The following is a 452096-nucleotide window of genomic DNA, read 5'->3' as shown; positions in this document are numbered from 1 at the left end:
TCTCAGCCCAGCTCAAATCAGCGGGCTCTGTTCTCTCCCTCTTTGCACTCAGAAACCTCCCTGCTGACCACAGGACTATTTAAGAGTGTGACCATGACTGAAAAAGCCATTTGTCCTTAGCAGCCCCCCACACACTGTACACATTCAGCCTTGGTCTTGTGGCTACAGTTACTATATTTTGGTCCCTTTTGAAGCTACTTCTTTCCCTGTAAGTACTCAACACTTAAGCTCAAAAGGAGTCTCTGTGATGTTGACCATCATCACTAGCTTCTGATCAGCAGACTGGCCCCGGGATTGGGGGGTGGTGCAGTTCTGTCCCAGGTATATTTGATGGTACCAGTCAAGGGAGGTGTGGGTCAGCATGATGAAAGCAATAATATCTAACATTTAGGAAGCATGTATATGCTCTAGAAATTGCACTTAGCACCTGCATTTCATTTAAACGACCTCGACAAGGTAGATGTTGTTTTCCTCATTTTACAGATGAAGATACAGGGGCTCAAAGGTGTTAATTAGTTCACCTAAGTTGCACAGTTAGTGAGGGACAGAGCTGGAATTAGCAGCCACAGCTGTCCAACTCCAACGCTCTGAACAGCTACCCAGTGCCAACTGTGATCGTTAAAAATGCTATGTTTTCCTGACTTTAAAACTCTGTATTTAATTGCTTAGGTGTTCCTTCCATGAGTACTTTTCTAATCACTCATGTGGGAGACCAAAACTGGGGTAAGTACTAAGAGGATGCAAACAGTTCCTGTCTTCAAGGAGCTTACAATTATATGAGTGGCCAAGTATGCAAAAAGTTAAACAGTAACAGAACAAATGTGATTAAGCCTAAGGGTGCAACAGACTTGCTGCCAGTGTTCCCAGGAGGCACTGATAAGGCTGAGGTGGTGGAGGAAGCCTCCATGGAGGAGGAAAGACCTGATCTGGGACTTGAAGGGAAGGATGAATAGAATTTGAAGACAAAGGAGAATGTTGTCCACTCACTGGAGATGAAATAGATAAATAAAATATCCCGTTAGCTGTTAAATAAATTGAATTGAGAGTTAAAGATCTTTCCACAAAGAAAACTTCAGACCAAGATGGTTTCCTTGGTGAAATCTACTAAACATTTTTTTTTGAAGTGTAGTTGATCTACAATGTTAGTTTCAGGGGTACAGCAAAGCGATTCAATTATACATATACATAAATATACATATATTTTTTTCAGTGTAATCTACCAAACATTTAATGGAGAAATAATACCAATTCTATACAAGCCTTTTCAGAAACGCGAAGAGAATACTTCCAACTCATTCCAAAGAGACCAAATTTATCCTGTGTAATGGTTAATTATATATGTCAACTTGGCTGAGTCACAATACCCAGGTAGTTGGTCAAACACATTTGGATTGCGTTGTGAAGGTATTTTTTAGCTGAGATTAACACTGCCAACTAAAAATTGGCACTTGTCATCTGCCCCTGCTTGGATTTAATCATGATCTGCTGCAGCCACTGACCTCCAAACCTCCCTGAAAGGATTTCAGGGTGGAGATCAGGAATGAGGCACTCTGTGCTCTGGGAAAACTGGCAGAACAGACTTACAGCTAGTTAGATATTTTCAGGAGGTTTTATGAGCCCAAATTCTTGTGTCTCCTCATATCTAGAAAAGCACTAAAATAATTAATGGTGACATCTGCTCCTTGTGACTAGCTGCAAGCCTCTGCATAAATGTGTGCTTGACTGCACGTACCCCACTTCACTGTAATCATATCTAATACTGAGTTCCCCCCTGCCACTTCAGAGCAGCTCCTCAGAGCTATCTGAGATGCTGTTTCCCAGGTTATAGTCCTCATTTTGCCCTAAATAAAACTTAACCCACAACTCTCACATTGTGTGATTTGATAAAAAACATTTAAGTCAGTAGACTTTGAGGAAAGCAGATTACCTTCTATATTATAGGTGAGCCTCACCCAATCAGTGAAAGCCTTAAGAAAAAATAGACTGAAGTCCTCTGAGGAAGAGGGAGCTCTCTCTGCCTGTAGACTACCTTTGGGCTCAACCTGCAACATCAATCCTTCCCTGGGTCTCCAGCCTGCCAGCCCACCCTGCAGATTTTGGACTTGCCAGCTTCACAATTGCATGAGCTGATTCCTTAAAATAAATCTCTCTCTTCTATCTTCTCTTTCTGTGCATATATACATGTACATCCTATCAAAACCAGACAAAGACATTACAAGAAAAGAAAGTTGCAGACGAATATTCCTTATGAAAAAATGCAAAAATTCTTCACAAAATTTTAGTAAATTTAATCTAGTAATATATAAAAAGAATAATACATAATGACCAAGTACAGTTTATTTCAGGAATACAGGATTGGTTTAACAAATCATGCTGCCAATGTAATTTACCATATTAACAGACAAAAAAAAAAAGTAAAACCATATAATCAACTCAATGGCTGCAGAAGAAACATGTGACAACCCTCAACAACTATTTTTGCTAAAAATTCTCAGCAAACTAGAAAGAGAAGGGAACGACCTCAACCTACTAGATGGCATCTAACAAAAACCTACAGCCAACATCATACTTAATGATGAAAGACAATGCTTTCCTCCTAAGGTCACAAATAAGACAAGGAGGTCCTTTCTCCACTTCGGCTCAACATTGTACTGGAGGTTCTAGCAGTGCAATAAGCCAAGAAACAGAAGTAAAAGACATCCAGGTTGGAAATGGAAATGTTGGAAATTAAAAACTGCCTTTATTCACAAACAACATGATCTTCTATGGAGAAAATCTAATCTAATGGGATCTACCAAAAAAAAAAAAAAGCTGCTAGAATTAATAAATGAGTTTAGGAAGTTTTCAGGGTAGAAGATCAATATACAAAAAGTAATTGTATTTCTATGTACTTTCGATGAACAGTTGGAAATGGAATTTTTAAAAATACCATACACACTTAGGAATAAATCTGGCAAAAGACATATTCATGAACTGGAAGACTCAGTAGCATTAGGATGTCAGTTCTCCCCCAAATGGTCTATAAATTCAATGCAATCCTCACCAAAATCTCAGAAGGCGTTTTGTAGTAATAGAAGCTAATTCACAGAGGACTGCAAAGGACCTAGAATAACCGAACTACTTTCTTTAAGAGTTGCATCCCAGCCATCCTACTCTTGAGTATTCATCCAATAAAAATAAAAACATATGTCCTTGTGTACATGATTTATATAAAGACATATATGAATATTCATAGCAGCTTAATTTGTAACAGCCAAAACCAGGAAATACTCAAAAGACAATCAAGAGGTGAATGGATAAACAACATGTGGTATATCCATACAATGGACTACTACTGAACATTAAACAGGAATGAACCATTGATAGATGCAACAACATGGATGAATTTCAAAATAATTATGCTGAGCGTAAGAAGCTAGATCAAAAAAGGGTGCATATTATTTCATTCATATAAAACTCTAGAAAAATGGAAACTAATCTATAATGACAGAAAGCATTTCAGTGGTTGCCTGGAGGGTTGGAGGATAAGGAGAAGAAGGAGGGCACAATTGTTCAGGATGTTGGGTAGGTTCATAACTATCAACTGTGGTGATGTTTCACAAGTGTACACATATGCCAAAACTTATCAAATTTTATACTTTAAATATATGCAGTTTATTCATGTCAATTGGCTCCAGTAAAGCTGTATTTTATTTTATTTTATTTTATTTTTTTATTTTATTTTATTTTATTTTATTTTATTTATTTGGAGGGGGAGGAGATGAGATCATTTATTGACCTAGACCCCCTTCGTAGGACTTTCTCTGCACTGTCCATTTCTTCAAGGACCCTGTGATGCAGGTGCTCCCCTGGCTCCATTTTGCAGATGAGGAGTATTTTAAAAGCACAAAAAAATGAGAGCTGAAGGGACCCAAAATTCCAGAAGGGCTCAGGTGAAGGGTAGAATTTCTCAACCTTGGCTTCACATTAGAATCACTATAGGCAGTTTTACAAGTCCTGATTTTCCAGCCCAATATAATCAGAATCTCTGGGGGTGACACCCCCGCCATCAGTACTTTGAAAGCTACCCAGGAGATTCCAATGTGCAGCCAATGTGGAGAACTGGTGAGCAGCATAGGGGGATGTAAGGGCATATGAGAGCACAGGGTCAAAGGAAGTGAGCAGGGCATGGGAAGGGTACAAGCATTGGTGCAATACAAGCCATGGAAGGACTGCTCAAGGTGGAGGCATCCAGGGTGAAAGTCGGGTCTAGGGCTAGGAGGACTGCAGTAGTAGGGATATAAAGGGTAGGAATCAATCATAACCATGAATGAAGCATGTATGAATTGGAAGTTCATTCTGTCTCTAACAAACTTAGGGTCTACGTATACCTCGAGGAGATAGTGGGCAGAATCATCCAGATCTCTGGCTGATGTGGTTGTTAATTCTTTTCTCCTTTGGGAACCCTGGTCTAAGAAAGTCCCACTCATTAAACTTCTGAAGTTCTCTGAATTACTCTTAGAAAACAAAAATAGGAGTTCCTACCCATGGTAGACAGGAATGGACATAAAGCACATCAAAGAGTAAGTGGCTTCAATTCTTCCTGTAAATCTTCTAGAGTGTCTCTGAGTTAGGGCTGCTTCAGAATCACCTGGAGACCCAAAAGTGCCCCAAAAGGGACCCGAGTGTCTATATTTTTAATAAATCTCAAAGTTCCAGAACCACCGCTAACCCACTGGCTGAAGATGACATCTATTGAAAATATCCCAAGCCCCTATCCAGTCTAGACTCCAGCTTTCCAGGTGGGTGGAGAAGGACAATGTGTTTTAATTGATGAAGGCTTTCTGATGTCAGTTTATCATGCAGAAGGCAGGAGCAGGGCAAGGACAGGTTCTGGGTGAAGAAAATAGAATGGTACCTTCTACATAGGGGAAAAGGTTACTGAAGGGGCTTCCCCTGAGACCTCCTTGTAGGTAGTGGCTAACACTCCATGGGGGTCATAAAGCCAAAGCCAGCCCCTTAGCAGAAGTGGGACTTTGTCATATGCACTCGGAGCCTTGATAAGAAGTGATCCCAGGGCCCTTAATATCTCTGCCACCTTCACTCACAATGTCATGGAAACTTCTGTGTGGCTGGGTCCCTAAACACAGCAGCCCGCCCTCCACTATGGTGAGAAAGTCAATGCTGTGGAAGGGTTGTAATAGGGGACTAGAGCCAAGAGGCTGATCCTGAACCCAGGGAGCCCACCAGGCCAGAAACACCAGTGGGCCAGGATATGGTGGGAGACTGCCTATTGCACCATCCATGTGGGGCAGAGGAAGGGAAGGAGTGAAGGACGGACGCAGGTGGCTGGGTGGGGCAAGGGCCCAGCCAAGTCAGGACAACTCCCATGCTTTGCCCAGAAGCCTTCAAAAGTCCAGGCACCTGCTGAGTGAAGGAGGACATCTTTCTTGGTTGAGCAAGGAGAGAACGTGCAGCCGATAACCGATGCGCCTAGAAGCCACCAGCCTCAGGTTCGCCTGTTCCGCGCCCAGTTCTCACCAAGACGACTGTACTGAGCATCACTGTGACCTCGAAGGGGCTGAGAGATGAGAAGGGGGAACAATGAGGCAGGATCAGGACTCTCCTAGTGAGACCCCAGCAGGTCCCGCAGATGAGAGCTCATGCCTAGCCTTTCCAGACTCCCCAGTGATGAATTCCCCACTAGGACCCTCACACACACTGTTACACCTAATGTCAGGCTCTCCATCCCCACTCACTCCTCTCCCATTCTCACCTTTTTCCCCTCAGGGCTTACCTGATAGAGCTGGTCATTCCTCAACAAAGCTTGAGTGTCAGCAGCTAGAAGAACCAGGCAAAGAGAGTCAACAGGGGTCTAGGAAGATGGGACAGTGAGACCCCTTGAACACTGCAGGGGTACTACAGCTGGTCACACCCTCAGACATCTGTATGAACTAAATGGGTCACAACCTCTGCTAATAACCAGTTGTAGGAGTCCTTAAGAGATTGCAAGAGTGACTCCCAGATGGGTCACAAGGCACCACCAGCCCCATTCCTTAGCAGATACACACTCACATCCACAACACACACATGCTCTGTCCCTTCCACTTACCCCCAGAGACCCTTCCAGTCTCGTGTCCAGCAAAGCAGTAGACTCCCACAGCAAGGAGCAGAGTGGCAATGATGTCGGTGATGATAATACCTGCCAGGGTGGCTGAGTCCAGCTCCACACAGTTCTGACACACTGTGTGGGGAAGGGAAGTGAGAGGAGAGATGAAGAGTCTTCAAGACCACGGAACCATCTCTGCCTCTTAGGGCTGCCCCAGGATCTCTCATGCCAAGACCCAATCTTGGAGAAAGATCTCCTGAGAGCCTTGCTACATCCACCTCTAACCTTCTGCCCAAGAAATCCCTGAGGAGAGCCAAGAAGTAGTCTCAGCTCTTCAGGAACTTGAATAAAGCAGTAGGCCAAACCATCCCCCCAACCAAGCCCCTGCTGCTTGCGTCATAAGCAGTATTTTTCCTATTGCTCTTTCGCCATAAAGCTCTTTTCCACTCTGAGGGCTCCAAAATCTGACTCATACCATTACAAGAGCAACCCAGTTTGTTTAGAGAACAGATTGGCACACCACAGCCCCCTCCAGCTAGAAAGTTCCCATATCTAGAGGCCCCAACCATTTCAACTCAAAGGGTCCAGGAGGCACATACTTCGAAAATATACTTGCAGAGTAGTCTCTTTGTCCGTTTGTTTATCTGTTGTGTTGCACCTGTACACTCCTCGTGGGTCCTGCATGCGTTTTCCCAAATCCAGACTCTTAGTATCTGAGGCCAGTGTTCCTGTTGTTCCCTCTAGCCATATGATGCTGGTATTGCAACTCAAAAATACTTTGTCCTCAAGTTCCTTCAAATCTATCTCGAAGGGGCTCACTAAGGAAAAAAATACCACGATTAGAACCAGCAATTTGGTCAACACCAGATCCCTTGTTCTGCTGAGGCCCATACTCAAGAAGAGCCACTTTCTAGGTCTAGAACAGTTCATGGCTTCTAGTGAGAAAGATGGAAGTCACAAAAGAAAGGCTTCAGCAGACTCTGCATGAACTTCAGGGGCCAGGAAGGACACAAGGATGCAGTACAAGAGAGGCCAGGCCCTCAAGGACATGGAGCAAAGGAGGAAACCGTGGAACTAGTTTGATCCAAGAAACTTCCTGGAAATGTGTTCAGACCACTGATTAGAAGTAGAGTCCAGACTACTGAAACACTCAAGAGATAGGGAAAGCAGAAGAACCGTCCTCAATTGGAGATGTCCACATTTTTTCTCCAAGAAAACTTCCAATTCTACTTCCCAGCCACCTGCAACACTCCCATTTCAACTTCTCATCCTCTTCACTCTCCCTCTGCCCTTGCCCCAGTCACTCCCAAGGGAGTGGGACTCTCACTACTAGAGCCTTTCCCAGGGCCACTGATGGTTAGAAGTAGGGGGAAAGCTGATATGAATTACCAGCCCAGTAGTCCAGAAAGAGACCGAGGGCAAATCCCATGTAATGATTTTTAGTTGTTCTATCCTTAGGGAATGGGGGGAAATTTTTTTTTTTATTGAATCCATTCTTGGGTGCCACACAAGTCAAGTCTTGTAGGGGAGTTTAAGGGCTAGAGGTATGCACAGCACCTTTCTAGATCCACTGAATTGCTTTGACTGAGGGCATCTCCACTGCCCACAGAGGCGCTGGAATCTGTATCTCCAATCCCAGGGAAAAGTGGAATCTACATTCTCTGTGAGTTTCATAGTCAATTACCAATTTGGATAGATTAGCATCCTCTAGAAAACCCCCAGGATAACTGTTTCTCATGCCTCTGTAGCGAGTCAGAAGAATATGCATGTATTCTCAGGGAGGCACATGTACACCAGATGCTTCACATCGTAAAGTCATGTCTTCCTTGAGGATCCAATTCTAATGGAAATCCTGGATGTCCCAAAAAAGCTGACTACTAGGGTAATCATTCATCCCAGTTTGCCTGGGGTTGAGGGAATTCCTGGAACATAGGACTATCAGTTTTAAAACCAGGCAAACCAGAATAAGTTGATTGTTCTTTTACCCCAAATCTGCCCTCCCTTCTGTTCAGCCTCAATTTAACTTTTCCCTTAAATTATCCCCCTAAGTGCTGAGCCATGGCCCCAAGTGGTAACATAAATGATGGCCAAATGACCAAGAGTCCTGGATCCCAGAGGCCTTAGAAGGAACAGTGCTCCCATTACCAACCTTAGGCTCAGACGCACACTACTACAACACTTCCTACTGATCTCTGGCCTAAGGTCTTCAGAGAGACTTTCAAGGCCAAGATGCACCCCTAGCTGGAGTCCGTCAAAGCCAAGAGCCTGTTTCCTAGACCCCTGTGCTACATCCCAACACTGCCCTCCTTGACAAACCTGCCTGGTGAATGAAGCTCGCATTGAGAAGGACTTTCAAGTGGATCTCACTCCAGGTGCTAATGTCCCTCTCAGGTCCTTCTCCAAGATGCCCCCTCCCACCCAGAGAAGCCTTACCTTGGGAGAGAAGGGCAGTCAGGATCAAGCCAGCCAGAAACCTGCTGTGTTCCATCTTCTAGCAGAATTCATCCAGTAGACAGACGCAGGCCACAGAACCATCAGCCAGGGCAAGAGCTGCCCTCCCCCAACTAACTCACGGGTACCGGAAAAAGTAAAGGGTGGGGGAGAAACTAGAAGACGCCTATTTCTTTGCACTCCGCTGTTGGTGATGGGAGACTGCAGGCTAAGTGGAGGCTGGGGGCGGGGTAGAAGGAAAGCAGTTGCAAATCGCTCTTTCTCTGAGCTCAGAGCTCAGGGTGGGGTGGAAGGTAGAAGCAGAGAATATGGAAAAGGTTGCCTGGATTTCTAGGTAGCAAACAGAAATTTAGAGTGTCCTTTCCTGAGTCACTGATGAAAAACAAGAAATTCAGAGTTCCTGTCAGCAACATCACTATATTTACTCACCATCTAAAAACTGCCACTTCTCAAAACCCTTGAGAGAACCTGGGTGCCCCATCCCATAAACCATGCCAGCTAGGTTCCCATATTCCTGGTCTTTCTTGGGACCCTGCCCAAGGTCCTCCTTGGGCAGCCTGGGACACCAGACTAAGTAGCTTCTTATCAGTGGGAGGTTGAGCTTTGAGAGCCCCCTAAAAAGAAATTTGCATCCTGGCTGCCATACTGCCTATCTGCTGGGCCTGGACCAGTCATGGGATTTTTCAAAGCCAATTTCCCTCAGTATCATGATAAGGATTTGAACAGAATGTTTGCATGGTGCCTGACACATCATATGTGCTCAATAAGAGAGAATTATTAATAGCAATATGATTAACTCACAAGCACAATGGAGCCACCCCAGGAGACAAATGGACTTTCTCCCTCTGGGCTATGGAGATCCAAAACTGTCTTCATTGCAGAGGTTGGACTATAATTTAACTGGGGGCAGAGATTGTACGTGTCTTGCGGGCTTCTGTGTCCCCAGCATATCAGCATATGGCTTGTGCCTGGCACGGAATGAGAGTTCTGTACATTTTAGTTGATTCACTGAGTGGCTGAGGGGTCTGAGATCCTCAGACCTCAGCTGAGGCCCTAGTCCCTGGGGATACATGGCTTGTCTTGTTGTAATTGTCCTACATATTCCTTTCCAAGCAGGCACCTCTTTAATGATCTCATCTCAAAAGAGCAGTGAAAAATCCCTAGACTGAGGTGGCTTTCTGTTCAGAGCTCCAGCCCTGAGCAACTAAGAGTTCTCATCTAAATTCATCAGTTCTAATACCAACTAGCAACAGGCAACAACTGTCTGAAATCTAGCAACAAATGGTGGTGGAGATGGTTATCTTCCTCATGAAGAAAGGGGCCCAGGCTACCCACTGCCCAGCACCCAAGGTGATCTCTGTGCAAGCTGACTCTCTGAGATGGGAATCCAGCACACTCTCCTGCCCCCTTCCCATCAACCCCCATGATCCTCTCCTTAACGGAAAAGCAATAGACCTCTGCACCTGCAGTCCTCCTGACCCCACCCCCACCCCCCACCGCTGCACATGCTTGAAGCAGAGGGTGGAGGCTCTGGGTTCTTGCCTTCTCACCAGCGCCTCAGCCCAAAGGGTGCTGGGCGGAGCCAGGCTAGCTGCTAGCACAGGCTGCCTGGCTGCTAGGGGCTGCTCAGAGCTTCTGCGGGGCAAGCACAGAGACTGATATGGAGCAGGGGAAGCATCTGGCTGGCCTCATCCTGGCTATCACTCTTTTTCAAGGTAAGAACCTCCTAGGGGATCTGACAGCCTAGAGAAGGGCTCAAAGGAAGAAGCCACCAATAGAGAGACAAGAATATTGGGATCCATAACCCTGAGTTGTCATCCTAAAGTTCAGAGAAGGAAGGGCAAAAATGAAGCTTCTTACTGCTCTCTGCTAGAGAGAAGCAGTGTTCCATGGGAGAGATGGGGTTCTTGTCTCTTAAGAAATCAAAACAGAGGATTTTACTGGCTTGAGAGAGGATCCGGATGCCGCCATTTTAGGTATGAATGTAGCCCAAAGGGCACAGGCCAGGAACCTAAAGAGAAAAGATACGTGTTCCTTAACTCAGAGCTGGGGTTAGGTAGTAGGTCTACAAAGCATTCACTCAGTGGGTGGGTCATTTGGTCAACTGGCCAAAAAATATGGGTGAGATCCTAACACTAACCCTAACCCTAACCCATCTATTCGTTCATTCATTCCTTCAAAATATATAGAGCTCCTACCATCTTCTAGGCACTGCACTGGGTGCTGTTCATAAACAGTTCAACCCTGTGTGAAGTTCTAAGAAAGCTGACTCCTTCCAACTATTTCCATCATGCTTTGATCTATGCCCCATCTCTCCCCATCACACACTCCACCTCGAGCCACACCTCTCTTGTCCTTTTCCAAGACTGTGTCTTTGTTCAGTTGTTCTTTCTATCTGGAATGCCTTTCTCTGTCTAGTGAATTCCTACTCATCCTTCAAGGCAGAGTCAAATGCCACCTTCTCTGTAAAGCTTTCCCTGTCCCTCACCCTTGGGCAAAATCAATAGCTTCTACCTCTTTCATATGCATTTATATAAGTACTAAATGATACTCTAAGTTTTATTACATTAATTACATTTGTGTTTACTTTTTCCACTTCACTATAAACTCTACAGGAGCAGAAACTGGTTCTTTGTAACACCATTGTCTTCTTCCACACTGCTTAATCATGTCAGGCACCTAATAGCGCTTGGTAAATGATTGGATTAAATCCAACTGAATTTAATTCCAGTGCTAGTTCTCTATAGTATTTCTACCATGCAATCTACTACTCTGAGTTTTGAGACAGATCTGAGGCATAGTTAATGGCTAACTCCTTTGGAACATTAAGGATTTCCACAAGAAATGGATCACCACGGCTGAAGATTTTGGAAGTAACTCAGCTCTCAAAGACTTTACCTAACACACACCCAGTCTTTGTTAGGGCTTTAGCTGTTACAGGATCAGAGTCTTCCGCGTTGTACAGACACTGAGTTGTATACATAAGGGTGTTGCCTGTAACCATCCAGAGTTAGCATCAGATCCCACAGGTTAAGGGCACAGTCCCCAGTATGACTGCCCTCACTTTAAATGCTAGGCACAAGTTCAGGGATCCCCAGAACACTCACACTTCTGTTGAACTGGCTGCAAATCTGAAGGGTTCCTAGGAATCCCCTCAGGTTTGATAATTTGCTAGAACAACTCACAGAACTCGAAAGAGTCCTATACTTATTACTACAGTTTTATTAAAAAATAAAATCAGATCTAGTCAGATGAAGAGATACATAGGGTGAGGTCTGGGAAGGTCCTGAACACAGAGCTTCCATGCCCTCTCCTTGTGGAATTAGACTACATCACCCTCCTGGCACATTGATATGTTCACCAACTAGGAAGCACCACTGAGTTTTTATTGGGGTTTCATTACATAGGCATGATTGACTGAATCATTAGTCATATGACTGAACTCAATCTCCTGTCCCCTTTCCCTCCTAGGGTTCAAATCACAACTCGCTAATCACAGGATTGGTCTTGACCAGTCTCATCCTGAGTCATATCATTAGCATAAACTCATGTGGTCCAAGGACCCACCAAGAATCACAAAGGCAATCCTACCATTCATGAAATTCCAAGGGTTTAGAAACTCTTCTCCCAGCAACCCAAGACAAAGACCAGACAAATTCTTTATTAGACCACACCCTAAATTCAATTTGGTGATATAGGCTACAATCCAGAGAAACAGGTATAGATACTGTCACATGGGTTAGGATCTCTCTCCACCTTGGCCTCAAATGACCATGGAAATGATACTTCACGGGATCTGATTGACTCGATGCCCAGCTGATTCTGTCCCTCTTCTGTCTCTACAGGTACTATGGCCCAGTCGGAAAACGGTAGGGGAGATGGCTTCTTTCTATGCTCAAACTCTGAGAAGGGGGCAGAGTGTAACTCAGTGGTAGAGTGCATGCTTAGCATACACAAGGTCCTGGGTTCCAACTCCAGTACCTCTGACAAATAAATAAATAAAACCAATTACCTCCCCTCCACAAAAATTAAATTAAATTAAATTAAATTAAATTAATAACACTAAAGACTATTAAAAAAAAATTCTCTGAGGAAATTCATGGAAATATGGCTTCCCACAGCAGTAGTCCTATAGGAGCAAGTGAACAGCTTAGAAGGGATGGGATGATGAATGATAAACAGCAGACCTCTCCATTGTCAACCAAATCAGTGGCCAGGCTTGATCTTTCTGGCAGCTTTCCTGTAGCTAAACAATTTTCTAATTCTTGGAGGAGAAAAAGGACCCTAGCAGCTAGGTACTACTCAAAGTATGACCTATGAGCCAACAGCGTTGGGATCACCTGAGAGCATGTTAGAAATCCAGAATCTCAGTCCCTCCCCAGAACTATTGAATAGAACCTGAAATTCCAACTAGATCTCCATGTGATTCCTGTCCACATTAAAGATTAAGAAACACTGCTCTAATGGTCTTCTCCTGAGGCAGGGAAAATTTTGGAGGCAAGATCCTTAACAGGCATTTCCTTTTTTCAGGAACACATTTAGTAGAAGTGGATGACAATCGAGAAGATGGTTCAGTACTTCTGACTTGTAATGTGGGAGACAATATCAGATGGTTTAAAGATGGGAAGGAAATAAGTTCTCCAGATGCAAGTAAAAATATTTGGAATCTAGGGAGCAGTACCAAGGACCCTCGAGGGATATATTGGTGTAAAGGATCAAAGGCCACATCAAAACGACTCCAAATATATTATAGAAGTACGTATCCCTTTGGGTTTGCTTGTGTGAAATTAAGCAGTACTTGCTGTTCTGGTGAGCTTCTTGTCTGGGATGAGTGTGGAAAGAGATGCTGAACAGTGACGTAAGAGCCAGTTTTCTTAATCTCAGCTTACTTCTTTTTTAATTTAACAAGGCAGTTCCCCCAACTTCTTGAAAAAGCTTAGCCAGTTCTGCAAGGCCTGGTTCACTTTTGGATAGGCCCTAATATTGGAGCAGTCAGCAGTTTGTATAAACTGAGTTTGAGTGGGAGGCAGGGGACATTATAAGGTGAGAAGCAGCAAAATGTGGAAGAAAGTTGAGCACAGAGAAAAGGATGTAGTCTTCCTTTTATTTAAATAGTTATTGGTAGTAGGACTACATGGGCTTCCCCAAGATTCCTGGAGGACAGAGGAACATCAAAAAGCACTGAGTTCTTAGTCCAAAGATCTTCTCAGGCAATTCCCTTGCCATACCACCCACAGAGCGAGCAGCCTGCTGCCCTAGACAAAGGCATCACTGCTGATGGGCAGGAGAAAAAAATCCAGAACAACTTTCACAACCTGAAGGATGCTTGTCCCTCCCTTCCCCCACAGTGTGTCAGAATTGCATTGAGCTGAGTTCAGCCACTGTGTCTGGCTTTATCTTCGCGGAAATCATCAGCATTTTCCTCCTTGCTGTTGGGGTCTACTTTATTGCTGGACAGGATGGAGTTCACCAGTCAAGAGGTAAAAGAATGTTCTTAGATGAGAGATGAGACCACCTGGGACCCTCAGCTTCCTTCCTACCAAAACAGACCCAATAGAAGAGACTGAGTTGGCACGTGTTACTGATGAGCATGGTTGGGTGAGGCACTGGCTCTGTAGGCAAGAGAAAAGGACTCTTGGTGTTTTCACAGCATATTTGCCTGTCTCAAGAGCCAGCTTTCTCTGATTTGTCCTCTGTGCTTTCTAAAAACTCTTCATTGAAGTAAAACCTACATGGAGAAAAGTGTATGAATCACATACATATAATTCAAAAGAAACACACACATAAGTCCAGCACCAAGTTTAAGAAAGAGAATTAATGGTGTGGTCATGTCCAGTCTCCACTTGGTCCCAAAAGTGACCACTATCCTGACTTCTAACATTGATTAATTTTGTCTGGCTTTGTTCCTTATGTAAATAGGCTCATACAGTATGAACTCTAATTCCTATTGCTATTCAGTACTACATTGTGTGACTATAACCCAATTTATTATCCATTCTATCTTGTGTATATGTATATTTTGTTTATTTTTTGTGCAGCTTCAGACAAGCAGACACTGTTGTCCAATGACCAGCTCTACCAGGTAAGGGAATGTGGAATGAAAGAGACATTGCTAGTTAGTAGTGGTAAAATTTGGGGGTCAGGAGGCAAGTTATTTGGAAGTTACTATGCAGATAAGAAACTGCTTAGGACCTACCAGATGATGGCATCCTTAGCCATTTGGGTAGAATGGATGAAATAAAAAGAAGGGTTGAGAGAGACTAAGGTCATTGAGAGAGACTGAGGTCAGGATCTAGTGAGAAAAAGCTGAAGAACACACTGAGAGGGCCACACAGAGAAACTAGATACAGAGCCTCCACCTGCTTGTCCTCTTCCACCCCCAGGACCATGAAGCAACCACTCCAAAGACTTGAGCACAAAAAGCACTCAATAAATATGCATCAAATTAACTCACAGAGGATGAGGGAAAATGAGCTTATCACTGTTCTGTCCTTTTTTAGCCCCTTAAGGAACGAGAAGATGACCAATACAGCCATCTTCAAGGAAACCATTTGAGGAAAAATTGAGCCCAGGACTCAGAGCAGGTGTGTCCTTCTATACCAGTTAAGAAAGTGCTTTGCACTACCGACTGCCAAGTCTATCTCCTTTCCCCAAGCAGTTATAAGGATGGGGGTAGGAGGCTGATTGATAATTCCTTGTATGGGGGGACTCTCCTGCATTGTAGGGTTTTTAGCAGCAGATGCCTACCAGATGCCAGTTGTCCAGTTGTGACAACAAAAATATCTCTAGATACTGCAAGTTTTCCCTCAGGGGCAAAATTGCCCTTAGTTAAGAACCACTGGCCTATGTTAACCTTCCAATCAATCAATCAATCGATCAGAAGTTCTGATTCAATCAACCAGAAGTGTCAATCAGGAACCCAAGCAATATTTGGTTTTCTGAACCATTTGCAGTTTTTCTTTTTTCAATCCAGGTGTTTTCTCTACTAATCAGTTCTTAGAAACAAAGCAATATGTTTTGGAGCAATCCTAGCAGAGAGAATTTCAGCCCTAAATCTACACTCAAGGTTCCCAGAGGTGACAAATGGAGAAGAAAGGCCATCAGAGCAAATTTGTTTTTTTCTCAAAATAAGAGTAAAAACATGTATGGTGTTTCAGGAGCGCCACCTATCGGAAGTAATTTTTCTGTAAGAGAAAAATGAAAAGGTCAAATAAATTTTTGAATATAATTTTTTAAGTTTTAATTTTTATTTACTTTGTGTATAAGTCATAGTTCACATGGTTCAAATATTCAGTGAAGGGTTTCCTTCCACTTCCGTCCCTAGCCACCCAGTTGCCTTCTCCAGAAGCAAACAATAATACTAATTTCTTATATATCCTTACAAGATAAAGTATTATATATATAAGGGGTATTCTAGGCATACATAAGCAAATTCTTAAGTACACATTATTCTCCCTTCCCCTATTTTCACACAAATGTTATCATAATCTAGTTCTTGTACTTTTCACCTAATAAAACCTGAAAATCATTTCATACCAGTATTTGAAGGAGATTCTTTTTTTCTTAGTGTACCTGCTTTGTACAGATCTCCTATAATTTATTTAACCAGTCTTCTATCAATGGACAATTTGGTTGGTTCCAATCTTTTGCTCTTACAATATCAGAATGACTAACATTGTACAAATGTCATTTTTAAAAATAATTGTATTGAGGTATTATTTACATGCTATAAATTTCACTCATTTTAAGTGGATTTCACCTGTTCTCGGTAATTTTAGGTCAATTTATCCAGTTGTACAACCATGATCATAATCCAGATTTAGAACATTTCCATCAGTCTCTTAAGATCGCCTGTGGTGTTTGCAGTCAGTACTTGTTCCCTTGTTGCAGTCACTAATCTCTTTTCTGTCTCTTTAGATTTGCCTTTTCTGGACACTTCATATAAATGGAGTCATACAATATGCTGCTCCGAACACTCTCATGCAAATCTTTGTGTGGACATATGTTTTCATTTGTCTGGGTTGATACCTAGGAGTGAAGAATTGCTGGGCTGTATGGTAAATTTATGTATAACTTCTTAAGAAACTGCCAAAGTGTGTTTCAAACTGGCTGTCCCACTTTACACTCCCACCAGCAATGAATGAAAGTTCCCGTTTCTCCACCTCCCCACAAATATTTGTTACTATCTTTTTAGTACGGCCATTCTAGTGTATGTAAAATAGTATCTTATTGTGGCTTTAATTTGCATTCCCTAATGACTAATGATGTTGAACATCTTTTCATGTGCTCATTAGCCATTCTTATTCTATCTTTAGTGAAGACTGTATTCAAAACTTTTTTTTTTAATTGGGTTGTTTTTCTCCTTACTATTGAATTGTAAAAGTTCCTATATATTTTGAATACAAGTTTTTTATCAGAAACATGATTTGCAAATACATCTGCCAGTATGTGGCTTGTCTTTTTATTTTCTTAATGGTGTCTTTTGAAGAGAAAAAGTTTTTAATTTTGCTGAAGTCTGTTTTACCCATTTTTTTCTTTCATAGATTGTGCTTTTGGTGTCATGTCTAAGAAATCCTTGCCAAACCCAAGGTCACAAAGATTTCTCATGTCTTCCTTTTATAGCTTTTATAGTTTTAATTCTAACAATAAATGTCATTTTGAACATTAAGTCTATTTGTAATGAATACAAATAAATGGGATTGCAGGGCCGTAATGTACTTGCGCTTGTAATTTTATTAAATATTGCCAAATTGCACTTCATAGAGGTTGGACCAATACATTCCTAACAACAGTAAACGAGAGTGCCTATTGTTCCATACACATTCCAATGGTGCACTATTAAACTTTTTGAACTTTGCCAATCTGATAAGTGTAAAATGGCATCTCAGTGTAGTTTTTTTCCCCCAGCAGAGGTACTGGGGATTGAACCCAGGACCCTGCTCATGCTCAGCTCATGCTCTACCACTGAGCTATACCTCTCCACCCTCTTGGTGTATTTTTCTTATTAAAAATGGGGGTCAACCATTTGTTTTTCCTTCTCATTAAATATAGGCTCATAGCCTTTGATCTTTTTCTTACTGACTTGCAACAATCCTTTACACATTTAGGAAACTAGATCTTTTGTTTGTGATAGTAGTTGCAAATATTCTTCCAATGTCATTGGTTTTTTACTTTACTCATGGTTGGTTTTCAATGCATAGTTTACAAATATTTGCATGTAGTGGAATGCACTATTCTTTTATGGCTTCTAGGTTGCTTCATATTTAGGAAGATCTTTCCCCATTTTGAGAGTATTCTTTTTAAAAATTTCTCTCATTAATTCCTCTAGCATTTTCCTGGTTTCATTTTACATATTTAAATCTTTGATCCATCTTGAGTTAATTTTAGTGTAAAGACCTAATACATTAATTAACTTTTAAACTACATAACTACCCATTTATTCCAGAACTATTTATTGAATAATCCCTCTTGTGAGCATTGATTTTAAATGCTACATTACCACTTCACTCTCACCAGATTGTAAGCTCCAGGAAGGAAGACTGGTTTTGTTTTTTGTTTTGTTTTGTTTTGTTTTTTTCCCCACTACTGTAGCCTCAGGAACTAGCATAATACTGAAGCATAATAGGCACTCTAAGATTACACAGCCTTTGGGGTGTGTGTATGTGTGTGTGTGTGTTAAAATATACGTAACATAAAACTTACCATTTTAACCATTTTCAAGTGTAATATACAGTGACATTAAGTACAATTACAATGTTGTGCAACCATCACCACTATCATTTCCAGAACTTTTTCATTACCCTGAAGAAACTATCATTAAACAGTAACTTCTCATTCCTCTCTCTCCCCAGCCCCTTGTAATCTCTATTTTACTTTCTATCTCTATGAATATACCTGTTCTAAGCATCACACATAAGGGGACTCATACAATATTTGACTATTTTCTGTCTGGCTGATTTCACTTAGCATAGTGTTTTCAAGGTTCATCCATTTTGTAGCATGTATCAGAATTTTCCTTTTCAAGGCTGAGTAATAATCACGTTTATGCATACACCACATTTTGCTTATGCATTCATCAGTTTGGGTCGCTTCCACCTTCTGTTTATTATGAATAATGCTGCTATTAACATTGATCATGGTACAAGTGTCTTGTTTGAGTCCCTGCTTTCAATTCTTTGGGGTATTTACCTAGAAGTGGAATTGCTACATCACATGATAATTGTGTTTTAACTTTTTGAGGAACCACCAAACTGTCTTCCCAAAACGCTCCACTACTTCACATTCCCATCAGTAAGGCACAAATGTTCCTACTTTTCCACATCCTTACCAACATTTATTATCTATTCATTTATAATAGCCTTCCTAATGGGTGTGAGGTGTTATTTCATCAACGTTTTGGTTTGCATTTCCTTGTTGAGCAACTTCTTAGGTGCTTACTGGCCATTCATGTATCTTCTTTAGAGAAGTGTTTATTCAAACCCACAGCCCATTCTTTAGTTGAATTGTTTGCCTTTCTGTTATTAATTTGTATAAGTTTGTTATATAGCTTGATATTCTTCACCAGATACGTGATTTACAAATATTTTCTGTCACTCTATGGAGTTTCTTTTCACTTGCACTCTTGAAAAGTATACTGCTTCCTTTGCCTCTGTATATCTCAGTGTATCTCAAAGTCACCTTGACGACGTACACCATCTCTACTTTACAAATAAGAAACCTGCAATCCAGTCAGAGAGAGCATATTGCCTGGCATCCAATAAGAGCTCACAACTTTACTGTTATTGCTACTGCAATCTTCATTGACAATAATAATCTATACAGAAGCTGCTTCAAAAAGGCCTAGGACCCATGGGAAAAAGAGAAAGAGAATCTCACAGATGTCTCAAGCACTGCCAGAGATCACGGTCATATCGGGTGCTGATACACAGGTTTCCAAGACCCCGTCACACTGCACTGAGCTCCAAAACGCCCCCTCCCAGCTCACCCCGACTGGCCCCCAACCCGACCCCAACCCGACCCCAACCCGACCCAACCCGACCCAACCCGACCCCAACGCCACTTCCGTGCACTTCCGCCCCGCCCCCAGTTAGCTAGCGCATGCGCCTCGGGATGTTTGCGCGCCCGCTTCCAGAGCGAGGCGACACACCCAGTTTCCGGCGCCCAGATGAGACTCCACAAGGCCTGGCGCCTAGTCGTGACGTAAATTCCGGTTGCCGTGCTGAGTCGGAAGTGGGAACCCTTCGGCCACTGAGATTCTGTCGTGTCGTCGCTGCTGGCCCTTCAGGCTCTGGTAAGAGAGGAAATAGCCGGAGGGGAGGGGATCGTTGAGGCTGCAATGGGATTTTTTTTTTCTCGTAGCCGATTGCTAGTCCAAACCTCTGCACTCTTAACCTCCTCCAAATTCCTTCTTCTGTGCTTTCCTGACCGCTGCCTCTTTCCTTCATGAACTTCGACCCTGTCTGGTTTGGGAACCCCTCACAATGGTGCAGCTTCTGGCATCTCTCTCCCTTTTTGCCATCCCCCCCCCCCCCCGGAAAAGGCCGGAATCCTGGCCTTGCATTATCTTTGGCTTTCTTTCTCTAGAATGTGCGCCGAGTGGGTGGGTCTGCCTCCGTGCCGCGAATCCTTTATGGAACCCGGAGGGATAAAATTTTATAGAGTAGACAACACATAACCAGATGCCAAAAAAGAGGAAACTAAACATGAATCGCAGTAATCAGACCAGTCGAATACATATGGCAAGGTGTTGACATTTCTTAAGGCAAGTGATCAGTTCACCATTCAGAACTCTCGTGGCTCTCTGCTCCTTGCTCCCCATTTGGGTTTAGAAGACGTTTCTAAAATTGAGTAGCCAGAGGTTAGAAGCTTACATTTGATGGGTCCTCTCTTTGGGATCAGATTTTCGTTCCCAGAACAAGGATGTGTTTAGTCTCACTGCCATGGACTGTTTTGGTCTCACGTGGGAGCCCTCCTGAGATAAAAGAGGACCCAGGAAGGAATGCTTTCTCTTTTGCGACTTGATGAGATCCTTCTAGCTTGCTGATGTGATGGAAGGATCTGTTGCCACAGTAGAGGCCTGAAAGGATTATTGAGTGGAGCATGTAACAGTGAAAACTTTTTTTAATTCCTTTTTTGGTTCGATCTGTGTATTACCAGAAAAGAGGCCTTATGGAGTATGATTTTTAAAAGTTTGATTTTGACAATCCCTGTTTTGTGAAATATTCCAAGTATTTCTGTTTAAAAGCAGTACCAAGTCTGATGTTAAAATATTTATGTGCTCACCTCTTTAAAACCTGACCGTGGTCCTTAAATGATTAACAGTACTGTTTATAAGCAAAAGACTGAGTCAGGGTAGGGTGAGAGGAGTTTGTGTGACTGGAGGTAGACAATGATTATAATTATAGATTCTTGCAGTAAGTATATCAGAGGGAAATGTGTTTTTAAAGAGGACGTATTAAGGAAATCAAATCCAGAAGCTTCTAAGGATTGGTGGTTATATCATTCCAAATGCTGACAAACAGGATAGTGCTGTATCTCTGAATAGCAGTTGAAAATAGGAGATTATAAATTCCCAGTGACATTGAATATTAAACAAAATATTAAGGTTCCATTTTATCGGACCTTTCTTTTGGAATGGGTGACATCTTTTTACATTTGTGAGATCATTGAATAAATCTAAACTGACATCCCCACAAAGGTTCCCATCAAGTGATCAGTCCTCCCTTTTCCCATAAAACTTTCCTATAAATTGTTAGCTTTTTTTCTATGAAAATAGTTTTTGCACAGATTTGAAATACATATGAAAAAGATGAACTTAGTAAGGTAGGTGAAAACCTTTTTGTTTTTCAAAAAGACATGTAGTGGAGATGACAACAGAGATTTATTTCCATTCTCTATTTAACACATGCTGAGATACCAAAGAGCCACAAGTGTCTGGCCCAATAGCTTGACCTTCCACTGCAACCCAAGACTAACAGTAAAACCTTTACCTTGAAGTAGGATTATGAGTGCTGCTAGTAATTACAAGGCGGTCAGGAGTAATTACATGTAAGATTGATATCATTCAATAAATATCTATTTGGGATTTCGTGATTGTGGAATATGCCAGACACAGAAGAAGAAATAATCAGATGTGAACCTGTACTCAGATTGCTTACCTTCTAGCAAAATAGAGGATCTACATTAGGAATACAATGTAGAAAGTTATAAATCCTATTAACATAGATAAAATGTAATGGGAAGCTAGCTTTATATAATGGGACAGTATAGTATTGAGGAAGGAGGAAATCATGCCATTTTTGATGACAAATCCTCTATATCTCTTGATAGCCTTAAGGGCCTGTCTGTGTCATATGTTCTAGTTCTTGGCTTTCAACTTACTTCCTTTTTGCATAAATGGTGCAGGTGATGCATCTCCTTTGTACTAATCTGACCTCTTTTCATTTGTATTTTATAAAACTCACTTGAACTGGCTTCCACAAGATAGGGCAATCTACTCGGTTTTCATAACCGAGAAGACTCTCTTTCCATCTCGCATCTCATTTCCTATACGTTGGCTTAGTTTTAGGGTAGGCTTTCTCTAGATGGTGGAAAGATGACAACTTCAGGTTCCTATTTTACCAGCCTAGCAACCCAAGCAGGAAGAAAGAGTTCCCTTTTCTGGAGATTTAGCCAAAGGCCTGAATGTGGTGTTCATTGATTCTGATAGATCTTGCTAGGGTCTTGTGCCTACTCCTGAATCAGTCACTTTGGCCAGAGAATGCTGTATTCTTTTTGACCAGGCCAGATTCATATGCCATTCCTAAAGTTAGTGGGTGAGGTCATCTCCTTCTGAACACATGGACTGGGAATGGGATGGATCCCCAAAGAAAAAATGTGGGTATCATGTTGGAAAAAGAGGTTGATGTTTTGGAGGCAAAAAACATAACAAGAGCTAACTACACTTTCTGCATTCCTCTGGACTTCTGGGTACTTCAGGATAGAGGTAGAGTGGTAGTCTGCTATTGGTGACACAATTCTTGGTGCATCTACATGAGTTAGAGGTAATAATTAAGCTTATGCATCATTTAAATGGGAAGAAAGACCTCTGAAAGATTGTTGTTAATTCCAACATTAAATATGCTACCTTTTTTGCATTATTAAGCTCAACTAAACTATACATAGCAAAAAGTAAAATACATAGAACAGCATCTAACAGTGCAGTTCCTGGAAACAGTAAAGCCCAGCACCATGCTGAGACAAGGCTAGACTGTCTGCCTGTCATTACAGCTAAGTAGTGATTAGCTTTTATGTAGAAAACACAACAGAGGAGGGTGAAGCAACTGGTAGAGATGCCTCAGAATTGTCCAGAAGTGTTATAGTCTCTCTTCCTCCAAAAAACAAGGGTAACTCTTCTGACTTGCGTTGGCTTTTGTTAATATGATTCTGTAAGGCTCTGTATATTAAAGGTAGACAAAATGTTCTTTTTCCCTCTTTCATTCATACCCCTGACCCTACTCCTTCTAAGGTCTCTGACCTTGTAGCAGTGCAGCATCCTTGTAAGCAGAATATTTATATTGTTTGTCTCTTCCCACCCTTTTCAGGGTTGTATTTCTATGCTGTGGCCTTAAAAATTTCAGAAAGGGAAGAAAGCCTTTCAGGGAGCTCTGCTCATCCCGTTGTGCCAGTGAGTCCCCTTGGTGCTCGAATGAGGAAATATAATCAGAAGAGTGCAAATGCAGGCTCAGTCAGCTCCACTAAATACTTTTGAGGTATATATCTATTTCATGTTACACGTTAGGAATTTGTGTGTTCCTTCGGTATTGGAAAAAATCAGATAAACTATGAAAGCTAAATATAGAATTAAGCAAAGATCATTTAGTTTTTAGAGGAAGAAATACCAGTAGTTGTAAGCCTGGAAGTAGAGAGAGATTGCTTACTATGGATTTAAAACCCACAGTCTGCTGTAATCTGTCTCCTGTCCTGATTTGCAATTCCATGTCTGACACACAGGCTTGCATTTGCTTTCTGTGTAGCTGAGAAATTCCCAGCTCCAACTCTTAAGTCAGAAGCCTGAGCAAGTGCTACCTTATGCTCATAGTGAGTGAAAACTAGTCGACTAGCCTAGAGATTTGTGGGAAATCTGTAGTTTTTGTCATTCTATTTTAAAGTGCCACATTGTTGTTACAGTTAGTAGGTGAGTTTCCTCTTTGACTCTGATAATTCTTTCTATTTAACCCGTTTTTTAAAAGTATAGCTAATAGAAACATGTCAACAGATAAATGCATTCCAGCTTAACATTTTTTAAGCCTTTTGGTTTTAGCCGCCCCCAAATCAGGCCAACTTGTCCAGTTGGTAGGTTCATAACCATTTTGCCAAAAATGTCTTGAATCTTGAAACAGGAGTTGGAAAGTCTTACCCAAAGCCTTTTGAAGTGTATTGTATTCAAGAAATGGGGAAAGAAACAACAATGGTAATATTACAACTGTTGTGTTATCTACCCAGGTATCTAATACTTGTCCTCTCTATAGCCCCTCCCCCTAGGTCTGGATGGAGGATACTTTAAAGTGAAATGACAGACCAGGAGAATAACAACAACATCTCAAGTAACCCCTTTGCTGCTCTTTTCGGCTCCCTGGCTGATGCCAAGCAGTTTGCAGCAATCCAAAAAGAGCAGCTGAAGCAGCAATCTGGTAAGTAGAGGAGCCAATAGCAGCAGATGAGATGACCTAGAATGGGTTCTTCCCAAATTAAGTATTCTTTGGATTCTTAATTGCAACTGGAATTTAAGTTTAGGGCAGAAGTTGGTTTTTGTTTGTTTATTTAGAGTAGAAGTTACTTTTTTGTTCGTATTTGTTGTTTGTTTTGTTTTGGAGTCCTCTCCTCCCTAACCTACCCCCTACAAGAAAGAGATCAGATAACAGGTGGTTCCATAGTAACAAATGCCAATCGTGGTCCCAAAGCTGTCAAGCTGTTTTTATTTTTTAAATTACCTAGTAAAAGATATTTAACAAAGATTTTTTTTTTTAATTTTAACATAGAAAACTGAGGTTATCGTGTAGGTGTGGAAAGCAAGTCACATGCAACTGTAGAAAGCAGAAGTGTTGAAGGAAGAATTTTTAAAAGCTTTTTGAACTGTAGAGAAATACATGAGATTTGTTGTTAGGCCCATTGCTTCAGAGTCTATCTTAAGTGCTTCTTCCACTCCACGGAGTAGCCACTTTCATAGCTTACTGCTTTTAGAACAGACTTCTAAGAAAATCTGATCCTTATCCTTAATGTGAAAAAAAAAATTAGAATAATATTTCACTAATCGGAAAAGTGGTTTTCCTTATCTGGGACCAAATTTAAGGTCAAGTCTAGCTTCCTCCTTTAAAGTAGCATATGGACTAGAAGAATTAGGATGATGGTTTTGAGATGTATTAGTCTTCTGAGGGTATTCACAAAATCTTTCAAGCCAGAAATTGCTGCCCTTCTCCTCCCTGCAAAAAGAATAATAGTGTTTTTCTTGTTTATATTTTCTCTTTATTTCAAAAGCGTTCAGATACGTAGCTAAGTTGTGGCCTTGCTCTCCAATTAGGATTGAATGAAAAGGAAGTAAGGAGAAGACAGATGAGTAGTAGAGTGATGGATAAAAGAAGGGAGAAATACAACTAATGCTGACTTTGTAACAACGATAGGAAGAGGCAGCTCTGAGTCTCAGTCTCTGAAATCTCTCCCAGATGTCTAAGATACAGGCTCAGAATGGGAAACCTTGGATTAGGAGGTTGTAGGAGAGAAAGGAGAGTGAGGGATTGGAAAAATAAGAAAATGGGAAAATAAAATTTATAAACATGTGGTTGAGGGAAATTTTGCTTATCAGCACCTGTAACTCTTAAAATTCAGAGGAGAACCTAATGGTATAGGAATAGAGTGACAGAACGCTTGTCCTTTTGGCTGTAAGCAGACACAAAGCTGGCTAGAGCTGGGAGCATTGCAGGCACCGAGCAGTGGGGACAAATCAGGTGCGTGCCCTGCTGTAACTATTTTGGCATCTCATCGTCTTAGTTTGTTTACACTGTGTTTATCGTGCCACCAGGTCTAACCTGTTTTCCGCCAGCAGTTAGTACTCTGCCAGAACCTTTGGCCTGCTATACTGAGCTTCAGTTTTACCAAACTCACTGCACAAAGCAACTCTTGCTTCTGAGAATTTTACCTGGACTTTGAGAGCAATCATTTTCTCGGTAGAGAAAAGTAAATACAGACTTGTGTGTGGCTTTTAGAGAAATGCCTGTTAAAACAATTGGATTGTTTTTAATCTATGAAGTTTGTAAAAATTTAAACAGACATTCTCTCATACACTGTGGGTGGACATGTAAATTAGAGCACTCTTTCTGAGAGTAATTCTGTAGTATGCATATGTTAACTTCTATGAATCTATCCTACAGAAATACTCATACAAGTGCACAAAAAGAGTAAGTTATATTTGATGCAGTATTGTTTGAAATCATGAAAAATTTGAAACAACTCAAATGGTCATCTGTTGAGAAGTAGCTACATAGATCACAGTGTGTGCATACAATGCAATACAGTGCAGCTATTGAAAAGAATGACGTAGGCCTGTGAATGACCTAACAGAGAGGTGTTGGTGCCAGTTAAGTTTAAAAAGCAAGCTGAAAAGCAGTAAGTGTAGTATGATCCCATTTTTAAAAAGCTAAAAATCACAGTAATAAACATTATCACCAGAATAAGAAGTATCTGAAACTCTTTGCTAAGATAAGTGGTTATCCGTAGGGAATTGGTTCAGAGATTTTTTTATATTCTTTTTTTTTTTAATATGAATATTTAATTAAAAAAATTTTTTTGTGGTGGGAGGTAATTAGGTTTGTTTGTTTGTTTGTTTGTTTTAGGGGGAGGTACTGGGGATTGAACCCAGGACCTTGTGCATGCTGAGCAGGCACTCTGCCACTGAGCAGGCACTCTGCCACTGAGCTATACCCTTCCCCCAAGATTTTTTACATTCTATTTTCCTGAACAGTTGGGAAATATTTAAACAAATGTGTTCTCTTAAAATCAGGAAAAAGCCATATATTTACTATAATTAAAGGCATATTGATCAATTAGGTAATTCTTTGTCTACTAGGATTCGGTAGAGAAGATAGTGTTGCTACTTTTGGCATTGTGAAGTACAATTAATTATGAGTAGAAAGAATAAAACTTTTGGTTTTTAAAATGTGGTAGATTTTATAGCCAGGGATTTCAGAATCCTGTGCTTAAGATGTTGCCTGACAATAAATACAAAACAGAAACAGACTCATAGACACAGAATACAAACTTGTGGTTGCCAAGGGGGCAGTGGAGGGTGGGAAGGGACAGACTGGGATTTCAAAATGTAGAATAGGTAAACAAAATTATATTGTATAGCTCAGGGAAATATATATAAGATCTTATGGTAGCTCATAGCGAAAAAAATGTGACAGTGAATATATGTATGTTCATGTATGAAAGATTGTGCTTTACACTGAAATTTGACACAACATTGTAAAATGACTATTACTCAATTAAAAAATGTTAAGTAAAAAAAAAAAGTAGTTAAGGAGATCACAAAAAAAAAGAATAAAAGAAGCACAATTTTCCCACTAGTTTATTTAAAAAAAATGAAAAAATAAAACCCACCACATGTTCAAATTAAAAAAAAGTTGTTGCCTGACACAACTCAGTAGCAAAAAAAAAAAAAAGAAAATAACCCAATTTAAAAGTGGGCAGAGAATCTGAATAGACATTTTTCCAAAGAAGATAATACAGATGGCCAACAGGCACATGAAAGGTACTCAACATCACTAATCATCAGGGAAATGCAAATCAGAACCACAGTGAGGTATCACCTCACAGCTGTTAAAATGGCTATTATCAAAAAGATAAGAAATAACAAGTGTTGGCGAGGGTATGGAAAAAAGGGAACACTCATGCACTGTTGGTGAAATTGTAAATTGGTGAAGCCACTATGGAAAACAGTATGTAGGTTACTCAAAAAATTAAATATAGAACTACCATATGATCCAGCAGTTCCACCTCTAAGTATTTATCCAAAGGAAATGAAAACAATTCAAGAAGATATATGCACCTTCTTGTTCATTGCAGCATTATTTACAATAGCCAAGATGTGAAAACAACCTAAATATACATCAATGGATAAATAAAGAACATGGTGTAATTATATTTACACATACACATACACACACATGCACATACACAATGGAATATTATTCAGCCATGAAAAAAGAAATCTTGCCATTTGCAACAACAGATGGGCAATGAATGAACCTTGAGGGCATTATGCTAAGTGAAATAAGTCAGAGAAAGTCAAATACTATATGATCTCATTTATATGTGGGATCTTAAAAAAAAAAAAAGCTCATAGATACAGAGTATGAATTGGTGGTTGCCAGAGGCAAGAGGTCGGGCATGGTCCAAATGGGTGAAGGGGACCAAAATGTGCAAACTTCCAGTTACGAAATAGTCATGGGGGTGCAATGAACAGCATGGTAATTGTAGTTAATAATACTGTTACTGCGTATTCGACAGTTGCTAAGAAAGTAGATCTTAAAAGTTCTTAAAACAAGAAAACAATTTTTGAAGCTCTGTATGGTGAAAGATGTTGTCCAGATTTATTGTGGTCATCATTCCACAATATATCCAAGTATCGGATCATTACGTGATACACCTGAAACTAATATTAATGTTAGTTAAACCTCAGTTTAAAAAAAAAAAACGATGTTGCCTGACATGAGATGTTCACTAATTAGATGGACAACTTGTTTAACATTCAGAATTATCCTCCTGTTGGTTACATTTATCGTATAATATACTTGGGTTTTTTTTGAAGAAAAGGTTGTTACCATTAATGGCTTTCATTTTCTGGCAGATGAACTCCCAGCTAGCCCAGATGACTCGGATAATAGTGTGTCAGAGAGCCTGGATGAATTTGATTACTCTGTGGCTGAGATTAGCCGCTCATTCCGTTCACAGCAGGAAATATGTGAGCAACTCAACATCAATCACATGATCCAAAGGATCTTCCTCATTACGCTGGACAACAGTGAGTTACAGACTTGCCGCCAGTCTATTCACTACTCTGCCCTTCCTGCTTGTGCTAGGGACTTGCTCTGTGAAATGTATTGTGTCTGATGGTTAAACAAACACACCATACTCCCTGGAACACAGGGTTTATGTTTCAGTGAAGCTTTCAGTGTGACCTAAAGCAGTATTTTGACACAGACACAGCTTTCATTCCTATTCTGATACTGACTGGCCATGTAGCTACTGGCTTTACTACCCTAAAAGAGAATTGGAAATGACGGCCAAATCCATTTTCTTCTCAGAGGTGACCTAAATAAACAGTTAGATGAAACCCCCAAGAAGTGTCAGACACTGTTTCCCCTCTGTGCCCGGGCTGTAGTTAAACCCCGAAGTTAGTGCTCATGTCTGGGATTTACTCTTTAAATGTTAGGTTTCTGACAAAGCCCATGCTCTTGTAGGGGGTTGGGGTGGGCAAGATTTAAAATTTAGAAACTGCTTTGTGTGTCGAAATCATTCTGATATTACCCAAGTGAAACTTGGGGTTCAAGAGAAAAGCGGTCATGATCAGTTGTCTATATAAGGCAGAAGCATTATCCTTAACCTACCAGATTAAAACCATTTCCCAGGTGACCCAAGCCTGAAAAGTGGGAATGGCATCCCCAGCCGTTGTGTGTATTTGGAAGAAATGGCAGTAGACCTGGAAGATCAAGACTGGCTTGATATGAACAACGTTGAGCAGGTACCATTCTTAGATTCCTTACGTGCGCCTTCAGCAAAAGTCAGCCATGCAGCTAAATTCTCCCCACCTTTCTCTGACCTCAGCTTTGCTTACCTCCATCTCTTACATTGTTCCTCTTTTGGAATCTTCTCGTCTACCATCGTAACATGTCCAAATCTACCCATCCTTTAAGACCCAGTTAAAATGCCATCTTGTTTACAAAATTTTGTCAGGTAGGAGTTGTTCTTTTCTCCTCTGGGCTCCTAGAGTAATCTGTCTATGCATCTCTTATGGGAATAGTAATTTTCTGTCTCATGCAGTGGCTTCTTCATGTACCTATCTTGTCTGTCCTGGAGACTCCAACTTATCAAGGGCAAGGTCCATCTCTTTCTTCTTTATATCTTTTCCAAAATCAAAACAGTGCGCTCTACCTCACAGGTACCTAGTTAACTTGAGAGGAATAGAAGTTTGGTCGGGAAGATGCTTGACAACTTGTAGTTTAACTTTCTATGTTTAAATTGTCTTTATGTAAGTTTGAGGTCAGCAATCACCAGAGTAGTACATTTCACATATAAGTTTAATCTCTGATTCTTGACACCATTCAACAAATATTCTTTTAAAGCTTACTCTGTGCTAGGGGCTATGCTAGATACTTAAGCTTGGTTTAGGATAACTACATACACAATTAGATTTGTATATATAGTATTTTCTAAAGTAATGAGACACTAGGCCCTTTTTTCACCTTATATCCATTGATTCTCATGATAACCTGTGTCTAAATTATCTTTTATATCTCGCTATTCTAAAATCAGTTTTGCAATGGCTTAGTATTTTTATTTGTTTTTCTTAATAGGCTGTCTTTACTCGCTTATTACTTCAAGATCCAGGCAACCACTTGATTAACATGACTTCTTCTACAACGTTGAATCTCTCTGCTGATCGAGATGCAGGGGAGAGGCATATTTTTTGTTACCTTTATTCCTGCTTCCAAAGAGCCAAGGAAGAGGTAAAGAATCCCTATTGAGTACTATATTGGGTGTGACTTTAACGTGTAGGTCAGAGAGTTGGATCAGTCTTTTATATCAATTTATACACATCATAGTATATCTGGAACCGGATATCAGAGACACTGTTATTTTTTCTTCTAAAGTTTTAGTCTCTCCTTTTTGTGGCTTGGAGTCCACCCCTTTCCCCAGTTAACAAGTGCCTCCTATTCTCTCTACAAATATCTTTAAAAAAAAAAATCACACCTTTATTAAAAAAAAAAAAAGTTCTGATAAATTCATTTCCACTGAGGTGCAGAGTAGATTAAGCTTAGTCACTTCCAGCATTGGGATTCTAACAGGTAGATGATTCTTGAAGCCAAAGAATGGACTCTAATGACTTTTCAAACGTCCACCGGAAAATAGTATTGTTTTGGGATACAACATCTTTTTCTTTCTGTTTGCTGCATCCGCCCTTGTTCCAGGTCACAAAGCTAACCTATTCTCTCTTCTTCATGCTATTTCCAGATTACCAAAGTTCCAGAGAACCTGCTGCCCTTTGCAGTGCAGTGCAGGAACCTCACTGTGTCCAATACCCGCACAGTTCTCCTCACCCCAGAGATCTATGTTGACCAAAACATCCATGAGCAACTGGTAGATTTGATGTTGGAAGCCATCATAGGAGGCCGTGAGTACATAAGCAAAACCTGTGACCTTCTACATTTGATTTCCAAATGTACCATTCTTCTAATTGCATTAGAAAGTGTCGGAGCCACTATGGTTCCAGCATAAATTAAGGAAGAGAGCTCACACCTCGCCGTTGGTGTTGAATACCAGTAGAATTATCAAAAGTATCAGAAGAGTAAAGAGCTGTGTATAAAGGCACATACAAACCCCTGTGGCCTCCTCTCGCTCATTTGTCTTCTTTCAGATTTTGATGGTGTAGCTGAGTTTCTTGATGAGGTCATCGAAGCCTTGATACTGGATGAGGAAGTTCGAACATTTCCAGAAGTCATGATTCCAGTGTTTGATATTTTATTGGGCCGAATAAAAGACCTAGAACTCTGCCAGATGCTTTTGTATGCTTATCTGGATATTCTTCTCTATTTCACTAGGCAGAAGGATATGGCGAAGGTAGGTCTGAAAGCTCATAGATACTCCGTTGAGTTGGAAGCTTGATACTTTATGCTTCCCTACCCTGAGGGCACTGTAATATTACCTACTGAATAAGAGAAAGACACATTGCTTGTTGAATAGCCTTAACTCTTTGAAGCCCTCTCATCTTGTCATTTATGTCTCATCACACCAATGAATAACGAGGACTTGTCTTCTCCCACAGGTTTTTGTAGACTACATTCAGCCCAAGGACCCTAGTAATGGCCAGATGTACCAGAAGACCTTGCTGGGAGTAATCCTGAATATCTCCTGCCTATTAAAGACTCCGGGTGTAGTAGAAAACCACGGCTACTTCCTGAATCCATCTCGTTCCAGTCCCCAGGAGATCAAAGTACAAGAGGCCAACATTCATCAGGTGGAACTGTTATCAGTGTATCCCAGCCCCCTGATCTGAGATTAAGTATCATTTCCTCAGAAAGCAGATGCAGATAAGGCTGCTTGAGCCTCTTTGGGAAAGCAGATCGGTCTGATTGGCTCTCTACCATAATCATGTAAAGTAACGGCCCTCTTTTTAGCATGCGCTAAGAGCAGAGGATGAACGTCTGTGTGGTTTAAGAGTAAGCTGCTGCTAGTCTCTGCCCCATACAGGGGCACAGCCCTCTCCTGTCAATCTTCGTTTTTCTCACCAAGATATTTCTTATAACTTCAGCTCCTAAAATCTTCTGACTGAACTCCAGCTTATAAACCAATTTTTTTTCCTTTCCCTTTTTCTATCTGTGTCCTCTCTATTTGGGCTTCTTAGCATAAATTATAGTAGAGGTCTGGCCAACATCCAGCAGCAAATGGTTGAATTGGGGACAGTTTAAATCACCCATCATCACAACTCTCTGAAGCAGGGGTTGACAAATTATATCAATGGTCAAATCCAGCCTGCCACCTGCTTTTGTAAATAGTTTTGTTGAACACAGCCATGCCCATTTGTATATGTATTGTTTATGGCTTGACTTCATGCCACAATGATAGAGTTTAATAGTTGCTACAAAGACCATGTGGCATGCAAAGCCAAAAATACTTATCATCTGGCCCTCTGCAGAAAAAATTTACCAACCCCTACTCTAAAGCTACATAAAGGCTAACTGCAGTTTGGCAGCTCGTCAGGAAATCTCTTACAAGTGTCCAGAAATTTTTTTTTAATCAGAAATGGGGGGTAAGGCACAGGGTGAGTGAGGGAAAAGCTTAGGATTCATGTATTTTTGGAAATTGCCAGAGGCTAAGATTTGGGAGTAACAAATATTAGGATTGTGAAACTGGAATGTTCTGTGGTTGTGTTTTCTGGTTAAACAGTTCATGGCTCGGTTCCATGAAAAGATCTACCAGATGCTGAAGAACTTACTCCAGCTCTCTCCAGAAACCAAACACTGTATCTTGTCCTGGCTTGGAAACTGTTTGCATGCAAATGCAGGCCGCACCAAGATTTGGGCCAATCAGATGCCAGAAATCTTCTTCCAAATGTATGCCTCGGATGCCTTCTTTCTGAATCTGGGTGCTGCTCTCCTGAAGCTATGCCAGCCATTTTGCAAACCCAGATCCTCTCGGCTCCTCACCTTTAATCCCACTTACTGTGCCCTGAAGGAGTTGAATGATGAAGAACGAAAAATTAAAAATGTACACATGAGAGGTAGGGGGGAGCTAGTATTCTCAAAACTGTGTATGTGGTGTGTGTGTGTGTATGTTTGTGTGTGTAACATCTAAGGCATCCACTTCCTTACCCTTTGTCACAAAGGTGCCTCTTCCTCAGAGAAGATGAGGCAGAAAGAAGAGCTGTCATAAATTTTAAACAGACTTCTTAGAACTGGTGGGTTTGGATGTTATGCTTTAGTGAGACCTTCTCTCTGAATTTGGCATACTTGGATATTCATTCATTCATTTTTTATAAAAATGGATAAAGCCCAGCCCCTGTCCTTTTTGAGCTCAGAGGCTCCAGAAGAAGGCAGATGCATTAACAGATCACCATAATATGGTATAGGGTTAAGCTATAGAAACACAGAGGAGGGGGTAAACGATGAATTCTACAGTAGTTGGAGGTCTTCGTAGCTGAGTCTTGAGAAATGAGTTGGGTTTATGAAGCAAAGATGCGCAAGAGTTTCTTTCTGTAGAGGAAGTAACAAATATGCAGGTACAGAGCTATGGAAAATCTGAACTAAGGAGCAGTGAGAAGCTGGATGTGGCTAGGGCAGGGTGTAGGTGGGGGGAGAGGTATGGGAATTGACAAGAAAGAAGTCTGGGGAGGAAGAATATTGGAACCAAATTGGAGAAAACTCAAGCAATCCAGAGAAGTGAAAAGAAGAAAATAAATCACTCATAATTCTACCACTCAAAATTAGTCACTCTTAATTTTGATATATTTCCTCCCAGTTTTGTAACTCTTCTAATTATAAAAGTAACACATGCTCAAAAGCAAATAATCTTAAGTACAGAAAAGCACAAAATAGATACAGATCACCCCGTATCTATCTCCTGGAAAAATCTGCAGTGTCATCTATCTTTCTTTTTAATTTTTGGTGATTTCATGGTTAAACTAAAGAGATTCAATTGCATTTCTGTAGACAGTGAGAAGCCAAAAGATATTTTTAGCCAAGAGAGTAGGAATGTGACAAAATTTGTTTTTAAGTAGGGGAGAGTATAGCTCAGTGATTGTGTGCTTATCATGCATGAGGTCCTGGGTTCAATCCCCAGTACTGCCATTAAATAAATAGATAAATAAACCTAATTACTCCCCCCTCCCCCAAAAAAAAGAATTTAAAAAAAAGATTTGTTTTTAAGAAGATATTACTTAATTCCCTGGTAGGTATCAGGATGAAAATTAAGCTAGAGTAAGGGGATACTGGAGACCAAGATAGATGTCTGTGGCAAGCCATTTACTCTTCCTTTTAACTTCTTTGAGGTTTGGACAAAGAAACCTGTTTGATCCCAGCTGTGCAGGAGCCAAAGTTTCCCCAGACTTACAACCTTGTAACAGAAAACCTTGTCCTGACAGAGTACACCTTGTACTTGGGATTTCACAGGTAACTCCTCTGATGTCATTAGGACAGAGCTATTGTGTTGATAACCAGAAGTTTGAAAGTGAATCTTACAGATAACAATCTCCCTTTATTCTGAAGGCTCACATTATATGCGTTTATTTGTGTCTACATGACTTGGCTTCGTCCATGTAACTGGAATTTATTTTAATTTTTTGACCTGTTAAACTTTTTAAAAATAAAGATGCACTGGTATTTTTCTCTAAACTAGCAAGTTTTTAAATCACTGCCTTTTTTTGTCATGTGCCAAAGTGGAATTGTTTTCATTTAAAATTTCACATTCTGCTCCTGAATTTTCATTACTTAATTACTCCTGATGGAAAAAGAGAAAGCTTTACTCCATGGTGTAGAGACAAAATTGACAAAATTAAAGAAATGTTTATAAGGGATTTCAGTAAGATCAGTAGGACCATAAAAGATCTACGTATCAAAGGTAAAGAGGATTCTAGAAGAGTGAAGAATTGAGAGCTAGCATATATGACTTCCAAAAACGATTCTGATTCTGGCTACCTGTGTGTCATTCTGTGATTGTTTTTCCCCCTCTGACTTAGCTGGCTGTGACTGCAAGTATAAATAAGAAAATGGCTTCTTACTCATAGTTATAACCTATAGGAGGGGGTGTTGAGAATAGCAATTTTTAATGCCTTCTCAGGATACTTAAATTGACACAGCATTTTTCAAAACTTAGCAAGTTTCCAGAAAAATGAAATTGTATCTTTATTAGAGATTTTTTCTATCCCTGTCATTGACATTTTAAGTGAGACAATAGATAACAATTTCACATGTGTTCAACCTATTCAGCCACCTAGATTCAAACACAAAAGTGAATGTCATCTAGTTTCCCAGTATTGGCTAGCTAACCCTATACATTATCTGTAGGACCAAAGAGGATGACGTTGGACTGTACACATAGACACAATTATCCATAGCATTGAATTAGGAGGCTTCCTTTCATTAGAAAACATTTGGCTGACCCTTTGTGAAGAATAATTATATTTTATGTTGAACAACAGAGGGCTGCTCTTAGGTTGCATCCCAGGTGGCTACGAGTTCATATGTGGTCATTACTAATCTAGACTTTTTCACCAGCTTTAGTTCTCCACTAACCACAGACTGTCCATATAACCACATCCAAGTACACTCATTGCACTTGTATGGTGTCAAACTGTCCGGCTGGGCTTCTTGTACTTTGCCTAGTCATTATTTATTAGACCTAATAACAGCCCAGTCTACACCCTGCTCAACCTAGCCACTGTCCTTTGGATGGTGCATTTCAGCTGAAGGCTGCTAACTACATGTAATTAGGTTCAATTATGTTGAATATGTTTTCCTGGTGCTCTGCCCCCGCCTCTGTCCTGTCAATAACTTGCTCAGTGCCTTCTGTGTCATCACAATTGCAGCTTCCTACATCCTGACAGAGAATACTAGAACAAATAAATGAGGATTTGTTTTTCTGAACAGTCTGTCCTCAACTGTCTCTGTATGAGCCTCCTGACCCAGTCTCTTCTGCTTTCTTGGGGGCAGGTTGCATGATCAGATGGTAAAAATCAACCAAAATCTGCATCGGCTGCAGGTAGCCTGGCGGGATGCTCAGCAAAGTTCTAGCCCTGCTGCTGACAACCTCCGGGAGCAGTTTGAACGACTGATGACCATCTATCTTTCTACTAAGACTGCAATGACTGAGCCGCAGATGCTGCAGAACTGCCTAAATTTGCAGGTGTCCATGGCTGTTCTCCTAGTCCAGCTGGCCATAGGCAATGAGGGCTCCCAGCCAGTAGAGCTAACTTTTCCTTTGCCAGATGGCTACAGTTCTTTGGCTTATGTGCCAGGTAAGCTGGCTCTCCCTTGGGAACTTCTATTTATATCCATCTAAGTTTAACTGGGTCACTTGGGAAGTTTAATCCTCAAAATATCCTTCCTTAGTTATTCAGCTGTTTTTGGAGAAACAACTCAGACTTGTAGATAATGTTTATTGGTGGTCTAAAGCATGGGGGAACTGACAGGCTTGTAGCCCCTCTGCTGTGCAGGTCAGAAGAGAGTCTTCAGAAAATGAAGTACAGTCAGAGTTTTCAGAGCTCTTGGTTTCTATCATTATATATTGTTTGTCATTCAACTTACAGATTTACCTGTCTAACCCGCACTGTGCTATTCTTTAGGGGGAAAAGAATCATCTATTGGTTAACCCAGAAGGGAGATTGTGTGGGGGTGTGTGTGTGTATCTTGGTGAGGGGTCGGCCAATATTTTCCATCAAAACCAGGTTATATCTTGATCACTGTACTGGTCATCTATTGCTGAGTAACAAATTACCCCAAAACATAGCAACTTAAAACAACAAACATTATCTCACATAGTTTTTATGGGTCAGGAATCCAGGAGCAGCTTAGCTGCATGGTTCTGACTCTGGTCTCTCATGAGATTGTAGCCAAGCAGTCAACCAGGGCCATAGGAATCTGAAGACTCCACCAGGGCTGGGGGATCTGCTTACAAGCCTAGTCATGTGGTTGTTGGCAGACCTCAATTGCTTGCTGGCTTCTTTTCCAGGCCACACAGGTCTCTCCTTAGTACTAGTACGTTCATGGTATGGCAGCTGGCTTCTCTCAGAAAAAGGGACCAAAATGGAAGCTGTAGGCTTTTATAACCTATTTATGGAAATGACACGCCATCACTTCTGTGTGCCTCATGGTGTATCTTCTACCCTGGAATAGTGTAGGAGGGGACATATAAGGGCATAAATACTAGGAGGCAAGGACCATTGGAGGACCCTGGAGACTGATGACCATAGTCATATAATATATTCATCTCTATTCAAGATTCTTCATCTAAAGGATTTTTAAATGCACAGTTAACCTTGAGTGTGGAAATACATATCTATCAGTATTCTTTCTTAAACTGTACTGGTGTGTTAACAGTATTTTGTGTCTCTACTATTCTATTTACTTGGATAAAAATAAAAATTGACTTACATCTAAAAGAGATTCTACATTTATGAGTTTATCACCATTCCTATAAGACATTAGGAGTTTTTTTTAAGCCTTCACTAAGTAGACTGAAAGGGAGGAATTTGAATATTGCTTAATTCAGAGAGTCAGATGTTTGGCTAATTCCAGTGAATATTTTCTTTCTCAGAATTTTTTGCAGATAACTTGGGTGATTTCCTCATTTTTCTCCGCCGCTTTGCCGATGACATCTTGGAGACATCAGCAGATTCCCTGGAACATGTCCTTCACTTTATCACCATTTTCACTGGAAGCATAGAAAGGTGAAGTGCTGAAAGCATGGCTCTGTCATTGTTTTGAGCCGCAGAACATTCAGAAGACTTCTAAACAGAGAAATAAACAAGCCTGAATCATAAGGGATTGTGTTAACATAATGAATCACCAGACCATCCTTATGGGTACCCAAAAACCCCATTCTTGAGAGGCATAATAAACACCCGACTTTGCCCACAGAGAATTTGAACCTGCATATAAGGTACCTGATGGGAATTCCACTGCTAGTCCCTGGTTAAAATAGTTACCCTGATGCCAGAGACTTTGTCAGGTGCTAATGATCTTCTAGTGTATGATAAAGGTTGCTCTTAAAATTCTGAGTTGGATGAGCTGTAAACTTGGATAAATGCTCTCTGATCCCAAGTCTTCCCGTTCATAGCTCTAGTCCTATTTCCCAAAGGAAGGTACTCACTGAACTGTAGCATTACTTCTCCGATTTTTTGGTGGTAGGCCAGTGAAAGCAGTGTGTATGTAAAGGAGGATTTGCTGCACAAAGAAGAGAGCAATCTGCAGTCCCCTGAGCTGTGTTAGTGAGATGTAGGTAGAGGCCAGTCCTTCACTGAGCTGAGCAGGCCTAATGGGAAATCATGTCAACAAGTATTAGGCACATGTGGTGTGCATTATAAGTAACGTAGAATAATTACATCCTAGCCCTTGCCCCCAGACAGCTTGGGATGGCAATTTTATCCCAAGTGAAGCTGTCAGAAAATAGTAAACAGTAAATAGTACATTATTGTAGAGAAGTGAATAGAATGGCAGAGCATTAAATAGAAACTTAAGTACTCACCCGCATACTTGGTAAGTTGTAACATTAAAGAGTTGAATGGTATGTACCCTGCATTATCCCTCAGAAACTGACAGACTTAAAACTGCAGAGTCCTGTTTTTTCCTATAACTATAACTTCCTGTACATGTAGTATAGGATGTTTTGGCTCCTCATTTGGAGAGCATAGTCATAAACTTGGGAGTTAAGTTTTCTACCTGCTCATCTTGCTTTCTACCCTATTCATAGGATGAAGAATCCCCACCTACGAGCCAAACTGGCTGAGGTGTTGGAAGCGGTGATGCCCCACCTGGATCAGACCCCAAATCCCTTGGTATCCAGTGTGTTCCACCGGAAACGTGTGTTCTGCAACTTCCCCTATGCAGCCCACCTTGCAGAAGCTCTAATCAAGGTCTTCGTGGATATTGAGTTTACAGGTAAAGCAGTCTAGAACTGAGAAGCCGATACTAGTGGGGTTTCATTGCCTGATCAGTGTTGAAATGTCAGGAAAATATCATCAGCCATCATTTATTGAATACCTACCGTGCACCACCCTTGATGCAAAGTGCTTTTTTTTACATTATCTCCTTTATTTGTCACCATCTGGAAAATTTTACTGTATTATCCCCGTTTATGGACATGGATGCACAAAAAGATGAAATTATTTGTCTATGTCATACAACTGAGTGGTAGGATCAGGTCTCTCTCACCTTAAAAAAAAAACACACACACACTCTTATCAACTTTACTATATATTTTTGATAGAATCATACACAAATAAATTAGGCTGTCCAGTTAAAACCTGGGTCTTTATTTTTCTCTGCCTCAAAATTACAGAATGATGGATAATGAAACAATTCTTTCATCCAGACTAACTCCTACAGTTTAATCGTTAAATTAAGAATAACAGCAGGCAACATTCCCTTTCTCTCATGGCCTTTTGAGATCTAACCCTGAGGTGCTGTGTTTGAGTAAACCAATAAACAAGATACACAAAGCAGTTATTTAAGACACCTTTTAAAGGGGACGTCTTACCACCCAGTGATAAATACAGTTGACATTAAAGGGATATTTAACATTTTACTGACTGCTTTTCCATATTTGAATTTTGACTTTGTTACTTGCTCACCTTTGAGCCTTAGTTTCCTCATTTGTAAGAGGGGTTGAAGTGATGACTGAGATAGTACATGTAAATCTTCATAATATATAAGAAGTTGCACAATAAGTCGCTGCAGTTATCTCATTATATGATCACTACAGCACTTTGGTTGTAACAATAGAGGGTGTATTATAATTCCTATTTGATTTCTGAGGAAGTGAAAGTTGAAAATGTTTTTTGTTTTTGTTTCTTTGGTTTTTTCTGGGTTTTTTGGGGGAGAGAGGTAATTAGGTTTATTTATTTATTTATTGGAAGAGGTACTGGGGATTGAACCCAGGACTTTGTGCATGCTAAGCATTCATAGCACTTTGAGCTATACTCTCCCCCTGAAAAAGTTTGAGACACTTAAGCCTTCTGACTCCAAATCCCATGCTCCTTCTTTATTATATTGACCCAACCCACAGAACTCTGTGGTACCTTTGGTATGTCAAGAGCACTATAAGCCTCGGATCTTTAGCTCCTGGCATGATTTTCCAGAGCAGTCAAGAACCAGTTGGCCACACAGTTGGGATGTTATCTGTGAAGAATGTGGGGCTTACTCAGTAGCCCATTCTGCATGTGGCTGTCACTGCCATAGGGGTCGGCTCAGAGGCCTCATTCAGAGTCTGATAAGGACTCTGCAGTTGGATGTGGAAGCATTTGTTCCCCTTGGCTTTTATTATACAGCTCGGTGCTTGTCCTTTCTACATACGGTATCCTTAATACCTGTCTCTCTCTTGTTCTGTCAGTAAGGAAATTAACAAACATTTGGCTGTGACTCTAAGCCTTTATAAACTCCCAGAGCAGGTTTTGCCAGTCACCTTGACACACTCAGAATAAGAGAAAATGGCTAAACATAGACATAAGCTCTTTCTCTTTCTCTAAAAGCACCACCTTTGATGGTTTTTTGCTCTTACCTTACTCCAGGAGACCCCCATCAATTTGAGCAGAAGTTTAATTACCGCCGCCCCATGTATCCCATCCTCAGGTACATGTGGGGAACAGACACCTATCGCGAGAGCATTAAGGTGAGGAAGTTTTTGGTGAAACCAAAATTGAGATATGTGAGTTTTGCTCCAGATAAGCCCCAGTGGGTTGTGGTTCAGTACTAAAGTGGTTTTCTCTTGTGCTGGGACTTGCAGGACTTGGCTGACTATGCCTCTAAGAATTTAGAAGCCATGAATCCCCCACTTTTCCTCCGCTTTCTTAACCTGCTAATGAACGATGCCATCTTCCTTTTGGATGAAGCCATACAGGTAAAAAACAAAACAAAACAAAAAGCAAGTTTAACTGCCCTTAAACCATCATTCATACTTTTTACCTTCTAATTATAACAGAACAACCCTTAGGCCCTTAGTACTAGCTTTGGACACCAGAAATTTACAAGTAGTAATGTGCCACCAGCCTTGCCACTGTAGAGTTTGATATATATTGCCCCATTAGAGACCAAGATCAAGGGTCATCGAAGCCTCATGAGCTAGGATGATATTTTGGCAGAGCATGGAAAAGAAAGTGTAAAGGAAAGGCCCCAGCTAAAGTACACTGGCAGAACCAATCAGTCCAGCACTACAGAAAGAAATTAGAGGATCTTCCGTTAGTCGATGACTTTCAGCTTTTTTCCATCCCAAGTCATCAGTAACAGTGGCTTACTGAGGCAGTGATTCTTATCCCTCTCTCCAAAAAGGTTTTGATTTTTATACCACTATTTGAAAAAAAAAATCTGGTTTGGGTTACTTTTTCACATAAAGACTCCAAGTCATCAATGCTCTTCATCTCTCCACTGCCTCTCAAATCTTGAGCTATATCTGAAACATGCGTTTTACAAAGTACGCACCCAGGGCCTCTCAGCTCCTTCAGCTTAGCCATCCCTTATGGAGCTGCTTATTGCTCCCATAAAACCGTCCCTCATCTGCAACAGGTGTAAGACAGGGAGGTGACCCAAAGGGAGACAAAGCAGATGTGTCATGAGGGTAGCCTAGCAGACAGCCCACAAGCTCCTCATACGGTTTAGCAGTCGCCCAGTAACTTGTATTTAATTTGTGAGAAAATTCTGCTTTGTTCATAATCCTGTACTTTAAGATTTTTGATAGGCTTAGAAAACAAGAACAAGCCCTGTAATAAATAAATCCGTCTAAGCAAGAGTTGTGTGACAGAATAACACAGATGGCATTTTCATGGGACTGTAAGCTTAACATGTTATGTTGCAACAGCATGAATGATGAGAGGTAGGGGTTTTAAATATTTATGGTTCTTTCAGACATCTTGCATATTTGATAGAGCTTTATTTTTTGATAAGCAGTTTTCTGGGTTTGTTTTTTTTTTTTTCATCCTTTGGGAAGGATTCATCCTTTTTTTTTCCACTGTAGCTTGTTTGTTTTTGACGAGGTTTCACTTATTATACAATTTATCCTCCTTTCTATGTTATAGACTATAATATTTCTAGGGGGGATTACCCATAAGTCTGCCTAGGCTGAAAGAAATCTATATAGAGCCGCAATTTCTTTTTCTTTCCTTTTTTCCCCCACACACTTTTCTTTTTAAACTTCAGCCCTAGGCTGAGAAATAAAGTCTTATGTCTCATATAGTCCCTGGTTTTCCCAGCTTAGTGGACTAGATTTTAAATAGGACCTCTTAAATACCATTTTCCCTTCGACTACACTTTCTTCTCTGATATATTCCACCTCTGGTTTCTGTAGTATTTGAGCAAGATAAAGATTCAACAGATTGAGAAGGACCGAGGTGAATGGGATAGTCTGACTCCAGAAGCCCGCCGAGAAAAGGAGGCTGGCCTACAGATGTTTGGACAGCTGGCACGTTTCCATAACATCATGTCCAATGAAACAATTGGTACCCTTGCCTTTCTGACGTCAGGTAAGCGTATGAACCACTGCCTTCCTCAAAAATGCAATAGTCAAGATCTGTTTCATTTGAGAAATCAGCATAGCTGAGACCAAGAATTCAGACTGTGGTGACAGTATTCTCCTCCACAGTCTGAGAGGAAGTGAATCCCTAGAGAAGCTCCAAAAAGAATGATGTCCATTGTTGACATGGAAATGAGGAAACAGTCACCCTCATAGCTACCAGAAAGCATAAGTTGGTACCATTTTTCTTGAGGATGGGTTACCCATATAAATATATCTGGGGGTATATATGTTAACCTGAAAAATATTCTTGAACTCTGGTTGAATGTGGCAGATGAAACAAAGACATTTATCTCTACTCCGTCTAGAGCTGCACTGTCTAATTTAATAGTCACCTGCCACATGTGGCTGTCAAGCATTTAAACTGTGGCTAGTCTGAATTGAGCTGTTCTGTGAGTATAAAATACATACTGCAAGACTTGGTATTTTAAAAAGAAGTAAAATATTTCATTAATAATTTTTATATTGGTTACATACAAAATGACAACCAAGGATCACCAGACTTTGAGGAAATCCTCTAATGTGAAACACAGATAATAGATGAAGGCTTTTTTTTTAATCTTTGTAATCTCAGAGGGTAAGAGAAGATACAGCATGCATTTTAAAAAAGAACAAAGAGGCAATAAAAGGGATTATCCAAAAAACAAGAAAGGTCTCTTGGATATTGAAAATACAACTTCAGAAATTTTGAAAACTCAGTATGGTTAGAAGATAAATCCAAGGGAGCTCTTCCATGAAAGCAGAACAGAAAGAAAAAGAGATGGAAATTAGAAGAAAAATAACAAGAAAATAAAGGGTCAGTCTAAGAGGTCTCAAAAGAGAAAACTAGAGAGGAAGAAATTATCAAAGAAATAATACTCCAAAAGTTCCCAAAGACTGAGAGCATCTAAATTGAAAGAAGCCAACAAGTGCCCAGCACAGGGAAGCTTTAAAACCCCCACACTAAGGTATATCATTGTTGCATTTCAGAAAATCAGGGCAAAGAGAAGATCCTAAAAGGTCCCAGAGAAAAATTAGGTTGTGTACAATGGTATAAGCATCACAATGTCTTTAAATGCCACAATGTGACATTTAAAGCTGCAACACAGTCCTGAAGGAAAATATCTTCTCAGCCTAGAATCCTATAGCCAGCTAAACTATCAGTTCTGTCTGAGGGCAAAATGTAAGGGCATTTTCAGACGTGAAGGTACCAGATTTACTTCTGGTATACCCTTTCTTGAGAAGCTGCAGAAAAATAAATATACTCCATCAAAATGAGAGAGGAAACCCAGGAGGAAAGTGGAATCCCGTGAGAGAGCTGCAAAGGAAGTGCCCAAGCTGATGGTAGAAGAAGCTAGTGTGACCACCACACTGCAGGCCTGTAAAGCAAAGAGTCCAGATTGGAGTGACAGATGGAAAGAACACCTCAAAAGAATATTCTTGAGAGTTTTACATTTCTAGTAGAGAATTTACGAAGATTTAATGATAGGTACTCTGAAAATAAGCAAAAAAAAAAAAGTTGTATTAAAAAGTACATATATTACTTTATATAATCATTAGAATACTGTGTGGCTCTGCTGTGAATGATATTTACATAATCTTAATGACATAAAATTTAAATTATTTAACCAAAGATTTGCTTACATATTAGGGGAATTTGTATTTGGGGAAGAGGGACAGGAGTAAGAGCTAAACTCTCATCAGTAGTAGAGTCGATAGATAATGACTAAAATGAAAAATTAAGAACCAGCAGTATTGAGCAAGCCTTATCATAATACTTGCCTTGTTGCATTTGGCATGTATTTATTCCTTCCTACCTTTTTACCACCTTCCTTCCTTCCCTTTCTTTCTTCTTTTCTTCTTTCAGAGTTAATGCCCTATAACCTTAGCAGTTCATTACAAATTTGTTGTAGGAAGTAGTAAGACTACAAGATAAGTACACAGTGAAATTCATCAGTTAGTGAAATGCTTATAAGAAAAATTGAAAACAGCCATAATGTCCAGCAATAAAGATAAAGTAAATAAATAACTTATGGTTCAGTCACACACTGGGAAACTATGTGGCCATTAAAAAGGGTGTGAATCATCGCTATCCTATAGAACTTTCTGTGATGGAAATGTTCTATAAATCTGGACTGTCCAGTACTATAGATAATATGCTAGCCACATGTAGCCATCAAACACTTGAAATGTGGCTAGCGTATCTGAAAAACTGAATTTTTAATTTAATTTTAATTAATTTTAATTAATTTAATTAATTTAATTTAATTTTAATTAATTAATTTTTTAATACATGTGACCAGTGGCTACCATGTTGGACAGCACAAGAACATGTATTTACTAAAATGGTAAGATACTTACAGTATCAGTAATGAAAAAAGTAAGTTATAGAATATGCACAATATGATAACCATTTTGTCTTAAAAATATACATGCGTGTAAATATGAACAGAATAGCTAGAAGGATCTATTAGCAAAGTGTTAATAGTGTTTACCTGTACATAGTAGTTTTTGTATTTTGTTTCTTTGCTTTTGCTTTTGCTTGTCCGTATTTTCTAATATTACTGCAATGAAAATGTATTTTTAAAAATAGTAGTCCCCAGGGGTCTCCACGTAAAACTCTAAGACATAAGAAGTTAAAGATTGCTAATGGACTGAGTTTTCACAGACTTCGGCTTTTTTTCCAGAGATCAAATCACTCTTTGTGCATCCTTTCCTGGCTGAGCGCATCATCTCCATGCTGAACTACTTCCTGCAGCACCTGGTTGGCCCCAAGATGGGAGCCTTAAAAGTCAAGGATTTCAGTGAATTTGACTTCAAACCCCAGCAGCTCGTTTCAGATATCTGCACCATCTACTTAAATCTTGGGTACTTAAGATTCAAATTGGGCAGGCCAGAGGGGGTGCTCATGTTTTAATACGGGGTTTTGATAATGGAATGAATGACTGGTTGGTAATTATGTGGAAATAGAAAAGAAATGGTTTCCTTCTAGTTGGTTTATGAAGGAACCTACTGTGATTTTAAGTGAGATTTTGTATGACCTGTGGGACATTATTTAGAATTTCCAACATTCTGCCTTGATCTGTGCAAAGATAAACTTCGCTTGTTCCATTGTTTGGAAAAGCAGTATTAAGGCCACAGGATACTTGATAGACCTCCTTCCTAAAAATTAGAAGAAATCTTTCTATATCAAAAGAACATTCATGGTATTTAAGTGATGGGGAACTTTGTTGCTCAGCCCAGCCATTATCTCCCTCTTTGACCTATCGTCTGATGCTCAGTTTCTTTCTGATGCTGACCTTCCAGGGATGAGGAGAATTTCTGTGCCACTGTGCCCAAGGATGGACGTTCCTATTCCCCAACTCTCTTTGCACAGACAGTCCGAGTCCTGAAGAAAATAAATAAGCCTGGAAATATGATTGTGGCTTTCAGCAACTTAGCAGAGAGAATCAAGGTAAGGAAGAGGAACACTTGTTTATTAACATGTTCAATAAAAATCACCTTGTCAACTCAGCTGTTCTGCTTTTCTACCCAGTTTCCAGGGGAAAAGAGCATTGCCTTGAGAAAATATAAATAGATGATTCTTCCTGGTCAGCCAATATCTGGAACTACCATATTCTTAATAGTACTACTCTTTTAAATATAAGGGTGAGAACAGAAAAATAACAAATTAAGAAGCTTCTACTAGAAGAGAAGAATGTACTGCTTTTTATAGGCTGTTTTTTATGAAGACGTCTCTGTTTTCATTTTTGATATATTTGATTTGATATATTTGGTTTTAATATCAAATTTTGATTCCGTTTCATCTGTTGGTAACAGTTACCGATAGATTTGAAAACCTACAATGTTCATGCAGAACTTTTTAGAATAGAATTCAAGATTGGTAGCTTTTAGTCATTGGTTTTTCTCTGTTCTCTATATTTGTAGTTGGTAGTTGGCTTATATGGAAATAGCTATACATTTTAAAGATTAAAATACTGTATTGTATTCAGCTAATCCCTTAGGTTGGAGCATGACAGAGCTCCATTAGCAGTTATGAAAAAGGAAAAATTATGGCACAGAGTCTAATGGAAAACCTTCCTAATTGTTATCAGTCTTCCCTTCATTGAGTTACTTATTTATTAAGTTGGGCTTCATCTTTGCCTGGAGCTTAGGCAGATGGATCCCTGAGGAGCTAGAGTTCCATGAAGGAATCAATTGTTGAAGCCACTTTTAAATTGCTATACCTGTTTGTACCTAAAGCCAGAAACTGCTTTTCATACACGGACTGCATGAGTGACTCTGTAATTATGCAAATAATAACCCCCTCCCACCCCCCCATCCCCGTTTGAATATGACATTTACAACAAGACTGTTGCCAGAAGGATGGGTATTGCATGTGGTGTGTTTTTTTTCCCCTGTTGACACTTAAACCCATTTCTAGTCATGGCTGCTGGCAGCTGAGCCAAACTAAAGTTTCAGAGTTGGGACTGAATGTTAAATTTGCTCCTATAATTTCCATCTTGGCTTGTTTAGAAAATAAAGCTGAGAATTGTCATTGTCAAGGGTTTTTTGTTGGTTTTTTAATGAAGGTACTGGGATTGAACCCAGGACCTCGTGCATGCTAAGCATGCCCTTTACCTACTAGAGCTGTACCTACCCTCTACTGCTGTAGGGGGCTATTAATGACCCTTTAAGATTAAGGTATAGTCATTGAGCATTTTGAATTCAGCTGCTCTGAATTCTCCTTAACTACCAGGTGTTTGTGTTCAGTCTCTAGCAGACCTCCAACAACAGGAAGAGGAGACCTATGCAGATGCCTGTGATGAGTTCCTGGACCCCATCATGAGCACACTGATGTCTGACCCTGTGGTGCTGCCATCTTCCAGAGTCACTGTGGATAGATCCACCATTGCCAGACATTTGCTCAGGTAACCCAGCCCCAAAAAGCAGTCTCAAGACTACAGACATACATTTGTTTGCTATCATTTTTTTCTCCCAATACAGTACTACTACCATACTGTGCACCCAATAGGTGCCCCATACCGTTGATTTATTAATGTCTTGGGGAGGCATTTTGGTACAGGTGTATCACTTGACTGTTAAGGATTTAAACATCCAAAACAAGACACCTGTTGAGAAATGCTGACTCTAACTTTACCTCTTCCTCCCTCAAGGAAATAATTTCTGTCAATATATGTTATAAAATGTGTCAACCTGGAGCCTAGTTGACTTGAAAGTGTTTAAATTTTACTTTAGCTGTAAGAATATAAAAGACAGATATTTTTGAAAAACTCAGGTTTTTTACACCCGTCATGTGGGTTAACCCACATTCTGCTGCAGCTCTCGTACCCAGCCATGGTGACCACAAGTTTTCCCCAGCCTGCCTACTCTGAGTGCAGCGTTAGATAAAAATGGGTACTGAGAGACTCTGCCTATTTAAAATGAAGTTACATAAGTTGACCCAGATCTAGAGAAATAATATTTTTTAAGTATTGAAAAAAAGGATGTTCTACTTTATGGTATTTGGTATTAAGCACTCACTGTATATGCATGATGCTGTGCTGGGTGGTATGTCTTTTCCAAAGTGTGAGTGAAAATTTATATTTTATTGTGGGCTCAGAATACAGAGAAGCTGTATCAGCCCTTAAAGTATGTTATAAATCATCTGAGCTGTCAGGAAGCCATAATCGGCATTTACTTGAAGAGCAGTCAGCTAACTTAATCAGGTGTCAATCGACAAGGCTTTATCCCTTAACATCTTACACTGTTTCAGGAGTCTGTGACTAAAAGTACAAACAGCTCTCTGTGCTGACATGAGTATACAGGTTCTCTCTTATGGAAATCAAATCAAATATCATCTGAGGAGCAATGCTGAGATAAAGTTCATTAAACAGAGAGACTAAAGTAGCTAAATAATCTGGGGGGAAAAAAAATTTCCCCAATCCCTTTTTCTCATCTCATTCTTTCTAACCTCAAGTCAGCACTTGATTCAGAATCATTAATGCGCTCTAGCTTGTCTCCAGCGGAGATGCCCAGGTGTTCTGCTTTTGGCTGAGGATGTTAGAACTTACGTAAATAACCCTGTTTCCCTTTCTCTCTTTGTCCCAGTGACCAAACAGATCCCTTTAACCGTAGTCCCCTCACCATGGACCAGATCCGGCCAAACACAGAACTAAAAGAAAAAATCCAGCGGTGGCTCGCAGAGAGGAAACAACAACAAAAGGAGCAACTTGAATAAATACTGTGACCTAAACAAACCAAAAACCAGCCCCAGAGTGTAGATAAACAATTGTTTGTGGTTTCTCTCTTTCTGGTTCTGTTCCTTTCCTTTTTCTTGCCTTTTTTTTTTTCTTTACTAAATTAGAGAACTGCTCTTGCTCAAATTATGATAATTAAAATTCCTAAGAACTTTACAATGCTCTCCTGGCCTGCAGGAAATTATACTTCTTATAGCATCACCATGTTTAGAAATCATCACTAACTTTTACCCTTTGTTATCTCTTTCTATTCTTTCTTCTTCCTTTTCCTACCTTAATTAGATTAACTTCAACTACTAAAACCTCCTGCCACCTTACTATTTCTCTTCCAAGAACTGCTCAAACATCTTTGGTGTGCACTGCTTTTAAATATCTGATGTCACATATTTCAGTGACAGCTGATACTGTAAAGTCCTGTGTTATCAAGATATTTACTGGTCTCCACAACCCTGACTTCAGCCGTTTTCCTTATTACAGCTCTGCAATGTTACAGAATGACTTTTTACATAAAAGCAGATACTTTGATGTTTGAGTAAAGTTTTTGAAGAAGGTGATAGATGAGATGAAAAAAGGAATCTTATGCAACTTCTGTTGGTAGCTCTTAGTTTTGTGTTATCTTGTAACTCAAAGATATCTTGGAGGGCAAATACTCCCCCATGGGGTTGTCATTACCACAGAAAACTTAGCCCTATAATATTTTTAGGAGGATTGGTGAGACAAATTTGCAGTTTTGACACTTTATTCAGAAAATTCCAAGGTAAAAAAATAAAGGTTGTTGGGCCCTTTTTGTCTTACGGAAATCAAGGACTAGGCTTGAGTAGAAAAGTTAGGCAACAAATACTGTAACCATGAAAAATGTCATTTTAAGACACTAATATCAAAGGTATATCTTAGTATATATATACACCATGTGCTTTTTTATATTGGTCTAGTGTAAACTGAGTACCACTTTATATTGTCTTTTCCATGGTAAGGTGTATGCAGTGTGTGGCCATGTTTACTAATACTTAATTCTAGACAAAATTGAGACTATAAAATGTATATAGTTAATGTTTATTTGGACTTATGACCTGACTTCTAAGAGCTGCTTCTAACTCAGCCTTAGGTCATCAATTAACAGAATAGGAATTTGAGCACAACCTTGTCCACAAGCCATTCTAAATACCCACTTAGTCCTATGTAGGTAGTAGGTGGGTGGGACCCACTTTTACCACTTGAGCTTGAGTTCCCTATTCTACTCAACTGTGCAGTTTAACATGCTGAGAGAGGCACATTCCCCTATGGACTATCTATATCACTGTTTCTCTAAGCCCAAAAATGTTAAGTAACGAGAAGAGTGATATGATCTACAAACAGATCATTGCTTCATTTAGAGGACATTATTGTTAACCACGGCCTCTCAAATAAGACGATAGTTCTGTGATACTCCAACACAAGTTGTTATAAGCAGTCCTTGACGTGTTTTTGATGGTATCAGCTGGAAACCCTCAAATCAGAGGGTATCCCACACTAGATATAAAGTAGGTATTGCCTGTTGCTGTGCTTATAAATGAAAAAGGCAGTCTAGGACTCTTGCAAATGCCAGAATGTATGATAGTAATTCAGTGTGCTCCCTGGGCCTTTAAGGCATGGGTTGACAGATTTATTTTCTTAAAATGAGTTTAATTTTGTATTTATTACCTTCCTTTAATTCTCTTGAGAATGAACTGTATAAAATAAGCTTCTATCTACTTGCATTTATCTTCCAGACCCAATCTAATAGGATATTTCCATTTTTAAAAGAAGTGGGGAAAAGACCAGAGTTTTATAGGAGAAAATTGGAGGAAAAAATGGGCACAAAACCTCAGAAGGCAGCTTTTCCCAGCAGCTTTCTAGTTAACAACCTCGAGGCTGCCTCTTATATCTGTGTCTATATTCTACTTCTGTATTTAGTCTTCAGATTTTAAGCCTTTTCTGGCAAGCTTTTTTTTTTAAAGCTCTTTTTATGAATGGCTATGGCACCATTAATGCTGCTGAATATCTTTAAACTTATCACAAAGGCAAGTGCATAGTTTAAGGCCACTATTGGTGAGGAAACCAAATGTCCTCCGTGCCTTTTTTCTTTCCTTGAAGTAATTTGAGAATATCCCAAAAAAGAGAATAAAAAATTACTGTCTTGGTACAACATGGTGCATATATGCACTTGGAAGCTTAAAGACGTGTTGTGTTGTCTGGACCTCAGAAGCAGCCCTAAATCTATTAGAGCAGACTTTCTGACATACCTAGGTTTATGTGTTGGCTTTGCTAGGGTTTGATAGGAAAATGAAGACTCTTTAATCAGCTCTAGTATTGCTTACTAAGAGGGTAATACTAAACTTGGAAAATTTAAGTAGGTTTTATCAAGCAATCTGGGTTTGTTTGTTTTAATATAGTTTTAATGGATATGTGAAAACTGAAAGAAACTTTAAAGGTTTTTTTAATGGTGCAGGTGAAGGTGCCAGTTACTATTTGGTATCACTCTACAAAAGCTTCATTACTTTATTTGATGCTGGTTGCTAAGCAACCACTGCACAGAGCATAAGTCTACTGGGTGCCTTTACAAGCCAGAGGCTGATGCTGCACTATTGTCATGTGAGGAAATAATGCACATGCTCTAACTGCTAAACAGGAAAAGAAAAAGAACTAGAAACAAAGAAGATGAAGAACAAAACGACAAAAAGTTTGACTGAAATAAAACTTGATCAACATAACTGTATTTTGAAACATTCCAGGAAGGTTACTTCTTGTCAAACTTGCCTGAGGGTGTTTGTTCAAAGCTTGTATTTAATAAACGAACACCTGACTTACAACTTTGTCATCACTTCCTTTATATAGTATTAAAAGCTAGTGGCAGTTTCAGAAATCCCTCTGAAAACTTAAGAGGACTCTGAACTTCACTTTTTTAAAAAAATTCATACCAAATGTGTGTGACCTGGCTGACCTAACCTGCCTTACCAGGGTCCTGGACCCTGGAGTTATCTTCAGAAGATGAGCCTCAGGGCATGTTTTTCCCTAAGCAGTTCAATTTTGGCTTCACTTTTCTTCATCTGGTCTAAACCCCAGGTCTTCCGTTTTAATCATTCACTATCATGTTCCCCTTTCTTGCCTCTTGTTTCTGTACCTCTGCTATTCAAGACCTCAGCCCAGATTAACCCAATCACTCCACTCTGCTCCAATATCCAAGCTACGGACTACTAATGGAGAAAAATGGCACAATTTTTAGAGTGGTGCGACCAAACTTGTCTACAACATCACGCAGCAACCCTTCTGTCTGTCCTTAAACTTCAAGATATTCCAAACGTTAACCTCTTTCCTCAGATTCTCTCCCACCCTCCCAGTTACCCTTCACTTTAAGATGACCTTGCCTTCTACTTCACAGACCAGAATTTCCACTTTCAGACTTCTTTCATCGTCCCATCTGTCCCCACCATTCCAAGGCCAATCCTTCCTACCTTATTTCCTGCCTCAACAGGAATCTTGTCAATCCCCCTTCTCCATCTTCAATCTCTCCTAGTTTTACATCTCATATTTGGTTTTCTGACTTGTATTCCTTTACAGCCGTATTTCTTCATTCATTCTGGCTTCTATCCTAATTGTTTGAAACTGCTCTAGCTGTTTTCATATTGCTAAATTGGCTTTCTCATTCTTAATTTGACTTCTCTGGAGTATCAGGCACCTGAATACCTTCAGTGAAATGCTGTTCTTGGCTCCTGATAGTAATTTTTCATTCCACCTCCAACCATTCCATCAATCAGTTTTACTTCTGCTCAGGCTTCCCCTGGGTACATTACTTGTTTTTTTCTTTTCAAATGCCACTTCCCAACATATATCTTTTCTTTCAGTCATACTTAACCATAGTTTCAACTCTGTGGTATATAGCTGTTCGTAAAACATCAAGGATCTCCCTTCCTAGGAAGTCTTCCCAATCAGCACCATGTCTAACTCGATACTAATGCCCCTTTTCTGTTCACGCTGCAGCCTCTTCAGATCCCAGCTCTGCCACTCATTAGCTGTGTGGCCATTTATCAGTTTCAGTCTTAAATGCGGACATTACCTAACACACAGGCTTTCTTTAAATTCCAAAATGCCTGGCAGACTGGAAGCCCTCAGTAAATGTCATTTTGTTCCTTATATCTGCATAGTTCCTTTTGGCTGGTTAGGGAATTAAGGGACTTGGATTCCAATCCTGACACAGGATGCGAGGGAGCCTGGGATTATAAAAGAGCAACTACAGAAAGGCAATGGGCTGAGTCAGGTGACAGGTTGTGTGACTCCTGCTCCGCCCCTAACTTTACGAGTTTGGCCTAGGACCCTCTCTGCCTTTGTAAGATGATCCTGTTGGCTGCGAAAAATCGCAGTGATGCCTTCTAGCCCTAACTCGCCACATTCTCTTAAGAAAACTGCAAAAGCCCCATCCACAGAGAAGTGGTTAGAGGTCTGCGCCACGGGCGGCATGGCACACTTCTGGCGCATGCGCCTTCCCTCCTCGCGCCGGCCTTCAGGACCTCCCTGCGCAGCTGCCCCAAGATATGCCTGTTTCTCTACGAAACCCGTTTTTCTTTAAATGCTCCCTGATATCGTCTTCTCGTACCCACTTTCTTCTCTGTGACTGAAGAAAATAAACTGGCTAACTAGATTCCGGAAAACTAGTAGGACACCTAAATATCTTGGACCGGCGCGGAAGGAGGCGGCCTGACCTTGGAAGCGGAATGGGGTCCTGCGGCAGGTCCTTCCGGGCTGGTGACATTCAGCCGGCCAGTCGGCCCGACGGCCTTTCAGTCCTGGAACCATGGCCCAGTTTGTCCGTAACCTCGCGGAGAAGGCCCCGGCGCTGGTCAACGGTGAGCGCGGCGTCAGCCCGCCGACCCGGGCACATGGGCGGGCGCGGAGGCCTGCGAGGGCCCGGGGGGAGAACGCAGGCGGCGGCGGTCCACCGAGGGGCGGGCAGGAGCCGGGGCGGGCACGGCCTGGAGGTGGGGGTTGCAGGTTGGCCTCTCTTCTCTAGCTTTCCGCTCGGCAGGCGTGCAGCTTGGGTTCTCTTTACAACCTAGAGGTTCTGAATTTCGATCACGACCGTGAGGGGACGGAGTGTGCAGGCAGCCGGGTTGCCCAGCAGCCGCCGCCATGACGCCCTTCGACCTCTAGGAGAAGGAATAGGGAGAGGGTTGTACTGTTAGGAGAGTGAGGAAAACGGAGGGCAGGGACTCATGAAAGCACAGAGATGCGGCCTCATCAGCTTGTCTGCTTCTCAGTGGAGTATTTGGAAGTCTACAAAAAAAAATTTAAGGTTTGGTGACCTTTGGAACGTTGACTTTGCTTTCTGCCCTGTCCAGATTCTAAAATATTTCTCCTTTAAGGGAATTTTTAGGTAAAATTGAACTTCACGGACGATTATCCCTGCCCCGGTAAGCATAGAAAAGGATGTGTGTCAACAGTAATCTCTCTTACCATAGCTTAGCGTTCTTGGGGATTTTCCATTTGAAAAAACTAAATGAAGCCCTACTGGTAAAACGCTGTATTTCAGAACAACTCTGAATAGTCGCAGCTCAGTGTAGTAGTCTTGTATCGGTAAATATTTCAGTTGTCTGCTAGGTAGCAAGCTATTCGTTTTATTCCCCAAGTTAGATCAGTTAAGTTGTCGGAAACTTCTTCAATTGATGTGCTATATTCTAGTAAGTGGTTGAAGCGCAGATCTTTAAATAGCTTTTGCTGAAATTTGGTTATGAAAGTGAAGAGAAAGAATTTTTTTTTAATATGTGAATTTTTGAACCTGTTTTACTGTGATAGGTATTTTCTTATTCATTGTGTCCTTTATTTCCTCCATCAGCAGCCCAACAATGAGTATTGAAGGCCTTATAAGCGCTAGATACTATAAATACTTGATTCCTCTTACAGAACGCCAAGGTCTACAACTACTACCAGTTTACACACTTTACCAAAGAACTTAAGTTTGCAACTTTATTGAGATAAAGCGCTACATTTTTACATAATACAAAGAGAAGAAATAGAGGCTTCATTATTTTGACTTTGTGGATGACTTAAGGAAAATTTTTTAAAATTTCAGGTGGATTTTTTTCTCCTACCATGGCTTTTACATCTTTCAGGTGATGTGGTTTGGGGAATCGCAAACTAATTTTAATAATAATTTATAAAGAGAAAAGTAATATGAAGATAATTTTTAATTATGAAATATATCAATCATTTTCTCTATTATTATGAATAGTTGAAAGATACGAGTTTTTATTCTTCCAGAAATACTGAGAAAGGAAGACTCAACTGGAGCCAGAATGTTAAAGTGGAAATATATTTTGCTTTATAACTTAACTCAGTGTATTAAATGTTAATGTTAAATATCTTAAAAAGTACTAACTGTATCTGTTAATTCTTCTGAGGGACAAAGAAGCTTACAGAAATAAGTAGTTTTATCATCATTCTTCCCCAAAAAGGTCATAGAATCTGTCTTTTTAGTTTGTTTTGGGGGTTTTTGTTTGTTTGTTTGTTTTACTAAACTTGAGACTTTATTTGGATTTCACCAGCTTTTCCACTTAATCTATTTCTGTTCCAGGAGCCAATCCAGGGTACCACATTGCAATGAGTTGTCAGTCTCCCTAGTCTTCTCTGATATGTGACAGTTTCCCAGTCTTTCCTTACCTTTCATGACCTTGACAGTCTTAAGGTATCACCTTTCGTGACCTTGATAGTCTTCAGGTGTCTATGTAGGTATCTACATAGTTATTCTATAAAGAGATGTTCCCCAATCTGCCTTTGTCTGGTGTTTTTCCCATGATTAGCCTGGAGCTGTGGATTTTGAGAAGGAATACCACAAAAGTGAAGTGACCTAATCACATATCAGGACGTAAGTGATAGCCATATAATATCACTAGTGAAATTAGCTTTCATCACTTGGTTAAGGTAGTTTCACTAGATTTCTCCTAAAGTTACTATTTTCTTCCTTTCCACAGTGGATTCTTTATTTTTTTTTTTAATACTGTATTCTTTAGAAGCTAGTTACTAAATTGGGGAGGGAGGCAGGATTCTCTCTCCCATAGGAAGAAATAACTACATATATTTAAACGGAATTATTCTGTGAGAAAGATTTGTCTCTTCTTCCCCATTTATTTGTCTTATTTATTCAGTCATTTGTTGTATGGACTCATGGACACTTATTTCAATACTCTACCTCCAGTAGGATGTTACTTGTTTTGTTGCTCGAATTATTCCAGCTTCAGCCATTGAAAACTCTTTCAGTTTGACACCTCTGTCCCTTTGACATTCCCCCTTACTTACTGGTACTACAGGATGCTTCAGACTCATATATTCCCTGCCCCAGCCTTAGAATCAGCTGTCAGCCATTTCTCCATGGAGCCCTAGTTCCTTTTATTGGACAGTAGTGTTCTGAAACGAAGATCTGGGTACTGCATATGTTTCTTGTTACTAGACTACAGTAGTCATCCCTTATTTATGGGGGATAAGTTCGAAGACCTCCAGTAGATGCCTGAAACCACGGGCAGTACTGAACCCTGTATGTGCTGTTTTTCCTATACATACAAATCTGTGGTAAAGTTTAATCTATAAATTAGCTACAGCAAGAGATTAACAACAATAGCTAATAAATTACAACAGTATACTGCAATAAAAGTTATGTGAACATGATCTCAAAATATTTTATTGTGCCGTACTCAACCTTCTGATGAGTGAGATAGATGATGCAGTGCCTGCATGCTGAGATAATATGGGGCAGATGATGTAGGCATTGTGACAACATTAGGATGGAGTGGACACAGCATGAGACTTCATTATGCTACTCAGAAGGTGCACAATTTAAAATTTATGAATTGTTTATTTCTGGAATTTTCCATTTAATATTTTGGGACAGTGGTTGACCGCGGGCAGCTGAAACCGTGGAAAGTGATACCGCAGTTAAGTGGGGACTGCTGTGCTAGAATATCATTCCCTCTCGGCCCTCTTGGTGGACAGGGGTGTGTGTGTACAGATTTCCCTCAACTTAGGATAAAATTACATCCTGATGTAATTACCTGCCCCCCCAAAAAAAAACCCCAAAAAGATTACACACCAATAAACCTATCACAGGTTGAGAATATTGTAAGTCAAAAATGCATTTACTGTTCTTACCCTACCAAACGTCGTAACTTAGCCTAGCCTACCTTAAACGTGCTGAGAACACTTACATTAGCCTATGGGTGGGCAGCATCACCCAACACAAAGCCTATTTTATAATAAACTGTTGAATATCTCATGTAATTTGAATAATGTACTGAAAGTGAAAAACAGAATAGTTGTATGTTGGTTGTTTACCCTCCTCTTATTGCATGGCTGACCCAGAGCTGCTGCTTGCTGCTGCTGCCCAGCATCACAAGAAAGTATGGTACCATCTATCGCTAGCCTAGTGAAAGATCAAAATTCGAAATAGTTTTACTGAATGCCTGTCACTTTGGTCACATTGTAAAGTTGAAAAGTCACACAAGTCGAACCATCATAAATTGGGCCCTGTCTGTATACTAACCCGTGAGTGTTCACACACACACAGAGTTGACCATTGAACAATAAGGGGGTTAGGGGCGCTGAGCCCTGTGCACTTGAAAATCTGAGTATAACTTTACAATTGGCCCTCCATATCCATGGTTCCCACCATGCATGCATTCAGCCAACTTCAGATCATGTAGTACCATATTACATATTTATTTTTTAAAGTCCACATATGAGTGGACCCTCGAAGTTCAAATCCGTATTCAAGGCCAACCATAATTGTTTCTGTATCTAGCCATCTGTATATATATTAAACTAAACATGAGGTCATATATGTCTCCAACTGTAATTCATTGAGTACCATGGGATTTATTTTCTGGCCCATCTGTAACTTCCCTCTCTGACAGTGAGAAACCTGGTTCTCATCATCCACCATTCATTTACTTTGGTCTTGTTAATCCCTTGTGTACATATGAAGCAGTTTCAAATTTTTTAACCTATACTCCCTGATTAACAAACTTACTGACAAATACAGTGTACTGATTTTGGGAGGGTTTTTTTGAAATTTTGTATCTGTGTAGAAGGTAATTTTAAATTTTAAAGACAGTTTGTTGACTGTTAAACAAAACTTTGTTCTCCTTGATAGTGCCATCTTACAGTCATTTGACAGTTCTCTTTAGTACTTTTAGAGCTTTGTGTCTGCTTAAAGATTTACCCATGGCCCTAAGCACAGAGGATGATGGCAACAGTAATTCTTAGTGTAATACCTAAATATAGGCAGTTAATAGGGAAAGAACCAAGAGCTTTGGATAATACATCTTTGAACAATAGATAATTTATGGGTGTTCATGCATTTGTGCTATCTTTATTAGGCTGTTTTGTAATTCTTTATGAAATACCTTTGTCTTGCTGAAATCACTATCATAGTCTCACATCTACCCTGGCTATTAAAAATTTTTTTCCTGAAATAGCAAATATCTTGAGGAATTTCAGCTTAGTAATAGATTCAAGTTTTGGCTGCTCTTAACAATACATGTAGGTTTTATTTTTATTATTTGTGGTATTTTGGAGGAGGCAGCTGTGCCTTTGATAATCCAGCACATACTGATGAGGATACCAAAAATGGGTACTAACTAGTATAATTCCATCTGGATTTGTGGCCAATATTATGACAAGTTTTAACCTTATTTCTAAGGATGCCATTCTGCATGGCTCCTTCCCTCCCCTTCTGCACCTCTTCCCTCCAAATTTTTTGGTCTCTACAAGAAAATATGGTTACATTGCTGCTGTTCTTTTGTTTTTGAATCCAACTTCAAGTAACTTTACAGTTAACTAGATTTGCTATTCATAAATGTACCAGTACTCACTGGTCACTGGTGAAGTCCTGGCATAATTGAATGTGCTGATAGCTTCCTGACTGATTGAACATCCTTGTGACACAGGTGTTCTGCATCTTTAAAAGCCTCTGGTTACCAGGGAGCAGCTTTGACTTTTCACACCGGGTGCACATTTGGTACAAGCAGTGAATGAATGTGATGCATGAATAAATATTTGTGTCCAGCCCACACATCTGCTTCTTTCAGTCTCTAGTGAGTTCATCCTGGTGTTTTGTTTTGTTTTGTTTTCCAGCTGCTGTGACTTACTCGAAGCCTCGATTGGCCACATTTTGGCACTATGCCAAGGTTGAGCTGGTTCCTCCAACCCCTGCTGAGATCCCTACAGCTATTCAGAGCTTGAAAAAAATAGTCAATAGTGCTCGAACTGGTAGCTTCAAACAGCTCACAGTTAAGGTAACTATGGGCTAAATGAAAACGTATGTGCCTAACAGAAAATGTCTTCCCTTGGGATTTTTCTGATTGTTTTGATTAGTATATGTCTTTTCCAGTGAGGCTGAAACCAGCATAATGAGAGAGAATCTCTTCTGACTACTGAGAAATAGATTTACCTTTTTTAATTTTGTCATCTGGGTTAAAATAATTGGGCTATTTTATGTCTTAGTTTCCTATTAATTTTATAACAGAGAAGTGATCATCATTATTGGGCAGTTTTTTTCCCTTTCCTATTTGGTTAGTGTACTAAAATAGGATGGCTTGCTTTGCTGATTCTGTACTGCTTTTTTTTGTCTGTAGTCCTAGAACTATCCCCAATTTGGCCAAAAGATTTCCTGAACTATATCACAGCCAGGCAGCTAACACTTATGGAGAATAAAAATAACAAAACTTAGCAAGCATATAACATACCATGAGGGGTTATTGAAGTGCATGGAGATAAAATCTAGAGATTTTAAGGATTGGAACTTGGATTTTACGTTTGCTTGGTCTAAGCACATGATACAAAAGGCCTAAAGAACTAAATTATTGCTGCCTATAGAACCTATATCCTGGAAAATATGACTATTTTTCAGAATTCCAGTATTTCTTGGTCTAATTTGAAGGGGAAATTTCACTTCCAGGTGCTAACAGGAAAAGGCCCAATTTTGTTGTGGAAAGGTATTTTTTTCCTACTGGTGTTTCAGGATCCATATTTGTGCTTGTATGAAATACTCTGTTTTCTGAAACTGTGTATATACTTTTTCTCTTTAAAAGGGCAATAAAACATTGATCTGTGAAACTGAGTAATTATTGAACACTTGGGAGGAGTTAAACCAAATAATACATGAATAAAAATGATGTCAACAGGGAAGACAAAGCCCTTCATCTTTCAACAGATTTTCTTTGGCCAGACGAATGACTATTCAGAGACTGGCTGTCCTATAGCCAGCCTTTCATATGAATGCCCTGTCTAAATGTGGCAGCTATTTCCAGGATGTGGGCTGTTTCAGGGCTCGTAAAGTGTCTCATAAACTAATAATGAAAGGGTTAAGTCAGTTCAGGTCTTCAAAGAATGCTTTGAAAGAATTTATAAGCTCTGGACTACTTACCTTACATAATTGAAAGTTCAAGTGTTCTCAGCAGTTAAAGTTAACGTCGGTAATTCTTGACTTCGACTAAAATTACCCTCTCATTTGAATAGCATCCTTATATTTTCTGTCACTTAGTCCTGGAAGAGAATAGTTTTAAATCTGTAAGAAAAAATGTGCATTCAACTTTGTGTTCTTTTTTCAGGAAGCGCTGCTGAATGGTTTGGTGGCCACTGAGGTGTGGATGTGGTTTTATGTCGGTGAGATCATAGGCAAGCGTGGCATCATTGGCTATGATGTTTGAAGACCAATTTTCAACATATGATCATATTTGGTTTATTCTTGGACCATGTATTTGAATAAAATAACGTGTCAGAATCAGTGTTTTCTCTATCAAACACCACATGGAAGGTCACAGTTTCTGTTGGTTGATACTAAGTTGGGTTGTTTTCTGCTTTAATACATTAATACAGCTCTAAATGCATGTCTTTGCTTATTTAGCCTGCAGTTGGAAAGGCTATATTTGAATTACCAACCTGGTGTGTATATGAGGATAACATTTTATTTTGAAGGCTTGCAATAAATGATATTTAAGCTTCATTTCTAGAAAAGTCAGGGGAAAGACTGAGAAAACTAGAAATTGCTCCAGTAGGAGAAATAGTACCACCATGTGCCAAACATAATGTAGTTAAATCATGGCAGTAGTATAAAGAATAAAATGCGGACTGTTTTTCTTTGCTAAAATCAGAAAGACCCTTTTGACAACACCTATGTCTATAAATGTGTGCTTTTTGTGAACTTGAATATAGCCTCCCCAGGAGAGAACAGCAAAGTGATATTCTGTGTATCTTTGTAACATCTTAACACTAAAACAGTGAATGAAACCAGTGACCTATATTTTTCATCTAATTTTAGCATGTGTTATGTTATTAATCTTTTTTTAAGCACCTATCTTTGCAATGATACAGTATCCTGTAGATATTTAACAGGGTTATAATTTAGTATCATTCATGGGTCTGAATAGTATATTATGTCTTGAAATAAATACAAGTGATTGGGTATCAGTTTGTCATGTTGAGCCATTTTATTGAGGATTTGAGAGCAATTTGATCATTTGTTGGCTTTTCCTGGGGGTCTTAACCATCATTCATGTGTTTCTAAATCTGTTGTAACTTTCTTGCAGCCGCTGCACATGAAGTACCAGCTGATAATAACCAAAAGAGGGTTTCATATTGGAAAAGCATCATGGCTCACAATATGGTATTAATCCTTTAATAGTATTGAACCTTTATCCAGTCAATCCCAAATTTGCTAGCTGATTTAGAATACTGCTGCTTTAGCCAAAAAAGGGCACAGCTTTTCTGTGTGATAGGTGACAAGTCTCCCAGAGAGAGACTGCTACTCTTCTTGAACACGAAATATACCTCACTTACTGCAGGTGGTCAGAACTGAAACTATTTCTTTTCAAAAATCACTCAGTGACTTAAAATAGCAAAAGACTGAAAAGATACTTCTACAATAATGGTGATTTTTATGAGTTTCTCTATTGCACACATGAGTGAGTAGTACAATTTTTTTTTTAATTTAAAGGTATGAGATCAGCTAGCACTATTAAGAATTTACAGAGGCCTAATTGAGTCATGATATATAATGTGATTTCATTTTAACCACATGATCACAACAGAACGTCCTCAAAATAAACATTTACTACTCACATCACTGCTACTTCCTCCTCCTCTGCCATATGGCACACCTCGGATGGTGGCTAACAGCACATGTACAGAATTTTCTTAGGTTAAAATAGCAGTGGGCTCCCTGAAGTGGCCACTTGACTTCTGCAGGCCTGTTACTTTTTTCTGTTTGTTTTGCTTCCTAGCAGAGAACTGTTTAGGCTGTCTTTGACTGAATGTGGAGGTGCGAAGTGTTTGCCAATGGCAGCTTCAGAGTACTCAGGTATTTACATTGCATCTCCTAAATCCAGGTATGCCAAGTGGTAGAAACTGATGAACAAGACTGTTACCTGTTTCATGGAGCTTGGTCTAGTGAGACAGGTGATTAAGCATGCTGTTAGAGTAACGTGAGACGTGTAATGTGGACAGTGGAAGGTGTGCATGCAAGAGTCTAACCCAGACTTGAGAAGGGGGTTCAAGGGAGACTCAGAGGAACTAATATCTAAAGTAAACCAGAAGAGGAAGAGCCAAGAAGAGTGGAACAAGCTACAGCCTCTGCAAAAGCTGTTAAGTCAGAAAGGTCTGGCACATTCGAGGTTCTCAAAGAGTAGAAATATGGCTAAATTTCTGATTATAGAGGAAAGTAGTGAGGTGAGGCCGGAGATAGTGGGACCAGATCTTGAGATGCCTTTATGTCATATTACGGTTTTGACTATCTTAAGGACAGTGACTGGAAAGCCACTGAAGGATTTTGACAAGGTGCAATCCCTGCCTTCAGTTGTATAGTCTGACTGCAGTAGGTAACTTCAAATCCAGGTGACAGAAGCTAGGATAGCAATATGTGTGGGGTGCGTGTAAGAGTGCATTTTGGGGAGAGGGCATGGCTCAGTGGTAAAGTGCATGCTTAGCATGCAGGGGTTCCTGGGTTCAATCCTCAGTACCTCCATTAAAAATAAACCTAATTGCCTGCCCCCCAAGAAGTTTTTTTAAAAAATGTGCATGTGGTCCTGCGTTTTTCTTAATACATAGCAGCAGTACAGATAACTCATTTTAGAAGTAGGAGAGCAAAGTTCAAGCCAGTTAAGTACCAGTCGCTATGGTCCAAAGGTATGATTCCTAAGGAGACAACTGTCTATAAAAATAAGTTATTCAACATAAAAGTCAATAAACAGTAATGCCTTCATAAGACTTGCATTTCAAAAATACATTTAACTTGAAACTGTCCACATTGTACATTTAATCCTTTGTTCTATACACCTCAGCGTTATTCTCCTTGGATACCAGTTTTTCTTTTCCATTTTCTTTTATATACTTAGTATGTATTCTGCCCTGGTTTCTAAGGATAGCTTAATATGACTTCTATAATAATTTCATATTTGTATAGCATATCACATTTTCACTATCTAATTTAGCCCTCAGCATTCCTCTGAGGCACGTGGCATAAATGATAGACCCATTTAACAAGTCAGGAACTAAGAAACATTAAATGATTTGGCTAGAATCTCATGAGTAATTGGTTGGAGCCACAGGTTGGGCCCAGGTGATGATCCCACGTTGTAGTCTGTGCCCTTACGTGACTTCTGACCGCCTTGTAGACTTCCCTACTTCGTATTTTCACAGTTCCATTCTGTATTGTTTTTTGTATATTCTTAGTACTATGTTGCCCTACTGTTAAGCTCTTAAGTTTTTTTGTCTCATCAGATGTCAGCATTGCTAATCTTAATGTAAAGTGATACCTAGTTTTGTGAGATAATATTTCCTAATTAATGTGTTTATTTTTACTGGAATATGAATTGGTATGATTGCAGTCACTCTAAGATCAATACAGCAGCAATTTTACCAGAGAGTCCCTAATCAGGGGAACTTAACATTGCTTACCAAATGAAAGGCCCTGACTATTAAAACACTGATAAAACACATGCAGGACCCTTAACAATATGCCTTTACCCTTGCCTTACTAGTTTTGCTACCAACCAGTGTTTCAGCCACACAATTTCTAACCAGTCCGCATAAAAACTCAAAGCTTTAAATCTCATTTTCGGATTATATACCCACTGCCCCAACTGTTGAGTTTTCTACCAATTACTAGCCCACTCTTACTTATTTCTTGACAAGTTTTTTTTGTTTTTGTTTTTGTTTTTTTTGGCCTGGCTTTCTGTCACTCTACAAAACTATTTCTATCTTAATTCTTGGCAACTTCAACATACCTATGGATCAATAGTTTTCATAGTATGGTCCCTGGACCACAGCAGCACTAGGAAACATGAAAATTCTCAGGCTCGACCAAGAAACGGGGTGGGATCTGACAATCTGTTTTAATTGGGTCTCCATGTAATTCTGATACATGCTGAAGTTTGAGAACTACTCTCCTGAGTGATCCTCCCAGCAGACTGCTCAGTTCCCTTAAGAAGTCCAGTGATGATGTCTTTCACCTTCCTTGGGCACTCATTCCTGTCGTTACCAACAAATTCAACCACTCCATGGTTTTCACTTTCACGCATCCTTCTCTGACCATCTGTTATCTTTCCAGCCCATTCCCCCTAATATCCCAACTATATTAATTTGGAGTCACCGTGACCATCAGTAAGGTGATACTGCCATCTCCCTCACCACCTTGATGTCCTCTTTTCCTTCCTTACCCAGCTTGTTTATGTTCCATGGTCAATCAGGATCACTCTTGAATAAACCCTCAACTTCCTTGCCTTTTACTCATTTTGTTGTACTTACTTGCCAAAACCACATCCTTGGCTAAGTCTACTTGCTCTGCACTTGCACCCATGTAGCTGAATGTAGCTGGAGAAAACAGCCAAGGTGGCTAATCTCACTTTATAGTCACGATCAGAACTTCAAGAAGGCACTCAGTACTACCTGATGGCCGCCCTATTTCTCTGGGCCATGATTATTTCTGTCAGCAGATGACCTTGCTTACTACTTAACCAAGGAAACTGAAGCAACTTGAGAACTTCCACTGACTCCCACAGCATCATCTCACACACTACTGTCTGCACCCATATCTATTCTTCACCGTGCCTTTGCTCGATAGTCTGTGCTCCTTGTCAAAGCCAATCGCTCCACTCCATGTCTTTGTGCTATCATTTCTCCCCTGTCTTACATCATTAGTTTCCCCCTACCCTATTCTATGAGAGTATACACATGCTATTATCTAGCCCATCTTTTACAAAATTAGCACCCTTTGGCAGCAAAACACCTCAAAATTTATCAATACTGTCTCCAAATCCTGTTCTCCCTGGAACCCATTCCAATCTTGTGTTCATTTCTACCACTCCGCTGAAACTGCTCTTCTTACATATTAAATGGGTCACTTCTCAGTCCTCATTTCATTTGATCTTTCAGCAGTATTTGACTCAGCTGAATATTTCCTCCAGCTTGATACACTTTCTGATAAACTTGACTTCCAGAGCTTTCCTTTGGCCTTCCTTCTTCCTTACTTTTTGTTCACTTCTCAGTTTCCTCCTTTCCCTGGCAGCCTATCTTTGGAATATCCCAAAGATAAAGCTAAGTGTTTTCTCCCTCTCACTGTCACTCACTCTCATACCATTGGTGATCTCATCCTGTCTCATGGTTTAAATAACATCTGTACACTGATGACTCTCAAATTTCTGTCTCTAGTCCAAACCTCTCCTCTGAACTCTAGGTACATATGCAGCAACCTGCCTGGTATCTCCACTTGGATGTGTAATAGACACCTCAGACTTAGTATGTCCCAACTGAACTCCTGATTTTCTTCCCACCCCCACTCCAGAACTGTCCCACAGTTTTCTCCCTCTCAGCTCATAGCAACTCCACTCTTCCAGTTGCTCAGGCCTTTGGATTCATCCTTGACTCCTATCTTTCATGTTCGATATCAATTTATTAAGAAGTCCTGTTAGTTCCACCTTCAAAATATGTCCAGAGTTGGACTATTTCTTACCATCTCCACTGCTATCACCAGAGCACCCTCATCTTTCCCTGGGTTTGCTGAAATGCCCTCTTGAATGGCCTCCTGCTCCCAGGCTTGCCTGTCTCCCATCTATTCTTTACATCAGTCAGAGTGATCGTATCACAGTGTAAGTCAGACCATGTCACTCCTCCGCTCAGACCCCTTCAATGGTTCCCACCTCACTCAGATTCAAAGCTAGAATCCTTACCATGGGCTACAAGGCCCAACAAGCACTGGCTTTCCATTACATCTCTCTCCACTCTTCTCCCTTCTCACATGCTCTACTGGCCCCCTTGCTCTTCCTCAAACACACCAGGCAACTCCTGCCTTAGCACTGACTGCTTCCTCAGCTAGAAATGCTCTCCCCCAAGGTATTCCCAGGGCTGGCTCCCTCACCTCATTCCGCGTTGTCAGCATGGGCTTCCCCATCCATCCTAATTACAAGTGCAAGAAACCTCTCTCCAAGTACTCTTTTCTCCTTACCCTGCTTTCTTCCCCCAAATTTCAGCTTCTAACCTTCTACATGAGTTACTGGTTTATTATGTTTACTGTTTGATTGTTCTACCTTCCTAAGACAAACACAAGCCCCACAAAGGCAGGAATTTTTAAAAATCTGTTTTGTTCACTGTTACATCCCAAGCTCTAAGCACATAGTCACTCAATACAGATGTGATGAATAAATTAATTTATCCATGAATGAATCCATATCTTTATCAATGCTGTTGCCACTGCCTTCATCCTGGCTCTTTCTACCTGTACATTTCTGTTCCGCTTTGAGATGTCTTTTCTGATTTTCCCAAACTTTGCCCCTCTTTTGGGTCTCTTACAGCACTGATCATTGTGCCCTATGGCATATTTACATTTGTTTATTTCCCTTACTAAACTGTAAGCTTTATAAGGTACAATATCTAATTCATCTTTGTAATCCTAACCTATCACATTATCCATCTGGCTTGTATATAGTAGGTTTTCAAACAGTGAAACAGCAAACTCTAACTTACTGTGTTTGGTACTGGGTTGATAAACAGCAGAGTTTAGTGGCAGTTTGCCACAGAGGGAGATGCAGGCCTGGGGGACTCATTTCCTGAAGGCCTGAAGGCTGAGGCTGCTACAAAGCTCATGCCAGCTGAGTCACTCCTGCATCTCAACCTCTAACTCTGAAACTCGGAGATCTGGTTCCCTCATTAGCAGCCCTCTCTACCGAGCAAGGTTAGCACAGGGCTACCTTCCCGTAAGGCTAGGAGGGCGAATGAGAGGGTGGGCAGCAGAAGGTCCTTTACAGAAGAACTAGCCTGAAATCTGAAATTCCCAGGAACTCTTTAGGAACTGATCATCTCAACTCGCTCTTTCTTTGCCGAGCCTGCATTTCAGGATTTGTATCCTTACCGGAACTGAAAGAGGTACATCACACATAGGTTTACAGCACCACACTCTCCCCCACAGGGCTGACACATGCAACCTATGAATGGACTGTTACAAGGATTATACATTGGACTTCTTGCACAAAGTAAGAAAGGTTATCTTTAGAAGCTCCGAGTTTTAATGCATTCCAGTGTTGTCAACTCCAAAAGCAATTAGAACACTGTTGTGTGGTTTTGAATTATAGCCTACTTGGGAAATAGCTATTGTTTCCCTTAAGGACAGCCTGCATTTTTACCTTGATGTCATCTCACTCTGGCTCTCAAGAGGGTAGGAAACTTAATAGAACAAGCAAATAAATATAATTCTGAAATAACTATGAATTCCAAAGTGAGGGTAAAAAAGTGGTTACCAATTTTAATGACCTTCAGGTAGAGTGATGGAAAGAAAGCCATCTAAGTGCAGGGTTGGTAAAAACAAAATTTAATTTAATTTAATTCAATTTTAAAAAAGTAATGTTAGCTAAATAAATACTAAGGCAGGAGTGATATTTTGATCATCATTGCTTTACCTCAAATCTTGTTATGGTTTCATCTGCCTTGAATATTGCTAGCAGAAGACTCCTTCATTATCTGAGACCCACATTACTACTACATTAGGGAAACTAATTTCCACTTCACCCAAGTCTCCAAACTTCACCCCCACCGCACTGAGGGTAAACACTGACGCCAAATGGCCCTCGATTTGAGACCCTTGAGTTTGTTTGCTCTACTACCACCCCCTGACCCTCCATCTACCCATCCCAGAAGAAAGCTGCCTATAAAGGCTGAGTAGCAAGCCTCTCAAAGTTATGTGTGGAAAGACCTACCTAACGAACACAGATCAGCAACAAAACCCTTTTTCTTGTCTCTCTTAAAATGGTATCTATGGCTGCGTGTTTTTCTTATTTGTCAATCTCAGCTAAGGCAGAAGCCTCCTACAGATTAGCAGAAGCCCCTCAGCTTAGAAGATTTGAGGCAAAATGTTCCTCTCCTCCCTTCTCAGTGCAAAAAGAAAGGAAGCGGAACCCTCCGCCTGAGGAGAGTGAGTCAGGGTTAGTGGACTGGAATGCAGGGCTGGATTCCTGGTTTCCTAACTACATCCTCTCTACACTTGCTCTGGTATTTAAACTGGTTACTGCACCGTGAGGGGCAGGAAGAGGGAATGAGGATGGCTTGCTTTTTATGTTTTTATTCAGAAACTTACATATGAACTCTAACCCACATGTGAGACACTTCATTTCAACTTTAGCAGGAGCAAATGGTGATTCATAATGTATAACTTATGTCAGAGTCCCATGATTTTTCCCTGGTCTTAAGCAATAGGATTGTCTAAATGTTAATAGGACTCAGACTAGAGAAGAGAATAAGGCTAAAGAGGAAAGGCTAAACCCTAATCCGAACTATGTTAAAAGTCAAATTAACCAGTGATTGTTTAACTACCTAGTCTTACCCATAGTGTTTCAAAATATCTTCTCAATGTTTAAACGTGGTATCAGAAGCTCATAGAACTTCACATATGAGAGACATTAATAACCGTAGCTTTTAAAGCAGGCTTATATTTTTATATCAGAGATTTTGAGGTCTTTGCCTTGTGCAGCGATGGCCATGTTCTCTTGGTTTCGTATGTTTGGTTTTCTACTTTAGTTATATACCAAATGATATACGATGAGTTTTTTTTTTTAAGTCTAGGAATAAACTAAATACAATGCATGCATTGTAGTATAGATTCAAAAACATGTCAAAACAACCTTACCCAACTGGCCTTGAAAAAGATAACCTTTGGGAAATCTTCCAGGCCAGTCATGATTGCTGGAAAGAAAATAACCCAATGCTTATTAGTCAAAGGGCTTCAAGTGACAATAAATTCCAGCCTTTCAATGCTAACATCTTCACTTGTGGAAATTCATCTCAGATCCTATTCAGGGATTGGTAGCTTCTAGTTCCTCTGAGAATATTCCTCAATCAACAAGTTGTCCACCTAGCTAAAGGACAGCTTCCTGGAATTAAGACCAAAGAACCTAGGTTATAATTAACTCAGACTTCCTCGTCCTCTTGTACCTTGGCCATGACCTGAATCCTCACCTAGAGTTTCCATCCCATCTACAGATAAAAATTTGTTCTAATTTAGACCAACTGAATTCTAGTCTTGTTAGCCTAAAATAAGTTAGCATTGGTGGCTGAAAGGAATCCTAAACCAATTTCAGACCATTTAGTTAGACTTTAAGCATGACTCAAAAAAAGCTAGACATCTCAGTGGGAGGATAACACGGCTAAGTTTTACCCATTTTCTACCTGTAGTAAAAAACAAAAAACATTACTTGGTAATGTTAGGTCTAGTGAATTTTTTCAAAGTAATTTGGAGGCAAACAAAAGATTTCCAATTCTAGGAACTGCAGCACTGACAATACACAGAAATAATTAAGAAGAGTGTTAAAATAGGAAGGGCTTTGGGATTTAGCAGCTTTCAACCACATGAATATAAAGTCATATTTAAGTGACAATCAGTAGGTCCATTGACTTATCTGAAGACCCCAAAGCCTTATTTTATATGATCTCCTTGGTTCTTACAATTTCATGGGAGATAACGTTTATGGGATAAAGAATAGAATCAAGTGTTTGGCAGGTGTGAAATTTGAGATTCAAAGAAACTGTTATGCACCTTCACTCACATGCAAGTTTTTCAGAAAAGAGGAGTGCCTTACCTACTACATTCAGGAAACATAGAAACTATCTAGCAGGGAAGTCTTCAGTCTCCTCCCCTTCACCTCAAACTGATCTATTTCTGATTAACCCTTCCCTCCTGTCTCCTGTCCTAGAGGAAAACATCTAGAACATTCTTTCCCAAACTATCCTTCGACATTTGCTCTTGATTCTCTTCCTTTCCCCCCTTCAGTGATCTGAAGAGAACAACCCAGTCCCCATTTTCATTTGTTCATTTATTTATTCAACGAACATTTATTACACTCTTGTTATAGATCATATTAAGTGCTTAGGATACTGAAATAAAAGACACATTTACTACCTTCACCAACCTTATTGCCCTCCCTTCATGGCTCAAAGTCTAGTGGAAGAGGTAGCAAAATAAACAACTACAAATCACACGATTATGATACATCACGTAAAGCTCAGAAGCAGAAGTCTGTGTGTGATGTTATGGTTGTATACACAGGAGAGGTTGAAGAAGGCTGGGCTGGGGGACATGACAACTGAGATGGGTCTGGAAGTTAGCCAAGAGAACAAGAGGCGCAAGAAGGACATTTTAGACAGAGGGAAAAATATGAGCCAAAGCATGGCCATACAAGAGAATTCAAATTCAATAAGGCAGGGGCACAAGGAATAGATGTGAGCTGGAGGCAAGGGGTGAGGGAGAGTTAGACCAAATAACAAAGGGTCTTGAAGGTGATAAGAAATTATTAAATTATTTTAAGGCTGGAAGAAATATGGTCATATCTGCATTTTAGGAAGATCAATCTTCTATCAGAGGATGATTAGACTGGAAATTATTATCCTGAAGAGAAGTGAGCAATTGGGAGTGCCCAGTGGTATAATTAGAAGAGGCAATACAGAAAGAGGCAAACTTTGGTGTAAACAGGAGTTCAGTCGAAGGACATACAAGTGAAGATGCCCAACAGAGTACTGGTTGTGTGTGTCAAAGTAAAAAGAGTGGTTAGTGCTGGAGATGTAAATTTGAAAAAAACAAGTACACAGAAGGGACTAGGGCATTGGTTATAAGATGAGATGGTTTAGGAAGAACGCGTAAGCTCCATGAGGGGGAGGTAGGTGTTTTTGTAGGTTTTGTTTATTGCTATATTCCCAAGACCTACAACTGTGCCTGGTATGTAGTGAGCATTCAGTAAGTAAGTATTTGACTAAATGAATGAAATAATGAAGAAAAGTTTAAGACCATAACCCAGAAACATCAACATTTAGGGATGGACACAGAAAAGAAGACACTGAAGGGATACAAGTTAGAAAGTTTAGAGAGGTAGGAAAAGCAAGAAAGAGAGTGGGGTCCCAGACACCAAGGCAGGAGAGCTTGCAGAACTCAGCCTGCTGCAAAAGACCAGGTGCGACAAGAACTAAAAAGTCCGCATTAGTTTCAGCAACTAGAAAGTCATTGGGTTTTTTTGTGGCAGCAGTTTCAATGGGGAGGAGGTGGGCAGATCATAGCAGTTTGACCAGAATGTGGAAGATGGAAAGGAGCTAGAGGCTGTGAATGCAGGTGATTCTTTTCAGAACCATGGCTGCATCTTCATTAAGCAATTTTCTCTTTCCTTTTTCATTGACACTTCCCCTTAGGCTATAGATAGCCTCAAGTCTCCTCATCTTAAAAAACAAAAGCACCTTCTGTTTAACTCATTCTCCACCTATTGACCTATCTTTCATTTCCCTTCTTCTCGAGTGAATGGAAGTCTGTGAGTGTCTTCTGAATCCTCTTTCTTCTATTGGTTCTCCTAAAGTTTCCCATTCACTTATTTTCTGACCTAGGCAGCCCTTGTAACACATCACTCTGTAATGAATATATATATTCAATATACAATTCACTTATTCACTTATCCATTCATCCCTTCCTCTTCTCTTTCTCTCACTCCCTACATTTAATACATCAATACATCCTTACAATAACTTCAAAATATATCTGACCTGCCCATTTCTCATCACCTCCACATTATCACCCAAGGCCTGGACACCATCATCTCTCACCTGAACCATAGCAATCACCTTAAAAACAAATATCCTTGCTTTCACCCTTGTTTCTCTATTGTCTATTCTTATATTAGCCACCAGAGTGATCCTTTCAAATATTAAGTATTTTTTCAGTCTTCTATTTAGAACCTTCCAAGGGCTTTTCATCTCATTTCAAATCCTGGATGATCTGAAACAACTTCTCCCCCGTTACCTGGCTTGCCTCATTTCCTACCACTGTTCTCGGTCATTGACCTTCCTCCAGCCACACTGGCCTCTTTGTTGTCCCCTAAACACACTCCACCTCAGGCCACCTGCGTTTGCTGGTTTATGCTCGGAACACTCTTTCCTCAGACGTCATTTGGTTTTCTCTCTCGCTTTCTCGGCACTCTGTTCAAATAGCCCCTTAACCTGAAGATCTCCCCTGGCCAGCCTTTATGAACCACTGCACCTTCGCCTCGCCCAGCTTTCTGCTCACTACATCCTACTTACATAGCACTTGCCAGCAGCTGACTCATTATAGTAACTTATTTATCATCTATTTCCCTTCACCAGACTGTGAGAACCTATGAAGTGTACCTACCAAGAGCACCTCTCCTGGAGAAGCAGCGACAAAGATAACCAAGAAACTATTCCTGCCCTTGAGGGGCCCACACTTTAGTGAGTCCTATAACCTAACAAGTAATTAGAATGGAAAGGCTCAAAGCAATCTGGATGCAAGAGTCAGGCCCCAGGGAACCTTGCGGTTTGGGGCAGCAGTTACACACTCTTCTGCCGGGGTAGTAGTTAAAACCATGAGTTCACTCTAAGAGAATGTGAGAAACGAAAAGCACTTGGGAGACACCATTGTCTAAGGGCTGAAGGACAGAGAAAGCAGGCCAAGAAGAAGACGACTCAAAGAGGTGAAGAAGGGCTGGAAGAATGGACGAAAGACAATATTCTCACTCCCTGATGTTAGAGCTGCTAAATTGTCTTTCCAGAATATTACTAATAATCACAGCAATGAACATTTCCTAACAATTTACTCCAGGTCATTACTGTCCTAAGCATGTTCCATACATTCACACATTAAACCTCACAACAGCCCAGGAAGTTGGGCACCAGAATGGCCCTGCTTTTCAGTGAGGAAATGGATTCATTTACCCAAGAGCACACACCTACTGAGAAGTAGAGGTTAGAACCCAAGCAGTTTGCGCTTGCACTCTTAGTCTCTATGTCGTTATCCGTAATACTAAGCTAGGCTAGCTCTATATGCTTTTTCCTATTTTATTGAATACCTATTAAGGGTGAGGCATTGTTGTAGGCTCTGGACCTAGAGCAGTGAAGAGAACCAAGGCCCTCCCTTCATGGAGCACATATCCTCGTCGGGGAGATGGACAGGGAACAAGTCCATAGATGTTGATAAAAGTGCTGTGAAGGAAAATAAAGTAGGGTAAGGTATCCTGAATCACAGTGGTGGCGTCTCTGAGGAGGTGACATTTAAGTAGAGGTCTGAAGGAAGTAGGAGAGTGAGCCAAGAAGATATCTGGGGGAAGAACGTTCCAGGCAGAGGGAACAGCGAGTGCAGAAGCCTTAAGGTGTGAGTGTGCTGGTGTGTTCCAGGAACTGCAAGGAGGTCAAAGCAGTCGGAGCACAAGGAACCAGGGAGAGAGAGGCAGGAGATAAGGTCAGAGAGATATGGAAAGGCTTCCAGGACTGTTAAGTGAAAAAGATTAAGGGGTAAGGCATAGTTATTTGTATGGTATAATCACATTGAGTAATGAAGGATGTGTGTCTGTGTGTACATCCATATGGTTAGATAAGTATATATATATATTTGCTTCTATTCTGAAATATTAGACAAAAGACTCAATAGTGATTCCATTGTGAGGAAAGGAAGGGATATTTAGACTTTTTATTTTATATTCTCTCATATTATTTCTTTAAAAAATTTTACCTTTCATGTGTTACTTTTTTAAATTGACATATATTTGATTGACAATGTTGTGTTAGTTTCTGATGTACAGCAGTGATTCAGTTATATATACATATCTATTCTTTTTCAGATTCTTTTCCATTATAGGTTTTTACAAGACAGTTGAATATAGTTCCCTTTGCTAGGTCCTTGTTGTTTATGTATTTTATATATAGTAGTGTGTATATGTTAATCCTAAACTCCTAATTTATTCCCCCCCACCAGCCCCTTCCCTTTTCGGTAACCATAGTTTGTTTTCTATATCTGTGATTCTATTTCTGGTTTGTAAATAAGTTTTTTATCTTTTTTTTTATTTCACATAGAAGTGATATATTTGTCTTTTTCTGACTTACTTTGCATATGTTACTTTTATAATAACCAAAAAGTAGCTTAAAAAATAAACTCTTAACCATGTGTTAAGGGGCGCCAGCTCAAATCCTCTTACTCTCTATGGGTAGGTTGCCTCCATTTGTTTCTTGCCTCTCCACGTCCTCCTCAACCAAATCCAGTCTGACTGGAGACTTTACCACTCCCCTGCCCCTGTGCTTACAGAGCTCACCGTGACTTCCCTAGGGCCACAAGGGACACTCTTCAGTCCTTCTGCTTCTTGACCTCTCTGCCTTTGACACTGTTTACAGCTCCTCTGTTCGAAACTCCTTCCCCTTTGGCTTCCCTCCTGCCTCCTTTCACCTCACTGAGTGTTCTTCCTCAGTCTCCTTCCACCTGGCTGCTTTTTGTTAGCCCACCCAACAGACCTAGGTTTCTTCTGGTTCTGTTCTTGACCCATTTGCCTCTGTGTGCCACACAGTCTTTCTGTGTGGTCTCATCCATGCCTGTAGTTTCAGTGACCATCAATATGCTTCCCCGCCCCAGATCCGTATTTTTAGGCTTTTCTCCTGCACTCTAGTCCAAGACACCCAACTGCCTATTAGACAGCTCCACCTGCAGACCTCTCCGGATCTCAGACTCAACTGTTCTAAAACCAAACTCATCTCCAAGCAAAAATGCCTTCTTTCTGCTGATGTCCTTATCTTGGTGGTATTGCCATCTGCTTGATGGACCTCAGCTGGCAACCTGAGAAAAGTCCCTCTCTTTCATCCCACGTATCTAAATGTACTCCAAATCATTCTATCTGTTAAAACACCTCTGGAACCTGTTCTCATTCCTCCATCTTCACTGCCCCTGCACCCATCATCTGAACTACTTCATTATGGACGTATGAGTCTGAAGCCATGGGACGAGGTCAGAAACAACATCTTAACCGCATTTCCTGCCTCCAGTCTCACCATCAGCCTACTTTCTTTCACCCAACTGCCACGGTGATGTGGCCCAGAATCCATCATGTCAATCTCTGTTTGGAATCTGTCAATTTTTCCCTAACCTTTCAAGAATAAATTCCAAACTCTTCATTATGATCTGGCCAGTAGTTTTTTTGACACTTTCCCATGTACCTAATGTTCAATCAATACTGAAGCACTCTTTGTTTCGCTAAGGCCTTTCCTTTTCATGTTTCAGTGTAAGTTTTGTGACACAACATCTTAGTGTCTCCAGATCTAACATAGTACCTGGTACAGAGTGGAAGTTCAATCAGTACTCATGAAATAAGTAAAAGGACAGAACATCAGAAAGCACAGAGGTTGAAGTTAAGAACACGAATCAGAAGACTACTATAAGAGTACAATTTAGAGTAACTAGGAAGAGAGAGAAAGGCAATGTTCTAGTGCAACATTTCCTTCAAGCTTCCACAAGGTGAAATAGTAGTAAGCAAATAATAATGATTTCTCTCATTTTTCTCTCTTTGAGAGATATTAACGTTAATCACCACAACTATTTCAAACAGAGACAATTTAACTGATATTAAATTAAAAAAAATTTTTTTTAAAGAAAGCCCAGCACATACAACTGCCAAAATCCACTGACAAAATAAGACTCCTTGGATATGAATCCCAAGGTCCAAGAGTGCAGCTGGGAAAAGTCATTTATTCCACAAACATGAATTGAGCTGGGACAAACACTGCTTGGCACAGGGGATACAAAGAAAAGCAACACACAGTTCCTGTTCTCAAAGAGTTCATGGCCCCCAAATCATCTAATCTTTGCCTTTAGCCAGGACTACACCTAATCCTTTACAGAAAGCCAGCTGTCCATGCTGGGGTGAGTATTTAAAGGCCTTTTAGTCACTGGTATAGCTATACCTAATTCTTTTGGAATGGAAACCCATAGACAGGGCAGTAGCAAAATGCAGCCATTGCTTCCTTAATGGAAGGGTGCCTTTGTAGAAGGGTAATGGACTTGGCCCTTCCTTCCCCAGAAGAAAGCAGCATCTGAGGATTCTGAACAGTCTTCTGTTCAGTGATGATCAAGCCTTCCTATGGGCAAATTTAAATGACTCAGCCACCGTTCTTTTCTTAGTTCCAGGACTTTTGGGGACCACTAATTTGATGTTTTCCATTGGAGAGGCCTATTTGGAGAGAGGAAATTGTTTATTTGAGAGGGGCTATCTTCACAGTGACCAAGAAATTGTTTCTGTCTGACTGAGAGAGAAGACACTTTACCTGGATTAGGTCATTCAATCTTCATAACAATCCTGTGAAGTTGCTATTTATATCCTTATTTTTCCAGATTAGGAAACTGAGGCATTATGTAGCTAGGTGTCTGGTTCAAGATCACATAACTACAATGATTGGGTCTGAGCCTACGCTGGTTTCACAATACTGGTTTGCAACAAGAAATCTTTCCAGAGAGGAGAAAAGGGTATAATGTCTAGAGGTTCCTTCAAACCAGAAGTAATTCATGAGTTTGCAGAAAGTGGCAAGATTTGGGACTCTCTTCTTAACAATTTCCTTTTGTCATTTGGAAAACATTAAAAAATATGTGCATTTCTATTAGGTTGGCAAAGATCAAGAAGTTAAAAAATCCTTTTCCGAAGGGTGTGGAGAAAGAAGCACTCTTTTTTTTTTAAAGAAGTTTTTTTTTTTTTTTTATTGAGTTATAGTCAGTTTACAATGTTGCATCAATTTCTGGTGTACAGCACAATTTTTCAGTCATACATGAATATACATATATTCATTTTCATATTCTTTCTCACTGTGAGCTACTACAAGATCAGAAGCACTCTTAAACGTTGCTGGTGGGAGTCTGAATTAGCTGAATTTTCACAAGGGCCAACTCAGTCTTTAAGGTGGACAACCTGGCAACGTCTATCAAAATTATAAATGTATATATGCCTTTTGACTCAGCAATTCCATTTCTAGAAATTTATACTACAGATAAATTTGCCCATTTGCAAAATAACGTATGTTTAAGATTGTGCGCTGCAGCATTGTTTGAAATAGCAAAAGTTTGGAAATAGCTCTAGTACCCTTAACAGAGAACTGGTTATATAAATTATGCTACTTCTATTCCATGCAGCCCCAAGAATGAGGAAATGCTGTCTGCTGACCGGAATGATTTCCGAGATACAGATTTCAAAGCAAAGATCCAGGAAATGGGTTTGCTATTCTTTCATTTATGTAAAAACTTCTATATGTATTTGCTTGTATAGGCACAGACTATCTCTGGAAGAATACAAGAGATTGATAACATTAGTTGCCCCAAAGAAATGATAACTTGGAGAGGTGAGGGTAGTTCAAAACAAGAGTGGAGTGAGAACTTTATTTCTTTTTAACCATATGAATATATTAGGTATTCAAGAAAAATAAATTGAATTAAAATTTCAAATAAAAAATAAAGCGCATGCAGTTTAAGATAACTTACGAATAGGCATATTTTAGAAATACACATTGTTATGCAGATATCACTATCATTCATCTCCATAACTCTTTTTATCTTACAAAATCTGAAACTCTATACCTATTAAACAATAACTCTCCATTCTCCCCTCAGTCTATTCTCTGGTAACCACCATTATACTTTCTGCCTTTACAATTTTGACTACTCTAAGTACCTCATATAAGTGGAATCATACAGTATTTCTCTTTTTGTAACTGGTTTATTTTACTTAGCATAATAGCCTCAAGATTCATCCATGTTGTAACATATTACAGAATTTCCTTCCTTTTTTTAAAAAAAATGTAATGGAGGTGCTGGGGATTGAACCCAGGACCTCCTGCATGCTAAGCATGCATTCTACCACTGAGCTAACCCACCCCCAGAATTTCTTTCCTTTTTAAAGCTGAATAATATTTCATTATATGAGTATACCACGTTTTGGTAATCGACTCATTGATCGATGAACTCTTGGTTTGCTTCCATGTTTTGGCTATTGTAAATAATGCTGCCATGAATATGGATGTATCTCTTCGAGACCCAGCTTTCAGTTCTTTTGGGTATGTACCCAGAAGTGGGATTGCTGGATCATATGATGATTCTTTTTGTTCCCTCGAGGAACCATCTTACTGTTTTCCACAGTGTCTGTACCATTCCACATTCCTGCCAACAGTGCACAAGTGTTCCAATTTCTCCATAGCCTCATAAACATTTTTTTTCCTTTCCTTTTTTTTTTTTTTTAAGTAATAGTCATCCTAATGGGTGTAAGATGGCATAGTATTTCTTTCTGGGATAAGCACTATGGTTAGTTGATACTGGTGTCAGACCCCAGTGAGATTTGGTCTTGCCACTTACTGGCGGTGTGACTTTGGACATTCCTCTAGGACAGTATCCCCCTTCATAAAATCAGAATTCGCTCAGAGGGTTCGTGAGAACTGAATGCACCATAAAGCACTCAAGCTCACAGAAAGCAGTCAACAAATGTAAGTTATTGCTACTTCTGCCTTAAAAGCTCCAACAGGAAACCAAATTCTGATTTCCTCTGGCTCTCTTTGGACTAGTCAGGAGGCAAAAAGACAAAACTAAATGATTTATCAAGGAGTTATCTACCCAGAAGCTTGAATCTGAGGACTTCACACAGTCTTCATAGATACTCTTCTTTCTTGCTGTTCCCACTCCACCTGCAGGCCTCCCACCTGTGCCCAACAAAGTGTGCTTGAAGTGGGGTTACTCAGAAACCAACCGGTTTACGTTTTCTCAGGGGTGGTGGACGGGAAGAAACCCTGTTGACACAGTTATATAAAGCCTGTCACTCAGTCCCTCGGCTATTACCTCTGCAGACCGTTATGCATATTGAAGAAGGGGGGCGGCAAATACAAAAGAAAAATAAGCGAGAGAGAGTGAGAGAGGGAACAAATCAGGATGCTTGAGGGAATCCACGTGGTCGCCAATCTGTAACTGATCAGAGCAGCTACACTGAAGCAAACCGCCACAGAGTCTAACGCTAAATATATTGCAATGGAGAAACCGTCCACAATGGGGTGTCTATGTCCTTAGCAGAGTCCTGGGGCTGCCGTTTAAGAGACTCTTCCCGCTACTCCCACCCTTTTTGCACCTAGTAAACCACGCGATGTAACAACGGAATCTGGTCCTGCGTGTGCGCTGTGTGAGTGTGCGCTTTGCAAACCATCTGGGCTCCATCCTGCTCGGTTGGAACAGCGATCGATCCGGGACTAGTTGGGGGAGTTGGAGCTTGCCTGTGCCTCCCTTTCTCTGCTCCCTTCTAGCCCCCACCCCATCGTTCACTCTGCACAAACGTTTTGCGGGTGGAGAGACGGAGGTTTTCAGCACCAGGAGGCCGTGGACCTTCTCTGGAGGCGTGCAGCGCACCCTCCAGAGGGCCTGAGCTGACTGCAACCTGCTCACCACGACCCCCCCCCCCAATTCGCCGCCTCAGGCTGTAATACTACATGCAGGGCGCCGTACGGGTGCGGGAGTCCAGGAAGGCTGCGTGACCTTCCAGCGAACTCCACCTCGGCTGGGGGTGGGAGGGATGGAGGCTGCCCCGGGGCCTGCAGGCTGTGTGTATCGATCCCCTAGCCCCAGCCAACGCAAGTTCTCCCTGTACAAACCCCTCCCTCTCTTCTGTGCTTTCCCAGCCTCGCAGGCTTCTAACGCCTAGCTTGAGGCGCCCTCCCCTCTTTCCCGCAATAAAGTAAACCGGGTGGATATTCATCCCCCGCCCAAACCCTCCTCCTTCCCCCTCCCCCCTCAGCCTACTAACCCCGCGCACAGAGCTCGCCGCCGGCGGGCCCCTTCCACCCAGTGTATCATAATGCCCAACGCTCTTCTCCTCCCCCTCTCTTAATCAGAAACGTGCTCGCGAGCCCCCCTCCCTCTGCGTGCATACATTAGGGTCTGCTTTGCATGCAGCGGCAGGCAGAGAACGGAGGAAGAAGGGGCGGGGGCGCTTTTGCCCGCCTCTTCCCTCCGGGCCCCGTTAGCCACCCAGCTTCAGCTTCGTTGTAACGCCGCCTCGTTAGCAGAGCACGCCGTGGCCCCCGTGCCCGCGCTGGAGAAACACAACCCAAGTCTCTGCAGAAAGGCACGAAAGCCAGAGGTTCCTCAGCCCCGAGCGCATAGCAGGGCGAGGAGGTGGCGGGAGACCGACTACTCCGCGTGTGCATGTTGGAGAGAGCTCCGGCATGAAAATGGGAGGGGCTCTTTTTTTTTTTTTTTAAAGCGCATTCATTGAGGGCCTTTCTATTTTGCATATAGTGAACTGGGCAACAATTCCGTCTTGCCTGTAGCACAATAAGGGCTCTTTTATTCTAGAAGTGTTAAATCCGGGCTAACCCATCTCGTATCCGTGCCTCGAGGCGGAGAAGGCGCACTCGTTCCCGACCCGGCAGCCGCGTTAGACTGGAAGCTGCTCTCCCGGGCGGTTCGATTCCCAGCGCATCCCGGGAACGTGTGTAATCGGCCTCTCGGCTCTCGAGGCTGCGGGCGGCCGGGCTCCCTCCGCCTCCATCCTCCCTGTCGTCCTCGCCCCCTCCCCCTCTCCCCGGAACCCGCGCTCCGCGTCGGGCTCCTGGGCTTCCTCCCCCCCTCCTTTTCCCGAGCAATGCCGCTCCCGGAGGGCGGGGCATGCTGTTATCCAGGTTGCCGGGCGGGCGGGCGGGCGGCAGGCGGCGGCCCGGGCCTCGGGATGGCGTAGCCGCGGCCCGGCGTCGGCAGCGCGGGCCCGAGCCGGGTATACAGCTCGCTGGGCCGGCTGGCGCGGCCCGGCGCTCGGCATAGAGGCCGCTGGGTGCAGGCGGCCGGGCGGCGCCGAGCGGACCAGGCTAGTTCCGGGGCCCGCGGCCCCCCCCTCCGCCTCCCCGCCCCCCTGTGTTGTCGCCTCTCCCTCTCGCTGCTTCACTTCACGGGGCGAACATGGCGCACAGCTGTCGGTGGCGCTTCCCCGCCCGACCCGGGACCACCGGGGGCGGCGGCGGCGGGGGGCGCCGGGGCCTAGGGGGCGCCCCGCGGCAACGCGTCCCGGCCCTGCTGCTTCCCCCCGGGCCCCCGGTCGGCGGCGGCGGCCCCGGGGCGCCCCCCTCCCCCCCGGCTGTGGCGGCCGCGGCGGCGGCGGCGGCGGCGGCGGCGGGAAGCAGCGGGGCCGGGGTTCCAGGGGGAGCGGCCGCCGCCTCAGCAGCCTCCTCGTCGTCCGCCTCGTCTTCGTCTTCGTCATCGTCCTCAGCCTCCTCTGGGCCGGCCCTGCTCCGGGTGGGCCCGGGCTTCGACGCGGCGCTGCAGGTCTCGGCCGCCATCGGCACCAACCTGCGCCGGTTCCGGGCCGTGTTTGGGGAGAGCGGCGGGGGAGGCGGCAGCGGAGAGGTAAGGGGGCGAGGAACCCCCAGGTCCGGGGTCTCGACCCTCTGTGGAACCCCCTCCCCTCCCCCATCCGGGACTGTGGAGCATCCCAATGCGGGGACCATCCCGGGGTCCCTAGCCCAGGGCAGATGGCCCTCCCATTCCAGGACCCCAATGCGGGGGTGCAGACCCCCAGCCGCCCCCACCCGGGGATCGGACCCATCTGGCCGAGGTTTGCCCCCCACCCTCCTTCCCTTGACCCTTCCCCAAATCCCTTGGCACAGACCCCTCGCCCGGGTTTCCCATCCCGGGACTGAACCCCTCCTCCCTTTCACAGATTACCTCATCCGAGCAAGATTCCTCCCTCCCTCCCTCCTAGAGACTTGATCCCGCCACATCCCCGCCTCCCTCTCTGGGCAGATGTTTTACTCCTGGGGCAGTTTTCCTCTTGGGTATCTCTCGGGTGATGGCCTCATCCAGAGCCACGTTCTTCTCCCACCCTTGGGGGCCAGTGTCGCTTCCAGCACCTTGCTTCCGAAAACCTGATGAACCCTCGCCCCATCCCCGGGCCAGGTCCCTTCACTACCAGCCACTCCCCCTTCTTTCACCTCCACCCGCAACCCCCTACCCTAGCAGAAAGATCCTCCCTCATCCCGCCCTACCTCACAAGGAAAAATCTACTTTCCTCTCCACCTTGCCTCCCTTAACCTCCTTTGCCTCTGAAGATAACGGTGATCTCCTCCTACAGCAGTCTGTTTCCCCCATTTTACAGAGCTGCAGTTTCTAGCCTATTGGTAGCGGGGGATTACTCTACCTTCACTCCACCCTTTCCCTCCCTTAGAATGAAGGATTAGTGGCATCTTTGAGGGGAATATAGACCACTGTCCCCTAAGCTCAGAGAAGAGCAGCTTTCCACCATTCCCCCTGGAGAGAAGGCAGGCTTTCCCTCCAGCTCTGGGGAAGGGGGCCCCCGTGAGGGGAGGTGTTTATGGGGGGACTTGGGCAGCATCCTCCCAGGGGAAGCAGCTGCTCTCCTACCCCACCCACTGCGCCTGAGAGCACGCAGTCTCCAACCCGGGCTCCCTCCCGCCCTTCTTTTCTCCGTCATTTCATTATTGATCCACCTTTTCCTAGGCCAATCCTGGGGCTTGGAAGAGGTGAGGGAAGCAGGGTTGGGGTGAGGAGAGTAGATAAGGGACAGCTTTACTTTAGTGTGGTGGTGGTGGTTGCTTTTGGTTGGGAGAAAGAGGAGGGTTATGAAGCAAAGTTATTCCTTAGAAGGAGGAGTGAGGGCTATCTATCTCTCTTTCTTTTAAGGGGGACCCAAGGTGGATGAAGCGTTGCGAGCTTTGCTCCTTCCCCATTAGTACTGGGGCAAGAATGGGGATGCTTTGATAGGCATTATTCAGCCCCCTTCAGCCAAAAGGAAAGTTGCCCTGGGAAGGGAAGTTGAGTTCAGGTTCAGCCAGTGGCGTTGCGCATTTGTTTTCCATTGGATGCCGAAGGGGAGTTTGAACTGTAGGGGAAGGGGGAGAATGGGACGGGGGATGCTAGGAGGAGGAAGAGCAGCTGCTAGGGGCCGAAGCGAAGGGGGGTAGGGGGTTTGCTGCTCTGGAGTGCTCTTGATTGAAACAGAAAGGGAAAGATAACAACCAGCCGTTTCCTGCGTGCTCTGCCGTTGGTGCACACAAAATATCCTGGGCAAACCCCTCGTCCCCTATTGTGCCCCGCACCCCTTTAGATCTACGGAAAGATCCTGGGAAGAAGGGGAGGGAGGAGATCCCAGGGACCCCGGCCCCCTCCTTTCAAGGAGCTTGCATTTTTTAGTTGTTAGTCTTCCTGCCTCCTTTTTAAAATCGTTTCTAAGGCAGCCTGATCAGGAGACTGACAACAACCCGCCTTCTGACAGAGCAAGGAGGACATGATGGGGGCGTGTTCCTTGCTGTGTAGCTAGCTGCAGCGTCCCTTTTCCCTGCCTCTCTCTGCTCTCTCTCCACCTCCTTTTCCCAGCCTTCAGAAGGCAGCTGCAGTCAGCAGGGTTGTTTGAGACTATTTATTGGTTGCTGTAGATTATTATTTTTTTTTGAAAGGCCAATTCTGTATTTTTTAAGCTAACAACACAGATCCCATGTAGTTGGAGAACCAAAGGCCTCATACATGACAAAAAGACTGAACCGTTCAGGTTACTTGCATGGAGTTGGTGCTTAAATGTGAGTTGATTTTGCTTTTTTAAAAGATACAGCAGCAAAAAAAAAAAAAAATAGACTTACTGACATTTCATTTACCTGCTTATTTTCAGAATTGAGACTTGCCTGGTTATATGCAGAATTTCAGCCCTATGTATATTTGAGTATAATAAGAAAGTCTCTATTAGGAGAAGTGAGTCTGTTCTAAGGGGGCCCTGAGAAGCATTTTCTTCTTGTTTAGCATGCTTATGTATTTTATATTGAAGGATCAAGTGTTCACATTCCAAATGTTGTTATCACATATTCAAAAGCGAAGTTTTATGCTAACAGCTTCCAATCATATCTTTTCAAGAGACTGGTTAGAAAGAGAGCCACCTGGATTCAGGGACCTAATGTCTGGGCACCAGAATGTTTTATCTGTTGGTCTTTGACAAATCACCTTTAAAGTTTTAATCAGGTGCTAACATTTTCCTATCCACTGGCATTATTTTGCTAAGCAGCAGTATGTAGTGTAAAGCCGGTCAAGGAATTGCAGTTATTTCACAAAAGATCATATTAATACGTTTTTTTCTTTAAAACTTTTGCCTGAACAGTGGTTGCTACTTCATCATGAGAACAGTGGTTGCCTCCTTACATTAAACTTCAGCATTTTTTCTGCATTAGGCTTGAATGAGCTGTTGTTCCATTGGCAAGCCTTTTATGTGGTAGTTTGAGGCAATCTAGTGTGGGTTAATGGTATGCGTTCATTAGTGCTAAACCATAGTGATTATATCCTTTGACCTGGTAGTTTTGAGTGTAGAAACCAAGCATTTTGTTACAGAGTCTTATAAATCAATGAAAAAGTTCCAAAAAAGGAGGTTTAGGGTTCCCTTGGGCTGACATAGAATTCTAAAGATTGTTTTTCAGAATGTGTTCACAGATCTGTATCAACTCTTGTCTGGATTTGTGAAGAAGTGGTTTGTGATCCAAAATGATTCTAGCTTCTTTAAAATTCTGGTTTGCTTTAGGTGAATAATGCCTGTAATTTCTCCATAATAAAACGTAAGTTAATACTTATTGAACTACTAAGTTAAGGTAGTTGAAAGGTGACAGAACTTCCAGATGAGTTTAAACTCCTTTAACCATAGAAGACTTGTCCTCCACTGCCACAGCTTCCCAAGTTCCCCCGGGTTGAATCTCTCTGAGTCATAAGTATATGTAAGGAAGGGTTCTTCCTGACCAAATTCTGTCAGAATGGGATTATTTTTAAAAATATATAGGTGTCACTGGTCTCCTGTTTGGGCTTTCTGTGTCAGTTAGGAAGCAGAATTAAAGTTTTACTTGACTGAGTGCTGTAAGAAGTCACAGAGGTCTGCTCTTTCGCCTTCCCTCTACCCTGTGTAGCATCAGTGTCCCATTTTTCTGAGGATTGTCCCAGGTGGTGTTTATACTACTCTAGTTTGCCATCTAAATAAGCATAGTACAGCATCCTCTCTGTTGACTAGAATTTGGGCTGTTTTAATATGAACCCCAGAAATGGTCAAATCGTCAGCAAGTAGTCTTTGTTTATTAATTAGTATAATCCGGTTACCTTTCCTACCGCCTTACAGAATGTTAAAAGTGAAATTTCCAGCCTGATCATAACCTGGCAGACTTTGATTAGATATAAATTGGAAACTGAATTACAACATTGGCATGTATTTTTATTGGAAATGGCAGTTTAGTTCAGGTGGGCTAAGTGGGCTTTGGGTTGGGCTTAGAAAAGATGATGGTCCTGGAGTGGGAGAGTGGGTTTTTTTTTTTTTTTTTTTTTTTTTTTTTGGATGTTTGTTGGGCACATGTACCAAGAGTGGGAGTTGCTCCTCCATCGCCTTTGTAGCTACTCCTGAGCTGGGCAGGAGGAAAGTGAAGCAGAGAACACAAGTGGAAGAGGAGCCTCTCCGAGTGGAAGTCAATGGAGACGGGCTCTCCATGCACTCGCCTCTCTCACTGACTAGTTTGGACGATTCACTTTTAACCTGAAATTTCTGATCTGTAAAATGAAAAGGTTGGACTAAATGTCAGCTCAGGAATCTTCTCTGCTCCAGTATTCTGATTTCTTTCTATTATATTAGCTATTTGCTCAGGTCAGAACTTCTTATTCTGAGTTTATTTAAAGAGTCAGAGTCAGTGAGCTTTAAAATATCAGATGTGCATTTGTCCACTTAACTGCCATTATTATTGGGAAGAGAAATTGGAACTTGATGGGTAAGTTTTCATTGTATGGACAAAATGTGAGGACTCAACTGTACGGAAAAAGTTCTTTGCTGAAGTTGACCAATTTCATTTATAAGAAAAATGAAGATAAAATTTTAGTTATAACGCATTACCTGGTGTGTAGAGGCCCTCTTATTTGGCTAAATTTGTTTTCATGCTTTCAGTGTTGTAGATTCCTGACTGTCCAAAAGGGAAGTTATTTTCAGTCTAGGTAGAATATTCCTTTAGATGTGTGAGCTTTTAGATGAGAAGAAAACCCCAGTATGCTAATGTATTTATAAATCCAAAGTGATAGTATCTACCTTGCAAGGAGTAATTGTTAATATGCTCTGAAATGTACTTTGGTTTTTACTGAGCATGACAAATGCCATCTTTAGAACTTTTCTTCATCTTACTGAAAACCGTATCACTGGCCCCCATCTTCACCTTCCATTTAATTATCTTAAGGCACATGCTATTGTAGGAAATCATCGTTCACAAAATAGTGATTGATGTTCTGATTGGAAGTTGAGAAGAGAAAATACTCCCATCTTGACTCAGGTCCCATCGCTACTCACCTGGGGGCTGTCCCTCCACAGAGCAGCTGTGCAGACTCATTACCCATTGCCTTCCTTGCCCTGTGGCTAGAGGGGGTGGCAACACTGCTTTGCTTGCTCTGAGGCATAACAGACTGCACTGCCTCTCTGCTCTGGAGACTCACTGTTTTAATTGTAGGCCTCCTAATTAAGATCTCTTTGTGCCTGCCCACATTCCTCTAGTGTTGGCACAGAACTTCAGCTTCCTCCTAGTACTTAACTGAAGGCCTTCAGTCAGGCCTTTTGTGAATATCTTGTCTCTTTCCATTCTTCCTCTGCCAAGGTGGAGAGCCCAGCGGAATAGACCTTTGAGAAAGCAGGGAGCTTTGTGACTGTCACTGCTTTGGGAGGAGTTTACTCTAGAATTGCTGGGATGGGACCTTCTTTTGTTTGCGTATGTTATTTTCAGGAAGTAAGAAAGGTTAAATTACTAATGAGTCTGATATGAGGTATCTACATTTTCATCAGATTCTTAACCCTGTAGGTACTAGTAGGAAAGGAGAAGCCAAAGAGCTTACTGTTAAAGAGTATTTGTTTGAGTCTTATCTAGATGGGTTTAAAGCTTAGTAAATAAAACCTTATGGAGTCAGTCACAGACTTGTGACCTTTGTGGTTGGGAAGACAATGAATTAAATGAAATTATTGATTGTTCCTAAGTTGTATCAGATTTTAAAATGTAGACTGTGAAAGTTAACTTTGAGATTTGAATTAACTTTTTTGATTAGAAAAGACTTCAGGAGGGTCTACAGATTACTGAATTAATTAAGAAAAGTCTTGTAGCCTGCATTAGTTCTCGATAAGTTCAAGAATTGGCTAGGCTTCTAGAGTAGTTTAGGAATAAGGGACAATAATTTTTCTGGAAAATGTAGTTTCACTCTAGTTTCCGTTATGTTAGTGCTTGAAATACAGCATATCTTTTAATGGATCTGTATGTGGCATGCTGGAGGAAATGCAGTCTTTATTAAGAAAAAGGAATCTTAAATCCTTCACCTGGACCCAGATGGTTTCATTGATCACATCAGTATGAGACAGACAAAGAGCTACTTTTTTTGTTGCTGTTGTTACTGTCATTTCATTGGTTGTGAAGAAGGCCTGAAAGAAGGAAGTACAGGACCTTTATGGCACGCATGAAATAAAGCTGGAGCCTGCGCTCTTGTACCTGAGTGGGTGGTTTTATGGCCTAATTCTCTAATTGCTGGCATTTATGACAGTGGATGCAACTGGCCCTGTGGCTGAGGTGGATTATGTTGGGAATAGGGAGAGAAAAGGGGTCCTTTTGTTAGCCTTTTCATTTTCCCCCTCAATAAGTTCTCTGAGAAAGCCCCGAGGAAATACAGAGACACTTGGGCTTGAGGGAATGACATCCCATAAAATGGTTCTTTATGTTTTTAAAAAGGATGAGCTGCTTTTCTTGACGTATCCAAAGAAATCCATACCACCACTGTTAAATATTTCAAGGAGCTTTGTACCTTGTCAGGTTACACACCAGGGGAAGCCAACCAGGAGGCTGCAGCCACTGCCAGGCATTTGCTTTTAAAGACTAAGACATTTGAAAGAAGAATTTTGTTGTGTGATTTGTAGTGGTTTTGGATGATACACACCCCCTTGTATGATTAGTATAAAACTTCTCAGAGGCCGAACTTGGTTTAACTTTTTAGATGTTGAATATACTATTCTGATGAGTTTTAGTTTTAAAGAAACAGTTCGAGATATAAATGTAAGAGTTAGCTGACAGTTTTCTGTGCTGTGTATGAAAATTCCCCTTTCTTTGAAATGAGTAGTTGTTTTTCTATTTGACAAATAGACCGAAGGGATTTCCCCAGCTATTTTACCTTCAATCATCACTGCAGCAATGCCTTGTGTGACACCAGTGGTAGGATCTGTTCCACTGGCATTTATTTCTGGATTTGGAGTCTCTCTCATATAGTTTATCTATTTTCTTGCACCTCTGTTTTTGTGTTTGGTTAGAATGTTTGGGTGTAGATGTTGTGATGTCTTTCAGCGGTATGAGCTATGAACCTTTCTAACATTGGAACTGCTGTAGAGAGATCTAACCCTCACGATCCATGCTTTGCTGAAGCATCGTTGTTTCATTCTCATTTTACAGCATCAAAGTAATTGTGGCTTTCCGTCTTGAATTAGGAGAGTGATACTGCTTGTGAGGGGCATTTTGGGAGAATTTTTTTCTTTAAACTCTCCTTTGTATTATCTCAGCTCTGAAAACTGAGGAGAAGTTAATCACAAATACCTATAATAAATATCTATACCTAGGAACAAATATTTACACATGCTTATATTCAACTTCTGTCCATCCATGAGTATTGACTGATTTTTAGATCAACCACAAACATACAACATTGTCCCTAGATTATTGCCTTTAATTATAAGAAGTAAAGCATGTGGATAACATCTGTTTAAGCTTAGTTAATGAGGAAATCCTTTTGTAATCTCTCCAGCAAGGATTTTTTATTTGTGCATATATAAATACCTTTACAAAGGAAGGGCAGAATCTCATTATCCAATCTGTAATAGTGTGAGATAGTATGGCACAGTAATTAAGAGCTATTAAGACCACAGGCTCTGGATTTAGACTGCCTGGGTTCAAATCTTGGGTTCTAATAATGGCTCTACCATTTATTAACTGATTGACCTTGGAAAACTTTCTTAACCTCTCCGTGCATCAGTTTCTTCATTTGTAAATTAGCAGTAATTGTGCTTCATAAGATTATGTGAGGCTTAATTGAAATTATGCATGCAAAGTACTTAGCACTTTGCCTGGTACATAAGAACCCCTAATTATTGTTAGGACTCAGATTTAAAGGACACGAGTGCTTCATCTTTTCTTTTCCACCAAGATTACTGGTTTCTGTTACTTTGAGGTATACATATATATGTGTACACTTATATATACCTATTTGAGTGCTTATAATCTTGACTTTAGAATGTTTTTGATTTTGGTCTGGATGGTTAATTTCATCAGTAAGCTAGGTGGGGCCAAACTGCAGCCAGCCACACATCTTGGTAACAGTGTATACCATTGATGTCCAGCTAGAATATAATTAGAGATAAGGCAAAAAGGGGCGGAAAAAGAACAAGACAGTAAATAGGCAGGTAGGTAACCAAGGAATACAGTGCTTCCATGAATTGCATAATTATCAGGCCAGCTATACTGGGGTTGCTACTCTTGGTCTCTGTAACTAGTGTTCTTATCTTTTTGAGTATGAGTAGTTGGTGCTCTCTTGAAACAGCTCTGAGACTCTTCAGGGTTCTTGGCTCCCAGGTTCAGATCCATTAGTCTGTACTTGGTAACTATTTGACATTTGTTCTCAAGTTTCAGTTTGGGGAGAGTTAGCCTTGATCTACAGAGATCAATGTACTAACAAATGATTACAGAAGAAGTGCTAAACTGTAGGTTGGAACTTAACTTGAGAAATCAAAATAACAAGTAGAATAGTCAAAAACAAATTAAAAGTTTAAGAATAACTAGTAGAGGATAGTATGCCTGAAGAGTTCTGTTTTATCTCATTAAAAAGAAAAGATTTGCTGAAATACCTGGTAACACCATCTGTTATAGATGAAGAAACTGAGGTACAGGCGAGTTAGCTTTCCTTAAGTTGTATGGCTTGTAAGTGGCAGAGCTGGAATTCAAATCCAGACCTGTAACTGCTTGAAGGCTCATTCATGCTCTTTGCACTGTGCCACCTTCAGTCCCTTTCTCTTCTCACCCCAACCAGTCAATTTCTGAGGCTTGCCCATGATAGCGTCAGAGCGCTTCTTTAATCTGTCCTTGCTTTTCTGTTTTTACCATCCTACTTTAAATTTCCATTACCTTGGCATGAATTGTAATTATAATCTCCTAACTGGTCTCCCTGCCTTTCTTTTCACTGTATACAGGGTTGCCAATGGTTTTCTTAAATACAGATCTGATTCTGTCACTTTATTCCTAAAACCCTTTGACTTCTCACTGAATATGAAATAAGACTTAAAATTCTCAGCCCTTCATAATCTGGCTGGCCTACATTTCTACATTTTCAAAATTATCTCCTGAACACACATTTTTCACTTAATGTGCTTCAACCACATTGGACTACCAACCTATTAGAGGTTCTCCACAATCTGTGTGTACCAGCCTTTATACCTTAGCTAATGCCTCTCCTTTGCCTTAAAGTCTTTCCCATCTTGGCCTGCCTCTGGCTTATTTATCATTCATGGCTGTTCAGATCCCTAGGTTCCAGCTCTTCATGAAACTTTTTAAGATACCACTACTAGTTGAAATTCAGCTTCTCCTTTCCTGTTTTCTTATTGAACTTTATACCTACCGTTAAAGAATTTGCTCCAGGATACTCTATGTTATAAATACTTTTGATCTTGTCTGTCTTTCCCCCATTAGCTTATGATTTCCCTAAGACATAAACTATTTCTGAGTCATTATTTATGTTTTATATTGTTTACAATGGTGACTTTTCATATAGAAAGAAGGTGATCAGTGAATGTTTGTTGAATGGAAAGTTTGGTTTACACACAACTTTTAGGAATACTTTGCAAGGGCATAGCATATAAGCTATTACGTGGTTCAAGACTATTAGCAGGATAATTATGAGTCATTTTTAAGTGTGGCAGAGGACAGTCTTAAGAGCCATCAAAGGACATTTTTGTAAAAGTACTGATTGGGGCTTTACAAGTGCTGTTGAGGAATGCTGATGGGATGGCACCATCTCTTATATAGATAATGCTGGCGCTGATCACCCCCTTACTGGAGTGTTGTTTCCATTTCTAGGTTCCTCAACTTAAAAGGGATGAGGAGACCTTGGAGACGGTTCTGAGGAGACTCAAAAGATGATTATATGATTGGAAGTCAGTCCTATGAGGAAAGGTTGGGAGATGGAAGGTTAAGAGGCAACTTAATAACTCTGTAAAAAACATAAATGGATCCTTTATTAGGCATGGTGACCAGCTGTTTTCCAGCTTCATTGATGCTAGAAGAAGAGAAAAATAGGTTTAAATTGAAGCAAAGGGTCGTTCTGTAAAGAATTTGTTGCTAATGATGGTTGTCATTATGGTGATGGTGCAAAGGTTACCAAAATAATTTTATGATCTTCTCTGGAGGTGAATTTTATAGTACATTCCTGACTATATATGTGTAAAATGATCTCTCAAGCTACCTTCTCATTCTTTGAATCAGTAAGTATTTTTATTCAGATCCTAGGAAGCATGAATCATGTCATACACTTTTTAATATTACCCAAGGGGCCCTAGGGTCTCATTGACTCCCTAAGAAGTATTTGATCTGAATTATCAATTTATAGCAATAATTAACTTTCAGTAGTAAGTTCCAGAGAAATGTATTTATGAAATGATTTTATAGTGCTTTTATGGGAGAATAAAAACTTAGTAAATGGAGCTAAGAGAGAAATCTTAAACATCAAGAGAAACCAGGGGAAATGATAGGTGTGGTCCCAATATAGGAAACAAATAAATATTTCTAGTTTTTATGTCCATTTCAGTTGTAGTTTAAAGAGATGTACTTCAGAACATCCCTAGTCAAGGCTGTCACGGCTTGTGGATGCATTATAGCAAGTGCTCTGTAAATCCTTTCCAATCTAGTAAGAGTTGGCTTCATGTGAGTGAGGATTACAAAGGCCTCTGACCCTTGGCTTTTGAGGCTGTGAGGAGGGCTTGGATCACTCAGAATGAAACCTTTTTAGATATGTTGAGTTGCAAAAAGCATTTCCGGTACAGTCAGAATGAAAACTGTGAATTGGGATTATTCATATAGATCACCAAAAGTCTGGGCAGAGCTAATACTAATACCAGCTCATTTTCCTACTAGTTCTTACTTCCAAAACCTTGAGTGGGTTATTGAAGCTTTAGGACTTTGAAATTAAGTACTGGAATTGTATGTAAACTCCTTCTTGTAGATAAATTGATACTAGGTTTATTTAAGATTATTTACATATAATGAATATTTTCTAAGGTTCATATAGTAAATGCTATCCACCTTTAACCAGATCATCTCATAAAGTGACTGGCATTCAAAGGTGAAGCTGGATCATTTCAGGAATTCTGCAAGTGGTGGCAAGGTGATGGGTAGTTTGGTTCCCTAATTGTAAAATTGATGTCATTTGAGAAACTGGGAATTGGAAATATAAGAGTCATATTTTTCCCATAATTTTTAATTGCTGGTCATACAGGCATAAATTCAGAAAGCAAGAGATTATGAAAGCAAAGAATAATTCTCATGATTCTTTTTTCTACTTGAGAGACTCTAGTGTTAGAGTAATAATAAAAAAAAAAGGGACTTTTTTTTAGTGTGTTAATGCCACATAATGTGAGCTTCTCAGAATGTGATGACAGACTTCCAAATGTGATGAGTAGTCAGAAGAGAATCAGTTGATTTTTCAAGAAAGTAAGAATATAAAACTTCCCAACTCATAATATTGAACATTGACTTCTCAAAAATATTAGGTCAAAATTGTGGTGGCTGACTTGGTAGCTTTGTTGTTTTGCCGAAAGGAATGTTCACTTTTGTCATCTAACTTCACATTGTTCCTTCAGAAAACTGGCTTTTTAGAGAGATAACACTATTTACCTTTAAAGGAAAGGAAGTTGTGAATTCCTCAGTGTTACTTTAGTTGCTGTTGGTTATTTCACAGCCCAGAAGGAAAGATGGAACCTGACTTTTGCACCGAGATCAGAACAACAAGCTGGAAGAAAAAAATTGAAATTTTATAGTAGACACTTGTAGTTGAATGAGCATATAGCTCAATGTGACTTAACACTACCTAAAGTTTGCATGTGGAGGACCAAAACCTCTTAAAATAAAAAGAACCGTCTCTGAAAACAATGTTGGTGTTTGTTTGTTTAATTTTTCCAGGCTGTTCAAATGTATCTGGTCATCCTGTGGTACCTTCCTGTTAGACAGAGAAGAATAAACCCTGTGGTTGTGATGATTAACTTAATTTCTACAGTATATCAGTTAAGTGGGCTTATTTCTTCTGCTTCAGCAAGCAGATCCTTCAGTTCAGACTTGGAACCTAGGAGTCTAGAAATGTACCTTTCTTAATTTTTGTTTGTTTTGTTTTTGTTTTTTTAAAATCCTGCAAAGTAATTTGGGGCATTGCCAAGAATCTGTATAGCTTACTATCTGATGTAGTGTGTTCATTTTGTGGTTGTTTTTTTTTTTTTAAAGACAATGAGCTGCTTTATGACTACCTCTTTTTCCAAAGCAGGATGGGTGGAGTTCACCTGTCTCATTTGCTTAGCTCTTTTGAGCATCTTTGCTTCTTGCTCTTGTTGACATGAAGTAAGGATGAAAAGGTACTATTTCTTTTTCTAATTACGAAGTGGGTAGCATTTGTGTTTCATATGTAACAGTTGCTAGGTAGAATTGAATTAAATATTTGAAAACGATTTCACTCTTATGTGGATGAAAATTTTACCAGCTACTGTTACTGAAGAACAGAGTATTATTCTTTGTACTCTTTAATCCTAGGTGACTTTTCGGGTTAACATTTCTCAATATCAGGCAGAGATCATATTTAAAACAGTTTAAATCTCTTCCTATCTATTATGCATTCAAACAGCCGCAGTTTTCTTTGATGCACCAATAGCCAGAGAGACTCTGGCCTTGGCCTGCCTCTGCCAATTTGTTGACAAGAGACTATCATATCAGTTCAATAACTGCATACATTTTCGACTAGTTGGATTTCAGAAGTCATCTTGGCTTAAGAAAGTTTGTCTCCTGATGTCTCTACATTGACCATGCTTGAGTATATTAAACTTTCCCCTTCTTAGAAAGTCAAGAATATTATTGTTAAATTCACTTTTTGGAAATGATTTACAGGTTTCACTGTATTTTTTTCTACTTCAGATGGTGAAAAAGTGCTTGCAAAGAGGCTCTTCTTCCCCCTATATGGCATTCATAAACATAGCACTCTACAGAGTAAGAAAGGGAGACTGGAACTCTAATCTATTTTCAAAAAACTTCTGTTATGTACCAGGCAGATGACCAAGTGCTGGGGCATTAACATTGAACAAGTCCCTTCCCTCATAGAACTTACTATCTAATTTTTTTTTACTGTGCTCAGCTTAAAATATAGCATGAATCTAAGTACTAAAATTACAATACTTTGCAAGGTAACTTCGGAAATTGGTAATTCGAAGATCAAAGCTCTCAAAACTAATATTAACAGAATTGTTAATATTAAGCAATTCAAGTGGTGTTCTTTATTTACTGATCTACTGATTCTTGAGAGTCAGTTATACCAAGCGTAATATATGAATCAGGATCTCTGAAATATACCCGGGATATTTAGTAGCCTTTCCCTTTTGTTAAAAGGAAACTTAAGCATTAGCACATCCTTTGCTGCCTTCTACAACTGAAGGAGTGTCACTCTCCACTTGTACCCCGGGTTCCATCCCCTCTCGCCTGCTCAGGTTTGTTCTGCAGTTATCCCCTCTCCTGCATTGGCAGTTTCTCTCTCATCAGTGTATAAAACTCTGTCTTAGATAATCCTACTTTTAAAAAACCCTTGACCCCACATCCTTTTCCAGCCACTACCCACTTTTCTGTTCCCTTTCACAACAAAACTTGGAAGTGCCCTGTGTAATTACAGGGGCCACTTTGTCACCTCTCTTCCCCTCCTCAGCCATTGCAAGTGGGCTTTTAGCCCCATGACTCTACTGAAATTGCTCTTATCAAAATACTCAAGGACCTCTCTCTTGCCAGACTGAATAGATAATTCTCAGTCCTCATCCTGTTCAACCTTTGGGCAGCATTTGAACCAGCTGACCACTCCCTTCTTGAAACACTCTTTGCTTGGATTTTGTAACACCACACTCACCTGCTTTTTCCTTAACTCATTGGTTATTAGTTTTCAGTATTCTGTATGGCTCTTCTCCTCTTAACTCCCCTGAATGTTACAGTAACCTGGGAGTGTACCTCTGGCTACCTCCTGCACACTCTCCCAAGATGATCTCATCCAGGCCTCGTTTGCATGCTGAGGACTTCTAAATCTTTCTCTAACCCTTGACTACTTTTTGGATTCCCAGACTTGTATAACTAGTTGCCTATTTGACATTTCCATTTGTTATAATCACAATAAGCATGATTTTAGCGTTTACTGAGTGTTCACTATGGGCCAGGCAGCATTCTGAGTACTTCACCTGTATTATTTCACCTAATGTTGCCCACCCAGTGAGGTAGCACTACTATTCCCAGGCGAGGAAACAGGTATGCATTGAAGCACTTGAGTATCTAGTAGGTATCTTATATTTCCATGTCCAGAAGGTCTTGATTTTCCCCTTTCTTCTTGTTTCAGAATGACTCTGCCATTTACCCAATTGCTCAGGCCTAAAATTGAAGAGTTATTTTTGATTCCTCTCTTTATTCATATCCCAGATAACCCATCAGCAAATTCTATCCGTACTACCTTCAGAATACCTTAAATCCAACTTCCTCTCATCAATTCTACCACCAAAACCCCAGACTTACCCATTATAATCTTTTGGCTGGACGATTCCCTCATCTCCTTGCTTGTGTTCTTACCTCACCAAAGTTTGTTTTTCACATAGCAACTGTGTATTCCAAGTGTAAATCAATCAAATCATATTATTTCCTCACTTGAAAGCTGTCAGTGTCTCTCCCCTGTCTCCCTTCCCCCAACTGCTTGAATAAATCCTTACTCTGTCTAGCAAAGCCATATATGATCTGGCCTCTGGTCAGGTCTGCTTCTCCAGCCCATCTTTTCTCATCTCGCTCATTCTGCTGCACAGCCACGCTGGCCTTTTGGTCTGTCACACATGCCATGCTTCTTGCTGTTTCTAGGCCTTTGCACTTACTATCAAGTTAGAACACTGCTCCACCTAGATCTTTATATGTCTGTCTTTCTCTCATCATTTCAGTCTAAACCAGGGTTCAGCCAGTTTTTTCTGCCAAGGGCCAGATGGTCTCTGCTGCAATGACTCCACTCTGCTGTTGTGGGCCAAGAGCAGCCATAGACAATACAGAATGACAGAGTGTGGGGCCGTGTGCCAATAAAACTTTATTTATGGATGATGAAATTTGAATTTCATATAATTTTTATGTGCATGAAATATTCTTTTGATTCTTTAACCATTTAAAAATGTTAAAAACCATCCTTAGTTCGTGGACTGAACAAAACAGGTGGCAGGCCAGATTTGGCCTGTGGCCCAAAGTTTGCCAATCCTTGGTAAGCCATCACCTTAGAGAAACCTTTCCTGACTGCCCTAGTGAAAATAACCGCCCCAGCTAACCCCCATTCATCCTTAGTGTCCTGGTTTCTTTCTTTATTTGTTGTAGGTTTTATTTTCCATCTGTGCTAGATTGTAGCCTCATGGAGCAGGAATTTTGTCAGTTCTTCACCTCTGTATCTTTAGAGTCTAAAACAGTGCCTGGCAACTCAATAAATACTTGCTGGAGTGATTGAATGCCAATCACATTTTAATTTTGGCTGTAGACTGCTATCTGGTCTCCCTTTATTCAGTCTCTTTCCTATTCTCATTTCATATATATATATGTGTATATATATATATATAGCCAGACTAAATAAATACATTTATGACTTTTCTACATTTGAGAGCCAAATGTAGTTTCTGCTGTTTATTGGATGTGGTTTGACCCCCTAGAATTAACAAGGTTCTACGACTTTGTCTTTGATCTCGGCACTGCTGTGGCTATCCCTTTCCAACCAAATCAGTTTTTACCAATCTTTGTGTCTGATTTCCTACTTCTTCCCAGTATTTCCCTCTCCTATTTCTTCTTTTTTTTTTTCAGTTGAAGTATACTTGATTTACTGTTGTGTTAGTTTCAGGTGTACAGCAAAGTGATTCAGTTATACATACATGTGTATTCCCACACATACATATATTCTTTTTCAGAATCTTTTCCATTATAGGTTATTACAAGATAGTGAACGTAGTTCCTTGTGCTATACAGTAGGTCCCTGTTTATCTATTTTATATGTGGTACTGTGTATATGTTAATCCTCCTCCCATTTATTCTTAATCAGCCATTGTCTGTGATTTATTTCCTTCAGAGCTGCGTTCCTAAAAACTCTTTGTAGGTTATAGGCCTCTTTGAGAATCTGAAGAAATCTGCTGTCTCACCTGGCAGATGCTCATATAAACAAAGGTTTGCCTGTAATTTCAGAGAAATTTCTAAGCTCACTCCTGCCTATAAACTTGTCTGCAACTAAATGCATGCTTAGCCCCTTTCCTGATGGATGAGAACTCCCATTGTGCTTTGTGTTCATTTCTTTTCAGTGCTGACCCTCCTCCCCATCTCTTTTCCATTTATTACCACTTTGCTTTTGAGGGTTTGCAGTCTCTTCCTGGCTGCTGGTCTCCCCTTTGGCATGGAAACATATTCAACTCAGAAAGTAATCCTCCCGAGCAGGTCTTTCCCTACCTCGTGCCCTATCTGCTTTCCCATAGAACTGAGTTTTTTCAAAAGAGTGGTCTGTACTCACTTCCATTTTTGTCATTTTGTAATCACACTTCGACCCATTGACTTTGGCTCTTCTTACCTCTAACACTGCCTTGAAATTGGGCTCGGTAAAGTCATAGGTGACTTCCCAGTTTTGGTTTTTTTTTGGGGGGGGGGGTGTTTGTTTTTAAGGGGAGTGGTAATTAGGTTTTTTTTGATGGAGGTACTGGGGATTGAACCCAGGACCTTGTGCATGCTAAGCACATGCTGTGCCACTGAGCTATACCCTTCCCCCGCCCAACCTCCTAGTTCTGATATTCCCTGTACAAGCTTCAGTCCTTACCCAGCTTGACCATCCCTTGATATATATTCTTCCCTTGAGTGTTTTGTACTTGCATGCATGATCTTTCTCCTTGGCCATTCCATCTCTGTCTCCTTCCTTAGCGTCCCTTTCCCGTGTACATTAAGTGTAGGTGTTGCTCAGGGATCTGCCATGGACCCTCCTTTTCTCAGCATTCTCTCCCAGGAGGACTGCATTTATGCATACAGTTTCAGCATGCATGTATTCATTGAATCAGATGCATTTTCTCAGATCATTGTATCTTACAACTTGGATAGGCATTTCAAATTCAAATGTCTAAAGTTATTTCCCTTCCCACTCCTGGAAACTGCTCTTTCTTTATTTGCAGTCTTATAAATATCACCATAGATCTGATCAGCCTAAGCCCAATACCTGCAAGTCTTTACTGATTCTTTCCATCCCCTTAACCCTTTATATTAAAACCTTGTCCTTTTTGCCTTCTCTCTATGGAATCTGTCCTCCTCAATCCCCAGTACTACTGCCGTATTTTATAACTGTTCTTCCTGCCTCTGGTTTTGAAGGTAGTCTCTACTTGCCCACTGCTGTCCTAGAGATCTCGTGAAAATATAAATCTAACCATGCTTCTCTCCTGCCTGAAAGCATTGCTAATGAGCTGTAGCCTTCAAGATGAGGCCCACGTTTCCTTGAAGATAAACTTCAGACTCATGCAGGCATTTAAGACCATTCATGATCTGCCTCTGCTTTTCCCCCCACCCTCAATATCTTATGCCCCTTTCCCACATCAGCTAGGGCCTCAGCCACACTGAACTGTTTGTAACTTTGCTCCATGCCATGCTCTTTTGTACCTATGTGCCTTTATGTGTGTTATTATCTCTGCCTGCAGTGTCTCCCCTCAACCCCAATTTATCCTTAAAAAGTTAGAGTAAGTTTTCATCCATTCTGGAGTGGCTTTCCTGACCCTTTCTCCTTGACCAAATTAGTCAACTTTCTGCTGTGCTTCCGTATTCATTCCTCTGGCATGTATTTCTCTAGCAAAGCAGGAGACACACTGTATTCCATTAATTGAATGACCTGTTCTTGACAGACTAGCAGGTCCTTAAAGGCAGAAGCTGTCTTTTATCTCTGTATTCATCCCTTAACCCAGAAATGGGCTCACATACATTTGAATGAATGATCTCCCTGCGCATTCTTAAAAGTAAAGATCGTATTGTCTGATTCTTTGGAGTCCACCAGTATTTTCTCCTACAATGCTATTACCACTTAATGTTTTTTAAACAGTGTAATGCATTTCCTTTATTTTTCTTACAAACATTTATTGAGTGCCAAATATGTGTCAGATACTAGGAATACAACAATGAATAAGTAAACTCTCCCTGTCCTCAAAGAGTGAACACTCTAGAGCAGAAGACAGACATGTAAACACATTTTTTATCCCTTATGCTAATTCAGTACTGGTGATTATGTGTGCATGTCTTTAAAATGCGACACTAAGACCTTGGTATTTTAGAGCGTGTAGCGGCAGACACATACATAGGGAAGTGTGCTGGCAGAAGCGACAGCTAACTGGAATAGATTCCCAAAGGAGAAGTGTTACTCTTCTTTAACTAGAGCTGCTGAAATGCACAATATGCCTCCTTGATGTTTCTTCATCTTCTTTGGTTGTTCTTAGTAATTTTCTTAGTCCTGTGGCCTCCTCAAGATGGAGCCATATATAATGATAACCAACAATGATTAACCTTCAAAACAAAGAATTTCTAACAATTCGAGTATCGGGGTGCTTTTGATACTGTCTATGGGTATTGGTGTTATTTTTAGTTGATTCATCGGTAAACCTTTATAGTTGAAGGAAATTGTTTTTTTTTAACTTTTAAGACAAACATTTTGGAGGGCGGAAGAATGCTTAGATACCTACCACTTAATTCAGTGCTCTGAAGTTCTGCGGAGTCTTGCGAGGGAAAAAAAAGGGTATAAGAAGTCATCCTAGGCTCTACTCGTCAAAGGCCAGATGTGGTGGAGCTTGTTTAATAGAAGAGTTTTCAAAGTAGCTTTGGAACCTCCATGTTATATTGGGAGGCGAAAAACTCCAGGTGAGTGATTTTTGCTTTGACTATTGGGAGAAATTGGGAGGAATTTAGGGAGGAGCTGAAATCTAAATCTGTGTATTTTAGTTGAGGGTAGGGAGGAAAAGGCATTGAGGTCTAGCAGTTTCAAAATCACTGGTATTACTAGGAGCTGTGTGTCTCATCTCATCACTGCAGATGATTTAGGTCTTGACTACTTAAACTCTGATTTCTAATGCTGGAGTGGTGCCTACTTATAATACTGGGGGATAGAGATAGTGCAATTCTTGGGAAGAATTTTGAAATTTGTTGAATATTTCTTCACAAACCTCATACTAATATAATAGGAAGAATGAACTATCCTAAGATTTAAACAAAATTTTTATTCCAGAATATGAGTTACATAGTATTTTATCCTTTACCAGCATTTTAGTGGATTTTGGCTTTTGAAATGAAGGCTAAAATTGTACACCTGCCTGTCTGCCTTAGATACTTCTTGGGAGCAGGATCATGTCTTACTCATCTTTCCATTAGGAATAGATAGCATATAAATGGTTTTTGAATGAATGAAAGTAAAAGAAATACTACTTTGCTTGAAAAGTTGTCCAAATAGTACATAATTCCTCGAAGCAGAATTTTATGTATTTTTCTAAAATGACTTCATCATATTTTATATGTTAACATTATTGTCTGTAATAATTATTTTGGGTTCACTTAGGTTCTCTTGTGGAAAAAAATATTCCTATTGTTTCATCACTTACAAATAGCCACTAAAGGATGAAAAGTCTGCCATTAGAATAAAAATCCTCAAATGTTAAGATATTTTATGAGTAAAATAGAATTTGCTAGTAAAGGTATGTTTGGAAGTTCTCAAATAACTGGTTACCCTAGAGTTAGGGATGGGGGTAATAAAGAAATTCTACACATTTATTATTTTAGAATTAGATTTCGCTTAGGAAATTATATTAGATAGCTTCATTGCATTCCTAACCACTGGAAGCTAAATATAATTTAACAGTATTTTACAGTGCTCAACTTGGCAAGGATACTTTTCTATCTTTGGAGGTAAGAAAGGGCTAAAATCTTGGTGATCTAGTCTCCAAAGTCATCATTATCCAGAAGGAATAGGTTTGGTGCCTCTTGCCTGTATTCTGTCTTGGAATGCTGTGCTCATCTGGAGAAAGCCGGTGTGAAAGGAAAAGTGTGAATGGCTGTCTGGGCCCAGTTTCCAGGAATACTTGGTCACATGCAGCGTGGTGTCTCCTGTACTCTCTCTCTTCAGGCTTGTAATGCCACAGTGCCAAACATGGGTTTAACTGCAGCTCCTTTTGTTGTTTTTTGTAGACATTTTGCCTTAGTCTTGATTTCTAGGCAAGTCTAAATCCTTGGGAAGGCAGCACTGTTACCTTGTTTCCTTCTAGGAACATCTTCCGTGAACCCCACGTGTTTAAAGGAGGTAATGGGAGTGAGATGAGAGGCAAGGAAGGATTTCATTTGTAGCACCTCTTGCAGCAATTTTTTTTCCAGTGCTTTCTCAACTTGGCTTTCCTCAGATTTTTTTGAGAGGTGGGGCTCTTACACGGAATTGGAGGTTCAGAGTTAGCCAACTAGAGCTCCTTAGCATAACAATGGTGGCTTTTGCTTTTGGCTAAACTGTCTGGGTTATTTAAACAATGGGTGCTTATTTTTTTTTAAGCATGCTTCAAGAAGTCAATCTATATTTCAAGTGAAGAGAAAGTTCTTGGGTGGAAGTAAAGTCATTCTTTTCTTATTCCAACTACAAGGCCACAAGAAAAGAGAGTTAATGCTTTCTGTCATTTTGGAAAATACTTGGAAACTTTAAACATTGGCAGAGTTAGTTAAACTACTGCTTGACAGCTCAGTAGTACTGTTTTGGAGCACACTGAATTTGGGTTGTATAGTTACATATTGTGAACATTTCAAATATAGAAAAGTGACTCACTAAGGTTACTGATAATGAACATAGCAATGTGGATCTCTTAGTTTCTTTTAAAGATTAATCATCTTGCATTGCTTCTGCTGTTAGTTACTTTACCTGTTGGTTATAGTACGTATCGTTGCTAGAACTCTCTCTCACTGCAGCACTTGGAGCATAAAATTCATGCATTTAGCAATGCAGTCCCCTGGTAAGTGTTAGGAAATCCCCAGGTGTCTGTGAAATGCCAAGAGTAGCTGGTTGTTCCATGAGAATAATCTAGGAAAAGAAAAACTAAATCAGAAAGTTAAAGGATTTGAATATGGGTATCATGTTACTTTAGTAGTAGCCAAAAGAAGAGCATGTTTTGTACTGTAGATGATTTATTTGATTCCTTTAAATACTTATTTATAGTTTTGGATTGTAACTATCAGTGGTAGGAAGTTCTTTGTAACTGTGATCTTGGGTGAGTCATTTGGCCCTTAAGAGCTTCAGTTTCTAAAATCACATCAATAGTGAGTACTCCAGTATGGATGCTGCCTTATAGTTTCCTGAGTAATCTGTATATAAATTACATGATTTACACAAATTATTTCATTTATTCCTTACAACACTCCAATAAATAAAGAGATTGAGATATAAAAATAGTGACTTGAATATCACACAGCCGGCAAGTGCTACAACTGAGACCTCAGTTCAGACTAGTCCTTCCCCCTCCTCGGTGGTGTCACATGCTGACAGATGCGAGGATCGACTGGCCCCCTCTAAAGTTGGGGGCCTTTAATTGGAATTTGGTTTGGGGATTATCAGTATAAATTGGAAGTGCAAGAAAATCTGTCTTTCATTTCTTATTTTGTTGTTTTATGTGGATTTTTTTCTGGCATCTGAAACTCATCTCTCTGAAAAGAACTCTGTCTCTGAATCAGTGAACTTCTATTAATCAGGTTGTTTAAATAGACCATCTTTCTTGAGAACTTGTTCACAATTGGTTAACTCCTTGATATTTATTTTAAAGGGCAGATTGAAAGTTAAGAGGTAAGAAGTTTTTTGCCTTTTGCCTTTTCCAGCTATGACTGAAAATAAGACGCTTCCTTCAGTTACTTTTGGATGCATTTCACCCTCTATGTGGTCAATTCATCATCCCTTTCACAAATGCTGCTGCCCACCATTAAGTCTCTTATCACAGGGCATTTTAAAATGATGCCATAAAATGCATGTTGAGAATCTTTGGATCTCAAATGTACGGAAATCACATCGAAATGTCACTTCCTGAGTTAAGGAACTGACAATTGTGGCAATTTCAGTCTCTATTAACATTCAGTAGACAAGAGATTATGATACTGTTTATGTTATTCCTTATTGGTCTGTAGACTTAACTACTTGTTGAAAAGATTTATTTGTTTTATTGGGGCTGTGTATTTCTGCCATTGTACTGATTTGCTTACTTGAATTAAAGTCACTCTTTAATTTTGGGCTGTATCTGTACTTTGAAATTTAGGACTATCCCCTGTGTACTGTGCACCATAGATGACATTTCAATGCATTATTCAGTTACTACACAGCTCCTATTGTCTGTTGTGAAGCTGTATGGCTGGGTCCATTTATTTCAACTTTAAGTTATTTTATATCCATATGAATGATAATGATTAATATATAGAAACTAAGTTTTCCAAATTCATTTGTATCTCCTCGGGGCATTTCTTTGGGATATGTTCACATTCGTGTTTCTTTTCCCTGATTTTAAAATAATTTTCCTTTGTTGTAGGATGAGCAGTTCTTAGGTTTTGGCTCAGATGAAGAAGTCAGAGTACGAAGTCCCACAAGGTCTCCTTCAGGTATGGCCAGTTAAATGCATGGTGCCTTCACATTTTGTTTGTTAAGAAACTGTGGCTTCCCCTTGCCTTTTCTACATGTAAAGGGTGGTCGTAAATACCAGCAACTTTTGGGTGCATCCTTCCCTTTTGCTCACACTAAGTGGAAAATGGCTTATGAACCAGACCTCTTTATGGCAGTCCTCTCTGTCAAGGCCACTTTTGGTTTATTCCTGATTATGCTTCTCTCTGGGAACCACTTGAGGCATGGGGACTAGATTTCTGTGGAATGATTGGAAAACCTGGTAGGCAAATTGAGGTAGCCTACTAAGAGCATCCTCCGATTAATGCATTTTGAATTATATGGTAGTATACGTGATTTTGGGAGTAACTTGGCCATTGTTTTTCACAGAGGAAATTTAATCTATTGTCAAAGAACTAAAAACAAAATATCGGCGCTGTATGAAACTCTTTTACCCGATCCTTGAAAAACTGTTTACTTTAATAAATAAAGAAAATAAAAACGACATGGGGTATTTCCATTTATTAGCAATATTTGTCATTTTTCTCATCAAGAAAATATCTAGAATGTCTTGAAATTCTAGACTTACAGTAGCTTCCTGAGAGATGATCTTCAGTGGAAATAACATTTAATGGCTTGCAGAAATCTATATAGGAGAGGGTTGTAGATCTTTTGATGAAAAAAACATTCCCCATCTGTGCTGCCATTCTGACTTGTATGGTTTTCTTGATTTTATGTGGATAGACAATCTAGTTAGATATGATGTTGTTAGCTATGTTTTTGCTGTTTGACATTGACTTAGTTTGTGATAGTTTGTTAGCATTTGGGTTCCATTTAAGAATCATCATATGTATATGGTAATCTAATTCAAACACATACGTTGACCATTTTTCCTTTCCCAAGTGGTAGTGGTATCGCCAATCTAGTTGGGAGCGCTTAGCCGGTGGTATACCAGCATCTGCCATTTAGACAGTAGCAGTGTTCTCTTTAAGATGTGATGAAATCTTAAAATTTCATAACAGAAGGTGATTTTAGAAGTCATCTGGTCTAACCCTTTATTTATAGATGACAAAATGAGGCATGATGAGGAGTTACTTCTAACTGGTTTGTGAGTTTTTTTAATGTGTTGTGGATTATAGAAGTTAGCTGCAGAGCTGGATTCTTCTCTTTTCTCCTTTTTCTGCTTGTCCAGCAAAAGTTTCTTTTAAAAGTTGAATAGAAGAGGTTTTCAGAATTAATAAAGGCCTGTGAGTGGCCAGGTTCAAGTCTACCATGATGATTAGGAATCTTGTGATGTACTGCTGGGTAGGAGTTTATTTTGTTAATTCACAACCCTTTCTTGATGGTTTCCTCTTAAGTTTTTTTCTTAGCTGTCAATCTACCTTGAATATTGTCTTTTTTTTTAACCATTTGTATATACTTTTATTATTTAAGAAATGAAACATAGTTTCTCTGCTGTCTCCTAGTCCATTACTTTTGTTGTAACTAGTATATGTGGAGAACCGATTTGTGAATCCTTAATCTATTGAGAGAAGTCTCAAGTTAATTGGTGAGGAAAGCATTTATATTTAGAAAGCTCAACAATAAGACCTTTGATTTCTGTTCTGTTAGAAGGTTGGTTCCAAAGTCTAAAATGTTCATCACAATGGCATAAATCTCTTCTGGTGCCTATTAGGGGAGGTTATAATCTCAGAAGAATGTTGAGTCATATAAAACATTGAAAAGTCATGAGAGAAGAGAAGATGTGACCGACTAGGTAACTCTTAATACATTTGAAAAGTAGAGACCATACAAAGAATTTTAGGAAACTGGTTTCCTTAAGTTTCTTGATATGTAGCAAATTGAGCTGATTTATAAATTGGCAAATTCCTTTTATTTAGAATACAAGAAATTTGATTTAACTTGTCAGTTTGTTCTTGACGTCAGTTATGGTTAAATCTGTTTTGTAACTTGAGACTTAACTAGTTCAAGAACCTGTAGATAGGGGAACAGACTAATGTCATGTCATTTCACTGACTAGTTCACATACCACTGAGTTCAGTGATCTTATTCTGATCTCATTCTGATCTGATCTCATGAATGAATATTGTCTTTTCAATGAAACTGTCTTAACTTGTTTTGACAGAGCAAATCGAAAATATAGGAAGCTGAGCTGCCCATAGAAGTCGGTATATTGTTGTATCCTAGAGAAGTTGGTATGTTACTGATTGAAGAGACCTTGTTCAAATTTGTTAAAGCCCAAATTCTGAACTGAAAAGATGAAATGACTTACTATAAATGTGTTCTCAAGTGTTACTTTTGGTGGCTCTGATACAGAAAAGGTCGTACAGATTTTTTTTTAACGTATTTTTTTGAATTCAGAAAAAAGTTTCACCTAAAGTTTAGTTTTTCTATCAAAAAAGTCAAGTGTTCTTTTAGGTAGAATATTATTTCCTTGATTTCTTTAAGGCAGGTTTTTGGTGGAAAGAAACTAAGCACAATTAAGATGCTTTATTGATTCATTTGACCCAAGTAGAGTTCAGTACAAAATGGCTTGTGCTAAATTATATTCAGCTTAGTTAAGACCTAAACTACAAAGCTAAATATATGCTCTTCATTGTTTAATTTCTATACACAGTTAAAACTAGTCCTCGAAAACCTCGCGGGAGACCTAGAAGTGGCTCTGACCGAAATTCAGCTATCCTCTCAGATCCATCTGTGTTTTCCCCTCTAAATAAATCAGAGACCAAATCTGGAGATAAGATCAAGAAGAAAGATTCTAAAAGTATAGAAAAGAAGAGAGGAAGACCTCCCACCTTCCCTGGAGTAAAACTCAAAATAACACATGGAAAGGACATTTCAGAGTTACCAAAGGGAAACAAAGAAGACAGCCTGAAGAAAATGAAACGGACCCCTTCTGCTACATTTCAGCAAGCCACAAAAATTAAAAAATTAAGAGCAGGTAAACTCTCTCCTCTCAAGTCAAAGTTTAAGGCAGGGAAGCTTCAAATAGGAAGGAAGGGGGTACAGATTGTACGCCGACGAGGAAGGCCTCCATCCACAGAAAGGATAAAGACCCCGTCAGGTCTCCTCATTAACTCTGAACTGGAAAAGCCCCAGAAGGTCCGGAAAGACAAGGAAGGAACACCTCCACTCACAAAAGAAGATAAGACAGTAGTCAGACAAAGCCCTCGAAGGATTAAGCCAGTCAGGATTATTCCTTCTTCTAAAAGGACAGATGCAACAATTGCTAAGCAGCTCTTGCAGAGGGCGAAAAAGGGGGCTCAAAAGAAAATCGAGAAAGAAGCGGCTCAGCTGCAAGGAAGGAAGGTGAAGACACAGGTCAAAAATATCCGACAGTTCATCATGCCTGTTGTCAGTGCCATCTCCTCCCGCATCATCAAAACCCCCCGGCGGTTTATAGAGGATGAGGATTATGACCCTCCGATTAAAATTGCCCGACTAGAGTCTACGCCGAATAGTAGATTCAGTGCCACATCCTGTGGATCTTCTGAAAAATCAAGTGCGGCGTCTCAGCACTCCTCTCAGATGTCTTCAGACTCCTCCCGATCTAGTAGCCCCAGTGTTGATACCTCCACAGATTCTCAGGCCTCGGAGGAGATTCAGGTACTTCCTGAAGAGCGAAGCGATACCCCTGAAGTTCATACTCCACTGCCGATTTCCCAGTCCCCAGAAAACGACAGTAATGACAGGAGAAGCAGAAGGTATTCCGTGTCAGAGAGAAGTTTTGGATCTAGAACGACAAAAAAATTATCCACTCTACAAAGTGCCCCCCAGCAGCAGACCTCTTCCTCTCCACCTCCACCCCTGCTTACTCCACCCCCGCCACTGCAGCCAGCCTCCAGCATCTCTGACCATACACCTTGGCTCATGCCTCCAACCATCCCTTTAGCATCACCATTTTTGCCTACTTCTGCCGCTCCCATGCAAGGGAAGCGAAAATCTATTTTGCGAGAACCAACATTTAGGTGGACTTCTTTAAAGCATTCTAGGTCAGAGCCACAATACTTTTCCTCAGCAAAGTATGCCAAAGAAGGTCTTATTCGCAAACCGATATTTGATAATTTCCGCCCCCCTCCACTGACCCCTGAGGATGTCGGCTTCGCGTCTGGGTTTTCTGCATCTGGTACTGCTGCTTCAGCCCGACTGTTTTCGCCACTCCATTCTGGAACAAGGTTTGATATGCACAAAAGGAGCCCTCTTCTGAGAGCTCCAAGATTTACTCCAAGCGAGGCTCACTCTAGAATATTTGAGTCTGTAACCTTGCCTGGTAATCGAACTTCTGCTGGAACATCTTCTTCAGGAGTCTCTAACAGGAAAAGGAAAAGGAAAGTGTTTAGCCCTATTCGATCTGAACCAAGATCTCCTTCTCACTCCATGAGGACAAGAAGTGGAAGGCTTAGTACTTCTGAGCTGTCACCTCTCACCCCACCGTCTTCTGTCTCTTCCTCGTTAAGCATTTCTGTTAGTCCTCTTGCCACTAGTGCCTTAAACCCAACTTTTACTTTTCCTTCTCATTCCCTGACTCAGTCTGGGGAATCTGCAGAGAAAAACCAGAGACCAAGGAAGCAGACTAGTGCTCCGGCAGAGCCATTTTCGTCCAGTAGTCCCACTCCTCTCTTCCCTTGGTTTACCCCAGGCTCTCAGACTGAAAGAGGGAGAAATAAAGACAAGGCCCCTGAGGAGCTGTCCAAAGAGCGAGAGGCTGACAAGAGCGCGGAGAAGGACAAGAGCAGAGAGAGAGACCGGGAGAGAGAGAAAGAGAATAAGCGGGAGTCAAGGAAAGAGAAAAGGAAAAAGGGATCAGAAATTCAGAGTAGCTCTGCTTTGTATCCTGTGGGTAGGGTTTCCAAAGAGAAGGTTGTTGGTGAAGATGTGGCCACTTCATCTTCTGCCAAAAAAGCAACCGGGCGGAAGAAGTCTTCATCACTTGATTCTGGGACTGATATTGCGTCTGTGACTCTTGGGGATACAGCAGCTGTCAAAACCAAAATACTTATAAAGAAAGGGAGAGGAAATCTGGAAAAAAACAACTTGGACCTCGGCCCAACTGCCCCATCCCTGGAGAAGGAGAAAACCCTCTGCCTTTCCACTCCTTCATCTAGCACTGTTAAACATTCCACTTCCTCCATAGGCTCCATGTTGGCTCAGGCAGACAAGCTTCCAATGACTGACAAGAGGGTTGCCAGCCTCCTAAAAAAGGCCAAAGCCCAGCTCTGCAAGATCGAGAAGAGTAAAAGTCTTAAACAAACTGACCAGCCCAAAGCACAGGTACTCTTTTCCCCCTTGCCTGTTAAAGTCAAGTTTCTCGAGCCCCTTCTGTGAGCCAGTTTCAGGCTGAGTGTTCCAGTTACATCCAATTCTGGGAATCAGGAAAAGATGGTAGCGTTGGCAGTGGTCCCTTAAGGACTGGTAGGATTTTGATAGGTAGAGAATGATAGGGGAGAATATTTTAAGGAGAAAGAACAGTGTAGGTAGAGATAGAAGAGTGTAAGACATACTTGAGGAACAGTGCATGGCTGGACTGGTGCCTGTAGGAAGGTGGTGAACTCAGACTGAAAGGCAGGTGGGGCCACAGCACACAGAATGCTGAGCTGTTTGTGCTTAATGGGTTTGGTGTGATGGAATCTGTGATTTAATTTTGAAGGTGCACTTTTGCAGTCAGATTGTTTTACTGTTGTTTACTATAGAAAATGGGGAGAGGGGATTCTCAACCTGAGTAGTGAGTGATTAGACCAATAGCTAACAGGTAGTTGCAGAATGCATATGAGAAGCACTTAGCCTTAAGTTGCGGTATAGGAAAGCTGCACAATTCACTTAGTTAAGATGATGACGAACAGATTTTTGTAAAGAACAGCATTTTTTTTACAAACTGAGCTAGGCACTGGCCTTTTCTGAGAAAGCCTGCTGATCATTCGATTGGTTTTAAAAATTGTCATGTAATGGATTCATGTTTATACCAACATATCAAGTGAGGTTAAGATGACCACAAACTTAGGTTTTAATATTACTTAACATAAGCAACATTTACACTTAGTAGTTCTGCCAGTTGAGAGTTCCAGCAGGAATATGATGAGACTTGCCTCCGACAGCATTTCGGATGTTTTTAGTTAGCCTTCTAGTGATAGGTTCCATGGCTTTTTCAAATGCCAGACATTTCTGTTTGGAGCCATGGCCTTTTATACTTCCATTCACAAGTTATTTCTCCCTACTTCTCTGTTGATCAAGGAAATATAAGAAATAGTCTCTGGTTAGATAAGCCTTATTTTACACCAGACTGAACTTTTTGAGGCTGGCAGCTTGATTTTTTGAGGGGAACTTTAGAGAAGTACTATAACTAGAAATAGAAGCTTAGTTCATTTTTGGTTTTTGATTAGAGGCCTTTTTTTTCCTCCCTGCCAATTTTAGGGTACAGAAGTAGTTGATTCCTGTATATCGATAGGCAAATCATCTGGGAATAACTGTATGTGCTGATTGTAGATTATAATAAGTTAATCAACTGTACCTTGGCTTCATTCAATTACATTTTCAACATTGTTTGTTTTGGGCTTGCCTCCTGTTCAGGGTCAAGAAAGTGACTCATCGGAGACCTCTGTGCGAGGGCCGCGGATTAAACACGTCTGCAGGAGAGCTGCTGTTGCCCTTGGCCGAAAACGAGCTGTGTTTCCTGATGACATGCCCACCCTGAGTGCCTTACCGTGGGAAGAACGAGAAAAGATTCTGTCTTCCATGGGGAATGATGGTAGGTTGGGCATGTCGACCATGAGGTCTGAGCAGACATTGGGTTTGCTTGCTGATCATGCTGGAGGTGCCTGGTAGGCTCTTCATGGCATTATATGTTAGGCTGTGTTCTCCATGAAACAGATGGCAAGGGGCGGGTGAAATGTGCAAGGATTTTATTAGAGGAAATGCCTGAGAGAGAAAATGGGTGGGAGTCAGGAAAGGCTGGGAGAGCTGTTAAGACTGCCTTGCAAGTCTGACCCTAGTGAAAGAGAGAGGGATGGAAGGTGGGGTTAGAATCTTCCTAGACTGCCTGCCATGCAGTGTAAGAAAGTTTGGCAAGGCTGTTGGGGAGCCCTTGAGCAGAGTCGACTATCAGAGGAGTCTCCCAGGAACAGGCCTACCTCAGTATCCTTGCCGTGCTCATCACTCTGGGAGGATCCGCCTTGGTAAGTGTGGCCTTGTGGCCTCTACACTGGATTTTAGAGCGCAGCAGCTGGGGCCTGTGGTCAGTTTATGCTCCCTATGGTTGGATGGATGTCTGTGAGGCGCGTTCTCATGCTTGCCATAGTGTCGTTAAATCCTGGGTGACTGCTCAGCTGAAATTTAGAAGTTTAGAAAATCTTCAGAAGTGTTCAGTTCTATTCTTGACTTTAGGTAACATTGTGTTTTGTTAGTGTTTGGATTTCTGCTTTTGACAAGCTGCAAGTTATAGGCATTTTTAAACATTTAAGTAACTATTTACAGTGGACTCTGAGTTTTGCATATGAATTTTTTTATAATGAATTTCATTTTTGGAGTCCTAATTAAAGCAAGGATTGAATGTATATAATAACTTAAATAACTGAAGCACTACGCTGTACACCAGAAATTAACACAACATTATAAATCGACTGTACTTCCAAGTTAAAAAAAAAAAACCATAAATAGATTTTGAGAATCTCCCCTCTACTCCCAAGAAGGAATTGGATACTGGATACTCCCTCAGAGCTAATGCCGTGTCCCTTTAACAGACAAGTCATCGATTGCTGGCTCAGAAGATGCTGAACCTCTTGCTCCACCCATCAAACCAATTAAACCCGTCACCAGAAACAAGGCACCGCAGGAACCTCCAGTTAAGAAAGGCCGGCGATCGAGGCGATGTGGGCAGTGTCCTGGCTGCCAGGTGCCTGAGGACTGTGGCGTTTGCACTAATTGCTTGGACAAGCCCAAGTTCGGTGGCCGCAACATAAAGAAGCAATGCTGCAAGTGAGTGCACGTCTTCCTCTGAGGGGCTGGCCTCCCAGCCGTGAAGGCCGCTGGTCTGACCTCGGTTTGTCACAGAGATGTGTCGGAACGCTGAATGTGCTTATGCTGAGTCCCCTTGAGTTGCAAGATGAGCTGCACAGTTGGATTTTGTGATGTACTAGGTTTGGGCTGCACTTAAATCAGAAATACTTGCAGGCAGTGCTGTCTAAGAGAACATTCTGCAGAGGTGGGCATGTTCTATATCTGCTCAGCTCAGTGTGGTAGGTTAGCCAAGTGCATACTTAGCACCTGGAATGTGCTAAGTGCTAAGTGTGACTGAGAAACTACATTTTAAAATTTTATTTAATTTTAAATTTAAATAACCACATGTGCCAAGGCTACCATATACCAGCTCTGGAGGGTTTCTAAGTAAAAACTGACAAATTTAGGCATAGTATTAATTAGGTCAACTGAAATTACCTTTATCTTTATGATATTCAGGAAGTATCAGTGATATCTTGTATAAATTTATTTCTTCTCTAACTCTCAGCATATTTTTATTCCTGTGGAAGTTTTGATCCCCTTTTTTCCCTTTTTTTTAGTCAGTTTGTGGATGTACTTTCTACTCTCTGGGATAATTTGTTTAAATTGGGTCAGGAGAATTGCATTACAGAAATTTTGGTGATTGAATATCTCAAGTGCCTGGCACCGGGAATAGAGATTATCAATAGATATTTGCTGAGTGAATGAATGAATAACATGCAAGTGATTTATATAAAACATAATTGGGAGAAATGCTGCATTATTTACTTAAGGGAAGACAGTTTCTAGGAGACAGTAAGTAGTTCTGTGCCTTGGTTTAGTCTGGCCTTAAGGAAGAATCTTAATCTCAGTCCTATTTGTGAAAAGAAGTAAGATAATTCATAGGCACATGATAGCAAGATAAAACTGCACTAAACTTAGGCATTGAAGTAGATTCAGTTCAATTTTAGACTTCAAATTAAGTTTGAGTTTCATTAAATTGAGGACTGAAATATATATCAAAGCCTTGAGATAGACCTGTAGCATTATAGTGGCAGACAGTGGACTCATTGGGTAATTTTAGTCCATTCTGTATTCAGATTACTTTATGAATATTAATCTCATAAGGGAGCAAAACTGGTCTGATTGCAAGAAATAATGACCCATCATTTTGTATGGTGGTAGTCAGTACTGGGTTGTAAGACATTTGAGTCCCATTCTGAAAATAATTTGGAATTTGCTTCTTTTAGATCCTCAAGTTAGGTAAAATTGCTGATCCAAGAATTCAAAGGCTTGGATTTAATCTAAATAATGAGGAGTTCTTTTTTTCAACTCTCAAAATGAACCTGAATAAAGGTTCGCCAATTCTTGCAGACAAATGAACACTTGTTTCAGTTGCCTCTCTTCTAAATGTAGTTTACTTTGTGGTATTCCTTGGTATTCCAGGATGAGAAAATGTCAGAATCTACAATGGATGCCTTCCAAAGCCTACCTTCAGAAGCAAGCAAAAGGTAGTGTTGTAAAAAGATCTTCCCCCAAATGTGTCCTACTTTAATGTCGTATAGCTGTGCGCACCTAGTGGAAGGAGAATACTGGCTTTTTTCAGAGTACTGCTCTTTCCTGGGGAGCTGATGGTTGTTGAAGCTGGGTGATAGGTACATGAGCGTTCATTTTTCCCTTTTCTTTGGCGTATGTTTGAAATTTCCCATAATAAAAAATTTTTAATTCATATGAAAGTTATATTGTTAAGTTTCCTAAAGCAATAAAAGTATACCTCCTTCACCTGACCAACTTGGCATGAACTTTCTCGAGCCTTTCAGCGTCATCTTTAGCTGTAGGAAACTGAGAATAAAATTGTTACATTCGTCTACTCATATTTTAAATAAAAATCTCCTCACTTATAGAAAAACAATCTTTCTTTTTTTTTTTCCCCTCCCAGCTGTGAAAAAGAAAGAGAAAAAGTCTAAGACCAGTGAAAAGAAAGAAAGCAAAGAGAGCAGCGCTGTGAAGAACTCGGTGGACTCCGGTCAGAAATCCACCGCATCGGCCAGAGAGGATCCCGCCCCCAAGAAAAGCAGCAGCGAACCTCCTCCACGCAAGGCCTCAGAGGACAAGGGCGAGGAAGGCCACGCCTCCGCCCCAGGACCTGAGGCCAAGCAAGTGACCATCCCCGCTTCCAGGAAGTCCAGCAAGCAGGTCTCCCAGCCGGCACCAGCCATCCCCGCACAGCCTCCTAGCACAGCACCACCGAGGAAAGAAGTTCCCAAGACCACGCCCAGCGAGCCCAAGAAAAAGCAGCCTCCCCCCCCAGAGGCAGGTGAGTGAGACGGCAGGAGCACGCACAGCAGAGAGCACTGGCGTCTTCAACAGCCCTTGGAAACCTGAAATCTCTGTGTTTAAGTCTCTGATACAAGGAAATGAGCTCTCTTTTAACCATTATGTCGAAATAAATAGAAGAAAAAACCAGTTAAGCTGGAGATATTGTCTTAATTTCCTTTTTAAAGCCTAGAGTTTGAATAGCTTTCTGTTTTTTCTAATGCCCCTTTCTTTGCAGGCAGTCAGTCCTAGAATCATCATTGCTATTAACATTAACTGTCAGTTCAGTGGCATCTGACTGCAATTTATTTTGAATTCTTCAGGTCCAGAGCAAAGCAAGCAGAAAAAAGTGGCTCCTCGCCCCAGTATTCCTGTAAAACAAAAACCAAAAGAAAAGGTGAGGAGAGATTTGTTTCTCTGCCGTTTCTCAAGGATGTGTTCTATTCTGTAGGGAAACAGCCTTATCCTTGACATTTACATGACTGAGTGAAATTGCATTTCTGCTTCTATGTAGATGGCAGTGGAATGTCTTTTTTTTTTTTTTTTTTTTTTTTTGATGGGAGGAGGTAATCAGGTTTATTTATTTTCAGAGGAGGTACTGGGGATTGAACCCAGGACCTTGTGCGTGCTGAGCATGTGCTCTACTGCTTGAGCTATACCCTCCCCCCAGTGGTATTTCTTAAAATTAGTAAACTTCAGGTTTAGGTTTTAGCTCTTTTTTTTTTTTTCTGTCTTTCCCCCCTTGTTGCTTTTCCCTTCTTTGTGACCCTACATGCTAATGTTGTGGGCCACTTAGCATAACTGTCTTTGCCCTCAACATCCTTTAGAAGTATTTGTCTGTAAGTCACCGTTCCTTATGTCCACTACTTTTATTATGCAGAGAGAGGTCTTTAAGAATTTTCCAGCCCTTTCTGTGCCACCACAATGTGCACAGGAAGGTCCTGGCTGATGCTGTTATGAGCATCAACAATGCTGGGAAAAGAGGTAAATGCCAGGTTTTTATTTAGTTGTGCTCCAAAGTCATTGTCCAATTTCTAACTGTGGTGACATTGGGATTACATTGGCGAATTTGAAATCGATCACAGAGCTGGGAAAGTTGTGAATCTCACAGGCAGGAGTGACTAGCCCCAGAAATGATGTGTGCCACTCCAAGTTCTAGAACAATGGCAGGATAACCTGCTTCCATTCCATCAGCATGGTTTCATTGTACTCCCAACCTCAGCCGGCATCGTGGGCCATGAAGAAGCAAGACGAAGATGCACAGGAGGGAAAATCCTGGGGATGCTTTTTCTGGGGATATAATACACACATGCCAATAAAATGCCTCAATGGAGAAAAAATCTGAAGATTACTTCTCTGTTTCTATAGGATACTTAGGTTGGAAACATGTTTTCCAGATCTACTATTAGATTTGTCATTTGCATTGTTATCTGTTGCAAAAGTGAAGGCAAGCAGGGTGTGGGTTTGTTGTTTATCCATCTTCTGTCTCTGTAGGAAAAACCACCTCCAGTCAACAAGCAGGAGAACGCAGGCACTTTGAACATCCTCAGCACTCTCTCCAATGGCAATAGTTCCAAGCAAAAAGTCCCAGCCGATGGAGTTCACAGGATCAGAGTGGACTTTAAGGTAAAAGTGTTCAGTGACCACGTACTATATTGAGTGTTGTGGACTTTAAATCAAGAAAATGATGTTACCAAAGGTGTTGAAAGAGAGGAAACTCACGCCAAGTGGAGGAATGAATAACTGCCCTCAATACATGGGTTCAGGTGTGTGAGAACTCTGGTCAGCACTGCCAGGTCAGTCTGTGAGCAGACTGAAGGGCGGAAGCACTGAGGCAGCCTGCCTGTCAGGAGCAGTAAAGTGCATTTAGGTGAGAACAGTGTCTAAGGAAGTAATTCTTTCACATAGGAATTATCAAACCGTGATGATTGCTTGAATCAGCAAGACTCTTAAGGGAAATTCAGGCCCAATAGATCTTTGCATTATAGTGAACAGGTGAGCCTTTTAACACTTGTGTCTGAGGTTAAAAGTTTTCAAAGCAGCAGTTATTTTGAACTCATCGAAATGAAATATGCCTGACATTCTGGTGTTACTCTCATTTTATGCTTTTCAGCCTTACTTTCAGTGCAGTGTTGTGTCATTGTAAAACTCTCATAAATGATTTTCCCCTCTCTCTGTCTCTCTCTCTCTCTCTCTCCCTCTCCACAGGAGGATTGTGAAGTGGAAAATGTGTGGGAGATGGGAGGCTTAGGAATCTTGACCTCTGTTCCTATAACACCCAGGGTGGTTTGCTTTCTCTGTGCCAGCAGTGGGCACGTAGAGGTAAGACACCTTGCTTCTTGGTACCCCGGAAAGTATAATGATAGACTGTTTTGCTGTGATGAAAGAAATCAGTATATTCCATGTTGCTGATATGTAGCACATGCTATACCCTATTCACAGCAGCAAATGAAAAGCTTTTGAAGTTTTTTAGAAATTTCAAGGAGCGTGCTTTTTATTAGAGTAGCAGTTATTAAGTGTAAAAGGTTTAATAGTTTCATCTCTTAAATTCACTGTTTATTAGAATTCTGGTTTTTCTGCTAGACATCCAAACATGGCTGAGATGATAAATGTTTTTCTAGAAAAAGCGATGCTGTTGACAGTTGTTTTGTGGTGGATACCAAAACCTTTTTGTCTATAAAGAGCTCTTAGCAATTAATAAGAAAAAGGAATAACACCCCATAAAAAAATAATCCAGTTTAAAATCTAATAAACAAAATATGATAGAGGATAAAAAAATCCAAGGACAGGAATATAAAATTCACAAAATGAGAAAGAAAAACAGGGTTGAAGCAGGACGTTAAGCCTTCTGATGACCAAACACTGTGTATTAAAGCATGATAAAAAGGATCAAGTGGAAGTGGAGATTTTCTGTTGCTGGAAATCTAAATTAGTTACAATCTTTTAAGGAGATTATTTGGCAATAGATATTTATCTTTAAAATGGGTATATCCTCTAACCCAGCAATTGCATTCCAGGCATTTATTTTAAGGATATAGTTAGATAAATTGGCAAATATATATATGTGTGTGTGTATAATACATATATAATATACTCTTCTTTCTCGATGTATGTGTATCTATAATAAATAGAAGGATTCATTTCAGTATTTATGATAATAAAAATTGGAGACGACTCAAAAAGTCATCAATAAGGGTCTGGTGCCTTGGTTAAAATAATTATAAGACTTGCATATAATGGCAAATACAAAGTCCTAAAATGATAATGTGGATTGATATTGATGTGGAAAGATGTCCATGACATGTAACTGGTTTAAAAGAGCAGATTACAGAATAGTATGTAAAGCATGACCCCATTTTGGTTTGCAAAAATGTTTTTAGAATATATATGTAGAAAGAATTCTGAAGGATTTACACCAAAATTTTGAGTGTGGTTGGATTATGGGTGACTCTTGTTTTTTCTTTATCTTTTTGAGTTTTTGCAGTGAATATGTGCCCCCTTACAGTCAGAAAGAAAAAAAGGGAGCACAATTTTTAATAGGAACCAGTAATTTGTCATTCATACAATTCTCAATTCCTGAATACCTCTTTAGCTTCTTATTTATCATGTATATATCCTAAGGTCATAAAGAAAGCCCCAAGCCAGGTTGTAATCCAGATGTTGAGCAGTCAGTGAGAATCACTCACTAGCTAAGAGATTCAGTCCTGCCTACTTGGCTATTCTAAATTATGCATTAGCAAAATGACAAATTATTGCCTAGTATTCATTTATTAGGAAGTGTTTTCTTAGTGCTAATTACGGACAATGTATTAGCATTCTAAGTGCTGGCGTTGCTTTAAGTAGCATTGAAACTAAGTCTGTAAGTGCAGGGTCTACTGTATCTCTTCCTACATGAGCCATCACTTTACATCCACACACATGCCACCCACAGGAATAACTTATTTTTGTAATGCCAGTGCTTCAACTTCTGTGTTAAAACAGGTTTTTTTTTTCAGAGTATAATTGCTCTTATTTAAATTGTGTAGTTGTGCATAGCAGTCCCAGAGGACTCCTAAAAACGGACTTAGAGAATGAATAGCCCACTGCCTGCGTTGCACTCCTAAAGCATAACTAGTGCTTGATGAATCCTTCTTCATTCAAATTGTTTAAAACTTTTTATGTTGAGATGATTTCAGATTTACAGGAAAGTTATGAGTAGTGCAAAGAATTTCCATATACCCTATACCCAGATTCCCCAAACAGTAATATTGTTCATTTGCTTTATCCTTTTCTCTTTGTGTATGTATTTTACAAAGTAAGAAATAAAATATATACACACTTTATATGGAAACATATTTTTTCTTAAAATTTGAGATGAAGTTCCAGGCATATATGCCTTTTTACTGCTAAGTATTATACAGCATATTTCCTAAAACCAAGAGTATTCTCTAATATAACCACAATATAATTATCAAAGTCAGAAAATTAACATTGGCATATACAATTATCTAAGTAGATTTTATTTAGGTTTGACCAGTTGTCCCAGTAATACTTTTATGGCAAATGAAAATTCTGAGTCACCCTCATTTGAATTTTTGAAAATCCCTGTATCAATATGAAAATAACTTATTTCTAAAATTAGAAGTGGGAAGGACAAACCAAAGCTTACAGTTGTTTAGTATATTATAGGAAACCTTTAAAACTCTCCTATTTCCCCTTTCCCACACTCTTTTACATTCCTGTAACTCCTTATTTGTACCTCTCTTATGGCACTTACCACACTCTGTTAAATCAGATTATATTTATTTAGTTACTTTATAATTCTACTATTGTTACACCTTCAGTCCTGCAGTACCCAATATTCTGCTTTTTTTACATAGTCATTGCTTGGTGTGTATATATATTGAGTAATATATATGTATACCACTGGACTCCTAAAGCCCGAAGTATGTAAGTAGGACTTGGTTAATATTTCTGCATGTTATTTGACAACTTCTGTGTTCCTGTCTCCCCCTAGTTTGTGTATTGCCAAGTCTGCTGTGAGCCCTTCCACAAGTTTTGTTTAGAGGAGAACGAGCGCCCTCTGGAGGACCAGCTGGAGAATTGGTGTTGCCGTCGCTGCAAGTTCTGTCATGTGTGTGGAAGGCAGCATCAGGCTACAAAGGTACAAAACTGAGTAATGGAGCCACGTAGAGTATTACTCTCTGTCTCCATTTCTGCCTTTTAATTTAGGATGTTGTATCTGTTTTTTCTCTTGGCTTAGTCTGTTTTGACTATTTAAGTGGGTATAATCAGTTGCCTATTTTTGTGTTGTAATTTTGGGACTATAGCAGAAGACATGGCATTGGATAAAATCCCCTAAATAAATCAAATCTACCTTATCAGAATGTTCATCACTGATGCCTTTGGTGGGAAATAAATCCCTATACTTTGAGAATAAATAATTTATGAGGAAAGTTACACTATTATGATGATGTGCTATACTTAACTTTGAAGATAAATATGAAGTGAGATGCTAAGTGACAGGTGTCCAGCAAAGGTGAGAGGATGCCCACCTTTTTGCCTTCTTATTTTCTTATAGCAGCTGCTGGAGTGTAACAAGTGCCGAAACAGCTATCACCCTGAGTGCCTGGGACCAAACTACCCCACCAAACCCACGAAGAAGAAGAAAGTTTGGGTGAGTACACACATTGTGCTGTTTCAGAGAGTGGTCCCCAGACTGTTGGGATTTGCACAACTTACAATAGGGATATCCCGCTTGAGGAAGAAAGCTGTCCCAGGAGAGAAGTCAGCTCTAGAAATGGATTGCATCTGAGATCTTTTTACATAAGAAGAGATATTAAAAATAAGAAGTCCGTACTGAATTTCTTTTCATCTCTTCCAGATCTGTACCAAGTGTGTTCGCTGCAAGAGCTGCGGATCCACAACTCCAGGCAAAGGGTGGGACGCACAGTGGTCTCACGACTTCTCACTGTGCCACGACTGTGCCAAACTCTTTGCTAAAGGTACCACCAAAAGGCCAGTTTTGTCAACTTTTAGAGGTTGTACTCAGTGTTTTGGAGGTGAACTGGACACCACAGGGGAGTGAAGAAGTCTTACCCATCTCGTCGAGGATGCCATTTAGACACAGTTACTAAATAAGTTCCTGGTCTTGCTCTTTTCTTTCCACAGAGAATTATAGCAACTAGAAAGGTTTTGTTATCTTTTGGGGGATGAATTAAGGGGACTTTTATAGTAACCAACCACAAAGAAATGCTCTAAACCAGTATTTCTCCAAATGAGGTACATATACATTTGATTGTTTCAGAAATGGTTTTAGATAGTACTGAGTCAAACATTTTATGTTAATAGTTGTGCTAGAAAAAAATTATAACCAATACATTAAACTCATTATTTTACTGACTTAGGATAATAATATATAAAGTTCACTACTGAAGTTACTTAAAATAAGCAAATCAATATTAAGTCTATTAAGTGAAAAATAATAGAGGTGATACATGAATAAAACAAATTGATGGAGGTTGTATGTTTTTCTGAATTTTAGGAAATACTACTCTAAGCTCTAATATAAAAGCGCTAGGAATAAGGGAAAAGTGTGAATTAACTATGTTGCTTTACTCCCATGTCCTCTCCTCTTTTTAAAAATTTAAACATTTCTTTGGAATGTTTAAGAGAGAAAGTTCTCTTTTCCATTCTTTTTCTGTTACGTTATTTGTAAAACCTGCCTCATGATCTTTAAAAATGAGTCCAAGAAAGAGACCTAGTGGCATATTCTGAGAGCTCAGAATAATCTTGACACTTTACAGATGTGTGAACATTCTGTAGTAGATCCAGGCTGGTACTTGTAAGTAGTTTCAGAAGCAGGATATGGTGCCTTGCATTTTAGATCAGGTTGGAATATGTGGGTCAGGGGCCTTAGAGGCATTGGCGTGTGACCCAGAGCACTGCTGAAGACTTCTCTTTGCTTTCAGGAAACTTCTGCCCTCTCTGTGATAAGTGTTACGACGATGACGACTATGAGAGTAAGATGATGCAGTGTGGGAAGTGTGATCGCTGGGTCCATTCCAAGTGTGAGAATCTTTCAGGTACAGAAGGTTGGAGTCTTTTTTTATTACAGTTTCCTTTTTTCTTGGTACAGCTGCATTTACAGCCACAAAAGTACTATAAACGTAAAATTATGGTAGTGTTGTTACTTGAAGTCTCTTTAAATTTATTTTTTTGGTCTTTAAAGTAAGACTATTTTGTTACATTTTTGCTCATTTATCTTGAACACATCCCTTGGGAACATTGATTTGCTGTCCTTTGTGGGTACCATAATCTATTGATTCTCTGGTAACCAAATCCTGAGTTCGTGTTACTGTCCCTTTGGAGATCAATATATATGAGTTCCTAGGGGATGTTCGAGTCTTAATACTGTTCCTAACGTACAGCTTTATATTAAGTTCAGTGGAATAGTTTCCTCTTTTCCCACTCTTCCACTCTTCAGAGCACCTCGTCATTGTAGGTTTCTGTTTTCCCAGATGAGATGTATGAGATTCTATCTAATCTGCCGGAAAGTGTGGCCTACACTTGTGTGAACTGTACTGAGCGGCACCCTGCAGAGTGGCGACTGGCCCTTGAGAAGGAGCTGCAGATCTCTCTGAAGCAGGTCCTGACAGCCTTGTTGAACTCTCGGACCACCAGCCACTTGCTGCGCTACCGACAGGTTGGGCCCAAGTCTCATTTTGTATTCTGAGATGGTCAGTTCTTAGATGGTTTTTACCTAGTAATTGGAATATGTGTTTTTGTGTGCGTGTGTGTTCTTTTTTATTTTCTTTTTCTTTGTTCTTCATTTACTTTTGTAGAGTTCCTTCTTTCAGCCTTAAAGCTATTAGGAGAATTTTTATCACCAGTAGTAAAATCTTCTTTCGGTTAAGAAATAGGAAGGGGCCATGTCTTCTTCAAAGGCCTTGCTATTGTAACATGAAATTTGGGCTTTATATTCTGAAGGCTTTGGGGAACCAATGAAGGACTTCACCCAAAAAAGTAACCTGATCAGAGTTGCTTTTTAGAAAAAAAAAAAAAAAAAAGATTCTGCCTGGCGTTACAGGAAGGATTGGAGAGGACCGCTCCTAGAGGCAGGAGCCGTGGTTAGGAGGCAGTTATAAGCAATCTAGGTTAAGAGGCTAGCTGTGGGGCTAGACACTCTTCAGCTCTGGGAAATTTCCAGGGCTCCTCAGGACGTAATTTGAAACTACTACTTTTGGTCCCTATATTGTCATGAACTGTATACATCTATAAAGCTGTCATTGGGAACACAGGTATAATGCTGGAAGAACCACGTGGATAACTAACTCAGAACTAGGCTGCTGCTTTATCTTTTAGTAGAGTTCCATTTTTTGAATAGGAAAATAAGCTGCTATCTGTGTTTTACTCAAAAGGAGTTGGACAGTTCTGTTTCTTCATACTACATTGGAAGTTAGCAAACAAAGCTCCTATCAGATAGATGGCGTGTTTTAACTTTCCTTTTCTTTTAATTGAGAAATCTCTGATTATTCTCAAGTTCTTAAGATTTTATAAAACGCATCGTTCAGTACTGTCTTCATTCATTTGAATAGAAATTGCATGGGTGCCTCATTTTCAGTGTTAGATAAAAGAAACCTATTTTCCTGGCAACAGGCTGCCAAGCCTCCAGACTTAAATCCCGAGACAGAGGAGAGTATACCTTCCCGCAGCTCCCCAGAAGGACCTGATCCACCCGTGCTTACTGAGGTCAGCAAACAAGAAGATCAACAGCCTTTAGATCTGGAAGGAGTCAAGAGGAAGATGGACCAAGGGAACTACACATCTGTGGTATGTTCCTACAGCGCACGACCCGAATTTCCAGTGCCCGTTTAGCTTCCTTGGGTCTGTGGGAGATGAGGCTGAGTGTAAGCACTGAAAGATGATTTGTATTATATGTAGAAATGTCATGTGGTTTTGAATACCTAAAAGAATGTGAATTGTTTTAGTTCTGTGTTTCGGAAGATAGGCTATAATAGGGAAGGTTGTGTCTTAAAAATGGTTCTTTTATTTGACTTTCACCTGAGTTCCCCTAAAATTACTTTTATATTAAAATTATTTTATATTAAAACTTTATGGGAAAATGCTAATATGAAGTTAATTGGTTTGCCCCTTTTGTGATCACATCTGAATGATATGTCTTTCTGTATAGGGTATTTATTTGTAGATAGACGCCTTTTAATTTTATGGTTTTAAGAATGTATAGAAAATGAACATGTTATCTCATAGTCCGTATTTGCTGTTCAGTTATTGATTCATTTTAGTCTAAATAAAGAAGCATTGCCCTTGTTTGGGTAACTTATCACGATACAGCTAATTTATTTGCATTCTTGTCTTTTAGTCTGGCATCTCTTGACTACCACAAGTTAATTATGAACTGAATCCCAAAGGCCTCCACTAAAGAGAAATTACACTGTATTAAAATAGGATGTCTGTTTTCTGTTGGATCCCTGTGCTGGATGATTTAGGGGGGAAGAAGAAGTTGTTCTGAGAGCACACTGTTTTATGAGTAATTAATACTTTGTTTTCATATACAGTTGGAGTTCAGTGATGATATCGTGAAGATTATTCAAGCAGCCATTAATTCAGATGGAGGACAGCCAGAAATTAAAAAAGCCAACAGCATGGTCAAGTCCTTCTTTATTCGGGTGAATGATATTAATAGTTCATGTCTTTAATGCTTAATCTGAGGGTTGTTACCCCATGAACAGAATGGCTTATTCTTGTCCACATTTTCCTTTGCCGTGTGTATAAATCATCTTTTGGTTTAATTCATTCCTCTGATTCTCTGGGAGGTCCCAGAGTGGATGGAGCTTTCCCTAGGTGGCCTGAAATCGGCCTCTTATTGACAGAGAAGCTGGTGTGAAATTGGTGGTTTTTATGTGGTTTCCAAACGAATTGTCACAGGCTTACATTTTGTTTGTTTGTTTGTTTTTCTGTTAGCAAATGGAACGTGTTTTCCCATGGTTCAGTGTCAAAAAGTCCAGGTTTTGGGAGCCAAATAAAGTATCAAGCAAGTGAGTAAATTCAGTATATTTTTTCCTTCTCCTCGATGGCTGAAATCTGAGAGTTCTTTTATTTCTAGATTGAGATTTTTTTTTAGACTAGGTTTTAATGTTAAAAATTAATCAGTTGAAATGCCTTTTTATTGCTGGTTTAGAGACAATGCTTAATGTTTATTATAGTCTGGTGCCCATTGTTCTCTTTACTGAGGTGTTTGTTGGGTTTTAGGGAGCTTGTGGCACGTGTGTTATACATGTGTTGTATGTACGGCCCAGGAATTGGACTGGTGATAACGAGGTTCTGTTTTATTTAGTTCAGATGGTACTATCAACAGCTCTTGATTCATGTTGAACCTTACATTTTTATTCCAGTAAATCCCTTTGATGCATTGATAAGGTTATCATCTGTTTCTAGAAGTTTAGCCAAGAGTCACAATACATAGGGATTATATGTTTAAAAATAGTAATGTCCTGTGTGTAGGCAGTTTGCCATTCTGTGACCTGTTCTTACAGTCTGTGAAAGGCTCGTGCTTGGGCCTGTGCCCTGATGATATCAAGAATTTGACTATTTTGTACAGTTCTAGGTATCTTGTAGGAGTTCAATAAATACTTGTTGAATCGATTATTTCCAGCAGTGGGATGTTACCAAACGCAGTGCTTCCACCTTCACTTGACCATAATTATGCTCAGTGGCAGGAGCGAGAGGAAAACAGCCACACTGAGCAGCCTCCTTTAATGAAGAAAATCATTCCAGCTCCCAAACCTAAAGGGCCTGGAGAACCAGACTCACCAACTCCTCTGCATCCTCCTACACCACCAATCTTGAGTAAGGCCCTGAATGAAGACTGTTATCCCTTTCTCTCTGAGTACAAATGATTGACTTTGTGAATCTAAATTTAATATACTTCCGTGTTGGAAAAATGTCAGGTCATCCTTAAATGTAATAATATCGTTATGCTTGCTTTACTTGGAATGTTAGTAAGGAATTGATGTAAATGATGTAACAGATGGTAAGATCGCACAACTTTGAACACTTCCTGAAAGTGTTGATTTCATGGGCTGTAGGGTATTTAAGCTGAATTGTTTTCTTTTCTCCTGGAAGTCAGACACAGTATTGCCAATTTTAACTGGGTATCTTTTGGGTTCCAAGGTACTGATAGGAGTCGAGAAGACAGTCCAGAACTGAACCCACCCCCAGGCATCGAAGATAACAGACAGTGTGCATTGTGTTTGACTTACGGTGACGACAGTGCTAATGTAAGTACCTTGGTGCACGAGGTCCTCCTTAGTAAACACCCGTAACCAACTCTGTCCTCTGTGTCTACTACACTTGATGACTGGGTGCCATTTATGCAATGAATGTCTGTCACTTGTGGCACTTGGGTTTTTTCTATAACTGATTTAGCTGATTTAAAAGATGAATCACCTTAAATTAACGTGCTGATAATCTGGTAATTTCTACAGGCAGTTTCTCAAAAAAAAAAAAAGATACTATGAAAGTCAATAAAATAGAAGTTGCATAGTAAATAGCTTGTGTGTGATACATAGCAGTGTGGGTAAGCTGCCCAGTTCTGGCAGGTCACTTGGATTCATTTCGGTAGTTTATTGCCTACTTGTTGACCCTGGCAAGGAGCTTAACTTCTCTGACCCTCAGTTTCATTTTTTAAATTAGGAAAATAGTAATACCTACCTCAGAATGCTTATGAAGATTAAAGGAAATAATGTATGTAAAGCCTTATTTAGGGCCTGGCAATTAAACTTACAATTAAAAAATTCTTTTAATGCAAGCTGAGAGAACTGGCTTTGAAATGCAGTTTTAAAGAAGTCAGTGAATACTTCTATAAGCTGAACACATACTACTAATTTTTTTTAAAATGTTTTGCTTTTTTAAAATTGTTATGAGGGGGTGGTAATTGGGTTTATTCGTATCTATTTGGAGGAGGTACTGGGGATTGAACCGGGGACCTTGTGCATGTCAAGCGAGCACTCTGCTACCTGAGCTATACCCTCCCCCCCATATTGCTAATTTTTTAATTCTTTATGTTTATAAAATATTTCCAGTCTATGGAACAGGTAACCTAGAAAGGTGAGAGGTAGAAACAAAGCAACTTTGAATTGTGATTTTCATGTACCTCCCTGAGTTAAAGAATTAGAATTGATTTACTGAAGTTCTCCTGACTAAGGTAAAGCTAATATCAAGGAAAACATTATTTGGCATTATATTCCTTAAAGAAAAAGGAAATTTCTCTATTTCCTAGGATGCTGGCCGTTTGCTCTACATTGGCCAGAACGAGTGGACACATGTAAATTGTGCTTTGTGGTCAGCAGAGGTGTTTGAAGATGATGATGGATCCCTAAAGAATGTCCATATGGCTGTGATCAGAGGCAAGCAGCTGGTAAGAACCTGTGGTGAATGTTATGAGGACTCTCTGTCAAGTTTCCAGATATTCTTCTGTGGCTAAATGCTGCCTCTGGTGTTTTTCATTGTGCCTTGAGAATGGTTAGCCAACGGGACATATTAGTGTGCACTGTAAGCAGATTACTATTCTGACCCTTGGAGGATGGGTGTAAAAGTAGACAACAGAGTCTTACCTAGTTAGGGAGATCATTCAGATGTTCAAGAAAGGTATTAATTTATGGAGTGATTTAGACAAAATGACCTCAGAGGTCCCAGCACTCTTGATTTGAGTTCCCGTAGGATAAACCCACAAAATACATACATGAAGAGGGGATATAGAAAGTGATCGGTAGCAGGTGAGAGTAATTAGAAAAGTCCATGAAAGAGTAAAATTTTTAAAGCTATGTTTTATGGGAGGGGAGAAAATGAAGGATTATCAGAAAGAAACAAACAAATAGTACATACATAAGAAACGTAAGTAAAATGTGTGGAGAGTACAAGTAAGTCTTCCCTGGAGAGGAGCCCAGACTGTGACTGAATAAGGTGACAGAGTAAGGTGGTGATACAGGCTAGTTGAAGGAAATCTTTGGATCATAATAAGGCTGCCAGTTAAGGCTAGTAATTAGAGAACCATGTGTTTCTGACCAGTATAATCTTTCTAGACTTGAGTTCTTTTGGATATGATAACTTTCTAGCAAGATGACATTTTTAGCATCGCTCTTCAAAGTTCCATCTTCTCTAAATCAATTGTGTATCCTAGGAAAAAAATTTTTTTTGATCCAAGTTCTAAGTCAAATTGTAATATTTAAATTTAATACTTAATAGTTACAGGCCCCATGGTCAATGGGAGAGAAAGGATTTGTAGCTGAGGCTTTAGGGCTCATATCACTTCTCTGTAATTCAGCAGATTACCAATAACAAAACGAATTGGGGGAAACCCAGAATGGGGTGACTCTGTAAAGGAGATGGAAAATGGCTTAAAACATCTGAAAGTCTAACTCGGACTCTGTTCTTTCTGGATTGCCAGAGATGTGAATTCTGCCAAAAGCCAGGAGCCACCGTGGGTTGCTGCCTCACATCCTGCACCAGCAACTATCACTTCATGTGTTCCCGAGCCAAGAACTGTGTGTTTCTGGATGATAAAAAAGTGTACTGCCAGCGACATCGGGATTTGATCAAAGGCGAGGTGAGACAGCTTTAGTTGCTTTTTGACTTCTCTAGGAATTCAAGGAGAAGAGGCTGAAAATAGCAAGATGATAAACTTTATTTTACCTTCCAACTAGGTGTTCCTAGAATCACCTCCTCTTAGGAGAAAATACAGAGGTCCTGCTAGTGAATCAGAAGGGTGACTTTGAGAGACGCTGTGTCTTTCTCTTTGAGAGGGTCGGTATCATGAGTCTGACGTGTAAAGGGATAGCCTAACCGCCACCCTGGCTTTTCATTGAAGGTGGTTCCTGAGAATGGATTTGAAGTTTTTAGAAGAGTGTTTGTGGACTTTGAAGGAATCAGCTTGAGAAGGAAGTTTCTCAATGGCTTGGAACCAGAGAATATCCACATGATGATTGGTATGACATGAGCCTTGGTTGTTGGGGAAGGCTGGCTGTGTCACTGAGGTACTTTCCAGTCTTCAGTTATAACGTGAGCCTTCCTGTTACCGCCCCTGATCAGTTCTTCTTTCCTTGCTCAGGCTCCATGACAATTGACTGCCTGGGGATTCTGAACGACCTCTCTGACTGTGAGGATAAGCTCTTTCCTATTGGATACCAGTAAGTAGCTCTGTAAAGAGCAGACAGCAGCCTCACCACTTGAGCACCCTGAGGCAGTGGGCAGGTCATTAAATGTAGAGCCATATTTGTTAGTGACTTTTAACTAGTTGCTTTTTTTGCTACCTCATGTAGATTGGGACTAAGGCATCATTTTATGTCAGCTAGATTCAATTGCAGAAGGGAAGTATTATTGGCATAATTTCAGAATCATTTCCAAATAAAAACTAACTAGAAAACACAAAGTCAGTCTCTTCAGATTCCACTTAAATTCCATTCATCTCAGTTCAGAAGTCCAGACGGTTGTCATGGATCAAACACCTCATGCCTCTGTCCTGTAAAAAATTTTGACATTTTTTATAGGTCCTTTTAAAAATATAAATCCTCACAATAACACTCAGATTCACCAGTAAGAATTTAGACTCTTTCCTATATGAAGCGAATAGTTTAAACTTTTAGCAAGCTGACAATATAAATTTAAAATTCCCTTTCTATCTCCCACTTTGGAGTCTCATTTTATTATATATACTCCAGTTTATTCTGCTTTTCGATTTTGACATCGCAGTCTGTACTCCACATTCAGCTGGCAGCTCTTTGGATAAACCAGGCTCCATCAGCAAGCAGCAGATTTGAAGCAGTTATATTTTTCTTGTCTGGTGGAGCTCTTCTCCCAAAGGAAACACCCCAGGTTTGCTCTTTCCTCACCTTGTACACATGGTGGGGCAGGAATCACTTCCTCAAGGCAAATAACTATCTCTTGTAGTAGGTAGTATTTTTCTTTCTTTGCATTTTAGGATATTTTACTACTTTTGTCCCCTGCTTGCAATACAATACAAAAGATTTGATGCTGTCTTCTGAGAGGCCAGGAAAAACCAAGGACTTCAAAAAGCTTGGAACACCCTAATTAGGGCAAGCTCTAATAAGAATCTGTGAAATAAAGCTAGTTTGGTAAATCAAGGAGGTCAAGGGACCTAGGATGAGAAGAGGTTTTGACAGACGTTAGTCTCTGCTTCTGTACTGTGACTCACGATGATCTTTACACATCTGTTTGCAGGTGTTCTAGGGTGTACTGGAGCACCACGGATGCTCGCAAGCGCTGTGTGTACACCTGCAAGATAGTTGAATGCCGTCCTCCAGTTGTGGAGCCAGACATCAACAGCACTGTGGAACATGATGAAAACAGGACCATCGCTCATAGTCCAACGTCTTTTGCAGGTTAGTCTTTAATCAAGATGGGACTTGAATTAGATGTCGGGGAATATTGTGATTGAAGGGCGGGAAAAGGCATTGCTTTCGGAGGTCGCATGTTTCTATTTTGGCATTTATCTGATAGCTGGCTTTTATTGGTTCATTTGTTTATTTTAATTAAACTTTTTTAGTAAGAGATTTTTATTTCCTGCCACAGAAATGTCATCTAAGGAAAGTCAAAATGCAGCTGAAATTGTAAGTCCTCCATCACCAGACCGACCTCCTCATTCGCAAATCTCCAGTTCCTGTTTTTATCATGTCATCTCGAAGGTCCCTAGGATTCGAACACCCAGTTATTCTCCAACACAGAGATCCCCTGGCTGTCGGCCACTGCCTTCTGCAGGTAAAGGACCTCACCGTCCTACTTGACCTGCGAAGGTCAGCTCAAAGATCAGTTTGTAATTCTTTCAGGCAACTTTGTCTTAGTGACTTTTGCTAATTGAAAATGTTGATTTTCTGTTACCTATAAACGTATATAGCCAAGTCATTGAAACCAGTGACTGCAACCCATTTGTTCTGTCTGTAATAGACTTTATTACTTTTTCTCTCTCATTAGGAAGTCCTACCCCAACCACTCATGAAATAGTCACAGTGGGTGATCCTTTACTGTCCTCTGGACTTCGAAGCATTGGCTCCCGGCGTCACAGTACTTCTTCCTTGTCTCCCCAGCGGTCTAAACTCCGCATAATGTCTCCAATGAGAACTGGAAGTGCTTACTCCAGGAATAGCGTTTCCTCAGCCTCCACTGGAGGGACTGCTGCAGATCATGAGTCAAGTGCCAAAGCAGCTGATCATGTCTTAGGGCCACTGAATTCACATACTCATTTAGGGCAAAATGCTCCCACCTCTTCAAATTTGCAAAGGACAGTGGTCACTGTGGGCACGAAAACCAGTCATTTGGATGGCTCTTCACCTTCGGAAGTGAAGCATTCCAGTGCTTCCGACTTGGCATACAAGAGCTCCTCCTTGAAGGGGGAGAAGACCAAAGTGCCGAGTTCCAAGAACTCAGAGGGATCTGCACACAGCGTGGCTTACCCTGGCATTCCGAAACTGGCTCCGCAGGTTCATAACATAACGTCTGGAGAAATAAATGTTAGTAAAATGGGCACTTTTGCCGAACTCTCTTCAGTGCCATTTTCTTCTAAGGAGACCCTCCCCTTCCCACCACTCCATTTGCGAGGGCAGAGGAACGATCGAGACCAACGTACAGATTCTCACCAGTCAGCAAAGCCCCCTCCTGATGAAGATGCTGAAGTCAAAACCTTGAAGCTGTCTGGAGTGAGCAACAGGTCATCCATTACCAATGAACACGTGGGATCTAGCTCCAGAGATAGGAGACAGAAAGGGAAAAAATCTTGTAAAGAAACTTTCAAAGAAAAGCATTCCAGTAAATCTTTTTTGGAACCTGGTCAGGTGACAACTGGTGAGGAAGGAAACCTAAAGCCAGAGTTCGCTGATGAAGTTTTGACTCCTGAGTTCATGGGGCAACGACCATGTAATAATCTTCCTTCTGATAAGATTGGGGACAAAGTCCATTCTATTCCAGGAGTCCCCAAAGCTCCATCCACGCAAGCAGAAGGATCTGCCAAGGAATTGCAGACACCTCGGAAACGCACAGTCAAAGTAACACTGACACCTCTTAAAATGGAGAGTGAGAGTCAGTCCAAGAACACCCTGAAAGAAGGTAGTCCTGTTTCCCCTTTGCAAATGGAGTCAGCATCTCCAACAGAACCAGTTGCAGCCTCTGAAAGTCCAGGGCATGGTCCAGTGGCCCAGCCAAGCCCCAATAATACCTCATCCCAGGATTCTCAAAGTAACAACTATCAGAATCTTCCAGTACAGGACAGAAACCTCATGCTTCCAGATGGTCCCAAGCCTCAGGAGGATGGCTCCTTCAAGAGGAGGTATCCCCGTCGCAGTGCCCGGGCACGTTCTAACATGTTCTTCGGGCTCACTCCACTCTACGGAGTAAGATCCTACGGTGAAGAAGACATTCCATTTTACAGCAGCTCAACTGGGAAGAAGCGAGGCAAGAGATCGGCTGAAGGGCAGGTGGACGGGGCTGACGACCTGAGCACTTCCGATGAAGACGATTTATACTATTACAATTTCACCAGGACAGTGATTTCTTCCAGTGTAGAGGAACGGCTGGCATCCCATAATTTATTTCGGGAGGAGGAACAGTGTGATCTTCCCAAAATCTCCCAGTTGGACGGTGTCGATGACGGGACGGAGAGCGATACGAGCATCACAGCCACAACGAGGAAAAGCAGCCAGATTCCAAAAAGAAACAGCAAGGAAAACGGAACAGAGAACCTGAAGATGGACCGGCCTGAAGACGCTAGTGAGAAAGAGCACGTCATTAAGAGCCCTGTGGGCCACAAAAATGAGCCGAAGATGGATAACTGCCACTCTGTAAGCAGAGTGAAAACACAGGGACAGGACTCCTTGGAAGCTCAGCTCAGCTCACTGGAGTCAAGCCGCAGAGTCCACACAAGCACCCCCTCGGACAAAAATCTGCTGGACACCTATAACACCGAGCTCCTGAAATCCGATTCTGACAATAACAACAGCGATGACTGTGGGAACATCCTGCCCTCAGACATCATGGACTTTGTACTGAAGAATACTCCGTCCATGCAGGCTTTGGGTGAGAGCCCAGAGTCCTCGTCATCAGAACTCCTGAATCTTGGTGAAGGTCTGGGTCTTGATAGTAATCGCGAAAAAGACATGGGTCTCTTTGAAGTGTTTTCTCAGCAGTTGCCAACAGCAGAACCCGTGGACAGTAGTGTCTCTTCCTCCATCTCAGCAGAGGAACAGTTTGAGCTGCCGCTAGAGCTCCCGTCAGATCTCTCTGTCCTGACCACCCGGAGTCCCACTGTCCCTAGCCAGAACCCCAGTAGGCTAGCTGTCATCTCAGACTCAGGAGAGAAGAGAGTAACCATCACAGAAAAATCTGTGGCTTCCTCTGAAGGTGACTCCGCCCTGCTGAGTCCAGGAGTAGATCCCACCCCTGAAGGCCACATGACTCCTGATCACTTTATCCAAGGACATATGGATGCCGACCACATCTCCAGCCCTCCTTGCGGTTCAGTGGAGCAAGGTCATGGCAACAATCAGGATTTAACTAGAAACAGTAGCACCCCTGGCCTTCAGGTACCTGTTTCCCCTACTGTTCCTATCCAGAACCAGAAATACGTGCCCAACTCTACCGATAGTCCCGGCCCATCTCAGATTTCTAATGCTGCTGTCCAGACCACTCCACCCCACCTGAAACCAGCCACTGAGAAGCTCATTGTTGTTAACCAGAACATGCAGCCACTTTATGTTCTCCAAACTCTTCCAAATGGAGTGACCCAAAAAATCCAGTTGACCTCTTCTGTTAGTTCTGCACCCAGTGTGATGGAGACAAATACTTCAGTATTGGGGCCCATGGGAAGTGGTCTCACCCTAACCACAGGACTGAATCCAAGCTTGCCAGCTTCTCAGTCTTTGTTCCCTCCTGCTAGCAAAGGATTGCTCCCCATGCCTCATCACCAGCACTTACATTCCTTCCCTGCAGCTACTCAAAGTAGCTTCCCACCTAACATCAGCAGTCCTCCTTCAGGCCTACTTATTGGGGTTCAGCCTCCTCCAGATCCCCAACTTTTGGTTTCAGAAGCCAGCCAGAGGACAGACCTCAGTACCACAGTAGCCACTCCATCCTCTGGACTCAAGAAAAGACCCATATCTCGTCTACAGACCCGAAAGAATAAAAAACTTGCTCCCTCTAGTACCCCTTCAAACATTGCCCCTTCCGATGTGGTTTCCAACATGACACTGATTAACTTCACTCCCTCCCAGCTTCCAAATCATCCCAATCTGTTAGATTTGGGGTCACTTAACACTTCATCTCACCGAACTGTCCCCAACATCATAAAAAGGTCTAAATCTGGCATCATGTATTTTGAACAGGCACCCCTGTTACCACAGAGTGTGGGAGGAACGGCTGCCTCAGCGGCGGGCACGTCCACCATAAGCCAGGACACTGGCCACCCCACCTCAGGGCCTGTGTCTGGCTTAGCATCCGGTTCCTCCGTCTTGAACGTTGTATCCATGCAAACTACAACCGCCCCCACAAGTAGCGCGTCCGTTCCAGGCCATGTCGCGTTAACCAACCCGAGGTTGCTCGGTACCCCGGATATTGGCTCCATAAGCAACCTTTTAATCAAAACCAGCCAGCAGAGCCTGGGGATTCAGGACCAGCCTGTGGTTCTCCCACCAAGTTCAGGAATGTTTCCACAACTGGGGACATCACAGCCTCCCTCTACTGCTGCAATGACAGCAGCGTCTAGCATCCGTGTGCTCCCCTCTACTCAAACCACAGGCATAACAGCTGCCTCACCCTCTGGGGAAGCGGAAGAGCCCTATCAGCTTCAGCATGTGAACCAGCTCCTTGCCAGCAAAACTGGGATTCTCTCTGCCCAGCGGGATCTTGATTCCGCTCCAGGGACCCAGGGATCCAGCTTTACCCAGACAGTAGATGCTCCTAATAGTGTGGGGCTAGAGCAGAACAAGGCTTTATCCTCAGCTATGCAAGCCAGCTCCGCCTCTCCTGGGGGCTCGCCATCCTCCGGACAGCAGTCAGCAGGTCCCTCAGTGCCGGGTCCCACTAAACCCAAACCAAAAATCAAAAGGATTCAGCTGCCTCTGGACAAAGGGAGTGGCAAGAAGCACAAAGTTTCCCACTCACGGACCAGTTCTTCTGAAGCACACATTCCAGACCAAGAAGCCAACACGACACCGCTGACCTCAGGCACAGGGTGAGAGATCCGGGCGTTGGCTGGGCTGGGGCTGTGGGGTTCGTGCTCTGGATTAGAGGCTGGGGAAGTGGTGGTCTTCTGGTAGGGACACTCTTCTGTCCAAGCTGCACTACTCAGGAGTTTTCTGGGTTTTGACTTGGGTTTTTTTCTTCCCTCACAGTGGTGATTTACAGAGTAGAATTTAGTTCCGTCCATGGGCAGGTTTGTCCCTTGGATAGAGCCACATCTCTCATTACTCTTCATTCTGATCTAAAACAGGGCCGCTGTTTGCTCCTGTTTCTTTTTTGCTGAGTGTTAGATACTAAGGGATGATTATTCCTGCCTGGAGGGCAAAACCACCTATTGTGGGTCCTCCTCATGTCCTTTTTTTTGGAAACATTATCATTAAAATATAACATACATAAAGTGCACGAGTGAGTTTTGTACCTAGATGTGCTCTGGTGTAGCCGCCATTCAGATCAAGATACAAAGCAAGTGTTCCCGAAGGCTCCTGGTGCCCTTTCTTAGCACCCCCTTGAGGTAACCACTGTCTAACCTGTGTCACCAGAGCACATACGTTTGATCAGATCCTGTTAGTGTTGTTCCTTTAGACTGACCTCCATGGTCCGTGCATATTTACTGGTGTTTTCCTTGAAAAGATACGAATGATTCTGTTCCAGGACTCCAGGAGCAGAGGCTGAGCAGCAGGATATAGCCAGCGTGGAGCAGGCATCACAGAAGGAGTGCGGGCAGCCTGCAGGGTAGGTACAAAGCTTAGTTCCCTTAGAGTCAGCCCTCAGTTCTGTCCACCTCATTTAGAAAATAGCTCTTCCTGATTAGTATTGATTTTTGTTGCCAAAGGTTTTTTTTTTTTTAATGGAATTAATACATGGTTATAAAAAAAAAGTATCGAATTATTTAAATAATGGATAATGGCTCCGTGTTCATTGTGCCTGCTCTCTTCCCAGTTTATTCCTTAGAAGTAATCACTGCTTGTAATTTGTTTTCGTTCATGCAGACATTTGTGCTTATACAGATACACATGGGTGTATGTATGAATATGTATATACCTTTTTTACATAAAAATGAATTCTGCTGTACATACTGTTCTGTGCTTGTTTTTTTCACGTATTATATTGTATTGTGTACATATTTCTGTGCCAGTATGTATGGTTGCCCTTCATTTTTTAATGGTTGCCCTTCATTTTTTAATGGCTGCCCCCAGTTCTATTGTGTCAAGCTGGAGTAATTTATTTAACTAGTGCCCTATTGATCTGCCTCTGGATTGTTTACAAGATTTATTTAATTGTAAAAAGTGAATATTGGTGTGGTTTACTGGTTCATGCAGCTTACTTTTGTTTCTAATTAAACTAGTTAACTCATTGAAGTAACTCCAGAACTGTTTCTAACAAGTGTCCTTTTATTTTTTCCTAATACTTAAGGGTGTGAGAAGAATTTCAAGGACACAGTCTACAACTCCAAAAGCAGAACCTTAATGTCAGTGTTTGGGAAAGAACCTCACAAAAGATAGTTGATGTTATATGCCATACAGTAGAGCGGTGGTGGTGGTGGTCATTCAACAGTTTGCACACAAAGCATCCTGTGGTTCACGCCTAGCAGTTGTCTTGTATAACGGATACAGCCGTATGGCAGGTTATGGGCACTTTTCATCTCTGAAGTAAAGAAGTTGCTGGTATCACATCTCACATTTGGTTTTCTTTTCATTTAGGCAAGTGGCTGTTCCTCCTGAGATTCAGACAGCACAAAATCCAGCAAATGAACAAGAAAGTTCAGGTATGTGGGTGGATTAACAGATTAGAATTTCAAAGCCAAAAGTACTATAAAAATCACCTATGTTACCTACTGATTTTCTAGATTAAAAAAAAAAAAATCAAAGCTCTAAAGAAGTTAAATGATTGGCCAGAGTTGAAGACTGAACCTCAGAGCATCTGTTTCCTGGTTCAGTGTTCTTCCACTACACACTCTGTGATCGTCTGTCAACTAAAGGACACAAGACTAAAACCTAGAAATACTCTCCTGCTCTATTTGCTGTAACAGCAGTGTGATTTCAACAGCTAGTGATAACTTGCCTTCATCCCTTAGTTGTCACTGACGAAAACCAAGAACCATTTTTATTGTATAATATAGCCAGGGTTAGGTTCTGACACCAGACACACCTGTCATCTGTCCCATGAATCTGATCAGTAAACAGCTGGTCGTTTCAAAACTAGGGAGCTCTGAATATAAGGCTTTATCCACTTCCGTCGAAGGGATCCCAGAAGAAAACCAGGCAGAGAAAATTTTTAGACATAAGATTTGGAATGCAGTCAGGTTCTGCTGATTTGCTGATTCCTTGGAAGGGTTGATACATCTTTCTGTAAGAAGGCGCCTTGGCAGGTGGTGGCTGATGGTGCAGACTCTGGAGCCAGATGGGTTGAAATCCCAGCTTTACCGTGTGTTAGCTACAGGAACGTGGGCTGCTTAACCTCTCTCTGCTTCAGTTTTCTCACCTTTAAAATGTAGATGATAGTAACACCTACGTCATTGGATTGTTGTGAGGTGTATCTGAGTTAATATGCAGGGAGTTCCTAGAAATGTGCCTCATACATAGTGACCCGTACATATTAACCAGTGTTTTTTAGCTTTGACCCTATTGAGGACAAGTACTTACTGAAAAACTGTCAGATTGTCATACTAGAAACTACTGCAGAGACAGTAAAACTTCATGTAAAAAAAAAATTCTAGCTTTTGTTGGTTTCTAGCTATGACCTCAGGCAAGCCGCTCCTCCTCTTTGAGCCTTGGGCTTGTTGTCTGGGAGCGGGGTGGGATGTTGTCAGGCCTGGAGATAATGTACCTGAAGTACTATGTAAGTGTTGGCTGTTGCAACTACTTTGGCCCCATCTCTTTTCTCCTGCACAGAACCTAAAACAGCAGAAGAAGAAGAAAGTAATTTCAGCTCTCCACTGATGCTTTGGCTCCAGCAGGAACAGAAGCGAAAGGAAAGCATTGCTGAGAAAAAGCCCAAGAAAGGACTTGTTTTTGAAATTTCCAGTGACGATGGCTTTCAGATCTGTGCGGAAAGTATTGAAGGTGAGTAGGTAAAATTAGGTCGGCCCAGCGGCGCAGGCTCTCTTCAGCTCGAGCTGCACGTTGTCTACATTAGCACCATTTACATGTGCAGTTCTGTGCTAGGCGTTAGGGATGATCTTGGAAGCACTGTATATTTAACATGTCCTTAAGGAGTTAGTGTTATTAGTCCATAACTTGGGTGAAAATCTAATAATACACATTGTGTTTTTAAGATTGCACACACCTTAGCAGAGCACAGGAGACCTCTGCTCATCTCCCCAATCACAGCCACTTTCCTGAGCACCTTCACTGCCATTCTCTCTCATTCCTGTGCCTCCCTCTGCCTGGAGTGTTCTTTTCTGCCTTCCTTCACCTGCTGAACTCCAGCTCATCGTTCAAGAATCAGCTCTACAAAGGGGGCCAGCCACCCCCTAGGGCTCTGCGTGCCTCGAGGGGCACTGCCCTTGCTAGGAAGCCGCCAGGGGGCAGCACAGTGCCAGCTTCTGCCCAGAGCCCCCCACAGAGCCCTGCTCCTTCTTGCAAATAAATAATAAACCCAAGGAAACAAACCGCTCATCAGCTCTGGCAGGCTTGTCGGCCCCAGGGCAAGCTCAAGACACTTGCCCTGTCCGTGGGGGGGGCTTGCCTCCCATCTCCCAAGATCTTCCCACCCCTCTGCCTCTGCAGGGCCTGCTGCAGGGATCTCTGCTCCCAGCCACCTCCGGCAGACAACCTGCCCTCTCCTAACCCCCTTATTAAAGCCTTGGGATCCAACAAATGTGTATCAGTTTAGAAAGTCTTCCCTGACCTTTTAAGGCAGATAAGCGCTCCCTCCTTTCTGCTTCTTTTAGAATCTTAAATGTTTCCCTCTCATAGCTTTAAATTTGTTTTGTAAATGTTCGTTTACTTTTATGTCTTATTGAATAGAGAACTTCCCATAAGGGCTAGAATTTTATTTTTTTGTTCATCTTTGTGTCCTAAGCTCAGAGGTAGGTGTTCATTAGCCATTGAAGAACCAGGTAGGTGTTCTCTAGGCAGTAAGTACTAGAGGAGTTTGAAGGGAGAAGGAATTAACACCAGACATTCACATTTGGAACTCAGACTATCATCAAGGGAAGTGAGTGCTTTGGGGATTCAGGGGTCATTTCAGAAGGCAGACTCTCCCCTCTGCTTCTGTATCCTTTGCACAGAGGAGCACTGCTGGGTAGTGACCCTTCCGGCTTCTCTCTTAGGCACTGAACTGATTTAAACTAGGAAAACAACAAAACGCTGTTCTAGCAGGGGGTATTTTCATGCCATTGGTATTAAGAGGTGTTTGACTGAATATTTTATTTCCTCACAGATGCCTGGAAGTCACTGACAGACAAAGTCCAGGAAGCTCGGTCAAATGCCCGCTTAAAGCAGCTCTCGTTTGCAGGTAATGCTGCCGTGGGCGTTTTACTCCTGTCTCAGGATATTCTGGTAACTTGTGGGTCTAGGCTACAGGATAGATTCTACCAAAAAAAAAAAAATGAACTTTCTTTTTTTTAAAAAAGCATTTTTCATACCATTACTGAGATACAATCCTTATCCTGCACAGTTTACCCACGTAAAGCATACAAATCTTTGGCTTTTAGTATATTCACAGAGTTGTGCAGACCATCACTACTGTGTAATTCCAGAACATTTTCATCATCCCTGAAAGAAACCCCCCATATCCACCAGCAGTCATTCCCCAGCCCCAGCCCCTGGCAGCCATCAATATGCTTTCTGTCTTTCTAAATGTGTCTGTTTTGTGCGTTTGCTATAAATGGAATCATAAAACATGTGGCCTTTTGTGACTGGCTTCCTTCATTTCACATAATGCTTTCAAGATTTCTCTCTGCTAGAACATTGCCTCAGTACTTCATTCCTTTTCTCTTTTACAGATGAATTTTGTGTGTGTAGTGAAATACACCTAACATAAAATTTGCTATTTTAATTATTTTTAAGTATACAATTCAATGGTGTTAAATACATTCACATTGCGCAGCCATTGCCACTGTTCATCCCCATAACTTTTCGTTTTGTAAAACTGAAATTCTATCCATTCAGCAGTAACTGTCCATCCTCCCCCTCCCTCAGCTTCTGGTAACCACCCTCATACTTTTTATCTTTATGACTTAACTACTGTAAGTGGAATCCTACAGTGCTTGTTTGACTTAGCATAACATCAAGTTCATCCATGCTGTAGCGATTGGAGAACTGCCTTCCTTTTTAAGGCTGAATAATATACTATTGTATGTATATATCATATTTATTCTTACTCATTGATCCGTCACTTAGGTTGCTTCCACAGTTTCACTGTTGTGAGTAATTCTGCTATGAACATGGGTGTACAGATACCACTTCAAGATTTTGCTTTCGATTTTGGGGGGTTTATACCCAGAAGTGGAATTGCTGGATCCTATAGTAATTTTATTTTCAATTTTTTAAGGAACTGCAGTACTGTTTTCTACAACAGCTATACCGTTTCACAGTTCCACCAGTGGTGCACAAGAGTTCTGATTTCTCCACATCCTCACCAACACTTGTTATTTTCTGGGTTTTGGTTTTTTTTTATAATAGCCATCCTAATGGATATAGGGTGTATCTCGTAGTTTTGATTTACATTTCTGATGATTCAGGGTGTTGAGCATCTTTTCATGTGCTTGCTGTCCCTTTATATATCTTCTTTGGAGAAATGTCTGTTCAAGTCCTTTGTCTGTTTTTTAATCAGGCTGTTTGTTTTGTTGTTGTTGAATTTTAGAAGTTTTACATATTCTGGATATTAATCCCCTTATCAGATAGGATTTGCAAATACTTTCTCTCATTCTGTGGGCTGCCTCCTTTTTATTGTGTAGATGGTGTCTTTTTTGTTTTTTGTTTTTGATTGGTGAGGGAGATATTTGGGGGGTAGAGGGATGCAAGAAAATATGGTTCACAGGACCTGCTCTGTCCAGCTGTGGTGGTCATTAAGTGAACTTGTGACTAAATTTGTTCATGGCCTTTCCCAGGAGTCACTCTGAACCAATTACTGATAGTTAAGTGTAAGACTCTGCTCCTGGAGGAAATCAGCATCCTGAGTTCAGTGTTCTCAGCCTCAAATTGAGTAGCCCAGCTCTTTCTGCCAACGGGACAAAGATCCCTTTGATTTACCCGTCTTTTACTGCCCTGTGGAATGGTGGTTAGAAACCATGAGCTCTGGAGGCAGAGACTGGGTTCAAACACCGTTTCCACTCTTTTGCTATCAGTTTTATATTGGGTGCAAGCTAATTTACTTCTCCAAGTCTCAGTCTGCTTGTGTGGGAATATTAATGCAACCTTCAGTATTTGTTGTGAGGATTAATTAAAATAATGAACTTGGTGTTATGGCAGCTATTTATTTTTATATAGCTGTTTACATTTATTTATTTAACCTAATATACCTAATATGGCAAATTAAGACCATTATCCTGGCTGAAGGGATTTGAGATAGAATTCAGAGAAATCATAAAATACCAACATTTTTTAGTGTCTTTTGATGCACAAAATTTTTTAATCATCATGAAGTCCAGTTTGTCTTTGTTTTTTCTTTTGTTTCCTGTGCCTTTGACATCATACCTAGAAAACCATTGCCAAGTCCAGTGTCAGTGAAGCTTCTGTCCTGTGCTTTCTTTTAAGAGTTTTATAGTTTTAGGTCTTACATTTAGGTCTTTAATCTATTTTGAGTTAATTCTTATATATGGTGTTAGATAATGATCCAGCTTCCTTCTTTTGCATGTGATATGCAGTTTTTCCAGAACCTTTGTTGGCAAGACTGTTCTTTCCCCATTGGATGGTCTTATCACTCCTGTCAAAAATCATTTGATCAAATATGCAAGGGCTTATTACAGGACTCTGCTCGGTCCCATTGGTCTATATGTCTGTCTTTATACCAGTACCACACACACTGTTAAGATTATTGTAGCTTTGTAGTAAGTTTTAAAATCAGGAGTTGTGTGGCCCTTTCTCAAGATTTTTTAGCCAGTTCAGGATCCCTTGCAATTTTATACAAATTTAAGGATGTGCTTTTCTATTTCTGCCATAAAGGTCATTTTTTCTTAATGTGGGTACTGGGGCTTGAACCCATGACCTCCTGCATGTTGAGCATGTGCCCTACCACTGAGCCACATCCACCCACCCCCAAAAAGGTCATTTTTGATTTTGGTAGGGAATGCATTGAATCTGTAGATCACCTTGGGTAGTATTGACAGTTTTAAGTCTTCCAATCCATGAACATGAAATGTATTTCCACTTAGTTAAGTCTGCTTTAATTTCTTTCAGCCGTGTTTTATAGTTTTTATGGTACAAGTCTTTCACCTCCTTGATTAAGTTATTCTTAAGTATTTTATTCTTTCTGATGCTATTATAAATGGAATTGTTTTTGTGATTTCCTTTTCAGATTGTTCATGGTTCGTGTATAGAAATGTAGCTAATTGTTGTGTATTACTTTGTATCCTCCTGCTTTGCTGAATTCATTTATTCCAGTGGCTTTTTTGTGGTATCTTTATGGTTTTCTACCTGTAAGATCACATCATCTGCAAAGAGAGATGATCTTACTGCTTCCTTTCCAGTTTGGGTGCCTTCTACTTCTTTTTTTTCACTCAAGTGTTCTGGCTAGAACTTCCAGGACTATGTTGACTAGAAGTGGTGAAAGCAGGCATCCTTGCTTTGTTTATGGTCTTAGAGAAAAACTTTGTCTTTCATCATTGTGTTTTATTCACTGTGGGTTTTTCATATATGGCTTTTATTAGTATTTCATTCCTTTTACTGCCAAATAATATTCTGCTGTATGGATATACCACTTGTTTACCTATTCGTCAGCTGATGGATTTTTGGTTTTTTTCCACCTTCAGATGTGATGGTATGCTATGAATATTTATGTACAAGTTTTTGTGCGGGTATGGTTTCATTTCTCTTGGGAATATATCTGGGCATGGAATTGCTGGGTCATACATACGGTGACTCTGTGTTTAACTTTTTGAGGAGCTGCCAGATTGTTTTTCCAATGTGGCATCATCATTTTACATTTCCACCAGCAGTGTATGGTTCCAGTATCCACCTCCTTGTCAACACTTGTTATTGTCTGTCTTTTTGACCATAGACATCTCAGTGAGTATGAAATGGTATCTCATTGTGGTTTTGTTATACCTCCTTCTTAAAGTTAAAATAGCTTCTCAGTAGTATTGGATTTCAAGTTAAATTTAGTAGAGTAAAAACTTGTTAATACAGTTGTTTCAAGCACACATTAAAGACTTTAATTAACCTAAGGTAGAAACCTTCCATTGACTCTGGTTTTTCCATATCTATCTGCCTCTCTGACAGCTTCCTTTCAGATTGGTCCTGGGAAGGGAAGTGAATGAGTACTTAGAGGAATTTAATTTTATAGTGCTTTTGTTTTTGTTCTAAGAAGGAAGGGAGGGTATATTTGAAAATATTAACATTTATTTATTATAAGTGTCAGGTACAGATGTAGCTGTTTTAGCAGCCTGTGTGCCTTTTCTTTATTTTAAACTTTTCAGAATTTTTTTAATTAAAAAAAGAGCAAAGGACACAAGAGGCATTTTATCCTCCACAATCTGCAAACAGCCAATAACATGAAAAGGTACAGTCTCATAATTGAATGGAAAGATATAATTTTTAAAATGCATATTAAGGCACTATTAACTATGCTCACCTTCATTAACAAAGAGTCAGAATTTGGAGGTAGTGCAGCTAGAGATGGAGGAGATAGAGCTCTCTCTGACAGTCATGGTAGGTAGACAAGTTACTAACACAGCTGTTTGGAGAGTAGTTAAGCAATAGCTATCAAATTTTTCCAGTCGCATGTTCTTCCATCCAACAATTCCACTATCACCCAAAGGTTGTCTCAACCAAGTCATCAAAATGTATAAGGATGTTCTTTCTAATATGTGGTAGCAAAAAGCTAGAAACAACCAAAATACTCCTCAATAGGGGAATTTAGAAAGAAGTCCAAAGAAAATTCATGGACGAGGCAAGTTACAACAGTGTGTGTCTAGTGTGTTCATGATTTCTTTTAGATACTTTTATATTATATAAAATGGTAGCCCCAGAGGAGTAAGACCTGGGGAATTAGAATGGGTAACTCGTACTTTCTTTCTTCTTAATTAATTTATTTATTTTTGGTGTGGGGAAATAATTGGGTTTATTGATTTGTTTATTCTTAGAGGAGGTACTGGGGATTGAACCCAGGACCCTGTGTATGCTAAGCATGCGCTCTACCACTTGAGCTATACCCTCCCCCCATTACTTTCTTTCTGTACTAGTTCACTTTATTTTCCATGAGGAAGTATTACTTTTATACATTTTTTAAAAAATGAGTTAATTCAAATATGTTCAGTTTTTAAAAGAACAGGTGGCAAATAAGGTGGTTTTTTTTTCAGTTAGGATTCTCTTGGGTTCCCAGCCTCTGCCCCCCTCACTCCGCCCCTCGCTAGGTGTGTTCTGTTCCCCTGCTGTCACATTACACCCCCGGATTCCACCCGCTCTTCTTCCTTCAGTCCCACATCTCAGGTCAAAAAAAAATCCAGTAACTCTTGACGTCCTTCCTTTCCATCATCATTTGCATCCAATTGGTCGCTGCTGTTGATTCTACCCACAAAGTATGAGTCTTATCCCTTCCTTCTCTCTCTTTCCTCAGGCATAATAGCCTTTGTTATCCTCTCACCTGTAATATTAAAAAGCCTCATATCTGGTCCCTTGTAATGAATCCTCAGTGTCATCAAAAGTACCTTAAGAGCTTCCTTTTGTTGCCTACTAATTGTGGAATAAAATCTCCAACCCTTAAATATTTGTTATTAATAAATATTTTCTGAACACCTGTAATGTGCCTAGTGCCATGTCAAACACTTAGGGTGTAATTGCTGAGCAGAAGCTGACTCAGCCTTGCTCTCCTGAGGTTTCCAGTCTCTGCATCCTCAGACGACAAGGCAGAAAAAGAAAATGTTTGCCATTGTCTTATATGGCTTCAGCTCTTATATTTCGACCTGTGTTCTATACTTTTATAGGTTGAGTCTAATTGGAACAACAGCTATGATCATAAGAATGTTGCTTATCTGGAGACTTAACTTTCTGCTTGCCACTAAAACCACATTGTATCCCTTAGAAATTCTCTTAAGTGAAGTGGAAATGAGGCATCTAGTAATACTTTCCCCTCTTCTAGAAAATTAAGACACAGAAGAATTTTAAAATAAGGAAAAGCAAACTAGCACAATCACAAATTCAAAGGTGGCCAGGGCCCCTCTCCTAGGAGTAATTAACATTTAAACATGTATATCCTTCCAGACATAGCATATGGCCCCAAATTACACGGGGGTTACATCTCTATAAATATGCTCCATAACACAAACTGTATGTCTGTTGGAACTGCATATGTGATCCTAACACAGTTATGCCTGTGAAAATGTGTCTTGTCCACAGTAGACACCATTCTTGTTTTGGTAACTATTAATAATACCAAAAACAATAATAAGTGAAATAGTACTGTCTACTTTATAAAAATATAAAGAACATTAGCTATTTGCTAGTGTCAAAAAGAAGGGTAGCAGTTTTTACTGTGTCACATTGCTTTAATGAACAAAACCAATCATTTTATTTATTTATTTTTTAGAAGCCAATCATTTTAAAAAGCCTTTCACCATCTATGCCAGCAGACATATACAAATGTTGTTTTTTATAAAAGTAAGAAATGCTTATTAACGGAATGAGACTGAGTGAGTAAAGCAAAGCAGCCGTGGGAGCGTGCCTTCACGCTCACTGTAACGGCACAGAGAATTCGGTGTTCGGGGTTCATAACATTCTTTGTAAGCTGTCGTGCGGTACCGGTGTGAATATGGGCTCACTGAACCCAGGTACGCTATTACCCACAACCAAAAATGGGAGTATAGTTGGAGTTATAAAGCCCAAGTTTCAAATCCAGATACACTAGCCACGTGACCATGTGACCTTCCATGTGGTATTTAAATTCTCTGAGGTTAGGTTTGCTTACCTTGAGATGAAGCTAGTAATTCCTGCTTTGTGTGGTCATTATGACCATGAAGTAAAATAACACTTAGAGCATTTCCGTGTACGTGGAGACCATAGAAAATAGTCCAGAGTTTGCGGGCATGCTTTCTTCACCTAATCTGTCACAGACGTTTTCCATGTTGATGGATCTGTATCCGCATCATTGTCATGGCTATCTAGTGCTAACTTCTAGGCCATCTACTGTAATTCACGCTCAAGCACCTCTGGCAGAGTTACTCCCTAGCAGAGGCATTTCTGTAATTGTATGCGGTTTCCTAATGGCTGGGCTCCTCACTGCCCTGGTGCCTTTGGTCCTACAGGTGTGAACGGTCTGAGGATGCTGGGGATTCTCCATGATGCAGTTGTGTTCCTGATTGAGCAACTGTCTGGTGCCAAGCACTGTAGGAATTACAAATTCCGTTTCCATAAACCAGAGGAAGCCAATGAACCCCCCCTGAACCCTCATGGCTCAGCCAGGGCTGAAGTCCACCTGAGGCAAGTTCTCTTCTTTTCCATGAGCAGTTTGGGGTCTTGATTTTATTATCTAATGATATAATTATTTTTCTACTTAACCTTTGAGATTTCCAGTGTTAATGCTGTCCTTCACTGGTTCTATTAAAGCATTTCTCTAAATATATGTTAATCTTTTGGCTCCAGGAAGTCAGCATTTGACATGTTTAACTTCCTGGCTTCTAAACATCGGCAGCCTCCTGAATACAACCCCAACGATGAGGAGGAAGAGGAGGTACAGCTGAAGTCAGCTCGGTAGGTCTGGAGCGGAGAGGGGTCGTAAGAAATACTCTTTGCTTCCCTCTCTTCCAGTTTTGCTTGGATCAGAATTTCCCAGCCGATGTTTAAGAAGACAGAAATATAGTTTGTGTTGAAGTAGCAGTGGCTGGCTGGCAAAGGGAGAGGAGTATGTTACAGAGGAGAAATTGAAATAACTATATGATGTGCATTTTATTTTCTTTAGCCATAGTATACTCTGTCAGCTTTGGGCACTCCTCCACGGTCTTCATATAGAATATATTATATTCTAGGCCTGATTTTATAAGGCACTTGGCATTGAACACAGAGAATAGCATCATACGCTCTAGAAACCTTCAATCCAAGACTCACAACTGATGATTTCCTGAAGAGAATTCATTAATAACATGCCTTCTCTCTTTAGGAGGGCAACTAGTATGGATCTGCCAATGCCCATGCGCTTCCGGCACTTAAAAAAGACTTCTAAGGAGGCAGTTGGTGTCTACAGGTATGGCTAAACTTGTAGAAAGAATTATAGAAAACTAATGAAGTTTTCCAAAATCAAAGTGGACCAAATGCTGGAGTGACCTCCCTCATTCAGTAAGTGAGGTTTTTTTCAGTATTATTCATTGAACCTGATATCCTGGGATCCCGCAACTCCTTCTGTTGAACAAGGAATTTAACACAGTAAGCATTAAAATATTGCTACTTCTAGTGGCTTATGGAACAGAGAAATCTTTAATCCTTGGCCATTTGTTAGAACAATTCATATACTCAAATCAGGTGGGTCCAGATTTGTTTTTCCAAGTGTCTGGAATTCCCCCTGGGGATAGACCAGGAGATTTTATTCATTCATTCATGTATTCACACAGTTGACCTTATTTGCAAAATCTGCAGCTGATGTCTTTTCCATCTTTACATCCTAGGTCTCCCATCCACGGCCGGGGTCTTTTTTGTAAGAGAAACATTGATGCAGGTGAGATGGTGATCGAGTACGCTGGCAACGTCATCCGCTCCATCCAGACTGACAAGCGAGAGAAGTATTATGACAGCAAGGTGAGGCCCACGCGCTGGAGGCAGGGGCCGTCAGTGCGAACATGATCCCTAGGTTCCGGAAGAGATAAGTGTGTTTTATTGATTCAAAGACACTTTTTTTAAAAAAAAAAAATTATAACATCTCTGAAATTTGCAGAGGGCACAATAAAAGCTCAGAATCCACCCTAAGGATTAGCACACAAAGACACTCTGAGGGTTTGTCTGAGTGGATCCCAGGATCAAAAGTACATAGTGCCACAAGTTTCAGGTTTCACTTGCCTGTGAAGACGTAAAGAAACCACTGGTCTAGTGCCAGTAATCTAGGAATTTGTCATGGGAGAAATCTGAAAATTTTACCAGAAGAAACTTTGTTCATCAGCGGCTAAGGTCACATCAGACAAAGGTGGGGAAGTGTTCTCAAGCCTGAGCTCTAGTAACTACCAGGCTCTCCTCCTTTCTCCTTCCTGTGCAGGGCATCGGTTGCTACATGTTCCGAATCGATGACTCAGAGGTAGTGGACTGCCACCATGCATGGAAATGCTGCACGCTTCATCAATCACTCGTGTGAGCCCAACTGCTACTCTCGGGTCATCAACATCGACGGGCAGAAGCACATTGTCATCTTCGCCATGCGCAAGATCTACCGCGGGGAGGAACTCACTTACGACTATAAGTTCCCCATTGAGGATGCCAGCAACAAGCTACCCTGCAACTGTGGTGCCAAGAAATGCCGGAAGTTCCTAAACTGAAGCTGCTCTTCTCCGCAGTGTTGGAGTACCAGGACCCAGGGCCTCCAAAGCAGTGCCGAAGGCCTTTGCCAGCAGCCAGGAGTTCCAGGATTGAGTGGGCACAGTTGAGGGGCCTCTGTGATGGCTGGGCTCCCTTGGGTCCCATATTCACATTAGACATGTGATCATAGTCCTGGAGAGAGATGAGGTCTTGAAAGAGAAGATCCGCGATGGGCTTTCTCCTGGGGCCCCTCTGATTGTGTGCTGTTAAAAAGTGGGAAGTGGGGTCCCGAGCAGACTTGCCTGGAAGGAGCCTATAGAGGGTTAGTCATGTTGGGAGATCTGGCCTGAGAACCTCCTCAGAGAGAAGTTGCCTTCCTCGTCTTGGCCCTTTCCCGAGCACTGTAAGCAAGGGGTCAGGCAAGCCCCCGGTGTGGGGCTGGTGGATACCTGACAGTTTGCCAGCCGGGCCCAGCCTGGAGCCGTGTGTTGAACAAACAGAGACGGTCTAGTGGTTTTCCCTACTATCCTCCCACTTGAGAATTCCCTTCTGGCTGGGAGACAGGATTCTTAGCACCTTTGGTGTCAAAGGCTGTCTTGGGGTTGTGCCAATTAATAACCAAACGTTGAGCCTGTGGGCCGTAAGTGGGAGCGTTATCCCCATGAGCCTTATCTTGTCAGTTACTCCCTAGACGTAGGAGCGGCTTCCCTCATTCCTTCACTCCACGTTCTCGTTTCCCCGTTCTTCACCCCGCTGCTATCCCGTTCTCTCTGGGTGGTAGGGGAGAGTGACTCCCTGCTCGAGGACACTCCCTGTCGGGCATGGGATGTGCCCACAAAACGTTCCCTGAGCCCATAAGCACTCCCAGTGGGGAAGTGGACAGGAGCCATTGGCCATAACCAGACAGAATTTGGAGTTGTTTTCATGAAGCTCCACTGAGAGTTTTAAAGAAATAATATGTAGCATGATTTTTTTAGAAGAGGAAGATTATTTAAATAGGATTTGAATCATGCAACAACCAGAGTATCACAACCAGGATGACCCCTGGGCCCCATTCCTAGGATGTGGTAACTTTATTTTCCCCTTGTTGAGACATAGGAAGACTTAATTTTTAAATGGTCGGTGTCCAGTTGAAGGCAGAACACTAATCAGATTTCAAGGCCCAAAACTTGGGGACTGGACCACCTTGTATTGAGGGAACTCTGCCACCTGTGCAAAATCTCTGGATAAAGCAAATTAAATGACACTACTGCCCTGATTACTCCTTAGGATGTGGTCAAAACAGCATCAAATGTTTCTTCTCTTCCTTTCCCCAAGACAGTGTCCTGAACCTGTTAAATTAAGTCATTGGATTTTACTCTGTTCTGTTTACAGTTTACTATTTAAGGTTTTATAAATGTAAATATATTTTGTATATTTTTCTATGAGAAGCACTTCATAGGGAGAAGCACTTATGACAAGGCTATTTTTTAAACCGCGGTATTATCCTAATTTAAAAGAAGATCGGTTTTTAATAATTTTTTATTTTCATAGGATGAAGTTAGAGAAAATATTCAGCTGTACACACAAAGTCTGGTTTTTCCTGCCCAACTTCCCCCTGGAGGGTGTACTTTCTGTTGTTTAATGTGTAGCTTGTTTGTGCCCTGTTGACATTAATGTTTCCTGGGTTTGCTCTTTGACAATAAATGGAAAAGGAAGGTCCCCGCTCCATCGGGCCACTCCCCTCCTTCCCACGTTGAATCTCCTCGGAAGGCTGCGGTAGGATCTCCAGCAGTTTCTCCTCTCCTTCCCGCACTGTTTGTCTCCTTTCTGGCAGGAGCGCAGTGCTGAGAGGGGGAACCCACACTTCCCTTGTCTCTCCTCCTTCAGAGTTAGCAACCAAGCTGAATGGCACCCTGACATTTTCCATCACCATCTGCCTCCTAGGTCATCTCGTTCCCTCTCCCTCTGCCCACCAGGTCTTCATACCTGCCAAGACCCCTGGACCCACCCCCGGGCCCTTTCTAGGGGCAGCCCGTTGAAACTGAAGCACAGTCTGACCACTCACGATAAAGCAGATTCTCCTCCGCCTCTGTCAGCCACAAGGTTTCAGAGCCGCATAGTCCAGTGGAGGGCGGGGCGCCTTTTCTCGCCAGGGGAAGCCTGTTCCTACGAAGGAAATCTAGCGAAGCAATACGACTCCGCCCAGCGCTCGGCCCCAGGACTCACGGCTCTGCTGTGCCTTCCACCCTGGGCTCCCTGTTCTTCCGTGGCTCTGCTGGAACACTGTCACTGTTTTCACTGTCACGCAGGGAGCCCAGCACTGTGGCCAGGGTGGCAGAGACTCCCTGTCATCACGGAGAAGTGCCAGCAGGGGACTGGGGAAAAGCACTCTACCCAGACCTCACCTCCCTTCCTCCTTTTGCCCGTGAACAAGATGCAGTGGCCCCAGGGGTTCCACTAGTGTCTGATTTCCTTTATTATTGCACTGTGTGAGGTTTTTTTGTAAATCCTTCTACTCCTATTTTTTTTTAAAGAAAAAAACCTTAAGCTGCATTTGTTACTGAAATGATTAATGCACTGATGGGTCATGACTTCACCTTGAGAAAGACCCAAAGGCCAGTCCGTGGTGGGGGAAACTCAGCTAAATAGACCTAGTTACTGCCCTGCTAGGCCATGCTGTACTGTGAGCCCCCTCCTCATCTCTACCAGTCCCAGACCCCGAGGCCGGGGAGGAAGCCACACCTTTCCTTCTCCCGCCCCTGCAGGTGGATTGCCCTGCCTTTCCACTCCCTGTCAACCACAGAAATGAGTAACTCCTCTTAGAGCTCAGCCTTGAGTCCATTGCCAAAATTCAGCGTACCTGCCAGCAACTTGGGGAATAAGCTAAGGTTTCCCTACAAGAGGGGAAGAAGGCAAAAAACGGCATAGCTATCTCCAAAACACCTCCGAGTTTGTTTTGAAAGTGACCAAGGGAATCTCCGCACAAAAGTGCAGCCTGAGGAACTGTGGTGGGTCATTCCCAAGAATCCCCCAAGGGGCATCCCAAATCCCTAAGGAGTCACAGCTGCACACCTGGTCAGTTCTCAGTGAGAAAGCCAGCTCACTTACAGCTTTGCTGCTAGCACCTGTTGTGGCTGCATTTCCTGGTGGCCAGTGACAACTGCATAACCAGAATAGCTGCATGGCGCTGACCCTTTGGCCGGAACTTGGTCCCTCAGCTCCCTCGGTTACCGTCACCTCCAGCCTAGCCCCTCCTGTTTTTAGACCAATAACAAGAATCAAGGGGGAAGCCCTGGCAGCTATAGGTAAGTTTCCAACCAGACTCCTTTGCCGGGATCCACTCCATCACCCCGCTTGTCTCTGTCGAACCCCCGGCCAATGCGGTGAGCACCATGCAGCTCCCTTGATTTAAAAAAAAAAAAGAAAAAGAAAAAGAAAAAAAAAAGAAAAATACAACAACAAAAACACAAAAAAACAAAAAAACTTAATGAATGTATCTTTCTAAAGGACTGACGTTCAATCAAATATCTGAAAATACTAAAGGTCAAAACCTTGTCAGATGTTTAAGTTTGATTTGGGATTTTTTAAAACTAGAAATCAAGTTGTGGGGTATTTTTTGTTTTGTTTCTTTTTTTTTTTAAAGGAAAAGCGGGTCATTGCAAAGGGCTGGGTGTAATTTTATGTTTCATTTCCTTCATTTTAAAGCAATACAAGGTTATTGAGCAGATGGTTTTGTGCCGAATCATGAATACCAGTCAAGTCTCACACTCTGAAAACTTGCAACTTTTTTTGTTTTGGTTTTCAAATAAATATAAATATGATATATATAGGAACTAATATAGTAATGCACCATGTAACAAGCCTAGTTCAGTCCATGGCTTTTAATTCTCTTAACACTATAGATAAGGATTGTGTTACAGTTGCTAGTAGTGGCAGAAAAAAGTCTGGCGCTCCTCTGACCCCCTGGAATGGGGGAAGACCCAAACCCTAAAGGGATGGCAGAACAGTCCATTCCTAGGATCAGAGAGAAATACAGAAATGGTGTCACCTGGATTTTTTCTGCCCGTGAATGTTGCCAGTCAGTACCTGTACTCCTTGTTTCTCTACTTTTGGTTATGAATGTTGGGGTTACCACCTGCATTTAGGGGAAAATTGTGTTCTGTGCTTTCCTGGTATCTTGTTCCGAGGTACTCTAGTTCTGTCTTTCAACCAAGAAAATAGACTTGTGGTGTTTCTTTTATTGAACTTTTAACGGTCTCTTTAGTAAATACAGGTAGTTGAATAATTGTTTCAAAAGCTCAACAGATGACAAGCTTCTTTTCTAGAAATAAGACATTTCTTGACAACTTTATCATGTATAACAAATCTTTGGTTTTTTTTTTTCCTTGTGTTCTTCCAAGCTTCTGGTTAGAGAAAAAGAGAAAAAAAAAAAAAAGGAAAAAAATGTGTCTAAAGTCCATCAGTGTTAACTCCCTGTGACAGGGATGAAGGAAAATACTTTAATAGTTCAAAAAATAATAATGCTGAAAGCTCTCTACGAAAGACTGAATGTAAAAGTAAAAAGTGTACATAGTTGTAAAAAAAAAAGGAGTTTTTAAACATGTTTATTTTCTATGCACTTTTTTTTATTTAAGTGATAGTTTAATTAATAAACATGTCAAGTTTATTGCTGCACATGGTTGAACTTTCTTTTTGGCTTTGGCTGGGGTGGAGGAATGGGAGGGGCATGGCCTGTGACCTGATTACAAAGTCCCTTCCCCAGTCCTTTCTTTTAAGGTAGAATCATGAAATCATCCCTCACCGCCTTCAGGCCCCCCTCTACACTGTCTCTCTCAACTGTTTTTTTTTCCCTTACTCATCAGTGATGTATGTTCAGGGCCTAATTAACTCTGGATATGAGGAAGGGGTCAAGAGGACAAAGGAGTAGTTCCTTTACTTCCCATTCATTCCCCCTCCTTCATCCCTGGCGGTCAAGCACTGGCTTCTAACAGTTTACTTCCAGTCTAGGAATATAATAGGACAAAAGCATTGTGGGGGAACCTGGGCAGCACCCTCTCTTTGCTCCACTCCACCTTAAGGCTGAAATTGGGCTTATTTACTGTTTCTCTGTAGCACAGGGGTCAGGGTGGGGAGACAGTTGAGAAATATTTTTAAATATTCTCCCAAGCCAGGGTCACTATCCCCAGGCTAAAGGGTGTTGAGTTTACACTCCAGCCAAGAAATGGAAGACACTCCGCCTCTTGGGGGATGGTCCTCAAACAGACCTCCTCCCTCTGGGTCAGCTGGCTGGAAGCTCAGCCCTCACCCCTTCTTCCTTTCATCCTGAGTCACCTTTCCGAATTTTGGAGTTGAGCACCATGGGGACTCCAAATGACCAGGCAGTGTTGCAGGCCATCTTCAACCCTGACACCCCATTTGGAGACATTGTTGGGTTGGACCTGGGAGAGGAAGAGGAGAAGGAAGAAATACATGAAGGTGAGTATTTTGAACTTGGAGGAGAGCTCTCCACACTGGCTGGTCTGCTGCCTCGTCGGGATGGCAGAGGAAAGTAATCTTACCAGGCAGGACCCTTGTGCCAGGACCCTAGGATGATGATGGAGATCGGAATCAGAGAGGTTGGCTGATCTTCAGTGCACTGACAGGGGCTTGGAAAGAGTCACTGTGCCAAGAGGAGAAAACCGGGTTTGCCCTTCACCCCCACACCTTGAACTTACCTTACCGCTCAGTTCACCCCATGATCCAAGCTTAACTGTATTTGCAGGGATAGGGGGGATGTGAAACTTTCACATCTTTGTTATAACAGAGTATATTACCCTACACAGCGTGGAAGACAGAAACAGGGCTGGAGGTGGCTCAGTTAAATGGTTCCAACCTAAGCAAGCATTCAGTGTCACACACCCTTTTGAGCCAAGCACTGAGCTCATTCTTCCAGAGTGAGTCTGCTCACTGGCTTCTCCACCGGTCCCTAAGGGGGCTGCTCTCCCCATCAGTTATTGATGCCCTTTGTTTCTAAAGGAGTGAAGCTAAGCCTGACTGAAACTTTAGCCTGAAAAGCTGAGGGAACATTGGAGATTCACTGCACCTGACTCTCACTGTGACCTGCACCCCAGCCCAGTCAGCCCTGGCTTGGCTCTGTCCCAGGTTTCCAAAGCCTGAGGTGGCTTTTGCTTCCTGCTCCCAACTGCACGCCTGTCCTCTCACGGCTCCCTCCCTGACACAGATGGAGTTTTCCCTGGAGCACAGCTGGTGCAGTCCAAGGCCCTGGAGCTGCAGGGCGTGATGGCAGCAGAGGCTGGCAACCTCAGCACAGCCCTGGAGAGGTTTGGCCAAGCCATCAACCTGCTGCCTGAGAGGGCGTCAGCCTACAACAACCGAGCCCAGGCCCGGCGACTCCAGGGAGACGTGGCAGGTGAGAGGAGGGATAGTCCCTGAGCTTCTGCAGAAGGGGCCCTGGAGGGCACAGACAAGAGACTGCATGGTGTGGGGTGTGGGCACAGGGCATGGGAAGTCACTCAACCCCTCTGGACCCTATGTTCCTACCTATAAGAGACATATGATGGCCCTGCTAATCTCTTGGGGCTGTTGGGAAAGTCAAAGAGACTGCATTCCGTTTATTTATTTAACATTTTACTAGCGCTGACTTACTACTGCAGCAGTAGGCTGGGTGCCGAGGACCATGCTATTTATAGCAACGACTATGTGCCAGGCACTAAGCACTTCACATGTGAGTTGTAGTCACTCATTTAATCACTCACAACAGCCCTAAAAGGTATGTGCAATTGTTATCTCCATAGTACAGATGAAGAAACCTATGCATGGAGGTTAAGAAGCTTGCTACTCATGCAGATGAGAAGTGGCAGAGCTAGGATGTGGACCAGGTGGCAGGGCTTCAGAGTGTGTGCTCTTAATTCCCATGTGACATTACTTCTCAGAAATCTCACAGCCTAGAGGGTAGGACAGACACATAAATATAATGGCAGCGTAACAAGCTGAGAGGGTTCAGTATGGGATTCGCTCCTGAGGGGTGAGTTTTGAAGGATAAGTAGGCATGAGCTGGGTGGAGGGCAGGGAGTGGGAGAAGGCACAGCCTGTGGAGGTCCCAAAGGCATGGACAGAGACAGAGAAGTTCAGATCTCCAGTCTGGCTAGAAAAGGGAGTTGTGCAGGATGAAGCCTCTCCGGAGCCTGGAGAGGTAAACAGGGGCCAGACAGCAAAGAACTGGAAACATCAGGCCAATGTTGAATTTTGTCCTGAAAACAGAGGGAATCACTAAAGGGTTTCAATTGTGCAGTGACTGGATGAAACCTGCTGTATTCAGGTTACTGTAGCTGGAAGGGGGAACAATGGGACAGAGAGCGCCATGCTGTGGACCAGAGAGCAGGGTGATGCGAAGATGTAAACCACAGAAGCCTAGTAGGGAACTCCTAGACAACCAGGAGTCATGGTGGAGGTGCTCCTGGGGCCAAGAATGCCAGACAGGGGAATTTGGACTTCATTCTGGGAACAGCAGGGAACTCTGAGGGCCCCCTTGCCAGGCTTGTCTGCCACCTGGCTCTAGCAGAGCAGGGCCATAAAGGCCACTGGGGAAAACCAGCAGATCAAAACCCCAGAGAGGATCAAAGGGGATTCTGCCTGAGGGAGGCCTTCAATTCCCCCGACCAACTCCTTTGAGGGAAACCAAGGAATGCTGTGATTAGAGAGCTTCTCAACTTTCCAGGTGGTATGAGGAGCAGAGGCGCTGCTGGGTTCTGGGGACCCAAACACAGACCGGACAGGGCAGATGAGCCTGGCTGTAGGATACTGCTGGTACTGCTAACCAGAGAACATGAGTGAACTAAAGTAGAGGCCAGAAGAAAGGCAGTTCGGTGGACCCTACAGCAGATACCCGCTGGCTGACTGAGGTTGAATATAGAGCTCTGATGCCTAAGCCAAGTATCTCTGAGGATGATAAAAATAAAAATGTTGCAGGCCAGCTCTGGCTCCAAGACCTCCTTCAAAGACAATTAGACACAAAATGAAGAAGACCATGGAAATAAAGAATGAGGAAGGGAAGTAGTGGAGAACACAGGTGAGAGAAGCAGTTTTAGGGCATAGAATGAAAAAGAGGAGAGAAAAGCCTTCAGGAAGAAGAGAAATGGACTTTATTGGGTATGTAAGAAATAGTTGTCAGTTAATTCTAATGTTTTTGGACTCTGGGATTCAGAGTCAGTCATCTGGCACATGGTAGATGGTCTATGTGTGGAACAAATCGCCTGCTACGTGCCCGGCAACAGGCCTGATTCATAACATAGTGACCATTCAAAATCCTCTCAGCAACCTTCATGTTTAGGGGGGGCGGGTACTAGATGGTGGAAAATGACAAGGACAGGAGAGACCTGGACTTTAGTCCCAGCTCGGCCACTAACTGGCTGTGCAGCCCAGGCCCAGTCTGGCCGACTCTTAAGTCTTCATCTGTGTAACGGGAGTATCAATACCGACCTCCAGGGCCAAGTGCAGGCGGGATGTAAGGGGCCGAGCCCCAGACCCTGGGTTCTGGGCCGGGTCACGTGCTGGCCGCGCCCCTGACCCCGCCCGCCCGTCCGTCCGTCCCGCAGGCGCCCTGGAGGACCTGGAGCGCGCGCTGGCGCTGAGCGGGGGCCGAGGCCGAGCCGCCCGCCAGGGCTTCGTGCAGCGCGGGCTGGTGGCGCGGCTGCAGGGCCGGGACGACGACGCCCGCAGGGACTTCGAGCGGGCAGCGCGGCTGGGCAGCCCGTTTGCGCGGCGCCAGCTGGTGCTGCTCAACCCGTACGCGGCGCTGTGCAACCGCATGCTGGCCGACATGATGGGGCAGCTGCACGGGCCCCGCGACGGGCGCTGAGCCGTCCGCGGGGGAGGGGGGGGCCGCCCGCAACTAATAAAGCCGCCGGCTCTCCCCGCCCCCGGCCTGTGTCTGCGTCCGCCCGCCGTTCCCGAAGGGTGTCCCCTTCGCAAGAGAGGTCTGCGCACGTCGGGGACGCCCGGGGGTGGTCCCGGAGTCCTGGGGGAGGGGCGCGTCGGGCCGAGGTCGGGCATCGATTGGCCCTGCCTGGCGCAGCCCCGGCCCCTGCGGCGGACTGCGGTGCTCATCAGACCTGAGCAGTCGCTCGGCCTGCGCTCGGGGAGGGAGCCAGGTGAGCCGCCTGGGAAGGCGGGGCGCGGTGGTGTGGGGATGCTTAGCCACCCCAGTTTCCCGGATCCCTTCCTCTTCTGCCCAAATCCGGAGGAAGGGAAAAGGGGTGTAGGTGGAAGGGGGAATCGGGCTGGAGAGAGACAGGGTCGGGAGAACGACCGTTCCTTTGGGGGAGAGGCACGTGTACCCGAGTGTGTGTGTGTGGTGGGTGTGTGTGTGTGTGGTGGGGGTGTGTGTGTGTGGTGTGTGTGTGTGTGTGTGTGTGTGTGTGTGCGTGCGCTGCACGGTTGCACGTTGTGTCTATGTACCTGCAGGCTTGTGCTTGTTTGTCCCATGGAGTCAGCTTTCTGTTCTGCGCCCAGAGAGTGTGCAGGTCCGTCCTGCCTGGGTTTGGACATTGGGCCTGGCCATTTGCGTCCTTGCCTTCACCACTGTGGGTCAATCTCCATTTGTGTTTCCGTGTATGGCTTATTGTTTCTGAAACGTAAATTCCCGGAGGAATTATTAAACGTGTCTGCTCTCACCTGGCTGCTAACATCGAGGCCCGCCCCCTTCTCTCGGCAGCCTGGGGCCGAGGCCAGGGCCACTATGGCGCTACCTCCTGACCCAGCTACCCTCCCGCACACACTGCTGCTCCTGCCAGCCCTTCTGAGTTCAGGTACACTCCTGTTCATCCCTTGGCCATGCATTTCTGGGGTCAAATCCCCCTCTCTCCCCTCCTTGCTTGCACCTTCGGTTTGGGTACCCACTCTAGGCCCCAGGCACCAGAGCTGGGTTCCCCTCATCCACCTACTCAGGGTCCAGCCAGTCCCTGCTGAGAGAACCCAGGTACTCTGTCTCTTGGCTTGCTGTCCCACTGTAACGACCTTATCCTGGTCACAGAACAGTACCAAGCTTCCACAGCCCTCCCCAGAACCTGCTGTGTTCCAGGTTGGGGGGAGTTGGCGCCCCAGATTGATGGTCAGACCTGGGCTGAGCAGACACTTCGAGAGAATGAACGCCACGCCTTCACCTGCCGGGTGGCAGGGGGGCCTGGCACCCCCCAGTTGGCCTGGTACCTGGATGGACAGCTGCAGGAGGCCAGCACCTCAAGACTGCTGAGCGTGGGCGGGGAGGCCTTCTCTGGAGGCACCAGCACTTTCACTGTCACTGCCCAGCGGGCCCAGCATGAGCTCAACTGCTCCCTGCAGGATCCGGGCAGCGGCCGGTCAGCCAACGCCTCTGTCATCCTCAATGTGCAATGTGAGTGACCCCGAGGGGGACTGGGGGAAAGGTTCTCTGTGCAGGGACCCCCAGCAGCCACCACACAGGTGGTCTGATAGGACATTTAACAAGCACCGAAGCACTTTGTAAATATTAACTCACTTTATCCTCACAGTAATCCTGGGAGGTAATTACTATTTTCCCATTTTACAAATGAGAAAACTGAGGCACAGAGAGGTTAAGCAATCTGCCTGAGGCCATATAGCTGGTAAGTAGCAGGGCCAGGATTCAAATCTGGACATTTTGTTTCTTAATCTTCGTTTATACAAAACAGTTGCCTCTCTGGTAGACCCAGCTATGCTGTTCCCTGGTGCCCCCTCAGGAAAGGTCCAGGCCCCTGGCTCCCTTCTGGATTTGGGAAGAAAGGGCAAGGTCGAGGGGGAAGGGGCTGTGGTGGGAACATACTGGTCTCTGCTTTGCACCAGTTAAGCCGGAGATTGCCCAGGTTGGGGCCAAGTACCAGGAAGCTCAGGGCCCAGGCCTCCTGGTCGTCCTTTTTGCCCTGGTGCGTGCCAACCCACCTGCCAATGTGACCTGGATCGACCAGGATGGGCCGGTGACTGTCAACACCTCTGACTTCCTGGTGCTGGATGCCCAGAACTACCCCTGGCTCACCAACCACACCGTGCAGCTGCAGCTCCGCAGCCTGCCACACAACCTCTCGGTGGTGGCCACCAATGACGTGGGTGTTACCAGTGCCTCACTCCCGGCGCCAGGTGAGCACTCTCAGCCATGGGCCCAGGAAAGCCTCAGGGGGTGTGGGAAGTGGGAAGACTTGTTGCCCTTCGGGTGAGTCTGGTGAATAAGCTGTCCCCAGACACCTTGAGCAAGGAGGATAGGGTAGTGACTTGTGGCATCTCAGAGTTGGGGCCCTGCCCACTTGGAACCTAACCAGAGGACGACCTGCAGGGCTCCTGGCCTCCCGGGTCGAAGTGCCACTGCTGGGCATCGTTGTGGCTGGAGGGCTTGCCCTGGGCACCCTGGTGGGGTTCAGCACCTTGGTGGCCTGCCTGGTCTGCAGGAAAGAGAAGAAGACCAAAGGTAGGGCCAAAGCAGGGTTGGGGCAGAGGGCGGCCGGGGGAGCGGAGACGAGGTCAGGGAGTGAGTGTCAAGGGCATGGGCAGCCAGTGGAGCTGGGCTGCCAAGTGGTGGGACAGGTCTTCCCGAGCTTGGTCGTGGGCAAGACCACTTGCACCCCAGGTAGCAGGGCCGGGCACTGGGCACCCAGTCTGGGCATCTGAGAGTCCCCTTGCCTGAGGGCCCTGGGCCTGTGAGGGCAGAGGGCAGAGGGCAGAGCCCCGAGTGGGTGGGCTCACTGAGACGGTGGCATGGTTTCTTTCTCTTCAGGTCCCTCCCGGCGCCCATCCCTGATCTCTAGGTAACTCTTCCTGGGGCTGAGTGGACGGGCACGGAGACGCAGCAGGGGCGGGTGGGATCCTGGAACAGGCCCCAAGCAGGAATCTGCGCCTGCTGGTGCCAGGGCGCAGCCAAGCCTTTGTCCGCCTTGTAGTGACTCCAACAACCTGAAGCTCAACAATGTGCGCCTGCCCCGGGAGAACATGTCCCTCCCGTCCAACCTGCAGCTCAACGACCTGACTCCGGATGCCAGAGGTACACCCAGGACCCTGTTTGCCCCTGCTTTATCTTCAGAGGTGTTCCTGAGAAAAAGAGAGACCCTGGGCCTTAGGAGGGGCTAGACCCCATTGGGCATGTGCCTCGTCCTGGGCACCACCTGCTTTGTCACCCCACAGGGAAACCAGCGGACCGGCAGACAGCTCAGAACAACAGCCGGCCGGAGCTTCTGGACCCGGAGCCTGGTGGTCTCCTCACCAGCCGAGGTATGAGAAAGGGGCTTGCTGCCCTCCTCCTCTGCTCCTTGGCCCTTTCACTTGTGCCAGAGGCTTCTGAGTCCCCAAGGGCAGAGAGTGGTCTCCCAACCTCCAAGGAATGGCAGTTACTGAGATTCCTGGCATCTCTGGCCCCACAGGTTTCATCCGTCTCCCAATGCTGGGCTACATTTATCGGGTGTCAAGTGTGAGCAGTGATGAGATCTGGCTCTGAGCTGAGGCCGAGACAGAGGATGCCTTCTTGGCATCTGGACCCCCTCCCGGTCCTCCTCAAAGGCATCCTTTGCCTGGCCACGTTGCCAGCGTGGAGAGGCCACGCCACTGCCACTGCCACTGCCACTTTTGCTTGCCCTCTGGGACACAGGTATCTTTGGCAAGGCTGCCAGCTGGACCTAAGCCCTTGTTCCAACATCAGTTGGAGGCCTATGCCCAGGCCGATGGAGCACTTTGGTGTGCCTGGAGGTTATCCCGCATCTAAGGGTGGGGTGGCCCTGTTGGCTTGGGCCGGCTCCGTGCCCCACAGTGGTACGCTTCAGCACCTGATACAGCAGGCATGGGGCAGGCCTGGTTGGGAAGGCCCTGCACGTCCTGGATCTCCTTCCCGTGCTATATGCAGCTTTGTTCCCTCAGGAAAAAGTAGGACCCTGCTAGCTAGAGAGAACCAAACTGCCCTTTGCACAGGAACCAACCCCTGGCCCAGGGGCACTGGCCAAGCACAAACCAGTCCCTTTTGCTGCATACCTCTCTACTCCCCTGTCCCCGCCTCCTCTTGGGCATCATAAGTTATACATTGGACCTTCTCCACTTCTTCACTGGGCACTAGACGTCCCCACTGGCCTGGCTCCTGGTGGTGCCAGTGCCTGGTGTTAGCATAAGGCAGGAGAACAGTGGGAGGTGAGAAGCCTGCTGCATCAAAACTGCATGTAGCTCTGCATCGTTTCCTTACAGTGTTAGCACTTTAAGCACATCTCCTGGGGAGGGGGTGAGCTAGGGCCCCAGGGCCGTCCATGGCTTCCCCAAGTCTGGCCTTTTAATGATTCACTGTGAGTGCCCTGAGTCCTCAGGGTTGATGGTTTCCCACTTAAAATGTCTCCCCTACCGTGGGACCCCAGCAGGACGCCGTTCCTCCTGTCCCACCCTGTGTTAAGTGGACAGTCAGAGTGGCACATAATTTGACATTGCCAGAAACCTTAGGAAGACATGGGAAAAGGAGGGAGACCACATATCCCAAAACAACCTAAGGACACTTTTGAAAAGCAACATGGAAAAGATCGCAAACGAATAGAGTGCTAAGTATATTTTTCCCTCCTTGATAATCTTGTTTTGTAATTTTTCTCATGTTACTGCTAGGACAGTGCTGAGCACACAATAGATTCAATAAACTTGACTGAGTGAATGTTACATGTCTGAATCATTCCTTCAAATGTGTTTCTTTTAAATTGAACTATAGTTGATTTACAATGTTGCATTAGTTCAAGTATACAGCGAAGTGATTCAGGTGTATATATATACTTTTTCAGATTCTTTTCCATTATAGGTTATTACAAGATACGGAATATAGTTCGCTGTGCTATACAGTAGGTCCTTGTTTATTTGTTTTACATATAGTAGTGTGTATATGTTAATCCCAAACTCCTAACTTATCCCTCCCCCCACTTTTCCCCTTTGGTAACCTTAAGTTTGTTTTCTATGTGAGTCTGTTTTTGTTCTGTAAGTAAGTTCATTTATCATTTTTTAAGATTCCACACATAAGTGATACCATTTATCTTTGTCTGACTTACTTCACTTAGCATGATAATCCCTAGGTCCATCCATGTTGCTGCAGATGGCATTATTTCATTCTTTTTTATGGCTGAGTAATATTCCATTGTATATATACACCACATCTTCTTTATCCATTCATCTGTTGCTGAACACTTAGGTTGCTTCCAAGTCTTGGCTGTTGTAAATAGTCCTGCTGTGTACATTGGGGTATGTGTATCTTTTCGAATTAGAGTTTTGTCTTTTCTGGATATATGCCCAGGAGTGGGATTGCTGGATCATATGCTAACTATTTTTAGTTTTTTGTGGAACCTGCATACTGTTCTGCATTGTGGCTGAATCAGTTTACATTCCCACCAACAGTGTTGGAGGGTTCCTTTTTCTCCACACCCTCTCCAGCATTTTTTTGTAGACTTTTGATGATGGCCATTCTGACCAGTGTAAGGTGATACCTCATTATAGTTTTGATTTGAATTTCTCTAATAATTAGTGATGTTGAGCATCTTTTCATGTGCCGGTTTGCCATCTGTACTTCTTCTTTGGAGAAATGTCTATTTTGTTCTTCTCCTGCCCATTTTTTGATTGAGTTGTTTGTTTTTTTGATAACAAGCTGTATGAGCTGTTTGTATATTTTGGAAATTAAGCCTTTTTCAGTTGCACTGTTTGCAAATATTTTCTTCAGGCCGTAGGTTGTCTTTTTGTTTTGTTTGTTGTTTCCTTTGCTGTGTGAAAGCTTGTAAGTTTGATTAGATCCCATTTGTTTATTCAAGTACTTTTAAAAATTATTTATTTGCAGGGGATGGTTAATAGAGGTACTGAGGATTGAACCCAGGACCTTGTGCAAGCTAAGCATGTGCTCTACCACTGAGCTATACCCCTAGCCCCTATTCAAGTGTGTTTTTTAAATGAAATCTTTAAATCACACAGCAGAGAAAACATAGCAAACACATGTGTACCCACCATGCAACTCTGTTGAATCTTAACACTTTACCTGATTTGCTTCAGATCTTTTATGTTTAAAAATATATATTATTTCTTTAGAGGGGAGGGTATAGCTCAGTGGTAGATTGCATGCTCAGCATGCATGAGGGTCCAAGGTTCAATCCTCAGTACCTCCATTTTAAAAAAAATCAGAAGAAAAATATTAAAAAATAATAAATAAATATTATTTAATTACACTGTTCCCGGTGACAGAGCTGACATTTTCTATTTCAGGCATGCTAGGGGATCATAGCTATGCCCAGTGCCTGATTAGCACTTGGTTGATACCACTTGGCAGCCTCTTCCTGTCACAGGATACAGCTAAGCCATGCTGAGCCCCTCTGCCCTGACCACGGGTATGGAAGACTCAGACTAGGCTGTGATTTTTCCAAAAAAATTTTCTGGGGGATCATGAAGGGAAAAAAGACTAGAAACAGGATGAGTTATTTGAGGGCAGGTTGGCTTCCAGCCATGCCATTTCCTCACCTTTCTTGTTCAGTGTTTTCCTCCATGGGAATGGCTAGGCCTGCCCCAGCCTCCCGAGAGAAACTGATTTTGCATGTAAGTTCCTTCGTGGCTCCAGGACTTTCAGGAGCCAGGGTGGCTCACTGTCATTTCTGTTCCCCTTGGGAGGTCCTGGAATGCCTTCCTTGATGTCTCTTAGGCAGGTCTACAAGCCCTGAGCAGCTGCACTCAAGGCTGGACTCTAGCAGAAGGGTTTGCTCTTCCTGGCAAATCTCCATCCTTGCAAGTGTTTGTTAAGGGGTAGACTTTCAAACTAGTGTCCCAATTTTGCATACACATCCCTTAGATCAGAGATTCCTTGTTCCTTTGTTAAGTTAAAGACCCCTTGGAGAATCTGATGAAAGTTAAAGACTCTTTTCCCAGAAAATGTAGATTAAGAAAGCCCATCAAATTACAACATGGATGAACCTTGAAAGCGTGAAATGAAAGAAGCCAAACCCAAAAGAACACGTATGACTCCACTTATAAGAAATGCCCAGCATAGGCAAATCTACAGAGACTGAGAGTAGGTTAGTGCTTGCCAGGGGCTGGGCAAGGGAAGAATGGGGCATGACTGCTAATAAACATAGGGTTTCTTTCTGGAGTGATGAAAATGTTCTGGAATAAGTCTGGTGCACAACTTTGTGAGTAGACCAAAAACCACTGAATTGTACACTTTATAAGGGTGAATTTTATGATATATGAATTATGATAATTTGATTTGTACATTTCACCATATACAAATTTCACCTGACAAATGAACCATAAGTAAATATTAATGTATTTTACTTTATATTAATCCAGTTAATTATATACATGCTGAAATGTTTAGGGGCAAAGTGCACTGATGTCTGCAACTTACTTGAAATGTATCAAAAAATAAGATAGACTGATGAGTAGATAGAGAGGTATGGATATGTGATAAAGCAAATTTAGCAAAATGTTAATTATAGGATTTAAGTGGTGAGTATTTAGGGTTCACTATACAGTTCTTCCAAAATTCTTTGATAATTTTCATATATTCATAATTCAAATTGTAATAAAACTCATGACAGAATTCCTTATAAAATAATCAGGGGATCCCTCATCTAGTTGCTTCTGTGATATTTCTGAAATCTTTTTGATCTTTCTAAAGATCATGGAATTTTCAAGCCTTACCAATGCCCCTGACATGACAGTTCCCTCTTTCCTGGGAAAGAGCACCAATTTTTAGTATATTTCAGTCATCTAATCTTTAATCTTTAATCTTTACCCTCTAATAATAATAGGCAGGTTTCTAGTGACCTTGAGCTGGAATGTGAGGAGTCCAGCATTTGGGTGGGCAGCGCTCAGGCTGTGTTTCCCACTGGGACTGTTTTACTGAATTTCTCCAGACACAATAGACTGTTAATAAAGACTTGTAAAAATTAACGTTCAACTTTGTACATTGCTGTAGGAGTGTACATGGTGCAGCCACTGTGGAAGATAGTCTGGCATTTCCTCAAAAAGTTAAACAGAATTATCCTATGATCCAGTAATTCCACTTCTAGGTTTATTCCGCAAATAATTGAAAGCAGCACTTCTCTGAAGGAGATTCAAGGCTCTGTTGAATGGACTAGGGGTGAATCCCAATGGCCTTAACTTGTTGAAAAAAGCCAGGGATGGCTTCACTGTTTAAAATGGCCCCCCGCTGAGGTGCTGGCTCGTGTTCCTAAGTGCTGTAAGGCTGCGACGTGCCTTATGGGGAAAGTGTGTTAGATAAACGTCACTGTGCATGGCTTACAGAGCTGGTGGCTGTGAGTTCGGTGAATCAGAGGTTGGCTGACGAAAATGTTACGACAGAGGCACACAGGAACCTCACGCTGTGTTGCCCCTAGGAGCAGTGGTTCGGTATTTGCTAACTCAGTGTTCTCGGTGGTGACTTTCTGGAGCGTAACTCCCGTGAATAACGAGGATCGACTGCACTTACTGGTGCTGAGAGCCGGCTCTAGCCTGAAAAGGCAATCTGACAGTTCCCTGAACACCTAACAGGGGATCTGAGTTCCTGTCACGTTTTGCCCCTCTTTTTCCCTCTAAGTGAAACGTGAGCATGGATGGTACCCATCTGAGAGCGGCACCTGGTCCCAACATGGTGACCACCTGAGGCTCGAGCTCAAATGCTCCTCAGATCCAAGCATGATGTGACCATCAGAGTAGGCTTACGGGTCTGTAAGAGAGGATTCCCCTCCTGACCATGTGTTCCTTGTATATATGTATTAGGTGGACAATGTAGCATTTTAATGTAACTTTCTCCTCTAAACAAGTCTCACCCCACTTTCCCCCTATATCAGTATTTGGCTCCATTATCCATCCAGCTGCTCAGGCCAAAAAAGGGCTGTTTTTTCAGCCCTTCTGATGCTTTTGTAACCAATTGCCCATATTTAACACACTTTGTTAAAAATAACTACGTTTCTGACTTCCTGAGTGGAGCTTAGCTTATAGAACCTCCAGAGTATTTCCTGAATCTGTCCATCTCTCCTGCTACCACTACTCCCAAACACCATCATCCCTCACCTGGCTGACCGCGGTAGCCAGGCTCCCTGAGACCACAACCAGACAGACAAGTCTGGCGCTAGACGGGCTGGTGGCCTGTAAGGCGGGCAGCACTACCTGGTGAGAGACCCCCAGAAAAAATAAATTCTGGGAGAAAAATGCTTCCCCCCTACACCAGCCTTGCAGGACTGGGGTGTGATTTCATTTCACAAAGTTGATTTGGTTACTATTCACGTAATGCCTATTCCTAGGCCAAGTTTCTTATCTCTGCCTATGCTCAGTCTGTCTTCTCTCTTTCATATTAAAGAATAGCAGGGTAACCTGAAAGATAAGAGCATTTTATTTGTATCATATTTGTCAACTAACTTTAAGACTGAAAGAAATAATTCTATTGCTATCTCCAGAAGAACATCTTTAACCCTTCCCCCCAACCTGAGCATCCTCGGAGCCCAGAAATTCCAGTTCTTCTAACTCGAATCCTCACAGCGGTGTGGATGCATGATTCCCTTGGGAAGGGAATCCGAGACGGGCATCAGCCGTCTAACAACCATGTGCAGTGCTTTCTGGCAGAGAAGGGGGTAGGACATGCACTGTTACCAAGTCAAGCTGTGAGGGGGGCAAGGACGCCAGGTGGCTGACAACGATTCCTCCTTCTAAGATGGCGTAGAGTAAACAGCTCAGCCTTGAAACAGAGCGACATGGGAGGTGTCTCAGCTGAAGGTTAATGTCTCTGCATCTCCAGCTTGGGAGGTGGAGTTGGATGGAGGGGTGAATGCTTTCTTGCCTTCAGCTAGAGCTTTAAAATGCTGCAAGAACAGAGGAGAGGGAACGTGGAGCACTTGGGATATGCTAGTTACTGCATTTTAGCAAGAACTAACCTCTTTACAACGCTTTAAGTTCCCATTTTCTCCCATTTCTACTTCCAGAACAATTCCTTGGTGTTGTCTTTGAAAAACAACTAAAAACTTGCCCAACCTCCTTCAAAAATGAACCCCTTTTTTCCTTGCTTCCTGCTTCCATTCATTAGGCCACTTGGTGCTCTTGTAAGAATGCGTGTCCACGGTAGAGCCTCACCTAGTCTTGTCCAAGGGCCACATCTCTCTGCTCCCTCCCCTTCCTCTGAAAGCCCCACCCCTGCCTGCTCTGCAGTCCTCTTCATTATGGGGAAGGTAACGTAACTCCAGGCAGAGACATACTCCACGGTCACAGCCCAGGACCACAGCAGACCCAGAACAGTGGTGACGGCAGCAATCCTCACTACGCCTCAGCCAGTCTCCAGTGCTCGTCTTACCTGTGAGTTCTTGAATTCCGAGTAGAGGGAAAAGAGCAGATGGAGGGACTGAATCCGACTCTTGTAGACAGGGATGTCTAGGATGGCTGAAACCGAGAACTCCCGTGAGTAGAAACAAACCAACCCAGGAATTATGGGGCATTTCTGTTCACGATAGCCAACTCTCTCCCAAATGAGATATGCTACTATCACCTTGGGGGTTAAATACCTGGCAGGTAGTCACATAAACCCAAATACCACCCTCAAGTGCTGCTGAACAGCACAAACAGCTTAAAGTGAAGGCTGTAACTCAGCGTAAACAAGCCTTTTCAACAGCCCACAGTGAATTTATCCAGAAACGGGGTCAAGGAAGGGCTGGAAGAGCTTACCACAGATCATGTCAATGTACTCTGCCAGGCTGCAGTCGATCTCTGCTGTGGGCAGGCTCACCTAGGAGGGGCGTGGGATGGACCCAAGTCAAAAGGCTGAAATCTCAGTGGTCCTCGCATCACTCTCTTTCTCTGAAGGAAAAGTGCTCTGAGCTTAAGGGGTGTTATGAGCTGAGCTGTGTTCACCTTCAATTCATATGTTGAAGTTCTAACCCCTAATGCCTCAGAATGTGACTATATTTGGAGATATGGTTGTAAAAGAGATAAAGTTAAAATGAGGTCACTAGGGTGAACCCTAATCCAGCATGACTGGTGTCCTGAAAAGAATAAACTAGGACATGGACACACACAGGGGGAAGATCACGTGAAGACACAGGGAGAAGACGGCCAAGGAGAAAGGCTCTAGAAGACGTCACCTCTGCTGACAGTCTGATCTCCAACTTCCAGATGGCAGAAGTGTGAGAAAATAAATTTCTGTTGCTTAAGCCACCCAGTCTGTGGGACTTTGTTATGGCAGCCCTAGCAAATAATACAATACACCTTTTTTTTCCCCCTGATCAGTAAAATAGAATTGGTCATACTCATTAACCACCAATGTAGTAGATAATGTAACAGGATCAAAAGATTTTTTAAGTAAAATACACTGCTGTGCAGTCTTCCTCTGTGTATTTGTGAAGAAGAAACTGGTTATGGCCAAGTATTTGTAGTTACTTGGTGTTATAAGGCCTGATGGTCCTTGGACATCACAAGAACAGAAGAAATGGACATGACATCTCAGATGACAGGCTCCGGATCAAAACCATTCATACTGTAAGTTTAAAAACCATTGGCTTCTTAAAAGTTTTTCATTCTCTTTTTACAAACATCAAGGTGTATATGGTTCTGCAACTTCCTTTTTCTACTTAACATGTCATTGATATTTCTCTGTATAAGAGCAAAATAAGGCCAAATATATTCCATTGTGTAAGTATTTCACTGAATGGATGTACTACGATCTATTCAATTCCCTAATCAGATATTTTCCCTCAACTATAGCATTTTAAATGCTTTGAGACGGGATTGTTTTCAAATTCTTTGCTTTTATAACAATTTCTCAATAAAAATGCCCCCCCCCAAAAAACCCTCTGTCTTCATGGAGCTTATACTTTAGTAGGGAGAAACAAAGAAACAAAGTAAGTATAGTATGTTAGAAGGTAAGTATCATGGAGAAAAAGCAGGGAAGGAGGCTGGGGAACGCGGAGTAGCAATTTGAAACATCACAGCCAGGAAGGACCTGTTAATATCTTTGTTCTCTTTTATTGATATGTAAGAGCTCTCTGCTTGGATAGTAATGTTGTCACATACATATATTTAAGTAATTTTTCTTGGTCCATCACTTTGTAAATTTGTTTATGGTAACTACCGGTACTTAGAATTTTTTTATTTATATGAATCTAAACTGTCACATTTTCCCCATGATGACTTTTAAGAATCTTATTATGCAAAAAAACACCTATCTAACAGCATTAAATTAAGTATTTCTCCTATTTGTAAAAATAGTACTTATATAGCTTTATTTTTACTTTAACTGCTTAATTCATTGGGAATTCATTTATGCATATGGTTGAGACTTAGATCTATGTAATTTTTCTCAAATGGCTGGCCAGTCATCTAATCACAACCCATTCTATCTCTAATTATTTAAAATGCCATCTTTCTTTTTATTTATTTATAACACCTTTATTGTGGTATGGTTCCTGTATAGAAAACTATACATATTTCAAATGTACAATTTGATGAATTTTGATATATGTATATATACCCCAATGAAAGCACCACCACAATCAAGATAGCTAATATTTCCATCACTCCCCAGGAGGTGCAATTTTCGAATTCCCAATTTATTTATCCCCTCTCACACTCTTTACCCACTGGTAATGGTAAGTTTATTCTCTATGTCTGTGAGTCTGTTTCTGTTTTGTAAGTAAGTTCATTTGCGTTTTTGTTTTTTTTTTTTAGATGCCACATATAAGCAATATCACATGGCATTTTTCTTTCTCTTTCTGGGTTACTTCACTTAGAATAATGATCTCCAAGTCCATCCATGTTGCTGCAAATGGCATTATTTTATCCTTTTTTATGGCTGAGTAATATTCAGTGCTATCTTTCTCACAACAAATTCCCACATTCACATGGGTTTCTGGATTGTTATGTGCTGCTCATCTAGTACATTACTGATTTATTGACTACAGCTTTATAATGTGTTTCTACTGTCCAGGAGGGCAAATCCTCCATTATTTTGTCCTAAAATTTTCATGATTAGTCTTAAAAACTGATGCTTTCAGATACACTTTGTTACCAAATTTTTGATTTCTAAAAGATGCAGTTAAAATCCTAACTGAAACGGCATTACTTACATAGGGCACTGGGGAGGACAGATGGTGCTGAGACTGATCCTCCCTTCCAGGAACATGGCTTGACTCCTTACTCACTCAGAGCTTGTGTCATGCCCTTCATTAAAGTTTTATCATCTGTTTTCAGAAAGGTCTTACCATTTCCCATTAAGTATATTCCTGGGAACTTTTTAAAAATGTGGGGTCATTATGAATGGGACATCAACTTCTCAGAATAGCACATATACCTCTGTGGTGAAGGTGGAATCTAAATTAGTAATACCGGAAGGACATATGTTCACCCAAAGGGATGTATTAGAATGTTCACAGTAATGCTACAGAGTAATTTGTAGTAACTCAAAACTGGAAACCAGCCAAATGGCTATCACAGAATGGATAAATAAACCGTCATATATTCAAATAGTAAAATGCCATACAGTAATGAGAACAAATGTCCAACCACAATGTATGAAAGAATATGGATGAATCTCCATATGGGTGAACAATACAGAAGAGCAAATAAATAGAACACAAAAGAATATGATTAGACTTAGATAAAATGCAAAACATGCAAGCCTAACCTATGCGGTTAGACGTCAGAGTAGCAGTTACACTGGGAGGTGGAGGGGGCTTCCAGGATGCCAGCAACGTTCTGTTTTTGATCTGATGTGTTGGTTGTAATTGGTAACAATCAGTTGGTACTAATTCATCAACACTTATGCATATGTTCCTGATTCTATACTATACTTCAATTAAAAAGTTAATGATAATGATAATATAGGAAGAGAGAAGACATTGGGACCTAGAATGAATGCCACACTTTCTGCTACCTTCTACTCACCTTTCCCAAAAGTTCTTCAAACTCTGGAGACCATTCTTGCATCAACGTGTCAATATCCGGCATAGGCCTGAAAGTGCAGAGGTAAATATGAACCAACAACACTGATCGTCACAGCAACCTCTGCATCACGATATTCTAGGATGAAGGGAGGTCCTCAATCTGGCACATTAGGATTTCAGGAGAACAAAGATGGGCAGGCCAAACTTACCCAAGGCCTAGGGTTTGGAGAAGCTGGCTAAGTAATAATACCAGATAAAGCACAATATTTATGTCTGCAATCTTAGCCAGTAGCTTCCAGGATCTATAAGTCCTAGGTTGATCAAATATGTCCCAGCCTTGGGGCTCCCTTCTCAGAAGCAATGGCTTCATAGGTGAAGGTTACCATGGGTTACCAACGTAAAGAATGTGCTGTTTCTTACCTGGTGTAGTGCACAGTCGCAGGGGGCTTGGAACGGTGTAATTCAGAGATGCTCTCAATCCATGTGTCAATAGCCTTAGGATTCTTTTCTGCATCTTCCAGGCTCTTTACTTTCATATGTTGCTAGAAAAATACAGGGAAAGCCTGGCTTATGGCACTGAAGGGCTCTTTTGTTTTTACAGAGTGGCTCATCATATGCTGCTACTTCATATTCAAGGTAGCTGATGAAAAGGGAAGCTTGACAGCAGCCAAATGAAGATTACAGGAAACGCTGGGAAAATCTGGAGCCAGGGGAAGGGGGCAGTCAATAGGATGGGAATGACCACAATGAGATACCATTTCACACCTTCTGGGATGGCTAGAATAAAAAGGACAGACAGTACCAAGTGTAGGTGAGGATGTGGAGAAACTGGAACTCTCATTCATTGCTGGGGGCATTGTAAAATGACTTAGCCTCTTTGGAAAATAGTTTGGCAGTTCCTCAAAATATTAAACAGTCACCAGATAGCCTAGCAATCCCACTCCTGCCTATATACCCAAGATAAATAACAATATACGTCCATGAAAAAACTTTCAGATGTTCATAGCAGCATTATTAATGAAAGGGGAAACAACTGGTAAATGGATAGATAAAATGTGGTCTGTCCACATGGTGGAATACTATTCAGCCATAAAAAGGGAATGAAGTAGTGACGAGGGTGGAGGAACAGGGGGAGTGAGGAGTGACTACTAATGGGAATGGGTTTCTTTTTAGAATGATGAAAATGTTCTTAAATTAGATAGTTGTGATGGTTGTAAAACTCTGTGAATATACTAAAAAAAAAAATCACTGAATTGTACAATGTAAAAGGGCAAATTTCATAGTATGTAAATTATATCTCAGTACAACTGTTATTTAAGGTAGGTCTGGCTGAAACTATAGCCATCCCTCTTAACAGGCAGTAAGTCAACTGAGGCCTGTACTAGGCTACTTACTGTGATGTTGTGCTGTTTGGAATTCTCTGTTAACCAAAGTGAAAGCACTGTAGGGTCTGACTGCTTCGTAGAAGGCTCATCCAATACCAATAAGCCAAGGTTGTCAGGCTTTCCATCAGGACGTGGAACCTGGTTAGGAGAAAGGTAATAAAGCAGAGGAAAAAAAATGGGAGGGACATAAAAAGGTCACACTTGTTTCCAAAAAGCTGAAGACAAAGAGCTCTTCTGGTTCATCATTATCACTAGTATTAAAAAGCATGCCTGTAGATCATGCTGCACTAAAATACGATCTAGAAAAAAAATATATGGTCTATAGGACCTTAACTATAAAGCTGCAATCATAGGTAATTAGGAGGCAAATATATGACAGATTTTTAACACATAATGAGATAATTACTACCTAATAGCAATGAGTATAATTTGGAGTTGAAAAAAAGTTAAGAACTCCAATGAAATGAAGACTATATATCAAGGTAGCCAATGCTAGTCAAGGAAATTAGTGGAGCTGTTAGAGTGATGGAGGGGTCAGAAGAAACACCTAAGGAGTCATTTGTAGGATGTTCTCACTGTACCTTTAAGAATGCATCAATATCCCCAACAGCTGGGATAAATTCAGGAATGAAAGGTTTCAGTTTGTGGTCCAGGTCAATCAGCTGAGGTGTGTACCTAGGAGATACGGGAAGGTGGAGACAGAGAAACTTATGTTATTATTCATGCTAAACAAACCTAAGGGGAATGGCCATGTTTTGGACCAGAGGAAGGAAAGGGCAAGGCAGGGCTGGGGGTTATGGCGGGAGGTCCTGGTACTCACCGATTGATGTACTGGAAGAGTTCCTTAATCTCAGCAGAAACTGGCAAATGCTCATAATCCGCAGGATCATAGGCCCTGGAGAAGGAAAACGTGGTTCAAGAACGCCAGAGAAAAGCAGGTGCTGCTGAGCTCTGGTTCAGCCTGTGTCACTCAGCACAGGCGCGTGACTCTGAACCTAGTTTCTGCTCCACCCACATCTGCCTTTCCTGAGTGGCTTGCAAGGCAACTTTAAAAATGATTATAATTAGCTCCAAGTTATCTCTGATAATGAAGAACAGGGTCACAGAAAATGCAGAACATAATTTAAAAAAATTTTAGAATGTAGCAGAAATTTTTTTGAATGAAAGGGATGAAGAAAAAAGATGGAATGAGGTTTTAATTTCTGACATGAAAATGTTTTGCCCCAAGAAAAAAAGGAATTTTTACAAGGATGTTTCTCAGTGCTATGTATAAAAGTAAAAAGTTAGAAGCAAATAAAAAGTCCAACACTTTTGAGAGATGGTTAGATATGTTAAGTTGAATACTGCAGTTATTAAAAGGTACTTGTATTAATACATAAAATGCATGAAAAACCTGTAGAGCACATATTAATTACTGCAAGTAAAATGTAATGAACAAAGCATACAAGTGATTTGGAAAGTTATTTAAGACTCTTCTAAAAAAAATATTCTTCTGGGGAGAACTGCTTAACAAAAAAACTTAATAGATTAATGACTTCAAGTTTACATTTTCCCAGACTATAATTTATGAAAGCAGGATCATGAAGTAAATTGGGGAGCATGGAAAGTCAGTCAGGTAGTGAACATTTGCCTAATTTATTTAGTGTCTACCTGCAGGTGGATAATCCAAAGGGAACTATTTTTACTTTTATTAAACTACTTTTATTCAATAAATGATGCTTGCACATGATAGAAAATAAAAGGTACAAAATGTATACAGTGAAAATTTATGTCTCCCTTCCACCTCTGTCCCCTTGCCACCCAGTTCCCTTCCCAAGAGTAATCAGTATTATTAGTTCCTAGTGTATCTTAGAGATAGTTCATGCAATATTTGTTTTATATACATGGTAGCACAGCATAAAGACCTCTATACCTTTTTAAAATGTAACAACTCTCTCGGAGATTGTTCTTTACCAGCGCATAGAATGCTGCCTCATACATTTTAACGGCTAGAAGGGATTCCACTGATTGGCTAGATCATCATTTATTTAACCAGTAATTGTATTTTAAATGAATGGGTCTTAGAATCCACTTTGATTATAACCCACAGGGGTGGGTCATGATTAGTCTAGCACCAGGGCTGGAACAGGGTGAGGGGAATTTTTCCTTAACCATCATCCAGGAACATCTTGCCTCAACATGGGGCTCTGGAAGCACCTATTCTCTACCTGTCCTAGTACGCCCTGTGCATGTTTGTCCTTGCTAAACAGAAATGCTCTGGTATATGTATAAGTGATCTCCTCTTCCCTAGAACGTGACCTCCTTGAAGCCAGAGACCACCAGTTAAACTAACTCAGCAAATCCTCATGATATCTCTGAGCGCACAAATGGTGCAAGTGACATCACAGGACTCAGTGAGGCAGTGGAGCCAGAAAAGAAGGAAAACTCCTTATGCTGGGTTTCTGAGCCATCTGACAATCCTAAACAGAGGAGAGCATGAGAGCCGCTGGAATTTAACTTCTCACTGACGCCCTCCCGTCCAGGGTTTGAAAGGAGGCATTTCCCTCCTGGGCAGGTAGGTGGGCTTTCCTCACCCCTCCAGGGGGGCCCCGTGCTCCTCATCGTCGTCATCGTCGTCGTCAGAATCAGTTTCCGAGGAGTCGTTGTCATCGTCATCGTCGTCGATTTCGCTGAAGCCCCGCTGAGGCGTCAGCCGTGAGGTCTTCTTCTTCTCCTGAGATCGGGCAGAGGAAGCATGAAAGTCCACATAAGGAGAAGTTTAGGGCGCCTATGGCAGGTTCTCTCCTAGTGCTTCAACCAGTGCCCTCCCGCCTGGCACCAGTTCGCAAGAAAGAGAAGGAAGCACTCCCCAGAAGGGCCTCGAGAACCTCCTTCTGCTCCTACTTAGCTACAAACTGAGTCCCCACTTTCTATAACCACAGTCTACTTCTCCACTTGAGGCCTGGGTATAAATCTTATCCATCACGTATCTAATTTACCTGTTACTTAGGAGAGTCTGAGAACTCTGCATAAACTTTATCCAGTCAGTTTCAACTCTAAAACTTAGGGAATTTTTAAGAAGAAGGCAACTAACTAAATAGTTATTTGGGGAGGAAATGGGGGAAGATGAAGTGGGAAAGACAAACTTTAGGGGATCTTAACACTCACAAAGATTACAGGGATGAAATCTAGTATTTATTTTGCAGGACTGCCCAGTAAGCTGCTTGTAACTATCAAAAGAAGTAAGTTGATAATCAATGCCACGCCTGAATTCTGACCAGCAGTTCCTGAGACTATGGGTTTTCCACTTCCACTCAATGGGTATCTGACCTATTCATGTTTCTCCTTCCTTCCCTGGTAAGTTAAATGCAATGGCTGTACATTATATCTCAAGATTGAGAGACTCTTCTGTTCTTGGCATTACAACCCGCCTTTCTGAGTTTCCGGTTCTCTGTGTACCATCCTACCCTCTCAAGCCCATGAGAAGGGGTCTGGTGGTGCCTGTGCAAGGGCAGTTGGGACAGGGTCCATGTCTTTGCCTCCAGGGCCTGGAGCCTGTGGCGTGCCCTCACTTAGGACCTGAAGGATGACTGGCTCCCTTTAAAAACAGGTTTTCAAGCTTAGTTTCCAAATGTCATATACCTTACATGGAGATTAAGAAATGTTTGGTTCTAGTTTTAAAAATTATTTAATGTCTCTTTTACATTAAAGCAGCTAATGGCATATAAAATTGTGACACATTACAGGACATCAGAAACTTCTTTGGGTCACATTTTCCTCTAAGCATAACACAGATTTATTACACAGAGAAAAATATGTTTTAATTAACCTGTAACAGGTGTGATAGGTGACGCAGTTGCAGAATTTGCCTTATTGGTATACAATTGATAAGAATCAGTGACTATGCCTTATTGGTATATAATCGATAAGAATCTCCAATAGTGTTCTTTCCTAATTCATAATCTGCTAAAATTATTTTTGGTCATATGGGAAGCAGTCTGGCAAAGGGAGCTTTTTAAGAATACTGTCAACTTAAAGACTATTCAGAAATGGATCCTTTTGGCTGATTCTGGGAACATATTAAATTGGAAAGATAAATGAGCTTTGAATATTGACTATATCATGATGAAGAATAAAAAAATTTAGGATGAATATACAAAATTAGGAGGTCAATTTAAGAAAATTGTTCACTTTTTATCTGTCTGCTTCTTCAAAGTTGTGTTTTGCAAAATTTGCATATCACAGACAAGATGCCTAAAAAATTACTTTGTGGGTAAAATGTAAAACAGCACACTAGTCACAAAGCAGGGCTATCTTAAAACATTACCTTTTAGGCTTTCTACAAAATTTGTCTCTATCTTTCTGCATTACTTCAAATGTTCTCCTTCATCTGAGGTTTCAAAACTCCCGTTCTTGAGGGACAGTTAAAATGTAACCATTGGACCATGTGCTAAGGCTGAACACATGGGCTATAAGCAGAGCACATGTGCAGCTTTAAGGCTCTATCTGGCTAGAGCTGTAGGCATCTTCTCATCTTTCTTTCAGAAATGGTGATGCTCTCAGTTCATAGAATAATAACAGAGTGACATCTGGGTCTTAAGACTTCAAAATTAAAGTCTCTTTCACGAAATACTGTTAGTATCACAAGTGCTGACAAATGCCAAGACCAGTCATTCCAAACTTGCTTTATCATAAGAATTACTTGGAGTGCTTGCTAAAAATACACACTTCCAGGCTTTGACCTGCAAGCTTCTGATGAGGTGTAGTTCTGGGTGGGGACTGGTAATCTGTTGTTTTTTCTTTTTTTTAAATAAGTACCTAACTTGATTCTTATGACCAGAAAAGTCTGTGAAATACCAGCTTATGTTATATGAAATTCCTCAAAAGTCAGCTGTAATAGTAGGCTTTATTCCTGAAGAAGAGTCAAAATCTTAAGGCACTTTGCTCTTGCTTGTTGTCCATGAGCTCAAAAGTACCCGACCGCTGGAGGTGAGTATTCAAGAAATGTCTGCTACTGAACTGGTGGCATTTCAAACTAACTACTGAAAACTCAAAGCAGGAATTTCACAAGAAGCTGCAGGTTATACTGCACCTTGTTATTTTCCTCTTCATACTCCTCACTGCTTTTATCGGCCATAGTCTTGTCAGGAGGATGCATGGAACGAGGAAGTCCTTGGAAGAAAAGTTTCCCCTTTAGGTTATTGTTCAAATGATTTTTAAATGCAAATATTTTTAGTTTATAGTACTTTATGCTCTAACCATTTTTTGGAACAGGGTTTATAAGAACATTTAGCTGAAAGATAGGAAGCTGAATTCTAGTCATGGCTCCATCAATTCAATTTAAGATATATTTGCTAAGCATTACTGTGCTTAAGGCATTGGGTTAGACATTACACTAATTGATTATCTGCCATTACATAAATAGTCTAAAATCTGCCCTTAGTTTTACACATTGGTGAAATGAGGTTGGTAATCAGTAAAGCAACAAGAGTGCTATAGTCAGAAGACTGGGTTTACTGGACAAGTCTATTGCTTGGATAAAATGACTTAACCTCCCTGAGTTTCAGTATTCCCACCTCTAAATGGGGTCAGTAATATTCCTCACTCAGGACTGTTGTAAGGATCAAATGAAAAAATTTATGTGGAAGGACCTGATCCAGTTCCTGGCAAATAACAGTCATAAATATGAATCTACAGCATGAATGAACCTTGAAAACATTATGCTAAGTGAAATAAGCCAGAGAGGAAAGGACAAATATTGTATGATTCCACTTATGTAGTACTTACACTAGGTAGTTCATAGATGTTACCAGGGGCTGGGGGAGTGGGGATGGGAATGGAGAGTTACTGTTTAACAGGTATAGTTTCTGTTCAGGGTGATGAAATTGTTCTGGAAATACAGTATGAATGTACTTAACGCTATACTGATTTGTACACTTCAAAACGGTTAAAATGGTAAATTTAATTTTGGGGGGTGGGGGAGGTGATTAGGTTTATTTATATATTTATGTATTTATTAATGGAGGTACTGGGGATTGAACCCAGGACCTAGTGCATACTAAGCACACACTCTACCACTGAGCTGTACCCTTCCCCGCTAAAATGATAAATGTTATGTAAGGCAAATTTACCACAATAAACAAACAATCCAGAGTGTCATCCTTGATTCCTAACTCAAGAGCTAAATCTAATCCATCAGCAAGTCTTAGTGATTCTACTACAACAATACCTGTAGCATTTGCTGATTCTACTTCCTCAAGTCCTCACCACATCCAAGCCACTATCACCTGAGCTCAGTCATTCCAACAGTCCACCAGCTCCCTGCTTTCACCTTTGCACCTTTCGGTCCATTCCACATGTAATAGCAGCACAGCCTCTAAAGCCCCGCTGGTTACATCTCCTTCGTACCTCTGACACTACCTCTGATGCTACTCCCCTCTGCCACACACTAGTCTCTTTCACGTCCTCACTCTAACCCAAGTTCTTTCTGGCCTTGGGTCTTTTCACATTCTACTTGCTGCTCCCTCTTCCTGGCCTACTTTTCCTCAATGTCTGGATCCTTCTCATCCTTGACGTTTCAAACATCACCTCCTTAGATCTTCCCTGACCCCTCTATCAAAAGTAGATCCCACTCCTCACCAGTATTCTCCATAACATCAAACTCTTTGCTTCCATCAATGCACTAAACACATCTGTAATTATGTTTCTTGATTCATAGGGCATCTGTCTCCCTTAATTACGAGCATCAGGATGGCTGAGTCAATGCCTCTTTTAACACCGTATACCTAGTGCAAGCATAAGGCTGACAGCAGACATTCAAAAAATGTTTGTTGAGTAAATGATGGAGTCAAGTCCTCTAAAACTATTCTGCTGAGATTTTAATTGGATTGCAGGTTAAGGGCAGGTTACTGAAGCATCTTCAAAACTGAGCAAAACAGTTCTGATAAATTAAACAAACAAACAAACACGAACCCCTGGCAGATTGTGGACAGAGCCGTATCATGAAGTAAATGGCGACGGGGAACACTGGTCAAGTTGAAGGAAGAGCCTGCAATCTAGGTGGCTGTATTTTCTCCCCCCTTCCCTAGTCAGAAAACAGAAGCAATGGCAAGTAACTTGACTCTGAAAGCAAACATTTGCTACTATAAAATAGGAAATTCTTGGAGACAGTCATGAATCCATCCTGCTCTTTGTTCTGAGAACCATTTCTCTTCTTTCCTCTTCATTTGTCTCTTACCTTTGTGTCTCGAGGTTGAAGTATAAATACTTGCAACCTCTTCCGAGTCGTTAATCTCTAGACGCTCATCATATGTCTGGTTTTCTACAATCTTGGTCTAAACCAAAGAAGACATGGTTACATAGCTCCTATCACGGGACATTAAGCACTCTGTGGCGAGGTGGATTCCAAACCAGCCCTGGGTCCTCTTCCTTACCCAAGGCATCAGTTTTACATGAAACCTTCACCCCCATTCAAACTTTCCTTAAGGCTTCTTGGCCCCAGGTCCTTCCAACCGGCTGCAGCCCTTACTTAGGAACTGCTGGCAGGCTGGCTGAGGAGTGAGGGAATCGTGGAGAGAAAGGACACCCAACTTCTGCAGCAGCTCCCCAAAGCTGTAAGATACGTGCGCTAAGGCAGAACAGTATTCCCCTGTAGATAGCGGCTCTCTCCTCAGGTTCCGTCAGTTTTCTCAAGGCTGCCAGGGTTTCTCAGGGGTGGCTGTAGGGGCTCTAGAAAGAGTTCTGTCTCTAGGGTCATTTCAGGGCGAGGGTGGGGGTGGGGGAGTTCTCCGAAGAGAGGATAAACTCCAGTCCCTCCGTCCCATCCAATAACCCCGAAAGCACCACCCTCACCTCCACCGCCCACATCTTGTAAGTCGGACCCACTTAGGTTTCTTGGGGAGTAAAGGAAGCAGGATAGTGGCTGATGGCGTGAAGGAAGGGGAGAAGGAACAGCTGTCATGAAGATGGGAAAAGATGGAGAAGGATTAGGGAGAGGGAGAGGGGGCCCTTTCTATTCCTCTTGGGAGGGAGAAAGAGAACTCTCTGCTAGGGTGGGTACGAATTACCTGTAGCCCTTCTGAATCCGTCTCCTCTATATGGAAAGTACCCCAGCCAAGGGCTGAGGTCTCACTCCAATCTCAGCCCAGGCCACTTTAGGGCTCCTACTTGGAGCAACCGGCCTGTTGTCAGTCGCTAAGCAAAAATAAATAAATAAATAAATAAATAAATAAATAAATAAAAATAAAATCGCGAGACTTGCTTTCACTCTCGTGAGACCTTCTCCACTCACTCGCGCGTTATGTCTCTTCCAGCGAAGGATCCAAGGAGGATCGAGGGGTTCCGATAGGGCCTCTCTGGGCATTCAAGTCTCCTGTCTATGGTTTCAATAAATGCGTCGGTGGCGGCATCTAGCGGCCACGAGCGGCAAAGCTGATGAATTTCGGTTCCAATAACAGCCTTACAATCCGGAAAAACGGTCAAGGATCATTGGGCACGCAGTTCCTGCTAAGTCAGTCTAATCAGACTTTTAAGTTTGCCTAGAGTCCCCCGACGCTTTGTATGTCTTTTTATAGCATTTATATTACATTATAGTCCTTTCCCTGAACGGTGTCGAGATTACTAACAAATTTATCTAAATATTTATTATTTATCTAAGATTCAAATTTAACCCATTCCCCTGTATTTTTATTGCTAAAGAAGACTGCTTCTTTAGGGCACGGTCTGTGTCTAATTTTTAAGCGTTCATAGCGTCAGTACATAGTACAGGCACTTTAAAAATACACATTGGGTGGATGAATGAAGGGATGAGTGAAGATATAAAGGACAAATATTTCAAAACTGTAGACATAGTTAATTTGGGGAGCCAGCAGGAGAAAAACAAAGGAAAGAATTTTGGAAATTTGATCCTGAAAACCTGCCAGAGAAAAGTGAAAAGTGGCTTTTAAAAGGAAAATCAGAAACACTTCTGGTTAAAAAGGGAACTGCAAAAGATTAAACAATATTTTGTCATCTGTTATTGCTGATAGTAATGGATATGTATTGTTGAGCACTCAATATGTAGGAACACTTAGAGTAGATAAAGTTATTTATTATTACATTACCTAACTTCATAAATTTATGAGATAGATGTTACTGCCAATATACAGATTAGGTAACCGAGGTTTAGGAGAGCTAAAGTAACTTACCTAAAGTCACCCAAGCAGTAAGTGCTGAAAATAGTCAAACACAAGTCAGTCTAATTTCCAAGTTTCTGCTTTTAACCATCGTGACATACTGCCTCTAAGGCACTCCACACGAAGCATGCTTGCAGGAGTACTTTTTTTCCCTGCAGTTTAATTCAGCTAAGGTCATATTTCCAAAGAATCAGCCTCAATTGGTCTTTGCTGAGCTTCAGTGGTTCATATTGAAGGCCCCTGGAAGCTGCCATGTTAAAGTAATAATTCAAGGCAGGATTTTTACTTTTTTTAAATTAAGAATTTGTTCATCTTTTTTTTTTTAAAGTGCTTTTAATAACAAAAATAAACAATACAGTTTGACATATATCCATCCAGACATGTAAAGTTTAAAAGCTTTCCAGCTTTGTAAAGATTCTACTAGAAAGCCATTGGAAATGGAATTGAAATGAATAAGAGTTTGAATTCTATAATGCAGTGCTCAAGAGTACAGGTTGAACAGCCTTTGTTTGAATCCTGGCTTTGCCACTTTCTAGCCCTGAGATGCGTAGTAGAATAGTTTTCTTTGTACCTTGGTTTCCCCACTTGTAAAACGGAGGTATTAATTGTACCTATCTCTGAGAATTCTTGTGAGGATTAAGTGAGATAATCTGTGAAGAATTTAAAGTAATGCCTGGTACATTGTAAGTGTTCTGTAAACATTAAGGAAGACACACAAGATACAGAGGCAGCATGTCATAATGAGAAAAGCTGGGTTTGAATCCTGGCTCTGCTGTATGAGTTTGGGCAAGTGCTTAACTTCTTTGATCCTGAGTGTCTTTATCTGGATTGTTGTAGAGGATGAGAGATAACATGTATAAGGATCTGACATAAAATAAACACTCAATAAAAGATCACTGTTGATCCAATATTGCAGCAATAATGGATAGACAGTTGAGGTGTAGAGAGGAACTGCTGAATCACATATGCTCTGAGAAGTCTGACGTTTGGCATGAAAGAACTCCCAATACAATCAGAAGAGCAGATTTGAGTCTTGTTTCCATTATATATTGGTCTAGAAATTTGGGCACATTTCTTATACTTGTAATCATTTTTTTCATTTACAAAATAGACATAAGCACAGTAACTGCCCTGCTTCTTCCACAAATTTTTTTTAAAAAGATGTAATTTACAAACCATAAAGATTCACCCTTTTAAAGTATACAATTCAGTAGTTTTTAGTATATTCACAAAGTTGTGTAACTACCACTTCAATCTAATTCCATAGCATTTTCATCATTCTGAGAAACAAACCTCTCTCCCCATTTCCCTCTACCCCCAACCCTACTTTCTGTCTCTACAGATTTGTCTATTCTGAAAATTTCATATAAACAAAGTTATGTAAGATGTGGTTTTTTGTGACGGGCATCTTTCATTTAACATAATATTGCCAAGGTTCATGTTATATCATGGACCAGTACTTTATTCCTTTTGGGGACTAATATTCCATTGTGTAGATCTACCACATTTTGTTATTCATTCATCTATTGGTGGACACTTGGATTGTTTCCACTTTTGGCTATTATGAATTACGCTTTTATGAATATTAGTGTACAAATTTTTGTGTGGATGTATGGTTTTAATTCTCTTGGATATATGCTTAGGAATGGAAATACTGAGTCCTATGAGGTACCTAAATTTTTGAGGAAATGCCAAACAGTTAACCAAAGCAGCTGCACTATTTCACAGTCCCACCAGCGTATGGGGATTCTAGTTTCTTCAAAATCTTCTCACCAAAACCTTTTTTTTTTTTTTTAATTGAGGTACTGGGGATTGAACCCAGGACCTCAAGCATGCTAAGAATGAGCTTTACCACTGAGCTAAACCCAAACGCCTCACTAACACTTTCTATTGTAGCCATCCTAGTGGGTGTGAAATGGTGGGGCGGGGGTTGGCTAGCAGTTCCCTAAGAACTAAAGATGCTGAACATGTTTTTATGTGCTTATTGGTCATCTGTATATCTTCTTTAGAGAAATGACTATTTTGTCCATTTTTAAACTGGATTATTTGTCTTTTCATTGTTGAATCTTAAAGAGTTCTTTATATATTCTGGCTACTAGTTAGCCCCTTACGAATGCCGGTTGTTTTGTATATTAAATGACAGAGTGGCTGTGAGAGCGTTAAAAATGCAAGAGATGTCACAAATTAAATGAAAACGGTGACGAACAGTAAAGGAACAGAGCCAGCGGTTCCACGCTGGGGGGCGACCCCCAGACCTCGGGGCACAACCGGACTCGCCGCCGGACTCCCACAGTCTCCCCACCCAACGGCGCCCCGCCCCCCGCCCTTTGACCCGCGCCGTTTCCGGTTGGAGACGTGGCTCGAGGCCGCCATCTTGGCAAGAGGCGAAGCGCTAGCTCTCCTGTCAGGGGGGCAGCAGGTCCGGAGCAGCCGGTGCTCCCCTTCCCCTGACCCCAGCCCTAGCAGCAGTGAAGCCGGAGCGCGGGTGCGCCCCACCACCGCCTTCACTATGGTAAGATCCGAGCCCGGCCCAACCCCTGGGCCGTCCGGCCTCGCTCGCCCGCTCTCCCTGCCGGCCGGCCTGGTGCTGGAGCCAGAGGAGCCCCGCCCCGAGGGCCCGGAGCCCGGCGCTTCCCGGGGGCTCTGGCAGCTGTGTGTCCTTCCCCCTACTGTGGCCGACCTCCCAGGAGATCCGAGGGACCTGACTGCGGTCTCTCGGTCGTCGCGCCCTCACCCCTCCCCCGCAACCAGTTGGGCACCCTCTGCTGGGTCCCGGGCCCCGAGGTGGGCCCGGGGGGTTTGCTCTGCAGGAACCTCTTCGTGATGTTCCTTGGACCCCAACCTTGCGGACCTGAACGCTGGTGTCCAGTAGGTACCGTGGACGCCTGGGCTCAGCAGGCTGGGTCTCTCTCTGGAGTTCCCTTCCTTCTGTAATCAGATCATCTCTCATCCCCGGTGTTCGGCAGGCCATTGATCGAAATCGAAATCTGTTAGTGTTCAGGACTTTTATTTGTTCGAAAGGGAGAAATAGAGGAAAGTTCGAAAAGAGACATAAAACAGGAAGGAGTAACTTCTGACACTAAATTGTAGGACTCAGGTTTTCCTGAAGCCTGCCACTTCTGTAGATCTTAACGTGTGTCCATTTGTCATTGTGATTGAAATATGCTGTGTATAGAGCATTGGGAAGATGTGAGTGAGTTATAGAGAACACAGGCTTTCAGTGTTCAAGGAACTTATTGTTCAGGTGAAGTGAAATGTGTATGTGGCGCATCGTCATCAGACGTCTCACGGGAGTGAAAAGAGGTTTATACTCTGGGACCTGTTACTTGCCTTCGGTTGCGTTATCTTTGTGTTCTCATCTGTTGTGGACAGGAAAGATTAAAATGCCGTGAGGATGGGACAAAATACAGTGCTGACTCCACTAAATCTTGCTTTATCACTGTGATTTGTGGTTATTTATGAAGTAGGAGAAATTTTTTTGTTCCAAACTAGCAATTTCTTTTTCAAATGGACTTTCTGCCTTTCAATCTTTTGAAGGATGTTCTTTTTAAAATTCTTTTTGTCAATAGGTTAATAACTTGATTTAAAGCATCTTCCTACACAGTTGAAAGATGACAGTATAATTTGGTGCCAATCATGTTAAGTTCTGTTGACAATTTTTTTAGATGAGAATTTGGTTGGTGGGGGGATTCATTAAAGCTTAGGCTTTAAACCACTCAGAGGTTTTTTTCCAGCTTCAGGCATATAAATTGCATTAAGCAGATTTGCGTCATAAAACTTTTATGCTGGACATAAAATTTCCAAAAACTCCTTTCTTCATTTCCACTAGGAGACTTAGTATTTGGGTAGTGATTTTTAAACTCCTTTCCTTTTACATCCGGGATGTACTTGTAGTGCATTTCAGAGCATATTATAATTTTAACAGCAAAATTAAAGCCTTGTATTATATAAACCAAATATAGATGATCTTTACAAAAACCTTGTTTGTTGAAAGGTTCTTGGAACTTAGTACTGTTTTTTTTCCCCTAGTACTGTTTTTAATTCATCCATAACAGGAGGGATGGTAGAGCCCTAGGTATTGAGTGGTAAACATAAAAATATAAATTTTGCATGTTATTTGGATATATATGTATATTTGTGCATATATGTACAGTTGTGTCACATTTACATATACATATATTTCTGAATTATTTGGGACTTGGCATGATCCAGATACCCACAGATTTGTGTGCTCGGAGAACAACTCATCTCAGTACATTCTGCTCTGTTGAGTCTAGAGACATTATTAAGTATGATTTCTGTACCATGTTTTTGGGCCCTATTCCTTTACAGAGAGATCTGTGGACAGAGAAATGTCCAAATAGGGTAACATTTTGTAAGATTTCTTGGATCTAAAAGTTGTATTGTAACTTCTGAAAGTTGTTTTTTTTTTTTTGCAGCATTTTATTATAAAAAAAACTTGAAAGAACCTTACAGTGAACATGCATGTAACCACTAGCTAGATTCTATAATTAACATTTCACTGTTCTTTTATCACACATCTAATCATGCATCCATCCCTCTAGCCATCTTTTTTTTAAATGCATTTTAGAGTAAGCTGCAGATATAAGTACATAAGTGGTGATTTTTGAAGAACAAATTATCTTTAGCTTTAGTTACTGAAGTTAGTTCAAAATGTCCTACACTGCAAAGTCCTGGTAAGTTCAATAAATGAACAAATGCAAAAAAAAAAAATGGCTTGTGATGACTTTGTTATAAAATGAAGTACAGAAAAAGCATCATTTGACTTTTTTTTCTAGTTTTCTGCAAATAAATGAGAACATGTTCTTATTTTCTTAACATTTGTCAGATATCATTATAGTCAGTTCTTTTTCTTAGTATACTTGTATTTAAATGAACTTGATGTTAAGTCTTATGGTAGCATTAATCTGTAAAATCTCTGCTTATCTATAGAGTGCTATTCTTATTTACTAAGTATAGGCAATGAGTAAACTTACTGTAGTGATCACATTAAATATAAATGATCACAGTTTGTTCAGTTCCCAAAAGTCATTAGTTATTAGAAAGCTAGATTTGGATTTGTATGGCTGATCTACACATAATGATGAGGGGAGCCAACTGAAGTCCCACACAGTAATAACAATTCCCAATTAGGAGATTATAATCATTTGCTGTTTTAAAAAATTTTTCATATACTATACAACAGCTGCACAAGTATTGATTATGTCTCTTTTTGATGTTTGAGAGGACAGTGAAGAATGAAAGTGATTTTCTTGAGTTTCCTATTCTCCAAATAGGAAGTACACTGCAGAAACAGAATGGTTTTTATTTTTATTCTCTAAAGCTTTTGTTTAGAACAGAAACTTGCGATGAGCTTAAAACTCTCACTGAATTACTTCAAGTTTTGGCTTTGAATGTGGTCTAGATTTTGTGGTAATCTGCCCCCAAGTTGATTTTGTCTGTAATTTCTTCATGCAAACAGGAAGGACAAAATTGTCCTTTATGATAGTTTTAGAAACTAGCCTTAATATGATCATGAATTTTATATATATTTGTAAATATATGTGTATATATATATATATCATCATGACAGTGAATTATGAAGGAGAAAGTGACTGGTTAATTCTGCAGGTGAGGAATACTGAACATTTATAGGTTCAAGAGAGTCTTTGGTTTTTTTCTTTAGGGAATTCTGCATATTTATGCTGAATTACTACCTGTTATTCTTGGACCTCTGTCACTAGTGGGGATGAAGGGGTGAAATGGCAGCTATCTGACACACGTATACAACACACACACGTGATTTGGTTTGGCAGTTTGCCTTCTGGCACCTTAATATTAATGTGAAATATGGTTCCAAAGTAGTTACCACTGGAATAGTGGGTGTGAAATGGAGATACTGCACAGTTTTTATTGCTGTAAAGTTTTCAAATTCTTAGACTTACAGAATCTTGAAGATGCAAAGGCACTTTAGATTTCACATAAATCAACCTCTATTTTAGACACACTTCAAGAAGCAATTAAGTGACTTATCTGTGGTCACTTAATTAATGACAGGCAGAACAGAAACCTAATTCTCCAGGTACTCAAGAACTTCCTGATCCATGTAGTTAAATCTGGATAGAAAAGAGTTGTTGTTTAATCCAAAAACAAATGATAATATACTCAAACCATTTTAAGTATTATTAAGGGAAAAGTTGTTTGACAAACCTAGTGGGAAATTTATTTTCTTTTTTTAAACAGTCCCAAAGAGAACATCTACATAACTCTGGGCCCTAAGGTTTTATAGCTATAATATGACCAAGGGTTCAAATTTCTTTTAGGTCTAAATGCTTTTTTCCCAAAAATGTAAAAAACAAATAAAGCAACTTGATGGAGAACCATACTTATTCATTCTTCTCCAAAGAAAATCAGATCAAATTATAGGAGGAAAAATTAACTTACCTTTTAGTGTATACTATATTTTAATAATTGCTAAACATTGGTAAACATTGATGTGAAGAGACGGTTTATTATTTCAGGGCATTTAAGAAGATAAATGTTAATTTAGGGTAGGTTAAATTTATCTTGTTTAGAAGTGACCATACCTTCTAGCCATGTTAATAAACTGTTATTAACATGAATAACAGTGAATAGAAACCTGTGTCAGCTTCATGGACCCTGTGATTGTGGTGTCTTAGGTGTTTTGAGGTTTAGAGCCATACTTTGTTGGGGGCACTTTGGTCCTCCTTTGGGGGCCTTATTTTGCTTATGTTTGGATAATAGAATGAGTCAGTGAGAGTCCCAGAGGTTTCCTACTTTGGACCTACTATTTTACCTTACTGTTTCTTCATCTTGACATACTCAAATGCCCTGATTCATCAGAGCATTATTTAAGTGCTGTTTCTTCCGTCAGGTCATCAGTGATCTTGTGAGCTAGAAGTAAACTCTTCATACTCTGTATTCTCATAACACCACTACTGCCTAGTGTTACAGTTATTTATGTTTATCCTCACTAGACTGCTGGTGCCTTTTTTTTTCCAGGTATAATTGACATATAACATACTACTTTCATGTATGCAACATAATGATTTGGCATTTTGTATATATTATGAAATGATCACCAAAATAAGTCTAATTAACACTTGTCACTATACATAGTTAGAATTCTTTTGTACCCCTTGGGATGAGAACTTTTGAGATCTTATTAAATTTCTTAAGGGAAGAATGCCAGTCTTACTTAGTATTCCCAGAGACATTTAGTGTGTATAGTAGGTGTTCAATAAACAATTATTTAGTTAATTCTTATATTAATATTGCTAAAATGGAGATTGCCAGTAAATTAACCTCTGACTATGCCCAGTTAATAAAGCAAAGTGGATGAATTGCCCCTCTCTATAGCATACATCTTTCTGGTTACAGGTTGCCCTTAATTTCTTTTTCCCTTTTATGTTGCCTTTGATGTTAATTTTTACCTAAATTTTATCTGTATGGTATGAAGGCATTTTAAATTCCAGCTGCCTAAGAACTACCTTGAAACCTACAAACATTGTTTCTAATAGGCTTATTATTATTAGATATATTAGGTATGGGCTTTATATTAAATCAGCATTTTATATAGGTCTGAAGGTTTGGTCTGAGCAATCCTTTCTTCAGGTAGACCTTTGACTTAACGTGTTTAAATTTTTCAATGCTTCGTTAACTGTGGCTTATTTTATTCCTTCAAAACCTCATAAAATTCTTAGGTAGGACTAGGTTCTCAGCCTTTCTAGGACTGTGGTTCTCAGCCTGTTTTTGGTGAGGAGGGCCTCTACAATTATTATATTTACAATATGCTCCTGTTTATTAGTAATATTTTTCACTGCATAGAGTGATTCTCTGTGGGTCATTTGAGAATTACCACTCTAGAGAATCTATGAATTCTCTGAAATAATATGTAAAATTTTGTAGGGAGAGAGTCTGTGTCCGTTATTTGAATATTAAAATATTGACAAATCCATAAAGGTAAAAATGCATTGCCTTGAAGTCGCAAATTTTTTAATGAGATTAATTTCTTGGCAGGCTTATTGTTAATAATGGTACTTTTTTTTTTTACATTGTAAATATATGTGATATAAGTTGTATAGGCTTTGGCTTACAGTTTTATTATACTCATTTAGCCCTCATAATAGCTTGTGTGATAGTCAGATGATGCTGCATTTTGTAGGAGAAGAAACTGAGGCCAAGAGAGGTTGAGTAACTTAAAGTCAGATGGATAGTAAATAGAAGAAAAAAAACTAGAATCCAGATCTTACATCTAGTCATTTGGTTTTCTGGTATATTAACTTGATTCTTCACAAAGTTAGAACACTATTTCTAATTCACTTAATCTTTGGGAAAATGAGAAATCAATGTGAGGTGATTGCCAAAATAAGGAAATACTCATTTTCCTGATGAGAATATTAACAAGAAAAGCTTTTTGGGATATATAAACTTTTAGGAGTGTAGCACATACAAGTTTTTTGATATTTAGCACTTTTTAAATTCATATATGATATTGATACTTCTGGAGATTTTATCTTGAATCATTAAAAACGCATTTGTATAACATTAGGACAGTTGATTTTAAAAGAAATATTTATAACTCCAGCAAATGAAATTGTGAGTTCTGATCCTCAGGATAATTAATAACTCAGATGACCCTTTATTAGTACATGCAAAACTAGCACAATCCGAGATTGAGGGTAATACCTACCCTAAACAATTCGTTTAGTTTTTGAACATAAAGTAATTGAGAGAAAAAAAATCTTTAATATAAGACACTGTAGAAGAATTTGAATCTACACAGCTCTTTTTTTAAGGTAAAGATTCCTTATTTTAAAAATATTTTTTATTGATATCATATCATACCTTAAAGTTATCAATGATTTCTTAATATCATTAACCATTCACTGTTCACATTTTCCAGTTTGTCTTAAAATTTTTTTTAAACAGTCATTTGAATCAGGTTTTAAATAAAATTTATACATTGTGATTGGTTGATGTGTCTCTTGAGTCTCTTAATGTATGAGTTTGCCCTCCATTTTTAAAAAAATTTGAGATACAATTCATGTACCATTAAAATTTAGCCTTTTAAAGTATACAATTCATTGATTTTTTTATATATTCACAAAATTGTGCAGCCATCATCACTATCTAAGCTTAGAATATTTTCGTAACTCAAAAAAAAAAACAAAAACGCCCTGCTCATTATCAGTTACTCTCATTGCCTCTCTCCCAGCTCCTGGTAACCACTAATCTACTTTCTATCTCTGTCTCTGCTTATTCTGGATTTTTCATATAAATGGAATCATGTAAGATGTGGCTTTTTGTGTCTGGTTTCTTTCACTTACCATAATATTTTCAAAGTTCGCCCATATTGTAGCATATTCTTCATTTCTTTTTATGGCTAAGTAATATTCCATTGCATGGAACAGGGAATAGAGTCAATATTTTGTCATAACTGTAAGTGGAAAGCAACCTTTAAAGAATTGGAGCAAGTGATAGCATTATTCTTCAGATTTCTTACGAGGAAATTTACCCCGTGTTCATTGGAAGTAAATCAATTACTGAAAATAAAAATCTGTTTGGTAGAGGGAAATTATTTATGCAAGATAAAGATCAAACACTTTTCCAGTGTAAATTGTTTTTACCTAGCTGCTTGGAAATAAGTATAGTGGTAATTGTCTCCCAAGTACCCTAATGACCTGTTCTTGTTGGGTAAGGACATTGTGTTCTCCTATGATTGTTACAAAACTGTACTGATGTTTTGAAACTATATGAATATTTATTCCAATTGACTAACTTGTTTTTTCTTCAAGCTACTCACCTGTAGAGGACAGGTTTCTGTGAAGCTGAAAAGCCTGACCAATAGGGTGTTGATATTTCAGAGGTTGAGTCTTAGCATTGAAGCTTTTAAAATGTGTAGGTAGTCTTTTTGTTGCTTATACTTGTGAACTTTTGGGTTCCTGCAGTAAAGATACTGTTAACACTGTAGTTAATTTTCTTACTCCTTTGCCAATGGCATTTGAGGTCTCCTCTTCTTCTTAGGTGCTTTATTTGTTCTGTTTAATGAAATACCAGACTGTGAAAAGGGGCTGTTGGTCTTGGTCATTGAGCAGTGTCAAAAGGTGTGTGAAACACTTGAGTCATTTAAATTTTCATTTTACAGATTGTTTGCATGTCTGGAGGTAAGATAAGGTGGGATGGGAAGGTTAATTAAAGAGCAGAAGGTAAAATTTAGTTTGGCTCCATATTCGAGGTAGAAATGAAAGGAAAGGTCAGGGGCCTTGCATAAACCTTTAATCTGCCTGAAGAGACCTGTGTTTTGGCTGTGGAAATCTCTATTCCTCTTAGAAAAAGTTTAAACTATTCTTTATGTATCTGCCAAAGCAGAAAGCAACCTAGTTCTGAGTCACAGGGGATTCAGTAATAATGTATGTATGGACTTAGAAAAAATTATTTCTTTACCAAGTTTTTCTTTAGGTATGTTATTAAAAATAGGAGTAGTAGCTTCATTTTCCTCTACTTTAGCTTTATCTTATGAATTACATACTATAATTAAAAGAGCAATGAAGTAGAGTTTGAAAGTCAGCGTTCTAGCAGTAATCATGTCACTAAATAGCTGTGTGTGTCATTCTCTGGAAGATCTCAGGATATTGAGAAAACATGTGTAAAGAAATAATTAATTAGTACTTATTCATATATATATGTTCCTGGCAGGTGCTGTTGGCAGCAGCTGTCTGCACGAAAGCAGGAAAGGCTATTGTTTCTCGACAGTTTGTAGAGATGACCCGAACTCGGATTGAGGGCTTGTTAGCAGCTTTTCCGAAGCTCATGAACACTGGAAAACAACATACTTTTGTTGAAACAGAGAGTGTCAGATATGTTTACCAGCCCATGGAGAAGCTGTACATGGTACTGATCACTACCAAAAACAGCAACATCTTAGAAGACCTGGAGACCCTAAGGCTCTTCTCAAGAGTGGTAAGAACCCTTCTGTAGTACTGGGTTACAGTTTTTTGTTTAAGTTTTCTCCATGAAACTGTTTTCCCCCCAGAGCAGCTGATGCTTATCATTTGCATACTCCATGCCCCCCAAACCCCACTCCAGCATCTTATTGCTACAGCTCCTTATTCAGTAAATATTTAAGTGTCCTTCTGGACTGTAGATATCCCAAAAGAGAATATGAGAACTGCCCTTTTGCTTCCTAATTCTTCAGCAGTTACTCTAACCTGCCTTTGTGGTTCTGACACTTGTTTGGCCGTATTTTTAGATAATGTTCTTTAGATAAGATTTGTTGATGTAGCCACACATATCCAAAGACTTTATGCCAAAATCTTGCTTAAAGAATAGAAAGAGCTAGTAAAGGGGTTTGGGTTTATTGAAATTTGTGTACTTTAAAGAATGAAAACATAACTGCTGATACATTTTAAATCTTTCTTTTCCATTGCTCTCCATGACTAGATTCCTGAATATTGCCGAGCCTTAGAAGAGAATGAAATATCTGAGCACTGTTTTGATTTGATTTTTGCATTTGACGAAATTGTTGCCCTGGGATACCGGGAGAATGTTAACCTGGCACAGATCAGAACCTTCACAGAAATGGATTCTCACGAAGAGAAGGTGTTCAGAGCAGTTAGAGAGGTAAATAGGGTTTTCTCTGAGACTGCTGGTTTGTATGTCTTTCTTTTAGACTTCACTGTCTGACTTTCCTGTTTTCACTCACTAGTCTAGACTGTACTTACTCAAAGCTACATTCACGTACGTCTGTTTTCATAGACTCAAGAGCGTGAAGCCAAGGCTGAGATGCGGCGTAAAGCAAAGGAATTACAACAGGCCCGAAGAGATGCAGAGAGACAGGGCAAAAAAGCACCAGGATTTGGGGGATTTGGAAGCTCCACAGTATCTGGAGGCAGTACAGCTGCTATGATCACAGAGACTATCATCGAAACTGATAAACCAAAAGTGGCACCTGCACCAGCCAGGTATAATCCAGTGTGGCACTTCGAATGCAGCCCTAGAAAGGCAGATGAGTGCTCTATGTGTGTATCACAGAGGAATATCTAATTTCTGGGCAAACTTAAATAATGAGTGACTTGATGTAATAATAAATTTGGCTACGTAAAATGGGGATAAAGGAGAAACCTGAATGTGGTGTTTTTCCTTTTGTAAAAGAGTTCTTTTACAGATGATGGTATAATCTCAATTTCCTGTGAAGTTGCCTTGTTTTGGGAGAAGAGGAGATACTCAACTGTGGAACATGTATTTTTAATTTAGTTTTCATGAATGGATTTCAGGTAGAATCTGAACTACCTGAAATTATATGCAAAAGTTTGTGCACAGATATATTTATCTGAATAGAAAGTACAAAGTTTTCATCAGATCATACATGTTTATAAAAGTATACCTTTGGTCCTTGGGTACTTGAAGCTTATATGTTAATTATGGCTCAGCTGCCAGTTCAGGCAGGGGATGGTCTAGTTGTCCACTCAACACCAGGAAGCTTGTGTTTCTCCCGTGAGGTATTCACATTCCTCTTAAAGAACAGCTTCAGGGAAAGCTTCAGTGATAGGGAGTTATAATTAGTTTTTAATTTTTTTAATCATGTGTGTTTTTTCTTATTTTTGTATTCTTCCACTTAGGCCGTCAGGCCCTAGCAAGGCTTTGAAACTGGGAGCCAAAGGAAAGGAAGTAGATAACTTTGTGGACAAATTGAAATCTGAAGGTGAAACTATCATGTCCTCCAATATGGGCAAGCGCACCTCTGAAGCAACCAAAGTGCATGCTCCACCCATTAACATGGAGAGGTAAGTAGTAACTCAGTAAAGACAGACTACCTAGTGTTAAAATTTTTTTTTTAAATTCTTTTCGTGTCTTTCAATTTTTCTACATTTAAAAGACTTAATGGTAAATTCTAGGTATTAACAGGAGGCCTTCTCCCTCCCCACTCCACTCCCAACACCATTTAACCATGAGTAGGGCCTCTCAGCCGTCTATTTTCCATTAAGTTTAGAACTTAACCTTTTTATCAACTCTGCTGGCTAAATTAAACAAAAGTAACTTGTCTTCATGCCTCGTATGTACTTTGTTTCTTAAAATGGACTTGAATTAGAGGGCTAGAGCTGTGAAGACTACTACACTGTATTTTAGCATTTTTTTTCTAATTAAATTTTAAGGAGGACCAGTGTTTAATACAAAATTCGTAAACATCTTTAATAGCAAATTAACACATTATCCTTTGCCTTTTAAGTATTTGAACTTCGTATAGAATATTTTGATTTGTCTCTTATTTCAGGGCTGTGGTACTGGTTGGTAACATTTTTAAGTGGTAGTTGCCAAGTTTACATATTCATGACTCAGATTTCTTGTCTTGAAGCCCAGACCTTCTACTGTTACTGATAGTTTTGAGGTCAAGTGAAAGATGAGTCTGGGAGGATACCTCTATCAGGTGTGCATAAAAGAAGAGTATCTTGTATGTCTTATTAGTATGAAATGAACAGGGTTACATCAGGATAAATCTCTTAAATCACTAAAGCTCCTGTGCTATTCCTAGTGGTTGCTTTGAGTGAAATAGAGGTTTGACACTATTTTAAAAAGATGTTGGAGACCATCATTTACTAGAGAGGGCTTGAGACTCCTTTCTGAATGATGGAGTACTTCTTGAACCTGGAGTATACATCTGTGAAGGTAAATGAGGCCTTGCATTGTCTTAAGATACACTCCTGTGTGGTCTTGAGTCTCATGCTTTTGTTTCTGGGAAGACTTAAGAGTTTGGACAGAACAAGGTAGGATGCCAGAATGGTCTTTTTTAAGCCTCTGCAGTTCACCCAGGTAGAAACAGTTTTAGTGAGGAATATGGATAGATTGTACTTAACAATTGCCCATAGCAGCAGCACCTTGTATTTTACTTATTTTAAAAATTAGATTAACAAAACAGAAACAGACTCAAACATAGAATACAAACTTATGGTTGGCAAGGGGGCAGGGGGTAGGAAGGGACAGACTGGGATTTCAAAATGTAGAATAGATAAACAAAATTATACTATACAGCACAGGGAAATATATACAAGATTCTGTGGTAGCTCACAGCGAAAAAAAAATGTGACGATGAATATATGTATGTTCATGTATAACTGAAAAATTGTGCTCTACACTGGAATTTGATACAACATTGTAAAATGACTATAACTCAATAAAAAAATTAAAAGAAAAGACTAAACAAAAAAAACCCAGTAGATTATACATTCATATAGTTCAAAATTCAAAAGTTTCAAAAGTAAGGGAGGGAGTGGGAAGGGACAGACTAGGAGTTTGAGATTTATAAATACTGACAGGTATATATAGAATAGATAAACAAGTTTATACTGTATAGCACAGGGAAATATATTCAAGATCTGGTAGTAGCTCATGGTGAAAAAGAATATGAAAACGAATATATGTACTTTCATATATGACTGAAAATTTGTGCTGTACACCAGAAGTTGGCACAACATTGTAAACTGACTATAACTTAAAAAAAAATGCAGTTTGCATTGTAAAACCTAACAACAACAAAAAAGTTTCAAAGGCTATTACAATAAAACTTCTTCCCTGCACCCAACCATGCAGATTTCTCTTTTTAAAGGTAACTAGTATTAACTAGTTTTCTGGGTGTTTTCTTCTGAGAGGGATAGTCTATGTATAGATGAAAAAAAATTTGGTATAATTTCTGTTTTTCTCCTTTTTATACATAAGTGGTAGCATACTAGACACATTTTCTAATTGCTTTCTTGCTTAATTATTTTAGAGATAAGAATTTCCTTATTTGAAGCTATAGAGACATGACATCTAAATGCAGTACCTTACCCTAGGCTGGATCTCATACTACTTACTACAAAGGACATTATTAGATCAGCTGACAAAATTGGCATATGAATGGTAGATTAGATTAGATAAAAGTATTGTATCAATGTAAATTTATCAACTTAGTAGCAGTACTGTGGGTTATGTAAGAGAATATCCTAATCTTACAAAATATACTCTGAAAATGTTTTGGGATAAAGAGTCATGATGTATATAATCTGCTTCTAAATGTTTCAGGGAAAAAATTCAAATATATTTATATAGAGTATGCAAATGATAAAACAAGTGGGATAAATGTTTAACAATAGTTAAAAAGAGTATATGTATATTCCTGGTATAATTTTAATTTTTTAATTTTTCAAATAAACTGTTCCCCCTTTTTTTCCACAACTGTCCAGAATTCATTTTTGTGGATATACCTTTATGTATTTAAATAGTCCCCCTACTGATGGACATTTATTTCCAAACATTTGCTATTGTAAACAAAGCTTCAGTGAATAACTTACTACATTATTTTGCACAGGTGAGAATTTATCTGTAGGATAAGGAATTGCTGAACTGAAGGGTATGGCGTTTTAAATTTTGATACATTTGGCTGTAGAACCTTAAAATAAGTTACTGATGGCTAATTACCGTTAAACCCTGGAGAAAGGGAGTTCTGGTTTCTACCTTTCTGAGCAGATCTGTTACTCTTCCTCTACAGTGTACACATGAAGATTGAAGAAAAGATAACACTAACCTGTGGACGAGATGGAGGATTACAGAATATGGAATTGCATGGCATGATCATGCTTAGGATCTCAGATGATAAATTTGGCCGAATTCGTCTTCATGTGGAAAATGAAGATAAGAAAGGGGTGCAGCTACAGGTGTGTAGAGGCTTTTGATAAGGGAGTATGAAGGCTTTTGTCTGCCTAGCACATTCTTTCTCAGTTCCTTGTATAAGCCACAGAACAAAGGATCATTTAAGTTGTATAACTAATGCCATTTTAGATGCATGGGAAAGAAATTGATTTATTACTACAGTGGATGCCTTGAATCAATAAATGTCTTCCCAGGGTGGTTGTGGATGATTGACAGCAGCTGTATTAGTTTGGCCTTTTAATATTGTAATTGAATGAAAGGTCATTTTGAAATCTAATAAATGACTTCGTGCCCACTAACAAAGGTGCAAGGAGATGCTTATCTGTTACTACTATGCAGAGGGTAAGTTCATTTAGGATAATGCTTGAAGTATAGTTAAACAATAAAGTTCTGAAATTTAATAGAAATTTATTTTATTAAAACAGGTTATGACACTACGTTTTCATATTCTGTCTCTATATGAACTGCCAGTGCTTGTTTTCTTAGTTGAAGGGCAGTATCTCATGGTATATTTGAGAAGTACGTAAAGTTCTTACAAAATAATTATGTGTGTTCCAGCTACTTGGATATGTATGAGACCTTCTTTATGTTATTTCACTTGTTCTTATTACATTTTGTTTAGATGGTTGATCTTATATCTCTTGTCACAAGAACAAAGCCTTTTCAGGGAGGAAGTGGTTTCCACCTCATAACTAGTATACAGTTATCTTTTGGAAGTAGTGCTTATGTTATTTGATGGTAGCTTTACTAGCTCTTAAGTATATGTAGTCTTCTTTCCAGAAATTATTTCTTTTTCCTTTTTTCTCCTAATGTGACTTCCTTTAAAAAAATTAGTCCATCTTAGTTGGCCTGAATTTGAACAACTTTAATTCTCTAGGCAAAATTATAAGTAAACTTTCTGCAGAGTTTTTCCCTCTCCTGCCTCCTTAGTAGAAAAGGCCAGGACTGCTGTCGGACCCAGACCACTGATCAGTGTCTGACCCTTGTCTTGTATTTGGCAAGCTTGGCCCGACCATGAGGCTCCTCCCTGTGAAGTATTTTTGTAAAGGACTTGATTAATGGTCTTTGAACTTTTCCAGTTACAAAATTACTAGCTTGTTACTTACAAACAAAATGGCTTAGAATTGAAATTATTTTTTTAATTATTATTTTAAAATGTCTAAAATCTTCAAAAAGTCTTTGAAGGAGGGAAATCTTTCATCAAAATCAAAAAGAACTGGAATTTTTTAGGCACTCTATTTTAGATGTTTAGATTATGGGTAATGTAAGACCAGAAGGAATTTATTTCCTGTCTTATCATGTCTGAACCACGGAAGTGTTCTTTCCCTTCTCATTTCAGACCCATCCAAATGTGGATAAAAAACTTTTCACTGCAGAATCTTTAATTGGCTTGAAGAATCCAGAAAAGTCATTTCCAGTCAACAGTGATGTAGGGGTGCTAAAGTGGAGACTACAGACCACAGAGGAATCTTTTATTCCACTGACAAGTGAGTGCCTCTGGCCAGTCCTACTAAGCTAGTCTGCATTGAGAACTAGAAATAGCCCTGGCTTGTACACTCTTATCTTCATTGCCATAATTCTTTTTGACAAAATGACCTTCTTTCAAAATGGACTCAGAGCTTCATTCTCTGTACTTTAATGATGAGCTTTAATTTTTAATACCCTCTAATTTTGAAACCATTATTTTTATTTTTAATAGTTTACATTAGGATGTTTAAGGCCTGCAGGTGTCAGTTTTGATTTGTCTTCTTAACTTTTCTCCACTCTTTTCCTAATGTTCTAGTATGCCTGCTTTGCTTTTCTCTTCAGTTAATTGCTGGCCCTCGGAAAGTGGAAATGGCTGTGATGTCAACATAGAATATGAGCTACAAGAAGATAATTTAGAACTGAATGATGTGGTTATCACCATCCCACTCCCGTAAGTCTCCCACAGAATCATTTTTTCTATAGTGGGTTTATAGAGCTAGTCTTTTGAAACTCACATTGGAGGCAGCACTTAACTGGCTCTGCATTCTAAAATATTTGTTTTTCATAAAGGCTGGTTATAAAAAAAGCCAGGTAAAATAGACTGCATAGTTACTATATGATTCCACTTATGTGACGTTCTGAATAGGTAATACTCTTGAAACAGAAGTCAGGCATTTGACTGCAAAGAGAGGAAGCATTTGGTTAAGCATGAGGGAACTTTTGGAGACAATGGAAATGTTCTGACTTGGTTGTAAGGGTGCTTACAAGATACATTTGTCGAAATGCATTAAGCTATACACTTTTAAAGGAGTGGATTTTACTGGCTTTGAAGCTGAGCAAACAAAGCTCCCATCCAAGTACTAACCAAGTCCAACCCTACTTAGCTTCCGAGATCAGGTGAGATCGGGCGTGTTCAGGGTGGTATGGCCGTAGACTGAGCAACCAAAGCTGGTTGTAGTTCTACAGCTGTGTTTTCAGATGTTGGTCCTCAGTTTGTCCATGTAGTAATGAAGATTTCCAGAAGGAGGAGCCAGTTCTCAGTCAAACTTTCCTGTTTTGTTTTGCAACTCTTAAAGGAATTGCATCTGTCAGACTGAATTTTTCTTCTGAATTTTTTTCTTCACTTTGCTCTCTAAACTTTTCCAGCTAAAGATGAGAGTATGTTTTAAAAGTTACTATTCTTGCTGAAACAAGATTCTTGACATTAGTTTCAGTAAATTTTCTAACAGCTTTATTGTGGTATAGTTGGCATGCAATAAACTACACATATTTAAATTGTACAGTCTGATAAGTTTTGACATGTATGAGCCTGTGAAACCATAATCACAATTAAGATAACAGAAATATCCATCACCCCTAGAAGTTTAGTTCCAGTATGTTTTTGATGTGTGCTTAAATGGCCTACTTTCTAGGATCATCTGGAAATACTCTCTTAAATACCTTAAGTTCATCTTCTCACTAGCATTTCTAGTGACTTACACTGTTGCTGCTTCTCCATTGAATCCCTGGACCTCTCTTCTACCTCTTAAGCACCCCCATGGTTAACTATATGGCTTAATTATGAACACTCAGTTAGTGGGCCCCGTTATTATTACAGGGAAAATGGTTCTAATTTAATTTGTAGTTTTGTTTAAATTAAGTTTAATTTGTAGTTTGATTCAGGCCTCTACATGTCCAGGTCTGGTTTTAGTCATTCTTATTTCCATTTTTTAAAATACGCTTTATTACCAATATCCCCCTTAATGGGCTAACCATCTTATTCTTCACATCTTGGTTGTTATTTCGAAACAATAGATGGTTACCTTTTCTTGGGCATTGGTGACAGGTGTGGGTTTTATTTTGTCAGGATTTATTTTACTAGACTATTTTTAGGATGCCACAAGTTTTAGGCCTCTCCATCTACCCTGTAATTGTGGTTATAGTGGTTTCCTGTGTCTTAGTTCAGTTTTGCAGTAGTCTCCTGAAGAGACCCTTAGACAGCATTTTACCCTATTGTCTAGAACTGATCAAATTAGAGGAGATCAGAATCAGAATTGGAACAAGGGCAAAGAGGAGAAACATATAACTGGGACCATAAAATTGATAGGGAGGGGTTAATCGTGTTATACCACCCTTAAAGTTTTCTTTGCCTCCCTTATTTACCCTGCCCTGATATAAACATTGAATGTCACTGGTGAATTAAAAGATGATAAATTTAGAATGTGTAGGAGTAGGTGACACTGCCTGTCAGCCATGTGGGGGTGCAAAGTACATCCTAACTAGCCTTGGTTCTTTTGCAGATTAAGGACAACTGTGTATCTTTCTTTCCCATCACGTTCACATTTTGGTATAATCGTGTTTTCACTTATCAAATAAAAGTTCACTAGATTGTAAATCAAAAAACCCACTGACAGCAACTACAGTAAGTTTTAAAACCTAAAATCTTTTGAAAATATCCTCTCAAAGGCTCAAATTCATCTCCATTCTAAATAACCACATAATGGTGTTTACAATTTCCCCCTACTATTATCAGCCCCCCTGAGTCCCCCCATGTTGGCACCTGTAAAGAGAGCTACGCTATGTTAAAATTCCTTCTTAACAAGGCAGCAAACCATTAGTATACGATTTTTGGAAATACATCCCACTTCACACATTTGTCAGTCTCATTTCCCTGCTAGCTCCAGATCTTGTCCACAGAGCAGCCCACGGGCATGTGTGCCAATTACCTATGGTTGCATATATTTGTCTACAAAGGGAGTGAGTGAGACCCTTAGCCAAGGTGCTAGGACTTTGATCCTTGAAGTTATTGGGGAGTCTAATTCTTTCTAGGACTATATAAAAGGCAGAATTTAGGGTTGATTTTCCTTAGCAGTGTTCTTGCAGTTCCTGGACAGCTAACTTGACACGGATGTTTCTTGTAACAGATCTGGTGTCGGTGCACCGGTGATTGGTGAGATTGATGGCGAGTATCGACATGACAGTCGACGAAATACCTTGGAGTGGTGCCTGCCAGTGATTGATGCCAAAAATAAAAGTGGCAGCCTTGAATTCAGCATTGCTGGGCAGCCCAATGATTTCTTCCCTGTCCAAGTCTCCTTCGTCTCCAAAAAAAATTACTGTAACATACAGGTACCCCATTTTATTAGAGAGCTTATATTGGAGAAAACAGGACAGATGCCAAGTAGGCAGCATATCTTCATGATCAGAGCAAAAAAATCTGAAAAACTGGTGTCCCTCATGGATTCCATTGAAAAGTACTAATGGGTTGTGCAGGAGTCATATCTCTTAGTTGCCAGTTTTTTAATAATCTCACGTATCTTAAAATCCATTTGCAAAAACACTCAACACATGATTTCCCTTTTGTAATGTCACTTTGTTTGACCCAATGGGATGAAAGAAAGTTCATTTGAAAGGCAAAATTACTGCCCAAAAAAGTGGTTCTAATACAGATGAATATAATTCTTCTATTATTTATGTCACAGCTTCCCTTCATCAGTATAGATAATCGTAAGCCAGTTAGTTCTGTTGTAAACTTTGTCCTTTAGGTAGGCAAAGCAATGGAAATTTGTGAACTATTCCTTTAGATCATTATTTTTAACTTGTTTCTCTAGTTTTTGAAATTGCATTACAGGGACTCAGTTTATATTACCATTTTCCCCTCTGACTTGTTGATTTGCTTGTTACTCTGGCACTATTTTATCTTCCCAGATGATCTCTGTCTCTCCTGTAAGTCCTTGGGGAGTTCTGTTTCCTCTGTTGGATGACAGAGCAGTTCTCTCTCCCCTCACAGTTATTGGCTTAATCCCATGAGTATTGGGAGCACATTATTGAACCCAAGACATTTTCCTGTTAGGGACCATTTGAAGAGCAGGGCAATATAACTGCTCTCTCATAACCTCATTACAAAATACGACTCAATGGTTCAAGTATTGTGTTGGAGCGATTAACACTCACCATTGTTACAGGTAATTCATTAAACTAGACATTTATTGTTATTAATAAAAAGAAAAGACATCTCATTAGAAGGACCCAGCCATATCTAGAAAATAAAGTATGATAGAGCAGCTTAGTGAGACTTTGAGAGCAGATTAAGCAATAATGTCGCGTTGTTAGAATGTTGCACTTTAGGTTAAAATGTTAATTGATCATCCTGATGGAATGTCTGTGAACTTCATAGGTTTTACAGAGCAGAGCCTAGGCAATAGCCACACATTCAGGACCTTTTATTTAATAGTAATACCACTGTACATGTCATCCCAACAGTTGTCTTTTCCATCTAGAGAGCAGATTAACCGTGTTGGTGGGGTGGGGTGATGCTGTGAGCTGCAGTTGTGACTTGAACTTTTTTAGTATTTCTGAGTTACTTTTTTTTTCTCTTGAGTTACTTTTAATACTGCTTTAGGGAATTTGATCTGTTCTCTACTGAGAATTAAGTCAGCACCTTAAAAGACTCGCTGTCCTTCTGCTTTACCTTACGCTTTGTTTGTTTTCCTAGGTTACCAAAGTGACCCAGGTAGATGGAAACAGCCCTGTAAGGTTTTCCACAGAGACCACTTTCCTAGTGGATAAATATGAAATTCTGTAATACCAAGAAGAGGGAACCGAAAAGGAAAATTTTCAAATTAATAAAGAAGAAGCCAACAGTGGCTGAAGAGTTTTTTCCAAATCTACAAGCCATTGGAGACCCATTTTTTCAAATACAGTGCACGATTCTCAGAGTGCAAGGACCCTCAACTCACCCTCAGTGTTTCAGTGTCACAGAGACCTTCTTTGGCAAAGAAACGACACAAGCATGAAGGGAAAGGCTGTTGATTTCTTTGGCAGATTTTACTGGCCAGCAGGAAAGCAAGCTCTCCAGAGAATGCCCCCCGTTAAATTTTCTCTGCCTTCACCTAAGTTGCTTTTTAATTTTAATTCCTAAATATATTACATTTCATATTTTGTTTTTAAAAAGTTTTCTCTGCAGAAGATTTTAATCTTTCATACTCTTTTCCTTTACCTTCAGTTTTTTTTTTTTTTTTCTATGTATCCAGTCAAGCCCTGGGATTACCTGCATATACACATTGTATTTAGCACTCCCAGAACAGGTTGATCTAATCTATTCTTGATTTTTGGTCAACACAGGTGAACAACTTGAGGGGTATGGGATCTAGAAGTTAAAAGATAAAGATGTCTTATGTCCTTTTCCTATATCTACTCATCCCTCCGTTCCTTTGCTAAGCTGTTTTCCTTTCAGGCCTGTCCCTCCAGTTTAGACCAATACTGTGAATCCCACTTGTGTGTCAATATTAAAAACAGCTGAGAAGCAGCTTTCAGATGGCACAGCCCCTACTTCAAGGTATCTTGAAGGAGAATGGTCATGTCCAGTTAGGGATTTCACACCCATAGGTAATCATGTCTGCTGCTGGTGCTACCCAGCCATCCATTCTCCATGTTTTGGGTACTTTAGCTAACACACGTACACCCCTTGTAGTCCATTCACATTCCTGAGATTGACCACCTCCCTCTCCTGGATGTTCTCTATGTCATCAGTTTTTTTCCCCTCTCTATGAGAGATGAGGTTATGATTTTGGAGGCTGTGAGTTCAGTGAGTCTTTGTGCCAATCCCATTGGCTGTAAACTGTTAAGGAGACTCCATTTTCACCACCAGATTTTTAGCATTTCAAGATGCAGCTGATTCTGTTGCTACGTAGGGATTGCCGATGTATAGTCCATTTAAGCTTCTAGCCTGCCGAACATTTTCCCACCAGCCTGTCTTTCCATGTCTCTGAAATCCTTTTTCTGCCCTAAGCCTCTTCTGTTGAGTGTCATCCTGTAGTGGTTTGTCCGCCCATCTCATCCGTTACTTTTTCAATGGAAGTGACTCTCAGCCGGCCCAGCCCTGGCTTTTAACCCAGTATTGCGCTTGACGTTGGTGCAGTTACTGCCAGGCTGCAGCCACCTGCAGGGAAAGAGACAGCTGACTACAGATAACCTGCACTTGCAGCTGGTTGGAGAGTACCGCTCGCACTCTGAGCAACATCTGGCCTTCTCTGCAAAGAAGGTACTGTCCTTGAAGCAAAGTAGTCACGCACAAATGGCCATGGGTGGAATTGTTTGCCAAAGAAATTTCTGGCCTTTCCCTTAACTGCATCAGGGAAGAATCCTTATCTCTAGCTTGGTGTCCACATAAGGTTTTTTTTGAGGAAGGGGACTGGGACAAGAAATCTGTCATGTAGTTAAGTAGACAGGAAGTCTTATTAATTCAGTTTTATTTGAGAGTTGCTCGTCCGTATGATTTTTTTTAAAAGTCAAGTTTAGTTTCACAGCAACTTTTTTTTCTGAAATTACTTTTGGGGTAATATTTAAAATGAGAGACATTTTGTAACCCTGTAAAATACATAGGGAATATAACATTCCAGTGTACACCAAGGAGGCAGATTCTTTAATCAAATAAAGAGTATTATAAAATGAATGTTTATCAGACTGTTGACTCTCATACGTTGGTGTCATTTTGCTGATTCAGGGTGATGTAATGGGGTCCAAGATTAAAAGTGAATGATTTTTTTTTTAAGAGGAAATAATCTGTATCAGAGTATTCATTGCCTCTTCTCCCTATCAGGTATTGTGCCTCGTGTATTCTACATTTGCACGCGTGCGCACACACACACACATGCACACACACGCGTGCACGCACACACACACACTCCTGACAGCATAGCTTTTGAATTTGATGCCACTTACGGGCTTTTGATTATGATTTTGTCAGGGGCAGTTGTAGAGTCAGAAAAGTGAGGCTTTATCTTTAAAGAATAACCACGGTTGGTGATATCTTGGAGCATTTTCTTCCCCACTAGACAAATAACGGTAAGGAAGTGATCGAGGCATGAGGATAAACGCCTTGGGAGTTGATAATTCCCTCCGAAAAGGCTTCTTCCTTCCCTTATTTAACTTGAAAAAGTATTGAATGTCAACAAATTGGGAGACAAATCTCTGATGAATAATAAGTTTCTGGAGTGAAAAAGTTCTATTTTAATGGTGAAAGCCAAGATTTTGAATTTTTTTTCCTTGAGAGAAACACAAAGTATCTGGTCTAATCCTTGCTAAGTGGTGCTTGGCTCTGTGAGACCGTCACGTTACTCCAGTGAAATGAAGCTCACCGAGACCATGCCACCGCCTGCCTGGCCGCTAATTGCTCCACAGCGTCAGGTGGACGTTTTGTTGGCCTCTTGTGAGGGAGACTAACAAAATAATTAGATTTGACTGAGTATTCTATTTAATGTAGGAGGTTTGTGGTTCCTGCTCTGGGTTAATTAATTCCAGAAAGAGGCTGTAGGGAGGTAGGTGAGTTCCTTTTTTTTTTTTTTTTTAATTTATTTTTTATTGAAGTATAGTCAGTTACAATAAGATCTGTCATTCATCTACTCACAGTATTAAACCCCAGATCTTATTAACCCATAAATTTCTGATGGGAAACTTTGCCCTCCAATTAATTTAACATCGTTCACATTGGGTAGGATCTGAGAGATTTCCAGGGTTTATATAGAATAGCTTTTCTTAAAAGTTTACATCTGCAGGGCTCATCCAGGAAGACAGGAGGAAAATAAGAAAAAGTCCCCATCCTCAAGAAGGTTAAAGTCTAATTGGAGGTAACAGCTTTACCTGCTTACAAAGCTTTTTTTCCTAAGGTAGACAAGCTCAACAGCAACTAGTGATACTCAACATGGATTTCAGTAAGGGTGAGGAATAGAACTTCTGTCTGGTAGGTTTTAGAGGAATCACTCAAAGGGAAGCAAAAACTCGCCTGTACTATGCACATCTCTCATTGCAACCATTCTTTTTTTCCATTCCCTTTTCGCCTCTTTGGTAAATATCTTTGCAACTGTAGAGCTTCTTTGAAACCCCTAGAAGATCCACAAGTAGGTTGGTGTGTACTGCTCCTTACCCAAGGGCAGGCAGGATTTCTACAAGAGTCAGTCTCACATCTCACCCTGGGGAGTCGGTGATTAATGTGGAGGCAAACCTTTAGGGAAGTTAGACTACATTTCCAAACCAAGCTGTTGCCCTTCTTAAACATAAGAGGTCAAGCAACCAGGCAGTTTTCAGACTCCAGCCACTCCCCCTCCCCCAGCCCCACTCCCCCCACCACTGGCCAAAAAGGAAGGTTTTTTGCCTTGTTCATAGGGCAGGGTTTATGTGGTTAATTAAGGCTTAATCCAAATCTGGAAAGATCCCATAGGTGCACCCTGTGTGATCAGGTTGATTACCAAACCAGGACGGGATTTTGGAAAAAAGGGATTATAAATTCAAGGCAATGAGAAAAATGGAAACAGGTCTTGTTTCCCATTCTTTTGCCCAAATGAATGCTTGTTCTTTTCAGCTCATTGGAAGGTCCCGAGCCACGGAGGATAGACAAGACCAGTCCTCTGTCCTACCGAAATTTCCCACTCAGCTTGGACATATCTTAGCTGTGGGTGGAACTGTGGATTGTGCAATTTCTAATTGAGAAGAGAGCTTCTGCTCTTTTGCAGCCACTGAAGAAAGATTTGAACTCTTTCCCCAAGTTGGATGCAGCAAGGAGTTACTTGGCCTCATTGCTGCCACCACACCTACGCTAATGATGCCCAAGTTCAAGATCCAAAGAGGTCAGGAAGGAGAGCTTCCTGGGATAGGGTGCATATCTCCAGGGATTGCTTGCTGTAATGAGGAATAATCACCTCTTTCTGGGGCTGGAGGGAGTACAATTTGAGAGAAGGGACAGAGCTGGTAAATACGCCATGGCAAAGGCAGGCTGGGTGTAGAAATCCGCTCCTAACATTCATAGCCAAACGCAGAGGGCCTTAAAAAATCCACTCTTCCTTCCACACCCAGCCTTTGCCCTCTCCCCCTGCTTCCACTTCGGAAAGTCTGAAGCATGCTTGGAAAGCTGTTTTCTGCTTTTTTCTCCTCTCTTCCACCCCCTTTCTAAGCTCCCAGCTGCTCGACCTCTTGCGTAACTGTGAGAGAGCACTGAGTTTTTGATGGGCTCCAGATGTGCAGCAGGGTGGGGGTGGAGGGTGGGGACGGTAGGTCTGAAGTCCCCTGAGTGCTCTAACTGTGGGAACATAGGGCCCCGACGCAGCAGGAGTGGGGACACACTGCCCAGAGCCTTTATCATGGGGTCAGCTGGTTGCTGGGAGGCCAGAGAGCAGTTGGGTGATGTTTCAACCCCCTGCCTCAGCATCAGCTGCCTCCGTGGCAGGCTTGATTATTCCCTGAAATTCCTCCTGACCAAGACGGTACAGAAGAGCTGGAGTTATGAAACAGTTTTGTGAAAAGTCTTTGAGGTACCCCAGTCTGAGCCCCTTCCCTCAAATGCTGGGTCTTGGCACATAGGATACCACAGTTGGGTTTTGTTTCTTTTTCTTCCTTTTCTCTTTCTTTTCTTTCTTTCTGTTTTTCTTTTTTTTTCCTTTTTTTTGACAGAATAGCCTGAAAATTACTTCATGATCTGCTTCATGGAAGGTGGACAGAGTTAAAATACTTTTATTTTGAGTTAAAATACTTCTATGAGTCTCAAACAATATGACAAAAGAAAGAATAAGAGGCTTTGACCCCCAACACTGCTACCCCAGCCCCGGCCAAATCTTGGGGCTTCCTGGTACCCACAGCACATGCTGGAGCCTGATGATTTGACCTCTATTAGCTACAGGAGGTAGCTGCAAAGTGTCCTTCCCCCTCCTGCTTCTTGTCCATTGCCTGGCTCCGTTCAGCTCCAGCCTCCAGCCGTGGGGGGTCCCCCTGCTAATGTTGGCCCTGTCAATGAGTGACCAAAGATTCCTGCTGTTCAACCTCCTGCTGTTCCTGGGTTAGGGAGAGAGGGTACACACTAAAGTCACTGAATCAGAACAATATTCGTCCATCCCCAAAAGGACAAATTATTTTCTGCTATCCTCCCCCCATTGTAATTTACTCCAGTCTTGGGGGCTTTTTGCTTCCTCCTTCAGGGAGGAAGAGTCTCAGAAGTCCCTCCAGTGCAGGTTAAAGAGGTCTAGTCTAGCTGAGTCCAGTTCCCTAGGGCCTCCCTCGTCAGTCTCCTGGGGCAAGAGCTGGCTTTGCAAGGTAAGGATCCACTGTCAGCATTGGGTTTCGGGTGGGGGTTGAGAAGGAGAATGGCTTTCAACCTGGTTCAGTTTCTAGGCTTTTCTTAGATTTTTAGTCCCCTTCCTTCTTCCTTATTAACCCCTCACTCCTACAGAGACCCAAACTGCTGTAGGATGGTGTGCTGGACTGTATATCTATAGTTTGCCTCCCAGTTGTAAACTCTCAAGTTGTGGGGGTGGAGCCACAGTGTACAGGGGCAAGATGATCATTGCATTCGGCTTTACAGTTTGCACAGCACTTTAACATGCTTGCTTACACCTTTCCTTAGAAAAATCTGTGATCCCCTGTGTGCAGGGTTATCAACCCCATTTACGGTTCTTCATGATGGAGGGGCTTGGAATAGGATGAGGAGAAGGGGTGACAGAGGGCAGACCTGGATACCCTTAGCAGTCGTCTGAAGATGTTGAGAGTATGTTTTAGGGCTGCGACTATGAGGTTTACTGGAAGATGATGGAGGAGTCAGGCAACTAAAGTGAAAACAGAGGGGGTCGGGGGGAGAAAAACTGTCAAAAACACCCTCTCAGAAGAACCTTAAAGCCTAGGGACGGAGGGTGGTCTAGCAGAGTCCGAAGGGGGGTGGGGGTGAGTGGGGATAGGGGTGTGTACGGGGTGGTGGTGGTGGTAGTGGAGAGCCCAGCTGCAGAGATGAACAAAGCGGGCGCTGTGCAGGCGGGGGAGGTGCTGCTATGGGAAAGGGTGGGTGGGGGGACCTCGGGCTCCCGTCCCACAAGGGCGTCTTCTCAGGCTGGCCAGGCAGAAGGGACGGGGGACGGGGGCGGGGACTCGCAGGGGGTGGGGTGGAGAGGCGGGACCCGCTTGTTCTCCTCCTACTCAGCGGGCTCCCAGGGAAAAGCAAGAGTGTCCTGAGCCTGAGGCCGCGGCGACAGAGCCAGGCGAAGGAACCTGTGTCCCCCTCTCCCCGCGAGGTAAGAACGCTCTCTCCCACTACGCCTGCGGGTCTCGCTCGCTGCGCGGCTGGGACTGGATAAGAGGAAGTCCCAGGGGCCTGGCGAGAGCCCCCGAATGAGCCCTGGGCTGGAGAGCCTGGAAGAAACTCATAAGGGAGGAGAGGTGCCCCAGGTGAGTGCGTTGGGGCGCAAGGGGCTTTGGGCGGAGTGGGCTCCGCAGCTTTCCTGCGAGCTGCTTGCTGCTCTTGCCCTCCCGAGACGCTGCCCGCGCCGCCGCCAGAGGGGGCCCTCGCGCTCTCTCCCGGGACGAACGTGGATCCTTTTCTCTTCAAGACTCTCTTTGCGGGCACCCAGATGGCCGGGGGACACTCGCAGGATCTCGTCCTCTTGCTCCCACACCTCTCCTCTCCCGCCGACAGCAGTACTGAGAGCCCTGCATCAGGAGGGGGATCCCCTGGGGTATCTCCCCTCCGGTGCCGGGCCTGGCCGCCTTAATGGACGGAAAGGGATGCAGAGTCGGGCTCAGAGGCAATGGTATCCAGGAGGGTGTGTTCAGGAGATGGGTGCCACATCTGGGGCCTCCCAGGTCCTCTTCCGAGGCCCCGAGTCTTTAGGGGTCCGGGACGCCGGAGGGGGGACCCTGGGGCAGTGAGTCCCCGGCTCTTGCCAAGCCCGCGTGGTCGGGATACGAATCCTTTGCGGAGTTCCCCGGGGCCCCGGCTGAGCCAGGTCATCGGGCTCCTCCAGGATGGGGAAGCGCGGGCGGGCGGGAGCGGCGTGGGGGCTGGGAGGGCCCGAGGGGCAAGGGGTTGCCCAGGCGCCCGCGGACGCTTCCGCCCAGGCGGGCGCGAGCGGAGGCTGGGCCCGGAGACCGCTCAGCTCGGCGGGGGACCCAGGGAGCCGGGGCGGGGCTGCATTCTGGGCCCGTTAGCTCAGCCGTCCCGGAGGCTTCTTGAGGCTGACTCATCCGACGGGTCACACACAAACAGCCTCCCCCCACGTCAGACATCCCACGCGCAGACACGCACGGCGCGCCACCCGGTATCACCCACGCACCCTTCCCAACGCACAGACCGCGCGGACTCCCCAGTCTCTCTCCACCGTGACACGTGTGGAACTCGGACATCTAGACTTGCATACACTTCACACACACGCCAAGCACCCGCAGCACTCGCAGGAACCCCACCTCACATCGGCGGACCCCCGCGCTCACGCCCCTCCCCGCGCACACGCACCCCGCTGACACACGCAGCTCACACCCATCACACAACAGTCCTCACACATGCGGCCCCTCTCATACGCACCCCCTTCACACACGCATCTTCCTTACACACACACAAATGCTACACTCGCAGCCCTCCGCTCACGCCCGTAGCCCCCCTCCCGCATCCGCCCGCGAGGAGCCGCTGGTGTCTGGGGGCCGCCCCTTTCCCCCGCCGCGCAAACAAGCGGCCCCTTCTCCCCGCCGGGCCAAAGAAAGGCCGCTTGTCCGGCGTCAGCGGCGGGCGGGGCGTCCCGGCAGGAGGCCCAACACTGTGGCCTTGTCCCACCTGGCGGCCCCGGGGAGGGCAGCGAGGGGCAGCAGGGAGCCCTCCGTGCGGAAAACCCCACTCGGCCCGGCAGCCTCAGGGAGCTGCCCTTTTCCAGTATCCCAGCTCCACCCCAAACACGAATAAAATCACACCCCTAAACTACACTCGCGCCTGGTCCTGGCCGCCTCCTCCAGCCCCGACTGCCTGTCTGTAGTCTCTCCTCACTCCTGGGTCCCCTGGCTTGCCCTCTGGCCCCCTCTTTTCCTCCAGGGCCTGGGCTCCCGCTCCCCCGTCTCCCCCTCCACGGCCCTGGGTACCTACCTTCTACTGCTCCCCCGGCCCGTCACCCCGTTTCCTTGAGGGCCCCTCTGTCCTCAGTCTCCCCTATCTCCTTCTTCGCCTCCCCAATCCCTCTACATCTGTCCCTGTCTCCCTCCACCTCTGCCCCGGACTCTATCCTGTTTCCCACCTTCTTCCCCTCCTCCTCATCCTCTGCCCTCAGTCTTCCCTCCCCAGCTCTCCTTTTCCCTCCTGCCTCAGTCTCCCTTTTTTATTTTTCCCTCCAAACCCCTTCGTCTCCCCTCCCGCCCTGTCCCTCCGCGGATACCCTCGTCTTCCTCCTCCTGGAAGTTCTCTCCGCCCCGGGACTTTCCCCACGCCCCGGCCCCCGCCCGGTCCTGGCGCCCCGCCCGCTGGGCTTCCAGCCTCAGTTTCCTTCCCTTCCCGACTCCTTCCTCTGCCGGCAGCCCTTCTTCGAGGGCGGATGTGCGCCAGGCCAGAGAAGGCGGCGGCGGGCCGAGAGGAATCCAGCTCGGCCCCGCAGGCCTCCGGCCACAGCCATGCGACGCCCGGGGCGAGGCCTGGACTGGTCGCCCGGGCCACAGGTGAGGCCGGAGCGGAGCACCCGAACAGTGGCGCCACGGGGGCCGCTCTCACCCTGGGTCTGGCCTCGGACCTTTCGTCTGCGGCCCGATTTGGAGCCTGGACTTCCTCCAGTGCTGTCGGTTCCAGACCTTTCCTGCCACTCCCCGGGCCTCTCATCATCCTCATTCGGGTACCGAGACACCGGAGCGGTGACTCTGGGCGCCCCACGCGGCACAGTGAGCTGGGGACAGGGTGGGGCTGCTGATTCCCAGTGGCCTGGATGCCCAGGCGCTCCCGCTAGGCCAGCAGGCCGGAGGGGCCGGAGCAGAGACACCTGCCGGAGCCCCGGCCTCGCCTCACAAGGGTCCCTCCCTGTGGCACGTCCCCTCCAGACAGCCAGGCCTCCGCCACCCTGGGCCCAAGGAGGCGCGTGGGCATCTCTGCCCGCGGTGCGGGAGGGCTAACGACAAGCCAAGCCTGACGGCGGCGCTTCCCCCTGTCCCTCCTTCCCGAGAGCCGGACTTGCACCGCAGGAGCCTTTTTTTGGCAGCGGGGCGGGGCGGGGCGGGGCGGGGTTTCCAAGAACGGCCGCGGAGGCCGGGCGGGGCGAGCGGGGTGGGTAATTACAGCCCCGGGTAGTGGGCAGCCCTGGGGGACCGAAGCGGGTCGGCCTGTGGGGGGGCGCCCCGGCGCAGCCCGCCTGGTCACCCAGGCCGGGGGTGGGGTCGGAGGACAGGGCGCGCCCCAGTGGCTGCTCTCCGGGCCGCGGCGCAGCCCTCGGGTCAGAGCACCAGCAGAGTGCTGGGACGTGTGGGTCTGGTGTATCTTTCCACTTCACCTGGATTAGGTTTCGGAGCTGGGGCCACAGCCTCGCGCCTCCCAATCTCTACATCTTTTCTTATCTTCTCGGTCTCTCCCTACATCTCTTCTTATCGCTCCCTCTGCTCTCACCTCCTTATTCCCTTCTCTCCTCTCCTCTAATCACTTTTGTTCCCCATCAACTTTATTCCTCTACAATCTTAATCTCCACTTGAAATCCTTGGTGTTAATAAATGAGCACGCCCCCTGCTGCCTCACAGGGTGATAGTGACAAGTTGGACAGATAAACTGAAGCCTAGAAAGGTGAAGTGACTTGTTCAAGGTCACAAATTTCATACTAATAACTGGCATGTGCTTTGAATTTCACAGAGTGTCATTTGATATAATACCTGAGTTCCCAAACAATCGTCTTTTTTTTAAGGATTTTTTTGGGGGGAGAGTAGGTAGTTAGGATTATTTATTTTTTAAAATGGAGGTACTGGGGATTGAACCTAGGACCTCATGCATGCTAAGCAAGCACACTATCTCTAAGCTATATCCTCCCCCTCGTCTTTTTTTTTTTTTTTTGACTAATAGTTTTATTGAGGTAAGATGATTCATACCATAAAATTCACTTACTTTAAATGTATATTCAGTGATTTACCATTTGCAGATCTGTGCAACCATCATCAAAAATAAATTTTAGAACATTTCTATCACTCCCAAAAGAAATCTGCCCATTTGTGGTCACTCCCCATTCCACCCCAGCCCCAGGCAAGCAGTAATCCAGACAACTTTTCTTTTTTGTTTTAAATCATTATTCCAGTTTTATAGAGAATGATCTGACTCTCCGAGAAGTTACATAATGTGTCCAAGATCTCTCAGCTAATAAATACTAAAGTCAGGATTATAATGTAAGGCTCTTGTATCCCAGTCTAAAGCTCTTTCCACTAAATGATGATACCTTTCCTTTGCCATTATTTATTGTTTTGTTTTCTTACCCCTCTTTTATATAAACTCTCTATCCCCAACCCACTCTCTCTTGCCTCTCCTCCCTCAGAGGAGGCTGAGGGATTTCCCTGAGTCAGAGAAGCAGTACAAGTCCCTGACCCTGGAAATTCTTCCCCGACCAGATTTCCTGGGGATGTACCTCATACCAGGCCAGTTTAGGCCTGAGGGGAGGTTAACGGCCTCTGCCTTCCCTCTTCCCAGGCAGACTTGGGGTGGGCCCCAGGCCCTGTTCCAGCCTCTCTTCCGCCAGCTTGGGTGGAAATGGTGACGGAGATGATGTAGTCCAGGTCCGGAAGGGTGGGAGCTGGGAGGGTAAAATTAGTAACTCTATGGCTAAGGCGCTTGGGCCTCAATGCCAGGGTCAGACGCTCCTTGGAATGCTGGCTCCTGACCCCCTTCCTCTCCAAGTTGCTTGGTAGATGGCTGGAAGAGAAAATGGAGAGGAACCCTGCCTTCCTGGGTCTCCCTCCCTACCTTCAGTCACACTCTTTGCAGTTTCCCCAGTTAACATTTCAGCAGCAAATGGGAAGTTTCTCATCTTAGCAAGTTGGCCAAGGATGGGCATGTAGGCCACATTAGTACAAAGAGGTCCTTCCTCTTGGCTCTCAGGTACCAAAACTGTGAGCCGGGGAGAAAGGGATGTGTGAGAAAGTGTTCGAGTTCTGACTCTGGCATCTATTTTACCTCCGGTTCTAAGGACTCAGCATCCTACAGCACCAAATCAGGTTAAGAACCCCAGGAGTCCTATATTTCCAGTGTCAGTCACCCCTGAGGGTTTTTTTTGCTGATTGTGTGGGGATAAGATTGCTTTCTGGGGAAAAGAGGGTACAGGAATTGAGACAGAGATGGCAAGAATAGTTTTTCCCGGTTGTCTCCTTGAAGAAAACACCCATCTGAGACCCCTGGGAAATGACACAAAGGGAGAGGAGGAGAGGGAAAGGCTGGGGAGGGAGCTCCTGCCCCCCCCACCTGGGGCCCTCTGTCTGCTGGTGTCCCTGGAGGGGCTTCCTTGGACTCGCTTCTCCCACTAAGGTAGATTTCACCCACCCTGCTTATGGCCCCAGATGTCTGAGGGTCCTCATCTGCCAACGCCTGGGTCCTGGGTGTCAGGGACTAGAAAACACAGAAATACAGGTTGGGTCCTATAGAGCTTCCTTTGTGTGGCAAGGCCAGGACCAGCATGGTGTGGTATCCACGCCAAGGCTGAAGACGAGGCACTGCCCTCCCCCAGGAAGTTCCCAAGCTGCCCCCACGTCTCCCTCAGCGGGATGTGCTGTGCTGGGAACCATGGTGACTGGGCTGCCCCTGCCCTGAGAACCACAGAGCCCACTCCTTTCCCTTCTCTGCCTGGCCTCCCTGCCTTACCTGTGTTCTGCTGTGTCTGCAGGAGCTCCGGAGCCCCAGGACCATGGACACCCTCAACAGGAACCAGGGGGGCCCTGGATGCAAGACCCAAGCTGTGGTGCAGGTGAGTGGGGTGGAGCCATGGGGTAAGAGCGCTGTTGGTGAGGGTGGGGCTCTGCCTCCCCGTGGTCCCACCCCAAGGATGGGAGCAGCAGCACCTCTCTCTCTCTCAGCTCTTCCCCAGGTCCCAAGCCTATTAACAGCTAAGTCTTTAGCTGAATTAGGTTAATTGGTTCACCCAGAAAATATCCTTTGAAAGTCAGGAAGCGGTTTACAGATTGACCCTGAGCTGTATCTCTCCCTGCAGTCCTGCCCTCTCTAGTAATTTGGTTTAACAGGGACAAGAAATGGCCAAGTGGATTGTCATGGACAGGTCTGCAGGGACGAGGCTTGATGGGTCCCCTCTGCAGTACCCCTCCTCTTACCCAGTCTCCCCACTCCCTGAATTTCTCCTTGTTTCGTTTCTGTCCTAGTAGACAAAAGGGGCAGTTAAACCAAGACTGGAGATAAATCCGGTGGGACGAGTTAGTGGCCTAGATTCAGATCTAATTACAATTTAGTGGAATAATGCTCGGTGTGAGATTTTGCGCTAAGCCATTAGACACCCTCGGAGCTCTTTGAAGAGGACAAGTGCTGGAGAGAGTGCTGGTGTGACTGGGACCAGGGTGGTAAGGTGCTGGCCTGGAGTCTCTAATGATGCGCATCCCCCACCTGCTCTACCTGCAGAAAGGACCCTTGGACCTGATTGAAACAGGCAAAGGGCTGAAAGTGCAAACGGACAAACCCCACCTGGTGAGCCTGGGCAGCGGGCGGCTCAGCACGGCCATCACCCTTCTGCCCCTGGAGGAAGGTGAGTCTGGGGGGTGTCCTGCCTGTCCCCAGTCCATCCTCATAGACATTCCTGCCCTGGAATCCAGGTGTGTGTTGGGGCCCTCCTGCCCTCTGCTGGCAGTGTTTGCCTCCCCCAAATGGGAGGCTGGCCGTGCCACCCCACCCCACCAGCTTGCTTCCCTTGTCTGTCTCTCCAGATTGCCTGTGCTCTTGGGTAGATGATCTGGCTCCATGACTGGGATTAAAGTTCAGTTTAGAAATAAGGAGAAGAGCACATGGCTCTTGGCAACCAGTGTGGTCAAGAAGAAAGGGGGCCCCATGCCAGGACAACACCTGGCTTGGGAGAAGGTCCCATGGAGATGGAGAGGTGGGAGTGGGGCGGACCTCCCAGGTCAGGCTCTGGCACAGCCCCCTTCACCTCGAAGCTTCTACCCTTCTCCCTCCACTGCACTTGTTGCCTGGGTGATACTACATTCCCCACATTCTCCAAATACCAGTCCCAGGGGCTCTGCCAGGGGGAGTGTCTGCACGGAAAAGAGGGGGAATGAGGGAGGGCAAGGGTTGCAGGTGGTAGCAGGAAGGGAGAGATGGGGGAGAGAGGGAAAGCTAGAAGAAAAGAGGGGGAGAATGGTGAAGGAGAAAGAGGACTTGGGGGTGTTGGGGGGACTAAGGGATGGACTTCAGAGAAGTCCTACTCCATCTGTGGATCCTCAGTGCCCTCTGGGCCTTCCCATCTCTGGGCCAGAGTTTTCTCCACCTGAGAAGAACTTTTACCACTTACTATCTCATCTGGGCTCAAGGGTCCCAAAAGTGTGGCTAGTGATTCTCCCTGGACTGGGAGGTGGCACTTAATTTCCATTGTGGCCCTCCTCACCCCGTCTCTGCCTCCTCAGCCTGGACCATGCTCTGACTCAGTTTGCCTCCTGTCTTCAGGGAGGACGGTGATTGGCTCTGCAGCTAGGGACATCTCACTGCAGGGTCCAGGCCTGGCGCCAGAGCACTGCTACATCGAGAACCTACGGGGCACCCTCACCCTCTACCCCTGTGGCAATGCCTGCACAATTGATGGGCTCCTCGTCCGGCAGCCCACTCGGCTCACTCAGGGTAAGGTCTGATACACCCAAACGCAGGGAGCCTCCATTTAAAAGCTTGTGCGTGACAGGTGCAGGGGAAGCCGGCTGTGGTGGTTGCCATGGTAACTGCCTGAATAGCCAAGTTAGGGGTGGGGTGCTCAGGTGCATCTGGATCAGGTGCATTGGGAAACCCCTCCAGCATCCAGGCTTGTCTTCAGCCTACTTTTCTCTGGTCACCCCCCACCCTGCCTCCCACACCCACCCTGGGGAGAGAAGAGTTCTGCTTCCTGCTCACAGAGGGAATGGGGAGCCGTGCAGTGATCGTGGTTGCTAGTGGTTGTTAGGGGAGAGCAGCTGTTGCGGCAGTGAAGGGAACAAAAGCATGGGGACATGATGCCAAGAGGGAGCTGTTTGGAAAAGCTGTTAAGGTTGGGACAGTCAGGACAATGGGGATGGGACAGGGGCAAAATCTGAGGACATGCCACTCCTGTTAAAACATTGTCGATAGTAGCTTTTGGGTTGTGAATATGGTTACCATCCTATTTCCCAAAGCAACTGGCCATTCTGTTATGGAAGGGAGGGAGCTCTAAAAATGGCCTCTAGTTACTATGGTGACCAGGCAGGTAAAGGGTTGGCTCAGGTAGCACTCTGATAGACCAGGTGTGTTTGCCCTGGGCATCAACTTATATAACGAGTCGTCATATTAGGGCGATGGAGAAAGCAGATTTGGGTGGGGGGGGTAGAGGTGGGGTAACGTAAGGATAGGAGCTTTGTGCTGAGCCTGGTTCTGAGTAGGAGGACTAATATCCTGGCATTGTTTTCTGGGGACTCTTGCATCTTACAGGCTGGAAGCGCCTTTGCAGTGGAAATCACTCCACTGTTTCCCTCTCTCCTTCTATTCACACACCTTGGGGTCTCTCCCTTCAGAGCTGGCCCAGGAGACCCAACCTTCCTGCCCTTGGGAGTGTGGGGGGGTCAACTGACTTCAGGGAGGCAGGTCCGCCCGGCAGCAGCAGCAGCGGTTGGGCCTTGTCTCTGCCAGGGCTTATCTGACTCCAGGTAAGAGGAGGAACCCCTATAAACTGAGGCTTTGGCTGTGATGCCGTCTGGTCCCTGACAGTCGTCTTCAAACTCAAAGAAAGAATCTTCCCCAAGATTTGGGTGTGTGGAGGTGAGACAGTAAAGCAACAAGAAGAGGCGGGGCAGATTTCAAAGATGGCGGGAGAAAGAGCCCAGCCCTTATTCCCCCATCCCCAAGCCTCTCACTGTCATGGGAAGAATGTTCTTCCTCTGTGTCGTGAACAGGGCGGATGGAGGAGCTGATGTTCTGCAGGTAGACCTCTCTTGCCGAGTCTTCCCAGTGTAGCATTTGAGGGCCTGGGCCAAGATGGAATTCTTAGGCATTTCCTGTGGCCCAAGTGACCCCCAAGTCTTCCCCAGCCAAAAGCCCACCCTGCCAAGTATGTACCCTCCCACTCGCTCCTGACCCTAAACCCCCTTCCCTTTGCCTCCCTCCTACCCCATAGCCTTCTTGTCTTGGCTTGCCTGTCTCAGAAGCTTGGCAGCCTGGGGAGGGGTAGGCAGAGGCACAAAGGAACGGGTGTTCTTCTCCCCAGCACTCCCCCTCCCCTGGGCTCCAGGAGCTGAGGGTTTCCTTGTCTCCTCTCTGGAGCAAGGCACCAAGCCCGGCCCTGCCTGGCCCCACTCCGGACATTCTTGGGAGTGCGTTTCCCTGGAAACTGGGTGGCTCGGGGGTGCATGTGCTATCTCTGTGTGTCTGTGTAACTGGAGTGTGTTTATGTATCTCCGGATGTGTTTGTGACTCTGGGCTTCTGTATCGCTGTGTTTGTGTCTTTCCTTGTGTTTATGGATCAGAGTGTTCGTGAGTCAGGGTGGTGGGATGGGGGCAGGGGTGAACTCAGGACTGATGGTACTGAAGTGTCCATATGTGAGCTCCTGTGTGTGTGAGAACTCATTGGCCACATGCCTATCTGTGGGCACATATCAAGAGGGCCATTTTCCCTGTCTTGGTCCCCCATTCTGGCCTTGTAGAGGGGACGTTCCTCACTCCTCTTGGAAAAACAGAGGGCTACCCTAGAAATAACAAGGAGCCCTCTCCAGCTGGCCAGGCCTTGGATGCATCATTCTGGGCGCTGTGCCCAACCATAGGCAACTTGGAGAGGCACACGTCATAACGAGCAGAGTGGCAGTGACAGGCTCTTCCAGCAGGAATACGCCTGGGTCGGGGTGGGGAGAAGCAGGCAGAAAATAGATGCCAACATTTATCTAAAGCTGTGGACATGGACACAGGAGCTTGAAGGGAGGGAGCCAGGAAGAGACTACTTCCACTCCACCTCTGGTATCTTGGCACATCCCACACTGCCATGTCCCTACAGAGCAAGAGGTGGAGCTGGGAATAGGACCAAGGAAATGAGGAGGAATCTCAACCTGGGTCTAGGCTGTCCCGCCCTGGGACCACAGCGCCAGATCACATGAAAGATCCGGGAGGGAACTGAGTAGGGGAGGACCCAGAAAACCATGCTGCTCAGGGCCCAGGCTGTCTAGACAGAAGGTCCCCATCCTCTCCCAGCATTCACTGCCAGCCTTTGTCCTGGGTCTCCTTCACTCCCCAAGCCCCCCGTTGGTGGGTAGGGGCTTACATGAGGGCCAGCGGGAGGCTCCCTGGAATGGGTTGGGGGGCCAGGATTCCTGGGTTATCCAGCTGCCTTTCTCTGGGATCCAGGACACTGAGCCTCTTCCTCTTCCACCCAGCTGTCAGTTATTCTTTCTGTAAAATGGGAATGAAGCGTCTAACTCCCCTCTAAGACTGATAAACATCTTGAGTAATAAAGTTCAAAGGAAGTAGAGAAAAAGCAAAGGCTTCTAGCTCCCACTTCTTTGTGCCTGCCTCCTGCCCTGTTTCTCCCTGGCGGGCATCTTCTGTGTCTGTCTGGGTCTGTCCAGCTGGCCGTCACAGTTTCCAGTTTCCAGACCGATGAATCACATTTCCTGAGGAGATTTTTTTTTAAACCTCCCCCCTATTTTGCATTTGACCCTATATGGTTTTCCTTTTTCCTTCAGAAGGGGAATAATATGTGTGTGCACACATGAGCATGTGAGCGTGTGTGTAGTATGGCAGTATGGGTAGGTGTTCAGTGAGGGTGGAAAAATCGTTTGACTCTTTCTCTAAGGAGGTTAACTTCTGATTTCAGAGTCTCTCCAGGGACTGAATGAAAGGCTGTCTGTGCCTGAGTGAGTGTGTAACCAAGAAGGGGGCTGGTGCCTGTGGGGTTGTGTGTTTGAGAATAAATGTGTATGAGAGACAGGGAGTGTGTAACTGGGGTGTCGATATGACTCAGAGTATGCACGGCCAAGGGGTGTCTGTGTGACTGAGCAGGTGTTGGTGTGTATCTGAGAGAAAGTGTGTGGGGCTGTGTGAACTCTGAGCATACGGAGTATGGCTGAGGGAGCATAGGGTATCCCTTAAGGTTCTGGTGTCTGGAGGCCCAGTCCCTGGAATGAGGAGAACTTTCTGGGGCCCCGACTGGGTGGTGGGTACTTGCCTGGCCCAGAGCCCCACTCCCCCCACCACCGCGCCCCACTCCACCCCAAGCCCTGGGGGTTCCAGAGCTGGGTGGCCCTGTGTCTCCCAGATGGGGAGTGTACCTCCTTGGGCTGGAGAGCTCTTTGCTGGGGCTAGCACAGCTGGTGGTTGTGGTTGGCAGGAGGTAGTGTTGGCTTCTGGAGCCCCAGGGAAGTGGGCTGGCTTGGGAGAGGCAGTGTCTTGGTCCAGTGTGGGTGATGGGGTGAGGTGAGCTGCTGGGAGTGTAGGGGTGGGGGGCGGGAGAGGAAGAGGTGTTTAGGGTGGAGACAGGGGTGGGCTCAGGGTGCTCACATTCGCAGAGCCCTGCCTTGGTTTGAACTCCCACTTGTCAAGGTCGCAGCCTGAGGGCCAGAGCTGGACCTAGTGACCCAGCTGGATTCCGGGGAGTTCCACTCTCTTCTCTAACATTTGGAGCCATGGCTTGTCAGAGCTTAACCTCCGCTGTCATTGACATCAGCCTCACTCTGTTGATGAGGAATCCAAGGCCAGAGGGTGTGACTGGCCCCAAACGACCAGCCAGTCAGGGGCTGGGCTGGCCCCATCCTAGACTTCTGGTGACTTCTTACCACAGAGGGCTCTCAGTGAGACCCCCGCTTCCCCTCACTTCTGCCTCTTGCCTCGGCCTCCGGCCTCGGTGTCTACCTCTCACCTTTCCCTCTTCTCGTCATCTCCCTGGAACCTTTCCTCCCTGCCCCACTTCTACCCTGCCCCGGGCTCCGGAATCCCGAGCTGGCTCCCTCCCCGCATCCTCCCGCGCCGCCCCGCCCTCTCCATCCAGCTCCCCTCTCTTCTCCTCCATCACTTCCTCTTCCCCTCCTCCTCTCCTTTGTCCCTCCCTCCCTGGCTCCCTTCCCCCGCCGCCGGTGGCCGGCCCGCCCCTCCCCGGGCATTGGTGGCTGCTCGCTGCCCGGCTGTTCGCTGCTCCGAGCCCGGAGCCGGCAGCGCGGGAGGTCGGCCCGCCCCCTCAAAGGCCCCGGGGCGGGCCGGGGACCCGGAGGGCCTGAGAGAGCGCGGACGAGCGGTCCGGAGGTCCGGATTCGGCGGTGAGCCCTCAGCGCCGTGGCGGCCGCAGCCCCGGCCGCCGGGCGAGGAGCAGCACGAGCTGGGAGGGGCGTGGAGGAGGGCTGGGGAGGCGCGCGAGGAGGGAGATCGGGTCCTCGGCCCCACTTTGGGAGCTTGAGGTGGTGAGACTGGATCGTGTGTGAGCCCTGGAACATATCTGAGTGGGGCGTCTGGGTTCGGGGCCACTCCTCGGCGGAGCAGACTTCATCTTCCTCAGCACTGGGCCGTCCCCTCCATGGACGTGCCCCTGGATGGGGTGCAGGGGTCCTGGTTACGATGAGGGAGCCTGTGTTACGGCTAAGAGGGGTCTCTGATGGAAGCGGCCAAGGCCCTTCTTCCCGTTTTCCCCTCACCCCAGCCTTCTTTATAGCCAGTTCATTCTGTTTGTGTGGCCAGCAGGGCAGTGACTGTCACTCTGAGTGTGGGAGCCTCTATGCCTTTATCTGTGTCTGTGTGTTTGATGAGCATGTATGTGTGTGAGCCAGGTTAAGAGTGTGTCTATGTGCAATGTTTCCCCTCTTCGTCTCTCAAAGATAGGATCACCCGCTTCTTTGCTCCGTTTTTTCACCTCCAGATGTGCAGCTCCTCCACCCACCTGTACACAGGTGGGCCCTGAGCCCCTTTGGGGAGCAGGGGAGCACGAACACAGCTTTGCCTGTGTGAGAAGGGGTTGTTGGGTTTCCTGAGTGGGCTGACCTTTGGAGGTGTGGGGCAGAGGTGGGCAAAGAGGAGGTTTCTTTCCAGAAATAGGCTGGCGAGGCCCCTGGGGGCATGGGACCAGAGTTGGGGCAATGCCTGGGGCCCCTGAGTGCAAATAGAAAGTTAATTTGGGCAGGAGCTGGGCTGCAATCAGTCCTGCTGCCCTCCTGCCTGCTCTATTAATACAGATCCAGCTCTGCTGCCTGGCATCACCTATTTATAGCCCAGAGGCGGCATAGCCACACCCCTTGTGTAGAGGAGGGTGAGGGGCAGAGAACTCGCAACTATAGGAGCCAGGGCTGAGGGTCCCTAGGAGCCCACAGCCTCCCTGGGTGGGCCTGGCACTGATGGGCTGGAATCTACCCAGACTTCCCACTTCTTTCCCAGTCTGGATTATGTAGTCAGGCTCCTGATCTGCTCTCCCTCCCCACCACCGCCCGTCAATCTAGGGTTGAGTGGGTCTGTCTAGACCCTGCGAACTCATCATTAATTAGCTTGTTAAATGGTTGAACGGAGGGGGAGGGGAATGGCAGGGTGCTTTCTGAAACAGCTGTGGTTGTAATTAGGTGGACGGTGTGGCTGGCTATTATTTATTCCGGTTATGATTACTCTGGGATCAGCTCCTCTGATTGGTGGCTTGGCAGGGAAAGCTCCCTCCTCTCCTAACCACCCATCAGCCTCTAGAATTATTGGTGCCCGTCTGCCTGGGATGACCTGTGGGTGTGCCAAAGAAGTGGGTGGTTTTGTCTGCTGTGTTATCTGCTGTGGGCTTCTCAGCCCACTAGCTCCCCAACCATGGTAATGCTCAGGGTCCCCCAACAGGCTCCTGAGCTCAGTGGGGGGCCTGCCAAGGAACCCACGTGGCCTGGGATGCCCCATGCCCCTGTGGCCTGCCTGAGCTGAACTGTCTCAACGTCCAGGAATGTAGACTTCCCTGCCAGTCTTAAGTCAGACTGGCATGAAGCTTGGGGCGCCAAGTGGCACCAGATTGGGTAGATAGGAGCCTGGGGCCAGGGGCCAAGGGTGTGGGCAAATTGGAAGGGTGGGTGGTAGAGAGCACCAGGGCTCTGGCTTCTCCCAACATAGCATCTTGTGCAGAAGCCTCTAGCACCTGGTGTGGCCAGGAAGAGGAGTTCTGCCAGCCAGGCTTAGGCACCGTGGGCACACCTGCTGCTCTGCACACTCCTGGTGCCCCTGGCTACATTTTCTGGCTCCCACATCTCCTCCCTGCTTCACGCACTTACACTCTTCCTGGGCAGGACTGGGCTTGTGTCTCCTGCCTGGGAATGTGCTTGGCTGAGGCTGGGCCCATTGGCTTGGCTTGGCTACATTCCAGGGGAGACCATGGAGCAGGAAGATGTCAGGCCAGAGAGTGCTTTGACGGAGAGAAAGATGGCAGTAGTTTCTCCCTACTGTCAGAAAGGGTGGCAACTCTCTTAAGGAACTAAATTCCGGTCCCTGAGGGGGCATCTAACTGATCTGTGGTTTTTCCCTGTCCCCTATCTCAGAGCTTTTTTGTGATCCTGGAAGTTACTGCCTCTCAAACTGACCCTTCCACCCAGGTGGCAGATAGATGGATCATGTGTGCAGTTTGGGGCGGTGGTGGGGGCACATGCTCCGTTTACAGGGCCCTTTGACATACACTGTCTTATTAACTCTGCAAAGTCGGTGGTATTGTCCTGATCTTTGTGATGATAGAACTAGACTCAGGGAGGTGAAGTGACTTTACCTGAAGGTCTCACAGGTTGTAGGAAGAAAAGTTAGGACTAGGACTCACAAACCAGCGCTCTTTCTGCTCTGTCCTGTGCTGTGGAGCTGGGCCGGGGCGTGTTGAGCACAGGTGGGGTCAGGCATGGGCCACGCGGACACTGTGAGTGCAGGTGGGGGTGGCTCTTTGGAGCCTGGGGTGAGCCTGCTGCTGCTGTGGGGTGAGGGCTGCCTCGGCCCTGCCTGCCCTTCCAAGTGTTTGTTTTCCCTGCAGGCTGCATGTTGTGCCTGGGTCAGTCCACCTTCCTCCGCTTTAACCACCCTGCTGAAGCCAAGTGGATGAAAAGCATGATTCCTGCAGGGGGCAGGGCCCCTGGCCCCCCCTACAGCCCTGGCTCAGGTAGGTACTCAGTTGGGGCAGGTGGCTGGTTTGGTGGCACCCCATGGCCAGTCCTCCTCCTTGCCCACTCCAGCCACACTTGTAGTGTCAGGGCAGGACAATACCCATGATCCTGGCCTGCTGCCGCCTGCCATGGGCCACTTGTGGAAAGTGCCAGGCAGTCTGGCCACTGGGAGAGATCCAAGAAGTGCTGCTTGGCTGGAATTGAGGAATCATGTGCCCGAGGGATGGAGAGCTCTGCCAGCCTGTATCCCACTGCCCTGGAGGGTGCCACCTTGGTGTCTGGGACCCTGACCCTCTTCTTGCAACACCATGGGGCTTCACCCTTGAGAGTGGCCTGAAGGTGCAGAAGGAAGCATCAGATTGAGCTCCTGAAAGCTCTGGTGGGGGGTGGGGGGGTCCCACCTGCTGGTGATCCTGTCCTTGGGCCCTGCCCCACCCCCAGGCCAGGCCATGCCAGCTGATGACTCAGTGGAGCAGCTGCAGTCTGTGTGTGAATTATTGATCCCCAGAGGAGAGTTGGTAATTGTCCCAGGGAACCAGCACAGTCCCCCTCAGCCCAGCTGCCTAGGGGGTGGGGTGCAGACCAGGAGGCTGCCCCTTGGCCTTCCACTCCAGACTTTGCATTCAGATGGCTGCAGGATGACAGGTGTCAGCATGGCATTGGGGCGGGTGGACGTGTATTTCCGGTACACCTAGCTGGGTGGCATCAGTGGCTTAAATGATAGTCTGGGGATCTGAGGAAAGATGGGTGGTCACTGGGATCACCAGTATCCACAGCAACCTCACACAGTCCCCATAATTTTGGACTCAGACTCAGTCTTGCAAAGGCTTCCCTTTCTCCTCCACTCCCCCCCCTCACCTCCCGGCTTTCTAGTCCCTTGGGGGCTCACAAGCCTGGGTTCCAGGTCCATTCCCTGGTTAGCTTTACTCACCTCACCCTAGCCTTGTCATGCCACTCCCTCAGCTGTTCGGTTCCAGGGACTCCTGGTTGGTTGTCTAGGGCTGGGGCAGGGCAAGGGCAGGCTCTTGCAGGCGTGGCTTAGTGGGCTAATTGGAAGCGCTGGGCTGCACCTAGTTGCTGGCCAGCCTGGTTTCCAGGAACTGGCCTCTAGGGCCGGGCCCCTCCTTTGCCTCTAATTGGATAAAGTGATACCACTCGCCCAGCCCTGGGGGCTTTGTGTTTTTTCCCTGGATCTTGGCCACTGTGTTGGAAAGCCCTAATGTCCTATTAGACTGGGACCCTCCTGGAACTGGCCTGCTCCCCAGCATGCCACGTTCCCTTTGTAGAATGTCCACTTGCCCTTCCTGAAGGAGAGGTCGAGGAGTCTGGGGAAACCAAGGCAGGGAGGAACCTAGTCTTGGAGTGAGTAGACAACAGTTAGGCCTAGAAGTGCCTGGCACTGTTGCCAGCTCTGTCCTAAAGCATAAAATGTTAGAGCCAGAAGAGCCCTGCCCATCCTCTTCCTTTACAGAAGGAGAAACGACAGGCAAGTGACTTGGGGAAGGCTACTCAGCGGGTCAGTGGCAGAGCTGGCACTGGAACCCAGATCTCCTGGCTGCTTCTCTGGAGCCTCTGCAGCCCCACTCTGCTAGCGGGAGGTGGGGAGTGCTCGCTGTCATGCAAAGGCAGCTCTCTAGGGCCTAGGAGGTGCAGACTGGGGCCTGAGGCATCTTTGTATTTTCCTTCAGCAGAATCAGAAAGCCTGGTGAATGGGAATCACACCCCACAGCCTGCCACCCGGGGACCCTCAGCCTGTGCCAGCCACAGTTCCCTGGTGAGCTCTATTGAGAAAGACCTGCAGGAAATCATGGATTCGCTGGTGCTAGAGGAGCCTGGAGCTGCAGGCAAGAAGCCTGCCGCAACTTCCCCGCTCTCTCCGATAGCCAATGGTGGGCGCTACCTGCTGTCCCCCCCAACCAGCCCTGGGGCCATGTCCGTGGGCTCCAGCTATGAGAACACCTCTCCAGCCTTCTCTCCACTCTCCTCACCAGCCAGCAGTGGGAGCTGTGCCAGCCACTCACCCAGTGGGCAGGAGCCAGCACCTTCCATGCCCCCACTGGTGCCAGCTCGCTCCTCTAGCTACCATTTGGCCCTGCAGCCCCCACAGTCACGACCAAGCGGTGCTCGCTCCTCTGAGAGCCCGCGGCTGGGCAGGAAGGGGGGTCACGAGAGGCCCCCTAGCCCTGGCCTCCGAGGTCTGCTGACAGACAGCCCAGCCGCCACTGTCTTGGCGGAGGCCCGCAGAGCCACCGAGAGCCCCCGGCCGGGTGGGCAGCTGCCTGTGGTGGCGATCAGCCTGAGTGATTACCCGGCTTCCAGTGCCCGCAGCCAGCCCACCAGCAGCATTCCTGGCAGCCCCAAGTTCCAGCCTCCAATCCCTGCTCCCCGAAACAAGATGGGCACGCTCCATGACCGCCCTCCTAGCCCTTTCCGAGAGCTGCCCGGCACTGAACGCGTGTTGACGACCAGCCCCTCGCGGCAGCTGGTGGGTCGAACGTTTTCAGATGGGTCGGCCACCCGCACCCTGCAGCCTCCCGAGAGTCCCCGCCTGGGCCGGCGGGGCCTGGACAGTATGAGAGAACTGCCTCCCTTGAGCCCATCTCTGTCCCGAAGGGCTCTCTCCCCCATGCCTGCTCGGACCACCCCAGATCCCAAGCTAACCAGGGAAGTGGCAGAGAGTCCCAGGCCCCGGCGCTGGGCAGCTCACGGGGCTTCCCCAGAAGACTTCTCCTTGACTCTGGGGGCGCGAGGCCGCCGGACACGGAGCCCCTCACCCACACTTGGGGAGTCCCTGGCACCCCGCAAGGGCAGCTTCAGTGGCAGGCTGAGCCCGGCTTATAGTCTGGGCTCTTTGACTGGGGCTTCGCCCCGTCAGAGCCCCCGTGCCCAGAGGAAGCTCTCCAGCGGGGACTTGCGGGTACCTGTCACTCGGGAGCGAAAAAATAGCATCACAGAGATCAGTGATAATGAGGATGACCTCCTGGAGTACCACCGGCGGCAGCGCCAAGAGCGGCTTCGGGAGCAGGAGATGGAGAGGCTGGTGAGCGGATGCCAGGGAGGCTGCCGATATCCATGGCAGGGACTCTGCCAGGGTGTGGGCGGGCCAGCTGGCAGAGTGGGAGGGGCCGTGGACAGGGCTTGGGCTTCCCAAGCATCTCCCCCTCCAGGATACACTGTGGTGACCAGTATCTCAAGGATCTAGTGCCCTGAAGAACTTTATTTGGAGTCTATAAGGCCTTATTTTAAATTCATGCTAATTTTGCATTAATTCTATAACACGTTTGTTTTAATGTGTAAATTAAGTTTCACTTTATTTATCTGGATACAGTGAAGTTCTAGGAAGACATACAACATTCACGTTGAGACCCTGTACTTCTCAGTTTGAGAAGCAGGTCTTCATAATGAGAAGGCTGAAGCCCAGAGAGGGGAATGGGTTTGTCCTAGGTAACACAGCAAGTTCTGGCAGGGCTGGAATTGGAACCCAAGTCCCTTGTCTTTCCAAGGCTTGTTCTCTAGAAAAGCCTCTGGTCTTTCATTCTTGCTTCTCTTTGGCCCCTATAAATGGGTGGGAGCTGCACACCCTGGCCCATGCAGGATTGTCTGGGAATGGGGGTGGAAGGGGAGAGAGAACAGGACAGGCAGCCCCTGGCTGATCCAGGCATCTGTGTGATTGTAATTGTGTGTGTGATTGTGTGTGTGTGTGCGCGCGTGCACGTGCATTTGTGGGTGCATTTGGGGGCTGGGTGTGGCTCTGGGCAGCTGTCCTGGAGATGGCATCTGAGCTGGGTGGGTGCTGGGATTCCCCAGATAGCACAGGGAGCGCAAGGGGCTCTGGCTGGTGTGTGTACACTCGAGCACATGTGCAGGCAAATGGAATCTTCCCTCTTCCTTGTGAGCAGAACAGGGTACTTGGGGGCCCAGGGACACTGGGATTGGTTTGAGGAGGAAAATCAGAACTGAGGAGGTTTGTCTGGAGACCCTTTCGGAAGAGGCTGGGACATCACTAGGTGAGGTGAGGGTGTGGGACAGTGTGTGTTGGGTGGGTGAAGGATGAGGCAGGGCCCCCAGCCTTTTCCATTGCTGTATCTTCTCTTCACTGTTTTCGCCTTGGCTGAGACAAGAATGCTTGACCTACCGGGAGTCTCATCCAGGAGAGGGGACAGTGAACCTGGCACAGGCAGAGGGCCCAGCCTCCCTCAACTCCTCCATCCAACTTTCCCCTCAACGCCCCACACACCTCAGCACCAGCCCTGACCTGCCCCATCTGCCACTTTAAATCCTGGAGGCTGCCTGCCCCGCCCCTCCTACCTCAACCAGGCTCTTATCTGGGTCCTGGGGCAGGGGCGGGAGCACTGGCCCAGCCTCCTAGGTGTGGAGACTGTTCCTGGTTATTTCTGCCATGGAACTGGGCAAGCAGCAGGAGGGAAGCTGGGTAAGCGTCTGGGGGGTCCTGGCCAGACTACGTGGTGAGAGACACTGGAGGTTGAGGGACCCAGGAGGGCCATGGGAGCCTTGGGAGGCTTCAGTCTGGGGTGTTATGAGTGGGAGAAGGGGACACAGACCAGGAGTGTGAATGTACTCCTTCAGCTCCTAGGCCCCTGAGAGGTATCTGTGGGTGCCTAGGCCTGGGCATGTAAGTGCTGGCTGCCCCCTCATCCTGGGAAGGCTCTGAGGGCTGCCTGTGAGTGCAGGGTTTTTTTGGGGGGGGTTGAGATGGGGATGAGGAGGACCATGGCCCCACTCTCCCAGGCAGGGTGTATAGCTGTTGTGCATATCGTGTGAACCTGTGTCAGGATCCTGTAGGCTCAGGGCTGTTTTCCCACCCCGTCTGTGTTGGTGCTCACCTGTCTGCATGCTGGACTGTGTTTATGGGTGTGAGTGTGCATTTGTGCAAGTCAGGACTGGTGTGTTTGTGTGTGCCTGCCTGTTACCGCAGGCCTGGGGCACATGCTGTGTCCTTGGGTGTCAGTGCTGGTATGTGGGGTTGTCTCTGTGTGCCCTCGTGTCTGTGGCTCTCCGGCTGTCCGTGTCAGCATGAGCACTTGCGTGTCTGTGTGTCTGATTGGCGGTCTTTAGTCTGCTTTGCCACTGTGTGTTCCTGCGTGCGTCTGGGTGTGTCCCTGTGTGTCCATGAGGAAGCCCACCCTGGGACAGAGTGAGGAGAGGAAACAGGAAGGCGGGAGGGGCTGGCCACATGGGCAAGTGGCAGGACAGCCTGGTTCCTCCTGCCCACTTCTGGGGCACCCACCCTCCTTCCCTGTGCCTCCCCAGACTTTGGGGTTGGGGCTCTCCTGACTTGATTCTGAGCCCCCAGCCCCTAGTGTCCTAGTCCTCTCTCCTGCCAGGACACCGTGCCTGGCTCTAACCCCAGGGGGACCCAGCCTTCTCCCCTCCATGCCCTGCTCTGTCCACCCTCCCCAGGAACGCCAGCGCCTGGAGACTATCCTGAACCTGTGTGCCGAGTACAGCCGGGCTGACGGGGGACCTGAGGCCGGGGAGCTGCCCAGCATTGGGGAGGCTGCAGCGGCCTTGGCGCTGGCAGGCCGGAGGCCCTCACGAGGCCTTGCAGGGGCCACTGGGACCTCTGGGCGGAGCACTGAGGAGCCTGGAGGGGCCACCCAACGCCTGTGGGAGAGTGTGGAGCGCTCGGATGAGGAGAATCTCAAGGAGGAGTGCAGTAGCACCGAGAGCACCCAGCAGGAGGTGGGGCGGGGCCTGGCAGGCTGCTGGGTGGGCGCCGGCTGGAGGCCACGGAGGGCATGTGCATGGTGGGTGCCAGGGCCCAGTGAGGGGGAAGTGACTGAGGTTGGGGACGACATCAGGGGTGAGAGGTGTAGAAATGAGGAGCAAGGAAGAGGGGGAGGTGCTGGTGAGTTTCCTGAGCTATAAACGTGCTTTATGACCTGCCTTTCCTTGGGGCCCCACCCAGGCCTGGCACTCAGTGGTAAGTCTTTATTCCTTTGGGCTGTGCCTGTATTGCTCCCCTTGCAGGGAGGGGAATTTGCCTCCTCTCTCAGTCCAGCTACTCCTTCTGAGCACCCTGAGAAATGGGGATCCGTTTTTTTAGTCTCATCCTGGAAAGCTCTAGGCTTCCCCAGTAATGGCTTCCCTCCCCACCAGCACGAAGATGCACCCAGCGCCAAGCTCCAGGGAGAGGTGCTGGCCCTGGAAGAGGAGCGGGCTCAGGTGCTGGGGCGAGTGGAGCAGCTCAAAGTCCGTGTGAAGGAGCTGGAGCAGCAGCTGCAGGAGTCAGCCCGAGAGGTGAGCCCGGGGGCCCTGGCGGGACTCCTCCCGGCACAGTGACGGCCCCCAGAGTGGCCCGAGGCCACCTGCCTTGAGTGGCCTTGACGTGGACCCTGGTGTTGCCTCCAGGCTGAAATGGAGCGGGCGCTGCTGCAGGGGGAGAGGGAGGCAGAGCGGGCACTTCTGCAGAAGGAACAGAAGGCGGTGGACCAGCTGCAGGAGAAGCTGGTGACCTTGGAGACGGGCATCCAAAAGGAGAGGGACAAGGTAACCCACACCTGACCTGGCTCAGTGCTGGGGCCTCTCCCTGCTCACCTCATCATCTGTCCTGCAGACCAGGTGGTCTCTGTGCCCCTCCAGGGGCAGGGTGGGGGCCTTGTCCTCTGTAGGAAGTACCGGCTTGGAGGGCACTGCCAGGGACTGGGCTGGTGTCTGGGGTCTTCTCTGCCTGGGTCTCTGTTCTACGTCTGGGTGCCTGGGTGCCTGCCATTCTGGGCCCTTCATGGCCTTTCTAGGAAGTGCCGAAGCCCCTTCTTGGGCAGTGAGCACAGTCCAAGGGACTGGTGCTGGGAAGAGATTCAGGTTTGGGTCCCTGCATCTGGAGAACATCTCCCTCCAAGCATGCCTCCGGTGCTCAGGACGTGGTCTTTGGGAGATGGCCCTCAGGTCTCTGCTTCCCTTGAGCCTTCAGGATCTGCAGCCTCCCATCCCAGATGGTCCCAGCTCCTGCCCCTGCCCCTTTCAGATTTCGTGCCAGCCTGCAGGGGGCGCTCCGTCCCACAGGGGCCGTGCCAGCCATGCCCAAGATGCCCAACAACGTGCCTAAAGCTCTGAAGTGGAGAGGGGCCACCTATTTCTGGACTTGACAGTATTTTTCCAAGAATTAATTTTCCTTCTGGATTTTTTGAGAGTGTCTTCCTTCTGCCCCTCAATTTTGAAGCTCTTAAAAATTCTTTGTCCACCCCCCCACCTTTTTTGGAGCTTTGACTCTGGCCCCCAAAACCACACTCCCAAATTCTGTGCCAGATTAACTCCACGCTTACCAACCAGGCCTGTACTAACGCCCTCTCTAATCACTGTCCCGGGCTCTCCGCATGCCCCTAACGGCCAGTGCCACCCAGGCAGGGCTGAGCCGTGCCTGCTTTTGCGCTAACTCTATGAGCACGTCTGTGCCCGTGGCCTCTCCCCTCTAATGCTGCCTCCTTCCTTTCTTGGTGTGGGACCCCAGGGCGTTGATCAAAAAGGAATGGGCCAGGGACACAGCTCAACTATACCCAATGGGGCACTGGCAGGAGGGGTACAAGATTGGGGGAAATGCTTGGCTGAGGAGACTCTCAGCCTGAAGAGCTCCTCCCATTTGGAAAAGCCAGGGTGTGGCCTCCACAGACTGTTGGCAGTTTCCTACCTAAAGGGAGAGGCGGGCTGTCCTCCAGCCATCGCCTGCCTTCCCTCCCAAGTTGAGGGGTAAGGAGGCCCAGTGGTGTCATGGCCTGTGGAGGGCATGGACAGGGGCTCTCTGCCACACAGTGGCGACCCTTTCTGGCTTTCCTCTGGGGCTTCTCAATTTCAGATACTTCAACCAAAGGGTGGGACTGGGTAGGACTCTCCTCGTGCCCACCGTGACCCATCCAGAACATAGAGTATCTTAAAGGCGGAGTCCAAGGGTGGAGAAGTGCTTGCACCCCAGGAACTGGCCTGATCAAGTCCTCTCCAGGGATGGGGGTGTGGTTTGGAGGGATGGGTAGAGGCAGGGTTCATTGTAGAGACTTACTCCAGGGTGAAGCTCAGAATTCCAGAAGGAACCTGCCTAACCTCATTTGTCATTGACTTGCATTGCCTGCAGGTCTGGACTTTCCTTCTCTCTGGGCCCAGTTATTTGAGGTGGTGATGGTGGTGGTGGTGGTGGTGGTGGCAATGGCAGTGGCGGTGGTGGGGGCAGTGGGGAAAGTTCACTCAGCTTCCCTCCCCAGCCCCTAGCCCCCAGCCCATGGCCCCACTCTGGCTTTGGAATCAGTAATCACAGTTTCTCCTCTGCCTGTCCTTCAGAGGGGTGACTCACCAGCTCCTCCCCTCGTCCCCCTTCCCGCCCTCAGAGGTGTCATCTCGCCCCAGACAGAGCCATCCACCTCCTCTCTGTACCCACTCCTGGGGCTCCTATTACCATGGCAACGGCCGAACTAATTGCAACCCTCATCCTGCTGAAGTTCAGCCTGCAGTGCCAGCACCCGACCCACACCCCCACCCAGGCAGCAGGGAGGGAGGCCTAGGGGGTTGGGCTGGGGTCCCCTCCACTGCACTGCTGTAGATTTAACATCGTCAGCTCCCAGTTCACACCCAACCCTTGGATTTAACCCTCACCAACTCTGTCCTTTTTCCCAGGGTGAAATTTTGGTCTCCGGGCAGTGGAAGAGGGGGAGGGGCGAGAGCTAGAGGCTCCACTTTTGGGATGTGGAACCAGCTTTGGTCATGACTGGTTTGGAGAGAAAACAGAGGGCCTTTTCTTAGCATCTACCCAAACCCTCCTAGTTCAAGGGACTCCAAGAGACCAAAATTTCTGCCTGGGACCCACACCTCCGCTTGTTAACACCATCGCCCGCACCTCTGAGCCCTGTCTCACACCCCGGCTCCTTGCCTGTCCCCCTCTGCACCTCTCCCTCCCCATTCCTCTCTCCACTCTGCTTCCTCCTCTCCCGGTTTTGCTCCTCTTTTATCCCTGGCCTGCCCCCTCCCCTCCGCTCTCCCGCGCCCCTCCCCGCGCCGCCTCCGCCGCCGCTGCCGCCGCCGCCGGGCCGGAGTTGAGGAGTGTGTGTTCTGTTTCTCCCCTGCCCGCCCCCTCCCGCCCCGGCGACCAGGAGAGGGCGGAGCTGGCCGCGGGACGGAGGCACCTGGAGGCCCGCCAGGCGCTCTACGCCGAGCTCCAGACGCAGCTCGATAACTGCCCCGAGTCAGTGCGGGAACAGTTACAGGAGCAGCTGAGAAGGGTCAGTTCCACCAGCCCCCCTTTCCCGCCCCCCCCGCCCGCCCGGAGGAGAGGAGCGGCGGGCCGGGACCGCCTGGGCCCTGCAGTTCCTGCCGGACGCCAGGGTCGGTGCTGTGGCTTGGAGGGGACAGGGAAGGATTGGGGGGGTGGGGGGGGGTCTCCTTTCTGCTACTCCAGGCAGTGCTGCCCGTGCGAGGGGCCAAGCCGAGCGGAGGAAAGGGGGTTGGGTGGGGGCAGGTCCCTTCCTCCGCCTCCCCTCCAGCCCCCAGGACTCACACCTCTGTGACCTGGCCCTCCGGGCCCAGAGGGGCGTGATGAGCGCCACCTAACCCCCGCTGTCACTGTCGTTCAAGGAGGCAGAGGCTCTGGAGACTGAGACCAAGCTCTTCGAAGACTTGGAGTTCCAGCAGCTGGAGCGAGAGAGCCGGGCTGAGGAGGAGCGCGAGCTGGCGGGCCAGGGGCTGCTCCGGAGCAAGGCCGAGCTGCTCCGCAGCATCGCCAAGAGGAAGGTGCGCCCCACCGCACCCCTGCCGCAGGGCCCGTGGTGCCGGGTTGGCTTCACCTTTCTGAGCCTCAGTTTCCTCATCAATAAAACGGGAACAGTAACAGACTGTAGTGAGAATTAAAGGAGCTGAGGTACGTGAAGACCGCATAGGATGTGATCACAGGAAGCACTCAGTGAACAGTAGCCAATCTTATTAAGCCCTGACTCCTCTCAGTCCTCCAGTGGAAAGTGGGTTGGGCTCACATTCAGAACTGGGCACTGGCTGGGCAGGGAAGTGAAAGATGGAGATGCAGGAGGGGGCTGAAGAGGAGGCTTGCTCCTGCCCTTGGAGAGCTGCTCTCTGTCTGATGGAAGTGCTGGGCCACATACAAAGACCCGAGATCTGAGATCTGGGTATAAGAGCCAGCCAGGGGTCCTAGAAAGTCCTGGATTCCAGTCTTGGCTCAGCCCTGGCTTGTCTGAGCTGTAAAACAAGAGGATTGGGTATTGTATCCTGGCCAGTTCTGCAGCTCCAGGTGCTGTGATGTCTGCTCCTGATTTCAGCCAGACCAGGACAGGGCGATGGGATGGGGCTGTTATGTGTGTGAGGGTGGGGAGTAAAGTTGGGAGGAGGCTTGTGTTAATAAGCAAGGGTTAGGAAGATGTCGGGGAGGAAAATGAGGAGGATGGCCCAGGCGGCTGACACGCCGGTGGCTGAGACTTGCATGTTCGTGTACACATGTGTGTGCAAGTGCAGTTTGCCTGGTTGGAGTGAGTGGGTGGGAGTTGAAGGCAGTGCGATCAGGGGAGGGGGTGTCAAAAAGTGATGAGTTGGGGGCTTGATGGCTAGCCTGAGTTTGGTGATAAGTGGGGAGCCACTGGACTTCCCCCTGAGTCCAGATCCCTTGCTTCTCTCCCTGAGCTGCTCTGCCTTACAGATACACCTACTTATCAGTAAAATGGGCATGAGGCACCTGCCTCATAAGAGAGTTACATGAGGGAACATGCGCCAAGCTTTCAGCAGATTTCTTGGGTCCTAATAGGTTCTCAGTAAATGGCAGACCTTGCTGTGAGGATTACCTCCTGGTCTGCTTCAGTCGACTTGCCCTGACTCCCGATTTAGTACAGCTCCCTTCTTCCCTCCCTTCTCTCCTATGTCTTGCTCTTGAAGGTGATAGTTTAAGGTCTCCTCATTCAGGAAGCCCTCCTGGGATAAACGCGGCCCATTTTCCCCAGACTATCCTTCTGTCTCGCTTATCTTTTCATTTCCTTTTAGCACATGGTTGTTAAGCCAGGCATCGCACTAAGCCCTATCGGGGATATGGAGACAGAAAAGACACTGATCCTGCCCTTGGATCTGACGGCTTGGGTGGGGTGATGGTGATGGAGACATATATTCACAGGCAACAGTAATACAAGACAAATGGTAATACAGAATAATTTGAGCACAGAGCAAGGAGCAAAAATATTGAATAGTGATCAAGGAAGATACTGGAGAGAAGATAGCATTCGGTCTGGTCTTGGAGGATAAGTAAGCTCTTGATGGGTGGAGAAGGCAGGGACAGCTCTCCCAGCACAGGGAACTGTTTAAGAAAGGCCAGAGAGCATACAGCTGCACAGCTGACTGCAGGACAGGGCCGAGCTGAGAGCTGGTGGGGCACGGGTGAGAGGGAGGCTGGAAAGTGTAGGCCCAGTTCTGGAGCCCTTGAGTGCTGGCTGAGGAGTTTGTGCTTTATCCTGTGAGTAATGAGGAGTCACTGAAAGACTTTGAGGAGAGGTATGGGCTACCCTTACTTGTGGATTAAAAAAAAATTATTCAAGTAATATACATTCATTTTAGAAAAAGGTTAGAAAATTCAAATAAGCAAGCAAACAAAAACAAACCTCAGAGGCCATGTTAAGAAGATGGTTGTGGCAGGATTTAAGTGTATCAGAAAGTTCAGAGAGTGGAAGCAGAAGGCTGGTGACAAAGTCCAGGCCGGGAAAGCAGAGGGCCTGGATTGGGTGGTGGCAGGAATGGAGGAGTGGAGCAGGTGGAGAACTGTTCAGTGTCTCCAGGATTCTGAACATGTTGACTGTAGGGGCCTGGGGGAGGGAGATTTGGGAACTTGAATGCTGGCTGGTGTGCCTAGTGGCATAGGGGTCACTGGTCCAGGGAGGGGTAAGGAAAGGAGCTGACCACCGCAGCCTGAGTTTTTTTCCCCTGGTGTGAGAAGAGGCTGAGCAGACGAGCTGGCTGATCCCCTTCACCCAGGCCGAGGGTCTCTGGGCAGGAGAGACAGCCAAGCCTCTCCCCAGGGCCTGACCCACCACCCTCATCTCCTCCAGGAGCGCCTGGCAGTCCTAGACAGTCAGGCTGGGCAGATCCGGTCCCAGGCTGTGCAAGAGTCTGAACGCCTAGCCCGGGAAAAGAATGCCTCCCTGCAGCTGCTGCAGAAGGTAGCCGTGGTCAGGTTGGATGGTTAGGGCTGGGGAGGGGCTGGGGGAGTGGGAGGTGAGTGCAGAAGGGCTGGGGTGGAGACTTGCCAGCCACAGGGGACCCCTTTGCCCTTTACATGGGGCTTCTTGCTGTCATTCCCACTCCTTCCTGATTCTCTGACGCTCTGGGCTTGCAGGAGAAGGAGAAACTGACTATGTTGGAAAGAAGATACCACTCACTCACAGGGGGCAGGCCTTTCCCAAAGACCACATCGACCCTCAAAGAGGTAACGTGGTTGGGCCAGCCCCAGCCTCAGGCCCAAGGGGTCTCCTGGGAGACTCTGGAACAACACGTGGCACCTTCCCCTCAATGGCTGAGGTTGAGTATGGGGACATTTTCCAAAACTGGCGAGATTTGAATAGGAATGGCCCTGAGGTCTGGGGTTGGATCCTCTAGGGCTACCAGCTGCTTCTCCTCCATTAGCTGTCTGGCTTCTGGATCTGACCATTTTGGGTGACTGAATACATCCCGGGGATTCAGGCGGCATGGGTGGGGAGGATGGCAGCTCAGAGAAAGGGCCTGGGCTGGGCGGACTCAGCTCGAGAGGGAGCCTAGGGATCTAGGGGTCCTGACCCGGAAGCTCTCTGGGCTCTCTTCTAGAACTAGGCTCCAGGCTCAGAACTGTTCTGTTCTTTCCCGAGTCTTCTCATGCCAGGTGTGTGAGGTCCGCCTAGGCCATACCCAGCTTCCTGCCTCACCGCACAAGCAGTGTAGGCCTGGGGTGGGGTGGCTGGGCTGAGCGTGAGGGGTGAGGCCCCTCACACGTACCCTCTCTGTAGGCTGAACTGCTCATCTCCGAGTCCTCAGAGGTGGGGCTGGGGACCATGGCTCTGGGCCCGTTCCCAGGGGCATCTCAGGCTGGGGCCTCCTCTGTCCCCTTAACCCCACCTGCTTCCACTCAGCTCTGCCCCAAAGTGCAAGAGGTAATCACAGTTAACTGCCTGCTCTGCTGTGCTGACTGCCTGTCTGCCTGCTTGCTGAGCTCCTGCCCTCAGCTCCTCCCAGCGGCCCAGCTGAAGGGTGTGTGGCAGTAATCCTTTGGCCAGAGTTTGTGAGAGGGCTGTCCTGCTGTTCCATAGGTGCCCGGGCAGCCCATGCAAATCAGAGCATCAATTTGCATATACATTTCCCAGTATTCTGCATGCCATTCATCAGTTTTCACAACACACTGGACCTTCCAGCTCATTTCCCTTTTCCATGACCCCTGGAGGACGGTTGGCCTCTGGAGCCAGGCCAGGATGGGCTCCTCTGGGTAGGGCAGGCTTAGGATCCTGTGCTTTGATTCTGCATGCATTTTGGATGTCTGCCATGTCCCCAATGCCTCGATAAGCTCAGGACTCTAAGGATATGCTCAGGGAATATAACAGTCCTTGTCTTCCCAACCCACAATCTGGCGTATTAGCGACCTTTGGGCAGTGGCATGTTTTTCCGCCTGTGCTTTTAACTGCTCCCTGCTAAGGTCCCTTTCTCAGGGCCCATCTTGCTCGGGCCCTAGTGGTACCTCTACCCTGACCCCTTCCAGCTCCTGCTCCAGGAGGCAGGGTGGGATGGGACCTTCGTGAATGGTGTGACTGGTGTTCGGTGATGCACGTGTGTGCCCACTTTGTTGGAGATGGAAGGGTTCTCTGGGAGCTGGGTCCTGGTCCTTGGTAGACTCTTGACAGACCCTCCTGAGGCTTCTTCATCTGCCTGTAGCTCAGGGCAAACCCAGGAAGGGGCCTGCAGGGTCTGCCGGGGGGCAGGGCCTGGATACCAAGGCAGCCTCAAAAGTGGAGGTCAAGGAGAGCCCATTTCTGCCCCACCCCCCCCTAATCCCGACAGCCAGCTGTGGCCATGGTGAGCAGCTGAGCCCTCCACCCCGATCTGGATTTTGTATTGAATGGAGTGATGGCCCTCTGGCATGGGGTGTGGGTGTCGGGTACCTGGTTGAATCCTGTTAACCTGTTCTCCACTCATCCCTCCCCTTCCCACCGGGCGCCCTAGGAATATGTGAGCCTGGCAGAGGTTCTCCAGCTGCGCTCCCGCTTGGACCCCTATGCTTCTGCCACCTCCCCCAGCGTGCTCACCCAGCCCCTGCCTGACAGTGAGGTACCAGCCACCGAGTGAGCCCACCTATGCCCCAGGGCCTCCTCGGGGATGCGCTAGATTGCCCCTCAGGCCTGGGTTGGGGGGCAGCAGGGTCTGTCTTCAGCAGCGAGGGAAAAGGGCAGCTGGCATCAGGGGGTTTGGGAGTGGCTCCCTCTCTTCCCCAGGCCTCTGGAACTTTCTTCAGCTCCTGCTGGCTCAAGGAGGGAAGGCCCTCTGCTCTAGCCTGAGGGCATCCTGCTGAGAGGTGTCTGGCTTTCCCCAGCTCTACAGGCCGCCCCTGCTCTGTGTGTCCTCCCTTCACCCTTCCCTTGCCCACAGGCAGGGCCACCTCTTGGGTTCCAGGCCCATTAACCTCTTGTATTCCCTCCTGCGCCCGCCTTCCCCCAAGTACGTGACGCTTGAGCAGCTAAAGGCGATGTGGGGCACCTCGCCCGTGCCCACAGCCCCTGCGCCAGGCCTGCCTTCCTGGGCCTCTGCCTCCCGGGACCTGGTTCCCACCACCTGCCTTCCTCCCGTGCTGCCCTCTTCCTCCTCCTTCGCTTCTGTCACGCCTTCACCCCAGGTTGGTGGTCTGTGTGTCCCTGCCACCTGCGGCCCGTGGGTGGTGTGGCTCTGTGTGTGCTTTGCCCTGTGGGTCTGGCGTCCCAGCTGTGGGCTGGCCCCGGGGGTGCTGAGTGCCTGGGGGCTCCAGCTGGCGGCATGGAGGTTGGCGTGGCACATGTCTGCGGTCTGGGAGTTGTGCCGTTTCTCTTTGCCCTTAGCACGTTCGTGGCAACTTGTCTCACTGTATTTTCTCTTTATGCTTTCCTTTCTCCCTCCTTGCCTTCCTTTTTTCCCTTATCTTCCTGTTTCCCTGATAATGACCTTCCTTTACCCTTCCTTCAACCTTCCCCTCTCTCTTCCCTTTTCCTCCTCCTTCCTCCCCTGTACTTTCCCCTCATTTCTTGACCTGTCCTCTCCATCCTTCCCCTCCTGTCCCCGTCCCCCTCTCCATGCCCCCTCCAGATGGAGAAGCTGCTGCTCCCTGCTGTAGACTTAGAGCAGTGGTACCAGGAGCTGATGGCCGGGCTGGGGACCAGCCCCACTGCAGCCTCCCCTCGCTCCTCTCCCCCACCTCTGCCTGCCAAAGCTTCCCGTCAGCTGCAGGTAACCCCTTCCTTCTCTGCCCATCCATGCCCAGGCCCTGCTCCTCCTGCCAATCCATCAGCCACACAGCACCACCTTGGATGGTCAATCCAGCCAGGGCAACAGGGGCCTCTGGACCCTGGGAGGGAAGTGAGGGTCTCCTCTTGGGCAGCCATCCTGGTGCTTGGGGTGTGGAGGGTCAGCCTTCTGAGTCCAAGGGTGTTGTGCTTGACTGTCCAGTGGAAGGGGTTTGGGAGCAGCGGTCAGGTCAGGGATCCGTTGGATGCCTCGTGCTCAGCTAGACCGTCTCTGCTTTGTCCTTGGCAGCCCTCACCCCCAGAGCGTCTCACTCCGTCTGGGCACCTGACACACTCTTTAGCCTGTTGCAGCTGGAACTAGTTAGTGTGTCCTAGGAAAGTTGCCAGTATTTGGGTCTCCTGGTCCCCCTGGGGGTGATACTTTGAGGCAGGACAGAGTGAGATAAAGACTCTGGAGTGACAGCCCTGAGGACTTGCCCAGGCCTTCTCAGAGTTGCCATGGAGGGCAAGGGCAGCAAGCTGCTGACCACGGGGTGGGGAGAGGGCGTTCAGATAGTCTTCTGCCCCAAGTTCCACTCCACTGACCCGCTGTGGTGCCTGAGACCCCATCTGTGATTCAGGCCCTGATGAAGACATTACAACTCTAAGATGGTGATCTCAGCCAAAATTCCATGTTCCGTTTTGTGTTTTTGAGTTTGTGTGGCGCTTCTACTTTGTGCCCAGCCGGTTAGGATTTTTTACGTATTTTGATTCATTTAATCATTATTATAGGCCTTTGAGGTAGATAACATTAGCTCTCATTTTACAGATCAAACACTGGGGCCCAGAGAAGATAAATAAGCTCCCCAAGGTCGCACAACTGGGAAGTAGCAGAGGCTACGTTGAGAGGCAGGATTCCGGACTCCAGAGACCAGGGAGCTTGGCCATTATTTAGTCTAGCCCTACCCCCGCCTTTTGCAGATAAGGAAGCCATGGCCCAGAGTGGGGAGGTGCGAGGCCCAAGGTCACACAGCCTGTTAGTGGCAGAGCCAGGACCAGAGGGAGCCTTGGCGTCCAGTTGGCCTCCTGTGTAACTCTGTCCATCGATGCTAACTCCTTACATAGGTTGATTTACAAGTTCCCTTCTAAGATGCAGGATGGGACCGGGGATTGGCTGGACCAAGGAGGAACAGCCTGGAAAGCAGGCTTGGCAGCTGCCAGTAACATCTGCTGGTTGGGCTTGCTGAGGAGGCTCGGTGCTGCTGTCAGCTAGAGACAGAGGCTTCAGAGGCCTGGTGCTGGGGCAGTACCTTGGATCACAGCCAACCTTGGTGCCATGGGGGTGGTGGCCTGTCAGGGAGCCGGAGATACCAGGCAGCATCTCTTCCCTCCAGGTTTACCGCTCCAAGATTGATGGTGAGGCCACCAGCCCCCTGCCCCGGACCCGCAGTGGCCCCCTCCCCTCTTCCTCTGGCTCCTCCTCCTCCTCCTCCCAGCTCAGTGTGGCTACCTTGGGCCGTAGCCCCTCCCCAAAGGTCTGAGGACAGTGGGTGGGCTGTGTGTGTGGCAGGGTGGTGGTGGGGGGGGGGGTGGAGACTGCCACACTGGGGAGAGGCTAAAACCACCCGTAAAAGCCTTGAGGGCGCGGAGGAGGTGTCTTCTGAGCCTCAGGTCCATGTTCCCTTCCCCACCCCCGCAGAATGCTCTACTCACCCAGAATGGCACAGGCAGCCTCCCTCGCAACCTGGCAGCCACGCTGCAGGACATTGAGACCAAGCGCCACCTGGCCCTGCAGCAGAAGGGTGAGTGGCTGCGGTGCCAGCCCGCCGGCTCTCCTGGGGTCCCTGGATGCCTGCCTTGCGGCCTCCACCATTCCTCAAACACACCCACACCTTCCACAGGAGGTTCTTCCTTTAACTGGGATCTAGGCAAGAGCAGAAAGGATTGAGATTGGATACCTAAAGTAGAGCTTCCTGGATTTTATCAAAAGACTGAGGGCAGGGGACTAAGGGTTAGGGCGGGCTGTCAAATCTTTCTGAGAAAGCCCAAGTATGGGGAAGGCTCATTGGCCTCAGCAGGGATGGACATTGCTTTGTCTGGAGGCAGGGGGATGGCCTTGACCTCCACAATTGCTTCCCTGAGATGTTGGCTCTGGGCACCCAGGAGTCCGTGTTGCTTGTGTGCATTTTGGTTGTTTTGAAAGTCCATGTCTGTGCCTCTCTCTCCTCTCATCCCCCTTGTGTCTCTACCCTGCCCTCTGCCCGGGGCCCCCACACCAGTCGAGTCGCTTCCTGCCGAGCCCCTCCCAACCGACGACCCAGCAGGTAGAGCGTTGGTCATGGAGGGCATTGCTTTGGAAGGGCAGCCCCTGCCCGGGCATCTGCATGATGTATTCTGCCCAGGCCCCCAACGCCCGCAGGCAGACTCACCCCTTGAGCTGAGCTCTCTCCTGCCTCAGCTGCGCTCTGCCTCGTCTCCCCTTCCTCCTTTCCTGCTGCTGTTGCTCTAGCTTCCGCATTGCACTCGGGTCTGTGTTGACATGGGCGCTCACGGGGCTCCCGCCATCTCCTCCTCCCTTCCCCCGCAGCAGGGTGGGTGCATGTGCTCTGCCCACCTGTTCAGGCCTTGGTTGTAAGCTGGAGCCGCCTGGCTGTCAGGCTGCTAGGTCCCCACCTGGGCAGGCTTGATGCCCCGTGTGGGCTCAGGATGCAGTGAGAGCACTGGGGCAGGACTGCGCGGCTGTGGCCAGTTGTGCAGGAAACTGAAGCATTGCCTGGGCAGCTGGACCTGGAGCTGCGGGGGCTTCAGAGAAGCTGGTGGGGGCAAGGGGGCTGCCCTGTGTTACCCTCTCCCTGCTCGCCTCCTCCCTCCGTCTGTGATGCTGCCAGTGTCCTCCCTGGGTGGCTGGGGTGCCCACTGTGACTCCCACCGGTCCCTCCTGCAGGGCAGCAGGTGATCGAGGAGCAGCGACGGCGGCTGGCTGAGCTGAAGCAGAAGGCAGCGGTTGAGGCGCAGTGCCAGTGGGACGCCCTGCACGGGGCGGCGCCCTTCCCGGCTGGCCCCTCTGGTTTCCCACCGCTCATGCACCATTCCATCCTGCATCATCTGCCGGCCTCGCGGGAGCGTGGGGAGGAGGGTGAGCATGCCTATGACACACTGAGCCTGGAAAGCTCGGACAGCATGGAGACCAGCATCTCTACCGGGGGCAACTCGGCCTGCTCCCCCGACAACATGTCCAGGTACCCGAGCCCCACCAGCTGGATGGCACCATCGCTGCCCTCCCCACACCAGAGCCACCGCCTCCACCAGATGCTCCTCCCCTTACCTCCCCAGTGCCAGCGGCCTGGACATGGGGAAGATTGAGGAAATGGAGAAGATGCTGAAAGAAGCCCATGCGGAGAAGAGCCGGCTCATGGAGTCAAGGGTGAGGCAGATCTGGACCACAGGGAGAAGGCGTGGGGCCTGGGGCTGTCCTCCGCCTCTGCCTGCCAAGGGCCTCTGCTCCACCCAGGCCCCTTCACCCACATTGTCCTCACAGCAGTCCCTTGAGGAAGAATGTTTTGAAAGCCTGTGTTCCTCAAGTGGGGGATAGGGAAGCCTGGTGAGATTACAAGCTTCACAGCTCTTAAAAAAAAGGGGGAGGCAGCACAGTAACCTTTGTCTGACCATGAATTTCCTGTGTGGGAACTTCCAGTCTTTGTGTGTTTGCTTTTGTAGACGTTTGGCCACCACAGGAATTTTGATTCCTGTCTACCTAAGCGGCAGGTCATCACTCTTGGGGATGGTTAGGAACTGGGGGTTGAAAGATGGGGACAGAAGAGAAGGCAGCTGTCCAAGCCAGAGCAGAGGTGCTGGCTGGGGAAGCCAAGTCCCCTTCACGTGGGCCTGGGGCTGGGACACAGCAGAGAGGCCAGTGGTTTATTATGGGCACAGCCAGGCTGGGGAAACCGTGCCTGGGGAGGAGGTTAGATAAAGAATCTGCAGAAGCTGTCCTGTCTGTACCATCCGGGCACATTGCATTTGTGGAGAAGAGAAGGGAACCCGGGAGCAGGGGTCAGTAGCCAGACCAACCAGAAAAGAAGGCCTCTTAGTCTTGCTCACTTCAAAGGAGGGTAAATTTACAAACATCTCCTGGCACATGGAAAACAAGGAGATTCTGCTAAGTTCTGAGCTGGGAAGCAATGGCAGATGGGAGTTGTTACAGCTGATTAAGACACATAAAAGATCACCAGCATGCTCTGTATTTAATGATTTGTTTTAATGACTTAAAAATCTTCTCATAATGCCTTTCATAAGTTCATTTTTTTCCCATAACATTTGAAGTTCAACTATAAATGTTTCTCATTTGGAGTTTCAAAGGGCCTTTCCAGTGATTAGGGAAGGACTGCGGGATATATTTGATGTAAAAAAAAGTTGTTTAGATAATCCATGTCCTAGGAATTCAGATAAAAATTCTAAAAGCCCCATTTATTTATTGCGTGCTTCCTTCCTGCTGGAGTCGGTGACGGGTGTTTACTTACATGATCTCATTTAATGTTCACTACATTCTCAGGGGTAGCATTTTGCCCCATTTCGCAGATGTGGCAACTAAGGCTTAGAGAGTTTAAATGATTTCGTCAGGATCCAGAGCTCATAGTGGTGGCAGAGCTAGGACTGGAAGCCATGATGGTCTCACTTTGAAGCATTTGCCCTTGTCAGCAAGGTCCTTGGAGAGGGGGAGCTTTGAGGATGGTGGCGCCTCCTGCCAGGCTGCCCTCTGAGATGGGGGCCTCTTGAGGCTCTGCCTGGCCTGAGGCGGGGTGGCGGGCCTGGGTGCGGAGAGGGCAGCCATGGGCACTGAACCCGGCTTTGGGGGCAGGAGCGGGAGATGGAGCTGAGGCGCCAGGCCCTGGAGGAGGAGCGGAGGAGGCGGGAGCAGGTGGAGCGGAGGCTGCAGAGCGAGAGCGCCCGGAGACAGCAGCTGGTGGAGAAGGAGGTCAAGATGCGGGAGAAACAGTTCTCCCAGGTGAGTGATGGTGGGCTTAAGGGTGGGGCTGTGCAGGGACAGCGATACCCCAGGGCAGCCCTGCTGGCCTCTAGAGTCCGTTCTTTCCAGAAAGGATTGCTGTGGGCTCAGCACAGGCTGGAGTCTCTGTGGGACCCGTTTGGCCCCAAGAAACAGAGACCCACTGGGGCTTGTTCAAGCCAGTCTGTGTGTGTATTGGGAGTGGGGGAGCATGTGGCTTGTGGGGATGTGGCAGGCCACCTTGTAGACGCTGGGGTCAGAGAAGAGGGTCTGGACAGGCCTTCCAGATGTGGGAGCTGAGTCAAGAATCAGGGTGGCTCCCCTTGGCCCTTCTCAAGGGCCTCACTTCTGCCTCCTGAGTCTGTCCCACACGTCCTTCCCCCTTCCCTGATGCCCTCCTGTGCCTGGTGCTTCGTGGCTGCTCTGGTCCTCACTCCACCTGACCTTTCGGCTCCAGGCCCTACCGCCAGCAGCTGACCTCACTCTGACTTCCGGTTTACATCTCCAAGAGAGAATTGTACTAGTTTCTTCTTGGGACAGGTATCCATCCTTGTACAAAAACCAACCCTGGACTTTTTCCTTATATGGGAGACCTGAGCTGAACAGTTGAAGATAGAAGGAGAAATCAGGGTAGGCAGGGAAATCCCCTGTCTCTGGGCCCAGACCCCGGGCCCCCGGGAGAGCCTGTGAGACCCAGACAGGCTATTCCCGTCCCATGGTGTCTCTATAAGTCTCCCTGGGGTGAGGGTCCTGCCCAGGAGTGACTGGCATTCAAAGCTCCTTAATTTCCTAATGATACAATGACATACATTTTAAGGGGTAAGTTACCTAGATTGGTTTGGGAGTTTAGAAATAATCAGAAACTTTGTGAGTTTTACCTGTGATTGAAATCTTTGTCCGATGGCTAGTTCCCCTTCCCTGTCTCTGTCAGTGGTCACTTTGGGACTCTCTCCTCTCACCCTCTGCCCTGGGGCCACCAGCTTTGGGGAGATGAGTCGAGTCAGTTCATTTCCAGGGCACCTCTGAGATGCCGAGCTTTTTTTTTTTTTTTGAACTTTTTTTATTTATTACATTTTGTTTTTTCTTTAAATAATTCATGATGTTTCTTTTTCATGTCATTCTAACGTTCTTCCTAGAAAGGAAGAGTAGAAAAAAATTCCAGTTGACAGAATTCTAGTTGTTAGAAATTTTGAGATGAAATAGACCTTAGTGATTCTTTAGTTCAAAGCCCTTGTTTACATATAAGGAGACTGAGGCCCAGAGAGGGGTTGTGACCCAAATGTGGCCCCACGGGAAGTCAGAGATCAGGTTTCCCGGACTTCTCCTCCGAGAACATGTTCATGTCTAGTCTTTCGCTTTATTCCATTCAGCCCAGGAGGGAGAGGAGGGGCAGGGACAAGCCAAGGACGACTGTGTCTGGGTCACAGGTGGGGAAACTAAGGCGTGGAGCCACTCAACAGTTTGCACAGACCTAGGTGGAGTGAGCACAGGGTGCCAGGTCCCTGCTTTTGCCAAAGCCTCGTGACACCAGAGTGTTAGCACGGGGGTGGGGAGGGCGTGATGGCAGGCTGGCGAGGATTCAGGATGGAAGCCAGGGGGCCTGGACAAGGGAACAGTGGGGGAAGAGAGGAACCTCTACTGACCCTGCCCTCTGCTCCCAGGCACGACCCCTGACCCGCTACCTGCCAATCCGGAAGGAAGACTTTGACCTGAAGACCCACATCGAGTCGTCAGGCCATGGTGTGGACACCTGCCTGCACGTGGTGCTCAGCAGCAAGGTACAGGCACTCATGGCGCTGGGGTGAGGGCAGTGGGGACCCCGTGGTCAGAGGCACCTCCTGGGTCCTTGGAATAGTGGCCTCAGTTAGACCATAGGTCTCTGTCCCAGGACCAGGGATGGAAGGTTTAGGGGCCACGCATTCAGGCCCTTCCTTAACTCCTGGTTCCCACCAGGTCTGCCGTGGCTACTTGGTCAAGATGGGCGGCAAGATTAAATCATGGAAGAAACGCTGGTTTGTCTTCGATCGTCTCAAACGTACCCTTTCCTATTATGTGGGTGAGTTCCCTCAAGACTGCCCCAGAGCCGGGGCCCCTAGGCCCTGTCACCCAGGATGGCGAGTCTTCCAGAAGGAGGCTAAGCTGCCAAGTGGAGGCCAGGGGCTGCGGTGGGGGCTTGTCCTCCCCTCCCTGAAAATGTACAGAGTGTACCTGATTTATCTCCACTTGTTTGTCCGTTCATTCATTTATTGAGCAGCATTAATGAGCATCTAAGAAGTTCCAGGCACTGTTTTAGGCTTTGGTGATAAGCAGGTGGCCTCAGTTCTCTCCCTTAGAGCCACTGAATGAAGAATGATGGGTTTGCTTTAGGGGACACCCAGACGCTGTGGGTGCATGGAGTCCTGTGGAGCCCCCCCATGGGCAAATTCCCACAGACTCTGAGACAAGTAGTTGGGCAGTGCCAAGAGGTGCTCAGCACAGCTCTGGGGACAGGCCCACTGGCCTGGCCTGCTCCCTCAGCTCTCTCCACTCTCACCAGCTTAGGTTCCCATCCCTGGAATTCCCTCTGGATGTTCCTACTTAGAGAGTGGGATGCTGTGTCATATCCTGGTCAGGACAGGCTAGGCTGCGCCGCAGAAACAGCTCGTCCTAAGATCCCAGTGGCTCAGAACCAAAGTTTTCCTTCTTATTCCTGATGTACGGCATCACAGAGTTGTGGGCTGGTGGGGGCTTTGCTCTGTGTCTGTGTTCTCTTTGCTTCGGAGTGTGCCTTTCTGGAACGTTGCTGGCTGGAGTGGCAGAGGGTAAAGAGAAGCCTGACTGGGTTTGCATTGGTGTTAAATGCCCCAACTGGGATCTGTCCTCAAGTCAGCAGTGGGGCTGTTCAGCCAGTGCCCCAGCCCCAGCCCCAGCCAGCCACAAAGCCAAGAAGAGCGATCCTGCTCGGGACCCGGAAGGAAAGGGCTGGGGTGTCTGATGCTGGAGACATAAAGGCTTGGACCCCCCCGCTGCTTCTCCCCTAACCTTGTCCCCAATCAAGTGCCATTTCTTCCAAGAAGCCCTCCCTGACCAACTGGGCCCTGGGTGTGGGGAGGCAGAGGCACACATGGCCCCAGGTTTCCACATTGGCTGGAAAGGGACTTTGTCAGGATTGAGAGGCACAGGCCTGGGGAGAAGAGCTCCACTTTAGGCCCGTCAAGGTCAAAGTGCCCCAGGACATTGAGGTTTAGGAGAAAGGTCAGGGTTAGAGGCAGAGGGAGAGCTGAATCTGTTGGAATAATAATAGTAATAGCAGATCACACTCACTGAACACTTGCTGAGTCAGGTGCCATGCAAAGCACTCTACAGGTGTCATCTCTTTTAATCTTCACAATAAGCTTTGGAGGGAAGCACTGTTTTTAACACCCATTTTACAGGTGAGGAAAATGAGGCTCAGAGAGGTTAAGTAACTTGTCCAAGGACTCTCAGCGGCTAAGAGGCAGAGCTAAGACTGAACTTGCAGAGCGGAGCAGAGGGAGAGAGAGCTGCACCCTTGGGCAGGCCCACCCTGTGGCGAAGGAGGAAGAGGAGGCACCAGCAGAGGGAGAGAGACAGGAGGCAGGAAGCCACGTGCCAGATGCTGGGCTGGCGCTTGGCTTATGTGACCTTCCTTAATGCCCATGAAACAAAAGGAGGCCAAGTCAGTCAGGGGAGGGGGAGGGCAGAGCAGAAACGGGGAGGGAAACCAGCCAGAGGAGCAGATATGTGCAAGCAGAGGGTGTCACCAGTGATGATGGATGCCACGGAAAGGCCAAGAGGAATGTGGACCCAAAGACCATTCGATTCAGAGATTGACAAGAGAATGGGGCAGGAGCCAGCTGCACAGGATCGAGGATAGGTGGGTGGTCAGGAAGTGGAGGCAGGAATGTGTTACTATTTCCAGTGAAGGAAGACACGGAAGAGAACAGAGGCTGCAGGGATGGCCAGGATGGGGCTGGGTCCTTGTCCCGAGGAGGTAGTGTCGGATGGAGATGGGGCTGTGGCTGGATCAGGGCCCTGGGTGTGCCTCACCTGCTCCTTGAATCTGCCGTTCTCCCTGCCCTTGCCTGGACCCTCCTCCCAGCTGCTTGATGGAGCCCCTCTGTTCTATGGGGTCCAGATCAGAAACTCTCTCTGTGAAGCCTTTCCTGGCCCCACCTTACTGGGGATGATTCCTGTCCTCTGCTGTGTAACTCCTGAGTTATACAGGGTCCGTCTGCCATGTGACATCAGCCCTGGCGTATAATGACGTCATGACAGATGCCACATGTATTGTGCCAGACCCTGTGCTGAGCACTTCAAGTGTGTTCTCTAATTTAATGCTCACAACAGCCTGTGACACCTCACGGCAGCCAAGGTCACACAGCTGACCAGTGGCTGTGTCTCTGCTTTCTTCTCCACTAGGTTGTGGGTTCCTAAGAGAAGGATCTCTGACTTTTCTTTGGATCACAGTGCCTCAGACTCATATTCAACGCTAACTGAGCACCTACTGTGTGCTGGGTACATAGTGGTTGGTGTTGGAGGAGCTATGAACAGACAAAGCAGGATTCAGATTCAACAGGATAAGTTCTGTGCAGAGGAACATCCATGCTGTGGGAGCACAGGAGAGCACAACTGTGCACCATAATGGTGACACTTGTAGGGGCTCTTGAAGGTGACTGAGGAGTTTGCCAAGGGAATGGGCTGGAGAACATCCCAGTGTCTGCAGAGTCCAGTTAAGGGACTGTAAGAAGTTCAGCCTGGCCCCGAAAGAACGTGGGGGTGGTGCAGGGGAGGGATGTGAGACTCGGCCAGAGGGACGGGTCGGCACTGGCCCGTCAAATACCCTTTGCCAAGCCAAGGAGGCAGCGGACTCCACTGAGGGAAGCAACAGAGAAGCCCATGAGCTGAGGCAGCAGGATTCAATTGGCTTTAGGACACCCAGCCCCTCGGCGTCAGGGAAAACGAGTTAAGGGGCAGAGGGTGGGGCGGGGCACATTAGGAGGCTGTAGCAATGACCCAGGACCGCGGGACAGGGGTTGGGGGTAGGGGAAAGGCACCACTGCTGCCTTCTCACCTTCTCCATCTGAGTTTAGTGGTCGTGCCGCCTTCCCTGTGGGACTTGGGCTCGCTGTCCGGGATGTGAGTTGTGGTCCTTGCTGCACAGAGCAGTGTCTGCCACCTAGGGGGGCCCAGGCCCTCCCACTGGAGCAGCCATCTGCTGTGTCAGTGTGCCCACCTCCTCCCTGCCACCCCTGCCTCCAGATGCTTTATGCTGCCTTCCAGTTTTACTATTGGAGTTGAATAGATAAATGCACTCCTGTAGTGTAAAACACAAAACACATAAAAAGATTTAAATTGAAAATTACTCCCCTCACTACAGGTAACCACTTTGATTAATCTTATGTATTCTTCCAGAGTTTCTTTAGGGAATTATAAACAAATGCAGACATAGATTCTTGCCCCTTACCTTACACAGAAGGCAGCACACAGTACCTTCCTTGTCTGCCTACTAATGTGTCTCAGAGACCTTTCTGCATCTAGATATTTATATCTGGATGTATTTTATAGATTTTTTTCTGAATCTATATCTGTATCAGACTTTTTTTTTTTAAGTGGAGTTCTCCTTTATTGTCTTTTTTGGGGTGGGAGGGAGGTAATTGGGGTTTTTATTTATTTTACTGGAGGTACTGGGGATTGAACCCAGGACTTTGTAAATGCTAATCATGTGCTCTACCACTGAGCTATACCCTCTCCCCTGTTCCAGATGTTTCTCTGTCATTCTCTTTAACAGCTGTATTTATTCCATCGTGTGGTACAGTGATTTCCTTAGCAGTCTCCACTTGATGGATACTTGGGTTTTTTCCAATCTTCTGTGACTACAAATAACTGCTGTGGTGAATAATCTTGTAAACTTGTTACTTTGTACATGTGTAAGATAAATTTTCATCAGTGTAGAACGTGCCTCACAGGGCAAACACCTTTCTCACTGTGGTAGGGACAGCCAAATCACTCATAAGGGTTGACCAATTTCTACTCCCACGTGTCAAATTTATCAGACTGCCTGTTTTTCCACAGACTTGCCCAAAATGTGCTGTGTATGTTTGGCGTATTTTTGCCCTTCTGATAGGTGGGAAGTGGTATCTCGGTGGAGCTCTAACTTGCATCTTCTGTAATTCTGAGTGAGGCTGAGCACTGACTGTGTCTTCAGGGCTTCACGCTGGACTCTGATTTGGAGTCCCGGGAATCACCCCGTTTCCTGGACGGGAAAGCTCTGTGTCCACAGAGCTTGACCTGGAGTCTGGCAGGCCTCCTCAGCCCGGCCCTTGTTCCTCCGCAGACAAGCATGAGACGAAGCTGAAGGGGGTCATCTACTTCCAGGCCATCGAGGAAGTGTACTATGACCACCTGCGCAGTGCGGCCAAGGTGAGAGGGGCAGAGGGGCAGCCGGAGCGTGGGGGGAGGGGGGCCCAGAGGGGCTCTGGGAGCAAAGGCCTCTAGCCTGCCCTCTTTTCAGAGGCTCAGACCCGTTTCTTGTTCTCTTTGTAAACTTTCTCCCCCTCTCTCCCTCCTCACTCAGAAGAGGTTTTTCAGCTTCACTATGGTGACCGAGGTACCCCTCCCCCATACCTGTAACCAGAACTACCGCACATTAACCCCTCCTGTACCCTGTCGCCCCTGACCCTTGACTCTCCCCTAAGCCCCCTCCCTTCCCCCAGGCCTGAGGGAGGAGCGAAGGTGGGTTGCAGAGAGGAGGAAGCCCCTGTGGGCTCAAGTAGGCTTGTCTGCCTCCCTCTCCTGAGATGGCTTCCTGTGTGGGGCGGGCAGTGCAGAAGGGGCGGCTAAGAGGGGAGCATGGGGCCTCACACACTAGATTTGGGAGAGAGGAAGGACGAGCAGGACAGTTGGAGGCTGGGGCCATCTGCCTTAATGCAAATGCATAGCTCAGCTTCCCTCCCGCCAGCCTTCAGATGCCCGCTGCAGCCCTGATCTCTGCTCCTCTGGGGTCCTGGGGCCAGCGTCCCACTTGAAGCTTTTTCTATCTGTTTCTTTTTTGCTGAGAAGAGACTCTGGTCCTCACTGAAACAGCCCTTTATGTCTGATTCTTTTGATATTCCCTTTGGTGCCAAGGAACAGCGCCCCCACCTGGCAGGGTATGGCCCTGTCAAGGTCCAAGGACTGCCCAGGTGTGAGGAGGGGAACATCTTAGGGGGCACACCTGACTGGTGGGGACTGGGCTCCAGGCCTATTTAGGACTCAGCCCTGAGCTCTGGGTCGTCCTATTTAGAAAGGGCAGACTGTGAGACAGGTGTGAGGGATGTCCCTGGGTGGCGGGGGTGGGCCCGGCTGAGACCTTTCTCTCTCCCTGGACAGAGTCCGAACCCGGCCCTCACCTTCTGTGTGAAGACCCATGACCGGCTGTACTACATGGTGGCCCCATCTGCAGAGGCCATGCGCATCTGGATGGATGTCATTGTCACCGGGGCTGAGGGCTACACTCAGTTCATGAACTGACCGGAATGGGCCTCCTGGACCCTTGGGCCAGCCGCAGGACCCATGCCCAACCGTCTGCTGCTCTGCTCGCCCCTAGAGACAGGTCACACCCTGGGCCCCAGGCCTCACAGAAGTGCTCCCAGATGCCCTGGAGGGCGGAGTGTGACTGGGGCTATTGTACAGGAAGACTCTGTAATGTTCTATAAGGAGCTCGTCCTGTGAGGCTCTGGGCCCCGGCCTCCTAAAGAACCAGCCAGGAGACAAAAGCTGGGGAGGGGACTTTGCTGCCTCCTGGGGGCCCAGAACTTGCAATAACCCTTCAGGGTCCTGCCTGGGGCCCAGCCAGGCTGAGGAGCTGTCACAGAGGGGCCCCTCCACTCTGACCTGGCACCTGCACTCCCCAGCTTGTGTTCTCTTTTGTAAAGGACAAATTATGGTACCAGAATCTGCCAAAGATCCCCTCTTGCCTCAGCCCCCTTTGCAAGGGCCTTGGGGGCTGAGCAGAGCCACATCCAGAGTGGGGTAACAGCTCAGGCGGTGTACTTCTCAAACCCTGCTCTTTCCCACTGTTGTCCTGTGTTTATATATTTTTTATTACTTTACTCAAGGGCCAGAGACCTCAGGTATCATCATTGAGGTCCCCAAACCCTATCCCCTTTTCGCAGACCCATCACCATGGTCACCATAGTGACTGCTTCATCGCCATGGTTACACACTAATTGCCGTGGCTCCGTGGCTCAGCCCACAGCTTCAGCTGTGGCCCACCTGAGGGTACGTGCCATCATCTCTCCAGCCCAGGCCCTTGGGCATCTCCTGCTGGGGGGAAGGACTGAACACCTCCCTGCCCCCGCCTGTGTCTCCAGGCCCTGATACACAGCCTGCGGCCCCCCAGTCTAGCCCTCTCCCCTCCACTCGTGCCTTGCTTTAGAGCCAGAAGGGACGAAGCCTGGAACTGGAGACCAGAGGAGGAGCCATCAGATGGGAGAGGTAGCGAGAAGGGCCATCCTTGGGGTTCTGTACAGGGCTGAGTTTCGGACGGACAGAGGACTGTTCAGTTGCTCCTGAAGGAAGTCCTGAGCAGGAGAGGAAGCAGCAGGGGGAGCCCCTGAGGTCCAGTTGCCCTCCCTGCAGCTTCGGAAGGTGATGAAAACGGAGGGCAGAGGACCAGGCCTCCAGCTGTCTGGGCTCAGCCCTTCACGCCTTAACACTAAGCCCACCTCCCTGTCCCCTTCCCAGCACTGGGCCATGGTTGCTGGACCTGGGCTGGGTGATTTTCAGTATTTGTAAGCATCTCAGCAGAACAATAAAGCATTTGGACTATGTGTTGGGAGGCCAGGTTGTGGGGGCGCTTGAGGGCTGGGGTATGTCGGGTAGGAGGCTAGGTCATCCCCTCAAGGCAGTATTTCCACCTTACTAAATGTTCCAGGAGAGACTCAGGGCCCAACCATGACCTGCAGGTCCCTACCCTGCCCCGACTCTGCTATGACTGAGGACTGGGCTGGGGGTGGGTGCAGGTGGTGTTCTCCAGGGATAAAGGATCAAGAGGCAGGTGAAGGTAGGGACTCATACAGAGGTTTAATTGGCAGGAGCTGTCATTGTGGCAGGAGGCTAAGCAGAAGGGCAACTGTGAGGCAGTGGGGCTCCAGGAAAGCTGTCTGGGTCCCTGAGCTCAGCTGGTCACCACATCGGTCCAAGAGCATCAGGACCACTCCATTGATCCAGCCAAACCCCTCCTGGAGAGAGGCTAGGTCAGTGGGGCAAGATCTCTGGGGAAGGCCACCACGTCCTTTGATGGGGGTGTGGGATTTCCACCCAGAGGCTCTGGCCTGGCTTACCCCTAGGGATACCAGGGAGCACCAGTTAGGCTCCTTCCTGGAAGCCACATCCATGGAAGAACCTGAGATCCAGAGAAGGGAGGTGATGGTCAGTTGTGGGGACAGCAGAGCCCCATAGTTCCCTGAAAGATGTGGCCCCCTCACCTGGACTTCATATTCCCCTCCACCACCCGGCTGTCCACCGTTGCTGATGTCATACTGGGGACAAGAGGACAGGATCTAAGGCCAGGCCTTACCTCAGCTCCTCCCACTTCCCCCCAACCCCAGGCTTCTAGGGAAGCAAGAAATGAGAGCCCCTTAGGGAGAAGCTGCTCTGGACAGCATCTCTGTCCCCTGCAGTGCCCAAGAATGGCCACCAGGCGCCGCCACAGTCTCTGGCTGTGCTGGGCCTGGGCTTTGCAAAGCCTGACAATTCCCCCATCTCACCATGGGGGGCAGAACCCAGAGGGACTGGGCTCAGGGCCAGCTCACCTTCTCATACATGGCTGCCTTTTTGGAGTAGACATCAAAGTTGGTTCGGATCCAATTCTGGCCACTTCCTGGGCTCTGGGTGAAGGAGATTGCCAGACCTAGACCCTACCCCAGGCAGGACTCTGAATCTCCAGAGCCCCCATGCCAGAAGGAGCAGAGGCCTGAGCCTTCATCTTCTCAAGGAAGGAAAGAGGCCCAGGCCCTAAGATCTCCTTCCTGGAACCTGGGGTCAACCTGCTCTTAATCAGGGCCTGGGTTTGGAGGGAGAGAGGAGGGCTGATTCCGCTGACAGGTGTAAATGTTTGCTCAGTGGGAGGCTGAGAGAGCAGAGGAGCCAGAGAAAGGCCTCTGTATCCTTCATTCACACCTCTCCAGTACCAAGGAGGCTGACCCTCTACTCTTGTGGGGCCGAGGCCCTGGGATGTGCCCCATCCCTGCCTCTCTATCTCTAACGACCAGGTCCTGCACGGGATCCCAGGGTTGGGGGAATCCCATTGCTGGCCTGTCTTCCAGGCAGAGGTTGGGGTTCCATACTGGTAGGTCAGGATCTGGCTGTCCTAGAAGTTTCCAGGCATTACTCTGACTGTAGGTGGGCTCTGGACAGGGAGCCAAGAGGCTGGGCCCTCCTAAAGCCATTTCCTGGGCCTTTTCATCTTGACTCATGGCTGCCCCCTGGTGGCTGCGGTGGGACCTGCAGGCTGAGACACTGGGTGGAGTAGTGGGGAGTGTCTGTCACTTGCCAGAGGTCACCGCTCAGAGTCAGGGAGAGAGCGGCTAGTCCTGCCCCCAGTGTAGCAGCCTGCCCTGTTGCCCCCCACACTTCCAGGTATTTCAGAGCCTTGTCCACATCGCTGGGGTCAGAGAAGCAGCCGGCCCAGAGAGGAGTGTGGTAAATGATTAAAACTCCCTGGTCTTTTTCTGCTCAAGGTCCTACGTGAATAGCTACCTTTCTCCTCATCCCCCAGGACAGCTTTCAGGGTGGCCTAGGGCAGTTTCTGCAAATTTCAGTAACTCATAGTCTGGGGTGGCACTGGGTTTAGAGGGAGTGACCAGAGCCCCTACTCTTGGACCGTACAGAAGCTCTCTAGAAAGAATTTCTGAGGGGGAGAAGGGGAACATATACTTGAAACTCCGTCCCCACCCAAGCCCTCCCCAGCCTCCCCGAGGCAAACCTAGCCTGTCTTCCACGCCCAGGTTGCCCAGTCCTGCCCTTTACGCCACACAGTGACTGTTCACTCCCCTGCTGGGCTCCCTCTTCCCTGAGCTCCTCTGGCCAGGCCTCTACTCAGGAATGATCATTGCTACTGCTGACTGTAGCCCAGCCCTGTGCTCAGCACAGTCTGTTAGGCACCTTCTCTCCTTTGTCTGAGGCTCAGAGAGGGCAGGGATTCGCCCAAGGCTGCACAGCACCTGTCCTCTAGCCTGGCCCCCAGGGCCTTGACACTCGCTGGCACAGAGCAGTGCTCTGGGCTCCTGTGCTAGTTTGGGCTGCTTCCTCATCCAGCCCAGGGGGATGACACCCAAGGCCCTCCCACTAGTCCCTTCCACATAACTGACAGGCTGACCTCTGTCCCATTAAAACTGCCTCACTTGTGTAAAACTGTGGGAGGGTGAATAGAGAAAATCCCTGATGTGGGCACAGTGCATCCAGCTCTGGTCCTACCGTGCTCTCCCTCGGCCATGTTCATCCACGTCCGCCTGACTGGGGAAAAGGGGTGCGGGTTTTATCCACACCTGCCCCAGAGAATGGGGGCTCTGATCCTCTGGGCCTGGCTCGTGGTAGTGGCAGAGATTCAGGGGCAAGGAGGCCACAGGAAATGGTCCCCCAAATGGTCCTAATGATGGCCGTGCTTGGTGAGCGCCTGGGGTGCCAGGCTGAGTGGTCGAGGCTCCTGCACACTGTCATGCTCCCGCTGGGACTCCAGAGGCTGGCTTGTGGGGACAAGCAGACCAGGCTCCCCACAGCCCAGGCCTTGACCGAGGCCACACAGCTCAGCAGCCCAGAGCCAGAACTCAATCCCGGCTGCCTGGCTCCAAAGCCCGCATTTGCCAGGGCCTCCACCGCCCCAGCCTCCTCTAGCCTCCACTTCCTGGGGTCCTAGGCTTCCTGTGCCCTCTCTCCTGACCCCAGGTGAAGCCAGAGGTCCTCAGCCACCCTGAGCGCTTCTCTCTGATCTGCTCTCGACACCGCTTCATCGTGCCTGGAGGGCACTTTGTCGAGTTCTACTGCAGGTGAGTGGCCAGGGGCTGCGGCGGGTGGGAGCCCGGGCCAGTGGGGCGCTCGGACACGGCCCGGACATGCAGGGCAGAGGCTGATGTCAGGGACGCCTGAGCTGTCCTGCCCCCAGGGACTCCTACTGGGTGATGGAGGGTCTGCTCCTCTCTGAGATGCCTGGGACGGTGAAGGGCGTGCGCAGAACTTCCGGGACCTGGTGCAGATGTAAGAGGGGCCAGGGTGGAGAAGCTGGTGCTGGGGTGGGGCCGGGGGCGGGATTTGCCTTGGCTCTGGTGGCCAGGCAGAGGCACGTCAGCAGGTACGGGCGCGTCTCCAGCGGGGCCTGTATGTACCACCTGCAGCGGAGCCAGCCCCGGGTCCTGACCCTCATGATGGACCGCCACGTGACTCACACCAACGACACCGCCTTCCTCCGGTGGGCACCCCTCCCCGTGCTGCCCTGCAGGCCCCTCCACCTGAGACCCCCCAGGGTAGGACTGGGGAGGGGGCCCAGGCTGAGGTGGTACCCGCTCCACCCCACGGCCAACACTGAGACCCTAGCCTTGGAGCTGGACTTTTGGACTAAGAACAGGAGCACCTCTGTGAGCTCCGGGGGAAAGAGCTATGACCTGAATCGCCGCTCTGTCCCTTATGGGGGACTAGGTAAGGAAGTGCCCGGCCAGCCCCTCAGTTTCTTGTCTGTTCGCTCTGGTTTGAGAGTCAGGACTCCCCTGGGTGGGATGGTGGGTGACTTAGCCCCACCCCTCAGATGCTGATACTGAGGGCGTGGGGGCCTGTGGCCCTCAGGGAAAGGGGGCCCATCTGTGCTCTGGGGGCTGTGTCCTGTCACTTAGGGTGCCCTGTGGTGCATTCTCTCCCTTCTGCCTTCCAGGCCCTGCTCCCCTCCTGGGCCATCCCAGGGGCAGGAGAGACCCCAGAGGACAAAGGGGAGCAGGTAGAACACTGCTGAGATTAGGGGCCAGGGCTGCAGTGAGGGCAGATGAGGGACAGCTCTGTCCTGGCAGGAGGAGAGGAGGAGTCGGCACAGGGAGGACAGCAACTTGGCCTCCAGCCTGGGCGCCACAGCGCTGCCCTTTAGTCCCCGAGCTGGGCCGACTCCTGGGCCGGGGCCTGGAGCAAGACAAAGCTGCCTCAAGCCTCCACCCCCACACTCTGCTCAAACCACAGCCACCTGTAGATCAAAAACACCTCTTTTTTTAAAAATCCTCAGTTGCCTGAAAGATGTACATGTTTGGGGCTGGGGCTGAGTCCCGCGGGCTGACTGCACACACTTGGTGGGGGGACTCCTGGGTGCCCGCTCTCCGACTTTGCACTTTTTGCACATGACAGCAACTTTTGCAGAAAGGGCGTGGAGGGCGCATCTGGGCCAGGCAGCTGCCTGGGGCTGCCTCTGCCCACCCAGGATGCCCGACCTCTTGTTCTCACTTCAACCACCGTGGCTTCCTCCCGCTGTGGGAACAGGGCACCAGGTCAGGGGCTCCCACCAAGCCTAGGTGACTGGGCACCTCCCTGCCAGGCCAGGAGTTCCGTGGCCACAGCCCAGGATCAGCAAAATTCAGGGGCTCCCAGGTGACCTCAACTCAAACCACTCACCATCTCTCCCACCCAGGCCTTATAGTTAATGGCATTAGCAATGTTTGTAAATCTCCATGAGAGAGGATGGATTTCAATCAGAACCGGGTTGCAGGAGACCCTGATTGAAGCCGTTGCAAGCTGTGGACTCCCAGGCAGCTACTGGTGCAGGTTGTTTGTGTATGAGTTGAAGGCTTTGTTCATCGTCAGGACTGGCAAACTCAAACTCCAGGACCCAACTGGGGGACACAGTTGGGGATAAGGAAACTAACCATGCAAAGGGGGTGATTCAAGGTGGGACCCCTATCTTGGAGAGTGGTGGGGACCAAAGTGACCTGAAACTGTGTAACTGGGGTCTCCGCTGCAAAGCAGGGCTGACATAAGGGAATGTGGATTCCTTCTTTGCTACATCTTCCAGTTTTTCAAAGTAAGGTGGAGATCCATATTTCTACATGAAATATCCCAATTTTGAAGTGTCTCAATGCCCCAAATTCTGACTCTACATCTAGGAGTGATGCCTGTGTGTGAGTAAGGGGTGGGGAGGAGGAGACCTTCCCCCCACGACAGGGCCCCCCTTCTTCCCACGGCGCCCAGGGCCCTGCTGCTGAGTGAGACCTCAGCCTGGGTGCTGACTCCATCATTTGGTGCTCTTTGCAGTGGGATCCTCTGTACATACTGAGATCCTTAACAGGTAAAGATCGCTTACAAATCAAAAAGGAAAAATAGTATTGTCATGCTTGGAAAAAAATCTACAGACTAACTATGGATAGTGGATAAACATAATGCTCTGTCACTCTTTTTCTGGATCTGGATTGGGCCTCAGCCCACAAAGATGCAGCCCCCCACTGCCCTCCCAGGGTGTCTGCGCCCCGACCTTCTTAGGTGTTCTCACCCAAGTCTTGCCACTTAGCTTGCCTGCCTAGTCTTTCTTTTTTTTTAATTGAATATAATTGATTTACAATGTTTCAGGTGTACAGCAAAAAAGATGATTCAATTATATATATTCTTTTTCAGGTTCTTTTCTATTATAGGTTATTATAAGATATTGAATATAGTTCCCTGTGCTATACAGTAGGTCCTTGTTGTTTATATATTTGATATATAGTAGTGTGTATCTGTTAATCCCACATTCCTAATTTAACTCTCCCCAGTTTAGTCTTTCTTAACACATTTACAAGCAGGCACATCATTGGTGGGAAAAATAAGACTTTAAAATGTTTATTCAGCTTTGATTTCGCAGTGAAGCTGCAGGCTTTGTAGGGGAAGGACCCTGAGAGACAGCCCAACATTTTCTTAGTCCTCGTAATTCAGCTCTGGGTCCAAACTCACACCTTCACTCAGTAACAGTCCTGCTGGACCCACCCTCCTTGGAAGGCAGCTGGCGGGGGTGGGCGTGAATGGGAGGGGGAATGGTCTCCTTGCCCTGTACCCAAAGTATTTCTTTGAGGAAGAGCTACTGGTTTCCTTCTCCTTGTCTATACTCAGGGTAGCAATGTGACCAGCTTTTTTTAAAAAAAAAAAAAAAGTTGATTTCCCAGGCTCCCCTGCAGTTGGGGGTGCCTGAGGACCCAGTTGTAAGCGGAAGTCCTTGGAAGAGGCTCCTGGGAAAAGCTCCTTAAAAGGGGAAAGACTCAGGCGGCTTTGGTCTTGGTCCTTTGCCCTTCCCCCTCCTTCCTGCCGTGAGCACAGATGAAGTGCTTGGAGCTGCAGAAGCCACCTTGCAACCAGAAGACAATGAACCTGAGGGTGAAAACCACAGGCTTCACATGGCAGAGCAGCAAGATGCAGACTGGATCCTGGCTGCCGCTGCTGAGTTGCAATAGCCCTGGGCTCCCCTTATACGAGAAAAACAAACCCCTTAGTTGTTTAAGCGCCTGGTCTCAGATTTCTGTCCCTTTTGGCTGAACGGAGTCTCTGACAGGTCCTTCTTCGAGGCTTCTGGTCAGTGCATTAGCCTTCATCCCCAGCACAGCGTCCTAATGTTGCCACAGTGCTGTGGTCCCCCTGCCTGCCTGGCCTAACCTCAGTCCAGCTGTGGGTGCGAGGGGCAGATCTGTTGATCTACCTGCAGCCGTGTATCTGTACATCAAGCGGTGCTGAGCAGGTGCCTCTACCACCTTCCTCACAGCCTTGGGAACCACCTTCAGAGCCCCGGACTCCTCATCAGCTCTTGTGCCAACGTCTCCTGGAATCCCCTTGGGCAGCGAAGCCATGATGGTGTGTGACTGCAGACTGGAAAGTGACATTTGCAGCTTCCGAGGTGCTGGCTACATTCTATTTCATGTTCCATTGTGGGTGCTTACTTTACAATGATCTGTTCACCTGCCATGCCTGTTTCATACACGTTCCTATATCATGCCCTAGTTCCCAGTAAAGTCATTTGAAATTTTAAGAGTCCAGCAACCTGCTTGGTTGGCCCATTTGGACAGGAGGGGAAAAGGGGTCTGTGATGGCCATGGGCTAGATGGTCCCAGCAGCAGTGTGAGGCCACCTGCGAGGGGCAGGTCAAGCAAGCAGGCCCGGACCCCGACCCATCCATGGAAATCTAACATGAGTCGTTCATTCTCTCAGAATAGCTGCACACCTGCAGATAAGCAGTTTCTACTGTGGTGAGTAGTGAAAAAAACAAATAAAAGGGCAGGTAAAGAACAAGCTCATCTCTAACCCGCCAGCCTTTGCTGCAGTGAGTCTCCTGCTACCGTCTGGCACCACCCACGTGCCTTCCTCAATCAGTGCTGCCCGCCAGCGTGGGGGCGCCTGTGCCCCGCAGCCCCATCCTGGCCCCCGGACCTCCGAGCCACACCTGCCCCTGGGTGGGGGTCTTGGAGACACTGACCCTGGTACGATCACACTAGTACAGACAAGTCAGGTGACCTCTTTGAGCCTCAGTGTCCTCTTTTGTGACATGGGGATAATATTTCTCCTGGAGGGTTGTCGTAAGAACTAGAGATGGTGTGTTTCAGGTTCGCTGTGTCAGCTGAGGGTAGTGGCTGCTTTGTTAGTGGGTAAAGATGCCCTAAGTCCATTCAGCAGCTGAGGGGCCGGGAGGACCATTCCCTCCACCACCGTGCAGGTATCACACCACGTGGCCAACGCTCCCACGGGCTCCAGAGAAGGCCTGTTTATGAGCCTTGTATGACGCGAAGGCCTCCAGATTCCCCCAGAAGACAGCCTGCAGCACCCGCAGCCAGATGCACGGCTTTTAATAGCTGGATTCCTCAGGCCCTGTTGCTGCCTCTCCACTCCTGGAGATTCCTGCAAGAAGGATGTGGTTTGGTCAGCCTGGAAAGGGTGGGCCTGGAAGGATCTTCTCACATCGAAAGTTCCAGGCTCTGCTCCACACTTAGCAAATCCACGGAGGCTGCTCCAGGGACACGAGGAGGGAGGGGCCTATTCATAGGGTTGAGTCTCCAAAGAGGTGATGGGTCTATGTGGGGTGGAAGCGCTGGCTACTGCCTGACTCTTACTTACCAGGCTTACCTTACTTCGTGCTCCTTAATTTTCTCAGGGTTTTTTCTTTTCTCTTTCGTTTCCCTTCCCTTGTTTCCGGTATCTATCAACTTTAGTGAGCCTCTTTTATTATTTTTTCTACTTGTATTCCTTCCTTCCTTTGTTTTCTTGGGAATTATAGATTTCATTCCTATCCTTTAGGGATTGGCTTCCCTTCTTTTCACACGTACACTGACTCTCAAGTTAGTCAGGAATGTGATTGTTCCCTGACGGAGGAAGGTCCTCGGGAACAATTTCATTCCAAGCATCTCCTCTGGCATCCGTGTCACCATCCAGCCTCGCAGCTCTCCCTTAGTTTTCACACCTCCGACTCATCACCATTTCGGTTGCAGTTTTCCATATATAGTTGGTGCCTATATCCATTTACCCACATGTTTACAGTGGGTTTGCTCTTCATTGCTTTTTATATCTCATACCTTTGGAGTTGTTTCCTTTCTCTTAAACGTGCTAGCAGCTCCAACACCAGTGATGTTACTGTGAACTCTCTCAGACTGCTTCTGAAAAGGTCTTCATGTCACTTTCACCCCCTGCACTGGACTGTCGGCGAGGATGGTCACCAACAGTTCCGTTCATCCCTGGGCTGCACGTGTCACTCCTCCCATCAAGATGGAGTTTATGTCCCCTCCCTTTAAGTGTGGGTTCGCCTTGTGACTTGCTTTGATCAACAGAATGTGGACATGACCGTGCCAGTCCAGGCTTAGGGCTTAAGAGCCTGGCTGATTCCAGTTTCACCCCGGTGGGATCCAGCCACCATGAAACTAAGTCCAGTGACCTTACTGGAGAGGGAGAGGAGGCCTGGAAGATGAAAGATGACAAAGGGCAAGAGGGACCCACCAGCCACTCACCTTTCCAACCCTTTCAGCTGAGGCCACTGTTTCCCCAGCCCCAGCTGAGCCAAAACACCACACAGCACCTTTGGACTTATACCTTTATGCACAGAAGTATTATTTCCTCTTGGAATTGCAGGGCCAAAGGAGTCACAAAATGTGAGGCTTTTGATATAAATGAGACATTCTTTTTGGATAACAAAGAGTGAGCCTTTGTCCCTGGCGTTGTACAGCAGAGGACAGCTCTCGTGCGGTGAAGGGAAGCAGCCGTGGGGAGAGGTGGTGGTGGCTGTGGTGATGCACTAGTTCGCGCTTGGAAGTCAAAAGGGCCACCATCTGAAAAGTGTGGATTGTGGTTGCAGGACCTGCCCCACAGAAGCTGGGGAAGCGTTTGCATCTACTGTCTCACACATTCATAGGTCTTGATCGTGGGTGAAGCTGAGGCTGAGAGCTCTCATGTGGCAAAGGCTGCAGCTGTGTGGCTGTCCCGGAGCATAGCTCACATCTGTCTGAGGCACCGGTTGTTTGTATTCATCCAGAATGTGTGTGACTTCTAGTGGCCTGAGCTAGACAGCATTTCATGTGTCCCGGAGAGGAGACCAAATGCAGTAACTTCCCAGCAAGGTGGATCCCCAGGTTTTGTGGTGCCTGAAGCTTAAACAAATTGGAATCCCTCTTTAAGAAGACGAATCAAATTATGAATACAAAGCTAGGTGCAGCGCCCTTGAGGGGCCCTGGGGCTTCAGCATTACTGGCTTGGCAGGAAGTCCGCCCCTGCAGGCCACAGCTAGGTTTGCCCTAACTGGAGTCCAGTTCTGTTTCTTTCCAAACATCTTAAATTAGACAGTTTCCTTCTTGCCTTTTGCAGGTGGATTAAAATTTAAGAATTGAGCAGGCCTTCAAGAAAATAGTCAGCAAGGAGAGGGGCAGGGCAGCGGTGTGACCCAACTCAGGGCTGGCTGCTTGCCGCCCGAAAATCAGTCCCCGGGAGAGAGGCAAATGTTGGTAGAAAGGAAAGTTGCTTTTAACTAGAATGCCGGCAATCGGGGGAGATGGCGGACTCAGTGTTCCCCCAAAACTATCTCCGAAGATTCTGCTCGGCATGAACGTTTTTAAAGGGGAAGTAATCTCAGCTAATCATTGAGATGAGGGGTCAGAGTCGTCACCGTCCCCCACCGTGTGCAGGCTTGCCGGCTTCTTGTGGTCTCTCCTCAGAGCCTATCTTGTTCACACAGTTTGTTCGTAAGATGACTGAAGGGGAAGCTGGGGAGGAGATCTGGTCATCTGTTACTTATTCTCCATTTCTACTTCTTTGATCTATGGAAAGAAGCAACAGGTTAGGCAGGGTATTGTGTGATCAAAAGCTTTGAAAGATGTGCTAGATTCAGAGAGGAGTTCAGCAAGGAGGTGCCTGGTTTGAGGTTAGTGACAAGACAGAAGGGGCCTCCTGCAGAGAGCTCTTTCCTGCCGAAAGCTGCTTACAAATCCCCACTTGTCAGAACATCATTCCATTTCTATGGGATAATGGGTGAAATTCCATCTTCTGTAACTTCATGGTGACGCAGGGCACCGTGTTCTTAAAGTGGAAGACGTTGACATGGGTCTGCAGCATCGCTTGCTGGCAGTTCTAGTTGCCCGTTTACCGATACAGGCTGAATGAGCGGCAATTATTTTGATGCCTGCAAAGATGTAGGCTATTATGAGCAATAGTGTTAATCCCATTGTCTCAAGGCCACTTCTTGGAATTATGCTGCCTGTAGAGTCAGTGCTGCTCAAGATGGAGCAGCGTATGTCATGGCTGCAGTCTGGTCATCGTGCCGTTAGCTTTTTCATCATGGCAGTTCGAGCATCTTTAAAACATCTCAGGAATGTGCATCAGACACTGAGTCTGTGACTCTGTTGTTCCAATCACTGGCTGCTTGAGCCTGCTCTTTTGTGACTCAGGGAGGCCTGGGAGACTTCAACTTTTCTATAAACAAGAGGCAGGGGACATGGAGGGGCCTTTGTACTTGGGAGGCCCTGCAGGACCCTGCTGGGTTCCAGTGGGAGGGGGGACGGATTCTTCTAGCATTTTCTGAGTCTGCACTAGGCCCTGTGCTAGGGGATTACATTGTCTTATTTCACCCTTTTGCCTGCCATGGGGCAGACACTCCTAGGCGGCTCAAAGCAGCTCCCATTTAAGGGGGGAAAATGCCAGGACACTACAAGTTGAAGTTCAAACATGAAACTGTTAGCAGAGTAATTCTGGAGTAAAACCCATGGCATCAGTCAGTCTCCCAACAGGAAACAGATGGCACATTCAAAATAGGATAATCTGAGGGGGTTCTTTACCAAAAAAAGACATGGGTGTTGGGGAACCACAAGGGTAGGGCAGTAACCCAACTTTAGCAGCAGCGAAACATTGCCATCGTGAGGCTGGAAGGGAGGAGGGAAAGAATAGTTACTTGCATCCACAGAGAGAGTATTGTACTTCAAGGCCACAGCGAGAGAGGCCATATGGGATCACTGGTTGAGGGACACAGCCAGCTCACAGAGAGGGAATAAACCTGACCTCACCCTCCTGTCTCACTCTCTGATCTCCTGTGGGGGCTCCTCCAGGACGCTGAAGACACAGGATGTGGACTACACAGATCAGCCTCATGGGCCAGAGGACATGGTAGAGAAGGTGGTATTGGGGGGTAAAGGGTTCTGGATGGGCAAACAAAAGATAAATGGCACACCCCTTTGGACCTCAGCATCCACTCTAGACCTTTGTCCATGGGAAAAGCTGTCTCCTCAACACGGGGGCTCATAAAACATCATCGTGGGATAAAGTCAGCTCGTCACACTGCAGCTGAAATCACTGGTGCTCTTCAGATAAGGCAATGGGTAAAAGACGGAGAAAAAGAAACAACTGAGGTTCACAAGATGTGGCTCCTACACCCTCATCTCTCCAGGTGGCCCCAAGGCCAAGGTAATCTTTGCTGCCTTCTTACACCTTCCTTCCATTCTCTATTCTCCTTAGCCTTTGCCGGCACCCTCCTGGATAGGGTTCTTTACCTGATGGGGTGACCCAAATCTTCATCCTCACAGATTCTGAGCCCTTGGTTGCCTTATTTTGGGGCTTGCCACAATTTTTCATTGAGCAGGACTACTGAGTGAACGGGTGCTTCAGCGATGCCCGTGATTGCATCCTCCCTGCCCCCATTCAGTAGCAGCTGGCCCATTTCACCCTGGTAACCAGGGTCAGTCACTCCACCCAGTACTGTGACCGCTTCCTTTGCCTGTTGGTTCAGTGGCACGTGGAGCCCCAAATGAGCTGAGGTGGTTTCCATTTCTAATTCATCCAGAATCATGACTGTGTTCCCTGGTAATAGCTTTTCTTCTCTGGGTACCAGGCTCACCAGTCTCAAGGTGGTGGGGAGGCAGGGAGCAAATGGTTTTCTAGGGGGTTATTAGGAATAATAGTGAATGGGGCCATTCTCATCTCTACCCCTTGGTTCTTGGACCCATGCATCTCGCCTGTGGGGAAGATGGCCCCATATATTGGCCACCAGTTTAAGGCATATACTGTGACTTGTAGCATAGCATCCCAATCTTGCAGGACGCTGTCTCTCAGTAGACAATTCCACCATCCCACCAAGCCAGAATCTTCCAGGATGCTCAGCGAGACCAGGTGTGATCAATAAACAAGGCTGAAAGCTGTTACAAACCTCCCTGAAACTCATCAGAACCACGGTTATAAAGCAACACTATTAGTCATGCAAACTGAAGGAAAATGCACAACCTAAAAGTTGTGAGTTATGTTTTATTTGGGGACCTTACTGAGAACTAGAGCCTCTCAGATGCCACTGAAGAGCTGCTCCAAAGAGAGAAGGGAGGAGCCAGGATATATGGGGAGAGGTTTGCTGAAAACAAAAACAACATGTATTCAAACGTCAAAAGATTATGGCTAATTACAAAACATCAGGCATCTCAAGTTACTGATTTTAGTACTTTTCCACGTATGGGAAGATGAAGAGTCTGGGCCCATTAAAATTATTCCTTAGATATGCATCCTAACTTTTGAGGGCAACGTGTGGTCAGGTCATTCAAGATGGCTGTTCTCTTGCTCGCTGTACATCCTCTGCTTGACCAGGTCCTTCACTCACATGACTAGCCAGTCCTCTCAATTATAGGACTTAATCGGTAACTACGTACATGCTTGCTCCCTACCCCAGCTGCTGGTTTCCCTGGTAACTAATGAGCCAACCTGACATCAATTCCCCCTATAAACGGTAGCCTCCTTCTCCCCCAGGGAGTGAAGATCTCTGCCATAACCTGCCCACCCAACCACCAGGCCACCAGCCCTCCCGCCACGGTGAGGTGTGACTCCAGGACCTTTTGCTTCAGACTGGTAAGATCTCCTATCCAATAAACCACTGATGTTTCTGTCTCCCGGCCTTTTCTTTGGTCTCGAGGCTGGCAAGGCTTGCAGTCCTGCGGGGTGCAGCCCAATGATTAGTGAGCCAGCCAGGAGGCCAAGGAAACTCCCTTGAGCGCTGAGATGCTGAGAAATGAGAACAGGGAATGGAAAGTTGTGGCGGCACCCCGAGGTGGCCGTCCACCAGCACACAGGGCCCTGTGGCAGCTGACCACCGTGTATGACACCCGTGTCTTCCATTGTATTAGATCCATTCTAACACATTCATTTTCTGGAGCTTTAGGATTCCTTTCCTGATGACCTCATGCCCGGGAACACCTAGCACTTTGACCTGAAATTGATTACAGGCAGGTGACTCTCACAATCATCTGCAAGTGATACTATATTGGTGAGATCTTGTTAACCTGAGAGTTTCTTTCCAGTTTAAAAGAAGTAGCCCCAGGCTTGTGGTTCCTCTGACTACATGGGGATGGCTGGTGAATACAGACAAAATGCAAGGACCTGGATTATCTACAAAATACAAACATACTCCCACCCCACCACCCCTAAACAATTACAGACACAAGCTTTAGGGATGTTAACTCAGGAACAGGCTGTGAACTGGGCATGGCAAGTTACCCAGCCACGGGATCTGCCCCCAGGAGATGTATTATAAAATGGCCCTGAGATCGGCAGGTTTGGGTTTGCCGCCCCGTGGGGAATAGGATTAGAAAGGGATTTATAGATGTCACCTGTCTTCACCTGGCCCCACCTAAGGCTGCCAAGGTAATTAATCCAGGCCCCCCACTGGAGAAAGGCATCATGATAGCATCCCTGTGGTCTGCTGTTACACCTTACACCGCCTCTCCAGTATGTGGCCCTGGCTGTGGGCGCTGAGGGTGGACAGATGGTATAATGCTGCAGGCCAGGACAAAAGCCACAGGTAGGGGTGGTATTACCTCAGAATGCCATTACTCCCTGTATTTTGCTTAATGGTCATGATCTTCCCTGTACTGTGCCTGTCAAACATCTTACATTTCATCCCTAGCCTGAGCGGAGGGAATCTGGTCACAGACTGGCAACAGTGGCTTCGCTGCGAAAAGAGTCTGATTGGTGGGTCTGGCTTATTCTCGATACTCCTTGGCGGCTGGAGGCTGCACTGTATTTGTGGTATTTGGTTGCAGTGTACCTCTACATACATGACCTCAGGGATGTCGAGGAAGGGGGGCGGACCCAGACTGTAAGGGTTGTGCAGGGTATGTTGGGGTGGGCTGTGTGGTCAGGTCAGTCAAGATGGCTGTTCTCCTGCTCTTTGTACATCCCCTGCCTGACCAGTCCCTGCTTGACTCATGACCATCCGATCCTCTTAATGATAGGGCTGAACTGGTACCTGTCTGCATGCTTGCCCCTGCCCGAGCCACTAGTTTCCCTGGCAACTGATGAGCCAACCTTATGTCAATTCCCCTTACAAATGGTAGCCTTCTTCTCCCCCAAGTAGCAAAGATTGCTGCCATGTCCTGCCTGCCCTACACTACACAGTGGGGTGTTGCTACAGGACCTTTTGCTTCAGACTTGTAAGATCCCCCATCCAATAAACCATTGGTGTCTCCAGGCTCTTTCTTTGGTCTCGAAGCTGGGCAACCACCAGGCTAGCAGGCCTGCTTTGTGCAGCCCAATGGGCCAGTATCCCGTTTTTCTCCACCCTGAATTCCCTTTAGGGCACATGATCAGGCCAGATGCAGAGGCTGATGGCTTGGGGGCGAGCAACATTCATTGTTGACTTAAATGGCAGGCAACATTTTTTTGTACTCAGTCATTGTTTCACGCCTTGAACAGGGGTCAGTGCCATGTAAAGGGCACAAAACAACTTGGGTCAATACCAGGCCTTTTGGAACTGACCTTCACAGTTCAGTCCTCCTCCATTACCTGGTCAGGAGGAACTCCCCTGAGGCCATAGGTGTGTGTCAGCAGCTCTTTGAAAGGTTGCAGGATCTTGGAGACCCTGTGACCACAGATCCACATGGTTCAAAACACTCGATGACTGTTTAGGCTCTGTGGCTCACTATGGTAATTGTACTTACCTTGTCCCTGAGGTTTAAACACCTGGCCTTCGCCACTCAGAGTCTCCACTCTTTCCACCGATATTGGGGAACTCAATTCCAACGCCCACCCCACTGTCCTTTCTAGTGGCTATCACAGGGTTCTTTAAGGATGCTGGTCCTCACCTCAGCAATTCGTTTCTTAATACCTTATTGAAGGGTGTGTCTTTTAGCCCACCCAGAGAGTACAGAGAGGGGAGGCTGAGCAGCCTGCATCTAACAGATCCATTCCAATACACTCATTTTTTGGAGTTTTGGGATTCTTTTCCTGATGATCTCATGCCCGGAAGACCTGGCATTTTGACCTGAAATTGATTGTAGGCAGGTGACTCTCTCAATCACCTGAAGGGCTTGTAAAACACAAATTGCTGGGCTCCTCCCCAACAGTTTGATTCAGGAGGTTGGGGTCTGAGGATATGCAGTTCTAACAACTTCAGGCTGCTGCTGCTACTGCCAGTCCAGGGACCACACTTGAAAGTTCTCAAGAACCACTGCTGTAGGCCACCAGTAAGTCCAGGCTTTAATTAGGCAATTTAGCAAATGACAAGTGGGGCTTGAGTCTCTTCAGCCAAAACATGAGGTGACCACACCCCTGTCACTGAATTTGACTTGATCAGCCTTCTATTCCATCTCCTTTAGTCTAAAATGCTGGAGTTCACCCCCATGTGAATCCCCCCAGGTTCTTGCTAATACAGATGACCAAGATCTTGTAACTCTTTGATATATAGCTAGGCCTGGCCTGTCTGAATGGGTAACCTTGGGGTCTCATGAGCCTAGGGGTTAAGAGAGGTGGAGCCTACAGAGAGTAGTGTCAGCCTGTGAGACAATTAGCTATCGCAGACATGACCATTTACTAGCTTTTGACAGAGAAGTTTACTCCTTGGCAGATGGGATTGAGGGGCAGTTGAGAAAGTGGTAGGTGGTGCACTGAAGGGAATTGGAGGCTCAGAGGTTTGTTTATTTCAGATATGAAGAGATTTTCCTGGTCCAATAACCTTAGAATCAAAGTGTTCCCACCCCAACCTAAGTCCAAGAGAGACATGAGTTTTAATAAATGTTAAATAAAAGTTAAAACTTTTTAGAATAGTTTTAGATTTACAGAAAAGCTTGCAAATATAGTAGAGAGTTTTCATGTACCCGACACCCAATTTCCCTTATAATTAATAAGTTAAATTTAATGGCACATTTGTCACAATTAATGAGCCAATATGATTCATTATTAGTAACTAAAATCCATCCTTTAAAGAAAAAATAGAGTTTATCCTTTACCCAGATGTCCTCAGTTTTCTGCTTATGCCCATTTTTGTTCCAGGATCCCACACTGCATTCAGTTGTCATGTCTCCTTAGGCTCCTCTTGGCTGTGACAATTTCTTGGACCTGATTTTGATGACCATGACACTTTAGAAGAGTCCTACCCAGGTATTTTTAGGATGTCTCTCAATTTGGGGTGTCTGTTTTCCTCATAGTTATATTGGAGTTGTGGGTTTGGGGTAGGAAGATCACAGGTAAAATGCCTCTCTCATCGTGTCTCAAGGGTGCATACTATCAACGTGACTTTTTACTGTTGATCTTGACCCGGATCACCTGGCTGAGGCCATGTTGATCAGGTTTCTCTGCCATCGGGTGATTCTTTTTCTCCCTTCTTTCCAGATTGTCCTCTTTGGAAGGAAGGTATTGTGTACAGTCCATGCTTAGAGAAAGCAGAAAGTTCAAGGTTTGGGGTCTGATTCATGTATGCCTGAGTGCCCCATCCCACATCTCAGAGTGCTACTCCTTCCCCACCAGTGTCCTCCTGTAACATGAGACCTGGCAGGGTTGAGTGTTCAAGCTGGTGCTGCAGCTCTGTCGTCCTTACAGTCAGACCCAGGTCTTGGTCTGCAGCTATATGTGCCCTATGTCTGCACATGACTCCTCCCAAGCTTCCCTTAAGGCATTCTGGTTCTCTCTGCATGCTCTATTTTTTTTTCCCAAAGAGCTTTACTGAGATATAATTGATCTACAATAAACTGCACATATTTAGAGTATGTAACTTAATATTTTAACATGTGTACACACCTGTGAAACCATCATCACAATCAAGATAATGAACACATCTATCACTCCCAGAAGTTTCATCAGGTACATTTATAATCCTCCCCTCCTTCCCATCTCTCCCCCAGTAGGCAACCACCGATCTGTTTCTTGCCATTGTAAGTTAGTTTGAATTTTCCAGGATTTTATTTTTTATTTTATTTTATAAATTTAAATTTTTAAAATTACAATATCAGTCTCAAGTGTACTACATGATGATTTGATATTTGCATACATTAAGAAATGATCACCACAATAAGTCTAGTAACCATCTGTTCCATACAGTGTTAGTACAATGTTATTGACCATATTCCTTATGCTGTATATTCCAGCCCATGGTTTATTTATTTTATAAGTGGAGCTTTGTATCTCTTAATTCCCTTCACCTATTTCTTTCCCACCCCCATTGCCTTCCCCTCTGGCAACCACCGGTTTATTCTCTGTATCTATGAGTCTGTTTCCATTTTGCTTGCTTTTTAGATTCCACATATAAGTGAGATCATAAGGGACAGTGTAACATGCCCACCCTACTGGACTCCTAGGATTTCACTGGGGAGGCAGGTCCATGATGTTTTTGTGGAATTTGTCTCCTATCCTCTGGCATGCCTGAGCTTTACCAAAGTACCCAGGGTAGATGCATTATCTTGCTTATTATGTCTATAATGCAGTGGGCCAGAATGAGGATATCCTGTAGAATTCACAGGTGATCAGTCTCTGTAGACCAGATAGAGAGGTAGAACAATGAAGTTGTATTGCTGGTCCTGCCAGCTGAAAACAAACTGTTTCAGACAGTCTTTACCATCAGGTCTACAGGGAAAAAAGCATTCACTACATCAAAAACTACATACCAGGTGGCAGAGAATATGCTGATTCGCTCTAACAACAACAACAACAACAAAAACCAAACACACACACCTGGAACAGCAGTTGCAACTAGCGTTATCACTTCAGTTTATGATAATCCACTGTCATTCTCCATAACCCATTTGTCTCCTGCACAAACCAAATGCATGTGTTGAAGGAAGATATAGTAGAAGCCACCATTCTCACATCTTTCATATCTTTGTTGGTGGCATTAATCTCTGCAGTCACTTCAGGAATGTGGTATTGGTTTTGACTTACTACTCTGGTAGTTAGGAAAGTCTATGTGGAAGCCACTAGAACTGTCTCTATCGTAACAGTCCTTATTCCATGGATCAGGGAACTAATGGGGATTCTGCCAGTTGCTGAGGATGTCAATTCCCACTATGAAATCTGGATCTGGATCTGAGTTCAGGGATCCATTAGGTCAACTGTGAGATGGACCCAAGCCAAAACTCCATGGATCACCTGCCATTCTTTACTCTGATCTGTAGCATTTTGGGTTCCCAGTAGTCCTCAAAAGTTATTTCCTCTTCCCCAATATACAGTCACCCTAGCAAACAGTCACAAGTCTTTTTGAGGAAAGCTTTGTGTCGGTGAACTGTCTCGAGCCTGGAAACTTCAAAGTTCAACAGACTGACTCAAGTCAGAATTCAGTTCATCAGATCTAGAGCTTTCCTTTGTATACAAACCAAGTAAAACTTTACAAGGCCGCCATTTATTTCAGTCCTGGGGACACTAACCAACTAGCTAAAGGACAGAGCTAACTAAAGATAGGGGCTCATCTTCAAAACTCCCGGGGAGGCGTTCTTGCTCTGTATGTTTATTGCGTGTTCATAATTTTTTAATGTATGCAGTTGGGGTCTATGGCTGCTGATTGTCACAGCCCCTCCATTTCCCTATGTGTCAGCTTACCTGTACTTAATCCCATGGTATTACCCCTGAAAATCTGATTTGTGATGCCACCATATGCCATGAATTACTCAAAGTTCCATCCCCTCCACCAATCCTGATGAGGCTCAGCGAATATAACTAACTCAATCCCAGAATCTCATTTTCAGAGTCTGTTTCCTGGGGGCACTTCTGGTACCAATTACTCTGTCTGGGTCCCAACAAGAAACAGATGGCAAACTTACAATAGGAAAATTTGAGGAAAGTTTATTTACATGACGCCTATTTACAAAGGCACGGGTGTGGGGGAAACCTAGCAAGAGGAGGGGACGGTTACCAGAAAATGGGAGGAGAGAGTGACACAGACTCAACTGCAGAAATCTCCAACTGAAGGACAAAGCAGCCATAGGCATCCTACAGGAAGGGAATTAAAGGAATACAAACACTGACCTCACTCGCTTCCCTTTCCTGAGGGGAAATCCCTGATGAGCAAATCCAAAAGAAAGCCAGAGGACAGAAGAAATGTTTACGTGGTTCATACAGGTCAATCTCTAGAGACAGTAAACTGAGGAGGGAAAAGATCCACAGGCAAAGTGATACCTGGTACACTGTGCTCTGTAATTAGATTTAACAAAATAATAATGTACCTGATGACCTAGGAACCAGTAAGACTGCCCACATCCTCAAGGAAAACTGACCTTAGACTGCACACATCCATTCTTTGCTCCCTTAGATGAAAAGGTTGATGGCATGTCTCCCTACTTCATATACAGTGTACTGTAGTGAACTGAATTTATAACTGACTTCTGTAGCTTAGTGTCTTAAAATCAGGTAATGTGCCCTGCAATTTTATTCTTTTTATAGCAGTTTGTCCTTCCATATGAATTTTAGAATTGGCTTGTGGATATCTACCCAAAAAGCTTCCTAGGACTGACTGGAAATACATTGAACTTATAGATGAAACTAGGAAACTGACATCTTAACAGTAGTTTCCCAATCCATTAACTTGGCACGTTTCCAGGCCTGATTTCATCAGCATATTTTTACAGCTTTCAGCATAAAAATCTTGCAAATATTTTGTTAACCTGAACTATTCCTTTTGGAGTAGGGGTGAGGATGCTGTTTTCAGTTTAAGCATCTTAATTTCTCAAATAATTTAGGTCTTTTGACTTCTTTCATCAGTATTTGTAGTTCTCAGCATACAAAATCCATTTATGTTAATTCGTAAGTAATTTTTGTGGGCAGGTTCAACTTTTTGAAACATCTGAACAATTCTGGGAGGTGATGACTACTGGTAATCCCCTGGACATACTGTGGACCAACATCTCTCCCATTTCCAAGTGATTATCTTAATTCTCTGTTCAGGCTATAAGAAAACTGAGAAAGCAAAATCTAAGTTGTGGGAAAACGTCTAGGGCTGGATGAAGTTGCTCTCAGATTTTACTCAACAGGGCGCACAGGAGCAGTATCTTACTGCTTCACCACAATCTGAGTTACTTAAGTAAAAATGATCTCAAATCCAAGTATTCCTAAACTGCACAGCCTGCTGTTAAAGACATACCACACACACATTTAGAGTTCCAGTGGGCTTTTATTGATAAACAAAAATCAAGATTTTATCAACCATCTTTTCTGAATGTCATAAACTCAGCAGAGACTCTGGTCCATATATGTGTACATACAACATAACACATTCCAACCAAAACAGAGCCCCACTGGAACATTTGCCAATTAACAGAAAGCCAATTTCCCCTTTCCCGAAATGTTTTCAAAATTGAGTCCCACTGTTCACTTCTCAGTGGAACTGGTCCCTTGTGGCTAGGGACATTAGAATTCTATCCCATTTTTTGCTTATTGAAATTTTTTTTTCAAGTTTTAGTTTTGTTTCAAAAAAGGGAATAGTGACTTTGTTTTCTCCAGGCACCCCTCCCCCACAACCATTGGTTAAAATACAGTAGCCTGTATCTTAATAACCCAACCCTACCCCCTCCCTTGCCCTGCCCAGTATTGTCTACTGGAGAATTTAAATACACTTCTGTTGGAATCTGTCAGCTATGGAGGGGCAGAGTCCAGGTGCCAGGCTAGCTCCCTCTGACCTCATGAACTGTTTCAACCTTTGGACACATAACTCTTTACCTCAAAGATGAGTTTTTAGACCAGAATAGAGAGAGTGAATTTTCTTTGGAAGTTTTAAAAGAACTATCTTTAAGGATATAAAGTAGAACTATAAGCTCACCAAAGTCCACTTAAGTTCACCAAAAAGTTGACTGACATCAGCTCTCATGAGGTCAATAATTCTGCTTGACAAAGGTATTCTGCCAGAAAATGATTCCACAGTAACAATTTTTAAGATACATAGAACGTTGAAAAAGTAGCAAATTAAAATAACATGGCTTAATTCCCAAGAACTTACTTCATTTTTTTGTTACTCATCTGTAAGGTCAGGAGTGTGGCTAAAGGCAGTTTCTGATGAGGTTATGAGCTTCCAAAGTGTTTCTAAATCCTTAGTGCAGATACCCTCCCTTTTGGGGCACAGTAATCTCCCTCCCACCCCTATTTAAAATAAAGAAAAGAAAAGAAAAGAAAAAATTAAACCAAGAGATCAGAATGAGATGTTTGATTCCAACAATTTACCCTCAAAGGCTTTGTGCTGAGTTGTCTGGTTCTAACCCAAGCATGATGGTATCAAACACAAAGCACACAGCAAAGGAAAGATGCTCCCATCTCATTCTGAAAACAAATACTGATAACCAGTCGCCTCCCCCCACCCCCAGCCTTTGGAGCCAACCCCATATTATGATGCTGGGACCTACTTAAATAATTTAGGGATATATTTAGGCTTCCCTTTCCCTTACATCTTAGAATACATTTATTCCATTCCTAAGGTAAAAGGCAAGAAAGTTTCTCCTTTGCAATATAAGGAAAGAGACAGAGGCAGCAAGGTGTGTAACAGTCTATAACCTATTACACAACTATACAACCACTGACTAAACCATGAGTTGGATGAAATTTAAGTATTAAAGACAGGGGAAACAGTTTTCATCCAAATGAACCACTGGAAAAATATTACGATTACTTAAATACCCAATATTGGAAGAAACACAAAAACAACTTTCAATAGTAACTATACTCCCTATGTAAGGGGGATTAAAAAAAAAAAAAAAAAAAGACTAGGCTTTGGCCTAGTCCTTAGAGCATCTTTCCATTTAACAATTCCTATTCAAGAGTGAAGCACCAAAACTGGACAGCTGCCTCGGAAAGACTGTGTCCAATAGTGGTGTCCCAGATAGTTTTAAGTGCCACTCCTCATCAGAGGCTGTACTTTAGTAATACTTTCAAAGTCTGTGCTTTTAGAGGGACCCACAGGCATGTGGCACCAGGCAGAGCACAGTCTGAGGATGGCAAAGGAGACTGCGCTGTTTGTTTAATCACCCACACTCTCTCCAGCGAGACAAAACTGCATTTATGAGCGTTTCTTGCTTTTCTTCTATAATGAATGATCCCTCTTATCTCGCCAGAGGTGGGGGAGAAAGAGAGCTGCATCAGTACAAGGGGCAAGATTTTTTGGTCAAAAGTTGATGCCTTTTAAGTTCCCTCCCCCCACCCTTCCCTGGAAAAAAGTTACTTCCTTAATTAGGGCTTGTATTTAGTAAACAACCTTGGCTGGAAAGACACATGTGGCTTGGATACCAGACAAATGAGTTACTCTTTTTGGGGTTTGTACTGCGCAGCTCTTGCTACAGTTTTTAAGGAGTTAGGGTTCTGTCTGATCAGGAGGCATCTGCAGGATTTTGATCCTCAAGAAATTTTGGGTGAGTCACCAATAGTTTTGCTTGGAACTAGGCAGAGTCAAAAAAGCATCTTCAAATAAGTGATTTCTTTATCCAGATGAGTTAAGCATGAAAGTTTATGCAAGAGATATCTTGTAATATTTTAGGGTTTTGAAAAACAATGGAATATAGAAATCAAAAAATTTTTAATTTTTTTCTTTTTTTTAAACCCGAGATGCCTCCTGATTGACCTAGTACACTGGGTTAAAAGGGAATTAAAAACATTAAAAAAAAAAAAGTTCACTGGTTTTGATTCATCTCACTCCTTTTGCCTGGACATCAGGCCAAACATCAAGCATGTTGGGAGGGGCACAATTTAAAGCAACACTATTAACTGTAAAGCATTTGCCAGCAATTTACAATGCAAAATGACTGATAATTCTTGTCACAAAGCAAGAGGATGGCAAGCAGCTTTCTGTAGCATGAAAATTAACAGCTCTCAGGGGTTGCCCATCCTGCAAGTTTATGTATCAAGGTGGGCAGAGGGCAACACACACAGTACAGGAGGTGAGCCACAGAAAGCAAGCCCCAGAACTGCTGCTAATGTTACCAAAGCTGGTACTGGCTAATATTCTGAAATGCAAATCCATGCTTTATACATATACTGTTCAAAGACACTGCCACTCAACTGAACTCCCACACTGCAAGGCAGAGTGTTCTTTGTCCCCTTTTGCTGAGCTTGAAAAGTTCAATTTTTTAAAAAGGGGGGAAGAAACAGTATCAGAGAGAACGTCTCAAAAATAACATCTTGAACTATAGGTTTCTGAAGCTTCTTTGCTCTCTCTGGCAGGCCTCCTCCAAAGGTACTGAGACAGTGTGGCAGCAGTGAATCCGACTTCTGGGGCCCTCTTCCAACACAGGGTCCCCATAGAAGTCTGCTTTCTACAGTAAGAGGCCAAAGTACTTTTTAGAATTTAGTGTTGCGGAAAACTGAGCCCCTCTCATCTTTAGCTGCTCCCATAATCACTCTAATCCCCTTAATCCCAGCAACCTTCATCCAAAAAAAAAAAATATATATATGTATATATATATATGAACCCAGAAAAAACTTATTTACAAAGTTTATACAAGTATACACACCCAATTTTCTATGGGACACGCTTTGCCACAGAGGAAAGAGGGTCAAGGCTCTGACATGTCTACACATCAAGTGCCATAACTGCTCATGGAGGCGTCTGTGAATCAGTCTTTAGTGTTCTGCTATAGAGCACAAAGGCTTGTCATATGGCTCCTGCAATGATAGACTGCTCTTTCCTTTGGGAGCGATGATGTTGCATCTACTCAGCCCAGAAAAAATTTTTACTTGGGATTGTTTTTTTTTTTTAAATACATATATTTACAGTGCGGATGAACTGCAGTTGCATATCAACTCCTCCACATAAAGAAAAAGAAAATGGTGTTTAACATTACTAATACGTTTCATTTTCCAGCCCTGGGCTTGAGTACTGGGTAGAAAGGGAAGAGAGAGACTTCAACTTGAAACCAAAATGAAAAGACAAAAATTTTAAAAAGAAAACAAAGAAAAAAGAATTACTATTGTTGATTCCTCGGGTTGTGTCTAAAAGATGATATTCTGAATGGTCTCATAGCATAAGGCACTTCGCACAAATAAGTAATAAGCTCTTCAGGCTTAAAAAATGGATGAGTAATCAGGGAGAAGTTGAAATGCACTCGAGAGTCAGCTGTTGAAAAATTTTGAAATCGCAGACAAGCTTGTGTTCATCAAGATTCTTCTCTTTTTAGGGTTTCTCCCCTTCTCTTCCTTCTCCTTCCTTGTCCCCTTTCCCCAGAAAACATTTAAAAAAAACCAGCAGTTAGTGCAACTAATGTTCAGTCAGCACACAGTGCAAACAAGTGGAACAAAAAAGGTAAATTCCTTCTTTTCGGCTTTTTTCTCTTGACCACTTAAAAAAAGAAAAAATGTCTGAGCTCTTTTAAGTCTTCATAGTTCCAAAATAAAAGAAGATGAAAAACCCACAAGAGAAGAGCATCCCCCCCAAAACGATGTGTCACAGATCCAAACGAGCCTTCTGTAGTTTGTCAAAGCCTAAAGAAAAAAGAAACATAAAATTCACTTTGTCAAAGTAATATGAACAGATACATTAGGTGTTCACAACCCCCATTCCAAATGTTCTCTGTAAGAGCTTCTACTGAGCCTTTGCCTAATATAGAATCCACTCAAGGATTAAGGAATTTCTGCTAGGCATCCCAGAGACCGAGTGAAAGCCTGAGAGAAAGTTCTGGTAATAGGCAGTAGTCACCCATGACAATTTGTACTAGCAAACAAGAGCTCATTTTATGTTTGTCTGAGGGTTTTGCATAACATTTATACTAGGAAAAAAGGTTAAAATAAAGAGAGTAATTTGAAAAATCTAAAAATAGTAGGTAAAATGTTCACTGTTAATTTGGAAACCATTATCTCTCAAATTAAATCAGATTTTCCTCAGGAAAAACCCTCCAAACAGCCTACATTCCTCTATGTTGAGCTGTGTTTTCAGCACTTCTACCAAAGCCCAATAGTCACCAAAAGATGAGAGTGGGTGCAAGAAACAAGAATGGGCATTTAAAACAAAGACAGTTATCCTCATAACCTGATCACACATTTGACAATAAGGTATTACAGGTAATTTAACCTGATTTATTAGAGGCACCCATTAGAAATTAAGAGTGAATGCTAACAGAGATAACTGGGTGACAAAGAGCAAAAATATTTTCATATTCAAAGTCGCTAAGATTTGTTTCTGCTTTCATTATTTTAGGAGTCTGAATTTGTCTTAAGTACTGTCACGTACTACATTACTCAGGAAGACTACATTCAAGAACGTTTGTATAAATAAGAGAATCCACAACTCCACCCAAAATGCTTCCTGTTTACTATCATTTATGCCAAGAGGTGTTTCACCCTTTATTGCTATTATATATGGTGGGACATCAAATTTCCCCCCAGGAAAAGAGGACCCTGATTTCTTTCCCTTCTTTCAACATTACATTCACTTAGCTATTCTGCTGGATACCCACATGCTTGTTAAGGTTTCTCATCTTCTACAGGCTCGCTGTGGTATTCTGCCACATACAGGCTTTTGTCAATGTTGCTTGGGATAGGTTTGATTTCTGTTCCCAGCTGCTCCTCAATACTTTTCAGGTTGAAGCGATCATCATATGTGATCAAGTTGATGGCTAAGCCAAGATGACCAAAGCGACCTAACAAACATTTTTAATTAATAAAAGAGTTAAATATGAAAACCAATGTGCAAGTACAAGTCTATGAGTGGCAAAACCACACAGGATTAATGTTTTTGTTCAGTGCCATTCTGAGTATATGAACCCCACCTCTTATGGTTTCCTCACACAATTTCAGGTTTCACAGCCGTACTTCTATTTTACCCTTTTCCAATGAAAAGCAGGTTTTCATTTGTGTAAAAAGTTGTCAAAATATACACACTGAACACTTCAGTTGTAGACTGAACCACTTAATGAGAAAAGTGAGGCTCTCATTTGTGAATTTTATCTCAAATTAAGCATACAGTACAGTTATTTTAATTTTTCTTAATAGATGTTCTGAAAGAATTAGGAATTAGTCTTATTTACCAAACAACTAAACTAGTTTTAGTTCACTGTTCTAATTGCTATCACACTCTACTTCACAAAGAAACAAAATTTAGTGATTACACTTCTCAAACAATTTCCACATAGAGTATCTTTCCTTTTCCTCACCTGATCTTCCAATACGATGGAGATAGGTCTCTGCCAGCTTTGGGAAGTCAAAGTTTATTACCACATTCACAGCTTGTATATCAATACCTCGGGTAAACAAATCTTAAAAACAAAAACAAAAAAATTCCATTATATCTTTTAATTTGGTGCCATAATACTCTTTAACATAAATTTCTAATGTAACCTAAGTTTATTCAACTTCATTAACTCAAAAGTATCTGCAAAACACTGGCATTACCTTTCATGCACATTACCATAAATAACTTTCTGCTCATAAGTTATCTTTTTTCACATTCTTCTAAGAAAGCTTTCAAAAATGGTCTAAGATAACAGCAAATCTAGGATGACTGATACGTTATACATTTATAAGTGAGTCTCAGGAGTATAATTTTCTTTAGTCTATTTTTGAGTATTTAATCCAAGATTAACAGAGTAAATTATTTTTTAAGTTTGTTGTGTAACAGAATACTTTAGAAAGAAGTAATCCACTAGCAGTAATTATGCTTTGCTTAGAATTCATTCATCCCATTATGCTAAATGATTCATAACAGGTCTGAGGTGAGCTAATATGTATGCAATGCCATCCCTTTTACCTTTTTCTAGTCCCACAATTATTATGCTAAGTTAGGCCTTGAAAAATAAGGTAGAAACAACTATGATAGGCTAGTAGCTAGGTTTCACTCTTCTGTCAGCTTCATACTTTAAAATAATCCACGATGGTCAGACAAGTATTTCTAAAAATACTGCTCTGAATTTGTAACTCATTATTTTAAACTGCTTCCAGATAAAATTTAAAATTGACATTCAAGGTCCTCCTCTCTATACGCTGGTCCTAACATACTTCTCTAACCTTCCTCTCCAACAAACTCATCAACTTACTCACTTATCCTTCCTTAAACCTATCTTCTTAGCCCTCTATGGATCACTTTTATACCAGTCCCCCAAATTAAAATTCCTTCTTCTGCAAGTCTGAAACTTATCTAGCTTATAAATTAAAAATCCATCTCTTCTCGAATCACGTCAGCCAGGCTAGTTACTTTCCTCTCCTAAGAAAATTTAGGATTATTTATTATACATACCTCACACTTGCAAATTACCTTTACTCCTTTGTAGATCCAGCCCAATGCCTGTTTTTGTAAATAAAGTTTTACTGCCACTTGGCCATGCTGATTTGTTTATATATTGCCACTGAGCTAGAATGGCAGAGTTGAGTAACAGAGACCGACCACATGGCGTGTAAAGTCTAAGATACTTGCTATCTGGCACTTTATAGAATAAGTTTGCAGGCCCTACCTTAGATTCTTAATGTTTATCTTTTTATCTCTGCTTATCAAATTATTCCTTGAAGAGAGGTATTTTGCATGTATTTATACATTTCACAAATAAATGTTATTCAACACTTATTTAATGACATATAACACACCATTCTGAAAAAATCAGACAGGACAAAACATTGATACTTCAAAACCTTTCTGAGGGCAACCCTGCAACTAATGCTTAAAAATAAAACCATGTAACCACAGTGGTAACTCATATCAATCTATGAGTACTTTTAAGTACAAAGAACTTTTCCTAGGAAAAAAAGTATTTTTTATTCTCAAACAGGGAAACGGTTAATGGCAAAGGGCACCTTCTGTTTGCCTATACAGTCGATCTTGCACAACTCGGGCTAGGGCCTCAGTTAAAAATCTGTTGTATCTTTATAGTTGGCCCTCAATCCCTGGTTCTGCATCCTCAGATTCAACCACCAGCAGAAATCATGTAGTTCTGTAGCATGTTTAGCAAAAGAAATCCAAGTATAAGTGGACTCATGTAGTTCAAACCCATGTTTAAGGGTCCACCGTACATTCTGAATTTGCTTGAATTGTTATGCTAAACATTTCACTATTTCCTCTTTCCAGATTATAGATGCCCCAAGAGCAGGGAGTGAGTGTGTATATATTTAAATTGAGGTAAAATATACATAGCATAAAACTGGGGAGTAAGGTATTTTTGCAGCACCTAGCTAAGGACGTGGCAAAGGGTAAATAAGTAACTGTCAAATACCAATAAATATTGTTCAAATTAATAAACATCGACAGATATTTCTTCAGAGTTCAGTTTAAGGCATCCCTATTTTATAGCTGTATTAACTGTCCTTTCAGATGTAAGGCAGAGTCAAGGTAAACTGGAAGCATGTAAGGTATTTTGTCAGTCCTTTTTTTGATTTTTGTAGAGTAGCAAATTTAGTATCCTGCTAAAAAGAATTTGGAGTTTATTTCTAGAGCAGCATCTTTAAAAATCCAAATTCTGAAATATCCTAAGTCTTGATCTGGGTGGTGTGGTGGTTATACAGGTGTATACACATGCAAATATTCATCAAATAACATACTAATGATTACTGTATTTATCTGTATGTATAGCTCAAAAATTAAAAAAAAAAATCCAGGTTCTTGCCTCTATGCAAAAGCCTAGTTTAAATTATTAATCTAATACCAACACTAAGACTATTCCCAGTGCAGAGACGGGAGGCTACTGAAACCATTTGCTTTGTTTGATCTACCTCCCTAGTTTGTTTTCGTGTAGTGAAATATACCAAAATATAAACTAGTCTACTTCTGGCAAAACCCCCAAAAGGCCAAAATAAACAACTTCCAAAACATAGTTTCTTCATATAATTCATTCCTATATGCTACAACTATTCAGAAAACACACAATCCCCAGAACTGGTTTAAAAGTCAGAGATGAGGTATGAGTGCCAAAACAAGTCTTCTGCAGTTTCAGATATGGAACCTAATTTCAGAAGTTAACTAAGCTAATTCTCAACTTCAGAAGTTCTAGAAATGTAGGGTAGTGAGGTGAGCTGGACTATGTCACAGGCTCCACTGCCTGACAGGACAGAAAAAACAAGACAGAGAAAGCAAAACTAGGAAGAAAAACAATGGGTAAAGGAAACAGAAAATACCTACCAGTGCAAACAAGATTGCGGCATAAGCCATTTCGGAAATCATGAAACACACGATTTCGATGTTCCTAGGAAGAAAACGATACATTTGATCTTGCTTAAAACTCATACAAAAGCCCCCAAATTTCCATTGTTCTCTCTCCTATCCAAACAGTTCTTAATACCCAAAATTTGTTTACATAAATAAGAGGAGTCGATTCAATACAAATTAAAAACAAAAAGCGAAATAAATTTACCATAAATTAGTTTCCCATGGGAATTAATAAGCAACTAATACACACCTATCCATATCTATAGGTAACATTTATCTCAATTCTTAAAATGTATTTCTTTTTTTTTGCTGAAGTGGATTTTAAATGACAATTTTCACCATGTTTTTGTTATGCTTACTTTTAAAATGTTTCATACAAGAGATGCTAAGTCTGGCTTGGCCAAAACATTTACTATTTTACCTTTTCAGTTACTGTATACAAAAGCTAAAAGTAACTACTTTCCAATTAAAAGACAAAAATGTAATACAAACACAATGACTCTAGCAAAAGCAATAAATCCAGCATCTTGGTAAACTGGTCTGTATTTTCAATACAATGTTCTTCCATTCTGGAACAGTCTCTTCAACCCTTCAACCTAACACTCCTGTGATAATTTTGATATTAGATGCTTACGTGATGCTATCTGATCCATGATATTAAGCTGCTTTGAAAACCAAATGTGAGTTGATTAATTAGCTCTTAACCTTTTAAACTACAGAAACTGCTTTCTTGTCATGAAATTTCACAATGTTGTAGTTAGCGCGTGCACATGTGCACGCACACACACACAATGCTGTCTTACAGTTTTGACTTTATTTTCTGTTAAAGTTCTGAGATACAGGGATTGCATCCTTTTTTTTCAACAGCAAATAGTAAAGAAAAAAAAATGTACCCAAGGAGGTACATATGTAAATCAGAACCTTCTGCAATGATGGAAATGTTCTGTATCTGCATTTTCCAAAATTGTGGCTGCTGGTTACATGTAAGGTGAGACCTAAACTGTGGTTAGTGTGACTGAAGAACTAAATTTTAAACACTGTTTAACACGTTTAAATTGCCACATGTGGCTAGTGGTTATTGTATTAAATACTAGTGCAAATCTAAGATTACAGGGAGTGGAGGGAATAAAAATCTCACATTTCTATTATGCTTGGCAATTTATAAACTATTCATTCACACACAGTCTCAATCTTCCTAACAAACATGTGAGGTAAAAATATGTACTATTATCCCCTATTTTATAGTTAGAAAACTAATTCCAGAGAGTTTAAAATGAAGGGTCTTTCACCTGCTAAGGAATATTCTTAAACTCAGGGCAGTTGGAAGAGCATTAAAACAAAATAAAATCCAAGAAATACTTAAAACAAATATTTAAAAATCTGTGCAAGTTCAGGTTTTACACTCACCTGCCTCATTTTAGCATGGATATAGAAGCAAGAATAACCCAGTTGAGAAATCTTCTTGGCTAGCAATTCAACTCGCTGAGAGGAGTTACAGAAAATGATCGACTGGTTTATCTGAAGCTGAGCACAGAGAGGGAAAAGACGTAAGGAAGAAAAACAAAAACCTTCATTAACTTCACCAAATCTTGAAACTACTAATTGGCAAATGAATACTGAAAACATCATCTAAGACTTGGAATCTCATGACACGAGAGATGCAAAACTATAAAAAATTTAAGTACTATTCATTTATGTAGTTGCGGCAGATAGTAATTCTTATTCAGGAATAAGTTTTACTATAGAATAGTATTTTTCATAAGGGCCACATAATTGCTAGCGAGTAAAACACAGCCAATTCTCATTATTTAAGGTAGTTATGTTCTATACAGTCACTGTAAACAATGAATTCGTGAATATAGAACAATTGCTCCTAGGGAAAATACAGGGTTACATTCCTGTGATGAACTCAACTTTTTCATCAATGTATCAACAAGATAATCTTGTTTTGTATGTGTTACTGTTTAAAGACACCTTATTTATTCATAGCCAACAGCACTGTAACTCATGCCTTTAATGAAGCTTATCCAACATGTATTTTCTCTGCAAGGCAAATCAGTCGTCTTGTACTTAGGAGCACTGGACAGCACTTCAGCACTATGTCTATGGGTCACTTTAAACAGTGAAATCAACCAAAGAAAAGCTCAAAAATGTGGGAAATGTGGCATTAAATAGACTATGAAAAGACATTCATTTATAGTATGACAGCTGAAACAAGACAGCATCACCTTGTTCGAACTCAGGCGAGAAATAAATATATGAGGTCTCAAACTGTTCATGTATGTCTGCAAATGATTTCGAGAGTACAGACTTACATGACAAGTAAATTTTGGCAAGTAGGCGAATTTGTAACAATCTGCTTTCAACAGAACTACTATAAATTACTGAAATAATGAGGATCACCTCTAATTAAGATCAAAATATTTTAGAATCAAATTAAAGATGCCTTTGACTTGTTAATCTTACAATATCAACTTCAGTTCAACAACTGAAATGGCCTTTTAGCAAAAGCTAAGTCCTTTTTTTTAACGCTGAAAATAGTGAGAAAACTGATATAACTGTGTTTTATTCGGATTAAGTAATGGATAACATTCAGCAGCTAAAGCCTAACAGGCTTACCCTGGAGAAAAGTGTGTTGAGGCAGTGTACTTTTTGGCGCTCAGTTACATATGCGTAGTACTGGGTTACTCCCTTCAAAGTTAGTTCCTCCATCAGGTTAATCTCATAGGGTTTCTGCAAATGGGAATTCTGGGGAAAAAAAAAAAAAAAAAGAAAAGTCTTATACTTCAATTAAAGACTTTCTTAAACTCAAACTACACCCTTGTACATTACTTTTTTTTTAAATTTTTTTTTGGTTGAGGAAGGTAATTAGGTCTATTTATTTATGTATTTATTTTTAGAGGAGGTACCAGGGATTGAACCCAGGAACTTATGTATGCTAAGAATGCACTCTTAGCACCTGAACTATACCTTTCCCCTCCAACCTCATGCACTTCTGTCTGATAAACTCTTACTCTAAGGAATGTTGCTCTCTTTAAAATGTATAATCTGTCATGGAAGAAATAAATCACTACAAAATGGGGGATCTAACATTCAGACATATTATAGCTAAGTTACTGTTTTGTATTTTAAATATAGGATTATACTGAGATCAATTTATCTAGCATCAATGGCTATGTCAGCCTGACACCAAGAGCTAAGTGAACAAGTAAGAATCAAATTACTTTGATATCTTTTTTAAAAAAAGCTAATTTATGCACAACAAACCTTAATTGATCAGCTGAAGAAAAACCCCAAAACTTGAAATCTTCACAGACTAATAATAAGATGTAATTATGGATAAAGGTGTACTCATGGGCAATAGGTTTACACTCACCATGAACTTCTGTACACTAAGAGGGAAAGTAGCAGAATATAATAAAATCTGTCTGTTTTTAGGTAGCGTGAGAATAATATCCTCCATTATCTGCACAAAATCCTGTGACAGCAACTTATCTGCCTGCAGTACAAAGTACAAAGAGAAGATGATTTTAAAAACAATGAAATAAAGTCTAAGATCTTTGGTTAATAAGGTATCATCTAGCAAGAGCACTGAATGCTCCTGGTTGTAAACCGTTAAGTCCAGTGGCACCAAGACACATTGCCAGTGATACAGTAGGGAAAAAGTCTATAATATGACCTTCTGGAGGGGTTGGGGAATCCGCAATTTAAAAATTAGGATGTCTACTTACTGTAGTAACCATTTTCTAGAATACCTACCCTATACAGTTGTTGAAAAAAATAAATTGTAAAGCACTTAGTGCTAGCACACAGTGACTAATAAATGTTATCTCTCATTACTCAAATATCAAACCTGTTCCAAATTAGACTATGATCAAATTGATCTAGTTATCTAAAATACAGACCAAATAGGAAAGTAACTCTGTTTCAAAATATCAGCACTCATGTGTATAAACACTGCTAGGTCCCAGGGATACTGAGTTGATTAAGTTATTAAAAGGCACTTACAACCAGATAAAATAATACAAGTGACAGAGACAAAACAAACAAACAAAAAACTCCAACTCAATACAAAGTAGTATGTGTTAAATGAGGGGTTAGGGACATTACATGCTTCTTAAGATGAATCACAGAACGGACAGAGACTTTGAATGAATTTGGCTTTGAGGTAATTCAAAACTTCTTTTTTTGAAAAATAAAAATAAACCCTGATATGGTTGCCCTAAGAAAAATACACAAGCTGAATTATTCCTATAAATACCTATCATCTATTGCTTTTAAAAGGCAAAACATATTTTATAAGCAAATTAGTTTGAACGTAACAAGAGTCATTTGTTTATCAGAAAGTCATAAACACAAAGAACTTATGCTTTATACACTAGCAATTATAAACAAAGCACAGAGTAGTACAGAATAGTATCTTCCCAAATGAAGACATTACCTCATCCAATACTATCATCTGGACATGATCAACTTTTGCTACTCCTTTCTTGATAAGATCCAGGATTCTCCCAGGGGTAGCTATCACCACATGCACTATGTAAGATTAGAAAACATACTCTTGTTATTTTCAGCTGGGACAAAAAAGATATAGTAAAGGTTTACCACATATATTTTATCAGAAACACTGTTATAGAGGTAGGAATAATACAAAGAGGCATAGATGTGTTTTAGAACATGGATTTCCATTTCTTCAAAAAAAATTTTTTTTAAATTGAGGTACAATTACAATGTGCCTATCTCTGGTGTACAGCACAATATCACAGTCACGCATATATAAAAATATGGATTTCTATTTCATCTTCAGTTGGCTAGAGAATATTTGTTAGTTTCACCTATACATGAGGTAGGCTACAGCTTCTCAAATTACCTGCTCCAAGTAAGGGGCATACTTCCTTGTCTTAGGACAACCCACAAAGAAAAACAAAAGGTATGTCAAGATTCTGATAAGAGTAACTTGCCTCTAATCTACATCAATGGTCTTCAGAAGATTGTTACAAGGGTAAGAAAATCATTTTAAATAACTGTGCAGCAAGAACATAGTTAAGTAATTAATCTAATCAAATGACAATCACATATAAATTGACTAAAATTTATGTATAATCATAAAAATGAGTTTCATTGCTGTTTTTTTCTCTCAATAATGTATCATGGACAATTCATGAAAATGAGTATGTCAGCTTCACTCTTTAATGGCTGTGTGGAATTCCATTCAAACTATACCCCAATGTATTCAGCCAATCTCCTGACACTCAGGACTACAAACCACGCTACAGTAAACAACCTTGTGTTTGCCCAATTCTTTCTTTAAAAAAGACCCTTAAAAATATACATTTATAATTTTGAAACATAATGCCAAATTGCCCACCGTAGAGATTGTATCAATTTATACCCCCATGTTGCAAGACAGCCTATTTCTCCACAAACTCACATTACTGGTTTACTAATTAGCCTTGCCAATTTAATTAACCTTGCCAACCAGACTAGCACAATATCAATTTACTGCTTTTATGTACATTTAAAAAAATTATTAGTAACATAGAATATCCTTTGATACTAAAACAATTGTTTCCTCCTGAATGAACCCAGTCATTTCCTTTTTAATTTTTCTACTGCAATGTTGGTTCCTTATTCTTAAAAACAAATTTTTAATAAGTTACTGAAAGGAAACACCTGTGTGTCAAACTACAGCTAGCCAGCCACCTTATAGCAATCATTTCCTACCTGTATCATCAAGCCTCATTATGTCATCCCGTAAATTGGTTCCTCCTGTGGTTGCCATCACTTTGGCCCCTCCCATGTGTTTGCTGACCTGGATGCAAATTTGACTGACCTGTAGAGCAAGTTCTCTAGTGGGAACAATCACCATTGCTGGAAAGTAACAAATAACAGAGAAAACAGAAAAAAATATCATTTTAACATAGTTTAAGAAGCTACAGAAACATTGCCCCTTGTAATCTAGAGACTCAGACCTATTAAAAAGTTGAATCATAACAGGCCTGATCCCGAAAAGTCAAATGAATAAATCTTCTTTAAAAAAAGCTCCATTATAGTGTTCCAGATTTTGACTTTCCTTCAGCAACAATGCCATACAATTCTTGTACTGTTCTTAGTTACAAACCTTTAAAGGACTGAGTTGGCAATTTATAGCTCAAAGTTTATTAATTTAATATTTTAGTAAGAGATTCATTTGTCAAAATACTCAAATAAGAAACTCCTGCTGCTCAGTTCCACTTATATGAAAGTAGGTAATGGTAAGATGGGAGAAATAATTATAGCTCAAGAAAGCTTAAAATTTAAGAAAAAGCTTTAAGAGGTGAAAACTCCAACAGCTTACTCTGGGTACAGCTATGGAAATTTGCTTCTCCTACTACCTAAGCTCTTAAAATTCCCAAATCACAAGACTTTAAAGAGAAAAAGTTCATGCTTCCACAAGGAACTCTGTAGACACACAACTGCCACAAAAAACAATTCAGTTCCATAGTTTGTAAGTAGTGACATCAGATAATTTCTCAAGATCTTAGCTTTCCTATCTATAAGACAATAGTTGTTTTGCCTATCTCATTGGAATGTTATCATAACTGTGTAATATGTAAAAGAACCTTGAAAACTAGAAATCCCTTTTAAAAGTTGGGAATCATTTTTATGAGACAACAAGGCCAAAAGCTATGAAAAGGGTAAATACTAATTCCAGATTATTTAAATTCTGACTGAAAAAAAGATGGTAATTTCTATACAGCTTCAAGGTTTAAATCGCCATTTTTAGTTTAAACAAACAACTAACCTTGTATATTGTCCTTCTTCAGGTCTAGCCGTTCAAGTAAGGGAATGAGGTAGGCACCGCTCTTGCCTGTTCCATTTTTTGCTCTAGCTAAAATATCCCTACCAGATAAAGCAATGGGAATGCTCTCCTCCTAGAAGAGATAAGACACTGCAAATTACTTTTGAATAAAAACAGTACAGAAGCAAATTTTTCTCTAAAACACACAGGAAGTATACAAACCTTTTTGGTATTACTTTACAGTGTCTTACATTTTTATTTTACAAGAGTAAGTTGAGACCAAGTAAATCAGCAGGACCAGTCAACAATAGCAACTGACATTTACCAGAACCACTCAAAAAATACACACTAAATTGTACCCCAATGTAATAAAAACTGTATCTGTGAGTTTGTAATTTATGAGTGTGTTATGTCTAAGGAAGCTGAGCATCCACAAGAAACAAAGAGGAGGAACTTGAGCTGACACATAAATAGAACTTGAATACATAAAGGAAAAAACAAAGGGTATTTCACAATTAAAAACTGGAGGAAAATCAGTATCTTGTAGTAACCTATAATGAAAAGGAATATATGTGTGTATATGTATGACTAAAACATGCTGTACATCAGAAATTCACACAATATTGTAAACTGACTACCAGTAAAAACAAAATTGGAGGGAAAAAAACAGCACAAACAATATACAAAGGAAAGACTATAAATGCTATTTGGGGACTAGTAAACCAATTCGACCACAATGAAAAAATTGTAGCTTGGACACCATCCCTACAAAAAAACAGGGACAGGCTGAAAAAGTTTAACCTCAGGTCCTATTTGATATTTATTGTGTTACATAATGTACAATGTCTGTCTCACAGCCAACTTCTTTCCTGAGATGTGCTCAACTGGAGGCTCAAATCTACTCCAGTTATCTCAATCCATGGTCACATCACTGAGGCTGACCTCTCATTTTCGTATCTGGCTTACTTTGCCGTGCGTTTTGCAGAAGATAGTATTTATTAGGACCAATTTCCTAGACAAGAGCAAAGGATCCTCAACAATTACTAAAAATTAAAGACATATACACAGAGAAAAATGCAAAACAGGTACAAACAGGAAACAGAACATTTCTATTTCTAAAACTAAAAATTTTAATTTCTAAAACTAGAGCATTAGGAAAATAAATTAGGAAAGATATTCTTAATCACTACAGTAATTAGTTCTTTCTATGCTTGAGTTAATGACTCAAAGAAATATCTCTAGCACTTTAATACTGTTACTGGAGAAATATCTAAGTCATAAGCATCATGACTTTCATTTCCCACCATGATACTCATTCTAGAATCCCAATCACAAGGGTCAGATGGTCCATACGGTCTGAATAACATAGCTGCCATAACAACTGTGAAAATGGTCCAGTGGTAATACAGTTATCTTGTTCCTATAGCCAGCATTAAACAGTCTGCTTATTATGGTAAAGTAGGTCAAGGAAGAAAACCTTGGGTTTTGGTTCTTTGGTCTTAATCTCTTCCCTCCTTCTTTGAGCCAACTCTATTGTTGTTCTGAAGGGCCCACTACCTCTATGGGGGTTCATTCTCTTCTATGGTTTTTAAATAGACTACCTGCACACTACTCAGTTCTAGAGCAGAAAAAAATGCTGGGTCTTCCAATGACTTCCTGAGCCAGGTCCTTTAAAAGAATAAAACTTCTGAATGAAGTGAGACAGGGCAGAATTAGATTGGGGGTATCCCATTTACTATTGGGTTTACCCTTTTGATTTAAATTTGAGGCCACCAACTTCTATTCCTGTGCTCTCTTTGATAGGACTTAACGCTCTACAGAAAATGTTTAAGGATAGGGCTTTAATAAAGTAATTAAGCAAGCCAGTCTGTAAGTTAAGATGCACTGATAGTTAATGCACAACGTTAAGCAGAATAAAACGGAGTTTTAGGTACTCCAAAGAGTATTTCTATAAAGCTGTGCCTTTAGAATGGCATAGTTGTGCTACTGGGCACAGCATTCAAACCTAGAACTAAAGCCACAAATGGCTGTACCAAAGAAAGATTTGTGAGAGCAATCTATAATATATTTGGTTCCAACCTATCAGTGTAACTTCTTTTGAGAGGATATAATTTTAAATGCCTCATTTCCCATTAATCTTATAGCCAAAGTACAACTAAGTTCCGTCTCCTAAAGATTCAAATGCAGATGACACTCATCTGATCAGGAAGGCTTTTATATTGGGAAAAAAGAAATACCTGGATAAAATTAAAACTAAGTACTATAAAAGATAATAGACACATTTTAGGAAAAAAAGAAAAAGTAACAACAGGAAAACAATTAAGGAGAGAAGGGACAAAAACAGGATAAACTGTAGGAGACCAGTCACTAAGTTGAATTTTACTAGAGAATTTCTAAATTTCTTTTTGGCTCTAAAATCCCATATTTATACAGGTTCTAAAAACTGTTTTTATAGTTTGTTACACATAATAATCCTAAGAAACACATCTTGTGTTTTCATGGATTCTCAAGCAAAAAATAATGTAGAAAAAGGCAATGTGAATGATAGTCTCAGGTATCTAAAATAATACTTTATATTCATACTGTGCTTGCTATTTCAAAATATTTTGTTTATACAGGTATATCTTGGAGACACTGCAGCTTTGGTTCTCGATCACCAAAATCAAGTTAAGTCACATAAATTCTGTGGTTTCCCAGTGCATATAAAAGTAGTATTTACTGTATACTGTAGTCTTTTAAGTGTGCAGTAGCATTGTATAAAAAAACAATGTACTCGGGGGGTGGTAAGAGATAGACTGGGATTTCAAAATTGTAGAATAGATAAACAAGATTATACTGTATAGCACAGGGAAATATATACAAGATCTTATGGTAGCTCATAGAGAAAAAAATGTGACAATGAATATATATATGTTCATGTATAACTGAAAAATTGTGCTCTACACTGGAATTTGACACAACATTGTAAAATGATTATAAATCAATAAAAAATGTAAAAAAAAACCACAATGTACATACCTTAATCAAAAAAACACTAACCTAAATACTAATCATCTGACAACACAGGGTTGCCACAAATCTTCAGTTTGTTAAACAAACAGAATCTGCAAAATGCAATAAAGCAAAGTGCAGTACAACTAAATAGGGCCCATTCATTACATTTGGTCCTCACAATAAAAACTCTGTGAGGGAGATCATTTCTTCTTTACAGAAAAAGCTAGATGGCAGACTGGCTAAGTGACTAGAGAGTTAATTATCTATATGCTATACCAATACTGAGAGTGCAAGTTAACAGTGAATTTTAAAATCTTAATACAAAGATGTGCAATAGGAGCCAGCAAAGGTCCAATAGGAACTAAGTCCACTGGGGTGGTGGTTTAGCTGTTGTAGAGTGGCTTAGCATGTGCAAGGTCCTGGGTTCAATCCCCGTTACCTCCATTTAAAAAAATGAAATAAAACTCTACAAATTATTAAAACAAACAAACAAACCCCAAACAACTAAGTGCTAAATGAACCAATCTCCTTTTCTGATAAAATTACTATATGGAATAAAACCCATCACATTTACTGAGCATTATTACCTAAGCATAATAGCATGAATTACTTCACTTAATCTTTACAACCCTATGGTATATACTATCATATCAATTTTATAGATCAAAGAACTGAGGCTTAGGTTCAGTCTCAAATAATCAACTTAGAAAGGAGCGGACTTGGGATTCAACCAGAGCAGTCTGACCACAAAGCCTGTGCTCTTCAACAGTTCTCTAGACCAAGTTCACCTACAAGTTCACTTACTGGGAGAAGGAAGAGACCCCAGGACAGGACTTTGAAGGCCAGCAGGGCTTAGCTGGAGGAGCCCCACGGGACTGGGGGAAACAGACTTCATTCTCTTTGGAAACATACACAGAATCTCACATGTGCCAGGTTCAAGGGCAGAGGCAGGGATTTCACAGGAACCTGGGCCAGGCTTGCCTGCTGGTTTTGGAAGATCTCCTGGGGATGCAGGGGACGGCTGCAGCTCACCCAGGGGATAAAAAAGCTGATGGCGGACATTCCAGGAGTGTTCATCTACATGAGCTTTCCTGGAGGCTGACATCTTAAGTGGATCATTAACACCAAGACCTAGCCCCACCAAACAGCCAAGTATGGAAGCCTCAGGCCAAACAACATACAGGGTGGGAACACAGCTCCACCCATTAGCAGACTTTTTAAGTCACAAACGCCTCTCCTACCTATCAGAGGTCCAGGACCAAGCTTCACCCAGCAGTGGGCAGGCCCTGACTCTTACTGCCAGGAAACCTGTATAAGCTTCTAGCCCAGCCTCATCTACCAGAGGCAGATACCAGAAATAAAACAGCAATCCCAAGCCTGTGGAAGGAATCCACAAACACTGGCTAGACTCTACACTGGGACTAGCTGGACCCTGGCCCTCGGGTGACAAGAGGAGTGTACTGCTAGGACACATAACATGTCTCCCACAGAGGGCCACCTCTCCAAGGTCGAGAAACATAACTAACCTACCTAAAAATAAAAACAGCAAGATAGACAATATGAGGCGGCAGAGGAGTATCTCCCAAACCAAGGCACAAGGTAAAATCCCAGAAGAAATAAGTAATGAGGAGATAGGCAATTTATCTAAGAAAGAGTTTAAAGTAATGATGGGGAAGATGTTCAGAGAACTCAAGAGGAGTACAGATGTACAGTTCGAAGTTTTTAGCAAAGAGATGGAAAATATAAAGAATACACAAAGTTGAAGAACAAAAATCACTGAAATGAGTAACACACTAGAAGGAACCAAAAATAGACTAAATGAGCCAGAAGAACGGATCGATGAGCTAGAAGACAGATTAGTGGAAATCACCACTGCAGAACAGAAAAAAGAAAAAAGAATGAAAAGAAATGAGGATAGTCTAAGAGAACTCTGGGACAACATGAAGCTCACTAATACTCGCATTATAGGGGTCCCTGAAAGAAAACAGAGATAGAGAAAAATTTTGGAGAGAAAATAACCAAAAACTTCTCCAACTTGGAAAGGGAACAGTCACCTAAGTCCAGGAAGTGCAGAGAGCTCCACACAGGATTAACCCAAAGAGGAACACACCAAGGCACATAGTAATCAAATTTTGACACAAATTAAGGGTAAGGAGAAAATACTAGAAAGAGAAAAGCAACAAGTAACATACAAGGGAACTCCCATAAGGTTATCAGCTGATTTTTCAGCAGAAACTCTACAGGCCAGAAGGGAGTGGCACGACATATCTAAAGCGATGAAAACGAAAAACTTACAGCCAAGAATACTCTATCCAGCAAGGCTCTCATTCAGATTTGATAAAGAAATCAAAAGCTTCACAGATAAACAAAAGCTAAAAGAATTCAGCACCACCAAAACAGTTTCACAACAAATGTTAAAGTAACTTCTGTAGTCATGAAACCATAAGAAAAGAGAACAAAAAGAAGACAGAGCAAAAAAAGACCTACAAAAGATTGCTTTGGCAGTTCAGGGTCTTTTATGGTTCCATGAAATTTTGGAATTGCTTGTTCTAGTTCTGTGAAGAATGTCTTGAGTATTTTGACAGGGGCTTCATTGGATCTGTAGACTGCTTTGGGTAGTACGGCCAATCTGATAATGTCGATTCTTCCAATCCAAGACCACAAAATATCTTTCCATTTCTTTGTATCACCTTCAATTTCCTTCATCAACATTTTACAGTTTTCAGAGCATAGGTAACCTCCTTGGTTAAGTTCATTTCTAGGTATTTTGTTGTTTTTGATGCAATGGATATGTTTATACCAGTTATAAAATTCTGGTTTTTGAAGTGGGAAAAAAAGGTGAATGAATGGCCACAAATGGCAAAATATCCTTCTTTCTTATGGGTGAGTTGTATTCCATTACATATATCTGCTGCATCTTCTTTATCCATTCATCTATTGATGTGCACTTAGGATGCTTCTGTATCTTGGTAATTATAAATAACGTTGCTGTTAATAGCAGGGTATATGTATCTTTTTGAATTAATTCTTATTTTGTGGTTGGCTTTATTCTAAATAACTATGTAATTTTAAAAAGCTAAAGCTCTAGAATGTTCTTAGAAACAATAAACAGTACATATACGTAAATTTAAAAAACTATGTACAGTATATTGTGTACATGAATTTACATGCAACATATTGTGTATGTGCAGTCAAACTGTAACAATTCTACCTAATAAAATTGAAGAATGAAAAAAAAATTAAAATAAATAAATACTGGGGGGAACAAACCGCTCAATGATGTCACAAATTTGTCCTGAGCACACAGGTTGGATTCAACAGATTCAGCTTACGTAAAGAAAACAGACACATTCTAATACTACTCCCCACTAATCAGAATCAGGGTTCCTTGGGGAAATGGCTGATTCTAAGGCTTGGGAAGGATAGGTCTACAGATAAGCTTGGCATCTCGAGATATCAAAAAGGAAGTGCTCAAGAAAAATGAAGGAGGGAAGAAAAGGTGAAGAGGTGGAGCACACAGGATTTTTAGGTCAGTGAAACTACTCTGTATGACATAATGGTGGATACATGTCATTATTCATTTGTTCAAATGCACAGAATGTAGTACATTATCTAGAATGAACTCTAATGTAAACTATGGACTTCGGGTAATAATATGTCAACAAAGGTTCATCAGTTTTAACAAATACTGCTCTTGGAGGGAATGCTGATAATGGGTTATGCTATGCATGAGTGGGGGCAAGATTTATGAAAAATCTTTATCTTTTGCTCAACTGCTGTGAACTTAAAACTGCTTTATAAAACAGTCTATCAGAGGAAAAACAATGAAAGAGGGACATTACAAAAACAAAGGAACCAGCTTGAAGGAGCTCACGCTGGCCAAATACAGGACAATTTGAGCACAAAAATACCATCTGGGGAAAAAAAAAAAGGAATTCACGAGTCCATACTGATAATATATAGATACTCAAGGAAGAGCTAAGAGAAGGCTCTTCTTTATGGGGCCAAATGTGGAAGAAGTGTTAAAGAGTTGGGAACTCATCACAATCCATCAGAGTAGATTACATCATGCAGGACAGAATGCTAAGACTAGGGTGAAATTTTGATAAAGAGTAGGGTATCTGCATTGCCTTAAAGTGCTCCCCACAGACTGATTAGTTTCAAAGTGGGGGGGGGGCAGTAACTATATAGTAAAAAAAATTAAAATACCACTTCAATAGGGTAATAAAAATTATAATTACCAATAAGGAATAGATGGACACTATACCTCCAAACGTGACTTATGCAATATTCTGGCTAAGAATGTGTAACTTGAATCATATGGAAACATAAGACAAATTCAAAATGAGGAATGTTCCATTGGAAAAAAAAAAAGGAAGGGGGTTGTATTTTTAATATGTCAATATCATAAAAGACAAAAAGAGACTAGGGAAATGCTCACTGAAGAGATGTTAACAACTATATGTAATACCTGATCCTAGAATGGGTCCTGTACAGAAGAGAAAAAAATGTTTTACGACAAAATTTGGGGACCAACTAAAAATTAGTATACAAATGACAGACGAGATAGAAATATTGCATTAAAGTTAAACTGACTGAACACAACTGTACTATGGTTATACAAGAGAATATCCCTATTCTTAGGAAATACACACTGAAATATTTAGAGATAAAGGGCCATGATTTTGTAACTTACCCTTTAAAGGTTCAGAAAAAATGTATGTGTGCATGGGTAAATGTGTCTATATACACACGAGCAATGCTGTTTCACTAAATCACCTCTACAGGTCAAAAAGTATGTAATGCTTAACTCAGAACATTATATATGATAAAAAGGAAAACATACTTGAATAGGAGATGGCTTTTCCCAGCCCATTTCAAAAATTCCCATCAGCAACTCCCGTTTCAAACAGTAATCTTCAAACTCATTTCCTTTTGTGGAGGTCACATCCTAGTCAATCAAACAACCAACAACATCAAAAGAATGAAGTATAACTGTGTTCCTTTGGTTGTTAACATGCTTAAGAAAGTGTTTAAGAAGACTAAATCTTTACCCTGTTTAATATAAATACATGCAGATTAGTTCTGTCTCGAGCTATATTTCAACTATTCCTCAAGAGTAACCATTCTCTCTTTAACACACATAAGCCATTTAAAAACTATGCTTTGGGGAAAGACCAGCCACCCTGAGGTCATTTTCCTCTAAGGACTGATGAAATACTGTTATTTCTAGGGGGGAGGGTATAGCTGAAAGTGGTTGAGCACATGCTTAGCATTCATGAGGTCCTGGGTTCAATCCCCAGTACCTCCTCTAAAAAAGTAAATAAACTTAAGTACTTCCTTCCTCCCCAAAGCAAAACAAATAAATAAACCTAATTTAAAAAGTTATTTTTATAGTAAGTATCATGCTATGAATTGCAAATCAGAAAATGTGAAATCAAACACTAGCTCCACCACTCATTGCCCATAAACATCCCAGTCTAAACCAGGGTTTCTCAAGCCCAACACTATTGACATTTGGGCCAGAAAATTCTTTGCTGTAAGGGGCTGTCCTGGAGCATCCCCTCAGCTGTGATAACCAAAAATGTCTCCAGTTATTGCTAAATGCTCCCTAGGAGATAAAAATCACCTCTGGTTAAGAATATTGGGCTAAGAGAATTAACCCCTGAAATTCAGTTTTCTCATCCACAAAATGGGGATAATACTTAGCCTGAATTTTATTGTGCTACTAGGAGCAAAAGAGAATTTTGAGAAAATACCTTGAAAACCATAAAAGAATTCCACAAATGCGATGATATACATACGGATAAACACGATATTTAATAAGATACATATTATTATTAATTCCTCCAAATAGTGAAAAATTTTGGCAATTCATTATATATGAACTATACAATTTCAACCACTTAAACTTACTTAAGAGTAAACACATATTGCCTATTATTAAGTAACTACTTCACTTTTTGAGTTTCTACATCACTTTTCCACTTGAACTTTACAACCAACTTACCGAAGTTTTGATTCTTAGATCCTTTGGAGGGAGTTTTAAAGTCTTTTTCCAGTCATCACCAGGTCTAGAGAGAATACAGTAAAACTGAATCATCAGAGTTCACAGCAACACTATTCTAAAATAACAAAGATAATTCATCTAAATTACAATTTCTAAAAAAAGCACATTAAGTTTAATATATTGCCATTCACTTAACATAATTAACAGACAAACTACTTTAGAAAAACTGCTCTTCTTACAAAGAACAACAATCTGGGGAGAATTTTTAAAAATCAAGACTAGAAGGGAATAAGGTATCCATTCTCTTAAGAGAAGCAGTGTTGTACACAGTGCAACTGTTATCAAAACTGGTAACCCATCTGTTTTGTTTGACCTATATACTGTGTTTTAATTTAAATTAGTCGCCAACACTGGAAAAATTAGATTTGATTTAAAAGTCCAGATTCTGGCTTCTTGAAAAACTGGAAGCTTTAGCAACACTGGTTCCAAATTTCTGCATGACAACAGTTTGACAGAGCTTAATAACTGAGTTTAAAATCAAGCAGCTGGTGCCTGTAAGTAGGGCAAATACCCTCTCATTTGGCAGTCCTCTATAGCATCCCGAGTTTGTAACTTCTGGTGCCTAGTTAAAACCAAGGACTCTATATAAAGTTTCCAACTTGGAGATCAAGGCCTGACTCTTCTAGTTCTGTGACCCTGCACCATTTTCTTTTCTAAATCTCCATTAAATCAATTTATATAAAGCACTCAGCACAGTGCCTAGCAAAATAAGAACTATTAGCTGTTAACAAACATCTCTCAATCTTTTTTACTGGGGATGCTTAAAACCATGAAAAAGAATAAAGAAAACATAGTAAGAATTTTTCTTTTTGGTCAGGTAAAAACATCAAATAATGTTAATACCCAAAGCATCTAACAAAAAAGATCGAAAAAGTAGACAATGGTTTGAAAAACTGTAGTCTTTAACTTTTCACTTACAGTAACTCTTATGTAATTAGAGCTCCCTCTCAATCTCAATAGTCCTGATTTAAAAAGACAAGTATGTATTTTATTTACTTAAAGCAAGGTCCCACATAACCCAAGATACTCCAACAACATGCTATCAATCCAAGAGCACTAAAGCCTTTCACCCTAGCCTATACTACACCAAAGTTTCTAAGGAAAAATGTCAGTTGAACATCCTAGGAGGCCAGCTTGCCACATTACCAAATTCCATAGTGGATAAAAATGCAGAAGATACAACGCAAAATATACCCACAGAAAACAATCTTAGGAGGTTAAAAAAAAAAAACTTTTAATGAGAAAATAAGTGACAGAGACAGGCTTTTACAAGAGCTCTGACACAGATGATGGGATCTATAAGTCTTTATAAAAAAGAGATGACACAAACTGAGATTTAAAGATTCACAGAACTGAAATCATTAATTCCAGGAAAAGAAAAAAAAAGAAAAAAGAAAAGAAAAAAAGGAAGCAATATCCACTATTATCTCAAATCAGAATTTAAGTAGAAAATATCCTCAAAATGAAATGACACGGCTTTGTTTTTATCAAGGATTAAAAATAGCCTAAATGTTGCTAGCTTATTCATAGTTTGTCAAGACAAACTGCAATTTAGAAAATGGTCTTGATTCCTATATTAAAGCATTCATCTTAAAACTAGAATATGCATTAATACAAATTCTCCCAGTAACCAAACCATTTTTGTTGGAAATTAATTCTTATAGGTCAATAGTGAACCACATAGCAGTAACCATCTATAGGACATTCTAGCAGCTAATAAAGGCTATTTTTCTTTAGTAAGTGCTTTTTTAATAAAAAATTTTTTAACTGAAGTACAGTCGGTTTACAATGTTGTGTTAATTTCTGTACAGTATAGTGACTGTTAACAAGTAAGTGCTTCTTAAGCATGGAAAATATCTAGGCTGGAATAAAACACAAACTTTAGTTCCTTGAAAGAGTTTTTTCATCTTATGAAGATTTCTAGAGCTTAAATCAAACTTACATGGCTAGATTCTTAACAACAAAGCCAAATCTCAAATGGCTCAAGATTCTTTAATGTTAATTTTCTATTAATTGGTTCTTTAGAGTGATAGTTACAATTCAAATACTTGAAAGTGTACACTTAAAGATGTCAGCCTATAAACTTTCAAACCTAAAAGAAAAAACGATTCTGTAGTAAGACTGAGGCTCCTAAGTTTTTAAGAGTTTCATAGGGGCTTGGAACTACTCAAGAGATTTGTTTCCAGAGTTCAAATTCCTAAGTTCCCTATGATATAAACTGCTTGTTATTTTGTGTATGTAAAAGGAGGAGAAAGCTTATTTTAAAAAAAAGACAGAAAAGCAAAGTTCTATAAACTTAAAAAAAGTTATAGATACACTTTTTGAGTGAGTATCAGAAGGCTCGGCAAGTCTTTAAATTTAACCCTGAAATTGGCTTTAACTGCCATTCAAACTAAGATACAGTTTTAACAATAGGGAAAAGCCACACTAGCAAAAACAGGATGAATCTGAGCTAAATGTGAAAGTCAGAAATGTTTCCAAAAATAGTGTATACAAAATTAATATATATCATCTGTGCCTATGTTACTTAATAAACCTAAGTTAATTATGACAAATACATTGTTGTAATCCAAGTACCTACCAGCCATAAACAAAACTGTCTGCCCTCTATTTGCAATCAAAATGGTTAAACAAAGTATACACAAAGTGGTCAACAACAAAGTAACAAAGTAAATCTCCTTGGTCCCCTAAGTGTGTTTATTATTTATTCTAACACTTACTTAATAGTGGTGGTCATACTCTGTGCTTGCTGCTGAGTGCCATTATTGATTGTGTTGGTGTTTTTCAGCTGGTTCATCTGTTGCTGTGTCTGTGTGCCCCCTCCTCCGGGGCCACCACTGGGCTTCACAGGGCCCCTCAGCTGACCATTTTGACTGGACAGACCCATTATAACAGGGTTCTCTGTTCTGGCCGTGCTCATGCTGTATTAATTGTAAAGACGTCTCTTTCAAACTTCAAAACTTTTGAAAGTCAGTAGAGAAACTGTAATAACAGTTTATTAGGCTCTCCGAAACGAAGAGATAAATATAAGTCTTGCTCAATATATGAGTCCTTTATTGCAATGCAGGCAAGCACCTGTAAGTCTCTGAACGGTAAGCAGCAGTAACTTGCTCTCATGCACCGAAACAACTCTTTTTAAAAAGCCCTCTAACAAGGTTGAGTTATATATCTGAATTCGCTCACTTCAATCTGAAACAAAGAAAAAAGTTAATTAGCAAACAGTACAGTTAGAGAAAAAAATTTTTGTTTCCCTTTTAAGAATTCCTTTAGAAGCATTCTCTTAAGTTTAGGAATTAAGAATATAGCTAAACTTAGGCCAAATCACTCACTAGGCTAAGAAAGACAAAAAGATGAACTACCTCAAAAAACAAACCTGCGCTGAGACCAACCTCAAACAATTTATACTGTCTGTTCAAAGAAACCCAGAGAAGATCAGGTAGGAAGATGCTGTGATTAAATTAGCATTAGTTGTCAAATGGCCATCTCTTCCCTTCAGTTTCCTCCCTGAAGAATTCTCTAAGTCCCCACCACCTCCAAAAGTCAATGATTCATTATACTCAACTGCACTACAACTCAATGAATTATCACACAATTAATGTAAATCTACATATGAACAAAGCAAGATAATTCATTATTTTCCATTTCTGACAGCAGCTGAGAATCCTTGAAGAGTTGAGCTTTTGACTTTATTTCAGAAAAAAATTCTGTATCCTTAAGAATTTCAACTACAGAACTTGAACTGTATAAAGAAAAATGCATTTTCTTTTTTCCCTTTACATTTTTGGCCTTTAAAATAAGTCAAGCAAGGGCTATAGATGTCTACATGTCACAGTCTTTTGCTTATAAAACAGCCAGGAAAAACTTTAGCTACCTTAATTAAATTTGAACACTAAAAAAACTGCTACGTTTTTCAATAACACTTTTCAAAACACCCCAGCTTGGAATAGGTATTTTTTTTAAGTTACAAAAATGCAAAAAGGAAACTGCCTGTGTTAAAAATAATCTGTGAAAGGCTGGAGACACTAGTAATTTTAATCAAACTTTTCAGGGAACCCAGAGTACTAATTAATAGTTATTTTTAAAATTTAAAAAATTATTCCCCAAATAATTTTAAAATGTATTAAATAAAAACTTAATTTAAAGGCCAGAAAATAAAGGCCTACTCTGTTCGGCTTGTTAACTCCTTTACATTTCTTACCAAAAACACACTTAGTATTATTTCTGCCAAACATCAAGGCTTCTTGCTCAAACAACAAAAATCTTTAAAAATATTCTTTATGTCTTTTTTTTAAACTGAACATAAAGTTGCTCACAAGCAAATCCTGATTATCACATACACAAAGCTGTACATTTCGAAGTCTCCCAGAAGCTGAGTGACCTCTGAAAGCAGAGGGTGTTTAACAGCCACTTCAGTTCGAGGTAGTAAGTGGTTTCCTGTATTGACAGGTTTATATTATGATCAGCAGTATCACCTACTTCACACCAGAATACTGACTTACTTGTTTGCAAAGCGCTAAGAGGATGAAGAGGGCAACCTCTAAAGATTAATGATATCATTACTGTCCATAATGCACATAAGGTCTTATATCTCCCTAGATCCAAAATGTGACTGTGATAACAGCTCCCCTCTTAATTAAGCTGAAACCCGCAGTGCAGCTTTATGTCGCAGGAAAGGAAATAGTCCTCCTACACCTTTCCAATTTAGATTTGTAAGTTATACTTCTACATTTTCAAAATACGAACAAAACATAGACTAGCTGGGAGGAGCTTCTAGCCGCGTTAATTACAGCACTTCCCAGATTGTAGTTAGCAATTGACAGTTTCACACCCAAAACAGTTTCGTCATCTCCAAAAAGACCTTTTGTTTGCAAATGCAGCGCAGTATCTCTAAGCCTCGTCTGCAAGTTGGAGTGACTGTTCTATTTTGAAGGGACAAGGGGACTGGGGAAGAGAAAGGGGAGTGAGCGATAAAGGAAAGAAACAAGCCAATAATTTCAGCCCCGGAATTGTCGGGCAGTCATTTCTTGTTTACCTCACCCTCTAACACACACACACAACCCCCCCGCCCCCCCCCCCACTTCAAGTCAGCTCCCTGGATCCATGAACACAAAAGGGCTGGGGCCCTGCAGTCGTATCTGCGCAACAAGAGCAGGGAACCAGCTCCGCGGTAAGGAAACAATAGGGAGTCCCCCCAAAGGCCCGAAAGTGAAACCCTAAGTCAAAAGTCTTTCCTCCAAGACTTGGGGGCTCCGTAATCACCTCCTTGTTACTGACCTGCAAGGCCTTATTCCGATCAAGCAGCCGGTTCTTTTACGAACCGAGCCCTCCGATACTGCATATCCCTGCCGCCCCCTATAGGGCCGCCTCGTACCCCATAACCTCCACCTTCCCCCTAAGTCCTTGCGGTCCCCTACGGTCCCACCTTCCCTCGTCTTCTACCAAACTCCTCCGAGGACTTCGCCCGCTCCTCCTCGGAACCCCGCCGCGCACGACACGGCTCTAGCCTGCTCCTCCCGGGCGTCCCCACCCCACACAGCTGCCGCCCGCCTTCCTCCTCAGGGCCCGGCCAGGCCTCAGGCCTCCGCCTCAGAGCTCCCCCCACGCCGGCCAGGGGGCTTCACGCAGCCCCGGCGGCACCGCCGACATCCACCCCCTCAACTCACTCCACTCCCAGCGGCTCGGGCCCGAGTCCTACCACCGAGGCCACTCTTGCTCAGCACCCTCGGTCCTTTATTGTTGACTCGAAGCTCCCAAAATGGCGGCGGCTCCTTCCTCCTCGGAAACCTCCGCCCGCCCCCAACCCGAGCCCTCGCTTCGGCAGCCTCCCGCCCCCGCCCCGCCCCCGCCCCGTTCCGGGGGCTGCTGGGCCCGCCAGCCCGCGCCCGGCCTCTCCCCGGGCCGCCCAGCCCTACCTCCGCCGCTGCCCGCTCTCATGGCGCCGCCGAAGCCGCCGCCCGGGCTGAGGTAACTCGGCTCTCCCGCCCCCTCCCTCGTCCGCTGCCCCCTCCCCTCTCGCGCTCCCCGCATGGCGGCCGCCGCGGCTCCTCCTCCGCGCAAGATGGCGAGAGCGCAGCCGCCGCAGCTGCGCCCGCCGCCGCGTCTGGCTTCTCCCGCTTCGCGGCAGGAGAAATCAGAGCCGAAGTACCTCCTTGAAGAGAAAATGGAGGGTCGTGCTCTCCCCCGATCGGGGGCCAAGTTGAGGGAAATTTGAAGGGGAAATATACAGGTCCTTTTCTGAAGGGAAGAAAAGAGCTGTTTTTTCCACAGCTGAGGAGAAACGATGGGAGAATGGTGGCTAGAAGAGTCCCCCCAAAGTGGAAATGGGGGCATAGGACCCGAGGAGGAGCTAACTCCTGATCAAGGACGCGTTCCGAAAACGGCCTCTCCGGGCTGCGGCTCGGGGATGGGAGAGCTGACCTGACGTCTCCTGCGGGCCGGGAAGGCTGCTGCAGGACCAGAGGGGCCGCGTCCGAGCCCCTCCGGGACGCGCCTCCATCCAGGAACGCACGGAACTAGTGGTCCGGGGGCGCCGACGCGCGCCCGGGTGTGGGGACCGGAAGGGGGGCCGACCGGGTCGGGTGCAGAGGGGAGAACCCCAGGGACCACGCGGGGCGGGGGACAGGGGGCGCTGTGCCGGGGCGGGCGAGGCTGTAATGTAGGGGAGGATCCGGCACCGGGTAGGGGTGTGACCCGGGCCGGAACCCGGAGAATGAGCCTCGGGGAGGGGAGTGGGAGACTGAGGCAGCTATCCTCCTCCTCTCTCAGCCCCAAAGGACAGTCTTCGAAAAGAGGGAACCGGGGAGGCCGAGCGTCCACCGAAGAAAGGGAACCCTGCTGAGTAGTCAGTTATCATGGGAAATGAGGAACCAGAAGACCGAGGGTAATTCTTTCCCCAGTTTGACTCTCATCAGAGATACTTATGTATTTGTTCGCATAGATACTTTTCATATCCCAGTGTCGCCGTTTATCCCTAGGAGGAATGCAGTCTTGTTCCAGGTAAAACAAACTGGAAGCTAAGTTAGCTAGACCAAGGGAAAATAAAAACCTGGGTCTCGCCCACCTGAGAGACAGTATACAGGGTAATGACCGGACCATATGTTGACAACATAAAGCCGACTCAACCTCTGCTGCCACCAGCCCGGAAAGCCAAACCACAACCTCCGCAGTGATCAGCTTAGAAAATGGGTAGGACTCTGCTAACGACTGCCCCCTTCCCGAATTTTTGCCCGTGTTACCAACTCGGGGCCAATCAGAGAAAGCCAAATATATTCCCCAAACCAATCACATAAGTGGCCCCGCTTCGACTTAGCCCGCCTCCAGCTTCATTTTGACAACCTCCAATCAGAGCATACCCTCGAGCCTCCCCCTCCCCCCCTTTTTTTTAAACTACCGGCCTGTAAGTCTCTACCAAACTAAGGGAAGGTTGCTTTCTCCGTTTCCGTGAATAAATAGTAGCCTGTTCTCAGTTGATGGTCTTTATTTCTATACAGCCAAGGAAAAGTGGTGGAGAAGTGTGAAAAGACTGTTCTTGAGATTAAAAAAAAAAAAAAACAAAACAAAACATTCCCTTAGATTTTTTTAAAAAATTCTAAATTCGTAACATGTGGTCTCCCACCCAGATTTTAAAACACCCACTCATCTACGGGAATAACCAGCATCTTGTACTCATCCTGGACAGAGAATGGCTAAGAGGTTCCTTAATAAAATGGCGAAGTATGAAGCCTCACTGACTTTCCAAGTAGCAGCAATGTGAAAGGGAGGAGGGCAAGAAGTGAGTAGTCGGGAGAGGAGCCTAGGGATTTAAAACAGGCCACAGCCTGGTCGGGTCTCTTTCCCTAGGCCACTCAAGAAATGAGACCAGTCAAAGGAAAAGGGTTTGTGTTCACAAATTAACTGTTAACTTCAAAAGGAGCCTGGTTGAGGTCATGACAAAAACCAAAAGTGAGAAAGGCAACCAAAAGTGGAATATGAAATAGCTGCCCATTCTCACCTAGGAATCCTGCCAGGACTAAAACCTTTAAAGATTCTGTATAATGTTTTTATAAGATAATCAGGTATCCTTCCAACTTAGTTATTTATCTCAGCCCTTTTCAGTTTTCTGGTGAGAAGTATGAATGGTATAGAATTAAACCATGAACCTTTGGATCTTTCCTCGATTCAGTTTTAGTGGTTGATAAATCCAGTTCCAGTATCTCAATATCTTTTTTTCTCCCTAGTTCCAACAGATTAGCAAGAATGATAGAAAATATAACACTTTAGAAATATGGATGAATTATCTGATAATGCACACAGTATCCTTATATTTATAAAATGTACATTTAAAAATATTACATAAATCCAAACCTTGGGCCTTACTGCGTGTAATAGTTGGGGTGATCTGTGGTAAATATGCCTCCTAGAGGGTGTGCTGTCCTCAGTGAGGTCACCTAATAATTGTAGTAAAGTGTTTCCCGACAGGTACAGGTCATTTTCATTTTGTTTTTAGTCACTCTCACTTCCCCCCACCCTACCTTTTTTGAACTATGAAGCTGTTAGCTAAAGTATTAAGTCTAGATTGTTGGCTGGCTCCTAGAGAATCTGTCTGTAGGAAAGCTATCTTAAAAAAGATAAAGATTCAGAAACAGAATCAGTATCTTATTTAAAACACAACGGGATTCTGTGTGTGTGTGTGTTTGTGTGTGTGTGTGTGTGTGTGTGTGAGAGAGAGAGAGAGAGAAAATGAGATGTGACTAAAAAATGCTACTTGGAATTCCATCACATTAATGGGTCCTCCCAGCAAATATTGTTTGCTAGTCTCACATCCTATCCTTGGTTATTTACCTAAAAATAACTAGAAGCAAAACAACAACATCAACAACAACAACAGGTTAATTTACAATTGATTTCAACTTCAATTTATAATATTTAGAATCTAGAATTCCATGCAATTTGAACCTGGAATATATACATCTGTGATACTATCTTAAAAACCCTAATGTTTTCAACATGCTAAAATGGATTTCACACTTTTTAAACTTTCTATGTTTTTTTTTTTTTTCAGGAAACATAATAGCTTTTTTTCCTTAACTCAAACTACAAGCAAATGTGTTCATTACCTAGAAGAAAAAAGATTCACTCACAACATATCCTCAATAAAATGATTATATCACACCTGGCTAAGCTTTATAGTATAACATTTTTCCTCTTTCATGATTTGCAGTCTAATAGTCTGATTTTCCAAAAGAGGTTTCAACAGGTAAAATTCTTTTTCAGATGTGCTCAAGCAACATCCGGTAATCACTAACCAAGACTGACGGCTAAAGAGTCCAAGGAGCCAAGTCCCATTTTCTTTGGACTTCAAAGCTGGTAAAAGTTGCTTCTTCAGTTTGTCCTCCTGAAGAAAATGAAGCAGCAACAGCCTCCTGAGGGCTTAGCAAAGATATCCTCAGAGAGGTGCATGTACTGTACTGAAGTTACTGCATGCTAAGCAGGTGTCTTTAATCACTGAGAGACCATACCAAGCACATTTTGTTGGAATAAATGTTTCTCTTCCAGAGTAAATTTAAGTTGAGAAATAGGAAAGCAGTATTACAAACAAGGAGGGAAGTGAGTGGGTTAAACACATTTTCCCCAAACTACCAGGTTTGGTTTGCAGAATTGTATTATATTCTCTTTGACAGCTCAGCTCAACTCACCAGTTGTCCTTTGGCCTTATCAGGTCCCAGCAATGTTGCTGTTTTTTTTTTTTTTAATTTATTTAAATAAACTGAATTTTTTGAGTGGGCAATTTATTTTATTTATTTACTTATCTATTTTTGGTGAAGGTATCAGGGATTGAACCCAGGACCTCACCGCATGCATGCTAAGCATGTGCTCTACCACTTGAGCGATACCTTCCCCTCCAGAAATGTTTATGTTCTGGTCATCACTCAGAGAATTCTAACTATTCCTTTTGTCTCTTTAGTTTTCCTTAAATTACAGTGCACCAGCAATTTAAACTTACTTATTCATTTGAAAATGAAGCTGGCTAGACACTGAAATCTGAACACTAGTTCTTTAAGTATAAATTTCATTTAGTCTACTCAGATTAAGAAAGAACTGACTCTGTCCCCATCTATAATGCCTTGGTGCTCTTGGGTACTTTCTGTGTTAGGATCCCGGCGGTTGCTGACAGGTGACGTTGATACGGGTCCCTAGCAATCCTGTGGAATTGTCATGGTGTTGGTATGTGCACAGGACCTTGTAACAAGATTATGTTTCTGAATAACCTTCTCTGCAGGGGTAATGACAATGGTGACAAAGTGCCCAGCCCTGATTTTGTGCCACACTAGTCAATTTGCAGAGCCTTCTATTGATCCTTGAAAATAGAAATGTGATCTTAGGTATGAGCCTGTGAGGGTAGCTTATAGCTAATGAGTGGGCTGTCTCTTCAGTCCTGAGTGCCATGGTTGGGTTAAGTAACATCTGTGGCTACCAGGACAAGACAGGGAACAAAGGAAGAAAAAATTGTTTCAGTGCAGAGATCTCAGTGACCTTCCCAGCACATTATCTGCTTGGTGAATTTTAAAGATTACGCTTTATCATGTCAACCACCTCCTAAATAACCTTTAGTGGCTCCCAGTTCCTTTTTACCTCATGGACTCTACATTCCATTGACAGATTGGTTCTGTCAGTGTGCCTAGCCGATCTGATTTCCTACTCTTCCTCCAATACATTTGTTGCTCTGATCTCCTGATAGGACCCATTCTGTCACCTTCCATTGTTTCCCTCAGGAACCCTCTCATCTCCTTTCCCTTGGGCCAATCTCAAGCCCGTTCAAAACCCAGCAGATTCCCACAAGTTCCTACCCTCCCTCCTTCCCACTTCGTTGCTCCTGCCCAACCAGAGCTCAGGTTCTAGAGTCAGTCAGATCTGGGTTCAAATCCCAGTTCTGCCACTTACTAACTCCATAAACTTGAGAACCTTTCTTAACTTCTGAGTTTCAGTTTCCCCATTTATAAAATGGGGATAACAGGACCTAAAGCTATGTGAGAATAAATGAGACTTTGTGTAAATCACTTATTTTCATAGTTGGTAAATAGCATTCAAAAAATTACTTGGTGTTGCTATTATTATTTTATCAATTTTTCTGGGTTGTTTTTTTTTGTTTGTTTGTTTTTCTGTCAGAGTAGAGCCTGTGGTAGGCTCTAATTCTTTTCCTCAGCCTCTATTGCCTCTTCTTCAGCTTAGTGCCTTACCTACCTCAGTAAACAATTTCACAGCTTCTCCAGGAATGTTGATGCTGGAGAGAGCCCTGTAACCAGGCTGATTGGCTCAACAGTGAAGTCTTGCTCCCACACCTCAGCTGAGCCCTTTCTGAGCCACTGCAAGCCTCTTCCTGGTGCTTCTCAATCATGGCTGGTCATCAGCCTCAACACAACCACTTTTGAAAACCCCATTGCCTGGGCCCCATCCCAGAGGAATAAAATGAGAATCCTTGGGGCTGGGGGGCCTGGGGCGGCGTGCAGCATAATTTTTTGTTTTAAGGCTCCCAAGAAGATCCTAATGTGCCACCAAAGGTGGGAACCACTGTTCTTAAAGAACAGTTATTTCCCACAGCAGCATTCTGTATCTTTTCTTTTATCTGTAAGCCCACCTTTAAATCAAAGTTGTTCCATAGAAGCTTCACCAACTTTCCGCCTCTCTGGACAGACTTCCTGTCTCAGAGGATGAAGTGGCACACCTCCTATCTAAGGCTACCCTCACCCTTACCTCTATCCCTTTTTAAATAAAATATTCCATCGATAACCCCCTTTCCCATACACTTTTAATATCTTCCTCTCTGCTGGTTCTTCCCCTTAACCCTAACCTGGATTCCTGCCCATATTTTTTCTCCATTCTGAACAACAAACAAAAATAATGTTCCCTCACTCCCGTTAACCTGCTGAGTGAGAAAGGAGGGAGGAACCAGCATTTACTGGAGGGCCTCCTAGGGACCGGCACTATGCTAGGTGACATCCAGTTGCAAAAACATGGTATCTTTTAGAAGGAGGGGGGAAGTAAAAACTATGCATATCGCTGAGATCTGACTTTGGAATAATAAGAACTAGGCTTGAATTCCTAAGCTATTTAACCTACATAAACCTGTTTTCTCATCTGTAAAATCAAGATGATACATCTGCCTTTGCGGTGATTGTGAGAAGAATAAACGATAAATACATGTGAAATGCTTAAAATAGGGCCTGACTGCAAGCCTCAATAAACAACAGCTATTTTTATAGGGGGCAATCTAGGCAGCTAAAGATTTCGATGCTAAAGGTGGGGTATCTAAAAATATAATTGCTATCAAATTTTTAGTTAAATCTTGTTTCAAGTGTAAATGACAAGCTGTAATTCTTTACTTGTTCATTCACTCAACCACTTATTTGTTTATTCATTTATTTACCAGTCATTCATTTATTCTATGCCAGATACACAATAAATGCTCATTTAAATGTTGTTGAATAAGGGTTGGGGTGGAGGAAAGAAATAGGTGAAGGAGATTAAGAGGTACAAACTTCTGGTTGCAAAATTAATGAGTCATGGATATGAAATGTACAGTGTGGGGATCACAGTCAATAACTATGTAATATCTTTGTATGGTGACATATCATAACTAGACTTATCGTGATGATCATTTTGAAACATATAGACACATCAAATCACTATGTCATAACAGGAACTAACATAGTGCTGTAAGTCAACTGTACTTTAAAAACAAACAAACAAACTCATAGGAAAAGCGATCAGATTTGTGGCTACCAGAAACGGTGAGGGGTGGGGTAGGTGGAGGGGGTTGGGGGAGAGGGATTTGGATGAAGGCAGAGAGGAGGTGCAAATTTCAGTCATAAGCTTAACAGTACTAGGGATGTAATGTACACCATGATAAATATAACTAACAGGGCTGTATGTTATATTTGAAAGTTGTTAAGGAGTAAATCCTAAGAGTTCTCATCACAAGAAAAAAACTTTTTTCTAGTTCTTTAATTTTATACCTATATAAGATGATGAATATTCACTAAACTTATTGTGATAATCATTTCATGATGTATGTAAGTCAAATGATTATTCTGTATCCTTAAATTCATGCAGTGCTGTTTGTCAATTATATTTCAATAAAACAGGAGGAAAAAATATAAAGTGTACAATTTTTAAAATGTTATCAAATGGATAATACAGTAATAAGTATCTTGGGGAGAAATTAAGACATTTGGAGATACGTTCTTAATGATATCTCTGGATGAGCATAAGATGCCCTGTGACTAAGGTCAGGACATCATGCTAGATGTTAAAGGTACAAATCCAGCTGCCTTACCTGTGGAGAATATATAGTATTGCTTCAAACCTTCTAACCTATTACCTACCCACAGCAGATAACTTTTTCCTACTTCATGGGAAAAATCAAGGTCCTAGAGCTCAGTGATCTTCAATTTCCCTTTTATACCTCTTGACTCATCTTCCACAGAACCTAAGCTTACCTCCTTTGCTGACATCCTTTTCCTCCAGTATCACCCACAGAGTGAAGTACTGCTACCTCGGCGGCACCATTGTGAAAATTTCTATTACTGTGCAAAGCCCTTGATCAAGTTAATCAGAATTAACTTGATTGTAGGTTTGCCTTCCACAAGGACTGGGTCTGTCTATGTCTTCTTCTTCGTATGTCCAACACCTTGCATATGGCCTGGCCTTTAGTAAGTGCTCAGTAGATGTTTATTGAATGGACTCTTGAATCAACTGCACCTTCCCTTTAGTCTCCTTTTCAAAAATAACCCTTCCACAAAAAAAAAAAAAAAAAGAAAAAAGACAGATTATCTAAATTTCTGTTTCCTTATCCTAGATCTTTCCCTCATTTCTCATGTCCAATCCATCACCAAGTCCTGTGAGTTCAGCCTCTAAAATATTTCCTGAATCTGCCCACTCCTTAATACTCCATTGTCTCCGCCCTCATCCATACAGAACTGTCTTTCATTGGCCTGTTTACTGCTGTTGGGTGCTAACTTGGGCTCCCTACTCATTCCTTCTTATCTTAACCCAATCTATTTTCCACACAGCCTTAGTGATATTTTTTAACATAAATGAGAACATCAGTACCCTGCATGGTCAATAGCTTCCCAGGATGCTGAGAATTTTCTCCCAATTCCCTGCCCTGGTCTGCAAGGACCTGCATGATCTGAGTCCTGCCTATGCCTCCCACTTCAGCTCATGCTACTCTCCTAGTAGCTCACAGTGGCCGCTTGGAAGTTCTTAGATCAGCTAAACTCTTTCCCACCTCAAGACCTTTGTACCATTTCCTCCACCTGAAGCACGTTTTCAAGCAAATTTCATTCCTTAAAAACTCTCCCGCCCCTACACACGTTCTGTCCTCTATCACAGAATCTTGTATATTTTCTTCATAATTCTCATCACAGATCTAATTATTTTATTTCTTCATGACTTGTTTATTGCTTGTCGTCCCTATTAGAATGTAAGCTTCTGGAGAGCAGGGACGATGTATATTGTGTTCCCCTTCGTATCCCAGGTTCCAATAGTATCCCTAAAGCAAAGAATATACCAAACAAACATTTGCAAGTGACGACGTGAATGAGTACCCTCACCATCTTTAATTGCAAACTATCTAGCTCTTCTGAGTCCTTCCTTTTAACTTGCAAATAGGTAAAAGACTCTCTAGACTAAAGCCTTACCCTAGACTTTCTCTTCCCCTTGCAGCTGCCACTCTGTTCCTTCTTCCCTTACATTAATTATCAAAGCGTAGATTGTCTGTCTAGACTTCATCAATTTCCACTATATGGATGGAACAGCTCTCGCTAGTACCATGAATGACCTCTTTATTGTTAAATCCGCAGACATATGCTCCAGTTCTCAGCCTACTTGACCTTTCTTCAGCCACACTTCCTCAATTTTGTTCTGCAGAACACTAGTCCCCTGAGTTGCTCTGGTGAAAAAGTGTGTTCATGTTCCTTCTATTAGACACTTCTGTAGTACCCTGTGCTTCAACTCCGGAGCATTTAGCTCAATTGCAATTATTTTGTTTAATTAATATCTGACTTTCCAGAGAAATGCATGTTCTTGAGGGCAGGAAGCCTTATCTGTTTTGTTACGGATTAGCCCCATAATTGTAGCACATAGAAAGATGTTTAATATTTGTTGAACTGAATGGACGAATGAGTGAATGAATAAGTTTCCCTCTGGGAAATTCATGATATAAATATATTAGATGTAAAACCCTACACAAAAGAAATTTGTTCAAATTTGTTTAGTGAAGGATTTTCCAAATTCAATTGCCCACAGATCCCCATGTTCTCTCACACTCCCAGTAGAATGCTGCCAGACATCCCGGGGGAGTTTATAAAACACACATTAGAATGTGTTACTCTCCAGTGTTTAATATTGTTCAGTACTATTTCTCCATATTTTCTTTCCTGAGCTTCACTTCTCCTTGCTCTCTTTCTTCTTTTAAAGATATCTCACCCATCATGAGGTCAGCAGGCAGTAGTGTATCAATAACCACCAAATTGCGTAATCCCCAGGCTTGTGTCCCCATTTAATGACTCTTTACATCTCTTCTGGCTGTCTCATTAGCCCTCCATTCTGACCATGTCTGAACCTCCCAAACCCCCCTGCCCTTCTTGTATTGTATATCTTGCTTAATAGGTATCACCAGCCATCTAAGCTAGGGGTCTTAACCTTCATTTCTTACCCTCTGAATTAATTTGATCAACTTGATTTCAGAAATTGTTTTCAACTTAGCTCATTTGTCTATACCCACTGCCATTATCTTGATGTACACATTTGTTATCTATTGCCTGCATTGTTGCAATAGTCTTCAAGTCTACTTTTAGAACTGGCTTCTTAAAACAAATTTTTCCAAATCACTCCCCAGCTTGAAGACTCTGCTGCTTCCAAATTTCCATAGGGTAAAATCCAAGCTTCATTGGTTGGCAAACAAGGTGCCTTCTCTCAACCTCTCCAAACTTAGCTCCTATCTCCCCTCTCTCTTAACATCCCCTCTTCATCCCTCTTTCATGCCTCACCTATACAGAAATTCAGTTCAGTTTAATAAACATTAACCATATACCCACTGTGTGTCAGGCATGATATTTGACTCTGGGGGAGCAAATATGAATGAAAACAGATGACCTCAAGGAATTTACACTCTAATAGTAGCAATAATAGATATATTAACAAAATAACATAATGATGTATTCTATAATAAAAACATGTACTAAGCTTTAAAATAAGAAAATATAGGAGGAGAGTATAGCTCAAGTGGTAGAGTGCATGCTTAGCCCACACAGGGTCCTGGGTTCGATCCCTAGTACCTGCTCTAAAAATAAATAAATAAATAAATAAACCCAATTACCTTCCCCACAAAAGTTTTTTTAAAAAATGTATTAAGCCTGAAAGGAGAACTGAGGAGGGAGTAACTAATTCTGCAAGAGGGTAGAGATGCCGTGTTTCAGGGAAGTTTTCAAGATGAAACTCTGAGCAGGATTTTGAAGGTTGAGTAGGAAGTGATCAGGTGGACCACGAATTGAAGAGTATTACTGGTGGAGTCAACAACAGATTGACTAGGATGGGAAGTGGGATCCCATCAGTAGCTTAGGTGTGTATGTGTGTGTTGGGGAGATAAGTGGCAATAGCTGAGGCTGGAGAGCCCATCAGGAGTCACCCTGTAAACAGCTTATGTTGGGCACCGAAGGTTATACATTATCCTATAGATGAAGGGGAACCATGGAAGATTTTGAAGATGAAGGTGACTTCATGGGACTTTAGGAATATTACTATGACAGCTGAATAGAGATAGATTTTCAAGGGGCCAAGGAGATCAGTTAGGGGGTCCCGCATTATCTCTCACTTAAACTATTGAAAACACCTCCTAACTGATCTCCTTTGTTGCTCCAATCCATTCTCTACCCAGCATGAGGGTTGAAGAAGAGAGACAGATTTGGGAGATTAATAGCAAGTTAAATGACAGGACATGGGAATAGATTGGATTTGGGGGAGAAAGGTAAAGGAAGTGGAAAGAATGATGTCTAGGTTTCTAGGCCTGCAGATTTGAGATGTTGAAAGTAACAGCCACAGAGATACAAACTTACAGTTACAAAATAGATGTGTCATGGGATGAAATGTACAGCACAGGAAATATAGTTAATGATAATGTAATGTCTTTGTGTGGTGACAGGTGGTAACTAGACTTACTGTGGTGATCATTTTGTAATACACAGAAATATCAGATCACAATGCTGGGCACCAGGAACTAACATATGTTGTAGGTCAATTATACTTAAACAAACAAACTCATAGAAAAAGAGATCAGATTTGTGGTTACCAGAAGCAGGAGGTGGGGGGTGGGGTGAATTGGATGAAGGTGGTCAAAAAGTACAAACTTCTAGTTATAAGCAAATTAGTACTAGGGATGTAATGTACAACATGATTAATATAGTTAACACTGCTAATACATGAAAGTTGTTAAACAGTGGATCCTAAGATTTCTTATTACAAGGAAAAAATACTTTATACTTTCTAAAATTTTGTATCTATAGGAGATGATGGATGTTCACTAATCTTACTGTGGTATCATTTCACAATGTATATAAGTCAAATAGTGATGCTGTACACCTTATATGGTGCTGTATGTCAGTTACATCTCAATAAAACTGGAAGGGAAAAAGAAAGAAAGTAACAGCCACTGCCAGAGAGAACCTAAGACGAAGATGAGGTTTCATGGTGGGGATGGTCAGTAATACTTTCAGAGGTGGCTAAGCTGAGTGCTGAGTTTGTGATGCCTCTCGAGCATTGTCTTGATCAGTTCAGGCTGCTATAACAAAATACCATAGTCTGGGTGGCTCATCAAAAACAGAAATTTATTTCTCACAGTCTGGAGACTAGCAGTCTGACATCAGGGCGCCCGTGCAATCAGGTTCTAGTGAGATGCTCTTCCAGGTTGCAGACGGTTGATTTCTCATTGCAGCTTCACATGGTGGAAGAGAGCTAGCTAGTTCCCTGGTATCTTCTTATAATGGCACTAATCCCTTTCATGAGGACTCCACCCTCATGACCTAATTACCTCCCAAAGCCCCTACCTCCAATTACCATCACATTGGTAATAGAATCTCAATATATGAATTTTAGAGGGATGCAAACATTCAGTCTATTGTAGGTATATACCTGGAGATATAGGACTGAAGGTCAGGGGAGCAGTCAGAAGTGGATAAAGGAGAGATGTCTTAGTAAACAATCTTATGGTTACTGGGGAAAGAGGGTGGGAAGGGATAAATTTGGGAGCTTGAGATTTACAAATGTTAGCCACTATATATAAAAATAGATTTTAAAAAGTTTCTTCTGTATAGCACAGGGAATTATGTTCAATATCTTGTAATAATCTTTAATGAAAAAACTATGGAAACAAATATATGTGTATATATGCATGACTGGGACATTGTGCTGTACACCAGAAATTGTCACATTGTAATTGACTATACTTCAATAAAAAAAATTCAGAAATCTAAGAGAAAAAAATGGAAATGTTCATACTTAACGATTTCATCTGAATGACAATTGTGTTTTGTTCATTCCTTGCTCAAATAGAGGAAATTTGTAATAGTCAATGAGGAAAAATGAGAAGAACATCATTGTTCAGTGTCATACTAAAAAGCATTTGAATAATAAAAAGTTCTGGGGTGGGGGAAGATGTCTTTTTCATAGAGAGACAGTTAAAATAACAGGAGTGGACATGACATCCGAGGAAAGGTAGATGGGACTGAGGCAGGAGGACAAAGGATAAACTCAAGGACTAGCACATAGGGAGAGTCAGGCAAAGGAAAAGGATGTGGCAAAGAAGTCTAAGAAGAAAAGACAGGCTGAGGATAACAAGGAGAAAGTGGGGATCCAGCAGCCAAAGGGACTGGGATCTTCAAGAAAGTAGTGCCAAGTGTCTCTCCCTCTCTCCCTCTCTCCCTCTCTCAGCAAGATGAGGACTAAAAACTACCCTTGGATGTTGCAACTACAAGGTCATTAATAACATTGACCAGGGCATTTTCAGTAGAGTACTGGGCAGAATATAGATTTTAGTGGGATAATACTAATGTTTATTGAATATTTATTATCTGCCAGGCATATGCTAAGTGTTTCATATGAATGATCTAATTTAATACTAACAGCAACCCTCTGAAGTGAGGTCAAACACATCTCTTTACAAGCAAGGAAATTCATGCTTAAAGAGATCAAGGTCTTTGGGTTACTAATAGCCAGAGTTCGTTTGGGTGTAAACCTAAGTATTCTAACAATAAAATCCATACTCCTAATCACTATTCTTCACCCCATCTTTCAAATGAACAGAAGCTGAGAAAGTGGAGACATACTCTTTTAAGAAATTAGCTGAGAAAAATAGGGTGATTCTCAGAAGAAAGAATAGGGTTGATAATTATTTTAAAGGTATGGAAGTCTACAGCATACTTATGTGCTGAGTAGTATGCACACACATTAAAAAAAAAAAAAGAGAGAGAACTAAGTACTGATAAGGAAGTGATTTCTCTGTATTCCCTGCAGGGAATGTGTTGTATTACAGCACATCACTTAGTACCTGGCTTTTCAGTATGTGTTAAATGAATGAATCAGTGGATGCCAGTGAGCAGGATGGTTTGAAAGTAAAGAGGCTTTCAGAGAGGGTGGAAGGACAGTGGTGCAGGGTGGCCAGACAAACACAGTTAAATTAGCATTTCAGATAAATAGAGAGTAATTTCTTAGTATAAATATGTCTCAAATATTGCACTGGGACATTCACAAAAAAAATAATTTCTTGTTTGCCTGAAATTCTAATTTAACTGGGCTTCCTGAATTTTTATTTGCTAAATCCGGCAACTCTACCTAGGAGAAGCTATGAGATGTCATGAGAATGCTACCCAGCCTCCAGGCCTTGTGCACAACAGAGCATGAAAGAGTGAGTGGTCTGCAAGGGGACTGTGAGAGAGCAAGTGCCCGGGGCAGACTAGGTCTTGGTCCAGGAAGGAGAAGATGGTTGTTTCTTAAACTAGATTAAAGTACTCGTAGCCTAAAAGATTGGGAGCACAGGTTTCAGCACCAGGTGAACTTGACATTGAACTTGACCAGGTATTTGAATTTGGATCTATTGCTTAATAGCTATATGATTTGGGCCACATTGTTTTATTTTTCTGAGACTTGATTTCCTCACACAGAAAAAGTGTATTATAATAATAATACCTACATCTAGAGTTATTGTGAGGATGAGAGACTATATATATAACATAGTATATGTATCTCTTATCCCAGGCCTGACCTATCATAAGCTACTTAATAAACACACTTATTAGTACAAAAATATCAAAGGTCTCCTATGTGTCAGATACAGAGGTACGTCCTGGAGATATAATACTAAAACAATAAACAGGTGATTTTAAGTGCTATTACAGAGGAGTAGACAGAGTTCCCTGAGAGAGCCAGCAGGAAGGGCAAGTAAGTGGCAGAGCTTCCCCCCAAAAAATTATGTTCAAATTGAGACTGAGATTTTGAGTCAAGATCAGCCAGATGAATGGGAAGGGGAGAATGAGAAAGCACACAAAAAGCCCTGAGGCAGATGGAGTTTGGCAAATTTGAAGTAAAAGTCATTCAGGTTGGCTAGAGAAGAAAGTTATGGGGAAAGGTGAGGCTGGAGAGAGGTGAGCAGGACCAGATCATGAAGGTCTTGTAGGATAAAGAGTTTGTAGTTTACCCTACAGTAGTGGAAAGCCATTAAAGCAGAATCAAAAGCTCAAACACCTTCGGGGAAGGCAGGTGGCTTAAATGAACGTCATAGAGGAAGTGGTGGGGCCGGAAAAGGATTCCAGAGTACACACTCACCTGAAAGCATTCAAATTCAAAATTTAAAACCAGGACTCTGAGAAAGTGCCATGATCATATCTGTATGTTAGAAACAGAAATTAGACTAGAGGCAGGAAGATCAAATTACCTTTGATCTTCCTTCCAAGTAAGAAATGAAGGTTTGAGTGAGAATCAAGTGTGGAGGGAGAGAAGTGGAAAGTTCTAGAAATACTAAGGAGGAAGAATCAGTAGGCCTTTGGAATGAATTTGATGTGCAGCTAAGGGAAGATGAAATAAAATTCATATTTCAGGGCATGACAAAAATGTAAACATAAAATTTGTCTTTGCCTGTTTGGGCCTCCTCCCTCCCTTTTAGCGTGTGTTGTGCTTCTGTATTAAGCAGACCTCCTTAAGAGATAACATTCCTTCTTAATCTCATCAAGGGTCACAACTCCTTAGGAGATAACCTTCTTTCTTAATCTTATAAGGGGCCGCTTTATGAACCCTGCTCTGAATGTTGTAAACTGTCAATAATACGTCATTTAATGTACAGTCCCCCATCTCAAAAACTTATATAACTGTGCTTTGATCTTTACTGGGTGGAACTGTTCTCAGAGCTTTCTGAGAGGCTGTTCCTGGGTTATAATCCTCAGTTTGGCTCAAATAAAATTTTCCACTCTTCTCTTCGATGGACTGATTAATTTTTTGTGACAGGGAGAAGTCTAGATTTCTTTATTACTGTTATTATTGTTTTTGCAATGAGGATTCTATAGGACACAGTGAAAGAGATGGCAAAGAGGTCAAGGGTAAGAACAGCTAGTGTGGGAAAATACACACACACACACACATACACACACGCACACACACAAAGAAGTAAAAGGATGAGGATGTAAAAGAATATGCAACTCAAAAGCATTGTCTCTGGGGCCCTGACCCTTGATACTGAGTCATGAAGGCAAATTAAAAGCCTAGAAGTTCAAATTGGAGTTCCAGTAAGAGATGCCAGATTAAACACACATTTAATGCCACTTTTTTCTAAAACTCTACTAAAATGACAGAAAAGAGACATAAAAAACACTTCTTAAGGACAAAGAGAACAGGAGAGGAGATGAGTGGTATCTGAGTTTGCAGAACTAGGAAACTGGCATCCTAAACTGACAGAGAACATCAAGAAGCAAACTGACTGTCACCACAGAACTTCCAAAGGCTCGGGAACCGAGGACACAGGTACCTCTGGAAGTTGTGGTAAGAACAGACTATAAACAGGAGATTGCTTGAAAGTCTGGTCAATATGCTCTCCAGACCCCCTCACTGGCTCCACGCAGCTGGGCAACTGCTCCTCCGACTTCCCTCATTCTAGCAGAAAGCTGGAGATCTAGTTTCTGGAACAGGGGAAAGAGACAAGCTAAAAGCTGTAAAGATACAGCCTCTGGATGTTCCTCAATGAAATAGCCCTGCAAGATCAGTAAAGTGCCCAGATGATAAGTTGACACCCCCTCCACTTACCTGCCCATCCACAGACAACCAAGAATCACTAAGTATCTGAGGATGTCCTCTTATACGAAGGAGAGACCCAGACAAACAGAAAAAAGTTACTTGAAGAGAACAGACTAGGTAGAAACCTACTTCCTGTCTTCCCTCCTCCCTCCTATTCCTCTTGACTAATTTAGCCCCAAAGGCATTAGGTGGGTACGAGCAAGTCGATATCTATGGCGGTTTGGAGGGGTGTTAGAGCAAGGTGAGCAGGACTTCTGTTGGGTAGGGGTCAGGGGTCGTGACACTGGCAGCCAGGTGTGGAGTGTTGGATTCTAAGTAGGATGACAAGGAGTCCACACCGGTATTGAGCTCAAGCGGGGTAAAGAGAATATTTGCAGAGGGAGTGGGAGCGGCGGCAGCAGCGTCTTGCCAGGGTGTTAGAGCCCAGATGAGTCAGAGGCCATCAAGCACTGAGGGGTGGGGAACGGCCCCAAGCTTCGTGTCAAAGCCTAAGCAGGGGAAGGAGGCTGTCTTTCCAGGGGAGGCGGAGGCAGCCATACAGCTTGGGAGATCAGACTTTGAGCGGAGTGAGGAGTCATGCCTGCAGCCAATGTGGCACAGTGGAGCCCAAATGAAGGGAAGAGAGCATCTGTGTGGGGTGAGGGGCTGTATGTGCCAGTGGCCCCAAACAGGTTCTGGGTGTCGAAGCAGAATGAGGAGAGTGACTGGGGTCAGGGGGAGGCAAGTGCCTGCTAGTGGGGTTTTGGAACTTAATGAGGTGAGGGAGTCAGCAGTGTGGAGCCAGGCTGAAGCAGCAAAAGCAGATTATTTAGATATAAGGGGACTGACCTAATAAACATGTGTTCTGAGGATTATGGGAATCAGGTTTCTCACTGAATAAGAAAAAATTTACACACATGGAAAACTGTGGTGTTGGTAAGATAGAGAAATAAATATAGATGTAAAAGTGTGTACATTTGTACACATGTACACATATTCCCTAGCTTTATCCATTGAGAGAGCTTGGGAACAGCAATACTCCAATGGCAATTAACACCCCTGGTGTCCAAATCTTGGTCTCTAAATGCCATCCTCCCTATAAGAAACCAGGGACCCTTGGAGAAATTATTGATTCCAGGGCTGAGATAGGGAAAGTATAAGATAAACCTGGACCATCTTTCTGTGTCAGAAAGTAAAGAGGTGCTTGAAGAATGATGGAGACATGTCAAAAGGATGTAGAAGGGGCTTAATGGGAACTCTCGTTAACCAAATCCGAGCATCAAAGTAAATAAAGATAATCAAAGCTTATAATCCATTAAATAAAATAGGAATCCATATGCCCATACTGTTACAAATAATGAGTAAGTAAATGGGGAGAAGATAAAATTTTTCCTTACTGTAGAATGACAACTAATACATGAAAAGGAATAATAAATTGGAAAATCACCATTTGGCAACCATCATAGTAAAAATTCATTCAGCAAAAAAACTAACGAGTAAAAGTTTGATGAGGAACAGGATATGTATACAGTCTCCAAGTACCTCCCCACAAAATCCTTACTAGTTACACAGAGCAAAAGAGTGATATCACAATGGAGAAACCTAGCAGACTCTACTTTAATCAAGTGACCAGAAACAATCTCAATAATGGGACAAATTGAAACCAGTTAATACCTGATAGGAGGCAATAAAAAGAACACGGCAACACTTCCGTGCTATGCTTGCCCCCCAAAAGCATAACCTGAATTCAATCATGAGTAAACTCAAGCATTCTACAAAATAACTGACCTGTAAAAAAAAATTGTCAAGGTCATGAAAGTCAAAGAAACAGTGGAATAATTGCTCTAGGCTGAAAAAGCCTAAAGAGACATGGCTATAAATGCAATGTATGGTCCTGGATTGGATCTCATTATTGTAAAAGGCAGCAATGGGACAACTGGAGAAATTTAACTGGGGTCTGTGGATTGGATGGCACTCATGCATCAGTATCAATTTGTTGATTCTAATGATGTTGTTAGGTGGAAGCATATCCTTGTTTGAGGAAAAACACACTAAGATTGGGGATAATGGGTATCATGTTGGCAATTTACCCTCAAATGATTCGAGAAAAAATTTCTTTAAGCTATTTTCACATTTTTTGGAAAATTTAAACATTTTTCATCACAAAAAGAAAAATTAAATTAAAAATCTATCACAAACATCCTCAGAGAAATGAGAAGCCATCAAATTAATGAAATAAGAAGAGTACGCTATAAAAAGAAACATAAACAAGAAAGAACTTTTGTAAACTGAAAATACGATAGCGGAATTTTTTAAGTCTAGTTACGATCTGTCACTGGACTTAGATATTACACAGTTATTAACTATATTCCCCCACACTGCACATTTCATACCCATGACTCATTTATTTTACAACTGGAAGTTTGTACCTTTTAATCTCCCTCACCTATTTCTTTTCTTCCCCCCACCCTCTTCACCTCTGGCAACTACTTGTTTGTTCTATCTGTGACTCTGTTTCTGTTTTGTTATGTTTGTTCATTTGTTTTTTTTAGATTCCACATATGTGAAATCATACAGTATTTGTCTTTCTCTGTCTGATAGCAGAACATTAAAACAAAAAAAACAACTCAACAGAAAGTTTGCAAGGCAAATTTGGGGAAATCTTACAGAAAAAAAGAGGAAGATAGATAATAAAGGAGTAAAAAACAAAAACAAAATAAGCCTCAAAATCATTGGATTAGACCAGGAGATCCAGCATCTAAATAATAGGTACTCAAGAGAAAGAGAACAGAGAAATCAAAGGGGAGGAAGTTACCAAATAAATAATTAAAGAACATTCCCCAAAATTGAAGGACATGACTTTCCAGACTGAAACATCCCTTCTAGCGCCAGCACAGTGAATGAAAACAAAACCACAACAAGGCACGTCACATCATCAGGTATATCAGAAAATCAGGGATGAAGAGAAGCGGTCCCAGAAAAGCAAAAACAACACTAATTTAAAATCGGCCACATAGAAAGGCTTAGGAATCCAAATTACGTCAGGCCTCTTAGCAGCCACACTAGCAGCTAGAAGGCAATGAAGAGATATTTTTAAAATTCTGAGGAAAAATTATTTATAACCTAGAATCCCAAATATAGCCAAACTGTCAATGAAGTAGGAAAGCAAAGATATTTTCAAGCATGCAAAGTCTCCAAAAGTTCATTTTCTGACTACCGGAAGTTGTAGTTTTATTCAGGAAGCTACTGAGGGAAGTACTTCATCAAAAGGAAAAAATAAACCAAAGAGGAAAACATAGACCGGAAAGACACAACCCAGAGAAAGGTGACGGCAATCGCAGGTTGATGGCGAAAAGAGATCCTGGGAAGACAGCTGTGCACCCGGGGTCACAGCAACCAGTCCAGCTTGGAGTGGGTCACATGGCTCCTGGAGAGATGTTTCCAAAATGAGAACAATAGAACGAACCCCCAAAGCACTTAACATATTGTGTGAGGGTTTCATAGTTGGGGGGAAGTTTGGGGCTGAATTAATAAGTACATAGAAAACTGAGCATTCAAATAAACAAACAAACAAGAAAGATAATTAGTAACTTCCTGGAAGCAAAAAGTTTTGCAAGAAAGAAAAGTACTTTTCCTTAGTACACTGTATGACTCACTTGTGAATAGCATTTACACACTCTTAATGACTTAATTATCTTAATAAGACTAAATAATCAAAATTATGATATAATTATATTAGGGAATGGGATGTACAAACCTGTGGTGTGTGTAAAAGATAAATCTTCACCTTCCATAATGGGGAAGCCAATAGATATCTAAAACCAACAGATATCTAAGAAAAATCAATAAGGAGCAATATAACTATGTTATTTAAAATATGCTAGAAAATACAAAGGAATCAGTTAAAAGAGTAAAAAGTGAGGCAAGAAAGTGGAGAAGAGGGAGATAGGGACTACTATTTCTGTTTTTTGCAATGTCTTACAGACTCTTTAAACATAAAAGAAAACTAAAAAGTAGAAAGAATGACAGAGAGAGGAGGAAGGGAGAGAAAAAAAGGAAGGAAAGAGAGGAAAGCAGGGAGAAGGAAGGAAGGAAGGAAGAAAAGAAGGAAGAAAGAAAGAAAGAAAGAAAGAAAGAAAGAAAGAAAGAAAGAAAGAAAGAAAGAACGAACTTTATCCATTGGGAAAAAAATGTTCAAATTGAAACTCTGTTGAAAACTTGTTTTGAGAATCTATTTTAGAAAATTTGTCCCCCAGGCAGTCCTGGAGCCTCTACTGGCTGGAATCTTTCAAACAGCAAGTTTCCGACATGCTGTGAGGTACAGAGGATAGAGCCTGGGCCCAGCAAATCTGTTCCCCAAGTACTCATAAAGCTTTGAATATTTAGACCCCGTGATGTCTTACCTGTGGGCTATTTCTCAGAGCACACTCTTTCTTGTTTTATATACAATTCTAACACATTTGGTTATTTGAAAAGCAATTTAGTATAGAAAAAAAGAAAAAAAGCTCTAGATTAAGAAATGTGAGACTTGGGTTGAGGTTCTTTCTCTATTTATAATAATATGTATTCATTTATGGAATAAGTCATTAGTTTCTCAGTCTGTAAAACCAGTAATAATATCCCTATTATCTCAAAGTGTTGATGTAAAGTTTGTATTTGTCAGAACTCTCTCGGTTACAAACAATAGAAACCCAGAAGCCTAACTCAAATCAGTTTAAACATAACAAAATATAAATAAAAAGTTGATGTGTGCGGTGGAGTGGATGCGGGAGCACATGTAAGCTGAAAATTTCAGGATTCAGATGTTCAAACAATGTTGTCAGGTCTATTTCTCTCCATCTCTCAGCTGTTTTTCTGTATATTAGACTCTTCATTTGGCAGTAAGATGGACTTGGTTAACTCCAGGTTCACCTGTTTTTTATAGCATTAAGATAAACTTCAGAAGAACTGCTTTTCTGATTACTGACAAAAATCCTAGAACGGATTTGATAGGTCCAGCTTGGGTCATCCACCTATCTCTGTCTGAACTGGTCATTGGAACGGGGATGGAATATTTGGATTTACCAGGCCAGGCCCTAGGGCTGTGACTGACAGACAATGATGTCAACTGCAAAGGTCAGATAAGCACTGTGTAACTGGCGAACTGTGGTGCAAATGTAAGTAACGATTATCATCTGTGCACAGCAGATTAGAAACTGTCTTAGAAGGGAAGATGGCCCATAATAAGTTAACTCTATCCTAAGAGCAAAGAGAAGTGGGAGCCAATAGCAGGGAAAGTGACAGAAAAAACTATGAAAATCCTGCATAAAAACTTTAGAAGTAAAGCTTTCTGAGACATTTTGTGTACAAAAGTTTTACAAACTTGATTGTTTTATTTTTGTTATCATTGTTATCATTTCGAAAATTTTTGTATACATTAAAAAATCAGTGCTTGCCTATGTGTTTAACTTGTCAATCTAGAATGACTTTTTCTCAAAGTTCCCAGATAGCTGGTGATTTAATAGGGACTCAGTACTAAGGGAAAGTTAATCTCATAGAGAAGATGGTGTAGATTTGTAACAAGACAGTGTATAATGAGAACTAAATCAGTCATTTATACAATAAGGTCTACACAACATTTAAGTTTTCACTTCCACTCTCAAAGACAGAATACTGAATTGGGTGGGGCTACTGAAGTAGGACAATACTCATGTTTTCATGTTAAGCTTGCTTGGCCAGAAGTTGTTATGCTAAAAATATACTCACTTTACCTACATACATAGAGCATGTAAACACATCTCTCACTGTAGATCTGTGTTTGATCTTTTGAGTTCTCTTTTGCAGTTTCTTCATTAGTAGGGCATACGGTGGTGGACCTTGCTCTAGGCAGCATAAAGCACAAGCAGGGACTTAACATACAGATTTTCATGCTTACAGTGCTTATCAAAGAAGATGAACTATTTCACCCATTCTCCCATATCGAAACAGCTCTGACATTAGATCACCTGTTGCTTTGGGACATTCCAGGAGCTTCTGTTCAGAGTCACAGCTCCTCCCCAGCTGATCTGTATCGCATCCCATTAGGAATGTCACCATACTTCATGCAGTGTCTGTGATCACATCTTGTCCCATGTTATGACTATATTAGGAAGAAGAGGCAGAATGAGGAGAAAGGAAGAGAAAGAATGGTTAATACATAGTTTAGTTATGAATAAATAAATTTCCAGACTTTGATTGCTCCCCCCAGTCCTTTTCCTCCAAGTCTTGGTTTTACCTTGGTCATTCATTGTTTTGGATCACTATTTTGTATCAACTTGTATACATCTCACTACTGCCTTGAGGCTCTGTGTTGTTTATAATCCTACTCGTAAAAATTTATTACTATTTCCTTATATAGCTGTTTAATAAGAAACAAAATGTCAATACCCAAGGTATTCATAATTCCAATCAATATAGCGCCACAGAAAAATGGAAGTCTTTGCAGGAGTCAGTCCCACTGGTGAGAGGTTAGTTTGCCCTCAGAATTTATAAGCTGGAAGGCAAAAAGCCATCCACACACACCAGGAGAGGGAGATTGGGAGAGAAAGTTAAGAAGGTGGGGAGGGGGCATAGGTAGGTTGGCGGAAAAAGGTGATGGTTAATTGCAGTGTAGTGGGGAGTGGTCAAGAGAGAGAAAGCAGACCTGTAGAGCTCAGGGTGGAATTAATTCAGCAGTCCAAATGGATGAAAATAGTTGTATTTGTTTGTGTTTCCATGGCAACCAAAGTACCTTAGAAACAGGAAACAGGCCAGGTGGAGAAATAAAGAGAAGTACAAATCCTCAAATTATAACAACCTTAACTGGGCCTTAGGAGAGCTTGTTGCAGAGTTTCTTTGGATTAGCTTTATAGAAATCACTTGGGAGTTTTTTTGGTTTTGTTTTTTAATAGAAATCACTTGTTTTTAAATTTAATTCTTCAACTTCTTTTTTTTTTCTGCAAGACATCTATTTGTCTGGGGGAAGTTTAGAACTATCTCTGAAGGAAAGGGCCTGTACTTCATTTCTACTCAGTCCTGGAATTCTAGAAAATAGACAGAACTCAAAATGCAGATGACTGAAAGGCTCTTCTTCATCTTTTTTTACTTCCTTCTTGTAACAGGTCAGGATTCACATCCTCTAAAAAGTCTCTCCAGACCAGAGAAAAGGTGATCATAGCCATGTGACTGCTGACATGTTAATATAAATACATCCTTGTCAACTCAGAATTAAATTATACTCTCCTACTTGGGGATGATACATTTTCACTTGGCCGACACTCTTTCCGTGGTCATCCATCCCTTCACACTGCCACTGGAATTATCTTACACAAACTCTTTGATAGCACTCTTCTGCCTGCAGAATAAGGGACCAAACTTTAAATGCATTCAAAACCCTCCTCAATCTCTGTTATCTTTTCATCTCACATTATAGTCTTCATCCTCCTTCTCCATCTGCTCATCCTCCAAGCCTCAATTCAAAGCCACCACTTCCATGAAGCCTTATGTTTAGTTATTTACATGTCTGTTTCCTCCTTTAGAATAGAAGCTCCTTGAAGACTGCTCCCTGTGACCCAATTTTTAAATCCGGCACTCTTCCATCTTTTTCCCGTACCTATCATTCATTCATTTAATCAACAAATATTTATTGATTGCTTACTCTGTGCCAGGCAAAGAGTGTGATGAGTAGTTATCCTTTTATAATGATAATAATGACAATAATTTAAAAGAGGACAATAGTTAATGTTTATTGAGCACTTGCTACGTATCACACGCTATGAGAGGTGTTTTACACTTTTAAAAACTTTTTATTTTGAAATAATTATAGATTCCTGAACAACCACCAATCACTCCTTCATCTCTACAGTTTTGTCATTTCGGGGATGTCATATAAACGAAATCACACAGCGATTGACTTTTTTTTCCATATTTACATTTAAATTCATGATTCATTTTGAATTAACTTTTGTATAAAATGTGAGATTTAACAACATTGTAAAATGATTATAAATCAATAAAAAAATGTTAAAAAAATAAAATAAAATGTGAGATTTAGGTCAAGGTTGTTTTTCTTTCTTTCTTTCTTTTGCCTATGGATGCCTAATTTCTCCAGCTCCATTTACTACAAAGACTGTCCTTCTTCTGTTAAATTGCTTTTGTCCCTTTGTGAAAATTCAGTTGGGCATGGTTGTGTGAGTCTCTTGCTGGGTTCTCTGGACTGTTCCATTGACCTATGTGTCTATCAGTTCGTAGTCTCTTGACTCCTGTAATTTATAGTGAGTCTGTAGCTATGTCATGAGCATTAACACGAGACAGAGTGATTCTTCCCACTTTACTCTTCTTTTTCAAAATTGTTTTACCTATTCTAGCTCCTTTGCCTTCCCATATTAATTTTAGAATAAGTTTGTCTATTCATGCAAACAGATCTTGGCAGGATCTTGAATTTTAATATTTTTTAAAGTTTTCTTTATTTCATTTATTTTGTTTTTATTAGCATTCCTTTTATTACTTATTTGATCGTATGTCACACAGTTGGTCAGAAGACTTCAATTTTCTTACATTCTGAAGAGGTGGGACAAGCGCATTTTTGACATCATGGCCACCAAACTATTCCATACATTATCTTTATATGTGTTCTTTAAACTTCATAGTAACTCTAAGAGGAAGATGTACTAGTATCATCTCCATTTTACAGATGAGAAAACTGAAGCACGGATAGAATAAATAATTTGTCCAACATCTCATAGCCGGCCAATGTGGAGCTGGGGTTTCAACCTAAGCAATCTGATTCTAGAATACACATTCTTATCTTCTTTGTATGCTACTTTTCTTTGAGAATAATTATTTCATTCAAAACATTTTTATTGAGTTTCTATTATGTGCCAGCGACAGTTTTAGGTACTAGGGCATGACATGAGTGAAATAAAATAAGGCAGTGAATAAAACAAAATTCCTGTCCTCATGAAGCATATTTCCTAAAGGTGGGGAGAAATTATGGTATGAATGCAATAATTATTGTTTTGTTAAAGGATTGTTTTATTATTGGGTTCATATTAGGGGCATAGCCATTCTTAGATACAGGAGCTGGGATCTCACTCTAAAGATATGCCTGTTCACTGAATCACTCACCATAGTCCTACCAATCTTCTGGGGTCGGGAAAATCCCTCGGTTGTGAGACAGGAACTGGCGAGGAGACCCAGGAAGGTGGTGAGCTAAGCCACCAAGGGACACAACTGTCTAGACATTAGTTCTTGCCTAGTGGGAAATAAAACCACACCTGGTCCCAATAAGCATTCAGGGGACAGGGGAAACAGGAACATATGCAAAGTGCTTGGGTTCTTGCCCAGTTTGAGTGGGTTACAGATCATTCAAATGAAGCCCATGAGGTGAGTTGACTGTAGAATGATCAGGAAATCAGGCTATTCTATACCATTTTCCTTAAAACATTTTATTGATGTATGCTATACATATAGAAGAGTGCACAAATCGTTAGTGAATTTTCACCTGTGTAACCAAAACCCAAATCAATGAAATAGAATATTACCAGCCCCGCCAGGAGTCCCTGTGCCACGTTTAGTCACTAGCTCCAATGACAGTCACTATCTTGACTGCTTTGGAACTTTAGGTGAGTAGAACCAGACAGCACATCTCCTTTTGTGTCTGGTTTCCCTCCCTCAGCACTGTGTTGCTGAGATTCACTCATTGGTCACCCATAGTTGTAGCTTGTTCCTTGCTGTGCTGTGCAGTATTCCGTCATGTAAAGATATCCTAATCTGTCTATTCTACTGCAAATGGTTTTTTCCAACATTTAGGTTGTTTCCAATATTTGCCTATTACAGATAGTACTGCTACTATCATCCTAATATATAGTTTTAGTGAAAAAAATATACCCACAAAATGCACATTGGGTGCATTCCTAGGAAGAAACTTGCTGGGTCACTATGTATATCTAATTATGATCAGCTTTAGTAAATACTGGCAAACAATTTTCCAAAGTCATGACAGTGTTTCATATTGCTGTCAAGAATGTCTTTTTGTTCTCCCTTATTTTTTAGTAAAATACTTTGTTGAGAACTCTGACACACTTCATCTGTAAACAAAAGTTTTAAAATCTGTGCTTGGGCCAGAGGGTTAGAAAGGAAACAGCAAAGACATAGGAAGCCTGAGGGAGGGGAATCTGGGACAAAATCAGGACTCTGGTCTGTCAGTTCTTCCCATCTAGATATTCAAAAGCTAAGCTTTGAAGGCTCTGGTTTTGTTTAATAAAACACAATGTTCTCTTACATAGTTGAAATGTTTTCCAATGAATATTAATTAAATTGCCTTGTTATTACTTTACATTAAATAATTGAACTATAAGCTTGGGTGGAAAGAGAACTTGTACATTTTTCAACATGGTAGCCTCAGACATAACAGATGTTCAATAAATGTTTGGGTGAATAAACAAATAAATAAATGGATGCTTTTCCTAAAATGCATGACTACGTATCATGGCCTGACATAGCATGCTTGGTTCATTATGCAGATATGAATCCTGTGTCTCAAAATCAACAATCCAGGCCTTTCTCCACCCTCATAGAGATCATGGTCAAAAAGCAGAGGTGCAGAGAGAGAGCATAGAAAAGAACATGTCCACACGCAGTGATGCGACTCTCTCTTCACTGTTAATGGGTGAGAATGAGGGGATCATGTACATAATCCTCTGAAAAGCCTTATGAGGCATGCTATTATGATCTTCATTTCATATGATAAGGCAGTTCAAAGAAGTGAAATGAATTGTTCAAGGTCACAACTAGTAAGTGGTATAGCCTGAAGTCTAAATTAAAATCCTGGGAGGGATAAATTAGGAGCTTGGGATTAGCAGATACTAACTACTATATATAAAACAGATAAACAACAAGGTCCTACTGTGTAGCACAGGAAACTATATTCAATAGCTTATAATAACCTATAATGAAAAAGAATATGAAAAAGGATATATAGGTATAACTGAGTCACTATGCTGTACACTAGAAACTAACTCATTGTAAGCCAACTATACTTCAATTGAAAAATTGAGATCCTGGGATTTCAATAATGACATGTGCATAAATAATTTAAAAATTAAAATTGGCAACTTTCAAGTACAATGTGATGTTTTTGCATTTGGTGTCAACTATCTACTGAAGACATATATGTAACTTAAGCTAACAGTAAAATCAGTTCACTTCTCTGACACTCTTTCAGCTTCCCTGGTTAGGAAGAAACTAAACCTTGAATGAAAAATTCTTTTTTGATGATCCTAGGAGAGATGAAAAGGAGCCTGAGTGAGATCTTAGCTAGGGTTGAGGAAGGCTTTTCCAGAAGGGGAGATAAACAGGAGTCTGAGGAAGGAAGGAGGATGACTTAGCAGACAAAAAGGAAGAATAGGTACTTCAAGAAGGAAGCCTGAATCTTTTTCCCCATCAGAGCTTTCTTTGCTTTGTTTTCAGGACAGCTATTCACTTCTTGAAGGCCCAGGAAACGAGAACAAATTTGAGAATCGTTGGCAGATCCCTGCATCGCTGGGCTGTAGAAAGCACAAACACTCTGGCTTACAGATGACATGGCTGGCCACCTTAGCCACTATTCTGCCCTCTGGATCTGAGAGATGCCAGCTCCTTGGGAACACCGCAGGCTGCTGTGACCCTGGGCTGGGCTGGGCTGGGGGAGGGGTAGAGCACCAGGTAACGTGGCAACTCTGCAGTAGAAGGTAAAACCGTGCTAAGAGACCCGCTATCCTGCAGTCCTGCGGCAGACCAGGGGACTGCAGGAATCCTGGGGAGGAGGGGAGAGAGAGAGAATATCACTGTTGCATGGCTCTAGCCAGGAAGGAAATGCTGCAAAATTCTGCTTCCTGGCCCGGCTCCCAGCGTAGCTAATGCTTGGAACTGTCCAGTCGCCCAGACGGTTTCCACTTTTCATCATGTGCAGCTCCTGCCTTGGTGATGGGTTTTCTTTCGCCCTTCGGTTTCAGATGGCCCGCTGCGGCCCCTACGCGTGATTCAGACTGAAATAGCGGCCTGCTTTGCATGCCAGTTCAAGCTGCATTTCAGTTCTTGTTTCTTTGAAAAAGTCCTGCCAGGGAAGCAGAATGAAATGTCAGGTTCCGGTCTGGTATTCCCCCCTTAACCTTCACCTTGTAGTGTGACTTCTGTGGGATTCCCACTCATGCCCAGAATTCCTGCATGTTAATGGGCTGGTCTTATTCAGAGATGGCTGGATGATGTGATGATGTCACTGCCCTCTGAGGTCATACTCTCACCTTCCACAGACCAGCTGGAATCCAAATTAGCCCATCCCATTCTCCCTTGCACCAGGCCCATTACAGACAGTGTTAGCAAGGAATTCTCTTTCTTTCTTTCTTTCTTTCTTTTTTTGTTTTTCCTACAGAGTAACCGAGGTAGCCTGTGCAGATTTTCACAATGATCAATTCCAGAGGCTCACACGGCTGACAGTAGGCTAGTCCTTACTGGTGTCTAACTCATACCTGTCCTAACACAGTTTTTCTGCTGTCTTTCTTTTCCTGTCTTGGGCATAAAGAGATTCATGGCTTCACATCACTTTTGTGGCACCCTCCACACCAAATCTTTTCCAAGTACAAGACCACTTAGATCTTTATCACAGTCCTAAGGAGCTTACTTTGAATGTTATAAGTGATATTGAGAACTTAAACTTGGAGATGTTTAAGTATGGAAAGTCTCAAGCCTTAGTGCTTTGCCCAAGGCCACATTTGTCAGATTTTCTGGCTATTAGAGCTCGTCAGGGAGGGCCAATTGCCCTTTTAGAAATGGATAGTTTTACTCTGACCCCATTTTTTCAATCTTTCCACTTTCTGAAGAACAGCCCCTTTCCAGATATCTATATATTAATATCCTCAGCTCACAGTGAAAAAAAAAATGTGACAGTGAATATATGTATGTTCATGTATAACTGAAAAATTGTGCTCTACACTGGAATTTGGCATAACATTGTAAAATGACTATAACTCAATAAAAATTGTTTTAAAAATACTCTCTTTATTTGGAAAGTCTCTTTCTGTATGTGTTGAGTGAATGACCCAAGTGTGTTAAGAGTTGGTTAATGATAGGAAAGCTAGGATCCAGAGGAATTAGCCAGAATTGGTCAAGGTCTCCCACCTGAAAAGTAAACGGACATGAACGGTTCACAAAAGAGGAAATATGCAGGGCTAAAAGACACGTGGGAAAATGTTCAACTTCACTAATAACAAAAAAGATGCAAATTTTTAAAACCAGGTACCATTTTTTCATCAAAACCTGCAAAAGTTAAAAAAAGAAAAGAAAAAAATGAATATCCAGTGCTGGCAAGCGTGCAGTGCAATGGCTATTCTTATGCCCTGCTAGTGGGGAGGCAAATTGTTGCTGCTTTTAGAGAAATAGTCTGGTGATGCATATCAATTATTTTCCTGTTAAATTATCCTAAAAATTATCCAAAATATATACAAAGAGTTATTCACAAAGATGCAGTGATATATATGTATATAAAAGACCGAAAAAATGGAAGCATCTTAGGTATAAAAAAAATAAGAGACTGGTTAAATAAATTTCAATATATTCTCACAATAGAATATTAATGCAATCATTAGAAAAGATGCTTTGTATAGTTTCTAGTAACACTGGGGAAATGCTTTTATTTCAGTGTTAAGTAAAAAGAACAACATAGAAAATTGTATATACATTATAATCTCAGATATGTTCAAAAAATAAAACCCAAAAACATAGAAACAAGGAAGGGATAAAATATACTAATTTATTAACAGTGGATGTCTTGGGGTATTGGAAGCATCCGAAATTTTTTTCTTCTTCCATTTTCCCTCTAATTTTCTATAATGAAAATATATTGTCTATATAACAAAAAGTGTATTTAAAAATAATAAGTGGCTACAGTAATCAAGACTGGGTAGTACTGATATAAAGAAAGACATATAGATGGAACAGATGGGAGAGTCCAGAAATAAATTGTTACCTTTATGGTCAATTGATTTTCAACAAGGTGCTAAGACAATTCAATGGGGAAAGAATAGTCTTTTAAATAAACAGTGCTGAGACAATTGGATATCCACATGTGAAAGAATATAATTGGACCCCTTCCTTACACACCATGCACAAAAGTTAACTAAACTTGATCATAGACCTAAATATAAATCTAAAACTATAAAATCTTACGAGAAAACATAGGAGCAAATCTTCATGACTTTAGGTTAGACAAATCCTTTTAAAATATACACCAAAAACACGAACAACAAAGGACAAAATATATAAATTAGACTTCATGAAAATTAAGTATTTTTGTTCTTCAAGGAATATGACCAAGAAAATTAAGACAATCTCACAGAATGTGGGGAAATATTCACAAATCATATATCTGGGAAAGGACTTGTATCCAGACTATATAAAGAATCCTTACAATTAACAATAAAAAGATAAATAAATCCAATTGGAAAATAGGCAAAGATTTGAATAGACATTTCTCCAAAGAAGATACACTAATGTCATTCATTCTAACTTATTTATTCATTTCCTATTGCTGCCATAATTAAATCACCACAAACTTAATGGCTTATAAGAATACAAATTTATTATCTTATAGTTCAGGAGGTCAGAAGAAGAAATGGAATGTGGTAATGGGTACAGAGTTTCTTTAATTCCTTTTTTTTCAGGGTTTCTGTTTGGGGTGATGAAAATATTCTAAAAATGATTTTAGTGATGGATTCAACTCTGCACAACTCTGAATGTACTAAAACCCATTGATGTGGGTGTACACATTAAATAGATGGATCGTACGTATGTAAATTATATTTTAATAAAGCTGTTAAAAAATAATAAGTGAGGGGGGACGGTATAGCTCAAGTGGTAGGGTGCATGCCTAGCATGCACGAGGTCCTGGGTTCAATCCCCAGTACCTCTTCTAAAAAATAAATAAATAAGTAAAACCTGACGACCTTCCACCCCACCGAAAAAAGAAAGAAAAAAAGTGAATCCTGAGTAGGATCCCATAATCAATATAATAGTAATAAAAAAAATCCAACTCAAACTGGCTTAAAGAATAATTTAGGAAATAAAGGAAATTTATTGGCTCATTTAACTGAGAAGTATAGAGGAATTAAAGACTTCAAGTGCAGTTTAGTCAGAATCTTCCTTCCCCAGGTGCTGGAACTCCAACTGTCACCAGAGAGTAAGTTCTTGTCTCCTCATAGAAAGAATTCAGAGATGAGACATGGAGGTCAAGAAAGTAACATGACGATCTATTAAGTTACATGATGCTCTCAAGGGACAAGTGGGCAGACTTGGGTGAATAGCTGTTCTGTTTCTCTGGTAAGATGGTTATATGAAGTGTAAAGATTATGGGTGGAATATTCACTGGGGAAGGATGGCTTTGCGGTTGGAGTTCCTGGATTTTCATTCCAGATTCATCTTCCTGAAGGGAGGAGGGATTTTTGTCTTATTTAGTCTTTTTTTTTTTTTTTTTGCTTCGAATATGTATGTATGTATGTCTATGTGATTTACAATGTTGCGATTGTTTCTGGTGTACCACATAGTGGTTCAGTTATACATATATATTCTTTTTCATTATAGGATATTACAAGCTATTGAATATACTTCCCTGTGCTATACAGTAGGACCTTGTTGTTTATCTATTTGTATATAGTAGTTTGTGTCTGCTAATCCCAAACTCCTAATTTATCCCTCTTCCCCCTTTCCCCTTTGGTAACCATAAGTTTGTTTTCTATGTTTGTGAGTCTGTTTTTGCTTTGTAAATAAGTTCATTTGTGTCATTTTTTTAGATTCCACATATAAGTGATATATGATATTTGTCTTTCTCTGTCTGACTTACTTCACTTAGTATTTTAATCTCTAGGTCCCTCAATGTTGCTGCAAATGGCATTATTTCATTCCTCTTTATGGCTGAGTAGTATGTCCTTATTCAGTCTTGATCAAAAGTATCATGGCACTGGTGCATGATGAGTACTTCTTATCTGAAAAGCTAATTTTATTGTAATGAGGGCATAATGAGCAAAAGGTTACATTAGGACACCAGCGATTCCTGCCTTATCCCACCTTTCTTTGCCTCCAGGATACTTGCCAACTCAGAATGTGTGGTTTCTTATCAGTCTGGAGATTCCTGCTTTTTTTTGTCTGCCCAAGGACCCCCATTGTTCACAAGATATATGGTCTCCCGTCATTCGGCCCCTGCCGCTTTTCTCTGCTCATATCTAGTCTATCTGCCTGTTCTAACACAACTAAGTGTGCTGCTACCTAAGTGGGGAAGATGGGATGGATGTTGTGAAGAAACGTTCACTATGATCCTAAGAGAAGAAAACAGAAGAAGGGCAAGTTCAAAGATACATATCACAGAATGTGTGCACCAGACATAGGAGCAGTTCTAGGGAGACTGAAGCTAAAGAGGAAGACCATCGCTAGACTGAGGCTTGAGAAATCCAGCTAATGCCAGTAATAAAGTTTCTTTAAAAGTATTTAGGATTGATAGCTAATAGGTATGGGCTTTCTTTAAGAGGTGATGAAAATGTTCTAAAATTACATTGTCATAATGGTTGCACATTCCTGTAAATATAATAAGAAGCACTGAATTATACATTTTAAACAGAAGAACACTTTAAATGGTATATGAATCATACTGCAATAAAGCTATTTTTTAAAAAAACATTTAGGGCAAGAGATAATTATTAACTAGTGCTCAGGCATAGAGTTCCAGATTTCCAAGTGACAGAGAAAATCTTGTCTCTTCTAGTTAGTGCCCCACTAAATTGTAATCGAGCAAGGCTGTGTGGGGACTTCCAGGGTCAGATCCCTCCCCCATATCCTCTGCTGCAGCTCCTCTCTGATGTACCCAGATAATAGTATCTCATGTATATTTTCTGAGTTTTTCAGATGCTAAAACCCACCACCAAATGGGAGAAATTAACTACTAGATGATCATGAGCATGTGGCCCGCAGACCTTCTGGCACCTAGGGGTTGATAGTGTTAACCACCCTGTTACGTCCACATCAACCAGTTAGAGAATTGTGCACAAGCTGATCACATATCCTGCGACAACCCCCTCCCTTACCTGGCTTTTAAATATGCTTTGCTTATACCCTTGGAGGAGTTTGGGATTTTTTTTGGGTGTGAGCTGCCCATCCTCCTTACTTGGCCCTGCAAAACCTTTCTCTACTCCAGACACCAACATTTCAGTTTGTTTGGCCTCCTGTTGCAGCAGGACACACGAACTTGCCTTTGGTAACAATTTTGGTGAAGCCAGTGCGGGAGTCTGTGTCCTTGGCAGGTCAACCCCAGCCAGGGGCAGACCCTTCCCTGCAGTCCCAGCAGCTGCTGGAGCTCACTTTGCTCAGGGGAACTGGGAGGGACTTTTCCTGACAGGCGTCAGTCGCCCAATGGCACAAGGCTGTTTGGAGCCAAGAAATGTCTGGAGCAATGGTCCACATTCAGTGTCGCCTGCGGGTGAGTGCTTCTAGCTTGCAAAGGCTGAGAATTCTCTCCACTCCATCTGGGCTCATTCCCACTGGGAGGTGAGCAGCTCTGGGCTTATCACAACCCACCCTGGGTCCTTTCTCTTTTGGGGAGATGGGCCCATCTGTTTGGAGGCCTCCATCTGGGAGTGGATGTGGAATTTTTAAACTGCACCTCCTCTGATTGTGCAATAGTAGCTTCTTTGTTGTTTGTGTTTTGTGTGTATGGTTTTGGGGTGAGCCACTCTGGCTTGCGCAGGATGGGAAAATTCTACCCGCACCATCTGGGATCCTTCCCTTGCAGGGAGTGAGCCATTCTGGGCTCACTGCGAGCCACTCTGGGTCTGTTCTCTTTTGAGAGCTGGGTCAATCTGTTTGGAGGCCTCCATCTGGGAGTGGAAGTGGAATTTTGGGGCTACACCTCATCTGATCTTTTGTTTATGGGACCGTGTTTGTTGTTTGTATGTGTGTGTATCAGTACTTGCACTGGCCGGTTGAGATGTCTTTAGTAAATAACGGGCTCACATGTGATGACCAGGGTATCCGTCCCTATTGCGCAGGCCTCACCTGTGGCGGGAGCGTCGGTCGGGATTTTCCCTTTCTGGCCTTGGTCTTTCATTCAGCTTCATCTCTGATGGGACACTGGTTGGGGTTCTCCCCTTTTGGATTGACGGGGCATTGGTTAGGAATTTCCCTTTCGAGGCTAGAAAACTGTGACCCTGAGAGTTTATTTTGAATTGTTATTTGCTTGATACTTGGTAACATCAGCTGTGAATAATTAACTATGAATGATCAGAGCTCTGTTCCATCTATAGATAGTCCTCCTAGAGTATATTCTGCAAAACTGGGAGATCTTCAGTTATGCTCCCATAAGTGAAAGAAAATGATATTTTTATAGCAACACTGTGTGGCCTCAGTACTGCCTGTGATCTGGAGAACAATGGCCCTCGTGGATCTGCTGTTATATCAGAGTGGGCCTTTTGCTTTTATCTTGGGTGTGTATGTGTCTGTGCGCCCGTGTGTGTTTGTATGTGTGTGTGTGACTTAGTACCTGAGTCCAAATTCTATTCTCTCTTCCTGGTTTTGCTGAAAGTGAGGTGTGTGAATGTGAGTGGATGATATATATATATATATATATATATATATATATATATATATATATATATATATATATATTATTGTCTATTACTGTTATTTCTTTAAACTGAACTGGATATTTGGGAACTGGAAAAAAAAAAAAAAACCCTGAAAATACCAAGCTGATTGGGTTTTGTATAAACTGTTAAAGGAGGAATTTGCATTTCTCTTCCTGTGCCTTTGAGATGTAAATGATCTACCTGAGCTCTCAAGGAAAATAAATTTTTTTTTAACTCAGGTGGAAAAACTGAGATGTCTGGTTCTATCTGTCTTTACATAAAAATTAACATGTAAAAGAGCCCTATTTAACTGACTTAAAAGTAAGCATTTACAAATTAGATACTTCTAAGTGCAAAAGAAGCTAGACCACACATTTCAGGCTCATGTTGTTACGGAAATGATAGGCCAGCAAGAAACAAGCACCATTCAGAGGGTTGGAGATTTATTACGCGGAAGGGCTCAGAGGGGCTTCTGCTCCGAAGCTCTGAGCACCTCCAAGACATGTGCATGAGATTTTATAGTGTTAATTACAAGCTTGGGGTGTTCGGCCAATAGGCAAGGAACAGCTTTAGCAGCATCATTATCACAGAAGTAGAGGCAGGGAGGCAGCAAACCAACATTTCAAGGCCAGATATGTCTCTTTGAAAATCCAGCTGGCTAGCAAAAAAACAACATGAACAGGGAATCAGCAAACCGACACTTATTAACTTAGATTTACGAGTTAGCCCAGCAGAACACAGATTAGTAATCCGACACTTGTTACACTTAGATTTGCGAGTAGGCCCAGTCCGGCTTTTCCTTCATAACGTGATCTAGGAAGTATTCAGTATTAAACTAATATCTGATATTAAATCTAGCTTAAGCTTGTTGGTATCAATACAGACATGTCTTTTGTTGTACCTAGGTTTACTGAAGGTCAGTAGGTTCATGTTTCTGCTGCAGAGTTTGTTAGAAAGAAAAAAAGTGAATTTGGTATGATAAAATTCTTGTAAGTAAGTTAAATGCAAATGACATAAGAGCTTTTGGGTGAACTCTTTGGAAATAATGCTATTTTAGGAATATCTTCTTAAAATTGATCTCTCCAGAAATTCGGTCACTTGAGATTTTAATTATACTAACTTAAGTTAAAGGAAGGAAGTTTGCTGAATAGCTAGGTCATTCCCAAAGATACTGGAACATTGTTTACTGAACTTGACTTCCCTTTACAGAGAAATTAAAGGTGTTTAGGACAGTTATTAAATATGTCTATTGCCATACTGAGATATTATCTATAAAAAGCACATGTTTTAAGAAATTATTATTGGTATTTATGTTTGTCAATTTACAGAATGCTAATGTAAAGGACAGTTCATAGTTGCTTAGTTTTCACTAGAAATGAAAGTTTATAAGAGTTGAGGATTCTAATTTAAATATGTCATTAAAGCTACTAAAAATAATGACACATTTCAGTAAACAGTAGGAAAGAAGGTTATATGTTTTGAGTTAAAATTTTTTTTTGTTCTAAAGCTGGTTGTTTCTAGATGGAAAAAAAAAAGAGGGACAAACTAATATGGATTCAGAAAGTTGCAGAAAGTCTGTAGAAAGGGAGCCCTAAAAAAGGAGCTTTGTGCGTGGTTGCACTGGGATTAGATTAAATTTAAGTAGGTAAATGGATTTTGTTATTAAAAGAAGACTGGTGCAGAACTAGATTTGCTTCCTCTCTCTTAAGAGAACAAGATTACTTACTTGTGATAGCAGATGCTTCTGACAACAGGTTGTGTGAAACTTTTTGATGTTGTTGACAAACTTCCCCTCAAATTCTCATCAAAGTTCTTTTGACTTCAGCTAAATTTGGGATACTTCAGAGCACCCCTGAGACATCTCAGAGAAAAATATTTAACTATTGAATTGGTTGATATGTTAAATTACATGGCATTGTCAAGTGAGTGATAAGCCTCCTCAGGGTATATGGTATGGATAAATGTTATTAATATAGACATTCTGGAAATTATATAAGGTTTCTGAAATTAAGCTAAGTCCTGGAATGATGGTAGCAGTCATAATTCCAATTGTTCTAGTCATAACTCTAGTTCCAGTCTAGTTATCTTAAAATGTTGTTTGCTACAGCGACTTGATTAAGCTTCTTTGTCAAAAATGTTGTAACCAGATCTTTAACCTTGCATTTTTAAGTCTTTTGTTATTCATAGACAGTTAAATTGATGCTTTGAAAGACTGCTCCATCTTCAGTAAGACTCACAAAAGGACTTTTTGGCAAGTACAGGTTTCGTTTAAACCATACTGCAGAACAGGGTGAGATATAAGATACTTAAAAAGTTGAATGAAAACTCTGACTTTGTAAAACTGTTAAGTAATAAGGATTAATTACATAGAATTGAGTAAACTGGTGAATATGGCTGTAATTTTTTGGTTTTGTTGGAAATATTACTGGATTTTAATCCACATTTTCTAATTGAATTGCCCATCAGATGTTTGTCTCTCTATCAATATTGAAAGTTATTGTTTTACTTCCAACCACAATGTTGCCCCCAATGTTTAGGATAGAAACAGAATTCTCTAATAAAATTGTCACAGAGTGTAACTACTCATGAGGTATAGCAATGCTTTGTCTATGTTTATTGCTAAAAGCACATGTACAATGCCTGTGTAACCACTGGGTATAAGTGATAAAATGTGTGACCTGTAACGTGTTTCACCATTAACATACCTCTGAACCTGTTCATGATATCTGATTAGTTTTCCCCCAATGTGGATAACTAGGCAAATATAATAAAGTCTAGCACTGAGGGACATAATCTGACCCTGGGGGAGGAGCCATCACCCCAGCATCGAGGGATGGATATTTTGATCATCAATGCTTTCTACTGAAAGATTTGCAATCCAAAGGGGAAATGATGGAAAAATCTGCACATATCGAGGTATGGGGAAGCCATTCTGGCTTATACATAGTTTAACTTCAACTTTACCGGCCAAAGCAGGGTATTTTATGGCTTTTTGGACATGCAATGTACATCTGCTTTAGCCTTGAGGAGGGGAATGCATTTGAAAGTCAACATAGAGTAGCTGTGATTCAAACATTCAGGGTAAAACTAGGTGGCCACTCGTGTGATTTCAGACAAGTCCTTGTATTGCTGAGAAGTCTCATTTTCTGAGCTGTGTCATACTCGGGAGACCACCAACCATTCTCAAAGTAGTGTCTGCTGGCAGCTGCAACCTTATGGCTTCAAGGTCTCCTCTTAAATTTTTAGACAACAAAATTATTTTAGATCAGATGTTAGCAGAAAAAAGGAGATGTGTAATGGCCAATAGCTCCTATTATGTGTCTGTTAATACCACATTAGAAGTTAAAACTTACTTAGATAAAAGTAAACAACTGGCTACCTGGCTATAGGTCTCCCCTAAATTGCCAGGTCCAGACTGGTTTTCAGGTTTATTCTCCTGAATTCCTCTGGGAATGGGGAATGAGGTCTATTTTGTCTATTAAAGTTCTGGTTGTCACTCCTCCAACTACTTCTACTTGGGTCTGTTGGCACCAAAAGGGAGGACTAAGGGATGGGGATCTTAATCATACGAGACTCAGATCCATGACTTGAAACTTGGGAGTATTTTCAGCTTGGTGTCCATCCCCCAAATTGAGGCAAGACTATGCCCCATTTCAGCAGGAGACAGCCAGAGTGGCCATCGCCCCATTCCCTGAAAGATCTGGGGAAGGATGAAATAGGATTGGGATTGAAACCAAGGCCCCCTAAAACTGAGTTCCTCTGCCAAGTTTATGGTTAACTTCTCTGTCCAAAACATTATTCCCTTTCTTTTCCAACACCTGTCCTCCTCAAGATTGAGGTATATCAAAAAAAAAGGGGGTAATTGTAACCAAAAGGTACTATGTGGGCTCTTCCAGGGTCAGACCCCTCCCCCATACCCTCTGCAGTAGCTCCTCTCTGACATACCCAGATAATAGCATCTCATGTGTATTTCCTGAGTTTTTCAGATGCTTAAACCCGCCACCAAATGGAAGAAGTTAACTACTTGATGATCATGAGCACGTGGCCCCCAGACTTTCTGGCACCTAAGGGTTGATAGTGTTGACCGCCCTGTTACCTCCAAATCAACCAGTCAGAGAATTGTGCACAAGCTGATCACGCACCCTGCAACCCCCCTCCCTTACCTGGCCTTTAAATATGCTTTGTTGAAACCCTTGGAGGAGTTCATGGTTTTCTTGGGTGTAAGCTGCCCAGTCCTCCTTGCTTTGGTCCTGCAATAAACCTTTCTCTGCTCCAAACTCCTACTTTTCAGTTTGTTTGGCCTCATAGTGCATCGGGCACACAAACTTGCCTTCAGTAACATAAGGAGAAAGGAGTTAAATATGAATTGAAGTCCAAGATGTGGGAAAGATAATAAGTGAGACTTTGCATATTTTAGCGGAGCCCAAGACTCCAGAGCCCAGATAAATTACCTCCTAAGGCACTGAAAGAACTTGTAGGTGTAGTCACTATTTGCCCCATAATCTGTGAGAAATTATGGAGAATCGGGGGAGAGAAGAGAAGTTTTGAAGACAGGCACACATGCAGGTTTTTCAGAAGTGGCAAGGGTTGGATGAAAGAGAAAGGATTCCTCTCTAAAATCAAACCTATTTCCTGCGAATGTGAACCCTGTAAGGCAGGGACGGCATCTGCTTGTTCACAGCTGAATCCTCAGCTCCTAAAACATTGCCTTACCCATTATAGGCACTAAATATTTGTTTAAGATTGAGTGCTGACTCCTTCAGGATTGGCTTTAGAAGGAGAACATTGGTGCACAGTGAAAAACAAGGAAGTTAAGCTACGAACAACAACAAAAAATTCTGGTGAGAGTTTTGTCATTGTTGTTATAAATTTGTCTTGAATTTGTTCAAATGCTGTTTCTGCATCTATTGAGATAATCATATGGCTTTTACCCTTTGTTCTGTTAAAGTGGTAAATGACATTAGTTGACTTCAATGTTAAACCATTCTTGGCTCCCTAGGAATGCTGTATTCCTTTTTACATATTGCTGAATTCAATTTGCTAAGATTTTTGTTAACAAGGAAGTTACTGGGGCCTAAGGGAAGATTTTTCATTTCAAATTCAATTATTTGATTGATATAGGACTATTCAGGTATTTTATGTCTTCTTGATTCACTGGTTATAATTTCTGTCTTTCAAAAAATTTATCCATTTTATCTAAGTTGTTAAATTTTTATTGGCATAAAGTTTTTCATAATTCCATTGCTGTCTTTTTAAAGTCTGTAGAATCTGTAGCGAAGTCATCTTTTATTTGCACCAAAAACTAAATCTTAGGACAAGAGTCAGAGTTGGAGTTCTGGGTAAATACGGCCCACACCACACGTTGCCATCGCTTGTTATGTCTCATAGGTCTTCTGTACTTATTTTCTTCAACTGCCAACCTTGGAGTCGTTTTAGATTTAATTAAAGCTGTTAGGAAGGAAGGTGGACTCCAGACACAACAAACAGCATGCTCAATGTTGGTCTTGGGTGAGATTCTAGAAGATGTTTGCAAACAATACAAAAACTTGGTGATCGCTGAGAACTGTCATTTAGTCACTAAGAACTATTTTGCTTTATTTCCTAATTGTTACAGTATCTATCTCCTTTGCACAGTTGAGATTGCATAAACGGTTATTCACTATGGACCTATTTTGTACCAAGGATTGTGCTGGGTGCAGGCAAAATACGAATGAGAAAAACAGGCACATTCTGTGCTTACTATGCAGTGAAGGAGACAGTCATTAAACCAATAAGGGATGTATAAATATATAACTAGAAATTGTGTTGAGGGCTATGAAGGAACTGTGTGAGATTATCACAGGGAAACTCATTTCAATTTGGTGTGGGAGGCAGGGGAGTTTGGTCCAAGCACAGCCTCCCAGAGGAACTCATATTTAAAGATGAGTAGGAATGAGCCAGGGAAATAGGGACAGGAAGAATGTTCTAAGCAGAGTGAAAAGCATGACAAGACTCTTGAGTCAGGAAAGTGTTTGGTGAGTTTGAGGAACTGAAAGGCTAGTGTTGCTGGAAAGTGGTGGGAGGGTGAGATGAGTTGGGGCTGGGGAGCTGAAAGGGTCAAAATTATGCAAGCTTTAAAAGCAGTTGGCTTTTATCCTAAGGGCACTGGAAAGCCATAGAAGCTTAGGCAGGAATGTAGCATGATCCAGTTTTGTTTTACTTTTCATCATGGAAAAATTTAAACTATATGACAACAGATATAAGAGTATTATGAACCCTCTCATGTGCCTAGATGAACTGCTTCAAAAATTATCAATTTATAGCCAGTCTTCAGGATTCGGGAATAAGGAGTAGAAATTACCAGGAATTCTTGATATTATAAGTTATTCTATATTTTCCATAACCCTTTATTTACATGTTTCAAATAGTAATGAATAATCATAATAATAAGCAGTGAATCAGTTTTCAGTGGTAAGGTTGCACTAAAAATTTCAGAGGTTTGCTATAAAAAAGAATATAATAATAAACACAAATTTATCATTATTCTTAACCAATATATTGTGACAAGATTATATATTTCAGTAACCTGTAAACATGATCTTTACCAGATACAGACATTTGATAATGGAAAACACTGAAAATTTAAAAAGTTACCACAAAATTAATGCCAAACAAAAACCATTTTAAAAAGTGAAAGATAATGCTACCAAAGTTTAGTATTTAAAAGTTAGCATTCTTCAAATGAACATTTTAAACATACAAAGCATTAATTGCCCTGTCTAGTACTCTTTTTTTTTTTTTTGAGTCATAGTCAGTTTACAACGTTGTGTTAATTTCTGGTGTACAGCACAATTCTTCAGTTATACATGAATATACATATATTCATTTTCATATTCTTTTTCACAGTGAGCTACTACAAGATATTGAATATATTTCCCTGTGCTATATAGTATAAACTTGTTTATCTATTTTACATATTCCAGTCGCTGTCTAGTAGTCTTAATCTTTGTTTCATGATAGATATTCTAGGTATAAAAGAAATTTCTTTCATTTGCATTAAGGTCAATTAATTGCTAAAAATACATCCAAAAGCATCTATCAGTTAGGCATTAGAGTACATGTTGCTTCATACAAGCTCATTTCCCCTTTAAGAATGGAAATATTATGTCTGCTTGCCCTGATTTTGGTTTTACTGTTGAAATTGGTATTACTCTTGCAAATCCGGATTTTAGATCAGTTTCTGATTTCACGTCACTGTATTTTACAACATTCACATATCCCCTCTGCATTTCTTCTGCTGAAGTATTTACAAGTGACTGTAACTCACAGTGAATATTCAAATGCTAAAAAACACCAACCTCGAACACTATTGAGTAGCATGTATTTGAATAGTGGAACATTCAGATTTCCTGGCACTACACAGAATCCCAGGTCGAAACTACCAATTTAAGGACTTACTTTGCCTCCAAAATTTGTCATTTCTTGGATCACCACTCATTGGATTTCTATAAAGTAAATTAGGCATCTAAACTTGTTGGTGTTTATTTTACTTACAAGAATACTTGCCGTTCGCGGCAGACAGCACCAGGAACACACTCTTATGACATGGCGGTGAAGGTAATTGACTTGGTTGGGTTCATGCTGTGCTTTGGAATAGGTAAACACCATCAAGATGGTACAACCCACTTTAACAGTCTCAATGCAGTCCATTGTTTTGCTGACACAGTAACAGGCTAAGTGGAGCTCAAGGTGGGCATTAAAAATTTAGAGGGAAATAAGATTGGATAGTTAGGGTGGGTGAGGACGGTCAGAAAGGAGGGAGAGCTACAGGGCAAAACAGGCTCGTTTTTGTGCATGAGGAATGAATAGGGAAAGCGAAAGTAGTGGAGTGGGGGATGTGGATAGATGAGACCCGACAGCCCTTGCGAAACATCAGTCTTCTGGTAGGATTTCATCAACACTTGTTTGGGTAACTTTCTGTCGTCACTGGGAAACCGGTGGGACTTTCTCCTCCGAGATGAACCAGGCCCATGCACTTGCCACTTTCACTTGCTCCCTGGTGGCCGTGGCTGTGTGCAGTCTGCAACTGGCCGCTTCAGGGCTCTCCGGTGGCGTGAATTCAGCGGGAAGGTGTCAGTGTCCGCAGATGAGGGGCTTACACAGTCTCACATTTGTCAGTTGGCTCAATTCAGTTTCACTCTTGGATCATTCTCTTCTCCGCTATTTCATTCCTTGAATAAACAAGCCAAGTCTTTCTGTAAGCTGAGACTTCGGTAAAGTCCCTTCCTTGTCAGTTTACCCTGACTGTGTACCCACAGCTCGAGGCTGAGCTATTCTTACTCCTCTGATTACTGGAGTTGCCAAATTCCTTTTTGTCTGGGCTATTGGTTTCATGTAGAAACTGCTCTTCTACCTACACGCACATCCAAACATGGTAGTCAAGTAAGTGCACGCACACACAATGAATTACTATGTATCTTGTGTACAGAGTGATGGAGATCTATTTATACACTGATGTGGATTATTAGGTTAAAAGAAAAAAGTAAGTCACGAAACATTTGGGGTGTGTGTGTGTGTGTGTGTGTGTATTTATAATTGTATAAAAATAGTTCTAAAAAGATACATTCTAAACTCTTAACTCCCGGGTTGGATTATACGTATATGACAGGAAGGGAATAATAATTTCATTTTCACTTTACTTCTATATAATTTTTATTTGTATTACTTTTGTAATTAGAAACAAAAGTTTAAAAAACCCCAAACCTTGCTTTTCTTAGATTCCCTCGAACCCTACTTAGGTGGTATCCCTGAAGGAAGTTCCTCAACTAGACTCTCTTCTGTTTTTACTGAACAAGGATGAATGGAGCACCTGCTCTGTGTCAGGTATAGGAGGAAGCATTAGAGAGTTAGAGATGAGAGACACCCGTGTCCTTTAAAGACTTCAAAATTCATAGCGGGAGAGACCAGAAAACAAGAAATTAAAGTACTGTGTGATAAATGCCTCAGAGTTCCGTCTAGGGTGCTTGCAGGGTAAAAGAATGAACATGAGCAACTTGGAGGAGCAGGGAGAAGGTGGGCAGGAAAAGCCTCCAGGGGAAGTAATAACCAAGAGCAGTCTTTTCTTTTCCACGTTATTTTATTACTAAAAATTTCAAACATACAGAAAAGCTGAAACACCTGCAGATCCACACCTAGGTTCAGCAACTGTTAACATTTCACCATTTTCACTTAATAAGTAACAGAAATAAATGCCAAGCCATTTGAAATCTCACCTCTAAATATCTAAGCACTGAAGTCCTGAGAACAATATCCCCTTACATTCCACGGCGCCATTATCAAGCACAAAAATGAACATCAATCCGTTTTAATCATCTAATAACTACGCCATGGAAAAATCATCCTTGTTACCCCAAAATGTCTTTCATGGGTTGTTTTTTCCAATCCGGGATCCGGTCTAGGTTCACACATTGCATATCACTGTGGTGGTTTGTACTGTGAGAATTTGGTTAAGCTGGAGACATGTTTGCCAGAATCCTGTTCCCCAGAGGGTTTCAGGTTAGAATTAGTCAAAAGAGGACTGTGCATGAGATTTGGAAGGCAGAAATGAAGCAGCAAGTATGATTCTCTGAAGGTCATTGTGGTTAGGTGCGGTGACGGTTGGAAACAAGTGTTAATGAGTTCAAGCCAGTCTTTGCTGTGCTCACTTTTGTGTCCAGAATTTCTTCCCAACTGCTGACCCTGTTGACCAACAGTGACCCCAGCACCACCCCCAGGCACTTGCTGGTGGATCCACAGAGGTGGCAGCTTCATGAGCTTTCTTGTCGCAGTCTGTCCCCTCTCAGCTAGATGTGCTTGGCTTCCCATATCCGTTACACCTTTTTTGATCCTCTGACTTCTCTGTTGGCCTTTTCACTTCTCGAACTCTTTCGAAAACTGTGTGAGCTCTAATTCCTGTAGTAAACTCCTTATCTCAAGATTCACAGTGGTTCAGCTTCCCTGACTGATACCTTTAGTGGTGCTGGCTGTGGTCTCAGGAAAATAGAATCTTAAGGATGGGAATCTGGATTTGGTTTTCTAATCTATTAAATTTGAGGGTGTTAATGATTATTGCCAGTGTAAAGGGGCCATTGGTATTCCATGGTGGCAAAACAGTCACTTAAATTCTCGCCTGTAGTCACTGTGATCAATGCTTATAGAAGGCAAGCCTTTGAGTAACCAAATATTTGCTGTCCTAGAATGTTTTAGTACAAAAAGGAGCATAGTGAGCTTTGTTAGTTGCTTCTAAGTATGATGGAGAATTTGGAGAAAGAAAATAATGAGCTTAGGCCTTTAAACTCCCAGCTCAAGACCCAGGAAAGGGACCAAAAAACTTCCATGACTGCCCTAAAAGAAATGTTTCTCTCTTGTAGCCTCAGGGTCAAGATTTCTAATAACCACCCCCTCAATTTCTACTTGCAGGGAACTGAATTTCAATACAAATTGAATTCATAACCAAGCAGGGTCTCATGTTAAAAATAAGATATTGATTGGGAAGGAGAGAGATCCTGAATCTTAGGATGGGGACATGTGGACAGATTCTGATGAAGCCAAAGACCTTAACTTTAAATTCTGCTGAATGTCCTTAAGTGATAAAAATTAAATTAATCTTCCCTTACCTGAAGAACCTGTAATGACCTCCCCTGAGGGATTTGCCTTGCCGGGGACTGCTCAATCTTCCTGGGAACCTAACCCCATCACCTCTGTTAGATCTGTGACCTGATCAACTAACAGCAGGCCCCAGTGTGACCCATGAGGAAGCACCGTAATACCAAAAGAACACTGAAAGTTTGTCAGTTTATATATTGTTTCACTTTTTGTTTTGACATAATTTCACCCTTACTGAAAGTTACAAGAATAATACAAATGATATCCTTCACCTTTCATCAAGAATCCTCAAAGGCCAATGTATGTAGACAGAAACCCAAAGAACACGTATGAGAATGGATCCTAATGGTATTAGGTCAGGATGGAAGGAACATAATTTTGAATTGAGCTGAGTGGGTTAATATGGGTGCCCTAAGCAGAAATTCTGAGTTTAAGTTGACTGGGAATGGCTCTAATAGTCCGCTATTAAACCCGAAGAGGGCTTGCACTGAATGAAACTGAGATATCACAATGTCCAATACTGAAGAGGAAGATATTCAGAACACTACACTGGATTTATATCATAAAACCAATGAACAATATTCCTTGGTGGGATCCAGAGGACACTCCCTTCACCAGGGTTTTGAGAAATGCACTGGTGAGAATTACACCAGCATCCTTGAAGAGCTCTAAAGTGGCTGCTCTCTAAAGGCAAGGCCGGGTGGTGGGAACTGCATCACTGAAATGAACTCTCGGAATTAATGTGATGGGAATGATGGGATATCAGGGTGTCAGGAGCCAAGAGGAGGCACTTAGTAACCAAGACAAGTTAGTGTGGTTATGTAACGGTCAGCAGAACCAAGATAGACATCAGAGCGGTTTGGCCTACAGAGCTTTGGCACCAGCTAACTGACCACAGTGTCCCTAGGACAGAAATGCACAGGCAGCCTACTGAAGTCTTACTTGGTTTGTATAAGTGGAAAAGCTGTAGTTGTGATGAACAGAAGTCTGACTTCGACGTAGAGTAAGAACCCTTCAACCAGTTCTTAGATTGGAGTCACTTTATAAACCCTGACTCCCTGGAATGAAGGGAAGACTGGGACCACTTGAAGAAGGACTCGACTCTATGACCAAAAAGTCATAGAGGAACCCTTACCCCCAAAGGGACCTGCAGCCATTTAGCAGGGTGACTGTGCATTAGCAAGGGGAGATAACCAGATTTTTAGGGGATTCCTGGATCTTGGCTCTGAACCGATGCTAACCCCTGGAGACTCAAAATGCCACTGTGGTCCACTGTCAAAGTGGAGGCTTAGGGAGATCAGACGATCTTTGAAGTTTTGGCTTGGCTTCATCTCACAGCAAGCCCAGTCATTTCCAGAACCCATCCCATTATTATTGCCTCAGTTCCACAATACATAGGTAGGTATATATTACAGTTTAGATATACTCAGTAGGTATCTGCATGCATATACTAGACAACTGGTAGATGTTTCCCTGACCCAAGGAGTAAAGGTTATCATGATAGAAGAGGCCAAGTGGAAGTCACTAGACCTATGTCCACCTACTATTTTCTGGAAGGATTGAAGAGATTAGTGCCACCAACAAGTTCTTGAAAGATACAGAGGTGGTTATTCCTACCATAACTGCCTACTCAATTCAGAAGACTGACGGAACTTGGAGAATGACAACAGATTATCCAAAACTTGGTGACTCAATTGCAGCTGCTGTTCCAGGAGTGACTTCTTTGTTGAAGCAAATCAGTGTATCCCATGGCACTTGGTTTGCTATTGATATGGCTAGTGCTTTTTGCTCTATACGTTTTAGAAAAGATCATGAGATGCAGTTTTCTTTTAGTTGGCAGGGCCAGCGATACACCTTCACTGCTCTAGCCCAGAGTTGTACCAACTCTCCAGCCTCTATCATTTATAGTCTGCAAAGACCTCTGACCTCTTTTGCATTCCACATGAATCCAAGTTGGTGCTGCTTGTTGGCAGGATGACTCAGTTCCTCATCACATGTGACTCTCCAGACTCTCCACAGGGGTGCTTGCATGTACTCAAAACGTTGTGGCTGGCTTCCCCTAGAGAAATCTAAAAAGCAAGGTGGAAGCTGCAATGTCTTTTATGACATAGTCTCAAAGTCATACCCTATGGCTTCAGCATACTGACCAATATCCTGTTGTTCATACAGGTCAGCACTATTGAATGTGGGTGGGGACTACGCAAGTTCATGAATACCAGGAGGTAAGGATTGAGGAGGGGGAGGGGGCACCTTGGAGGCTGGCTCCCATAGTCATGAAAATTATGAAAGTTCTTCTTTCTGCTTGTCCAACTTTTTAAAATTTGGAGTTGTTTCAAAATATGAACTTATTTTTAATACTATATATATGCAAATACTATTATTATTAATGTAACTAATTGAATGGGTCAAGTCTTAGCCCAGGAGGGACCTGGCTTCAGTTCCTGCACCTGATGCTGGCTCAGCACGTGTCCTTGAGCATTTCTTTCTCTTTAACATCTTTGGACCTTAACCTCCCTGTTGGTAAATAAAGAACAAATGCCTGTCCCTTCCTTCCTCACCCAAAGAGGTTGATAAAATTGCTTTTAGTTTTTTAAAAAAATTGACCATTTACCCTTGAGGTCAATCCCATAAAGCTCCTCATTTTGCAAAATGTGAAAACTGGTCTCTAGAGAAATGAAGGGTTTTACCCAGGATCACACAGCTGGTTAGTGACAGAGCCAGAATTAGAGCCCCAGTTTCTTTAATCTCCCGTGTCTGCCCAGCTACACTGCCTCTGCCTTAGAAGAAAAGTGCTAGAGAAATTCCCAGGAGAATTTTCACATTTACACCAACTTATAGACTAAGGGCTGGTTATCAGCCTGGAGAAATAGCTCTAACATTGTAGTTCTTGAGCTTTGTAGTCCCAAGATCCTTTTACACTTAAAATTACTGAGGACCCTCAAGAACTTTTGTTTACGTAGATTATATCTGTTAATATTTCTTGTATTGGGAATTAAAATTAATAAAAATGTTAAATGTTTTATTCATTGCTTTTGAAATATAATAAACCCATTGTAGGTTACATAAACGTTTTATTAAAAAAAAAAAGACTGTATCTTCCAAAAAGAAAAAAACACAAAAGAGTGATTTTGTTTCACACTTTTGCAAATCTCTTTAGTGTCTGGTTCATAGAAGACAGCTGGAGTCTCATAAATGCTTCTGTAATAATGTAATAATATCATGTCATGTAGCTTCCGGAAAATTCCACTATTTGATCATGATAGAATAAGAGGAGTAAAGACATTTTAGCGTAATTATGAAAATAGTTTTGATCTCGCAGGCTCTCAGGGAACTCTAGGATTCGAAGACCACACTCTGAGAACCCCCATTGTCCTGCTATAAAGACTCTGTTTTGGCCTATTTTCCATTTTCATTAATTACTAATGAATTTTTGTGCTTAATTTTCATTAACCACAAAGTAATTAAAGGCTCATCAGTTCTGCAGATGAGACAAAGCTGGGAAGGGATTGTTACAAAAACGTATAGAATATTTACATCATTTTAGCAGACCAAAATCAAACAAAATTAAAAGCAAAATGTCCTACATTTGCATTTTGCTTTATTTTTAATCAGTTGCACGTGTACTAGAAGCATAGGCTGGGAAGAACTGGCCTGAGAGCAGTTTGTGTGAAAAAGATCTGGCGGTTTAGGTCAACCACAAGCTAAATATGAACGAACAGCTTATGATATTAATGTTAAGAAGCATTGATAAAAGTGTAACCACTGAGCTGCAGCAAACAGGGAGAGTTCCCTACTTGGACAAGGTTGGCGGAGGACGGAGTTCTCACAGTTTCTTTGCTCAGCCCCCCAGCTGGATTCCCAGAAAGTGCAAGGAGGGTGGATAGGAGGGAGGCAGCATTTGTGTTCTGCTAACAATGTGGTTTGAATAGTTTAAATAAAAGAAAGCTAAATCCACAAACAAAAGTTCTCTTGAGTCCTACAGGCTTTCATAGCCAAAAGGACAAGGACACCCGTCCATGTTGGATCCACAGGTCTCCACTACAGTGTCCAGCCCCCAGTCTGCATCAGGGGGGCAGCCTTGTCCAGGATGTGGCTCCAGGCTGCTAGTGGGAGCTATTTTCAGATTTCCTCTGGCTCTCCGAAGTGGCTCACCACAGCAGTTCATTCTGGCCACGGGTCCCTGTCCAGCGGGCCTTAAGCTTCTGCAGAACACTCTGGCTATCTTGACATCTCTTGGAAGCCTTCCTCAACAGGCTTGGCTTGATCATCTAGGTGGGGCTCAACTCTTCCTGGCCTGACCCAGAGGGAGAAGTGCTTTGGTTCCTTCCTGCCTGGTGCATCTTTGTGTCCTTGTTGTGAAGCGGTTCCACCCTCTCCCTCCTGGGGCAAGAAACAAGTTCAGAAGTCAGAGGGATTACTCCAGTTGGCACACACTTCACAGAAAGTGATGTCTTCTGTTCTGCTCCAGTCTGAGTCAACCTTGAGGACGCCCTTCTAGTCTGGGCATCCCATGTGAGATCATTAATGATTCCAGAGGTTGACAGAAGTGGATGCTGCCTCTGGAGTCAGATGAAGGTTCAAATCCCAGCTTTGCCGCTTGCTAATTGCACGACCTCTGCATGAGTTACCTAAACTCTATGAACCTCAGCTTCCCTATTTATAGAATGAGAATGATAATACTGGGTGTTACAAAGACCGAATGAGACAATCCATGTAAAATGCTGATCACAGTATCTGACACACGATGATTGTCTGTTAAACATTGTGTAAATTGTACTTTATACCAGATTTTTTTTTGAAACAGAACCTGAAGAGATGCCTTTCTGCCTGCAGCAAAGGCTCCTGCCATTATTTGACCAGAGAAGCGGTGCTCCTGGACCGCTGGGCTACAGGCATCTCCGTTTCAGATGCACAGCTCTGCCCTGTATTTGCATAACTAAAAGTCCCCCTTAAGCGGTTTTCCTAGAATGAAAATGGATTAATGTCAAATTTGAAGTGACAGTTTTTCATTTCCTCCCCATTCTTATCAAGGCTTTAGGGATTTTTAGGGCCAAGTTTCAGTGGGAGCTCCCAGAGTCTGTGTGTGTCCCTACACGCCATCCATAGGAAGGAGAGCTCAGCCCCCCAAAATCTCTGTTCATTCATTCAGCCAGGCCTGACCCTGATATAGCCAGGCCCAGGGCAAGAGTGCAGATGGAGGCCCATAGATCATGCATCTAATAGTTAAAAGTTGTAAGTCAAGCTAAGAGACTATTAGCTAACATACCGTCTATCCCCTTACCTTGATAAATATACCTTCAGAACGACCAGGAAGGCCTAGCTCTAATTTAGAATTCTTGGACTCCTTAGAGTTTCTCTCCAGAAGGTGGAGGTGCAGGCAGGGCTGGCTTGCCCCTCTTCTGATCCCACACACCCACCCCATCCCACGCAGGGCACCGAGGGCATGCATATGGACTCCTTGGTCAGCACATCCAAGTTCCACTACACACCCAAACTTCAGTCACTTTTGGCTACCTTTCAGGCCTAGGGATGCACACATAAGCAACCCAGCCTGTCCTTGGGTTGATGGGCCCTGGAAGAGGCCACACAGGCCCTGGAAGAGGGCTGAGGACAGCTGGGAAAGGTATTCTAGGATCCCGGTGTGTGTATTTGTGGGGAGAAGACTCCAGGTGGGCACATTTTCTCTTCTCCCTATAGGAAGGGGCAGAGCTTGGGGAGGCCAGAACAGGGCCCTCCAAAGCACAGGCCCAAAGTAGGAGCCCCTCTTGCTCTGGTCTTAGGATATACTGCATTCAGTGAGTATTCACTAAGCACTTACTACGGGCCAGACACTGTGCTGGGTGTAGAGGATGCTGCAGTCAAGGATACTGAGTGGTCCTTGCCCTCAGACTATCAGGGGAGTTGGACGATAAAGAAATGAACAAACAATTAGCAGGTATGTACACACCTGGGAAAAATCACTCTGAGAAGGGGACCTGATTTGGTTTGGGAGGAGATACCTGAGGCTGAGTCATGGGGGATGAGAAGAAGCCAGGGGAGCAGGGAGTTGAAGGAAGAAAGTTGTGTTCAGATGGAACTGAGAAAAGGCCAGGGGCTGGGGAGGGTGGGGAGCATCTGAGTGTGGGGTCGGAGGTGGGCAGGGGCCAGGCTGGGTTGGGCTTTAAGGCCACAACCAAGAGTTTGGATTGTAGGTAAGGAATGTTGAGACGGGAATGATTTAATCTATATTTTAAAAAAATCTCCCTCCCTGCTGTAAAAAGATTGGGAGAAAGGATTGTGAGGTGCAGAGTGGAAGCCAGGAGACCAGTTAGGATGCGGTGGCAGCCATTCAGGTGAGAGATAATGATGGTTGGACTCAGATGGGGCTGTGGGAAGGGAGAAAGGGGCACAGCTGAGGCCACATCCACAGGCCTTGCTGATGGTTAGAGGCGGGTGGGTGAGAAGAAGGAAATGTAACTGGCCTCCTCACCTCCCATCATGGCCATGTCCTAGTCTGGTCCTGGCTGCTTCTTCCAGATGTACTCCCTGTAACAGACATTAAAAAGGCTTATATTGTCAAACCTGTTGACATTTGCCTCTGACTTTTTTCCCATTGTTTTTTTTTTCTTTTTTTCCCATGGATTTTTTATCTGAAGACCTTTCTCACTTAAAGACTTCATATTATTTATCTATAATTAATTTTTCTATTTCAAGTGGGAAATTAACTTTATAAGGTAGTGTTCGTCAAACTGCTGATAGAGACTCATTAGTATTGTGAGACCAGTTTACTGGGTAGGGACCAGAATTTTCTATTTAATAGGATAGGAGTGGAGAGGAGTGGAATGGAGTAGAATAGACTAGACCAGACTATACTAGACTAGACTAGACTAGAATAGAATAGATCAGAGTCCATCTGACGTAACAAGGATAAATACTGTTTTATGATCTTTCGCTTTAATTACGTGAACTTGTATTTATGAGCGTATTTACTGGGCTGAGATGGCTCACATATTCCCACTCTCCTGGATGAGGAAACTGAGGCTACGAGATGTTAGGAATCTTTCCCCAGTCTATTCAGGCTGCATAACAAAATACTGCGGACTGTGTGGCTTAAACAAGAGAAATTCTTTTCTCACAGTTCTGGAGGCTGGAAAATCCAAGATTAGGGTTCTCGCAGGGTTTGGTTTCTGGTGAGAGCTCTCTCCCTGGCTTGCTAGTGACCTTCTGGCTGTGTTCTCTCATGACCTTCCCTTTGTTCTCATACATAGAGATTGAGAGAGAGATTTCTTTCCAAGCACAGTCACACTGGGGGTTAAGGCATCAACATGTGAATTTTGGAGGGACACCATTCTACCATAGTGGTGTGCCCAGAAAGCGGTGGAGCCAGCTAGGTCTGCTCCCTCCAGAACCTGAAATTTTATTTATCACTCTTTCTCTCTGTTAGGGCAAATCTCATCTTGTTATTTTTATTTTCTTAAAACAAACAAATAATCAAAAGCTATTCTTATACATTTATTCTTTCTGATGAACGTCACAAATCACTTTGACACGTTCCACACTCATAAGAATCGACATCTTTACGCCACTGAGTCGCCCACCCATCCAGGAAAATGCTGTGTGCTGTCTCTCAGGGAAGTCACGTGCTCGGCCTCAGATGGGTCTCACATTTCTTGTCAAGGGGTTTTCTGGGGCAATTTTATTTTTAGTTTAGTGCTTCTCAAAGTTTGATGTGCATACCGTCACCTGGAAATCTTCTCAAAAAGCAGACTCTGAGTCAGCAGGCCCGGGACAGAGCCAAGGATTCTGCATTTCTAGCAAGCTCTCAGGTGATGTGGCTGTGGTGCCAGGGACCACATTTTACTCAGTAAGGTTGTAGTTGTGCTATTTTGAGTGGGATCGTTTAGTCTAATATTTTAGAACTAGAAAAGCTAGTGATTTCTATTTGACTAGTTTTGCATACCATTCCCTTCCTGAACCCAGCAGGCTTGTTGTTGCTGTGGAAACCAGTTGGAGCTGCCAGGGCCAGGAAGAGGGTTTGAGGAGAGGCGATCAACACACTTGTGCTAAAAAAGGACCTATGGCATCCACGCCTGGAAGTCTAGGCAACTGGGACCAGTTGCCTGGCAGCAGCCCCTCCTCCCACCCTCATCCTTATATCACCCTCCTGTGTGATTTAGACTCAGACCCAGCAAATCGTAGAGCTTGGCAGAGAGTCAAGTAGGTGCTCAATAAATACTCTCTGGGTGAGTGAATCTGGAGCAACTCTCCCCAATAAACTCTTCTTGCAGATGGGGAAACGGAGGTCCAGAGAGGGGAAGCAGCCTGTTTGAGATGAGTTACGGGCTTGGCTGGAATGAGAACTCAAGTTCCCTGCTGTCCACTCAGAGTTCCACCTTGCTCTGGGCCCTGAGAGAGACATCAGAAAAGTATAGTCCAAGATGAGGGAGGCCCCAGATCCTAGCACATGGAACCGAGGAGAGACCTTCCAGATCATCTCACCCAGGGCATCCTAACCAGGGGTGTATGAGAACCACCATATACATGCCTGGACCTCAACCCTGAAGAGTCTGATTCAACAGATCTGTTGTGAGCACCACAAGCTCTAAATAATCCCCAGGTGGGTGAGTCAGTTACACAGCCAGCTTCGGGAACCACTGTTCTGACCCAGTCCCCTTGTTTTACTGAAGAGGAAACTGAGTCTCGGAAGGGAAGCAACTTGCTGATGGCCACACAGAACCATTCCACAGGATTACCTAAAGACTGAGCTTTGGGAAGTCAGGAACCAAGTCTGTCTTGGGCTTCTCGATCAGGAGAGGGGGGAGGGGAAGGGGAGCAGGGGCTGAGCTGCCTTGGCAGCTAGACCTGGCATTTCATTCTTCCAAGCACAGTGACAAGTCAGAAAAGTGTGTGAGTAGGAAAGGCAGTTGTTGAAGAGCTGTAATTTGAGAAATGCAGAAGGCTTTCTCCCCATCTTTCAAAAAGGTTGTGCAGGTCATAAGGCAGAGTGATTAGAAAAGCAGAGATCTCCCAAAGCAGAGAGTCAGTGAGAGAGCTCCTATCCCAGCTCTGCCACCAGTGTTAGCAAATTGCTTAGCCTAAGACTCAGTTTCCCCACCTGTAAATTGTGATCATGACCAGAACCCATCCATATAACCTAGAGGTTGAGTGCATGGTACTTGGAACCAGACTGGCTGGTTCAAATCCCAGTTCTGTTGCTTATTGGCCACATGACTTTTGGCAAGTGGTTTAACCTCTTTATGCCTGAATTTTATCACTTGTAAAATGAAGACAATAATAGTAATTTCCTCAGAGGGTTGTTGGGGGGATTAAATGAATGACTGCATTTCCCTAACCTCTGACCCTGGGGGTGTGCCCTATCCTTCATCTCGTCTCTGCCTACGCTCACTTCCTTAGCTTCAGATACCATCTGGCTCTTTCCAAATTTATATCTTGAGCTCCTTCCTCTCCTTGGATCTCTGCATTTGAATACCCAGCTGCCTGACGGACAGCTCCTCTTGGACATCCAATAGCTCTCTTAAGCCTCCCATGCCCCAAACTGAACTCTTCCTCTCCCTCCCTAAACCTGCTCTTTGCAAGGTTTTCTATCTCAGTTAATGGTAACTCCATCCTTCTGGCTGCTCAGGCCAACGTCCTCAGAGTCATCCATTAGCATATTATGTTGGCCTTCTCTTCAAAAGAGGGATCAGATCCCAGGAATCTGATCACTCCTCACTACCTTCATTGTCACCACACTGGTTCAAGTCACCGTCGCCTCTTACCTGGACCAATGAAATAGCTTCTTGGTTTCCCTGCTCCCATTTTTATTCCTGTTGAGTCTGTTCTTAATGCAGCATCCAGAGTGAGCCTATTTTAACAAAGGTCATATTATGACATCCTCCCATCCTCCAGGACCCCCCATTTTAGAGTAAAAGCCAAAGTACTCACAGGGCCTAGGAGGCCTTATGCAATCTGGTCCCACCATCTCTGCTGCAAGCAGGCTGGCCTCCTTGCATGTTCCCACATCTTAGAATCTTTGTGCTTGCTAGCGGAGGCCTGGAACATTTTGACCCCAAGTTATCCTCCTGGCTCACTTTTATATCCTTCAAATCTTTCCTTCAAAGTATCCTTCTAAATGTTAGGTATTTCCTGATAGCTGCAGTCCTCCTGTCCTCATTTCCTGCTTTACCTTTTTAAATTTTTTTTTTGTGAGGGGAGGTAATTAGGTTTACTTATTTATTTTTTAGAGGAGTTACCGGGGATTGAACCCAGGACCTCGTGCATGCTAAGCACGTGCTCTGCCACTTGAGCTATATCCTCCCCCGATTTACCTTTTTTAATAGCACATATACCCTTTGCATACACTGTTTATCTAATATACTATCTAATTTTCTTATTTATTTTTCTTATTATCTGTCTTTCCCCTTTAGAAAGTAAGCTCTGTGAAGGCTGGAAGATAGGGGCAGAGCGCATGCTTAGCATGCACAAAGTCCTGGGTTCAATCCCCAGTGTCCTCCATTAAATAAATCAATAACCTAATTACCTGCCCCTTCTAAAAAAATTATTAAAAAAGGAAAAGAAAAGACTGGAGGACAGGGATCTTTGTCTATCTTGCTCACTGCTATATTCCTGGAGCCTAGAGCAAAGCCTGGCGTAGAGTGCATTCCTGGTAATAATTATTGAATACATTTTGTTAATATCTATTTGCTCTAACTATTCTTTTAACATTTTAGAGACAGAGTCAGAAAAAGAACAATATTAAACATTGACATTTCATATTAAAAACTTCAAATAATGTTTATGAGATCATGCTAAATGAAACGTCATGCTACAAAATCATGCAAACACTATGATTTCAAATTTGCAAGATGTGTATAGGAAAAAAGATGGTGACAAAAGTTGCATTAGTTCTCACTGTAACATTATGAAGGCTTTTTCCTGCTGTTTTCCAATTCCATGTGCTGTTGCCTCTAAAATAAAAGAAGAGTTTGACTTACTGAAATAAGAGTATGACATCCTTTACAGAAAAATGAGGCAAAGCAATACCTTATCTTTTATAAGGTGCCAGGAACAGGTCTGGAGAGACGGCCACTGACCTTGCTGCTGTGGTTATCCCTGGGGAGAAGGGAAAGTGCATTGTTGGTATTGATCAAAGGGCTTTTTCTATAATGTTTAAATCATTTATGGGGGGAGGGTATGGCTCAATGGTAGAGCACATGCTTAGCATGCATGAGGTCCTAGAGTCAATCCTCAGTACCTCCATTAAAATAAACAAACAAACAAACCTGCCTAATTACTCCCCCCAAAATAGATCATTTACAAAAAACATGTTCTTATATTATGTTATTAGATTATTTTTTAAAAAAGTCTAGAAGCCTCTTTAAAAAAAGGTCTAGTCTAGGGAGGGTATAGCTCAAGTGGTAGAGTGCATGCTTAGCATGCACAAGGTCCTGGGTTCAATCCCCAATACCTCCTCTAAAAATAAATAAATCTAATTACCTCCCTTCTATCCTGCCAAAAAAAAAAAAAAATTAAATAACACAATAGTAAGTATTTAACAAAAAGGTCTAGTCTGTAACAAGAGGCTCCACAAAACAACAAAACTCCCTTTCCTTCTCCTGCCAGGCTCCAGGGGCACCCACATGCTGAGGCTGGAGAGAGACCTGGAGAGCGCCCCTGCCTCTGAGGATGTGGCTCCAAGTGACATACCGCAACAGACCTCAGCCAGTTTTGGGGTGGGTGGGTGAGAACCCCCTCCCCCTTCTCCCTGCCTCCATCAGGGTTGTGAACGTCCCCCCACAAGCCCCCAGCACAGGGAGGAAAGAATGGATGAGCCCTCCGAAAGCACGGTCAGCATAGACTTAGTCCACTAGGAGGAAAAGGACTGGGGAGAGGCTGTGGCCTCCCAAGTGTGGGATGGTGAATTCCTGCAGCTCAGCGAGCTCTGGGCAGCAGCGAGGTTGCTTTCTCTCAAGGGCGCACCCACACATGCCGCGTCACGGTGCACTGGCCTCAGATTACAGAGGCTTCTGTGCCGCTGGTCCGAGAAACTTCCATGATGTGTTCCAAACCCTGATCATCTCACAGGAGAAATTGGATGCATGGAAGTTGTCAAGGCGAGTTTGGGGCTCCTTCTACCCTATCCCCAGGCACCTCCCCAAACACTCTCTTTCCCCACTGCCCAGCCGAAGGAGCTTTCTCTTTGCCGCTGGCCAGAGCTCAGCCTCCCGGGCCTCTCTCCAGAACAGGAAGTTCCACAGCCATGTGGCCTTGGCCAATGTCCATTTTCCGGGCACTGGGCTGGTTTGCAGGGCTCGGTGATTTGTGGCTTTCTCCTGCCCACCCCAGGCCTGACGAGGACAAAAAGCATGTTTCGTTTCTGGGTCACCCATCGAGCAAAGGGTGACTGCCCTCGTGGACAGGATGAGCCTCTCTCTCACCTATGCCTCCACAGCCTCCCATCAGTGTCTGGCCAGGGGCCCTGGAGGATCCAGGATCAACCACCCAGAGGGCAAGAATTCCTCTCCCTGAAGCAGAACAACAGTGACAGTGACAGCCTATGTTCATTTCGTTTCCAGAAGCAGGATTTTAGGCTCCAGAGGCTATTGATTCAGTTACCATGCGTGTGTTCATCCATCATTCATCCAACCTCTGTGCACTGCCGACTCGCCCTGTGCACCCGTCACTGTGCTAGATCATCACCTAGTGGGACAGGTTCACAAGTGCGCAGATGCTCTGCTACAAAGAGGAGCAGGGCACGTGCCCACCCCACCCCCACTCCACCTAAAAGAAGCAGCCACAAAAGCACTCTCACTTGGATAACTGGTCAACAGCGTTACTGAGCACTTACTGGGTGCTGGGTGTTTTCACGTGTTGACCACATATGGATCCTCACAATAGTCTTTTGAGGTAGGGGTCGTATCACTTACACGGGAGGAAGAAGAAGACAGACTTTTCCCAAGGTCACAGGCTACTGAACGCTGAGATTCAAAACCCGTGTTCTTTCTCCTGACTTTGCTGGTGGCCTGGGAACAAGCAGGGCAGGCCCAGCCTACAGAAAGCATCAGGGAAATTCAGTCTCCCCTGGGCCCTACCCAGACATCCCCCTTCACCCTCTGGCCTCACCCTCATTCCCTCTTATTCATTCATTCAGTGAGTCAGCCAGTCAAAGACACTTAGGGAACACCTGCTAGGGGAGAGGGGGAAATGAATCAGAAACGACTTGGTCACCAAAGGCTTTCAAAGCCTGATAGGAGAGTACCGTACATAAATAACCTCAATGCCAGGCAAAAAGTACGAAATGTAGGTAAAGTGCTGGCTCAGGTTCAAGGGAGGCAAAAATTACTCTGATTTAAGAGAATCTCTGTGGGGGAGGGGCACGGAGATGGGCCTTGAGAATATTCAGATTTTGGTCCAGCAGACATGTGGGGAAAGGGGTGCTGAGATTTGGAAAGTACCTTTAGCAAAGGGCAGCGGCAGAAAGGGGTGGAGAGAGTACGAAGAGGGAAAACTGCAGACGTCTTGTGTGGTTGGACGGTGATGCCCCGAAGGGGAGGACGGAGGTTCAGAAACAGACAGTGGACATTCTACAAATGTTTGTTACCTGAAGAATAGAACATTTTGGGGGCCGAATGACAGGGGTAAAAAACGTGAAGTTAGAGAGTCTGGTGCTTGCTCCTTGTCACAGGGAGCATTGTGGGATTTTCTGATGTCCCCCTCTAGGGGGTAGGGCCAGGTGGCCGCTCCGTCTCGGCCTCTCCCAGCCTTCTCTCCAGAGCTGGAACCACAGTGTCAGCAGCCCCATCCTCCACTGCTGTGTCATCATTTACTCTCTTTCAAGTGCCGGGCCCACACCCAGCAGCCCCCACACTGCAGCCCCGAAGGCTTCCTTCCTGGGGCAGCAGGGCCGAGTCATTTGGAAACCTCTCTCTGATGAGCTCCGTGATCAAGGTGCTGATACGGCAGGTGGGCCTGCCTCACTTGTCCCCGGTCGCAGAGGTGAATGGGGTGGTGAGTTTCGCTGTCCCATCACCTCCGCCTCGGCCCGGTTCACTTTCACTGCCGGAGACAGAGACGGAGATGAAGACGGTGCGGTGCGGATGCCTTTGACAAAGCCAGCTCACAGTCCTGCTTCGCTGTTTCCTGCCTTTGCCTTTCAAAGTTGCTCTGTCCTGCCCGCCCCACTCTGAGGCATCCAAGGCCAGGCCCCTAACCTACCCCTCACTGACCACGGTTCCTCGTTTTAGCTGACATAGAGGCTCTGAGGACGTGGACATGGGGGATATACACTTTTTGCCACTTGACTTTACATCTCCTCCTGAACAAGCAGGCTAACTGCCCCGCAGGGACCAGTTCATCTCTTGCTCCCTGGAGGTCAGAGCCCTGGGTCTGGACTCAAAAAACTGACTGGGCTTCCTTTCCTATTGGACAGACTCATGCAACTCATGAGATTGGCTGAGCCTTGCTTTCCTCACAAATGCAAGAGGTGAAGAACTCCTGGCTGGCTCTCTCCACAGGCTTGAGACGAGGTCCTTCTGAGACAAAGAATGTGAACGGACTTCATAGACTGTAAATTACCCCGGGAGTATTACGACTGTGGTGATTAGTTTGCAAAGATTGAGTTCACGTTATTATTCTCTTTCTGGGCACCCCGCTCATTTTCTTCACAGCACTTACCAATTTTTATGTTATCAGTATTACTAAGCAAATAGTTTATTTGTTTAATGCCTACCTCCTCTCCAGAGCGTAAGCTGTGATGGGGCAGGAGTCACGTTAGGGTTGTTTTTTATTATTTTCCCAGCACCTGGTTCAGTGCCTGGAATGTAATGGAAGTTAAAAGAACAAATTAACAAGTTGTTTTCACTAGAGATATCTACGAGGCTAGTCTGTCTTCTTCACTGCTGCACCCTGGCACATGGTAGGCAATTAATAAGTGGTTTTTGGAAGTTGATGTGAACAAACCTCCTTAAATTCTATCTTCATTGTGAAATTCTGTTGCTGAAGAATCTGCCGTGTTTCCTAGTTGCCCCATCTGTGATCCAAATGTCCAGACATGCTCTCTCTGCCTCTCAGCACCCTCCTTCCTGGCGTCTTGTCCTTCTCCCCCATCTTCCTCTGCTCCAGTTCAAACTGCCCACCATCCTCTCCCTAAGATATGCTTGTACCATCTGCAGACCTCTGCTGGGGCTCAGGCATTCCCTGTTCCCTTCCCTCAAAGTCCTGCCCAAACTCCCTTCCTTTCCAAGCCCATTTAAAAAGTGTGTGTGTGTGTGTGTGTGTGTGTGAGTGTGTGTGTGAGTGTGTGTGTGAGTGTGTGTGTGAGTGTGAGTGTGTGTGTGAGTATGTGTGTGTGTGAGTGTGTGTGTGTGTGTGAGTGTGTGTGTGTGTGTGTGTGAGTGTGTGTGTTTAATAGCACTTTGTACCTATGGAGGATTTCTATTTGAAAAAAAGACTTTTACGTACATGATATTATTCAAGACAAACAGTAGCCCGAATGCAAATAGCAATGCAGGCACTTTACAAGATTAGGAAGCTAAGGCTCAGAGACGTTTTATTTGCAATTTATACACCCAGGGATTGGACTTATTTGTGGATTCGCGAAAGCAATTTGGTGGCGTGAGTTCCACTGAAGAAAAAAAGAAACAAAGAGAGAGACAGGGACAGAGACCCAGAGGGAGGGAGGGAGGGAGGAAGGAAGGAAGGGTGGAAAATACAAGTCCATCCCGCATTCTAAGAATAAGTAAAGACTAAGTATTATTTGGGAAAAGTGTATGTGTGTACATATGCCAACTAGGTTGTGATATAAGACATATCTCTTACCATGGGCCACAGTCAAAGTGACTAGGTTACTCCCATGGCGTGCTGAAGGTTAACCAGCAGAGCTTAAGCTCCACCAATTAGAGTAGAGGTCAAGACGGACAAGAGAAGGGCCAGAGATGGGGGCCAGCCGGATTCTGGGGAGGCATGATCTAAATTTCAGCACTGCAGCTTGGGCCCCAGGGAAGCCGGTGTTCTGGGGGAAACTAGATGTAGGCCATGGTGCTATCAGCTGTTCTAGAGGCCTCAGCTATGACAATATTTGTGTGGAGAGGCTGGGAGCAGTGCTGCGGCAGATTGGGAACTCCAGCTTGAGACACTGGCTGTGTCAGGGCAAACCATCTCAGTGTACGCATCCTCTGTAGCCTGGAACAGTGGTTCTCAAAGTGTGGTTCCCAAGCCAGCAACATCAGTATCACCTGGTCACTTGTTAGGAGTGAAAATTCTCATGTCCCACCCCAGACCTCTGGAATCAGAAACTCTGAGGGAGGGCCCAGTGATCTTTTTAACAAGATCTCCAGGTGATTCTGAGCCATGACGTTTGAGAACCACTTTTCTAGGGACGCCTTCCCTGTTTGGCAGCTGTGTTTGGTATGTCTTGGAACATCTTGGCAGGTCTGGTCTAAAAGCAGTCTTGTTGGAGTCCTACAGTACAGCACAGGGAACTACATTCAATACCTGGTAATAGCCAATAATGAAAAAGAATGTGAAAAGACACATATATGTATATATAAAACTGAATCACTACGCTGTACACCAGAAATTAACACAACATTGTACACCAATTCTGCTTCAAAAAAAATAGTAAATAAAAGCAGCCTTGCTGGAAAACAGAAATGCTTGGACTCCAGGCCCTTAGATATAAAACCCTATTCCTTCCACAGTTTACATGGCATATTCGTGCACAGGCTCTTATGTGTGAAGGCACGCAGGGTGCATCCTTCTTACTCTGTGTGCCTTTCACACTGCTGACTCGGCCTGGGTTCATCAATACAGTACATCCATGTCTGTGGCTGTGAAAACGTTCTCAAGCCACCCTGTATGTGAGTGTACAGACTTGCATGCACATGTCTGTTCGGCCTTCTGTGCTGCACAAACTGCTCCCAGGGCAGAGCCTGAATTCCACCTCCCTGGGTCCTCCCGTCACACATCTGGCTGGGGCTCAGCTGGACTCAGGAACCTGACGCGAGCACCTGACTCACTTTCTAACCCTGGGCCACACAGTGCACGCCAAGGCCAAGGTTCCCAGACATGCTCATGGCTCCTATAACCTTGAGGCAACCTTGATGCACCTACCCAGCACCTGTGGCTCATTTCCTCCCGCAGGACTCCTACCTGTTACCTAATGAGAGAGGAGCTACGCGTGGGTGCTGGCTCCGTGCTGAGAACCTTTACCACCCCGCTTCCTGTGTTGACTTGTGCTTTTGGGTCACTGGTGCCTGAGTGAACTGGTAACACTCACAACTACTTCCCACTACTGCCCGAAGCTCAGTTTCCACATGTGTGATAATGTGATAAAAATACCTAACACATAGACTGTTCAGAGGACGAAAGGAAGTAATGTGTGTAGAGTTTAGTACAGTTCGTGGCACGTGGTAAGTAGCTGAGAAACAGCCCCTATAGAGTTTAGGCAGAGTTTTCCCCTTTTGGTAGCCAGGTAAGTGCCTTTCCTTTGCAAAACTGAATCTCTGAGAGAAGGTTATGTTGGCTGGTGGAGAGACCTCGGGGTTTGGTGTCGATAGGCTGTCTTCAGACCCTGACTCTGCCTGTTACTCCCCTGTAATCATGAGGGAGGAACTGAGCCTCTGTCTCCTCACCCAACCTCCAAATATGGCTGGGGTGATGCCAATACCTCCCACACAAGGTTTTTGAGCATTACATAGGATTAAATGTTAAATTAGGTATAAAGTTTAAGTAAAATGAAATGTAAATATTGTGCGGCTTTGTGGATTGGTAAATGCTGTACAAATGTTATTGTTAATCTCCTAGCCTACAGAGATACCCAGCACTTCCTCAGGCTGCCTCGCTAGCTGGGGACCTGTGCTCTGTTCTGAACAGTTGGGAAAGACCCAGAGAAGGAAGAGAAGAAGATCTCTGTCCAGGTAAGAGAGAGAGCCAGCATCCCTGGGTGGTGAAAGAAGAGGGGGAGAAACCCGAGCCCATTCCCTGCACCCCAAACACTCTGCAGAACAATTTGATTTTTCTGTAGAATGTAGGAAATAAACGCCAAGACATACGATTGTCTCTAGTAACTGAAATAAAGACAAACTTAATCCATGAACTGTGAAGCAAATTACTGGGAAAAAGCCACCTGAGCTGATACTAAGTGCATAGACACAAATCTACTCTCATTAGAACCACCAGTGGTCATTTTGATGAGAAATGCCTGGAAAACAATTCCACCTCAGGTAGGCTGCCCGACGGATTGGGATTGGGATCCCACATGGAAGAAATATAAACAAGTTGCAAGTTGAAATAAAATTTGGGCTTCCTTATCTGGAAGCGTCCCCCTCATCTGATTGTCACATGCAGGTGGAATCCCTGCCATGTCATCTTTACAGTCAAAGGGTCACAGGCTAGGCATCGCCCTCCCTATTCTGGGGTGCTAGTCAGTCTTTACGGATTTGAAGATCATAAGATCGTCTTTTCTACCAGAGGCAGTTATTCTCAACCCTCTAAGGTAACGTTAGAATTCATAGTCAGGGTGTATTTACCTATTTAGGGCAAACCCAGTTCACCATCAAAGGCAGTGGCTGGGACAAGTGGGCCCTGGAAATCTACAATATGTCCTGGCATCTGGGGAGAAAGGAAGGGGCATCTGAATGGGGTGCAAGACGCACCAGGAAGTTAAGGGACTGGCAAGGAGCTCAGGGGACGGTCACAGGTTTCTCTTCTCCAAAGAACCCAGGTCAGCCACTGAGAAGCTAGCAGATGCTTCACTGCCCACAGCATCGCGGCTGCAGCCACAGCCACGGCCAGCTGCTGCTCCTGATGAGTATTCCTGAGCCTCCTCCCAAACCCCTCCTCTGGGCCTGCAATACATCAAGCTGAGCGAAGAACTGTGGGAAGAATAAGAGAGGGGAGCAATTCCTACCTTGTCCAGTGCACACTTCAACCTCCCCCTTCTTCCTCCTGCTGCACCCCCCAACATCATCTTCATCATCACTACCATAACCACACCCACCGCATCTTGAGTAATTCTTTCCACACATTTTTTCATGCAGTCCTTATTGGCTCCCACGCCCCCTACCTTGCACCCTCCCCTCCAAGCACATCAGATCTCTCTATCCAAAGCTTCAGTGTCCAGCTCATGTCCTTCTTCCACGAAGTCCTCCCTGACCTTTGAGAGTAGTGGGTCTCTAATGGCATGAATCAGTGTTCTGTTTTTGGCTTTGTTCTGTCAATATTTTCCATAAAACTTGGATAGACCCAAGGATAGCAGGCTTATCTCAGTTGGCATCGCATCAACAGAGGACTGAATCAGGATTTCAAAAGTTTCCCTTTATCGGCTGAGATGACAGACTAGAACCATCTAAATGGAATTTGTCAGGTATATTGTCAAGGGAAATGGGAGCCCACAGGAAAGACGAACTTAATTGCAGTTATATAAGTATGGAACCTTGAAAAAGAAGATTCTTACCTTCCTATATTTTACCTAGTTAGATTATATCTAGACTCTTAAGCAGAAATTACCCAGAGGTCAAAGAACATGTTGATTAAATTATCTTGCGTTAAACCGTGATCTCTTGAAAGGAACAAATTTCTCACCCTTGGTGATGTTTGACTAACACTGGGTGACCATCTGATGAGGATGTAGTGACAGAAATCTTGCATTTGCTGGGGATGGGAGAGGGGAAATGAGGATGAACTGGTTTATCTTCCAGATTCCCTTCCAATTCCTACATGATTCTATGTAGCATATTCCTTCCTGATCAGTGTCCCTAGAGTAGCAAAAGCTAAGTGGAATATATCAACGGCCTGGAGGGGCGGGGATGTTGGGGTGGGTGGGGCTGGAATAATGGGGAGTACACAGCAAGCTTGGGACACAGGAAACACTGGGGCAGCTTCCTCTTGAAGGTTTCAGGACCGGAAGTGCAGGAGAGGAACCGTGACCCTCTGTCCTGGAATGCTTCCTCCTTGAAAGCTGTTGCTAAAGTCAGTGAATGAAGACAGGAGAGAAAGACCTCAACAGTAAAAACAGAGGCTGAAAACTCCTTAAGCTGTTGAAACCCAAGGAAGATGCATCTTCACAGGGATGAAGCGGAAGATGAATATGGAGGAAAAGGCGAAGGAGGGCACTAGAAAGGGTAGAATCCCATTGAATGGTAATTTGGCTGGAAGGGGAGGATGAGGTGGGGCAAGGAAACAGCATATCGTCATGTGTGAGTGCCTCTGTGTGTGCAGGCACTGGTTTTGTATCGTTGTGGACTCTTCCTGGATGAAAAAACAGAAAGTTGAGACTTGGAGGGGAAGTTGATCGAATTCTGCAAAGGAGCTTCTTAAAGGTAGGAGTCCACAGACAGGGCAGAGTTGAAGGAAAGGAAAGGGGTTCCATGAGCCTGTAGGAGTGGCAGCCTGTCACAGTAGAGAAAATGCTAAATATGGAGACAGGAAACCTGGGTTCAAGTCCCAGCTCTGCCACTGGTTAGCTATGTGTCCTGAGGACTACTCTCCCTCTCTTAGCCTCGGGGTCCTCCCCTGTAAAAGTCTACTCCAGCTGGGGAGTCTATGACATTAATGACTTACATGCCAACCAAGTTCATTTATAGCTAGAACATCATTATTTTTGATTCAGAAAATGACTCTTCTGTGACTGCTTATGTTTCGGGGCGGGGTGATTTGGGTAATTTCATTCTTGTCTTCCAGTAATGTTTTAGTGTTGTTCCCTTTGAAAATTTCTAACCTATCTCTTCTGAACTTGAGCTGGAAAGGGAAGGGGTTTTGCCCCTGCCTTTTGCCTGGGCAAAAGGATGGTGGTGAGTAGGGTGTCCGAGTCTGCCTGGGACTGAGGGGTTTCCCAGGACCAGGGGCTTTCAGTTCTGGTCACGCTGGGTGCTGGGTTGTCCTAGAGGCAAGAAAGATGAAGCCTTGGAATCAGCTTGGAGGAGAGGGCCTGGAAGAGCTAGCCTCATGTTCCTTTTCAACATGGAGTTTCCGTCAAAGCCCCCCGACTGGTGTGGTGGTTTTCATTACAAGGTACTTGGGAGGCTGGCAGAGATAAAGCAGGGAGAAGAGAGGGGCAGCCTTCATACCAGTCACAAGCCCCAACTGAGACACCTATTGCCAGGAAAGAAGCTGAAATGCTTGACTAGCACTGATGCTACGGGGATTTTCCCTTTTTCTTCAAAAAAAAAAAAAAAACAGAAAAGACCCAGTGGAAAAAAAAAAAAAATGATGAGTTGTGAGACGGCCCCGGGTCCTACACAGCCCCAGAAGACAGCGCGCAGTTCATTTGTTTAAATTTGCAGCTGACAGCTGCCACCTCTCTATAGGCATCAGGCGGAGAAGTGCGCAGTATCAGACAGTGGCCAGTCTGGTGACATACGGCTATTACCATGAACTACCCCCTAACCCTGGACATGGACCTCATGAACTACAACCTGGAGGACCTGGTGAGTGGGGGACAGATGCTTATGGTCGCCCAGGATTCTAAGTATCCTGTGCCCAGAGCCCCAGGAAAAGGGGATAGCCGTAGAGTCCCCTCCCACTCTGGATGGGCAGACTCTAGGACAGGCTCATTGGTGCCTGCCTTTTAAGGCTTTATTTCTCATTCCTTGGGGGAAGCAGATAAGGAGAGCTGTTGCCTTAAATAGACATCCTTTAGAAGGGATTGGAAGTATGGGTTCAGCTCGTGCAACCTGACCCACTCTGGGACCTAGGACAAGTCACTTGGTCTCTCCATTCTTCAACAGGGGATCCTCTCCTTGTCTTTCGGGGCTGGAATAAGGGGTAATCGGGAAAGTACTTTGGAGGTTTTCTTAATGTCAGGAGGCTGGCATTATTAGTTGACCAATCAAATTATATTTATTCATGTCTTGCTCTGTGATTATTTCATTGAGGTATGACATTCTGTATTAGATAGAGAAGTTGAGAACCTGGTATTGGTCCCTCAAATAGCTTACAGTCTAGCCAAGAAGAAAGAAATTACTCACCAGAAGCTCTTAGACGATGCTTATGTGCTAAAGCGAGGAAGCGTGAGACCAGGTGGTCAGCAGAGGAGGGGACCCCCGTGGGCTGGAGTCAGCGGACACCAAGCTAGTGTCAAGTTGGTGGAAGAACTGCGTGTTAATCCTAGAAATGTCTTAGAGCATGTTGTGGCCTCCCTCAGAGGACTGGACTCTCTAGAGATAAGTATTCTTGGATGGGCTAAGAAAATGGTCCCCAGCATCATTCTCTACCACCCACCAGCAACTTTCCCATGAAGCAGAGTGGTCCAGTTGGCTTGGCTGTCACTGGGCCCCCGAAAGATGTATGTAGGGGGCAACTCAACCAGAGACTCCAGTGTATGTGGGCAGCAGAGGACTGCTTGTAAGGATTTTTGGAAACTTCTTTGTGTTTTTTTTCTCCTTTTCCCCCATTAGCCAAGGGCACCTCTAGGGAGAAAACTCTCTGAGCTGCATTCTGGACTGGATAATGAAGGATCCAACCCCTTTTTCCCATACCAGCCAGCTCTTCTGATTCTAAACTCACTCTGAGATGGTCTCTGACTCCCTCTAACTCCCTTGGCTGGAGTCTATACTGTAATTCCATCAACTGCATTCCCAGACTTGCTTGGAAAAGCCTGCCTCTCACTTGCCCAGATCCCAAGACTTGGAAGTACAAGTAGAACGAGGGGAGGTGTGGGGGAAGGGCTAACTGCCCAGAGTCTGACCTTTCAGATCCAATCCCCAAATAAAAGCAGAGCCAGAACCATCAGGCTAATCAGAACTGCTACTTAGTTTTACGGGTCCCAATGCAAAATGAAAACACAAGGCTCCTATTAAGAATTTCAAGAGAGCCACAGCAGAAGGCTAAACTGAGCCCAGAGTTCTTCTACACATAGGGCCCTGCGTGACTGTACTGGCCGCACGCCCCTAAAGCTGGCCCTGAGTGCCATCAGACTAAAACCCCACTGCCCTGACAAGCCAATGTGCTCTCCCCCTGGCCCCAGTCTGGGCCCCTGGCCTCGCCTGATTAGGTTACTGGGTATCTTCCTCTGCCCGTGGCTTCAAGCTGACCACGAGCCCTGACCCAGTTGGATATCACAATAACCAACTCAAGACCTGGCCGGTTCTGGCTTCTGAGAAACCTGAAGAGTTCCCCTAACTGCACGCCTCACTCCACTGCGTGACCTACTAGAGACAGGTGGTGGCGGGGGCAGGGGGACAGTGGGGCATGTCCTATATACCAAAGAAAACCTGCCGCCCAGGGAGAGAGACCTGGTGACTCACTTCATCTCACACCTCAAATGAGTGGTCTTGGGCCAGGTATCCCAGCGTGCCTGAATCCCCTTACCCAGGTCTGGCCTGAAGCGAGGAGTCCTAGGACCATCTTCCTCTTCCTCAACCAGCTCCCAGTGCCTCATCTCGCCTTCGCTCACCTGAGCTTTCTCTCTCCAGGGCTGTTGTCACCTCAGACGTGTAGACCCTCTCCCTCCACCCCCACACACTCCCAGGAGGACCTTGAGCAGTTGTGACAGTTCCCCCCAGCAGTGTCTCACAGCACAGGGGCCCTGGGATGGCAGGGCAGCAGAAGAGTCTTGTATGTGGTAGCTTCTCAGTAAGTATGTACGGATTTGTGCTGCTCTGCTGAGAGTCTTAACTCATCATTTCTCTCTGGAATTAGTCTCACTTCTGTTCTATTTACTTCGTATTCCCCTCCGTCTCCTTGTGCAAACCAAGGGTCAGTTCACTTTCCTAAAAAACTGGGTTCTAGCCCCAGTGTTGGCTGGAGAATTAGGGGTTCTTGACCATAAGCCAAGCACTGGGCATCCTGACTCCCCTTCCTCCTCTTGAATCCTAAGAGCAACCCAAGCTATCTAAAATGTCCATTCTCTTGAGATGGGATTCCCATTAAAGGAGGATCCAAACAGAAAAAAGTCTAGACAGCTATGTCCCCAAAACAAGAAGCCAGGTCCCTGGGGTGGGCATGCCAGGGACTCATCCTGCTAGGCAGTTCTAGGCAGACCTGGAACAGCCTCTGTCCATAGGAACCTTGATCTGAAAGCATGGACCTCCTCTCAACAGAACGAGGGGAAGGTCATAACCTACACCTCCAGCCCCACCCTGCACCCTAGCCAGGAGGGACACTACTACAGAGCCGGGTGAAGCTGGTTCAGCCCCAGGGCCTAGATTCCCCTGACCCCTCCCCAGGGATGACCCCCACAAACTATGACCTCAGTATGATCAGAGCACCATGGGCGGCAAAGGCCATTCACATGCACTGTCCCATTTCATCAAGGAGGTGTCAGAAAGAGGAACCAAAACCAGCTCAGGCTGCTTCTGGGGTTTACCTTGGGGGAGGGCAGGATCACCCCCTCCTAAACCAGTCAAAATTCCCAGAGGGACTGAGAGTGATTCAAAGGGTCAGAGATGAGGGAGAGACCCAGGGCCAGCCTGGGGAGGGGTCGGTGTTGGGGAAAATCTGGGCTCAGGCACACAGTCCACAGTCTCCATCAGGAATTCCTGCCTTCAGTGAGGACACAGACTGTAGCTGAGCACCCTTCTGGCAGAATGGTAGAAATATTGGCCGTGGCTTTGGCACTGAGGATCAGGACACAAGAATGAGTATTCTTTCAGGAATGATGGGACAAAATATTTCAAATCAGTACTGACACAGGAGATGGTTTCAAGAGGTGGCATTCTACCTGTCCCTAGGACTGTGTGGCTCTGTGTCCAAAGTGAAACTGATTTGGGGTGCTAAGGGGGTGCCTAAGGGCTCAGTGGAGAGGTAGGTGTGGTTTAACATCTCCCTGCCTCCCAGAACCACATGCAGGGTAGTACCACGTTCCTAATGGCCAAAACAGAGATGGACGAGGAGCCTGGTGAGCTTGCTGCTGAAGGGTGGGGGCAGGGAAAAGCAAGGGGTTGGGGGGATGTGATAAATGGCAAACCAGAGTCTCAGACAGTCTTCAGGGAGTGCAGGCCCTTTAAAGGAAGAATGAAGTAAGGGATACAGACCTCCGCCCTGGCTCCACAGCCCAGTCTCCTTCCTCCAGAGCCCCTCACCCCTTAAGCCACTGAAAGCTGGAGTGAGAGACATCCTGGCTGGCCCCACTCACAGCTCCTGACTCCCGGTTGGGAATAGCCAGACAGGGACATAAAAGGAGATGGAGCCTGTGTGGGTGCCCTATCGCCAGAGTGATGACCTGCACTTGTGTGGAGACGCCTCCTGCAGCCAGCATGACTCAGACCCCTGGATCCCTGGGGTTTGGCCTGGATGAGCCAAGCCCTCAGCAGCCCTGCCCCCTTCCTGGGGGCTGAGAAGCAAGGTCATGCAGGGGCATTCACTGGCAGCGGGACAGACAGGATGGAGAAGCTAAAGGCTCCCATCCAGGTGCTGAGCTAGGTGAAGGTGATGCTAAGAACCAGCTCAGCACAGGGCAGGGCAGCCAAAGGGTCGGAGCATCTGGGAGCTGTGAGCAAGGGGCATCTGAGGGCAGGGCCCAGCCTCCTTTCCAGGGAAGGAATCCCTTCCCACACACTAGGCCTCAAACATTCCTCTTCCTCCCAAGGGCCCCAGCTTGTTGTCAGACAGTTCTGCCTGTTAGAAGATTCTTTGTCCTTTGACTGAAACACCCTCGATCCCATCTCTGCCCATTCCCCCTGGTCTGCCCTCCAGGAACCTCACACAATAAGCCCATCCTGCCTTCTTGCTGTGGGACCTCTTTCCAGTCCTTGAAGAAGTCAGCTTTCCCGGCCTCAAGCCTCCTCTTCCCTGAAAACTTCCTCCCAGAGTGGGGATTTCCAGACCCCTCAGCATCTGGTCACCCTTGTCCAGACCAAACAAACCAGGTTGGTGCCAGCCGCCCACCTACAGGTTTCTATTCACCTAGATAAGGTAACAGAGCCCGCCTGGCAGCCACGTCACCCTGTTGACTCATCTGAATCTTGCAGTCAACAAACTCTCAGGTCTTTTTCTCACAAACTGTTAAGTCAGGTCTTCTCCAACTTGTACCCGCACAGTTGAAGTTTTAAACCCGAGTCTAGGTCTTGACATTCTTCTTTACCAATTCCAGCTGGTCAGTTTAGGACTGTAGTTCCAGGTCGTGGAGAACTGTGCCTTGTCTGAAAGTGTCCCCTAGCTGTGGCGTCCAAGACAGGGCTGAGAGGGTGGATGAGGAGAGGCTCCAGGACAGACCCCCTGAGGAGGGTCTTAGACACGCCCTGCCCGACCTGCTGACCCACATTCCCAGCCAGCAAACGTTTGCTGAGCTTCAGGCTGGCCGGTGCGGGGCAGTGAGGCAGCCTCATTATTTGGAGAAGTCAGATGAGGCTTGGAGATCTTCATTATCCAGGGAGGGAGGGGCCTGGGTCCCACAGAGGCTCCTGAGGAAGGAAAGAAGGGAGGGGTAGAGGGGGGAAGGGAGGGAAGGAAGAGCAATGTTTGTAATCCCAAGTACTTTGGTCTCTTCCCCCTTGCCCCCTTCTCCTGGCACCTCAATACCAGGACACAGAATGTTCCAGCCCCTACTCCTACCCTCTCCCCAGGTCTCACAGCAATTTTCTGCCTAGATTCTTGGCTCTGTGCTCAGCTGCAACCCAGTCTTTGTGGTTCCTTGCCTTATTTGTGGCTCGGGTCCCTGGCCTCTGTGTAGGCTGTGGTCCACTGGGCACCCATCTGAGCCGATGCTGTCATGGCCCCGCCTGGCACGTGTCTAAGTCTATACAGGGTGCCTGCTGCTGTCAGAGTGTGTGTGTGCCTGAGGGCCATGAGTTCCTGCAGCTTCTTGAGTCAAAGAATGAGTGAGCGCTCAGCCAGATCACCCACAGTGTGCTCCCTCGGGGTGTGAGTCTTGGAGGGCCCCCTTGTATGCCCCACCCCCTACGGCATTCAGGAGTCCGGATTCCTAACTTCTTACCAGGCCAGAGTTGACCTTGCATGATTACCTCTCTCCATGATTTGGGGAAGGGTAGGGGTGCCGGATCCTCTGGGTGTGGGAAGTGGCTTTAACACGTGCCACTCCCGAGCCCCCAAAATGTCTGTTTGACACCTTCTGCCGAAAGGTACCGCCATCTCTCAGCACCCTTCAAACCAGCTTCCTCCCATCTTCTTCTCTCTGCCTGAGCACTCTGCCAAACAAATACCTCTTGGCAAGAAGGAAGAGACAGTCCCCTACTCCCAGCCCTCCTCTAAACCCGGGTTCTCAGGAGATGGGTCTAGGGACGCGTCTCTCTGCGTTGACTTTAAATGAGCAACAAATCAATCAACCTGGATGCCTTCAAGGGTAGGACCTGAGTGGGTGTCATAAATGGCCTCTGGGCCCAGACAGGCTGGCTGCACCTAAGCCCTCCACTGGGCAGAGGGACAGCCAGGCTCCCACCACGTGGCAGGTGGAGTCCAGCCCCACAGACCGTGCCAAACTGCATCTCTTCTCTTTCTGTCTGAATCCCTTTGCTCTGCATGAAGACAGCTCATCTCACTGCTCCTCCCCTAACTTCTGCTGAATTCCTGGATAAGTCAAATGGTTGTATTCAGTGATGATATTGGAAATAGCTCCCAATATGTATAGAGAACCCATGATAAGCTCCAGGCTGTCGAGAGCACTGGGAGGAGGCAGGAACTGAAGAAGATTACGGGGTGTGAGTCTCTGCTGAGGCACAGGGAGGAACTTGCCTGAAGTCCCAGAATCCGAGGGCCTTCTCTGGGAAACTGCTCTCCGATCAGTTCAGCGCACATCTGCTGCGTGTATGTCCAGCGTGTGTAAAACACATGGCCTTGTGAGGGGGGACACAGAGGTCTGCCTCCAGGAGTTCACCATCTAGTGAGGTAATGGACCTCCCAACCCTGGTGCTGTAATAAAGGCACTCGTGACGAAAGAAGAGAGAACGTAATTCCAAGTGGAAGAGCTCGGAAGGACGTAGGAAGCTGGGATTGAGTGGCACCCTGAAGGAAGTGTAGCAACAGTCCAACTTGGGAAGAAAGGACCGACCGCTCAGTGAAAGGAAGAGTTTTGGAGACAGGACTGTGTTGGGGTGATGGGGGCAGGTGGCCAGTAGAATGATGAACTTGAAGGATAGGGTAAGGGGATAAAGTAGAAAACAAGGTTTGAAAGGTCAAGAGGAATATACATTTTGCAGAAATTTAAACTCCCCTATGAGGGGGATTTAAATCTCCTCCTGCAAGCCCACGATTTTCAAGTGAAAATAGAAAAATTTTCTTAAACAAAAGCTTACATGTGAAACACCACATAAGACAAGAGTGTCTGGTTTAAAGGCAAGGAGGGAAGACTGGAGACTCCCTCCCCACCTGCCGCCTAAGGCCCTGTAAAACCTGCAAAGAAGGTCCACGGACTCATGCTGTATGGGAGGCCCCACAATTAGTTCTGAAATTTAGCAATGTAAGGTAAACATCTTTCCCTAAGAAAACATGCCAATAAACCTTTTTACTTTTTGAAAGCTGCATTATATTCTATTGCGTGAATGCAGAGGTTGGCACACTCCAACCTTCTACTGATGAACTTGATCACAAACATGACTTTTTCTTATAATAGTCTTTGCTGCTAAACATGAAATTGCGGGGGGAAAGGTAACGGGGAGCCAGTAAAAGACTTTAAGCAGGACACTGATGTGATAGGATTCATGGGTTGGAAGACTCATCCTGTCCTCTGTGTAGAAGATGGACAAGAGTGGAGGTGGTGGGAAGGTGACCCGAGGAGAAACAGTAGTTCTGAGCGTTAGGGTGAAGAAGGACTGGGGCTACGGCAGAGAGATGCTGGGATGGGGTGAGCCTACAGCTCTTCACTGAGGCCCCTGCTGGTGTGGGACCCTCCCTCTCCAGGAAGGAGGGCAGTGTGAGACCACCCACAGCCTGGGTGCTGAGTACCCTCTCCCATCCTCTCTCTCTCCCTGGGGCTCATTGCTTGTAGAAGTTTGAACCCACCTAAATTGGTCACAGTGGGTTTTGAAATGCTGTGGAGAGGGGTCTGGTTAGAGGAGGGGTGGGAAGAACAGTGCCGGGAACTGAGGAGAAGCAGGTGCAGGCGGACAGCTGTGAGTGAAAGGTATGAAAACAGGCACCATGTCTTCCTTTGCGGTTAGCTGGGTAAACAACCTGAGTGCCGGGGGGAGGGGAGGGCAGCAGGAGGAGGCCTGGGAGGAGTGACTTCCGGAGACAGACTGGGCACATCCCCTTCACTTGGACCCCCCCACCCTGCCTGGTATCCCCGAGCCTCCCTCACTTCCTTCTGTCTCTCGCCTCTGCCTCTGGGCTTTTTGCTTCTGAAGCCTGCCTTGTCTGCAGAGAAGGGAGCAGAGTAAGGAGTTTGCTGGCGATGGGGAGTAGGAGGGAGGGAAACCCAAGAGATGCTGCGTAGTGGTGGACCCCTTGGCTGTGAAGTTACAGCAGCGTGGGTTCGAGCAGACCTGATCTTTAGCAAGACACATTGGTAAAACAGGGATATTACATACCTTGAGCTTGTTGCGCAGATTAAACAAAACAGGAGGCTGTTACTATAATTTCAGTTATAATGAAGTCAGGAATGGGGGACAGATCAGGAGGAAGCCAGCAGGCTATATCAGCAGCCCCGCTTCCACAGGAGGTTTCAGTGCCCTCCGTTCTGTTCCGAATTGGAACAGACAGCGCCTTGTCCCAACCAAATCCATTCCCAAAACTGAAGTCCTGATGCCAGCCCCCAAGCCTGCAGCTTTCCATACCTGAGGACACATAAATGCAAAATAACTTACAGGTGCCCAGCCCTTCAGAGTTTACAAAGCACGTCCACACCAAATATCCCCCTTCATCTCTTTCTCTGTCCTGTGAGGGAGCAGTTACTTGGACAGACAAAAACAAGTTGGAAAAGGTGAAGTGATTGGTTCAAAGAACATAAAGGGAAACTGGGATTTGGTCATTGGGCATACTGGGGAGTGCAGGGACAAAAGCTGGGTGGGGTGAGGATAAATCTACAAGGGAGTCAGGGTCCTTCTCTGAGAGGAAAGATGGGTTCTCAGTTCCCCCTACTCTTGTCTCCTCGCCCTTGCAGTACAAGGAACTGGGCAACTACAATGACAGTACGGAGACCCCCGTAGTGGAAAACCACCTCTGCTCCACAGTCGAGGGGCCCCTCCTGACCTCCTTCAAGGCTGTGTTCATGCCCGTGGCCTACGGCCTCATCTTCCTCCTGGGAATGATGGGCAACATCCTGGTGCTGGTGATCCTGGAGCGGCATCGGCAAACGCGCAGCTCCACCGAGACCTTCCTGTTCCACTTGGCGGTGGCTGACCTCCTGCTGGTCTTCATCCTGCCCTTCGCTGTGGCCGAGGGCTCCGTGGGCTGGGTCCTGGGCACCTTCCTCTGCAAAACCGTGATCTCTCTGCACAAGGTCAACTTCTACTGCAGCAGCCTGCTCCTGGCCTGCATCGCTGTGGACCGCTACTTGGCCATCGTCCACGCCGTCCACGCCTACCGCCACCGCCGCCTGCTCTCCATCCATATAACCTGTGCGACCATCTGGCTGGCGGGCTTGTTCTTCGCCTTGCCAGAGATCCTCTTCGCCAAGGTCAGTCAGCCCCACCACAATGACTCTCTGCCACGCTGCACCTTCTCCCAGGAGAACCAAGCCGAAACCAATGCCTGGTTCACCTCCCGCTTTCTCTACCATGTTGGAGGATTCCTGCTGCCTATGCTGGTGATGGGCTGGTGTTACATAGGGGTGGTGCACAGGCTGTGCCAGGCCCAGCGGCGCCCTCAGCGGCAGAAGGCGGTCAGGGTGGCCATCCTGGTGACAAGTGTCTTCTTCCTCTGCTGGTCACCCTATCATGTTGTCATCTTCCTGGACACCCTGGCAAGACTGAAGGCTGTGGGCAATAGCTGTGAGCTGAACGGCTATCTCTCCGTGGCCATCACTGTGAGTGAGTTCCTGGGCCTGGCCCACTGCTGCCTCAATCCCATGCTCTACACTTTTGCGGGCGTGAAGTTCCGCAGTGACCTATCACGGCTTCTGACCAAGCTGGGCTGTACCGGCCCTGCCTCCCTTTGCCAATTCTTCCCAAGTTGGCGCAAGAGCAGTCTCTCGGAGTCAGAGAACGCCACCTCCCTCACCACCTTCTAGGTCCCAGCCCCACTGTGTTTCTGCTTTCCTTGGGGCAGGCAGTGATGCTGGAATGCCTTCCAACAGGAGCTGGGATCCTAACAGTTGACCTTGGCCAGTGTCCTTGTATGAGCAGCTGGAGGAGCCAACCCCTCTTTCCAGGACATCCTTGCCAGCTCTTCTCCCAGCCCCGTGCCTAGGATGGGGTCCAGGGAGGGGAAAGCAGCCCAAAGGCAAAGCAAAGGCTACCTGTGCCCGGCTGCATCGGGGCTGAGAGGACCACACTCGCCTTCTCGCATCCTAACCAGCCAAAGATCAAGAAACAACTTTTACTTCTGCCCCTCCCCTTAGGGAAAGTCAACCTCTCCCAGAACATACTCCATCATCTTATGGGCCACTGACCTCCACATCCACCCACCTCTCCTGCTAAAAGAAGCTAGAAGCTGAGCACCAGGGATGGATGGAGGTTAAGGCTGAGGAAAGGCCATCTGGCAACAGAGGGTGGCCTTAAAGTGTCCCGGTGCCTAACAAGCACAGACATTCTGCCAGGCCACCAGCCCAGAGGCATGTTGACCAAGCAGGAAGCTCAGACTGTCCCAGCCCGGGTAGCTGCCCTGGGCTCTGACCAGAATGGCGCTGGGCCAGCCCCATGTCACTGGGCCCTGGGAGGTCTGCAGACTGAAGGCAGACTCCAGGCACCCTCAGAGACCACCCAGTGTCCTAGGGAAGAACTAAGGCCAGCAGAGAGGAGCCCGACCGAGGAAAAAAGAGATTCTCCTTTCCCAGCTCCAAGGAGGAACAAGTATAAACCAAAGCCAGCTGTCTTCCCTGCCCAGGGAGGAGAGCCCCCAGCGTGGGCCTGAGGCGGCAGGGTCTGAGGCCCTGTGGGTCCGGGCACTGATAGGGAAGGAGGCAGACTCATTTCTCCCTGCCCCTCTCCCCCACAAACTACACAGCCAGGGGAACAGAGAGGATCCGACCACAGCAGAGGGCGCCAAGAGTCAGAGAAGAGGTGGGGACCTCCTGAGGAGAGAGACAGACTAAAGAGGCCTCTGGGGGTCATGTCATTCAGCTCCCACCCGCAGGCCAGGCCATCTCACTGAGCCTCAGCACGCACCACGCGGCATCCCCTTGGCCTAGGTAGTGTGACAGGCACGCCTGGGCAGGGAAGTCCCCAGGCTCCAGGAAGCTGAGAGGGTACTACTCTGATGAAACCAGAGGAAGCGGCTCCTCGCCTGCCTGCCCCTGCCCCCTGCCTGGGGAGGGCTCTCCCTCCCTCCTCCCCAGCCTCTGGTCTGACCAGGGTGGGGACATCAGCGACCCCTGCACTTGCTGAGGGCACACATCAGCCACCCAATCCCACTCAAACCAGTTAGCCAAACCAGTCTCCCTAGGAGGCCCCCCAGGAGAGATCAGAGCTATGACCCAGGGGTCTGTGTCTTCACCATGGAACACTGGGGAGGCCCTGGGGCCCCCTTTTCCTCCCAGCATCTAGTAGTAAGCTGGGCAGTGGAGGCACCAGACATGGAAGCAAGAAAGCAAGAAGCCGGATTTTTAATTTTCTCTTTTTAATAAAAAGGCACCTATAAAACAGGTCAATACAGTACAGGCAGCACAGAGACCCCCGGAACAAGCCTAAAAATTGTTTCAAAATAAAAACCAAGATGTCGTCTTCACATATTGTATTTATATATTTATATTTATATATATATATTTATATAATGGTACAAAATGGCTGGGGGTGTGGCCATGGATGGAGGGAAGTAGGCTGGCCTGTGGAGTTCACCTTGGAAAGCTAGTCTGGTGGCAGAGGTGGAGGGAGAGGAGAAGGGGGAGGGCACTGGGCCCTTTTCGTACTGACCCCTTTCTCCTCTGGGCAGGAAACATTGAGAGTCAGTTGGAGAGTCTTGGGTCAGGGACGGGGGGCTCATGGGCACAGGGCCCAGGTTGAGACAGGGCAGAAAAGTGTCTGGCGGGAGGGATGGAGGGCAGGTGGCCCCCGAACCCGGAGGCCCAGGCCCTGGCCCCTGGGAAGGACTGGGGGAGGCAGGAGCCCACAGCCAGCCCCGGAGGAAGCGCTTGACCTACTGACAGTGGACCGAGGGCAGCACCAGACTGGGAGAAGTGGGGACAAATTCCCTTTGTATCACAGCTGCCAATGGGAGACCAGGCCCTCAGATCAGGAAGGCTGGGGACGGGGCCACGGCAGAAGACACCTTGTCTAGAAATGGCCCTTGGCCCTGGAGGCAGGGTACGAAAGGCCTCAGCCAGGGAGCTGCCCTGCCACCTCACAAGGCAGAAAGGAAGTGAGAAAAGGAGAAGTGTTTTACTCCTGGGGCCAAGAGGGCAAAACACCCAATCATGTATGGCTTCAGCTCTGACCAGAGGCGGGTGGGGAGCTCTTATGGGAAAGAGCCGGGGGCCGAGGGGAAGGCAGTGGCTGCACCTGGGTGGGCACAGAGCCCTAGGCAGAGGGACCTTGCCAGTGATTGGGCAGGCAGAGAAGTGGATGCTCCCTGCTCCGCGTCCAATACTTTCTCTTTTCCATCCTCAGTGGGTGGAGGCTGGAGGGAGACAGACTGACTTGGCCAAACTCTTTTCCTCCTCCTTTGGTGATAAGTCAGTGGCAGCCTCTGGAAGAGTCAGGGCCCTGGGGGCTACCAGGCCCAGGGCCACTGCAGCAGGCACAGGACCAACCTGGCCCCCGTGGCCCTCCTCCATGGCTCCACACAAGGGGGCCACAGAGCCTCCGCCTCTTCCTCCTTTCCTTCATCCCAGACTGGGGGCCAAGGACTTCAAGTTCTGGCTAAGATGTAGCAGCAGGGGACACTAGACATCCACAGCTGGGAAGCCAGGGCCCCGTGTCACCTGTGTGGGGAAATCCTGAATCCAGAATCACTCAGCAGCAGACAGGCTGCCGCCCTGGGGGTCTCAGCCCTGCTGGGGCTCACCAGGCGGAAGCCTAGGTGGTCTGACCTCAGTTGAGCTGCGGGGTGGTTATGCCATTTCACCGCTGGGGGAGGGAACCAGGATGGTATCCTTTATGGACCCAGAGACACTGAGAGAGTGGGTGGGTGTGTCAGACTGCATGTCCCTGGGTCCAGGGGAATGGAAGGGGCAGTCATTTGAAGAAGGGGGGAGGGTTTCTTTTATCCTTTTTTGTGTGACTTCTATCAAAACACAGAAATACAGCACACGCACAACCCGGCACAAAAGCGCAGCGCTCTATTTACAGCTACGGCTGGCGCCCGCCCACCTAGCCAGCCGCCTGCAGGTCGGGGTGGGAGAGGGGTCAGCCACATGAGCAGGGAGAGAAACTGAGGCAGGATACAGCAGGAAAGACTGAGATGGGGTGGGGAGCAGAGAAACCAAGAGGAAGAAAGTGATGGTCAGGAGGAGACAGTGGCAGGAAGGAAGGAGAGGGACAGAGGGGGACCCCTCCTCTCCTGCTCCCCACCAAGGATACAGGACTCCAAAAGCAAAGCTGAAGAGGGTGGGCACAGAGAAAAGAGGGAAAAATCGAGGCTCTGTAGGGCTTCGGAGTCGTGGGGGAGGGGCAATCCTGGTGGCCAAAACGGAACCAACCCCCATCCCAAATCCCCTACCCAACTCTGCCACTTCCCAAGCTGCCAGCACATCCGGTTTCCACAAATGCCACTCCCCATACAAGCCCCCTCCCACCCCCTCCACCCCACCCCTTGACCCAGGCCATCCCAACACTGGAGGGGAAGTAACTTTTTTTAAGGTTATCATGTTTGCAATATCGCCCCAGCTCCAGCCCCCCAACGGAGACTGCTAGAAGGGCAGGTTGGCCATGCCGCCCGGCGCCGGGAGGTAGCCCATCTGGCTGTCCAGAGACACACTGCGCTGCCGCAGAGGGTGGGACACCATGAGGTTCTGCTGGGGTGGGGGGCCCATGAGGGAGCCCTGGGGGGACAGCATGTGTGGGGGCTGGCTGTAGACCTCACCCCCCACGCCCCGCTGCTTCATCAGCATGAAATTCTGCTGGGTCATGAGGCCTTGTGGAGGGGACATGACCCCCTGGTGCAGGCCATGGGGCACCATGCCCTGCTGTGGGGGCACACCTGTCCTGCCCAGCAAGGACATTTGTCCGGGGTGGCACATGGACATGTTGAGCCCCCGCTGGATGCCCTGCTGGCCCGGGAGGTTGGGGGGCCGTGAGGGAGTCTGCTCCGCCATCATGTTCTGCAGGTTCATGAGATGCAGGTTGGGGGGCTGGGCCTTGGGGGGCTGGTTCTCGCTCTTGGGGAAGTACTGGAGGGTGCTGCTCGGCTTCTCCGAGGGGATGATCCTCGATAAGTCGAACTCGGGGATCCCCGTCGGGGTGGGCCGGATCACCTCGCTCAGCTCGGGGTCGTTCAGCACTGATGCCACCCCAGGGAGCACGCCCGGAGGGTACGCGTCGCCCATGCGCCCAGCCATGCTTTTGCCCATCAGGTGCTGCTGGGGGGGCATGGGGCCTGGCGGCTGGCTGGGCAGGTCCTCTGGGGGCAGGGGCATGCCTGAAGGGTAGTGCTGCTGCAGGCCAGGGCCCCCGCCCCCGCCCCCACTAGGGGCCATGGCACCGTGGGGCTGCTGCAGCCGAGGAGGGAAGGGCATCATCTGGGAGGAGCTGGGCACAGGGCCACAGGGGGCATTCAGGGATTCTGGGCCCCCTGGAGCCATTATCATCGAGTTTTGAGGGGGCCCTCCTGTCCCCTGTGCATTGGGGTGCAGTGGAATGTTGGAGCCCAGAGGGGTGGGGGAGGGCAACATGGTAGGCGGGGGCTCATGGGACAGGGGCTGCTGGCCTGGTAGGTTCATGCCCATAGGGCTCTGGGCAGCAGCTGAGTTCAGGTGCATCTGGTTGGGCTGGTTATTGCTGATCCCTGTGGGGAAAGAGAAATGGGGGTCAGGAAGAATGTGCACCCAGCTGGGGGAGGGTGCTGAACTCAGTCTTTCCCCACTCCCCAGCCAGGCTGGCGCCAGGGGTGAGAGCTTTCACCACTGGCCCACCCTAGTTGCGAGGGAGGGGACTCGAGGTGTTTAGGTTAGAAGCCAAGAGACCCAGGCTCTAGCCCAGTTGGCCATGGACACGTCGTTAGATGTTGGAAAGCCCACTCCAATCTCCGGGCTCGGTCTCACTGAGACAGTGACTGGGAACTGTGTACCGGGACATCATATCCCTACACCCAGAGCCCTTTGGAAGCACAGAGAAGCCAGCATGACCACAGGGATGACTGCTGGCCATGGCCACTCTTCCCACTCCCAGTGCCCGCATCAGCTCTTCTCCCTGTGGCCCCCTTCCTGTCCTCGCACCTGGCCCAGAGCCCTGCGGTGGTGGTGGTGGCGGGGGTAGCAGGGGCCGGTCGGGCAGCAGCTCGTCGTCTGAGGTGGCGATGGTCTTGATGGCATTGTGGTAGAGCGGGGTGGAGCTGGGCATGGCGTACTTGGACATCTGGGACATCATCAGTGACAGGGGGTTCTGGGAAGGCGTGGGGTCTGGGGAGGAAGTGAATGGCAGGCTGGGATTCATGAGGCCGCTGGGAGGGTTGGCGGGAGGCGCTGAGGAGCTGCTCCGGGGGCCGCTAGGCGGGAGAGCACCTACAGAAGCAGGGAGACAGAAAGAGCAGGGGGTGACTGGGAAGGGGAAGATGAACTTGGCTGCTCACCTTGGGGGTTTAGGAAAAGGTCGGTTCTGAAATCTACCTGACTCCTCCAGGCACAGATGTCCCACTCAACAAAGGCCCCCCAGGGTCACTACAGCCCACCCGTCTTCAACTAATTCCTGTAGCCTCAGGGCCCCAGGCAGTGGGGAGATGCCAAGTACGACTGCCCCTCAAGCAGAGACATCCACTGCTGCGTCCAGCACGGATGCCTGAACTCACTCCCCTGGCCCAGCCTGAACGCACCCACCTGGGAGGCTCCCAGGGCCAGAGTCCAGGGCTCGCTTGCCCGGCTCAGTTGACTCACCCTGTTCCATGTTGCTCAGGGTGGTGGAAGAGTTCATGTTGAGAGGCGGCTGCTTGTTCTGGGGGACACCAGGGCTGGGCATGGCTGTCTTGGGCGATGCGACCCAGCCTGGAGAAGGCACCGCCATGGAGGGAGACTTGAGCCTGCTGGGCGAGCCGGTGGGCGAACGGACACTGAGGGAGGAGCTGAGGACCTGGGGCGACTTGAGAGGTCCCGGCGGGTTGGCCGAAGGCAAGGGCACCATCTGTGAGGGAGTCTGGGGTGACTTGAGGTTGGCTGAGGGCGAGGTGACCAGGGGTGAGTGTACCTGGCTAAGGGTGGGTGACTTCAGGTGCCCCATGCCCGGCGAGCCCATCTGATTAATACTGATGGTGAGGTCTGAAGGCCGTCTGCCCAGACCCCGGTTTGGGGCTGAATGCACAGACCCAGGAGGATTGGACGCAGGGGGCAGGGGCATGTGGCTGAGCCGGGTGGTACCCACATTGCCCATGGGCATTGAGCTCTGGTCAGGGCTGAACATGTCTTGAGTATTGCCCATGTCCTGGGGGATGGCTTGATAGGGTCCCTGGCCCCCAGAGAATCCCTGCTGGCCCTGGTTGGGAAACTGCGAGGGCATCAGCATCTTCTGCGGGCCGCCCATCATGCCACTGCTGTTCTGGGCCCGCACCCGGGCCACCTCCTCAGGACTGAGGCCCTGCGGCCCCATCATGTCCCCAGGGCCCCGCATCTTCTGTGACATCAGCATCTGCTGCTGTGGGGTCATCTGCACATTCAGGTTCATGTTCATGTTCATGTTCACATTCATGTTCATGTTGAGGTTGCCCGGCCCCATGGGTGGGTCCACCTCCCTCAGCCCAGACTGCCCCATGGGGGGACTCAGGAGGCCCCGACCTCCACCAAACTCCATGCCCATGGGAGTGCCTGCCAGGCCCTCGCCGCTGGCCATCTGCCCGGGGAACATGGCCGGATCCATCTGCCGGTGTGCCTGCATCATCCGCTCCATCTCCATGCCCTGCCCCATGCTGCTGCCGGCCATGCCCAGGGGGCGCTGCATGCCCATCGACCGCTTCTCCAGCAGCTGGTGCCGCAGCAGCTCCTCGCGAACCCGAGGGGTCATAAATCGCTCAGCTTCACCCTGCCCACCTGGGTAGGGCACTGCGTTCTGGGCAAAATTGCCAGGCCCCCCCATTGGGGGCAAGTCTTCGGTCCAGCCCATACCTGGCCTCACAGGCCTCTGCATGGCACTCATGGGCACCTCCATGGGCATACCCTGCATGCCCCCAAACCCAGGCATCCGTTGCATCTGGTTGCCTGGGAAACGGGGGCCAGGGAAGGGAGGTCCGCCCCGGAGCTGCATGGGATCTTGGACATCCATGGGCCCCCGCAGCTGAGCGCCCATCCCGGGGGGCCACTGATCCCCAGGCTTGCTGTGGTAGGGCGGCGGTGGGCCCCGCACCATCATGCCCCCCATGCCCATCATGTCCTGCAGTGGGCGGCCCCCATGCAGCCCAATCTGCTCCTCCTTCCGCCGCTTCTCCTCGTAGTACTCTTCCTGCAGCTTGCGCCAGGCCACCTGCTCAGGCGTCAGGCTGTCCTGGCCCAGCCTCGGCATCATCATGTTCATCTGCTGCCCCATGTCCCCACCCGGGGGGTGCCCAGGCACTTCGTGCTCCAGCGGTGGGCCCCCGAGGCTCTGTGTCTGCGAAATCATGGATTGCAAGGGCTCCTCGTACTTCTTCAGCCCGCTGGGCGGGGCCGTGGGTGGCTGCTGGGGGGCAGGAGGGGCTTGTGCTGGTGGTCCCCCCTCGCCTGCTCCTCCCGGAGGCCCCTTGAGGAAGGGCTCCGTCTCCCCACTGCGGAGCAGCAGCCGCTCAATGTCTCGAAGCGTCTGGAGGGACCGCTCCCGATGCTCCAGCTGCTCCTTGGACAGGCCCTCAGAGCCCACCAGGCTCCGCTGCCCAGTTTCCGGTGGGGGCCTCCCCCAGCAGGGCAGGGCCCGGGGCACTGCTGGGGTCTCCTCCAGGAGGCAGTGGGTTGCTGGCGGTGGAAGCTGTAGGGGTGTTAGGGTGGGTACCCCCAGTCCCACCGCCCGTGCTGGCAGCTCCCACCGAGTTGGGTGTCAGGTCCTGACCGGTGTCTTCAGGCGGCCCCTCAGAAGGCAGGGCAGGGGGGGCGCTGCCCGGGGCTGGGGGTGGCGGCGGCGGCAGTGGAGGAGGCTGGGACTGCGGGGTGCCTGCTGATGGCGTGCTCAGGGGTAGCGGTTCTGGGGTGGGGGGCACTTTGGGGGCCTGCAAGAGAGCAAAGGCAGAGCATGAGACAGGTAAGGGGATGCACCAGCAATCTGCTGTTCACAGGGCATCTCGCCTGGGCCAGGCACCGCACTTACCTGGTCCAGCTTGGCCCGGGGCACGTTCTGCTGGTGGTAGGCGAGGATGGAGTCCGCCCGGCCCTGCAGCACTGCCTCTGCAGCCCTGCACAGGAGGGTCGGGCACAAACAGCTCAGAGAGGCGGGCAGGAGGGAGCCCCCAGCCTCACCCAGCCCAATCCCAGCCAACCCTGGCCCTCTGCAGGCACTCATTCAGGACCCCAGACCGAGGCACTTACGTGTTGGCCAGGTGGGTGGTGAAGACATACACAAACTGCGACGGAGGCTTTCCAGGGACACCCCCACCTCCGCCCCCAGGGGCGTCGGGCCGAAGGCCTGGTGGGGGCCCATGCGGGGGCCCAGGTGCGCTGCTCTCATTGAGGGGCAGTTGGGCGGCTTGGCCAGGACCCAGCTGTGGGGCCGCCATGGCTGGGTCTGCTACATTACAATCTGCCAGAGAGAAGAGAATAAAACAGGCCCAGATTTAGAGGAGACCTGGTGGGGACCCTCCACCACCCCATCCCAGAGATGCCCAGAAGCAGTGGGGCTCACTGCTCTACAGCTCATGCCCACAGGGTCACTTGGGGTCACAATCTGGAACTTTCACTAGTCTGGTTTCCACACTTACTTGCCTTAGACCAGTCTTTGACAAGGATGGAAACTGCATGGACCATATAGAGAGGAGGGAGAGGGAAAATGTGACCTGTTATGTACAGGCTCCCATGTGCCTGGCATTCTGACAGATGCTTATGGATGTGATTCCCATCTAATCATCACATCCCTAGGAGGAAGGCGTCGTACACTCCACTTGACAGAGGAGGAAACAGTCCTGGAAGGATGATGTTACTCATCCAAGTTGGCACAGCCAGGCAGTGCAGAGCCAGGGTCTGCATCAGAAAGGGGCTGCAGAGCCCTGTGCTCAGCCCTTCTCTGACCCCTCGCCATGGTCTGTGCGTGTGTGAGCACACTGGCCAGGTGAGGGGAGAAGGCAAAGAGCTTGAAAGACCGGTGATTCAAACAATGAATGGGTTCTTTCTAAACCTACTACTAACTGCTTTGCAATCTTATGAACAAGACACTTCCTCCCTCAAAGCCTCAGTTCCTTCATCTGTGAAATGGAAATGCTAACTTCTGCCCTGCAGGGAAGGGTGGGCAGGTTGAAGAAATCTATTTTTACGGCAAGTTCAGAATGATGTCACAAACTGAAAAATTGTTTGGGAAACAGTTACAAAAGCCTGACACACTGGGTTCACTCCTGGGGTAGACTGGCCGCCCTCAGCATCAAGGGAAGTTTTATTCCAGGGTCACAAACTTGACTTTTAAGTCCTAGCCTAGAAAAGACCTACGACTGGTCATTAATGGGTCTAGGTGAATGAGTGGACCCTTTGCCAGGAGTCAAGTGCTGGCCTGCAGACCGTAAGTGATGGCACCCTCAGTTCATATGACGCGAACTGCCCAAAGTTATCTCCCTTGAGCCAGACAGCAGCCATGTCCCCACAAGCCCAGAGTCAGGCCTGGATACAACTTCTCTGACACTCTTACCTCTTAACAGCCCTGTCTCTCCAATTTCACATAGAATAACTGAACCAAAAGTTGGGGGGGTGGTACTTGAGAGCTGACCTCAATGTGTGAGGGCTACCCCAAGAAAGAGGAAGGTGCGTATTCAGTACATAGACCTAGGACTCCTGCATACAAGTTATGGGGAGAGAGGCAGGCTTTACTTCATTAAGGAACTTTCTAGTACAATATTAACAATAATAAAAGCTAACACTGTTTTAAGTGTGTTATATGAATCAACTCATTGATTCCTCACACCAACCCCAAGGGGGAAATGTTATTTTTATAGATGAGGAAACTGAGGCTCTTTCCCAAATTTATGCAAATAGTAAGTGGAAGACCAGGCCATAAACCCAGGGGATCTGATTGCAATTAACCTCTACATTATCCTGCCCCACCATTAAGAACTCTTTGAGAATCTAATGGCAGTATAACTAAGATGGTAACAGTGATCGCCTTGGTATTAGTTACAGGATGTTAGCAATTTCTTCTTTGTATTTCCCCATGTCTTCATGTTTCTACAATGGTCTAATGTTTTAAAAGTGAATTGGAGAGGGTCTGTTCTGGGAAGCAGTGACTGCCCTCATCTGTGACTGAAGGGTTGGGCCAGGGGCTTGTAGACCACCAGTCAGTCCCCTGGGCTGGTGGGGGTGCTGATGGCTGGGACCAGATGACCTTTAAAGTCCCAGTCAGCTGCAGAGGCTTCAGTATTTGATCCCACACATCACCTCCATGGGTACCGTCTGCTCCTTCCACAAACATCGGCTGAGTCTGTTTCCTCCTCTGCATCATCATAACACCCACCTTACAGGGCTGTTGTAAGGATTCAATAAAACAGAGTAGCAAAGTACCCAGCATATGTTTTTTCTTCCTCCTTTCTACTGTCTAGCCTTCGAGAAGTTCACAATTTAACATTCTCTCACTAGTTTCTTATATATTAAATTGTTTCTCCCCACACACAGATGTAAACTTGGAGGGAAAGCATTAGATAAATGTGCATGGGTTTCCCAAGGGCAAGAGTATGTCTGGTTCTCCCCCGTCATTTGTGCAAGGCCCAAATACATGCTGATTAATACAAGAATGAAAGGAGGGGGCATCCACCTATGCCCACTCCTCATCCCGCCGATGCAGTCTGGGTACTCACCAGGAGTCAATCAGAGGTTAGGGAAGGGCGCCAGAGACACAGCCAATGTCTGCTCACACCCAGGCTTAGCAGGACTGTGCAGCAGAGCCAACTGTCCAGCTCCCAGTGATGCTGGACCCTCACTGCCCTCCCTGTATTGACCAGTAGGTGGCAGCATAGGCCAGGAATTCATAGGAGGCGGTGTAGATGGTGTACCCAGGAGAGGCCACCTGAGGTTCACCCTACCCCACCTTGGTCCCTAGGGAGAGGGGGCCACTGGGCACCTAGAAGGCAGGGGCTGAGCTGTCACAGTGCAGGGGGGTACTGAGTCAGAGAAGTGAGATGGGAGAGGAGTTAGCCTGGGCTCCTGACCCTTTGCTCCTTCTTCCCAGGCTCCTCTAAAGCCCTAGGTGAAGAGAGGGAGCCTGCCTCAGGGCAGTATCCCCCAGGGGCACCATGGGCCACAGCATCCTAGCAACAACGGGCACTCACTGTGGGTGGCCCCAATGGGCTTGTCGTCCTCGTCGCTGTCCGGTCCTGAGCACCATTCGTCCCCACTGTATGGCTGCTTCCGCTCCAGTACACAGCGCCGCTTACTCCGGGGTGCCACCTCTGCCCGGGCAGGCAGGGGTCAGAGTGAGTACCCAGAGGCCTTGTCCACCCACATCCAGGGTCCTTCCCAGGCCCATTCTCCCAGATGTCCCACCCCAGAGGGCACTGCCCAGGCCACAGTGGGCACTTTGCCAGCACTTGGCCCCCACCACAACACCATTTGTTTCTGATTTCTCTCTACAGCCCTGCTGCCTGTCTCCCCTCCCCCACCAAGCACCAAGCACAGCATAATCCCCAACCACAACTGGTTCTAATTAGGGCTGGGGGGGAGGGGGAAGCTGCTGCTACTCTTCCAGGCCCCAGTGCTTGTTCCACGGCTCCCACCAGCCAGGATACCAGGAGGTTCCTGGGAGGTGTATGGGTCTGCATCTCGCCCCAGAGCACCTCCCCCCACCATGGGAAAGCAATAGAGAAATGAGACTGACAGGAAGCCCCATCACTCTGTGTGGCCCCTCCGTGGGTAGCACCTAAGGATGAGATATGGCCACCCAATCCTGAGAATAACCAGACTGGTGGGTATGACGGGGTAAGAGAAAGGTGCCCCTGCATAAATGCTGGAGAGGAGTGGGGGATGAGGATTAGACGGAGAGCAGAAAGATGGTCTCTCAGAAAGATGGCCTCACTGTGGAAGATGCTGGGGTCAGAGGATCAGGAAATGGGGTACCTTTGGCCTCTGATTCCAGGGACGGGGTCCCAGCCTCTCGCTGCTCTCCAGAGTCCACAGACACACTCCGCTCCCTCTTCACTTTGCCCTTGAGCGAGCTGAAAGGGGGGACCCCTGTCTGGGGGTTCTTCAGACTTGAGTTGCTAGGTGAGATCTGGTTGGCCTTGGCCCCATGGTTCCCCGCCCCCACGCCCTTCGAGCCCAGGTTGCAGGTGGGTCCTTGGTTCACATTCTGGTGCTGGGATTGGGCCCCGCCATTCCCTGTCTTGCCATGATTGGTCAACTTATTTTCTGGGTGCATTGGCTTGGCTGGGGCAGGGGGGCAGTGGCCGCGGGGAGATAGCGGCGGGCTCCCTGGAGCTTCTCTCCTCCTGGGGTGGGGTAACCTGGGAGAAGGTGGAAGAGACATGAAAAGTTAATCTTGGTAGGGGTGTAGCATGCCTGGATTTTAACTGCCCCATCCTGCCTCACCTAATGGTATGGGAGGAAGGGGATGAGTGGCATCTTAAGACCACCAGCTATTCCCTACCTCCCACCATGGCTCCTCAGACAAGGGCTGATGCCCTTCACCACCTTGGGGAGTGAAGATGGGGCAACTGCCTCTACCCTCCAGACCCCACAATTCAAATGAAAACAAGGGCTTTGCGTTGGCAGAATATACCCGCTTGCCCAGCCCGAGCATCCATCAGACTGCAAGCCTCCACGGCAACCCCCCTCCACTAGCACCTGACCAACACTTAAGCATCCTCTCTTCAAGGGCTTGCCTGTCTTCAGACTCCTTTCAAGGTCCCAAACCTCAACTCCCATGTGTCCCAATATCAGCAAGGAAGGGGCACAGGACCTGAGTGTCACTGCTCATGCCCCAGCCCCATTTCCTTGGGGAAGTGGGGAGAAGTACACCAGAGAGTGGTACCCACTGGTCCAGACAGCTCCCCAGAGCAGGAGGGGAATGCCTGAAGAGGGTCCGCCGGCAGGCCTGGCGGGCAGGCAGGAGAAGGAGAAAAGGGGGAGGGGGCTGGTGTGTGGAGCACACTGAAGCCAAGGATTCCTGCAGCCCAGGCTGCGGGCCCTTTAAGCTCCAGCCCGTTCCCCCCACCGCCTCCCCCTCCCCGGAGACCTATTAATAGCCGCTGGAAAGATCACATCACGGGAGAGGATATTTATCCCCCCTCATTCCACACCAGCTCAGATTTATTTCAGCTCTGCTTGTCCTGCTGCTGCCGCCTGGCCCGGCCTGCCGGCTTCTCCTGGGGAAGGGGAGGGAAGCAGGCACCACCCCTCCCTCCAGCTCCCACCCCCAGCTCGACTGAGGCCAGAGGGCGCCATCGGACCCTACAGTGGGGTGGGTGGGGGTCTGCTCAAACCATTTTTAAAGGAAAGGGCTGGAAGGGACTAGAACAGCAGGCTTAGCTAGTTGCCATTCCTCTCTGTCCCCAGGGCCCAGGCCCTAGAGCTGTGGGCTCCTGCCTCAGGGCAGGCCTTCCCATCCTGACCCCTCCTTTAGCGCACCAGCGGCCTGGAAGCCAGGTGCCCAGGGATGGGGGTCGCTCTCCAAGCCTGCACAGTTCGTCCCCGTCACCACTGGGCCCTTCCCTTCCCCTCACTCCACACACACATCCCGCCCTCCACGACACCCACACACCTTGTCTTGTTAGCCAGGATCCTCATGGCTCCCACACACAGTGGGGCTACGGCCCCTGTGCGTGCCCAGGGCCCAGCCAGGTACTCGGTACTGGAGCAGGGACTGCAGCAACAAGCCCCAAAGAGAAAACTTGTGACTTGGGGAGGGGGTGTGAGGAGGGGAGGGGAGACGGGAGGACTCAACAGCCCTGGGATTAGGGAACTGGAGAGGGTAGGGTGGGAATGGCAAATTTCGACTACTAGTCGGGGTCTCGATCCTAGCGGCCGGTCCTATCCCCATCCCTCCCGCACCTTACCCTCAGGGAGCTTGCAGTCTCTAGCAAGCCACCCCCCCCACCACCGCCCCAAGGCCACAGGGGCAGAATTCACTAGAAGGATGGGCTGCAAAGGTGCCCGCGTGGGGCGGCCGTGAGGCCTGTCAGGCCCCCGGGGGGACTCCAGCTCCCAGACACACCCCTCACCAGCGGGGGGCGGGGGACCCCTGGCGCCCCGGCCCCGGTGCTGCGCCCTGCCCCCGGGCGCCCCGGCGGGGAGGGGGTCGGGGGTGGGGGCGATGCCCCGCCCCCAGCTCGAGGCCTAGCCCGTGCCCATCCCAGCAGGCCCGGGCGGGCAGCGGGAGGCCTGGCGGGGCCCCGGGGCTGCAGCTGGGCTCTTCTGGAGACCAGTAACGCTGGCTCAGATTCCTCCCCGACCGCAAGAATGCAGGAGCCTCCCCTCCCCCCGCCCCTGCACCCCACCCCGCCCCCTTCGGCAGAGCCTGAGCGGAGAGGCAGAGCGAGCGAGCGAGAGAGCCAACGAGCCAGCGAGCGGGAGACGGGCAGGGCTGCAGCGTGCCTCTCCCGGCCCCGCACGCGCCGCACGGACGGACCCAAGGCCAAGTGCGGCGAGGGGCCGGGCGCACGCTGCGGCGGGGCCGAGGTTCGGCCCAGCGCTGGGCGCCGCCAGGCAGGGGCTCTGGGACCCAACAGCACCCGAACTCTGACTCACACATACTCGCAGCTCACACGTGGACGGGGAGACAAAGACACGCACGGAGCCCAGGAAACTAGAGGCGCGCACACGCTGGCTCGCGGACGTGTGCAGAAGGGCGAGGGAGGCGCTGGCCGAAGCAGGAGCACGAAAACAGCCTGGGGCACGTTTCCAGAGGCGGCCAGAGGGCAGAGAGTGAGCGCGCCGACTCATTGAACAGATGAAAAGACTGAGGCCTGGCCGCAAGGGAGCCATAGAAAGTTGAGCCCGGTAGTCACAGAGAAACACACACAGGGCCGTAGGTACACCAAAACAGACTTACACAAACACACAAGACTCGCCCAACCGCCCCCCGTCCTGCCTCCCCGCCCCCTTGACCCATAGGGGGTGGGGGAGGGGGAGGAGTCCTGGGCCTGGAGCTCTGTCCGGGTGACAGGCCCAGCCAGACTCCGGTGCACATTCCCTACTGGAGGCTGGGCTGGGATCTGGGCGTGACTGGGGCAGGGAGGTGGACCCACCAGTGACCCTGTGGGAGCCTAACCCTAACTTAACCCCAGGGTACATTGGCCTTCCTTGCTCCAGCTCTGTCTCCGGGAAGGGAGGCTCCTCAGAGGAAGGTTCCAAAGTCCAGGGCCTGGCTGGGAAGCAGCCTGCTGCCAGCCCCCATTGCCTGCCTCACCAGGAGGAGACCTGAGGCGGGGAGAGCTAGAGGCAGCACCTGAATTAGGGGCATGCCTATGGCAGACATGGGTCTCAGGCTTCCACCTTCACCACCTTACTGACCCTCAAAACTACCTCCCACCTGCAGCGGCAGTGTTACTATCCCCATTTGACAATGAGGAAACTGAGATCTGAGAGAAGGAAGTGACATGCCCCTGGGTCACGTGACAATTACGTGGCAGCACCAAGACCCCATCCCCCTGGTGTTTCCCCTACACTGCAGTGTCATCCCCTTGGAGTCAGGACTGCTCACCTGAGTCCGCACCAGGCAGGTGGGCTTCCCCGCTGCCAGCTACTGGACCCAGCCCTCTGAGGAGGGGCAGGTCAAGGGCCACCCACGTTCCTTTTCTCCTGTTTCCTGTTTACAGCTTTACGGTTTACCTCTCATAATTTGGGAAGGGCTGTTAGAAAATTTGTCCTTTCCTAACTCCCTACTCAGGCCAAGGCCCCTCCCCAGAAGAATCTTGGAGTCCCCATCCCCTCTAGGACTCCACCCCCTCGCTCCCACCCCCCACCCCTCCTCCTGCTGGACGAGCTGAGTCAAGCACAGGTGAGTCAGGACTTTCCCATCTCACACTTCCCCCAACTTTGCCCCTGAGGAGTCTGCCTCAGCTCCCAGAGACCCCCTCCTCCTCCACCCAGAAGAGACTTGGAAGGCCCTGGGGATGGGAGGCAGGGAGGCTGATTTCTGGTGGGTGCAGTTTTTAAGCAAACAGACTGAAGGGGGCTTCCCAGCACCAGGCCAGAAGCCCTTGAGATGGGGGAAGGGAAAGGGATGGAGCTTTGGGAACACACTACTGTGGGGGTAGGGTGGGGAGTGGTGACATGTGCTCACAAACAGGGAGCAGGTGCCAGTCACCTGAGTGAAAGGCCAGGAGCAGACCCACGAGAACGGAGCCCAGGGGCCTGCTGAGACAAAGCCTGCCTGAGATCTTCTGCTCTCCTGGTGCAACTTGGGGGAGGGGTGGGGCAGTGACCTAAAGGTTACAGTGGACCTGACCTCAGCTGGGGGAGGAAGATCAGGAAAGCTTCAATAGATGCCCAGGGCCTCCAGGTGGGACATGCCAGCTCCCTGCTCAACACAGAACTGCCACAGGTACAACACACACACCAGTGGCAACCTGCCTATTTCCAGCTGCCCCCACCTTGAGAACCTCTGCTGGGTTTGCCAGTCTCTTGCCTAGCTCAAAACCCACCCCAAAGAGGCCTTAAGAACAGAGTTGGATGGACCGTGCTTCTACATGCAGTGGGCAGACACCTCCAGAGGAAATGCTAGGAGCCTCTGTGGTGGTTGAAAGGACAGGAACCTCCTGGAAGTATCAGGGGTGGGATCCTTGGCCACTGACTCAGGGAGAGGCAGCCCCCAAGATAACAAGGTCCTAAGGCCCCTTTCTCCTGGGTGTCAGGACTCCTTGGTCCCTAGAAGCTCTCCTCTACCACCCAGGTCACTTCCTCTTCCTGAGGTGGTGACTCAGCCGGGTGGGGAGGTCAAGGATTCAGAGCGTAGCAGGAAATCTGCTCAAGAACCAAGGTATCGCTCTGGGACCCTCTGTATGGGGACTTCCAGGCTTGGGGGGCCTTCCCCTCACCCAGGTCCCTAGCAGCTCTCTCCACTTCCCCCCACCTCCTGCCAAAGGAGACCATGCAAATTAACCATTTTTGTCTGGGAGTTTCCAGTCCACCCCACCTGCAGCCCCAGGGTAATGTCAGGTAACCCCAACCCCACTGGGACATGGAAACTCCTGGCCCCAGACCTTCCAGTCTGGGGTCTTAGCGTGCTTCCAGGGTAGAGGGGAGGATTGTGCTCTTCTGGACACCACAGGCATAAGTGGCATTGTCTGGACAAACCAGAGGTCCCTTCACTTGGCTCTTGTAGCCAGTGCCCATGTGGCCAGGCCCCAGGAAGCAGTTGTGCCCTGGCAGTGGGGTGCCCCCAAAGGCTACTGCCCAATCCCTGGCTGCTCCCTCCCACATGGGGAGGGGGAGGAGGTGGGGGGGCACAAGGAAACAAGACAGGGCAGGAAGCCCAGGCAGGCGGCGGGCACTCTGGGCCAGGCACAAACAGCCAACACAGGAAACCACAGCCCACCCCCGCCCACCCCACCCGCCCAAAGCTCTGGGAGAAAGGAGTGCCAAAAGCCTGGTGCCCCAGCAGGGGCAAAGGCCAGGGGTTAGCCCGAGGGCAAGGGAGGTGCAAGAAGCTCTCCAGCCCTCTCTCTGCCCCAGACCCTACCTGGGGAGGGGGAGAGGAAGCCAGGCTGGCAGGGATGGTGCTGCCTCTTTAAATCCACCGAAATCCTGAGCTAGGCCCAACCCAGCTCTGGTTTCACAGGAAGGAAAGGAGCTCAGGAGCCAGTAGGGCAGGCGGTGGTGGCTGGAATTAGCCCCACCGGCCCAAATATATCTGGTCTCCGCCTGCCACCCTACTGGCACTTCCTGCCCCCTGGCACCTGCACCACCATGGGGGTGGGAGAGGGTCTAGGGGTGACTCCCTACTGGGCAGGAGACCCCAGTCTCTCGGAGATGCCCCACTGTTGCTGGGTACACGTGGTGGGAGGCGATGATGGCCCAAGCCCGGATTCCCAGAGGCAGGAATGGGCAGGGTAGCTCCCTGTGGGCCCTCACCTGGCTTCTGTCCTCCAAGGGGTTAATCTGGCCCTTTTTTGGGGGGGGATTAGGGGTGGCCTAGGAACCTCCTCCAAACTGCCTGGCGGCCAGGAACAATGGGGCCATTGTGGCGGGAGTGGAGTGCGGGCAGACTGCTGGCACGGGCTGCACACCACGGGGCGGGACCTCACCCAACGCCCCGCCTGCCCGCTGAGCCACTCTCTCCCCCAGGTACTGCCAGCGTCAGAGACATCCTTCCCAGCCCCCTCACCTCGCTGGCCTGGCCCAAACTCTTGGCACCAGCAGCACCTGGAGGGCCCTCAAGCTCTGCCCACGTTGACATCCAGACTGCCATGACCCTACAGGAAGCAGGGGCATGTGGGCCAGGACAGGGTGGGGGTAGGGGCTGACGAGACAGGATGTGTGCCTGTGATCCTCCTGCAGGGAAGACAGGAAGGCCAAATGGGGTTTCTGGTGTCAGTCCTGGCACCCTCAGGCAAGAAGGGCTTAGGGGATTGGGAGAGCAGTGACAGGCAGGGTCCCCTGCCCCCAGTCCTCCGTTCCCACACTCATTCCATAAACCTGCTCCCTGAGGAGGCCCAGTCCCAGCAGCCTCGCCCTCTGGGACCCTGGCAGGCAGTGTGAGTGATGCAGGGGAATGAGAACTGGGTTTGCAGTCAGGCAGACAGGGTACCAATCACATCCCACCCCTTCTGAGCAACGCGACCTGGTCCATCCCTTCAGCACGCTGAGCCTCAGTTTCCTCATCCACAAAATGAAGATATATTTATAGAGTGAGATCCTGATAGTGAAACTGTCCTCCAGCTATGACATGTTCAGCCCTCAACAAACCACCTCTGGCTGTGGTGTCACCTTCCTTACCACCTGCATGGCACCCAAATACTTGGGCGTTTGGTAAAGATAGGCACTGTCCAGATATTTGCCCTTGTGTATCCAAGGGAACAGGGACCGTAGGCATCATCTCAGTGATACCGAGTACAAAGACTTGGCTCTTCCTCTGTCTTCACAGAGGCCAGCTCCCTCGGCTCGCACTCCCCTGGGCATCACTGGGGTTATGACATACACTCAAACGCAGAGCATGAACCCAGAGAGCAGTTATCCACCCTCTTAGCCTCCGGGCTGTCTCAAAACCCCAAGAGACAAGCAAAGGGGATCTTCCTTTCAACAGTGGCCTGAATCCCCTCCACCAGCCACCTCTCCCCGCCCCAGCCCTTGGCAGTCTTCCTGCAGGGTCTGGGCTGGGAGAAAGCTGGAGTCTACTTTCTGTCATGAACTTCTTTCAAGAGTGGAGGGTCTGAGAAAGAAGAGCAACAGGGACGTGCTGTTTTGGAAGCAGAGGTCAGGGAGAAGACCTGTCCTCTTCTCAACCAGAGAGGGCTGTCCCTCTCAGGGTGGCTCCACAGCCCCCAAAGGGTTAACAAGGCCCTAAAAATAACCTGCTCCCAGCAGGACCCACTGATTGGAACCCTCCAGCCATCTGTTCCCATTTTCTCCTGCTCACATTGGAACATCTGAAACCAGCCCCAGAGCCCCAGCCCAGTCCCAAAAATAGCCCCAGCCTGCCCAAGGAACAGGCCCCAGGGGCTGGGCACAGGCAGCATGGCTAGCCCAGCAGTGAGACATGGCCCAGGCCAACACTGAGCCCTCACTCCCAGGCCCATGGAAGGGAGGTGTCCTCTCTGGTCCCAGAAAGAGATGATGAGTAGAGCCAGGGGCCCCAGCCCACCCTTCTTGGTACCAGGCCAGAGAAGGTACCTGTTAGCCAGTCCCAGGTCTCAGACCCAGGAGCTCTGGTCTCCCAGGCACTTTGGCCACATCTAAATCAACTTTCTCCTAAGATTTGGATACTCACTCCCAGAAGATCCAAACCACTTGTCTGCAGAGCTTCCCTCCCCTGGGCATCCCACCCCTGCTGCCCACTCCTGGGCTCCCCACCCAGAATTTCCCAAGCCTTGGCCCCTCCATCATCTCACTCCCAGCCCAGGGTCTTTAGGAGCCTTGCTCACCCGAAGTTACTCAACATTCTCCCCTGGCCTGCCCCAGGGCACACAGGGTGGAAACAAAGCTTTTCCCAGCCCTGCTCACACTCACCCATGCAGCAGAGGAGAGGATTCTGGGGATGTCCTCTGGATGCAGTGGATGCTGATATGACCCCACCCCTCCTCTGGACTTCAGGATGTCTCCTTCCTGCCCATCTGTGTGCAGCAGGTGCCAGGCGTGCCCATCTGGGCTTCTATACATATCACAGGCCTGGGCCCTGCCCTGCCACACTCAGGGAAAATGCCCAGGCAGGGTCCACGGAATCCAGGGAACCCCAGGCCCCAAGGCAGACTTAACAGCTGTTATCCATGTCACAGCTCCACATTGCCACTTTTCTCCCCAAGGAAGGTCCCTGACCCCTTGGCCAGGAAAGAAAGGAGGCGGCCATTTATGCCATTTAAGGACAGAGTGTCTTAGTGATTGTTCATACTGGTGCAGGAACAGAGCAGCAGGGGATGGAATAGTGGGAGGGGTGCTGAAGCTGATCTGAGCTAATAGTCTCAGGGAGGGAGGGCTCAGCCCTGAGAAGTGCTGGGAGATGGGGAGGGAGACAGGCCCTCAGTCCTTAGACCCCTCTCCAGGTCCACAGCTATTTGACAAACTTTCAATCAAGATGTCAGCCAGGCCCAACAGTGGGGAAAATGAGGCAGCAAGAAGATAAGTCTGGAAAGGATATCTCTTCCTCACCTCCCACACTCCTCCACCCACTTCAACTCTTCCCCTGCTAAAGCCCCTGGGAGTGGCATGAGTTCCTGTGAAGAGCTATGACTAATAATAATGGGAGAATCTCTAATATTTATTGAGCATTTGCTCTGTAACATAACGCTGTCCTGAAAGCTCCACATGCATCATCTAATTTAACCCTCAGAACAACTGTACAAGAATGTACTCTTATTATGCCCACTTTACAGATAAGAAAACTGAGGCACAGGGAAGTTAAGCAACATGCCTAAGGCACACAGTCCAGTAGTAGTAGAATCAGAATCTGAACCCAGACACTCCAGCAACTGGGCTCTTAACCATTTCATAATACAAGTTCACCCTGGTATCAGCCCTCTGTGACGAAAGAATGGATGCCTCACTCCCTCATCCCACGCGTTCCCTCCAAGCCCGATGAGCACTAGGTCCTAGCTAGAGGCCACAGTTCCTGCCCAGTGAAGAGATCAAAGAGAGGCCATCACTCCCCACCCCCTTGACACAGGTGCAAGGCCCACTGGTGCTCTGAGAGCAAAGTTATTGGGCAGCCCCAGCCCCACCCACCCCCCATCCGTTACATCTTCACCCACCTGGTCCCTAAGAGTCTGGAGAGGGAGCAAGGCAAGTTACCATGACAACAGTACAGGCCCCTGCTGAGAGAGGCCCAGAGGCCTGAGCGGAGTCTGTGGCCCCTTCCACTCTGCAGGTGGGGGTCAAAGGTCAAGTGGGACTCCCCAGTGAGTGTGGAGTCCCTGTCCCCCTACCTGCTCAGCCACACCTGTCACTGTCCCCACTTTTTTCATTGCCTGAGTTGGAAGTAGGACCACTTCCTCCCCATCCCGGAGGGTTAGTGGCCTCCAGCAGGGAGGGTGGAGGGATTGGAAGCTCCTCCCTCCTGAGGACAGTCTAGGAGAAGTGCCTCCTCCCAGTCCTCCACTTTCTCCAGCTTTCCCTAGTCAGACCAGGAGCCTAGAGGCGTGTTTGTTGTGAATTCAGGGAGTTGTTGCTAAGTAAGGAAGGAGGGGAGGGAGGGAAGGAGGGATGGGGGTGGCAGTAGGGAGAAAGCATGCGTATGTGTGCGTGTATATGTGTGTGTGTGTCTAGGGGCGAGGGCAGAAACCACATTACCGTGGCTGGTAGCCACCCTGGCTTTGACTCAGCCAGCTGAGACCAAAGCCAGCGGGCGAGGGGGAGCAAGCAGTGGGGATGACCAGGAAGGAAACCGTACCTTGCCCTCCAGGGGTGACTGGACTGGGGCTCCCCAGCTCCCAGCCCGGCTGGGGCTTTCACTGGAGCTTTACCAGGCGCTTTAACCCTTCCTGCCCTGGCCCCGCCCCCTTCCCCTACCGGGTTCCAGGTTGTAGGCTGTCAGCGCCCCCTCCTCTGGGGGGAGGAGAATGAAAGGAGAAGTGGGGGCAGAGAGCCAGGAGGAGGGCGCCCAAGACAAAAAGCCAAGCAGGAGGCTTCTGCAGAGGCAGACAGAGCTGAGCGAGGCGGCTGTGAGGACACACAAGCACACAAACCTCTCACCTCAGGATAATGCGGGTCGGGCTCAGGCTGGAGGGTGTGATCTGGGATGGGGCTCCCTGTGGAGAGAGGGTCACAGCTAGAAGCCCCAGGCCAGCAATCTGTGCCCCTGTTCCTCCCATAACCCCAGCCCCACCCCCAACACGCACACCACTAAACATGGACACACAGACAGGGCCTGCAGCTCCAGGAAGTCCCTGAGCTACTTGGACACCAACCCCCCTCCACGACTTCTGTGGATTGGCTGGAAGCCAGGCCTGACCCAGCTCCCCCACCACACTGCTCCCCCTCCCTCCCCTGGAAGCAGGAAAGAAGGCACTGGAGATGCCTTAGAGCTCCCTCAGAGCTCGGCCCCACAGGGAGAGAGGGGGGCAGATGACTCCCACGGCCCCCGCCTGAGGACCTGGGTGGAGGGATGGACAGGGAGGCCTGAGGACCCCAGCTTCCAGCACCAGCCACCCTGGGGTTACCCTATGTCAGGAAGAAGAATGGGGTGGGTCCTATGTCCCTGTGTGGTCTCCTTGGTGACACCCCTTGTCCCCTGGAGTCTGGGGACCAGGCCTGGCTGGGAGGGCCTGGGGTGAGAGAATCAGGCTTAGCAGTTTAGTAAGAGGGGGCTGGGTGAAGCTCCCACAGGCAGGCGGGAGGGAGGCTGGTGGCTGGGCTCAGTTTGTACTGGGGGTCAAAGGGGAGTTCTTTTCCGAAGAATTCTGGGAGAGACGCCAACTAGAGCAAGCTGCTAACCACCCCTCCCTCTCTCTCTCACTGCGCTAGTGGGGGGGGGGGGATGTCCCTGCCAACCAGACTTAACCCTCTCTAGCCTGTGCTGCTCCCAGGCCCCGGATGGGGGAGTTGAGGAGGGGACCTCCAGCCAAGCTCAATTTTCAGTTCTAGGTGGCAAGCACAGGGCACCTGCCAGCACATGGTACCACATGGCCCCATCTGGTACTGCCCTGCCCTACCGCCACCTGGGTGACTTTTCTGGGCTCATCTCCTGAAGGTGTCTGCAGTGACGTGTGTGTGCGTGTCTCAGAGACAGAGATTGAGAAACAAACTGAAAATTCCTTGCCAAGGTCCTCCCCCTGCTGGGTCACTGAGCACTGTACCAACCTGTGCCTCTACCCCTCCCTTCCTCCCACTGCATCCTGGGACCAGAGGCCACTGGGGGTGGGTAGTGGGTAAAGCGACACCTGCCCACCTCCTGCTGCTGTCTCCATAGGCCCTTGGCTCTGACAAGCAGCCCCTGCCCCAGCCCTCTTCTTCTTCGCTGATTTGCTACAAATGCTTCTAGAGGAAAGTATTCAATTATAGCCTGAGATCCCAGGATGAGAAATTGAGTCATAGCGAGGTATCAGGGGTTCCAGTGCCCGCATCCCATGCAAATATAAGTCTACTAATACCACTCCTGCTTTGGAAAAAAAAAAAAAACAACTCCCTCACGACCCCCTCCGCACCAGCAACCTCTCCTCCTGTAGAAGGCTGTCTCACTGCAGAAGGAAGGAATAAGATTAGACATCAAGAAGCAAGAAGGACTTCCCAGGATCAAGGCTACGGTGGCAGATGGCCCCAAGCCAAACACTTCATATTTCTGGGGCAGCACATCACACCCCCACCCCTGAATTCCAGGCCCCTCTGTCTGCTCAAATTCGCTCAGGCTGCGAATTTGAGTGTCTTGTCTTGTCTCGCTGTCTGCCCCTAGCTAGAGAAGTCAACTTTCCTGAACTTTAAATTAGCCACCAAGCTCCCAGGTCTAATGTGGCTGGTTGTTTCTTGCCTCCAATGAAGCAAATGATCCCAAGGGTAGAGGGTGAAGTCCCCTTCCCCAGCCCTTTCTTTAGAGCACTGGGCCTCCCTGTGACAGCCCCTAGGACAAGAAAAGGGTGGACTGGTAGTGTTGGGACCCTTCCAGGTGCTAGGTGTCCCTGAGGGGCAGAGGAAGAGAGCCCAGCCCTGGGGGCAGTTTATCCCCAGTGTTCCCCACTGTACCACTTTCTCTCCAAGGACCACAGACCTATCAGAAGTCTTGGCCCCACTCCAGAAAACCTCCCTATCAGAGGACGGAGGACTCCATGTCCCAGGGAGCTCCGAGGAGACCTTCGCCTACACACCCCAGAAGCGGTTCTGAGGGAGGAGGAGAGAGGTAGGAACAGAAAGGGAGTGCAAAAGTGTGTGCAGACACACATGCAGCAAAGGGACACAACCCTGAGCACACACACTCCTCAAATGCTCCCAGACACATGCACCTGAGAGAAACAGACACATTCCCAAAGACAAACATCCAGGATACCTCTTTAAAACAACCCAAACTCCCCCAAAATGGCTCCTTAAGACCCATAGAGGCTCCTATCCTGATAGAGAAGGCCCAGGAGAACCAGGAAACACAAAAGACATCCGCCAGTCAAACAGAACTGCCCACAGACAGAAGACAGACCCCCAACACACACATGGAGCAGTGTGCACATGGCCATGTGCTAGCACGCAAACTCACACACACACCCGGGCAATGTACAGCGTGAAGTCAGATTAGAGGACTAAACTCTGGGCTAGTGGGGAGGAGGGGAGTCACAGGGGGGTGGAGAAGTACGCAGGGATTTCAAAACAATCCTAGTTTCGAAATGCTGGAAATGCTGGATTCAGGGCCATTCCCAGTTGAGGCTGGGGGTGGAGAGTGAGGGGGAAGGGGAAGACAGGCCAGCATGGGGCCACAAGCCCATTGGAGGAGGGGCTTGGACAGAAGGCAGTCCCTGGGGAAGGGGGACTAGGCCAGACACCAAGGTTAGGAGGGGCAGGTGGCCCAGGGCCAAGCAGGGAGGGCCTGGGGTGGAAAGGAGGCAGAAGAGAGGCCTCTGAGTTAGCCACTGACTGGAGAAGTAGGGAGAGGAGGGAGGCCGCCCTTCCCCTCAGGACCAAGAGGAAGGGGGAAACTGCCTGGGCCCTTTCCCCTACCCACGGGCAGCAGCGAAGGTGGCCACTTTCTCCCCTGGAGTGGCAGGCTGGCTCCCCTTCCCCACCAGCTAGCAGAGCCCCAAGGCGGGCCTAGAGCTCAGGAGTCAGAGAGTGTGGGAGGACAGCGAGGGCTTGCAGGGGTCAGGGACCTTCCACGGGACCTAGGAGCACCCCCCCCCCCAGCAGCCCGCAGTCAGGGCAGAGTGTGGGACATCTCCCTGGGAACCCAGGGCTTCCCACCTCTCCATGAGGGTAGTGGTGCCCGCAAGGAGGCTCAGGCAATACAGCATACCCCCACACCCAGGAGGTCACCCCTCTCCTCCCAGGGCAGCAGAGTGTCCTTACTGCCCCTCCCCCCACCTCCAGGGAAAGTCGGCAGCTCTCTCCCAGGGAGGGGAGGTCAGGCCAGGCTGGGGGTGGGGCTCTGGAGGCCTGGACCTGGCACCCAGCAGAGGAAATTCCAGGCTATAACTCCAGGCTGCCTTCAGGGCGGCCCATCCAAGGGACAGGCAGCCTTCAGTGCTGTGGCTTCCTTCACCTAGCCCCTCAGCTCCTAGCCGCTGGCTACCTGGTCCTCGAACTGGCTCCAGCTCCAGCTCAGGTAGTCAGAGGGTGGGGCCTGAGGAAACGGAGCCTCCACCAGCCCCATCCTGGCCCTTTGGCCAGTCAGAGCCTCTAGATCCCTGGGGGCAGCCCCCACAGTGTGGCTCTGGGTGGGCAGCTGGCGGAGCTGGCAGGCAGGGGCACAGATGCCAAGCTAGAGCAGCTAGGTGCTCAACAGGTTGAGCCAGTCCCCGGAACAGCCAGCCCCACCCCAGGGAGAGCAGGCCTGGCAGAGGCTCCCTGCCTGCGGCACCCAGCCTGTACCCGCTTGGCTCCCACGGCTGCCCACTTTCCCACGGTGCCATCCCCTCTGCCCCCTCCCCCCAAGGTCAGCACTCGAGCAGTACCCAGGACTCCTGGCACAAGGAAAGGATGCCGTTTCCCCATCACCTCTGGGGTGCCCAGGCTCTTGGAGTGCCTCATGACCAGCAACCAAGGAGCCCCAAGAAGAGAAAACATGGCATCAGGCCAACCAGAACCCCAGAGTGCCCCCTCCCTCCTTGCAGACCTCTTCCAGTCCTGGGCAGACTGGACACTCAGACACCCTGGCTCCCTGCAACTGGCCCCCTGGGGCGCTGGGACAGAACTTCAGCCTGTGGCACCAGAGGCAGTATGGGGTGCCCCCAGCTCCTGTCTTGGACTCCCTGGAGGAGGGGCTGCTGAGCTGGGTGACTGCTGGCTCCCTCCACTCCCACCAGAGCTGCTGCTGCCTGCAGCCCTGGTCCTTCCCTTCCATCCCACTCCTGGGCTCCTTGGAGCTCCATCCCAGCCCCTCCCCCTGCAGGCAGGCAGCCCCCGTTGCAGGCATCTCCTTTAATCTAAAGCAGGTGCCAGGCATTCCAACCTTTGCTGAGTCGACATTGCCACCCACTAGGCCTCTGCCCAGAAGGCTACTGCCCTGCCTGTTGATGGAACTTGAGTCCCCAGCCCGTGCTCCTGCCTAACTCAGGTACCTAGAAATTGGACGGAGGCAGGATCTATCTAAACAGAGTCATGGGAATCCAACACAGACTCAATAAGCAAGTTTACTAGGTCCCACCTAACTACTGTTGTGATCAGTTGTGGACCACCAATCCTACTCCAAGACTCTGTAATCTCTTCCCACCTGGACCCTCAACCTCAGTAATTAGAAACTCACTCTGAGCCTCCATATGGACCTCCAGAAACCATCTCCAGCATGGGCCCCTGCTACCCCAAGTGCAAGAGTTACCCTGAATCCAAGATTATAGGTATTCTCCCCATCATGAGCACACTTTCCAACATTAACTCCCACCCCACCCCAATCAGGAGCAACACAGGTAAGCAGAGAACCTCCAGAAGACTGGCCTTCCAGGCTTGGTTCTCCAAGGCCAAGGAGCCTGATCAGCTGGGGGAGGCAGCACCTTCATCCTGACTCCAGACTCCCCCTGCCCCTTCCCTTCCTCTCCCATTCTCACCCTGTCCTGAGGCTTCTATCAGCAGGCGCCTCAGAGCTCATACCAGCAAGACAGGGCCTGAACATGCTCTTCCCCTGGGGCCATGAAATCATGGTCCTGACCCAGAGAAGGCAGCCAAGCCGGTGCTGGGGGCAGCTGACAAGCCAGGTAGTCCCAGCCAAGAAGTGGCCGCTCCTTGGAGAGGCTGAGGAGGGGAGAGAACAAGAGGAGTGGAAGCCCACCCCGGCTGCAGGTCTCATTCGGAGAGCTGCCCAGAGGCATCAGTAGGGTTACAGCAGATAGTGTGAAGACAGCTTTCCTAGATAAAACAGGAAACCAGGGGCAAAGATCAAGTGGGCCTCCAAGCCCCTTTCCCAGGGCTCACTCACACACCCAGCTCACCTCTCCCAGAGCAACACTTTTCCTCCCTGCAACAGAGGCCCCCCAGACACAGACACAGACACACACCCCAAGCAGCAGACAGAAGGAGGGAGGAGGGGGTGTCAGAAAAACCCGGAAGGAAGGAAGCTGGACAGACAGACAGAAGCTGATCCTGGCTTCACTGCTCCAGAGAGACACCCTCCAGACTCCCAGACTGTGAGGGACACTCTTCTTCTTAGCTCCCAAGAGGGAGAAGGGGAAAGTAGAACTCAGTCTCCCCTAAAACCAAATTCCAGCAGCCCTGGGATACCCCAGCCAAGCAAGAAAGCCCTAAGCCTCCCTTGTCTTTCCCCCATTCCTCCCCTTCGCTCTTCCAGACCAAGGCAGAGGCTGCCTCCCCTTAGCAGTGCAGGGACACCTCCAAGGACCTGTGTGACTGCCCCCCCCCCCCAGCCAAGCCCACACCACTAAGAATCCTTGGCAGGGGAGACTCCTCCAGTCACAACCCCTGCTGCTCCTTGGCAGTGCCTGGGGGCAGAGGGTGACCCTCAGCAATCCCCAATCCCAAGGCACCTCCTTCTGGAGAATCCTATCAGCTAGGAGAGGAGTACTGGGGTGCTGAGACCCAAGGGGCTGGTAAATCTGGGAGGGGGACTACATCTCCCAGAAGCCCCCAGGGCAGGGTTGCTGCTCCAGCTGGCCCAAGGCCGGCCTTGTTCTCTGCGCTAGGGGGGCAGGGTCCCCAGGCTGCCCCTAAGCCCTCCCCACTGTGCTCTGGGGCTGCCAACCTGACTGGGGGACCAAGAGTAGCCTCCACTAGCCCTGGGGGCATTCCCCACCCATTAAACAGCCCAGGGGTGCGTTCCAGACGGCAAGAGACTATCATACTGCGTTCCCCCTCCCCAATTCGAATTGGATCTTCCTCCTCGCGCCTCTGCTGGCCTGGCATGACTTTCACCCTCGGCCCCAGCCCACCCCTCACCTCGCGCTGGTCGGGGGTCCTCACGCCAGGCAGGAGCTGGACGCCATGACCAGGTCAGGGTCGGCGGGTGGATTGGGGTCCTCCTGCTCGCCAGTTGGAGGTGCGGAGAGGGGCGGGCAGGCGGTGATCTTTTGATCCTGGACGCCTTGATCTCAATACCAGCCCGGCCCGGGGAGTATCCGGGGGTCGCTGGGCGCCTGGGTTCCTGCCTCCCAACCGCGGAGCATGGTCGTGGGCGCCGGGCAGCCGCGGGAGAGAGCGCACACCCACCCGGCCCGGGGCTCGGGGCTGGGGTCTCGGCCCCGAACCTCACGGCTCCGGCTCCTGCTCCTCCTCCCTTCCTTCCTTCCTTCCTTCCTTCGCCTCCTCCTTTCACTTTCCCCGAGGCCCGCGGGGACGGCGGGCGCGGGGCGGGGAGGGGGCTGTCTGGGCGCTTATTGTTGGTGGGTTGCCGAGGGTCCGAATCGCAGCCCCCGGGCGGCGCGGCGCCGGGGGACCCAGGCTTGCGGGCGTCCGGCCGGCTGGCTCCGGGCAGCGGCGGTGGTGCAGCGGCCCCGAGTCCGGGGCATGTCCGGCCACTGGCTCCGCCGCTCGCCGCCGCCTCCCCGGGCTCCTCTGCGCTGCCGGAGCCTCGCTCGCCCCTCCACTCGGCTCCGCTCCCCAGCCTGAATAAGCATCGGGGCTCTCTGGCTGCCTCCTTCTGCCTTCATACCAGAGCCCGGAGAGGCCCCTGTCAAAATAAGAGCTCCCCCATCTCGCTCGCCTCCTCGCCCAACCCGGCTCCCCCAGCCTCCCAGTGGTCTGACTCGGTAAGGCGCCCGGCCGGCTAGCGGGAGGCAGGTTGGCCCGGGGGCGGGGAGGGGGCTTCTATCTCTCTCGCCTCCCCATTCCCGAGGACTGGAGAGGAGACGTGCCAACAGCATCTCATGCTAGGGAGAGGTCTGACAAACCTACCCTCCTATCTATACTGATTGGAAGGAGTGGGAGTTGCCTAAACTCCCCCAGCCCCCAACACACACACACACACACACACACACACACCCCATTCTATTTCCTAGCAGACCATGAGGTCCTTGAGGACATAGACTAAATTTTTTTTCATCTCAGTCCTCAGCAGTACAAAGTGGATGCTAAGAAAATGTGGAAGTGAAACCTTTGCCTTCTCAAGAGAACTCTCTCCTAACCTCAAATGCTACTACACACACACGCACACACACTCACACCAAGACCCTGTAAGAGAGTCAATCCAATGAAAAACAGACTGCAGAGCACTTTAAAAAAGCATTTCGGGGGAGGGTGTAGCTCAGTGGTAGAGTGCATGCTTAGCATGCACCAGGTCCTGGGTTCATGCCCCAGTACCTCCATATAAATAAACAAAAATAATTTTAAAAAAATTAAAAAGCATTTCACATATGTTATTTCAATGTTTGCCACAGACCTATGAGAAAGATGTTATGGCCCCATTACACTGATAAGGAAACTGAGGCTTGCATCATTAAGGTCTTCGTCAGGGTGACATAGCTAGAAAGCGGTAAGCCCAGGACTAGAGTTTGGGTCTCCTTATCCCAGGGCACTTTGCCTGTATCCCACTGCCCCCACCCACCCAGAATTAATGCCAACAAGTAACAAGGCACGGACTGCTGCAGAAAGGAAGGATACTAGCAAGCCCCATTTGCTCCTGCTTTTGGGCTCCTCTGATCTCTCCTCTGCTAGTCCTCACAGATGGCCTCCAGATAGCTCTAGCCCTCAATGACCTCCCTCTCTTTTGACCATCTACTACATCTGTGCCACCAAATGGAATGCATACTTGTATGTTTTATCATGTTTCTCCTGTGTGTATGTCTGATTGCCACAAGAGATTCTTAAGGGCCCAGATCATGCTTCCTATGCCTCTATATCCCCCATAGCACTCAAGTGCTGGGTTCATAGTAGGGATTCAGTAAATACTCACTTGATGGGCTGATGGTGCCTGTAGCTGGGCACTGGCCAAGACTTAGAGAGGCGCAAGCAGAAAAGGAGGACAAGCTGAAAGAAGATAACATAACAACCCATGTGAGTGCCTAACACCAACATTTACGAAGCATTTTTATGCATACTATCTTTTGATCATACTTTGAGCCAATCAACAAAACTACCCCAAGTGCCTACTGACTGCTATGCCAAGACCAAGCTGGGTTAGGGACTGAATCATCACAACCCTATGAGATAGGTATTATTCCCACTTAAAGGAAAAGAAAACTGGAGCTCAGAGAGGCTGAGCTCTGATGTGAAAGATCCCAGAGCCTAGAACAGTACCTGGCCCGTGGAAGTAGAGTTTAATTTCTCCTCTCCAGGGTCCTGCAGATATAAGATAAGCCACAAGACAAGAAGGCCATTACTCAATCAGGATGCTTGTTAGAAGGAAGGGTTTATTTATGTGGATCAGTCTTCCATTACATCCATGACGAGCCACATGGACTGGTGATGATCCCTTTGGCACAATGCCCGGTTCATAGCAGGTCCAGAAAACAATGTTTGTAGGGGTGAGGGATGGCTGTGTTGCAAGGGGTCTGTGAAATGTAGTACACAGTAAGTTCAAGCGTATTCGGCACGTCCTGTGGAGCAGCTATGTAGAGCGCTCCCCTGGGTGGGGCTGTGACTCATTCTCCCAGCGTAGGTTCCAGGTTGGGATGCGGGGCCGGAGCTCTGGGCAGCCACGAGTTCTGGGTGGAACCCTGAGTGAGTAGGGAGGAAAGGAGAGAAGCCAGTGGCCCACTGCTGGAATGGAGTGACTCCCTCTACTGGCGAACTCGGGGAATCACCGTGTGTTTCCGCTTATCTGTGTGTCACTGTGTCACGAGGAGTGTCACAGGTGTGTCAGCGAGTATTGGTGGAAGTTCGGGCATGGGTATAGTTGTGAGAGAGTGCCTTTCGTGGTACAGTGTAGGTAGGCCAGCGCTACGCGGGTCTGTTTCTGGAACCGCAGTGTGGACACACACAACCACATTTTGTAATACAATTTACTTTTGGGGTAGGGGTAGGTGGTGGGCGGCGCTAGGGCTGCTGATTATCTGAGATTACTACCTGGGGTGACTAGGATGAAAGAATCCTCCAGCTGGTACTCATTATCGACCTCGTGCAGGTGGGAGGGATTCAGGACTAGAGAAATGTTCTGGGAAGGGACTCTATCCCCTAAAGTAACTTGGGACCCAAGAAAGGGTTAACGCTGAGCCCCACAGTGACTTCAATCATTGGTTCAGGGCACTGTCAGTCAGAGTTCTGGAGGCGGGGCTTGTGGGGCTGCCCTCTAACTGCCCAGCTCCCCTTACTTGCCCCTCGACCCTCACTTCATTTCACTTCTGGGCTGCTGCCACACCCCCCACCTTAATGGAGATACCTTCTTGGGCCCTAGAGGAGGAGCGGATCTGGGCATCCTGGCTTCCCCACTCACTCCAGCTGCCTGGCTTCCTGATAGATGGTGATTATTATATAATAGACCTGCTGGACAGAACAGTGCCAGCGCTCGGAACACTTTGCCCCCTCAGTGAAGCCTGCCCTAGGGCCTGGCACCAGCCGCACAGAGCCTGCCGCCCAGCTCTGCCGGCGTCCCCAGCACCGCCTCCAGCCTGGGGCGGGAGACCCCTGGGCCACCTTCCCCGGTGGCCCTGGGACCATGTCTTGGGATGGGGCAGGCGCCAGGCTGGAAGTCCGACCGGCGCCCAGCAGGTCTCAGGGTCGGCCTGTGGAGTCTGGCTTTACCAGCGCCTCTTCAGGATTGTGGGACCCACTTGGCCCCCTTCAACCTGAACTTGGAACTTGGGAGCCAATGGAGGTGGGGATAGGGGGAGCGGGGGCCAGAGTCGGACCGGGAAAGAAGTTTGGAAAAGGTGTGGGGCAGGAAAAGGGAGGCTGGGAGAGGGGGCCGGCAGGGGCAGTGGGGGAGGGACTCTTATCCTGACAGGGCTCCCGCCTTCCCCGACTGGAGGGTTTGGAAAAACTGAGCATGCAGCCAAGGCTTGGCTGGAAATCCTGCAGCCCACCCTCCTGGGGACACAAAGCTGGAGGGCGGGGGCAGGGAGGGGGAAGAGAGCACGACCCCGGGGAGGGCAGGGCCTCTTTTGGGGCTGGGGGCCCAGGGGCCAGGTCCCTGGGGAGGGGGTTCCTGGCGCTGTCTCCCAGCAGTCTGCTTCCCCCTTCTCCTACTCTACCCCCTCCTCTCCCTCCCCCTCCCCCTCCCCGGCTCCAGTCTTGCAGATTGCGGGCAGACTTAACCCCTTGTGCGCCAGCCCAGAGGACACCGAGGTGGTGACGCCGAGAGGGAGGGAAGAAGGGAGGGACTCCTGACCCCACTCCCACCCACAGTTTAACACCTTGTGGCCCAGAACGCAATCTCGGAACTTGGGCTTGTCAGAGCCCTGGAGGGCTGCCTGGTACTCGAAGAGCGACACACAAAACCCGGCACCTGAGCGCTGTGTAATCCAGTCCGCTCTCCTACCAAATCTTAGCTGCCCTCCCCCGCCACCCCAATCCTCTGTGCTTCTCCCTCCACCCTTTGGCCACCCTCCAGCCACCACCCCCACTAGTTGTTGCAAAGGGCCCTGGCACACTGAAGGCTGCGGGGAACCCGGAAGTCTGGATTCTGTGGCTGTCTCGTCATTCTCTTCATCCCTCCTGGAAGGCCACGCGCAGGTGACCGCAGCCCGGGCCTCTCTTGCCTCCAGGGGGCTCCTTCACCCAATGGCGGGAGTAGCTACCCAACAGAGGCAGGGAATTCTAGCCTCCCCTAGCTCCAGCTGGGACAAGGGCCTGAGTAGCCGGAAACCCTGACTTCACTTCCACCCTCGCCCCTCTCCTAGGCAGCACTTCCTCCACCATCAGATTTGCCCCCCAATTCGGCTGTGAATGACTCTGCTTGAGGGCTGTACCTCAGACTAGGCAGGAAGGGGTTAACGGAGCTCCCAGGCTCCCTGGGAGAACCAGGTGAGGCACCGCCCATCTCAGCCTTCAGGTGTGTGGGTGGGGATTTGGAGGGCCGCTGACCTCTGGGCTGCTTTTTTTTTTTTTTTGCCCCCTGGTGGCTAGATCTGGTTTAGCAGTCTCTGGCAAACCAGACTAGCTGAGGTAGGGATTGGTGGAAGGACTTTGGAGACAGCTAGCATACTCCTTCTGCAAGAATCGCACCTTCAGAGAGAAAGAGAATCCTCTGGGGAGGCTGGTGGAACGAGGGAGCTTCCCACAATCCCTGCCATGCCATCCCCACTAGGCAAGATACCTCAGCCATTTCCAGATCTTCACCCTAGGAATTATACTTTGCGTCCCAGGTGCCCAGATATCTGGAGGAGGGCAGGAAAAGATAGGCAATGTAGGCCCTCTCCTGCCAGTGTCTCAACCCAATGGAGGTGGTCAATAAAAGGAAGTTAGCCCTCACCTTCTCTTTTTTCTCTGCCCAGGGATTCCCATTCCCTCCAGATCAAGCAGCAAATTCAAACTTCTATTCTAGGCAGGCTTCAAGCACTCCTACCACCTACCCTGTCCCCATCAGCTTCCCTCCCCTCTAGCCAAGCTGCCTTCTGGGTTTCTCCCCCAGTAAAGGGGCCTCTTGAGGGATCTAGGTGCTCACAACCACTTCCTCTCATCCCTCTCATCCCCCTCTCATCCCAGGCAGGGCTGAGACCCTTCCTCCACTGTAACCTTGAAGCCCTCCCAGGTTAGGGAAGGCCATGACCTTCAAGGGTTCCTTTCTTCTGTTTTTCCCAGTTGCCTCACTTCCTTCCCTCTCCCCATTCCTTTTTTTTTTTTTTAAACTATTTTTATTTATTTATTTTTTGGTGGGGGGAGGTAATTAGGTTAATGTATTTTGGAAGGAGTTACTGGGGATTGAACCCAGGACCTTGTGTATGCTAAACACACGCTCTACCACTTGAGCTATACCCTTCCTCCCTTCTCATTCCTTTTATCCTCTATCCAAGGCTTCCTTTCCCATAAGCAGTTCACCTAACCAGCAACATATATTCCTGTCCTCCTTGGAGGCTATGACACCTGACTCCTCCAGGAATCCTGCTCTGATCAACCTCATCTACTTATTCATTCAAAAAAATATCTATTAAGGACCTACCATGTGCCAGACACTGGATCAGACAACAGGTAGATGCTGGTAAATGAGACAGATGTGATTCTTGACCTCACAGAGCTTACAGTCTAGTTGGGGACAGAGAAGTGAATAGGTGATTTCCATTCAGGGTCATGAAGGCTTGGGAAGAACTTTGGAGAGACACTTATCCCGGACTTGGGAGTCTGGGAAATTTTCCTGCAGGGAGCAACATCTGAGCTGAGACTTGTTACAACCTAAGGTGTGGTTCTGTCCAGGCAGACAGCACATCTCTCTGGAGGTCTAAGGATAGAGCAGGATCCCAAGCTGGGGATCTCACTAGATGTTCTGAGATCTCTAAGGTTGCATTCCAAAATCATCCATTTCTAATAAGTTCTGCAAGTCCCAAAAGAAAGGAGACTGGCCTGAGAGTCAAGAGTATGTGACCTTGGCCTAGTCAGCCAGCCCTGTTTCTGGGCTTTTGTTTCTTCAAATGTAAAACAAGGGTGCTGGATAAGTTTATCGCCAGGCTCTTCTTTATCAGGAAGATAGCAACTTTCTAGCAGGTTTGGTGTGTTGAGAGAAAAACAATCACATAGCTCTGGTCAGCTTGGGGATGGAAGGCAGAGTCCATAAGCCTAGGAGAGGCTGTCATCCGGGAACATTTCATTCTTTTATTTGTTTGTTTTATGGGGCGGAGATATTTTTATTTATTTATATTTGAAGGAGGTACTGGGGATCGAACCCAAGACCTCATGCACGCTAAGCATGCGCTCTACCACTTGAGCTATACGCTCCCCTGGGAACATTTCATTCTTGCCACCAACTGAAGGCAGAATCCTTTCTGAGATTGTGCTGGGAGTGGCAAGTATTGGGGGACAGCACCCCCATGATGTATTAATGCTACTGCATTAATTTGCTCTTGTATGTAGTGCTATAGAGCTTTTATTTTGAAGAGATGGGATGTTCAGAGGTGAGGAAACTGAGGCACAAAGTGGAGAAACGACTGGCCTAGAAAATCACATGGCTGGTGAGTGATAGCTGGAAGAGGTGCCCAGGTCTCCTAATTCCCTGTCCAGACTCTTTCCACGACACCACTGCAGCTCTTGCTTCCAACTTTCCATTGGACTCCTTCCTCTGTCTGGCTCATTTCCCTGTGAGGCCATAAGATCTGCGAAGGCAGGCTTGGCCTCCTTATCTGGATGTCCCCCAGAGCCTGGTGCAGGGCTCGGAACAGAGGGAGGGGTGCTCAGAACCCCCAGTCTCCCAGCCCCTCCCTTTCCCCTCTCATCATGACCTTACTTACCTGCACATAGCTCTCTGGCTCAATCTAAAAAGGCATCTCTAGATTGTGGACAAAGCCTTGGGCCAGGCATATTCCCAGTCCCAGCCAGGCCTAAAACCTGCTCTGTGACTTTGAGTAAACTGATTAACTTCCCTGGGCCTCACTTTCTCCATCTGTCAAGACCTGTAACCAATTCTAACTCCTGGGGCATTTGTAACTTGAAATCCCAGATTAGGAAGTGTTTTTAAAAGCTGTAACTCTGCGGTAAGGGATAAACTTAACATTTCTGTCTTTTTGCAGGATGTTCTATCTGCAGGGACTGGATGCTCTATTTGCTGGGACCTACACCCTGACTCCATGCTGGGTCCTATGAAAGTTACAGGATATATAACTTGAATATATTCTGGGGTCCCACGGGCCAAATACCAAAAAAAATTTCAAAAAAGAATCCCAATTTTTACTTGTGTCTCTTGAAGTTGATCCAATTTTTTTGAAGTACAATTACAATGTGTCAATCTCTGGTGTACAGCACATGATCCAGTTGTTAACCTACAGCATGTCTTGTTCAAATTCCCTTTCCTCTTCTATTCTGCTATACCTTGCTACAGCCAAATCACTCTCTGCAAATCCTAAATCAGCCCTTCTCTCTGCCTCTCTCAGTCTCCTGTAGTCAACAGAGCTTTTCTGTCTCTCTTGGCCCGCTGTCTTTTTATTACGTGGATTGGCTTAGCCTCTCAGGTTTCATTCTTTTCCTTTTTCCTTCACCCATTACCCAGATTCTCCTAACACACAAGAAAGGGGCCTGTCTCCTGCCACTTATCTCTCACCTCCTGTTCTCTGGGTTCTGTATTACAAAAGCCCTGAAACTGAACAGGCTGTGACAAGACTTCCAACAACAGGTGACGGATAAAATTATCTTGGGGCTGAGGGAAGGGAGTGGGCAGAGGGAGGCTGAGAACAGTCAATGGTTAATAAGTTTTTATCCTGTAACAGATAATAAAGGCACCTGCCCTCAAGGAGCTTATAAAATGGGGACAATTAAAGAACAATAAAAGATGCTAAATCATTAAAAGATGTGGAGTTGATGCAACCAGTGCAGGTTGCATCCTCAGGTAGACCTGGTACAGAGCCAGGAAACTGACCTCAGGTACAGGGGAGCCCAGAGGGCTCAGTGAGAGGCACAGACAGAGCAAAAGCAGGAGGAGTCACAGATCTTGGTGTGAAGGGGTCTCAAAGACCAGCTACCTAGTTCCATTTCTTTCTGATGCTCAACTCCCTGCCAACATCACTGGCAGTGTAACAGCATCTTTTTGAACACCTCCAGGAATGAGGAGCTTACTACCTCCCAAGGCAGCCCATTCCATTTATGAACATCTATTTTTCCTTCCCTTGAGCTAAAGTCTACCTCCTAATGGTCTTTACTTATTAGTCCATGAACTACCTCCTAGTTCTTCACCTATTTGAGCTTTAATGACTCCAGACTCTTCTCCGCTTCTCTAGCCTAAGCACTCCCAGTTCACTAAATAGACACTATGCCCATGATGACATCTGGACAACTTAGAGTGAAGCAGGACTGTCAATCCTCTCCTTTATTCCAAAAACTCTTTCTATTAATATGGCTTAAAATTGGATTCACTTTGGCAACTACGTTTTCTTGATGAGTAAAACTGAACTTACTAAAACTCCTGATTCTGTTTTACCTGAGCTGCCTCTAAGACACATCTGGTCTGTGTGCGCTGCTGAGGTCTTACACAGACCACTGATCATTTCATCTTGTTAGGCTTTCCTATCATCCAATACGTGGAGATGATTTTTGGATCCTTATCCTATCTTTCAAAGTGTTCATTATCCCTCCAGGCTTACATCTGTGAAATGTGATACTATATTTTCATATATGCTATTAATAAAAATATTTAACAGCGGGGGAGGTATAGCTGAAGTGTAGAGCGCATGCTTGGCATGCATGAGGTCCTGGGTTCAATTCCCAGTACCTCCTCTAAAAAATAAATAACAAAACCTAAAAAAATATATATTTGCCAGGACAGAGATGAAGGCAAACCCTAAAGTACACAAGTCTTCTGGCTGATACCATGTCATATTGAGAAGTAGCAAGATACAAGCTTTTGTAAGTGGGATGGGGTCAGATCATAATGAATCTCAAAAGCTTAATGGAAGAATAAGAAAATCAGAAGGCTCAGAACCAGAATGTTTTTGAGTAGAAGAGTCACATGGAAGCAGGCCGGTGTAGCAACCAAACCAAACGATACGCTAACTGTGGAACCCCACAAATCCAAGTTCTACTGCTTATTAGCTGTAGAACTCGGACAAATTACTCTAACTGCTCCGAGCAGCAATTCCTTCTCCTGTAAAATGCGATAATACCTACTTTATAGATTATTGTGCAGATTAAGTGAAGTGACATATATGAAGAGCCTAACACATAATGGGTGCTCAGTAAATCAAGAAGCAAAAAAAAGAGGAAGAGAAGAAATTCATATTTAAGATGGGTTTGGAGGGGGAGGGTACAGTTCAGTGGTAGAGCCTGTGCTTAGCCTGCACGAGGTCCTGGGTTCGATCCCAAGTATCTCCATTGAAGTAAATAAACAAACAAACAAACAAACAAACCTAATCCCCCCAAAAAACAAACAAAATAATACATATACATGTAAAATAATAAGACGATTTTGGTTTCTAAGAGGAGAATACATTTCTAGGAGGCCCAAGTGAGAATGGGGCTAGAGTGAGATCCTCAAATGACTTGCTGGGCACTTAGTCTCAGGTGGTTTATATGAAAGGGCAAAGGGATAAAAGCAGATTCTCCTCTTCAAAGGAAGACTTTTTTTTCTTTTTCTTAATTTTATTTTTTTGGAGGGGGTACCTGGGTATTATTTTATTTTATTTTTTAATGGAGATACTGGGGATTAAACCCGGGACCTCGTGCATGCCAAGCATGCGCTCTTCCACTAAGCTATGTCCTCCCTGCTCCAAAGGAATCGATACCCCTTGGATTCTAGTTAGATATGGAGGGTGACAGAGAGAGAGAAGTCAGAGAGCGCCAAGGTTTTTACACTGGGTAGTGACAGGGAGCTACTGCAAAGAGGCGTTTGGGGAAGACGAGTTCATGTTTAGAGCTGTTGAATTAGGCATAATCGTAGGACATCCCAGTGGTTATGACCAATGATGAGGTAGAGAGACTTGACTGAAACTTTGGAGAGAGGGAAGTCAGAGCCAAAATTAGCTATTTGGGATGCACCCTACACCAGGGGGAACTGTAGGCATGGAGCGAGGTCTCTGAGGGTGAGCTGAGAAGCAAACCAAGGACAGTGCCATGCAGGACACCCCCAGAGGCACGCTGATTCTAACTTGGGACTAGAGAAGAAACTGCCTGATCTTGCTTTCCCTCCCCACCATTCCCTGCCCCTGGTCGGAGTTGAATAGATGGAGGAGACCTCACATCCACCCTCGAATCACTGACCTCTGTCCAGAGCCCACTGGGGCCCAACCATGTCTCTTCAGGACTCTCTGCTTTATCACCCTGATATCAGGAAGGAATAGAAGTTCTTGTCCAGCCAACAGACTCTAGCTTTTTGCTACAATCATGGACTTGAGAAGGGAGAGATAAGAGGGAGGAAGGTGTAGGGAGAGGGGTTTGAACAGAAGCAGGCAGGGACAAGTGGAGAGCAGGAGAGAAACAGGTGCTGAGGGAGAAAGGTGAGCATCATGTGCCAGAGAAACGCAGACCAATGGAGGAGAAAAGAGACTGAAGGAAGGGGCAGGAAAAAAGATTTGCCGAGAAGCTGATGAAGTGCAACTGAGAAAACTGTTGCCATGGTGACAGGTCCAGAGGAGGGAGTAGGAATATAAATTGGATTATGAGTTGGGGGAGTGGGGAGGGGGGTTGCTCAAGACCCAGAGGCAGAGCCCCCACCCCAGGCCCTCCCCACCAGACCTCCACAAGGAACCCCTTTCCCAGAGGGCTCCCTGAGTCCACACCGAGAAGTGCAGTGAGGACAGGCGCATAGGAGGTCCTGGGGTTCTGGCACTCCCTCCCCTCCTCCCACCCTGGGTGAGACAGAGCTGTACCCCCACCCCAGTTCTACCTCTCCGCAGAGTCCCAAAGTGAAGAGAGGGGAGGGAACTTGGTTTTTTAAGCTCCTACTATGTGCCTACACTGTGCTGGGCACCTCATGCCTTGTGTCATTTAGTCCTCAGCACAGACCTCAGAGGTAGATTTATGGCCTCCATTTATAGGCAGGAAACTGAGATCAAAGCCCCAGGTTGGTAAGCAGCAGTCAGAGTGGGGTGCAGCCCTAGCCCCTCTGCTCCAAAGCCATTTCCTCTCCTCCTAGCCCTCTGCCTACTTTGCAGAGCCAGCGTCCCATTCCCCGGCTTCTCCTGTGCCGTTGGGACAAGACATCCTTGGGGCAGGTTGGGAACTGCTGGGGGCGGGGGAGTGGATGAGTTTGAGGCCCTCACTCTATTCTCAGAGATAAAGAGAGTTGGGAGACTTGAGCAAAAATGCCACAGCACCAGACTCTGGGCTAAGTGGGAGGCGCAGGGGTGCTGTGAGCTCAGCGCTGGTGGGGTGGGGAGGAGGGGCTGAGGTGGAGAGGACGGTGTGGGTGGGGGAAGCTCAGAGGCCGGCCTGTTTCCGGCAGCGATGCCGCAGAGAAACTCCAGTGTGGCCACGTGGAGAGCTGGGGAACCATCAGCTCTCAGTTTGCAAGTCCCTGAGCTGGTGAGCCAGAGTGACTGAGCGGTTAGGCAGTTGATTGCAAGTCCCTGCAAGTGAAGTGGCTGGAGTGGGGGGAAGAGGAGGAGGCCGCTTCCCTCCCCTTCCCTCGGGCTTCTATACAAATAACAGTTTTGCAAAGGGCATCATATCTGATGTGCATATCAAACAGGGCCTGGGGAGGTGGGAGAAGGCAGAGTTCAGGGCTGTGGCCTAGGCAGCTGTGCCAAGATTACCCCTCCCTACCGGGAGGATGAGGTAGGAGTCAAGAGGATTCTGGCCCCTTCCCATCATCCCTTGCTGTATAGGCTACCTTGAAACAGCTCCCCATTCTCTGGGGACTGGCTTGAGCCACACCCTAACCAGGAAGTCCGTGTGTGTGTGTGTGTGTGTGTGTGTGTGTGTGTGTGTGTGTGTGTAATGGCTGGACCCCAAGAAGGATGAAAGGTCACAGTTCTGTTGGGTCTCTTGTCACCCAGCTGGAGACCCCAGGTCCTTGCCCCTCCTCTGTAGAGAGGGCTCCAGGGGCTAGAGCTCCTTCCTCCTCAGGCCTGAAGGGAAGGCTGGTCCAGATCAGCTCACTTCTGTTGCTTCAGTTCACACCTCCCCCTCCACGTGCCACCAGTGTCCCAGGACGCCCCTCCTGACCCTCCTTCTCTGTTCCTATAGGCAAATCAGAAGGGGTCCCAGCCCAACCCAAGAGGGTGTAAGGAACCACAGGGGTGAGAAGAAAAGCCTCTCCCCTACCCTCCTCCTTCACACCTGCCCTCCCCCGACTGTCTGGTCTTCCAGCCCTCCACCAAACCCCAGCGCCAGCTTCACCCAGACCATCAGGCCTCCAGCACCCTCTTGCCCGGCCCAGTCCCTCTCGTTCCCTCGTTCCCCTAGTTTGCAGCAATCTCCCTGACTCCTACTTGCCAAATCCAAGGAGCACGCTTCATGTCTCTTCAGTTCCCTGCGGACCAGTTTGCTGGAGAACATGCCTCCTGGAGGTCTTCTTTGGGTACCTGGGAAACCACTCCCTCCCGGCTCTTCTTTTTTCTTTTAGGGAAGCTTCTTGGTCTCCTTCGCAGGCTTCTCTTTTCCTCTGCCCATAAGTGTTGGTGTTTCCTAGGCTCTGTCCTTGACCTTGTCTTCCTACTTGGCACGCACTTCTCTCCAAGGCTGCAGCTGTCACACCCGTGCAGACAACTTTCCTGACTGAGCTCGGGACCAGACATCCGACCACCTTTCACACACCTCTGCCTGGGTGTCCTCCAGGCACCCCAACTCAGCAAGTTCAACACTGATAGATCTCTACCCCTCTTCCCGCAAATCTGCTCCTCCCACCCGCACCGCATCCCCAGCTAGTGGCAGTGCCATCGTCTATCCAGCTGCCCAGCCGGGACTTGGGAGGCGTCTTTAATTGTGCTCTCCTCCCCTCGCCACAGCCCTCCCAGCCAAACCATCACCCCCAAATCTCCTCTTCTATCATCTTTTGCCTAGAGCCTTATCTCAAGAGCATGTCAGAGACGTCTAAAATATATCTCCCAGCTGTTCACCCAACACAATCTCTGCATTGCAGCAGAAATCATCTTTATAAGATACAAATTTGATTATGACACTCTCTAGTTTAAAACCCTTCAAGGGCTTCCTTTTAGCCTTAGGATAAAAATTTAAATTGCTTAACGGGGCTTACAAAACTCTTCATCTTGTCCCAGCTGCTTCTCTGATGACTTTCCCAAATTCCACTCTAACCCTCCAATGGGCCCATCCTCTAAACCTGATAGCTCTCTCAGCCTAGAACAATTTTCCCTCACCACCCCTCCCCTGCCTTCACCTGGCTAACTCCTACTCAACTTTCAGGTCTCCGCTTATTCACCACTTCCTCCAGGAAGCCCTTTGGGACTACTCAAGCCTGTGTAAGTTGCCCCTTCTGTAAGGACCCTCTGACTTTAGTTTCCTTATTAATAAAATGAAAACAATAATAGCAGTACTCACATCACAGAGGTTGTCAGGATTAAGCATGAAAATATACATAAAGGATTTAGCCCAGTGCCTGGCCTGTGGTAAGCACTCAATAAATAATAGCTGTTATTATTACATCTTCTACTAAATTCCTGATGCAGTGAGTAGTGGCCTCTTCAGTATCTCCCACTGGACCATAATTTCAGGGAGAACAATGTCCTATTCACCCCTGAATGGCCAGCACTTAGCGCAGTGACTGGCGCAAAGGCATTTAATAAACACTTATGGAATAAATTAATTCAGGCCATCAGTACTTCTTGCATGGATTATCTCTCCTCCAGCCTAAGGAGAGGCTTAATTACCCCACAATCAAGCCTCCACCCACTCTTTCCGTAATACCTCTACAACCAGAATGAATTATGCTGCTTCCCTGCTCAACCCTGTCAGGGGCTTCTCTGGTCTGTGGAAACATGGTGGCCAGGCCTTTGCAGGGTGATTGCTCCTTCACTTCTGCACCCCTTCCCTTCCTTCCCTGCAAGCCTTCCCTCCCAGGGCTCTGCCCACTGGCTGCACAACCCTCCCGTCCCACCCCTAGTGCTACGTCCACAACCCTCCAGCCTCTTTGCCCTCAGCCTCAAGTACCCTTCCTCCTTGCTCACTTAGCAAAACACCTACTTCCCCTCTGGACACCATGGGTCCCAGATGACAACCTGGAGACCCTGAGGGCAAAACGGGCATCAAAGATATACCCTGTGTGGCTCACAAAGTGCATTTTCGTTACATATATTGGTTTAAAATTTGAAAATAACAGTTTACCTAACAATTCAGATTTCTGGCTTCTCTTGAAAAAGCAAGGAGGTGTGGCCATACTCAGTCCCCTGTTTCACAAGGCAACTCTTCCAGAGCTGCGTAGGGGGGCCCAGTTAGTTAGTCGAAATTCCTGCCGCTACACTCTCTCCAGTTGGCCCCAGTTTCACCATTTCATTTTACTGCTTGTGTTATCTTTCTGGACCCTACAGACCCGGGTTGGCAGCTCCTACCGGCCTCACACCATTTTGATCCCATCCAGCTGCAGCAAGGACCTTGGCTTCCTCTGGTCAGGAGCCACCAAATGGCCTCCACTCCATGTCCTGCCACATCCATGCGCCCCTGCTCCTCCATCTCTCCCGCACCTTTGTTTGACCTTGACCTCACTGGACACCCCCCCCCCCCCGCAGGGCTGCTTCCTGTCACTCCTTTTCAAGTGAGCTCAACAAGAACTGCTCTCCTTCCCTTCACTCTGGCCGATACCCTCAACTTTCCACGCCCTGGAAACCCTAACCCTGAGTCAGTACAATCTAACAATGTTATCATTTCTACACTCTAGCTCTTGAGTAATTTGAAAAACTCCCGAAATGTCAGGGTCAGTGTGATGATTAATTGTATGTGTCAACCTGATTGGGCCATGGTGCCCAACTATTTGGTCAAACTGTTATTCTGGATATTTTTGTGATAGTGTTTCTTGGATGAGATTAACTTTTAAAAAGTGGGCTTTGAGTAAAGCAGATTACCCCATAATGAGGGTGGGTCTCATCCAATCAGTTGAAGGCTCTAACAGAACAGAGACCCACCTCCACCCTCTCCCTATGAGAAAGAAGGAATTCTGCCAGCAGACTGCCTTCGGACTCAAACTGCAACTCTTTTCCTGAGTCTCCAGCCTGCTGGCCTCCCCCTTTGGATTTCGGACTTGCCAAGCCTCCACAACGCATGAGCCAATTCCTTAAAATAAATCTGTCTCTATATACACATCCTGTTGGTTCTGTCTCTCTGGAGAACCCTGAGTAATGCGGTCCGAGCCCCTGAAGACCAGTGGTCCCCCAGCTCAGTGGGTCGTTCCCTCCAAACATAGCCTTCCTCGAGGCTCTTTGTAGCTGGGTCCTCCTCTCCCCACAACAGCTCTTTCAAACTCTCACCCTTCTTTCAGGCCCCAAACCCTTCTCCCCCGAGTTCCCTACTTCCCAAGAGAAAGCAGAGACATTCAGGAGGAAACTCGCTTAACTTCCTTTTCATCCCCCTGCTTTTCCCAGCCAACCCCCCAAAGTATAACATTTCTCTGCACAATTGCCCCCACTCTTTCTGCTGGAAAGTGTCATTCCTATGGCCAAAGGCTAATGCCTCCACCTCTGATCTGAACCCCATTGTCTCCCTCCTCCCAAAGCCTCCCCATCAGTTATACCCCCTCTCCTGTATCTTTGGATTTAAAAACAAAATAGATGAGCCTTTCTATACTCCAATCCCCTCCAGTTATCTGTCTCCTTCCCTTTCCAGCCAAGCTTCTTCAAAGAGCAGTCTGCACAGTTCTAACTCTACCTCCTCCCAGTTACCCCTGGACTCTTACAGTCTGGCTTTTGTCCACCTCCCTGCAGGAAGCTGCTCCAAAGGGCACACACACCCCTCAAGATGGTAAGCCCCACGGACATTTTTCAGTCCTCACCTTCAACCCTGACATTCATACCATTTGACACCTCCTTTTTGAAACGCTCCATCTACTCCCTCTTGGTTCTCTTCCAATGCCCATTCCTCCTTCATCAGCTCCTCTCCCTCCATCTGTCCTTTAGATGCTGCGTTTCCCAGTATCATGTCATTGGCTGTCTGGTCCTTCCCTTCCACCACTCTCTTCAAGGACTCTTTTCTACGTTCATGATTTTAACCATTGCCCACCTTCCCTCCCTTTATCCCAGACCTCTCCCCTGTGCTCCAGACTCATTTACCCAATTATGAAAGTGTTGTTTCACCTGTTTTCCCAAGATATTTGTATTATTATCTATTTATAGCAACTTATCTGCAAAATTAGTAGCTTAAAAAACATTTATTCTGAGAAGCAGGGATCTGGGAAAGACTTAGCTGTGTGTCTCATGGATTTGCAGTGAAGTTACCAGCTTGGGCCACAGTCATCAGAAGGACTGACTGGGGCTGGAGGATCTGCTTCCAAGCTCGCTCATTCACATGGCTTTTGGTTGGAGGCCTCAGTTCTTCAATGGATCTTGGCAGGAGGCCTCAGTCCCTTGCCATGTGGACCTCACCATCGAGGTGCTCCCAAGTCCTCCAGGGCAAGCAATCCATGAGAACAAGGAGGAAGATGCAATGCCTGTTAGGACCTAGCCTCCGAAGTGACCTACCATCACTTCTGCTCTATTCTACAGAGCAACCCTGACACAATGTACCAATGCATTACCTGTTGTCAATCCATTCTCCACACTGTTTCCAGAATGACCTTTACACAAGCAAAACTCCTCAAAGGCTTTCTGTCTTCTTCAGCATAAAAACCAAGCTCCTAAGCATGGCATATAAAGCCACTGCTGACCCACCCAGTGGCTGGAGCTCGCTCCAGGTTCAACCTTGAATACGTCTTCCTAGCCAAGATGTATTGTTCACAGAAGGTGTCAGGATAACTCACATCCCTGAGCCTTTTCATGTGCTCTTCCCTCTTTTTGGAATACCCCCTCCACCTAGGAAGGCTAACCTCAGTTCCTTCTCCAAAATTCAGCAACTTGAGAGCAGGAATTGCGTCTTGTCATCTCTGTAGCTCACCACTTAGCATGGTAGCCATGGTAGAATAATTGTTCCACAAGTATTTACTGAATGAATAAATGAGTGAGCAAGCGGTCCCGGCATGCCCCATACCCCGGTGGCATGTGTGGTATACAAGGAACAGCTGGTCCACATCTCAGTCACTTTTCCCCCTCAGAATCCCTTTCCTGCCCAACCATCTCCCTTCGCATCAATGATACAGTTGGAAAAACAAATTCTGAATTCTATCCCACTTCATTCCTTGCTAGCTCTGCAATCTTGGGAAAGTTATTTATTGCCGCTGAGCCTCTAGACTTCATCTGCACTAAGGGTTAATAAAAAGGAGAGGATAAGATGAATTACTTAAATTAATATTTATTGAACCAGATACTGTGCTAGGCACTCTTAAATAAATTAGCTTGAGTGATAGTATCCAGGTGAGACAGATTTTATACCCTTTCTGCAGAAGAGGAAACTGCAGCTCAGAGTAGTGAGGTAGATAAGTTGGCCAAGGTCAAAACAGTGGAAGAAGATTTGGGGCAAGTGGTTGTATCATAGGCAACATTCCAAAAAAATAAAGAAGCATCCGGTTGTGTTTCAACACTGAACAACTGAGATTTTCTTATTCTCACAGCCTTTTCCAGCCTCATATCTTAAGGACAGATTTCCCATCGGACCAACATTTGGCAAACACTGCATCTCACCTCTCAGTCCAAGTCCTCAGGGCTGCCCCAGCTGGCTCCTACAGATTCTGAATGTGATCTCCACATTCCTTCTGTACCTTTATTTTATTTTATTTTAAATTTTATTTATTTTTTTACTATTTTTTTGATGGGGATTGAACCCAGGACCTCATGCATGCTAAGCATGTGCTCTACCACTGAACTATACCCTCCCCCCATGCACCTTTATTTTAAAGCATTTTTATATCTGTTATATCTTGCTAGATAAATGGGAAGGAATGAGTCTTCCCATTTTATAGGTGAGAAAATTGAGGTTCAAAGGAACTCACCTAAAGTCACACAGTATCACTCATCAACAGGAGGACAACAGTCCCCATCAGAGGTTGACATGCCCACGGAGTCAAGTGGACATTTCTTCTCACTGATGGGGAAGCAGAAGAGTGGCCTGTTGTGGAAGGAGAACCATCGGTGTATCAGACACACCTGGGTTCTGATCTGAGCAACTGGTTGCAATCTGGTTGCAAACTACCATAGTTCAATTAAAAACAAAAAAGAAACAAAGAAAGAAAAGAAAAAAGTAGCATAGTTTAGAAAGAGTAGGTCTGTTTTAGGAGCTAATCTTTGGGGCAGAATAGAGAGTTCAGGAGCTCCTTGAGGGCAGAAACTCATCCTACCTTTATATCTCTGGTGCCTAGCACAGTTCCAGGGACATACCTGTTATTTAATAAATATTTGTTGACTTGACTAGGGGATTTGGAAGGAAGGAGGCAGGGGAGGGAACTTGAGTGAGTAAAGAATCGAGAATCCAAGGGGGAGACAGCCTAGAAAGAGTGGGTCCAAGAAACAGACTCCAGGCATTTGTGGCCCTAGTTCCCTTACTCCAAGCCATGAGGAAATCCTCCAGAGGAACAGGGTGCTGTGGCTTTAAATGACTTCAGCGTTGTCAATGAATCTGCTCTGCTAAAAGAGTTATCCTCTTGCTCCTGTGCTTGTCCTCCCCCTCCTCTCAGCTCCCCAAACCCTTCTCAGCCGCTGTGATGGGATAATTAGATGCGAGAGCTCAGCACAGATGATGCTCCAGTTGCTTAGCAACTAATGGTTTCCATGGAGACCGCAAAGCACAGCCTCCAGAGCAGCCAGTGAGCAGCTCGGCAGGGCAGGGAGAAGACGCAACTCTCAGCTCCTCCAGAAACCTAGGGAGGGCCAGGGGTGGGGAAGGAGGGGGGACTGGAGGGAGAAAGGAGGACTTAAAGGCACAGGTCCCTCTTATCCTTTTAAAATCTGGTAAGAGCTCTGCCCTCCCTTACCCTACTCTGTCCCACTGATAATTTCAGATGGGGATGGGAGCTTAGGAGTGGACCTAATACAACCCACCCTGTAATAAACTCAGCCTCTTCTCCTTTCTGCTCCTGGTGTGTGACTGAAATGGGAAGAGAGATCTCCCAAGCCCAAGTGTAAACATCCTCCTAGGTTGGTGGGGATTGAAGAGTACTAAGATCCTTTACCCCTGGAATTCCACCATTTAGTCTGTTTCCTTTCTCCAAAGTTCTCAATGTGCAAAAGCTCCCCTTTCATTTGTAGAAGGATGATAAGATCTGATCTAAAAGGGAATAAAAGCCAAGGTGCAGGAATTCAATTCTTCACCCAAAGGCAGCCTGTCCTGGGAGACTGGGGAAAAACACCTGCCCGATCTGCCTTAGAGGATTCAGTGTGTGTGTGGTGGGGCGAGGGGTGGAGGGGTACACAATACAGAGCATCTGGCGACTCAAAGTGTGGGCCTCCCAGACTAACATCTATCAACTTTACCTGGAAGCTCGTTAGAAATGCAGAATTTCAGGCTTCACCTCAGACCCACTGAATCAGAAACTGCATTTTAACAAGATCCCTGGTGATTCATAGGCACGTGAAATTTGGAGACGCGCTGGTCTGAGACCCTCCTACTCTCTGCTTGGGTCCATGACTTCTATTTATTGTCACCACCTGCTCGCACCCCAGGCTTTGAGACTACCCTTCCCACCATGGGGTAAGAACACAACCCCACTAGCCCCTCACTTCTCTACCAGGACCCTGGCCCTCCTCCGGGACTGGGGAAGCTAGAGTGGTCCATGGAGCAGAAAGACACACATAAGACTCTCTGTAGAGGGCTGCGACCTCTCCTGACAAAGTATTCCACTTTCCACAAGTGGCTGTACCTCTCTGAGTCTCAGTTTCCACAGCTACAAAAGGAAGCCGGTAACATCTACAGCCCAGGAGGGCTGAGGGTGAGTGTGTGCAGCGGGCCAGCAAAGCCAGTGCCGGGGACCCCGGGTGGGTGATCTCGCCTCATCCCTTCTCTCCTCCTTCACGTCTTGAACTGAGCACAGGGGCGGGGGTGCTGGCAGAGACATGGTGTCTCTTTCGTTTTCTCCTACCAGTCTCTTCCTCTTCCTTTTTTTAAAACTTTTTTTTTCCCTTTCCCCTCCATTTTCTTTCTTTTTTCTTCCTCTTCTTTATTCTCAAACAGTTCAACAAAGGTTGCTGACCAAAGCTGACTGTGCCCACCCCCCGCCCCACTGGACAGGTCACTGCCCACTTCTCCAGTCTCTCTGGAAGTCTTCCCCGACATCCTTGGCTCCACTCTCCAGAGGAATCTGAAGCCCTGTGCACTTCTAGGAGAGGCACTGACACCAACACCTCTTGGCCTCTCCCAGAGCGTGGTGCAAGGGCCTCAGGGGACACCAAGCATTGGAACCCTTGGCTAAGCTGCCCTCACCCACTACCACCAATTTCTCTCAGTTTCTCTCCTGTTCTTTCCCTGCCAAGATGCTTTCAGGAGCCCCTCAGGGCTACTCTCTGTTTCTTGCACACCAGGGCAACCTCAGAACTTGCCTTCTGAGGAGCAGCCCCACCACCGAGGGGGAGTGGTCCTCTACAGGCCAGGCTCCAGGCGCACGTGCAGGCAGGAACACTCACGCCCTCACACGTGGGTGTCCCAGAAGGAGGGGGCATTTCTACTCCCCACCTTAGTTACCCTGCCCCTTCACAGCTGACTAAGCCACCAACATCCAGTCAGGGTCTCACCCTATTCCTGGCCTGAAGGCCAGCTCCCCATCCTGAAAAACCTGTCTGGGGGCCTCCCCTGAGGCTATAGGGCCCAGGGGGCAGGTTGGACAGGATTCCCCTCTAGCCCCTCCCACCCCCAGGACAGAATCAGACACCCCCAGGGCAGGGCCTCACTTGTCTCAGGAAGCCAGCCTGCCAGCACCCGCCCGAGCTCCAGCCCAGCTATGGCATCCCCGCTGCCTGTCCGGACCTTGTCCTTGATTCTGATACTGCTGGCTGTCCTGGCCCCTGGGGCTGCAGGTCTCTGCCACCTCTGGCTGGGGTGGGGAGGATCTGGGATCAGGGGGTGGGTAGCCGGGACAGGAGGCACTGTGCCTCCAAGGTTCTCAAAGAGGAGCGGGTCTAGCCAGTTGGGGGTGGGGGACTGATGATGGCAGTGAGCAGGCATCAGTCCCTGGGCCCAGGGCACATCCAGGTCCCCTTCCAGACCCAGGAGGCAGGGAGGTGTGGCGAAGGGTCCAAGGCTTTGGATAGGGATGGCACTGGGCGCTGCCGCTCCTGGCATCCAGGGTCTGGCGGCTTGGTGGAGAATCCAGCTTCTGCAGCCCAAGCCTGCCACCTGGTGGTCAGATAGGCAAAGACCTGTATTCTGCAAACCGACTGCAGAGTAGAAGGGACTTTTCATCCTTAGAAAGGGCCCCCCAGGGCTTGGGGCAGATTCAACGGGGGGACGAGGAATAATCCTCCCCTGAACTCCCTCCTGGCCCTCCAGGCAACTTCAACATCTCAAGCCTCTCTGGTCTGCTGTCCCCGGAGCTGACAGAGAGCCTGCTAGTTGCCTTGCCCCCCTGTCACCTCACAGGAGGCAACGCCACACTGATGGTCCGGAGAGCAAATGACAGCAAAGGTCTGCTACCCACTCCCAGGCATCCCCAAGTCCCCAGAGACCCCTCCCCAAGCATCCCGGCATCTCTTCTCCAGCTCATGCCTTCCTATCGACCCCCCTCTCAGGCCATCCACACTCAGGCCATCCACACAGTCTTTAGAGTGTGGATGGCCTGAGAGGGGGGTCGACGCCTTGGGGCGTCCAGAAACTCGACCCTGCCTTTCACCCCCAATTTTCTTCCCAGTGGTGAAATCTAGCTTTGTGGTGCCTCCATGCCGCGGACGCAGGGAGCTGGTGAGCGTGGTGGACAGTGGGGCTGGTTTCACTGTCACCAGGCTAAGTGCATACCAGGTGACAAACCTCGTGCCAGGAACCAAATACTAGTAAGTACCAGATCCAGGCCTGGAGTACATGGGAGAGGCTCCTGGGAGAGAAGCTGGGTCCTGACTTTGGTGGTGATGGTGGTGGGATGTGGTCAGCATGGGGGAGAGAACTGGGGGCACAGCTAATGGGGTCAAGAATGAGCCTTTCTTGGGGAGGTGTGGCTGTGAAGGGGGAGGCCTGGGCTATGTCTTTCCCCAAGTCCCAGATACTCACTGTGGATTCTCTCCTCTCTCCCAAACCTCATGACAAAAGCATTTCCTACCTAGTGATCAAGGGGGCATCCACTGAGTCCAGTAGAGAGATCCCGATGTCCACGCTTCCTCGTAAGTAACATCTCAGGCCCCAAAGACTTCCCCGGTCCCTGCGCCCCATCCCAGGGCCCCCTCCCCGTGCTCCCTTAGCTTCTTTGCTCACCTCCATCCTCACTCTGAGCTCTTGGCCATTTTAAGTGGCTGTTGACTCACCTGTCTGCACTGCTAAACTTTGTGGGTAGTGATTGTGTCTGACTAATTTCTGTATCCTCAGTGCCTGACAGAGGAGATGCTTCATAAATGTTTATTTGACGGATGTCTGGATCCCTCTGATGATTAGTTGGTTTGTTGGATAAATGAATGGATGAAGGGATGGCTGATTGGATGAATGGATGAGGGGCTAGGCTGAGAGCCTCAGGTGGGATGGGGGCCCCTCCTGCCCACAAAGGCCTCCCCGCTCTCTCTTCTAACAGGAAGGAAGGCGGAATCAATTGGGCTGGGAATGGCCCGGACAGGGGGCATGGTGGTCATCACCGTGCTGCTCTCTGTCGCCATGTTCCTGCTGGTGCTGGGCTTCATCATCGCCCTGGCACTGGGCGCCCGGAAGTGAGGAGGGCTGCCCTGGGCAGTGGGCTCTTCCAGGAAATCCAAGGCACCGTCCATTTCCCCAGCCTAGGGCTCTGCTGTTGCTCCTGCCTCCTCTCGTGAAAAGACTGCCTGCCCCCAGGCCACGGTCACCAGGCTCTGGCTCCTTCAGTGTCTTCACGTCCCCCTCAACCCAGCCCCTGCCCCCATTCCACTACAGCCCTTTCTTCCCTCTGTCCCTCCCCTTGCCCTCTAAGGCCTCACTTTGGCCCAGAACTCATTTTTCCCCTACCCCACTCCTGTCAGAATTGGTTTTCCTCCCATTTTGCCTCTTTAACCATCCCCCTCAACAAGAATTCACCCCGGTGAACTTCGTCCCTACAATAAAGTCTGATGCCGAGTTGCTGTGTGTTTCTCTTCCGTGGGCTCCACGTTGAGGTGAACTTAGAGAATCTATGTCCAGGCTACAGAGGCTTCCAGTACCCTCTCTGCCCCAGAACCCCAGGGTTGCTTTTCTTGGGAGGTAGGAAGGGGCCGCACAAGGTAAGAATCCAGGACTCAGAGTTCCCAGACCCACTCGTGGGTGGTGGGTTTTGCACCCTCTACAGCAGGCCACCCAACCAGGGGCTGGAGGGGAGGGGATGGTGGTGAGGCCGAGGCTGGTACAGCACATGGGGCCCGAGGCCTGAGGGCCTTTGTTGTGGCGTGGGGGCTGGCAGAGCAAGGGGCAGTGCTGGGGGAAAGATAGGCTCTGACCAGGAAAAGACAGAGGGCCACCAAGGTGAGACACAAGGAGATGGCGCGGGGGGCTCTCAGAGGAGACAGCAGAGGTGGAAGAACCCTGGGCCAGGGGGACAAGAGTGCTGCAGTGGGATAACTGAGGGAAAAGAGTACGAGTGGTCACCCTCGTTCACTTGTGTCCTCTCCAATATATACTCCTTCTAAGGATCCGTGATCTTTGCCTTGCTCTTAGGGAAAAGACCAAAATCTCTGAGGTGACCTTCAAGGCCAGCCCTGGGTCTCTCCCCTAAGTGTCCCTCAGCTCTCACCATGTTCCTTCTAATGTCCCGTGTTCCCTCTTGCCTCGGGGCCTTTGCACAGACCATTCCTTAAGCCCAGCCTACTCTTATGACTGCCCCTGCCCCTACTCCACTCTGCATAGCTAACCCAGCATCTCCAGGGAAGACTTCTCGGCCTCCATCCCCCAATTAGGCTGGGTTCTTCTATCCTGTCTTCCACAGCATTACTGTTATTTAGTATTATGTTTATGTGATTATTCAATTGCCTTCCCAACCAGACTGATCCCTGAGAGCAGCCACTTTGCTCCACAGAACCTACAGTACCTTTGCAGTACCTGGGACACAGTAGATACTCAATAAATATTATTGAATAAGTGAACGAACCAATTAATAAGCCCCTGAAGAGAAAGAGGAGGCTAGGAAAGGGCCAAAAATTCTGCAAAAACAATAAAAAATGACACAGAGTTAGAAGATGTTAGAACAGTGGTCTTAATGACCCCTTTCTAGAGTAACCCAGGAGCTCGGAAGAGGGAGGCAATGGAAGAGAAAAATAGTATGTATTCATTCCATGACACTGAGCATTTATTATGTGCCAGGTGCTACCAGAGGTGCCAGGTCTAAACTGTGAAAAGACATTGTTCCTCCTTCATGGAATCTATATGGAATTTAGTGGAAGAGACAGACTCCTCAAACTGTGAACAAGTAAATGAATTAAGTAAAACTGTGACCAGTGCTATGATAAGATGAGAGGAGGTGAACACTGGGAACCTCCTTAGTTTAGGTGGACCTTCTGAGCTGAGGCCTGGAGTCAGGAGAGCGGGTCGGGGAGAGGGGAGAGCGTGCCTTTTACAGAATGGTTCAGGCCATGCTTCCCACCCTAACTGCAACAGCCAAGGGAGATTTGGTGCCCAGACTTCTTGTGTCATGGGAAGAGCATGAGATTGGGAGCCCAAAGGTGCTGTACATCAGAATCACTTAGGGGGCTTATAAAAATCCCAGCACCCAGGCCCCCCACACACCAGAGCCAATGAGCTGGGGGTGGGAACCAGGTATTACTATTTGTTGAAGATCCCCAGGGGATTCTAATGTGTAGCAAAGTTTGCAAATTACTGATAAAAACACTTTTTTAAATTGTGGTAAAATAAGCTATTTTAACCCCTATAACAATAACTAAAAATTACATGTTAGTTTTTAATAGCATGAAATTTATCATTTTAACCATTTTAAGTGTATAACTCAATGGCATTAAGTACATTCACATTGTTGTACAAAGACCACCACTATCTATCTTTAGAACTTCATCCCACTCAGAAATTCTGCCTGTTTCTATTTTTGTTTTAAGTGGCAGTTTCTTTTTATTTATTTTGGGGAGGGGGCAGGTAACTAGGCTTATGTATGTATGTATGTATGTATGTATGTATGTATGTATGTATGTAATGGAAGTACTGGGGATTGAACCCCGGACCTCGTGCTCTACCACTGAACTATACCTTCCCCCTCCCAAAACAGAAATTCTGTACCCATTAGATAATAACTCCCCATTCCCTCCTCCCCAACCCTTGGTATCCACCATTCTACTTTCTGTCTCTATAAATCTGACTATTCTAGGTATCTTATACAAGTGGAATTGTATAAAATTTGTCTTTTTGTGTCTGGCTTATTTCACTTAGTGTCATATTTTCAAGGTGCATCCATGTTGTAGCATGTATCGGAATTTTATTCTTTTTTAAGGCTAAATAATAATATTCCATTGTATGTATATACCACATTTTGTTTATCCATTCACCCACTGATGGGCATTTGGGTTTTTTTCTGCTTTTTATATATTGTGGATAAGGCTGTTTTGAACATGGATATAAAAATATCTGTTCAAATCTCTGATTTCAATTCTTTGGGGTATATACCCAGAAGTGGGATAGCTAGATCATATGGTAATTCTACATTTAATTTTTTGTGGGACTGCACCATTTTATGTCCCCAACTGCAGTTCACAAGGATTCTAATTTCTCCACATCCTAGTCAACACTTGTTATTTTCTGGGTTTTTTTTAATGACTGATTTTTTTTTTTTTTTTTTTGGTGGAGGGAGGTAATTAGGTTTATTTATTTATTTTTAAAGGAGGTACTGGGGATTGAACCCAGGACCTTGTGCATGCTAAGCACGCACTCTACCACTTGAGCTATACCCCCCTTATTTTCTGTGTTTTGTTTGTTTATTTCTATAATAGCCATTCCAATGGACATGAAGTAGTATCTCATCGTGGTTTTGATTGCATTTCTCTAATGTTAATGATATAAAAGCACATTTTTTTTCATGTGGTTTTGGACATTTGTATTTCTTCTCTGGAGAAACATCTATTTAAGTCCTTTGCCCATTTTTAAATTGGGTTGTTTGGTTTTTTTGATGAGCTATTGAAGTTCTTTATATATTCTGGATGTTGACCCCTTATCAGATATATGATTTACATGACATAAACATTCTTCAATGACACACTAATTTGAAAAGAGTAGATGCATTACAATAATTTTTTATGAAACATAAGGGAAAAGACTGGAAGAATATACATCAGAATGCAGTCAATTATCATCTCTGGTTGATACCAAGAATGATTTTTGTTTTACTGGTTTTTTCCTTTGTGCTTTCTATACTTCCAAGTCTTCTGCATCAAACATGTATTATTTTTATAACTTAGGAAATTACATTAAATTTATTATTGTTGAAGGGGGAGGGAATAGCTCAGTGGCAGAGCACATGCTTAGCATGCACAAGGCCCTAGGTTCAATCCCCAACACCTCTATTAAATAAACAAACAAATAAATAAACCTAAAGAAAAGTTATTATAATTATTGGTATTAAAGGTAGAGTCCTAGTAAACTTTTTAAAAGGGGGCTATTGTTTTCACCATAGTTAAAACAACATTTATTGAGGGTCTCTTATGCACAAGGTACTACTCTCCAAGTTTCCAGTCTAGTAGACAAGAGGCAACAACGTGCAGGGTGGTTGGGCTCTGATGGGGAGACCCAGGATGTACAAAGGAACCAGAGGAGGCTGCCTCACCCTCTGGCCAAATCTGGGACAATTTGAAGATTAAAATAAACAATGATAGTTCTGAATTATAATACAATCCACTCTATAAAATAAGAATCAATCCCTTGCATACATATTGAGAACCAACAAACATACATGAGATAAGGAAAAGCTCTTCCTTACAACCGAATGCCAACTTTATAAAAAACCATCATTTCACACCCATCATAGTAATGATTGATTTAGGCAGGAATCACAAATGGACGCTAGAATTAGCAGGTCCAAACTCCATGAAAAATAGGATTTTAGATCACTTCAAAGTATCTTCCCACAAATTGCTTACTAATTACAAAAGGGAAAACAAAAAGGTAACTTGAGAGTAGAGAAACCTGATGGATACCACTAAACCAAGTGATTGAGTTAATGCCACTAATAAGGAGATAAACTGACATCACAGGCCTCTTGATGTGATGACCTAAGAAGGAAACATCATTTCTTTGTATTCTCGCCAAAAACACATAATCTAATTACGAAGAAACATCATAGGAACCTACACTAAGGGACATCCTAGAAAATAAATAGCCTGAACTCTTCAAAAATGTCACCAGAAATTGACATACTGTAAACTGACTATACTTTAATTAAAAAAAAAAAGTCAATGTTATGAAACATTTAAAAGTCTGAGAAACTGCTCCAGATTAGAGACTAAAGAGACATGAGAATTACATGCCCTGCATGATCCTGAATTGGATCCTAGATCAAAAAGCAAATTTATATAAAGGCCATTATCGGGACAATTGGTGAAATTTGAATAGGACCTGTATATTAAACATAGTATTGAATCAATGTTAAATTTTGATGATTTTCTCATTTCTGATTGGGTAAACCAGTATCCTTGTTTTTAGGAAATACATACTGAAGTATTTATGGGTAAAGGGGCATAATATCTGCAAATTCTCAAGCAGTTCAGAAAAAAATAATGTATGTCTCATGTAGAGGGAAAGAAAAACAAAGCAAAAATGTGATAAAATGTTAATAACTGGATTTAGGTATACCGGAATTTTTTTATAGTATTCTTGGGCTTTTCTGTAAATTTGAAATTATTAAGAACAAAATGTAAAAATCACCATTCAAAAAGAAAAGAAAAAAAATAAAATCACCACTTAATCCTATCTCCACCATGCACTTACAGATGCGATCTTAGATAAACTCCGAAATCTTCCGAACTTCTAGAAAGTAGCTGTTAATACCATCACAGGATCATTCTTGAATGGTAGGCAGATTTACTGAATAAAATAAGAGCTTGGTGCAAACAGAGGGGGAAGAGGGCCTGGGATACCTCCCTTCTGGACCCCCAAGGTCCCCAAACCCCAAAACGAAAGCGTGGGGTGGCGGGAAATGGCGGGGTCAGTGGAGGCCCAAGATCAAGGGTGTCAAATGCGGACTCGGCACACCTGAGGACTCCAGCCTAATTCAATCAGAGCGAGGGGATTTGAGGAAGTGCCTCCGAGGGCTCAGCCTCAGTCTCTCCCGGAGTCTCCAGCCTCTCTGCCAGGCTCTCTCTCGTCTCCCTAAACGTGGACCTGAAACTCCAGCACCTCGACTTCTGGGCCAGCCTCCATGGCCAGGTCCCAGGACTGCTGGACTGGGACATGGGGAACGAGTCCTTTCTGGCCTTCACCACGGCGCACCTGCCCTTAGCCGAGCAGAACCGTGAGTGTCCGCGAGGGGGACCGTGGGGGTGGGGATGGGCGCCGCGGCGGGCGGGGGGCTGGTCGCGGCCGGGGTGGGGGGGCCCTCACCTTCGACCTCCTCCCCACCCCCCCACCCCCAGGAGTGCGGTGACCGTGTAGCGTTTCGGGGGAGGCCCCGCGCCCCCTTTGCTGAGCCTTGGAGCCCCCTCCCCCACCCCGCCCCCACTTTTCGAGTGGCGATGGGGACCCTGCCTGGACGGAAAGCCCACAGAGGGCAGGGGTCCTGCCTGAATGTGGTCTTTCAACTCCACCTCACCCGCTCGCCTCCATCCCAGAACTTTCTAGGCTGCTTCTCGGCCTTTTCTCCGTGGCGCCTACGCCATTTAGCCATTTGGGTATACTACGCACTTCGCTTGTTTTTCTCTTGAAAAAAAAAAAAAACAATTATTAGTTTTGTTCGTGGCTGTATCCCCGCCTCTTAATACATTGTCTGACACCTAGAGGTTTTCAATATTTGCTGAATGGATGGTTGACTGTTTTTTTTTTTGTTTTGTTTTGTTTTGTTTTTAAATTGTTTTTTCCTTTGGTCCTCAAGTGTTGAGAGTTGAGGTAATCACCTCCTCCTTTCCTGGCACATGATTGCCATCTTTTCAGGGAAAGTACTTGGATTAACTGATTTTTCCTCCTTCCACTTCCACCGGCTTTCATCGCCTCCCACACTCCCCAAGTTTCCACCCTAATCCATTTGATGTCTTTAGATAGGTGTATTTTTTAAAAACTATTTCGCGTTATATTGTATTTATGGGTGACCTTAATTTATATAATGCTCATTGCTTTTTCTCCCCTACTCAGGTTGTTTTTGAGTGTCATTTGTGTTGCTCAGTGCAATATATGTAGTATAAGGTGATAATAGATCGGGGTAGAAAAGGACATGGTAAGAAGGCTCAGGAATGGGGGTGGGGAGGTAGTGGCAGCTACAATTTTAAACAGGGTCATCAGGTTGGTCTTCATTGGGAACGTAATATTTGAGCAGAGTTGAAGGAGGTGAGAGTGAGCCAGGAGGATACTTAGAGGAAAAGTTTCCCAGGCAGAAGTAGCCGGTGTAAAGAGGCCAGTGAGGCTGGATCAAAGTAAATAAAGAGTTCAGGGCGCACAGGGCGTGGAGCAGGGGGCGGAAAGAGCTGTCTTCCACCTTGAGGACATTGGCGTGGACTCTGAGTAAGATGCCACATGCCTGAAGGATTTGGAACAGGATCGCCAGCTTAGTGAGTGTGTGACCTTTGCAACTGCATACGGTGACTATACTTGGCGTAAAGCTCTGCTGTCATTGTCTTAAGATTTTTAATAATTTTTAAACAAGGAACTCCACATTTTCATTTTGCACTGGGCCCTGCAAGTTATGTAGCCGATCCTGAATGACCTATATTGTGAAAAGATCATGGTGGCTGCTGGGTTGAGGGTACACTGTAATGTAGAGAGACTGGGAGCCTGGAAGCCAGGAGACTGGTTAGGAGGCTACTATAGTAATTCAGACAAGAGATGATGGCAGCCTGGACCACCAGGGTGGTAGCAGAGGATGGTGAGGAGGTAGAACCAGCCGGATTTGCTTGATGGATTGGCTGTGTACTATAAGAAAGAGAGAATAGAGGATGACTCCTCCAGAGTTTTTGGCTGATTTCAAGGGGAGCGATGGAATTGTCTTACACTGAAATGGGGGAAGCTTCTGGTAGGAGAGTTTAGGGAGGAAAATTGGGAAATACTGTTCTGGATACGCTGAGTTTGAGACACTTTTTAAGATATCCAGGAGAAATGTTGAGTAAGTAGGTGGATATCTAAGTCTAGAATTCTGGAGAGAGGTATGCAGATATAAATTCTGAGAGTCTTTGGGGTATATAGATGGCATTTAAGGGGTGAGAACAGAGAAGGACCAAGAATCAGCCCTGGGTGGGCATTCCATTCTAACGAGAAAGAGAGAGAACCAATAAAAACTGAGGAAATGATCACTGAGAATCAGAACTGAGATTGTGGTTTCCTGGAAACCAAGTGAAGAAAGGGTTTCAAGGAAGGAATGGTCCCAGGAGAGGAACATTGCAGAGAGATCAGGGTAGAGGTGGGCTGACAGTTGGATTTAGCAAAGCAGAGCCCTGATTATATGGTTTTGGTGGAGTGAGGCCTTGATCATAGTGTTTTTGGTGGAGAAGTGGAGGAGAAAGCCTGACTGGCCTTAAGAGTGGAAGGGAGAAGTGGAGACAGAAAGTATAGGCAATTCTTTCAAGGAGTCCTGCCTCAAAGGAAAGCAAAAATATGGAGTAGTGGCCTGGCAGAGGAAGTGGGGGAGCGAAAGAAGTTCTTATTTTTAATAAGATGAGAGAATTAACAACATATTTGAATGCTAATGAGAAAGATCCAGAGACAGGAATTTATAACAGAAAAGAGAGGAGAGGATTGTTGGAACATTGTCCTTGGGTGGTGGTGGGGAGGGCATCTGTGTCAGAGAGAGGGAGGAGGGAGACAGGTGCTGTTCTTTGATCCCACTGAGATCACCAGTTTGTTGATCCTGTCACTCTCTCACTGCTCTCAGTCACTGGATGTCCTCTTTTTGGGGGGGAGGGTAATTAGGTTCATTTATTTATTTTTTTAATGGGGGTACTGGGGATTGAACCCGGGATCTTGTGCATGCTAATTAAACACACACTCTGCCACTGAGCTATACCCTCCCCCACTGGATGTCCTCTCTTTAACCAACCTGGAATCCTGTGGTCAAACAAGCTCACTCTCTTGCATACACCATTGATTGGCTTGGCCTTCTATAGCTTCAAAGCACTTGCTTGGCCAAACCACAACCCTGATTAAATCCAACTCTACCAAACAAGTGCTCCAAAGCCACAGATCAATGGATTGGTGGTATCAGTGGTATCAAAGAATGGCTGTGCTTGAGAGGGAGATGGGTGGAAAAAGGTACTTTTTTACATGGTGTAAAAATGAGGTTATGGAGAGGTTGCTGTTGTTGGTTTAGGTTATGGCAGTGAGAGAGACCATCTACAGAAGAGGGGAAAGCAAAATTTGAGGGAGGAAGAGAGTTTAAGAAACTTAGATGCTGGTAATTAGGAAAATCGTCTATGTATCTATTGGAATAGACAAGATTTAAGGCAGGAGTGGCATTACTGACAGGAATTTAGCCAGGAGCTAAACTCCTCTAAATGAGGGGGAGTGACCAAGAGTTTGGTAGATGATTTAGAAAGATGTTCAAACTGAGACCTGATGGGTGAGTAGCAATTAACTAGGCAAGCAGGAAGAGGGCACGTTTCTGGCAAAGAAAACAGCTTATGGGAAGGGCTAGGATGTGGAAGAGGTTTGTTGCAGATGGGTGGAGAGCCTGGGAGTAATGACTCAACACTGATGAGGAGCCAGGGCCTTACAGACTATCTCAAGGAATTTAGATTTGGCCTAAAGGCAATGGAAAGCCATCAAAAAGTTTTACAGTGAAGAGTGGCAAGATGGGATTAACATTTTAGGCAGATCACTCAATCTGCCGGATAAAGGAAAGAAGATAAACAGACCTTTTAGGTCATGGCTTGGACTAGGATGGTAGAACTTGGTGATTGGGTGTGTCTGTATGGGAAAGAGAGGAGTCAAGGATGATTTCGAATCACAGATACGGAAAACAATCTTATGGTTACCAAAGGGGAAGGGGCGAGGAGGGATAAATTAGGAGTTTGGGATTAGCAGATACACACTACTATACATACAATAGATAAAATAGGGACCTAATGTATAGCATGGGGAATGTATTCAATATCTTGTAATAACCTGTAATGGAAAAGAATCTGAAAAAGAATATATATATATGTGTGTATATATATACACACACACACACACACATACATACATATACATACATATAAATATAAAGAATATAACTAAATCACTCCGCTGTACCCATGAGACTAATAAAACATTGTAAATCAACTATACTTCAATTTTAAAAACTGGGGAAAAAAAAGAATGATTTCCAAGTTTCTGGCCTGGACAACTGGTTTGTTGGTGCCACTTGCCACAAGGACTACAGGAGGGAAATGGAGTTGAGTTTAAAAATGTTGTTCGAAGTGCCTGCCGGTTATCCCGTAGGCCATTCTACTTGAGGGCTAGCGGAGACGTCTGGGCGAGAGAGGAAGATTTGGAAGCCCTGAATTTATAAACGGTGACTGACGGAAGTAACAGGCATTAATGAGATGGCTCAGGGACAGTAATGTGGGGGGAAAAGAGTGCAGGGGAGAATGAGATCAGAGAGCTAAGGGGAAACCAGTAGAATTTGGCATCATAACCTCCCAGTCCAGGCCCATAGCCACCTCCCATGGAAGCTTCAAGGCCCAGGGTCCTGGGGCCACAGTGGAAATCCGAGACATGTTCACTCTCTTCTGTCTTTCTTTTTTGCTAGTTGCCAGATATAAACTCCGAATAGTTGAGCCACCAAAACTACCTCTGGAAAAAAAACCCAACCCTGATAACGATGGTGAGTGGAGGGGAGTGAGTTCTCTGACAGCCCTGTGGCCTGGGTGGGACACCCAAAGCTCATGTGCTCTGGCCCCCAATCTCCTCTTTCTCTGCACAGGTCCAGATTTCGAGCCAAACCTGTGGATGTGGGTAGACCCCAACATCGTGTTCCCCCCTGGAAAGCTGGAGGTCTCAGAACCCAGTAAGGGGGAGAATCTGACAAGCACAGACCCCTCCCCTCAGCTGCCCCCCAAAGAAGAAGACTTTGCCAAGTGCCCAGAGGCCACAGTGGTGGAGTCGCCGTCACCTTCCAGAGAGCAGTCTCCCCCTCGGAAGCGGTTTGCCTCTTCCCCCAGCAACTGGAAGGTAGGGATTTCTGGGCCGTAGGCCAGATGTGGGCTGTAGGCAGGGTGGGCATCAGAGTTCTGTTTTCTCAGGGATAACAAAGGGTTAATGGGTCCAGGAATTAGCAGTGCCCCTGGGTTGGGGAGAAGCCCAGTTGGTGGCCCTAGACCACCACCCCTCCTGCCGTCACACCCCTGGAGTAGAGGCTGTGGAGTCAGGACCAGTTCCTACTCTGTGCTCCTCTAGCTCACAGAAGAGGAGGAGGCTGAGGACCAGGATGACAGCTCCTCTATGGCTCTCCCGTCCCCTCACAAAAGGGCCCCCCTCCAGAGTCGGAGGCTTCGGCAAGCCAGCAGCCAGGAGGGGAGGCTCTGGTCCCGGCCCCCTCTCAATTACTTCCACCTAATTGCACTGGCATTAAGAAACAGTCCCCCCTGTGGCCTCAACGTGCAACAGATCTACAGTTTCACTCGGTATGTGCCGGGGGCCCTGTGAGGCGGGCGAAGGGAGGGGCAGGGGTCCGATACCTTCCGGGCCGCCCCAGGCCCGGGCTGCCCTTTCAGTTCCCCGATCTGGGTCTGAGAGGAGAGGTGTATTCCCAGTTCCCTTTCCCAGGCGCTGGTGCTGGGTTGGCCCCGAATGCGTGTCCACACGTCACCTGTACAGGAAGAAAGCCACCCCCAACCCCTTTCACATCTGAGAAACTCTAGCCTTTTTTTTTTTTTTTTTTTTAAACATCTTAGTTCTTTAAAACATTAATTCACCTGGGTCATAAATCCTCCTGTCTTCCTTCTCTCTTTTTTTTTTGGATTTTTTTTAATTGATTTATAATCATTTTAAAATGTGTCAAATTCCTGTCTTCCTTCTCAAGATCATCCAGTATAAAATCTGGTTTCGCCAACAGTTTCTCACATGCTTTCCCTTTGGACTGGACTGCCTGGCACAGCCTGTCCCCTAGGGACCCGGGGAAGTCCGGCTGAGAAGGGATTTCCATTGAGCTTTGAGAGTGGGTGCCCATCAGTGTGAGGAGTTTCTCAGACCTGCTCCCTCTATCAGAAGAGTCGCAGGACATTAATTGTCAAGAGATGTCCTCCTTGACCAGGATTCCTCTTACAGGAGTTGGTTGGCCTGATTTCCCCTCTTGTTCCTGTTGCAAGTCCTGAGCCCGCAGAGGGAGGGAGGAAAGTGAACCTGGGAGTGGGGGGAGTACCCTGGGTTTCGAAGGCTTTGCACACGTGATGCAGCAGGTGGAGATTTGCAGTGTGCTTGGTCAGCAAAGAGCAGTCCCAGGCCAGCTTGCCCTTCTCCACCTTGCGAGCAGGGCTGAGGCTCCTGGCCCTGGGGGGGAGCATTCTCAAGAGCAGGGCATGTCCCAGAGAAACCATGCCTCTCCTTGCCATCCCTCCCTGTCCACAGACAACATTTCCCCTTTTTCCGAACGGCTCCTGAAGGCTGGAAGAATACTGTGCGTCACAATCTCTGTTTCCGAGACAGCTTTGAGAAAGTGCCAGTCAGCATGCAGGTGGAGGCCAGCATGCAGGCAGAGGCTAGCATGCGGCCTCGATCCTGCCTCTGGAAGTTGACTGAGGAGGGACACCGGCGCTTTACAGAGGAAGCCCGCTCCTTGGCCTCCACTCGGCTGGAAAATATCCGACAGTGCATGAGCCAGCCAGGTGTGAGGCCTTGTCACATGTGGGGCCGAGGGGAGGGGACCTGAAGATCCCAACCCAAGGCTGAGTGTGCAGTGAAAGACCCTGGGTCACACCATGGCGGGGGGCACCTTCTGTAAGAAGGGGACAGGACAGCAGTGGTCTGAGTCCCTGGGATGGTGCCTGCCACCCCCCCACCCCCACCAAACTTGGAATGTGAGGTCCCGGGAGTTGATGGAGAAATAGCTAAGGTGCAGCTGGCCCTCCAGCCCAGCAGCCCAGGGAAACAGTGACCACACGATGTAAGGGGCAAGGTATGAGAGGTTCTCTGCAGAGAGAGCTTTTCCTGGAGAGCAGGTGGCATTTGGGCCCTGAGTAGGAGAAGTAGATCACTGGCCGCGAGAGAGCGTCCCAGGCCTGGGGACCAGCAGCTGCGCAGGGCAGATAGACCCCTTTGATTTTCTTCTTTCCTTACAGATGTGATGCCCTTCCTTTTTGACCTTTAAGTCCAAGAACCAGGCGTCAGCCCGTGCCTTATTAAAGTTGTCTGCAGCAGCCTGGTGTGCGTGTGGTCTCCGAGGATGGGGTGGGGTGAAGGCTAGCTCTGAGGTGTGATGGCCATTGTATTTGAGGAGGTGCCTTCATTTTCTGTCCACTTATTCAGCCCTTAACCCTTGCAGTCTGTCTCACTGTAAAACCCGACTGCCTCCTCCCTGGTCTCTGAAATGTGGTATTCCTTTTTTTTTTATTGAGTTATAGTCATTTTACAATGTGCGAAATGTATTCCTGAAGTACATGACCCATGCCCTACCAGACCGAAATCTCTACCTTTGAAGAAAGGCCTCAGTTCATTTGCTTGGTTTGCACATTTCCAGTAACACAATCTCACCCTGCTCATCTGTCCATCACCACAACTACCTCTGCTGTACCCACTCCAGCTTTGCATTCATTCTGGAACATGCACCAGAAAGGAGGGGTGCTAGGCCAAAAGCTCTTACTGACCCTAGGGGGCGCTATGGCTGCTGCAAGGACTTAGGGGACTGCAGTCAGGCCCAGGAGGGTCAGGTGTCGGTGCAGGAGGTGGTCTCTCACCTTGAAGAACTGACCCCCAGACCTAAGGCCATTGATAATGAGCTGAGCCAAGAACCTAACCGGGTTTCACACCTAAGCCGGAAGTATTTGTCATATCATTTTATTATACGCTGCATTTTCTAGGAATGCAACTCTTCTGTAAAATGAAGGAAGATTGTACTTTTTTTAGTTTGGAAGTTTACCAAGACTTGTTTGCCATTTCGGAGAATCACTTCGCTGACAGCAAATCTGCTCTAGTATTTAAGTCACCAATAGCACATGCCTGGATCGGTCTGTGTTTGTATCTGTTGTACTCACAGAGATTCTACATGTTTAAACAAATATTTAGCTATTTCACGGTAGCCAATAAAAGAAAAACAATCTTCAATAGTCATTTGAATGTCATATCGTAAATCTAAGCTTTCACTATACTGTACAAATTTCCAACTATCTTATGTTTTAAAAAAGTTTATCCATTGAAATACATTTTTTTATTATAAATTTCTCTCCCTTTATTTTTCTGTTATATTATAGTTAACAGCATTACAGTTTGATCTTTTTAAAATTCTATGTGTAAGTAGGTTATTTTATCAGTAAGATTCATTTCAGGTAAATATGGTTCTTACGAGACATTTGTTCTATGTCTAGGGTGTTAAAGCTGATGAAGTAAAAAAACCACCAAACCAAGCAATGTATAAGATACAGTCCCTGTGCCAGAGGTGCTCACCATCAGTGACCTTGGCAACCAGTGAGGACAAAAATGGAATAAGTCACATCCACATCCAAACCCCAGAGCCCGGCGTGAAGCCCGTTAGGTAGTAAGAAGGCTCTGTTTGCTATAAGTTGTCACTAGTATCTTCTCTAACAGGCAGATTCCCTGTTATCTGGAAGCACAGAGAAGAGGGTAATTAGCTCAGGAGGCTGGGGAAGACTTCTCACAGCAGAGTTAGCTTGGGGTCTTTTTCCAGGTCTGGAAAACAACAGCTAGTACTTCTCCGGAAGTGCTCAAAGGCAGCCCTGCCTGGGGGTGTGGGATGCTAATGCTCCCAGGAGGCAGGAGTGGAGGCTGGGGAGGTGGGGGAGAGCAGGGATGGGATAGGAAGAAAAAGCAACTAGTGCCAGAGAAGAGACAGGACAGACTCATGCAGGTGTGCGGCTGCAGCAAGTCAGGAACTGCTTTTCCCTGGCCCACCTGCAGGTGCTTTGTGCCAATTTTCTCCTCCTGGACTATCTGGATGCTAATTTTTATGTGCTATCCACCAGTGGAGTGGGTGGAGGGGCCAGCTCATTAATGTCATTGGCTTTGGTCCCACCCAGCACTCTGCAGCCAGAGCCCCTCTGATCTGTCCAGCTCCCAGGAAGAAGGAGAGGATCCGGAATCCTAAGCTTTGGTTTCATCTGATTTGGACTCAACTTGTCCACCTCACCTGCACTTTGTGCACATCCTTATCCCTGTTCACGTTCTTGTCAAGGTCTGGCTTATGCTGCAAGTGGATCCCAAAAGGCAACAGATCAGAAGGAAAGAACACACAATACAGCTTTTGTGGGAAAAAGGGCCCTGAGAAAAATCTGCCTTTGCCCATTTGGTCCTCTAATAGAATATTACACTCCTACACTTACCTCCTCCCTTTTCCTCATTCAACAACTATTTGTTTTGAGCTTTCAAAATGCCAGACCCTCTGCCAGGTGCTAGGAATACAGTAAAACCCAAAATGGTTCCTCCCTCACAGTCTAGATAGAAAGATACTAAACAGATACACTAATTATGTACAATGATCGTAAATATTAATAAGTTTAGGTTATTGTGAGAGAAAACTATATGGGTACTTAACCCTAATTGAAGAGGAGGTCAGAGAAGGCCTTTCTAAGAAAGGTATTTTAACTGAGACCTGTTTAATGATTATCCAGGCTAAAGCATGGGAAGGAAAAGTGTTGTAGTTGAGGGAAAAGAATGGACAAACCCCAGGAGGTAGGAACCTCCTCACCTTGGCCTATTGAGAGTGGGGCTGAGCCATGGTGTCCAGAATACAGTAACCAAGGTGAAGTGGGGAGGGAGGCAGAGATTAGACCTTTCTAGGCTATGACACAGAATTTTGATTTCTTTCAAATGTAGTGGAAAACAATTGAAGTAACTGACATAATTTGATTCTTTTTTTTTTTTTTTTTTTTTTGGATGATGTTTAGCCACTCATTGAAAGTGACTTGTAGGGGCAAATGTGGAAGCAGGAAGGCCTGTTGGGAGGTGACTGCAGAGCCCAGGAGGGCTAGGGCAGTGGCTGTGGAAATGGACAGAAAGCAGCAGCCGGATTTGATGATGTCGCTTGGAGGCAGAATCAACAAGGCAACAGGATTGATGGAATGCAGGAGGAGAGAGGAATGACCCTGAGGTTTTGGGTTTGAGTGACTGGGTGAGTGATGAGGAGGGGAAATCTGTGTTGGAGCAGCAATTCTGAGCAGTTTTGTATTTAGAGTCTCTGAGACGTCAGGGTGGTCCTGTCAAGTAGATAATTGTTGTAAGTTCAGAAGGTAAGTCTGAGCTGAGGATGTAAATACATTTGAGAGTCATGAGGGCACAGATAGTATTTAAATCATACTCTATGTACTGATGGAGAAAGATTTACAATACATTTTTAGGGATAAAAAAACAGTAGCAGAACAGTACATTTAATATGACTCCAAATGTGACAAACTATGTTCATCTATACAAATATGTTGTTTAAGCAGAGAAAATGTCTTGAAGAATATAGGTATCAAACAGTAATAGTCATCTTTGGGGATTGGCAGGGGGCAAAAGATATGGAGGATAATCCCTTTTTATTTATGGCCTTGGTATAGTTCTTTTTTTTTTTAAACAAGAAATTGCTTCTTACATTTTAGAAATAAACACAACTATCTGTTAGCCTGTTTTGTACCTTGATGCTATTAGTCAGCAGGCTGTTTAGCTGCATGCTTTCTTTTTTTAACATCAATTTTTATTTATTTACTCATTTGGGGGGTAATTAGGTTTATTTATTTTAATGGAGGTACTGGGGATTGAACCCAGGACCTTGTGCATGCTAAGCATACACTCTACTGCTGAGCTATACCCTCCCCTCTAGCTGCATGCCTTCTAGGCTCCTTCCCAGCACAAACTCCCACCCCATAGACAAGTTAACCCCAGGATGCCTGGAATTTGATGATTTTAACTTAAGTTGACAAACATGCATAGACGACTCCTTTCTGCTGGAGTCAGGCATGACCAAGACACAGTCCCTGCACTTGAGGAACTATTCAACTATTGGGTTTTCAACTGACTACTAAACAAAATGACAACAAGATGTGAGCAAAGGACCTTGGAATAGAAAAATTAATTCTGCAGGGTCAACTCTGGAAGGCTTCACAAAAGGGGTGACATTTCATTCATTCAATAAGGAATTGATCTAAGAGCTTATGAACGGATTGAGAGCTTACCATGTGCCAGACAAAGTCACCAGCCTTGTGGAAATTCCATTCTAGTTCATATTTCGGAGGCTTATAGAACAGAATTTATCAGGCAGAGCTGGAAAGAAGGAAATTCTATGCAGAAGGGACCAAGGGCTCGAGATGCTAAAGTGCACAGGAGCAATAGGACGGCAGGAATATTGCCCAGAGGAGGGCTTGGAGGAAGGAGATGGAAGGGGGAAGTGTGGGGAATAAGGCTGGAAAGGAGGTTGTAGGGGGTGTATAGCTCAGTGGTAGAGCACATGCTTAGCATGCACAAGGTCCTGGGTTCAATCCCCATTACCTTCGTTAAGGGGGAAAAAAAAACCTAAAAAAAGAAAAAGAGGTTAGGAAACATAGTATAAAAGGCTTTGAAAGTCATGCTGCAAAGTTTAGACTTTTCCTGAAGGCAATTAGGAGATATTAAGTTAATCAGAAAGTTACGTTAGACACTTCCTTAAGACCAGAGTCTGGAGGATAAGTGGAGCTGAAATAGACTAGATACTTGGAAATCACTTAGAAAGATTTTCCAGAAAGAGAGAAAGGGAATTGAAATAAAGTATGCTCATAAGTAAAAAAAAAAAAAAAAAAAAAAAAAAGAGTGGAGAATAGATTTTAAACCTCTCAGAAATCCAGTAAGACAACTGGTGCAGGGTGGATATAGGGACTGAGAAAAAGGGAGTATCAAAGATAAATTACCCTAAAACTCCAGGCTTTAGCTTGGTGACATCATCCCCGGGG

The 452096-nt window shown here is 45.1% G+C and overlaps 16 protein-coding genes, 1 long non-coding RNA gene and 1 pseudogene across 39 annotated transcripts; 13 read left to right on the top strand and 5 right to left on the bottom strand.

Moving 5' to 3' along the window:
- Positions 1–2267: 2267 nt before the first annotated feature.
- On the bottom strand, positions 2268–8656 carry CD3D (CD3d molecule). Its single transcript, XM_006175357.3, has 5 exons — positions 8522–8656; positions 6688–6906; positions 6092–6223; positions 5777–5820; positions 2268–5560 (listed from the first exon to the last, which is right to left on the bottom strand). The coding sequence occupies exons 1-5, from the start codon at positions 8574–8576 to the stop codon at positions 5489–5491; spliced, it is 522 nt and encodes a 173-aa protein (XP_006175419.2). The 5' UTR covers positions 8577–8656; the 3' UTR covers positions 2268–5488.
- Positions 8657–10102: 1446 nt separating this feature from the next.
- On the top strand, positions 10103–17207 carry CD3G (CD3g molecule). 3 transcript variants are annotated; one of them, XM_014551156.2, is made up of 7 exons: positions 10103–10254; positions 12385–12408; positions 13070–13294; positions 13888–14019; positions 14578–14621; positions 15040–15123; positions 16457–17207. In XM_014551156.2, exons 1-6 carry the CDS (start codon positions 10200–10202, stop codon positions 15103–15105), a joined length of 546 nt encoding a protein of 181 aa, XP_014406642.1. In that variant the 5' UTR covers positions 10103–10199; the 3' UTR covers positions 15106–15123; positions 16457–17207. The 3 variants fall into 3 exon arrangements, with proteins under 3 accessions (XP_014406642.1, XP_032328351.1, XP_032328352.1); XM_032472460.1 differs by lacking the exon at positions 16457–17207 and adding an exon at positions 15513–16450; XM_032472461.1 differs by lacking the exon at positions 12385–12408 and having other exon boundaries at positions 10130–10254.
- Positions 17208–19690: 2483 nt separating this feature from the next.
- UBE4A (ubiquitination factor E4A) lies at positions 19691–51611 on the top strand. 2 transcript variants are annotated; one of them, XM_014551153.2, is made up of 21 exons: positions 19741–19829; positions 23122–23289; positions 24049–24210; positions 28422–28595; positions 29203–29315; positions 30148–30300; positions 30806–30965; positions 31209–31411; positions 31617–31808; positions 32738–33071; positions 34338–34458; positions 35998–36302; positions 37601–37733; positions 38756–38943; positions 40572–40672; positions 40787–40900; positions 42341–42515; positions 45232–45412; positions 45851–45998; positions 47297–47454; positions 48635–51611. In XM_014551153.2, exons 3-21 carry the CDS (start codon positions 24090–24092, stop codon positions 48762–48764), a joined length of 3204 nt encoding a protein of 1067 aa, XP_014406639.1. In that variant the 5' UTR covers positions 19741–19829; positions 23122–23289; positions 24049–24089; the 3' UTR covers positions 48765–51611. The 2 variants fall into 2 exon arrangements, with proteins under 2 accessions (XP_006175386.1, XP_014406639.1); XM_006175324.3 differs by lacking the exon at positions 23122–23289 and having other exon boundaries at positions 19691–19829.
- A 1876-nt stretch (positions 51612–53487) lies between these two features.
- On the top strand, positions 53488–61248 carry ATP5MG (ATP synthase membrane subunit g). The gene is made up of 3 exons (XM_006175322.3): positions 53488–53642; positions 58918–59078; positions 60393–61248. The coding sequence occupies exons 1-3, from the start codon at positions 53591–53593 to the stop codon at positions 60489–60491; spliced, it is 312 nt and encodes a 103-aa protein (XP_006175384.1). The 5' UTR covers positions 53488–53590; the 3' UTR covers positions 60492–61248.
- Positions 61249–80934: 19686 nt separating this feature from the next.
- Positions 80935–152829, top strand: KMT2A (lysine methyltransferase 2A). The gene is given in 37 exon segments (XM_032472489.1): positions 80935–81484; positions 103986–104055; positions 106671–109324; positions 110618–110795; positions 111787–112021; positions 113468–113532; positions 113961–114338; positions 114661–114734; positions 115832–115963; positions 116546–116659; positions 119334–119480; positions 119898–119993; positions 120201–120321; positions 121288–121401; positions 121837–122021; positions 122975–123148; positions 123895–124005; positions 124301–124374; positions 124992–125185; positions 125510–125616; positions 126618–126755; positions 127785–127943; positions 128205–128322; positions 128445–128523; positions 129575–129735; positions 129926–130111; positions 130325–134570; positions 135230–135310; positions 136279–136343; positions 137470–137640; positions 138962–139036; positions 145983–146157; positions 146320–146427; positions 146834–146917; positions 147336–147465; positions 147917–147964; positions 147966–152829. Coding segments are annotated over 37 exon segments (11919 nt in total). The 5' UTR covers positions 80935–81040; the 3' UTR covers positions 148194–152829.
- Positions 114852–115639, top strand: LOC116661090 (annotated as a pseudogene).
- Positions 152830–153383: 554 nt separating the features above from the next.
- On the top strand, positions 153384–157072 carry TTC36 (tetratricopeptide repeat domain 36). The gene is made up of 3 exons (XM_032472494.1): positions 153384–153630; positions 154376–154564; positions 156750–157072. The coding sequence occupies exons 1-3, from the start codon at positions 153513–153515 to the stop codon at positions 157010–157012; spliced, it is 570 nt and encodes a 189-aa protein (XP_032328385.1). The 5' UTR covers positions 153384–153512; the 3' UTR covers positions 157013–157072.
- A 100-nt stretch (positions 157073–157172) lies between these two features.
- On the top strand, positions 157173–161814 carry TMEM25 (transmembrane protein 25). Of its 5 annotated transcripts, none has more exons than XM_032472492.1 (9): positions 157173–157304; positions 157868–157961; positions 158234–158545; positions 158992–159282; positions 159476–159607; positions 159914–159944; positions 160077–160177; positions 160318–160404; positions 160554–161814. In XM_032472492.1, exons 2-9 carry the CDS (start codon positions 157892–157894, stop codon positions 160625–160627), a joined length of 1098 nt encoding a protein of 365 aa, XP_032328383.1. In that variant the 5' UTR covers positions 157173–157304; positions 157868–157891; the 3' UTR covers positions 160628–161814. The 5 variants fall into 5 exon arrangements, with proteins under 5 accessions (XP_032328383.1, XP_032328382.1, XP_032328384.1 ...); XM_032472491.1 differs by having other exon boundaries at positions 158186–158545; XM_014551148.2 differs by lacking the exon at positions 157173–157304 and having other exon boundaries at positions 157321–157961; positions 158186–158545.
- Positions 161815–166487: 4673 nt separating this feature from the next.
- On the bottom strand, positions 166488–180693 carry IFT46 (intraflagellar transport 46). Of its 2 annotated transcripts, XM_032472351.1 has the most exons (13): positions 180472–180693; positions 179643–179739; positions 179378–179489; positions 177498–177577; positions 175000–175139; positions 173247–173321; positions 173008–173101; positions 172436–172564; positions 171462–171583; positions 171043–171109; positions 167830–167890; positions 167462–167547; positions 166488–166976 (listed from the first exon to the last, which is right to left on the bottom strand). In XM_032472351.1, exons 3-13 carry the CDS (start codon positions 179406–179408, stop codon positions 166881–166883), a joined length of 981 nt encoding a protein of 326 aa, XP_032328242.1. In that variant the 5' UTR covers positions 179409–179489; positions 179643–179739; positions 180472–180693; the 3' UTR covers positions 166488–166880. The 2 variants fall into 2 exon arrangements, with proteins under 2 accessions (XP_032328242.1, XP_014406631.1); XM_014551145.2 differs by lacking the exon at positions 179378–179489.
- Positions 180694–183925: 3232 nt separating this feature from the next.
- On the top strand, positions 183926–205187 carry ARCN1 (archain 1). The gene is made up of 10 exons (XM_032472266.1): positions 183926–184090; positions 192298–192561; positions 193042–193221; positions 193357–193562; positions 194220–194384; positions 197123–197288; positions 198623–198770; positions 199093–199201; positions 201654–201858; positions 203225–205187. Exons 1-10 carry the CDS (start codon positions 184088–184090, stop codon positions 203312–203314), a joined length of 1536 nt encoding a protein of 511 aa, XP_032328157.1. The 5' UTR covers positions 183926–184087; the 3' UTR covers positions 203315–205187.
- Positions 205188–207326: 2139 nt separating this feature from the next.
- On the bottom strand, positions 207327–212380 carry LOC116661153. The gene is made up of 3 exons (XR_004316924.1): positions 212228–212380; positions 209225–209318; positions 207327–208551 (listed from the first exon to the last, which is right to left on the bottom strand). It is a non-coding gene; the product is annotated as an uncharacterized LOC116661153 (long non-coding RNA).
- PHLDB1 (pleckstrin homology like domain family B member 1) lies at positions 209759–253979 on the top strand. Of its 9 annotated transcripts, XM_032472497.1 has the most exons (28): positions 209759–209777; positions 212038–212175; positions 215352–215432; positions 216095–216218; positions 217133–217303; positions 224619–224744; positions 226437–227788; positions 230170–230451; positions 230869–231009; positions 231121–231258; positions 233844–233972; positions 234325–234480; positions 236784–236894; positions 237071–237160; positions 237714–237857; positions 239411–239584; positions 240028–240168; positions 241559–241699; positions 241864–241966; positions 242444–242488; positions 243109–243403; positions 243498–243588; positions 245023–245169; positions 246831–246947; positions 247123–247225; positions 251504–251589; positions 251744–251776; positions 252538–253979. In XM_032472497.1, exons 2-28 carry the CDS (start codon positions 212131–212133, stop codon positions 252676–252678), a joined length of 4707 nt encoding a protein of 1568 aa, XP_032328388.1. In that variant the 5' UTR covers positions 209759–209777; positions 212038–212130; the 3' UTR covers positions 252679–253979. The 9 variants fall into 9 exon arrangements, with proteins under 9 accessions (XP_032328388.1, XP_032328389.1, XP_032328393.1 ...); XM_032472498.1 differs by lacking the exons at positions 209759–209777; positions 242444–242488; positions 251744–251776; XM_032472502.1 differs by lacking the exons at positions 209759–209777; positions 233844–233972; positions 237714–237857; positions 239411–239584; positions 242444–242488 and having other exon boundaries at positions 226440–227788.
- Positions 253980–274982: 21003 nt separating this feature from the next.
- DDX6 (DEAD-box helicase 6) lies at positions 274983–306345 on the bottom strand. 4 transcript variants are annotated; one of them, XM_032472674.1, is made up of 14 exons: positions 306193–306345; positions 302496–302964; positions 299716–299779; positions 298552–298656; positions 290715–290844; positions 289655–289801; positions 288372–288466; positions 287307–287429; positions 286550–286678; positions 285338–285454; positions 283904–283967; positions 280956–281057; positions 280260–280442; positions 274983–279288 (listed from the first exon to the last, which is right to left on the bottom strand). In XM_032472674.1, the coding sequence occupies exons 2-13, from the start codon at positions 302693–302695 to the stop codon at positions 280267–280269; spliced, it is 1452 nt and encodes a 483-aa protein (XP_032328565.1). In that variant the 5' UTR covers positions 302696–302964; positions 306193–306345; the 3' UTR covers positions 274983–279288; positions 280260–280266. The 4 variants fall into 4 exon arrangements, with proteins under 4 accessions (XP_032328565.1, XP_032328563.1, XP_032328562.1 ...); XM_032472672.1 differs by lacking the exon at positions 306193–306345 and adding an exon at positions 305688–305786; XM_032472671.1 differs by lacking the exon at positions 306193–306345 and adding an exon at positions 305439–305577.
- Positions 302837–309533, top strand: LOC116661094 (proline-rich protein 36-like). The gene is made up of 4 exons (XM_032472320.1): positions 302837–302842; positions 305173–305739; positions 306541–306655; positions 309028–309533. The coding sequence occupies exons 1-4, from the start codon at positions 302837–302839 to the stop codon at positions 309066–309068; spliced, it is 729 nt and encodes a 242-aa protein (XP_032328211.1). The 3' UTR covers positions 309069–309533.
- A 61727-nt stretch (positions 309534–371260) lies between these two features.
- Positions 371261–383835, top strand: CXCR5 (C-X-C motif chemokine receptor 5). Of its 3 annotated transcripts, XM_032472573.1 has the most exons (3): positions 371262–371443; positions 372587–372730; positions 381298–383835. In XM_032472573.1, exons 2-3 carry the CDS (start codon positions 372674–372676, stop codon positions 382363–382365), a joined length of 1125 nt encoding a protein of 374 aa, XP_032328464.1. In that variant the 5' UTR covers positions 371262–371443; positions 372587–372673; the 3' UTR covers positions 382366–383835. The 3 variants fall into 3 exon arrangements, with proteins under 3 accessions (XP_014406602.1, XP_032328464.1, XP_032328463.1); XM_014551116.2 differs by lacking the exon at positions 372587–372730 and having other exon boundaries at positions 371261–371443; XM_032472572.1 differs by lacking the exon at positions 371262–371443 and having other exon boundaries at positions 372042–372730.
- A 60-nt stretch (positions 383836–383895) lies between these two features.
- On the bottom strand, positions 383896–411885 carry BCL9L (BCL9 like). Its single transcript, XM_032472571.1, is given in 11 exon segments — positions 383896–387233; positions 387664–387948; positions 388318–390290; positions 390292–390605; positions 390704–390788; positions 390922–391132; positions 393855–393974; positions 394639–395024; positions 396281–396382; positions 404863–404918; positions 411187–411885. Coding segments are annotated over 9 exon segments (4494 nt in total). The 5' UTR covers positions 396307–396382; positions 404863–404918; positions 411187–411885; the 3' UTR covers positions 383896–386139.
- Positions 411886–431231: 19346 nt separating this feature from the next.
- UPK2 (uroplakin 2) lies at positions 431232–434992 on the top strand. The gene is made up of 5 exons (XM_006175310.3): positions 431232–432791; positions 433264–433398; positions 433622–433760; positions 434014–434084; positions 434486–434992. Exons 1-5 carry the CDS (start codon positions 432716–432718, stop codon positions 434620–434622), a joined length of 558 nt encoding a protein of 185 aa, XP_006175372.1. The 5' UTR covers positions 431232–432715; the 3' UTR covers positions 434623–434992.
- Positions 434993–440042: 5050 nt separating this feature from the next.
- Positions 440043–447176, top strand: FOXR1 (forkhead box R1). 2 transcript variants are annotated; one of them, XM_032472575.1, is made up of 5 exons: positions 440043–440356; positions 444776–444850; positions 444950–445197; positions 445423–445649; positions 446671–447176. In XM_032472575.1, exons 1-5 carry the CDS (start codon positions 440296–440298, stop codon positions 446891–446893), a joined length of 834 nt encoding a protein of 277 aa, XP_032328466.1. In that variant the 5' UTR covers positions 440043–440295; the 3' UTR covers positions 446894–447176. The 2 variants fall into 2 exon arrangements, with proteins under 2 accessions (XP_032328466.1, XP_032328465.1); XM_032472574.1 differs by having other exon boundaries at positions 446593–447176.
- Positions 447177–452096: the final 4920 nt, after the last annotated feature.

The sequence above is a fragment of the Camelus ferus genome, chromosome 33, assembly GCF_009834535.1.
Source record: "Camelus ferus isolate YT-003-E chromosome 33, BCGSAC_Cfer_1.0, whole genome shotgun sequence".
NCBI classification, from domain to species: Eukaryota; Metazoa; Chordata; class Mammalia; order Artiodactyla; family Camelidae; genus Camelus; species Camelus ferus.
This window is presented reverse-complemented; position numbering and strand designations above follow the sequence as displayed.

Excerpts from the sequence above, each read along its gene's own strand:
- FOXR1 (XM_032472574.1), top strand. The coding sequence starts at position 440,296 with ATGGGGAACGAGTCCTTTCTGGCCTTCACCACGGCGCACCTGCCCTTA. Across the intron at positions 440,357-444,775 it reads GCCCTTAGCCGAGCAGAACC|TTGCCAGATATAAACTCCGA; the intron begins GTGAGTGTCCGC and ends CTTTTTTGCTAG. Across the intron at positions 445,650-446,592 it reads CAGATCTACAGTTTCACTCG|ACAACATTTCCCCTTTTTCC; the intron begins GTATGTGCCGGG and ends CCCTGTCCACAG.
- CXCR5 (XM_032472573.1), top strand. The coding sequence starts at position 372,674 with ATGAACTACCCCCTAACCCTGGACATGGACCTCATGAACTACAACCTG. Across the intron at positions 372,731-381,297 it reads ACTACAACCTGGAGGACCTG|TACAAGGAACTGGGCAACTA; the intron begins GTGAGTGGGGGA and ends TCGCCCTTGCAG.
- PHLDB1 (XM_032472497.1), top strand. The coding sequence starts at position 212,131 with ATGCGACGCCCGGGGCGAGGCCTGGACTGGTCGCCCGGGCCACAG. Across the intron at positions 237,858-239,410 it reads TCTGCCCCAAAGTGCAAGAG|TACGTGACGCTTGAGCAGCT; the intron begins GTAATCACAGTT and ends CCTTCCCCCAAG. Across the intron at positions 251,777-252,537 it reads GCTTCACTATGGTGACCGAG|AGTCCGAACCCGGCCCTCAC; the intron begins GTACCCCTCCCC and ends CTCCCTGGACAG.
- CD3G (XM_014551156.2), top strand. The coding sequence starts at position 10,200 with ATGGAGCAGGGGAAGCATCTGGCTGGCCTCATCCTGGCTATCACTCTT. Across the intron at positions 12,409-13,069 it reads TATGGCCCAGTCGGAAAACG|GAACACATTTAGTAGAAGTG; the intron begins GTAGGGGAGATG and ends TCCTTTTTTCAG. Across the intron at positions 14,622-15,039 it reads CCAATGACCAGCTCTACCAG|CCCCTTAAGGAACGAGAAGA; the intron begins GTAAGGGAATGT and ends GTCCTTTTTTAG.
- CD3D (XM_006175357.3), bottom strand. The coding sequence starts at position 8,576 with ATGGAACACAGCAGGTTTCTGGCTGGCTTGATCCTGACTGCCCTTCTC. Across the intron at positions 6,224-6,687 it reads TCTGCAAGTATATTTTCGAA|TGTGTCAGAACTGTGTGGAG; the intron begins GTATGTGCCTCC and ends TTCCCCACACAG. Across the intron at positions 5,821-6,091 it reads GACTGGAAGGGTCTCTGGGG|CTGCTGACACTCAAGCTTTG; the intron begins GTAAGTGGAAGG and ends TGGTTCTTCTAG.
- LOC116661094 (XM_032472320.1), top strand. Across the intron at positions 305,740-306,540 it reads AAGCCGCCGCCCGGGCTGAG|CCCCAAAGGACAGTCTTCGA; the intron begins GTAACTCGGCTC and ends CTCCTCTCTCAG. Across the intron at positions 306,656-309,027 it reads GAGGAACCAGAAGACCGAGG|ATGTGCTCAAGCAACATCCG; the intron begins GTAATTCTTTCC and ends ATTCTTTTTCAG.
- IFT46 (XM_032472351.1), bottom strand. The coding sequence starts at position 179,408 with ATGATACGGCTCTGTCCACAATCTGCCAGGG. Across the intron at positions 177,578-179,377 it reads CTGTCCACAATCTGCCAGGG|GACTTCCTCGTTCCATGCAT; the intron begins GTTCGTGTTTGT and ends TTTTCTTCCAAG. Across the intron at positions 167,548-167,829 it reads GTACATTGACATGATCTGTG|CCATCCTAGACATCCCTGTC; the intron begins GTAAGCTCTTCC and ends TCTCGGTTTCAG.
- ATP5MG (XM_006175322.3), top strand. The coding sequence starts at position 53,591 with ATGGCCCAGTTTGTCCGTAACCTCGCGGAGAAGGCCCCGGCGCTGGTC. Across the intron at positions 53,643-58,917 it reads GGCCCCGGCGCTGGTCAACG|CTGCTGTGACTTACTCGAAG; the intron begins GTGAGCGCGGCG and ends TTTGTTTTCCAG. Across the intron at positions 59,079-60,392 it reads TCAAACAGCTCACAGTTAAG|GAAGCGCTGCTGAATGGTTT; the intron begins GTAACTATGGGC and ends TTCTTTTTTCAG.
- TTC36 (XM_032472494.1), top strand. The coding sequence starts at position 153,513 with ATGGGGACTCCAAATGACCAGGCAGTGTTGCAGGCCATCTTCAACCCT. Across the intron at positions 153,631-154,375 it reads GAAGGAAGAAATACATGAAG|ATGGAGTTTTCCCTGGAGCA; the intron begins GTGAGTATTTTG and ends TCCCTGACACAG. Across the intron at positions 154,565-156,749 it reads ACTCCAGGGAGACGTGGCAG|GCGCCCTGGAGGACCTGGAG; the intron begins GTGAGAGGAGGG and ends TCCGTCCCGCAG.
- ARCN1 (XM_032472266.1), top strand. Across the intron at positions 192,562-193,041 it reads TAAGGCTCTTCTCAAGAGTG|ATTCCTGAATATTGCCGAGC; the intron begins GTAAGAACCCTT and ends CTCCATGACTAG. Across the intron at positions 193,563-194,219 it reads GTGGCACCTGCACCAGCCAG|GCCGTCAGGCCCTAGCAAGG; the intron begins GTATAATCCAGT and ends TCTTCCACTTAG.
- TMEM25 (XM_014551148.2), top strand. The coding sequence starts at position 157,343 with ATGCTTAGCCACCCCAGTTTCCCGGATCCCTTCCTCTTCTGCCCAAAT. Across the intron at positions 159,283-159,475 it reads TGCCTCACTCCCGGCGCCAG|GGCTCCTGGCCTCCCGGGTC; the intron begins GTGAGCACTCTC and ends GACGACCTGCAG. Across the intron at positions 159,945-160,076 it reads CGCCCATCCCTGATCTCTAG|TGACTCCAACAACCTGAAGC; the intron begins GTAACTCTTCCT and ends TCCGCCTTGTAG.
- UPK2 (XM_006175310.3), top strand. The coding sequence starts at position 432,716 with ATGGCATCCCCGCTGCCTGTCCGGACCTTGTCCTTGATTCTGATACTG. Across the intron at positions 433,761-434,013 it reads GTGCCAGGAACCAAATACTA|CATTTCCTACCTAGTGATCA; the intron begins GTAAGTACCAGA and ends TCATGACAAAAG. Across the intron at positions 434,085-434,485 it reads CCCGATGTCCACGCTTCCTC|GAAGGAAGGCGGAATCAATT; the intron begins GTAAGTAACATC and ends CTCTTCTAACAG.
- DDX6 (XM_032472674.1), bottom strand. The coding sequence starts at position 302,695 with ATGAGCACGGCCAGAACAGAGAACCCTGTTATAATGGGTCTGTCCAGT. Across the intron at positions 298,657-299,715 it reads ATCTAAGAATCAAAACTTCG|GATGTGACCTCCACAAAAGG; the intron begins GTAAGTTGGTTG and ends TTGATTGACTAG. Across the intron at positions 290,845-298,551 it reads AAAAGCCATCTCCTATTCAA|GAGGAGAGCATTCCCATTGC; the intron begins GTATGTTTTCCT and ends TATCTCTTCTAG.
- UBE4A (XM_006175324.3), top strand. The coding sequence starts at position 24,090 with ATGACAGACCAGGAGAATAACAACAACATCTCAAGTAACCCCTTTGCT. Across the intron at positions 24,211-28,421 it reads GCAGCTGAAGCAGCAATCTG|ATGAACTCCCAGCTAGCCCA; the intron begins GTAAGTAGAGGA and ends ATTTTCTGGCAG. Across the intron at positions 29,316-30,147 it reads ATATGAACAACGTTGAGCAG|GCTGTCTTTACTCGCTTATT; the intron begins GTACCATTCTTA and ends TTTTCTTAATAG.